At 46.6% G+C, this 576,716-nt stretch overlaps 2 protein-coding genes across 2 annotated transcripts in view; both read left to right on the top strand.

The window, feature by feature from the left end:
* Positions 1-205,210, top strand: part of LOC138521860 (complement C2-like) — a 261,013-nt gene extending 55,803 nt beyond the window's left edge. The window contains exons 3-18 of the mRNA XM_069635006.1: positions 3,872-4,057; positions 14,669-14,842; positions 32,769-32,867; positions 35,507-35,640; positions 37,182-37,323; positions 54,509-54,652; positions 63,784-63,873; positions 78,700-78,840; positions 78,953-79,053; positions 81,214-81,316; positions 95,262-95,409; positions 102,156-102,235; positions 117,644-117,735; positions 174,219-174,339; positions 187,383-187,432; positions 204,357-205,210. Coding sequence (XP_069491107.1) covers positions 3,872-4,057; positions 14,669-14,842; positions 32,769-32,867; positions 35,507-35,640; positions 37,182-37,323; positions 54,509-54,652; positions 63,784-63,873; positions 78,700-78,840; positions 78,953-79,053; positions 81,214-81,316; positions 95,262-95,409; positions 102,156-102,235; positions 117,644-117,735; positions 174,219-174,339; positions 187,383-187,432; positions 204,357-204,557 — 2,006 coding nt within the window. The 3' untranslated portion in view covers positions 204,558-205,210. The remainder of the gene's footprint in view (positions 1-3,871; positions 4,058-14,668; positions 14,843-32,768; positions 32,868-35,506; positions 35,641-37,181; positions 37,324-54,508; positions 54,653-63,783; positions 63,874-78,699; positions 78,841-78,952; positions 79,054-81,213; positions 81,317-95,261; positions 95,410-102,155; positions 102,236-117,643; positions 117,736-174,218; positions 174,340-187,382; positions 187,433-204,356) is intronic.
* A 114,289-nt stretch (positions 205,211-319,499) lies between these two features.
* On the top strand, positions 319,500-574,129 carry CFB (complement factor B). The gene is made up of 18 exons (XM_069635005.1): positions 319,500-319,807; positions 331,346-331,573; positions 347,406-347,591; positions 351,950-352,123; positions 365,617-365,715; positions 366,144-366,277; positions 408,057-408,195; positions 410,935-411,066; positions 411,343-411,432; positions 430,578-430,715; positions 451,579-451,682; positions 452,262-452,382; positions 466,626-466,773; positions 472,416-472,495; positions 480,736-480,839; positions 539,859-539,991; positions 560,354-560,403; positions 573,089-574,129. The coding sequence occupies exons 1-18, from the start codon at positions 319,756-319,758 to the stop codon at positions 573,251-573,253; spliced, it is 2,277 nt and encodes a 758-aa protein (XP_069491106.1). The 5' UTR covers positions 319,500-319,755; the 3' UTR covers positions 573,254-574,129.
* Positions 574,130-576,716: the final 2,587 nt, after the last annotated feature.

Here is a 576,716-nt window from a genome sequence, read left to right as displayed (position 1 = left end):
ATGGAGGCATGCGGATCGCTGGGCTGACGGTGAGGCCATGGAGGCATGCAGATTGCTGGGCTGACGATGAGTCCATGGGGCATGCGGATCGCTGGGCTGACGGTGAGGCCATGGAGGCATGCAGATTGATGGGCTGACAGTGAGTCCATGGAGGCATGCGGATTGCTGGGCTGACGGTGAGTCCATGGTTGCATCCGGATTGCTGGGCTGACGATGAGGCCATGGAGGTGTGTGGATTGCTGGGCTGACAGTGAGTCCATGTAGGCATGCAGATTGCTGGGCTGACAGTGAGTCCATGGAGGCATGCAGATTGCTGGGCTGACGGTGAGGCCATGGAGGCATGCGGATTGCTGGGCTGACAGTGAGTCCATGGGGGCATGCGGATTGCTGGGCTGACGGTGAGGCCATGGAGGCATGCGGATTGCTGGGCTGACAGTGAGTCCATGGGGGCATGCGGATTGCTGGGTTGATGGTGAGGCCATGGAGGCATGCAGATTGCTGGGCTGACGGTGAAGCCATGGAGGCATGCGGATTGCTGGGCTGACGGTGAGGCCATGGAGGCATGCAGATTGCTGGGCTGACGGTGAGGCCATGGAGGCATGCGGATTGCTGGGCTGACAGTGAGTCCATGGGGGCATGCGGATTGCTGGGTTGATGGTGAGGCCATGGAGGCATGTGGATTGCTGGGCTGACCTGTAACTCTTAACCATAGAGTTGCATAAATGGGCCTATGAGTGAATGCAAATGGAGAATGAACTCCTATTATTCTCAGAAATCAGAGGGCTTCAATAAGGGAAAGGCAAGACTTGAAGGAACATAAAGAATAGTCTAGCTTCCTTCTTAATCCATGCGAACGTTAAAAATAATTTTATTAATTTTCAGTGATGAATAAGCAAATGATTTATTATGTTTGCTTGCAAGACACACGGGAGCACCCTAGCATTTTTTTTGGGCATTATTTATTATTATTATTTTTCTTTTTAAAACGCTCACACAGCTCGCGGGCATCGAGGCGCTGTTACAGGAATTGTTTGTTTTTTAGTTGAGTAACTGTTTTTTGTCTTAGTTGCGTATCTATAACGCGCTTAAATACCCAGAAGTTTCTAAGCACGGACCCAGGGATCGAACCTGTGCTGCTTCGTCTTGCTTCCAAGGCGAGCATGTTGCCGCTGAGCTATCCTCCCGGGCTAGCCTCAACCCATTCCAACCAATGAACCCACTTTGCACTCCAGACCTGTTCTTCTTATGCATTGTCACTCAATGCCGAAACTTCGAGAGAGATATTAAGTGGGATTTCCGGCATGTTATTCCCGCCCCCTGCTTGAACAAAGATTATCGTTGTCCCAAGGGATTAGTCTGTCCTCATTGTGTATGTTCATAAAACATCATGTGATGGTGTATGTCCGGGTAAAGGTGGCAGCTGACTTGTATTTCTGGTCACATCCATCTCAGGCAAGGGGCGTTGGGCCTCCACCCCATGACTCTATGAAGTATAATATATGTAGGTTATTTATAACACGCTTAATACCCAGAGGTTTCCAAGCGCGGACCCGGGGATCGAACATGCGTTGCTCCGTGCCATCTTGCTTCCAAGGCGAGCACATTGCCCCTGAGCTATCCTCCCGAGAGTGTCCATGTAAAATTCCGTTGTCAGGGCTCGTTCAGATGAGCGTGAGCCACTTGCTCAAGTTCAGCGACCAGACCCCAGTAGCCTGGGGCAGGCCGATGTCCATGCTTAGCAATTTAGGCACACATGCATAGTCCAAATTATATTGTACAGCAGTACCTGGAGCCAACAGAGGCAGCGGGATAGCCCAATCACAGTTGCTGAGATTTAAAAGAAAAATAATAAATACTGGGGTCAAGGGTACGGCATGACATCATGATGGGGCAGAAAATGTTTTTCTTATACTCTAAAAAGGAGAAAACTCAGCGATCCGGGCCCCCGTCATTTTATTGTTTTCCCTGTTCCCAATAATGTGTACATTATTTGTTTATTTTATTTTTCATTAATTGGGGACTGGGTTCGTTTATACCCTCAGGATAGTTGCCAGTGGAAGTGAGAACCAATCACCAATTACAAATCAAATAGGGGATTTTGGGTGAGGAAAGAGTAAAGATTCAATCAATGGGCATGCCAGCTAAACTCTCCTTCCACGCCCTAGAAGGAATATCAGGGGAGCGAGGCTACGCTGCCCGTCTTCAGCTATTGATCATCCTTTGATGTGAGGGAAGCGTGAGAGATAGAGCAAGAGAGAGATGAAGAGAGAGGGAGAGAGATGAAGGGGTAGAGATGAAGAGGGAGAAACAGTCTGAGAAAGAGAGAGAGAGAGAGAGAGAGAGAGAGAGAGAGAGAGAGAGAGAAAGAGACAGAGAGAGAATGATAGCTATGAAGAGAGAGGCAGAGAGGATAGAGAGAGATTAAGAGAGAGTGAGGGAGAGATGGGATGAGAGATACAGTACCATTGTTACAGGACCGCCAACCTTGTAATGAGGCCCAGTGTGTATTAACTCGATTGGTTAAATATTTCTCTTTATTCAAAATAAAATATCTTTTCATCTATCAGATCTGGGTGATTTTCAGAGCAGGTCGGCTTTTGCACCACCCAGAATTTCTACCCAAGTCGTCCCGTACTTGTCGTACGCGGACAATGTTCTGTTACTTGATAGAACCCAGGTTGGTCTCCAACAGAAACTAGATGCCATATCGGAATATTCTTTGCTTAATGAACTTTGCATGAATGAGAATAAGACAGCCTTTGATAACTTTCTATAATAAGAGAGTTATTGCTAAATTGCTGGATGGAGCGGAGATTGCAGTGAATCTGGGGGCTTTAGCCTTATGAAAAGATCAATCCTGCATCTGGAAACGTGCCTGGTGCCTCCCTAATTGTGTCCCAATGCAGCATTAAGATTGGAGTTGGGATTAGCATCATTAGGATGCAAATTCGAGTGGAGGATCTTGGGCTTGTATCGAAGAATGTTGATCTCACTGGTGGGCACACCGTATGAACATCTAGCTCCCATTATGAGGTCTGCTACCATAGAGTCGGTGGCCAAGTATAAAACAAGTGTTGACCTGGTCTTAAGCAGAATTGAGATGACCATAGAAGACCTGGTTGACCATCCACATGTGATAAAAAAGAATTGGATGAAAACCATCTCCAGAATGAGGGACTAAAGGTTATATAAGAGCTTGTCGCCTTTGGACAAACCTATATTTAAAAGAAATTCCCAAATTCCCAAATGGTTATTGGTCATCCCAAATTCTGCGCTATAAATTGAATCTGTTGCACACAGGTGAGATTCGTCAGACTCCGATCAAAAGAGGTTGGTGGGACGATGGATTGTGATTTGTGCCAGGATTCAAATACAATGCAAACCAGCCAACACATTCTTATGTTGGGTTTCAAAAGAACAGCGGTCACTCTTGCTGGGCAAATTCATATATAATTTGACTGTTTTGGATGCTTAGAGCTTTTTCATTCAAATATCAAGTGGGGCAGCAACAGTGGTCACTATAGCAGTAATTCAAATGCTGCCTAAGGCGGGCATAGTAAAACTAATGTGGTAATTTGAAGTGCTCTATGATGTTCCTAAGTTATAGCCGGGAAGATTCTCACCTTTCTCTCGGGTCTGAGAAATGGAAATATTTCCTCTTTTAGTACATGCATTTGATTGAAGTATTTTTTGTATCTTCTTTTTGTTACTTGGATATGTTATTTTTTAATAAGGAATGAAATTGACTGATTGTTTATGTGAAATTGATATGATGATTTTTAGGAATACTTATGTAATTTGCTTTCTTCATTTTATTGTGTAAGGTCGGGTAAGAACCGATAACACAAATAGACTTCTCTTTTGCTTTCAGAGATGTTGTGCCCGAAACCGTTAGAATTTGAATTTGGAGAGCAAGTCTCCAGCACACAAGTCTACACCATTAAGAGCACCGTGCAGTTTACCTGCTACGATGGGTATAGTCTGCGAGGCTCAGCTGAGAGGACCTGCATGCCCAACGGCAAGTGGAGCGGGACCACTGCCATCTGCGATAATAAGGGTAAGTGAAACACAGGTCTACAAGCGATAGCAGGCTGAGCCCGCAAAGCACTGGCTGACATACATGGATAAAGAGGGCCCAGACATACATGTGCACAAACCTAGGCACACAGGGCCTGTCAAGGAGTCAGACCCACATGCACAAATAGGGCTGGCAGAATCCACCAAATGCCGCTAAATGTATATATAAAGATGGCGCTGTGGCATGGGTCAATTGGCTCAAATGGCTTTTTCATCATGTACACATACATATGCTATGACGAGAAAGGCATTTGAGCCAAGTCACACGTGCCACAGCGCCACCTAGCAACCATCGCTTGAAGTTCACCGCCAGTGCAGAGCCACATCAGCAAGGCATTGTGGGTATGCTGATTAGCCTTATGTTCCAGGGTAGCGCTACTTTATACATAGCTTTATCAAACCAAGACAGACATTTCTCATGGCTGACAGACAACCGCGTGCATGTTTTACCCTTATTAGGGATCACCAGTGCAGTACAGTCTTGGCAGCCTTGCGGTTGGAGCATCGGGCATGGGTAGCAAACTCCAACAAAGTATGGTGGGTTTAAAAAGGCTTGAAAAAAGCAACCAAGGCGTTAGCTATTTACACCTTACTCTTACACTCCCAGACATTTCTGTGCCCCTCCAAGCCATCGGAGGGGCGCAGAGAGGAGTTGGCATCTTCACTTTCGTCCTCCGTCTTGGAAGAGCACCACGTTAAAAACTAAGGATTTTCTCTGCATGCAGAGCGTACTTTGCAGGCAGCATTTATCTTTTAACAAAATTGAGCATAACAGCTGCCCGAGTAATCAGACTCGCATTCTCAATTTTGATGACGGTAAACACGAAAGGCGATTTATTAGTTTGCTTGCAAGACAGACAGCAACCTATACCTATCGGTTGACCCATTCCCTCCTAACTCACCTGACCCGTTCTCTTGTGTAGAGCACTGACCGCATAACTATTGAGAAGGTCTATGCTAATCAGAGGCTGTAGTCATGGAAACGTTAGTCCGTCTTCTCTATCGATGTCAGAGGATTCAGTGTGACAATAGCACTTCCGGTTCATAGTGGCTGTCTAGATATACTTCCAGTCCCATGATGGCATCCTGTGACTACGAGAAGTTGATTGTTTAAAGCAGCCTGTGTCCTTCTGATCCACTGGCTGTAGTCCGACGGCCTCTTCCCAGTCACCTCGGAAGGTGAAAGGCACGTAGTCATCAGTTTTAGGGCAAATTCACACGGCAGCCCATATCGGACAATGATTGTCTGCAGCCAACAGGAAAACAGGTTTAACCTACTAGTCTTCTAAAAGAAAAGGTCAAAAATAAAAAAAATACTAGCATTAGTATAACTAATATCATAGGGGAAAGAAGGCAGATCAGTGTCTTGGTAGGATAGTCTTGAAAAGGAAAACCCCCAACCCCTTCTCCAGTTGTCCCATTTGTTTTATATATTTATTTAATTAGTCTGAGGACTGCACGCTAGCACACGGTGAAGAGTAAAGGTGATTTCCACCTTGTGCCACACTATAGTACACTGTGCTTTGTAAATGTTCACAATCGGATGCAGGGGGGGGGCAATAGCACGCAAGTGCTAACATTGGCGGCCCCCTGCTTGCAATTTGCATCTCTTTTTTAAATGAGCACCATGATGTCTATGGATCTGTAGACTGGGGGTGACACAATTACAGGCCGAGTCCCTGTCCGTCCTGCTTGGCTTAGTCTCCCCCTACAGCGTCAATCCCCTGTCTGAGAGGGCCACATTTGTTTTCAACTGCTATTATTAAAATTAAATAAAAGTAACCCACCTAAAATCTCCTAGAATTACCTCCTCCACCTCCCCTGCCTCTCCTTCTCAGCATACGTTGGTAATAGCAAAGACAGACCTATCATTTCAGAGTTGAGCATCTGACATCAGGCGTCGACATCGAACAAGTGCAGAGCTCGCAATCTTTGTAGAAAGTTAAAATTCAAGTCATCTTTGATAGCCAATTGCAGAAAGGGAGAACAAACTGTGTGAACGTTTCCAAGGGAGCTATGCGGCACCTGAGCCAATCTTTCCATTGTTAAAATTGACCACCATCTGGTTAACTACATCACCTTTGAAGGTGCATCCCTTTTCCCCCCACAACAAAACTATGCACTATTTAGCTGTCAATATTAAATTTCCAATAAGGGTTTTGTCGCCCTTGTGAACATTCTCATCCAACTTTAAAAGTACGAATCCAGGGACCTGGAATACATAGTAACCCAGCATTGTTCTAGTGCTTGACCGGCCCTGACCTCCAGCTAGAAATCAGCAAAGTGTGGGCATTGGCACCACATGCGTGCATACTTTCCATTGCTTCCACAACCAATCCAGCATAGATTTGCGGAACTCGGATGCGGAACTTGGATCCAACGTATACTTCTTATGAAGAGTGGACTGCCATCAATAGATCTCTTTGATTGCAACTCTTACATTTGTTCACTCTTGGAAATTCTATCCATGGTCCCCTACATTTTCTCACAATAGCTATCATGAAAGGTCCTCCCTAGTTCTTCTTAACATCCTTTTTTGTCATGGTTAGAAGCATGTCTTCATATTCGATATAACTTTAAAGAGGGCTCAGATCTACCCTTTGGTTGATTTTGCCTATTGAAGGGTCTTCTCAAGCTCTGTCAGGGGTCTGCTCCTACCCTATCCTGATGGAAGGTTGGAGGCCCCTGTGTCTCAGCTGCAAGTATTGAGATCTGACATTCTGTCTCAGGCCTCGGTACTGTTACCTTGATTCTTGGGTTTTCCCTCAGTACTCTTCCTTTAATTCTTGGTTTCTTTCCTTGATACTGTTCCCTTGATTCTTGGTTGTCCCCTCAGTACTGTTTCCCTGATTCTTGTTTTTCTCCTCAGTACTGTTCCCTTCATTATTGATTTTCCCCACAGTATTATTCCCATGATTCTTGTTTTCCCCACAGTACTGTTGCCATGATTCTAGGTTACTTCCTTCTGTATGGTTCCCTTTATTCTTGGTTACTTGTCTCAGTACTGTTCCCTTGATTCTTCTGTTTCCCCAGTACTGTTCTCTTGATTCTTGGTTACTTCCCTCAGTACTGTTCAATTGATTCTTGTTTACTTCCTTCAGTATTGTTCCCTTTATTCTTGATTTGCCCCTCACAACGGTTCCCATGATTCTTGGTTACTTCCCTCGGTATTGTTCCCATGATTCTTGGTTACTTCCTTAAGGACTGTTCTCTTGAATCTGGGTTACTTCCCTCAGTACTGTTTTCTTGATTTTTGGTTATATCCCTTATTACTATTCCCTTGACTCATTGTTAATTAGTTGAGTACTGTTCCCTTGATTCTTAGTTACTTCCATCAGTACTGTTTGCATGTTTCTCAGTAACTTCCCTCAGTAATGTTTGCTTGATTCTTGGTTACTTCCCTCAGTGCTGTTGCCTTGGATCATGGTTACTTTAATCAGCAATGTTCCCTTGATTCTTTTGTTTTTTTCCTCAGTACTGTTCCCAAGATTCTTGTGTTTCCCCTCAGTACTGTTCACTTTGTTATTGTTTTCCCCTCAGTACTGTTCCCTTGATTCTCGGTTGTCCTCTCAGTATTGTCCCCTTGATTGTTAATTTTTCCCTGAGGAATGTTCCCATGATTCTTGGTTACTTCCTTCAGTACTGTTCTCTTGTGTCTTGGTCTCTCCCTCAGTACTGTTCCCATGATTCTTGGTTGCTTCCTTGAGGACTGTTCTCTTGAATCTGGGCTACTTCCCTCAGTACTGTTCCCTTGATTCTTGATTTCTCCCTCAGTACTATTCCCTTGATTCTTGGTTACCCACTTGAGTACTGTTCCCTCGATTCTTGGTTACTTCACTCAGTACTGTTTGCATGTTTCTTGGTTAATTCCCTCAGTACTATTTGCTTGATTATTGGTTACTTCCCTCAGTACTGTTGCCCTGATTCATGGTTACTTCCCTCAGTACTGTTCCCTTGATTCTTGTTTTTTTCCTCATTTCTGTTCCCTTGATTCATAGTTGTCCCCTCAGTACTGGTCACGTGATTCTTGTTTTTCCCCTCAGTACCGTTCCCTTGATTATTGATTTTCCCCTCAGTACTATTCCCATGATTCGTGGTTACTTCCCTCAGTACGGTTTGCATGTTTCTTGATTACTTCACTCAGTACTTTTCCCTTGATTCTTGGTTACTTCCCTCAGTACTGTTTGCATGTTTCCTGGTTACTTCCATCAGTACTGTTTGCTTGATTCTTCGTTACTTCCCTCAGTACTGTTCCCTTGATTCATGGTTACTTCCCTCAGTACTGTTCCCCTGATTCTTGTTTTTTTCCTCGGTACTGTTCCCTTTATTATTGATGTTTACCTAAGTACTATTCCCATGATTCCTGCTTACTTGCCTGTTCACTTGATTCTTGTTTTTCTTTCAGTACTGTTCCCTTGATTCTTGGTTGTCCCCTCAGTACTGTTCCCTTGATTTGTGGTTGCCCCCTCAGCACAGGTCCCTTTGGTTCTTGGTTACTTCCCTCATTACATTCCCCTTGTTTATTGATTTTTTCATGAGGACTCTTCCCATGATTCTTGGTTACTTCCTTCAGTACACTCCCCTTGATTCTTGGATACTTCTCTCAGTACTGTTAACTTGATTCTTGTTTTCTTCCTTCTGTACTGTTACCTTGATTCTTGATTTCTCACTCAGTATGCTTACCATGATTCTTGGTTACTTCCCTCAGTACTGTTCTCTTGCTTCTTTGTTTCTCCCTCAGTACTATTCCCATGATTCCTAGTTACTTCCTTAACGATTGTTCTCTTGAATCTGGGTTACTTCCCTCAGTACTGTTCCCTTGATGCTTGGTTATTTCCCTCAGTACTGTTCCCTTGATTGTTGATTTTTCCCTGAGGAACGTACCCATGGTTCTTGGTTACTTCCTTCAGTATTGTTCCCTTGCTTCTTGGTTACCTCCCTCAGTACTGTTCACTTGATTCTTGTTTACTTCCTTCGGTACTGTTCCCTTGATTCTTGATTTGTCCCTCAGTACTCTTCCCATGATTCTTGGTTACTTCCCTCAGTACTATTCCCTTGTGTCTTGGTTTCTCCCTCAGTACTGTTCCCATGATTCTTGGTTGCTTCCTTAAGGACTGTTCTCTTCGATCTGGGCTACTTCCTTCAGTACTGTTCCCTTGGTTCTTTGTTATTTCCCTCAGTACTATTCCCTTGATTTTTGGTTACCCACTTGAGTACTGTTCCCTCGATTATTGATTTTCCCCTCAGTACTATTCCCATGATTCTTGGTTACTTCCCTCAGTACTATTCCCTTGTGTCTTGGTTTCTCCCTCAGTACTGTTCCCATGATTCTTGGTTGCTTCCTTAAGGACTGTTCTCTTCGATCTGGGCTACTTCCTTCAGTACTGTTCCCTTGGTTCTTTGTTATTTCACTAAGTACTATTCCCTTGATTCTTGGTTACCCACTTGAATACTGTTCCCTCGATTATTGATTTTCCCCTCAGTATAATTCCCATGATTCATGGTTACTTCCCTCAGTACTGTTCCGTTGATTCTTGGTTACTTCCCTCAGTACTGTTTGCATGTTTCTTGGTTACTTCCCTCAGTACTGTTGCCTTGATTCATGGTTACTCCCCTCAGTACTGTTCCCCTGATTCTTGTTTTTTTGCTCAGTACTGTTCCCTTTATTATTGATGTTTACCTCAGTACTATTCCCATGATTCCTGGTTACTTGCCTCAGTACTGTTCACTTGATTCTTGTTTTTCCTCCAGTACTGTTCCCTTGATTCCTGGTTGTCCCCTCAGTACTGTTCCCTTGATTTGTGGTTGCCCCCTCAGCACAGTTCCCTTGGTTCTTGGTTACTTCCCTCATTACAGTCCCCTTCTTTATTGATTTTTCCATGAGGACTCTTCCCATGATTCTTGGTTACCTCCTTCAGTACTGTTCCCTTGATTCTTGGTTACTTCTCTCAGTACTGTTAACTTGATTCTTGTTTTCTTCCTTCCGTACTGTTACCTTGATTCTTGATTTCTCCCTCAGTACTCTTACCATGATTCTTGGTTACTTCCCTCAGTACCGTTCCCTTGCTTCTGTGTTTCTCCCTCAGCACTGTTCCCATGATTCCTAGTTACTTCCCTCAGTACTGTTCCCTTGATTCTTGGTTATTTCCCTCAGTACTGTTCCCTTGATTGTTGATTTTTCCCTGAGGAACGTTCCGATGATTCTTGGTTACTTCCTTCAGTATTGTTCCCTTGATTCTTGGTTACTTCCCTCAGTACTGTTCACTTGATTCTTGTTTACTTCCTTCGGTACTGTTCCCTTGATTCTTGATTTGTCCCTCAGTACTCTTCCCATGATTTTTGGTTACTTCCCTCAGTACTATTCCCTTGTGTCTTGGTTTCTCCCTCAGTACTGTTCCCATGATTCTTGGTTGCTTCCTTAAGGACTGTTCTCTTGAATCTGGGCTATTTCCCTCAGTACTGTTCCATTGCTTCTTTGTTATTTCCCTCAGTACTGTTCCCTTGATTCTTGGTTACCCACTTGAGTACTGTTCTCTCGATTCTTGGTTACTTCACTTAGTACTGTTCCCCTGATTTTCCCCATCAGCACTGGGCCCATGATTCTTGGTTACTCCCTCAGTACTGTTCCCTTGATTCTTGGTTACTTCCCTCAGTACTGTCCCCTTTAGTCTTGGTTACTTCCCTCAGTTCTGTTCCTTTGATTCTTGGTTACTTCCCTCTGAATATTAAGCTCATGAGTAGACCTGGAATACGCTTTAGATCCGGCATGGAATTATATTCATTTGAACTTTAGCAATTCTTCCCATCGAGGGCACCACCGAGCTTTTCCAGCTAGTTACTATTTGCTGTCACTTTTCAATGAGCCTCTGTTAGTTAGTGTCATGATTTTCCTGTGAGGTATACACCCACATATCTGAGGGAATGCTGAGCCCACGTGAATGGGGATAACCACTTCAACACCCCACCACACATTTGGGAAACTAAATATTTAGAAATTCAGATGGATTTCTGCTGACTTTTAAACCTGAGACCTCTGGCAATCTAGAGATTTCAGAACTTACTTCTGGAATAGATGTATCAGGGTCTGTGACCATCGGCAACAAGAACATTGCTTGCAAAAAGATTGAATTTGTGTTCCTCTTTATCCCCGAGGACTCCCCTGATGGCATTGCTTCCTCTAATAAATGTTACAAATCTTTCCATTATTAATGCAAACAGAGACAGCCTTGCTTTGCCAACCCCCCACCCCCGGCAAGGATTACTGAGAGACCCCTTGACTTATTCTAAACCACAGATTCTGATCATTGGCTATTATCACTGGGCAGATTCTAGGCCCATACCCAAACTTTCAAAGCGCTCCTATCATATAGTCCCAATCAACTGGGTTGACCATCTTCTCAGCGTCTAGCGCCAAGAGGACTGCTTTGACCCTAGATCTATGCGTTTTGTCAACTATTGCGAGGAACTTTACGAATATGATCAAATGCGCTGCTTGGATGAGCGAATCCTGATTCATCAGGATCTATGAAAAAGGGCGGAATTGGAAAAGTCTGCCTCGCAGCGCTATAGTGGACAGGTGTGCGTGATGACTCCTCAGAGCTCTGGCCTCAGTTGTGACCTACTGTCACGTATTTATAATCAAAGCCCTATGAGTTCTGGAAAATAAACCCTAGTCCAAAAAGCACTGGAAATATTTTGGGAAAATAGCCAATAGCAAAATTGAAACCACCCCTTCGAGGAAGTGGAAACAGCAAAAAACATGGGCACTGCCCAAAAAAAGGTGGCAATGCTAGGATAAAACTTCCCTTCATCCTATGAATAGGCAGGAAAACTAGAACACGGTGGAAGATGGTGTTGCACAGAAGGGGTGGGGGGCACAGCACTGGCGACGGGCACCACACATTTTAAAAGAACCACATCTTTTGCTAAACTAAAATCCGGTCTTGCCTGCGATGCAAGCTTCTGCAGCTAGTTGGGAAGGCATGACAGCAGGACAGGAAAGGGATGTAGTGCCCGGTGCACAGTGCACACTCACACACCGAGACAAACACACACATGCAGACACAGATGCAGCGAGGCCACCGGAAGTGGCAGACAGGCGCTATACAAGACCACTTGCACTACATGAAACAGCCACACCCTGCAACACAATAGACCCAGAGCGACTCTCTTACACACATGCGTGCAACCACCTGCTGTGACTCGCACACAAATATAATCACTCCCCGTAACCAAATCGACACAATTTCTGGGAGTGGGGTACGTGTGAAAGTAGGCATTTGTTCCCAATTCAATGTCAAATAGAAACAATTTATTTCAGAGAATTAGTTCTGAGCCCCATTGATGTAAGGCCACGCTCTGAAGCTCCCAAAGACCGCCAGAGGTGCAGCGTTTATCAGCAAGATACATTGAACAGCCTTAAAGGAAAGGCGTGCTACCTTAAAACTGGTCCTAGCACCCAGCAGGGGTTATAGCCATTGTCTTTTCATTGGCTAGGGCGTTCAGCCATCAGTTGGTTGATCGTTTTCAAACAAGCTTCTTCCTGAGGGTCTCGCCCAGAGCAGTCTACGCTGTCATAGACCCTCGTAGGTGGTTGTCCTGCACTGCTCTTCCACTAGGGATATTTCCAGCATTCCTCTTACATTTCTCTGCATTCTTAGACCTCCTCGGGTTGGTTCCCATGCGCTAGGGTGAGACCCTCAAGCCTTACATCTGGTTTTCCCTTAGCATAATCATGCATTTCAGCGAGAGATAACACCTGATCTTCATTCCAGACATGAGCAAGGCAATATTAATCATTCTGCCAACCTGACAGTGGGCCTTGCCATTGCAGACTTATCTTCTGACACCGAACAGAGGCGTTGCTAGGGGGGGGGGGGCGAGGGGGCTATAGCACCAGGTCTTTTGGTTGTAGCCCCGGATAGAAGCTCATGGATCAACCAGCTATAGCTAGCCCCGAGTCCCGCCAGTCCCGACATTAGCTTAACCCCAGATCTTTTCCAGACCTAGCAACACCCCTGCACACCAAACAGACAGCTGTCCATTCTCAAACACAACATAAGTCCACTAGCCCCAGATGGTCTTCCTGAACCAAACAAAGTGTTATACACATCCAACTCAAACACGGTGTCCACAAACAAACTGTTATACAGACTGAACCTCAACATAAGACACTATCGCACAAGTGTTCGCTGAGACCGAACACAACACAAGTCCCTATAGCTGCCAAATACCTGTGATGTGAGGCCAGGTTTCATAACAAAGACTGCCCAGCAGGAGAAACCAGCCCCCCACCACCCTAAGGATTTGGTACTCAGGAATGACTGCACACCAGCTCCCCACACCACGGGCTCGCCTTCTGGTATTTCTGTGGTGCGAAGATAGTGCGGATGATGAACCAGAAGGTGTGGAGAACTCTGGCAGCGTATCCAGTGGAGCCAATAAAGGATACACTAAAAGGCAGAGACAAGGCCATAGAAAAGGAGAAGGAGAAGGAACAGGGAAGAAGGCAAGGGACCAGAGCAGACAAGGCAGACAAGGTCAGGCAGATCGAGGACAGGAAGGCAAGAACAGGATCAAGGAAGGAGCAGAGCGGGCAACCAGGAGGCCTGCCAGCAAAAAGGCAAAAGCAACACGGCCAGGAGGCAACAAAGCAGCAGCCTGGACGGGGCGTTAAGTCATCCTTTTATGGAGTCCCGCAGCATTGCTTTTGGTTGCCATGGCAACATCACAGGAGCATTGTAGGCGTACCCGGAGCTCAGGATGCGGTATGCGACATGCCGTGTCTGACCGTTACTGCGATCGGCCCACTGCCACACCGTACCGGAAGACCGTAGAACGGCTGTGAATCGGAAACGAAGAGAGGAACGCCAGCGAGGATACAGGCACCAATCCCTGAACGGTAATCTACCGTGGCAGGTGGCAGGGATTACAATAGCACATATAGTCCCCCTGAAGAAAATAAAAACTTATGTAGTACGGAACACTACAAACGTCCTTACGGCACAAGCGTCTTCTCTGCTCTGGTAAAAGATTTCTTACAGGACCGACCAATTCCCCTGGGCACAGGTGTTGTTCTCTCTGAACTGAGAAAAACGTATGCAGGAGAGTACACAACATAAGTCCCTATGGCAGTTATTATGCCTGAAGTGATCCAAGAGAATAAAACAGAGCAGAACAGCTTGGCTCAACCCCAGACAGGGTGCAACAGTCTTCTGAGTAGGTCATCATATGGTTTAAACCCTGTTTTTATATTTGCACTTGTATGTATTTCAATATACATAATATGACAACATGTATACACCATGATACTCACCTTGAGAACAAAATGCATAATAAGGCTCACTCATGCCCACCCCACAAATGGGGATTAGTGCCGCCACAGAATCCAATAGGGCTCATTGGACATCAGGATAGAAATCCACAAGAACACACCCAGAGACTCACAAACTAAAACACTGAGACATTCCGCCAATTAAGTTAACACACTTTAGGAATGTGGGAAAGGCCCCCACTCTGCATGCTGTCGAACCCACGCCTGTAACTCTGTCACCCTCATTCGCTAACCGCTGTCTTTCTATTTTCAATTCAGCCAGCCACTGCCCCAATCCTGGGGTTCCTATCGGCGCCAGAAAGACGGGGACCCGCTACCAGATTGATGACAAAGTCATGTACAAGTGCGACAGGGAACTGGACCTGGTGGGCTCCCAAGAGCGGGTGTGTCAAGAATCGGGCGAGTGGAGCGGCATAGAGCCAAGCTGCCAGTGTAAGTCCACCCTCCTTTACCTCACCCACTCTATCCACCCACCAAAGAATGCCACCATTGCACCCAGTTCACCAGTCCCGGACATCCCAGATGCACTATCGGCCAAGTGTCCACTGATCACCTCTGTGCCACAATGCTTTTTTCTTAAAAACAGGACAACCACAACCTCTGGAATATTTATGTGCTTTCAATATAGTACACCTCACCTGAGGGTTCTGTAAGCGGTTCTATGTCATTTCATCAAAGAGATTTCTTTTACAACGTTTTTTTACGAATACTTTTCAACGAAAAAACTCGAAATAGTTTTTTTTTTTTTTTTTGGGTGGCCCTCCTCAGAGTGCCATCCCCTCTTATTTTTTTCTATATTCCCGACCACCCACCCCTCTTTTGTACTTTCCCCACCGTCCTCCCTTATTTTTCGATGAGTTTTTTTGTTGAAAGGTTTTCGTAAAAAAAACAGAAATAAAGACTGTCGATGAAAGGACGTTGTACCCTGTAAGCACACGCGTAGTCAGTGCTCCCGATAAGATTTTGAGGTGGGAGTATTTTACTCTCTATTTTTAAACTTTGACAGTAAATGTTATTTTAAGAGAGTAAAAATGACTTTTCTCCTTTACAAAAGAGCAAAATGTATGCGACATCCAGCCGACGTGTGCATAAACTGTATGGAAATCATGTGGCAGCTTTCTGCATTGTGACAGAATAGACCTTTCGTTATTTCTGGCTATTTGATCTCTCCTGTATATATTTAAATGTTGAAATCACAAAAACCTAGCCAATTACATAGTAAAGAATACATGAATTTGTATTGTGTGTTTTGAGATTCGATATCAGAATTGTCTTTTGATGTTTAATGAAAGTCCTAATTTCTTGGAGCTATTACTACCTAATGGTATGCCAGTGTTATGATATAACAGTGCAGAGAGGCAAGGACTCAATGCTAAATTCTATATCTAATCTAGTGGTCAAATGGTTATTTATATAGCTCTTTTGGCAAAGCGCTGTGCATAGAACCTATTTATCACAATTACCACCAAACCAAAGTCGGTACTCCTTTATCGACCTCGAAAGGATGAAAGGCTGAGTTGGACTTGTCAGGATTTGAACCTGCAACCCACAGATCACGCAGAGATTGCAGCAACGAGTGCTCAACCGGTTGAGCTATCTTATTGGCTAACCTCCTTCAGAGGTTGGTTAACTGAATATCGACTGAGGTACAATAATCACAGTACTTAGATGTATGACGAGCCATTCATGAAGCGCTACATAAAGTTAAATACCTATCTGGATTATCACAGGGACAGGTTTTGCTGAGTTTCTATTTCAATTACCAATGTAACTTTCATTTGTTTGTTTTTGAACAACTCTTGCACTTCCTTGAGAGTCAGGTTTTGGATGTTTTAATTTTAGTCCTGAAGATTTGAGGGGCTAGAACACCTGTGATCAGTGTAATGACAATTACTCACCCTTGAGCAAAGACTCTGCTGCCACTGACCATTAAAGTAATGTATCCCATTGACTGCAAGGTTGAATGGATGTAAAGTAGACTGTGCATAGTCATCATTTTACACACTGTTTTTATAATTGGAGTGTAAATTAATTTAAAAGTGTAAAAATCATCTGCCTCTGCATGATTATGCGCACAGCACAGGTACGCTGAAAAATACATTTGTATAATACTGGTTTGATTTCACTGGAAAAAAACAGCATAACTTGTTAAAAGAAAATCTCAATGGCAACTTAGTTTTCCATTTTATTAATTATACAATCCTAAAATTCTAGGAAAACATGCACAGTGCTTCTGAAGCTGAATGGAAAGCAACCATTCCTTTTATCGGTGTGCAGTTTATTTTTTTGAAAGGCTTCAGAGAAATACATTCTGTTTCAGAGGTGGCTTGCAATTACATCCATGTAGATAACAATCACAAGACGCCTTCTGGTTTCTGTCAAGTAACCTGACCTTTGCACTGCCCTCTGCTCTAAACCTGTGTGTAAATGTACCCAGGAAAATAATAAAGCTGGCGTATTTACAAGATTTTCATGCATAAAAAGGCCTGTTACTCGCCTTATCTGGAGCCCTGCGTGTAGTCGATAATCAAACATGTAGGCAATAGATCATGAAGGACATGTCTACGAGCTTTGATCATCACTGGCTTTGGGCAACGCCCCTCCCTCAGTACCCTCTGGAGGACGTAGACTGTCAATGGTAGCACCGTTCCCTCAGATTCTAAACCTCTAAAGAAGAGTATTAAGTTACACCGCTAAGTCAACCTCTAAGGAGAGGGTTGGAATTCTTCCATTTATGACTAGATGCAAATCTCCTGAACTGGAGACTGGAGTAACAAGGTGTGAGACACCTGCCTCTAATCCTCAAGACCTCTGCAACACTTCAGTTTATTCAGAGGGAGACGTGTTGCTCAAATTGGAAATTAATGCAGTCGCTACTATTGGCTCAGCAAAGTTTGTGGCTGAGTAAAAGCCCTAGGATCAAGTGATATTGGCTGAGCAGTCACACATGTGCATGGACACAATTAGGGCAACCACACCTTGAGATGAAGAAGAACTGTTGTAACAACTGAAAACCCTAATTCATCTACGATGGACCAATGTCTGTGGCTTTAATTCATCTCGAATGAAGGGGCCTCAATTGTATTAAATAGTTCCATTTTGTTGTCGCTTTTGTATGACATTCCAAGTTTGAAAACTATTAACACTCGAGATGCTGACTTGATTAAATTTGAGGATGAATTTAGAACTGATGTTTTTTTAATTACACGCGCCATCAAAAATAGTGCATGACATGTTAGTAGCAGAATCCAAAACTTGTGGCTCTTTGGGTTATGACGTATTTCCCATTTCAGAAGACCGGCTATCATTCCCTCAGTCCGGTATCCAATCTATGGATGTCGGTATTCAGGTCAAGAAACGGAACCAGCTAGTAGGGGATTGAAAGTTTGGCATCACCCTATTATAACACAAAAACATTATGCGTGATCGAAAACCTTGCATGGAAAACAACTATTAAAAATGGAAAAATAGATGGGGGTATATATTAAAATGGGGGAATGTGGAGGGGACACTGGGGATCTCCTCCCTGCATTTGAAATAGAAAACACTTTTCCATTCAAGGTTTTCTACCTCGCAGTAATAAATGTGTTGTTTTAACGTAGATCCTAAAGTTTGTTGTCAAGGAAGGGGTCTTGATAAAAGTTGAAGGGCAGTACATTCTGATGAAAATAGACCAAACAATAGCTAAAAACTCTCTGATTGAGCATGGTTGCCCTCTGGTTTACGACATGTAATCTAAGAAGAAATTCCTCTTTGCAACGTCTTTAAAGATTAAGCGATTAACGTTCTGTTGTGGAATTCACATGCCCATCACAGTTTGCTTAATCACTTGTCCTCTCATCCAGGTTTTGTGGATTTTAATACTTTTTTCTTACAAGACGTCCGGCTTCTTGAATCGCTGTTGTTAGACGTTTCACTGTTTTTCCATATAGCAATCAAAAGTTATTTGGGGGCCTGTGTTGTGCGATGGCATGACACTTGTCCTGGATCGTTGGCAGATAAATTAATTTTGAATAATTCCTGATTTATAAAGATGTGTTACTCATTAATATGTATTGGAATCTGGCTATTAATGAATCAGTCCTTCACCTGCAAGCCTTAGCAGGGGTTTTATCTACCTGTTATGTTGAAACAGATACAGACTAAATACTAAAATCTGGGGATTTAAATAGTTATTGTATGGATGTAGATCATAGGATTTGCCTCAATAGTCCATCTACTATGCGTGCACCTAAATTGCATAAGGAACAGAGTCAAAAATAGGTAGAATCAATAGCATCTTGGGGTTTACAAAAACTGAATGCAATATGAACAGGATATTCCCAGTAGTCTTACTTGCAGTGGAGGTTTTAGCAGTGGTCGAAGTGCACAAAAAGAAGTAGTGGAACTATGTTCCCTCCTGGCCTGCACTGCTCCCCACAAACCCCAACGCCACGCACCTTCCCACGCACAATACAAACCCCAAAAAACATTCTGCTGCTGTTTAGGGGAACGCTCAGTGCATTGAACTGAAAGTGAAAGTTTTAACTTCTTCTTACACTTTTGTTTTGAAACTAAACTGTTCCGGAACTGTTTCTTTTTAAAATAAAAGTATAGGAACAGTAAAACTTAAATAAATGAAGTAGAGGAGTACCGCTCCCGACCGCTCACGCCCACTTCGACCACTGGGTCTTAGCTCTTCCACCATTGACTATATCTTTGCCACGTCTGCCCTGTTTAAGTCCTGTATATTCTTCAGGGTGATAGTGATGAACCTTAGTGATCATGCCGTGATGCGGTTGACTTTTGAGCTTGGTGCCCTTTCAGTCCCACAGTCTTTGGTGGTGATCAATGCCACGGCTGATCAAACCTTTTTGTCTCCAGGAACATAGATAAATTTAATAACAAGATCACCATTTTCTACGATTCGATTTCTCCTGGACAAAGACATGAGTTGTTCTCGCCCTTGTCCTTCTCTAACTCCTTTCTGGAGAAAATGGTGCCACCGACTTGCTGAATATTCAAGGAAAAGAGGTCTACATTTTTACACCATAAGCATGTTTCTGATGCTCAAGCACAAGTATAAAAACATGAATGCGTGTGAAATCTCAGGCAGAGAACACTGTCGAGTTTAGATTGATCTAAAATTATTTTCCAGAAGAAGGTGCTCAGGCGGGGTTATAAAAACAGACTAATAAGTTACCAATCGTCTTGGGCAAAGAGACAGTCAACTCATGTTAGCAATCATTGCACATTAACAGGCTGATCATTTTTGGTCCTTAATGAATAAGGACATAGCAAGTCAGTCACATCTTCAATTGAACCCTATCCCCAAAACAAGATGGCTGCAATACTATGCTGGATCATATGCACCTCCTGGAAGTGCTAATTCCACTAACAAAATCGAAAGCTGGACTTTGGTTCTATTGATGATGAAAAGTTAATGATTAAGTCCACATTTTCGAGAGCTGCCGGCGCTGATGGTGTAGCCAATAACACATTGAAAGTATCCCCGGAAGTCGGGCAGCCATCTTAGCCGTCTCATGCAAAACAATACTTGCAGCACGTTCTATGCCCGCTTCTTAGCATACACCCTTTACTGTTCCCATTTGTCAAATCAGTGCCACTATCATCCCATTGCTCTGCAAGATGCAGGTAGCAAGCGTTTTGCATCACTTGTTTTGGAGGATCTGGAGGCATGTGCTCTTAAGAAGGGAAGGTTGCAGAGGTGTTTCATAGACTTCATTGAATTATTTAATGTTGTCTTTTCTATATAGACAGACCTGGCATTAGGAGGCTTTATCCGTTTCAGCTGTACGCATCAATATATCAGCTGCTTTTGATTGTGCGGATCAATCGCGGGCTATGGAAAAAGTTGGCCTATTGGGGGTCACCGGCTGGTACTAATGTCTTCCAGGATTGAGTCACATTGTGGCTTGAGACAGGGTTGTGCATTGGCCCCTGCCTGTTCAACCTTTCTCTCAGACCTGCTCGAGGAGTTGGAGGAAGTGCAAACCTTTCCTCCGAGTTTGGGCCATTTCAGATTAAAGTGACTCGCATGTGCGGACAATGTTGTGCTTTTTGCCATCACTCAAGTTGGTCTGCAACGCACTACCAGGAAATACCAGTCAAGAGATAATGATGTGGTTATGAATATCGCTAAATTTAAAATAATCTGCTTTTCTACCTCTAAAGAAAAAAAGAGTGATATTCATGGAAACTTAACAGTGACAAGCTTTCTCTTCTTTTTTAAATAATTTTTATTCTCATACAAGAACAAGCAACAGGTATCCATGTTCTATACATAACATCCTTTATTTGCAGTGACCAATTCTGAATACAAATATTCTACATGCACCACAAACTTAAACACAACCAAAGAAGGTCTGTGATGTACTTGCTTGTATGGCTCCAATACAACATAGTCTGTAAGCCCTTAGCTGCGGCTCTATTAGTTCATAGTAGTGCCCCTCCTTTCTATAGTATACGTCGCACCTCGGCAGAAATGGCGCTTCCGCGGTGGGCATATTCACCGGGGCTCTGTGTCAGAGGGGGAAAACATTACTGGTGTCAGTGCATCCCAAGTGGTCGCGTCTGTGCTCACTTCTCTCATCGCGCTATATACTGCTCTGTACCATGCTGCGGTCTCAGCCATCGCTCTAGGCCTACCCACCAAGCTCCGATTCTGGGTCCCTCTGCCGACTTCCAGGCCATTGCTATTCTGCGTTTGGCTAGCATGCAGATTGGGTCCTTTATCCTGGTGAGGTGTGCCATGTGTTTTCCCCCCTCGGGAACGACCCCAGCAAGCAGGCGTCTGGGGGTCATTCGTTCATCTGTATCCCTCCCCTGATGACTTTGTCTGCGATCGACAGCCAGAATTTTCTGATCACCGGGCAGGTCCAAAACATGTGTATAATGTCAGCCACGTCATGGGAGCATCTAGGACAGTTCAGTTTCAACTCCTCTAAACCCGTGAAATCCTGTGGGGGGTCATGTATGCTCTGTGTGTGATATACAGTAGTATGAGTTTAGATCTGGAATTCCTGGAGAACTTTTTATTGTACAGCAGAACCCTCATCCATTCACCTTAAGTGTACAGCTAGGTCTAGCTCACTAAGCAGGAGCAGCTTGTATAACCTAGAGACCACATGATCCCCCCTCTGCTAAATCATACATGGCCTCATACATGGGTCACTCCAATGCCGTCACGAAAGTCTGGCCATCTGTCTTCTGTTTCTCTAAATGAGCCCAAATACAGCAAGAATTGTCAACTATGTATACAAAAGCCCGGTGTCAGCGATGTAAAGTCCACTACACTTCCTGCAGCAAAACCCCAAGTGTAACTATCCTGTTCTCCCAGTAGCACCTGATCTTCTTAATGGAGTCTGGCCTGTTCCCCGCCAACCCTACCAATGGGACATTTGGGAGTAGGGGGGGGTCCGAGGTTGCCATGAGATAGTGCCACTATTTTCAAAAGGGCACCCCTGGTCACCATTGACAGGGGCAGCCTCTTCAAAAATGCCATGGTTTTTATAATATTGTCTAGGGCCCGCTGTGTGTCGTGTTCATGCGAGGATGTGAACTCATGCAGTATGTTGACTTCAAGTATCGGAAAGTGTCTGTTTCCCATTTCAGTCCCAGGCAGGCCTGCAGGAACAACCAGGACTTCTCTCAGCTAATGTGAATGCCTGGGAACTTCACAAAGTGGTCTCTGATATCTAAAATATATGGTAAATTGTCTGCAGGGTGGGTGACATAAAGCAACATATCATTCGCATACAGCAAAACCAGATGCCTGACTCTGTCAATCGAGATACCAACTTCAGCTTATCCCGATCTTAGCAACAGAGCTAGCAGTTCGAGGGCAAGAATAAACAGCATCAGGGACAGCAGACAGCCCCGCGTAGTGCCTTTATGCAATTCTCATGCTTCAGAAATCTGTTTCCTTTTCCTCACCCTGGGCGAGGGTTTAGTGTACACCAACCTGACCCACCTCAAGAATCCTGCCCTATACCAAAATGTCTCAGGGTCTGATGCAGCCAGTCCCACCTGACAGAGTCAAATGCTTTGACCGCATGTAGGGAAGCAACTGCGCAATCCACCTTTAGGTGTTTGGTGCTAGCTATCACGTGGTGAAGTCTCCGCAAGTTCCATGAAATGCTCCTACCCTGAACATACCCAGTTTGGTCAGCGTGTACTAGGGCCCCAACCATCCTCTTTAGTCTGTTTGCCAATAAAGCCGTGAGGATCTTGCAATCCTGGTTAACCAAAGAGAGTGGCCTGCAGGAACCGCAATCCAATAGGGACTTGCCAGGTTTAAGGATAGCCACTATTATGGACTCTCTTAAGCTGTGGGGCAACACTCCCTCCTCATACGCCTCTTCTAGCATCTCCATGAGTTTGGGCGCTAGCGTCTCTGTTTGTTTTGTAAAATTCCTCTGGAAATCCATCCGGTCCGGGGGTCTTACCACACGATAAGGTTATTATAACAGGTCTGATTTCGGCAACGGAGAGCGGGGCCTCCAGCATATCTGCTAGCTCTCTGTCAAGCCTGGGCAGTCTAATCTTTCCAGGACCTTGTTGATGTCTGCCTCGCATCCTTCCAACTACACCAAGTACAAGGATCTATAATATCTGGAGAAAACCTCATTTATCTCCCCTTGAGTTTTCACTGTAACACCTTTTTTGTTCTTAATTGTGCTAATCATCTCCTGCGGCTCTTCTCTGTGGCATAGCCACGCCAGCAGTCTACCTGGGTTGTTCCCCTCTGTGTGTATTTGGCAAAGTCAAATTTGCCCAACTGTTCCCATTCAGTGATTTATTTTCGACGCAGAACTGTTATGTCTGCCGCCCCGTCCCCTGCTCCCTCTCCTCCGTGTTCCACTTCCACTTCCTCAATTGTCGCTTGTGTATTTGTGAGGGTCTCTAGTATGTCCCTCCTGAGTCCTCCAATCTTCCTTATGGCTTCCCCTCGCAGTACTACCTTAATGGCATCCCATAGAGAACTTGTTCTCTCAACACTACACGTATTAGTCTCAAAGTACTCCCCTATCCTTTCCTTAAGGTATTTCCCTGCCCTTAGTCGCCAGGTAGGGATCAATGGTATAGGCGTTGTGCTCTTCCATGTAGCTATCAATGGTGCATGGTCAGAAAGGACCCTGACTTGAAGTCTATGGCAATAAACGTACCCAATGTCCATCACCAAGTAAAGATGTAATCAATGCGAGTGTGCACCTTATGTGGGGCCTTGCGCCTTGCTGTGTGTCATACTCCACAGATCTAAGAGTACAGTTGAAGTGTCCTCCCCAAATCCACATAACATGCTTGTAAGTAGTCATTCCTGTGTAGAGGGAGTTAAAAAAAGGCTGTAGCATCATGATTGGGTGCATAGGTGTTAATAATGCACTCCTCCTTGTTTACGATACACCCATGTATCAGTACCATTCTGCCCTCATCATCATGTTTGGTCTACATCACTTGAAAGGGGACAGAAGGTGTGACTCATGTGAGGACACCACTAGCGAAAGTCGAGAATGGGGAGCCATGCAGTTTCCCTTCCCACTTCCTAGCTGTAAAGTTTTGTCTGTCTGCCGTGAGGTGCGTTTCCTGGAGTAGAGCAATCTGAACCCCCATCCTTCTTAAATAAGCGTGCAACCGGAGTCTCTTAAAGTAGGTATTAAGGCCCCAGACATTCCAGGTTATAACCTTCAAATTGCTAGCCATCAGCCTTATCTCCCCCTGTTCTTCTACTCCCCATCGACCCGCCCTCGTACCCATTAACTGTTTCCTTAACATCCTCCCAGCCTGTATAATCCCCAAGGCCAATGTACTTGGCCTTTGTATCTGGTGAGCATGCCCAACTATGTAAGAGGGGACGCTATCTGCGAGGATAATATCCATACATGTGCTTTGTCTGTCAGTGAAACACAGATCACATTCAAACCCCCCCCCCAAAAAACAAGGCAAACATACCAAACGGGAGGGGTTGGGAAAAGGGAAAAGAGGGAAAAAAGTTGGAGAAAACAAAAACTGTCTCCCAAACCACGTAACAATGGCCAAGTAGCATCTTTCGTACTCAGACCCAACTCCCTCTCCTTCCCCTCAGGTAGCATACAGCACCGTGAAACCTTAAAACTGGCATCTTAAAGTACAGTGTCAACTGGGGTGTCACAGCCGCTGGTGCAGACAGCTGTCAGGGCTCCTGCCCTGTGTTCTGGTGTCTCAATGTTTCTTTTTCCTGCAGTCTACCGCTCGTCCATTGCCAGCTACTGCTTAGGTAAGAAAAAGTGTTTACCGTATCATGTTGTCAGAATGCTACGGAGCATTATTCCTCCTCTCCGGAAGCTGTGCTCTTTCTAGCATATCCATCCAAGCGTGCGCCTCTGCTGCGTCATCAAAAATGTGCGTCCTGCTGCTGTGGATCAATTTAAGCCTAGCAGGATAAATTAGCATGTATCTGATATTTGCTCGGTGTAGCCGTTCCTTAGGTTGTATACGAATTGTTCGAGTTACAATTGCTTGAATTACCTTTTCACAATTGACCGAATTGTGAAGGTCAATTGTAACATATATGCGGGGGGAACCCCCCCGCAACCCTCCACCCAACGCACAACCCCCCCAAAACCCCATATATAATTGTGAAAAGGTCAGTTGTGACCCTTTAAAATCGGTCAATTGTTCTTTTGAACAATTGTAAACGAACAATTCAGGTAATACCGTTCCTTAGTGGGGCCAAACATTGCTCTGCTCCATTGCACTAATACCGTGCAGTCCTGGTATATTTGCAGCTTTGCTGACGCTCGCACAATGCTCCCTCCTTCTCTGGAAAAGGTCAGGATACTCTGCCTGTCTTTGTAGTTCATAATCCTTGCATTCAGTGGCCTTGGGGAAGTACTGGACGGAGGCCTCCTTACGAAGTATCTATGCGCACGCTCAAATGTGAAGACTTGCGTTAGTGTTCCGGGGCCTACCTCTTCCAGTAGTAGATTTTCAACATATGAAAATGGGTTGTTTCCCTCTTCTTCTTCAGGCAAACTAAGGATCCTAATGTTATTCCATCTGGCCCTTCCTTCAGAGTCTTTGACTCAATGTTCCAAGACCCACACTTTGTCGATCAATTCTGTTACCAGAGTTTGAGTGCATGCACATCCTGTCATAGTAGGCTGACATCCACAATAACTGCATCCATTTTCTGTTCCAGGGACATCTTCAGTGCCGGGATCGCTGCAAGAATGTGGCACTCTTCCTGCTGGCTTAATGATGGCAAGGGGGTTCCCACAGCAGCAGTTTTGGGCAACTGCATAGTGCTTACGCCGTCCTTTCGCGTGAAGGCCTCCATGACTGTCTGTTTGGCCCTTCCCTTGTGGTGCCTCTCAGACATTTGCAGCCAAGATAAGGGTGGTTGCTGTAGGCAAGTAAATTCAGGTTGTGCAGTTTGAGCTGTGTACGTGCTCAATGTATCATAGGGAAGGCGTATCAGCCCTGCCCTGGAAGCCTCTGGTGAGTCTTGCTCCAGGCCGGCCAGTACCAAAGACTCTTTCTTCCAGCATTGTCTGCGTCAGGACCAAATTCCGTAGTGTGTGATTCGGAGGTCCCACAGACGTGTGCTGCACTCATTCCTCAGGGGTACGTGCATCTCCAATACTGTCCTGTAGGATGTTCTCTACTGCGGACACAGCTTTGTCCAGAGCCTCCGGTACTAGGCTCATTGAGCATCTTCCTTCCCCCAAACCACTGCTATCTATGATACCAGGAGAGCAGGCCAGGAGCATTCAGGGGTGCTCAGTGGTTCAACCACCAATGGTGTGCCTCACCGTGTATCTGGCAGACTCAGCTCAGGAAGCTGCAGGTGACAACAGCAAGGGCGCAGGCCCGCTCCTCAAGCCTGCGTTCCATATGCCGTGAAGCAAGCATTTAATGGAGGCACTCTGAGATGTCCAAAGTGCACCAATACACTCTGTGGCCTCAAGAGTCTTACACCCTGAATGTACCAGATCCTGCTCAGTGGTTTCTGGGACAACACAGACAAGGGTTCTGCGTGGTCTGTAGGGACAGTCCACCCCGCATGGTCCACTGTCCTGGGCACTCACCTGCGTATTAGTGGTGCGGCACAGACTCACCACAGAATATCCCAACCTCTGTCTGCCCGCTGGGTTCTCGTCCTCTCAGAGAAGTCTCCCCGAGCTACTCTGCCAGTTAGCAGATCTATTCCGCAGCACGTGGCATCCTCAAGCCCTTCCCCGACAAGGGTTCCTGTGCAGGCCTCTGGCCCACGCCCCCATTCAACAGCTCCTCTGTGCACCTCTCTGTGGCAATCCCGTTGTTTCACAGCCTCATCGGGAACCGCACAGCAGGGGCTCTCTGGCTCGTTCCTGATCAGTGCAGCGCCGCTCCTACAGCTGCCCTTAAGGATTTCAGTCGGCGCTTGGAGAGATCGTGGTTGCAATCTTGGGTTTTCCGGTCTCTGCTTTTCGGCTCTCCGCACTACGCAGCCTGGTAAGGATTAGTGTCTGCTCCTCAGCAGACAGGATCTGTGCTGATTCTGGTACATTTTCCTTCAGCTTAGGGCAATATTGGGGCAATTTAAATCTTATCTGTTGAAGGATCATGCAGGAGCACAAAGACTCCTCGCCACGCCCCCAATAGTGACAAGCTTGTGGTGGTTTAACAGACCTAATTGGGTTCCTGGTTTTAAAAGAATCAAATATTGAAGCGGTCTTTCTAAAACAGTTAAAAAATGCTTCTTTTTTCTGCCCAAATGAAAGAAAGAAATTCTATGTTTGGTGGTCTCTCGCTTATACCTGTGTCATGAACTATTATATAGTGAAAGAAGTACCCAGCATAGTGAATGGGATGGAAATCCTGCAGCTGGAGAAATGGGAGCTATTAACTAGACTTGAAGGTTTACTATGGAGAGGAGTCTAATCCCTGCCTAGCTGTCTTACAGCAGTATTCATTTGATATGAATCCGGCTGTTATCTTTGCAAGCTTTGTTCAAATGGAAATTATGTGTTAAAAGCTTCTTGACCCACCTAGTAAATTATTTTTATAAGATCTCCAATGTCTACCTAATAAGAAATCAACAAACAACAGCGATTAAGGGTTTCAGATCCAGTTGTGATATCTTGCTGGACAGTTGCCGGTAACATCTGCTTTTTGCGATGAACTCATTGCGGGTTAAAGAAACAGCTCAAGAGCCATGATCGGTGTCTTACTAGAGAATCTCCTCCAAGGTGTACACACAGGGAGAGAAACAACTTGGTGTGGTCCTCAATTACCTTTGTAAACTACCCAACACAAAATGGTGGACTTCATTTATGAGATGGCGTCTAAATGTATTGCCCACCATCTAGGACAAGAAGTAAGAATGCTCATTCGGAATGATTATGCAGGTGTTGTAATGTTCAAGGTCAACGTGAGACTCTGAGGCACCTATTTTATGTTAGTTTACAAGATTTGAGATTATTTTATTTTGGTAGATTCGTATATAATCAGGCGGTTCGGTCATCCATCGATTTTTGGAACGCTTGTTATCGAGGTAGCAGGTCTCCCTTACATACATTGACTGCTACAAGATATATTTAGCAGGGGGCAAACATTCAAGTTGCAAGCTACTAGCCAGATAAAAAAGTGGTATTAGGTCAAATTACCTTTTCCTTTTCTTCCGAAAGGAAAAAAGACTGATTTAGAAAGACCGCCCGGTGACCGCATTGAGGGGTCTTTCTTAATCGAACTGTCAGCCCCTGCGCTGCACAAAAAAATATATAACAGTGATGTCCTTTTCCTGTTTACTGTGGTCGCACAAAATCGACTGAAAAGAATCGTTCTTTTAAATATGCAACCTCCAGAAAACGGGAAAATGACATAGAACCAAAAAAGTCACTCCCCACCTCCATTATATACATACACACAACACACCTTTTCTTACTCACCAAGAGTCAAATGGCTAGTGGCACGTGAACATTTTGCACCATGTTTATAGTATATTTCTGATAGAAATTAGGTTTTTTAGATAAATAACCACACCATCCGGAGTTGTGAGATATCACTTTATTTTTTCTATTTGAAGATGCTCCAGGTAAAAGTATAATATGATTGTTTTAACCATGTGTTTTGATCTTGTATATTGTTTTGTAAATGTGGAAGGTTTATTTTAAGGTAGCGCACAATTAAATAAAGAGATAAATAAATAAAACGAAATTAAAAAGTATTACCTCTGTCACACATGGTCATTTAGTGAAAACTACTCAAGTAGTGGTAAGTAACAGGTGGCATTACAGGGATCACTATTTTAAAACAGTTACATTCTGCATAAGAACAGTAATCCCAAAGGGGCCCAATGTGGAGGTTAGATATTGCATAGACTTCTACCAAAAAGCTGAAACCATGAACCTTCTCACAAGCAGGAGCCATTCATGTCTGGTGACTGCTGCAGGGAATTTAGTAATAACCTGAAGGGAGGTGGCGGGTAGAGAATGTGGCCAGGCCTGATTACCGGCAGCGCCAGCACTCATGCTTCTCCGCCTAGATTTCCAATTTGTTTTGCAATGTGTGAAAAACCTGAAGGTGTCTCACTTAACAGTCCCCGGGGATCTGTCATTCAGGTGACGGCCATCGATATTGGATCCAGTTTCTGGGGGTGGACCAGTGCGGGAGGATTACCTGGGTGAGCGGTCTTCGGGGAGTGGAAGTGGGACGCCGAAGGTTGAGACATGGTACCCCCTTCCTTATGACACCTTTTCCCTATCCTACCCCATAGGATAGCTAGAAAATCAACTCCCCCCTTTCTTGACACAACACTTTCTCACAGACTGATTACCATGAAAGACGACGGACTAACATCAGAGCCATATACCTGACATGTCCCAACACAAGGGTCAGGCAGAATCAGGCAACTGTTGAGAATTACACACACCTGACTTCCCTTCCCTTTGCCCATATGGATAAAAGACAGAGCACGAAGGAACACTCTGAGCAAGGCCAAACGCATGAGGAAGCAGCTATTCCAGGGAGGCAGTTCGAATGGAGGAGAAAGGCTGGGAGACCTGAAAGGACGAGGAGGAGGGGATTGCCCTTGCCGTTTTCAAGCCAGACCCGTAGAGCCTCCGAGAAGGGAAACATAAAACCGGGAATTGCAGCTGGCGAATGGTGCAAGTGATGTCAGCGGTACATGGAACCCTCCCGCACTGATAGCCAGGGCGGGGAGAAGCGTTTTCCATTGTGGTACCGTCCTTGACTCCAGACGCAGGAGACGCCAACAGAGTTCGGCACAGCCGGTGAGTCGGGAGGAGCTGATAATAGATTGGACTGTGTTGGGCCCAAGGTTGTGAAGAGCAACATTGTATGAAGAAATAAGATTAACCAACAAAGGTCTTTCATAAGCAGAATGGGTATCAGTTAGAGTGGTCCGGCGTCACATGGGCGTCCAATCGAAGGACTCTTGAACAAGGAGAATGTGTTGAACTGATTGTTGAAACTACAAGTATCAAGAGGCCCTAGGGGAGGCCGTCGGGGTGGTCATACAAGGGTCAAGCTCAAACCCTTGTACAATCGAAAGTCCTTGACACGTTGCAGTACTCGTTGAGAAATATGAAAGTGTGAACCCGACTAAGGGAAGTTGTGAAACTGGCGTTTGAGCCCGGCTGATGGGAACGCCATGTGAACTGTGATATTGTGAAGTACTCACTTGCCAGAGAAGAAAAGAGTGACCCAGCGAGACGTGATTGTCCTTTGGAAGTCTTTGTTTGAACTAGCAATTGTTTTAGGAAGCCGGTGAAGGAAGGTCTGAGCCAAGACCTAACCAAACTAGATGGTTGTTTAAAAAGACATTGAGACTTTTGAATATTACTAATGAAGAGAGTGTGATTGAAAGTCAGTAGTAAACCCGACTGAGGGTCGTTAAGCGAAAAGCTAAGGGAAGTGAATCCTGTATTGTGAGAAATCTAAGTGGACACAGAATCTTGGCAAATGTGAACCCGGCTGAGGGATGCTTGCGAATTAGGGTAAAGAGTAGTACACCCATGAACATTGCGACGATAAACATGTACTCGACTGAGGGATGTCCACAGTGAGTTGTTGGTTTGAGCCCGACTGAGGGAAGAGTAATCGCCTGATGTGAAGATTATTAGAAGGAACTTTTGTTTTGTTGTTTATGCCATATCAGGCCCTCTAAAGCAAGAGACTTTGCATGAAACAGACTTGGACACAGAAGGTCCTAATATTGAGAAAAGGAACTGTAACCTTGTGCTGGAGAAGCCCAGGATTGTGCTGTGCTCAAAGGTTCCGCCTTGTCCTGTGCTAAAAACGTGGGTAAGGGAGACCCCGGCCATAACATCCTGATTTATCATTTTGTGAACACTTCTTTCTTTCCTTGTGAACATTATCCCCTACTATTTTGTAGCATAGCGGCTAGGATTGGCAATAGGTTTTCTTGGTATCCACCCTTTTTATTTTACTAGACTCCACTTGGACGGTATTCCTATTATTTGATGGTCGTAGCTTGCTCCCATCTTAGATTTAGGTTTAGATTAGGAGTTTATCTCACCCATTTTTACAATTTAATAAATACCCTTGAACTGTGATCACTTGTGTCTGTCTTATTTTGATACCATGCCTTCCTTACAAATAGTACTGCATGTAGAGCTCCACAATCATCAACAACGTTCCCATTGTAGTACTGAAGGGGTGAATGGTACTCATAGCAATCCTTTCCTGCTGTTGGTGCCCCCCTCGTCTGAACAATATAAGTCCACTGAACAAAAAGACTTTCAAGACCTTCCTCCACCCCACACCTCGACTATGTCTTCCTTTGCCCCTCTTTCCATTTTCCTTTCACTCCTGTATTTGTTATTTGTCCTCCCTCTCATCCTTCAACAAATGCAAACTGCCTTCTTTTCTTCTTGCCACCGACTCTCCCCCATTCCTTTCCTAAAAGCTGAAGACAAGGGCCCATCACCCTCTCTGGTGGCACCTAGGGATCAGGCATGCAGAGACTGGAGACAGGAGGCAAAGAGGAAGCCAGGAACCTGGACTGATTTTCAAGACATCCGCTTTATTCAGGCATCAAAAAATAACAGCACTGGGCTCTTAACATCAGCCTCTTTTATACATTTTGCAGTTGGAACAGTTTTTTTATTTCATGATGCAGTTCATTCTCATTGGGTTAGACAATCAAAGACAAGCCCTTTCCCCTTCCAGGGTTGTTTGACTGAACTGCCACTCACCAGGTCCATATGTCATAACTCTGCATGCAAGCTAATTAAATTTGTGTGAGATGCTCTTGACCTTTATTATACATCCTTTAATGCCTTGAAATCTAAATATGGGCATCAGCTTTCGTGGGCTGCCCTTGAGCACCACACAATTGTTGCTTATTTGAACAGCTGTTTGTTCTAATTGCAACTTCCCTTGAACACTACCTGGCTGCCCCCTGGCTCATCAATGACAAAACTGCTGCCAAGACGTCTCAACCAAATGTTTCAAACATGTCCTTCTTCAATGAACCTTTAATGACCTGCTATGAGAGAATTATTTAATTATAGCAGCATGACTTTGTGAACTTCAACCATTTTGTATTCCGGCAACCATTTTAGGATCTGCCTGACCTTGTCTCAACCAAAATGGCTGACCAATCTGTTTATATTCAGAACTTATTTCCTGTTTAGTTTTCAGCCTACATTTTTCGTATCCATAATGTATGTGTACCACTTCAGAGACCCTCTGCTGCGTAAGGCATTCTGACTCTAAAAATGTATGTCACCCTACAATGTGCTTTTTTGACCCGAAAAGCACTATGATTCAGATGTTTGCAATACTGGAACTATTGCTCAGCCTGACAAGTTATCTGCATTCAGTTTGAGGGGGGAGTGGGGTTTAGGAAATCTAGCCCCCCCTCTATAAAGCCTTGTTTTATACCATCTCCCTTTCTTCCCTCTTTCTTCCTTCCTATACCCCTTACTTCCTCCAAGCCTTCTTGCCTTCATCCTGCTTTCCTTCTCTCCTGTCCTGCCTACCATGCTACCTTACTTCACAACACTTTCCCTATTCTCTTGGTTTCATTGCTCACTCCTTTTCCCCTCACATTTCACATAATTCCTCTGTTCCTGCCTCCCCTTTTCCCTCCTCTTTTCTCACCTCCCCTTTCTTCGTGCCATCCACCCCTTATGTCTTCGCTCTTTTGTTTAAGTCTCCATCTTCATTCTTTTTCTTAGCCCTTACCTCCCTTTTTACCTTCTTCCATTCCACCCACATATCCTTCCGGCTATCCTTCCTCCTTCCCCTTTTCATTCCCCCTTCTTGCTTTCAGCCCTCAAATCAGGATCTGTCTGGACTTCATCCTAGATTATAAAGCTCACTCTCTTAATGTGACCCTTGTTTGCAGCTAAATATTCCTACGACCTTCCAGAAGATGTCAGAGTGCAATTTGACACCTCAGTGTCCAACATCTTGGAGGTGATGAATCCATTCAAGAGCAAAGAAGGTAAACGCTCAGAGGTGTAAAAGAACCATGGGGTAGGGATCAAGTTAAAGTATAACAAACATGAGCATTATTTTGTTTTGTTCTTTATAAAAGCCATATTCAAGGCTACCCTGAGTGAAACACGGTTTGGGTCTATTTGACCTAATCACATTTGACCTAATCACATTTGATCAAATTTATTTGACCTTTTTTTTGGTCTGAAATGCGGGGGGAAACCACTCGCAACCGCCCCCCACTTGCCCTCAACCTAATCTATACCCTTACCCACCCCTATATATATATATATATATATATATATATATATATATATATATATATACATTTGACCGAAAAAAGGTAAAAAAATGTGATCAAATGTTTTAGGTTAAATGTACAGCCTAAGCCCTTACAAGTCCAATACTCATTTACACCAAGTTGGGTTCTCCAAGTACTTTCATGAGTCCCAGGTTTACTGACACTGAGATGAGTTCCATCAGTACCACACTCCCATGGGACATGTAGTCAAGGACACCTAGATGAATATCCAGTAGTACTGCCTCATCTACTCTACAGTCATGGACACCAAGCTGTGCTATGAAGTACTATAGCTTGGTGAGCCACACTCACTTCACACAGATCTCTGCAAACTGCTGCAGTCCCGGGGGACTTACTGGTACCAAGCAGAGGTCCCCAGTGCCGCAGCTTCCTGCACTGCACAGTCAATGGCGCCAAGATGAGCTTTACCCCTCAGTACAGCTTTATGGATCCATACCCAACAACACCAAGCTGACGGTGCATAGTGCTACGGCCTCAAGAGCTCCACACTCACTAAACCAGACAGAGCCAGTATTACTGCCTCGTGTGCCCCACTGTCAGTGACACCAAGCCACAACTCCCCCAGTATTACCAAGGCATGGCCCCACTCTCACTGACATGACGTTGGGCTCACCCCGCTACTGCAACCTCATGGGTTCCACAGCCAGTGACACTAAGCTGAACACTCTCAGTAATGCACTCTCATTGACCTCACATTCACAGACACCATGGTGACCTCTGTCAGTACTTCAGCCTTGTGGACCCCACATTCAAGGACCCCAAGCCAAACCTAGTAAGACTAAGCTGAACACTCTCAGTACTGCACCCTCATGGGCCCCACACCCATGGACACCACGGTGACCTCTGCCAGTACTACAGCCTCTTGGGCCCCCACATTCACTGACACCACGCCGACCTGGCATTGTGCCACAGCCTCCTTATGAACACACACACTGACACCAAACTGATATTCCAGTGTTATTACCGCATGCACCCCACACTCATTGATACCAAGCTGAGCGCTCTACAGCATCTTGGACCCCTTGTTTCGCAAATATCAAGCAACACTACACCATTACTACAGCTGTATGACCCCACTCTCACTTGCACCAAGCCGTGCTCCCCCTAGAATTCCCACCTCATGGGGCCCACACTCATTTAAACCAAGCAGCCCTTTCTCCAGCATTAAAGCACAACAATGGCCACTCACCAACACCAACTTGAGTTTCCAGCATTAGACAGCACACCCAATGACATCAAGCTGGGCTCTCCAAAGTTCTAGGGCCTCTTGGGCCTCTTGTTTCACTCAATCCAAGCTCCCTCTGTACTATAGCCTCATGGCCTCACTATGACTGACACCATGCCAGGCTCTCCTCTTTACGGCAGCCTTATGGGTTTCAAAACTCACTAACACCAAACTGAGATTCAAGTACTGTTTATTGCCTTAAGTGGTCTTCACTAACTCACGTCAAGCTGAGCTCTCCGACCACTCTACAGGATCTTGTGCCTTACTCTTAGTGAAGCCAAGCTAGGCTTCTTTCTGCAGTGTGGCCTCATGGGTTCCACATTCCCTGACATCACTCTGAGTTCCCCAAAGTACCACAACCTCATGAGCTCAGTGACATCAAGCTTGACTCTACCCAGTACCACAGACTCAAAAGCCTCCTCTCACTGACACCAAGCTGAACCCCCCTGCAACGTGGCCTAAGAAGCTATACACTCACTGGCACCAACCTGAGCTCCTTACAGTACTAAAGCGTCATGATCTCACTCTCACTGACATCAAGCCAATGCTACTCGGTACTGTGGCCTTATGAGCTCCACACTCCCTGACATCACCCTGAGCTCCCCAAAGTACCACAGCCTCATGACCTTACAGTACTAAAGCTTCATGATCTCACTCTCACCGACACCAAGCTGGACTCTTCCAGTATTACAGCATCATGATCTCACTCTCACCGACGCCAAGCTGGACTTGTCCAGTATTACAGCATCATGATCTCACTCTCACCGACACCAAGCTGGACTCGTCCAGTATTACAGCGTCATGACCTTTACACTCAAAGTAAACTAAGCTTCCATTATTATAACTCTGTGCATCCCACAGTAAATGACTCCATGCTGAGCTCGCCATCATTTTCCAGTCTCTTGGGCCCCGCTACCACTGACACCAAACTGGGTTCTACACAGTACTACAGCCTTGTGATCTCCACATTTACACTAACTTCCAGCCAATAGTAGAAGAACAAGTTATCTTGTGACTAAACGTGTCTCTAATCATAAAAAGTAGGGACAATTATTTAGAAATACACATTAACTATAGACTGACTCTCTCTTCCCTGCAGAAAGTCTTGGGCGAAAAGTCACCATCGCTAAGAATGGCACCTTGAATATCTACATCCTTGTGGATGCCTCTAAGAGTGTGGAGGAAAAGAATTTTGAAGAATTTAAGAAGGCCGTCAATTTTTTTATTTTAGCAGTAAGTTCTAGGACAACAAGAGCTTGGTACAATCATCATTTAAACGCCCCAGAGTTCACAGTTGATGTTATTGGTAATTGTGGCAAGGGTGGGTTTCTCTAGAGGCGACCTCCACCCAGCCGTTCATGTGTACCACATATGCGGACCACCCAGCATTCTGTTGCACTACACAAGACAGTTTCAAGTACAGGTAGGAGCACACTCCACCGACAACCTGCTGTTTTTTCTGTCCACTCTCCACTCTCCCTCACTGCACGCCTTCCACTAGTTCTTCCAGCCTCTCTCATTTTACCATGAATCCTCCTACCTCATCTCCCATCTCTCCATTTGCTACTTCAGACTCTCCCTCTTACCATCACAACTCCTCCTTCCATCCTGCTTTATGCAGTCACCCTTTTTCCAACCTATTATCCATTCTCACGCGCATCGAATACATCCCTCTCGCCCATTCCTTCTAACTCTCATATCATCACCCTTTCTCTTGATCAGTCACTTTATCATTCATTTACTCTGTCCATCATCAACATGTATACATGTCAGTGTTGCCTCTCATTTATAGTTTCATCCATCCCATTATCCCTCTGGATGGGAAAGCAGACCTCAGACACCAAAAACACATCAGGGCAGTCTTGAGGTTGCCATATCAAATGACCTTGGCGATGGGAAAAAGTGTTACTGGTAGAGGAGTAATGATGCTCTGGCACTTATGGAGAAGTATAAACAGCAGGAAAGGAGCACTTATGAATCTCACTGCATGAATCCCTGCCAAGGACTTCTTGGGAGCATTTTATCAGCATCTTAAGTACTTTGCCTAGACCTGGAGGCCACATCTGGAGATTGTGTTGAGCCTTAGATGTTGTCACGTATGGAGTATTTGTTCAACTCAGTTCTGGAGGCAACAGCTGGAGTGTGGTGTCTAACATTGGAGGGTCTACGAGTGTGTTGTGACCAGTTCTAGAGCCGACATATGGATATATTGTGGATAGTTATGCGCAGTTCTGGATGCCACAACTGCAGTGTGGTGTCCAGGTCTACAGGACGCAGGCAACCAATCAAAAACATGAATCATCCGACACACTCGTTTCACGAGGTAAGGTTCTGGAATCTGACTGGAGGAAGCATTGACCTTATAGAGAAATGTGCATTTTAAGAGAATGGGACACAGCACAAGAAGCTGCATCTGAAACTGAAGTGTGCTGCACAGGCCGAAATATGGTACTGAAAGTTGGGGGAGTGGGGGGGTGGTCTTGCTGGGTCAAGGAAAGGCTTCACAACAATTGAATAGAGACAGACAGACCTATGTCTGTTTCTCAAGGTTGGGCAGGACAAGGTGCAGACCGAATGGACGTGGTGACCCCTGTTTACTGACTCATTTTACGTTTCACTGTATCATTCACTGTAAACAGTTCTCTTTGGAAATGTCCAGACCTGGCCTTTTCTTTTATGTTTGTGTGCAAATGCACAAGGGTTTGATTTGTTTATTGTTCTCCCCTCCACCCTCTATATGATTATATTTCTGTTTGACTGTCTCGCACTCCCAGTTCAGCAACTTTGATGTATTTGCCCATTTTGGGATCCTGTCCTATGCCACTGAGGCCAAGGTTCTGATATCGGTGTACGATGACGACTCGGCCAACACTCCAGAACTCATGCATCTTGTGAATACCAAAATGAAGTATGAGGGTAAGAAATCTCTCCTTCTGGTTCAGGGGCCTTTCTCGTTCATAGGGGAGGGAATGTCAAGGATATGGCAGGGGGTAAATGAGCAGCAGGAGGGTATTAATGTTTGGATGGTATAGGAAGATTTATCTTCCTGGTGATCTCACTTCTCTTAGTCTTTACTCTGCCTCTTTCAAAGTCTGGTTGTGACTTGCCTGCCCAGACATTGCTGTTTCTTTAAATCTTTTAGAATGAAGCTCTGTGTACCGTGCCCCTCTAAGTCCGGCCCGGCTCTTTTAAATATACTGTAACCTACCACCATAACCTGTTCCTTAGGTATTTTCCCTATACAATAAAGGTTGGATCATATGTGTGTGGGATTGTGGGTATTTTGATGGGCGGTCAGCAAGGGAGGTGAGAATCTGAAGAAGCAGATCACACAGATGAACACCCTGGCAGCGGTCGAAAGTAGATGCTGCCAGGTTCAAGCGAATAGGTTGTGTTAAATGTTTTAACCAACATATGCCTAGATTCTAGAGGACACACACATTTGTGTTTTCAAAAGGCATGTGTGGTGAGCCATGTGACTACTCTACAAAGGTCTGAGACAGGGACGTGCCTCTAAAATGCAAATGGAAGATTTGTGCGTTGGGGACGCTCGCGCCGAAGATACATAGCTATGTGATCAGCTTTGCAATGTGGCCCAACATGAGATATAGGTCATTATCATCTGGGTCCCCTAACATACTGGAGTCTGCAGAATGCCGGATGCATGTATCTCCTTTATTTCATCTAAAATCCCTTTCCAGTGCAATTCTGTGGGCCCCCTTCGCCACAATTTCCCCAGCAAAGCATCGGAAACCTCAAAATAGATGTTGCCTGGAGTTTGGGGCATCAGTACCAGAAGAAGCATGCTTTACAGGGAGATTCCCTCACCACCGTACAGATTGATGAGGAATGTTCCATTCTCCAAATGCACCAAGAGGATTCCTTCAAGATCATGTATCCCAACTCTTCATCTAGGCGTGACATAGAGTGCAGCATAGTAACAGAACTGGCTTAATGATATTTTCACAAGGTTCCTGTCTCTGTAACTTAATTGGTCAAAATCCAGTGTTTGAGATGAGAATAACAGAAACTTGGAGATTCAGAGAGATTGGATTTTTCTCTACACCGGACACATGTCGGAGAGGGTCCTCCTTCGTTGAACTAATTCAGCCATGTACCTGTGGACCATTTGGTAAATTCTTCCAGACGTTTCCCAGGCATGAACTGCTACTAACCTTAAGGCACCTTCTCAAAGTAACACAGTAATTAAGGGTAGACCAGGGAATGTTTAAAGCCATCACTCAGTTTAGATGGTATTACCCAAATTGATTGTTTACAAACAAACGTATTGGCAAATCTGTCCGAATTTGGCCAGTACCATTTGATCGTTTGTAAACGATCAATTTGGGTAATCACTACCAAACATGGGGTGGGGTGTCCCCAACTCCCCATGTTTGGTAGTGATGGCTTTTGGGCATAGCAAGCGTGTCCCCCACTTCTGGAGGTTTGAAGGCGGGGGACGACAAAAGGAAATATATAAAAGCGGACCCTGCGGCGTCGGATCCTTCGACCTGCGTACGAGGGACGAATCCAATGCTGTAGGGTTACAAGATGAGCGGACGGCTAAAAGGTAAGTAGGGGGTCGGTGGGGGAATGGAGGCAGGTTTTAATTTGGGCAGATTTGGCTGCGGCAAAATTGGCTTTGCGGCCGAATTGACCACAGTCAATTCAGCCATGAACAATTGTGCCACGTCCAAACCGTATACATCTCTTTATATCCCATTACCCTGGGAGATATTTTAGCTTCTGTAAGGACAGTGCAGCCTGGAGGCTTTAGAGTTCCAACCATCTTTTCTACGAGCTGACCGACATCTAGCTGCAAACCGGTGATGGCTGTCCAGCAAGCAGGTGACCTGCACTTTTAGAGATGCCTAAGCACCTCTTATAAGTGACCCTCATTAAAAACCTTTCCTGGGATTCTTAAAAGCGTGCCCCCCCAATCCCAGAGAAGGTTCTTCTGTAGCCATTTTATATGACAGTGGGGAATGATATCAGGTTGGGACTGCTGGGCCCTGGAATGAAAATGGAAACCCTCCTCCCAGACGCCGAGCCCCATGCACATTGATAGGACCTATCTGGCGTGATTTACATGCCCATAAACGAGAACCCCATAGCGAGACGCATACCCAGCGTTTGCTTTGCAGTCATGTTCCTCGTGCCCATTTGATATTCTTAAGTGAAATTGGAAGCTGGGAAGGATGTTTATTGATATCCTCTGCTGTGCTGTTCATCCCTAAAACAGAAAGCATTTCAAATATCTTGATTTACTTGGGTCAGACAGGACCCTTTATACTTTTCCTCAGATTCACTCTGATTCTGAGAACTGATTCTGAGAACTCTTCTTAAGTTCAGGTCAGCAGCCAATTTCTTCTTGATCGTGTGACCTAAATCTGCCCTTGCCAGATTTGCCTTTGCCAGACTTGACTGTGCCAGACTTGACTTTGCCAGACTTGACTTTGCCAAACTTGACTTTGCCAGACTCGACTGTGCCAGACGGTTCCATGTCTTAAAATCTCAGCAAAAAAGGCTGTGAATACAAAATATCGCTACAAAAATGCTGTGGTTTTTTGCGCCACAATCATGTAAAGGAAGCGGGGGACACCTCTGCAACCCCCAGACCCATTATACAATTTAAGGGGAGCGGAGGACACCCCCGCAACCCCCGTTCTCCTTTAATGGTATAATGGGGTACACCTTTACCGAGCCAAACCACGCATTTTTGCCGCAATTGTTTTTTGTCGGCGACATTTTTGCCGCGATTTTATTACCGGATACCTGCCAGACTTGACTTTGCCAGATTTGGTAATCAAATCTCCTCTAGCTCTCAGAAGGTCACTCATAATACGACCTTTCCTCTGCACCCGATAGAATGGATGCTCTCTCCACCCCTTCCTACCACTGCTGAATTTGCGAGTGTCGAACCTGAAGAAATAGAATTTCCCCACCTTAGAATCTCAGAGGGGAATCTGGCCTCTATGGGTGCAGCAAAGAAAGAGCCTTCACTGACTAAATACAAAAACAAAAGGCTTTCCTTTTGTTACTGGGTTTGCGGCAAAAAAAGAATACTGCCCTTTTGGCATGTTGGCCAATGCTCTGTCTTTCAACCCTCAGGGGGCTGATAAAGGGTTCCTCATTGGCTCCTGTGAACCCCAGCGTTCAGCTTTGGCAGGCCTCGGTTCTCCAAAGGGCATTTTGTTCTTTAAAAAAATGAAATAATGAACCGCCACGTTGATGGGGCTCTTTTATCTGTAATCGCAGCTAGATTGACTCTAGCCCAGGACTGGGAAGTGACTGAAGGACCAACAATAGTGAAATGCTGCCTGAGTATGGAACGCTATAGTAATGGACACGACTGATGGCACACTCAAGCACCAATGTGCTAGGGACCTGAAAAAAGGGGTAACATGTCTCCTTGCCTTGGTTTGATGTCATGAACAAATAATGAATTATATTTGCAAAATGTAGGGGGCAGTGGTGAGATGGTTTGGTGGAATGGGGCTGCTTAATTAACTCATGGGGGCTGCTTTTGTTGCATTGGTGGGATTTGATGGGAACATTGTTTTGTTTTATTGATGATTGATCCACTATTTAGCAATGAATTTAAAAATCAAATTGAAAACCAGACTCTTTTTTAAGCAATATTTGCCCTTTCCCTCAGCTGTACCATCTGGTAATGGCCCGGGGGCTGAGTTTACCTGGGTCCCTGGGCTGTTACCACCCTGGTGATCGCTGCTGTTACCACATGGGTGACTGCTGCTATTGGCACCCAGGTGATTGCTGCTGTTACCAACTAGGTGATTGCTGCTATTAGCACCCGGGTGATTGCTGCTGTTACCACCCGGGTGATTGCTGCTATTAACACCCGGATGAATGCTGCTATTAGCACCCGGGTGATCGCTGCTGTTACCACCTGGGTGACTGCTGCTATTGGCACCCAGGTGATTGCTGCTGTTAACACCCGGATGAATGCTGCTATTAGCACCCGGGTGATTGCTGCTGTTACCAACTAGGTGATTGCTGCTATTAGCACCCGGGTGATTGCTGCTGTTACCACCCGGGTGATTGCTGCTATTAACACCCGGATGAATGCTGCTATTAGCACCTGGGTGATTGCTGCTCTTACCACCCAAGTGATTGCGGCTGTTACCACCCGGGTGATTGTTGCTGTTACCACCTGGGTGATTGCTGCTATTAGCACCCGACTGATTGCCGCTATTACCACCCGGGTGATTGCTGCTATTACCACTTGGTTGATTGCTACTATTAGCACCCAGTATCTGCTGAGAACTACCATTGTATCTGAAACAATGGGCATCGCTGAGCTCACGGCCCATGGTTTCAAATGAAGAACCTCAAGGTGGCGAGTCAGTTACCGGGGTCAGGGAGATTGTCGGGTAGGGGTGGGGCAGCAGTGGGGCCAACGGGAGAGCAGAGGGCATTGGGGGTAGGCAGAGTGGCGGGTGCGCACCGCTCACAGCTTTCTCCGAACCCGGGCTTGGATCATTTAATTTGGCATGGCTTGGAGCACAGGGGTTGCCACACAAGCCGTGGGCGCTAATATCTGGTAAAGCATATATACATCAAACATGTGATGTAGCAGAGCAAACTCTCAAAGTAGAAGCATTGACATCAGCCATAATGAATAACATGTGGGATGAACTGAAAGCAGCTATCAAGCGTCACACACCATATGTTGCTACCTCAAACTTTAGAAAGTTTACCTAAAAGTCTACCTCAAAATTAGAAAGTTACAAGTAGCTCAAGCAGTAACTTGTATCTGTAACACTGATATCCGTCGAAACATACTGTTAACCCAAGGCAAAAGCAGGATATTATGATATTATCCAAGTGCAGCTAGATTGCATAGCTATCAAATTAAAAAAAATACAATGGACGAGATGGGAGAAAAACAGGACAAATGTACACACTTCAAACTAAGGAAAATAAGCACAAGCTAAAGTAGAAATGATAGAAAAAAACAGGGCAAGACATAAACCACACAGAAGGAAATCCTTACAAGTATTTAGGGATAAGTATAAAGATTCATGCTCCAAAAAAGAGGTCCATGATGCGCATATCCATGACTTCATGAGCACCATGGTGCTGCCAACACTCCCCAAAACCTCTATTTTGTTAGAGGTTCATTTCAACAAAGGTTTGGACCATCATCCAAAATCAGTCTGATAACAAAAGCTGGTCCCCCGAATGATATGCTGGTCAGATTTTATCAAGTAATATTGTCTCAAAGAGGACCACATTTGATTGGACCACTCAAAGAAATTTAATAGAACGCAACTCTCCCTGAATTAGGGAAAGAAGTGATAGTCTCTAATTATTTAAAGAAATATACAATCAAAATGGACCCTGCATAATACAGAGCCATCTCAGTACTTAACAACAGTAAATATATACTATTATATCAGGGGGCAGAAATTGAAGTTACAAGCTATTAGCCACCCATAAAAGAGTCACTCCCCACCTCTTGGTTATAAATACACAGAGCGCACCATTTCATACTCACCAAGAGTCAAATATCACTAGCCAATGGCTAGCGGCGAGTGCCCATTTTGCACCCTGATTGCATTTTACAATCGCCTTCAAGCAGCGATTCTTAATTTAGTAAACTCAGTACAGCTGGATGTGGCACAACACAACATACGAACAGCTTGGTGGCCCTTATAAGTGGTATTCAAACTGAAAAGAGAGATATGGGGATCGTATGTCGTCTATATGCCAAATAACTATAGTCGTTGTAAACAAAATATGGTCTGTCTTCACAACACAGATCTGCTGACAGGCCAAAGTGTGGTGTGTATAAAGCAATTATCTGTGTGAACTGGTCTCTTTCATGAGTGCCCACCTCGCACCACTGGAGTTTTCCCTTTAACCATGTATTCATCAAACCAGCTATTTCCCCGGTGACAGTCAATAACTGCTCTATGAAAGCTGTACAAGTTGCAACATAATGCTGTCTGTACCATGGAACCCCAGGGAGCAATTAAAGAGATTGAGCGTCAGGCAGCTGCAAATGGGGCTTTCCCCCAGGATAATTATAGACATCTTAACCTCAGCACTACTAACCTTTTACTCACAGTGTGAAAGTACTGTTAGCTAGGTATCATTTTAGCCAATTTTATAGAATCTAAATTGAAATGCAAATACACAAAACTACTTGATAAAAGTACAAATACACTTGGACGAGTGTACTTATACCGCTGGAAAGCTTGGACTTCAGATTCATAGCCAACACTCCCCCATCATATTGGAGGATGCTCCTTGGACTCAATGATTTCCTCGAACATAATGCCTAGCTAGCATGTCTCTGACCTCCCCCTTAAACTTGGACACGAGAGGCCATGCTTTTCCTCCCCTTTCTATTGCTGCAGGATGTAAAATAGATAAAGTAAAGACCAGATTTCGAGATGAGACTCTCTTATCCCCTGCACGTCTGAACCCACTTTTGGTCATTTCTGGATGCAGCTTTATTACAGGAAGCCTCACCGACAATAACACAATAATTTGCAATTCTCCCATCTCTACACTAATTGAATGAATTGTCCCATTTATAACTAAATTCATCAAACCTAATACCTTAGAACATCAGTGGTATACAAATAAGTGGTATTTATTAAAAATATCTCGTAGGCAAACGAAAGAAAATGGAGGAAGAATCCCTGTCCTCTTAATCACTTACAATAGAATCAGATGCAGAAGACATATAGGATGGCCATTCTGGATGCCAAGAAACAATACTGGGCATAGAGATTGGCAATGCAGCTATCTCTGCTAAGAGGTTATCTGATCCGTTGAAACTTTTCTAAAACATCACATGTGCCTGTTTCCCCATTTTAAGATTCTACTGATCGATGCAACAAATACAGTCACAATGTCGCAACACGATTAAGCATATCAGGCCCAAAATCAACCTCTCAAATAAAGAAGGCACATCATCCCAGGGTGGGAAAACGCTCCCTAAAATGGATCCTCGCTGTCGGCTTTTTGAATATCTGTCGAACATGCCTTTTGGTTTTGAGACAATGCTGTGGCCTAGGTTGAGTTCAGCATAGTTAGTCTTAATCCTACCCCTTGCCCGCATGATTCATGTCCCTCAAGAGTGGCTCTGGCTCCATAATCATGCCCTTCAAAAAGGCGTCTTTTAGAGAATCACATCTTCCAGACAACCTGCAACAAGCCTTGGTCACTCACCTTATAAAAAAGGCTTCTTTGGATCCCTCTGACTGCACCAAATATTGGCCTTTCACCCTTGATAAAACAGCGACCATACAGCTTCAAACATTTATTGAAGAGAATCAGTTATTGGGGGATTATCAATCTGGTTTCTGCTGAAACAGAATTAACAAGCTTGCCCTACTTGATATCAGAGAAAACTGTCATCCGCCGCCGCGATTGGCGGATTCTTCCGCGTTATAGGTGGCGGCACAGGGGCAGTGTGTTTTAGTCCTCTTTTTATGGCCAAGATGCGCGGCTCAGTCTTCCTGGGCGGAACCTGCCAGGAGCTTAAAGTCCTCCTTTTCCCCGGCAGACTTCGCATTGCAACCCCTGTCGGATGTTACTCTTCCGGGTTAATTCGCTCCTGAGGCTTGGCTCTCCGTTATTGTTGCTGCCCAACCTAGCTTTCTCTGTGCTAGCTTAGTTGCTCTTGCAAATTCTTTTTCCTTGACTTTGCTTTTCTTCCCCCGCCTTCTGGCTGTCTCCTGGGTTTCTCAGGTCCGGCTCTCTCTCTCCCCGGACCTGCCTCACCTCTCCTTACCTTTCCTGGCCTTCTCTGACTCCCGCCTTTCCTGCTGGTTTCCCCGGTCCTCGAGTTCTGACTTCCCTTTTCTTTTTTCTGTCCGGTTCCGGGTTTCTCCCGGAGCCACGGCTCGGCCACACCCTCACCGGCAGTCCTTTCGGACATCTCTGCAGCCAGTGTTGCTCCTTCGCTTCGCTTCCCTCCAAGATTCTTCTTGAGCACAACGCCAGTCTGCACCATCGCCTTTCTGCTCAGCTATCATCCCCTACCTACGGAAAGAGAAGAGGAGATTCCACGTGTTACGAAAGGTTTTTTCTTCCCAATTGGGTTTTTCCCTTCCTCCGGCTTGATTCCGGAAAAGGGAGCCATGGAAATGCTGTTCCCTAGCGGTAACTGTGACTTCCTTCCGTGACAAGCACATCCACCCAAGAAGGGACAAGGACTACTTAGCCAGGTGGAACTTACAGTCTACGGACAACGATTCCAGCAGCTCAGGTGAGGAGAGTGCAAAATGAGGGGGAGAGGAGGGAACTAAGGGACCTGAACAGCCACAAAAACCTTTTGCACATTTTAGATCAGTGTAGCAATGGACTCCTCATGCTACTGGACTTATCGTCTGCTTTCGAAACCCTTGACCACTCAATTCTGACCCAACAGCATATTGATGTGGTGAGGTTGCCACCAAAGCTGCTAGTTGGATAACCTCCTTTTTGCCGATTAGGATGTCTAGTGTGAGGCTGTCCACCATAGAAGAGGAAGCTGAACTAGTGGACTGTGGGGTCCCTCAGGAGTCACACCCTCCCCCTTTCTCTTGAATATTTACCTCAAAGCCTTACATGATCTCCTTATGGACCTAGTAGATGCATTCCAAAGTTATGCTGGTCATTTATGACCATGTTGAAGGATGAATGAGGTTACCTTTACATAAGGGAAACCCCTTTTGTTGGGTATAATGGGTTAGGACTAATATTATTTACAGTAGTATGCCCAACCGTTAATTTATTGCATTGCTTTGAATTTCTCTTTAGGTTTGCTAAAATACATGAAGAATAGTTTGTGGAACTCAATATGAACAACCAATTGTACTATTTATTGGCATGTCTTTTACCTTTCCAATTTAATGTTCCCTTTCTCTTCCTTTTCAGTCTTTCTTTGCCTTATATATACATCATTTCCGGCTGTTTCAATCTTTCAAGCACACATTTATACAAAATCTAGTTTTTCAAAAAGACAGAAAAAAAGGTCAATCTAAGATATCATAAAAACATTACTATGAATGAAAACAAGGATTGAACTGCTGTTAGCACCTTGTGTTGTGATTCAGCTAAACACCCAAGGGCCAACCTACACATTTCTGTACACAACAGGGTCTACATCGTAGAGAATTTATTTATGAAATGTATCCTTTGATGAAAAAAGCTAGCAGGGGTTTCTTAACAACCACAACTGCTAGCCTGACGTTTCGGCGCAATAACAGTTCGGCTGCCTTCTTCAGGACCTCATCTTTTACTTAACCCTTGCATCCCGCTTGGCATCTCATTTCTCCTCTTTCCTTGATTAGTGTTATGTGTTCCCATTTTGGTCTGGTTCCTGTGCCACTGTGAAGCACCAATATCTCGGTATGTTCTGCAGCTACAGCACCCTTCTCAATGCAAGGCTGCGTATCTCCCCATGCTTCTTTGTCAATGCCTTCTGTGATAGGGGCCACCCAGCTCTGCTCTGTTTCATGCAGGCCTGCCCAGTTTCTGTGGCTTTTTCTCTGTTGATTTCAGTAGTATCAGTCCAATCCATGTTACTCCCCCACCTGCGTGTGGTTCGGGGTATGCTACTGTTGTGTTGCCATGCCTCACGTTCCTGCTGGATGGATGAGGTTACTCTTGTCAGTCCTATATCAATGTAAGGGCAAACTCCTCATAATTGCCTCTCCTTTCGCCCTCCTGAAGACCAATGTGGTCTATCCCTACATTTCCATCTCAGGACCTGGCATTCCAATCCAATACACAGCAGGATCCTTGGGCACGGTTCTTGACTCTAATCTCTCCATGAGCTTGCAAATATCCAGTCTTAACAGCTCTGCTAGTTATTACTTCATGCTGTTCAAATAACTCAGATCTCCAGTTGTGCTAAACAGGGTTTTCCCCTGTCCCCACTGTTATTCACTATGGCGATGGAGCCTCTTGCTATAAAAATGAGGCAACATTTTTCGTTGACTGATGGCACTTCTAAACCGGGCAACTTGGGGGATTATAAATAGGAACCACAGAAGGTGAAGTAGTTTGGCATAACCATCAGTAGAGCCTGTGCATCCTTGCTCCTCTATAACCACATTCCCTTGCTAGAACTAGTGAAGCATAAACTCGCTAGGTGGTGTACTCTCCCACTGTCTACTTTGGGGACGATCTCCTTGGCCAATTTATTGACACTCCCTACATTTCTCTACTACTTTCTGAACATTCCTGTTTACCCAGGCAAGGCCTTTTTTATTCGGCTTGGGTCTCTTTTGATACAAATAGCATGGAGCCACGGCAGCGCGCAGGTGAAGTGGGGAGTCATAACCTGACCCTTTGAGCACGGGGAATTATGGCCCCAGATATAGAACTGTGTTACTTGGTGGCCCAGGCTCACTTCGCGACATACTTGATGTCGGGCTCCCTGCACTACCCACATGTTAGGATCGAGCTCAGAGCCGCATATCCACATCTTCTACAGTCTCTCTTGCTATCCCAGGGAGACACAGATCCCTGTGAGTTCACCACAGTGCGATGCACAGTGGATGGTTGGCTACACATTGGCCTACGATATGTTCCTGAGATGATCCAATGAAGTATTGGGAATATCAAGCCGACGTGCGATGGTTAGATTAAGGAAACCAGGGATAAAATAGGTATCAAAAAGCTTAGGTATATGTACCCCTCGGGTTCATTTGTCTAAAGGAAGTTCTTTATGGACAAGCTGGTGAGGGATTTCCACTTGTTGTTCCAGTGCTTTTGAAAGAGAGAGGCATTTTGTAAGTGGCCCGTACATTCATGGTGCAACCGAATCCTTCTCCTTTACTAAAATACATCAGTGCCTTGGTACGATATGCAAAGGTGGTTTCCGCATTGTATAGAATGATCCAGCCTTGTCCCCCCTGCTATCAGCACCTGCCAGAGTCAGTTGGGAGAGGGCGAACGGGAATATAATTGCGGACAAGAACTGGAGGAGCATGTGTAGCTGCTACACTCGTAGGGTCTCGGTGAAAGCAAAGCACGAGCTTATCCAATTTAAAATACATCAGGCTTATGTGTCCCCAGCCTGACAGCTTAAATCTGACTCCTCGATGGAAGGGAACTGCCCCAGATACCAAGTGGATAATGCCAACATCTTGTACCTACTGTGGTCCTGTCTCGTGGTTCAGCATTTGTGGTCACAGGTACTCTCATGTGATTCGAACATTTTAGGCACTGAGATTCCTCGAAACCCTTTGGTTTGCCTTCTGGGTAAATGGTTTGATGGAAAAAGCTGGGAGATTCACCGCAGAGAAAACACGGTGAACAAACTGGGGCACAGCAATGCGCAAATAAATTGCAATCTTTCTTTGGAGCCAAATAGGCAAGTTAAATAATTCAACCACTCGTGGATTAAAGCTTTAAATTAAAGTGTGGTTATTTTTCAAACTTTTCTTTTGAACTTACAGGTGTATTTTTACATCGTCATACACATGTCATTAAACAGAAAACTATTCTTGCTTCTTTGCAAATCATAGCATTACAATTTATCACAAAGGTTTGCTTTGGGAAAATCACTCTTCTTGTGAACATGTTTTGTTACATAAATGCATAACTTCACATTTCCATTTTTACACAATCCCAATGATTTGATAGGAGTAAGCCACTTGGTGTCTGTGACTACTGCTGTCTCTTATGTCCTATCTCTAACTACGCGTTTCGGGCGCTTCCCGCCCTTCTTCAGGTTTAAATATTGGGTATTTTCCTTTTCCAATTTCCTGTAGAAAAATATAATAAATAAACTAAGTAAGGACTCTACCTTGTTAAAACACTAGATAGTGTACTGAATTGTAAAAGGTACATTCACACACTAACCTTGAAATAAGTCTTGGAGCCTGGACTAGATGCCTCTATTCTTGAGGCTCGTGATGGTTACTGAAAAATATGTATACAGATTGCTTAGGTGTGATCTCAGATGTCATGTACGAGTGCAGAGGGATCTCGCGCTCAAATTATCAACCAACAAGGATCCCAGACAAGCTGCCACATTGCAGAGGCGGCGTTACTGGGCCTTCATGAGGGACCATCTGCTACCCTTTTTGACCGAAACAGCCACACAATATCAAATGGAGGGCATTCTAATGAAGACACATGAGAAATACACTATCCTATCAGGATCTATTGATACTTCACTAACCATATGGCCTGAGATGCGAAGCAAAGTTATAATCCCAGATCTCGACGTACATTCCACTGTAACTGTGTGATAAATGGTCCCTAATCTCCCCTGGCCCTCTAGGAGAAACATGGCGATAGGCAGCCATTATGGGTCTGGGGGGTTGAGAATGAAACCGGCCTAACAACCGTAACACAAATTCAACCCAAATGCAATTTTCAATGGAATTTCTTCTTTAAAATTGGACACTAAATCCCTGCTGCTCGCTCAGGTAATATGAGAAGCAACTGATTAATACAGTTACAGATGATGCTTTTGTCTCCCTCCCGAGGACTTAGAAGAAAGAGCTAAGATACGGCCAGACATGGCAGACGCTCCTTTCAATAAATAAATCCTAACACAACTCACCCCCAGGCAATCATGTATTTTATTTATTTATTCGCATTGGTTAAGCGCACAGCAGCCCGGAGGCATCATGGCCACGCAGAGGTTCCAAATCTCTAAAGTGTGGTCAGGGAAGGGCAGATGCTACGCAGGTTGATTAAAACGCAGGCTTATGGAAAAACAAACTGTTTATTGTGCCAATGAAATTCATATACATATGTGTACATCAGGCCTTACGCAGCAATGGGAAGGGATTCACCAGGTAGAGGGGCCTGATTTAGTTAAAGAATTTATCAGAGTTATTCACAATGGCTCAGCTAATTGTCACAAGGACATGGGATTATACAGCACTCACCCACTGTTAATGCTTGGTTAACAGAACCCAGGAAGGTCATCCAGAAAAATAGGTGTACAGGTCGTAATACTGGAGTCATCAATTTATTACGCGGTGGAATATTTGGGTAAGGCCTGGACATTGGGTGGCAAAGTTTAGAGGGTCTCAAAGGTGAACATTGCCATTTTCAGATCAACTCTAGTAAGTTAAAATGCTATTACTATTGTGCTTTAAATTGCCATCAATGCTTATCACGTGCAGCACTTTACTTTACCCCTAATCTATTGTTGATTACTTTCAGTAATTCTTATGTATTGTTAAGCTGTACATATAATGAATTGCTTCTCCGCATATCATTTAAATAATAAAAAAATAAAAGGTAATTTATAATGTATAATTTGTCTGAGTGATGTTTGTATGTAGGGAAGTGGTTGGTGTCTCGCAAAATCACACTAATGCAGTGCTATTGATTTTGTAATGGCACAATTTAAGTACTACCTTCTTTAAAGGGAATGTTTTGCATCTTTTCGTTTAACGCTCTTAATACCCAGAAGTTTCTAATCGCGGACCCGGGGATCTAACCTGTGGTGCTCCATGTCGTCTTGCTTCCAAGGTGAGCACGTTGCCCCTAAGCTATCTTCCCGAGATAAAAAACGAGAATTCAGTGTGACACTCCCGTGAGTTAGAGGTCCACAAATCATGCCCTGAAAGGCTGCCTCAGACTCCTGGGCATATGCTGTGTACCAGTGAATTCATGTAGGATGCCTGGCTGCCAGACAATGAAGATTGGCTCTAGAGTTCTCTCCGGGACAATTCTCCATCTGCCTTTTCTTGACCAAACCTCACTTCTGGGAGAACAAATATGCAACCCTAGCATGAGATATTAGATCGGAGCCCATCTGTTAGCACATTATGGGGTTCATAGTGGAATACAAATTTGGAATGAACCCGGCTCATGGAGACCGACAACTGCCCAACATGGCTAATGCATGGACCTATGCGGTGTGCCGCGACATCTACAACTAGGGTTTGTGATTTGCAACATATAAATCGTTAAAAATAATATACCTGGGAGCTGTGTAATGCTTTACAACCCATTGGAACTGGAGCAAAGATCTATAAGAAGGGGGAAAGTCAACCCCGCCGAACTGAGGGACTGCATGTGTCCTCAAACATAACCATGGAGAGAGACCTCCGCGCGTTGGAAGGAAGAAAGAAGTATGGGTGCCGCGACTGCAAAAGCAACGGGAGCCCCGGGAATGAAAAAGATCAGCAAATGTATGTATTCCCCGGTGGAGGCCTCGACTCAGGTTTGGATACGGGCAACCAAACATTTAGAAAGCACAGCATATCAGAAACGGCCAACAATGGCAACCATGTTGGTACCAGATGAATTATGATCGCTACATGTAGAGAACCACTTCAGAATATCCATGCCCGCCCGCGTGGGGGATCTCTTACTGAACATGCATGGAGTGCAGATACACATTACATTTTCCTGTGATGAACAAGAGATGGGGAAACATGTTGTCTACCATCGTTGTTAATTGTCTAAGACATATTTGAAATATCGCTTCACTGTCTGACGCTATTAAAGACACAACAACCCAGAACCACTGTGTTTCATGATAGCGGAGTTGTACGCCATATGTTCTAGCTCTGTTGAACACGTATTGGGATCATATATGTGAGTGACAACACTCAGAGTAACCAAATGTCAGCCTCGGAACAGTCTGCGATGGAGGCCCTCAACCAGCAGATAGCTTCTATGAATGCCACAGTCAGTAGTGTAGATGCATGGACAAAATAGAACTACACAGACATTGTTGACTTAAAGACGGAAATGTGCAAATTCACTGATCGCCTAGCTGGAGTAGAAGAGATAGTCGGACCGGTAGAAGAAACTCCAGGCAGTGTAGCTTCTGTTCTATGTGAAAATGTCCCCAGAAAAATGGAGTCCTGTGAAAATGTAGCCACCAAAAAGTCGTTTTAAAAATTTAATCCTTCAACACAATCAATGCAAAGTGTGAAAATGTTACCAGTAATAAGGTAGCCTAAAAATATACAAAGGCACAGAGCTGCAACTGTAGCAATGAGCCCAGCCTTTAATAAAACCTCTACAATCACCCTAACTCTGTTTCTAAACCTTCCCCTAACACTAACTACTACCCTGAACTCTTACAGAATACTAACACGTCAGTGCCCTAAAGCATTTTATTTGCATGTTACTCAATACAAAATCTTTGGAAAATGAACAGTGAACCTAACTCCAACCCCATCACCAGCTGCCCACAAATGTCATAACCCTTACCCTAACCCAAACCCTTGCTGTAATCCTAGCCTTAGCCATACCCTAACTGCAACGCTAGCACCTTAACCATATGCTTACTTTGCTCTAACTACTGGGTACATCCCAACCCCTATCGTACCCCAACATCACCAGCCCTGCCAGACGTCCCTACCCATTTCTTTAACACTTACGCAAACCATTACTCTATTAGCCGTAGCTTCATAGCCTCATAACTCCTACCCTAACACTTAATTTACTCTAACGACTAAGCAATCCCCAGCATCACCAGTCCTGCAGCAACCACCCTGACCATAACTCTTACCCCAATCCTAACCAAAATCTTTACTCTAACCGTAACCCCTATCCTAACCCTAAACCAGGAAATCAGAAACCCACAAAACACTCTTTAACCCTACTGATTACCCTAGCAGCTTTTGGCTACTTTTGAGCTGCATTTGTTGACAACATTTTGTCTGGCAACATTTTCACTGGATACTGTGTATTTTTTGCATGCACAGGCTAAAGAACTGAAACCGCCTTGAATGCGGTTGGATGACCGGAGCAGGCGGGGTAACATTCGTCCCTTTGGCTTTGCAGAAAAGGCAGTGGGAGACGTCTTTATATCCTTTCTTAAGGAGTGGTCACCTGAAGTGTTCCAATTGTTGTTTGAAGAACCTTTGGCGATTCAAAGAGACCACTGAGCAGCGGTTTTGCTAGGTCTGGAAAAGATCCAGGGCTACGCTAATTTTGGGACTGGTGGGACTCGGGGCTAGCTAGCATTTTTGGTTGTAACCCCTGAGCTTCTATCCGGGGCTACAACCAAAAGACCCGGGGCTATAGCCCCCTAAGCCCCCTACCACACCCCAGCAATGCCTCAGTCACTGAGTGAGGATGAGAGTTGAGAACAATGCAAAACCTCCAGGGCCTATCACTGTATGCATGTTATGGCTAAGAAAGAAAATCGGATTATTTAGAAAATATATATATAGCACCAGATTGTTCCAGAGAAACAATGGATATTATAAAAAGATTTCTAGCATCAAGCCCAGACCTTTGGAAATGGGACATGAAATATACAAAGCAAGAGAAGGCATGGACCCCGGCAGAGCTGTGGGAAGGGGAAGAAGCGGCATTGGATAGCTCAGGACAACCATCTAGAATACATCAAAAACAAAGCAGCGGCTCTAACACGTGCATGCAAAGAAATAGGGCTACAGGTGTATTTGCAAAGGTAAGCATTGCTGTTTTTTAAAGTTCTGAAGATGAATAAAGATTGTATGGATGTCACATGTACAAAGTTACAATGCTCACAGCATGATTTAGCCACACTAATCTACCATTACATGCTGCAAATGAATGTTTGCACACGCAAAGCAAACACACACTACAGTAAAACATCACAGAGCTGAGAAACACACAAGTAACAATAACATTGTCAGGTTTGTCCTAACACTTCAAGATGGCGCCTGTGAAAACACTGTTTTTGTTAAATCGCAAAGGCTCAGTAAATGGCACTCTCTGCATCACAGAGCAGATGATTGGTATGGATTGGGAGCCTTCTTATTATATTCAATGACTGGTCGAGCAGGTGCATCCATTGCCAGAAGGTAAAGTGTAACAAAAGAAATCACAAAGTAGCATAAATGACAACCATAACATTAAAGAAATGCAATGCAGCACAAATATGAAAAAACAACAATGTGTCAACATACTCTCCCCAGAACTGAAATCGTTCCACAGAACAGAAGACTGGCAGCCTTGCCCCACTAACATGAAGCTTCAGAAGCTCTGGAAAAGAGCCAATGCTCTCGCTAATCAGCCTAAATTGCTACAGCATGCTAGAAATCATAAATACATTCTTGCGGCCATTCGCTGTTAATATGTTTGGTGCCTTTCCATGTAACTTGGTAGAGCTGGTCGGAAATATCACGTGTGTGTTTGTTTTGATACTTTCCAGATCACCAAGACAAGTCAGGGACCAACATCCAAGGAGCCCTGGACCAAGTTTATAAAATGATGAGTCTGCAGAAGGAGCGGATACATGAGAGACAGAAAGAGGACTGGCACGCAATCCGACATGCCATTCTGCTTCTGACCGATGGTAAGGAGGGCACTGGCTCTAGAGGGGTGGGTAAACAGTTCTGCAAGGGCCGGGAGGGCACACAGTTCTGCAAGGGCCGGGAGAATAACTCAGGGGCAACACGCTTGTCTGGGAAACAAGACGTCACAGAACACCACAGGTTCGAGCCCCGGGTCCGGCTTAGAAATCTTTGGGTGTTAAACGCGTTATAAATAACCAATTACAATAGCAGGTATGTAAGCCCTTTAGAAAGCCAAACCACCCATTCTGCTCTTCAGGCAGGGTGAGAGGCAAGAGGGAGTTGTGAGTCTGCAAGTGGTGACCCAGAGGTTTTTCCAGCTCACCTAAGCACTGACCACTCCTAAAGGGTTGATGTAGGCGGGGGAGGCGCTGGATTGTAATTTACCGGCAGATACAAACTCTGCACCAGTTCAGTGCTGGGGTACCAAGCAGAGAGTCAACTTCTTCCACCTTAAGCAGCTCTGCACTGTGAGTCCGTCTGCATCTCTGCCCAGAGGCATAGACAGGGTCGGGCCTGAGCCTGTAAGGCTCACTCCAAATCTGGAAATGCCTGCTCAGCAGCGCTATGTGGGCATTAACAGATGTTAATGTCACTGCGGTGGGCCAACTACATCAGCTTCAGGCCCCACTTGTTAGGTAATCCCGGCTACGCCTCTGTCTCTGCCCACATAGAACTTTCATATGATGGAGATCCTGGCATCGCTTTGGATGCCGCCATTTTTTAAACCTATTATGTTAGTAGAATTTATACCGGGCGGGTTCACCCAAGGGCATTTTGGCGCGAAGACTCGCGCAGCTAACATAGGCAAGCTACAACCTAAAATAGCAACGATTTTAGGGCACGTCGGAATTGTAGATTGTACCGAATGCACCTGCAGAGTTCAAAATGTACGGCCTCCTACCCTAGATAGGCAGAATTTAGGGATGGCAACTAGACAAGCATTACCGGATCGGAGAGTCCGCCCAGGAATATACGGCAGAATTATTTGTCTTGGAGATAGTCAGCCCCCTGGCGATAGTACGCCCGGTGGACCAAACACAAGGATTTGCGTGAGCAGCACAGTGGGCAGCAATAATGATACTTTCAGGGTATGGGTGTTGAAACGCTTGTAAACCATGCAAGGCCATTATTTCCATGCCTTAATTACACCCATTAGCTTAAACTATCAGATTTGCATGAGGAGGGCCGTGGGCACCACAGTGTTAGTGGCCGTGGTAATCTCTGGGCAATTCGACCCATTATGTTGGTGCTGTGTTATCCTGGGCTAGAGTTGTGGCCCCCCTCTCCTCTACAAGCAGTAAAAGCTGTGCTATCTTCTCAACAGTTCTCAGCTCTCTCTGTCTCTCTCTCTTTCTCTGTTGCTCTGTCCATCTCTTGCTCTCTCTCTTTCTCTGTCCAGATTGCCACTCTCTCTCGCCCCTCTCTCTCGCCCACTCTCTCTCTCTCTCTCTCTCTCTCTCTCTCTCTCTCTCTCTCACACACACACTTTCTATAAGCAGAAGGAGATCTGTTTCTACGAGCTGTAGTTCTGTCCTCTCTCTCTTTCTATAAGCAGTCTGAGCACTGATACCATGCTGTGTAATTCTGGCTTCTCTAGAAGCATCATGATTTCTGTTCGAGCTGCAGTTCTGATCTCTTCACTTTGAGTAGTAGGAGCCAGAGGTGTGGACAGGTTAGGGCCTGAGCAGGCAATGCCCACCCAGAATATGTTACAGCCCACTAGGCAGCGCAGTGTCAGCATTTACAGATGTTAATGTCACTGTGGTGGGCCCAACTCCATTAGCTTCAGGCCCCACTTGTTAGACAATCTTGGGCTACGCCTCTGGTAGGAGGTCTATTTCCTTGAGCAGAAGTTCTGATGTTCTAACTATAAGAAGTAGCTGCTCTCCATAACCAGCACCAGGTCTAATCTCTTGTTAGTATCAGGCAGCCCTCTCTCACTGTGTGCTGAAGCCTTAAACTCTCTCTCTCTTTCTCTCTATAAGCAGTGGGAGCTAATTTTCCATGACCAGAAGTCCTTGTCTCGCTAATCAGTAGGAGCTCTATTACCATGAGCTGGAGGACTCATCCCTCTCTCTCGCTTTATAAGCAGTAGGAGCTCTGCTACCATGAGCTGGAGGACTCATCCCTCGCTCTCGCCTCATAAGCAGTAGGAGCTGTGCTACCATGGGCCGTCGCTCCCATCTCCGTACTATAAGCAGCAGGTGCGCTGTTACCATGAGTTGCAAATGTGACCTTTCTATTAGCAGTAAGAGCCCTTTTGCCACAACCAGCGGTTCTGATCTCTTTGCTCTGAGAAGTAAGAAACCTGTAACTTGATCTGCAGTTTCCCTCTATATCATAAGTAGAAGGGCGCTCTGTTACTCTGGGTTGCAGTTTTCATCTCCTTCCCATGCGCAGTAGGCGCGCTATTACCTTGAGGTGCAGTCCTGACTCTTCGCCACAAGCAGTCAGAGCTAGGTACTTTGTGCATCCGTTCTGATCCGTCTACATATAAACAAGAGGTACATAGACAATGGAAACAACAGTGACTCAGGCCTTCCTCCTTAACGTTATGTTATGTTATTGTGCATTTGTATAGCGCCTTATATAACATTAGTACCCGGCGTGGGTGTGTCCATGGGGTACATGTAACGTAATTGGCTCGTTTCCGAGCCATACCACGGTGTAATCCCGTGGACGCACCTATGTGCCTGCGTTTGTTCCAGGCGGGGGGTGTGGCAGCCTTAGCCAATGAAGAGGCTCGAAACGGGGTAATCCCCGCTGCGAGCCTCCTCAAGGCTGGAGGCTGCCTTCGTCCCCCACCGGGGACTCAGGTACGTTTATTTTTTTCCTCCACCCCCATCCCCTCCAAACTATCCCCTCCCCACCCTCCCAACCCCACTTACCTTCTTTTTCCTTCTTTTCTCAGGAGCGAACGCGCTGGGAACACTTCTGTATAATACTAATGCTATTAGTACCCCGGTCTAACTGGCCGGGGTACTAATGGCTATAAGCCCCTCACCGGCGGGCCAATACCGCCCACGGTAATGCCCCCAGGGCTTTGTTGTAACTACGGCCCCGGGGGCATTACCTGGGGCGGTATTGGCCCGCCGTCTCGTGGCTTATTGCCACATTGGTATAATATCAAAGTGTTGTGGGTTGAACGCCCTTGGGGACCGTAGTCCAGGTCAGTGGAGAGAGTAGGGTAGTAAATAGTCTTTGTGTGCGCTCAGTATGTGTGCAGTCAGTGCGGTTTATGTGGGGTGTAGCTGCATTCTAATGCTAGGCGTAGTGTGGTGGTTGTGTGAGGTCAGTAGAATGTGTGCAGCAAGGCCGTTGACCTCTGAGTTTGCATTCTGGCGGTGGTGGAGCTTGTGTATGAGATTATGTGTGCTGCTAGGCTGATTTATTTTGTGGGGTATAGCTGCGTTCTAAAGACTGTTGAGGTGTTCTTGGATGTGTAGGTATGTGTGCAGCTTGGCTGTAATTGATCGATGGGTATAGCTGCATTCTATTGTTTGTTGGTGTAGAGGAGAGAGTGAGCATATCGGTATATGTGAGTGTCTGTGCAGATTGGTGTGAGACCCCTATTTCAGATTACCTTCCAATGCCCGTTGAGCTGACCGTATCTATTCTAGAGGTTTGGCGCATTGAATCTTCAAGAGAGATTCTCAGTCTAGCGCAGAGTTTGTTCTGATAAATGTGCTTGAGTTTGTCTTTTTCTGCTTGGCAGTGTCATCGGTGTTGAGTTGTCCTGTTCCTAATCTTTATTGAGTTAAGCGAATTGCAGGTTTATGGTCATCCCTGTGCCTCGGTGAGTCTGCCATTGTTTATTGGCAGATACCTTCTTGTTGTCACTTCTGTTCTATTGGACTTATGAGTCCTAGCTAGATTCGATGATTGGTGTTCAGTGGACCCAGGGACCAGCAACAGCCACTATGGTCATCCCCGTGTCTTTCTGGGTCTGCAGATTGCTTATAGGATGACACCTTCTCAGTGGGCATTTACTTCCATTCTATCTATCGGACATAGAAGTACATCCTAGGTATGAAGACCGGTACTCGCTGAGCCCGAAGGTCAAGCAACAGATCAGGCTGTGATGTAAGTGGTGTGTCTGAACTGGCAGTGTTCTATGCAGTGAGAGTTAGAGTGTTCCTGATCTGGTGTGCATTTATGATCTGGTGTGCGTTTAGAGTATTGATGACAGCTTGCAGGTGCTTGCCTTGTCAGATTCCTCACCTGATTCAGAGTGTATTCCCTTGAGGTGGAACAGAGTCAGTCCATTGCTGAACCTCGATTATAAGTGCTAGTGGGTCAATTTTCCGGGTCCCGGGTAATTGTTTATAGCTGAATTATATCATATTATTGTCCCTTCCGAGAGCTAACAGTGCGAGGGAGCTCATCTGATTGGAGAGCGTAGTGCATATCTGCAAGAGAAAAAAGACAAGTCCCACCCAATCATAGTTGATACTGTGCCCCGGGTGAAGGAGTTCATGGCATCAGTTCCCAGGCAGATCAGGGTTGCATGCCTTGATCAGAGACCACCTTGGCTAATCTTCACAATTCTATCTAGATGTGATGCATGGCTAATCGTCACAATTCTATCTAGATGTGATGCATGGCTAATCATCACAATTCTATGTAAATGTGATGCATGGCTAATCTTCACAATTCTACCTAAGTGTGACGCATGGCTAATCTTCACAGTTCTGCTAGATCTGAGGCATGGTTAATCTTCACAATTCTACCCAAATGTGACACATGGCTAATCTTCACAAATCTATCGAAATGTGATGCGTGGCTAATCTTCACAATTCTATGTAAATGTGACGCATGGCTAATCTTCACAATTTTACTTAAATGTGACGCATGGCTAATCTTCACAATTCTATATAGATCTGATGCATGGTTAATCTTCACAATTCTACCCAAATGTGACACATGGCTAATCTTCACAAATCTATCAAAATGTGATGCATGGTTAATCTTCACAGTATGTAAATTTAATGCATGGCTTAATTCTATTGGGATGTTAATGTTAATGTTAAAGGATATTTGTACCGCGTAATATCACCACAGAGTGGTCCCCTGGCGCTCTGGGGAATCTGAAAGAAAAAGGGAGGCAGGTTAGGGCATGTTAGTAGGGCAAAGTTTGGAGAGGAGTAAGGGAGCTGTGATGTACTGTTGGCAGCTTCAGTTCGGTTAACACAGTTCACTGAGCTTTTTGGTGTGGTATATGGTCCGAGTCCGTCGTGTGAGGCTCTGTGTGGTGTGTTTGTTGTTGCGATGTGGTGAAGAGTGTGCGGGTTGCTGCGGTTTAAGAGGTGTGGTTGTGTTTAGTTAGGGTGTGAGAGGTGTGCGAAGAGGGGTGAGGTTTTTTAGAAGTTTTTGTAGGGTTGGTTAGTAGCATTGTTGTTCAGAGAAATGCACACTCCTGATGTGTGTCTTTCGGGATTTAGACAAGGTTGTCTTCCTTTCAGTGGTCTATTTCCGCATGGTAAGGCTGCCTCGCATCTCTCTGTCATTATGTTAAGTTAGCTAGTCTTTGCATTTCTATCTTTGTTTTGGTCGGCCCCTACATCCCAAGTTTTGGTTGGTGCTAACTAGTCCTTTCGGATCAATCTACTTGCAAGGTAGGCCCGTTCCCAATGCCCTGTCTGAGTGGGTTATGTTGGTTGTTGTGCACTTTGTGTTAGGCTTGTTTGCTATTTTTCTGTCCTGATAGGGTTGTCGTTCGTAGTCGGTTCCACCTACTATTGTCTCTCTTGTTTTTGTCTGAGTTTCCCTTACTCGATTCCAGGGGTTGTCTGTGTGACGCATGGCTATTCTTCACAGATCTATCCAAATGAAACACATTGCTAATCTTCCTAATATGTCTGTTGTAACACATTTCCTGCCCCCAAAATACATTTGGGCACAACACATTTAATTTCCTGCAAAATACATCTAAATACTGCATAACGTCTGCCCCCCTGTATACATGTAGGTGCAACACATTTCCTTCCACAATTCAGTACGATGGCCAACTATGAGGTGTACCACAATAGCTGACTATGGAGGGCAGCACAATTCAGCTCAGAGGCCAACTATGTCAGCACCGTTTACAGAGTAGCAATAGTGTAAGAGTGGCTGGGTTTCGGGAGCACATTAATGGTTGTGCTTCCCACCCGTATCGCCTTATGATGGCCAGTTACAGAGCGTGGCAACATTCAACACAAATTAGCTATGGTGCAGAACATAATGACTAACTATGGGGCGTAGCGCAGTTATATATCAGAGCACAGCAGGGGCATATAACAAAGCTATACCAACAGTTTGGGCGTGAAGTATGGCTACCATATGTACTTTAGGCTCCATCTAGAGTATAGCTACTTTACACACTAAGGGCCCAATTCATGGAATATTTCCCCAGTTCAAAGTAAATTTGCACTGCTGAAAAGTGACTTTGCGCTGCCAACACAAACCCTGATTCATGGAACTGTGCAAAGTGTATTTCTGCCGTGCAAAGTCCGGGCAAAGTTATGTTGAACTGCAGAAATGACTATGCGCTGAATTTTCCTGGATTTAGCACTGCAAAAATACACTTTGCACGGCTCCATGAATTAGGGTTTGTGTCGGCAGTGCAAAGTCACTTTTCAGCAGTGCAAATTCACTTTGAACAGGGCAAATATTCCATGAATCGGACCCTTAGACTGAGTGCCAAGATGGCTACCTTACAGGTTAGGCTTGATAACAGGTAATAAGAGTATTGGGGGTTTTCTGGAGTAGATTAATGGCTGTACTCCTCACCCACACCACACTTACCTTAACCGTCACTCTGGGTTTTCTGCATCAGGCGACATGGGAAAACACAGAGAGGAGCTGCTTCTTCGGGAGATGCCCTTTGCTTCTGGCCTTAGACGAGGGTTGTCCGGGCAAGGCTGCCCTGAGATGGCTGATGGTGAATGGTGTTTCCTGGTCATGTGACCAAGGACACATTTCAATCGGATTGAGTGAAAGTAGGCTGTGGCCTATGGATTACTAACTGCAAGCCAGGGAAAACTACAGACAATGGACAGGCACCCCGATTCCCTCAGCCAATTGCTATCAACACGGGAGGAAAGAGGAAAAGGGAACAAAAACAAACAAAGGACTACACCCCCAAGGCAGTCCTCTCTAGAAGTTTGAACCAGCAGAAAAAAAACGATTTGTAAAATCCACTTAAAACAAAGATAAAGCCCTCCATAAAGAACCCAAACAGGCTGGAAACTGATTATTGGGTGCTTGCTGTGCAGGATGCCTGTGGATTACTAACTGCAAGCCATGGAAACTAATGACAATAGATAGACACAGCGAAGAAAAAATAATTTGTAATTTCCACTTAAAACACAGATAAAACCTCCCGAAAAGACCCCAAACAGACTGGAAACATCTTACCAGGTGCTTGCTGTATATTATGCCGGTGGATTACTAACTGCAAGCCAGGGAAAACTACAGACAATGGACAGGCACACCAGCAGGAAAAACGATTTGTAATTTCCATTTAAAACACAGATGAAACCTCCCAAAAAGACCCCAAACCGGCTGGAACCATCTTAAGAGATGCTTGCTGTACAGGATGCTCATGGATTACTAACTGCAAGCCAGGGAACACTACAAACACATTGCACAGTAACATTGGCCTGCGCCACAAAGCTACACAAATCAACAATGAGCTGGAAGAATAGAATGAAGGGATTAAGGTCAGAGAAAGCACAGGGTCATGTGACTGATGACTGGTTTCATTATATGAAAACATTTATTTTTGAGTCAACAACAGTTTGTTGTCAGAAAGTTCCTTTTTAATACAGGATATATACAAATTGTGCAATGTCACAAAAGGATTTCAAAATTAGAATTCAGTTTTATAATATAGTATATCATTTTTGACATATACAATATTGTTTTCAGTAGTGAACATACATATCTCAGAATGTAATGTTCTCACTTACTTGTATAATGTTTTTCATCGTATAACATAAGAATTTTTGGTATATGTTCACAATTTCCTCCTACAATAGCATTGCTTTATTATGACATACGCATACATGCAATTTACTATGTGATATCTGCTTTAGTGTATACTTACAATATAATATATTGTTTTTGTAATCAGAAATAGGTTTGAAATATTGAATTATGTCTGCAACCTCCCTCATAGCCCCTTATGTTGATAACTGTGCCTTTATTTCAGACCAAATGCTATTAAAAATGAAGTACCATACACAGGTGTTTTGTTTAACATTTCATGCCATAACACACATGCCTCCACAAGCATGCAAACTTGATCATTCCAAAATCTTTTCAGTTACATGTGATTGTTTTAATGGCAATTAGGATGTACAGAAGGATTTTGGTTTCCTTCCTCTTGTTACTTCCAAAAGGAAGAGTCAACGCCCAACCGATTCATGAAACATCCAGCTTGGACACTACACTTCTCATTCAGATCTAATTGAATTAGTTTTACTGACATTGTATTTCATGTTTGGATACTATGTTTTCCCCTTTTTATTTCTGTTTAGGTTTCTGTAACATTTGGTTCTGTATGTTTGCCTTTAATCATTACCCTTTTGTCTGTTCCGTTTCCCTTATTATGCTTACCATTTTTATTAGTGCATATTTTCTTTTTATTAGACAATAAAGTGCAGAATCAAGTATTAGCACCCTGAATGGAACATTGGGATCCTGAGAGCCAATCAGAATCCACAGCTCCTGGGCACCAACCAGGATCCAGAGCTCCTGAGCAATAATCACTACTGAATACATGGATTTGGATGTCTCTCAGGATTCCATATGCTAGGCCGTATGCTGTGCCATAGAAGCCCTAGAGGAAGCTTCTATGTGTACCAGGTGACCTTTTAGTTTTAGATGCCCTGGGCCGTGCCTCAGGACCACTGACGTGGGTGGTAGCTACCTATCACACATGAGAGCCCCGTGGCAAGGTCTCTAATGCTTCATTAACCCTATAATCTTTAATGGATGTTCATGTTATCCCATCCCTGGTTGTTGTTTATTATATATACATTCATCTATCTGAAGTAAAAGAAAATGCAAGAGCATTTTCTAGATATTGAAACCATGAGACAGGATGTATTTATCTAATAATGTTATTATTGCCTTTCTGTAACAGGAAAGTCAAATGTGGGTGGGCGTCCCAAAGAGGTAATCGACAGAATAACTCGTTTTCTGGAAATTGAGCCCAACAGAAGGGATTACTTGGGTAAGTTTTATTTTTTAAGTTTCTTTTTTCATTTACATCTATCTGTAGTTTTAAAAGCAGAAACACATTGAAGTATAAAGGTGCATAAAAGATTTTATGTAAAACACCAGCAACATCTATACTCACAAATAGCCTTTTTCTGCTTTAGTTCAGTGTTTTAATTTGTTAGTCTTACACTTATTATGTGTGGGTTTTAGACATGTATGATAGCACTTGCTGTATTACCATCAAGGACATATGACCTCAATCCTGTGATGTTGTAAGGGTCAAAAGGCATATGATAGTACTCCTTGTGATGTCATCAGGTACATGATGTCACTTCTCATACCCTGTCCAGTAGATTAGATTGGTAAACAACCAAATGTCTTATTTTGCTTTTATTGATGTGCAAGATCAATTATTAAGATTTCATGTGGGCGATGTTGAACATAATTTAGAACCTCTGAAAAAAGTTTTTATCAGATTGTCATTATAGCTTCTCATTCACAAAGATTTGAGTTGCAACATTGTTTCTCCATTATGATACGTTTCCTACATTTTCTTGGATGTACCATAATGGTGTAAAGTGTGGCATTAGCTTCCATGGAGTTTGATACGATCTAGTGCATAGTTTGCCTTCTTATGTATAACTGAGCAAATTCAGAAAAGAATATTCCTATGCTGTGTGAAAAATACTCATAGTGCTGCATATATAGTGCTGCATAAAATACTCACAGTGCTTCGTGTAATGGTGAATTTATTTTTAACAGATTGTCATTGATCAAAGTTATGTAATCTAATATTGTTTGAAAGCAGTTATGCCATATCAATAGGGCAATTTCAATGTAACCCCTCCTCTCCCCAATACAGGACAATTAAAAAGTGTGAATTTCTGGTTTCTCCTTAGTTCCAAATATCGCATGAAGCAGTCAGCATACACTGGGGCATTCTCGGCACCCATGGCTGTCCCAATTATCTGTTCATACAGTTGGTTTTTAAATGTAAATTGGTTAATTCAGGAAAACAGTAGCATTTTGAGTGACATCAAATTGTACGATTGAAATATGGCTGAAATATGTCGTAGAAAAAAGCAATGACATTAACACTTAGGTGTTTATGCTGCTGTAGAATGTGCTTACTTCTAATTTAACAGTAATATAGCCAGTCTGCCAATTAATAAATGTTACCTTGTGCGTGGCGTATTTTGCATTTTGTGTTGAGGAGAGAAGTTGCAGGACCAATAGAATCAGTTGCCATTCAACTAATTTTGAGTGGGAGGTGTTCATAAGTGAACCAATGCCACTAATGACTGAGCAGCATGGAGTAAATGTTTGACCTTGTTTGTGGATGATCTTCAGAAGGAGATATAATGTGGCTATTGTAGGGTAAGGATTCAATAGGTACAGTTTTTTTTTATCATCGGTCAACAACCCACCTTGGTCCCATGTATCTAATTTGGTTTTGAATTCAGTGTAGGGCATATTCCTTGAGAATCACATAGCAGGTTCTATTGTCCAGTTCTGTGAGTTCCTAAAGTAATATGAGCTTCCATGATAATAATGTGGCCCTTATTGCCCACGCCTTTGACTATGATGACCTCAGTATGTATTTCATTTCTTTAGTTCTCTTCTTTGGATGAATGTCAGATTGTCTCATAGCCACTTTAGCTAATATTTGTACTGGTGATGATTTTCTTACAATCTTTCCAGAATTTCTGTGACTGCCATGATAAACATGTCAATTTTGTTCTTTAAAAGAGTGGTAGAGAATTTTTAGTTTTTTTTAAGTTAATGTATTTATTATGGTATGTGTCGATATAAAGAGATTAAAAGATATCTTGTGTACTATCCTCATTGCTTTCATCCAGTGAGAAAACACAATTTGGTTGTCAACATCCTCATGCAATATCTGAAAACTGTTTCTTCTACTAAAATGTGTTTCATTTTTAGTGGAATTTGAAGAAAACATGTTTTCAATTTCTGTTTGTGTGTAAATTTAAATAGGTCAATGTGAATATTTGGAAAATATGCATGTAATAAGGGGAAGAACAAAAGTTCTTTTTCAAGTACATTCAACTTTCTTGGAAAGATGTCATGAACATTTTGTATATAATTATGTGCATCTCAAGTTCATTTTTATTTTCTTTATTTGAGTTCTTCTTGGAAGTTTTCAAGGATACTGTTGAAGAGCTGGCTATGTTTAAATTGTACTTTAGCATGTTTACCCAATAAGAATGCCACATAAGAGTCTTATAATTAGCTTATAAGAGCTTGTGAGAAACTAGTGGGAATTTATTTTTAACAATAATAAAACCTTTATAAGAAAGTATATGAAAACGTAATGCTTGCTGAATTCTTATAAAACCCTACGCATTTGAAGTAGGATTAATATAAGATCTTACGTTATTCTGATAAGATAAATCCTTATGATAAAGTCAAAAATAAATTGTAGCATGGGTTATTGCTGCTATTATTTGTCTGGATCAATTCGGGTGGTACATTCAGGATGGATGATTTTGTTTGTGTCTTGGTCAGTTAACAACTTCATACTACTGTTCGAGGTTGTGGTTAGAGTGCATTCCCAATTGTCTTCAAACAAGAGAAATGTACAGATCCTTAGAACTATGGGAATCCTATCAGGGATCCTACCAGCCATCAGATGTTTGTTTATCATGCCATATACCACCATATAGGAAAGGTGGTCGAGCTTGTTATACTTGCAGCTCATTTAGAATTTCCTGATGGGGCAGCTTGGAGATGTGTCCCCAGAAATATATGCTCCTTGATGTATAATATATAATTTCCAAGTCATGCATCACATTACCCTAGTCATAGTGGGTAACAATGATGGCTGCTATTCAAGGCTGACTTTGCGTTAATATGCTGTGTGTTGCCAGCTGCCCGCAATGGGGTGTTGGAGCATCTTGTGTTCTGTTGCCTCCTCCTCTGCGGGTGGGCCATCAACGGCAACTCCCTCGAAACCTCCCTTCATGGCCATGTTTGGTAACGACCCGCCTGCATAAATGTGCTGCGTGTACGCGCACAGGACACTACTGCCTGGCCCAGCAGGCCGACATGTATTTTCTAGGTTTGCCCATATTAGCCAAGCATCTGAGCCACAAACAGAGCTTTCATGTTTGCTGAATACACAGTGCAATGAAAACATTTTCAAATGCAGGCCGCAAGAGTTGCTTTTTCAAGTTGCAATGAAAACACATTGGCCCTCATTACGAGACCAGCGGAAACAGTGCTGGAAAAAACGTCAGGTAGCCGTCGGACCCGTAATGAATTACCAGTGCCTGACTTGCCAGAATAACCGGGGTATTACCGCCCCGGCAGTCCGCTAAATCAGGTGCTGGTAAAATGTTGATCCCCATTCCCAAATGGGGATCACGGAAGCACCAGCACCATTAATAACGGTGCCGGTGCTTTCGTGAAAGTCTGCTGGCGAGTGCCGTTCTGCCTGCCAGGGTCAGACCTGCCGGGCAGAACGGCACCCGCCAGCAGACTCGTAGTTTGCCGGTCTGGAAACAACGTTTCTGGACCGGCAAACTTGTAATGAGGGCCATTCATATTTGGTTCAGCATGCCTTATTGCAAAAATGCTTTTCGAGTGGATTGTGTCCTCCAACGTATTCCTCACCTTAGATGCATTCCATCCAGCTTTGCTGTTCTTTGGAAATTTTTTCGGCAGATGGCGCCGTGCATCGATGTTGTCGAGTCAATGGTCCCTCGAAGGCCTCCGTCGAGGGTGACATCATCGGGTTTATAAGTAGCACGCGCGGCGCCCGTTGGCCTCCGTTCCGTTTTTCCGCAGTTACGTTGCTTCTGACATTCGGCGCGCCTCGAGTTCTGTGAAGAATATATGTATAAACAAGAAGAAATATGTCCTGGTCATCGACTCCGACCACGACCCCGAGATCGGGTTTCAAGAAATGCAAGTCGTGCGGCTCAAAAATGTCGATCACGGACCCGCACCGCGAGTGTTTGTGGTGCCTCGGAGAAGGCCACGACATGGAGGCCTGTTCGAAGTGTCAGGCGATGACGGGAAGGTCTTGCGAGAAAGGAGCTGAAAGCTACAGGTAGGTCGGAAGGATTGAAAAGCCTCTAGCGTCGAGTCGAGACCCCATGAGGAGAAATCTCCTCGACGCGAAAGGCATCGATCTAGATCCCAAAGCGATTCTCATCGCTCGTCGTCATCGTCAAAAAATTTGAAGAAACGATGCCACAGGTCTCCCTCCACCTCGTCGTCAGACGAGTCTCCGAAAAAAATGAAATGCCCCACGAAACATTCGTCTTCCGAAGAGTGGGAAGCATTCAGGGTCAAAATGATGGAGGTGTTTGAGAAGGCGAAGCCTCGGTCCGCGCCTTCTTCGGAAGCCGGCCGGGAGCGTCATCGCTCCGACACTCGCGCGTCCTCGAGCCCGGGTGATCGTAAAAGGAGACATGTCATACCTCAAAGGGAAAATCGTCGAAGACTGCCTCGACGCCCTCGAAGCAGACCCTGTCCACAACCACTATGTCGTCGACGCCTTTATCGACATCGACACCCAAACCTTCAGCGCCAAAGGCTCCAACCAAGCCAGGGCAGCTAGAAAAAGAGAAGGAGAAAGTTACAAAACATGTAATTTCTTCAGAGTCTGGTACTACACCTCTTCCTCCTCCTCCTCTCCCAGAGAAGGTTTTCAAGCCTCTCCCTATGAAGGAGTTTTTCAAATCCTTGACCTCAATTTTTGAGGAACAGGAGAGATCCGAGAAGGAAAATGTACCTTTTGGATTGGAATATGGCACCCCAAATGACCCAGAATGCTTGATCTCAGAGGAAAGCAGAATGAGGGATTTGGTGGAGTCTTTACATAATGCAAGTGGCATTGACACTTCTCCTGAGAATGACTTTGGTGGACCAGATGCAGGAGAGCATGCCAGTCCATCTTACCGTCAGTTAATGACCAAGGTGGTAGATTACTTGGGATGGGCTAGACCACCAGCCCAATTCATCCAAGACGATTTAACAGACATATTGGGCCATGGTCCCACTGAAGACCCAGTACTACCTTTTCATGTAGCCTTACAAAACAGGGTGGCCAAGAATTGGGAAACTCCAGATTCTATTCCTCCGGTAAATAAGTCCCTCACATCAAAATACCACCCAGCCAGTAGCGACCCCGGCTATCTGTCAAAACATCCAACTCCTGAGAGTCTGGTCATACAGCCAACAAACTTGCGTACCCGTCTATCCCTCCAGACAGGGATGATAAGCGTGTGGATGGTTGGGCACGGAAGGTATTTTCAGCAGGGAGCATGGCATTAAAATCTGCCAACTCTACATGTGCCTTGGCAACATTTTCGTACACTCTGTGGGAGTGCATCGCAATGGCGGCGGAGCACATACCAGAAGGGGAAGAAAGGGAAGGTTTCCTAGCCATCGTTAGAGATGGAAAGGAGGCCATGCAGGAATCCCTTCAATCTGGATTGGACACTGCGGATAGTGTAAGCAGGTCCATGGGCACTAGCAAAGTAATGCACAGGTTGGCGTGGTTACGGAAGTCGGGTTTTGCACCGGACGTACAGTCTGCCTTCTGAACATGCCTTTTGACGGGTCTCACCTTTTTGGCAACAAGGCTGACGAGAGCCTTGAGAGGTTGTAGACCTCAAAAGCAGCGGCCAAATCTTTAGGAGCTGCTATTAGGCAACCTCAGCCTTTTCGTGCGCAAGGGCAATCATAGAGGGGACGATCCTATTGTTATTACACCTCATATGGAAAGACGAGAGGAATGGCCAATCAAAGGGGCCAAAGAAAGGCCACTCTTGGTGGACGAGGAAAACGTGCTAAGCCAGCTCCAGCTGCAGCCTCGTTGCCATCAGCGGCTGCAACGTCCGCCACAAAACCACTTTGAGGACTTCAACCACAAAACACCTGTAGGAGGCAGGCTGTCGCAGCATCTGCAAGAATGGCGAGCCATTACTTCAGATGTTTGGGCTCTAGAAATAATAGCCCCAGGCTACTGCCTTCCTTTTCTAAAGCAACCTCAAAGCAATCCACCAAGGAGACACACGTTGAAGTTTTCAAACCCGCTCCTACAACAGGAAGTTCTAACCCTGCTGGAGAAAGGTGCTATAGAACCAGTACCTGCAGCGGAGAGTAACAAGGGATGGTACTCCCTGTATTTTTTGATCCCCAAAAAGGACGGAGGACTGAGACCCATCTTGGACTTAAGAAACTTGAACAAGTTCCTCAGGAAAGACAAATTCAGGATGGTTACCCTTTCTCAGATCCTTCAGGCCCTTCAACTCCAGGACTGGTTGGTGTCATTGGACCTCCAGGATGCTTATTTTCATGTGCCGATTCATCTCAAACACAGAAAATACCTGAGGTTCGTAGTTGGCGACTCACACTATCAGTTTCGAGTCCTGCCATTCGGGTTGACCTCCGCCCCGAGGGTCTTCACCAAGTTAATGGTAGTGGTGGCAGCGCACCTCAGGAGAGGGGGGATTCATGTCTACCCCTACCTGGACGATTGGTTGATCAGAGCGCGCTCTGCCGAGCAAGCACTGGATCATCTGAAAGTCACCTGCCACTTCCTCCACAAACTGGGCTTCTCCCTCAATTTCAAGAAGTCTCAAATGACACCTTCCCAACAGCTTCAGTACATAGAAGCTGTACTAGACACATCCTTGGGAAAGAGCTCGCCTCCCAAGACGAGGGCTCAAGACATTCTTCAGATGGTTTCCAAATTCCAAAATTCCCAAAATCTCCAGGCTTACAATTTTTTAAGGTTGCTCGGCCTCATGGCATCCTGCATCTTTCTGGTGCCAGAGGCATGCTTGAGGATGAGATCCTTTCAATGGGCCCTAAAGACTCAGTGGTCCCAGTTCTCGGGTCAAATGACGGATCTTCTTCAGATTCTGAACAAGGTCAGACAAGACCTTCTATGGTGGATCTGTACAGAGAACATCCTAAAAGGAGAACCTTTTTGGCAACCATGGCCGGAGATCACAGTAGTGACGGATGCCTCACTCCTGGGGTGGGGAGCTCATGCCAACGATTTGACAATCAACGGTCGTTGGTCTCCATCGGAGTCCAAACTACATATTAACCTTTTAGAGCTGAGGGCAATCAGACTAGCGCTGAAGGCCTTCCTGCCATCTGTCAGGGGAAAGAATGTCCTGATAATGACGGACAACACAGTGGCCATGCACTACCTAAACAAAAGAGGAGGTGTGGGGTCACTACCCCGGTGCATAGAGGCAATGCAGCTCTGGTATTGGGCAATTCAGGAGAGAATCTCTTTAACGGCAATTCATCTAGCCGGGGAAGAGAATATGACGGCAGATGCTCTGAGCAGGCAGAGCACGGTGTCCCACAAATGGGAACTGGCTCAGGAAGTCATTCAAGAGATCTTCGCCCTTTGGGGAACCCCTCAGGTAGACCTATTCGCAACCAGTACCAACCGAAAATGCGAAAGGTATTGCTCAAGGGAATTTCCCCCGAGAGGAGCCCTGGGGGACGCGTTTGTGGTGGATTGGAATTTCCCACTATTGTACGCGTTCCCTCCGATTCCCGTCATTCCTCAGGTCATCAGGAGGCTGAGACGCTTCGGGAACCGCATGATCCTAATTGCCCCGGATTGGGCCAGTAGAACGTGGTATCCAGACCTTCTAGATATGTCCATCTGTCCTCCAGTATGTCTTCCTCAGAGAGAGAACCTTCTCCCTCAAATGGAAGGTCAGGTTCTCCACCCAGGGGTCAGAACACTCAAACTTCATGCTTGGTATCTGAAAGGCTGAGATACAGGGATTGGAACCTTCCAGATGATGTTATGGAGGTGTTGCTTTCGGCAAGAAGGCCAGCAACAAAATCTCTATACCGTTGCCGTTGGAAAAAGTTTTGCAACTGGTGCAGGGAAAAGAATGTCGATCCTTTTCTATGTTCTATTCCGGAAGTACTATCTTTCCTTCTGACCCCAGCACATAGAGGTATGAATATCGGAACAATAAAAGGTTACCTTGCAGCGCTTTCCATTTTCAAGCGCTCATCGGAAGAATGCTCCTACTTCAAAATTCCTTTGATAACACAATTCTTAAAAGGTCTCACTAATGTGTTTCCTCCTCACCCATTTCAAGCACCGATTTGGGATCTAAATTTAGTCCTAAAATTCTTAATGTGTGCCCCTTTTGAGCCTATGCACACGTGTCCATTAAGATTGCTAACATGGAAAACAGCCTTTTTAGTTGCTCTAACATCGGCAAGAAGAGTGAGCGAATTGCAGGCACTGTCTTCTGGGCCACCCTATACTGTGTTCCATAAGGACAGGGTTGCATTGAGGGTTAAACCATCATTTTTACCAAAAGTAATATCTGATGTTCATTTAAGTCAGAAAATTGTTTTACCCTCATTCTATCCTCCACCTCATCCTTCTAAGGAGGAAGAAAGATTACGCAGACTGGATCCAAAAAGAGCTTTAAGCTTTTACATCTCTAGACTTTCTAGGCTTAGAGTGGACAACCAGTTGTTTATAGGCTACACAGGAAGGAAACTGGGTTAATCGGTAACAAAACAGACAATTTCACGCTGGATCGTACTTTGCATTTCAGAATGCTACAGACTAGCACAAAAAGACCCACCAGAAGGGTTGAGGGTTCATTCCACCAGAGGCATTGCCTCTTCCACGGCCCTTCAAAGAGGTGTCTCAATAAGGTCCATTTGCGAAGCAGCAACTTGGTCTTCACTTCACACCTTCTCAAAATTCTATAGCCTGGATGCTTCCCAGTCTAGGGAGCTGACTTTTGGAAAAGCAGTGCTTTATTCGGCCATCTAAAGGCATTGATGGGGGAAAGAATCTGACCCCTCCTCCAGAGAAAGTAACAAAATACTGCTTTGGGAGTCTATCTAAGATGAGGAATACGTTGGAGGACACAATCCACTCGAAGAACAAGTTACTTACCAACTGGTAATGTTCTTTCTATTGTATGTTCCTCCAACGTATTCCTCATCGCCCTCCCAACCTACCCCTCTGTAGATTTTTCCGGGTTATTGCCATCTCAAATCTCGCAAGGCGGATACCTGTCTGCCGGCACAATCTACATAGTACAAGATCACAGGCAAAAAAGGGGGAAAAACAGAACTGAGGCCAACGGGCGCCGCACGTGCTACTTATACACCCGATGACGTCACCCTCGACGGAGGCCTTCGAGGGACCATCGACTCGACGACATTGACGCATGGCGCCCTCTGCCGAAAAAATTTCCGAAGAGCAGCAAAACTGGATGGAATACATCTAAGATGCGGAATACGTTGGAGGAACATCCAATCGAAAGAACGTTACCAGTTGGTAAGTAACTTGTTCAGTACGATAGAATCACATTTAAATGCAGTCCGACAGATTTGCTTTTCCATGCAAAACACGCGTGCGATGCAGTATGTTAGAATTTTATCATCCAAACAGTGCGCCAGCGACCTTGATCTGGGTACAGTGTATTCTGCATTGACCATTCCAGGATGGAAGCCAATTTACTTGCAAGTTACAAAATATAGATTAAGCAAACACTGAACTACGGATTCCAGTACTTCTGTAGTTCTACAATGTAGTATTAAATAGGAAACTTTTCACTGGCAAGTTCCTGAACATTTCCTAAAGTGCCATTGAAGGGCATAGAATTATCCTTGGCTTGTCAAGTGCACTGGTATAGAGAGACAGCTCAAAATACATTTTGGGGCAAAATCCCTAAATGCAATTGAAGGGCAGAGAATTATCCTTGGCTGCTCAAGTGAACTGGTATAGATAGGCAGCTAAAAACACAATCTTTGGCAAAATTCCTAAATGCCATTGAAGGACAGACTGAGCCCAAATACAGTAATGTTAGCTAGAAATATATTATTGGCAACATTCCTAGTTGCCACTGAAGGACAAAAGCCATGGGCCTCATTACGAGTATGGCGGTAAGTTACAGACAATTTTACCACTACACCAAATGATAAGGTAGGGCCTGGAGGGGAAAAATCTGGAGGTAAATTCTACCACTCACGGCTGAAAAATCGGCAGAATCAGCAGAATTCCACCTAAAAAGCCCCATTGAGTCCAATGGACTAAAAGCTAATGGGGAATTACACAGCCACCATCACTTGTAATCCGGCGGTAATTCTGTCAGACCAAGGGGTGGTAACGGTAATTCAGTTTGGTGCTATTCCAGTGGATTTACTGCTGGGATACCACCCAACTTGTAATTGCAGCCCCATGTCTTTTGCCAAGTTGCACACATGCACAATGCAATCAGCTAAGGATCCATTGTAGGCGAAATTCCTAATTGCCACTGAAGGGTAGGGAGCGTAGGGGTGGAAAGGCTTGAAAATAGGGAGTCCAGGGGGTATATAACAGGGTGAGTTCAACCCCTGAGGACTGCTGTTTTGGGTGACAGAGCTGGCAGAAGACAGGGCAGACGCAGATTTAAAGCCACCAGGATTCACAGATGGAAGGGGGGCTGAAACTATTTTTTGATTTTTTGAAGCCCATTACTGGGTTGTGGCTATTTTGATTTATTTTAAGAAGAACTCACATTTCCTTTAAGCTGCTTGTGGAAAGAATGGTACTTTTTCCCAAGACCCCTTATCCAGCTCATAGCCGAAGAAAAGACACCTAATTCTGGATTGGTTATGTGCTAAGCACCGTTGAGTCCAATGGACATTTCGTTCTTTTTGAAGCATTCTATCCTCATTTAATGTATTTTTGATGAAAAGCACATGGTGCATTAATACGTTTATTTTTGGATTTGTTCCAATTTCTCCTTTTTCCATTTTTTATTTTTTATTTTGAATTGTGGATTTTTTCCAGGCATCCAGTTTTTTCCAGTCCTCTTCCACTCCCTACCTTCTACATTAGTGAGTATAAGCGGACTCTTTTACCTGGCATTTGATTTCACATTGAGAAAGGTATCGAGGTATTGATTATTGATCGAGGCAGCCTGTCATGATTTGGTGAGGCAGGTGCTAGATTGCCTAGCATATTCTGTGAGGTTGCTTATCATGACCTGGTAAGGCAGTTAGTTGGTTTCTTAGGAGACTGATTTCTTAGAGAAGGTGGATCAGTCTTAGAGACTGATTCATGAAGCGTTTTCTAATGGGATTGCGCCATTCTAAAACGCTTTGTGAATCAGGCTCTTATTCTTGATTTGAAGTAGAGGCAAATGACAATGATTCAACTTTTCCATTGATGGTTTATTGCATTTAAAGTGTGTTGTGTATAGTGATGATAATAATGACGATGTTTCTTTATTACCCATTTCTCAGAATTAAAAAGATGTATTGTTTATATAACCCTCAATAACCCCCCAAATTAAGAAGAATAACTAAAATCAAAGAAATAACATAAATAAGGTCACATGAGTACACCCTTATCTTCTGGGTTCTCAAAACATTGGCACATCTTGGCATTATTGTACACCTTCGCCAATCCCTCTCCAGATATCTTACGCTCGCCATCAATCCCCCAGGCAGTTTCTTGTAACAACATTAATTTTGAAACAGGTGTTTCAAGACCTGTGGCCTGAAAAATATATGTTCCTTCCCTTGAACAAAATCCAAAATAGCCCATGTACGGGAGAATCTTGACATTCAGTCTGAGATGTAGCCACCAGCATGACAAACGAGAGCCTTCCGGAGTCTTCTAGAAGCGTGCACAATTTATCCGTGTAGCAATTAATTAATGCAATACCAACTCCGCTCTGGCCCCAGTTAGCAGAAAGGAACCATCCTCGAGGACATCCCCCAAAACCAGGGTCAGCGGGCACATAGGAAGCAAGCTACCTGTAATGTCCTTTATTCTTGAGCAAATCTCCTGCCAATACGTTTGCATGATTGCACAGTGCCACCACATGTGTGCCAGATCACCCAAATGCCCACACTCGTGCCAACAGCAATCCAAGCAGGACAAATCGCATGCAATCTTTGAGGAGTCATGTACCACGGAAGCATAATTTAATAGCACCCTCTTTAATTGCTGTGCAGCGGGAACTCCTATGAGTTCCAGACCCGATCTTCCTCCAAGATTTCTCTGAAATACCAATCCCCAATTCCCTTTCCCAGAGTACCATACATGGTAATTTATCTACACTGGAGGCCATTTCTTGGAAATGGTAACATGGAAATCTTGCGTGTCTCTTGGCCCTCTAGAACCTTAAGCTCTTTTCCCATAGGTAGTCTACTACCTGCCTGTTTAACCTGAGTTGACAGTACCTAAAACACTCTGCTTCCAATAAGTTAAACGTCTCCTTACATTCCGTAAATGTAAGAGGTGTTCCCTCCTTATATAGGTCTCTCTGCCGTAAGCCCCCGAGTGACTCTCATTGTGCAAATGTCCTCCCTTCTAAGCCCAGAGTGAACTCTGGATTATATAGTACCAGGGATAAAGGACCCAGACCAGGTTTTAATCCCAGTTGCGAGCAAGCTTTGTCCCAATGGCCCAAGGTAGCGCTGGTGGAGTAAAATAGGCTCTGCTGGACTCTCTGTGCTGATTTCGGGAGAAAGGGGAGGTGAGCCAGAGGGTGAACTAGCCAACCTGTTCAAGCGTCTTCCATTCCGGACACCTCTCCTCTAATGCCCAGTCTAGCATCAGCGCAATCTGTGCCACCGAAAATAACGTTGAATAGATGGAAACCCCACTCCCCAGCCCACAAGATCTAAGGAGCACTTTCTGGGAATTTCGAGAATGGTTTCCTTGCCAGATAAATTGACCTACCACCTTCTGTAATTCTATCAAATCTCGCTCTGGGATCATGAGTGGCAGGGCCTGGAAGATGTATAGGAGTCTCTGAACTATCGACATCTTTACTGCACTGATTCGCCCCATCCACGAGATCTCCTGCGTTTCACAACATTGAAGCATCTCTTTGGTCTCTTTAAATAATGCGGGAGTGTTGGCCCCTAAGAGTGAACCATAGGTACTAGAGATGCAGACCCCCAAATATGTGATTTCCCGATCCGCCGACTTGAAAGGAAAAGAGGTTTGCAAAGCTTGACAGACTTCAGGAGGCTCCTGAATCACCAGCCCCACCGATTTCCGATGATTAATACGGAAGCCTGATATCAGGGCAAATTCCTCCAGCTGCTCAAGGAGTACTGGGAGTGAAGACAGGGGATTTTGAGGAAAGCAAATAATATCATCGGCGTATAGTGCCACCTTATGTGTATTCCCCCCATAAGTTGGACCCAGAATGCAGGGATTGCCACGTATCATTTGTGCTAGATGTTCCATCGCTAATGTAAAAACCAATGGGCATAAAGGGCAGCCTTATCTCATACCCCTATCCAGGAGAAGGGGTGAAGACCTAAGAGTGTTGACTTTAATACTGGCAGATTGAATTTGAAAATTTGCCAAAATCAGCTGAGCGAAGGATGGGCGAAATCCAAATTCAGGTAAGAGAGCCTTTAGAAAGTCCAATGCCATACTGTCGAAAGCCTGATGGGTGTCCAGAGAGAGAAGGCACAGTCCCCCCGGGATTCATAGGGCCAGGGCTATTAGGTCGACCACACGCCGAATATTGTCATGAGCACCCCTGTGTCTGATGAAACCTATCTGATCACTATTTATTATCTGCCGGAGGACCTCTCCTAATCTGGTACATGCCTTTTTAATGCACACCAAAGGTTAATAGATGTGTGAGCAATGGACTATCTATATAGATGTATGTGACACTGGTAAACCTTTCCTGTGTTGGCAATTGTGAGCAGCCACCTACTGCAGGGGTTGTTGCCTGCTCTCATCTCTGCTGCACAGTGACAGGCACATTGTTTTCCCTACCCCTACACTTACCACAGCCCCCGTTGGGGTGTGTAATGGACTCTACCCTGGAGGTGGAGGCAAGGCTCTGGAGGTAGGGGTGATACAATCACATCAGTGGTTAGAGTTACAGGGAGCCGGCAGGGATTTGACGCACACTGCGGGAGCTGGTTGAACACCTGAAGAACGTGGGGAGCCCTTGGGTGATGGCCCTGGCTGAATGGGCGAGTAGATTGAGAAGCCCTTCTGTCCAGGCATGAGATGGGCCCTGTCGATATGGAAGAACTGTGGAATGAAGTGAATTCATTCCTGGGTATTTCAGACTTACAAATTGTGAGGACTGCTGCAGCTCTTTAGTGTGGTAACGTTATAAAGGGGACCATGACTCCGTATTTTTTTGCCTTTACCTCCCACTCTTGCTATTTTTGATGCTTGAGGTGTTTGGTTGGATTTTTGTCTTGCAATAGTTGCATTGTTGCTGGACTTCATATATTCTGTTATCTGTTTTATCATTGCATTTCTTTCTTTTTGGTCTCTCTTGTTTCCTTTTTTTCTATTTTCTTTCTTTTCTGTTAAATTGTGTCATCATATCTATAAATTGTGCAATCTCATTAATTTATTGTAAGCCACTTTGGTGTGGATCACTAAAGGAGCTAGAGAAACCAAAACAAATGAAGCTTCCCTTAAGGCATGTTATCTAATGTATAAGGATGATGTATGATGTACTCCATATATATTGCTTGATTGATTAGGGTGAGCTAAAAATGGAGCTAGAGGGAAGAATGGAAGAAGATGGGCACAGTTTAATAGTAAAAGTGACAGCACTAGAGAGAGGATTCTAGAAGAAATGATGCGAGTGGGCTACAACGGGCGGAATACAGGGAAAAACAGGGCAAAGCAGGAAGAGAGATTGTGCTAGAGAAAGATGGCATCAAGGGAGAACGGTAATACATGAGGGCAAGAAAGAAAGTGGACAAAGAAGCACATGACAGGGAGGGACCCCTCAAAGGAAGAACGGGAGCAGTAAGCCCACACGGCTCATTCACTGATAGACGCGCTTCCTCTCTCTTTCCCTAGATGTATACGCCTTCGGCATCGGGGCCCTTGAAGTGGACAAAGCGGAGCTAAGTGAGATTGCCTCCAAGAAGAAAGACGAGCAGCATGTCTTTGTGATGAAGTCAGCGGAAGACCTGAAGGACGCCTTTGACAGCATGCTAGGTAGGGTGATAAGGGGTCACAGGAAAGCATGCCCCATGTACCATCCCCAGACCCCCTCTGCTATACCCATCAATTGACTTGCTTGCTTCCCCCCCCCCTCATTTTTGGTTAGACTTGAACAACACCGGGGACATGTGCGGCCTGAGCAGCACCAGTGAGAATACAGACCCCGAGTCTTTGCAGCAGAGAGTCCCCTGGCACGCTCTCATCCAGGTACATATCTCTCATCAAGTTTAATTCATCTTTAGTATACAGATGAAGTGCCAAATTTGGTAACCATGCATATGATAGCAAACTCATTATTGCCTTAAAGTAAAATGTATGAGAATAGGATTCTTTTCTTGTGTTAATATGTTTTTTTGCTGCACCACTAAGGCTTGTAATACATTTAATGAACCCTCCTCAAAAAAGGGTTTCAGCCACACACATGAACAAAATCTATGCTCTAAGAGAGTGAAGCACTGGGAGGGGAGTAATTGCGGATTCCGAGATGTACCGTAGGTTGGGGTGAAAATAGAACATGGGTATCCACCAGCACTAGATAAGGCCGATCCCCTTCCAGTCTCCAACTACTCGAAAAATACAGAAGAACCCAACGTCTTCTGATGCTGCCCTATTCCCAACCTAGTGTTAAGAGGTATAGTGGAACCCAAGGCAGAGCCTTTTATAGAGCCTGTTGTAATACTGATTGTAGAATTGATTGTAATGCCACCTGTTGGACCTTTTTTAGTACCTATTGTAGATCCTTCTGCATTGAACTATTTGAAGGCCTTTTTGTAAGACCTATCATAGCAAACCTTCTGCATCCAACTGTGGATCCTGTTGCTGGACGTATTGTAGTACCTTTTATACCATGTACTGATGCATGTATTGTGGTGCCTAATGTATTGTCTCTTGAAGAGCTTGTTGCAGTACATAGTATAACATTTTTTTTATCTACTATTGCAGAGCTTGTTGTTAAATCTTCAGCGTAGGGCCCATTACAGGACCTTTTACAGCAGCTGTTTAGCTATTATGACATGACCTGTTGTGGGAATAATGTCTGTAGGATCTGTTCTAAGGCCTGGTGTAGGGCCTGTTGGAGGTTCTTGTTGTAGGACCTATCATAAGACGTGTTGTAGGACCTCTCATAGCATCTATTGCAGCACCTCTTCTGACTCCAGTTAATTGTACCTTTCGTAGGGCCCTTCATAATACATATTGTAGCATTTATAGTAGCATGTTTTGTAGGCCCTAATGTATGACTTGTTATATGACCTCTTATAGTACATTTTCTTTGTCCTGTTGTAGGTCCCTTTGCTGGACCTGTTGTAGAACTTACTGTAGAACGTGTTGTAGAGCCTATTGTGGCACCTTTTGCAGTGCAGATCAACCGTTGTAGGACCTATAGTAGCATCTGGTGAAAGACCTGATGTAGTGCACATTGTGGTGCCTAGTTTACCATTTGATATAACAGTTGTTGTAGGACCTAATGTGTCATGTTTTGTAATGCCGTTGTAGCACCAATTGTAGGATCTATTGTAGGGCATTGTGCAGGAACCATTGTAGCTCCGGTTGTAGCTCCTAGTGTAGGGCCAGTTGAATGGCATGCTGTAGGATTTTAGGAACATTTGGGAATCTGGTATCAGATCTTTTGTAGCACTGATTATAGGGTTTAGTGTAGTGTCTATTGCAGCTCCAGTTGCTGGACCCTTTGTGAAACCTTTTATGGAACCTATTTCAGTACCTCTCCTAAGGAGTCCTGTGGACTTACTGTAGCTACTGCTGTAAGACCTACAGAGAATCAAAATTAGTGGCCGCTACGTCTTCTCCAAGACAACAAACAAATGTTACACTGCACCTGTGTTGGTCACTTTTCAGATGTCTAAACATATGAGTCTTAATCACACTTCTGATTATGTGGTCATAATTCTGCACTGTGATTAATAAGTGACCTTGTTTACTTTTTGGAATGTACAACACTTCAGGTGCTGATCATTGGCATACTTCTGAGGTGGGCGCCCATTCATCCACTTTGAAAAGTGGATGAGAAAGCTGTCTCTTTATTTTTAAAGAACTACATTTGTAATCCTCTGGAACATCCTCAAACACACCATGTGTCAGGGGCTTTGTTATACTTGATAGAAAAGGTTACATGGCTTGAGTGTCATGTTGAAGTTAGATTTGCTGCGCACTGTGTGTACGACCGTAGCTCCTTCATCTCCCGGAGTTTCTTCGTCTCACTGGGGAATGCTGTCCTACACTCAGGAGCAGCACAATAACTCTAGTCTTCTGATCCTTGATTTAATGTAGGAAATGAGAGAATATTCACAGACAAAAGTACAATACTGATAAAGCGAGTACTAATATGTCTGTCTTACTTTGTTGTTGCAGTTGAAGGATCCGATCTGCCGTGGATCATTGGTGGCAAAAAACTGGGTGTTGACGGCTGCTCACTGCTTCCATGGTGGCGCAGACCAGGCCAAAGCTGTAATAGGTATAAGCCAGTAACTCTGGGAATAGTGCATAATCTCTCTAATGCAGTCTTTTTTCCATGCTGTCTTTGTTTCACACATGCCAGCCCCTTAAACCAGATGACTGGGGCATCATTAATTGGGCATTACCCGAGCAATTGCCCTAGTGGAAGCCCCTGCCTTTATAAGCCCCAACATCATCCATTCCATCCTTTGTCATCTACTTTTCGATGTATGTCTAATGCTCATTGTTTTGGTCGAATTGATTTAGGTCAAATTTTTTGGGTAGAATTTCGTTCAGATATCAAGTGGGGAAAGACCCCCAGCAGTCCGAACAACACTCCTACCCACTACCATTGTTACCAAACCTACACCCACCATCTGTTTTTTGGGGTGAAATTGGAACAAAAATAAAAAATCAAACAAAATGCATTCGACCAGTTTTTGGTTGAGAAGCAGACCTACTTCCCTACAGAACACCTTTTTTTGTAAAGCTAGCCTTTAGTTTTAAAAATGTATGAAAAGATCCCACCAGGGATCAGGGAGGGGGGAAGCCAAAGCCGAAGTGCCCATAATCCCTTGTACCGCTGCTGGTAAGGTGGAAGGGAAGTGTCTGCCGTGCACTCATGGAAAGTCTGTGCATGCTCCTAAAACTGTCAGGAGCATAGCACAGCACCTTTTGTGGTGAGAAGGAAAACAAAGCTAGGAGTCCTTCAGCCGGAGTGTAGTGTTCTCTGCTCTCGTGATGGGAAACCTTCAATGGCCTCTTCTTGTATTTCTTCTTCTCTACCTCCCATTGCCCTCTGATCTTATTCGGCAGCTGTGGTTTCATCCTGTACTGGACTCCTGTCGAGCTGTGGTGATGTGTCTGCTAACATCTGCTTTGTATATAGACAACCATAAGGTGCATAGGAAGACCTAGGGTGCGTCTGACTTTGGATGTTAGCAACTCCCTTTCATCTGAGGATTTTATGGCAAAACGGAAGGGACAGTTTGTTCAGGCAATCGTTTTTCATCTTAAATCTTAATTTAATCTAGTGAATAAAGGTTTATTAATCCATATGTAGGCTCTGCAAAAACCACAAAAATGCTTAAGAGTAGCCAATATTTTAAACCTAGTAGTAGAAAAGTGGGTCTCTTATGCTCCTGATTCATTCACTTTTTGTGTGGGTGATTATTAATGGCAGATTCCCAGAGAAATGCACCACTAATGACTTTAAAGAGCCCTTTTTAAATTAAATTCCTGATGATAAATTGTTGCAGAAAAAATGTAATCGACAAGGGAGCATCTGTGCTGATCCGTTTAGCGACTGGGGGATGATTATGCTTAACGGAAGTGTAAGGAATTATATTCCGGATAATTACTCGAGATTTGGTGTAAAGCGCTTTATAAATCAATAAATACAAATACAAATATGATCAGTTATCTAAGCCCAACACTGATTATTTTGTTAGGACGGCCAGGGATTTTGAGCGCTTTCAATCTTTACATCTGGTTAGAAATGATTCTAGTGACTGTGCATTTTTATTATTGAAAATGGAACTCCTAATGTCTCGAAACACAATTTAATCTCAGCGTGTCATTCTAAACCTCAACCCACAGCCGCATAGAGTGACTTGGTCCGACAAGAATCGCAAAGCCTTCTGAAATGATATAGAGAAAATCTCTGATTATGCCCATAATTTAGGTTGGGCTAAGATCGGAGGGAGAGGTATTCAGAAATATGCATACTCTTTAAAAACCTGAATGACTGCATTTAGCTTTAAAAGCTCAAAAAAGGAAACAGTTATACAGAAGCAACCAAACTATTGGTAGGACAAAAGCAATAAATAAATGCAATTCGATTGGAATTTCCAGCATCACAAAACCATGAGGGTACAAAAAAAACTGGGAACGCATATTGACCTTAGTTGCAAGTAAGTACAGCCAGGGAGTCTGTTTTCTAATAAAGAGCAGCAATGTTTATTTTGGTACTTGGCAACTCATCCCAACAAATGAGGATAAGTGGTAATCTCATATTCTGAACTCTTTCCAGGTAGCGTGCTGCAAAAGAGTAGAGCTGGAGGCGTATCATAGCGGCATGAGCTGGCTCGATACTCTTTTTAAGAAAGAAGAGGTAATGGAAGCAACATTGAAAGTGAATAGATAGCTCTCAGGCACCAGGAATGGATGGGTTGGCCAACATAGCAATTAAAGATCAACCAGATTTTTGGGCTATGCTTTGTGTCCACTTTTTTTATGTTATTATAAGATCTAGTGAAATAGCGGGCTAGTGGCAAGTACATTAATAATTCCGATATATATATAAAAAAGGCAACTCCCTGATCCCCACTCATGTCGATTAATAGCGCTTTTAGAAGCTGTTAGAAATCTTTTTGCTGTTTTAATTTTGAAAAGTTAAAAAACATGGGCATATGGAAAAATTCTATGTAAAGAACAAGTAGGCTTCAGGGCAAACTGTTCAACCCTTCATAATCTTCTGTTGCTCAACAAATTGATTAAATCTGCTTGTTCAAAAATTCATCCACCCATTTTTGCTGCCTTTATTGATTTTTCATCAGCATTAAACACTGTCTGCCATGAATGTGTACGGCAAAAGCTCCAGAAGGGCCTTTTGAATCATCTTTGGGTCAAATATTTCATGAGGCTGCATGAAACGATATCTGTTAAAATTCCCTTGAATTAATTCAATTGCTCTAACGATTCAATTATAACAAGTCGAGGTCTTAAACAAAGTTGTATTGTGGCCCCGCTTTTTTATTTAACGTCTGCATAGCTGACCTTAAGCAGTATTTAAATAATGCTAAGCTATTTTCACCTAAACTTGTTAAAGTTCATATTGCCTGGACAGTGTATGCCGACAAACTCATCCCTTTTGGTCTTACGGCTTCCACACTGCACTCAATGCTGTCTCTGATTTCACAGGGGATTAATCATCTGAAGATGAATCCATCAGCAATTGAAATCATGGAGGTGCGCGCCTAGAGACCTAAACGCCATTATAAATGGATGCTGGAAAATTTCCCATTGGCAGGCATTATTAGATTTAAATATTTAGCGTTAGACTTGAACGATAGAGCCTTGATAGATTGATTACGCAACAGATAGTGAAGCACGCAGTGGCACTTGCAGATGTTTTTATGGGTTCAGGCAGGAAATATGGTGGCTTCTCTTTAGAGATAATTTTGTCACTCTATGAATTAAAGTTTGTATCAACAATCCTATATTGATTTTGTCTCAGTTATGAACCTTTTGGAAGGAAATGTTTTGAGGCTGAGCCTCTGGGACATGGGTGGTATCCTGATGGCTCTTGTAAGGTGTAAACTGGGCTTGACATCCTTGATCACAGATGCAAATATAAGGAGAGGCGTCTTCTATTTAAAAGTATGTGTTTAGAGGAAGCTGCTATCGTTGACATGTTTAAAGAAGCTTTATTCTCCGGTGGTAATCCTGAACTAAGGCGTTTTCAAAATGTTAATAAATGTTTGTTAAAGAAAAACATATCAAATGTAATGACACAGATCCGATTCACGTACAGATAAAGGAACTGACACATAAAGCAAAACTATTGGATTGATATTCAAATATAAAAACATCTGGAGGCCCTCCAACTTTCAAAACAATTTTGTAGATTACTGCCAAAATATAGGTTAATTCAACCGTACATTAGAGATTTCCTTGACAGAGTCGGTTTATCTTTTAATCAAGTTCAGACTGAACCTCCTGGAAATGTTTTAAGTCATAGGCGCAAGATTCTAAATGCCAACGCTTATGACATTTATGCAGAAAAGATCAGGTATTCGAAAAATTCAAAAAATAATAGAGTGTAGGGATATTTGGTACATTTGCCTTTAATTTTGAGTCCCTCCGGTATAAAAAATTCTCAGCTCGCTGCATGAACGGCTTCCAATTTACATTGAATATCGCAGCAATTCTGATGTCCATCAGTGGGACACCAAATACACAGGCTTATTATTGAAGGGCTAAATAATATATGTAGGGGACGAGGCATTTAACAATGGATAGCTTTCTTTTTCGCTGTTATTTTATTTCATTCAGGGAATTGAAATTCTGTTTAGTTGTTTATTGTAACATCTTAATGTCCATATGTATAGACATATTTTATCAGTGTATAAGGGTTTATGCAAACCATGTTTGCACTTTGAATTTTTAACAAGGTTATTCGCTCTTCACTAGAGAGTTGGAGTACTGCCATCACAGGACCATTTTTGCATGGGTTTAGATTTATGATAAGGGAATCTTGATCTTGCTAGCCTAAAATAGACAGTAGGAATAACAACTGATGTCTTCTTAGAAGCAATAACAGAAATAATAGTATCCAGGTTGGAAGACAACCCGCAAACCAGGATACTTATATGTGGGGATCTTAACATAAGATGCTTGAACTCAAATGGCACGATATGCCTGGAGCAACTAAGTATGGGAACATCAAATGCAGCAAGATGGGTGCAAATGGCAAATGTACATAACCTACACATGCTAAACAGCCAAACGATGGGTGATATACCCAGAGCAAACACGTGGTCAAACGGTCAAGTGAAATCGACAATAGACTATATCTGGGTATCCTCGGCAGTATAACGTGAAACAAAAAGCTTTAAAGTTTTGGAACAGGACGACAGTGACCATAATCTATTAAAAATGACATTGTGGAGAGAGGAAAAAAACTGTAACACAAGGGAAAGGTAATACAAATAAATTGGAATTGAATCCGACCACCAACCGGATACGGCTGACAAAGAAGGACATATTGACATTAAAAGGTCAACTCAACGAGAAGGGTAATAAATTAATGAGCAACTAAACTATGAAACATTGCTGGAGATGTATGTGGTAAAGAAGACTGGTTTAAAACAGGATGCCATAATTCCCATTCATACTTACAGCAGTCAACTGGTGAAAAGAAGAAAACAACTAAGAAAGGAAAGAAGAGAAATCAAGAAAAATAAAAAGGTCACAAATGAAGAAAAACAAAGGGAAATAAATAAAAGTCAAAGACAGTATAAAAACTGGCTAGTCGAATTCAGACATAGAAGAGTACAAGAACAAGGGGAGGCAATGTTAAAGACATTGTGGAATACAAACACAAGAGAAACTTGGGACCTAATTAATAACTGCACATTAAACCAGCAAAAGAGGTTAATCGGTGGTGTCTCTGAACAAGAGTGGATAAAGCACTACACCCAAGTATTTACAGCGCATAACGAGGATTTATAAGTAACAGAAGCGGTCACCCAGCACGCATGGAAGGTAATGATGGATGAAGAGGAAATAGAAAGTGCAATCAGGAAACTGAAAGATTCATCCGCAGCAGGGCCAGATGGCCTATCGAACATCCACTTCAAAAAGGGCCCAAGATCATGGGCGATAATAATAAACAAACTGTTCAAAATTATCGAAATACAAAGGAAAATTCCTGAAATCTGAAATAAGAGCATAATGGTACCGATCTATATTAAAGGACAACGAGACAAGCCCAATCATTATCGGCCAATATCTCTATTAGCAACAACCGGAAAGTTATTTACGGCAGACCTTCAGAAGAACCTAACAAGATGGGCAGGAAAGAACAGCATCATAGACCCCCGACAATCGGGGTTCACGAAGAGAACCAGCACGGACCTAAACCTTTTTATTTTGACACTGCTAAAAACAAATGGTTGGAGTTTAAAAGGGAACTGCACCTTGCATTTATTGATTTAAGTCAAGCGTTTGACACTGTAAACAGGAGGAAGCTGTGGGAAAAACTAAAAAAGTGGAAATGTCCAGAAGATCTATTGAACCCAATAAGGGCATTACATCAAAACACGTCAACACAAATTTGTTTAGGCGAAGAAGGTGAATTGACAGCTAAAGTTGAAATCAAAAAGGGCATAAAACAAGGCTGTCCTCTCGCAGCTACCCTATTTAAATTGTATATTGCGGACTTACCAGATATAACAACAAACATAAGGCACTTCGCACCAAAATTAAACGATCAGGAAGTTGCACTCATTTGTTACGCAGTCGACATAGTGCTAATGGACGAACAAGAATTGGTCTACAGCGGCTTCTAACAAACCTGCAGAAATACATGAAAACAAATGACTTGGTGATAAACGTGGAAAAATCAAAGATCCTGACAGTGGCTGGAAGTAATAAATTATCAACGAAAAAATTCAAATGGGAAATCGGAGGAGAATACCTGAAATCAGTGTCAGAGATCAGATACTTAGGAGTGGGATTTAACATCTCAAGAATGAAAAAAAACTGGGAAGACATATTTTTCGCAAAAGTTAAGAACTTAAGTTCGCAAGGAAGAGTAATAAGTGGAAGATTTGGAAAATTCTCCCTGATTCCAGTACGAATGTTTTACGTACAGAAAGTGATCCCCTCACTAACATGCAGGAGTGAACTTATCTCATACAATCCGGCCCAAGTTGGAAAGTGGTTTCTGGAAACCTATACTAAAACTACCAAGAAACACACCAATAGTAGCAATTAGATCAGAGCTCGGACTAGAGTCCCTAGAAGCAACAATGAAATGGAAACCGTTGGGACTAATGAGCAAATTCAGTGAAGAAAACCCGGCAGAGGGATATAAAATACTGGCAAAGAAAGCCCAGGCTAAAAGTTCCACCTACCTAAACCATTGGAAAAGCAAATGGTGTCGGATACTTAGAGAATTGGAATCCTCAGAGGACGAGTTGGTAACAAACCCCAATGGTGTAAAGGAACAACTTTTAAGAAAAGACTGGATTTTAACAAGAGAACTTAAACTGAAACTGGAAAACATAGGAAATATGGCAAATGAACATTGGAAAAGAAATGTATTACCTGAATACCTGCAAAAATTCCCCTCGAGTACCCATAGAGGCAAACTTATGAAAATTTGTTTAGGAGTTTGTCCGACTAACGAATACAAAAATAGAACAGGAAGAAGAGGGATCAACAAAGGAATTTGCAGATTCTGCTTAGAAAAAAAACAGCAGGAAACACCATTTCATCTCCTAGTGAATTGCATAGCAATAACAAAAGAGAGAAATCAAATGTTGAGAGGCCGTATGACATCACTGGTACATCGAAGTGATGAAGAACGATGGGATTATTTTATCCAAGGAAACAACCATAGATTTACCTGTGCGGGAATAAACTTTTTAGAGAAAATATTGAAAGAAAAAGATCTAGAACCAGAAATTGATAACAAGTAAATCTGTTAGAAGAAGGAGGAAGATGGAGACAATGGAAAACGTTAGTTTTAAGAAAAGACAAAGACAAGAAAAGGAAAAGAAAGTGTGATAAAAGCTTGCTATTGTAAACGAAATTGTGCACTATAAAAATAAACATAATAAAGAAAATAGACAGACCAATCTTTGCCACATATTGTTTTTCTACTGCATACCTTCTTTGGACTGAAATACACAAGGACGGTGTATTTCCTATCCTTAAGAGTGTGATAGCCTCCAAAGGTTTCTTGTAAACTGCTGCAATATGACTGTGTAGCCTGAGTCTGAATCCCTAATGAGGGCTGCATTCATGCCATCCAGTTGCATAACACTAAATGGTTTCTTCCTCTTCATTTTGTCAGACGTGCTAGACATTTGAATAAACAAATGGTTTGTTGCTTCCACAAGGTCGTCTGTGTCGGTAATGCTGTCTGCTATCACCATATGTCTTGTGGCCTTATAGCTGCAAAGTGGCCTCTTTTCTTGCATACAACACAGTGGACCTTTCCTCTGGCAGGATGGTCATGGCTGTCCATCCATTGGCATTCCCCATCACATGTGAAACAAATAACAAATTCTGCAGCCATCTCTCCTTTGCTAGGCCCATCTGTTCTGGGCTCTTCAGGTGATCACACTTTGTCTGTGGCTGTGTAGTGCATTTTGTGGTTGCAGGCTACAGCATGTGTATGTTCTTTGTAATCTAGACCTTTCAACATTTGTTGCAAGGACTGTTCAATGCTCTTAGCTATGTTGATTGCTTCTTTCAGCGTCAGATCGCTGCAAAGCCTAAGTCGTTCTTGTTCTTTTTGCATCTCTGCAGTGAACAATTAACTGGACATGGATGGGTTGGTTGAACATGGGACCAAAACAACAATTACCGCCCAAGTAATGCAAGGATTAGAGCCTGGTGAAGAAGTTACTGCTGTGTTTATGTTTATATCAATCTTTCCTCCAACCGTGGTGTGAGATCTTATGTACGCACCCCTTGTTTCAGAGACATCTAGTAAGAATAGTCTCAGTCGCTCTGTGCCAAGACCATTGTAAAACAAGATTTTCTTCCTTTGCAATGAAAATTCCCCTCCATCTAAAGCCTCAATTTAGTTCTCCAATGTTATTAGCCATTGTGACCGGGGAACAGGTGCGGTACCTGGAGACTTGAGAAAGAATGGAGGAGGTGCATGCAATACATGGTCTTATGTCTTCCTTTATGTACTTATTGGACAATTTCCTCTTTGTATGCCTTAAAGTGCCATGGTGAAGTCGTCGTCATTCCTTGATTCCATGGTTGAGGATGTCGGGCGGGAAAGTCCACGTCGCCTCCTCACTGTGGTATTCTACCCACGGGAGATTTGCAGCAATGAGTCCCCCAGGATATTTTCATATGATCAAGAAGTTGGAACTCCAAATCAGCAAGAGTATCAGTGCTTTATTAAGAATAAGAATATATCTTCATGCGACAGTCAGGCCAGGTGGGGGCAGGGAGGTAGGGACAAGGAGTGGGAAAGCTTGCTGCTTCTTCTGTCCACAGTGCACTCACTCTGTCTTGCACCAAATCACGCAACAAAATCAGCAATTGGTACCAATGTGCCGGGAGAAAAAGAGGCCATCAATGGGTAAACTTACATCAACCTCTTCAAAAAGAAGAAAAAGAAAAGTGATTGGTTTCCAAGGAATTCTAGATGTGTATCATCAGCTAAATTCAACTCTTGCTGCCTCACACGTGGATACGAGCTCTGTGGTCACTGCCATTCCAATGAGAGCCATGACATCTTTCCTGGCCCTCTCTGCCTTGAGTGGTTGAAGTGGCCCTAGTTAAGGCACCTGCTTCTTATGCTACGATTCCCACCTTTTTGACAAGGAAGGTGAATTTGTTTCTGCAGAGAAATATGATGACCTTAACATCTAGCACTCATGCAAGCCTCATTTCCTGAAGGAAGCAACGCAAAGATATAAGGTCCAGTTTATATCAATGGACTTTGGATAAAACATGAACGCAGTTACACATTTGGTAGATGCCGTTTCATCATTTGTTTCCTCTCTTGTCAAGGTAGGGCTTTTAACTCACTCTGGTCAAATCTCTATCATGGGCATCAGTGCCTGGAGAAATACTGACAGTGAAATGTGTACGCATCAAAATAAAGTGGTGAAAAGACACTTTCATTGGTGTCTCCACCTTTGCCTGAGCATCTACCTGGAAAATAAGTGCATGTGGTACGCAACGGCTTGGCTTACGATTTGTTTGTAACTATCTCTTCTGAACATTCTGCTCTTGCTAATGTTGGGGTAGTTTCTCCCAGGTATACCAGAGGTCGTATGGGGGTCTGCCTGACTCTCAAGGCCCAACTCTCTTCCCCAGAATAACAGAGGTCTCAGTCAACAGCAAGTCAACGGCAAGTTAGAACTGCTGTTTATTGCAAAAACCAACAGGAATCATACAATTCAATCAGGAATCTCCAGTACTTCTCAGCTCTTCATGGTTTGCGGTACAGTTTTGTACAAGTATGGCATCATCACCTGGGCCCTTCCCCAAAAACCTATCATCACAGAGGATTGGATATCAAGAGAAATAACACCTATGTCTGTCCCCTATAGAGGTTATTCTACTGGTCCTTGCATGTCAGGTGGCTGGCCTGTCCCCAAGAAACTATCTATTACATTTTTGCAGAGTAATGAATTTACCATTGCTTCTTGCCCCTTGGCATCCACCCCTGAATTTCTAAGCTGTGATTGGTTAGGGCTGATCTCCCCGGGCTGGGACTCGATTCGGTTCTCAGCCTTCTGTGCACCACTTCAAGGTGATGTGAACGATTAGGTGTCTACATTGTAACATGTGTGTACCACCTTTGCCTATGAGAATGCGCTTGGACGTTGTAACACTTGTTGCTGTCTTCGTCTGGCTTGCTGCGATCGGCTCGACTTTCGCACCACGGGTGAATGTCCATTGTCTAGCTCGGCTGCATCACGTGTTTAGAGACCACAAAATAGAGCTCTTGAGCATGCATTTATGAGGATTTATTCCCTTTCTCTGCAGCTGGTCCCCTTGTAGTCTGACGATTGGAATGTGTCCGTGTATCTCTGACATTGGCTGTGAGCCTGCTTTGCGCTCTGTGCAGCCTGAATCAGCTCTTCTCATCTCATGCTCTGTGGCTTGAGGCCTCCTGTAATTTTCCTTAGACTTCCTATACGTTAGCCGCGCATGGTCCTACCAGGTTCCATATATATCCCTGGAGTTCCATAGGCTTATTAGCTTTAAGCATCAGCAAGCTTGCTCAGGATCTCTTGTGTTTTGCCGTTCAGTGTTACTGCATTTGGCTAATGAGAAAAATAATAAAGCTTTGATAGTATGTATATGTATCTGTCCTCTAGCTATAGAACTGAATAAGCATGTTCTTCGTGTATGCAAATGTGTATTCGTGTAGAACGGTGCAGGACAGCGAATGTACTTCATGTCTAATGCACCTAAATCGTGGTGTCACTAATGACGACAGCATAGTGGCTTCTTGGTGCTTAGTCGAGACTGTCCATATAGGTATTTCCGTCCACGATCTCTGTTTCTTCTCCTATACCTGTGAAGATGTGTATTGGATTAGGTCTGCATGGCTGGATGTGCGGATTCCTTTCTGTGTACTTGTCAATCTGCACTAGGGATTCGTCCGAAATAAGATGAGTGGCTGCAAGCGTTTCTGGCCCTTCTTCTTGTCATGAATATGGGGGTGAGGAGGGGCCTTCTTGGGGTCCCTCTCTTCACTAAAATTGCAGTGTTTTGTTTAGTTGCAAAAACTGCAGCAAGAACAACAAGCCAGGCACCAGTCTTCCTTGGAAGTGAAGACTTAGACAGTATTTAGGAGTAAAATGGTGGTTACGCAGACTCTTCCTTCTATTCCTCTGAACGTTGTTTTGCATTTTAACTTAAATTAGGAGACCTGTTTGTCTGCATTTAATGCCAATCCTGCCAGTGAGGCAGAAAGGTGTTGCATGGGTTACATGCCAGAAGCGCATGTCATTTTCACTTAGACATGACAATGGATCTGGCACAACTCATGGGGGGTCAGCTCTTCGCAGCCCTTTTCCTGCATCTCTCTCTTTGCTTGCCGATCTCCAGCCCTCTAGGGTCGGATCCATGCCGGGTTTACAGGCTACCCCTCATTAATAATAATGAGATACATTTGCGTACCATTATTCTTAAAGGTATGAACATTTTTCCTCATGAATATTATTGAGGGATATCCTGAAAACCCATCAGGATTCTGGCCCTCGAGGCCCGGAGTTAGACAACCCTAAAAATGAACTTCCAGAAAGATGTTCTAAAGACTATGTGGTGCGTTAGCATTCAAATTATATTTAGGAAAGTTACACCATTCAGAATCTCCCTAACCCCAACGGGAATAATCCTCACCCGTTTACAGAAACAACAGCATCTGCGGCTATTAAGCCATGCTAGGACCATGGCAGAGGTTCCATTTGGTCAGTCTGTGTTAAGCATTCGTTTTTGCTCATGGCTTGGATTCTAGACATTTTTCTGCCCTCTCCTACCCAAGAACTCTTAATTCAGAATTGTCTCAATCTTTGGAATGAAAGGGTGGTGACGTAAGGAAAAGTAACTCTCACAACTTCAGCTTCTTAGTTAGAGGATCCAACCCCTCGATTCAGCCTTCTCTCTGAAATAACTTCCACTCATGGACAGTAAAATGGGATTAACCTCACAGGTGTTAGAAAGGAGAGTAAAGGAAGGTGCCTCAGGAGAGGTGGGACCTCTATACTCAGGATTTTGCGCTAAAGGCACTAAACTCAATATTGCAGTAGTGCCAACGCACCTGCGCGTTCATGCCGTTATGCTTTGTTTAACATTCGTCATGCTTGTGCTTATATTTCCTTTCATGCTGCTAAACTTCTTCTCTTTTCTCTTGTTTTTCCCACATCAACTACTGTTCATCTTTATTGCTTGGTCTCCCTGTCTGTCATCTCTTCCCTCTTTGTTCTATTTAGAACCCTTCTGTTCGCCTTCTTTTTTCTTTACTCCCTCAGGCCTCAATCATATCTTCCCTACTTTCAATTTCTTTACTTCCTTTTGAAACTCGTCTTTTGTATCACTTTCTTTCAATTGTTTTCAAATGCACTCATGGTTTGACCCCTCTTTACCCTTCCTCTTTACTGTCGTTCTATGTCCCATCACGCTCTTTGCAATCTCAGAATATATTTCTCCTAACTGTTCCTAAGACCCCTTGTGCCTTGTCTCGTTTCCGTTCCTTTTCTCTTTTAGCCCCAAAACACTGTCACGCTTTTCCTCTTTCATTTTGCTCCTCCTCCTCTCTTTTTATTTTCAGGACTAATCTTAAACTCTATCTCCTTTCTTCGTTACCTTCTTAACATTCTCGTTTTTTCCTCTGCTGATGTAATTTTTCTCATTTGTACCCACATGATTGTACTGATTATTTTTTGATTATTTTATTGTTCTGCGCCTTTGGTGAAAGGTGCTCTATAAATTTAATAAAATACAAATACAAATGCTCTGTTGCTGTCCAATCAGAATTACCCAAAGTTAGGATTAAAGGGGTCAAACAACTAAGAATACCATACTTACTCCAATAACATATAATATTTTGTAAACACATTCTTATTGACCTGTGCCGTCTTTCCTACAGTTGAACACTGTTTTGCCTCCCGTGGTTTATCTTTTTATAGATGTGTGGTGTATTTTCTGAACCTCTTACATGGCTTTCCTTCTCACATCTGTGTTGTTTTCCCTCAATCCCTACAACTGTTTCTCCCTTCAGTGATTTGCATTGTAAGCCTGAATAGCTCCCATTATTTCTCTTTACAGACCTGTGATGTCTTTGCTGGATCTCTTCCACTGCTTGTCTTTCCATAGAACTGTTGTGTCTTTCTTTTTTCATTGATCACTGGTATCTTCCCTGGATCTCTTCCATTGTTTTTCTTTCCATAGTCAGATCTGTGGTATCTTTCTTTTTTCATAGATCAGTGGTTTCTCCCTTGGATCTCTTCCACTGTTTTTCTTTCAATGGATTAATAGATCTGTTATGTATTTCTTTTTTCATAGATCAGTTATGTCTTATCTGGATCTCTTACACTGTTTCTCTTTGCATAGATCTGTGGTATCTTTCTTTTTTCATAGATAAATCGTGTCTTTCCTGAATCACTTCCACTGTTTTTCTTTCCATAGATCTGTGGTGTTTTTCTTTTTTCATGGATCAGTTGTGTCTTTCCTGGATCTCTTCCACTGTTTTTCTTCCCTAAGGTCTGTGGTGTCTTTCTTTTTTCATAGATAAGTCATGTCTTTCTTGAATCACTTATACTGTTTTTCTTTCCATAGATCTGTGGTGTTTTTCTTTTTTCATGGATCAGTTGTGTCTTTCCTAGATCTCTTCCACGGTTTTTCTTTCCATAGATCAGTGGTGTCTTACCTGGATCTCTTTCACTGCTTTTTATTCCACAGATTTGTGCGGTGTCTTTCCTGAATCTATTTCACTGTTTCACTTTTCATTAGAACAATTAGGTCCTCACTGAATCTCATTCACTGTTTCTCTTTTCCCACCTCTTCAGTATCTTTCGGAATGTCTTCCGCTGTTTCTCTGTTCGTAGAACTGTGGTGTTTTTCCTGAATCGTTTCCACGTTTTGTCTTTTAATAACTCTATGGTATCCCACAGATTTCCCAAAACTCTTGCACTCTATCTTATTTCATGTAGCGTTTTGTCTCAGATTTTGTGTTTTCTTCCTTGCAGGAGGCACGAGCTACAAAATCGCCCAGATTTTTCAACACCCATGCTATGATGTAAGCAAGCTGAAAGATGAAGGCATCAAAGAGTTTTATGACTACGATATCGCGCTATTGAAGCTGGAAAAGCCTGTCCGCTTCTCAGAGATTGCCAGGTCAGTGATTGTTTTACTAACCCTTCCCTTAAATAAAAGATTACAAACAATACAAAAAGGCAAAAAAACTACTTCGCAGCGAAAGGTAGTACGAGGGGCCCATTGATGAAGCAAGTTAAACAGGGAACAGGCCGCTGGTGAATATGCTGAACATATTGCTCACATTTGTACAATGGACTCTACCCCTGTGGACATTGCGGAGCAAGAAGGCCAGGACGAGCTTATAAAGTCTCACCCATCTGTGATAGTTTTGTGCAGCGACATGAGAAATTGCATGTTTTTTTTATTCATGATCGGTTCGCGCAGCGACACGAGAACCCTCGTACAAGTCTTTTATCGATACATGCTAGGTTCGCGACAAGAGAAACTTTGGGCAGGTCTTTTTTCGATCCATGCTAGTTTCATGCAGCGGCATGAGAAACTTCGGGCGGGTCTTTTTCAATCCATGGTAATTTTGTGCAGTGGTGGCAAAACCATCGAAATCTTTTAGATTTTGCTTCCACGGGTGGCAGAACGGAATTTGATAATTTCGCCCAGCCCTAGTTACTACAATTCTATCACAGCTGAATTCTGAGTGAGGCGGGCAAAGCAAAAATGCCTGGAAAAGGGCATTCAGTACCTGTCTGCCCCATTCCCTACCTGCATGAACCCTGCCAGGAAAAGCAAAACGATATTGGGAACTGCACCTATGAGCTGGGCACTTGTGATCAATAAACGTTTTTTTAAAAGCTGGGAAAAGTAGGCCAAACCGATTCTGAGCTCTAGAGAAATGTAGCGTGGAAAGGAAAGCCGGCATGCTGCACTCCAGTTTCCAGCACATCAATTCAGAGGTGGGTGGAAGGATTGGAGGGGAGCTGTCATGCAAAAGCTGATGAATTCTTTTGTTGTGGGGGCAGCCTGTACACCAGTATTATCGCACGCATTATAAAAAATTCGGCCTGTTTTCTGATTTACAAATGTGTCATTAGGCCTCATTACGAGTATGGCGGTAAGGCAACAATGCTGCCGGTATCGCTACCGGCACCGTTGTTATCATACCACCGTACTACGAGTTCTGCTCGAGGGTACTGGCATCCGCGAGCAGAACTTGATGGTAATACCGGTACCGTTATTAACGGTACCGGTGCTACCACCCTCCCCATTTCCATTGAGCCCTATGGGGCCGAATGGGGATGGGGAGTCCCTTATTACCGGCAACCGCGAATGGGCAATTGCCGGGTCCGCTAAACTCGACATGACCCGGTAATTGCCCATTCGCAGGTGCCAGAAAAAATTGGATACCGGCGGCAGCCATGCCTGTACTACAGGCACAGCTACCGCCAGCCTCGTAATGAGGCCCATTGAGTCTTCATTAAATCGGAAAACAGGTGCTGCCATCTTGGATGCCTAGCTTATACAGGAAAGACTTGTGCAGTGGATGTTAACAACGCCTCACAGGTGCTGTGTTTTTATCCCTTTTTAGTTTAGGCCATTAGGTGTCGCTTGCACCACCTAAAACCCAAAACTATTGCATTAGAGTACAGATAGGTTTCAATGGCATATGAGGAGGGACACACAACTTGTAGGTGTTGATTGGTTATTAGCTCACCCATGGACTGCCCATGGCCATGCCAATCCCTATGGCTGTTCCCACCCAATTCCTGCCCTTCCCCACCCAAAACACTTCCTCTTTGAGATTTCTTTAATAAAGCCTTACCATCAAGATTTTTGCTCGAAGTGCCTGCCAGTGTTTTTTTAAAGCATTCTTCTAAGAGTTAGTGACTTAATTAGAGCTGTAGATCCTCGCCTGATGTAATTAAAATGTCTTAACCAGGTCTACCTTCAGCCACTCGATTTATAAGCACTATGCGTGTCCTTCACTGAAGTCCTGTTAATAAAGTACATTGGCAAAGCCAGCAGTTTTGGCTTGTGTTTAAGTATTAGTCATTTGCCAGGCACTGCTATTAGATGCCCAGGTACTCGCATCATTTTCACCTGCTACCATCAATGGCCAGTTAATACCACTATGGCAGTGCCTGGCAAGTTCATTTCCAACACCTATAGAAACTCCCAAATTGTTGCTATTGCCAATGCTTTTTTAAATGCAAAAGTAGGGCTAAGCAAGGAGAATGCCATGACAGTGTTTGCCCTGCATTGCTGATGGCCACTAGGACCATTGTCAGGCCATCATTGAGGGTCCATCGTCAGGGCTTTGATATCAATACACTGCAGTCTTTCTTTCACGGAACATGGTGTTTTTTAGGAAAAGTGTTGTTCCTCCATGCAACAACACTTTTCTAATTTTACACAGACCTCTGAATTGGGACGTCAGTCCACAGGGATCCGCTGGCAATGACGACAGCCATTGTTGACACCACAGATATCAAAGTGGAATCACTACATGAAGCAGAGATAGCAGGCATGCCAACCCTGGCACCACCTTGTCACTGCTGCATGCAGTGAATTATTAGGATGCGGGGAGAGCAGCGGTGGACTGGGAACCAAAAGATGCACTGGAAATAATTTTCAAAGTGGCCCCATACTACACATTTTGAGCAGGCCCAACCCTTTTCCTTGAAGAACATTTGGAAAATACCTACACAAAAGAGGCCCAGAGTGCAGTGGCCTACCGGGAAATATGACAGAAGGACCTTACATACTTGACGGAGGTCGAAGTGGGAGGTGTGAGAAACCTGAGGGTGTCCTCACATCGACCTCCCCGGCATCCTCTGTTCAGGTGTCCAGGGAAGGGCCATCGCTTTTGGATCTTAACCCTGTGGGCGGAGAAGCAAGGTAGGAACACCTGAGTGGAGGGTCCCTCGGAAGTAGAGAGAGGATACCTGATGGTGAGACATGGTATCCCCCTTTCCCTGACAGTGACTCACCCTCTCCTCCCTTGGCCTTTATGGGCTTTTGTCAGTCTTATCCCCTTGATTCCCATAAAGCCCATTTTGAACCTGGGAAGAAGAAGAGGCAACTTGGAGTAATGCAGATTACCCACTGCAAAACTCACTTTGGTACTGGGACGAGGAAGAGACGATTAGCGGCTTCTAGCTATCTGGGTCAGATAGGTCCCTTTAATAGGGACAGACAAGGTCAGGCAATTGAGGGTGATTTGAATCACCTTTAGACCCTTAATAATCAGAGAGTGTATAAAAGGTGTGAGCAGGAGAGAAAGCAGCGTTGTGAGCAGCAGGAGAATCGCAGGAAGAGTCAGCTGTGGTGATCTAGGAGGGGCCAAGACGCTTGCAAGATACCGGAGGACTCGCAGAATCCAGAGAAGCTGGGAGTTGTAGATTCCCGAGCCCGGGAGCCTCGCAGGTGTGAAGTGCTGGAAGCAAGAACCAGCACGAACGAGAGAGGGCGAGCAAGTGAGGCACACCGCCGTGAACATCCCGCTTCCTGGGAGAGAGAAGGAAGCTGCGGGAGTCACGAAAGCCTGAGAGAGAGGGAGCGAACCAGTAAGGCTCACCTCCGTGAACATCCCGTTTCCTGAGAGAGAGAGGAGGAAGCTGAGGGAGCCACAGGAGCCCGCTGAAAGGCAACGGGAGTGGCAGAGCAATGCTCCGAGCGAATGAACTGTAATGGAATACTGGGAAATGTATAATTTGAATGTCGAAGTGAAGGAAATCAATGTATTGAATGGAATACCAGCAACTGAATATTTATTGATTCCCGACCTAAGTAGAAGCAGTACATTTAACACGTTACAGCAATTTTGCGTGAAGGTTTGACTTAAAGTGTGAATGTGGCGACAGGGCTAGTGAGCCCACCCAGTGAATTTTTACTAAACTTTGGCAAGAACGGCTGATGTAGCCCACTCGACTAAAACTGCATCCTGCTACTATCTTGCCAAAGGAACACCTCAAGAAACCGTTCAACTTGTAAGCCATTGAACAACAGCTGGGGGAAACCTGTGGTTGTGCGACCTGTGTTGGGTGGACCGTGTAGTCCAACAACTGCACCTAGACCAGAAGCCACAAAAGGGTTGACAAGTCACAAAATGTGTGATCCTAACCAAAGGAGGGGTGACGTAGACCCTATGTTATCTGAGAACTGGCGAAGCAACTATTGTGAGAGTAACTCTTGGGGAATGGAACCCTAAGAGGTAAACCTTGGAGTCTTTCTGTCTTGGGGAAGGGAGTCCTGAGACCACAGTGTTGTGTGAACCTTTGTATTGCATTAACATTTGGGGTAGGGAGACCCCAAAAGTTTTGTTTTGATGTGAACTGTGACATTTGCGAGTCTATGAAAGGGTAGCTTCAGAGTTGGAGCAGTCTGTGCTGGGAAGAAGCTGTATTGGAACTGTGTTGTGCTCCAATTGGAGAACTTTTACTTCATGGAGATTTGAATTGACATTATTTGAAAATGTTTGCTTTGGAACACTGATTTTGGTTGAGAGCATTCCCCCACTAGTTTGTTGTAGTTGTGAGGACAGCATAGGGTTTATGACACAGGCAGAGGTTTTGCTTTTAGACTTCTTGACACAGACTTTCCTTAGTTTAACTTAGGCAGGGAAACCCCCGCCATGGCATAGGGTTATTAAAGGCGTTACACCATCCTGAATATAAATAAAGTTGTTGAACTACAGTTTTGTTGTCTGTATCATCTCTCTTGGTACCATGTCTGTCTCACACAGGGAAGAAAAGTTCCTGTAGTCTATCGGAAAATGTATCATCCTTCCCGTACTTTTTCTCACACGGAGCACAGTTAATGGACAGCAAGCGACGGGCACGTTTGTGTTTTGCTTCCCGCCTACTGGGGATTCGAACCCGAGCTCTGCTGGGCACGCTCTCGGGCCACACCCTACAGGGTTATCTCACAGGCCCTGGTTTGCTTTCCTGGGCCACACATAGCTCTCAAGTGATCAGCTTTTGTCTTCTGGATTGAATCACAATTAACATGACATTGCTGCAGTCAAAGCTGTGTGTGCAGGATATGGGTGGGGTGGCTATAGTCATTGGCGTGTCCTTTTAGTGGTGCAAATGGGTGATTAGAAAGAGGAGGATGCATAATGCTGCATGCTGTATGGCCCAATGACTGAAAGTAATGGGGGTCGTTTAGAATGGATTGTGTTTTGTGCAGTCTTGATGGTGCAGTTGGAAAGCACTGTGTTGAGGTGGAGTGGAAGAAGGCAGGGGAGTGAGAGTGGGTATGGTCTTGGTGCAGAGCATGAGTGGGTGAAGGGGAAGGTGTGGTGGCAGAGGGAGACATAGATCCCCTACTTTTGCCTGCACACCTTGACCCCCAGCTGCACCACAATGGCTCCTGCATCTCACTTCATTACAGAGCCAGAGATCCTGCCGAATCAGGACCCGCTTACTCACTGCTAGGACTGGGTTCAATAAACATGTTTCTGTGCCCTCATGGCAGCCCTGGGGATCCAGTGTACAGCACAGCCTCCAGTGCCCTGAACAGTATGCCTGCCATACCTGCCTTCACCCAACCCTGTGCACACCACAGTGACCCTACCAGCTGCTGCCTGCCTTTCCGCCCTTGACTCTTGCTGTATTCTTTCCAGAAACCGCGTCGGTGGTAGCTACACAGACGCTAGCCGTGTATTTCTTAACTCTCCCTCACCCTAACAACCACTACTTATCACTTTACACCAACCCAGCATTCTTGTACGGTCCTTTTACCCCTGGTTTTAAGGTATTCACCCGCCTGCTTGCCTCTATGTAACCAGCGCCCAGATGCACTCGGGTTCGGAGCGCTCTAAATATCAAATAAATAAATAAAAGAGAGAACCGGAAGGAGCGCAATGCCAGCCTTTAATATTTCAGTATCACACAGAAACACGTATCCCTGTTACATAAGGCTTCACGTTGCCAATTGGAGGAACACAATTCTGGTTGTCTGACAAATTTGAAACCTAGGTGTTTGGGAATGTGTGGCTAGCATAAATAGTGCTATGGAAGACCTGATACAGAACCCGCATAGAGTTAGGAGGTTGCTGTATGAATATGAGTGGATAAACACCTGTGGCCAAAGGGGAGGATTTAAAATGTTAAGGATTGGGCTATAAAGAACAAATGAGATGGGTCTACTCTGCCATATAGTCAAAGATGCCCAGATGGGCGATATCATTTAATATATATACACAGGAAAATCTGTTTATAAGGAAACACACTGATATCTGCAGATGTTGCAACAATGGAATTGAAACACTGAGGCATATTTTTTATAAATTGTCAGGATCCACAGTCTATGTGGCAACACATGTTTGTGAGATTTCTTCATGAATAGATAGGGTAAACCATGATGAATTTTGGCAGACAATGTTTAGTGACTGTTATACAGCATTATTAAAAGCCTCCGTTACATGTTTTACAAGCTCTGAAAATGACTGAGAATTTTTAGTGACATATGAATATTGGACATCTTTATTTTTGAAACTTTAGCTTTTCCCTTGTGATATTTTTTATTCAACTACTAGATGTAAATATTAGATGTATTGCACTGTTTATTGTGGTATGTGGAGATCTTGTATGTTTTGTATAAGGTTTTGTGCAAACCAATACGATAATAAAAAAAATACATCTGATATAAGAATATTAAAAATCAGCTCTGAGTTCTGTGGCTGCATCTGTCATTAAACTGCACCTCACACTGCCGGGTCTGCAGCCTCGTGTTGCATGGCACAGAACTCTAAGGTGGGCTTTAGTGCCCTCATAATGTGCATTTGGCTGCCTTATCCTGTATATTATTTGTATGCATACTGTGGGGTTCAGAGATTGAAGCTAATCCTGGCATCTGTTTCACTGCAGGCCCATTTGCATCCCATGCACAGAATCTACCCACAGGGCCTTGAAGTTACCCCCGGGGAAGAAAACCTGCAAAGACCACAGTGAGTTCCAGTCACTCTATGGTTATGGGGTAATGGCTGTCGCAGTGGCGCGGGGGTGCTATAACAGCCTCATGATGGAGTGAATGTTCTTAATCATTTACGTCAATGCTGGACAGCCCACGCTGTCCTTCCTTTAGCACTAGAATCAAATTCATAACACCTGCTATACCTGTTAAGCAAATAGGGCAGTCAGTCGCAACTCATCTCAAAACACAGCCCTGGGTCCAGCAGGCTAAGTAGTCATTCCAGTTTGGGATAGAAGCCCACTAAATCTTGAATGTAAGGAGACTCAAGGGGGCCTCTGGAAGAGGTTCAAAAGGGGCACCCCTTAATGCCATCAAAACAGTGTTAAGATCCCAGAGCATCAAAAAAAGACAACAAAGGGAAGTGGCTACTCAAACAATTGTTAAGGAAGTGGGAGCCCTCCCCTGGGCAATACCCCCTGTGTTTCTTGAAAGCTCTTACTGCTTCCAGCTGTGCTCTAAAAGAGGAGGCCACAAGACCCAGCTTAAACCCATCCTGCAGAAAGTCTAGGATCTTGACAAGATCATATATAAGCGGGAGCAGATCAGATTTCAAATACCAGTAAGAAAAAGGTGCCCAGTGTCTGTTGTAACCTTTACATCTGCAGGTTTTCTGAATTGTAGAATCGCCAGGGCTAATCCCAGAAACATGCCTTTTACTACCAATCAAGATGAGAGTTTAGAGGATTGGATTGTTGATCCCGAAAGGGTCAGTCATCTCAGAGTAGATGGAACAATCGGCAGAAATCTGGTATCTCGGCTCACCTATTTCAACAGGAGGTTAAAGTAAGGGATCTTCTTCCACAATGGGACAACAAGGATTAATTGAACCCCTTCCCTTTGAACCTTGGCTATTATCTGAGGAATATGAGTGATCAGAGGCAAGATAAACAGAAGTGCTTTCATCCCAGATAGAGAGCATCCACATGCCTGGGAATACCTGTGGCTGGAGCAAAATATATGAAGTCCTGCATTGAAAGCTGAAGGCATTATATCCATCCATGGAAACCCCATCCCTGCTCATATCAGGGAGAACAGGGATGGAGGCAGAATTCCTAAGATGCAGAGAATTCTCTGCTCAAAGGATCTGCCTGGAGGTTCCCCTTCCCCGGGATGTGTGGAGACATCAGTTAGTGAAGGTGACGTTCTGCCCAAAGATGGATCTCCAGCACTAGGTTAGCTAGATGCTTGCACAGCGTCCCCCATGGCCGTTTATGTCACATTTCGAGACCATGTTGTCTGTGCTCAATTGAATAAGACTCTTCTTCAGGAGTTGTGCAATCCACATAGACCTTTAAGATTGCCTCCAGTTCCCTCCCATTCACTGATTGTCTGGATTTCCCTAGAGACTAGCAACCTCAATTTCTTTTTGATTCCACTGTTGCACCCCAACTCTTCATGCTGGCCTACATAGATACAATCTGTGGAGCCTGTGGTTGAATATTTATACCCTGAATGTATTCTCATCCTGCAAACACCAAAGTAACACTGTGGAGACCACTGGAGAATATTGACTGTGGATTACAGGACAAGAGGTGATGTACCTGGAGCTTTAGGTGTAGGCATGCCCAAGGAACGGTTGACACACAAACCACCCTCTCTCTGTGTACTAGAACCAATTGACGCGCTGGAGGGTTTTGAGTTTCAGAAGGGCCCTCAAACAGGACTGCATCTTCCCTGCTTGATGAAGAGAGAGGTTGACTCTTTTGTGGTCAGTATTAAACAGGCCTCTAAAAGTTCCAGAGCTTAATTTGGCATGGGCTATGATGTTTTGTAGTTCACCAACCACCCTTGAGCATTGAGGAGCTTGCAGAGCACTGCAGAATCACACTTTGTCTGGTTGTCTAACAGCATGTGTATCATCCGATCATTATGGGGTGTACCATAATAACTTGTAACTTAGTAAACATAGGAAACATTTGCAGAGCAGTCTAATAGCCAAAATGGAGAACCCACACTTGGTAGTGTAAGTCTCCGGTCATTGACCCCAGGTCTCTGCTGTGTTCTTCCAGGATCAGGATGTAGAGGTAGGTGTCTTATAAGTCAGTGCACTCCGTAGACTCCCTTGTTTTGAGGAAGGCAGATATCGACTGTAGCACCTCCATTCTGAATGAGATGCTCACAGATGACTTGTTGAGGTCTTCACTGCTCGACCACCGCCGGGACTCATATGCTAGAAATATGCCATGAGCTCAGTCATCGCTTAACATGAAACCTATTTAGCCTCCTATTCCAAACCCTTATGCTTGTTCCTCTGTGCTGGACTCCATAGCCCTGGTGGCTCCTGAGGTGTAGGGTTATGCGCATGAGCTGACCAATATGCTTCTTTCCTACTGAGAAAAGTCACCTCAATTTGAGGCTGAGCCTGGTAGCAGCAGACAAGCGGGGAGGTGAGTGGAGTAGCAGCGGCTGCAGCAGCTGCAGGAGGCTCTGTGTACCTTGTTTTGTGTTGTGTGTTTGTGCTTGAAATAACAGTCTCTAGGAAGGGAAGCCTCTAGATTTGGCGCGTGGAGGGGAGAAGTGCTCCTCACTGCATACATATTTATTTGTATTTATTTATTTTGCCATTTGTATAGTGCACCTAACCCGGAGGCATCTAGGCGCTTTTACTTAAGGAGGAAGGTTACATTGGTAGCTTGCATAAGTATCCAGTTACCGAGGTTTCTTGCATAGGTTACAGCCATTGGTTACATTCAGTTTCAAACACACATTAGACCATGTCATATTGGTTTGGGTGTGCACTGTGGAAAGCCACACCTCATGTTATGGGGTGCTACATCAAATATGCAGTTCCAAGTGGGTAAAAGAGTGACACATTTTGGGAGCATAATTTGGAAAGCCTCGCATCATGGTATGGGTGCTACATCAACCATGCACTGACAGGTAGGCAAGGTGCGACATAAGTTCTGAGAGCACAATTTGGAAAGCCTCCCCGAATGTTATGGCGTGCTACATCAAACATGCAGTTGCAAGTGGAAAGGAAACAATATAATGCAAAGAGCAAACTAATAATGGGGAATTTGGCATTAAATCGATCAGCATAAACAGGCAATAAAGGTGGTTACATTTTCTCTAAGTACAAACTTTCCAAGCGGCAGGCAGGCCAGAAAGCGATTTTCAGGAGGCACCAGACTTAGAGAAGCCATAGGGGTTGCAGAACGGCAGTCCAGTGGATGGTGACGTGTCGTAATATTTTTCTAAGTCACAGTGGGTGAAGGCAGAGTCACCGTAAAGCGTAGGGCCATACCAAGGTTGTCAATTTAGTAGGCCGTGAGGAAAGGAATTCACAAAGGGCTGGGGAGGACATTAGTCTCTCCTGATAGTACGGGTCATGAAGAGACAATCTGGAATATAGACATGCTGAAAATAATGACTGCATGGCCCTGTTAATGCCTCGCTTTTGCCTACTATGAAGCTCTCCTGAAAGTGATTCCTATAGTGAGCTCCATGTAGAAATTATAGGATACACATCTCCTGCTCCAACCAAAAGTTCAAGTGCCAGCCTGCCCACTCTCTTCTGTGCTATGACTCTTCCCTCTCCCCACCAACCCTCTTGCAACCATTCCTATCTAGTAATGCTGATAGAAATAGGACATGACCTTTCCCCCATACTTAAAGGACAACAAACTATTCTATTCCATTTCTTCAGTCTATCTTTTGGGTTCCTCGCCACTCGTTTTGACCGACCTCTTGGTGTGTAAGAGTTGGTGACATCAAAACCCTCACGATCTGCAGAGGCACAGTCGCTTTCAGAACTGCCACCATAATCAGAGCTGGTCAATTCAGCAGGCAGATCAACCGATGAGATGTCAACAACCGATGAGATGTCAACAGGAGTGTTGGCTTTCCTGAAGAATTAGATTCCCCATGATGTGTTCTGCGGACCTGTTGGCTTGGGACCAGTCGGGAGTTTTACTGTCTTCACCACAGAATCGCGAGCCATTACCAGTTTTCATCCTGAAAAGGCAAAGTATAGATTCAAGCCCCACTGAGCTATGGACGCATGAGATGCAAGTGTGGGGCAAGGTTTGAACGAAAATTACTGCAGACAGATATACCAAGCCAAGAACGGTATATGCAGTTTTGGTGATACAGAGTAACTGTGAAACACATAAGAAGTCCTGGCAAGGGAAGGATACCAGGCAAATGAAACACTGAAGTCCTGGCAGGGGAGTACAACAGGCAGTGAAATCACAAGAGGAGTCCTGGCAGGGGAGTACCCCGGGGAGTGAAATCACAAGAGAACTCCTGGCAGGGGAGTACACCTGCCGTGAAATCACAAGAAAAGTCCTGGCAGGGGAGTACTCCGGGCAGTGAAATCACAAGAGAAGTCCTTGCAGGGGAGTACTCCGGGCAGTGAAATCACAAGAGAAGTCCTGGCAGGGGATACACCAGCCAATGAAATCGTAGGAGAAGTCCTGGCAGGGGAGTACAACAGGCAGTGAAATCACAAGAGAAGTCCTGGCAGGGGAGTACACCAGGCAATGAAATCGTAGGAGAAGTCCTGGCAGGGGAGTACAACAGGCAGTGAAATCACAAGAGAAGTCCTGGCAGGGGATACACCAGGCAATGAAATCGTAGGAGAAGTCCTGGCAGGGGAGTACACCAGGCAGTGAAATCACAAGAGAAGTCCTGGCAGGGGAGTACCGGGAGTACCCTGGCAGTGAAATCACAAGAGAAGCCCTGGCAGGGGAGTACAACAGGCAGTGAAATCACAAGAGGAGACCTGGCAGGGGAGTACCCCGGGCAGTGAAATCACAAGAGAACTCCTGGCAGGGGAGTACTCCGGGCAGTGAAATCACAAGAGAAGTCCTGGCATGGGGAGTACTCCGGGCAGTGAAATCACAAGAGAAGTCCTGGCAGGGGAGTACTCCGGGCAGTGAAATCACAAGAGAAGTCCTGGCAGGGGATACACCAGGCAATGAAATCACAAGAGAAGTCCTGGCAGGGGAGTACCCCGGGCAGTGAAATCACAAGAGAAGTCCTGGCAGGGGATACACCAGGCAATGAAATCGTAGGAGAAGTCCTGGCAGGGGAGTACACCAGGCAGTAAAATCACAAGAGAAGTCCTGACAAGGGAGTAACCCGGGCAGTTGGAATTGCATAAAGAGTCCTGGCATGGGAGGATACCAGGCTATTTGAAAAACTGCAAGAAATACTAAAGAAGGGCAGTGCTTTCTAGACAAAGGAGAGCTTTGTGTTGAAGAAAGACTGTTACAGAACTTGTTGCCCAACAGGAACATTCACAATCAAGGAGAGACACAAAGGAACTGTTAGTAAAAGAGACAGTGCCATCTCATGTAAGAATCCAGGTGAAGGCAACCCCACTCTGGATCCAAGGTCTTTAACCTTGGAGAACATTTTTGTTGGAGCTTTTTTTATACTGCTGTCCTGGCAGGCATTTTAACAGCTGGGTTGTTTGAAGTCTTTGTGTGAGCCTCATGAACAGTAATTATAGTGAAAGCCTTCTCTTATTTCAAAATAGATAGTAGTTTTCACAGGCCCACACCACAGCCAAACTCTCCTTCTCCACTTGAGTGTAGGCCTCCTCAGTGTCAATCTGGCTCCTGTTGGCATACAACATTATACTGCGGGTGATGTCAACCCAGGCTTGTATTTCACAAGAATAGCACACAGACCCACAACTTGAGCATGCACACTACGTTCAGTGAAAAGGTCTGGATCAGTGAAAGAGGCTTAATCCAAAGCGCTGCACATAGCAACATAGCAACAATATAAAAAACGATACAATACTATACAATGAAAAAATGGCATGTGAAGCCTGGGATTAACCCTGCTGTATCAGATGAGATTTCAACAATTTACGAAACAAGGAGTAAACAGTGATAGAGCATTCCAGTGCATAGGAGCAAGGTGAGCGAAGGTGCGAAAGCGTGACTGGGCACAGGGTGGGCTGGTACTACAAGACGAAACTGAGAACTAGAGCGAAGAGAACAGGAGTGAGTATTGAATCAGACAAGCGAGGAGAGGTAATCCGGGGTAAAACCATAGAGAGATTTAAGGATAGGAAGTGGCATTTGAATTGTGCATGGAAGGGGAGCCAACCAAGAGTGAGAGGAGCAGAGGAAATAGAGTCACGTGAAGTCAAACAGAAAAGTACACAAATAGAGGCATTGAAAACAGATTTTAAGGGAGCAAGTCGAGAGGTTGGGAGTCCGAAAAGCGTGGTGGAACCGTAGAAGAGACGTGAGAAAATTAATGAAGATATCAGTAGCTTAGTTGCATCAAAAGTCAAGAAAGAGCGCACTTTGCAAATATTGACGAGAGGAGATTGAAATGTGATGTTTAAATGACAGAGCAGAGTCAAAGTAGAGTCCTAGATTACAGGCAGTAGATACAATATGGAGTTGAGAAGGGAGAAATGATATAAATGAGGGAGGGATATGGGAGGGGATACTAGTAGAAGGGAAAAAGAGTACTTCAGTTTTTTTAGTGTTAAGTGTGAAATAGTGGGATGACATCCAGGATTTGATGGGCAATAAATGTGAGGACAGCTGAGTATGTATGTCAGTTGAGAAAGAAAGGAAACCTTGGGTGTCGTCAGCATAGAAGTGATGGGATAGGCCATAAGAAGAAATCACTTTGGCTAAAGGAGAGGTACAGAGAGAAAAGAGGAAAGGTCCCTGAACCGATCCTTGTGGGACACCATGAGCAAGAGGATGGGGGTCCGAAGTTGTCCCACTCCATGAGACAGAGAATGTGTGTTGGGACAAATAGGATTTGAACCAGGAAAGTACAGAGCCAGAAAGACCAAAGGATGAAAGAGAAGCTCGTAAAAGTGAGTGATCAACAGTGTCAAAGGCAGCAGAAAGGTCTAGGAGGATAAGGATGGAAGACTGCTTACAGAAATAGGCCATAAAGACTGCTTAGGCAATGTGCTGTTTGATTTGCTGAAAAGCAAGCTGACACTTCTTTCATCCACAGAAATTCCTTATCCTTCTTTGTGAGACATTGGGCCTCATTATGAGTTTGGAGGTAAGTAACTGCCCTTACCGGCATGGAGCAAATACTGTGTCCGTGTTGCTCCAAGGCCGCTATTAGAGGGCGATTACGAGTACACGGGCACGAGCTTTGCACCATGCCGGTAACAACCTTACCGCCCTGCCGTTAAAGGGCGAAAAATCGCAGAAAGCTCCACCGGCATTTGCGGTGACCGCTAATACCGGTCACTGCTAATAAGCGCAACTGGAGGTAGCGTCATCGCACAGGAACGGGAAAGAGCACGGCAGCCATCTTTAAAAACACAATCCATTGCCATCCTCTGTAACCAGGACCCATATCACCACCACACCTGTTCCAACATATACTTGCAGCATATTACAATGCCCAAGGCACTAAAAAAAATGCTGAATGCTTGTGCAAGGAGCCCTTCTCAGAAGAGGAGCTCAACATGCTGGCAGATACGCTGGCAGAAAATGGGGATGTTTTCTTCTCAAATAACATGCGGCGACCTGCAGTGCAGCGGAAAAAAGAGATATGGGCGGAGGTTGGCACCACCCCGCGCACAGTGAAAGATGTCCGGAAGCGCTGGGACAACCTGCGCTTACGCGTTTGCAACATCATCTCTGCTAACCGTAACCAGGGGATGGCAACAGGTGGTGGTGCGGCCTCCCCCATAAAGATGCATCGCTGGGAGGAGATCTGTGCGAGCACCATCAGGATGGAGGCAATCGATGGAGTGGAGGATATGGAGTGTGGAGCCCCGTCTTCGGCTGATGCAGGTAGGTGTCCCAAATGAAGCACTGTAAAGAACAACACGATGATGTCCCCCTGAACTGACAGTGCATTGATGGGAAGCAGGGTCCACCAGACACATTTTTGCAAGACTCCCTACAGGCAGTGCACAGCACCATCTTGTCCACATGCATTATTCACCCCATATATGTTTCATCCCAGACGCTTCCCTGCATAACCCACCCAAAAGGCAAGCAACCCGTATGTCACTACCCCAATGCCAATCACAAGCCATTCCATAGAAATGCAGCTACCCCAATGCATGCCTGATGCATGTAGACCAATCACTAATGGACTCCCTCTCTTGGTCCCCCGCAGGCACACAATCTGAGAGTGAAGATCAGGACCCCAGGAAGGATGCTGCGACACCAGCCAAGAGGTCCAGGGGCATGCAGCCAGCAAACCGTCCCTCAACATCCAGGGGAAGAGGGCAACCTGGACTACTGCGCAAGCCCAACACAACGCAGGAACCGACAGCAAAAATTTGCATTACAGACACCACCACAGCAGCCCCACCAGCCACATCCACACAGGAGCCAGTGGCTGAAGGCACGGTATCCACTGCAAGCAGTACCATCGGGGAGACAGCTGCCACGGCAGCTGTGTCCGATGATGAACAACACACTCCGACACCCGGAACACCTACTGCTACAGGCCCCCAGCAGTCACCCCAACACTCCCCACCCAGCAATCAGTATGCCAGCAGCCATGAGCTGTCCGCGGTGGAGTCCTGGCCAGGGAGCTTCAGCCCCACAGGGAGCATGCATGAGGCCCCAACCATTCCGCAATGCACCAACAACATCCGCCAGTGTCCGGGACAGGCAGGAGGGCATCAGGGCAATACAACAGCGCCAGGAGGAGCTGACAGGGCTGCTGACCCAGCACATAACCGAATGTGGCCAGGCAAGGGAGGAAATCAGGGAATGCACAGCATCCCTCAAATCTGCCATTGACTCCACTGGCAAAGACATATGTAGTGAAATGGCGGCTGTGAGGCAGGTCCTCACCCAAGTGGTGTCAGCATTGGAGGCCCTGCGTCCCACACAGGTAGTTGAACAACCAGAGACCTCCTCAAATGCCAGCTCCAGACAGACCAGCCCCCTGCGTAGGTCTGGCCGGAATGTGCGCAGGTCAGACAGGGGTCCACCGGATGCTGCCAGTGGAAAAGGGGTGTTGGGGCAGCCTGCCATTCCGAACTCCTGAAGACTAAAGGTGCATGCAAGTGCACACCATGTGTGGGGAAGTTGAGGGGGGGAGGGGGAGGGAGAGAGGGTGTGTGGGGAAGTTGAGGGGTTAGGGGGAGAGGGTGTGTGGGAAGTTGGGGAGGGAGAGGGTGTGTGGGGAAGTTGAGGGCGGAGGGGGAGGGGGAAGCAGGTGTGTGGAGTGGAGGGCTTGTGCACTTAATATGTTACATTTCTTCAATACACCTGTTGTGAAATCAGAATTCACATGAGCGGACATTGCTTATTGTGTACGTGTGCTTTATTGGTGAACAGTCTACAGTGTCCATGTCCCTGACACACCCAGTGCCCTGAGTCCCACCTCCATGTCACACTCCCCATCCACGTGTGCTAGAAACATTGGTTTATCAAAGTCTGACGCATGGCACGTCCCTCCTGTGCATCGCTGCCTCCCTGAAGTGCAGCCCCGTCTCCACCCTCCTCATCCTCATTGTCAGGTGGTTGCAGTTCAGCGTCAGAGGGAAGAGGCACATTCCGTCTGATGCACATATTGTGTAGCATGACACATGCCATGACGATCTTGCCCACCTTCTCATGCCCGTACAAGAGTGCCCCACCAGACCTGCTGAGGCAGCGAAATCGTGCCTTCAAAAGGCCAAATGTCTGCTCAATCGCCACACGGGTACGTGTATGCGCACGATTGTAGTCCTCTTCGTGCCTGTTCTGTGGGTTCCGGACTGGGGTAAGGAGCCACCTCTTCAAGGGATAGCCTGCATCACCTGCATGTGTGCAACAATGGTTATGTGTAAGTGATCACATCATATGGGACCTGTATCAATGACACCATAGCATGCATTTATTTACTGTTTGCACCCGCATATCCATGCATGAATGGAGCCTCATGATGTAACTGCAATGTGTGTATTCATCTGATCGACAGGTGTGCATGGCATCGTCTAGTGGGCGCAGGGGTGTCCTATTCCTTGTGAGTGCCCATGCACTGTGGTAGTCCACACCGGTTGTTCCCATGATCTGGGTGCTGTGTAGTCAATTGTATGCTTTCATCCTGTCACCTTTGATGGCAGACTCATGATGATCTCACTCTGCACAACAGATGTTGACATGCTGTTTTCGTGTGCCTCTGTGTTGGTGTAGGGGTGTGTTCATGTATTTTGCCCTCATGTGACTCCTTTGTACGCAGTAATGGAGAAATGTCCTTTTTGATGATGGTATTTGGTGCTGTGCATTGGCCATACTAATTGCTTGTCGCTGCATTGTGTGGCGGGGCTACGGTCTGATTATGTGCAGTGTACATGTTGATGGCTATGGAATGGTTGTAGCACTGCATCATTTTTATGATAGGGCAGCTTACATCTTGCATTTTGGGATCAGGTGTCAGGTCAAGTCTGGCCTGCTTTGGCGTATGAGCATGGTCCATCCTCTCGTGTACTCTCAGCCAGGTGAAGTATGCATCTCTCCTCCCCCATCTCAGCCAGGTGAAGTATGCATCTCTCCTCCCCCATCTCAGCCAGGTGAAGTATGCATCTCTCCTCCCCCATCTCAGCCAGGTGAAGTATGCTTCTCCCCCCCCCCATCTCAGCCAGGTGAAGTATGCATCTCTCCCCCCCATCTCAGCCAGGTGAAGTATGCTTCTCTCCCCCCCCCCCATCTCAGCCAGGTGAAGTATGCTTCTCTCCCCCCCCCATCTCAGCCAGGTGAAGTATGCTTCTCTCCCCCCCCATCTCAGCCAGGTGAAGTATGCTTCACTCACCCCCCCATCTCAGCCAGGTGAAGTATGCATCTCACCCCCCAATCACCTACCCACATCGCGATGCCATGAGCCTGACATGCAACTCATGAGAAGCCAGGATCTGTGCCCTGCGTGTCGCTCCATGTAGCGTGGTATCGTGGAGTTCCTCATGACCATTGAATCATGGGTTGATCCGGGAAATCGGGCACAACAATATGTGATGATCTTGTTTGAGTCACATACCATTTGCACATTGATGGAGTGGTATAACTTACGGTTGCGGTACACTACCTCCATGGCATGTGGGACCACCAATTCAACATGGGTGCAGTCGATGGTGCCAATGCAACCAGGGATGCCGGCCAGTGAATGGAAACCAACTTTAGTGTTGGAGATCTCCTGGGCTGTCAGTGGTAGGAAAATGTGGTCGCCTGTGTGCTTCAGGAGGGCATCGAGCACTTGGTTCAGCGTACGTGAGAATAATGGTTGTGATATGCCATGCATGTGCCCCACTGTGTGCTGGTAGGTGCCTGTGGCCAGGAAGTGGAGCACAGACACCACCTTCAGTAGAGGTGGGATGGCGGTGCGTATTTCAATCAGGCTGACAATGTCGTCATGTATCATGTCCACAATGGTGGTGATGGTGTCCCGGTCCAGGCGGTACAAGGTGTGGATCTGCTCTGGGGTTAGGTTGAATGGACTGGCTCTGATGTGAGGGATTGGGGGCTGCCTGCGTGGTACCACTGGCTGCACTGGTGCAACATGCTGGGCCTGCCTCACCCTCCTCCTCCTCCTGCGTCTCCTCTGTGGTGCCCGTTGTTGTTGTTGTTGTTGCTGGAGTTCCACTGTAATCATGTCCTCCAGCCCCAGCATTGCTAGTAGTATTGGAATCATTTTTGTGTGTGACTGGGTGTGGAAAGGGGTGGGGTGTGCTCCTTTTGTGCTGGCCCAGTCTATATTGCCTCCACCTGTGCTGATTGTGTGCACCTGTGGCAGTTGGGAACACTGCACATGGCCGTTTACGGGTGGTCTGCGATGCCGGTATTTGCTCCATGCCGGTAAGGTACTTTTCTGTCTTCTGTAGGCCGTTATTAGCATTTCCTCATTACTTGTGTTCAGCTCCTGTTTACGCCATGCCGCTATTGCCGGTATGATGGGCCGCGTGCCCGCGCCCATGGCGCTATTAGAGGCACCGTTATTTACGGTGCCGCTAATAGCGGGTTGGTGGGTCGTAATGGACCGTAGCGGTAAACGATGCCGGTAATCCTTTACCGGCATTGTTTTTCCCTTACCTCCATACTCGTAATGAGGCCCATTGTATCTAAGTTCTCTAATCCCAACTCCTCCCCTTTTGGGCTGGGTCATCCGCAGACAGTCTTCATAAGGACCCATAGCCTCACCCCTTTTCAGTCTCCACTTTCTTCTATAGTCTCCTGCATTGTTTACACCTTTTATTCTCTACTGTATCTCGTAAGTTAATATTCACAAATGCCTTGGGGATCATTCCCTGGTCTCCCCTAGGGTTGTGCTGCGCACCGCTGGGTCCAGCTCTGCCGCTGCTGCTTACCCTGTAGCGTGCCTGCACAGTGTGTAGTAGGTGTCTGCTTTCCCCTCTGGCTCATGAATGGTGAAGCTTAGTCCATTTTCTTTTGTGGAACCAGTCCATTCCTCTTGTTCTAGGCTAGGGTTGTCCTTGGGGCTCAGGTGCCTTGTGGGACTTGTAGGTTTTTGGATGGCACTTCCTCCTGGGAAGCACATGAAAGAGCAGAGAAAGAGGACTGGCCAGGGCAGAGGCTGATAGGATTTGGGCTTGTTGAAGACTCGGCTCACAGCTGGAAAGTGATTTACTAGCCTGCAGATGCTGCAAGAGTCTCCCATTGGCAATCAGGTGGCTTCAGGCGGGGAATCATATACTCACCCGAAGAGGAATCCCCCTTTTGCTTTTTGGAGTTTTGGCAGGTCACTCATTTGGCGATGGGTGACCTGTGGCACAGGCTGGGTGACTATCAGTCTCACCTTGGCTTCCTCTTGTAAGTAAATCATGATAGCAGTACTGGCCATGATCAAGATTTCAGCCAATCAGTGCTGTTTCTGTTTTCTATAGCATGCATAGTATTAACAGCCTTCAATGATCTGAAAATTAATTCAAGTGAATACTGAAATCACAATGTTTGTCCTAAGGCATATGACAACATTGTCCATCATGAGACGTGGTGTGAAAAATGTGGCACTCATAGTCGAGATTTTTGTGGTAGGCAACATAGTTATTAAGACTCATCTTTAGACCTTCAAATGTGTCTGTGGCTTCTTCTCGGGATTCATACATGATGTCACAGATCGCATGGCCCGCCGAAAGCATGAGTATATCCCTCATGCGTTTGTCCACGAAGGCCTAAATTGCTGGAGTCAGAAACGTCAAAATGCAGAGGCGATTGTAGTTGCTGGATGTCCATGGAGGAACTACTGGGGTGGGAAACTAGTGATCGAGCCAAAGTGGCGGATAAGCCTTCTTCAGTCGACATTATTAAAAGCAGCTGTGTGTGTAGGAATGCCACAGCAGGTACAGAAATGACACAAACATATGTTGATACTTGGGGGCGAGGTGCTGTTCTCTACATTTGTTTACTAGCAGCTTGCCTGGCAGGGGACAGTGCCTTGCCTTTTCAGCCTTAAGGATGGTGCTGACCCTCGCCAGGCATCATGCCTGGGTTGGGACAGCAGCACCATTAAGTCTGAAAAGGTAGGGCCGCTGGAAGCAGAGGCCTTTTTTCTTAAAGCCTGAAGGTCCCGCAAATGAGCGTGAGCTTCAGGCTTTAGAAAGAAAGGGCTTGGCTTTCTACTGCCACAACTTTCATCAATAATGGTGGTGCCAGCCCATGATTGAAATGAGGCCTTCCAGGTGCTGGCACCACCATTAAAAAGTAAAGGCATTTGTTTCTGAAGCCTGAAGCTCTCGCACATGAGCGAGATCTTCAGGCTTTAGAAAAAAAGCCTTGTCCTCTAGTAACCGGGGCTGCCAGGGGACATTAGTGAGGCCCGGCAAGGCCCCTCCTCCGAATGATATTTCTGAGCTGGCCGGGGCTCAGTCTGGCTAGCCCCAGCCCACTTAAAGCCTTGGTGGGTGCTCTACAATCTAAAACAAATTACAGTTCTTTCAAGAATTTCTTGATAGAAGAAGTCTGTCTTTGGTCTGGCACCCCTCACTTGTCTAGGGCTGGGCTTAGTAAGATTGGATGAGGAGCTAATTGAAAGGCAGTAAACCGAAACGGTCCTAAGGATGAGACATAATGACCTGAGCGATGAAATAGGGCAATGAATGGCAGTGTATAAACTTTCATTTGAGGCATTAAATGGGGAGAATTTATTGGCTAGTGTGATGGGTACTGAAGATCAGAAGCTACTCAGAACATTAGCCGCTTTCGGGAAATGTGGCATGCATGCTGATTTTCTGAGGGACATCTTTGGAAGTTAATCTGAAGTGGGTCTATATGATATGATATGACCGTTTATTTATATAGCGCCTATACACAATGTGTTTCAAAGCTCTTGAAGGCAAGGGAGGGAACAGGGGAAAATACAATCATTCTTACAGGCCATGAACAGTAAGGATGTGAAATTAACTATCGTACTCGGCCTGAGGACATTTCAGATAGTGCAAGAGCAAAGACATAGATAAGGAAGGGAGAGTGGGAAGGAAATGGAAACAGACAGGAGACTACCAAACTAGGCCTGACGACATTTCTGGTAGAGCCGGAGAAAAACAAAAGGTGAGGGAGAGGAGTGCAGAAAGGGAGGGGAGGAACAAAACAAGCGACTATCATACTAGGCCTGACCAAATTTCAGATAGTGCTGGAGGGGAGGGGGAGGAAGAAAACAAGTAAGGGGTGGGGGGAGGAGACAGACGAGGTTGCTATCATACTAGGTCCAGGGACAATTCTGAAAGAGTCAGTGCATAGAAGAAGGTAAGGGGAGGAGGGGGGGAGATATGAAAAGGGAGAAAGGGAGGGGAGGAGAGAACAGAAGGTAAGCAGTCAAAAAGAGTGGAAAAGCAAGAGGGGAGAGCGAATACAATTTCAGAAGTCAGTAGTAACATGCCAGGATACAAGATGAAGATGGAAACAGCATGATTCAGGACCACCATGAGTACAAGATGCAAAGGAAGTCCAGCATGAGAGTTGAGAAAGGGTGATGCACCGTGAATCAATGAAGGACATAAAAGTCAAATCCAGCATTGGCCACAAGACGGTGATGGTGAAACCAGAATGTATTAGGACAGACTCCTGCAGAAGTAGGCTGGAGAGGGTGAGGGGGAGCACTGTGCAGGGTAAATGGCCCTCATTTAACTTGTACTTTTATTTGCCTGCAAAGCCACACGCCCCCCATGATCGAGTGCCTTGCTACTCTGATCTGCATCATGGGACAGGCCTGTGTGTCACCACCAAACAGCCACCCTGGGAGGATCTCAATGCAGATTGACATGTGAACACCTCTGTTTTTCCGTGATGTGTGTTAATAAACTCTTTTAGTTATTCTCACCAGCGCTCTGTTTCCTGTCGATATTCTGATCCCTCTAGGGTCTGTTTACGTGGATCTTGCTAGTGGAAGCAGAAGATTGGGGAGCTTTCACTTCATTTGTATTTCTCTTGACTTGAAGCCTACTAACCACCAGTCTTTCTCTTTTGCTTGCTACTTTCTGCAGAGGACACACTTATGCCGCTCAATGAGATGACAGCTAAATTAGTCACCATTCATGATACAATACTGGACATGCCGCTTATGCTGGATAATAAGGTGAGTGCAGCTATGCCACACAGTGTGACTCAGAATCCCTGTACCTGGAAGTTCAGTGTGAACAACTCTGTGTCTGGTAAACGGTACTCAGAGTGTGGGCCCAGTAAGACCCAGAACATGTGGACCACGAGGTCCTATGCGGACGGTTGTGTGCTTTAAGAATGATACCCTGTGTGTGGATGAGGCGCTGATGCTGAGGACATTGAGTTTTAACATGAAAAGGAGTGTGCCTGAAGAATGATACTCTGTACGGGGATGCAGCGCCAATCCGGTGGGCATTGAAATGTAAAATAAAGAGGAGTGTATCTGAAGAATGATACTCTGAGTGTGGATGAAGCACTGATCCTGAGCGCATTGAGCTGTAACATGAAGAGGAGTGTGTCTGAAGAATGGTACTCTCTGTGTCGATGCAGCACTGATCCTGAGCGCATTGAGCTGTAACATGAAAAGGAGTGTGCCTGAAGAATGATACTCTGCGTGTGGATGAAGCACTGATCCTGAGCGCATTTTGTAATTTGTAATGTAATGGGTTATTTATAATGCGCTTAATAGGCAGAGGTTTCCAAGCGCGGACCCGGGGATCAAACCTGTGTTGCTCTGCATTGTCTTTAAGATGACTGTTGCCCCTGAGCTATCCTCCCGAGACAAACATTGAGTTGCAACATAAAAAGTAGTGTGTCTGAAGAATGCTACTCTGTGTGTGGATGAGGCGCTGATCCTGAGGGCATTGAGTTGTAACATGAAGAGGAGTGTGTCTGAAGAAAGATACTCTCTGTGTGGATGAGGTGCTGATTCTGAGGGCACTGAGTTGTAACATGAAGAGGAGTGTCTCTGAAGAATGATACTCGTGTGTGGATGAGATGAGGCGCTAATCCTGAGGACATTGAGTTTTAACATGTCAGCGCTCTGATGCCTGCGGGCGAGTTGGCACTTTAGAAAATTCTATAGAATAGAATGAAGAGGAGTGTCTCTGAAGAATGATACTCTGTCTGTGGATGCAGTGCTGATCCTGAGGGCATTGAGTTGTAAAATTAAGAGGAGTGTATTTGAAGAATGATACTCTGTGTGTGGGTGAGGCAGTGATCCTGAGGGCATTGAGTTGTAAGATGACGAGGAGAGTGTCTGAAAAATGATACTATATGTGTGGGTGAGGCAGTGATCCTGAGCGCATTGAGCTGTAACATGAAGAGGAGTGTGTCTGAAGAATGATACTCTGTGTGTGGATGAGGTGGTGATCCGGAGGGCATTGAGTTGTAACATGAAGAGGAGTGTGTCTGAAGAATGATACTCTGTGTGTGGATGAGGCACTGATCCTGAAGACATTGGCCCTCATTACGAGTTTGGCGGTAACCATACCGCTATTGGCGGCATGTCTGCTGCCGAAATCGCGTCGGGGTCCCGGTCCTCGGAATGAGGACTTACCGGGCCATTCCGCATTCGGAAGGCCTGGTAATTCCTCCCTCCAAGGACCCGGACATGGTCCTTCCCCATTCCCATTTCAGCCCCCATAGGGCTGAATGGGAATGGGAGAGGGAGCAAACAACGGGCCATTACGAGATGGCCCGTTGTTTGCTCTCTCTTCCCCTCGCGGGACCCGGTAAGCACACCTGGTTTTCCCAGGCATGCTTACCGTGTCCCGCAAGGGGAACTTGTAATGCAGCGGTACGGGGGGAACGGCGCCGGCACCTTTTACGGCGCCGTTCACTCCGTACCGCCAGGGTCATAATGAGGCCCATTGAGTTTTAACATGAAAAGGAGTGTCTCTGAAGAATGATATTCTGTGTGTAGATGCAGCACTGATCCTGAGCGCATTGAGTTGTAAAATGAAGAGGAGTGTGTCTCAAGAATGATACTCTGTTTTTGTATGAGGCACTGATCCTGAGGGCAATGAGTTGTAACATGAAAAGGAGTGTGTCTCAAGAATGATACTCTGTTTTTGTATGAGGCACTGATCCTGAGGGCAATGAGTTGTAACATGAAAAGGAGTGTGTCTCAAGAATGATACTCTGTTTTTGTATGAGGCACTGATCCTGAGGGCAATGAGTTGTAACATGAAAAGGAGTGTGTCTGAAGAATGATACTCTGTTTGTGAATGAGGCACTGATCCTGAGCACCCTGAGTTGTAACATGAAGAGGAATGTGTTTGAAGAATGATAGTTTGTTTGTGAATGAGGCACTGATCCTGAGCACCCTGAGTTGTAACATGAAAAGGAGTGTGTCTGAAGAATGATACTCTGTTTGTGAATGAGGCACTTATCCTGAGCACCTTGAGTTGTAACATGAAGAGGAGTGTGTCTGAAGAATGATACTCTGTGTGTGGATGAGGCAGTGATCCTGAGGGCATTGAGCTGTACCATGAAGAGGAGTGTGTCTCAAGAATGATACTCTGTTTTTGTATGAGGCACTGATCCTGAGGGCAATGAGTTGTAACATGAAAAGGAGTGTGCCTCAAGAATGATACTCTGTTTTTGTATGAGGCACTGATCCTGAGGGCAATGAGTTGTAACATGAAAAGGAGTGTGTCTCAAGAATGATACTCTGTTTTTGTATGAGGCACTGATCCTGAGGGCAATGAGTTGTAACATGAAAAGGAGTGTGTCTGAAGAATGATACTCTGTTTGTGAATGAGGCACTGATCCTGAGCACCCTGAGTTGTAACATGAAGAGGAATGTGTTTGAAGAATGATAGTTTGTTTGTGAATGAGGCACTGATCCTGAGCACCCTGAGTTGTAACATGAAAAGGAGTGTGTCTGAAGAATGATACTCTGTTTGTGAATGAGGCACTTATCCTGAGCACCTTGAGTTGTAACATGAAGAGGAGTGTGTCTGAAGAATGATACTCTGTGTGTGGATGAGGCAGTGATCCTGAGGGCATTGAGCTGTACCATGAAGAGGAGTGTGTCTGAAGAACGATACTCTGTGTGTGGATGAGGCGCTGATCCTGACGGTATTGGTTGTAACATGTAGAGGAGAGTGTCTGAAGAATGATACTCTGTGTGGGGATGAGGCACTGATCCTGAGGGCATTGGGTTGTAGCATGAAGAGGGGTGTTTCTGAAGAATGATTCTCTGTGTGTGGATGCAGTATTGATCCTGAGGGCATTGAGATGTATCATGAAGAGGAGTGGGTCTGAAGAAGGATTCTCTGTTTGTGGATGAGGTGCTGATCCTGAGGGAATTGAGTTGTAATATGTAGAGGAGAGTGTCTGAAGGATGATACTCTGTTTGCAGATGCAGCACTGATCCTGAGGGCATTGAGATGTAACATGAAAAGGAGTGTGTCTCAAGAATGATACTCTGTTTTTGTATGAGGCACTGATCCTGAGGGCAATGAGTTGTAACATGAAAAGGAGTGTGTCTGAAGAATGATACTCTGTTTGTGAATGAGGCACTGATCCTGAGCACCCTGAGTTGTAACATGAAAAGGAGTATGTCTGAAGAATGATACTCTGTTTGTGAATGATGCACTGATCCTGAGCACCCTGAGTTGTAACATGAAGAGGAGTGTGTCTGAAGAATGATACTTTGTGGAAAAGGAGCCGCTGCAGATCTAGTGGCCATTGAGTTGTATCATGATGGGTATCCGTCCGCAGAATCATAATATATTTGTGAAAAAGGATCAAACCCTTATTCTTAAGGCATAGTAGCATAGAATAACGCACTATATGGCCTCATTACAAGTTTGGCGGTGTGGGAAAAAGTGGTGGTAATTCTGTTACCTCCACTTTTCCTGCACTGCCAAATTATATTTTTTGCCAGATATACCACCACCAGAATCACCATGCAGTAAATACACTGATTTTCGGCAGAAAAGTGACAGATACACCGCCAGCTTGTAGATCCTCCACTTCACCTCCAAGAATCTGATGATTTGCCATGCAGTAATTCCTCTGGCGGTAAATCTACCAAAAGTCCTCATGGAGTCCTATGGACTTCATAACTGGGGAATTATCACCACTTGTAATCTCATGATAACTCCACAGGACCAAGTGGCAGTAACAGTGATTGAGTTTGGCGGTATTTCGTCAGATTTACTGCTGGAATACCACTAAACTCGAATGAGGCCCTATGTGTTCTAAAAATTATGGCACTCATGTATGGCTAAGGCGCTGACCGGGACCCGGAAGTAATTAAATTGGAACATGAGGGGCTTTTTGTCGGAAGAATCATACACTACGGAGCTCATTCTGAGCCCCGCATAATGGGAATCACTTGCGTAGAGGCCTTGCATAAGGCTTTTATGCAGTAGATTCCTGTCACAGCCCATTTTCATGGATTTGTATGGCAGAGTGGAGTGGTAGAACGTAACTTATGTTTCTGCCAATCCCTTCCTCTCAGCCATGCAAAGTGTCCAGCATCTGCACCGGCATGGATTTTCACGCCAGTGCAAATGCTGGGGATTGCTATGGAATACACTGGCTTTTTGCACCAGCAAAACGCAGGTAGACCCCATAGGAATCGATTGTAAACGCAGCCTGCCATGTGTGACGCAGTGCAAAAGGGTGGCGCACAAATGTGTACAGTCTTTTTACAATCCTCTTTTGCATTCTGCCATGCAAATGAGGGATATTTGTCTATGCTGAAGTATAAACGTTATAGGACCCCGCCGTCAAATTATAGAGACTTGCAAAATGAGCCCCAATAGGTATATAAGGAGCCAATCCTGATGATTAGGGTGCGTGGTTGTAAAATGAAGGGTTGTGCGTTTGAAGAATAGTACTCTTAGGGGCTCATTTTTGACTTCCCATATTTCGGTTGCAGAGACCTATGTGATGATTCCAATGGAGTCATCACTGATCTCCCATGTGGCCAGGGGACAGCAGCCGCTACCTGATCCTGACCTTGGGGGTGGCTATATGAGGAAGGATCACATGGAAGGAGACAGCCTCCGGGGAGATGTCATGGCTTCATTGGATGAGACATGGTATCCCCAATTTGCCCCCGAAGATGACCCCTTTACACCCAATAGCCTCATGGCCTATTGCCATACGTCTACACCTCCTTCTAAAGAAAACAGAGAGGAAGATAACAACAACAATCGTAACATGGCTACCAAAGAAAACTCAGTTGACCGCCCACCAAATACAAGATGAAGAGCAGTTTCAAACTGGGCTGGATAGAATGTTTGTCTCTCAAAAGATGCCTGTATTACCACATGGAAGATTGCAACCTTAAAAGATATGATATAATTGGTTATTTATAACGCGCTTAATACCCAGAGGTTTCTTAGGAATCAAATCTGTGTTGCTCCATGTCGTCTTTCTTCCAAGGTGAGCACGTTGCCCCTGAGCTATCCTCCCGAGACAAGGAAGAGGAAGATCAGGGAAATCTTTTCCTCAACCTTGAAAGTTTTGCACAGCTACTTCTGATGAAATAAAACAAGGATTGTTAAAAAGAGTGGGCCAGGCAGATCCTTTCCATAAACAGAAATTAAGGAACATCAAGCCCGGAAGAAACACCTGCAGAATTAGGGGCCGAGTACAAAATATATTTACCCTATGGCTCAGAAAAAAATCATTACCCGAGGTAATGGAAGCACTTAACATCGAACAGTTTGTAAAGTCATTGCCCGCCTATCTACAAAGAGCGGTCCTTCAGTTAAACAAACCTAGTATAATAATGCCCATAGAAACAGCACAGAGCCATGCTGATGCCAACAGACATTTGAAAAACCTTCATCGAGGTGAAGAACCCAGAAAAGAACAGAAGGGGTTTTCCTGTCCCCAGTTCCCTACAAAGATAGGATCCAAGACAGTTCCCATAAACCATTGTTGAAAGACCTAGTGAGGGGAGAAACAAAACCTATGACAAGTAAAGAAAGAGCAGAGGTAAAACCAGAAGAGGGACGAACTCCTAGGCCCATCTCCCAAATATGTTTTTCTTGCGGGCACTCGGGACATTTGGCCAGAGAATGCCCTTCTAAAAAAAGAAGAACCCATGGAGATCGGTTACACGATGGGAAAAGTGTGGGAGGAAAGTAGCTTTCCAGAAGAAGATGTTGAAACTGCTAGTAATTTCTTTTGTGAGATTACACCACCATTAAAGATTCATGACTCCGCTACAGTAAACGGGGTACCGGTTAAAGCCCTAATTGACCCAGGTAGCAAGCACACAGCAGTAAGATCAGATATCGACCAGAGACCTTAGAAGGGGAACCCCAATAAAAATTACCTGTCTCCATGGAGATGAGGAGGTATACCATAAAACCCCAGTTACCATGCAAGTTCAATGGGAGTCTACAGAAATAGATGCGGCTGTTATCCCTAGGGTTACCGGAGGAAACAATAATTGAATTGGCACAGACTTCCACAGTTTTGAAAGCCTACAGAGAAATGCCAACAAAACACCCCTTCACTACTCCCCTTTCGATTCCTGGAAAGATGATATTTCTAATGCAGAAGGTCCTATTTGGAGGTGGAAAACCAAGACTAGAGAAAACATTCCTCTGGTAGGGGGGGGACTACCGAACAATATCAAGACAATAACCCTTATGCGGGAAGCCCAGTCTTTAGGGGAAGGGTATGTGATGAATCTAAAAGAGTCATCACTGATCTCCCGGCGGTATCCTCCTCTCATGTGGCCAGGTGACGGCAGCCATTAACTGATCCTGACCCTGGGGGCGGCTAAATGAAGGAGGATCATATGGGAGGAGACAGACTAAGGGAATATGTCATGGCTTCATTGGATGTGAGATTATATCCCCCATTTGCCTTTGAAGATGATCCCTTTATACCCAATACCCTCATGACCTATTGCCATACGTCTACACCCCTTCTAAAGGAAAACCTTTCCCAAAACCCTATAGACCAAACTTCCTTCCTTGGTTCAAAATAGGGAAGCTCCAAGACCACCTTTTCCTACATCAACGGACATAAATTGACTCCTTTTCTCACAATCACCTGAATACTAGGAAGAGGACAAGAACAATGCAGAGCTGAAGGAGCCACAAGCTCAAAGAGCGCTCTAGTTGTTTTCGGAAAACATATCTGCCCAGGAGATTTAAAGACTGAAGGCAAAGTCTTAGAGGCTGCTGCTGATGAGACGATACACCTCCCCTCTCTGTGAGGATCGAGAAGCTTGGAAGCGTGAAACAGTGTGGCGGAGCTGAGTGGCTCACCAGCAAGGGAGAAGAGAAACACTGCGAAGACTAGACATGCCGCAGACATTGCAGGAGCCAGTGGAAGACTCTTGGGCATTCTTTGAATGTAGAAAGCAGCATTTTACCTATCAGAACCTGAACTGAGGCAGGCGTGCTGAGGCTTAGCCGCGGGAGACACAGGAGCGAGCAGAGAGCAGTCCAGAGAGGAAAGCAGGCGGTACGCCTTTGCCGCTTGAGCGCAAATGGGACTGAGAATGCCAACAAGCACTGGTGAGTCAACCCAAGCACAGTGGGCTCCCCGCAGTGTTTCGACGACCCTGCCAAATACGAACAATCATAATTAAAGCCGCAGAGGAAGAGAAAGCAAAGAGACTGAATGAGAGACAAGAAGGTGTATTGCAAATAAGACCCCTATCAGCACGTGAATGCATGGAATGCAAATACATTGGGAACCCAAATCAAATGATGAATCAAGAAGATATACTATACCGAAAAGGGTATGCACAACCGTGGAAGTAAAGCGAAACAATGTTTGTGAATACAGGAAGCCCTGGTAGGAGCAGGCAATCACAAGTACATAAGAAGTCCTGGCAGGGGGGTATACAAGCAGTTGCAAGTCTAGTCATAAAGAGGAAGTATAGAATCGGGCTTAGCAGACAAGAAGGAACTTTTAAAAGAAGTGGAAATACAAGGCTAAACATCTTTTTAATTAACTGTACTGTTGTGGCCCAGAAAAGACACAAAGAACTATTAGACAAAAGAATCATTTGTGTACCAGAGCATTTCAAGTATGTAATTGCACAAAAAACCTTGGCAGGAGAGTACACCAGGTAATCTCAAATGTATGATTATAAAAGCCCTGATAGAAAAGCATACCATGCAATTGCAAACGTGTGGGTATTAGAAGTCCTGAGAAGGAAAATCAGGACTCTGTTGATTAAACAAACAAGGAGTGATTTCCTGGAAGGAAGAGATAGCAGGATCCGTGAAAGACAGGTGTAATTAGAAAAACAATCTGCTTTGTATGTGACAGTGTCTGTGTGGTCCAGGAAATACACAAGGAACTGTTTGATAAAGAATCATCTGTGTTTAAGAGGACAGCCAGGTAAAGGGAGCCCCCCTCTGGAACCAAGACTCTGGGCCTCATTATGACTCTGCCGGTCCGGTAAGAAAGATGGTGGTATGACCCTGCCCGTCCGGAAAGAAAGGTGGTGGTAAAACCACCGCCACCGTTCCTTCCGGACCGGCTGACCTGGCGGGTTTAACACCACCCGCCTGCAGGCAGACATGGAAACACCGGCTCTGTCATAGACGGAACCAGTGTTTCCAGTGTCCCCATCCCCATGGAGTCCTATGGGCAGGATCAGAGAGACATTTTCCCAACCCTTTTATTTTCAATAAAAGTCCTTAACCAAAAACATGGCTAATTTGTGTCCGAGTTCCATTCCTGACTCCACACACCCGTTATGTTAACACTTTGGCGTAGACAGGTCCTCGCCACAGAATTTTCCTCATTTGCGCAGAGGAATACAAAACGGGCAGTGAAGCAAGGCGGTTTACACGCTTGTATGCCACCCCGCTGTGCAAATTGAGTAAATGCTGCCTGCAATGTACACATGACAGGCAGCATTTACAATGAAGTCCTACGGAGCCTGCAGGCAGACTCCATAGGAATCCCCAACTTTTGCACCAGCATGAAAATCCATATCGGCACAAATGCTGAAGTATTTCTATGGCAGAGAGGAAGAGAGCAGCGGAAACATAAGTTATGTTCCGTCTCTCCTCTCTGCCATACGAATCCATGAAAATGAGGCATGGTGTGAATGGAAGGCAAACAAGCTTTACGCAAGGCTTTTACATCTTCCACTAGGTTACACCCCACAGAAGCGTGCAGTTACGTTATGTCCCCATTTAAAATGACCTCCTGATTGTATTCCCCTTATTTTAGGTTTGATGGTATTGGTAAAAACAGGCAATATTTGCCAATGCTACCTGGTTTTAAAGCCCACCACATGTCAAGGCTGATAATGATGTTTAACACCTCATATTTGTTGCTCAAATGTTTACCTCCATCATGGACATTTTAGAAAAAATGCCTCAAGTGTTGGGGAGGGAAGTACACGCACTTCCTTTCAGTCCAGGAGAAAACATTACAAATTGGGACACCCAAGGGGGGTGGAGGGGAGGGGAGTATCTCACTCAGTTTCCAATGGAGTATGAAAAGGTTAAACAGTTACACCTTTGGGGCATTTCAAAATAAACACGGGCAAAGCCAATACATCTGGCCTCGCAAAGATTGAGGGCAAGATAGTTTAGCAAAACCTATGGCCGCAGAACAGACTTGCCCTCTACATTTGCAAAGTCACACCAGACTTGTTAATAATACGTTTTAGGTTAGTGTCGGCATCTATTATGCCATGCTTTGTTTGTGCCCCCACTATGGTCTGGGAAAGCATTTGGGGGAAAGTGTTGGGGCGAGTGCCACGAGTTGGATTTCCCCATTGTTTTTGATTTTGACACAGACACAGTTACTCCAGAGTAACCAAGTGTAGGAGGCAGGGTGGGGTGTGCTCCCTAAGGGCGCTGTGGACACTATAAACCTATGAGGCAAATCACGAGATACACATTATGTTTGTTTGTTTATTTTATTTAGTATAGCGCTCCAGACCCAGGGTTAAATGGGCGCTTAAGGACAGGTTACATGGTTACAGTATTACAGTATATATAGAAAATGATTGCAATTATACAATTGTGGCAGTAATATGCCATATGCAGTTTGTACAAGCAGGTAGTTAGATTTCACGGTTAAATATTTCAGGGTATGTACAATGTATACAGTTAGTAATAGGCTTAGTCTATCTGAGGGTTGCCTTCTCCAGAAGCCAACTAATGACTAATTTTCTGAACAATTGGAAGGTTTTGGCCAATTTAATATTCAGCGGCAAGGTGTTCCAAAGTTGAGGGGCAAGGACAGTGAAACTCGAGCCCCCAGCTCTTTTGGTGGTGAATCTGGGCACGGTGAGGCAGAGAGTATTAGAGGATCTAGTGATTCTTGTGTTTGGTTTTAAGGTGAGTTTGTTGGTGAGGTACGGGGGGGCTAGGTGGTTTAGGGCTTTATAGGTAAGGCAGAGGGTTTTTAAGTCGATTTTTTGTTGAATGGATAGCCATTTGCAGGATATTCTTATGTGGGAGATGTGCTCTCTCCTGGGAATATTTAATGCTGCTCTCAGCGCATTATTTTGGAGGATCTGAAGTTTCTTGATTATAGCTTGGCTGGCACCAAGGTAGAGGCTATTGCAATAGTCAAGCTTCAATTGTATGAGGGCCCTAGCCAGAATGAGGCAGCTGTTCATGGATAGAAAAGGTCCGCAGGCCCTAATTAGTTTTCCAGTGTAGGCAGTGGCTGATGCAGTCATATTAACTTGTTTGGAGAGGTTGGCATTGGCGTCGAGGTAGAAGCCGAGAGTTTTCACATTTTTCACAACTGGGATGATGTTGCCATCTATGATAAAGTTGGAGTAATCGGGACTAACTTTCTGTAAGTTACTAGGGGATCCGACTAGGAGGAGCTCGGTCTTCTGATCATTCAGGTGGAGGCCGTGTGTGGCCATCCATGCCTGAATGATGGCGAAGATTTTGTTATTCCTGGTAGCGTCTGTATTGTAGTTGCCAGTGATGGTGAGGAGTATCTGGGTGTCATCTGCGTAGTTGGTGTAGGTGATACCCAGATGGTCCAGCTTATCAAAGAGAGGTTTTGTAAAGATGTTATAGAGGGTGGGGGAGACACAGGACCCTTGTAGGACACCGCAGGTGATGGGGATGGGGGTCTGCTGCAGCCACCGATGAGAAGACTCTCATGGTTCTGTTGACTAGGAAGGATTGTATCCACATGACAGCAGAGGGGGAGAAGTGGGCAGCAGATGAGAGGTGGTTGCAGAGTATTTTGTGGTCAACCAAGTCAAAGGCTGCTGAGAGGTCTAGGAGGAGTAGGATAGCTGCTTTGTTTTTGTCCTTGATGTCATCAATCTGACTTTTGAGGTCAACAAGGGCTTTTTCTGTTCTGAGTTGAGGACGAAAGCCAGATTGACTCAGGCCTAGCAGTTGATTGGACTCTAAATAATCTTGAATTTACAGGTAGGCGACTCTGTCGAGGATTTTTAGCAGGAAGGGGACCGTGGTGATGGGCCTGTAGTTGGTGGGAATGGCAGGGTCGGGAGATTGTTTTTTTAGAAGGGAGTGAACCCATGATTGTTTCAAGTTGTTAGGTACAGAGTTGGTCGAGAAGGATAGGTTTACTAGTTTGGAGATGAAGGGGGCTAGGTCTCGCGCAGCATCTTTGATGATCTAGGCGGGGAAACTGTCCCCTTTGCAATTAGATGGTTTGAGGGATGCTATGATTTTTTGGATTTCGGGTATAGTGACCATTTTGAAAGTGAAGCCAGAAGTGTTGCTGGTCGAGGTGAGTGTGCTAGGTATGAAGGCGTTACTGTTTGAGAGTTGTAGTCTTTTGGACTCAATTTTGTTTTGAAGACCAGTGATTTTGTTAGCCAGGGCATTTTGGATGCTGGTGCACCATGGCTTGTCCTTCACACAAGTATCGGTCGGAGGGTTGGGATTTTCTAATTCCTTCAGGATGGTGAATAGCTCTTTAGCAGAGGATTGGGCATTATTTATTCTAACATTGTAAGCTTCCTTTTTGGTGCGGATTATCTCTTTCTTGTAGTGGGAGGAAATGGTCATGAGGTTGGATTTGTTTTCTGCTGAGGGGTTAGTTTCCATCTTGGCTTTCTTTTTTCTAAGAGTTTTGAGTTCCGGTGTGTACCAAGGGTTCAAATGGGCTCTAGGTTTACCTTTGCGTAGCTTTAGTGGGGCAAAGGCATCAATGGCGCTAGTTAGGACATCATTGTAAGTGTTGACTAGAAGGTTACGGTCAGCTGTGGCTGGGAGTGTGTTGAGGAGGGGGAGGATCAGAGGAGTGAGGGTCTCTGCAGTGATGTTGCATTTGTTTCTAGTCAGGTAGGCGGGTGCGAGGGGGCGCTGCTTGGGGTTAGGATTGTTTAGGTTGATGTTGAATATTATGAGGGAGTGGTCAGTCCATACAAGAGGTTATGGGGCTTTGCAGGTGATATTGCAGTTATGGGCTGCGACCCAGTCAATGGTTCTACCTTTCTGGTGGGTAGGTAGTGTAATGATTTGAGTGAAGTTGTGCTCGGACAGGGCATTAGCCAAAGAGTCGTTAGGGTCATTATACCCTAGATTAAAGTCTCCTAGAATAATATTTTGGGAGTGGGGCTTGGAATTCTCTGCTATGAGAGTGGTAATGTCTTCTTCGAAGGAGCCTATTGGGCCTGTATATTAGTTGCAGAGTAATTGTACTCTTAGGAGTAGTTTGTACTTTGATGGTGAGGTGCTCACAAGAATTTAGCGATGGGGAAGTAATCGGTCTGAGGTCGAGAGAGGATTTGAATATAATTGCTACACCTCCTCTGGGGGCATTAGGTCTGTCCGCTCTGAGAATGGAATAGTTGTCGGGAATAGCAAGAGTGAGGTAAGGTCCTGCTGCTTCATGTAACCATGTTTCTGTAGTAGCAAGGAAGTCGAGGTCTTCTGATAGGATAATGTCGGCAATTTCGGTGGGGTGGGCTACTAGGGATCTAACATTGAGTAGTGCACCTTTTAGAGGTTTCGTGTTAGTGGCATTAGCGCTGTCCTTAGTTGTAGTCTTGGTCATAGGTGTGGCAGGCAGCTTGCTGGAAGTGGTGGGGAGTCTAGCGCCGAGTCTGTTATTGCGGTCATGGAGGGTAGGGTTGGTTGTGGGGCGGTCACCTAACGATTGGGAGGGTAGGGGTTGGTGGCCGTGTAGTCAGCTTTGGTAAGGTTGGTGGTATTGGGTAGGGTATTAACTGGTGTGGTATTAACTTTAGCAGTGATGTGTTGGTGAGCAATGTGTGGGAATGGTGGGAGGGAGGGGAGGAAGGGTGTGGGACAGGGGATAGGATGGTGTCTAGGGCAGCCGAGTTTAGCTGGTCCATTGTTGAATGGTATGTAGCTGTTGCTGCTACATGGGGTGCTGTTGTTCATAATGCAAAATGGGAACATGGTGAGATTGAGCCTAGGGAGCATAGTTAATATTATGCAGAGAGTGGGCAATTCAGTTGTTGGTACATCAAGGTGGGCAAGTACTTGGTTTGAGATTGCTAATATGGTGCAGAGGAAGGGCAACTTCAATTAGATTACAGCTGCAATTTCAGTTATACAACATCAGAGCAGGCCTAGGCTAAAGTTGAAATTACTGACAAGTTGCAAAAAAGGCAGTTTCAGTTATGCAATACTAGGCAGGCATAGGCTAAAATCGAAATTGCTGATATAGTGCAAGAAGGGCAGTTTCAGTTGTGCAATATCAGGCAGGCATAGGCTAAAATCGAAATTGCTAATATAGTGCAAGAAGGGCAGTTTCAGTTGTGCATATCAGGCAGGCATAGACTAAAATAGAAATTGCTGATATAGTGCAAGAAGGGCAGTTTCAGTTGTGCAATATCACGCAGGCATAGGCTAAAATCGAAATTACTGGCAAGGTGCAAAAAGGCAGTTTCAGTTGTGCAATATCAGGCAAGCATAGGCTAAAATCGAATTTTCTGATATAGTGTAAGAAGGGCAGTTTCAGTTATAACGGCAGCTAGAGTCGGGTGGGCACAGGAGGCCGAGAAGTACTACGGGTCACAGATGATGTGCGTAATAGCACGAGCGATTAATAATGCGAACTGTTAAGGAATGTGGAGCAGCTCATACAGGCACTGAACGGACACAGGCAATGCTGGGAGAGAGGCAGCCTTGGATCAATAGGAGAGGAACTGGTGAGGCATACAGTAGTGGCAGACAGTATGGAAGGTAAACAAGTGATAGCATGCATTTGCAGTTATACGTCTCTTTATGATCATTACCATGATAGGTGAGGTTGATATTGGAGGCTTTGAGCAGAGAAGGCATGCATGTGGAAGAGCGCAGAGTACATTAGTTGGCTGCAAGTGTTAGTATAGTTCAGGTGCCGTGGGCGCACTGTAGTAGGCAAGGATAGCAAATCGGTGACAGGGTGGTGGGGAGGCCGTGTCTGAATTATCTGAAGGCCCCATGCTTACATCTTCTGTACTTGATCTGTGGGCCAAGCAATGTTGACGGATGCATCATTGCCAGCAGTGCTTTGCTATCGTGCCCTCCCTCTAGTAGGGCCTGTGTTTGAGTCAATCCCCAAGCCCGAGAGATAGGATGCAGTTGCGCTCGAGCCCATGTGGCGGATGGAGACAGTAGCAGGGATTCTCGACTACTCGGCTGATCCTCAGAGCACCTTTCGGGTGGTCTCTGCACCAAGAGGTGCAGGCGAATGCGGTGTAAGGTGTCAAAGTATTCTCAGGAAATCACACCCAGAGCTATCACTGCCATCCAAGGCTACAGTGAGCAAAGTGTGGGGTAGCCTGAAGTCTTAAGCGCTGCGTAACCAATAGCTGCTCTGAGCACTTGTCGCAAGGCCTGCCAAAGGAGAGGATGCTTATCTGTTCCTCCCTGCAGACACCTTCAACATCACCAGCCAAAGCCAAAATGTAAGCGCTATCCATCCCCTTATACCACCAACACACGTGGCCAGAGATTGGCTAATTGGCAACCTACAGGAGCATCACATGGGACAAGCGGGGAAGAAGACTGTCTCTTCAACTGATAGCCAGCAGAATCAGGCATGGATGGGGGGCAACCGACCCCCCACGCAGCAATTCCCATCCCATCCCATGCCAGCTATTGTGTTTGCCAGCCTATAAAAGGGGTCTGCAACCTTCGGCTCTTCAGATGTTTTGGACTACAACTCCTATCAGCCCTTGACAGCAGATTCAATAGTGAGGGATCATTTGGGTCATAACTCACAACATCTGGACGTTGCAGACCAATTTCTTATAATAAGTTCAACAAGAGTGTGGGAGCTCCTCTAGTGAAGACGAACATGGGTTAAATACCCTGTTCTATAGAATTTCATTGACCCATGTTTGTTCCCGGTAGAGAGGCTCCCACATTTGAATTTCTTATAATAATAAGGACTGGCACTTCTATACACGATCCAATCAATCTCCATACAACACGACGGCCATGAACTTGGGTGGGCTATGGCACAAGTTCAGGGGAGGTTGTACAAGTCATGTGTGCATTCATTACAGACCGGAGAGTAGGCGAAACCTGCTTGGCATATGGTGTGAAGATCCAGGTGTTTGCTGGCAATATCTTGCAAATGGTGTTAGTACATGGACACATGAAACCAGTACCTTGCAAATGGTGTGAGTACCTGGACACATGAAACTAGTACCTTGCAAATGGTGTGAGTACCTGGACAAACCACGGAATGCATTTTGGCCAATAATAAGAACATCTCACTAGGTCCAGTGTACCTCTTTGCCCTCTATGTCAAGCTGTTTGGTTGTTGTGACACCAATCGAGGATCTTACGTCATAATGGTTCGGTTGGTATATAAAGACTGTCTTCTTTGAACCTGAAGCCGGCTTCCTTTTTTTATACCCTGTGGAATGGCTGTGCCTGAATGCTGTTCAGTTACTATGGCTTAAGCCGGTCAAGTGGCACAGCGAGTAGAGCGCCCGCTTTGACACCCGTGCAGAGCCTGTTAACGCAGGTTCGAATCCCGGCGGGGCCAAACTCAGCCTTTCATCCTTCCGAGGTCGATAAATGAGCACCACACACCGTGGGTAATAATAAGCAGCGCTCAGATACCTGAGGGTTTGTAGCGCTATATAAAAGCCTAATTATTATTATTATTATTATTATTATTATTTGACTTGTTGTAGGAAAGAATTAACAAGAGCTACAAAACGATTCCTAGGGAACATTCTTTCGGGTTTATAGCCGATTGGAGTTCTGACTGTCCCTTTCTGGAAAGAGCGCCCGCTAAGGTGTTGAGAGAGCCAGGTAAGTATGTTATACAAAAGTCATATTGGGCAAAATAATGAGCCCACCTCGCTTGCCGTGAGTTGATGCATTCCATGGTTTCTAGTACCTTTAGGTTGCGGTGATCCGTGCGGATGGTGAAAGGTTGAGCACTACCCTGTAGTAAATGCCTCCATTCCTCGCAGGCCTGTTTCATTGCAAGCAACTCCTTTTGTAGGACAGAATAGTTGCGCTGACTGGGACTTGAGGGCTCGTGATAGGTACGCGATGGGATGTTCGACGCCTTCCTCTTCCTATAATAGCACTGCCCATATGGCTGCTGCTGAGGCGTCCGTTTCCACAATGAACGGTTTATTCTGATCTGGTTGTCTAAGGATGGGAGCCGAGCAAAACAATTCTTTGAGATGTTGGAAACTCCTCTCTGCCGCCTCATTCCATTCGAATGGTTTTGAATTTTTTTTAGCATCATGGTGATAGCCAAAACTACCTCTGAAAAAATGGGTATGAACCTGCGATAAAAGTTCTCCGAGCCTAAAAACCTTTGTATTTCTTTGATTCAGGTAGTGCTTTGCCAATCCAGAATAGCGGAGACCTTTCCTTGGTCCATGGCTACTCCTCTTTCCGAAAGGATATACCCCAGATATGGGATTGAAATAACTCCTAAAACACACTTTTCAAGCTTTGCCAGGAGATTGTTTTCATAAAGGCGTTTGAGGACTTCCAAAACATGTAGTTGGTTTTGTGTAGGATCAGATGAAAAAATCAAGATAAGTAGATGATAACAGAGAGAAACATGAGATCTGAAAATAATCTGTCCATAAAGCGTTGGAAGATAGCTGGGGCATTTACAAGACCAAATGGCATGACCTTGTATTCATACAAGCCAAAAGGTGTTCGAAAAGCCGTCTTCCATTCATCTCCATCGCGAATCCTTAGCAGATGGTAGGCACTGCGGAGATCAAGTTTAGTGAAGATTTTTGCGACTTGAACTGCCTCCAAGATGTCTGAGATAAGGGGCATAGGGTACCTGTCTCTTATAGTGACCTTATTGAGTCCTCTGAAGCCTATGCAGGACCGTAATTCGGAAGAGTTCTGTTTTGGGATAAAGAACAAGGGTGCACCGGCTGGTGATCTTGAGGGTTGGATGAGACCGTTTTGTACGTTCTTGTCCATATATTCCTTGAGTGCTTTTTTTCCGGTAAGAGACAGCCAAAACATGCGACCAAATGGCACCAATGCATTGGGGTATAAGTCGATCGCACAATCCTCTGGTCTATGTGGGGGAAGTTCCATGCATGTTTGTTTGGTGAATACCTTCTGGTACGTAGCGTACTCAGGAGGTAAGGTGTGTACCCCGAGGACCTTTTCTTGTTCTGGGGCGAGCACCTGTACCTGACTGAATGTAGGCAGGCAGGATTGTTTGCAATATTCTGAAGTGAAGCTCAATTGGTTCTTTGTCCAGTTGATTTCTGGATTGTGTCTCCTGAGCCAGGTGATACCCAGAATGATGGGGAAATGGGCAGCATGGATTATGTCGAATTGGATAGATTCAGTGTGTTGAAAGAGCTGAACCACTAATTCTTCTGTAGTATGCGTTATGGGACCAGACGACAAAGGGGTACCATCGACCCCTTCCACCTTCTGATCCTCCTTTCTTTCGAGTCTGTTGATTCCTGTTCTTTCTGCCCATAGTGTAGCTGCAAAATTTCCAGCTGCTCCGCAGTCTATAAGTGCCAAAGCTTTTATCCATCTGACACCGGATTTGACCTTAACAGTAAGCACCATTAGCCTTGAGTCTTTACTCTGAGTAGTAGGGGATACTGAGAGAGAAACATAGGGACTATAACCAGAACAAAACCCTCGAACACTCGTCCCTGCTATGTTCGAGGGCATTCGTTTCCTGGTTTTCTGGAGGGTATTTTGGTGCACTCCCGTATAGAGTGCTTTCCTGATCCACAATAGGCACACAGCCCATTCTCTCGTCGACGCCTTCGTTCCTCAGCAGTAAGGGGGCCATGAGCCGAAACTATTGGCATGGGTTTTTCGCGAGGGATGGGTAGTGGAGGTGTGGTAGCGAATGATGATGTTCCTCCTGATGAGAACTGACCACGATGTTTCCTTTGTTCATTTTTCCTTTCTTGAATCCGGTGCTCAATCTGAAGAACAGAAGAGAGCAAATCAGGAAACGTAGAAGGTCTGGTGGTCCAGGCTAACTCATCGTTTATCTTCTCTTTTAGTCCGCGTTGGAAGATGGCATATTGAGCCTGCTCCGGCAAACCTGCCTGTGCGGCTACATTTTTGAAAACCGAGATGTAAGAAAGAACATCCATAGTACCTTGATGGGCGTCAAGTAGTGCCTCACATGCAGTGTACGTTATTTCTGGCCGTTCGAATGTTTGCTTTAAGAGGGTTTTGAACCCCTAATAATCTTGTAATATTGGATTATTACCAGTAACCAAAGGAGTGGCCCAAGCCAGGGCATTGCCAGTCATATTGGAGATGAGTTACCCCGTTTTAGCCTGATGGTTGGTCTGAAGGTGAAATGGACTATGCAGGCATCCAGGAATTCCTTGACCTTTTTTGAGGACCTATCAAACTTGTCCGAAGAAAGAGGCATTGCGGGCAATTCAGGAGTGGGGAGAGGTTCCAGTGTAGTCACCATCTGTTTAAGAATTTGGTTCTCATTCTTTAAGGTTTGTACCTCTTGGGTAAGACTGTGGACTGCCCCCAACAATTCCTGTGCTTGTTCAGGCGTAGCCATTATGTCTAGGCGTTGCAATCTGTAACGTACACCTTCAGTACTGTCACACACAGGAGTCTAGCCATCACACACCGGTTCAATTTCCTCTGTTCCACTACCCTCCTCCGACTCCTCACCTGTACTGCTGGAGTCTGATCAATAGATGTCTTGTCTGGTTCTGTACCCGTACCTTTCTCCGTCCTTCAGTTGAAGTGGTCTACCCCGATGGGAAGCCACAGTGGCCACTGGAAGACAGTGGCCCCTGCGGCCCCGTCACTGAGACTGACCGCAATGGGGAAAAAGCCAAAAGCAGAAAAAACCCCACAGAGAGTAGTTGTTGCAGTTGGGGCCAGCTGGGCCAGAAGAGGCTGGATTAGAAGACCAATGATGGAGATGGTTCTGATGGATGCTGGAAGTTGAAGTTTCCGAGCAGTCTTGTAGCTGTAATTTCGAGGAAGCCAGGTAAGGGTGGATACAACAGACTCCGATTGGCAGGAAGGGCGGAAAGAAGCAGGATGGGTTCCACAAAGGGAAGCAAGCCGCAGAATAAGAACAAGAAGAAAATGATAGGAGCGCGAAATCCGTTCGGCGGAACGGAACAGGGAGGTGGAGCAGAGGCAGAGGGGCAGAAACGGGGGAAAGCAAGAAAAGGAAAGTAAGAAGAAACACAATGAGCGTTAGCGAACCGAAAGCAACAGAGCGAAAGCCGTGAAGTTGGTTGCAACGCAAGGAATGCTGGGAGGAAGCAGAATAAGAACCTCCCAGCCACCACAGTGCAGAAAGAAAAGACTAGACCGTTACCAGCACGTTAAGAGAAACGTGATGGAACCATTAATAGCGGCCCCATCGAAACCTATTCCAGAGCCTCCAAGGAACCGGACGCATGACACCAGTGCCTTGCAAATGGTGTGAGTACCTGGACACATGAAACTAGTGCCTTGCAAATGGTGTCAGTACTTAGACACATGACACCAGTACCTTGCAAAAGGTGGGAGTACCTGGACAAATGAAACCAGTGCCTTGCAAATGGTCTGAGTACCTGGACATGTGAAACCAGTACCTTGCAAATGGTGTGAGTACCTGGACACATGAAACCAGTGCCTGCAAATGGTCTGAGTACCTAGGTAATTTCCCAGAAACACCTGGTATATGGTCTGAGTAACTGGTTTCTGTACACGCCACTAACTCCTTCGAGTATTAAACCTCTGGTTGTGTGCAGGATTTTTCTTAAAAGGTTTCTGTCCTGCTGCTTTGACGACAACGCGTGTCTCCTCACTTTCTATAGTGTGAGGCAGCACTCAGCTGTTGGGTAAGCCAATAAAATGAAACAAATTAGAGGGTAAACAAAAAAGAAAAACAGCCTAAAACTAAAAAAGAAAGATTCTGATTCTGTACATTTAAGATTCATCACCGGAGGTTGAGGAAGAGGAGTGGGTTCTGGGGAAGGAAATATAGTAATATGGTCATAATAACAATATTTTGCACTTATATAGCGCTGCAAACCCTCAGGCATATGAGCGCTGGTTATTACCCACGGTGTGTGGTGCTCATTTATCGACCTCGGAAGGATGAAAGGCTAAGTTTGGCCATACCAGGATTCGAACCTGCGTTGGATGTCAAAGCGCGCTCTCTACTCGATTTGCTATCTGACTTGTCTCTCATACATAAAGGAGATCATGGTTTTGGATTACTCCTTTAACAGTTCCTCATCTCTGGGCCATTACGTAAGGATGGAGTCAGACATTTTCATCACCTGCGCCCTCATCTTTATTTCTGCCCAGAGGCTTTGCTACAGAGTCCTTGAGGGGCTATAGTCCTGGGTCTTTTGGTTGTAGCCCCAGATAGAAGCTCAGGGGCTACAACCAAAAAGGTTAGCCAGCCCCGAGTCCCAGCAGTCCCAAACTTAGCATAGCCCCAGATATTTTCCAGACCTAGCAACACACCTGATTCTGCCCATTTTGTTCCTTTTCCCAACCAGTCTCGGAAAGGAGAGCTCCGGGGCAACGCGCTCGCCTTAGAAACCAGACGACGCCTAGCAACATGGGTTTGATCCATGGGTGAGCGCTTAAAAACCTCTGGGTATTAAGTGCGTTATAAATAACCAATTATCATTTTAATAACCAGATGGCTTTTGGTAACATGTTTCTTATGAAATAAAACCTGAGATGGAAGGGTCACTTATAAGATAAAGAGCTGCGGTTTTGTTGGCTGGAAAGGCCATTTGTTACACCAGGCAGCTCAAGTCACAGAAGTGGCCGATTGCTGTTGCCTTGCCCTGGAAGCGCATATCTATTCTTATAGGTTTGTGCTGGGAGGGTAGCTCGGTGACAACGTTCTCTTCTTGGAAACCAGACAGCGCCAAATCAGCATGGGTTCGATACCCAATCCATGAAGCATGTTATAAAAAACAATGTAATTTAAAAACAAAAAAGTAAGATGTATATTGCCTTCCTTGTAAGTGTCAGGACCCAACTGGGTGAGAGAGACCTCCACACAGATCTTAACCAGAGGAACTCTGGAGGAATGGTAATTTAGCATGTTGCAGACTAAGCTCAATACTGGCAGAGCGATAGGGCAGTGAGTGGGGAGAATGGTGGAACCAGCCTGGACAATACCAGGGTACTGGGCTGAGATATGAACCGGACTGGAGCATGTGACTGGAGCCAGCTGGGGCACCCAATGTGGAGAGCGCTGAAGGAGGAAACAGACCTACAGTTCTTACGCCTCAGCAGCAGCGGGAGCTTAACATATTGGCTTAAAGGCTGAGCAGGAGCCAAGATACACAGAAGGAGATCAGAGCTGGGTAAAAGACAGTGGAACTGCTGAAAGATGGAATTATGAAGAGCACGGAAACCACAGTGGAAGGAACAATGGTTTGTTGGCTGCAGGAATGGAACCAAACCTTGAGCTTGCAGAGATATGATATGATATGATATTTTATTTATATCGCGCCCATACACAAGTGTTTCCGAGCGCGACGAGGCAAGGGAGGGGGAACAAGGGAGGACAAAACAGCGATCTAACTAGGCCAGTGACATTGAGATTGCGCAAGTGCAGGGGAGAGGGAAGGGGGGAAAGTGCAAGGGGTGGGAGAGGAATGGAAAGTGCTAAACGCAAGATCAAAACAACAACAGGTAGTGCGGCCACAGGTGGTAAGTGCAAGAATAAGGTGGCGACAATGGGTGTCTAATAATTGCAGGAAGGGGACTGTAGGGTTGCAGATACAGACCCAGGTTGCCAGGAGGCAGTGTGGGAATGCAGCTGGGTGGGCAGGGATCTGGCCCCGAAATCAGAGAGTAGCGAGGTGCCGATGCTGAAGCAGATAGAGATCAGCAGGGAAGAGAAAGAGCGAAGGCAGAAGTAGAGAGGAAGTTCTTGAGGTGCTTCCGTAACCAAAGATGGTTCTCCTCAGGTTTCAGAGAGGCATGGAGGCTGTTCCAGAGGGATGCCCCAGCCGAAGAAAGAGATCTACCCTCAACTCGTTGCTTGGAGAAACAACTCACTCTGAGCGAGTTGGTGATGGAGGAGCGAAGAGCTCGAGTAGGATGGTTTTCCGAAGGGGGAGTTGAAGGAATAGCAGACCCAGGCCCAAGAAGGCCTTGTGGCCAATACAAGGGCCTTGAACTTAATCCTAGCAGCCACTGGGAGCCAATGAAGAGATTTCAGGGCTGGAGAGATACGATCCCTGGGCTTGAGGCCAAGGACAAGTCTTGCAGTCCTGTTCTGGATGAGCTTCAGAGGATGGAGAGTAGTTGCAAGCAGATTTAGAAAGAGGCTTTTGCAATAGTCCAGCCTGGAGAGAACCAGAGCTCTGGAGACAGTGAGCTTATGGGGGAAGGAAACGAAAGAAAGAATACCTCTGAGCAGGTGCAGTTGGTAGTTTGACTTCTTAGAGACGTCAGAGATGTGTGGAGAAAAGGAAAGCGTGGAGTCAAAGATGACCCTACGGTTCTTAGCCTCACAGGTGGGAGCACGGAGAGGGCCAAGGGAGGCCGGCTAGAGAGTGACAGCAAAGGAAGGTGCAGATGTGCTGAAGAGGAGGATCGCTCAATCATACTGCAGCCGATGTCCGTACACAGTGACCCAGCATCTCTGTGGGGAAAGCGAGCTAAGGCTGCTTCTCTGTGCTCAAAGCACACTGAAGATCCTACCCATGGGCACCCTCGCTAAAAGATAAATAGGTCACCAAAACAGGTACAAATCTCAAGAGAACATGGGATGAAAACGTCTCATGAAGCAGGCGATGGTCAAAGAGAATCTACAACCGACTTCCAAGGAAAGGCAGGGGTGGGTCTTGCAGGATGTGACTGTGGCCTTCGAACTTCAGTCGGAAACTGGAAATACATAGCAAAGTGATGCAAATGTCTGAAAAGGAAAGAACAAAAGAAGCAGAAAACAAGTTTGGACGGCAGTGCTATCCCTCACTATGGTACTAACACTTGTGAAAGTGGGGAGCCTTACACAAGACTTTGGCACTAAGACAGACACATGGAATAACACAGGAAATGGGCAGCAATCAGTCGGGTAGGGAGGGCATTCATAAAAGTTAATGGAAAACAGAATGCTATCAAAAAATATGCGGACACTGGAGCTAAGAGGTTCCGTATAGCAACAGGGAACCAAATTCTACTACAATACCTACAAAACTGAAACATAAATAAATGGGGTTCCGGGAGACTGGAAAGCACAGGGGAATCAACATGTCAAAAGAAATCTGCAAAGGCTTCAAGCTAGGAACAGGCATCTTGTAAGCCAGGCTTCAGACTGAACCTCAGGGAGTTTGAAAGCCAGGCTTCAGACTGAACATCATGGAGCTAGCAAGCCAGGTTTCAGACTGAACATCAGGGCACTTGCAAACTCGTCTTCAGACTGGAGATCAGGGAGCTTGCAAGCCAGACTTCAGACTGGAAATCGGGGAGCTTGCAAGCCAGGCTTCAGACTGGAACTCAGTGAGCTCACAAGTTAGGCTTCAGACTGATAAGTGAGCTTGCAAGCCAGGCTTCAGATTGAACATCAGGCAGCTTTCAAGCTAGGCTTCCAACTGAACATCAGCAAGCTTGCAAGCCAGGCTTCAGACTGAACACCGGAGAGCGTGCAAGCCAGGCTTCAGACTGAAAATCAGGGAGCTTGCAAGCCAGCCTTCAGACTGATCAGTGAGCTTGCAAGCCAGGCTTCAGACTAAACATCAGGGAGCTTGAAAGCCAGGCTTCAGACTGGAAATCAGGGAGCTTGCAAGCCAGACTTCAGACTGGAAATCAGTGAGCTTGCAAACCAGGCTTACGACTGATCAGTGAGATTGGAAGCCAGGCTTCAGGCTGGAAATCAAGGAGCTTACAAGCCAGGCTTCAGACTGGAAATCAGTGAGCTTGCAAGCCAGGCTTCAGGCTGATCAGTGAGCTTGCAAGCCAAGCTTCCGACTGAACATCAGGGAGCTTGCAAGCCAGGCTTCAGATTGAACATCAGGGAGCTTGCAAGCCAGGCTTCAGACTGGAAATCAGTGAGCTCGCAAGCCAGGCTTCAGGCTGATTAGTGAGCTTGCAAGCCAGGCTTCAGACTGAACATCAGGGAGCTTGCAAGCCAGGCTTCAGATTGAACATCAGGGAGCTTGCAAGCCAGGCTTCAGACTGGAAATCAATCAGTTTGCAAGCCATGCTTCAGACTGAACATCAGGGAGCTTGCAGGTCAGGCTTCAGACTGATCAGTGAGCTTGCAAGCCAGGCTTAAGACTGGAAATCAGTGAGCTCGCAAGGCAGGCTTCAGACTGGAAATCAGTGAACTCGCAAGCCAGGCTTCAGACTGGAAATCAATGAGCTCGCAAGCCAGGCTTCAGACTGAACATCAGGGAGCTTGCAAGCCAGGCTTCAGGCTGAAAACCATGGAGCTTGCAAGCCATGCTTCACACTGAACATTGGGGAGCTATGCAGGTCAGGCTTCAGACTGATCAGTGAGCTTGCAAGCTAGGCTTAAGACTGGAAATCAGTGAGCTCGCAAGCCAGGCTTCAGACTGGAAATCTGTGAACTTGCAAGCCAGGCTTCAGACTGGAAATCAATGAGCTTGCAAGCCAGGCTTCAGACTGGAAATCCGTGAGCTCGCAAGCCAGGCTTGATATGATATGATAGTTTATTTATATAGGGCCTATACACAATGTGTTTCAAAGCGTTTCAAGGCAAGGGAGGGAACAAGGGAAAATACCATGAAATTCTTACAGGCCATGAACAGTAAGGATGTGTAATTAACTATCGTACTCGGCCTAACAACATTTCAGATAGTGCAAGAGCTAAGACATAGATAAAGAAGGGAGGGGGAGACTGGGAAGGAAATGGAAACAGACAAGCGACTACCGTACTAGACCTGACGACATTTCTGGTAGAGCCGGGGAAAAATAAGAGGTGAGGGAGAGGGGTGCAGAAAGGGAGGGGAGGAACAAAACAAGCAACTATCATAGTAGACTTGATGACATTTCAGATAGTGCTGGAGGGGGGGTGGGGAGGAAAAAACCAGTAAGGGGAGAGGGTTGGGGGAGGAGACAGACGAGGTTGCTATCATACTAGGTCCAGGGACAATTCTGATAGAGTAAGTACATAGAAGAAAGTAAGGGGAGGAGATAGGAAAAGGGAGAAGGGAAAGGAGGAGAGAACAGAGAGTTGGCAGTCAAAAGAGTGGAGAAGTAAGAGGGGAGAGTGAATACAATTGCAGAAGTCAGTAGTAACAGATGATGTTGCAAGCCAGGATACAAGATAAAGATGGGAACAGCATGATTCAGAGCCACCATGAGTACAAGATGCAAAGAAGTGCAGCATGAGAGTTGAGAAAGGGTGACACACTGTGAATGAATGAAGTCCATAAAAGTCAAATCCAGCATTGGCCACAAGACGGTGATGGTGAAACCAGAATTTATCAGGATAGACTCATGCAGAAGTAGGCTTGAGGGGGGTGGAGGGGAGCAGGGTAGAAGAATCAAGCAAAACAGGCAACACCTGTGTTCAAGAATGGTGGGGGCACAAGGGAACATCACGGGGGGGACCGGAGGGGGTGGGGATGGCCTGTGGGGACAGAGGGAGTAACACATGGTGCATGCTTACCTGCTGTCTGAGCAGGGGGTCGGGCCCTGGCTCCTCCTGGTCCGAACAGGTCCAACCAGGAATTGCCCTTTTCTTCGTCTGCCCTTCGCTTAGGACGCCCGGGCGAGAGACACCCTTGATCTAATAGTTAAGAGCAGGAAAAGAGGCTGGAGGGCTCCTTAATCAGGAAAAAGAGCAGTAAGCAGGAAGGCACCAGGTGGGCGGGGGTTGCTAAGTGGTGAAAAAGAGCGGCAGACAGGAAGGCACCATGTGGGCGGGGCTTAGGCCAGGTGACCTAGATCCACTTGCACCTGCTCCCCATCTGCAAAGGAAAAGAGGCTGGAGGGCTCCTTAAGTAGGGAAAAAGAGCGGCAAGCAGGAAGGCACCAGGTGGGCGGGGCTTGCTAAGTGGTGAAAAAGAGCAGCAGGGAGGAAGGCACCAGGTGGGCGGGGCTTAGGCCAGATGACATAGATCCACTTGCACCTGCTCCCCATCTGCAAAGGAAAAGAGGCTGAAGGGCACCTTAAGTAGGGATAAATAGTGGCAAGCAGGAAGGCACCAGATGGGCGGGGCTTGTTAAGTGGTGAAAAAGAGCGGCAAGCAGGAAGGCACCAGGTGGGCGGGGCTTGCTAAGTGGTGAAAAAGAGCGGCAGGCAAGAAGGCACCAGGTGGCCAGGGCTTAGGCCAGATGACCTAGATCCACTTGCACCTGCTCCCCATCTGCAAAGGAGAAGCGGCTGGAGGGCTCCTTAAGTAGGGGAAAAAGCAGCAAGTAGGAAGGCACCAGGTGGGCGGGGCTTGCTAAGTGGTGAAAAAGAGCGGCAGGCAGGAAGGCACCAGGTGGGCGGGGCTTAGGCCAGGTGACCTAGATCCACTTGCACCTGCTTCCCATCTGCAAAGGAAAAGAGGCTGGAAGGCTCCTTAAGTAGGGAAAAAGAGCAGCAAGCAGGAAGGCATCAGGTGGGCGGCGCATCAGACTGGAAATCAATGAGCTTGCAAGCGAGGCTTCAGACTGAACATCAGGGAGCTTGCAAGCCAGGCTTCAGACTGGAAATCAGTGAGCTCACAAGCCAGGCTTCAGACTGAACATCAGGGAGATTGCAAGCCAGGCTTCAGACTGAACATCGGGGAGCTTGCAGGCCAGGCTTCAGACTGATCAGGGAGCTTGCAAGCCAGGCTTTAGACTGGAAATCAGTGACCTTGCAAGCCAGGCTTCAGACTGGAAATCAGGGAGCTTGCAAGCCAGGCTTCAGGCTGAACATCATGGAGCTTCCAAGGCAGGATTCACACTGAACATCGAGGAGCTATGCAGGTCAGGCTTCAGACTGATCAGTGAGCTTGCAAGCCAGGCTTAGGACTGGAAATCAGTGAGCTCGCAAGCCAGACTTCAGACTGGAAATGCGTGAGCTCACAAGCCAGGCTTCAGGCTGAACATCAGGGAGCTCACGAGCCAGGCTTTAGGCTAAATATCTGGGAGCTTGCAAGCCAGGCTTCAGACTGTACATCAGGACGCTTGCAGCCCAGGCTTCATACTGATACGTGAACTTGCAAGCCAGGCTTCAAACTGGTAATCAGTGAGCTTGCAAGCCAGGCTTCAGACTGAACAGCAGGGAGCTTGCAAGCCAGGCTCGAGACTGAACACCGGGGAGCTTGCAAGCCAGGCTTCAGACTGATCAGTGGGCTTGCAAGCCATACTTCAGACAGATCAGGGAGCTTGCAAGCCACGATTTAGACTGGAAATCAGGGAGTTTGCAAAACGGGCTTTAAACTGGAAGGGAGGGCAGCTGGCTGTCTTACTTGGGAACTAAGTGGAAGCAGCAAGCTAAAGTGTCTGGATCTGGTTCAGGGTGACAACAGTCTAGGTAAAACAGAAGTGGTTGGAACACCGAGCTGAATTATCAGAGAGTTTATAACATCATGCTTACAGGTGAAAGCAAGTAGCAAGTACCCAAGTTGAAGCAATTAAAACTCCAGCTCCTGACATGGTCTTTACATGGTTTGGAAGAATGGCAAACCTCCAAAGACAATACCAGATTAAGGACTGGAATTTGAATCTGTAATTTATCAGGGAGGCTTGCTGCGAAGTATCAGGAGCTCTGCACAGTGCAGGAGCATCACAAGCTAAAGCCTAAACTAAGCACAGCCCTTGCACATGCAACCATTCCAAGATTTCACATTTCACAAAGGCAAGGAACAGAAGGCCCCCTCTGGCTTTGCGTGATCTGGTACTGGATATCAGAATGGAGTTGATCAGACAAATTCATGCTAGGCTTTTTGTGGATTAGTACCAGGGCATGTGAACAGTTCAGGTGCATAACTAGCTGATGACTGGCGCTCTTTGCTTTGGGAGCCTCCCCTGTGCAAGGTGTTAGTATTGTGACTGTATGGCCGCATGTATCTCTTATCCTTGGTTGAGCTGGGATTCTGCCCATGGTTGCAGTACTCAAGGCCCAGTCAGGGGTCCCCGATGGCCAACAGGACTGCTTGGACAGCTGTCCTTGTGAGGACACCCAAACGGGACAATGGTTGCTTGCAGTAGCTTATCCAGAGCCAAGCTTTCCTTTTCAGCTTATCTGCTGCCGGAGATAATGAAAGATAGAAATAAACTGAAGATGAAATGGAAGTTACTTCTGATCCTAGTTCTCTGTCATGGCTGTCTTCACTATAATCAATAGTAATAATAATAATCTTTATTGTGATTAGTTCATTTAAGAACTTTATACAAACATACAATTATCAATCAACAATTCATTCATCGTGTACATCATATAGAGACAGCAGACGTACGTAATAATAATAACAACTTATAACCATGGTCAAACTAAACTCTGGAAAAATAACCAGCCATTAAATGAAAGAAAGAAAAGAAAAATATTAAATTATAAAACAGCAGATAATGCTCCTAGAACCAGTGTTAATAATAATCTAAATACATAATAACAACCTCACTTAATTAATTAAAACTTCATACACATCATTCATTCAATACAGTCACTTGTTTATCCTAAATCATTATGTATAACATAAGGTGTGTAAAACTTGGGCCTTCTACGGCCCGACTACTTTTAGACAACCTTATTGGACAGCCCCATTTATCTTTGGTGCTAAGTCTTTCCGTCCCATTGGTGCTCTCGGGTCCCGTCACCTGTAATCAACACGGTCTTCAGGTGTAGCAAATTGAACAATAGCCAATAATTTCCCAACTTTTTTCTACTTTTCTTTTTTAAATAACTTGAGAAAACAAACAAAATAGAACAGGTCATCATTTATGACTCTTCTTTAGCACTGAAGTGAAGAAAAGAAAAGGCATGATTTAATAATGCTGTAAACACAGTGCAGAGCACTGCACCTTTCAGAAAAGCAATACTGTCAGATTTCCTTCCCAATACAGTGCAGTGCAGGGTCAGCCCTCAGTTCAGGTCTACAGTGCCATGGAGAAGGACACATTAATGAATCATTCAATCTGTCAATTTGCCATTACTGGCAGGTGGAAGGCTGATTAGTGAGTACAGTGAAGACACCTGTGATGGAGCTTAGGAGTGCAAGTAAGCAAGCACTTTTCTTCTCTGTTATGAGATCTTCGTTATCAATATTAGAGACTAGAATTCAATAGCAAGCTGAAGATTCAATAGACGTTTCAGGCATGGCGTATCCCCGATGCAAATCACATCCACGCCACGGCAGATCCAAAACACGCAACCGTTCGGGTCAATACTCTGAAAGAAGTTCCAGAAATTAACTAAATTGGAAATGGAGGAGTCCTGCTCTATCCAATGGTCCCTCACAAAGAAATCTTTTTGACAGTAATGTCTACTTTGGGGACATTCCTTAAAAGAGTGTTAGGGGTGAGCCTCCCTCTCGTGCAATGTGTTGTGAGTCTACTTACAGGGTTGTCTAACTCCAAGCCTCGAGGGCCGGATCCGTGTTGGGTTTTCAGGATACCCCTCATTAATATTCATGAGGTGCGTTTGCATACAATGATTCTAAATGCATGCACATTTCTCATCATGAATATTAATGAGGGATGTCCTGAAAACCCTTCTGGATCCCGGCCATCGAGGCCTGGAGTTGGTAAAGCGCTCTCTCTGATACCTGATAACCAGTTCTACAGGGAGCAACCCGGCCTGCAATAGATCATTTTGTGATAGAGAGATGCTTATCGATGGGCTCATAATTTACACATCACTGCTTAGTTTTTCTTACTTCAGTAGTTAGGTCTAAATCTAATTTGAGGGCTCTTTATATGTGTGAAGTGTGCAACGCTTCCCCAACTGGAGATATAGGATTTTGCGGATAAGCGGCCGGATTGGCATGGGAATCTGAGGCCTACAATGGTAGGAAATAAAGCTGCCTCCTAAGGGCTTCCCTGTGATTGGGGAATACTAAATATGTCTCCACAGAGCACAATGCCTGCATTACACTCACACATCCAGCCAAAGTAGTGGCCAATAGAAAGGCTCCTTTCCACAATAGAGATTTGTATTGTCCTTCATCTATATAGAATGGAAAATATAGAAAAGATAGAATGGGTAGAGGTAGCCAGGAGTCCAATAACACAAGCTAGCTCTACGAGTGAACAGTGACCCTTCACCAGAAGCACCCAAATTCTGCTTTTTATGTTGCACACCTGGTCTTGTGGCAGCTTGTGGGATGCCTTTCCTGTATCCACTGTGAACCCCAAGAGCTTCAGGGACAGAGAGGGTGTCCCTACTGACCAAGAAACCCAGATCCTGCTGTGAGAGGGATACTGCCACCTGTAGTTGCCCACCCAGCAACTATGACCTGTGGCTTGATGAGCATGTCACCCAGCTATGCGATCATTCTCTGCTGCGCTCCTGAACGCTTGCGACCGCCGGTTTTATGAGCCTTGAAAAGCACCAAAGTGCTGAAGAGAGCCCCAGTGTCAGGCTTGTGAACTCGCAGTATCGCCCTGGCCATTACAACTGGAGGAAGCAACAGTGGGGTCCCTAGCACAACCACAATCCGCCCCAACATCACACGACACACACCCCAACACAAACACTGGCACACATACAAGTCACTGAGCCTTACCCATATGGTTACAAACACGGGGCCTCCCGAACCAACTCCAACATGCAAAACAATGCTTACAGACGCCAGTGCCTCCTGGTTCCGAACCTATCCTTTCAACCTTATCCTCATTCACACCCTCAGGCCCCCCTCTCTTGCAGAGCCACGTGAGGACCTGGAGACTGCCCGTGGGTGGTAGCGGTGCATGGTATAAATCAATATAACATAACATGGCGGCATAGGTGACCTGCAGGTCTAGGTCACCACCAAATCTTCCAAAATCAGAATGTCCCTGAGCAAGTTCACACCTTCCATTTTCAAGTGTGGATAAACAGCACATTTGTTCAACCTCCGGTGGTTAATGGCAGGCTTGATGCTCTGTTTCCTGCGGACTAAGAAGAGGTTCATGACAAAACCTCTGGGATGCTCGGTTGTCGAAAGATGCCCCTTTTTGTGCCATAAACTGTACTTCTGCTGATGTGAGCTCTTGGTCAGAGGACAGATAAAGAAGGAAAGGAATCTATTACTGCCTGGGGGAGGGGGGGATAAATACATTTTTGTGAAACCCACGGATAGTTTGCAGAACCCAGCCATCCTTGGACAACTTGCCTCAATGGTGTGCAAACAGTGGTGTGTTTTTTTCTTATTTTTGGGCTGGTTGTGCCGGTGACTTGCGCTACACCCTAATAGTTAAGTAGCGTATTTATCAGTCATTCAAAGACCCACACTATCCAAAACATTAATGCTATTTATTGTTGTACTCAAAAACAGCCGACACGTGTTTCGACACTAGGTCGTCCTCAAGGCAATTGTTGAAATTCAAAAGTTGTCCCCTTAAGTGGTGCTCCTGTATTCTGCGTCCATAGTCCTTGCCAGTATCCATCTGGAAAATTCCATGCCTCGCATACGTGTTCCGCAACACGTACACGTGGCGTGGAATTTTCCCAATGGATACTGGAATTTTCCCAATGGATTTAGACGCCTAACAAGGTACGTGATCAGGCAATGAAGAAAACTTTCTCTGAAGGAATACCGCAGATATAATATTCACGTTGCAAGACCCATATAGTGTACCACATTGGTCAAACAAAAAAGGAAGGATATTGTTTTTGAGTACAACAATAAATAGCATTAATGTTTTTGATCTTGTGGATCGTTGAATGACTGATAAATACACTACTTAACTATTAGGGTGTAGCGCAAGTCACGGGCATACCCAGCCCAAACATATTCTTTGTGATTAGAGGTTTAGGGGAATAGCTCTAAGTGTTGATACTGCTGCTGACCTCTCACTATTGACTAGCGGCCTTAGCGCACTGATCTACGGTTTAAAGTCCTCTACACACTACACATGTGCCTTCTTATTGCCATGAAAAGTAAGAACAAAGGATCCCTGGTGGGTGAAGCTGTGCGGGGATCCTTTCAGTCAAAAAGAAACAATATTGGAGTAAAGGACCCCCACGTGTGGCAATCTTTGCTCTAGTAGAGAAATAACATGGTGTACCTCAGCAGGAGCGGAGCGCTGTGAATAACGGTTTTTAACCGTCACAGAGGAGAGTTAAATGGCACTGCGCTCTGCAACCCGTTCACCACCGCTGCCCGGGCCTTGATGTTGGCGCTCCCCTGACAGGAAGTGGAGTGCCTGGTATCGCCACTTCCTCCCAGGTGGCAGCTGTCACTGAGGCCCCAGACTACATAACTGCTGGTGCTCCCCAGTGGGGAGCACCCAATGTCCCCACTGCCTCCCGGCCCGTGTATTGAATACTGAATGGCTGCTTCCTGCCAGGCCCACACAAACTCCCCTGACCGCTTTTGGCAGATGCAGCTCAGGTTGAGTGGACATTTGGGGCCCCCATTGTAGCAATCAATGCCGGGCTGCACCAGGCATACACAGCCCAACCAGAATAATTGAAGGGACGCCCCCAGGCTCCAGGTGATTGATGGGCTGCACCTGGTATAAGCGACCCAGCCAAAAAGGATTTTGAGGAACACACACACACACACACACACCCGCCCCCCCTGAGACCACCACACCCCGCTGTCGTCTGCCTCTGAAGACATCAGAGAGGAGAAGAAAAAACTTCAAAAGCTACAGCAGCAAGGACCTTCAGACAGCCCCGGCCAGGCTGTCTCCCAAGTAAAGCATTTTTTATAAGTAGTTACAGTGCACTGTATTTAGACTTTTTTGTATATATTTTTAAAGACTGCATTTTATTTTTAAAGAACTTTTTGATATTTTTAACAGTATTTTGGATCTTTCATTTTTCTTAGTTGCACAGCTGCCTATTGTATTGTATTGTTTATTTATATAGCGCCTGTACACATAAAGTGAGGGTGGGAACATAGGGAAAAAACAACAGTCGCTCAGAGCCCTTGAAACTCTGAGATGATAATAGTCTGCACAGGCACAGTAAGTGCATAAAACACATTTAACAGCATGGCATATGGCAAATAGGCCTGACTGCGATTCTGAAATTTTAACAGTACAATTGGGGGTGAAGACGGGGTAGAAACAGACAATCTCCAGGCGTGGTGCATACAGATCGAGAAGTGCACAGAGGGTTAAGGGAGGGGAGGGTCAAGTGCACCCGGTCGGTTGAGACTGGGATAAGTGCAGAGAGAGCCACTCTCGAGTTAATTTCTCAATGTGTTTAGTGAGGGTAGGGTGTAGGGCCCTGAGGCAAGTGCGAAAGGACTGGTGGAGGTGCAGGGGACCCGTAAGATTCTGAGGTACGCCAGGCAGCCAGTCAGCATGCTGTAAGGAACAGGGGTAGATAGCTCTATAGTATAAATAGTGTTTTGGGGTACCCCTTTTAATAAAATACATTCTTAAAAGCCTGCTGGTATACTGGAAAAAGATGAATGAAGCTAACAAACTTAAATAACTAAAGTTTAGTTTAGTTTAGTTTAAAGACGCCGTACACCAGCCTTTTGTTGTCCACCTTTCCATTTGTGTCTGGCAATAGTTATTAGAACCCAGTGTTTTCTTCCTTCGTGGGTTTGGGGAATTACTTCCTAACCTTTGCTTAGGTGGGAGATGTTGAGTTCAAATGACGCAGTACAGTAAGTTCCTGTGTTTTTTTCTCTTGTAAATACTTTTTTGTGTGCAAATCTGTGGCCAGGGATTTGCATATACCGCCATAATCATTGCTTTGATTTTACCGATGTGCCACCCCACTTGAGAGACAGGCACCATCCTCATGGCTTGGCTTCAGGTAGCCAGCTGGAGTGAGAGGATTACGGCCGACCATTCCTTTATCATAGGTGACGTCCCTTGGAGCACACCTCTACACCAAGTGCTCAGGTTGAGGGAGTCCCTAGAGTTCCCCACCGGCTCCGTTAAGCACCCGGCTAAAGCCCCAAACCTAGCCAAGGCCAGTATCCTAGTCTTCTACGGCCCTCGGGCATTTGGCTCCCAGCCTGCATCTCACTTACCCCCTTCTGGGGAGGTTTACATGTGTGGAACATCATATAATTGGTCACCGTGGAAGAGGGAGGGATGAATGAGAACTTCAGGGGTCTAAATGATCACCTTCGATGTGAAGAGGTGCATCTCATCTTCAGGTCCTTCTTAAGAGTCACTGACCTGTGAGTCAAACTGTTTAGCTATACACATGTATAATATGCCTTAGGCCCAAGGGCAAACGGGCACAGCAACACACAAAACATAGACACAGTTGACAATAAAAACCCAATTTATATAATCATAAAAACAGCTAAAACAAGAGAACAAGATAAAAGAAAGAAGAACAAGATATGCAATACTCATAAATATCAAAAGCCAGGTCTAAAACCATTAAAAAAAAGAGGCAGGGAAACAACAATAACAGCCATTCAAGTAAAATAGAAAGTCTTGAGTGATTTCTTAAAGGATACAAGTGAAGACTTCAATCTTAAGTGAGGAGGTAGCTCATTTCACAAGTATGGGGCGATAAAATTAAAAGAGTGCTTACCAGCCCTCTCCAATATTATACAAGGCATGAACAGCAAGTTACCATGGTTAGATCTCAACCGCTGAGTGCTTTGTTTTGCATGCAGCCTCGTTTTGAGATATTTAGGGTTTTTACTATAAAGGCATTTATGGGTGATGGTAAGGACACTGAAATATAGGCGTTCTTTGACCAATAACCAGTGCAAAACTTGCAGCGCAAAGGTGACATGTGCTCTTCAACCAAGTCGTGCCACAATCCTCACAGCACTGTTTTGCGCAACTTGATGTTTTGACATATTGCTCTGTGATTTACCAACCAATCAACTATCACAATAGTCTATTTTAGCACCAATTATTGTACGGGCAAGCATGGCGCAGTTTTCATCCGAAATGAATGGCAGAATATGAAAGAACAGCTTTAGATAATATGGGGATGACGAAATACTGCATTGACCTGATCCTTCATTGACAGAGTAGAGTCAAAGTATACACCCAAAGTTTTAACCTTGAAGAGGACAGTTATAGGACACCCAGCAATAGTAACATTCTTGCACTGAGGTGACAATTTAGAGAGCTTTTTTTGCGTACCAACAAATATAAGTTCTGTCTTAGCATCGTTAAGAGCAAGTCCATTGTGCGCCATCCAACTTTGAATTAAATCAAAGAAGATATTTGTTCTAGCCAGATCAGAATCAGAATCACCTGTGAGGTGAAGCAAGACTTGTGTATCATCTGCATAATTAGTGTACAGAATGTCCTTATCATCCAATAAGACGAATAGGGGTTTTGTAAAAATATGATAAAGAGTGGGTGACAGGCAGGAGCCTTGTGGAACCCCACACAAAGGCTCTGTAGGAAACAAAATAGCTGACTTACTGAAGACTCTATCTGCTCTGCCGGATAGAAAAGATAGAATCCAGTCAGCTGCCTTCTTTGAGAATAAGGCAGTGACCGTGACTCGGAAAGCATGTCAAAATCTGCAAGATCGAAGGCAGCTGACAAGTCCAAATAAACAAGCAACGATACATGAGCACCATCCATGATTTCTGACATACTCGACTTGAGATCCAGAAGAGCAGATTCAGTGCCATGATATGCTCTAAAACCAGATTGTCTGGAACCCAAAAGGTTATGTTCATCAAGATGAGCTTGTACCTGTAGATAAGCCAAATGATGTTGCATCTTCAGAAGAAAAGGTACACACACTTATAATGGGGCAATACTTTGTGGGAAAACTAGGATTGAGTGATGTTTCTTTAGCAATGCAGTGATCCAAGCCTGCTCGATACTTGCTGGGACAGAAGCAGACGTAAAGGACGCATTAACAAACTTGATGATCACAGCGACTAAAATGGATGCACACCACTTAACAACCTGCGATGGACATGGTCTCCTGGACAGTTAGTGGGCTTCAGTGTTTGTATCACCATCAACACTTTGGATTCAGAGACCTCAGTAAGTGAGAAAATCAGTATTGTGGGGGAAGAAGAAACCATATGATCAGACACCTAAGCCTGTTTACGTGAGATAGCAGTTTTAAGGGAAGACATCTTCCCTAAAAGAGCCTGCTGTATATTATCACACCACGCTTGGTTTCTATCAGTAGAGTCCTGAGGTTTAATATCAGGCTTCTCAAGCTCTCTAAGTACTTTAAAATGTTCTTTGGAATTAGATCCGGCAGAGCTAATAGGCAAATCAAAATGTTCCGTCTTCGATTGCATAATGGCTGTCTTGTACTGACAAACTGCTCTGCGATCTTTATCCACTGTAAGAGAAGACTTTTGCCAGAGTCTGTGCGTTTTATTTTTACAGGCACGCAAATCTTGTAAATTCTGATTAAACCAAGACTGTGAATTAATTTGTGATGTTGTGGATTTACACACTCTCAAAGGCGCAATATTGTCAAGGGGCGTGGGTAACTTCTGGTGGTAATAATCTGCAAGAACATCTGTGGAAGATCAAGAAGACAACACACAGACAGGGAAATCCATGAAAGGATCAAGAGAGAGTGGAGTGACCTTGTGAAGACTGCGTTTCTCAACCAAGACCTTTTGTGGATAGACTTGCTGTTGTACCTGAGGAACAGGAAGGGTAAAAATAATAAGGAAATTATTAGACCATGGACACAAAGGAATTGCCGGGTGATCCACATGGATACCCAGGGTACACAACCACTCCAAGATGTGGCCATCCTTATGTGTTCGAACAGAAATAATCTGGTCAAATCCCAGATCTCCAAGAGCACTACTAACAGAGGTAGTTGTACGATCATGAATGTTGTTAAACCATAAATTAAAATCACCTGTGATAATAATGTTGGAGGTTGGTTTCACAAATGAATGATGCATCTTAAGAAATTGTTCTTCAAAGGAGGGTATTGTGTGTGGTGGTCTATAAAGTATGAAGAAACTATAAGAGGTACAGAGATTAACAACGGTTGACAAGTAGTAGTTCCACCCGTTCTGGGGCTTCAATGCTAACTTGGTGAATATGTAGGGACTTTTGAAAAATAATAGTGACACCCCCCAACACCAAGAGTTCCATTGATATTTATAAAATGATAATCAACAGGCATGGCAATAGACAAGCCTGGGCCAGAGATATCTGATAGCTAGGTCTCGGTTAGGATGGTAATGTCAATATTATCATCCTGAATATAGTCTGCAACCTCTATGGCATGTTTAACCAACAATCGCTTGTTGAGGAAAACACAAGAAAGTGTCTGAATGTTGCCCCGTTGCTCTCTGTGGTATAGATGGAAGCGCCGGACGGCCATTCCATCATTGCATCATTGCATCCACGGCGGTTTATTTCGGCCCATACTAACATGGCCACCGCTACGCTCGTTTCGTGAGGGGAGGACACCGGCACTCAGATGTTCCGTCTGCTTGGATTACCATTTACATGGAAGTCTCCCGGTAAGCCAACGCGTCGCAACTGCTAATTCCCGTTGCCTTGACGCTTGCTGTTTCCTTCCATTTAATTCTCTCTCATTTCTCTTGCCCTGCCCTCTGCTGTGCTCCTTGCTTCCTCCCATTATTTTCTCCGCTGGGTTCCGGCTTCAGCATTCCTCGCATCAGTTTTCAGCCACATTACTCCGAGATTCCTGCCTCTTCGAGAGTACATGCCTCACTTCTTCTGTGCTCCCACTACACTGAATTACTAAGCTTCGCTCTGCCTAGTAGCTCTTTGCCTTCTCCTGTAGTCCCGTTATGCTGCAAATCCAGGTTCTTACTACTAGTATCATCCCTTGGAGCCCTTGCCTTGATTCTGTGCTCCCTCTTCTCTGCATCTACCAGCTGTTTTTCTCTTTTACCTCACCTTGGATATCCTTCATTCTGAGCCCTCATTCTCTATAACGTCTGTTCAGAAAATCCATTCTTTGATTGCCTGCCACTTTGTATTGCTGCTATCATCTTACCAAGGATTGAACATACCTCATTGTATCCACAAATCTTCATCCTCATCAACAGGTTTTTTTTCCCTAATGTGTTTTCCCTGAATTTGCACTTTTTTCTAGGACCAGCCCCTCCCTCCCCCTGTACAATTAGGGGTCGAGGTGGCTGCCCAAAGAGACAGGCCTTATCTCTTCCCTGAAAAGCTATAGTCAAGTTTACAGATAAGGCGCACAACTGACAGAAAGTTGTTGGGTGGACAACTGAGGGGGCGAAGTGCCCAAGGAATTCCTATTGAGACATCTGTTGCTAATATTGTCAATCGACAAGTATTTGGCCTCTTGATTAGGAACCAACTCAGGTGAGTTTTAAGCAGAATCACTTGGCAAGTTGCCAATATTCATGTGCAATGAATCAGGAGAACACAGTGTATTTACATAAAACAAACTTTAAGTCGCAGATTAGTCAACACTAAGTGTGATAGGGATACAAGTTCTCAAGATTGAGTTAGCATCCGCAACTGTACACATGAAGTCATTAGACATGCATGTTAAAACGTTCTGTTCAGTGTTAATAGTAGGGACACAAGGCAAAGAGGACATATCCATACCTCATTAGGCTGGTGATGCCATTCAACATTAGATACAACAGCTTTAGCAAGATTTGAGTCAGGCAAATAAATAATAGGTGTAACAGAGGCAATTGGGCAAAGTGCCAAATTCAAATATTTTTCGAATAAGGCCTAACCACGCACACTGCAAATGCCTAGCGAACTACAAGAATAGTCCATGATAGATTTGGAAGCATGAAATAAGTACGAACAACAGTACTATGAACCAACAAAACAGCGTACCTACTGCGTTCAATACAAGCAATCACCATGCACAAACCAGCACAAACTGGCCTTACTGACGCGCCTGATGGGCAAATATGAATACTTCCTGACCGCTAGGGGTCACGGGAACTGTAGTTCCTCAAATTATTTAAAAAAAGACTAGCCGAAGTAGTTTCCTAGCACTACCGTTAAAACAAATCAAAATGAATCTTAAAGAAAAGAAACTTCCTAACAGATATCTACAACGGTTTTCTAAAAGCACTCCGAACACAGAGCGGCGTGCTCATGGAAAACACAGGCACAATTCAAATGTACCCCCTGATCCCATGAGTCCTCGAAGTTTTCAGCAACATCCTCCTCTGGGCCTAAGGGTCTGGAGGCAGACACCTGTTCTTTCTCTTTTAGAAATGTCTTGTTTATCTTCAGGAAGGTGTTTGGCACCCCTGAGCTTAGCGGGGCTTCTTTCCATGAAAGCCCCAGGGTGCTCAATACAAGATAACTAGTGAAACATGCTGTTGACGTGGCGACCCATTTAGAAGAAAATAGCATTGATGTCTGTGCCATTACAGAAACCTTGGGCCATAGTGCTGCAGCCCGCACACTGAATCTCGCAATCCCCCATGGCTATGGGATGATAAGACATGATAGGAAGGAGGGAATGGGAAGTGGGATTGCGCTCATTTTCTGTCTATCACTCACTGTTTGGGAAACTAATGGTCACATTGCGGATGGGAATGAATCTCTATGTGTTAAAATAGGACTTAATGCAGAAGCAATGATTAACGTCCTTTTGATTTATAGACCTCCTTCCATGTCGGAGGACTTTATATCTGGGCTTTCCAGTTTTCTTCTTCCCTTTAGAGAAATCTTAGGAATATATATTGGTATAAAGGATAGAACCACTCTTAACCCCTCTGGCTAACCTGTCGAGCCTTGCCGCCCCTGAGGAATTGTCAAGGACTATCCTATCTAATCTTGACACTGTTGCTAATACTTTAGCACCACAAAAGAGGAGAATGCTTAAGGAAGGGAAAAAACAACCTATGGTGCTCCCTCGGATCTGAAAAAACTCAAAACATGAACTCTCAAACTCTTTTATGAATGGAAATTAAACTCCACCCAGTCAGCCTTGGTAGCTTATAAAGTTGCTGCTAAAGAGTACAGACTAGCGATAATTGAGGCCAAAAGAAACGTCTTTGACACCAGGACACCAGGATTCAGAACGCCCACTCGGATACCAGGGAACATTTTAAGATTCTCAAAGAACAAGAATCCAAGAATCTCACTGACTCAGGACTGATGGTAAAGGATGCTGCCTGGTGTGAAGAGATTCAGAATACTATGCAGGGCAAGCTAAATAACATTAGGGTTGATATTGCCTTAAAGAAAGACAGCCTACTTGGAGCAGAAGGGGGAAACTCTATACCATACGGAGAACTACTTAGGATCAAACGAAACTGCACAAAAACTCAAGACTTCGAATACCACGCAAAGGAAAGAATTAGAAAATTCCTCAATAGAGGTTACAATCATAACCTTCTAATAAAAAGCTATCTTAAAACAAATCAAAGAACAAGAAATTACCTTCTAATGAACAAACCCAAGGGATCTTCGATAAATGAAAAAATAAGATTTATTACAACATACAACAGCAACAACAAAATACTTACTAACATTCTCAGAAAGAATTCCTTAATAGATTCACAACCAAGTATAACCTTTCGAAGAGCTAAAAAACTTAAAAACATAATGAGCCCATCTCATTTCATCAACAATAATTACAACAAACACTATACCAGAATCTATGTGGCTAACACCACCATTAGAAAGGAATTACAAATGTGGTTCCTGCAACCAATGTACATTTTCGTACAATGCAAGAACTGCAATCAAACTGCCCAATGGACAAACTAAGAAAATTCAACAGTTTATAAATTGCAATAGCAAATATGTAATGTATGCAATCCAACGCATCTGTACAAAATTATACATTGGGAGCACGATACGCACTTTGAAAACTAGAATTGGAGAACACATAAGATCCATTTCAAACCAAGTACCACAAACACCTTTGGCCCATCATTACCAAATTAATCACCCACAAAATGACATCGGAAAACTAAGATTTTTTGTAATTGAGAAAATAATACCTCCACCAAGAGGAGGCAATTTAGAATAATTCTGAGAAAAAGAGAAGCTTTTTGGATTTGCTATTTGGACACTTGCCACACCGGACTGAATAAAGATCAGGAGATGTACCATTTCCTATAAAAAAGAAACTCCCGGAATATTATCATTGGGCATAATTAACAAAATCACGGAATACCAAAAAACACAATGGTCTGGAAATAGAAAGGAGTAGAAACAAGAAAGTAACCTTAGTTACAAAAAAGGAAAAGAAAACCACAGTACAGATTTAACAACTAATCGAAACACAATTGAGAAACTTTTTTTAAAAAAAACAAAGATCCAGAAACATACGCCAAAAATGTACACCAATGCAATTGTTTGAAAAATAGAAGATCTTTAAAAAATGTTTTTTTTCAACACAAAGTAGAAAGTGAAAACATAAAATGCACGAAACTACGGCAGATATATAAATAAATCCGTTGCCAAACCAAAATGGCGGATAGTATTCGTACGCAGCGTGAAAGAACGCCATCGGACACAGAGACACATAATCACGTGATCAGAGCTCTGAACCACAACGAGGAACATCTATACAGATCGGCGAACAGCGGAGGCAACAGCGAACTCAGAAAAGGAATGCAAAAGGTAAAAACAATGTTCGTTTTCCAGCACCAACGTTTTTTAACCAATTCATACGAGTTAACTCAGAATTTATGCTTAAAAAGAATCGGTCTCAATACACTGCGCTCTCTGTATCTAGGCAACTGAGACAAGATTCGGGCTTTGACCAAGGCTGCTTCGAATGAACTGAGCAAACATTTCCTGTTGCGAATACAAAGAGATACAAGGTACCTTTTAACTTTAACAAAATTGAAAAATTGTTGCTAACAACAACGCTCTAAAATTAAACAGCAGTTGTGTTGTACTATCACGCTATTGTGCAAAACAGTATACAGAGTTTTCTCCCGCCCTTCGCTTGTAAAAAGAAATGCTCAGTCAGTTATAAAATTAACATGCTACCAGTTAGAAATGCGTGAGCAATTTCATGAATAACAACTGCTAAAAACCTCAATGTGGGTTTCTTTTCCAGAAGCAACTTACCCATACAAACAATTCTGTGACTATCAACAGAATAGAACGGAAACAAGACATTTCGTGACTTCTAAATTAAATTAAATAAGAAATACAAATTCTCAAAGTGGAACTGTGACCATTAACAGAATCCAGGAAGAACAACAGAACTCTTAAAGTGGAACTGTGATTAATAACAGAACCTAACTAAGGAAATTTTACACATCAATTCAAATCAGATTTCTGTGACTATTAACAGAATCCAAGGCAAAAAAGGAACCTCCTGAAGAACCGTCAGATACACAGACGGGGAAACACGTGTTGAGGAACTAAACTAAGAAGAACGTGGAATTAGATACCATCGGACAAAAATATTGCAAGACAAACATTGCAACAAATAGATAACGTAAATGCTAAATAAAGGCGCCATTTCAAAAATACAGAATTTGTTTTTTGTTTTCATTGGAAACTCTGGAAGGGCATTCAGTAGGTGCCCGTCCATTCCACAATTTAGCTTCACTGTTACTTCCACAGCAGAACTGGCTACTATTATTGAACAATCGAAGGCTACTAAATGCAAAGATGACCCTTGTGTGGCCATTATTATAAAAACCTTCCCACCCACATTGATTGAAGCTATCTGCAAGTTTGTTAACCTTTCTTTTGTTGAGCGTGTTGTTCCCCAGGACCTGAAAAGTACATGGGTTACGCCTATCCTCAAAAAGCCAGGACTACCAGTTGATATTCTGAATAATTACAGGCCAATCTCAAATAACCCATTCCTTTTAATATTTTTGGATTGGTGGTATATATGCAAATCGCCAAGTTTATGAACAAATTCCCTATTTTGAACTGCCACCAATCGGGTTTCAGGACAGGGTTTGGAACAGAGACGGCTCTTCTTGAATTAAAATCGAGGCTTCTGGATCGCATGGATAAGAATAAAGCCTCCATGCCGATGTTGTTGGATTTGTCGGCAGCCTTCGACCTGGTGGATCATTCCCTGAAGTCACCAGGTTGCGGGAGGTCACAAATTTCTCACCGATAGCAGCCCAATGGATTTCCTCCTTTCTCTGCAATCGAGAAAGCAGAGTATTCTTTAAGAAAGCAGAAGCTATGACCATCGATTTAAGATTTGAGGTACCGCTCGTGTATCTCACCTTGTTTATATAATATCTTCACAGCTCCTTTCTTTGCCCTGCTACCACAGGAGCGGGTGATATTTACAAACTATGCCGATTATACGCAGTGTGTCATCCCCGTCTCCGGAAATTATGACATAGATGAGGCACAGCTTAACAAAATGTACGTCTTGATCGAGAACTGGATGGTCCACAATAGACTTGTGTTGAACAAGGGAAAACTGAGTTTATGATTGTAAGCTCGCCCTATTTAATACAGAAACTGGGACCAGCATATGAGTGTTTTCATACAGGAGCCTCTAAAATAATCCCACTTAGGAAAGCCAAGACGCTGGGGGTCATCTCTTATCAGCACCTCAGCATGAAGACTCATGTTGGGAGTTTGGTATAGGCCTGTGCGTACTAGATCAAATTGCTGGCCCACCTTAGACCCCTTATTTCCCGGGCGAACGCAGAGACAATTGCCAGAGCGATTGTGAGAGCAAAAATTGACTACTGCTCCAGCCTGCTCGTGGGTATTAATACACCTGTTCGCAATAGGCCGCACGTTACCCAGAATGGAGCAGTACGGGTGGTTTTGGGTCTCGCCCGGAGAGACCATGTATCAGTGACAAGATGAGCATTACATTGGCTCTCGGTTTAGTCAAGTATCCGGTTTCGCCTACTTGTAATAATTCAGAAATGTAGGCAGGGAAAAATGCCTGCGTACCTTCAGGATCTTTTAGTTAACAAAACCCATGGAAGATCGCTTAGATCCAGCAATCAGGATCCTCTGATGATCCCTAGGTGTAGGACCGCGAAGATTTCAAAGGGAGCCTTTTACGTTGCTGCTCATAGGGCTTGGGATGACCTGCCCCTGGAATTAAGGGGCATTGATTCAACTGATGTTTTCAAAAGAAAATTGAAGACATTGTTGCTTGCCTAAGGTGATCTGGGTGTGCAGTCAAAAAAGTCGAAAAAATAAAGTCGAAAGACAAAAATGTCGAAAACAAAATGTCGAAAAAAAAAGTCGAATGTTTTATTTTGTTATTTATATGTATTTTTTGGGTTTAGTAAGTAAAAAAAGGGGTAAAATAAAAAAAAATAGAAAAAAGGGGGCTTGGGGGGAACCCCCCATTTCGAATAAAAAACGTAATGAAAAAGAAATGCGACTTTTTTTTTCAAATTTTTTTTTTCTACTTTTTGACTTTCGACATTATTGTTTTCGATGTAATGACTATAAACCGGTGATCTGATACTGTAATACTACTCCTTTCTGATCTGCCATGTTTGTGTAGCTTTTTGTGTTATGTTGTGCCCTTAAGCCTGCAGGTCCATGGCCTGCGCAATATAAATTCATTAAAAGTAAAGTAAAGTAAAGGGTAGGGTGACCAGATAAAAAAAAAGGGGCACGCCATAGACATAGAAGTAGGACTAAAGTAAATACAAATAAAACTGTAGAAATAAAACTGTAGTCCTACATCTATGTCGCTGGCCTGTTACGGGGCGGGGAGGGGGTGTGCTCACAGGCACACTCCTCATTGGAGGAGAGTGGCCGGGGCGGTGAAGGGGGAGGAAATGGGAGCGTGAAAACCATTTCACGTCCCCATTCGCGCAGGGACCTGATTTCGGGATTACGAAATCAGGTCCCAGCAAAAACAGGGAGCGTAGGCACTCACCATTGCAAACCTGGGACGGGGTTTTTAAAATTAAAAACTCCCAGGACAGAGGGTGATTTCCCGGGACTGTCCTGGGAAAATTGGGACGTGTGGCCCCCCTACCAAGGGGGCTGCACGGTTTTCACGTGCTTATGGGATTCAACTTTGACCACCGTTAGATAAGTGACTGCTGATTTGGGTGGTCTTCTTTTTCCTAATCCTGAAGTTGGGCCTTGACATTATCCAACCTGCGTTGTAGGGTTGCAAGGCCTCCAGATATTGATTCGTGCACTGCCGAGTCTACTGAAAAGCCCAGCACAGTCATCATCGAGCTCTTCTGCCCAGTCCAGGCCCTGGTCGATGACATCCTTTTTATTTCTATTTATCTTTCTTTTTTTATTATATAGATTTTTGTTATACCAGTCTTAGGGAAAATGTGGCTGAAAAACGTCTGGCAGGCACTCAGAGACGGAAAAAAGTTTCTCTTGTGTGGTGATTTGCAGAGGCCAGGCAGGACCCACTCTAAGACGGTGCTCGGAGCATTTGAGTAGAGGTTTGAGAGACGGAAGTGGGAGCACTGCAAAAGCACCCCGGGCTAAGTGCGTGAGTGCTCTGGATCCACCGCTGCCCGCTGAATGAAGTGCCCCGCCTACGCTGGAGGAATATCCCCCTATGCTGGTACGGTTCTCTGACCATCTGGCCCCGGCTCTTTTCGCAAAGGGGGTGGAGCGCCCCCTCGACTGAGGGGATCCTCCCTAGGCACCGACTGCACTTGCCGGTGATCGGCTTCATAACTGGCACACCGGCTGCGTGCGTCGATTAGAAACAAGCACTGTTCTGTGGAAAAAAAAAAACAGTCTGCAAAAGAAAGTTCCCAACGGTCGGTTGTGACTCTGAAATTGTAACGATCAGCGAGGTAATTACCTGTGCCCCGGCGTAGTGCGCAACTAAATATGCAAGTAAATACCTATCTAAGAAAAGTGAGAAAAATGAGACTATGTATCCGCTGCTTGAGCAGCAAGAAAGAGGAAGAGGGTGACCCATAACATCATAGTAGCAACATGGATCTTCTTGACTGTTAGATCATATGGTCTGATTATGGTTTGTTCTTTCATTTTCCCTGGTCATATTGGGAAATGTAGTTTGCATCTAAATTGATGCTTGGAAAACATTGCTGCTTAAGAAAAAAGAAAGAAAGAGGAAACATAATACTCGCGTCCGGTCTTCGCATAAATAGATGTGTTGTTAGTCTATTCTGCAGGAAGCGCGGAAATATGAACCTGTAGGGTAAGACCCAAAAATCAATACAAACGTTGTCCAATGAGTCAATAAGGTGCTTGGGAGCAAGAAATAAAAAATGTGTATTACATCCAACCGCGGTTGGGAACAACCAAAAACCATTCAACGAGCAATACGAAATGATGGTGTTTGTGTTTTATAGTAGAAAGTGGAGTGACATCAGAGAACATGGTTTCAGAGTACTTTGAAAGTACTGTTCGCTGATTGGTCAGCCAAGAGGGCTCTATAGGGGAATCTATACAATGCCTACCCCAATTGACATATCCTAACCTTTGTGGGCATTATATTAGCTACCTTTTAGTAATGACTTAATGATTGTACATGTTTGATATGTTTCTTGGCGCTTGATTGGTGGAGCTCCTTTGGCCTTCCTGGGCCAGGCCGCTTTGGAGACTGTTGACCAATGAAATTGTGAGGTGTGAACAGTGTGGCAACAATTGTATTGTGCGCATCCTGTTCTCATGAGCACTAAACGTTGGCACCATCTTACCGTTCTCACCTTTCGAGCTGTGTCAAAAGGCAGCATAATATTGCGCCTTCTAATTGGAAACATGTAACTCCTCTTCTTACTTTCTCATGGTTTGTGTGTATGACCTCATGAGATGTGCTCCTTGGCCCCTTGCTCTGGGACCATGCACCTGTCTGGATTTTGTGTTTTCTAACTGTGTATGGACGTATGATCTTGTTGCTAAAACCAGTTCTATAATTCACTGGTGTGCACTAATTCATGTACAACCTTCATTGCATCTTTGGTGTGGAGCTGATGTCTTTGGACTTTCCTTAATCCTGCATACTGAGCTCTCTTGGGGCTCCAGTGTATTTGTTTCCACTCCTGGGTGGATGTTTTCCCGTAGGGGGCAATGTGCCTCTTCTGTTTGAATGACTTTATCCTGTGCATATCTCTGCATCTGGCCTTGTTCCCACCAAAGCTGTAACTTTGTGTTTGGTAGTTCATAGGACACATATTAGTTATATGTTTCACTTGCCAAATGTGTGGAACTAGGTTGAAGCATTCTTATTCGCAGCCAATCCCTGCGCGGTATTCTCACCCTTACGCTCACGGAATCCGTTTCTGATAGCAATATCTAATTAAGTTATGTTCCCTTGACTTGTGCCCAGTGCTCCAGATAAGATTTTGAGGTGGGAGTATTTTACTCCCTATCTTTAAACGTTGAGAGTAAATGCAATTTCAAAGGAGTACGAACAGGATTTTGTCCTCCACAAAAGAGTAAAAAAGTAAGTGAAAATCCAGCCGACGCATCCGAAAAGTTAAAACTGTATGGAAATCATTATGCAGCAGCGCTCCACATCATCACAGAATAGCAGGTTTCTCTCGAATTAACAGATAAATCACAGCGTGCAGTAGAACAAACACCCTCTCACGAATGGAGCAGATGAGCACTAACACCACAAGCTTCCCTGCATGCAAAAAATAGGTACAACAGCAGCATAAAGATTTTAACGTTTCGCTCACACAGAACGGGTCATCTTGAGTAGGCGCTGATCGCAATTCACTCAAACAAACAGAACATTTGAATCAGGGCAACAGCAGTGCAAGCTGTCAACATGTAGAACAGGGGGATGGATCAGTGTAAGTTAAGCACTGGTAGGAGATACCCACACAGGTAAGGAATGGGTCTACAGAACAGGTGCAACATAGGCTTCAAAAGTAAATACTCCCCTCCTAATATAGAAAAGCCAGGCCATGGACCTTGGTCGATTATCCTGTCTTAAAAGTACAAGATTACCACAGTGAAGTTGGTCATAGCTGTACAGGTTCCCCTCACATAGAGTAGAAACTGAGTGGGATGGAACAGAGCAAGTACTCCCACACTGAACAAGTAAATGAAGGTCATCAAAAATGCAAGATATATTCACATTGAATGGGAACAGCATATGCTTTGCTGCAGAAAATCCACTCACAAAGTACTTGCCCAGCACAGGATAAAGTGATCGAAGCTCTCCCCACATAGACTAGGAATAGCATAACAGCACTGGGAGCACCACGCACATAGAACAGGAACAGTTAATTACCACTGCAGTGCAAACTCTTTGTAGATAGAACTAATATTTAATTGATGGCGATATAGGCAAACTCAGCTTCCGGTATTAGAAAAACTCCACATAGTAGGAATTTAGCAAACGTAAATACAACGAATTCAACCTTAGAACAACACATGGTTTGTGTACCATAAACCCTCTACAAAGGCCTGCAAATTTGATCACTTCTGTATATATTTTAATATTTAAGACACAAGCAGACCTGGCCACTTACACAGTAAAGCAAACATGACTTGTATTATGTGTTTTGAGGTTTGATAGCAGAATTGTCTATTGATGATTAATGAAAGCCCTCATTTACTGGAACTAGTAGCTCTTAATGGTTTGCCAGTTTTGTGCCAGTTTTGTGATACGATAGCGTAGAGAGGCAAGTGCTCAATGCTTAAATCGACATCTAATTCTCATTGTCAAATGTTGGCTGTCCCGAGTTAGCCATACACTCTACAGAAGTCAGCAAACTGACTATCAACTGAGCTAATAGTAATCAGAGTGCTTAGAAGTTGGAGGAATCCTGCATGAAGCACTACATACAAAATTAAATGCCTATCTGGATTACCACTACAGGTGCAAGTTTTGCCAAGTTTCTATTTCATTTGCAAATGCAACCATTTCATTGTTGTTTTGCAACAGCGCTTACACTGGCTGGAGAGCCTGATTTTGAATGTTTTAAGTGTAGTCTTAAAGATTTGAAAGAGGCTGTAATCCCTGTTATTGGTGCAATGACAATCACTCACCCTAGAGCAGGGGCCCTGCTGCCACTGACAACGTATAGTTCCATTTACCACGTTCACTCTAAGTTAAGGTTTAATGGACCCTTAAACTAGACATTGAATACTAATCTGTGCCCCAGATAAGGTGTTATGGTAAATGTATTTTATACACTGTTTCAACAAAATTAAATTGTAAGAGTAAAAATAATTTGCCTCAGCAAGAGTGTAAATACTATGCGACAAGCAAACAGAACATTGCAATGCATAACCAAAACAGGTGTGTAGCAAAGATGTCTGGTTTCAAACTAATTATTACATTTGTGGAAAATCTTCTCCTACACATTCATGTTTTGTACACACCACATAGATGCAACTTTATGAGGAAATGCACACAACCCAGGAACTGTGAAAAATACATTTGCAAGCATTCACTAAAAAGGCAACATGTGTTTGTTTAAAGCATGCTTCCCAATAGTAACTACGTTGTCCATCTCATTACTTCAACAATCCTAAAATGCTAGGAAAATAAATATGCATGCAAAATGCCACTCTCCTCCAGACACAAAACACAGCAGCAGCTGAAGAGAAAGAAACCCTTTTCATCTCTGTGTGCGGACAAGCTCAGAGCACAGGGCTTGGAGAAAAATGACTGAACTGCTCCATCATGGCCTGCAGTTTTATCCATGCAGATAAGAATCAAAGCATGTGTTCTGGCTTCTGGCAAGTCACCTGCCCTTTCCAGTGACCTCTGCTCTCAATTGGTGCGAAAAAAGTTATGCATAGAAAGATAAAATGTGTCATATTTGGAAGATGGTAATGCATAAAAAGGCCTGGTATGACATTTATCTGGAGGCTTGTGTATTTATGATAAAATGTATATATTTCGAATTACCAATTTATTTATGTTATCTTGGAATCACATCAATTTGAATATATTTGAATGTGATGAAACATGTCTTTGAAACTTGGACTTGACTGATTTGTGGAATATGCTTGGAATTGGACTGTTGGAATACTCAATTGGGAGATTCTTTATAATGCATAGAGGTTGTTGGCAGAGTGTAGCCATGTTCCAGGTAGCGTCATATCAGACATTTCTTACTCATTGGTGAGATCCATGCGGGGGGATTGCATACAGTTTGCACCGAAAATGTGTTTAAATTACAGAAGGTTAGTTAAATATCGTTGATAACTAATTTATTGTACATACCCACTTTATTCCAACACTGGCGCCAAGCCCTTTCCAGTTTTCATGGGGTTGGCAGCACAACCTTTTTCTTTGTAAATTGTATACTTGAAATTTCGACAGGCTTTGCACTGGATATGATTGCATTCCCAAGCTAGGCAATGACGGCAGATCTGTCGCTCGTCTAACCAGGAGAACCAGTCTTGTCCATGAGCGGAACTATTGAGTTGGCAAAAAAGGTTTGCTGTATTTTTCAGAAAACATGGCTGATGTCATTACCTAAAATAACAGAACTGTGCATTCATTTCGGATTTCAATTTGAGTGGAGACTGCCGCTTCTTTGCTCTTTTGTGAAGTCCTCTTGAAAGATTTCTTTCTGCATCTTCCTTCTGTGAATCAAACATTGGCAGGAATACAATAAGAAAGTCCACGAGGGGGAACGCTGTATCAATCACAGAAGGTATCGCAAGGGTGGAAAGTTCAAGGGTTAAGCAGTGGCATTCAACACGGGTCAGGTGTGCACTTTGGATGTTTGAATCCCAGCTGCATAGACTAAACCATTTTGAAGTAAATAATATAACATTCATTGTCAGTGCTCCAGATAAGATTTTGAAGTCAGAGTATTTTACTCCCTATTTTTTAAAGATGGGAGAAAAATGTTTTTTTAGGGAGTAAAAATGTAATTCCAATTACCAATGGGAGTATTTTATAAGCAGGTAAAAAATGTTTCACTGGAAAACGGAAATGTTTTGTAATAATTATTCCTTTGCACCTAGTTATTCATACACATTAAAAGAGTCATGTTTACCTCTTCCTATCAGGCAGTAATAATAGTAGTTTCTTCCTGTGGTACCATGTGCACTACTGCTCCAAACATATCCGTGGAGCTTTGTGGGTGAAAACAGGAGCACAAGGTTCTACGTGTCTGTTTCCTATTTTCTGTTGGGAGTATTTTTACTCCCTATTTTTATTTTTTGGGAGTATTTATCTATTTTTAGGGAGTACAAGTTGACGATGCGCCCTAATCTGTAGTGCTGCTTGTGCCTGGGAAACAGTTTCACCTCCTACTCTTAACCAATCGCTGGCCGACTTTTCATAGTGTTCAAGGCTGCTGGCCTTGCCAACACGTTCCTCATGTGGGGACTGGAACTGGATGCCTTTTGCTGTTTAAAAGCTAGCCATGATGTTTTGAGGTCTACCATAGTCTAAATGGCCTATGTGTTACCTTTAATTTTGAGGCCTACACTATGTTTTATGTACTTATAAAGTGTTAATATGTACATATATATATCGTGTATCACCTCTGCACTCTTCGTGTTTTCTAATGCACACTCATATAACTGCTTGAAGTTTTTCTTATTCCTTTTGGTATTTGCTGACGCGTGGTGTTTGTGCATGCATGGTTTGGGCTAACCTCTGCCTCTATGTTACTCTGTCGTTTCTATGCTTTGCATGGCTTAAGGCTTACCTATAAATGCACCTATTTGTGTGTGTGTTTCGCTGGCTACTATCGCTTCTATTTCTAAGGGAGCTAGCAGAAAGGCTAGTGCATTGTGCATGTCGTCTGGATCTGTTACTTCCTGCTCTCTCTAAGAAATGCTCACTCTTCTGGCTAAAGTGCTCTCTGCCTCTTGGGGCCTACTCACTTGGACCTATATTTGCTTGTGCTAAACTGGCTCTCAACGTGTGACTACCGGCTACTTGTTTCTTACCCCCAAACTATATATGTGTGCCTTGCTATTCCTTATTTATCTCTCAGTGAAGGGATATGGTGGAAATGACAGTGTGATCTGCTTGCGCTCTAGACCTTTGACCTTTGGTTTAGGCTAAGATTTTATGTTTTTTTAAAAAACTTATGTCTCCTCTCAAGTGTGGGATGTATGACGTTCAGCCCAACAAACCCATCACCCAGATAGTACAATGTTCAGTTTCCAGGATTTGTATGGCTGCCTAACTGGGCGTGGAGCTATTTGTAAAACCCTTTAAGACATTTTATAATAAAATAGAACACGTGTGAAGAAATTTTCTTGTAAGCCGTTATGGTAGCCAAATTAGCTCCCATGCAAGAGTACTACCATAACTTTGTGTCAGGTATATTGATCCATCCCCCTGTCTGCCATCATATGCAGAATGTATTCCATTTAAAGGCATACCATGTTCTTGTGGATGAACACTGCACCACTGTCATAATGTAAATACACATCTGAGGTACATTTAGCTTTCCATATTATAAGTGGGCAGGAGCCAAGCTGTGAGGCCAGTAATGGAGCGTTTGGTTAGCACTGACTACCTCCTGTCTTCATTAGGAGGTCCTGTCTTCATGTCAGCCTTATGTGTAGTGATATTGCCAAGTGCAACATATTGTGCACCTCCAATGTATTGTTAATGCTGGACATATGCACAGTGTTGCAGCTTCTGCTTCTCTTTATTTTGTGATTGTCTGAAGTATTCGAGGCATGCTTTGTAAATTCTTAAAAATCCAACTAGAACTACATGGCAAGTTCCTTAGTTTACATACTCGACCTAAAAGAAATGTACTCGCCCCATGGTGATGGGTGACAAAACCTTTACATGTGTTCGCTATAAAATGGTGCATGTCACCAAACGCACACTTCATATTTGGTGCAATGCTGCCAGCCAAAGGCCAGCCATGCACAGTGAAACTTATATTTGTCATTTGCTGCAAAGTTTCTATGTAGTACATGTCAAATAAAGGTTTGCAACATCCTCGTAGTCGCCAGGAAGGCCGAGTACCATGCAACTTATACTCAACCCTTCATAAAATCTCCTCACCAATGCAAGTGTGTGAGTAGATTTTGCAAGCCCTGAGAGGAATCACAGGAAAGGCATACGGTAACCCTTCTGACTACAGTTTAAAGAGCATTGTCCAGCGAGTTGGGTTCAGATCATCTGGATGCCAAGGCATTTTGCTTTGATGTAGACGTCTACACTTGGTGGCCCCGATTTTGTGAAAATATACAGCAAAACTTTACTGTTGAGCACCAACTGATGCTCTTCCATTTAAAGTGATGGCTCTTGCATATTTTGCTCATGGGAGATCTACTGCTCAGGGCTTCCTGCTTCTCACTGTTGAGGGGGTCGATGGTGTCAAGCTTCTTCCTTGTGGGTCACTACCTGCCATACAAGCATGGTAAGCAGCATGTACAATTACAATTAGCAAGCAGCATGCTAATGGATCCCTATGGTGTCTGCCTGCTTTATGCTGGGGCATAATGCCGGCAGACCCCAAAAGGATCCCCAGCATTTGCACTGACATGATATGATATGATATGGCATTTATAACACGCCTATACACAAGTGTTTCAAGGTGCGACGAGGCAAGGGAGGGGGAACAGGGGAAGACAGACAAAGATCTTACTAGGCCCAGTGTAATTCAGATCGCGCAAGTGCATGGGAAGGGAGAAAGGGAAAATTGCAAGGGGGAAGGGAGGGGGGAAAGTGCAGTACATGGGATAGTAGAATAAATAAGATAGTAAACGGCCAGAGGTGGCAAGTGCAAGGTAAGTGCATACGTAAGTGCTGGTAGGGGGACTGTAGGGATACAGAAAACAGTCCCCAGGTGCAAGGGTTGCTGGGGAGGCAGTGCAGGTGTGCAACTGGTGGGGCCTGGTCCCGGGATCAGAAGGGTGGCCAGGTAACCAGTTCAGTATCAGCCAGGAATTCAGCAGGGGAGAGGGTGAGAGAAAGCAGAAGCAAAGAGGAAGGTTTTGAGGTGCTTCCGGAACCGGAGATGGTTCTCCTCAAGTTTAAGGGAGGTAGGAAGGCTATTCCAGAAGAAGGCCCCTGCCGAAGAGAGAGATCTACCACCAACTCATTGCTTGGAGAAGCGACTGACCCTGAGGGAGTTGGAGGCGGATGAGCGAAGAGCTCGAGAAGGAAGATGTTTAGGAAGAGAGAGTTGAAGGTATTGCGGCCCCATGCCCCAGAAGGCCTTGTGGACAATGCAGAGGGTTTTGAACTTAATCCTCGCAGCCACTGGGAGTCACTGCAGAGATTTCAGTCCTGGAGAGATTCGATCCCGGGGCTTGAGGCCAAGGACAAGTCTCGCAGTCCTGTTCTGGATAAGTTGCAGCGGCCAGAGAGTAGAGGCAGGCAGTTTTAGGTAGAGGCTGTTACAGTAGTCCAGCCTGGAGAGAACCAGGGCTCTGGAGACAGTGAGCTTCTGGGGGAAGGAGAGGAAAGGAAGAATACCTCTGAGGAGGTGCAGCTGGTAGTGTGACTTCTTAGAGACGTCAGAGATGTGAGTAGAGAAGGAGAGTGTGGAGTCGAAGATGACCCTGAGGTTTTTAGCCTTGCAGGTGGGGGCAGGAAGAGGGCCAAGAGAGGCCGGCCAGAGAGCTGCAGGGAAGGAGAGAGTGGGTGTGCCGATGAGAAGAATCTCAGTCTTACTGGCATTAAGGCAGAAGGCTTAAATGCTGGAGTATTTGTATGGTGGAGACGAAGTGACCGGCGGAAATGCAAGTTGCGTTCTGCCCCGCCTCTCTGCCATACAAGTGATTGAAAATGTGGCGAGGCATGAATGGAAGGCATTAAAGCCTTGCTCAAGGCTTTTTTACGGCTTTCATTCATGTTACGCCACAGTGGAAAATTAGCTCCATTGTGTTTCAGCTGCACGGAAGTATAACTTTGCCCTTCAATGGTTTACAAAATCCTTCATCAGGACAGACATAATTACAGAAATCTCAAAAACGTTGTAATCCCACTTGGCATAATGCCAAATGTAACGTACATGGACTCAAAACTACACATCGGGACCATGCAATCATCTACATGCATTCTTTATTTTCGGGCAGTCTTTTCCAGGCTTCAGCTTGTAAATGCTTAATTCCTGCAAAGTCAGGGTGTAGTTGCCCGCTTACTCTTCCTTGTAATAGCTATGTATCCTGAAGATGCTCCACCTACTCATGTGCAGAAAGCGCGGGGCACTGCATGCTCCCGTGCCGCTGCTCCATTTCCCAGATTCACAGGTTATTGTGAGGCTGACATTACCCACTGCTGATCATGATCTCCTGCCATGGTGAACCCTGCAAAAAGCCCACAACATTCCTGGTGTTTTTTAATTCTTTGCAATCCCTGGGGCCAAGAAGTACTCGCGGAAGCTTTGTTTGTTTGTTTATTTGATATGGCGCAGCCGAGACCGGGAGGTATTGGGCGCAAGCATTACAAGGACACTTATCAGCTTAGTTACACATTGTTATAAATATACAAGATTTACATGCACAGTATTTATATACAAACCAGGCTTATATACAGGTTATAGTACAGACATAGACATCAGTTCAATTGACTGTAGTAGGTGATCAGGTTACTGAGAGAAGAAGTTAGAGTATCTGCTGGTGGTGGGATGGCATATATGCGGATGGCGGGAGGTATGGTGCGCTGTCTGGGTAAGGGAGGTACCTCTGGCGCTGGGTTTAGGCATGATTGGACCATAGCCATGCTAGGAGTTTTCGCCTGAATGCGGGGTAGGGTTGGTCGGTTCTAAGCTCAAGTGGGAGTTCGGTTTCATAAAGGGAGACCGACCTCTCCTCACTTGGTTTGTGTGGTTCTCTTCCTGTTCAAAGTAGATTGTCAGTATCCCAAGCGTGTGCATTTAGAATGTGTGTCTGTACAGCGAGAGAAGTGAGAGAGAGGGGAAATGAGAGAGAGAGAGAGAGAGAGAGAGAGAGAGAGAGAGAGAGAGAGAGAGAGTGTGTGTGTGTGTGCATGTGTTGTCTGTAAGTAAAATGTCATTTTCCCTCCAGTATCTGTTCCCTTCTACTGTTTCCTACCTCTCCCTTCCTTTATTGCTCATTCACTCCTTTTCCAGCCTCTTTTGCAAATATCCATTTATAAATATAGATCGACCATTGTCTCTGTTGCTTTGTCATGCTTTGTCCCTCCTGCTCTGCTGCGGCATCTTACAATTGCTTCATCGTTCCTTCTCTATCTTTGCTTTCATGTTTGTCTATTTTCCTCGCCTCGCCTTCTCTTCTTCTTCCTTTCATCACTCTTTCTCATCATGATAATGTCCTCCTGCACCTGCCCTGGTCATCCCTTCAACGCTTATCCTTCTCGAGTTTCCAAACCCTCATTTCAATGTCACCTCCCTCTTGTTGTGTCACTGCCTCATCTCTCCATCCACCCTGCCAGTCCTGTTCCCTCTTTCTGGCCCAGATTAATCATTTCCCCCTTTATCTCTCTCATCTGTAACAGAGGGATGCCTGCACTAATGGCATCAAGGCCTGGCCCGGTTTTGAAAACATAGACATCTCCAAAATGATGCGGCCGAGGTACCTGTGCTCACAAAGCATCAAAGGATCAGCCACTTGCAAAGGTACGTGACTGTCTCTAGGGCCAGAGAACAACAACCAGCAGCTGGATGAGACTGAAGGCCTCATCACCAGAAACGGAATGACTGCCACTTTTACTGCACCACCAAATTCCCACGTTATCACCTGCAGCATATCCTCCAAAACCCCCAGGGAGTCTTATGGGAGCCTATGAATGGGGCTAACACTACAGTACTACCACTCCTAATCTGATGGATTCACCGCCCAAACCAGTGGTGTTCATGGTAAATGAGCATGGCGGTGGAAGTGTTGGGTTTATTTGACCTAAAACATTTGAGCTAATCACCTTTGATCAAATTTATTTTACCTTTTTTTCGGTCTACAACACGGGGTGTCCCTCTGCAACCTCCCTCCCCACTACCCCTCAACGTAATCTGTACCCTTACCCACCCCCATATATACATTCAATTAAGTTTGACTGAGAAAAAGGTCAAATGTTTCTAGGTCAAGTATGCTAATACCCGATGGAAACAGGTTAGGTCGAAATTACCTAAGTAGAAAAGTCCTACTACCAAAAGTCCGACCCCCATTTATTCGCATATGTATATGTGGGGGTGGTGGTGTAGAGTTAATAAAAATGTATAGGTGTAAGGTGGGGGGTTGTGAGGGGTCTCCCCCCACATATATATATAAGCGAAAAAATGAAGAAAAAAAAACAAACAAAAATACAAACTTTTGGTGGTCGGACTTTTCAACTCGGTTATTTCACGCAGATCCATGGAAACACATCCATACATGTAATGATGCCCTGTGTCTTTCCCAAGCATCAACTCCAGTATCACTTTCCTCTCCAAGAATCCCCCAACAGCCGCTGTATGATCTGCACATGGTTCCCCTAACTCATAGCCTCCTAGTCACAGAATGAGAAAGTAGCTAGCAGCTGTGTGTTCTGAGAAGAGGTTTAGCATCCTGTGAGTCCCCAGGTGCCTTTGCGACTTCTAAGCCCTTACCTTACGCCAGATAGCCACAATCTTTCGAGGCTGACAGCCACGCCTCTGGTAAAGAGACGCCCCTCATCCAGACTGCACCCCAGGGAAAGTCTGCCCAGTAACCTCATTTCCTCTTTCCACGCGCTCTTTGGGTGGCTGCAGAAACTCCCTCCTGCAAACATACATATGTAGAAACAAAAAGCCAAAAACTAACCATCATTATGAGTAAGGCAGTGCGGGAATAAACAGCTGTAACGTGGTGGGAATTCCATTACGATCGCATTTCGGCTGCATTACCACACCGCTGTGCTATGAGTTTCAAGGTAAAGTGAAGGATAGACCTCCAGCAAAATCCTGGAGGTAAATCTTCAATTTTACCATCAAAATTCGTTGGTGACCCTGCAGAAATCCCTATGGAGTCCTATGGACTCCAAAAATGAGAATTTATGTTATGTTATGTTATTTGGCATTTATATAGCGCTCTATATAGCATTGGTATGATCTCAAAGCGATTGTGGGTTGAACGCCGTTGGGGACCGTAGTCCAGGTCAGTCGAGAGAGTAGGGTAGTATAAGGTGTTTGGGTGCACTCAATATGTGTGCAGCCAGTGTGATTTGCCTGATGGTAGCTGCATCCCAACACTAGCTGCAGTGGTAGTGAGAGATCAGTTGAATGTGTGCAGTCTGGTGGTTGGTCTCAGAGACTGCACTCTGCCAGCATTAGGCCTGTGTAGGACATTTATGTGTGCAGCTAGGCCAATTTTTTCGTGGGGTTCCAGCAAGATGTTGAGGTGTTCATGGAGTATTGTTTGTATGTGTACAGCTAAGCGGAAATTGATCGAGGGGTATAGCTGCGCTCTATTGTGTGTTGGTGTGAAGTAGAGAGTGGGCATAGCAGTAGGAAAGGTGAGTGTCTGGAGTCGATGATTTACTCTTAGGAGCCCACTGTTCCAGGATTACATTCTGGATGAGCTGGTAGTGGTCGTCCTCATGTTTCACGGAAGCGGGACTCTAAGGTAGATTCATAGGTAGGACCGGAGTAAGTTATGGTTTGCTTGGTCAGTGGGTCATTATTGTTAGGCTCAGCACTATGCGTCTCAGGAGCCCATTTTCCGGGTATCTGGTTGTGGTTTATAGTGGGTTGCAGGGTAGGTCTAAGCAGGATACTTTGTTATAGGACAGGAGATATCTCGTGCCAGCGTAGTCACACTGAGGCAATGGTGCTAAAGGACAGGCTGGACATTTGTCAGCCGGCTGTAACATTTGTCAGCCGGCTATCATTACTCTTCAATGTAATGCCGTCAAAGTCGTGATTCTAGATGTTGGTGGGTTACTAATCATGGTTTACGGAAAGAGGCATGTTTTTAGAGCTTTGCGGAAGGCCATGTAGTCTTGGGTGTGTCAAATGTGCAGAGTGAGTGAGTTCCACAGAGTTGGAGCCAAGGTTGAGAAGGCAGACCCTCCAATCCTTGGTGAATTGGAGGCTGGAATCACTAGTAAGAGGGCAGTGCTTGGCCTTGGGGTGCGTGATGGGTGGTAGGGTGTAATCTCCTTTTGTAGGTATGCTGGGCTTGTCATGTGCACTGCTCGGTGGGTAATGCATAGGATTTTGAAAGTTGCCCTTCGTCCAACAGGGAGCCAGTCAAGGGTGCGGAGAGCGGGGAGATGTGATCCTTGTGTCCCAGAGCAAGAAGGAGTCTGCCAGCAGCGTTTGGGCTCTTTGGAGTTTGTTAAGTTGGTATGCCAATGTGCCAAGGTATAAGGAATTGGTATAGTCCAGTCTCGACATATCAATGGACATAATAGCTGCAATTCTGTTGGGGTAGGTGAGGTAAGGGAAAAAGTGTCTTATGAGTTTGGGATGGTAGTGACAGGATTTTTTATACATTATGGATCTGATGGGAGAAGGTTTAGCCCGAGTCCATAGTGCAGCCAAGGATTACACTGTACTACCATCACATTAATCCTGCGATAAATCCGCTGTGCCAAGTGGTGGTAACGGTAATCGAGTTTGGTGGTATTTTGGCAGATTTTCCACCAAATACTGCCAAAGTTGTAATGAAGCCCCAAGTTCATCTGGACCCGACACTTTCCAACCTTCTGTCACACATAGAAACTCTACTTTATCCCCTGTTTTAAGCAGCATACACAGATCATTGAGCTCAATAATCAGCAAAAAGAGGCATTCACGTCCGGCTGCCAAATAAATCAGCCACACTCCCCTGCCCATTCCAGCAGTGCTCGGGTGGGCCGTGATGTTCATGTGGCCCATGACGGAGACTTCAAAAGGGGTGTCTTCTTTATGAAGCTGCATACTGAAGACCAGCGGAAATTCTCCCTGAATACTGAGGGGGAGGTTTGTCATCTTGGAAGCAAAGCTGAAAATGATTAAGCCAAGGATTGCATACAATGAGATGGATCTTGCAGGATTAAAAAAAAGGCTGTTGGAAAGCCTTAAGAGTCTGCAAAATACCAAAGGGGCAATCTGGAGGGTGCAAAAGAATTCCAGAACTAAGCCTAGAATGCTATCAAGGAACTAGAATTGGGTTCGAACATTTGGAGAACCGATAAAGTTGAGGGTTTTGGGTTTCTCCTGCTAGAACATGCTGAGGCCCTATGAGATATACTCAGTCCATCCTGGTAATGACAGTGTTGATGGATCATGACCAAGAAGCAGTGGAAGTCCTGAATGCGGAGCGTCTCTCTACCAGAGGCGCGCACAGGGTGTGGTGCTGACAGTCTACAGACATTCCAAAGAGAGGGAGATGGCCCTCCAGGAAGTGGCAAAGCAGAAGGAAGTGACATGTAAAGGTCCTAAGGTACTGCTGTTTCCCGATCACTCTACAGAGATCTAACTGAGGCGTGAAAGGGTGCTCGGGTTAAGGAAAGAGTCCAACATGTTGGGGTGGAAGGAAACATTGTGGTAACCAGCAAAATTGAGAGTGATGTATGTGGGGACAGGCAAAGGCAGTTGAAGCTTTGTATGGGGGCAGAGATGTCACAATTTGCTGGAAGGGTGGGTTGAAACAGCTATGCTTCTGGTGGGTGAACCAAGTACTCAAAGATATCTGGTTCAGTTGGGATGGCGGGGATGGGGGGCAGTCAGTGTTGAATAGAGGACTTTTATTACCGCTTAACATACATTATGGGGTGGCACTTACTAGTCATTTTTACCTTACCGCACCCCCCCTCCTCTTTCATCGTTCCACTATCACCCCCTAGTTCTATACACATGTCAATCAGCGCAAATCCTTTTTCACACTGAGGAGTTCTTGTTAGGGGAAACAAGTTGGTGGTTTTATTGCAGTGTTGTACTGTCGTGAGGTTTTTGCACTGTTCTGTGCCTTTTTGTTCAACAGAATTGTGGAAGCTGGAGATGACACTTATATTGTCACTAAATCTTTTTCTCTAACTGGCCACATAATCAGTCTGAGCTTCCTTCACAGCCCCAAATGCATTGTTACTCCTTTGCAGGTGATCTCACACTCGATTCCGATTCCTTTTCCCATCAAGAAGTCAAACAGGCCTCTTATCCCTACCCATCTACATCTCATGGTTTGATATCATACCCAGAATTCCAAGGGAAAAACAGGGCCGGCTGAAATTAGGAGATCTAATTCTGGAGGAAAGAAACCAGGATGAACTCTGAGACCCAGTGAGAAACACAGAAGACAGGAAGTCGATGTTTGGGAGCAGAACAGAAAGGATGTTGATGCTGCCTGCAATCCTGACCCTGATACAGGCAGTAGGAAGCCTTGGGAGTGCAGAGTCTAACCACTGCTTCAGAGCCTAAAAAGAGGCTGATGAGAGTTGCACCCCTACCCTGAATCAGTGACAAGTCGTATGGAAGCCTGGAGACTGCAGAGTTCCACACCTCCCCTAATGTTGTGAAGAGGCGGATGGAAGCCTGGAGACTGCAGAGTTCCACACCTCCCCGAATGTTGTGAAGAGGCAGATGGAAGCCTGGAGACTGCAGAGTTCCACACCTCCCCTAATGTTGTGAAGAGGCGGATGGGAGCCTGGAGACTGCAGAGTTCCACACCTCCCCTAATGTTGTGAAGAGGCGGATGGGAGCCTGGAGACTGCAGAGTTCCACACCTCTCCTAATGTTGTGAAGAGGCGGGTGGAAGCCTGGAGACTGCAGAGTTCCACTCCTCCACTAATGTTGTGAAGAGGCGGATGGAAGCCTGGAGACTGCAGAGTTCCACACCTCCCCTAATGTTGTGAAGAGGCGGATGGAAGCCTGGAGACTGCAGAGTTCCACACCTCCCCTAATGTTGTGAAGAGGCAGATGGAAGCCTGGAGACTGCAGAGTTCCACACCTTCCCTAATGTTGTGAAGAGGCGGATGGAAGCCTGGAGACTGCAGAGTTCCACTCCTCCACTAATGTTGTGAAGAGGCAGATGGAAGCCTGGAGATTGCAGAGTTCCACACCTCCCCTAATGCTCTGAAGAGGCTGATGGAAGCCTGGAGAAGGCAGAGCCTGACGCTTACTTGGACACTGTGAAGATGCAGATGAGGGTCATGAGTCTCGCTATGAATCCTGCATGTGTATGTAGACTAGAGAACCTTGAGGCTGTTTGGACTCACTAAGGAGAATTAAAACTGTTCACACCTTTCCAATTAAAAGTTGCTCATGCATTATTTGACTTATCCTATACTCTGAGATTTGTCACAATCGACAACAAACTAGCGCTTATTCATTACATTCTGATCCTAGTTCTATAAAGGAGCAATCCTCTCAAGGAAGGTGGAGCTGTGGAACATAGGAATACTAGTCAAAATAGAAATTATTATTCCAGATGGTATAATCACGTTGTCACTGTTTTGAGACCATGAATTGGCCAATAAGCCTGAGGGTCACCTGGGGAGGACTAATGGTGGTCTTACTTAGGATGCCTGAGAATTTGAAACCCAGAATGTATAGACAAGCAAGGGTTTCTCAAGACACCTGGTTCACCTTTGGATAGGGAAGCTGAACGCTCAGATTGTACCCTGTACAATGAGGATGGGCAGATTCAGAATACGGGATAGCACAAAAAAGCAATATTAAAAAATAAATAAGGTCTTACCAGGTCCTCATAAAATAATCCCACACAGGGAAAGATCATAAAATGGTACTTTAGCAAAGCTATGGGTAATAAAAGATATCCGAGTACAAAGCGATCACTCTTCTTAGAACAATACCAAAAATAGGACTTACATTTAAAATATATTCCACTATTGAATGCAGTTTAAAAAAAAGCAGTTCAGCACGTGTTCCACTGAACACTACAGGTAAGCGTAAGCTACACAATACTCTTTAGCTATCTAAAACGGTATAATAGGTTATTTATAACGCGCTTAATACCCAGATGTTGTTAAGCGCGGACCCGGTGATCGAACTCCTGGTGCGCCGTGTCATCTTGCTTCCAAGGCGAGCACGTTGCCGCTGAGCTACCCTCCCGAGATCTGCAGACTAGTAGTCTCTTACAAATGATATCTAGTTTGGAACAGTTCAGATCTCAGATGACTGGCAATGTATTTGCTCAATAGGATTTACAGGAAATTACAATTTGCTACAAATGGTGAGCCTATGTAGTGATAGCTCACCAGATGCGCGATGGCAAGCAGATTTTTTGGGTATCACCTTGATAATAACTTATGCTCCCCAGAGAATATTAAAGACACTGCAAAGCACATTATAATCATTCATGTTACTTATCAGCTATGCGTTCTTTGGCACAATGCATGGGTGTACCATTAACCAAACGGTCCAACCACTATTTGGTCAACCAATATGCAGGGATCTTGGGTGCTTCACCTAATCCATATCAGAACTAACATTTAATTGCTAATTGCCACCTTTGGTACTCAGCAAGGTGTCATAAGGAATAACCTCTGTCAAGTATGACAATTAGCTCATTCTTGCTGAATTTCAGTTTTTAATTTTCTTTTTTCTTTTGATTTTGTTTGCTCTCTTACCTGTCCCCAACCATGACCCTGGTATGTATGTGTAATTCTCATGTATACAAATTATATTGTCAACACACACTGGTATAATTGATATTATATTAACAATGCTCAATTATCAGCCTTGAAAAAGACCCTGTGTTGAAACACGTGTCAGCTGTGATCGGAAGAAAGCAAATTATAATAAATGTTATTCATGACTATGTACTAAGTGTACAGACCTATCTGTTGATCATACTTGAATGTGATGGAAATGCAACTGGCAAGCGCAATTTACAGTCACTAGTAGTCTCTTAGATATGGGACTTGGACAGTGAGCTGAGTTGCTATAATTCCACGTCGGGGTAAGCTCACCGTCCCCATTCAATTGTCCATGAAGCAAGGCAGTCGATGGAAAAACAGACGAGTCAAAGATGTACTCCTGGGGCAAAGATGTAGTCTCGCACAAAGAGGTACTCTCGGGGCAAAGATTTGCTCTTGGGACCTTCCTAGGACTTTGCAGCAATGTCGCACCACCCAAATCAATGGTATAAAACAGTGTACATGAAAACCAGGACAGCGCTTGCGCTGACCACAAGGCTGAAGGTGTTCTTGACAGGATACAACCAGTTCTCAAATATGTAGAATATTAGAGTGCGCGTCAAATGCTATGTGTTGCAATTCCTCAACTATCACCAGACGAGAAGCTCTGCAAGGTCTGCTAGGACAGTACTAGTTGCTATGCAGCAGCAAATCTCCACCTGCTGGGAACCTTATAGACAACAAGGCTTGTGCCCCAAAAAGGCAGTATCCAATGTTGCTGGCTCGCGGAAGATTGAACTTATGAGAGGCTCTTCCCTAAAGCTATCGGAAAGACAACTGGTTCCAAACAATGCCAACGATGGGCGCTCCACAGAGTAGGCCTTTGCACACGGGCGGGAGGCTCACAGCACACCGGTCTTGCAAGGACTCCCCAGGATAGCACTTCAAGGTGTTTATGAGATAAGGCGTGATTTCCAAAGAGGGTACACCTACACCTAAGGGTCTCGAAGGCTTCTTGGCGGAGGGTAACATGGGCTGATAAGAGAGTCTGATGATCTGGACGCTAGCTAGTGCAGGAGGCCACGAGTAGTCAAGGAGCATGACCATGAATACAGGACTATTCCTAGCCCTGATATAGGCGCTGGGCAGACCAATGCTGGATGCACTTGTCTCCACTTCAAGCAACGCCTAGGGGAGCGGGGCGAGCTATTCCAGTGGTAGACCATTTCCAGTCTAGAGTGGGATCCATGCGTATTGCAAACAGGGAACATCATACACTTAGATCATCAGCAAGCTTGCAGCTAAGCTGAGAGTAAACATTGCTTTCATGTGGGGGATACCCTACAGGGTGGGATACCCAAGCTGTCATTCCAGTTCCCACTGGATGATGCAAGATCGCCCCAACAAAGTGTCATTCAGCCCCTGGACACATTGTAAAGACAGATCCTACACACAAAGTCAAGGCATTTCGACAATTTTAACAAACGTTTTATCTAAATTGTAGGAAAGATGGTATCCAATTCAAACAGGCATTGTACACAAAGTACATCTAACAATTTAAAAAGCAGAAATACTGTTTTTCGCTGCTTGTACTTCTGTGTCTATGTATCTTTCTCCACTTGGCCTCTCTCTTTGGGATCAAGAACAAAGCATTGGATTTATTTTTGACAGCAAGCTTTCTTAACAGGAGCACATTTGCTCAGTTGTTCGTATCTGTCAGTTTCAGCTTTTTAACATTCAGAAAACGTGTCATTTATTGACTTTATCTTCTACACTTCTTCAAACACGTATTTATTCAATTTCAGAATTTTATCAAAACACTTCCTAGAAGGCTGTGCCCAAACTGATTCAACAATGCAGTGGCCCTACTTGAAATGGACAGAATGATCCAGTACAGACAAGTCATAAACAAAGCTGGAACAAAGCGATCGATAAAGGACACATCCAATGTGTCTGATCAAGTATACAAAACACACAACACAAATATGTCTAGTTATTATACAAGATACGTTTTGAACTGGGGCATCTGGTGCTTGTCTGTGGTAGGACTGTCTGTCCTGCATGTGGTGGGCTCCCTGAGGAGTGGCGACTGGTTGAGGTAGGGCAGGATCTGCCATGGCTCGCTGCTCTGCACTGCATCTTCTCAAAGCCGAAGATAAACACTCAAAATGGATGGGCATACAATGCTCTCACAACAACCCCGAGACGAATGTTCCCTTTTTTGTGTTTCATTAAAGGATCCTTGCATTCATGGCCATAGTGGTCTCTCATCATGAATCTGCCAGTGTGCACATGTGCATACATGGCCATGCTGGCTTGCTGTCTGCATCCAGTTTATGGAGTCAGAACAAAGCAGCCGGACTAGTACTTTGGCTAGGCACACAAGACCATCACTCTCCTGCATTCCATGCCCTCCTCTCGCTCCCTATCACACACCGAATCAGATTCCGGGCTTTTGGCATGGCTTACTGGGCTATTCACAGTATTAGACCAGAATTCCCACAATCCATACAGGTCAGATAGCAAACCAAGCATCATCCATGCTCAGTCCAATGTGTCTTCAGTAGGATTCACCTCCCCCTGAGTGCTACTTTCTTCTCTGAACTAGCCTCTAAACAGACCTGTCTAATCCAATTCATAGTCTATAAGAACATCTTGCTTTCTAAATATACTTAAAAACCTGGCACTTCTAACCATACTTTACCCTTAACAACGATTCAGGAAGACATAAAATTAAGCCTCGGGAAGACATAAGATTAAGCCCTGGGAAGAGATACGATTAAGCTTAGGGTAGACATAAAATTAAGCCTTGGGGAGACATAAAATCAAGCCCAGAAGACATAAGATTAAGCCTCAGGAAGACATAAGAATAAGCCTCAGGGTGACATAAAATGAAGCATGGAAAGACATAAGAGTAAGCCTCTGGAAGTTATACGATTAAGCCTCTGGGAGACACAAGACTAAGGGCCTCATTACACGGTAGGCGGTAAGGGTTTACCGGTACCAGTATTTTACCGGTACCGGTAAACCCTTACCGCCCTACTAAGAGGTCCCTTTTGCTTTTTGCAGGCGTTAAAAACCAACCCGCAAAGGGACCAGGGAGCTAATTACGGTACCGCAATTTGCGGTGCCGTAATTAACGCCTTCCCCATTCCCATAGAGCCCTATGGGGCAATAATGGGAATGGGGAAGGGCAATGGGGGAAGGGGGAATTACCGCCCCACCAACCTTGGAATAGGGCGGTAATTCCCCTTTCCACCAAGGCGGTGCCGGTATTTTACCGGCATGGACCAAGGTGCTAATAGCACCTTGGTCCACCGCCATCTGTGTAATGAGGCCCTAAGCCTCTGGAAGATTTAAGAATAAGCCTCAGGAAGACATATAATCAAGCCTTGGAAGACATATGATTAAGCCTCAAGAAGACATAAAATTAAACATCAGGAAGACACAAGACTAAGGGCCTCATTACACGGATGGCGGAGAACCATGGCGCTATTAGCGCCATGGTTCATGCCGGTAAAATACCGGCACCGCCTTGGTGGAAAGGGGAATTACCGCCCTATTCCAAGGTTGGTGGGGTGGTAATTCCCCCTTCCCCCATTGCCCTTCCCCATTCCCATTTTTGCCCCATAGGGCATAATGGGAATGGGGAAGGCGCTAATTACGGTACCGCAAATTGCGGTACCATAATTAGCTCCCTGGGTCCCTTTGCGGGTTGTTTTTTAACGCCTGCAAAAAGCAGGCGTTAAATCCCCCAACCCGCAAAGGGACCTCGTAGTAAGGTGGTAAGGATTTACCGGTACCGGTAACATACCAGTACCGGTAAACCCTTACCGCCATCCGTGTAATGAGGCCCTAAGCCTTGGAAGATTTAAGATTAAGACTTGGGAAGACATATCAAACCTCGGAAGACATAATATTAAGCCTCAGGAAAACATAACATTAAGCCTTGGGAAGACATAAAATTAAGCCTGGGAAGACATAAGATGCAACCCTGTTAAGACATACAATTATGTCAATAACCATTTCTCTGGATCATCACTTTCATATAAGACATCTCACAGTGGATAATCGGACTAAGGAGGAACTTCAAGATTAGCGTTATGCCTTTCATAATCCTACTACACAACCGTATGAATGCCCAAACAAAGCACTAATAAAATAGCAACAGTAGAAGAACAAGCTTTTTTTAAATACTTTTTTTTCCCATAGCTAAAGATCAACACTGTGGTCCAAAGAAGAGAGGATTCCAACACCTAATGGCTACTCCAGAAAAGGTTCTCTTGAGTGTAGTGGAGCATTGAAACTTAAGGAACTCCAGATGAAAAATATCTCGGCTTTGGAGGGATCGAATACCTCCAGAAATGACCAGTTTCTTGCCAAAGAGCCTGGAGATTGAGATTGTATCATATGTCTGTCTGTTGATCGTGCATTTTATAGCAACAGTGTTCCCCCGGCCCACACACGGAGCCCTGCACTTGCATTGATGGCTGCTACTGCGCTGCCACAGAAGCGGTAGTCAGGTCTTCGAGCAGGGATTGACTCGAGGCATGCTGTGTGATCAGTGTTGGATAGATATTCCATCTGATTTAAATTGGAGACCCTAGAACCTGGAGAGTGAGTGAACATCCCCTGCATGCGTCCCACCGCCCTCCAGGCTGCATCTTGTGCAGGCTGTAGTGTGAAACGTGACACCCTCTCCTCCTCCACATCAATAAATGTTACAGGGCTGAGTCACTTCTCTGTGTGCGAGTACCGCTGTGTCATACATGTGGCATTCGCAGACAAACTTGCTGGGACTACTACTGCACATTAGCACACTCCATGTCCAATGTAGTCCTTATATATTGCGCCCTCCTGATACTAGATGGATTTGGTTGCAAGAAGGTACCAGGTGGGAGTGGAGTGGACTATGGATTGAAGAGTAAGCTTTTCAGCAGTCATTATGTATTTTGGGAGTATTCTTTTTGCTACAGAAAGCATTTTGATGGTGAATATGTTACATTGAAAAACATACGCCACACAAGGGGATGAAATAAGAGGAGTAGTTTAGGATCCAACAGGGTAGGCAGGAATTAGGGTCATGTTTAAACTAGAAACCAGATTCTGCTATGATGAAAATGTGGACAGTTTGGACAGGAATAGCAAGCCAAAGGGACCACTCTGCATGCCCCCCGTCTAAGAAGAACAAAGTACATATGTATATGCCAATCAGGGTTCTACATTGAAAACACTGCGCAGTGGGTATATGAATAGTCCACTCCTTAAATCATAAATACAATTTCCAGGCCCAAATGTCACCATTGACCAACATGTTTCGACGACATATGCCTAAACTCTGTACACAGCAATGTCTTCTTCAGGGTCTTTATAATTTTATCATTTCACATTGATGTTTGATATGCCCTAGATTGAGTCAAGGACGGGAGTATTGAAATACCCACTGTAAAAATTGATTTGATTTCTTGTGTTTTTCAATTATTTCATTATGTTATTGAATATCTTGTAGGAAACTGCTATATGATAAATGTACACCTGTGATATGAATGAGTTGTCTTTTTTATTGTTTATAAGAGTTTCTGATCTGAAATCTGATGATATATCCGCACTTTTTTCAATGCCCGAATTACCTGTATGACTTTAATTAAAAACCATTTGCATTTTCTCACTTCTTTCACACAAAGTGTTTTTGTTGTGGTATGTACGTTTTCCTCAAAACAAATAGTTAGTAACAACATTTGTTCTCGCTGTTTACAGTATTATAGGACCCCCAGTACCTAGAGTTCTGGGTCAAACCTTTTACAGTGGTTTAAAAACACCTGCAGTAAAATGAGCAATGCTGTCAAGTGATGGCAGTCCTCAGCCCAGAGATGTCTCCTTTGACTCAGATTAAGTGACAAGGTTGATGGGTTCACTGGATCTTGCTGTTGCGCTGCTACTGTCAGTGGTACACTCGGTTGGCTGTAGTCTGTTTGCGTCAGAGTTTGGTGCAGCCCAATTCCCGCATTCAAATCTTCAGGAGGAAAGCTCCTGGAGAGGAACAGCTTTCCTACTTTTTAAGTGTTTAACGTTCAGCCTGAATTAGAAATCAGATGTTTACATTTTGTTTTTTCATTCACAATCTAGGTGAATCCGGAGGAGCCCTTTTCGTCACATCAAATCGTCGGCATTATGAGGTTTGTATGGCTCTGTGTTCCATTTGGAAAATGATAGATAGAATGGTTGTCTTGTATAGACTGTCCACCTGTTCAAGTGGGAAGGGTGATCCATGTCTATTTTGATCCAAAGGAAATGCCAGCTTTTGTCAGATCTCAGAAAATAGTAATAACACTCCTTATTATTGTCATCCTTTTTAATGAATTTCCTTGGAGAATAGACAGGGAACTGCTCCTACATTCCCATGACATCCTCAGTCTCTGCACCAGGAATAACCCTAAGAAAAGATAAGAGTCCCCATTCCCATCCTCCCCGCTGTGGCTTCCTTAGAAAAACAAAGTGTCCAATCCACAGCCTCTGCTTTGAGGAGAATTATAAAACATTGTATCCAATCCCCAGCCTCTACTCTGGGGACTTCCTCAAAGACTGGGTCCAATCATCAGCCTCTGCTTTGAGGAGCATTATCAAAGATTGTATCCAATCCCCAGCCTCTACTCCGGGGACCTCCTCAAAGACTGGGTCCAATCATCAGCTTCTGCTTTGTGGAGCGTTATCAAAGATTGTATCCAATCCTTAGCCTCTACTCTAGGGCACCTCCTCAAAGACTGGGTCCAATCATCAGCTTCTGCTTTGTGGAGCGTTATCAAAGATTGTATCCAATCCTCAGCCTCTACTCTAGGGCACCTCCTCAAAGACTGGGTCCAATCATCAGCTTCTGCTTTGTGGAGCGTTATCAAAGATTGTATCCAATCCTCAGCCTATACTCTGGGGACCTCCTCAAAGACTGGGTCCAATCCTCAGCCTCTGTGTTGGAGGGCTGCTCAAAGACTGGGAGAATACTCAGTCCCCCTTCCTTTGGGGAGGTCCTTGGTACAACAGATTCAACATCCAATCCTTAGCTTCTGCTTTGGGCAGCCGTCATTTAATAATATTGCATGGCCAGTCTGTTCATCAAGGTCAGTGAAGCACGCTGCCATATTCTATGTTGTCAGATCAGCATGAATACAGTATTAGATTGTTCCTGCATTTCCACTGCATGACCAGAACTTCCAATCAGCAGAGACTTCTGATTTGCCTTTAGAGGGTCTGGGAGAGGATGGGCACCAGATATGAGGTACCTTGAAGCCAGACTGGTAATATCCAAGGGTTCTATTTAAGGCCGTGTGCATTTGCATAAAACATTCTTTTAGTGTTATATATACAGCATATCACATTTGCAATATAATTAGGACAGATCCCAGCAGCAGTATTAATTGCCTATATTGTCAGTTGACCAGCATTTATGGATCACTTTTATAAGACATCGGCTCTCATTAAAGTGAGCCGATCAGGAAATAAAGGTCCCCGTAACAGCATTACCGGCACCTTTTCCGGTCCAGCTCACTTCAAGTCTGCCGATAGGAGCTGTGAAATACCGGCACCTACAGGCAGACCTTTCACTAAAGCACCAGCACCGTTACTAACGGTACCGGTGCTTCAGGGTTCCCATTCCCATGGAGTCCTATGGGACTGAACAGGAATGGGAACCTACTGTTCCTCCACTGCCTGTAATAGCCCGGTAGCACCGGGATATCAGGCAGCAGATATGGTAAGGCAAGTCTGCCGGTTACCCGGGGGTGGCACCGGCAGGTTACCGGCAGGCTCGTAACGAGGGCCATAGTGGTTGAATCAGGTTTAGAGTCATTTGGCAGCAGACTGACAGAATTTTGGGACAAGAGTTAAAACATTGATAAGCATTACAGCTTTGGCCGCTATAAGGTATAAGCCCTACAGGTGTGCTTTAATTCTCCCATTTGTTCTTGCCATAAGCTAATTAGTTATTCGAACGACCATCCATTTTGCACTGAGTTTGCGATCGAAACAAAACCTGCACAATTTGCTATTTACAAATGTTCAAATTCTGGGATATCACAAAAAATGTTGCCAACGCTCATATTTTACCTATCTGCCACTCATTTCAATTAGTCTGAAAGACAAATCGTATTGGTTTCTGATATCGATGCCCACATCCCCAGTGTTCCATAACCCTGCATTACAGATACATTAAGGGACTACCTCGGTAGAGCACGGTCTCCACCGGGAGGCAGAATGAGCACAATTAACAAAGAGATCCAGTACATTTAGTTGTTTTAATTCAGAATAAATGCCACAGAATGTAATTATTTGTGCTGCGTAATTATATTTTGCATTTTTTTAAAGCACTCACACAGCCCACGGGCATCGAGGCACTGTTACAGGAATTGTTTGTATTTTTTTTGTTGCGTAATTGTTTTTTCTCTTAGTTGCGTATTTATAACACACTTAAATACCCAGAGGTTTCTAAGTGCGGACCCGGGGATTGAACCTGTGTTGCTTCGTGTCGTCTTGCTTCCAAGGCGAGCACTTTGCTGCTGAGCTATCCTCCCGGGACTTTCTCGCCTCAAAATGTTGAACTTAATGCCACAGCATTCATGGGGGCTCACTATATAACATCTCCGGCTAACCACATGTCCACTTGGCCACTACATCAAATCTCATCTTAGAAACTAGGCCACATCCAAACTTTACTACTCAAGTACAGCTCAAAGTAACAACTAAACCAACTTTCACCTTAGCAACTAATCACATCCAAAGTTGAGCACTAGCTCCAATGGAGCATAGCATACGACTGAGATGTTAGCTGATGTAAGCTCTCTTGATAAATAAATGTATGGTGGTATGTGGCTGTATGCAACTCACACGCGTCTGCATCGCACTTCCTCATCAAAGTCCATCAAACATGTGACCTGTTTCTGTAGGATGGCCTCTAACAGCGAGGGAGGGGCTTACTCTTCAAGCCCAGTGGTTGCTCGACGTCTCTCTTATAGCATAACTTCTATCTAACAATGGAATGTATATCAGTTGAATCTGTAGCATTGCTCTTTGGAGGGGTCACCTCTATTGTATAGAGGTCATGTCTATACTCAACAATCCCTAGAGGAATCACTGCTAGTGTATGGAGGTCACTCTCTATGCTCACCAATCCTTGTCCCCCCTGGAGGAATCACTGCTACTGTATGGAGGTCACTCCCTATGCTCACCAATCTTTGTCCTCCCTGGAGGAAATCACTGCTAGTGTATGGAGGTCACTCCCCATGCTCACCAATCCTTGTCCTCCCTGGAGGAATCACTGCTAGTGAATGGAGGTCACTCCCTATGCTCACCAATCCATGTCCTCCCTGGAGGAATCACTGCCAGAGTATGGAGGTCACTCCCTATGCTCAGCAATCCTTGCCCTTCCTGGAGTACACACTTCTAGTTTATAGCGTATGGAGGTCACTCTCTATATTTACCAATCACTGCTAATGTAAGTAGGTCACTCTCTCTACTCACCAATCACTGCTAGTGTATGGAGGTCACTCTCTATGCTCACCAATCCTTGTGCTCCCTGGAGGAATCACTGCTAGTGTATGGAGGTCACTCTCTATGCTCACCAATCCTTGTCCTCCCTGGAGGAATCACTGCTAGTGTATGGAGGTCACTCCCTATGCTCACCAATCCTTGTCTTCCCTGGAGGAATCACTGCTAGTGTATGGAGGTCACTCTATATGCTCACCAATCCTTGTCCTCCCTGGAGGAATCACTGCTAGTGTATGGAGGTCTCTCCCTATGCTCACCAATCCTTGTCCTACCTGGAGGAATCACTGCTAGTGTATAGCGTATGGAGATCACTCTCTATTCTCACCAATCACTGCTACTGTATGGAGGTCATTCTCTATGCTCACTAATCCTTGTTCTCCCTGGAGGAATCACTGCTAGTGTATGGAGGTCACTCTCTATGCTCACCAATCCTTGTACTCCCTCGAGGAATCACTGCTAGTTTATGGAGGTCACTCCCTGTGCTCACCAATTCTTGTCCTCCATGAAGGAATCACTGCTAGTGTATGGAGATCCTTGTACTCACTGGAGGAATCATTGCTAGTGTATGGAGCTCACTCCCTATGCTCACCAATCCTTGTCCTCCCTGGAGGAATCACTGTTAGTGTATGGGGGTCACTCCCTATACTCAACAATCCTTGTCCTCCCTGGAGGAATCACTGCTAGTGTATGGAGGTCACTCCCTATACTCAACAATCCTTGTCCTCCCTGGAGGAATCACTGCTAGTGTATGGAGATCCTTGTCCTCACTGGAGGAATTACTGCTAGTGTATGGAGGTCACTCTTTATACTCACAAATCCTTGTCCTCCCTGGAGGAATCACTGCTAGTGTATGGAGATCCTTGTCCTCACTGGAGGAATCACTGCTAGTGTATGGATGTCACTCCCTATGCTCACCAATCCTTGTCCTCCTTGGAGGAATCACTGCTAGTGTACGGAGGTCACTCCCTATGCTCACCAATCCATGTCCTCCCTGGAGGAATCACTGCTAGTGTATGGAGGTCACTCCCTATGCTCACCAATCCTTGTCTTCCCTGGAGTACTCACTGCTAGTGTATAGCATATGGAGGTCACTCTCTCTACTCACCAATCACTGCTAGTGTATGGAGGTCACTCTCTATGCTTACCAATCCTTGTCCTCCCTGTAGGAATCACCGCTAGTGTATGGAGGTCACTCCCTATCCTCATCAATCCTTGTCCTCCCTGGAGGAATCACTGCAAGTGTATGGAGGTCACTCCCTATGCTCACCAATCCTTGTCCTCCCTGTAGGAATCACCGCTAGTGTATGGAGGTCACTCCCTATCCTCATCAATCCTTGTCCTCCCTGGAGGAATCCCTGCTAGTGTATGGAGGTCACTCCCTATGCTCACCAATCCTTGTCCTCCCTGGAGGAAGCACTGCTAGTGTATGGAGGTCACTCTCTATACTCACAAATCCTTGTCCTATTTAAGGGGTAGGAGATCACCTCTAGTGCACAGAGGCCACTCTATATGCTCATTTATTCTTCTCCTCTCTTAGGGGCGGGTTTCCCCTAGTGTGCAGAGGTCATTCTTTATGCTCACCAATCCTTGTCCTCCCTGGAGGAATCACTGCTAGCGTATGGAGGTCACTCCCCGTGCTCACCAATCCTTGTCCTCCCTGGAGGAATCACTGCTAGCGTATGGAGGTCACTCCCCATGCTCACCAATCCTTGTCCTCCCTTGAGAAATCACTGCTAGTGTATGGAGGTCACTCTCTATACTCACCTTCCCTTGTTCTCCCTGGAGGAATCGCTGCTAGTGTATGGAGGTCACTCTCTATACTCACCAATCCGTGTCCTGCCTGGAGGATACACTGCTAGTGTATGGAGGTCACTCCCTATGCTCACCAATCCTTGTCCTTCCTGGAGGAATCACTGCTAGTGTATGGAGGTCACTCCCCATGCTCACCAATCCATGTCCTCCCTGGAGGAATCACTGCTAGTGTATGGAGGTCACTCCCCATGCTCACCAATCCATGTCCTCCCTGGAGGAATCACTGCTAGTGTATGGAGGTCACTCCCCATGCTCACCAATCCTTGTTCTACCTGGAGGAATCACTGCTAGTGTATGGAGGTCACTCCCCATGCTCACCAATCCTTGTCCTTCCTGGAGGAATCACTGCTAGTGTATGGAGATCACTCCCCATGCTCACCAATCCTTGTTCTCCCTGGAGGAATCACTGCTAGTGTATGGAGGTCACTCTCTATGCTCACCAATCCTTGTCCTCCTTGGAGGAATCACTGCTAGTGTATGGAGGTCACTCCCTATGCTCACCAATCCTTGTACTCCCTGGAGGAATCACTGCTAGTGTATGGAGGTCACTCTCTATGCTCACCAATCCTTGTACTCCCTGGAGGAATCACTGCTAGTGTATGGAGGTCACTTTTTATGCTCACCAATCCTTGTTCTCCCTGGAGGAATCACTGCTAGTGTATGGAGGTTAGGGATGTAACGGTATTACGGTATACCGTTAAAGATACCGTGAACCACTTAATTGAACAATAATAACCGTCACATTGTTTATACCGGTATACCGTTCATACCGTTAAGTGTGCTTTTCAATCTGATTTGGAAAGGCTGCAGTAAGCGCCGTCTGCCAAGTAGTTTCAGTTGGAGTAATTTTTAAATGCCATTCCATAAACCACACGTGCCTGACACAAAATCAATAGGTTAGCAATAGGAAGAATAAATACAGTGCCAAGAAGGAAAAGGGTTTATTTTTGGTTGGCGGCTTTGAGGTTTATATATTTATAATGGATAAAGTTTTCTCAACATATGACAATGGGGGATTTCCCTGGTTCCATCATTGAATTTACATATAATAAGTCACACTGCAAAATTTACTCATCTCTGTGGGTATTCCCTGCTGCCATACCAAGGTGTAACATGTCCATGATTACTGAACACCAATTGGCCAGCAAGTAAACTAAAGGCTGTAACGTAAAGAGAGAGTGCGTGTTTGTGTGTATGCGCACAAGCGTGTACTACCATCAGGCTCCATTGATCTGTGGCATGCAGGTTATCAAAATGGCAACATGTTCATCTTCACCAGTAGCCAGTGGGGGGGCTAAAAGCCTAAATGACCACTTAAGAAAAGCTATTCAGTTTGCTTTGCCAGTCGCAGCAGGGCTCCCCCCGCCCCTCCTCCTCTCCACACGTGTGTTTGGGTTTGGTGGAAGCAAGGGGTGGCATTTCAGTGGAAAGTATATTGAAAAGCCCAATTCTGGCCCTGGGTGCCTGGTTTTGTTTGTGATGATAAATCTGACAATTTATGACCTTTTAGAAAATATTTGTTAAGATTAGTTAGCTCCACCTGCTATACCGCGATAACCATGATATACCGTCATTTGGCAAGTAGTTTATTGTACCGTCATAAAACTAATACCGTGACACCCCTAATGGAGGTCACTCCCTATGTTCACCAATCCTTGTCCTCCCCGGAGGAAGCACTGCTAGTGTATGGAGGTCACTCCCTATGCTTGTCCTCCCTGGAGGAAGCACTGCTAGTGTATGGAGGTCACTCTTTATACTCAACAAACCTTGTCCTATTTTAGGGGTAGGAGATCACCTCTAGTGCACGGAGACCACTCTATATGCTCACTTATGCTTCTCCTCTCTTGGGGGAGGGTTCCCCCTAGTGCATAGAGGTCGTCACTCCCTGTGCTCATCAATCCTTGTCTTCTCTGGGGAGATCATCTCAAATGAAAGAAGTTAGTGCAAGCTCTTAGTTTAGTTTATTTTGTGTTTCTTTGCTGAATTTACACAGCACTTTCTCCAAAGCGCTGTCAATATTAAAAATGGTGCGAATCATCACATATCTGTTACAATAAGAATAGATCACAATTATGTGTAAGTTTACGAAGAGGAATAAGAAGAGAGAATAAGGTGATCTTTGGGTAAGGCGCGAAAGATGGCCAGAGATGCGGCAGTGCAGACACTGAGAAGCAGGGAATTCTAAAGTCCAGGTGCAAGCAAAGAGACGGGATGGAAGCGGGGCGGTGCACGGGGTGCTGAGGAACAGACAAGAGAAAGTGAGGCACAGAGCGAGGCGGAAATGATATGGTGGTCAAAGAAGAAAGATAAAAACAGATGGCGATGAAACGGGAGCCAAGGAACTGAGGCACGTGAAGAAGAAATAGCGGAGTGTAGTGATGGATTAAAAAGTAGATGAATAGACAAGTTAAACATAGATTGGGGCAAGGGCGTATTTATATTTAATTGTTTTTTTTATAAAGCACCTAACACCTTCCTGAGTGGATCCGGAATTCGAATCTCTGTTGCTCTGTGTGGTCTTGCTCCCAAGACCAGCACGTTGCCCCTGTGCTATCCTGCGCGTAGGATGGAAGACCAACAAGAGCGGGCGATCCATAGTCAAGTCATGAAAAGATGAGTGCCAATGAGCTCTTTAGTGCTCTGGAAAGAAAGTATCAAGCATGAGCCGCAACAGTGATATCAAGGGAAAAGAAGAGTTTATGAGCGTACATAGGAAAAGGAAGATGGAAAGGAGGAAAGAAAACACCAGAAAGACAAGAAGAAAGGGTGGAATACGAAGATTCCGAAAAAGATGAAACAGAGAAAATGATCTGCAAATCGCCACCATAGAAATAGCAGAAATATGTAAAAGAAGAAATACTATCAGAGAGCTGTATATTGTAAAGAGTGAAAAGTAAAGGACCAAGGTCAGAGCCTTGAGGAACCGATACTGGAGAGGGAGAGAAGAGGAGCGTTGGCCATACCATGAAACCGAGTATGCCCGATCACAAAGATAGGACGGAAACCAGTGAAGTAAAGCACAGACATCCCTTTAGAAGAAAAAGAAGACAGAGGAGAGACACTGTGTCACAAGCAGCTGCAAGGTCCGAAGCAAGTAATGAGGAGGAAACGAGAGTCGAGATACAAAGGGGAGTTTTGAATACATTCTACACATTCAAGAATTGTAGAGAGAAAAGGTGAAAGTACATTAAACCATGTGAGCAAAGTCACCCACCACAGAGTGGCACCCAGCAGCCATCACTAGAAGTTCACCTCCTTTAAAAAAGGTTTTATTGTGATTTAGTTTAATACAATAAAACCTTTTACACATTTCCCTTTATCAACTCTCATCTTTCTACTTATCACTGTCCAGTTTTCTCATTCGCTCTCTATACCAAGTGCAGCTACTGTTCTTTTCTCTGCACGTGCATTATTTTTTCTAGCAGATTTATTCCTGCACAAGTTAATCTTGTGTTTTTCCCATGCAGAAATTCACCCCACCAATCTTCCTTTGATCTTGTCATATACTGTCTTAGGTACCTGCTCAGAACCTCATCTCGGTCCTTGCTTATTGCCTTACATTCCAACAGTATATGTTTCACTGTTTCTAATGTGTCTTTGATGTTACAAATTCTACATTGCATGTCATTGGCTCTACGACGTCCTCTGGTGTGTAAGAAGCCATTTGTCAGATGCACGTCCATCCTTATTTGTAGGAGCTTCTCTCGGTGGAACTTGCTAGGAAATCGCATCAGATAATCAGGCATTGTGTCTCTTTTTCTGTGGGTGTTTTTGACATTCGCTAATGATTGGTATGATAGTTTGGTTTCTCTAGTCTTTATCCAATCAAGACTTTTTAATTTGCCTTTTACTTTCTCAGGATGGGCAGTTAGCTCTGCTAGTTTCGAGTCGATCTGTACAAGGTAGTTACACCAATTATCTTTCCACTGATTTAGTATGTTAGCACTTTTTCCTTTCCCAATAGCTGCAAGAATTTTGTAGCCTATTACTGGGTCATCTTGTATTATTTTTCATTGCAGAGCGACTGATTTCCAACATATTACTGAGTATAGGGATTGCAAGCCTAAATCAGCTCTTATGGCAGATACTGGAAGGCATTTTGGCACCTTTAGGGCAGGTTTCCTGTACCTGCTTTCTAATTTGTCCCACATCCTCCATGATAACGGTCAACCATGCCATCCTGCTCAGCCGTCTCCGTGATAACCTGTGGATCACCGGTCAGGCCCTGGCGTGGCGGACTTCGTTCCTCTCTGATCGACCCTCTCAGGTTCAACTTGTGTCTTCCTCTCCTCTATCTCTAGCTTTACCTGTGATGTTCCCCAGGGGTCTAACCTCTCTCCCTGGCTGTTCAACCAATACCTGGCACTTCTTGCCCACCGCATTGCCATGCTCTGCCCCAACTTCCAGTGCTATGCGGATGACACTCTGCTCATTTTCAAGCTACCCTCAGCCACCTCTTCTCCCTCTCTCATCTCTGACTGTCTGTCCACCATCCAGGAGTGGTGTGCCGCCAATGATCTCTGCCTTAATGTCAGCAAGACTGAGATTCTCCTCATCAGCACACCCGCTCCCTCCTTTCCTGTCACTCTTTGGCCGGCCTTTCTTGGCCGTCCTCCTGCTCCCACCTGTGAGGCCAAAAACCTTGGGGTCATCTTTGACTCCACACTCTCCTTCTCTCCTCACATCTCTGACTTCTCTAAGAAGTCACACAACCATCTGCACCTCCGCAAAGGTATTCTTCCTTTCCTCTCTTTCCCCCAGAAGCTCACTGTCTCCAGAGCTCTGGTTCTCTCTAGGCTGTACTATTGCAACAGCCTCTTTCTAAATCTGTCTGTTTCTACTCATCTCCCTCTGCAACTCATCCAGAACAGGACTGCAAGACTTGTCCTTGGCCTCAAGCCCAGGGATCGTATCTCTCCAGGACTGAAATCTCTGCATTGGCTCCCAGTGTCTGCGAGGATTAAGTTGAAAACCCTCTGCATTGTCCATAAGGCCTTCTGGGGCCTGGTGCCTCAATACCTTCAACTTTCTCTTCCTAAATATCTTCCTTCTTGAGCTCTTCGCTCATCCGCCTCCAACTCCCTACAGGTCAGACGCTTCTCCAAGCAACGAGTTGATGGTAGATTTCTCTCATCGGCAGGGTCCCACCTCTGGAACAGCCTCCCTGCCTCCCTGAAACTTGAGAAGAATCATCTCCGGTTCCGGAAGCACCTCAAAACCTTTCTCTTTGCTTCTGCTTTTTCTCCTCCTCTCCCCTGCTGACTTCCTGGCTGATACTGAAACTGCACTGGTTACCTGGCCACCCTCTGATCTCGGGCCCAGGCCCCTCCCCCGCCAGTCGCACTCCTGCACTGCCTTCCTGGCAACCCCTGCACTTGGGGACTGTTGTCTGTATCACTACAGTCCCACTACCAGCACTTGACACCTGTTGTCTGCACTTACCCTTGCACTTGCCACCTGCTGGCCGTACTTTTACTTTGTTATCTATTTTATTATCCCATGCACTGCACTGTCCCCTCCTTCCTCCCCCTCTGCACTTTCCTCCTTCCCCTTCCCATGCACTTGCGCAATCTGAATGACACCTGGCCTAGTAGGATCGTTGTCTGTCTTCCCACTGTTTTCCCTCCCTTGCCTCGTCGTACCTTGAAACACTTGTGTATAGGCACGTTATAAATGCCATATCATATCATATCATATCATAATTTGAAATCCGCTTCTCCCCCATATGTTAATGTAGGGAGGACTTTCTGTACATAGAACGCTCTCTGCGGCATCAATGAGAATTTACCATATTGTCTGTTCATAATTATTCCTTGTGAACATAACATCTTTACATTTGTCATAAGATCATTTTCCCAGTTGTCTTCTGCAATGGACTTGTTGAATAGTATGCCCAGGTATCGAATTTCCTTCACCAATTCAAATTTCTCAATCCCGATCTTCCATTTAAATTTTTTCGCACTTGATCCTCTGTTTCCACCGATCGTGAGGATCTTTGACTTTTTGGTGTTAATTACAAGGGCGTTCTTCATATATACTAGGAGTTTGTCCAGTAGGTGCTGTAAATCTATTTCTGTTTGGTTTACCAATACTAAGTCATCTGCATAGCATATCATTGCTATCTCTTTGTTGTTTATTTTTGGTGGATGATGGTTTGTGTCTTTCAGTGCGTCTGGAAGGTCAGCTATGTACAGCCTAAAAAGGGTTGCGGCCAAGGGACAACCCTGCTTGACACCTTTTTGTTTTTATTGCAGCCGACAGTGCACCTTTGTTATTTATTCGTACTCTTGTTGATGTGTTACTGTGTAAAGCTTTGATCGGTTGTAGGATCGCTTCAGGACAGTTCCATTTTTTTAGTTTTTGCCAATGCTTTTGACGATTGACTCCATCAGTAGCTTGCCTTAAATCTATGAAGGCTTGATGTCTTCTCTCTTTTGCTTTCATTGCATTTAGCTTCAGTATGGCTAGTATGAATAAATTAAGCCTCGTGCCTGTCCCTTTCATAAAGCTTGTTTGTCTTGGATCCATAATTCTTGTTGTTTTCCATGACGCGTATAATTTTCCAATCACGTCAAGTAGCGCTATTGGCCGATAATTTGATGGGTCTTCTCGTTGGCCTTTTTTGAAGATTGGGACTATGATGCTTGTTGTCCACGACGTTGGAATTGTCTTACAGTCTTCTGTCTGTTTGAAGATTGTTAGAATAACCTTTGCCCAGCCTTTGTGATCTTTTTCTAACTCCAGGTTAGTTAGCCCATCTGGCCCGGCTGCAGATGAGTTTTTAAGCACTTTTATTGCCTTTTCTACCTTGTTGTGGTCTGTTTCCAATGACCATCGCTGGCTGCTTGTATTTTCTGTTTCACTTGAATCTGCATCTTTACTGCCAAACAATTTGGAGTAGTGAATTATCCAGTTAGCTTCTGTAACTGCGTTATTTAGTCTGCTCTGCTGGTTTAGGTTCTGGTTGTTCAGTAGGGTCCACATGTCTCGTGTTGATTGCTGCCCTATGGCTTTTAACATTAGCTCCCCTTGTTCTTGTGCTTGCTGTTTTCTTAATCCCGACGCCCAATTTTTATACTGCTGTCTTTTGGTTTTAATTTGAGTTAGCTTCACTGTTGGAATATCAGAATTTTTCTTTATTTCTGCTATTTCCTGTTTCAGTTTCTTCCTTCTCGCCACAACCAGTTCACTATATTGGTGTTTCGGTTCTATTAAAGGTAGCTTCATGCCTGTTTTCCTTGTTTTATAGGCTGTTTACAGCCATTCATATGATGTGTCATCCCCCTCTGATCTTGTTTGATCGTTGTATTTATTTGTCATTGCTTCGATGGCTGTTTTGTTCAATCTAACTCGATTACCTCTGTGGCTTATTTTAAGATTGTCGTTTTTCCTGTTTTCCATCCGTTCTTTCTTGCAATACCATGTTAGTCTTATGATATTGTGGTCCCTTTCTTGTTGAGGTGAGATGTCGAGGCGTTTAACTTGGTCTAGGTGGTTTCTCGTTATCCAGATATAATCTGTTATGGATTTTTGGTTTCCGTTTTGCCAGGTTTCTTTTCCGGGAATATCTCCCGTTGTCTGGCCGTTTAGCATGAATAGATTGTGGGCATCAGCCATCTGCACCCACCTTGAGTTGTTTTTTTCACCATTCCATAATTGTTCAAGGCACGGCTTGGTTGTTAAGACGTTTAATGTTCAAGTCTCTGCAAATCACAATTGTTGGTCTTTTCTCTTGTAGTTGCGCATCTCTTATTAACTCCATTGTTGTGTTTATCAACATTTTTGTGCTTATTTTGGCCGGGTTGCAGTAGATGTTTATTACCATTAGGAGTTTGTCGGTTAGTTGTATTAAAGCCCATTGTACAAATGGGTTTGAGTTCCCATTTTCAATTACTTTCACATTTCTTGCATACCTTATCAGTATCATCTGTCCTGAATAGGGTCTTCCTTGAGCCCCTTTTATTGCTGGATTTGTTAGGACTTCATGGCTCTCACAAGTCAGAGTTTCTTGTAGTCATGTTTCCTGTAGGCAAATTATTGTTGCTTTCTTTATTTGTCGTTCTGGCATTTTTAGTAGATGACTGTAGCCTCTGGTGTTCCAGGATATCAATAGGCCCCCTCCTTCGTCCTCTTCTGTTGTTTGTTATTCCTTATCTGGTTTTGCTAGAACTTGTGCTAGCCATTGCCATTCGTTCACTTTAGTTAATCTTTTCCTTTCCTTTCCCCTCAGTTAACCATAGCCTATTTCTCCCTTTGTTCTGTTCTCAAATGTCACTTTTATTGGATTTCTTCTCATTTGTTCCTCAGTAAATGTTGTTTTTCCTGTTCTTATCTTCTTCAAGTCGACATTCCTTTTTTCTTCTGTGTGGCTACCTTCACTAACTATCTCCCCTTTCCGTGATCCTTGCTCACTCACCCTGTACCCAGCCCTTTCCAGGTCTGAGTTTTTCCTCAGTAATTGTGCTTTCACTTTCTGTGAGTTGAGGTATAATATCTCATGATCCACTCGTTTTTCGACGATGTATTCGACGATTGCTATGTCGTTGAACGGGATGTTCTTCAGCGTCGGTATTCTCTTTAGGAGGGGTACAACGTTGTTCTGGTTTAAGTTGGTAACTCTCTTTTCTTTGAGTATGCTTTCAATTCTCACTTTTATGTTTCTCTCTTTGTTTGCCTTCTTTCCTGTCTCGTTTTTGTTTTCGAAACATCTATCTTTTGGTCTACTTGCTGGGCCTCTTGGATTCCAGTTTGAGTGTGTCTCACGATGTGATGTCGACCCGCTTATTTGTGGCTCTGATCCTTTCTGATTCCTTATTTTCTGTTTTTGCGCTAATGTACCAAAATGAACTTCCTCAAATCAAGTATCAAGTTCTTGATTGTCATTTTCAGTCTCGTCCTTTGGAAAGGAGTCAGGTTGACTTTCCTCCATCCTCTGTTCCTCTTGTCTCGTCACATTCGTCTTCTAAGTCTTCCTTTTCTGACAACAATTCATTTATTTCTATATAAAACGATGCGTCATCAATTTAGTCATGTGTCTCGTCTTGTTCACCTTCTACTTGTTCTGTCTCGCTCTCTTCTTCTGCTGAGTTTGTTATTGTTATTTCCTTCTTCTGGTCACTTGTTTTGTCCTGTTGTTTGATCCTTTCTGTGTGTTGGATTATTTCGACCACTCTTTGTCTATTTAGCGTTTGAATATTTTGCAAAAATGCTTGTGACCCATTTTCTTTTCTCTTGGGTAAATTCCTTATATTTTTTGTCTTTTATTCTTTTATTTTGTCATCTTTAGTTCCTTTGTTTCTTAGTTGTTGACAAGTTCTTTTTTCTGTTTCTTTAGGTCTTTTTAACAGCTCTCTGTTTGCGTGGAACATTGAGTATAAGTCGCTTAAGTTCTTTTCTGCTTCATCGTCATCATTTTTATTCACACTTTTGCCATTTTCCTGTCCATTGTCTATGTTGCCTTTTTTTGTTTTGTTTTTGTTGTTATGACACTCCTTCTGATGTTGTTTTCCTTTTTTGGGGTTCCTCCCTTTTCTGAGAAATTTTGACTTCTTATTTGGTTTGAATTCTGTCTTTGTTTGTTTATTGCAGTTGTCTTGGATAACTTTCCAGTCTCATCTAGTTGTTCACTCTTCTGTTTGTCACTCGCTCTATGTCCAGCTGTTTGTACTTTGGCTTGGCAACCGTTCAATTCGACATTCTCATTTTGCTGCTTTCTTTCGCCTACCTGTAATGTTTTATTACTTACAATTCCCATTTGATGTTTACATCTTGTGAGTGTTTGAGACAAACCAGCCTCTCTCTCCTTTTGGTCAGCAGATTTTCTCATCCATTTTATTGTGTCCATCATGTCTCCTATTATTTGGTTTCTTTCCCCTTGCTCGTTGATTGCCAGATCCCATAGTCTCCGTTGCCAAGATGCTGAGACTTCTGCCTCTTGATTCAATCTCTCATCCATTTTTTACGTATATGTCTCCATTTGCGTCAATTTGTTGTGTATTTTGCCTAACATATTTGTGTTGTCATTTTCGTTGATAGCTTCGTATAGTTTTGTCTAAGGTGCCAATGAGATGGACATCACCCGCATCACGTTATTGTGGATCTGTAACCTTGCTGCTGTTGATAATTGCGATTTTTCCATAGGTACTGTTTTTGCCTCCTTTGTTGGTAGGAACTCACTTGGTTTTATGGGCCCAGCCCGTGACTCTGAGTCCTCTGTTTGGTCGTCACCTTCCTCTGTTCACCTCCAGTTCAGAGCCAGATGGGCAATGCATTGTGGGTATGCAGATTAGCTCAAATGCCAAGCCCAATGGAACAGGACATAAATTAGAGAGAGTTGAAGGGTCAAGAGGGTTTTTTGAAGAATGGGAATGAAAGTGTGCTCATATGCAGAAGGGCAGGTTACAGATAACAGACGGAACTAGGAGGGGATAAATACTAGGGATAAGAGTCGAAGGTGCAGCAATACCCTGTGCAGCAATAGGGTGGCCATGCTTCAGCAACCGTGTCAGAGAGTGGAGAGACGGAGGAGACAGAGAACATACACGTTTAAGCTATGACCTTCCTGCAGTGCAACCACACTTGGTATGTCAAACCCTGTGCATCTTCTTTTGGATTGGTTCCCATATCATAGTGAAAGGCCAATTAATGTTCCTTGGTGTTCTCTCAACCAATAACGACGTAAGTGGCACGATGTTATTTTCTTGAGAATTTGGTAGACGGACATGTCTTTGGTTGCAGGTGACTGAAGGTAGAATCACATATGTAAACAAGCAGGATTACCCTGTGTTACCCTGCACAGATCTCCCTTACTGATGGGGAGGATTGGCGCTTTGAAGATATTTGATCTAGTAACTACACTGAGATGCTGCCTAGTGCATAGATTGAAGAGTATTTGTGTTGAAGGAGATTCAATGTAATACCAATGTTCCCCATATACCTAACTGTGTTTTCTTGGGCGCACCACTTGCTCTCTAACTGCTTTAGTCCACTTATTTGCCAGCACTGGACACAGCTAGGAACTGGTTCCTCAAGTCTACTTCTAGTGAGACCACAGCACACAGGAACTCAGGATGAACATGGGGTTTCACTATAACGCCCACTGGGACTGGTGGGTACCAAGAAGGGTAAGCACCCACCTCTGACATGGACAGGCGTGCACTTCACAAGTTCTAATCTCTGCCAGGGCTGACTCAGCCTTTTATCATTCTGAGACCGATACATTGAGTACCATTAAAAATAGCAGCTAGCGTTTAGATATAGGAGGAAGCTTTAGGAAGCGCTATATGGAAACCTGTGGTTACTCTTTTTATGCAATAACTCGTATTTAGAGTCACTGTACTGAAATGTATTTTCGTGGATTGCCTGAAAAGATGAACTAGATGTCTCTACTAAGGACTGGAATTGAAGTTGCCTTGTTTTAATACTGAGGCAAAGCTAGTATAGAGCGCTATTAAACACAAAACAGCCTGTCTAGCCTTACGCTGTATGAAAAAGGAATCGCAGTTTACTTCCAAAGTGTTCTGAGCGACAGATGAAGCAAGTAAGCACATTTCTGTGACGTACTTGATTAACTATGGCCGCTCGCTGAGGGGTGGTGGAGGTTACAGGAGGCGGCCATTTTGAGTGGCGTTGTTTCAGAAAGCTAATGTGTGGAACTGTGTGGAAGCTTTCAGATGAAGGGAGATGTGGGTATACGTCAATATGCCAAATGCTCTCTTGACCAGTAAACAGCTCCTCCTTTCTATTTCTTTCCAGATGGGCGTGGTCAGCTGGGGGGTATTTGATGCCTGCCGTGATGCCCCCAAAGGACAAAGAAAGCCCCCTCCCAACAGGCGCATCCCACGGGATTTCTACATAAGTCTGTTTGAGGTGCAACCATGGCTGAAGTACCATCTTGGCAAAGACCTGCCTTTTCTTAATGATATAAAAGCGAGCTCGGCGTGCCCCGACTTATGAGGCATCCTGGCCTGAGACTGGAAGAACCCATCAGCACGTGCCCAGGGGGGAGTTCTCCTCCTTCCCTTCTGGCATACCACAGCGTGATGCAGGAGACCCACCCCCGTTATTACTTTATTGTATTCAATCACTCTATCAAATATACTGCGTAGATATTGATCCATAACTGGAGAAGTGTTATGTTTTTTTAATGGTATTTGCCAGGTTACCAAAATTAAGTTAAGTTATGATAGTTAACATGGTGCAAGGTCTGCCCACTGGCTCCCCGTCAAAGATGGAATCAATTTCAAGATCCATTCACCTCGCCCACCGCTGCATGTCGAACCTTGCACAAAAACCTAAGAGACACTCCGCGGAGAGAGCCCTGTGTACAGGCACCGCCTCATCACGCCCTGATTCAACCGCCAAGGAGCCGGTGGATCCAGCTTCCCAATCCGCGGTGCCCACCTCTGGAACCTCCCTCCCACCTGCGGAATGAACCGTCCTACACCTTGTTCAGGAAGAAACTCAAAACCCATCTCTTCAAGTAACTTCTCCATGCCTCTTCAGCTTTTACCTACGCTGCAACTATATCTGTAACACTGTAACCAGTGCCTAGCTGCCCATGGGCTAGGCGCGCCTCTATAAATGTAAAATAAATTTAAAAATAAGTATGCCGGCAAGTTTGCTTGGAGCTGGCTTGTGCCCGTCTGTTGCTCTCAGGGGTGGACTGGGAACTAAAAGAGGCCCTGGAAATAATTACTGAGGACCAAAAGAGGCCCTGGAAATAATGTTCAAAGTGGCCCCCTATGACACATTTTTTAGCAAGCCCAATGCTTTTCCTATGAGAACATTTGGAAATGCCACACAAAAGAGGCCCAGGGGGCAGAGGCCCACCGGGAAATCTCCAGAGTTCCCTATAGGCCAGTCCACCCCTGGTTGCTCTGCAGCTACTGTAGCCCCTCTACTTGATCTTGCACGGTAGCTGGTATACCCACTAAGCACTCATAGTTACTTTGTTTATCATTCTGTGCCCCCATCCATTCAGCCCATGGAAAGGTAGTGATAAAACAGCAACAAACATGGCCGCCGGAATTCCGAATGTCCACTCTTCGCAGTGAGCAGGATCCAGATGCCTAGTATTGTAGAGGTGAGCTCTACGCCTGCGCGCCAGGACCTTGTGCCTAGTAGTGTAGTGGTGAGCTCTACACCTGCATGTCAGGACCTTGTGTCTAATAGTGTAGAGGTGAACTCTACACCTGCGCGCTAGGACCCTGTGCCTAGTAGTGTAGTGGTGAGCTCTACGCCTGCACGCCAGGACCTTGTGTCTAGTAGTGTAGAGGTGAGCTCTACACCTGCGCGCTAGGACCCTGTGCCTAGTAGTGTAGTGGTGAGCTCTACACCTGCACGCCAGGACCTTGTGCCTAGTAGTCTAGAGGTGAGCTCTACACCGGCGCACCAGGACCTTGTCATCTCCAGTCAGGACCGAAGAAATCGTCTACTTTGTGGTGTTGGAGCTGGGACAGTATGTGGCCAGAGGAGGGTTGAAACATATTGCAGAAAGAATGCAATTGTCTTGCCCAATTTATTTTGTCATTTTGTATCCTTAAAATACCCTCTAGGGAATATTGATTATTGTTTTAAAAAATCTGACGCCTTATTTGATTTTATGTTATGTTTATGTTTATTAGGTTTATATAGTGCTGTAATCCAAAGCGCTTTACAGTATAACAACAAGGTACAATAATGAGAGAAGCATATTTACAATCATGAAACAAACCAGTGAGACAATGTGCCTCATTACACGGTAGGTGGTAAGGGTTTACTGGTACCGGTAAGGGCACCGATACCGGTAAACCCTTACCGCCTTACTACGAGGTCCCTTTGCAGGACCCGACCTTAACGGCTCGTGTAGACCATTAGTCAAAGTTGGGACCCGCAAAGGGACCTTGGTGCTAATTACGGTACCGCAATTTGCGGTACCGTAATTAGCTCCTTCCCCATTCCCATTGAGCCCTATGGGGCAAAAATGGGAATGGGGAAGGATCATGGAGAAAGGGGGAATTACCGCCCCGCCAACCTTGGAATGGGGTGGTAATTCCCCTTTTCTCCATGGTGGTACCGGTATGGTACCGGCGGCAACCTTGGTGCTAATAGCACCATGGTTTACCGCCTACCGTGTAATGAGGCCCAATATGTAGAACAATTTACTTAGATGGAGGGGGAGAGGGAAGGGTGAAGGGAAAGGGAGAGGAGGTAGGGAAGGAAGGATTATACAACTGATTTTAGAGCAAGGGGTGTGAGAAGAAGGTGAAGGGAGGGTAGTAGGGAATAAGAAGGGGACAGGGGAGCTGGGGAGGAGGAGAGATGGCAGGGAAGGAAAGTCGGGGGAGTGGAGAAGAAGGGCTTTCAAGGGGGTGCGGAAGGAGGAGTAGGTGGGGATGGAGCGGCTAGAGAGAGGTAAGGAGTTCCAATGTAGGGGGGCCAAGAGCTGAAAGGAACGGAAGCGTGAGGAGGGACATGGGGCCAGGGGTACAGTGAGTAAGAAGAGGTCAGCCAAGCAGAGCGAACGGGAGGGAGTGTAAAATGAGAGGAGAGAAGAGAGATAGGGGGGAGCGAGGTCATGGAGAGATTTGCAAACCAGACAGAGGAATTGAAATTTACGTTGGGAGAGAAAGGGAAGCCAGCCAAGGGGAGAGAGTGAGGAGGAAATAGAGTCTCGAGGACCGAGGAGACAGAGAGTACGGATAGAGGAGTGGTAGATGGATTTTAGGGGGGCCAGATGTGTTTCTTAGGATAAGTGTAATGGTTACAATAAGAAAGTCTGTACATAAGTACAATGTGCTGACAGAGCAGTCCCAAGATGTGGTGCATTATGACTCAGATGTCAATGCGATGCAGGGTCCGATATATATTAATCTGTTGCAGTAGGGAGGCAAAGGGTCACCCAGAGGGAGCAGCAGTGGCAGTTAATGATACGCGACAAACATGCTACACAATAAAATAACATATGCTACAAAATGTCCAATGTGCAGTATTTACAACCGTGTTCCCTTGGTGGAGCATGAGAGAAGATTATGGGGATGGGGTGCACATCCAGAAGACAGTTCTGGTGCTCCTTCATGTGAAAGCAATTGCTCCCAAGAGCACTCATGGAAGCCTGTCATAGTGTGGATGGTGAGAGGGTAGAGAGGTACAGTGGTGGGAAGCAAGTAAGGTGAAGGAACGCAAGCATGGGGAAGCATGCAAAGGGAGGTGAGTAGTGAGAGATGGCGTGGGAGCTAGCCCACACATGGATATCTACACGAAGAGAAGGAATTTCAGCCACCCCGCATAGTTGTAGTGATATGCACAGGAGGGTGAAAATCGAGGGAGGTAAATGAGGGTGCGGGCAGCTAACTTGAGGAAGTTGTGATATGTCGTTAAAGAGTAGACAGGGAGTTCCATGAGAAAGAGAGTTTTTGCGGAGTGAAAGCAGATATTTGGGAGGTTAGGTTGAATCTGGCTGCTGTAGCGATGGAGGCGATTAACTGTTGTAGTTTCGTATTCCAATCAGAGAACCACCGGTTCGGAGCGATAGGGCCTGGGATAGGGATCAGAGGAGGAGAGGATGGAGAGAAGAGGGGCGTTAGAAGCCACGAGCTGTCCAGGTCTCAAAAAATCGTAAACACCTTGCTAGTCCTACGAGTCACGTAACTTAGTTAATTTACTCGACCGAAGAGAAATGCACTCGACCTATGAACTGAATGGCATCATCTTTACAGGTGATGGCCAATTAGAATAACCATTGGGCCTCATTACGACCCTGGCGGTAGAGTGATAACGGTGCCGGTAGTGCTGTCGGCACTGTTATCACTCTACCGCCACATTACAAGTTCTTCTCGCGTGGCCGCACTGTACGCCTGGTCAGACCAGACGTGCAGAGCGGCACCTGCTAGCAGAACAGGATGCTAACAGTGGTCCCATCATTAACAGGACCTTTGTTCGCATCCTCCCCATTCCCATTGAGCCCTATAGGGGCTCAATGGGAATGGGGACGTATCAGGTCCAGGTCCCGCGAATGGGAATTACCGGGCACGCAAAGGTCAGAATGGCCCTGTAATTCCCATTTTTCGGGACCCGGACCCGAGTTTGGGGGTAGCCATGTCGCTAAAAACGGCATGGCTACCTCCAAACTCGTAATGAGGCCCATTGTTTCTGATAAGACTCTAATAATAGTTAATGGGCCTCATTATAACTTTGCCGGTCCGGTAACAAACAGTGCCGGTAAGCCTACTGGCACTGTTGTAACCGGACCGGCACAGTACAACTCTGCAGGCGGGTGCCATCCCGCCCACCAGGGTCAGACCTGGCGGGCGGAGCGGCACCCGCCCACAAAGTTTCACGGAAGCACCGGCACTGTTATGAACATCCTAGGGACTCAAATGGGAATGGGGATTTACACTTTACCAGTACCTGACTTCCCAGAACGCTGGCCGTCGGCAGGGTTACCGCCGGACTAGTAATGAGGCCCAATGTTTTGGTGACAAGAACTGTTATGGGTGAATGTTTCTTACAAAAGACCTCACAAGGCTTCAGCCAGATGCATGCCTTATTTCAAGGCAATCAACATGTGTCACAAAAACAAAATCCTTTTAAAACTTTCTCCCTTAATTTCACTATTTGGTATACTCAGTTTTCATCACATTTTCTCACACATAAAAAACAGGCAACACACTTGTGTCATGTAAGGTAGCCTGCTTTTCGTTATTACCAAACAGCATTTTTCGTTATATGTGTAAAGTATATTTCTAGGCATTTTTGTAGTATCACATTGCTTCGCACTTGTGTCCTTCCATTCAACCTGCTGAAAATCAAGACACACTCATCTGTTGCATGTTTCGATAATTATTTATACATTCGTCAGGTTGGGTTACTTTGAAGTGCACTTTCCAAGTTACCTCTATAAAACAGCCCACACATTTCTTTCAACTAGAGCCGGGAACATATGCGGTCAAGTGCCAAAGTTGCAGAATGTTCTAAAATCCCACTCCTCTACTTAACCCGATGTGTCCAGGATCACACTAGTTATCTCATAGTGACTTACCTGTCCAAATTAGAAGTCCCTATTAATATTAATATTTTATTTCTTATATAGCGCTGCACACCCATAGGTCTCAGAGCACACATATAACAGAAGACATTATTATCTCACAGAGTGGTACTCATTTTATCGACCTCGGAAGGATAAAAGGCTGAGTTGAGCCTGCCGGGATTCGAACCTGCCACAGCAGGCTGCGCACAGACATCAAGGGCGAGAGCTAGGCTTGCTGTGTTATCTGACCAGCTATAGTAATCAATTTCACACTGTATGTAGGCCATTGTGTGAGTATCAACGGTTCATGTAATTTCTTTGATAACAAATATGGAGCACTTCATATCTTTTGTGGCGCGTGGCAAAACCATAGAACCTTCCTAAAGGAACATGTTTTTTATTGCTTACGTTCTGTAAGGCCTTAGGGACACTACACTGTTGAACAGCTCTACACATGAAAAAGGTTTCAAATCTTCTATCAGTCATTTGCCTCGTCCTGTTTGAATAAATGATGAGCGATGAATGCCAAGCCTGGGGAGTGCGGGAGCTATCATGCAATGTTGAACCACCCATTCTGTGAGCCCCAGAAAAGACTAATATTGGAATGCCTTCATTGGTGCCTGTGCCTTTTGCAAAAGGAGCCTCTACGAGGCAATTGTGAAATGCAACATGACTTCAACAGCCAGAAGCTCCAAGGCTTTAATTTAATTCTGTACAGAGAAGTCTCAGTTGTATGCCATAGCAGCACTGTTCTAAGGTATAGCAGACCATGGCCTAATCCTGGCTCAGTTACATGGACCTGGCCTAATCCTGGCTCAGTTACATGGACATGGCCTAATCCTGGGCCTAATCCTGGCTCCGTTACATGGACCTGGCCTAATCCTGGCTCAGTTACATGGACCTGGCCTAATCCTGGCTCAGTTACATGGACCTGGCCTAATCCTGGCTCACTTACATGGACCATGGCCTAATCCTGGCTCAGTTACATGGACCAGGCCTAATCCTGGCTCAATTACATGGACCTGGCCTAATCCTGGCTCAGTTGCATGGACCTGGCCTAATCCTGGCTCAGTTGCATGGACCATGGGCTAATCCTGGCTCAGTTGCATGGACCTGGCCTAATCCTGGCTCAGTTACATGGACCTGGCCTAATCCTGGCTCAGTTACCTGAACCTGGCCTAATCCTGGCTCAGTTGCATGGACCTGGCCTAATCCTGGCTCAGTTGCATGGACCTGGCCTAATCCTGGCTCAATTGCATGGACCTGGCCTAATCCTGGCTCAGTCACATGGACCATGGCCTAATCCTGGCTCAGTTGCATGGTCCTGGCCTAATCCTGGCTCAGTTACATGGACCATGGCCTAATCCTGGCTCAGTTGCATGGACCTGGCCTAATCCTGGCTCAGTTGCATGGACCTGGCCTAATCCTGGCTCAGTTACATGGACCATGGCCTAATCCTGGCTCGGTTACATGGACCTGGCCTAATCCTGGCTCAGTTGCATGGACCTGGCTTAATCCTGGCTCGGTTACATGGACCATGGCCTAATCCTGGCTCAGTTGCATGGACCTGGCCTAATCCTGGCTCGGTTACATGGACCTGGCCTAATCCTGGCTCGGTTACATGGACCATGGCCTAATCCTGGCTCAGTTACATGGACCTGGCCTAATCCTGGCTCGGTTACATGGACCTGGCCTAATCCTGGCTCAGTTACATGGACCATCAACATCATTAAATGGTTTTGTGGATGAGTATAAAGGAGCCTGGAGTCTGCTGACTCCACAAGGCTGCAATAAAAAAACGACTCTGAGTTTTGTAGAGAAGCCCCTCTACAAACCAAGCTCAAACCAGAAAAAATGCAACCCAATAGCGAAAAAGGCCCAGCACACCTCTTGCAAGGAGAGCCAGGTTTATTTCTACAAACAATAAAGGTGCGCCAGCAACGAGCTCTGCTGCCACAGAACGTTCTGGCAAAATCAGCACAAACAACACATTAAAAAGGCACACGGCGTCATCAGTGATGTAAGTTACATATGTTACAAATCCGAATGGCTTGTTGCCGCATCTCTATATGTAGGCCACCTGCTCCATAGGGGATGCCAGGCCATTGGTCCCAGCCCCTTCTGTCCATCTTCTTACACGTGGGCTCCTCCTTGCGCATCATCAGGCACAAAGCTACAATTAATTGCTCATTATAAAAAGAAAAACAATACATTCTTTATCTCAAACCTAATGTGCACCTGGTACTGCAGGCAAGGCCTTCAAGGTCGTTGTAACTGACCAAGCCCCAACTCGTTTCCAGACACATCGGCGCCCTTCCACAGCTCTCCCCCGCGTTTTAGGTTTGTTGTTTTGCCACTCCCGGCACCTTGCAGCACAAATCTTGTGACCTTTGGTGAAGGCAGCCTGTGCTTGCGTTCTGATCTTTTCTGATCGATTGGGGGGGGTCTAACAGCGTTATGGTTGGTAGCCTGGGACTGACCTGTGCCTTGGAATGCTGGGGTCTTGAGGTTGGGGGTATTTGGGCGTTACAAAGAGCTGGGATGGGGGAAGGCCGGAAACTCGTCCCCTCCTTCTTGTGTGATCGCTTTTTGCAGGGAGCTTTCAAAAACCCTTGTGGCCTTGCAGCGCCCATTCCTACTGGGATACAAAATGCTGGCAACATGAGACAATGAAAGGTCTATGAATCTCTACAGCTCTGGCCTTTCTCACTAGCGCCCATGATACAACTTATTTCCATGTCTACGCCTGCAGTCCTAGCTGCAGTGATGAGTAAGGCCTCGATTTTAAATAGCTGCTATTATCTAAGATGGTGTTTGATTCTCAATGTACTGTAAAGCCAAAGCATGCACTACCCTCCCCGCACTAAAGCCCCTATCAACACTCCCCTCCTCCATGTACCTTACCCTAGCCCCTACCATACACTCCCAGGCACCTGCCTCATCCAAAAGTGCTTGAGTTTCTTGGACAATCGTCTTTCCTTCCCAACAGTTTTCTGAAAGAAAGGGACTCCAAGCAGGCAGTTGACTCTCAGGCAGTCAGACTTCTCAGAGCGCATCGAATGCCAGCTGCTCCCGAGGCCAGCTCCTCCCCCTCCAGCACCCTTCCCTACAACACCCAGTAAACAATAGAGCCGTCAGGTCTCCATTACGCCATGACATGATCCTGATATACAAAGTACTGTGCACACTGCTTCCACCTACTGGGCAGAGAGGAAGGTGCAACAAATCAGTTGATAATTACAGCCAAGAATCCCAGAATGGTACTGTCCAGCACGGTCCATTAAAATTGATGTTCGTTCCACATAAAAAGCCCTTGCAAATGCAAGCTTTAAATGGTAACTAGAGCTGGATCCGGTCTGTATTTTTTGAAGCTCAGTTCCAGATGCCTGTATTTATTCAGATCTCTGCTAGAACAGAAGACACATCAGCAATCAGTAACTAAGCCATGGAACTGAGCTGGACACACATTTGGAGGATTAAGAGAAAATATGGTACATTTACAACAAAATACATCCTTTGTGCATTGCGCCATCTTTACTTTTGTGGTGTCTCCTAGGTTTATGGAAGTGCTGGATCATAAGGTCAGGATCTGTTAAACATTGCCTCAAAAGACTAGTTTCCAGCAGACCTCAACCTTTTTGACCTGTGGCAAAGTCATATATGACCATATGTATGGGTCTATTTCATGGCTTGGAGTCTAGGCCAGCCTTTTAAGTTAATAATTTACTTGGAAGGAGACGTGCAATGCACAGAAATGGAAAAACGGACTGCAATATGTTGATTTAACATGACACTGAAATGAATTCACCTTATCAGTCATACATTTAAAACAATTTGATTGTATTAAAATCTGCAAAAATATTTGAATTCAACAAAGCATTCCGCATAAAGCTTTTTTCCAGAGGGAGTTTGGTGCATAAACCTTGCCCGAGACAACAGAACCAGATTGCCTGAGAGGGATTCTGAAAGCAGGGGACAGACTGGGAGCAGTGTTCAAATGGCTGAGCTGCCCAGAGCAAACCAAAAGTGAATATAACAATCCCTGAGCATTTAGATAAATGTCCCAGGGATCAGATAAATACTCTGATAGCAATGGAAAGTCTTTTAGGGGAATCCTTTACTAGACAATCCACTGAATAGGCACTGGGCTGTAAGGGAAGGTTGGTGGAAGTGTGTTTAAAATAGTGCACATCAGAATCTATGATTGCACAGGGAACTTCATATTCTGTAGCAAAATATATTCATTCCTCAGTTTTCACAGGGACAATTTATGACCAGATTTGTGAGATGATGTACAACAGTTCACAGGTTTGAAGTAGTTGGACACCACAGTTTACATACAAAATAGAAATCCTGAGTAAAGATATATTCTTAAAGTGAAGTAGGAAGGGGGTTAGTTTGCCCATGTTTTTCCCCAGATAATAATGTCAATTTAAATACCCAGTGTCGTCGTTCCAAATAACATTGTGCAGAAAGGAAACGACTCTGAATTAAGCAGACTTCTAGTGCCAATCAGAAATGAAGTGCTGATTCCTATTCTATCACTAAGTAACACTTTCACGCATGCATGACACTTTAAGTGAACCTAGATTTTGTGTTCTATAAAAATAAAAGCTTCTATTCTAAACCCACGCTTGGAGACAAAGTAGTCAAACATTACACCCTTTATTTTACATTATTTATCTTATTTGATTGGGCATTTAAGGCACTTATACAGCAAGACCGTTTTTCAAAGTGCCACAAGGCAAAGGGAAGAGAGCAAGGGAACACATTAACAACCAAAATGACAGTAAATAAATCATAAAAACAATAGCGGTCCTACGGTCCTACTAGGCCTTGTGACATTCAGAACATGCAAGTGCAGAGCAAGAGAAAGGGATGGGGGCAAAGGGTAAAGTGCTGGAGGGTCATCCATCCAGGGGGAAGTGCCAAAGGTGCCTTTTGCGGAGGCAACAGCTAAGTGCAAGGGTAGAGACATCCCAAGTGAAGAGGGGGGTCTAACACCCAACAGGTAAGTTTAGGTCTCTGACAAACACCCAACTGGCATTTGTGGGCCCTAGGCCAGTGCAGAGGGGGCGGATGCTGGTGGTGATTGGGAAGATGGCCAGGACCCTGTTGGACTCTTGAGGGGCCAGGATGCCAATCTCAGCAACTGTGGGGATGGTTAGCATGGGAGGCAGAGAGGGAAGGAGAAGGAGGAGAGGAAAGTCTTGAATTGTTTGCAGAACCTGAGGAGATCCGGTTCAAGGTGGAGAGAGAGAGGGAGACTGCTCCTGAGGAGGGAGCCAGCCGAGGAGAGAGATCTGCCCCATGCTCTCTGCTTGTAGAAGAGTTTGACTCGCAGAGAGTTGGAGCAAGAGGATGGAAGGGATCTTGAAGGAGAGTATTTAGTAAGAGAGAGCTGCGGGTAGTGTGGTCCCAGGCCCCAGACAGCCCTATGGATGATGCAGAGGGTCTTGAATTTGATCCTTGCACCAACCGGGAGCTAGTGGAGAGATTTTAGAGCTGCAGAGATATGATTCTTGGGCTTGAAGCCAAGGATAAGTCTTGTAGCCCTATTCTGTATTAGATGAAGAGGGGGGAGGGAACAAAGAGGCAGGGTATCCTGGAGCCGCTTTAGGAGGATGTAGTGATTAACCGGGGCAAAGGCGGAGGAGAGGTCAAGGAGGATGAGAACAGCAGGAGAGTTAGAGTCAAGGTTTGAAAGCAATTCTTCACAGGTATTCAGATGAGCAGTTTCTGTGCCTCTGGATGCTCAGAATCCAGATTCACAGATATTTAAACAACCAATGAGTTAAGTATTTTGGGTCAGCTGGGGGGAAGACCAACTTCTCCAAGAGTTTCCCAAGGAATGGTGTTGAAACCAGAAACCAACTCTACCCCACATCTGGAGTAGAATCACCTGTAGAATAAGAGGTTTTAAGCAAATGCAATGTATTTTTTTCTCTGAAGCCAACACTTGTCAATGGTGTTAGAGAAAATTCAGTGACATGTATACTGTAAACTTGTTCTCTGATGCCGACACTTTGTTGCTGGTGTTAGAGAAAGTCAAGTGAAATATATATTGTGAATGTCTGCATTGAAATGTTTTATATGCAAATGTAATGCCAACAGGCAGTAATAATTCAATGTTTCTCCTGAAGAAAAATATATGTTTTGTCTGAAGTAGTTATTTAAATATGTACATTATACAAATGGATGATTGTGTGTATTGTGATTCCAATTAGAGAGATAAAAGCGGGCAGGTTGTGTTTTCTTTTCTGCCGGCAAGTTGACTGTGTTAGTAAAGAATGTTGTTTGTGATTTCCCCAAAAACACATGTCTGAGGGCAACCCACAAAATGAATATATCGAAAAAAAAAGGATCAATGGGCATCCAACCACACACACACACACACACACAAGAGAAAGGGATCCTAAATACGGTTCAACATATTTTTGAAAACACCGTTTGAAATAAAAAAAAACACAAAAAGGCAAGAAATAAATTCAAAATGTATCAAATTCATTTAAATTAGCATTGTAAAATATGTATTCTTAAATAGAAATTGCCAACGTATGAAAATGCAAAATTATTTTTAAAAAGCCTATACACAAAATCTACATCCTAGCTATAAAAATATTTTATACTGTCATTGTGACATACCAACAAAAGACATGATTGAAGACTAACATCACAACAAACAGAACATACAATGTGCATATAGCACTGTAAACAGATCTACACATCTAGTTGCTTTTCATGCATGAATTCATTATACATGTGCTCCCACCCAGCAGATCATAAAAGGAAAACTCAGCCACTAGGGCAACATAAGCTATTTGCACAAGAAAATAAACATTTACCGAAGCCAATTCAGCATCTGCCAACTCTAGTTTCGGCTGTAGGGGTTTCATGATTTCTCTACCCAGTCTTCCTCAGGGCAAATTCCTTTCTGTCACAAGGGGGATAAGGAGGCACATTTACAAGATTTAATCAGACAGATACTTTTTAAAAATGATAATATTTCAATCCGTGTGTTAAAAAGCCATACAGGCCTTATGCACACATACAAATGTTGACAATACAAAACATGCACCTGTTTATCAGTAATAATATTCTTGTCTGGCGAAGAAGCCATTATGAAGATACATTGCAGTCCCTGTAGTGCCACCTTCTGGAGCGCACCAACTACCAGAAGCAAAAACAGGGGTATACTAAGAAACATAAGATCAGAAGACCACAAATGTCCAGTAGTAAAAGTACCAGCCCTATCATAGATTTAAGGAGGGTCATCAAACAATTCCAGACATAGCTTCTTGCAGGCATCAAACGGTAATAATTGTTCGTAGATTGCCTGAAAGATACAATATCGGCATTCAGGTCAATTCCATTAACCACTGGCAACGGAGCAGGCTGTCAAAATGGGACTAAAATGCAATATCTGCATGTCTATTAGGCACACAGCATGCATAATGGTAAGCCCACCTCTGTGTCTAATTAGAGGACCAAAAGGCATCCCCGGGCCATGTACGCCCTGGCCGGAACCAATACGTTACAAGCACAAAGTCCAACGTGTCACCCCAATAACATAAATGTGAAACTGTATTTCTGCTGGATTTCATATGTTAGCGTATGACTTAATCACGCAACTAGATTGTTGATCTATACGTAGCAAAAAACTGTTGGCCATGTTGGGTCTCCACAAACTATATTATAACGCCATGCTGGAGCATTGTTCCCTACAATGGGGCCAAGCACTGTCGGCCATATTGAATGTACACAGAGTACATTGAAAGCAAAAAACACATGAACCTTATTACAGACGAGTAAGTTGCTCGTGAAATAACAGGCAAGAAAGAGAGCATCTAAACAAAACCAAACTGGGCATATACTTAAGTCAACTAGTCCTTCTAAAGGGTTAAAGTGCAAAAATCCCCTAATTGATGCCCAATCCCTACCAAGCAGCACAAGATGGAAGATGACTGTAGATCAGCATTTAGGCCTGTTTCATTGGTTCTCAACTGGATTATCCATGTTAGTTCCAACCTGAATAGCCTATTGTGGTCACAGGGGTTTCAAGTTATCTATGATTATCCATCTGAGGTCACAGACATTATGACTGTTGTCTAAGAAATGTTGAACAAGCAGTGCTGCTAATGTTCTATTGCACATTCTGCAGCAATATTCGTTGATCCTGATAGCAATCTTTCGATGTGTCATAATAAAATAAACTAATGAGCAAGGGCACCAAATCATATAAATGACATTTGAAGAGTTACAGTTTGTGAAGTTCCTTAAAGTCCACTGGAAGTCCCCATGGAGGAACCCTGTATGTGTTTATAGTGTATTCACATGCGCTACAGTGGCCAGATGGATAATGTCCTACTACAGGGACCCTTTGCGAGCTCCAAGCAGCTTCTAAAGTGTGTTGGACCAGACTCAGACACTCCCTTCGAACTCAGGAATGTGCGATATTTCCCCATCTTAAAGTTAGGGTACCTTCCTTTATGTTAAATTTAGTATTTTAAAATAAATCAGAATATTCAGATCAAAAACACCCTGTTACTTGCCTCAGAATTTTGGGTTGGGATTGTCACAGCAGGGAGTGTTAGATCAGGAGACACCTCACTGAATATTGAGTATGCAAAATAGATAAAATCACTTATACTAGATAGCTGGGCCTATGAAGCCCAAGCACATGTTTAAGGATTTCAGATGTAGTCGGACAGACAGGAACTCTTTTTTTCATTCTAACAGATTATTAGGGGGGAATTCCTGTGTGACTGAAATGCTGTGTCTCCCCCAAATAAACAAAGTAGACTTTTTAGCAGCCTGCAAGATCGCCTGGCTATGTTGCAAACAGAGAGATCTCAAAATAATGGACATTTGGCATTATGTGGTATAATTGAAGGAACCATGTGGGCTCTCTCAATTTCCAGGTTCCTTTTGAGTATTAGAGTTTAGGTCTTCGGTAGCCAATCCTGCAAGAATTCCTTGCCACTTTTTGCATTATCTTTTCATTTTTCTGGGAGTCCAAAAATGTGAAGATTACCTCTGCAATTTCTGTTTTCCAGTACAATTAATTTATTTAAAATCCTTAAATTGGATCTCTCTCTCTGAAGTGTCGCAGGAGGCTGCAAGCTTCTTTGTTGACTCCTCCACATTACTGATCATTACTTGCTTTTCTGCTCTTCTTAAGCTTGAAGCTCATGTCTAATTCCTGCTATTTCAAAGTAAATAAGATTGGTGTGGATCTAGGTAGTTTGGGTTGGTTCTCGCATTGAGTGAATTCCTTAGATCACATATTCAAGGCTTAGCGATGCCTCAGGGACATTTCTTTCCTTAATAGGTGATTCAGAATGTCTCTGAATATTTTTTTAAATATACTGGGCCTCATCAGGAGTATGGAGGTAGCAAGGCCTCCTTTAGCGGTATGGCTATCACCATACCGGGTACCGGGTCCGGGTTCCTGGAATGGGGAATACCGGGCCATTCCGACCTTGGAGGGCCCAGTAAATCCCTTTCCCGGGACCCGGACCCGGTACATCCCCATTCCCATTTGAGCCCCCATACGGCTCAATGGAAATGGCGAGGATGCTAACAAGGGGCCCGTTGAAGACGGGCCCGTTGTTAGCATCCTGGTCTGCTAGGGGGTCCCGCCAAGGACGCCTGGTTTTACCAGACATCCTTAGCGGGACCCGCGAGCAGACCTCGTAATGAGGCGGTAGAGGGTTACCGGCACCGGCAGATCTACCGACGCCGTGAACCCTCTACCGCCTTCCTCATAATGAGGCCCACTGTGGAATATGAATAAAGTATGTTTTTACATTGAGCTTAGCAGATGAAGATCCTTCGTAGCAATTAAGTTGAGCTGCATTTTTTCCTCAGGTTGCGAAATAATTGAATAAAAGGGAGGTGCAGCCTGTGCTCCGTTTATGCTGTATGCAAGTGCTCTACGGCTGCAGGGGTATGCGGGTCACCTGAGTGCAATCAATGGCAACACAAACACACAGTACACAGCTAGGTCATAAAATGGCCTTCGAAATCCTGCCCTGGTACATATGTAATGAGGCGGGCCCACCCGGGAAGATGTAAGGATCATGGTGAAGACCTAGCATAGGGCCTGTGACTGTAAGGATTATGATCTCACCACCATGACGCCACTGGTGCTCTGGAAGAAGCCTATTGAAAAGAAATCCAGGGCTGACAGTACATCGACTAGTGGTGGTACGGCATGGGCTGCCATGGGTGTATAAGGGCTCCCTCTCACTGACTCAGCAACTCCAGTATGATATAGGGTGGGAAGTGGGACCCCTCAGTGACGTCTTCATCAGCCATTTGAAATACAGTGACCCTCCCATACATCATTTCCCTCCCCATCAGTCGGTGCAGTGGCATGATGCCTTCTGTATTAGCTAGTATGGGAATGTTTACCTGTCTCTCTGTGCCTTGTGATTGGGGCACACCGTGTGCTTCTTTGGTTAGATAAGTCACTTGCACAACTTTCTGGGCCACTTGCTCCACTTTTAAATGGAGCAAATGTTGAAAATAATTTTTGGGAGGAAATTCTGTGGTCTGGAGAAGGAGAAGAGGAAAGTCTTGAATTGTTTGCGGAACCTGAGGAGATCCGGTTCAAGGTGGAGAGAGAGAGAGGGAGACTGTTCCTGAGGAGGGAGCCAGCCAAGGAGAGAGATCTCTCTCCCGGATTTGCGAATCCGCATTCCTCCCACTGTGTGCATTTTCTGCTGACATTTTTCACTCCTTTTCAAAAGTGGTGCCTCTCTGAGTTGCCCACTTCTGTGAATGTGGCACATCTATGTGTGGCCCATGCGTGGTGCATCTCCGATTTGCCTTTTTTTTTATTTTTGGGAATCTGGCCCTAAGTGTCAGGTTATGCCCCAGTGTGTCGACGTCATTAAAGGACAGACTGGAATGTTGATATTCATTACTTTTGTAGGATATGACGTAGCTCATTGTTCTTACTTAGACCTTTACTGTTGTAATGATTTCTTTGCTATTGTGATACATTTTGAGACAGATTTGGGAATAGTGGTCGATTACATTTTTCATCAAGGTCTTCTGCGGCAGATACAATGCATGTACTTCAAGCGTTTGCAGTTGTCGCAATGCTTTTTTTTTTCTTCGTTTATTGTATTTACCAAAAACTGTTTGGTTGGTTTTAACAACGCTGGAAAGTCATTTGTGCTTATAGGCATCAACCCTTTGTTTGCTTGCGTTGCCCTTTTCGACGCATGTCGTTTGCTTAGCCTTTTTCTTCCCCTTGCGCTATCAGCATGAAGGCGTGTTGCAGAATTTTTACCGTGGCGATTGCCCACGATATTTTATGCCCGCTTATTAGCCGTGGCCACCATGTCTCCTCCTCGCGTAGAGATGAAGCTTCCAAAACAGTTGACAGGTATGCTTTTCTCAGTGTTTCCCGTGCTGGACATGATGTAAGTAAGTGTCGAACTGATTCCACGGCCTCCTCATCTTTGCATAGCCTGCATGAGTTTGATGAACTAAGGCCTCTGATATGTAAAATTTCGTTTGTTTGCAACATATTTAATCTTGCTTTAATAAAGAGCTGTCTCAGAGGACTGCTGGGAAATGTTTTGTAAATTACCCCAGAATCGTTGTATTTTCTTTGTAGAGGAGGTAGGGTGCTCAGGAGTTTGTTCTTTTCTGTCATCTCTAAGGTGGTGATCCAATCCAATTCCTCCAATTTCTTCTTTATTTTGAGTGGGTTTGCAAGCAGATCTTCCTGTGAGCAGGCAATTGATTTTAGTTGTTTCTTTTTCTTTATCGCCCATGATGTTAACATTTTTGAGCCCCCTGTTTTGATTTCAATCGCCATCAAGTTGTACAGAGTGGGAGACTCTTGTAGGAGGATTTTTCTCTATAGGGACATGCTGTTGTTTGCCACTACGGCTTTTAATGAAATCAGCCCCAGTTCTTTTCTAATTGCCGGTAGTGAAGTTGATTTAGGGACCGAAAGCAATGACCTCCAAAAGAAAGATTCAATCTTTGGCCAAATTTTGTCTGGGGGCATAGGCATAGCCTCCACACCGTACGTCAGGCATGGGATGATCTTTGATTTGTAGTATTTTTATACCAGCAACAGCGAGAAGCGCCCAAACTTGCTGGCCTACATTCTTGCTTGTGTGGTCATGGTGTAAGCCTTAGACCAGATGGAAATTTGCATGCTGGCGTCCTGTTTGGTGTTGTCCAACATGACCCCCAAGTATTTGAACTTTGGGACTATTTCTATCAGCATGTTCTCCAGATGCCATGAAGCTCCCGTGGAGCACTTGTTCTTTTTGCCCATTATCATTATCTTTGTTTTTTCTGTGTTGATTTGGAGCTTGTTTTTGTTGATGTACTCCACCAAGTTTGCTAGTTGGCATTTAAGGCCTATCGGAGTCTGGTCTATCACAGTGATGTCGTCAGTGTAGAGGATTCTAGGGACTTGCGTTCCCCCGACCTTTGGTGGAAAAGCCCTGACCACTTCCGTAGACTCCTTATAATCTCCGATGAAGGCCGTGAACAATGCCGGTTCTAAGGGACATCCCTGTTTTACTCCCCTTGTGATTGGGATGCTTTCCGAGGGGGAGCCCTTTCCATTTAACTTTACCCGCATCAATGTTTTTGAGTATAGTGCTTTTATTGGGTCCATGATGTTCGTAGGGCAATTTGTTGCAGAAAGTTTATCCCAAAGCAAATGTCTTTCCACCTTGTCAAAAGCCTGGGTAAGGTCTATAAAGGCTAGGTAAGTGTTTGGAGACCCTTCTGATGAGTTACTTTTCAGGAGGCTAAGGATCGTGAGGTTGATTGAGGCCCCTGAGATCTTCTGAAAGCCAACTTGAAAAGGGTTGTGTAGTGAAGCAGACTTTGCCCATGCTTGAAGTTTCTTAAGTAATAGCATGCCGAAGACTTTCCCTATGCAATCTAGAAGCGCTATCGGTCTGTAGTTAGATGGATCAGCTATGTTTCCCTTTTTAAAGATTGGTACCACCATGGATGAAGTCCATGAACTCGGCACTGATTTAGCTTCGGCACAGTTTTCAAAGACTTTGCTGATGAAGGGCACCCACTCATCTGGGAAGGATTTAAGGTCCATGTTTGTCACGCCATCGGGCCCTGGTGCACGTGAGGCTTTTAGTTTCTGTATGATTAATTTAATGTCCTCTTCGTCAGAAAGGTTATGCCATTCGATGTTACTTACTTGAACTACTGTTTCCATCCTCACATCTGGATCTTGGAAGAGGGCTGAAAAGTGCACTATCCATGCTTCTTCGTTCACACAATTCGCTTGCGACGGAGTTGGATGCGCCCCTGATGTTTTGATGAGCGACCAGAATTCTCCGGTGTTTTTGCTTCCTAGTTTGTTTAGCATCTCCTCCGCGTCTTTTTGATACATGGAAATCCGATGGTTTCTCAGCCACGCCCTGTATTCTTTTCTTGCCTGGCTTGCTTCTTTGAAAGCTATCGTGGTATTTGTTTTTTGCCGTTCTTTTCAGCCTTCTTACCAGAGCTCTTTTTGCGACTAGGGTCTTGTCGTACTGATGGATTTTGGGATCCGTCCCAGCTGCCTTTTTTCTTGTCGCCTGTATTTTGTATGGACTCAACAGTGGCTGGTAATCTGGGGTTACTGCTGTCATTGCACCGTTGCTCTGCCCTTTTTTTTGATAGTTGAAATTTAAAGTTTTTATTCTTTCTGCTGTCAATTTAAGTCGGTTTCCTTGACTGCTGGGCTCAATTTGAGATTCGCAGTAATATTGCTCACGGTTGGATAGTTCTCAGGTGGCTTTGAGAAGAGTATGATTGCTTGCTGCTGTGTTGATGATTTCAAAGGATGTAGCAAGACTGAGAAGATTGTCTGAAGCGAAGATGTAGCCAATGGTGGCACTGAAAGTGTCTCTTTTCCAAGTCGGTCGTCGGTTGGGATTAGGGAAGGCCTTGTCAAAGTTGTAACAGCCACGTGATTACATTAACTCTAGCCATCTCGCACCTCTTTTTTCGGCTGGAGTGTTAAGTTGTTGTTGAGTAACGGCACTGGGGGAGCATCTGGCATTTAAATCTCCGCACATTATAATATGTCCCACTTTTAATTCAATTAGTAGATGGTCCAGTATTTTTCTATGTTATTTAGAAAATCATCATCTGAGATGTTTTTGGGGTTCCAGTAAACAGAGATTATTGCAACTGATACATCTATTGTTGCCTTGGTGTTCCGCTTAAGCATAGTCCATTTGGTCAGCACTGCCAGATGGTTTAACGATGACGACAGCATTATTTTAATACTGACTCCGATTCCTGATCGAACTGCCAGAAGAATCCCAGCTGATGGACGGCCCAGTGCACTTTTTTTTGCAGGCGAAAATTCAATGGAGAAACCGTCAAGGTGTGGTTTTTCCTTCAACCACGTTTCCTGTAAAGCTAGTATATCAAAATAGCCCAAGTTTACATCACCCTTTTTCAGTAAATGGTGGTAGCCCTGCGTGTTCCATGAGCCCATGTGCAAGGTGGTTGATGACTGCGAATGCTCCTTTTTCCTCCCCTTCGCTCGCACTTCCTTCACATGGGGTGCGGGCTGCTATTTCTTGGCGTATGCTGAGAAGGTTTTTGGCAGCCATGCCCATAGTTGCTTCATCAGAGAGAGGGTTGATTCTGGTTTGGACGACTGTTGTTTCTTTATGGCTGGTGTTGGTGGATTGACTCGTGATTTGGGGATTGTTGGCATCGAGGAAACTCTTTCTTCCCTGTTTTTGGGACTCTTGCCTGTTTTTGTGGAGATGGTTGTAGACCCCTTTAATGAGTCGTATCTGTTTCTCATCTCTTTGTTTCTTTGAAGGCTTGGCTCTAGAGGATTTCTCATTTCTTTAGAACTGATGTCTTGGGGCTTTACCTTGTGCCGTGATAATCTTTGAGAGCTGTATAAATCCTCAGTTTTCGACCTATGGCGTGTTGGTTTGATGCCTGGTATGTTCCTCGGCTCGTCATCCCTTTTATCTGCCTTCGAGCCGATATCAGCTATTATGGACAGAAGGAAACCGCCTTGTGAGAGTTCTTCTAGAGCCTTACTCATCGAGTAAGGCATGGCTGCTAACTTCATATGGATATATGCCTTTGCAGTCGACCCTCTGTGGTACGGTCCCACCCTCACATAGTCTCCTGCTCTCAAGCTTTTCAATGTAGATATGTTGCTGAAAATATTTCTTACTGTCCTTCTGTTGAGCACCATCCTTTCCCGGTTATTGTACGATTGTTCTAATTTCAGAATTAAAGTTTCCCCAGTTTGCTCTTTCGTACTTTGTTAGAACAGGCTTGCTTGCTCCTTTGATGCGTGTCTCCTCCGATTCTGTTTCCTCTCACTCGCCTCTGCATCTTGTCGCTGGTAGGTTTGCGCTACGTCGCGATTTGACGAATCTATTGATTTGTCTTTTCTCTTAGGGGGTTCTTTGTTTCGGTTCTGTATTCCTCTGCTCCTCGCAATTGTCAGAGAATGTGGCTGATGTTGCTGTTTTTCCCTTGCATGCTCTGCACTGATGCTCTACTGCTTTTTTGCTTTTTATAACTTTTTCGCTTTGAGCATCGTTGGGTTCTTCTTCTAAATCGCTGTGAGAATACTGCGAAAAGTTAATGGCGGATTGGTCTGCTAGAAATTCGTTAATTGTTCTGGGGGAGTTTATGATACAATTTCTATGTTCTTTCTCCTGAGTAGCCACATTGTTATCGTTACTAGTTTCGGACCTCTCTTTCTTTCTTTCCCTTTCTTTTTCTGCTGCTGGAGTCGATTTACTATTGTTTTCTGTTGCCGGGCACAAGCTATTCTCTGTTTTTTTAGATAGTTTCAGCAGAACTTCTTTGTGAGTCATGTCCGATTGGCTTTTTTCTCCTTTTCCCTTTGCCACTGTTCTTTCGGGATCTTTAGCTGTATCAGCCTTGTGACAAGTACCAATTTCCTTCTGCCTCTTTGTCGATGTTACACATTTCTTAGGAGAGCTTGCTTTAAAAAAGAAGACCTCGGGTAGGTTAGGCTTGCCTCCGTCGTTGTTTTTGTGGGCGTTGAATATGCTAAAATTGCTTCCCTTCTGGTCCTCCCTCGGAGCGACCTTAGGGTGAATTTGCTCCGTTTGTGTTGATTGCGCAATCTGCCACCCTTTTTGCGATTCTTTCGTTGTACTGATTTTGATAATTTTTATAGGACTATTCAGTTCGCCGCTCACAGGTTTAGCAGGAGTTTTCTCTCTGATGTCACTCAGTTTGTTCTGTTCTGCAGCTCCTATATACCCTTCTAGGTATATAAGTTTAGTATGCATCATGGCTACCATTGTCGCCTGATCCTTTAAGCTTTCATTGATCGCCTCATAGAGTTTGCAGAAAGGGTTCAGTGCTATGGTTATCGGGACATTATCGTAGTCATATCAGGTTTTTTTGTTGGGGTATCCTTTGGCATCAACGGCCATTGATCTCCATAACTCTGACGCCTATGTGATGAAATCAAGGAGGCGTCCTGCACAGTCGCCCTCATAGGTGAGTAGTGTTTTGGTATAGTTGTAGTGCTCTTGCGTGGTTTCAATATGATTTAATCTACAGATTTTTCCTTACTATGTCGCTGTGGCATTGCGGTTTCTATCCGCTTATGTGGATCTGGCATTAGTTGTTGGTATTCATTGGTACTCAGGTCTTCGCCTGTTAACCCGGTCTTTGGTGCCGAGGTATCATTACTTGTGTTACAAGAAGGCTGAAGGTCGCGGTCCGGTGATTTATGCAAACCTGGCCCCTCTTTTAATTCAGATGGCGCAATTTTTTCCAGTGGCAGATCTTTGGGCCTCGTGTTTTTGCTATTTAATATCTCTACTGGACTCTCATGAGGGGAAATTGGAGTCCCCATTGAGTTAATGTTTTTGTTTTCGTTGTTTGGGGAGGCAGAATTTACTGTATTCGTCAAAGCAGTGGTTTCAAGCTTTTCAGATGAAGGTTGTTTTGCAATAAGGGGGACCCCTGTTTTTCTCATTTTTGGTGCTGATGAAGGTTCCATTATGGCTTCTAGGATCTCAGCGTCTGAGAGCTCATCAAGATGACCGTGGTTTCTCTTTCCCAGATTTCTTGGCACATTGTTCACTGGGATACGTTGTGCCGTTTTTTTGATTTTGTTTTTTTTTTGAGGACATTTGTAGTTTTTTGTGCTTGGTCAGTCGCCTATGTGCTGAGTTTATTCTCCCTGACATCCGGGCGCTGGAAGGTGGTTTTACAGCCTCTGGGGTATCTCTGTGAGTTACAATTGGTAAGTAGTCGCTATCCGTAGCTGGATTGTTTATCTTTTGTGGCTGTTTTGGATTTGAATTGGCCGCCTTCGGCGTCGTGCCCTGAGGTAAGTTCTTGGTGCTCTGGGCTTCTTTGTTGCCGTCTCCAGACTCGTGCTTGTATATTGTTTCCAAGTCTGGAACGGCAACACACCCATTTCTCAGTGCTCTCAGGCCCGCTCGGCCCTTCCTGGCTCCTCCCTGCAGACCTGAGACACCGGAGCCGTGCCCATCGATCAACCCCGCGGCTTGCGAAACCGCCACAAGGGGCTGCAGAGCGGGGACCCCCGCTGCGATGAACAGGACCTTCGGGCTGGTAAATGGAGCATCAGCATCCTCTTGATTGTTGCGGCTTGCGATTTGCTGGCCTTCCACAATCGCCGAGATCGTGGGTGGCTTTGCTCGACCCATTGAGAGGGCGATGGTTTCTCGCGGTGTTGAGTCCTCAGGAGTCACAAGTGCTTCTGCTGGCCCGGCCGCGGGGTCTCTCCCCGCCGTCGCCCATCCGGCTGCCGACAGGGAGGATCTACCCGCCACCCGATCCAGCTGGCACTCGGAGTTTGGCTCCTCTTCTCCCGCTTGTTGCAGAGATTGCAACTGGGTTGCACCTCTGCCGTTTGTAGCTTCCAGACTGTAATTGATCTGTGCCATGATTAATGATTTTGTTTTCGGCTGTGGTGGAAACAGCGCTTCGCCGTTTTGTGAATTACTTTTTACACATTGGGCCTCATTACGAGTATGCCGGTAAAACCGTGTTCATTACCGGCATGGCGGAATGAGCGGGTCCGTGCACGTATGAACCCGCTAATAGCGGGTCATTACGAGTGCGCGAGCACGCGCGTTCCCCCATGCCGGTAGTGGCAACACCGCCATGCCGGTAAAGGGTCTCCAAGCCCCCTATACCGGCATCGCGGGGCCCGCCCATTGCGCTACCGCCTCACACTAACCCGTAAATACCGGCACGGTAATACCACCATGGTATTACTGTGTTCGCAAAAAACAGACCCGGAAATTACGTCATCGCGCAGGAACGGGAAATGGGCCGGCGGCCATCTTTAAAAACACAATCCATTGCCATCCTCCATTACTACCACTACACCCGTGTTGTTGAGTGCCAAAACAGAACCAGGATGTCAAAGGCCACCGGAAAAAGCAAAGAAAGCAAACGCAGAGGGTAACAGCAGTGGGGGTTACCCCAAGGAGTGTCCGGGATTGCAGAAAGCGCTGGGACGACCTTCGCCTCCGTGTGCGGAAGATCCTTGCGGAGAACCGGAGGGCCGCAATGGAGACAGGCGGTGGCACACACTCCCCTGTTAAGCTCACCACATGGGAGGAGATTGCAAGTGGATTCATCGATCCAGAATCCATCGAGGGGATTGGAGAGCAGGAGTACGGGGCAGCTACTACAACAGAGGAAGGTGAGTGAACCATCACATCCACCTATAACAAAACATGATGTGACACAAGTGAGGTGGGAGTCAGAATAGGCAAGGCAATTCCCATACCGAAGGCAACATCAACTCACCAACAGAATATTGATTGCCACCCCCTGCACCACACAGATGTTGCGTGAAATCTGTAAACCCATCCATGCCCATGTCCCCCCCACACCTAGACAATCCATTGCCACCAGCCATACAATCATTGCCAACATGTCCCCTCAGTACACCAAATGCCACACAACAGAAATGAAATCATGCCTGAATGTATCAAGATATAACACTGCCACAAATCACAGCTGCCATTTGGCAATCTCACTGATGACCTGCATCTCTTCTATCCCCCAGGCACTGATGAGGAAGGTGGAACCCAGGACAGGGGGCCAGGCACATCCAGTGCAAGCAAGGGGACCAGGGACACCGCAACCCCCTCCTCTAAAAAATGTCCTCTGACCACTCCCAGTGTGCCACGCAAGGCATCATCTCTGCAGGGGCACCTGCTGCGACAGTGCCAGCTGTACCGCCGGCCACCACGGACGTCCTGTCCACAGAGGTGGTTGAAGAGGCCGAAGAATTTTCGGGATCGCCCAGCCCAACACCCATTGCCCCCCCCTCACTCCCTGCGGAGACAGAGAGCCTGGATGACCCATGTCTCCATGACTCCGACCTAGGGGACTCGGACATCGGCATATTTGAGGACGACAGTGCCCAGGATGAGGGCCCCACGCAGGTGCCTGCCACCACCCAGCCCTCTACCACCCAGCCCTCCACCACCCAGCCCTCCGCCACCCAGCCCTCCACCACCCAGCCCTCCGCCACCCAGCCCTCCACCACCCAGCCCTCCACCGGTACACCTGCGACAGAAACCCCCTTTGAGGTCCGTCTGGCAAGGGTGGATGCCCGTCAAGACGAGATGCTGCAGATAATGCGGCAACAGGTCCTTGCCTGTAATGAGGCAATGAAGGCCATAGCCACGGCCATTGCCGCAAATACAGCAGCCGTGGAGGCGTCCACGTCTGCATTCAGGCAGTGCATGGGGTCACTGACCGAGGCCCTACTAGCCAACATCAGGCAAGTGCAGCAGCCACACCATGGGTCTGACAGAGGATTGACAATTGACACCTCGACCACGTCAACACCTTCCACCTCTGTCCAATCAAGCCCCGTGCGCATAACGCGCAGGAGTGCACGGTGCATGGCCATGGCACCCCCAGACCCGAAAGTCGCCAAAAAGTGACTTTTTGAAAAATGGAAGAAATGTGAGGAGTAGGATTGTTGAAGGCAACACTGTTTGTTGCACACATGGGGACATCTGGGATCTGTGGGGTGGGTGAGGGAGTTTGTTGGGCTGTTCACTGGGGTCTGTGGGGTGGGTGAGGGAGTTTGTTGGGCTGTTCACTGGGGTCTGTGGGGTGGGTGAGGGAGTTTGTTGGGGGATCGTGGGAGGGGGGAGTGGGCACAGTTTTGCACTTTCATTTAATACACAAGTTTTCTGGAGAACAATCCATGGCTGGACATTGTCATTTTTGGTGTTCATCCATTTAATGTGTTACGGTGTTCAGTCTCAAAATTACAACATTCCCTTTGTGCATTTTCACATTGGCCCAGTGTCTGACTGACAAAAGTCATTCATGGTCCCTGTGTCTTAAAAGTATTCGTCAATTAGTGCTTGGCGTACAGCATGGCCGTCCCGTGCATCACGTACCGGCAGGGGGGCTCCTTCGCCTCCGTCTCCATCCCCTTCATCCTCACCCGGGCCATGCATGTCAATGTCAGGTGGCAGTGGTACATTCCTTCGGACACACATGTTGTGCAGCATGACACAGGCCATGGTGATCTTTGCCACCTTCTCAGGCCTATATAGGAGTGCCCCACCAGACCTGCTTAGGCAGCGGAACCGCGTCTTCAACAGGCCAAAGGTCTGCTCAATCACGACACGGGTACGAGTGTGCACACGATTGTACTCCTCTTCATGGCTGTTCTCCGGGTTCCGCACAGGGTTAAGTAGCCACGGCCTCAAGGGATATCCTCCATCACCTGCAAGCAGATACAAATAGGTGTGTGTCACTCTGAACTGACACCTTCAGGGAGCACGGTCATGGCAGCAGCTATTAGGTGTGAGCATGCACATGTCCCTGTATGTGTACCAAATAGTCACCTATATGGGATGTATACTGTAAAGAGGTGTGGAACACTGGATGGGGTTGGATAGATGATGCAGGGTGTAATCATGCATGCTGAGGCAGATGTGCTGTGGCAGTGCAACAATGTTTAGCCTCCAATTCATGCTGTGTACTCTTTACTTTGCATGGTCACACTGGCCGCATTGTCACAGTTGCCATCCTATTCAGTCATGCATTGCTTGCCATCACCATGGTGCCCCGGTTGTGCCTCTTACTTGTTATCATCCATTTGCATTATTTGTGATATGTGGCCCATTGATGTGTCATTTTCTGTTTGGCTGTGTCAGGTGAGGAGTGTTTAGCTCTGCATTCATTCTCCACTCACTGGCTATTGCCACCCAGGTGTACTTTTAACCCCCCCTTTCCCACCCTGGTGAACTATCCCCCCTTCTGCATCTGCACACATGAGTACCCCACAGCATGGCCATGGGCCTGTTGTGCAACTCACCGAGCAGCCAGGCACGTGGTCCAGCATGTCGCTCCATGTGACGGGGTAGCGTGGAGTTGCGCAGTACCATGGCATCATGTGTGGATCCAGGAAATCTGGCGCAGCAATGGGTGATGATTTTGCTGGAGTCACATATCATTTGCACATTGATGGAGTGGTATTGCTTGCGATTGTGGTACACCGCCTCTATGGCATGGGGGACTACCAATTCCACATGGGTGCAGTCGATGGCACCAACACAATTGGGCATGCCGGCCAGTGCATGGAAGCCTACTTTGGTTTCTGCTATCTCCTGGCCAGTCCATGGTAGGGATATGTGGGTGCTTGCGTGCTTCAGGAGGGCATCGAGCACTTGGTTCAGCATGCGTGAGAATAGTGGTTGTGAAATGCCATGCAGCTGGCCCACTGTGTGTTGGTAGGTGTCTGTGGCCAGGAAGTGTAGCACAGACACCACCTTCAGTAGTGGGGGGATGGCAGTGCGTATTTGTATGTGGCTGGCAATGTCGTTGTGTATCATGTCCACTATGGTGGTGATGGTGTCACGGTCCAACCGGTACAGGGTGTGGATCTGCTCAGGGGTTAGGTTGAATGGGCTGGGTCTGGTGCGAGGGATTGGTGGCTGCCTACGAGGCGCTGGTGGCTGCGCTGGTGGTAATTGCTGGGCCTGTCTCACCCTCCTTCTCCTCCTGCGTCTCCTCTGTGCTGCCTGTTCTTGCTGCTGTAGTTGTTGCTGTTGCTGTTGTTGCTGTAGTTGTAGCAGTATAGGCATGTCCTCCTGCGCCATGATTGCAAATGCTAGTGGTAGCATTTTGGTGTAGGAAGGGGTGTGGTGTGTAGGTGTGCTCCTTTTGTACTGGGCCACTCTGCATTGCCTACACCTGTGGGGGGGGGGGTTGTGGTGTGTGGGTGTGCTCAGTTCATACTGGCACAGCCTCCTTTGACTCCACCTGTGGGGATTGTGTGCACCTGTGGCAGCTGCCTTGTATCTTGGTTGCTGTTTGCGGGTGGTCCGCGATGCCTGTTTTTCCAGCATCATGCAGCCCGTTATTACCGTATTCGCGATGCCGGTATTTGCATGTTTGCGTGGGTTGTGATTGCCCCCTATTACCGGCATGCCGGTTTTTACTACCTGAGGAGGCGCGTGTACGCGCCTATGCCGCTATTAGCGGCAGCGTAAATAACGGTGCCGTTAATACCGGGTTTGTGGATCAGAATGCTACGGAACGTTAAATGATGCCGGTATTTACATACCGGCATCATTTTTCCCTTACCGGCATAACTCGTAATGAGGCCCATAGTCTTGGTTGTGCCGATTGAAGTCTGGTCGCTTGCTGACCTCTGTGAATTTGTTTGTTTCCAGGGGTAACGGGGTAACTTGGAGCTTCTAAGGTGGCGTTTGTCACTCTCCCCTTCAATTTGTAGATGTTCCAGGTTTGCGAGGGGGTTGTTTACAGTCGCGGTTGGAGACATGTCAAGCAGTCCTGCCGGCATGACAAGAACTGCAAAGACTGTTCCAACCTCAGTGACAAGCTCCGTGCCGCTCTGCGGTTCCCAGCAGTATTTGTAGATCCTTCCACAAATTTTTAACGCAGTAGAAAGCAGACTGGAGTGGAGCTGGGAAACCCTGGGTTGAGAGTTTACTGCAAAGACTGCTCCAACCTCAGAGGCAAGCTTTTTACTCTGTAGTATTTTTTTAATTGTATAAAACAGCTCTGTCATTTGGTACAGGAATGAGATTGATAAGTATCAATCTTAACAGGCTTAACAAGGACAGATACAATGGTGTAAGACTGGGAGTGCACTTGACAGAATAGGCAACTGATGGTTTTGGGTCTACGATATATGTTCTTTTAGTGTGTTTTGCCCCACTACTTCATCATTAACTCCGCTGCCTATTACACAGTTAGGGATTATGCATAGGCTGTGTTGCGAACACAGTGGAGTAGGACAATAGAAGATGCGTGGGAAATCACCCCTTTTCACACTTCAAGTTTGGCCCTTAATTTTACTTAGACCCTTGTTGCCTAGTGTTTCACTCTCTTCACCCACCGCTTACCACCGGTTCAACGTCCTTTCATCGCCTGCATGTTCATCCCCAGGCACTTTAACGTGCACATTCCATCGAATGTGCTCATCGAATTTTTTTGGGGGGGTGGGAAAGGGCAGATAAGGGTTTGGGCGGGTAGGCATTCATTGCTCCATGCCAGGCACATCTGACACCAACAGCAACACACCTCGGAAAGGGAGGATGCCTCTGTGGCAACGCTCAGGTCGTCGAAGCTAGACCACGCTGAGCAACACATGTTTGAATCCCAGATTCATGTTTGAAACCAGGCACATTATAAATAACCTGCACTTGAGTGATCCGAATGTACAAGGCCTAGTAGGATCGTTCTACCCTCACCCCACCTTGCCTTGTTGCATCTTGAGACACACACGTGTATGGGCGCATAATAAATGACCAATAAAAAGAAATTAAAAAAACGAACACACTCATTTGCAACACAGGAGAATTCCTCCAGAAACTTAGCTCTGCTGTAGTTGATGTTGTAGCGGAGGTCCCAAATAAAGCCTGCACTCCAGCGGCCCATTTCGAAGTACCAGGAACATTCACATCAATATATGTGACGTATGATGAGCAAATAAACCAGCAGAGAGCCGCATTAGGGCTCTGCCCTGTGCCTATCAGAAGAACAATACCAGTTGAAGTACCAATAACCAGACAACCATGGACAGTAAGGTACCCATTGAGAAAACCCCACCAGCAAATGAAACGAAATGAAGGATGCTTAAACACTGTCCCAGAAGAAACTCAAAAGGCCTTAATTGAAGCCGAATAGTGACGTCACGAAGACCCGGACAGACTTGCAGATAAAAGATAAGACGACCCAGAGATGACACACAGAGATGAAATGCCATTAATTAAGGATTTTGTGAACCTAGAAGGAGAGACGATGTTGAAATATAAAGAAACATAAGCTGTAACGCAGGATGAAGTCATTCAAACCAGCTAAACATCTGTACATATGCTTGAAACCACAAGAAAGCTAAGAAAACAGTGCGGCTTGTTATGCTTAGGAGACGATAGACCGCAGCAAGCGCCTCCTATACATATCTACCTCAACGAAGTACACTATACAAGTGCAAGTCCACTTGTACGGGAGGGTGGAGTGACCTCTGACGGGCCCATAGGATCAGAGCTCACCCTCGAGTACTTTAAGACGAGGTAGCTGCACCTTGAGGTGGATGGGGTGCGGGATTCACTTACTCCAACACCAATCAATAAGGACAACTCAATGGTTTGGCAAATGGAAGTCCGTTTAATGACAAGTACAAAAAACGGGGAAACAATAGGAAATCATCAGTGATGCGATCGCCTGTCACGCTCCAACTTCCAACTTCTTCAATCAGACAGCAATAGTTCTAGCACTTTCTTGTCATGATTGACGTGTAAAACTCAAAAGTTTGCCATGCAATTCTATTGGTTAAAAAAGATAAATTAAGTATAGGTACTATATCTGTATATGGCAACGGAGTGTGAGGATTGGATACCTCTTATCGGTTGGGCATCTAAGCCCATCCCTCTACATCACTCGTGTTAGACATCACTAACAGTACGACGTCTCATTGGTTCTACTAGCTATAGGACCCTTGATTATTTGGTCTATTGTGATTGGGTCTGTTACACCCCTAGGCATAAATCTCCACTTTAATTAGCAGCATGCAGAACGATCACCCAGATGCGGTATGCCCCAAGATTCACCCTACCTCCCTTCCATCAATCAGTACTTTTAGGACTATGTGTCAATTAGTTGGCAGAGGATGGCCTCGAAACTGTAGCTTCTTATTAGAAGTTATGGCATCCTCTGGTTTTGGATGACATCAGACGTTGGTACCTCTACGCGCTTGGCTGGTCACGTGTCAGTACAGTGTGAATCTGCTTCATTCTCCCTCTATTTGCGTATTTGAATCTTCCTTTAGCCTTGCCACCTGCCTGGGCTTCCTTATCTCAACCTTCAGTGGCAGGCTGCTATGCTCTTAAGTTTCGATTCTTCGAAGTTGCTGCTCTCCTCCCTTCCGTGTGTGACCTCGAATTCCCAGGCATGAGCTGCTTCTTGCTAAGTTTCGATTCCGCTCTTTCGTTTGGCTTTGTGCTGGTATTTGAATCCTGGCTTGTTTGACCCCTGCCGTTCTGAGCTTATTTCTGCCTTTGTAAAATGGAGTTGCACTTGTATAATGTGCTTCTTTGAGGTAGATATATCGTTGGCGCTTGCCGCTCTATTCTTCTACTAAGCATAGCAAGCAGTACCGTTTCCGTAGCTTCTTGCGTTCCAAGCCTATTTACAGACGTTTAGCCAGTTGCATATTTCCATCCTGCTTTATGGTTACGTTTCTTTATATTTCACCATCGTCTCTTCTTTTAAGTCCTTTACCTCTTTATTCATATCATTTCATCTTTGCTTGTCATCCTTTAGTTGTTATTTCGTTCATCTGTAAATCTGTCCGGGCCCTTGTGTTGTCATCATTCGCCTTCGATTAAGGCCCTTTGGGTCTCTTCTGGGACAGTATGTAAGTAGTCTTCATTTCGTGTCAGCTGCTGGTACGGTTGTCTCAATGGGTACCGTGCAGCCCATGGTTGTCTGGTTATTGGCACTTCAACAGGTATTACTCTTCTGATGGGCACTGGGCAGAGCCCCAATGTGGCTCTCTGTTGGTTTATTTGCTCCTCATACGTCACATATCTCGGCAAGTATGTTCCTGGTATTTCTAAATGGGTGGCAGGAGTGCAGGTCATATCTGGGACCTCCTCTACACACTTTACACAAAAGCAGAGTTAACTTAGGTTACTAGAGATCAAACAGGACAGGATTCGTATTCCAGCTAAAACGAGAAGAGATGACTGAATCGAAACTCAGCCAAGACAACGTGCACCAGGAAGAGCCAATTTAAGAACAGAACAGCCTATCTCAGGAAGGCCGAGAAAAGGAGGCTCAGGCAGGTGGCAAGCCGAACAAGAATTAAATGCACAAATTGAAGGAAACTGGGCAGATTCACAGTGTGAGAAGCACGTGACCATCCGAGCAAGAAGAGGCACGGGTTCACACCTACGCCTGGCTGTTGCCCAGACAGAGATATCATAACATTTTCTGACAAGAAGATACAGCTTCGAGGCCAACCACAGTCAACTAATTGACACATAGCCACTAGAGTAATGATTGATTGAAGGGAGGCCGGGTGAATCTTGGGGCATCCTGCACCTGGCTGACCATTCTGTGTGCTGCTAAGTAAAGTGGAAATATATGCATGGGGTTGAAGCCAACCCAATCACAATGGACCAAATAATCTAGGGTCCTATAGATAGTAGAACCAATGGGACGTCGTACTCTTAGTGACGTCTACAAGAGTAATGTTAGAAGGAAGGGCTTAGACGACCACCTGATAGTGTTTATTCACTCCGTTACCATATACAGATATAGTACCTATAGTAAAGTTACCTTTTCCTAAACCAATAGAATTGCATGTTAACTTTTTGTAGTGTTACACGTCAATGATGATGAGTTTTGAGTATAAATGTTACTGTTTGTATGAAGTTCTTGGGAGTTGAAGCGAGACGGACTATCGCATCACTGTTGATTTCCATGTTTCCCCGTTTTTTGTACTTGTCATTAAACAGACTCCCCTTTGCCAAACCATTGGGTTGTCCTTATTGATTGGTGTTGGAGTAATATACCTGCACCCCATCCATCTCAAAGGTGCAGCTATCTCATTTTAAAGTACTGCGGAGCAAACCCCGACTCTACGGGCCGGCCGGGGGTCTCCCCAGTACAATGTGACTGGGCAGTCAACTGCACTCCATCAAATGTCAGAGAGGATGTGAAGTGGTGTGCTTCCTCCCACAAGTCCACTGCCGATTCCTAATCTGCATCGGGGAGCAGCAATGAGGAGTGCCAGTACTCTAGACCTGCAAGAGGGTGCCTGCTCTGAAGATTGCATTTTCCCTGTGACCGGCGACCAGTATGTACATTTACTAGGCTAACACACTCAGAGAGTGCTGAAAAGTGAGCCCAGGTGCAAAGGAGCATCAAACACGTTCTCACTATTTCTGTGTCTGTTTCACCACATTGCAGCAGGACAGATCTGGAAGAAGATGGCCAACTTGTTCTCTGGTAGGTCATGCCCCTCTACCCCCACACACTCACACATTCTTTACAGCATATTGCAGAAGACGTTCCAGTTACTAAGAACTTCGTTTCTTGTTATTTTTTTAAGCACCAAACTAAGTTGGCTTCTGTAGGCACATGTCACACCCATCACCAAAACAAACACCATTCTCTCTGAGTATACCCAACTGGTAGTTCCAGACTTTCCAGCTACAATAAACCTGTAAAGATATTTGCATCTCAGCCATACATCACCATTTTACTACACATTTTATCGCTCAAACCACAAATGTCAAGCTGCACACATCCATACCTAAACAAACACATCCCACCCCACATCACTGCCTTTCTCTACCTCCTGTGTTTTGCTCCTCCTCTCTTCAACTCCCTCTATACACAGCCATCCACTTCTTTGTAAAATCAGGAGTGGGGTCGGACAAGCCTCTGTGGTGCGAGACCACTGCAGTGGCAATGGGGGCAGTATACGTGCCTTTTACGTTACATTACATATTGGGATTAGGATCTGCAGGCCCGATAAATATGACAAGGTGAGGAAATAGCATGGTGGGCATTTTATTCACAAGCAATCCCTTCCAAACACTCCAAACTCTACTTAAAGTGTCAGATTACTGCTGAAGGGTTTCTGCACCCTGTTTCTTCCTTCATGTCTTCCAGTACCTGACCTTTATCCTCCTTCACTTTCTCTGCGATCTGTGCCTGTCTCTCCTCAATGCACTGAACTGTGCTTCTTTCTCCTACCATTGGTAAAACCACTTCAGATCGTGGTTTTCCCCTCTGCCCTGACTTTGGCCCAGTTGTCCTGCCCATGCCTTCCTATGCTGTCTATCAGTCTGCTTCTACTGTTCTCCAACCCCCTCTTTACTATACACTTCCTCCTCTATTATCACTTTTACATTTCCCTTACTGACCTCCTCCTGCTCCCCAACCTGCACCCTCGTCCTCATCATCTTCTGCCAACTGCCCCAGCTGGTCTTACACCTCCTTCAAATGTTCTCCGACATCCTCCTTACCTTCTCCTTCCACCCCCTTCTGTTATTCACCTTCCTCCTCCTGATGTTTTCCCAGACCCCTCCTTATCCTCTCGAGGCCACCTTCTTCTCCCCATGTCTTCTCCAACCTCCTCTCCACATTCCGGACACCAAATTCTTTCATGTTGACGATTCACTCCAGCACCCTGATACAATGGTCCCCAAACTCCCCCACTACCTTAGAGAATGTGTACAGCTCTCCCCGGGCCACACGCCCTTTGAGGTCATGCAGTTGGGATCGCATGTGCTAATATCACATATAATTAGATAGCATTATAAAAAAGAGAGTTTTTTTATTCAACAATTAATGCTGCTAAATTTTACATGGTGCTCCTAAAGAAAGCACAATTCAAACACATAGATTTGCCACTGCTCCCACACAGGTACACTTTTTCTGAAATTATGAAAAAATGTTAATGTTCCATGAACATCATTTTAATTCCTTGCCATTCAGATTGAAACAGAAGCACAGATCACTGCACATGTATGTTTCTACTTAGCTTTTTCCCAAACCTCCACTTTGTCCATCAAGCGCCCTACCTGAAACCACTGTGATCGCAAATCTGCATGCCTCCATAAAGGACTACCACTGTTTGTTGACTTTATTATTTATTTATTGTTATTTATGTTTCTCCTCTGCTTCACACTTTCCACTTCTCCCCGCTTCCATGCACTTTTCCCCTCCCCCTCTGCCATGCACTTGCGCGTTCTCAATGTCACTGGGCCAAGTAAGATTGCTGTTTTGTTCTCCCCTGTTCCCCTCCCTTGCCTTGTCGCGATCCGAAACACTTGTGTATGAGCGCAATAGAAATAAAATATCAATATCAATATTAATAAAGAGATATACTGAACCAACTGCAAGTTGGGCTCTCCCGGCCCAGTCCTTTGTCAGATGGATGCATCTTTCTCCTTCTCGCCTCCAGATGTGAGGATTTCATGAGGCCTTAATTCAGCATTGGAAACTCCAACATAGGGGCATCTGTTTGGAGGACATGACCTGGAGACACAGGTTCCTGGCTGGCGTGGTGATACAGAGATCAGTGGAGATGTTCTTGGTGATTCAACCTAAGATAGTGACCTCAACTTCTAAAAGGATACGTAACGTCTTGATGGTGAATGCTTCCTGTGTAAATGTTTTGATGTCCAGTGTCTTGACACTGAATCTTTATTGAAATCTCACCGTCACAACTGACATCACTACCGAAAGCCTGGACGCAGAGATCACATCTCAGTCAGAGAGTGTGAATAATCATGGAGGATATCACACCTGAGGAAAAACCCAGGTCTTCAGCAGGGCCTCAGCCTCATCAGCCAAAGGGTTCTCCTCACCCCTTGTCCTCAGTGCAGGAGAGGGATGACTGTGATCTAGGAAGACCCAACAGGTGCATCCTCGCCTGCAACTTCTATACTTACCTTTCCCTCAGTCAACCTCTATACTTACCTTTCCCTCAGTCAACTCCAGGGAGACTTGGCATTCCTCAATGTATCAACGTAGTCATTCTCTGACAAAGAGTGTACGCATGTGTGTGCTCATCCTGTTTTGCCATTTTACAAATGCCAACTGTTAAACAGGCCAAGCATATTTAAGCATGAGGGGAAGAAAAAGGTCTAAACCAGTCAATAAACTGGTGGCGAAAAGTCGCAGTTCTGTCAGTAAATAGTGAAAAACTGCTGAAGATGCCCCATGCAGATGAAACTCGTTGAAAATGATTCTGTAATGAGTGTCACGGGGTCAAGGAGGCCAGAGGACCTCTCTGAAACTAGGGTAGGCAGCATATCTCCTAGGTCCACACACCCTGAACTACCCACCCTACTTGAGACTCGGGGATCTGCTCCCCTCTGTCTTCCCCCCTTGCTGCCGATTGCCTCACCCTCCCTGTTAGCTCCCCTCTCGATTTCTCACTGCTTCCCTCACTGTGTTCTTCCCCCTATGATTGTAAAGCGATCCCTTGCTTCCCGAAGCTAGGTAGGTGCCCAATTAATACCCTAATAATCATAATAATGGCAATGACAGACCTCCTCCAGAGGTGCTACGAGGGAGCTGAGAGTGTCCCCCCTCTCCTTGGTAGGCCTGGAGTCACATGTGTCCCTTTGTACCTCTTTTCCCTGTCCCGATGCCTATCAGCCTCTGTACTGGCCAAGTCTCTTTCTCTTCTATTTCATTTAGTTCTCAATGGCTACAGCTACCAGAATGCACCAAACATGTCACAGATGACCTCAATAATCAACAGACAAAGGGAGTAGATTTACAGTGCTGTATTAACATTCTAGACAAAAGGTGTTGGAAGACTGGGATGCTTCAAACAAAGGCTCGACCGCCATGTGGGCTAATCTCCACCCTCGCCCAGGCACCCTTAACCACCAGGATGTCCCCAATCTATTCTAAAGCATGTTAACCCCTACTGTCTAGGTCTTTTTAATCTTGGCCGGGCATCCTAAAAGGCTTTTTCTATCTCTCTCTCTCTCTGGAATTTCTAAGGGTTCTTACAGGTCTGATTGTCTGCCAGATGCCACCAGGATTTTTGTTTCATACTCCCCCCATCCCACTCTCTCAGTTCCTATCAATCCATATATCTCCACTCTCCTATCTCCATGATCTTGCTTGTCGCCCTCTCTCTCTATCTCTGCCCCTTTCCTTCTCTCACTTCTCTCCCTCCTCTATCTCCTTATCTACTCTCCTCTCCTTCTCTTCTCCCACTCTTCCACCACCCTTGCACTACCTACACCTCTCCTTGCCGCTCTCCTCTCTCTACCTACACCCCTCCCCTCTCTCCCTCAATAACCCCTGTCTACTCCTTTGTCTCATGATCTTACACATTCTTTCCTCCCGTCTCTACCCACCACCTTCCTCTTTCTTATCTCCATCCTCTGCACTAATACACCTACTACCACCTACGGCTGTCTCTCCCCCACTCTCCGTTCACACCCTCTCTGTCCCTTACTCTCACTCTCTCACTCCCTCTCTAAATCCCAATACACTTCTCCCGCTCTCTCTCACTAACCATTTGCATCCCCATCAGCACAGTACATACAACTGGTACCACTCCCTCTCACACACAATACCCTACCTGCACTCTCATAAAACACTGCTCCAGTCCCCCCAGCACTCCGCTCCACGGTCTGCCCTCTTCCTGGCCTCTTGGTCCACCAACACTCCACCTGACTTCACCCGAACACCTTTCAATCTCCTCTGTGCTGGCTGTGCTTTTATATCCTAGCCTAACCATTTCCAACACTCCTACCAGCTCCCATTGGTCTCCCTGGTCACATGGTCCCGTTGGGCCAATCTTTGACTAGTCCATCCCTCTGGGGTGTGAGACTTTATTTGTATTATTTTATTTTACTGTTTAAAGTGCCTACCTAGCTCGAGAGCAGCAGAGCTCTTTACAGGGCATCGGGAAACCAACATTTGGGCATGCATCTTTTAATAGTAGTGCAGTACTGTGAGATGCGGGCTGTGTGTCAGTCTGCGTGTCCATTGGGAACAGTCCTTGGTCAAGTGTTGTTGAAAAAGCCATGTTGTAAGAGATTTGTGAAATTGGCCGAATTGTGGGGGCACTCCGAGCCAACACCGGCAACGAGTTCCAGAGGATGGGGGCCTGACAAAAGAAGGATTGTTTGCGGGTCCACTCTCTTTGTGCATGAGTTGTGACTCGAGCCGATTGGCCGATTTGCTGTGTGAGGAGTGTGTGCCACCAGATATGTGAAGATTAGACGCCAGGTACGCTGGTGTGCGACTCGTGACTGCTTTTTAGATAATACATGCAGTCTTGAACAGTATCCTTGCCCAGAGAGGAAGATAATGTGCTTCGCGCATAGGACCTGAGTAATTCGGTCAAATGCTTGCGTACCCACGATAAGACATGCTGCGGTGTAGTGGACTGCTTTCAGGGGTGCCTAGTAAGTGGCTGTAAAGCTCAAGAATGTTTCAGCCCTACCTCTTTTCAATCTCCATTTGCAGGGTGGCGGCCATGCGCTGAGGCTGCTTGTTTTCTTTGTGGCATGGGCTGTTGAGTTTCATTTCTAATTTTGTTTGGGAAGGATTTCTGTATCTCCCTTTTAGTCCCTTCTTACTATCAGTTCTCCCACAGTTCCCCTGGGGTGTGTCTGGAGTTGGAGTCTCCCATCTGTGAATGGCAGAAAAAATTGCAGCCCTTTCCATTTTTTCTTGATTCCATTCCTCTGTCTCCAAGCCAGGTTTTCTTGGTTGCACCCACATGCTTTCTAGAAGATGCGGTAGTTAGGCCACCTAAGAAGTCCCCGAGAGAGGTACCTACGTAAAGTTACAGGCTTTAGGCCTCCCCATAGTAGGGCTAGCCCTGACGGTAGGGGCCACTTACCTATACAGACTCTGCACTGTCACCCAAACTGTTTGAGTAGGGAGCCTAGGCTAGGGAGATCAGAGCCCCGCTTCGGAGACAAGGGAAAGGATATAAGAACCACCCCTAGTCTTGGAGCCCCAATCGGCCTCTTTTTGTATATATTTTCGTAATAATGGGCGTGTCTTGTGACTCATTGAAAACCTTGTCACGTGAGCAGAAAACAGGATAGAAATCCCAGTGGGGTTATCTCACGGTAAGCATAACACATTGATCAGGGGGATATTGTTGTATTTTTTCTAATTTCTAAGGAAGACAACCAATGTTAAAGGAGAGTTCCGGGACTTTTTTTTTATTGTCCCTACGGTTCGGCCATGTGTTTTTAAACATAACTCGGTAGATCGTATAAAACTTTCCTATGGACCTTACCCGACTTTTCGTCCATTAACGCACTCGAAATCAGCCGCCATTTTCTGATAATCCTATCACTTGCCGCATCGCCCTGGCTCACCTGCTTTTGCGGCACTAAATCAAATCCCCCGCCCCTGAAACAGACTTTATCAAAACATTCATATTCCCCGCCTCTATCCGTGACGTGACTGTGGCCCAGGCGTCTTCTACGCGACTCCACACAGAACCCGGAAATCAACACAGATCAGCTCACACAACACAGCGCGCCACAATTCGCAATATGAAACTGTACTTTTAAATCAAACCGCAAGATTGTAAATTTGGTAAAGTACATTTATTTGACATCAAATGTTTAGAGAATATTCAGCGATTTTCTTTTTTATTTGCTCACGTTCCAAAAAGTTCGTTTTGAGGCACGCGATGTTCCTTTGCTGTACACAGGGTCTTAGATCATCTCACAATACAGCGCCACAATTCGGAATATGAAACTGTGGTTTAAAAGCAAACTGCAAGATTGTACATTTGGCAAAGTACATTTATTGGACATCAAATGTTTAGAGAATATTCAGCGATTTTCATTTTTATTTGCTCTCGATCCAAAATAGTTTGTCTTGAGGCAAGCGATGTTCGTGTGCAGTAAACAGGGTGTTGGTTTACGATAAAATAAGCTCTTCGGTCGCACTGATAATCGCATGGCTGTTCCAACAACGAGGCACTAGGCCACCACAACGGTCTGTATGTTGCATCTAGCCGTTAGTACCGCGTAAGGGCATACTTGTACTTGGCGATCGTCCCATAAAATGGTCAGGGTGGTAACGTTGTTCACGCGGAGAAGCAACTGGCGATTAAAAAAGCCGTCCGCCGGTGTCTGGTACTCGTGACACATGCAGTAATGCATGATGTACCTGTTTGAAAAACATAAACAATGAAATTAGTCTCACCATCAGATCTTTATTAAAATTATTCATTTTATATATTCGGTCGGGAAATTATTTCATAGCTAGGACAGTGCAACTGGGTTTTAAACGTCAAGGGGGGGCTGTAGGATACTGAGACAGTCCCTCAGTGCAGGGGTTGACAGGGAGTGCAGGTGGAGAGTGGAAGGGCCCAGGACCGAGATCGCAGACAGTGGACCAGTTGTAGCAGGGGAGAGGGAGAGAGAAAGCAGAAGCAAAGGTTTTGAGGTGCTTCCGTAAAAGTAGACGGTTCTCCCCAAGATAGTGCGCGGTACAAAACAATATGCCACATAGAACGAACAAGTACAACTTAACCCGTCTTTAAAGCTACTGTATAGTAATTAAATTGCGGTATAAACTCATCTAAAGAGTTACTTACATTATATTTGCATTTTCCATTGTGTCTGTGCGTAGGGCAGCCCCGAAATACCACTCCTTCTATGCCGACGTTATTTCTTCTAATGAACGAACATGAAATGGCTTTCGTTTCTGAAATTATATTCATTATCGTTTCTTACGTGGTCCCGGCCTGTCAAGGTCAAAATACAATAGAACCTTATACTGAGTCGTGGGCCATTCTGGCACCCGAGAAAAAATCAAAGCAGCTGACCTTCACTTTGAACGAGCACACATTCCTAGTTAGCTACATTCAGTGTAAGGCATTCTCACAGGACTTGAAATTTACACTCCATCTTTGCATTTTGTCTGCGTGCTTTGCAGCCCCACAGAACCATAAATACGGAGACATTCTATATTTTTTGAAAAATGATTTATATTACTGTTTGGTTTAATTTAATGCGCAAATGAACAAGGTTGGATAGATACACATATTCAATGGGCCTGCGACATGAGGAGACTCGAGAGAACAGACAATCAAATTACAATCATTTAAACCGTGATGTGTATTTCTCAATGAGCTCTGCTTTAGGTGGACATGGAACAGAGGCAATGTTGGGTGGCAATGCAGTTGTCCCCTGCACAGGTTCGTTCACAACTCCATTTATGTGCCTATCTAGGACGTCAACAATAAGTTTCTCAATAAACTCATATTGCATATCCTCAAACACTGGTTTGATCACCCATTGTTTACTTCTTTTAGTGAAGGCCTTATTGTAGCGAAGCGTCCCTAAAGTTCCGGTCGTCCTACTTTGTTGACGGCCAACATTATGGTTATGTGCCAAGACCGCTAAAAGAGTCCGATTTATCATGCCCTCCATGCCAAAATGCAATCGTTTTGGCCTGTACTTGAGGCACATATTGTGGAACACCTCCAAATCTCCTGTGTGGCAGAATTCCGTGAGTCCCCTCAAAGCTTTTGTTATAGTTTTATCAAATACAATCTTTTCAATGGCTTTGTGAGTGGGTGATGAAGGAATCAACCACTTCTTCTTCCGTGCCTCCTCTGTGGACAAATGGCCATGTTCACAATTGTGGAAATGTTGGTTCGTGTTCCATCGGTGAACGTTTGTACAGTGTGGCATTACTGACCGCCATTTTTCCAGTAGAATTTCCAACGACCCTCCACATGTTTTTGAGCTCCACCAAAGATGGTTGCTGATTGACTTGGACCACTGTGAAATACCTTGCAATTCTTTTTTTTTACCTGCAGCCGACAATTTTTTATTGATTGATTTTGCAAGATGCCAAACGTCAAATTGGTGATTTATATTTTTGTACTGTTCTCTCATTGTCTTGGCAATTGAAACGTGTCTGTCCGTGGCTATCAGGTCGATCACCATTCCCCGCGATTGTAGTTCTTGCAATGATGCTACAAAGCCAACTTTCTCCATGGCCACTGAGGATGTACTTTGTGACACCTGCACGACCACCGAACTCACAATTTTCTTACTTTCCATGTCCTGAAAGTGGTAGGTGCAGTACTTGGCTGAAAATCCTGGGCTGTCGCACTGTCCATCACCGGCTAGCCTGAACCGTTTGCCCGCGAATGTACTATCAATAGACATTTTTTCCATTCTCCAAGCTTCGCTAATGGCTGGAAATAGATAATCGGTTTGGTATTTGTAGAACTGAGTTTTCGCAATGAAATGGATTCCCACAAACTGAAAGAAAGACTCTAATTTTTTAAAACTTGAACCACTAAAAAGTGCAGCCGCTGCACAAAGTAGATTGCCTGCTGGCAGTTGTCCCAGCATAGGTTGTGCAGACCATGAGAAAGGATGATATTTTGTACAGGTGGCATGTATTTTAAGGTTAGTGCCTCGAATTGCACGAGTCACATTAATGAATGGCTCCCCACATACTTCCCCACCTACCAAATGGCCACATTTAATCCGAATAATAATATCAATCAAACAACTATCGAATACAATGAATTTGGCCTCTTTCCTTATACTGTCACTCTGCATCCCAGCTGGTTCGGCCTGTAACGTTGAGGACATGTCACTCACATGAAAGGTAGAATCTCTGATATCGTCTTCCGCTATGTTCAGTGATATTGATGGTGTTTCATTGTCGTCTACTTCATTCTCTTCCATTGCAACATCTGTTCCTTCTCCGGCGATGGGTGAATAAAACAATTTCTTCAACTTTCTCGCGGTCTTAGTTTTTGCGGGTGTGGATTCTGTGAATTGATCTCCGACTGCATCCGAACTACCAGGAGGACATTCACTATCAATGGCTGGTGGTGGTATAGCTCCGTTGTCAATCACTTCATATTCTTCCCATTGGCACGATGCTTCTCCAGTCTCAAGTCCCTGCCAAAAGGTTTGACAAGCAACATCTCTCGTTCGCTTCACTGTCTGTGTAGATCTAGTTCGTACACCCACTCGCAACTAGAGGACAGATTGGAAAAGGGGTGTTCAGTTTAAACACAACTTACAGTATTGAACTATTAACAGTGAAAAACAACATAATATAGTGACCAGGACACTAACCTTCTTTTGCTTTCTTTTCTTTGAAACTTTCTTGCCTCGAACTTCAACATCAGGACGCTGTTGCTCCGACTCGTGTGTGCATGTCTCCACTTCCTCTTGCGCTGCAACGACTATGTTTTCCTGATAAGCACATCCATCACGCACTGACGCTCCATCGACTCCCTGAAACATAGAACTTTCATTAGTATGTATAATAATATCGAAAACACAAAATGTACTTGGGGACCAATACCCACGTACATCTCAATAGCAAAACACGAATGAACGCTTTGTGTATAACATTCAAACGACAATTATTCACGCATTGTTGATCTAGTTAGATGGAACTGTCAAGATCCATACCTCGGGCTCCTCATAGACTTCCATTGATGATATTATTGAAGATGATGCTTCAGTGACTCCCTGAAACACAGTAATTGCATTAGTATGGTTTTCTATTTTGATAAAAAGAACAGAAAGTTTGTGCAGGCGTGAACGGCTCATCTAAATAGACCTGCACAAATGATCAGTTGTCTAAAATAAATAATGGATATCTAAATATGATTCGATTTGCTCGATCGTTGGAAGTGTCACCACCCAGAAATCTGCATCAACTACTAGGGGTGATGTTCTTGTAGAAGAAGCTCCGTCATCTCCCTGAAACATAGTACTTGCGTTAATAAAGAAGGAAGTATAGCGGATGTAATCACGTCATATGATTTCGCTTCATCGAACTGTCAGTATCCATACCTCGAAATGCATAAGAACATCAAGGGACGATGTAACTGCGGTGCACACTTCTGCAAGCTGTTGCGCCGACCCGTAACTGCACGCTCCCCCTTCTTCTTGGACTAATGCTCCATCGACTCCCTGAAACATAGGACTTTCATTAGTAATGAACACAATATTGAAAAAAGAAGACACATAGGAGGGCGACGACAGAAGGACATATCAATGGCTAAAAACGAAAGAAACATTGTTTGTAACAATCACGCTACAAGAATGCAAGATCTGATGATCTCCATCGATGGAACTGTCCTGAAACGTACCTCGAGCATCTGAGTGACATCAACGGTAGTCGTCAATACGTTGGACTCCTCAGCATCTCCCTGAAAGACAGTACTTGAATTATTTTGGATAACAAAAATTATAACTGAAAACAAAGACTAGAGGACGAGTACAAGGGTGTACCATTAGGTAAAATAATTACACGATAAATTAAAACTATTGATTTACATGCCTAAAACAAGTCAGTGGCAGAATAGCCAAGTAAGATTACCCGATAGGCGCTTGAAGTGGCTGATGACTGCAATAACGACACGGATGGAGAATCTTCCGCCTTCATATTGAGTGGATACATAAATGGGGAAATTATTGTTAGCTAATGCTACACACTACCGCAAGGCCGAGAGATAAATACGTAAACTTGACTCACCAGTGGAGGGATGTGGACGAATAGAGTGGGAATAGCGTTTGAGAGCAATTTTCGCCTCGCTCGCGGTGTGTTCTTCTTTATTAGCAATGATGTGGAGTACATGTCTGAGCTAAAGTGCCTGCTGCAGATGCGGTATCGATCACCCCTCTTGTCCGCAAAGACTTCTAGGACTCTACTTTCAAGCTCAGAGGGTGGATATCCGCAATATCGGACCCATTCTCTTATCTGATCTATTGTCTTAGGGAAAACATGCATTATAGTACCTTCAGATTTATTATGGGTCTTCGAAGGGCAACCGCCAATGGAACAGGCAGGCATTGTGGAAAGTTCTGAAAAGTAAAGATCAACAATTCTCTATGAATACCAATGTGTTAAAAAATTAAATGACACATAAAAGGTTCAATGCAAGGTTCGTTTTGGTTCTTGGAACTATACACGTTATTCACATGCGGATAAGTATTTGAATACCTTTAAAAAAATAGAAAAATAATTTGACTAAACTCAGAACATGTGACTAGTTCCTTGCATGTACTGTCTTGAAAGAAAAGAAATTGGACGCAAAATGATTATGGTACATGGCCTTACCTTGACGAACAAACAGTTAGATGCAGGGATCAGAGTAGTTTCTTGTCGTAGAACAGGGAGCAGTTCACAGGTTGCAAACTGACGAGTTTCCTCGAAGTGGTCACGGAAGTTCACCGAGACGAAGAGCAGATAACCAGCACCTTCACGGGTTGACTAGCAAAGTGCAAAGAAGTTCTCATTAGAAATATGAAGTGGGTTATAAAGAATTCGAAACAGGGGTGTGTTTGTGAATGAATGACGTGTATATGTCGTGGCATTATGTGGATTGCAGGGGGCCGTCCAGCGTGAGGGGGGATGCTTGGCAGGAGACACGGGGTCTGGCGGTAGACATGGGAACAACAACCCATGCTCTATAGACCACTTTGAAGTGTACATGGTCTTTGGCACCTCTTGGCCTTTATCGCTCCCTGACAGCTCCACTTGCCAGCACAAGTACCCCGGTGCGAACTGCCTTTGATAGGGCGGGGGGTGGATTGGGGCGGTGGTCCTGCAGACAAGACACAGGAAGACTCGTGAATGGAGACACACTTATGTGGATTGCAGGGGGCCGTCCAGCGTGAGGGGGGATGCTTGGCAGGAGACACGGGGTCTGGCGGTAGACATGGGAACAACAACCCATGCTCTATAGACCACTTTGAAGTGTACATGGTCTTTGGCACCTATTGGCCTTTATCGCTCCCTGACAGCTCCACTTGCCAGCACAAGTACCCCGGTGCGAACTGCCTTTGATAGGGCGGGGGGTGGATTGGGGCGGTGGTCCTGCAGACAAGACACAGGAAGACTCGTGAATGGAGACACACTTATGTGGATTGCAGGGGGCCGTCCAGCGTGAGGGGGGATGCTTGGCAGGAGACATGTGGTGTGACAAGACAAGGCACAGGAAGACTATTCAATGGAGACACACTAGATTCATTTAAAAAATCAAAACAACCATTGTTAAAATATATGTTGGGTTTTATTTTAGATCTTAATTTCAATTGAACATAAATAATAAACATTACACATTGTAAAGTTGCGGTTGCAGCACATCCAGGGAAAATCCGCGGTATTGTCCACTGTCGCTGGGGAAATGTTGTCTAATGGCAAGTACCGCACAGGCAGGTATTACTCTCCGAACGCGGTGTCCGAGCCTCCCGTGAAGCCACCAAGTGAAGCAACGATAGGCCACCAGCCTGTACCACCTGTGAAAATGAAAGATGCAAACTGTATTAAAATGACAACTTTCTTATCACTATCGATTCAGGTAAAAAATGTCATTCTGCTTTGAAAAAAATTCTATCTAGAAAATGCACAACATGGAACCAATTTACATGCATTCGAATGATGAGACGACCATGAAATAGTAGTGGCATCACTGACATCACAACCAGAGTATACTTACTCGTTACTCGGATTACGCGGACGAACAGTGCCGCAAAGTTCGTGCATAAGCACCATCATCATCCTCAACACTGTCCGTGAGAGGCAGGCTTCCCTGAACTCTGGCAGCTCGGTGATGCATTGCGGACTCTTGTTCAGAGGAGAATTGCCTAGCATTTCGGCGCTGGACTGCCCTTGGGCAGGACAAAGGCTGATATGCAGGGAAATTTCTTCTCTGTGAAAAGGACAGTGAGCTAAAGACTTGGTAGAGTCTCTCCCAGGGGTTATTCACCCAAGAACAGGTCATTTGGCTGTGTTTGTGCTGTTAGAGATATTCCCAGACCCCCCTTTGTTTGCATACATTAACTTTGGGTTTCACCCTAAGTTAACAGGGCAATCCAGACGTGGACCCCTTGCTCACTGTTCTTAGAGAGGCAACAGTTTCACCTCACTGATGATGCCCAACAAGGCTGAAACACGTGTATGGAGTTACTGATGGTACTCTTGTTCAGAGGAGAATTGCCTAGCATTTCGGCGCTGGACTGCCCCTGGGCAGGACAAAGGCTGATATGCAGGGAAATTTCTTCTCTGTGAAAAGGACAGTGAGCTAAAGACTTGGTAGAGTCTCTCCCAGGGGTTATTCACCCAAGAACAGGTCATTGGGCTGTGTTCGTGCTGGTAGAGAGATTCCCAGACCCCCCTTTGTTTGCATACATTAACTTTGGGTTTCACCCTAAGTTAACAGGGCAATCCAGATGTGGACCCCTTGCTCACTGTTCTTAGAGAGGCAACAGTTTCACCTCACTGATGATGCCCAACAAGGCTGAAACACGTGTATGGGGTTACTGATGGTACTCTTGTTCAGAGGAGAATTGCCTAGCATTTCGGCGCTGGACTGCCCCTGGGCAGGACAAAGGCTGATATGCAGGGACATTTCTTCTCTGTGAAAAGGACAGTGAGCTAAAGACTTGGTAGAGTCTCTCCCAGGGGTTATTCACCCAAGAACAGGTCATTGGGCTGTGTTCGTGCTGGTAGAGAGATTCCTAGACCCCCCTTTGTTTGCATACATTAACTTTGGGTTTCACCCTAAGTTAACAGGGCAATCCAGACGTGGACCCCTTGCTCACTGTTCTTAGAGAGGCAACAGTTTCACCTCACTGATGATGCCCAACAAGGCTGAAACACGTGTATGGGGTTACTGATGGTACTCTTGTTCAGAGGAGAATTGCCTAGCATTTCGGGGCTGGACTGCCCCTGGGCAGGACAAAGGCTGATATGCAGGGAAATTTCTTCTCTGTGAAAAGGACAGTGAGCTAAAGACTTGGTAGAGTCTCTCCCAGGGGTTATTCACCCAAGAACAGGACATTGGGCTGTGTTCGTGCTGGTAGAGAGATTCCCAGACCCCCCTTTGTTTGCATCCTTATAACACAGTGTGGGACGTGACGGCAGTTCTCCGGCTATTGGAGAGCTGGCCTTCAGACATGTATCTATCCCTGAAGCAGCTATCAGGTAAACTAGCCATGCTGTTATGTCTCGTATCTTGTAAGCGCATATCAGACGTTAAAGCACTAGAGACTACCAGGAGATCCTTTGGTCCACAAAGAGTTACATTTGCTATAGTCAAAAGGACTAAGACAGGGACCGCATCGGTCCACTACCCATACTTCCCGAATAGAAAGGAATGGTACATAGCAAGTTGTATCAAAGAATATGAGAGTAGGACAGGGGAATATAGAGCAGCTGGTACCACGCAATTGCTTATAGCTCGCAGAAAGCCGTATCACGCTGTGTCCACTGCCACGATTGCTAGGTGGGTTAAGGAGATAATGCAAGCAGCAGGTATAGATCTGGGGAGATACGGAGCACATACAGTACTGGGAGCAATGGCCTCTAAAGCATTTACGACAGGAGTGTCATTGAGAGAAATAATGCTAGCAGCAGATTGGGCGAGTGATCGCACATTTAAAGAATTTTATTTTAAGCCAACCGAGAGTTTAGCAATAACTGTATTGGGGAAGCTTTGAACAAGCATAATGCTCGTCTCTAGTCTTGTCATAGAATAAAGATTACCCCTGCTAACTGCGGAGGGAGTATTCATTCTATTAAAGACTATGAGGCGAGCATTCATTTCCCACCCATATATATGTATTATAATTGATAATGTTGTATGATGATAGCAATACATGACACCACCCTGATACAGCTGTTTGATATTTCCTTAGGGGAAGATCAGAAGAATAATTGAAGAGAAGAACAGTTGTCGGAGTTGGACGAGTCGCCGAGAGCGGATCGGGGTGTCAGTTTGCAGTGATTAAAGTCTTCGCTCTGCTGGCAGGACGTAGTTAGGGGTGTTCGAATGACAGAGCAGAGCACGTAAAAGAGGGAGGAGCTCAGGGACAGGATGTGGTCATATCTGAGCAGAGGAGGTTATTGACTACAGAGACCATAGAGTTTGTATCTCATAAAGAAGAAAAAAGCCACTGTGGGCATTTTGTCTGTTTTGGTGTTAGTTTGTTGAAACTGCTGAAGAGTAGTGAATAAAGAAGTTGAAGCATAATGCTCGCCTCCTAGTCTTTAATAGAATTAATACTCCCTGTGCAGTTAGCAGGGGTAATCTTTATTGTGTCAGAATCGGGCTTGGCTTTTTATACAGCAGCACAGTACAGCTGATGGGGAAAGAGAGGTATTTTCATTTTTCCAGCTGGCATGGTTGAAAGAGCCAGGTTTTTAATGTTTTGCAGAACTGGAGGGTGGTAGGGGCATTTTGCGCTACCTCGTGGTTGAGGATCAGCAACAAATACAGGAACTGAAGGTGGTAACATTCCGATATTGACAGGGGACAGACACAACAAGGAAGACATTTCCTGGAAACAAGTGTTAAAAAGACTGAGTGTTGGGTATTTGGACCAAAATCCTGGAAAACTTGGGAAGACTTTTTTCCTTTGGATTCCTACATCGGGAAGGGAAAGACTTTGACGAGATTCAATCTACATAAGCTTCTAAGGAGACCTTTATTCCATTGTGTTAGAAATAAAAAACATAGATACATTGTATATTTAGATATATGTATACATTGCATGTACAGATATATGGGCCGCATTACGAGTCAGTCGGTCCGGAAATAACGGTAGCGGTAAACCTGCCGCCACCGTTGTTTCTGGACCAACTGATCTCGAGTCCTGCAGGCGGGAGGTGTCATTCCCGCAAGGTCTGATCTGGCGGGTTTAACACCTCCCGCCTGCAGGCGGACGTGGAAACACCGGCACCATTACAGCATGGTCCCGGTGTTTCCACTTCCCCATGGAGTCCTATGGGACTCAATGGAAATGGGAACTTACCGAATTCTGCCTCCAGAATTCCTGGGTCACCGGGGTCGTAATGCTCCAGTAATTCCCGGAATCACAGAGGTGGAAAGGTAATACGAGTCCGGCGGTAACCTGCCAGAATTTCAGGCACGGTTACCGCCGGACTCGTAATGAGGCCCATTGTGTGTATATACAGGCACACACACACACCCTCCCCAACACACACAACACTGGTATCAGCTTTGCTGACCCGACCCGGCCATATGACAATATATACACATATTAGTGAGCTGTCGATAGATACTCTTGCTATAGTGAAGTTGGAGTCCCATATAGAGAACACTTTTTCAAATGTATATAACTTGTCTTTGGCGCTGTCCAATGAATGTACTTGAAACTTTACAAGAAAAATATACATCCAACTCTGAATAAATGTTTGCAAAGTGTGTTCAGTCCTGCCCATGTGGGACATGGTTAGAGGTAGGGTGCCAAAACGTGTGTTTTCAATTCATATTCGTAGATGCCAATATTTGCTCTCACCTATAGCAACATCACTGGACAGAGGTGTGCCAAATCTAAGGGAGGTGCTTGCGTTTCGTCTGATTGGCTATTATCCTTTGCTGATCTGGTGAAAACCCCTACAGTGTGTTTTTGTAAATTCACCCAAAATGAGGCAAAATCCTGTAAGAGATAACTTGGCTCCTAGACCCTAGTCACAGACAGAGCAGTTTTTGGGACCTCGATTGGCCCTTATTCACAATGTTTAGTAAGGGGTAGCCAGATTGGCTAGTCAAAAGACAACCATTCTGATTGGTTTGAGGCCCAGAAACCTACCTGGCCCATGGATTGCTGTGCAGCATACATTTAAAAAAAAGGCGAATGTTGCTGCCCACTCGGACTTCTCCTAGGGTGACCAGATACAGAAAAATAACGGACAGGCCATAGACATAGAAGTGGATCTACAGTAAACACAAACAGGACTCCAATAAAAATGGTAGTCCTACTTATATGTCACTGGCCTGTTGGGTGGGGGAGGAGGGGTAGGGTCCACAGGCACACTCCTCTCATTGGAAGAGAGCAGCCAGGGAGGTGAAGGGGGAAGAAATGGGGGGCGTGAGAAAAGCATTCACGTGCAGGAAGAGTCGCGCCAGGCCCGATTTCGGGATTTAGGAATCGGTTCCCAACAAAAACTGGGACCGTAGCCACCCAACCATCCAATCCCGGGACAGGGTTTATTAAATTTAAAAACTCTCGGGACCCTGGGACAGAGGGCAATTTCCTAGGACTGTCTCGGGAAAACTTGGACGTCTGGTCACCCTACGTCTTCTAGACCCAAGGCAAGGCCAGAGGGTACACAGAGGGATGGAATTGCAGGTTGAGTCCTTGAGCACTAACAAAAAAAGCCTTTTTAATTTTTTTTGGGCCATTGTAACATTCTGTGACTGCCCCTCCTCCACGAACCATTCCTGAAGTTGTGGTGGCTCAAGGCGGCTGCAATGTGCCCCATCCCAAAATGTTTGCAGCTCGAGGTCCGGCCATGCCCAGTATCCACAGCAGGTGGCTAATCGGTTCCTGGATGTCACTGAATACCATGCCCCAGGCAAAGTGGCCGTGGGGAAAGGCTGGGCATGCCCAGTGGGTACAACAGGTGTACAGGAGGGGCCAGGCTATGGTGTCTGTCATGCACTAGGCCACCGGCGTGCAAGGCTCATGACGCCGCATGTGACATCAAAAGTGATATGGACATGCCCATAGTTCTTATAAGCCATAAGGAACAAAAGAGTTAAGGAAAAAAAGCAATATTCCCCAGACTGGCTACAATGGCTTTCATTTTAATTTGAGCTCCAAATAAACAACAATGGCAATAAAAATAATGTGAGATGCCATGAGCAGTGCATGTCGATAGGTCCGTTATGGTTGCTTTATTAACCATAACCGGGCAATTTGGGCTTTTTGGTTGTTTGGTGCTCCATTGATAATGCTTCTTCAGTGTGTTTATGTACATATATATATCTATTCTATATCACACGGCCTGCGGTAGCGGCTGTGTAGTTATGGTTAAGTTGCTAAACCCATAGGAAGACCACTTTTTCGGCGGCTTATAACTTCGCTCCCCCTGGAGGAATCCTCACCAAACTTTGCAAAAAAAGTATATGGCCGACTCTGGTTTCGTGCGGGGTCAAAGTTATAGGGGGGGCCCAACTTTTCTTTTACAATAGACTGAATGGGGAAAAACTTTGCACACGGCTACAGCCCGAACTCTGGGTGGATCTGCACCAAATTTGCGGCAGGAGCGGGGGCTTGGTTCAGAAAGCGTGCTTTTGTGCATTTGGTGGGAATCTGATCAGTACTTTTGTTGCAAACAACTAAAATGTACGTCTCTAAAAATTAGTGATATCTGGGTCTGCTCCGAAGACCCATTTCACTGTTCGCTTCACAGACAGAAGTGACATTGGCTTGCGGGACGGCGTGCTGTCGGAGAACTTTGGATGCGGCCGGTGGTTGGCTGGAGGGAAGCGTGCTCTGCGTCAACATTTTTTGGCAAACGCTCCCATGGTGTATTGGAGGACAGTGCGCCGGCGGAAGGGTCTGGAAAATATACTGTACGCAATGTGTTGGCGGCAAGAAGGGAGGGAAAGGGTGCGGGAGTGAGAAGTGGTTCATGTGACATATGTAAATAGGTGGAAGAAGACAGAGGAGTGCCTGCAGTATTTGTGCGTATTGCGCCAATTCGCGGGTACCTAGACAGGCGACTACTTTGTGTGATGATTGGAGGGAGCTGTCATAACGGCCCGATAGCTTGTGCCGCGACCTGTTTGCCACAATCTCTTTCTGTGGTGAATGGGGGCAGGTGAATTTCAGAAGGGGAGTGAATTGCACATGACATAGGTTGGGTGAGAGCGCGGGTGGGTGTGCAGTGGATGGATTGCGGTAGTTGGCCACACGGTCGCATGCATTGGTGCATGAAGTTGCGGTGGGTCTTTTGAAGGATTATTCAATTGGGCGCATGGCCGAAGGCCGTAGGCCATAGGGCATGCACTCAAGAGCCTAAGGCTTCAGCCCACCCACCGCAGCAATGCATGTCTGACTCTGCATCCAGTAGAGGGTGGTGCTTGCATAGTGTGGTGTGTGCAGATTGGTTGGAGTAGGGCCAATGTTGCGAACAGTATGTGGGTAGGTTGGCAGTGACACAATACTTTGTGAATTGAAGTGTGTACGCCCATAGTATGTGAATGAAAGTGCACAGGGGTGCAGTAGACAGTGTTCTTTCTACATGATGGTAACTGTTGCAATTTTTTGCTGCATAGCTCCATGGCGGTGCGCAGGTTGGGTAGGAGTGCTGGGGGCAGTGGTGTGTATATGGATTGTCGTAGTTGGTGACATGGTCACATGCATGGCAGCATTACGTTGCGGTGGGTGTGTTGAAGGCCTAGACTATTCGGTGCATGGCCGAAGGCATGTGTTTGAAAATTTGACAGCGCCCAATGAGGGAGTGCTGCATAAATGCCAGTGCAAAGGGAAGAAGTATTGTGCCTGCTATACTGGGCCGTGGCCCTAACTGTAGATGGGAAAGCGCATGGGCCACATCCTGCCATTATGAGTATGGTGGCCATGGAAATGGAATTGTGGGAAATAGGCAATTAGGTGTTTAGGGTGTGGTTGACAGGAAGGGGCGGTACCATTTCTTTCCAATACTGTCGTGAGTTTGGTCGAGATGGAGAGACGCACAGTGCTTATTGTCGGTGATACCTTTGTGCGCCATCTGCACAGGTGTTGTGTGCAAAGAGGCGTTGCTGGTAATTTCGGGTTGGAAGGAGTGGCCTCTTTCTGGGGCTGTCAGGGTGACTGCATTTTCGGCGGGATGGTTCGCCTTTGCAGATATGTGGCCTCTGTCACGAACGTTGACTTTGTCGTAGTGCATTATGGAAGTCTACATTTGGGTTACATGTTGTGTGGACGTTTAATCCATCACTTGAAGAGGTTGCTGAACGCAGTGATGCAGATTTTTCCTACTGCCAACATCGTTTTCTCATGCATAACACCAAGAGGAGTATGGGCCCATGCCGGTGTAATTTGTCCGCAGCCAGAGGTCGGAGTTTGTGTTATAAACAGAAGCATCTGTGAATTTATGCAGACTGCTGGCATGTTCTCCACCCACTATGAGATCATGACGTGGCAAAATATGCTGTGGTTCCATAGAAATGGCATTTATTTGAGTGCCATTGGCAATGCCGTTTTCTTTTACACTGTGCAAGAGGCATTGACCAGAATGTGGTAAAAATGTGAGGAGAGGCAAACAGAAACCCATATCAATAGAAAAAACAAAAAAAGTTGTTTGCAAGCACGTACAAAAATAAATTTTAAAAAAATGTATACATCTACAATGGAAGACCCAATCCCCTGCCCAGCTTGATATTGCTTCCCCCGCCACCCCACGTCACTATCGCAAAAAGGAAGCGGATTCCGCTGTACTTTCCGGATTACACATGCCACATCCTGCGTGGCCATGTGGATGTATGTGGATGGAGAAATCATGCATACTTCACTGAACTTTGTAGTGGAAGTGCTTTGGAATGGCACGACATTTGTACTGTAAATGTGTAACGGTACATTTGAAGTGTTGTACAGGAGTGACAGTGTTGGATGATCGCGGCTTCGATGCGATTGGTGGATGCGTGTGTGCCTATTTATGCATAACCCAATGAGCTAGTGCTGGAGAGAAGATAGTGCAAAGGGAAGAAGGACTGCTCCAGCTTTACAGTGGTGCAGCCCTCACGGTACTTTGGGAAGCGCACGTGCCACAATCTGCCCTTCGCACCATGTTGCCCAATTGACATGGCACTGTGGGTATTATACAATCAGGTACTGTGGGTGTGGTTCACAGGAAGGGGTAGTCAAACTGTTGTACATTATACTCTGCGTACTGAGGGTGACTGACATGGCAAAACGCATTGTGTTGACTGTAGGTGGTCCCTTTGTCATAGATCTGCACAACTATGCCCTGGAAAGACACTTTGACAGAAATGTTGGTTTGGAAGGAGTGGACGCATTGTGGAACGCTGTGTATGAGTGCAATTTCGCCGATATGCATGCACTTTGCGAAGACCTGGCCACTTTTGCTACTGTCGATGTTATCGTCATCCACTACGGCGGCATGCATATGGGTTAGGTGGCTTACTTAGATTTGTTCCGTCGACTGAGGAGGTTGCTGGATGTCGTGAAGATGCTTTTTCCCACTGCCAAGGTGCTTTTCTCATCCATAAAACCACGAAGAGTATGGGCCACTGCTCATGGATGTTGTTCCGAGCCGGACGCAGGAAGGTGTCTCATCAACAGAAGTATGTAAACTTTTTTGTCGGCTTGTGGAATGTTCTTCTGCAACAATGACCTCATTAGTTGTGGAAAAGCAGAGTTTTTCCAAGAAAATAGCATTTTGTTGTCACCCATTTGCAATGCAGTTTTGTTTGCCCGTCTACAGGATGTGGTGAAGAGTTTACTGTAATAATGTGAGCATAAGAAAACACAAAAGCAAATAAAAACCGAAAAAAGGTGTTTCTTTAGAAGCATCTAAAAAACAACAAAAAGCTCTTTTAAGAGCCGACCCTACCACAAACTCCCCTTACCCTGATTGCAAGTTCTACCCCCACACCCGCACGCAGCATGAAAGCCACATCTGGGGATGTTGAGGATGGCGTCCATGGAAATGGGACTATGGGGATGTCCAATCTGGTGATTAGGGTGTGCGGCAATAGGAAGAATGACTCCTACTTCACTCTGGCCCGGCCCTCACGGTACTTGGGGAAGCACGTGTGCCACATTCTGCGCTTCTCACCATGCTGGCCTATGGAAATCGGACTGTAGGGATTGCCCTATGGGGTGCGCACGGTGTGCGTCACATGAAAGCGCGGCAATAGGAAGAAGGACTCCTCCTGCTTTACTGGGGAGCGGCCGTCACGGACCTTGGGAAAGCGCACGTGCCATAATCTGCGCTTCTCACCATGCCGGCCAATGGAAATGGGACGTCGGGATTGTCCAATCAGGTGCTCAGGGTGTGCGTCACAGGAAAGGGTGGCAATATATTTTCCCATTACTCTGTGTACTGCCGGTAGCAGGCAGAGATGGAGAGTCGCACTGTCTTGATAGTCGGTGATGCCTTTGTGGAAAATCTGTTCCAGTATGCCGCTGAAAAAGGCGTTCATGGCAATTTCGATTTGGAGGGAGTGGAGGCTTTGTGGTGCTGTGGCGATGTGTGCAGCTTCGGCGCTGTGCTTGCAGTATGTCGACGAGTGGCCACTTTAGCTACTGTACATACTGTGGTTGTGCACTATGGAGAGTTGCATTTAGGTTCCATGCCTTGTTCCCCTCTGTACTGTCAACTGAAGAAGGTGATGAAAGTAGTGCAGTGTATTTTTCCTACTGCCAAGGTGCTTTTCTCATGTATACCACCAAGATTACCATGCACCTATTCCAATGATTGCTGTCGGCAGCTAGAGGTCGGAAGGGGTCTCATCAACAGAAGCATGTATGCTTTTTTGTCCGTTCGTGGGATGTTCTTCTGCAACAATGACCCCATCAGTTGTGGAAATGTGGAGTTGTTCCAAGCAAATGGCATTTTGGTGTCGTTCATTGGTAATGCAGTTTTCTTTGCTCGTCTACAGAATGCGCTGAAGAGTTTACTGTAATAATGTGAGTACAAAAAAACACAAAATCAAATAAAAACCAAAAAAAGGTATTTCTCTAGAAGCATCTACAAAAAAAGCTCTTTTCAGAGCTGTCTCTTACAACAAACTCCCCCTACCCTGCAATTCATTCCACCACGCCCGCACGCAGTACGAAAGCCACATCCGGGGATTTTCAGGATGGCGGTAATGGAAATGGGACTGTGGAGGCAGAGGGATTGCGCAATAACCTATCTGGGCGTGGTGTATACGCAGAGGACTGTTGTACAGAACTGATACTGTTACATGGGGAGCTCTTCAATGTTATTGGTGGATGCGCGTGGAACTTTTTAACAATACGCAATGACAGCGTGCTGGAAAGAAGACAGTAGAAAGGGAAGGAGAAACATTTCTGCTTTATTGCATGGTACGGATAGCTCCATTGTCATTGTGGATAGGCCGGGCAACTGCGGTGTCCGTAGGACACCAACCTTTTCCTTAATTGTGTCATTCCAACGAGGACTGTGTGCCGCTGAGTGTGAATGGCATTTCAACAAAAAAAATATATCACATATACACTCAACAACCTTTCACTTACTAACGTTTACTTGTACACATTCATACACACCATTAGGAAAGGGAAGGGGTAGCATAAGTGGATACTTATTGTGGGGAATTGGGGATTTCCTCAAGTTGGTTGTGAGTGGAGGAAGACATTGAGGTATCACCTTAACGTCTCCCATCACACTTATTTTGAGGGATGGCGCCCTTTGACATGGGGAAGGGGTACACGTGCAAGTCTGCTAGAGCTGTTTCATTTTGTCAATAGTACACCCTTGTATGCAACCTTTCAGCCGGCACAATTGTTCACCAATTTTCCACTTTGGCTTCCAGCCTGTCCTTTTTGCTATGCACATAGTTTCTTTGCTTTGCTATGGCCGTATGTTGTTGGTGAAGGGGTGCCGCTTGTGCTGCCTTGCTTTCCTTTCCAATATGTTCTCTCACAGAAAGGAAAATGTGTTTAGTGTACATATAGCAATATATATTACATAATGTACGCTTCACAGTACTGTGCGTACCAATGGGGTTAGTAGTGTTAGTCATTGCATCATGAGGGGAATTTTCTTCCAGCCACTCTAAGGTGCTTGCCATTGCTCTGTAATAAATTAGACATTATGCTTCTCTACTATTGTTTACTGCAGCACCTATGCAGTTAGTAGACAAACTTCAGTGTGCTTACTACATTGTAGTGACGCTCTGGTCTTGGTACTTTCCAGTCCGTACTCTCTGAAAATACGTTGTTAAAGGGACGTTATGGTTATGTTACGCTACTAAAAAACTATTGTCTTTACTGAAAACACTATGCTAAAGCAACGTTCTGGTTACAGTGTTGTACTAAAAACCTATGAAATTCACTAACAAAAAACGTTGTTAAAGGGACGTTATGGTTAAGTTGCACTAGCAAAAACCTATCAAATTCAATGGAAAAACATTGTTACAGGGACGTTATAGTTACAGGTAAAACCGAAAACCTGCCGAAATTTGCCAGTTATGGCAAGCTAGGCAACCATAACTCGCGCCACCAGTGTGCATTGCAAGGACTAACCTCCATGACATCAAAGATGCCATCACAAATCTCATTGATGACATCACTGATGACATCACATGTGCATTTAGTTTTCATGGAAAGCCTCCACAAGGGATTGTTATTGTAATGGTGGCAGAAAACTATCATAGTTCATTGCGCAATGCATTGCTATACACACCATTGTATTACAGACTTCTTTGCAGTACATGAACCAACTCATGTGGAAACGTAGCCACTGTCTGCACCATGCCCCATAGAATTGTAATCTTCAAAATCTTCCCATGTTACATAGTGAAATCATGAATGCTTTCATTTTAGAATTTCTGGTACTGTGAAACATGTAAGAAGTAGCTATCATTGCCTCAATAACTACATAATTACACTACTGCACAGAAAACATAAATACACCGCAATGCATACAAACATGAGCATATACAGGGAAATTACAGTAAGCAAAAAAGGAGCAGTATTACCAGAACCTGTTCATAACATAACTGATTATCTTCATGCACAGACATGATTGCTGTGTTTTACGCGTTCTTCTTCCCCTATATGTATATGTATCATATGATGTGAGTGAGCCCTAAGAACATATGAGAAGGGTGCCGTACACAAAGATAGAACCTTTTGAATTGTTAGTTCCTGACTGTTAATGAAGAAAAGCACCTGGCCTACTTACGTCAGTGAACAAAAAAGAGGCAGCCACACATGTGATGTCATCAATGAAATTTGTGATGGCATCTTTGATGTCATGGGTGTTAGTACTTGAGGTGCACACTGGTGGCGCGAGTTATGGTTGCTTAGCTTACCATAACTTGCGAATTTTGTTTTTTTTAGGTTTTACCTGTAACCATAACGTCCCTGCAACAACGTTTTTCCATTGAATTTCATAGGTTTTTGCTAGTGCAACTTAACCATAATGTCCCTTTAACAACGTTTTTTGTTAGTGAACATGTTTGGGGTTGTCTCCAGCCCCATAACAGTTGGCGGGCTGAAAGTTTGGGCCCGAGGTCGACATACCAGTTTGGGGTGTACTGGCGATGGTGAAATCTGACTAACCCCACCCATTCACCCTGCACAGGCTGCCCTGTGCTATCAGTGTAGGCAATTTCGGCAGATTGTCAATTGTGTGACTTTTTGGAAGTTAGGTCACAAGGTCGACATACCAGTCTTGGGTGTACTGGCGATTGTGAAATATGACCAATCCCACCCATTCTCTCTGCACAGGGGTGGAGCGGGGTCCGGCTCTGTGCTAATAGTATAGGCGATTTCGGGAGATTGCTAATTTTGCGATTTTTCAAAAATAGAAAGTTATGACACAATAAAACATACACAATGGTATAGCAGACCGGGGACAACTTAACTAAAGTTTAACTAACGTTTTTTCAGCTAATTTCAAGGGTTTTGTTATACCATCATTTTTTCCGCACCACTGGCCGCAGCCAGTGGCCACTGCCTTCGGCTGCATCCACTGTATATTTTACAACATTACCAGGCCACTAGCCATGGCCATGCCCACTGTATATTTTACAACACTAACAAGCCACTTGCCATGGCTTGGGTCATGGTCAACATTACCAGGCACCTAGCCATGTCCTTCGGCCATGCTCACTGTATATTTTACAACATAACTTTTTAATTTCTGAAAAGCCTCTATCCTCATAGGAGATATCTCTTTTTTTGGAGGGAAGACGGCACCCCCTTCTCCATCAAATATTTAAAAAATACTGGACGCCATTACCCTGGCCCCAAAAGGAACGCGCGTCAATGCTTTGTTCCCAAGTTGGTTCAGACCTGGTCCAATTCTGTGCAGCAGTATTCACTGTGCCGTCCGGCCGAAGGCCATGGCCAGTGGGCTGAAAGAGTTTTAAAGTATGCAGTGTGCAAAGCCAAAGCTGTGCCCACTGGCATTGCCAGTGGGCTGAATACAGTGGCATGGCTGAAGGCTGTGGCCATGGTCGAATGGCCAGTGGGTTACAAGTGTTTTTAAAATAAACAGTAGGCACGGCCGAATGCCTATTAGTGTTTTAAAAAAATACAAAGGCCATGGCTAGTGGTCTTCTAGTGTTCTGAATGTATAGTGGGCACAGCCGAAGGCCGTGGCCACTGGCCATGGATGAAGACACAGCTAGTGGTCTCTTAGTCTTTAAAAAAATACAGTGGGCACGGCCGAAGGCGTGGCCACTGGCAATGGGCGAAGTCCATGGCTAGTGGTTTCTTAGTGTTTTAAAAAAATACAGTGGGCACAGCCGAAGGTGTGGTCACTGGCAATGGCCGAAGTCCATGGCTAGTGGTTTCTTAGTGTTTTAAAAAAATACAGTGGGCACAGCCGAAGGCCACAGCTAGTAACCTATTAATGTTTTTAAAAATACAGTGCGCAAAGGCCATGGCTAGTGGTGTGGTAGTGTTCTAAAGTATACAGTGGGCATGACCGAAGACCGTGGCCACTGGCCATGGCCAAAAGCCATGGCCAGTGGTGTGAAAAAAAACGATGGTGTAACAAAATGTCTGGCAGTGTTGTAAAATATACAGTGGCCACGGACAAAAGCCGTGCCCACTGCCCATGGCCAAACGCCATGGCTAGTGTTCTGGTAGTGTTGTAAAATATACAGTGGTCATGGACAAAGGCCGTGCCCACTGACCAATGCCAAAGGTCATGGCTAGTGGTCTGGTAGTGTTGTTAAATATAGACTGGCCATGGCCGAAGTAAAAAATCCATAGTATAATAAAATCTTTGAAATTCAGGGGAGAAATGTAGTTGCAGGGACGTTAACTTTAGTTAAGCCACATTTACTTTACGCCCCCTATTGCACGGGCTATGACCATAATGATAACATCACTGATGACATCACTAATGACATCATCTATGACAAATACAAAAGTCAATGTATTAAAAAATGTGATAATATTTAAAGAGTACTTTTAATTTATACAGTATGTGTTTTATTTCAATTTTAACATGTTAATCACTTACAGAAGACACACAAAAATAAATATACATCTACATACAAGTTTTCAAGCAAATGTTGAATTTTAAAACTTCATTTCTTTTCGATACATATATCAATTTAGAGTAATAATCGCCTTTTTATCAAATCCCATGTATGGAAATCTTACAATATATCCTAATGCATGTTTTCAAGCACTTCTCATCTCATTTAGAAAATGATACTTGGACATATTTTTGTTAGAATAAAACAATTGAGTATTTACATGTTGATTTAAAAATGTAGTAAATAATTAGGGTTCAACATGTGTATCTTTCTATTTATTTCTACTAAAAAATGGTCTACCTGTATATACAAATTATATATTATGGTGAACATGTCTTACAAATATTTGGCACAAACAGGAACATTCTGATCAGTGTACATGTGTTACTTTATTGCTATTAAAAGAATGTAAACATATTTGTTAAATATTACGGGGCTGATTCATGGAATTTGTGCCCTGAAAAACGAGGATTTGTGCGCCATTTTGCCCGCAAATCCCTGTTAAACAAATGGGGATTTACGGGCAGAATAGCACACAAATCCCCGTTTTTCGGCGCACAAATTCCATGAATCAGCCTCAACATGTTTTAATGTACTCATTGTTAGGACCTATTCGAAAATGCTAATATCACATATGTAGAAACGTACGGGTGGTCTAAATAGGTGCAAAAACGTACACTGATTTTATGTCTGTTGCCATTAGTTAAATAATCATTGAGGTCATATATGATGTTATTAGTGATGTCACCAGTGATGCCATCAGTGATGCCATAGATGATGTCATTTGTGATGTCATCATTATGGTCATAGGCTGCGCAACAGGGGGCATGAAGTTAAGGTGGCTTTAGCTGAATTTCAGGGGCTTTATTGCGTTAAGTTCTCACCTTAATGTCCCTGCAACTAAAAAGGTTTCTGAACTGGTGAGCATGGTTCTTCATTTAGATTTGACTCGGAGGCGGCCTCAATCGTTCACGTTTTTGACGTTCACGATTCTACGAGGTGCGGCTTGAGTCGGTGTGAGTTGGACGTTCTTTCGAGGTCCTTTCCTCGGGTGTGAGTGGCCCGAGGCTGAGCCCGCTTCCGCTTGTCAGCGTGTGTAGGCGACTGTGCTCGAGTCTGCTTGCGGTGCCTGCCTGCTGTGTGCGTTCAGCCGCGGCAGTGTACCTTCACCCGCGGGGCGCCTGCTGGAGCACACGGGTGCCGACGGAGTGTCAGCGTGTGTTGGCCTCTGTGCTCGAGTCGGCTTGCAGTGCCTGCCTGCTGTGTGCTCTCAGCCGCGGCGGTACATCTTCGCCCGCGGGACGCCCGCTGGAGCGTTCGGGTGCCGACGGAGGGCGGAGAGCGACTTCTGTCGGTGGTGGAACTCTGGGAGCTGTTGGAGGACCAGCACAATCATTGCTGGTATTTTGCGGTGGGTAATCAGCATATGGGGAAAAAAGTTGAGCAGCGCAGGGGGGAGCCATATTGACTTGCAGTGATTACACTGCCTAGCAAGCAGCGCTGCTCTCCTAAACTGAGCCCCCACCCTCCTTCCCCTTGCTACCAGCCCCCCCCACCTTTCTACCCAGCCACCCTCCCATGGTCCGATATAATTGTATAGCCACCTTATGGAGAGGAGTCCATTTGGGTGTGTGTGCTGAACCTGCATAGTGTCTGCCTGGGGGGCGCTGGAATTTGGCGACAGCTGGCTTTGCGCCTTTTCTGTTTAGTAAGGGCAGTGTTGGTTACGTGTTGAAATCTGGCTCAGATTTGGGCTTAGCAGAATCTGGAAACCGGCTAGAGAGAAGGTACCTAGATCTCTGCAATAAACACTGCTTTATGATAAAATGGCGCCAGGGAAGAAAATGACACAAAACAAGTACAATCTGCGCAAGACAAAGAAACAATTGGAAGTGGAAACCCCGACGAATGAGGAGATGAGAAAACCCAAAGCAAATAACAAGAAAAAATCCAGCATATCCATTCCTTTGGGACAGGGGGCCATAACTGGTTTCTTTGCCCCCCTTCCCATAACGGAAACTAATTCAACGATCATTGAGGACCCCGGCTTATCGGGTGATGGGGGTGGTGATCCAATGAGCTCCACTAACTTTGACGACATAGATAACAATTCGCTGTTAGACCTGTGTTTGAGCATTCAGCGGGGGATGACTCCCCAGATCTTCAGGCCGCCGGAAGACAAATGTCTGCCACAGGATAATAATTCTATGTCATCTCCAGCCAACATCATGGGACACGAGATACCTTTGGGCCGACTGTCAGCCTCCCCTAATTTGGTAATGGTGTCAATGGAGGATGGGCCGGATTCAGAGGAAGGAAATCTCTCCACCCTGTTCCCTGGGGCAAAGGAATTGGCAGAGATCCAATCCTCAGTGGCCTCCCTTCAATTTGCACTTAAAATTCTGCTCCAAATGACGGGGCGGATTCTTACGAATACTAACCCATTGCCTAATATACAAATAGAAGAAAAGAATAAGGAGGTAAAGGCGGAAATTAATCTATCGGAGGCCATAGGTCTGCCTGAGGAGATAAATAAGACCGCTGATAAAGATTCTTCGGTAAATGAAGATCCGAGTGAGACAGTTTTCTATTCCCGTAAACAACGCAAACTGGCTAAGAAAGCGCTAAAGAGCAAGGAAAATATGATGCAAGGTACTAAAGAAGATAAGACGGCGTACATTGGTGGGCGCTCAAAAAAAGCAAAAAAAAGGGCAGCCAGAGCTAAGAAAAAGATTGGCTCTGGAGAAGGCAGCCTCTCCAGTTGGCTCATCACTGATCAAGATACGAACCTAGACTCGCTGCCCAAACATGAACAACCAGTGATGGTGGGTCTGAGTGCTGATGAGGGAAGAATGCCGACCGTGGATGAAATAGAGGACCAGGCAGACGAATGGGAACGATTTGAGTCCGACCTGCAAGAGGTGGAGGAAACACGGATTAGGGGTCCTGACTTAGTATTTCAACCGGAACCAACTCCGGCTAGTACCACCATTTCTCCCCTCAGACCAGTTAAGGATGGAGCCGATCTTTTAGGGAATAGAATCTGCTTGATTAAAAACCTGTATAAAACCAGCGAACGCAGATGGTTGCCTCGATCGGAGTTCCTAATACGTCTGCATTCGGTCCCTGAACTACGTGTCCTAAAATCAGATGACTTCCAGTTTGTGGAACCATTAAAAGGCCTCAATCCTTGTGTGTCTGCATTACATTGTAAATTTCTATCCACCGCACAGATGCTTAGGAAATACCGTGAAGAGCTGAGGGCTGTGGATGTTGAGGTTGATGCAGACTTGGATGAAGTCGACATCAGTGCTGAACTTGTGGAAATAAGTGGGCCGGTCATACCAGTGGAGTGCCCCTTGATTCCTAAAGGAAAGAAAGCTGAAATTGCTGATGTTCAGTTGGTCCTAAAATGGCTTGCGGAATCTCTTCCAGAGGTATTGCCTAAACATTGAAATTTGACATTGTTATCGTGGAATACAAGAGGATTTGCTCATCTGTTGGCGCCGGAGGGTTCGGTTAATTTTATTGTGAAACATAGCCTGATATGCCTACAGGAGACATGGGCAATGGACATTATATTACTTGATGGATACATGAATTATCAATCCTTTGCTAAGAAGGGCAATAAAGGGAGACCATTTGGAGGGCTTTTGATAGGTGTGATTAGCTCTCTGCCCTCGAGACAGATACCATGTAATGTTTGTGATAATATGCTGGCAGTAGAGGTTGAATATGGAACAAAGGGTGATAAGGGGAAGTTTCTTTTGATAAATATATATAATCCCCCGCATGCCGGGATTAGTGAACTTATTCAAGAAGCCCTTCATGAATTACTGGCCTCTTGGTCGGTTCTACCTGGTAATCGAGCAGCTATTGTTGTGGGCGATTTTAATTGTCGTATTCCTGCTGAGACAGGGAAATATCCTAAAAACCCCAAGTTAAGAGAGAAACATCTCCTAACTCATACTAAAACTGACATCGAGGGGCCACGTTGGCGTCGGCTGCTTGACGAATGGGATCTGGAAATGCTGAACGGCTATACGAATAGTGACTACCCGGGGAAACATACTTGGTCCAATGGGCTTTATAGTAGTACTCTTGATTACATCTTCATGTGCCCTAAAATGCTCCTCTTAGTGGAAGATATGTCTGTATCATTAAATAAATGGAGCGATCATTCAGCTCTCCGTTGTATACTAAACATCCAACAGAGAGCTTTCGACAAGTGCAATATGGGCACAGTCTACGCGAATAAATCAGGCTCCAACATTAGGTGGTCGGCTAAGAACATTAATCAGGCAGCACTGGCACTCGAGATGGATAAATGGCCTAACTTACCCGATTTCCATTCCATGTCTATTGAATTAATAGAAAATTGGATAAAAGCCTTTTCTCATACACATGCTTCGGTTCCGACCACTAGCATGTTTAGACCGGAGAGTGGGCCTCACTCTTATAATAATAAGATTAGAGATGCCAAGAGGGACTTGAGACGGGAACTGCGTATGAGTAAGAAAAAGTTAGGACCATCTGAAGTATTACGAGTGGCTGCGAGGAAAATTAAAAATAAATATAGATCTATTATTAAAAATATAAAATCTGCCGTAAATACCTGGGCTCACCAGAAATTAGTGCAGACGATTTGTTCTAAAAACACTCGTAGTATTTGGTCACTCCTGGGGGAAGCTAGGGAGTCATCGAAGGGCCAAATGGTTAATCCAATTAAAGCTGAGGAATGGGTTAAGTTTCTACTAGCCCGTAATACAATACTACAGAGAGACGAATTGTGCCCTCAGATAACCTTGGCTCCCTATCTGGCCTTTGATATCTCATACGCGGCCATAATTACCAAGATAAAGACTCTTAAACCGTCTAGAGCTCCAGGACCTAACGGTCTAGCCAATATAGTTATGAGAAAGCAGCCCGAGTTTTGGGCGAGCGTATTGGCAATACTGTTTAAGAAGATAATGATTCAGGGGCTAATACCGAGCTCATGGCAAACATCAGTATTGATACCTGTTTTTAAAAAGGGTAATCGCCTAGATCCCACTAATTATCGGCTCCTCTCCATGTTGGACACAACGGGTAAATTGTTTGCTTCATTACTGCTTGAGGAATTACAATCATGGGTAGAAAGGGCCAATATTCTGTCCATCTTCCAGTGTGGATTTAGGAAGGGTTATTCAACGAGTCACAATTTAATGGTCATGAACCTGTTGAGAACTAAGGCACGCAATAAAGGTGCACCATCTTTATACGCATTATATATTGATTTTAAAGCAGCTTTCGATACCATCCCTAGAGAACGTTTGTGGTCTAAACTTAACGGTCTTGGTTGTCCAGCAGGCATCCTGTATTACCTTAGATTGCTGCACTATAATACGTCAGTTAGACTGAAATTAGATCAAGAGGGACACCTGACTGATAAAGTGCAGCAGAACAGGGGGGTGAAACAGGGCTGTGTGACGGCCCCTTTGGTATATAATCTGTATGTCCATGACATACCATTGGCCATAACGGCCGTCTCAAATTGCCCACCTAAGATTGGGGAGTTGGTATGCACTGTCCTGGCTTACGCAGACGACTTGGTCATTTTTGATCACACAATCAGTGGCCTGCGTAGATCGGCCACAGCTTTGTGGGATTATGCGAATCATAATGGCCTTACTATCAATCTTGATAAGACTAAGGTATTGCGATTTACCAATAAAAGAGTGTCACGCGTAAATCTTATGGTGGGTAAGAACATAATCCCTTACGCCCCACAATATCGGTATATGGGTATTGATTTTGAGCCTAGCGGCGACTATAGTATATGCAAACATTCTCGGAAGATGCGAGCAGCGCAGGTCACATCGCTGGTTGCGAACTTCACTAATAAGCAAGGAGGTTTTACGCTATGGGGCACTCGCCAACTCTATGTGCAGGTTTTTACACCCATGGTGACCTACGGATTAGAGGCCCTGTTCGATCTAGATCTTAGCTGGCTACAAGTAATAGAAGGGAAATTCTGGCGGCGGGTCTTGGGCCTAGCCCCAGGAATTCCAATGGCCATTATACGCCTAGAGCTGGGAATACCTTCATTGAAAGCTATAGTGATGAAAAAGAGATTGGGGCTTTTCATTAAAATGCGCAGTGGTACAACAAATCCAGTATTGATTGCTGTGGATAAGGAAATATGTAAAAAACAAAATTCCCTCTCACCCGCTGCTATAATGTTAAGATATCTTGCTGATATAGGATGGATGTATCGCGAAGGGGACTATACCAGGCAAGTTCAGAGAGCCCTTGACAAGCGAATAGATATGTGGGACTGGCTGGAGAATTTTGCCCACCTCAGTGCATTGAAAAGTTATGAATTTGTGAAATTCAGGTTGTACACATATATGAGACCGCAAGACTACCTTAACTTATGCCCTTGCAAAAGACTGCGACGCTTTGTACTCCTATTAAGACTGGATCAACTCCCGACTCTATGGGTCACGGGCCGGAGAGATCAAATGCTGTCGGCACTAAGGATTTGCAGATTATGTAAAATCAATAATGTTTTGGAGACAGCACAACATGTTCTGACACAATGTAGTAGTATGACAGACATAATACATCAACATATGGGAAAGTATACTCATGATTCTGCAGCAACCTCTAAGGCATTATTTTGGCATCACTGCCTAAATTCCGAAAATATCCATATTCTAACTGCTTTATATAACATCTGGTTGGTCATAGAGGGAAAACTGGGCATTAAGATTTGAATAGGTGGCCTTATCTACACTTAGGAGTAGTGATGGGATACACCTATACGAGAACCCTTTTTGGGCTATGCGTTACTCTGTAATTGTGAACTGTAATTCCTAATTGTTTCTTCCTAATATTGTCAGTATTTCGTATCCTGGTGAGTTTCGATGTGATATACACAGGGCTTGATTTAGGTTGTTTTAGGTCTTAGCATGTATGATTGTGTCTAGGCTAGATTTATTATTGTTATTAGTATTGTCATTGTATTTATTGTGTAATCTTAATTTCAAAGTGGAGATTAACTGTCATGAATGGTAATGTAATGATATAATAGTTTGATGTTGGAAATTAACTAATTTGATTATTGTATTCTTGTTGCCATGTATGTGTAAAGTTTATTAACTAAACTGTAACACATTAAATAAATAAATAAAAAGGTTTCTCCTGAATTTCAAAGGTTTTGTTACAATGTATTGCTCACCTTAACATTCCTGCAACTAAAGTTTTTCCCCATATATATATATATATATATATATATATATATATATATATATATATAGTAGGAAAATCCATGTGAGCCAGGTCACACACCCACCATAACATTCTTGGTGTTTTATATATATATATATAGTGGCCCAGATGTGTGTGTATTTTTTTCTATGCATATATTCATGCATGTAATGTATAAATATACAGTTACAAGCTTCAAGTTTCATGCTATTAATGAATACATTTGTAGTTCCCATATTTGTGTTAATACATTTTCTAGTTGAAAGATATAGTAGCAAGTATTTGTATTTTTGTTTATTTGTAAAGCGCAGCCAGGCCCGGGGGCATCCGGGCGCATTTTCTATAGGTTACAGGACGTTAGCAGTTACATACAGTAAATAAGTAAGATACATAGAGGTTACAGCATGTTACAGTTGCATACGGTGAGAAAGGCAGACAACGAAAAATAGTACAATACAATATTTACAACACTCTAGTGGGGCAATCGACAGATCAAAATCAGGGAGGTTAAGCTGTCGTAGTGTCCAGGTTCTGAAGCCAACTCTTAGTGTTACGCTTGAATACGTGGAAGGATGGTTCAGATCTGAGGGAGGCAGGTAGTGTTTTTGTTTAATAAGGCATGCTGTTAAAACTCTACCAGGTGCAGAAATTAGTTGGCAAAGGATCCGGTGCCTTCGTGCACTTGCTGGCGGAATGTCAGTAAATCAAAACCTCTTGCCTGTGGGATTTCCCAAACGCCTTGTAAATCCCCGGCCCAGCCCCAGAGGGGCTGCGTCCTCCTTCAGGAATTTTCCCCGTACTTTGCCAGCCTCCTCTGGGTGCCAGGCGGGTGTGAGAGGAGTAGTACCAGGCACCGTGCTGCTGCCTCGGCCCACCCTCGAGTGAGCGCAGGATGGGGAGAGGGCATCAAACAGGGGGCGGGGTGTGGAGGAGAAATGAAGGCTAAAGGCAGAGAAGCCATAACAGACTGAAATCTAACTACGGCGGGCGACAGGGGACATGACAAGAGCCGAGATAGAGAAGTGAGGAAGCTGGCGAGAGAAGACGAGGGTCGCCATTGCAATGTGGGTCCAGAGGTTTTGTTACAAGATGGCAAAGAAATGGGGCAGGGATGTGGTGCACGGTTATTTAAACTAGGCGCTTGTTAGTTACATTGAAAATAATACTTAACATTTCCTAATGTTGTTATTTGCTCATAGTGAGAAGAATCTTTATTTCGAAGCAGAGTTACTTCATAAAGGATAACACATATGGGCCTGATTCGCAGAGCGTTTTCCAATGGGAGTGCGCCATTATAAAACGCTTCTGGGAATCAGGCCCATAGTATATTAAACAACCTACTAAAATGAGGCTAAAACTCGCAAAGCTAATAAAACATTGGCAAACAAGCGTATTAAACCATTACAATTAAGAAGAGGCCACTTTAAGAGTCCAAAATAAATATAACCATGCCTGCCTGATAAAAAACGTTAGTTCCGAAAAACGGCATAAAGACTGTGCATTGTAGGTATTAGGTGGTATTGTCTCGGGAGGATAGCTCAGGGGCAAAGTGCTTTTCTTGGAACAAGACGACACAGAGCAACACAGCTTCAATCCCCAGGATCGCGCTTAGAAACCTCTTGGTATTAAGCTCGTTATAAATAACCTATCATTTCATTTTTTGATAATGATGTGCTATTTGTATAGCGCCTTAATCCAAAGCGCTTTACAGAGCACATATTTACATACAATATCACCCAACCAAAACTGGTATTCATTTATCAACCATGGAAGGATGAAAGGCTGAGTTGGCCTTACCGGGATTCAAACCTGCGACCTGGAGATCACGCTCAGATCGCAGCAGCGAACGCTCAACCCGCTGAGCTATTTTACTGGTTGCTGTCTTTGCCTGCTTAGTTCGATTAGGCCTCTACGGGCACCAGCTGACTGCTCTCTACGTAACTCTATGTGCACGAGCTGACTGACTGTCGCATCTTTGAAGCATTGTCTTGCGCACGTGCGGCTCCACAGGACTTGCGTGGCTTCAGGATTTTCATGGCAGCTGATGCCAAGCTTAGCCGAGATGGAGTCCAAATCTCTCATCCGGTTTTTGATTGAGTCTAGGGGTGTTGTTGTTGGAAGGCAACGCTCTGGATGCTAGATCTAAAATGGCGGGACCTTCTATCAGACAACACATCTCAAACTCTAACTAAACACAACCATACCTCTAATGCACAACAAACCGCACACACGTCACCACACTTCAACGACAAAATATACCACACATAGCCTCACGCAACGGCTCCCAACCGAAACGCACAGCTAAGCTCAGCGAACGGTGCAAACCGAACTGAGGCTCCCACAGCATATCACCGCTCTCTTGCCTTTCTCTCGCTCAATCCTACTAACCTTCCAACCCTCCTCCCTTTTCAGATCCGCCCGAGCGCCTGGGGAGGACTCCGGTGGTGACGGGGCGAGGTACAAATACCTCTAACATTATAATTAGCTTATCTTCTAGTTGGGGTGAGTGGGACAGAGCGAGTCTGCTAAGCCCAACAAGCTCATTGGTCTCTGGCTGGGACTGGACAGAGCATTTACTGATTTTAGAAAACGATTCTCACCTCCCCACCTACTAAGCCCTCCTGCCTCCGGTGTGCAACCTAATTGTTCACAGGTGTCTTGAGTATCTTTTCACGCTCTGAAACACTTGTGTACAAGCGCATTACAAATAAAACATCATATCATAAGTTATTAGTTAAGGGCACAGAGGCAACGGGAGGTCTCCCATACGGTCACACAATGGACCCAAGTGGAAACAATGTGATTATAACAAAAGCCTTCTTCTTCCATAGTGAACATGGCACAGTGCCAAAGTGCAGTGCAAAAAGGCGTTATCCACGGTGGTACCCCACCGTTTTGCAAAATGAGTGAATGCCCCTGCCATGTATGCATGGCTGTTGGCATTCGCTATGGATTCCAATGCGATCCTCGGGGGCTCATTTTCATTGAGTCGCAACGTAAATAAAATGCACACAAGCCCTGCATAAGGCTTTCACGTATTTAATTTACATTACAGCTCATTTTCAACAATTTGCATGGCAGAGATGCAGGGCGGCTCGTAAGTTGCGGTCTCGCCGCGCCCTTCCTCTCCCCCGTGCAAATACCCCAGCATGCATTTGCATCATGTGCAAATGAGGTGGATTCCTATTGAGTCCGCCTGCTTTTTACACCAGCAAACAGTAGGCAAATTCCATAGAAATCCATTGTAAACGCTGCCGGACATGAATACTACACCTTTTTGCACTTTGCATGCAAATGTTCAAAATGATGCGAAGGGTACCTGTGCACATCAATGTGGAAACATAGGGAAAAACCCAAGTTGACCAGAAAAATGTGTCTGTCTGGCCAATTTGGCTGTTTTCGGCCACTACAAAAAAATCTATACCCGTTATACCAAAAATGAGGAGCGAGGTTTGCGGGGGTGTCCCCTGCTCCCTATGTTCGGTATTATGGGCTTCAAGGGTTGTGGGGATGTACCCCGCTACCAGGACATTGGAAGCGGGGGACTCAAAAAAGAAAAAGGAAAAAAAAGAAAAAGGGACCCTGCACCATCAGCTCCGACCCGCGTTAGAGGGACGGAACTGCGCTGCAGAGGTATAGCAGAAGCGGCGGCGGCCGACAGCTGGCAAAAAGGTAATTAGGGCAGGGGGGACTGGTTTAAGGTTGCTGGCGGGACAGGGATTTGTGAAGTATGACTGAAGAGCAATTCCGGCGCAAATCAATTGACTTCAGTCAAACAACCCATATCCGAAATATAGGGACTTATATGAGCCCCGGTGTCAGACCGGCACCCATTCCTATTTTTCACAGGACGCAGCCTGACAATTCTGTGATTGCATGTGCCTTTCGGTAGAAATACCAAAATATGTAAGGTGTGTGGGAGTGGTCAACAAGAGTGAAGCAGAAGAATTCAGCGCTGGGTTGTACGTTTAAACAAAGAATGCATTGAAAGTGGTAAATTGCCGCTGATCACAGAGGGAGTTTAAGCAGCGGGATCAGGTAGGCACAGAGAGCCCGAAGCCGGTGCAGCCCTCAGACATCCCAGATGTTACTCCCGTCCCACAATGCCCCCCTACTGTTTATGACAGGGCCCCAAGATGACACTTGGTCCTGTTGTTAATATATGATGCCCCCCACAGCTCGCCCATCGCCATAGGACAGTGCCACCCATGAACAGAGGCGTGTCTAACAAGTGGGGCATGAAGCTAATGTAGTTGGGCCCATCACAGTGACATTAACATCTGTAAATACCCACACAGCGCTGCAGAGCAGGCATTGACAGATTTTGGATGGGCCTTGCCCGCTCAGGCCTTTTCCCTTTCTATGCATCTGCCCATGAAGAGGTGTGCGTGCCACCAGCCCTCCTTTAGGTCAGGGACCGTGACATTTCCTGCGTTTGATTCGTGCAGCTACCACGGTGAACAATCTCGGAGCAGCTTCTGATGGGACTAAGGGTCTTTTGTGTGTACTAGGAGACAACTCTACCACTAAGGGGATACAATGCCCAATCAATCCAAGGAAAGAAAAGGGGGAAATGAAGCTTGGAGGTGCTCAAGCAAAGACAAATCACCTTTTGAACAGATGCCAAAACGTATTCTGGAACTATCACACTGCCCTGGCCCTAGACCAGATCTTTCTTAGGGCAGTATTCCAATAATGTTCTACTGCACTGGATTGTAATGTGCCGGCACTTACTGTATGTATGTAACTACTAAGTTTCTCAAGCGCCCCGCTACCACAGGGTTTGGCGCGCGATACAAATATTAAACAATTACAAAGTGAATGCCCAGCAACTGGATGCCCCCTGGCACTGCAGTGCAAAGACATCAGTTTCTTCATAAATAATCTTAGGTCGGAACAGTTAGTGTCCAAAAGTAGCGACTTTTGGAGCATTGAGCAGCATGTGAGCTCAGAATGGGAATCTCAGGGCACTTGCCGGTGTCCACCGACCCTCACAAAATACACCATAACAATTTGGCACTGATTGGTGGACCTTTGTTGCAAAACGTAGGGGAATACAGGGTAGCCAGATGAAAACTGCAGCTTGTTTTTAATTAAGCATGAAAAATGACACACAAGATCTTGCATAGCATGTTATGCAGGGCTTTAAGTGGGCCAGGGCTAACCGCAGCAGAGCCCCAGCTGACTCACAAAGTCCCCTAGCAGCCTTGGCTTGTACCGCCACTCCTGTGGCATGGACCCCTGCCAGGCACCTCTTTATCTAAAGGGATGCAGCAATCTTCACCCTCGCACCCTGGGTGAGAGGGTGATGCTAGCTGCAAAGGGATGCCTGGCAGGGGTCAGCGCTGCAATTAAGGAAGGAAAGAAGAGTAGAAGGTGGCCCTTTAGTAAGCCCAAGGCTGTGCCCCCTTGACAGCCTCTGTTGGATTCTGCATCCTACTTAAAGCACTACTAATGGTATTATTACTAGGTTACACATAGTAGGGTGACCAGGCATCCTGGTTTTGCCGGGACTGTCCCGGAAATTGGAGGTCTGTCCCCCTTTGTCAAGATTATGATTCCATTGGAAACTACAGTGGTCCCGGTTTTTTTATAGTAGGTCTGCATAGCTGGCAGGTCTTCTATAATTGTTGAATCTTCTCAGCGATAATACTATGCTTTTGTTGATGCAATGCTAGTTCATCTTAGTGGGGATGCTAGTTCATCTTAGTGGGGCTGCTATACTTTTGATGGGACAACATCAGCACCTCTCAGTTGAGCTGCTACACTCTTATTGACAAGGCCCCAGCACTTCTCAACAGATGTATTTCTTTTTATTTTAATTGGTTATTTATAATGCATGTACTACCCAGAGGTTTCTAAGCGCGGACTGAGGGAGCAAACCTGTGTTGCGTGGAATGAGGGAGCGAACCTGTGTTGCTCTGTGTCATCTTGCTTCCAAGGCGAGCACGTTGCCCCTGAGTTATCCTTCCGATACTCTAAAGATCTGAAGTACATTTAATGATACAGAACCAGAACTATTGTGCAAGTCTGTCATCATCAGACTAACTCAACACTGTCGTGGTTATACAAGAGCTCATATATTTAAAGGGAGGGAATTACTCAGAATGTAGCAGCACTATTCAATAACCCAAAGTTCTTAAGCATAGTTCATGTGAAAATACTACACTTCTCACCGTTGGGACAGTACTGCCACTTCTCACAGAGGCTTCTACACCTTTTATGGGGGCACCACTGATCCAGCCTACTGGACAGCTTCACTTTTAATGGCACTTCTCAATAGGACTGCTATACTTCAATAGGAAATGACCAACACTACCCCGCAGGGAAGGGCATACTCTTGATGCCACCGAAGCAGCACTTCCACCCACCACCGCTGCTTTATTTTTAACGGCACAGTGCGTATACTTCTCAGCCACTCTGCTTTACATTTAAACAGACCGAATTGTCATTTCTCAGCAGGACTGCAACACTATACCATTGTGTTCTGTATGTTGAGTGCTTCTTCACCACCAATGTGGATTCATGGCTCTCTCCCAGTGTCTAAATAGTAGATCTGTCTACATTTAATTGGCAACAGGCATGACCGAAGCTGCCTGCTGTCCATAAGCTGCCGCTCAGGATGTTGGGAGCCGTGATGTGGCAAGGTATAGAAGGCTCAAGCCTGTCGGATAGCAAAATCAGCAGGGTCTTAAAACCTGCTCACTCCTTCTCGAGGGGACATGGGGCAAAATGAGCCTGATCCCACATACAGGGGGTTGTTACTCCTTTTGTCTCTCCTGAATGAAAGAATGAGCTCTCTCAGACACAAGTTATCACCCCTGCACACACATTGAATGAATATGGTATGGATCGAGAAAACTGGAGTGACAATTCAGAGTGTTTTAACACAAATATAATTGTCTTCCCGGATGGGAGATGTCATAATCTGTGTTGGGCTGGATTATGGCTATGTGTGTGTTTTTTAGTTTGGTGCTTTAAATGAAGATTTGGCTACATTTGGGAAGCAGCATATGGGCTCAGTTGGGAGTTGTTTCTGAGCTGGCATTAGCTATTTAGTTCTGCGTGATATTGAGGTGTTCATCCATTTTGTGGTTGTGGGTGTTATGGGTGTTGTGGTGTGTTAGTGTAAGGGAAGGAGATATGTCATAATCTGTGTTGGGCTGGATTATGGCTATGTGTGTGTTATGAGGGGTGATGATGTCAATGACATTCCATGTGGAGTGTTGGTGTAGTGATGTCATTGACATCCTTGTGGAGTGCTGGGTTCCACTGGTGTCAGTTGGACTTAATATGCTGAGCTGGATGGATGTCCCAGTGCTTTCTCTACTTAAGAACTAAGAGAATAAACTTACATGTAAACTATTTACCTTCTGGTGTTCCATGATTGAGAAGGAGTCCTAGTTTATATCAGGAGACTGACTCCATTAATATATATGGGGTCACTGAGAGGACCAAGATTGAAACTGTTTGTTTAGTTGTGAGATTACCAGCAACGGGTATACTATGCTCCAAGGAGTGAGGTGCCCACTCAATATATCACACTGTTTATAGGTTTGAGACCCATCCTGAATGATTGCCCAAAGAGCCTTGGCCAGAGTTTCACACAAAGAAGTGAGCATGTGATCCGGGGTCTGTAGCCCACACACATGCAGGGGATTCCCATGCTCCCACTTGCGAGATTTGCACCAAATTAGTGAGATTGTGCTCCAAGGTAAGAGGCACACGCATAGTCTTTGCTCTGACATTTGACACACTCACAGGATGGGACAGCATTTCGTTCTCCCATCCTAGTTGTGTTGCTCTGCCTTTTGAGGGCTACTACCTGGATAATTATAGAGGGGTGGAGTAGGGGCAGTGATGGCCTACTGGAATGCAACTCAAAGGCTTAAATCTCCTTCTTACTTGACTTTAGTATATGCAGTACATGCTAACCAATGATTCCACTGTTCTGCGCTGCGCGCGCCGCCACATCCCCCCCCCGCGCGCCGTTGCACCAAGTTGGTGACTACATGCAAATTTGCGGTCTTATAACTGCCAGTGATGTCACTTCCTGTATTTGCCCCCCCCCCCCCAGAAATTCATAAGTCGGTTCCCCTGCAGCTTGTACAGAAGAAATGCCACATTTTACAATTTAAGATAGTCTTAGTTTCTGATAAATTAGTGATACCACATTGTGGCCTAACAAACGACAGGATGCTGTACTTGGGTTCTAAATGTCTTTATTGTAAGACAAACGTGGAAACCTAGGTTACCTTAACTGAGGGCAGACATTTACTCACAGTTCAGTTTAGTTCACTCTCAGTGCTTCCCAGCTAACTCACTGTGGGAAGGGTGTGCACAACGACGGCACGCTGAGAGCTTCTAGGGCCCCCATGTAGCTTCCTGTGGCTGTGGACTTACGCCCTAGAAGCTGTGGTCCCAAGCTCTGCAGGGCCTGAGCTCGTTGGCTCCTCATCAGGAGCAGCGCCGTTCTCCGACCAGCTCTGCTGCCGGTGCGCCAACCTTGGCGGGAGCGTTGTCCCATGGAGTGTGGGCTCGCGAGATCCCGTTCTCTTGAGATCTCGCGAGAACACGCTCCTGCACGTCACATGATGTCCCCACACACCTCCTTTGCTGGGAAAAGGATGGAAAGTCATTCCATGACAAAGTCTGCAAACTTGCTGGGTTTTCTTCTCTCTCTCTGGGGTCTGCTTAGGTCTGGACATGGGGCAGGACTGCTGTAATACTCTTGGGGGGTTGCGGGTGATTCGGGTTCTCCTTGTCTTGCTCTTCGCTGTGACTCCCTGGGTGGATTAGGAGAGTTGGGGCTTGATGACTCGTTGCCGTAGTGTGACTCGGAGGCATCACTTTCTGAGAGGCGAGGGTTGTCGGATGTCTCCTGGCGGTCTTGATTTTCTCCTGCTTCCCAGTGTGGCTGTCCGAAGGATCCTTTCCTGCGGTACATGGCCATCCTTTCTAAATTCCATTTCCTTCCGTCACTGGTGCAAATGCGGTTTGACCCTTTCTCCAGGACTTCTATGGGGCTGCTGTACCTGGAGCCAGTCACAGTGTCTTTGTGGGGAAGGCGTATCTTTACCAGGTCGCCTTTACTAACTGCTGTGTGGTGGGCGGCTCGACGCAAGTCCCCTTGAGCCTTCATGGCTTCTTTGTTGCGCTGCATGCGAAAGACCACGTCATCCATGTCCACGTCTTCGTCAGCCCTCACTTGATGGAGCCAAGGTGGTACCAGTGTGGATGCTGCCCTTCTCCCCCTCAGCAGATGGAATGGTGAAACACCGGTGACGGCGTTGGGGGTGATGCAGTGGGCTGCTACGGCTTCCTTGACTGTCTTGTACGGGTCTAGGCCCGAGGCATGCACCAGTTGTAGCGCCCCTTTGATGAAACGGTTTGCCCGCTCAACCAGGCCATTGGCTTGTGGGTGGTAGAGACTTGCTCTCCGCTTTTGAATGTTGTGGAGTTTGAGAAATTTCTCAATTTCCCGAGAGACCAGCTGGACTCCGTTGTCCGTGACAATTTCTTCTGGGAGGCCTTCCCGCTGGAATATGGCAGTGAGAGCTTCGATGACTGTGCTTGTGGTGATGTCTGAAGTGAAATCGACTTCAACCCATTTGGAGAAATAGTCGACCGTGACTATCCCGTATTTGTGTTCCAGGGGCATGCTGTCTAGGGGCCCAATGAAGTCCAACCCTTGCTTGCGCCACACTCCTTTGGGGACTTCGGTGGGCAGCATGGGGGCTTGCCTCACTGTTAGGCGCTTGTCACTGTTTGTGCATTCATGGCACCTTTCGACCATTTGTCGTATGTCCTGGTCCATGCCTGGCCACCAGTAGGCGTCGCGTATCCTCCGTCTGGTCATGTTGCATCCCAGATGGCCCGAGTGTGCTCTGCACAGTATCACTTTGCGAATTCCGCTGGGCGGAATGACTTGGTCGCCTCTGAGAATTAGGCCGTTCATGGTCGTTATTTCCTCGTTCACCTTCCAGTAGGGGCGAAGGCCTTCAGGGATCACTCTTTCGTCAGGTCACGCGTCGGGGACCCAAGCTGCTACGCGCCGTAGGGTCTCGTCCTGCTCGAACTCCTCCTGCCAGTGGCGCTCACTCAGGTCCATGTACTCGTCGTTCCTCAAGTCGCTGATGGAGGCAACGACACATTCATCTTCCAAGAATGTGGTACCAGGGGCGCTCTGGTTCAGGAGCCTGGACATGCAGTCTGCTTGTGCGTTCCTCCAACCCGCAACGTGGGCTATCTCATATGTATATTCCTGAAGCTTGGCGGCGATCCTGGCCAGCCTCGGGGTGGCAGTCCTAGTGCCGCCCGGGCTCAACATGTGGATGAGGGGTTTATGGTCAGTGACCAGCCTGAATTTCGTGCCCCAAACATAAGATCTGAAGTAGTCGACAGCCCAGGCACATGCCAACATTTCTTTTTCAACGGTGGAGTAATTTTTCTCCGACGATGATAGGGCTTTCGATGCAAGCGCCAAGATATTTTCAGTGTCACCCTTTTTCTGGGTCAAGGTGGCCCCTAGCCCGTATGCGCTGGCGTCCGTAGTAATGCAGTTGTCCCATTCAGGGTTGAACGGTTTGAGGCATGGTGCGTGTAGAATTCTCCTTTTGATTTCCTCGAAAGCTTCATGTTGCTCTGCGCCCCAGGAGTAGGCTGCCCCTTTCTTCAGGAGCTCCCTCATGGGGGACGTGGTTTCGGAGAATCTCGGGACGAATTTAGCATAGTATTCGGCTAGGCCCAGGAACAAGCGTAGTTCCTCCCTGGACATCGGGGCTGGGGCATCTGTTATGGCCTCCATGAGGTTCTTCTTGGGGCTGACCCCTTCACTTGAGATGCAGTACCCAAGGTATTCTACCTTGCTCACTCCAAAAACGCATTTTTCGTGGCGTAGATGAATGCCCTCCTCTTGAAGCTTGCTCAGGACTGCCCTGAGTGCTTTGTCATGGGTCTCGTTGTCCTTGGCATACACAAGGATGTCATCCTGGAAAAATGAGACATTTGCGAGTCCTTTGAGTAGCGAGTTCATCATCCTCTGGAATGCGGACGCTGCCGACGACAACCCAAAAGGCATGCGGGTATATTGAAAGGTGCCGAAAGGAGTGATGAACGCTGTCAGGGGGCGTAAAGATTTATGTAGGGGAATCTGGTGATAGGCGTTATGCATGTCCAGCTTCGAGAAGATTGCCGCCTCTTTCATCATGAGGACAATTTCGTTAATGCTGGGGAGCGGGAAGCTATCCGTGAATACCTCTAGATTCAGGCTCCTCAGGTCGATGCATATCCTGAGGTCATTGCTGGATTTCTTTTTGACCAACATCACTGGACTCAGCCACTCTGAGGATTCCACAGTCCCGATGGTTCCCTCTTCGACCATCTTCCGAAGGTGGGCATCTAGCACGGGTCTCGCCGTGGCAGGCACCGCCCTGACTTTGTGTTTCACAGGTTGGGTTTCAGGCGAATCTTGTGGACAAAGTTTTTCACTTTCCCAGGTTTCTCGGAAAACAGGCTTGGGAAATTCTCCTTGAAATTTTACGCTGCTCCTGAGGAGACCATGAGTACCTGTTCCGGAGTGCTGGAATCTAGTTTTATGCTGAGTTTGTGTTGATCGTCCCATCCCACCACAACTGGGCCTTCGCATGAGAAGTACACTTTGGTGGTGGTAGACCTTCCTTGGAAGTCGATCCGGGCTCTGATGTAGCCTAGGAGGGTGACAGTTCCACCTCCAAACACCGTCGGTTATTGCTTGGTCGACCTGATTTCTACTTGTGCTTGTCCCATCATCTCCTTGTACGTGTCGATGGGAAGGATAGTGAGGTCAGATCCCGAATCTGCCATGACACGTGTTTCCATCCCGTCCACCTTAATGGTGCAGTGGGGCTTTTCCCTCCTGGCATGGGAGGCATTGACCATGATGACCATGGGTCTGTCCCGTAGTTCGTCATCATCGCTTGAAGCACAGTCGCCCTCGACGCGGGAAATGGTTTTCTCCCGCCACGTACATGCCGGGGCCACGTGACCAATGCGTCCGCACTTGGAGCACTCCTTATTCCTGGCGGGGCAGTCGCGATCATTCGCCATGTGCTTGGTGCTGGTGCATCTATAGCATTTCGCCACTTCCTTCTGCCTGGGGCCTTTGTCTCTGGGGCTCTCGCGGGGATGCTTGTCTCTGCGCCCTCTCCATTGTAACGCTGCAAGTTCCGGCACAGGCAGGTGACATCCCTCCTCTTTGCGTCTGCTGGAGGTTTCTTCTTCCGCCCTGGCAATTTGGATGGCCTTGTCAAGGGTGACCTCCTTCTCTTGGATGAACTTGTCCTGGACTTTTCTAGAGTTGGTGTGAACGACGAGCATGTCGCAGATAAGTTGTTCTGCATTTTTTCGCCAAAAGCGCAAAAAGCAGCCAGCTCCCTCATCCTGGTGATGTAGTCGTCCACGGGTTCGTTCCCTTCCTGTTTGCGGGTGTAGAACCTTAACCTGTGCAGTACCACGTTCTCCTTATTCGTGAACCTCTTCTCAATGCGACGAGTCGCTTCCTTGTAGACGTCGTCGTCGTCGGCGGCCACAGGTATTGCTTTCAAGCCCGCAAAAATGCGCTGACCTTCAACGCCCAATGCATTTAACAGCATCTCTCTCTTCCTGACGGGGGGCGTATCGCGCGCCGCCCACCGCCTCCAGATAGGTGGAGAAGAGGGGCTCCCACTGCGTCCATGGAATTGCTGGGGTCCCTGGCGAAGGTAGAAACGCAGGGGGCGGTGTGGCGCCTTGCATGGTGGGCCGTGGGTCTTTAGATATCCTTGTCGCCAATTATGTTGTGGCCTTACAAACGACAGGATGCTGTACTTGGGTTCTAAATGTCTTTATTGTAAGACAAACGTGGAAACCTAGGTTGCCTTAACTGAGGGCAGGCATTTACTCACAGTTCAGTTTAGTTCACTCTCAGTGCTTCCCAGTTAACTCACTGTGGGAAGGGTGTGCACAACGACGGCACGCTGAGAGCTTCTAGGCCCCCCATGTAGCCTCCTGTGGCTGTGGACTTACGCCCTAGAAGCTGTGGTCCCAAGCTCTGCAGGGCCTGAGCTTGTTGGCTCCTCATCAGGAGCAGCGCCGTTCTCCGACCAGCTCTGCTGCCGGTGCGCCAACCTTGGCGGGAGCGTTGTCCCGTGGAGCGTGAGCTCGCGAGATCCCGTTCTCTCGAGATCTCGCGAGAACACGCTCCTGCACGTCACGTGATGTCCCCACATACCATTAATTATAATATGTGTTCATTTGTACAGTAACACTTAAACCCCCTTCTCCTCCAGCCGCTACCGAAGTGTATTGACAGCCACTTTCAAGGGTTAGTCCTACTTTTATGTTAGTGGCCCTGTCCCAGTTTTTTACTTTTTAAATCTGATCACCCACCAGTCTTGGCTACGAACTATCAAGACCACATAGGCCTCTTCCCACTGGTGGTTTTCGCCAAAGCCATGGCAGCTCAATAAAGGCATCATCTCTGCATGTTGTTTTGTTAAGTTGTTCGCCTTTGTTTTGTTTGCTGGAAGTCAGGCCTGCTCTGCATGGAATGGCGCCTGATTCCCGCGCGCAGATCATGGCTTCCTGCACGCGGCTGGGGGCAGTAGAGGGGAGCCAGGCCCGCCCAGGCCAGCGCTGTCCCTGACCTCGGGGACTGTGTGCACACACTTGCCTTGTGTTGGTAAACAGTGGTAAAGATTTGAGAGGGGATTTCATACTTCCAGTAAACCCCAGGAGCACTAATATTGACTCTGGGATCACAGGCCGGGCGCCATCCTGTGTGATTAGAGACAGGCATGCAGCTCTAATGGAGGGGGGACTGCAGGAATCGTCGTGCGAGTTCATTTAACCTGACAATTAAGGGGTTACTGGGCGAGAAGAGGCGGTGAGGCCCAGCACCAGATGCAGAGACTGCCCTGGGCAGCTCAGCAGCCAGGGTGGTTTGGGTTTATCTTGGGTTATCCTGGTACACTCAAGCAGTTAGGGGGAGAGAACAATGCAAAGGTCGAGGGCGGAGACATAGTGCCTCCTGGGCCACTTCTAAGCACTTGCTTGGGTGTTTTTTTGAGTGATTGTGGGCACGAGAGCATGTCGTTGTCCACAGTGGTTCAGTCTACCTCAGACCACCTGTCTGCATGCCTCAAGCGTGTTCACGTGGTGGTGTGGGGGCAGTCTTCTGGCAATGAGGTGGGCAGCGTTGTCGCAGTCGCTGCCTACCCACCCTCCAGAAATGGACAATGCTTTTTTGTGGACACTTGGGGACGACCAAAGGTACCCTCATATTAGGGCGGTCTAGAACGACAATAAATTACACAATCAAACAGAATTTTGCCTAATTGGGCAATTTATTTATTTTATTTATTGATTGCATTAAAATTGAGCAACAATTTTTTAGCAAAAGCAAAAGAAAAATAGCAAAAATCAATAAAAAGGAAAAGAGTTATCCTAAAAGCAATCCGGCAATTAGGAAGTCAGATTCCTGAGACAGGCCCTGTCTCCACTCCAACATCTTCAAGAAATCGGGCAAGTGCAATGATATTTTTATGCGATAGCCCTGCATTAACAAGTTCCACCAAACTGAAGAATCCAGAGTGGCAACGTCTGAAAAGAGTGCTCTAGGATGTTTTGTATGAAGATCTTTCAATTGGGCAATTCGAATGGAAGAGGTGACTGTACACATTGTTCTTGCATTCAAAAGTGTTACTGTGAAAGGTCAACAATCACATATTGATATTGATATTTTATTTCTATCGCGCTCGTACACAAGTGTTTCAGAGCGCGACAAGGCAAGGGAGGGGAACAGGGGAGAACAAAACAGCGATCTTACTAGGCCCAGTGACATTGAGAACGCACAAGTGCATGGGACAGGGGGGAGGGGAAAAGTGCATGGAAGGGGGAGAAGTGGAAAGTGCGAAGCAGAGGAGAAACGGATAAATAACAATAAATAAATAATAAAGGCAACAAACAGTGGTAGTGCAGCCAGCAATTTGCAAGTGCTAGGTTTAAGGCAGCAGACAGGGTAGGTCTGATAAGTGCAGGAAGAAAAAGGGGGGGCTGTATGGGTACAGATACAGACCCCAAAGCAGAGGAGAAACAGATAAATAAAGGAAACAGTTAAAAAAAATAAGTAATCAATAAGCATATTCTGAAATACACCAATGAATATTCATAAGCAAGAATGGTATAATCAGAACGTAGTCACTCGAAAAGACACAGTCCTCCCCCTGCACCCCGTCCCGATAAGGGGGCGGGTCAAACTGATACAACCTCCCAGAGATCACAGAGAACCAGTAAGTGTACAACCTGATTAGACTGTACTCAGTGAGGGAAGAAGCTCCAGGGGAGGGCCGTGGTGTGTGGATAACAAGGGCATGGTGGAACTTGATGTCCCAAGGAGGTCCCTTACATCTCCAAAGGTGGGTGGGGGGGAGTCAATTCCTACGTGTCTTGGGAGGGGTCCCAGATATCTCTAAACCTATCAGAGTCCCCCAGAATTGTAGGTCGCCTGATGTAGTGTTGAAAGAGCCAGTAGCTCGTTGACCCCGGCATCCGCTTTCAGACTTCTAGGGGTCTCCCAGTTCCACAGGTTGCGAGCAGAAGTTATTATGGCTCCAGGCACGAGGTCTCTGAGGATTCAACTGACAACCACTGCCCCGCAGCACCCCTCCTGAGCAAGCCTATATGTCGTGAGGTGGAGGCCACCTGATAGTTCTTTTTGTTTGGCACATGCATTCCACACAGTGTTGAGGGCAGCTGCAGTTTCCACAGTGGAATTGTGGAAGCACAGTTAACTTCTCATTAAAGGGAAACTACTGCACCAGCCGGTCCAGGTCTTTGAACAGCACTATCTGAAATGTCATCAGGCCTTGTACGGTAGTCGCCTGTCTGTTTCCATTTCCTTCCCACTCTCCCCCCCTTCCTTATCTATGTCTTACCTCTTGCACTATTTGAAATGTCCTCAGGCCGAGTATGATAGTTAATTTCACATCCTTACTGTTCATGGCCTGTAAGAATGATTGTATTTTCCCCTGTTCCCTCCCTTGTCGAGGGAAAACAGGCACGGCTGCCGCCGCAGTTGCATTATTTCCAGCCGCTGGCAATGGGAACGTACAGCCCCATAGGGCTCAATGGGAATGGGGAGGTCGGACGCACCGGAACCGTTCATAACGTTTCCGGTGCATCCGACATGCTGTGCTCGCCGCAAGCGCAACTTATAGTTTGCCGGTCCGGGAACTACGGTACCGGCATGCTTATCGGTACCGTCGTTCCCGGACCGGCAAACTTATAATGAGGCCCACTGTGTATAGGCGCTATATAAATAAACTATCATGTCATATCATAGCAGGTGTTGCAGGACCTGAAGTGGAGGCCTCGACCAGATGTGAAAGCTTCAGAAGCGGCCACCTCTCCAGGTCCAACTGGATTCTAGGTATCAATGATCAGAAGATGCGTCACATCATTTCGACGGCTTCTGGTACAATCCACATGCCTGGGCATTTCCTTTGAGTAGGGCACCATGTGAAGGCCCAAGCACCAAATAGGCGTCTATAGAAAGACACTGGCACGGGCATGGTTTGGGATTTACTCAAGTTCACCTTGTAGGAGATCCGAAAAAACTTTCTGCCTTCTTCATGATCTCACAAACACTTGTTGGGGCATCCGCCATCACCACTGGAAGGTCCTCCACGCAGAAGCGTCACTAGGGCGGGGGCTGAGGGGGCTATAGCCCTGGATCTTTTCAATGGAGATCATTTTTTTTATTATATCTGTGATCGATGGTACAATGGAATAATAACTTGGAAGAATGACCCATAAAAGTGTCAAAGTGTGGTTTGCCCAGAGTCCCACACAGCACTGAAGGCTGGCTCAGCCTTGCTGACACCTGGACCGCTGACCTGCTGGTTGTTTACTCGGCCCAGAGAGAAGCACAAACTTTCACCAGCAAATTGAACAAGATTTGCACACACCTACCTCAGTAGCTCTTTGGCGCGGTGTTCAAACTCCTTTCAGTGGGTTGCAGAGACTCCCATCAGGAAGATGCATGAGCTCCTTTCAGTGGCATGCACAGACTCCCCTCAGTGAGAAGCATGAGCTCCTTTCAGTGGCATGCACAGACTCCCCTCAGTGAGAAGCATGAGCTCCTTTCAGTGGCATGCACAGACTCCCCTCAGTGAGAAGCATGAGCTCCTTTCAGTGGCATGCACAGACTCCCCTCAGTGAGAAGCTTGAGCTCCTTTCAGTGGCATGCACAGACTCCCCTCAGTGAGAAGCATGAGCTCCTTTCAGTGGCATGCACAGACTCCCCTCAGTGAGAAGCATGAGCCCCTTTCATTGGCATGCACAGACTCCCCTCAGTGAGAAGCATGAGCTCCTTTCAGTGGCATGCACAGACTCCCCTCAGTGAGAAGCATGAGCTCCTTTCAGTGGCATGCACAGACTCCCCTCAGTGAGAAGCATGAGCTCCTTTCAGTGGCATGCACAGACTCCCCTCAGTGAGAAGCATGAGCCCCTTTCATTGGCATGCACAGACTCCCCTCAGTGAGAAGCATGAGCTCCTTTCAGTGGCATGCACAGACTCCCCTCAGTGAGAAGCATGAGCCCCTTTCATTGGCATGCACAGACTCCCCTCAGTGAGAAGCATGAGCCCCTTTCATTGGCATGCACAGACTCCCCTCAGTGAGAAGCATGAGCTCATTTCAGTGGCATGCACAGACTCCCCTCAGTGAGAAGCATGAGCCCCTTTCATTGGCATGCACAGACTCCACTTGGGAAGATGCATGAGCTCCGTTCAGTGGAATGCACAGACTCCACTTGGGAAGATGCACGAACTCCTTTCAGTGGGATGGTCAGACTCCCCTCAGGAAGATGCTTGAGCTTCTTTCCAGTCGTACATGTGTGGTATGTACAGACTCCCCCCAGGAAGATGCACACGCTCCTTTCAATGGGATGCAATTTCCCCTTGGGAAGATGCTTGAGGTTATTTTCAGTGGAATGCACTGACTATCCTAAGGAAGATACTTGAGGTTTTTTCAGTGAATTGTCCAGACACCCCCACCCCCATCCGTCTCAGGAAGATGCATGCTCTCCTTTAAGTGGGATGCACAGCCCCGTCAGGAATATACAGAAGCTCCTTTCAATGGGATGCACAGACTCCCCTCAGGAACATGCTTGTGTTTATTTCTGTGGGATGCACAGACTCCCCCCCAGGAAGATGCACAAGCTCCTTTCAATGGGATGCATACACTACCCTCAGGAAGATGCTCAGAAGGATGCATGAGCTTCTTTCAGTGGGATGCAATTTCCTCTTGGGAAGATGCTTGAGGTTCTTTTCAGTGGAATGTACTGACTCTCCTCAGGAAGATACTTGAGGTTTTTTCAGTGAATTGTCCAGAACCCCCCCCCCCATTACCCCCGTCAGGAAGATGCATGCTCTCCTTTCAGTGGGATGCACACGCCCCCCTCAGGAAGATACAGATGCTCCTTTCAATAGGATGCACAGACTCCCCTAAAAAAAATGCACAAGCTCCTTTCAGTGGGATGCATAGATTCCCCTCAGGAAGATGCACGAACTCCTTTCAGTGGGATGGTCAGACTCCCCTCAGGAAGATGCTTGAGCTTCTTTCCAGTCGTACATGTGTGGTATGTACAGACTCCCCTCATGAAGATGCATCAGCTCCTTTCAGTGGGATGCCCAGACTCCCCCTCAGGAAGATGCACACGCTCCTTTCAATGGGATGCAATTTCCCCTTGGGAAGATGCTTGAGGTTATTTTCAGTGGAATGCACTGACTATCCTAAGGAAGATACTTGAGTTTTTTCAGTGAATTGTCCAGACACCCCCACCCCCATCCGTCTCAGGAAGATGCATGCTCTCCTTTCAGTGGGATGGTCAGACTCCCCTCAGGAAGATGCGTGAGCTTCTTTCCAGTCGTACATGTGTGGTATGTACAGACTCCCCTCAGGAAGATGCATCAGCTCCTTTCAGTGGGATGCCCAGACTCCCCCTCAGGAAGATGCACACGCTCCTTTCAATGGGATGCAATTTCCCCTTGGGAAGATGCTTGAGGTTATTTTCAGTGGAATGCACTGACTATCCTAAGGAAGATACTTGAGGTTTTTTCAGTGAATTGTCCAGACACCCCCACCCCCACCCCCACCCGTCTCAGGAAGATGCATGCTCTCCTTTCAGTGGGATGGTCAGACTCCCCTCAGGAAGATGCTTGAGCTTCTTTCCAGTCGTACATGTGTGGTATGTACAGACTCCCCTCAGGAAGATGCATCAGCTCCTTTCAGTGGGATGCCCAGACTCCCCCTCAGGAAGATGCACACGCTCCTTTCAATGGGATGCAATTTCCCCTTGGGAAGATGCTTGAGGTTATTTTCAGTGGAATGCACTGACTCTCCTCAGGAAGATACTTGAGGTTTTTTCAGTGAATTGTCCAGACACCCCCACCCCCACCCGTCTCAGGAAGATGCATGCTCTCCTTTCAGTGGGATGCACACACCCCCTCAGGAAGATACACAAGCTCCTTTCAATGGGTTGCATAGACTCCCCTCAGGAAGATGCATGACCTCCTTTCAGTGGGATGCATAGACTTCCCTGAGGAAGATGCTCAGGAAGCTGCACTAGTTCTTTTCGGTGGAAGGCACAGACTCCCTTCAGGAAGATGCCTGGGCTTTTATTTTTCAAGTGGGATGCCCAGACTCCCCTCTGGAAGATGCTCAGAAGGATGCATGAGCTCCTTTCAGTGGAACGCTCAGATACCCCCTCAGGAAGATGCACGAGCTGCTTTCAGTGGGATTCATACACTCCCCCCAGGAAGATGCTCAGAAGGATGCATGAGCTCCTTTCAGTGGAACGCTCAGATACCCCCTCAGGAAGATGCACGAGCTGCTTTCAGTGGGATTCATACACTCCCCCCAGGAAGATGCTCAGAAGGATGCATGAGCTCCTTTCAGTGGAACGCTCAGATACCCCCTCAGGAAGATGCACGGGCTGCTTTCAGTGGGATGCCCAGACTCCCTTCTTCAGGAAGATGCACAAGCTCTTTTCAATGGAATGCAGACTCCCCTCGGGATGATGCTTAGGGTTCTTTTCAGTGAGATGCCCAGACTCCCTTCAGGAAGATGCACACGAAGATGCATGAGCTTCTTACAGTGGGATTCACAGACTCCCCCTCAGAAGGATGATGCTCGAGGTTCTTTTTAGTGGGATGCACAGGCTCCCCTCAGGAAGATGCTTGAGTTCCTTTGAGTGGATCACACAGACTCTCACCAGGAAGATGCATGCGCACCTTTCAGTGGGATGCGCAGACCCGCTCTGGAAGATGCTCAGGAAGATGCTGAGGTTTTTTCAGTAGGATGCACAGACTCCCCTCAGTAAGATGCACAAGCTCCTTTCAATGGGATGCAGATTCCCTTCGGGAAGATGCTTGAGGTTCGTTTCAGTGGGATGCACAGACTCCCCACGGGAATATGCTTGAGTTCCTTTCAGCGATAAGCACAGGCTCCCCTCAGGAAGTTGCACAAGCCCCTTTCAATTGGATGTAGACTCTCCTCGCGAAGATGCTTGTTTTTTTTCAGTGGGATGCACAGACTCTCCTCAGGAAGATACTTGAGTTTTTTTAGTGAATTGTCCAGACCCCCCTCAGGAAGATGCATGCTCTCCTTTCAGTGGGATGCACAGCCCCCTCAGGAATATACAGAAGCTCCTTTCAATGGGATGCACAGACTCCCCTCAGGAACATGCTTGTGTTTATTTCTGTGGGATGCACAGACTCCCCCCAGGAAGATGCACAAGCTCCTTTCAGTGGGATGCAGACTCCCCTCGGGAAGATGCTTGAGGTTTTTTTCAGTGAATTGTTCAGACTCCCCTCAGGAAGCTGCTTGAGGTTTTTCAGTGGATTGTGCAGACTCAGATCAGGAAGATGCTTGAGTTCCTTTCAGTGGGATGCACAGGCTCTGCTCAGGATCAGGAAGATGCTTGAGGATTTTTAAGTAGGATGCACAGACTCCCCTCAGGAAGATGCTTGAGTTCCTTTGAGCGGGACGCACAGACTCCCCTCAGGAAGATGCTTGAGTTCCTTTGAGTGGGACGCACAGGCTCCACTCAGGAAGATGCACAAGCTCTTTTCAATGGAATCCACAGACTCCCCTCAGGAAGATGTTTGAGGTTTTTTCAGGGGGCTGCTCAGACTCCCCTCAGCAAGATTCACAAAGAACCTGGATGAGATCCATGCCCTGCAGTCAATGAGGTGAATGAGCCTCCCTCGACGCGATCACAAGATCCCCTTGGTGAAATATTCAAGTCCCATCAGGGATCGACCCATTGCCTCACCATTCTAAAAAAAAACACCATGTTATGATGTGAAGCATGTCTACGTAGTAGCGGTGGTGAATTGGGGGCCCTGCCCGACTGACTGACTGATTTATCAGGCGAGAAAGGGGAAGGCGAGGGACATTTCCATGAATTGTAGCTGTACCCAATCCAGCCTTCATATGCCATTGGTTTCACCCAGAATACAGCAGTGCTGTCTGGCATGAGCCCCAAAGGCCCATCTGCTGGCATCAGCCGTGCCACTGCCTCTGCTGATCTCTGCCACAGACACAGTGCAATGAAGCATTAATGTAGGGTTCCTGGAAAGGGCCGATTCTGTGTCCCCCATATGATTCAATCATTTGCAGTTTTATATTTATACACTGAACCAGAAAATTGCTTTGTCTGGAAGTCCCTGTAAAAGGGCACATTGATGGATGGAGCAGTCCCATTGCTGGGTGCTTTACAAAGGGATGATATAGTCATTAATAAACTAAAAGGGATGGTGGCTGCAAAGGAGCTAGAAATAGTACATGTGGACAGCAACAGACATTAGCAACACAAACGAGCTGATGACTGGAAGGTTTAGAATTAATCATGACCACTGGTATTGCGCTGGGCAGTCCTCCAGAACATGGTTCTTCAGCCTGCCAAACCATTCCAGGAAAGGGAGAAACCGTACGCAAATCAGGCCTGGTCCTGCACCAAAAGGGGGCAGTGTAGCCTGAACGGCTGGATCACACCCCTTCTGCCTGAGACCACAAGCACCCCTAGAGATGTTTCAGCCTCATTGGGCATCATCCTTGAGGTGTAGCTTGGGACACTAGGCCCAGTCAGCCTGGGATCCGCGTCTAGGCATACCTGTCCCACTCGGGGTGACTAAATGGGGAAAGCACAAGGCAGGCACCAAAAACCTCTTTTGTGTTTGCTTTATGCTCAGCTATACAGAGTTTGTAATCCAGTGAGGGCGGAGGTTGGGGATCTTTGAAAGGGTACGCTGTTGTTACATCGACAGTTCATTTTTCGATGAGTTTTTTTGCCAACATTGGAGAATATGGGGACTTAAGGGGATACAAGAGTGATAGAAGAGGTAGGACGGGTGGGGAATATGAAGTATATACGGAGTATATAATAGCGGAGATGGGCTTGAGGTGGGAACCCCCCAGAAATTATACGATATATGATATATTTTATCTATATCGCGCTCGTACACAAGTTTTTCAAAGCGCAACCAGACAAAGGGAGGGGAACAGGGGAGAACAAAACAACGATCTTACTAGACCCAGTGACAGTAAGAACGTGCAAGGGCAAAAACCTCAACAAAAAACTGGGGGGCGAGCGCATTATAGAACTCTGGGGCCCCCTCCACAAAGAGAGAACGGGTGCTAAAGGTAATATTGAAGCCAGTCACTGTTGGAAAGTCCTTAATTAATAGTTTTAGGAAGTACCAGTGACGGGGAACCAGGAAGTCAAAGCAGTGAAAGGCGACAGCACAGGGTGTATGTCAAGGTACTTGAAACATATTTGACACGAGAGGGATTTTGCTTGGATAAATACACCGCTCTGTGATGGCCAAGGATTGTGGGAGGGTGCGGTCAGAAAAGTGAATTGCCTTGTTGAAGGGATTAAAGATGAAAAGGGAGTGTTTCATGAGGAGGGGGAGAGTTCATCCAGCCTGCTGAGGACCAGGGTGGTATTGATCCTTCCCTACAATGAAAGATGAGACGGGGACAGATTGTAGGGCTCTTCAGGGGGTTAAGCCTGTGGAGGTGACGAAGTGCAAAATGATCAGGTCACTGTCAAAGAGAACCCCCAGATTGTGAGTCTTGTGGGGTGGGAGTGGGAGGTCAGGGAGAAAGATAAAGAAGACAGGTAAGGGGTGTGGGAGGAACCTCAGGCAGAGCAGCACCAGCCAATCCTGGAGCCAGCAATGCAAGAACACAGCTCGGAGACGGAGACCTGATGAATCGGCCAATAGCTGTGAGAACTCAAATAAGGAGCAGAGTGTTTTGCTAGAGGAGGTTTAGAGTCTGGAGAGGAGGGGAGTAAGGACAGACCCTTTCGGGATCCAGACTGGGAACAGGATGGTGAAGAAGGTACCATTGTTCACAAAGATGGAGGCAGAGCAATCAGGCGGCTAGCAGGACACCCAAGCAAAGGCAGTGCCTTAAACACCAAGAAGTGAGAGAGTCTGAAGCAGGGAGGGAGGATCGTCTGTGCAAAGGTGGCAGAGAAAGCAAGGAGAATGAGGGTAGGTGAGAGGTAGCAATCGTGAACTGTAGTGAGGGAGTTAGAGATGTAGGTAGGTGCTGTCTCCATGGAGTTTCTGGTGCTATAAACCATATTGGAGAGGGTCACTGAGTCCAAGGGCCTCCAGGTAATATCCCTCAGTCCTGGGCCTCTACGTAGGGTCACAGAGTCTATGGGCCTCCAGGTATGGTCACTGAGTTCAGGGCCTCCAGGTAGGGTCTGCAGTCCTCGGCCCCCAGGTAGGGTGACTGAGTCCTGGGCCTCCAGGTAGGTCCCTCAGTCCTGAGTCCCCAGGTAGGGTCACTGAGTCCTGGGTCTCTAGGTAGGTCCCTCAGTCCTGGGCCTCCAGGTAGGGTTACTGAGTCCATGGGCCTACAGGTAGGATCCCTCAGACTTGGGCCTCCAGGTAGGGTCCCTCAGTCCTGTGCCCCCTGGTATGATACCTCAGTCCTGGGCCTCCAGGTAGGGTCACTGAGGCCTGGGCCTCCAGGTAGGTCCCTCAGTCCTGTGCCTCCAGGTACGATCCCACAGTCCTGGACCTGCAGGTAGGGTCACTGAGGCCTGGGTCTCCAGGTAGGGTCCCTCAGTCCTGGGCCTCCAGGTAGTGTCAGTGATTCCAGGGCCTCCAGGTACGGTCCTCAATCCTGGGGCTCCAGGTAGGTCCCTCAGTCCTGGGCCTCCAGGTAGGGTCACTGAGTCCTGGGCCTCCAAGTAGGGTCAGTGATTCCAGGGCCTCCAGGTACGGTCCTCAATCCTGGGGCTCCAGGTAGGTCCCTCAGTCCTGGGCCTCCAGGTAGGGTCACTGAGTCCTGGGCCTCCATGTAGGGTCCCTCAGTCCTGGGCCTGCAGGTAGGGTTACTGAGTCATGGGCCCCCTGGTAGGGTTACTGAATCCAATGGCCTTCAAGTAGGGTCCCTCAGTCCTGGACCTCCCAGTATGGTTACTGAGTCCTGGGCCTTACTTAGTCCTGGGCCTCCAGGTAGGGTTGCTGAGTCCATGGGCGTCCAGGTAAGGTCCCATCAGTCCGGGGCCTCCAGGTAGGTTCCCTCAGTCTTGGGCATCCAGGTAGGGCCACTGAGTCTTGGGCCTCCAGGGAGGGCCACTGAGTCCTGGGCCTTCAGGTAGGGTTACTGAGTCAATGGGCCTCCAGGTAGGGTTACTGAGTCAATGGGCCTCCAGGTAGGGTCCCTGAGTCCTGGGCCTCCATGTAGGGTCATCGAGTCTGTGGCCCTCCAGGTAGGGTCACTGAATCCAGGGACTCCAGGTAGAGTCTCGCAGTCCTGGGCCTCCAGGTAGGGTCCCTCAGTCCTGGGCCTCCAGGTAGGGTCGCTGAGTCCTGGGCCTTCAGGTAGGGTCATCGAGTCTGTGGCCCTTCAGGTAGGGTCACTGAGTCCCAGAACTTCAGGTAGGGTCTCTCAGTCCTGGGCCTCCATGTACGGTCATCGAGTATGTGACCCTTCAGGTAGGGTCAGAGTCCAGGAACTCTAGGTAGGGTCTCTCAGTCCTGGGCCTCCAGGTAGGGTCCCTCAGTCCTGGGCCTTCAGGTAGGGTCACTGAGTACTGGCCTCCAGGTAGGGTCACTGAGCCATGGGCCGCCAGGTGGGGTTACTGAGTCTTGGGCCTCCAGGTGGGATCACTGGGTCCGTGGGCCTCCTGGTCGGGTCTCTGAGTCCTGGGCCTCCAGGTAGGGTCACTGAGTGCTGGGCCTCAAGGTAGGGTCCCTCAGTCCTGGGCCTCAAGGTAGGGTCCCTCAGTCCTGGGCCTCAAGGTAGTGTCCCTAAGTCCTGGGCCTCCAGGTAGGGTCACTGGGTCCGTGGGCCTCCTGGTCGGGTCTCTGAGTCCTGGGCCTCCAGGTAGGGTCCCTCAGTCCTGGGCCTCCAGGTAGGGTCACTGTGTCCTGGGCCTCCAGGTAGGGTCACTGTGTCCTGGGCCTCCAGGTAAGGTTACTGAGTCCATGGGCCTACAGGTAGGGTCCCTCAGTCCTGGGCCTCCAGGTAGGGTCTCTGAGTCCTGGGCCGCCAGGTGGGGTCCCTCAGTCCTGGGCCTCCAGGTAGGTGGTCCCTTTCTTCTTGGCCGACTGGTAGGGTCCTTCAGTCCTGTCCCCCAGGAAGGGTCACTGAGTCCTGGGCCTCCAGGTAGGGTTACTGAATCAATGGGCCTAAAGGTAGGGTCCCTCAGTCCTGAGCCTCCAGGTAGGGTCACTGAGTCTTGGGCCTCCAGGTAGGGTCATTTTGTCCGTGGGCCTCCTGGTCGGGTCTCTGAGTCCTTGGCCTCCAGGTAGGGTCACTGAGTGCTGGGCCTCAAGGTAGGGTCCCTCAATCCTGGGCCTCAAGGTAGTATCCCTCAGTCCTGGGCCTCCTGGTAGGGATACTGAGTCCATGGGCCTCCATATATGGTCCCTCAGTCCTGGGCCTCCAGATCAGGTCCCTCAGTCCCGGGCCGCTAGGTAGGATCCCTGAGTCCTGGGCCTCTAGGTAGGGTCCCTGAGGGTGTGGGCCTCTAGGTAGGGTCCCTCAGTCCCGGGCCTCCAGGTAGGGTTACTGAGTCCTGGACCTCCAGGTAAGGTTACTGAGTCCATGGGCCTACAGGTAGGGTCCCTCAGTCCTGGGCCTCCAGGTAGGGTCTCTGAGTCCTGGGTCGCCAGGTGGGGTCCCTCAGTCCTGGGCCTCCAGGTAGGTCCCTTACTTCTGGGCTGACTGGTAGGGTCCTTCAGTCCTGTCCCCCAGGAAGGGTCACTGAGTACTGGCCCTCCAGGTAGGGTCACTGAGTCCTGGGCCTCCTGTAGGGATACTGAATCCATGGGCCTACAGTTAGGGTCCCTCAGTCCTGAGCCTCTAGGTAGGATCACTGAGTCTTGGGCCTCCAGGTAGGGTCACTGGGTCCGTGGGCCCCCTGGTCGGGTCTCTGAGTCCTGGGCATCCAGGTAGGGTGCTGGGCCTCAAGGTAGGATACCTCAGTCCTGGGCCTCAAGGTAGTATCCCTCAGTCTTAGGCCTCCTGGTAGGGATACTGAGTCAATGGGCCTCCATGTATGGTCCCTGAGTCCTTGGCCTCCAGATCAGGCCCCTCAGTCCTGGGCCGCCAGGTAGGATCCCTGAGTCCTGGACCTCTAGGTAGGGTCCCTGAGGCTGTGGGCCTCTAAGTAGGGTCCTCCAGTCTCGTGCCTCCAGGTAGGGTTACTGAGTCCTGGGCCTCCAGGTAGGGTTACTGAATTTATGGGCCTCCAGGTAGGGTCCGTCAGTCCTGGGCCTCCAAGTAGGGTCCCTCAGTCCTGGGCCTCCCAGTAGGGTTACTGAGCCCTGGACCTCCATGTGGGGTTACTAAGTCCTGGGCCTCCAGGTAGGGTCCCTCAATCCTGGGCCTCCCAGTAGGGTTACTGAGTCCTGTGCCTCCAGGTAGGGTTACTGAGTCCTGGGCCTCCAGGAAGGATGCGTCAGGTCTGCATCTTGACTGGCGCAGAGGCAGTACGAACACCTACCTCCCTGTTGGGTCTTGGCACCTGGGATCTGAGTATACCACAGGCTTCCGCAACCCGCTGGGGAAAGGGGGTTAGGGTCTGTCGATTGGATAGGTTGGGGGTTCAAGGATCGCTGGAAAGAGGGTTAGGTCGTGGTTGTGTATAGGAAAGGGGGTTTTAGGGTTACATGCCCCTCGGCTCCTGCCGCTGCTGTGATGTGGTACTCCACCCTTACATACACTACATGCACACACACACACACACACACTTGTTTTGCCCGGATTCACGAGCTTTTACCTGGAGCTCCAAACCAGATGCTCGGCTAGGTGGACACACTCAGGGGTGCATCGGAGTGGCAGAAGCCTTTGCCTGGGGCTTGTGAACAGAAGACAAACAGCCTACTGTTGCAGGCACCGATGTATGCCAGAGATCAGCCTACACACTGCATAGGACATGTAATGCCTGCCTCACTGAGAACGCAGTGCTTTACGTTAACATAACACAAGGTATTGCATTGCCTTTTCACTATCTGTGCCTAAGTCAACATACACAAGGAATAGTTTGTACAGAATACATAGAACTGCTACTGCAGATGTCTTGTCCATGCCTGGCCGGGGGAGAGCTTGTGCAGATCTGAGAGTGTTCAAGGTACTCCGCTGGAATATACCAAAGGAAATTGTTAATATGAACAGCGTATCCTTCACTGCAACACAAGAGCGTTTCGCTATGCCTAGCGACCACTGTCTCCGTGCCCACGTTGTTCATGGTTGCTTCACCATGAACGTAATGGCCTCATACATCCTTGCGCTATGCTTCCGAAGCTGCCAGCACGACTGCCTTTGTGAGTTTCATGCACATCAGTCTATGCATTTACAGCCTACACACTCTGGTTAGTCTTTCCCTCTAATCTGCATGCTCTGTTAATTGCCTTTCCCCAATGTGGAATGCTCCACTAAGCATTACGATTTCCACCGTGTGTCACATGCACACGTAGAGTTAGTTTTCGTGAGTCGGAGCTAATGCGCTTCACTTATCTGTATTGGTGTGCACAGGGCCTGTGTTTGTTCAGGCACGTCTTCTCTGTCTGAGCTCCAGTATTGCGAGCAATGCCCCTCGGATGCGGCTCGCGCATGCGTGTTCAGCTGGGTGTGGCGCTTCTCCAGCCAGCAGGTTCATGAGCACACAGGCCTGCTGGGAATTGGAGTCTCTTGGTCTTCCTTGGCCCCTGAATGTTCCTCCTGTGGAAAGGATGACAAATCCTTTTGGAGAACTGCATTGTAGTCTTGCGCCTCTGCAACCTGGCATCATATGCATGGCATTTAATTATAAAGGGAGGGAACCCGGTATATCACTGACTTGTCCAAGTTAACAGTGTATATACTCTGTCTATATCCGGGAGGATAGTAGTCATTATATATTAGGAGACAAAGCTAGTATGCAGATGCTAGAGTTTTAAAAAACTATAACGCAGATAAAGGGGGACCAGTAACGGTTAAAAGATCAGTATCAATTTTAATAGTTAGTCTTAAAAGTTAAAGCATATAATTAAATGAGATGGTCCACATACAATACATAACATCCAATATAAAACAAGGGATAACGTAACAGGCTTAGGTAGCGAGTTAAAACAAATTCACAGAAGATACATACACAATTGGTACTTGTAAAACAGATATTGAAGTACCAGATTCTACTGGAATTAATGTGTCCTAGATTTATGTCTCTGTTTTTAGTCCAGAGAGTTGTCTCGGCATGTTTCTGTTCTTTTTAACATTAGTATAGAACATTCATCAGGAGAAGATGGTTTTTACGACATAGCCTGATTAATATTGGATTGTAAATATAGTCAATGTCTGTCTCATAGCATCTGTAGGGTTAAATCACATAAAACAAAGAGTCAGCTTGTGGGTAGCTAGGTACTTTGAAGAGTTCAAATGAAAGAACTAAGGCACCATCGAATAAGGGGTAATTACCTTGAGTGGTGCTGGTGGGGGCTCTCTACTTCTGGCAGTCAGTAGGTGTAGGGGAATTAATCAATCCTACAAAGTATATAATTAACACATTAAGCACATAGAGTTGCTTAAAGCTAGAAGCCTTATTTGTGCTCACAACACAATAACAAAATCATAGAATCTGCTGTGAATAGCTGAGTTTTGCCGCGAGGCGGGGTGGAATATGCATAAGCTTGAAGAGAAGTAGATACCCAGTGTGGGGAGGTCGAAAAAGTACGGTCATTTGTCGTGCTAGTGCTCGAATGGATAATAGTAAATGTTGTGTATGCTATAGACCTTGTGATTAAAAGTCTAATTCTATCACAATCGAGCTGTTAAGTGAACAAAGGGTGAAAGGTGAGGTTGTCGTTCGGGTGATAGAATAAGGAAATCAGGAGTGGGAGACGCATGCAGTGTTTCTGTCAAAAGCTATCCGGGAAATGCATATCTGATCGTGGCACCGTGAGTGTGAACGTCATATGCATGGACAAAGACTTAGAGGGGGCAGGTAGCTCATATGTCATACCTGCAGACTGGGGCATGAATAGTCTGGTTGAAGAGGTAACCATGAAGGTATGGCTGGCGGATGGGAAGGATCCCTTTCTTGACGCTGAAATAGAGCGGGAGATGACGCGTTAGGTGAAAGTGAAAACTGAAAGTACAGGACGTGTGCCCGTATCGATCATCAGAGGGGCTTACCTGTTGTCGAGTGACCGTGGCGTGTGGTGCCGGGTGTTAGTCAAGGAGGCTCTGTTGAGACGACTGTTAGCGCCGGGAAGCCAATGCTTCAGGGTAGTCATGGAGATGTGGGTGGTCCTTCCTCAGTGTTAGTCATGCGAGGAAACGCTGAAAGTGTGGCGTAGACATGGTGGCCTTCTTTGACTGGGGTGTCAATATGTACAGGTCGGTGTCTCCATAGGCGAAAAGTGTGTAGTCTACAGGGTAGATAGGCTAGTCGTAAGGAGGACAGGTGAGAACAATTAAGTTAGAGCAAGCATCTGTCTCTAGAGTGTAGATAAGAAAAGAAGGGGGTCCTCATATTGAGCTAGTGGGATTGCTCAGGATGTTAACTGGCAGTTACCAGTGGTACCATGGGAAGATGGAACTAGATATTGTGCCATTCAATGGATTCATTAAGACCTCTGACATCACTGTGCAAAGTGTAAATGAGTTTTTGTTCCATTCTCAAAAGTTTCTTTTCGCGTGTTTCACGATTAGTCCCTTTCAGGGATAACAGTACTGGCCATGTGAAATCTTCATGATTATGCTTCTGGTGGATGAAGTGTTTGACCATGGGAGCATTCTCAGTTTTATTTCTTAGGCAGCTTCGGTGCTCCATGATACGGGTTTTCACTTTGCGAATGGTTTTTCCCACGTAGTGCACTCCACATTTGCATGTAATCAAGTAAACCACAAACTCAGTATTACAATTGGTGAGGTTCTTTAGGGTCCAGAGCTTTGAAAGGCCAATATCAACTTCTTTGCTTTTAGTGGTAAGTTTGCATACCCCGCAGCAGCCACATGGGAAATGTCCGGTGGCGTCTGGAAGGCCCCATAGAGTGGTCAATTTAGGGTTGGTTGGAATAAGGCATTTTAATTTGCTGTTACTAACTCTATTGCCTATAGTGGTGCTTCGTTTATAGGCAAATATTGGCACTGGCATAGATTAAGTAGCAGTGTTAAAAATGTTCCAATGTTTTTTGATGATATTGGTGATTTTAAAACTCTGGTCCGTAAAAGTGTTAACACAAACAATACGGTCATCCTTAGGTTTAATAGGGTTAGGTTCTAGCTTCTCGGTTATTGTTAAATGCCCTTTTAGCTGATTTTTTCACTACTTTTTTGGGGTAGCCTCTTTGTCTACGTTTTTTACTCAGAGTGGCGGCTTCTACTTCGTATGTATCTTTGTCTGAGCTGTTTCTTTTGAGGCGTAGAAATTGGCCAAAAGGGAGATTGTCCCGCAGATGTGTAATATGGTGACTAGAATAATCTAGTAAGGTTTTCTTGTCTGTAGGTTTGTGGTATGGTTTGATTTTAAGAACACCATTTTGATGGAAGATAGTTAGGTCTAGAAGGTTAGTGAATTCATTACTAGCCGTCATGGTGAATTGTAAATGAGGGTTAAGAGAGTTCAGCCATGTGAAGAAGTTATTTGCCTCGGCATGGGTACCTTTCCATAATACCAGAATGTCATCAATATATCGGCTCCATCTGGTGATGTTATTAATGAATGGGTTATTGTTGTTGTAGATGTGGGACTTTTCAAATGTCTCGACATAGAGGTTTGCTATACTAGGAGCCATAGTGGCACACAGTCCCTACAGCATGTCTAGCCCTGACAAGATGCCTCAGTCCTGTGCCTGCCGGAGGGTTACTGAGTTCATGGGCCTTCAGGTAGGGTCCCTTAGTCCTGGGCCTCTATGTAGGGTCTTTAAGTTCCATGGGCTTCCATGTAGGGTCCCTCAGTCTTGGGCCTCCAGGTAGTTCCCTCAGTCCTGGGCCTCCAGGTAGGAACACTGAGTCTGTGGGCCTCCTGGTTGGGTCTCTGAGTTCTGGGCCTCCAGCTAGGGTCACTGAGTCCTGGGCCTCAAGCTAGGGTCCCTCAGTCCTGGGCTTCAAGGTAATATCCCCCAGCTGTGGGCCTCCCGGTAGGGTTACTGAGTCCATGGGCCTGCAGGTAGGATCCCTCAGACTTGGGCCTCCAAGTAGGGTCCTTTAGACCTGTGCCTCCAGGCACGATCCCTCAGTCCTGGGTCTCTAGGTAGGGTCCCTCAGTCCATGGGCCTTCAGGTAGGCTCCCTGGGCCTCTAGGTAGTCCCCTCAGTCCTGGGCCCCCAGGTAGGGTCACTGAGTCTGTGGGACTCCTGGTTGGGTCACTGAGTCCTGGGCCTCCAGGTAGGGCTGCTGAGTCCTGGGCCTCAAGGTAGGATCCCTCAGTCCTGGGTCTCAAGGTCGGGCCACTGAGTCCTGGGCTGCCAGGTAGGGTCACTGAGTCCTGGGCTGCCAGGTAGTCAGTGATGTACTTTAAGACTACACATCTGAGAACTATGGAATAGTGCGGAAGCTGAGAGGCAGCTCAATAGTTCTTTGTGTTCCTTTTGTCAGCGGTGGGGGGCTTCAAAATGGGTGGCATGGTGGCCACCTTGAAACATCCAGGCGAGATAGCAGAGGAAATGTTGAAGAAAGAATTGAAGTGGGAGCAGATCAGGGATTTCATCAACATGACATGTGAGAGATATTGCTGTCTGAAGCAGAGTCCTTTACAAAGTACAGGATTGAAAGGGTCAGAGGTGCAGGACACTATGCATCTATGTCATTGCTGTTGTGCCATTTCCCAGGACTATATGGCATTTCCGCTGTGTTTTATGAGCTGATATTTGCCTTTATCATCCTGCCTTCTTCTTGGCAAAAACAATAAGGTGGGTTTCATCTGCCCACAGTTATGAGCATCTCTAGAGATGCACCCCTGAAAAGCTTGGTCACTGATCCCTGAACCTCCCCCCAGTTCTCTGAGGCATCACTGTACAACCACCGCTGCATTCCTCCACCTGGACAGGAAGCCCAAGTCAAGGTAGAACATTGGCCATCCGAAACCCGGCTTTTCAAGCCCTTGTCCAGACTCAGGCAAGGCCGCAGAAGATGCTGGCCCATCAGCAGACCAATGCAGAATATTAACCGGCCTACTCCAAGACTTTAGAGTCCTTAAATCAAAACAAAGGCAAAAGTTTTAAATTTGCCACCATATCGGCTAATGTAGCAGTTCAGTAATTATGTGCAGCGCTTAGGCGTAAGTACTTTAAAAGCATAATAAAATACAAAGCTATGGCATATGCACCACCCTAGCTGAGGTTTGTATGCCTGGGCATGGTTATCTTTGCCTTTGTAATCATCCCTGGGGACTGGGAGCACCTTGTTAGTATTGTCTTTGCGATGCGTCTCAAACCTTCTGCTAGGGGGCGCTATGGCCGCCTTGCAGAACTTTCCGCTAACTTACCATCATCACCAGGAGTGAGGCAAGGGTGTGTGCTGGCACCCCTTCCCTACCCTGCCTGGAGTGAAACAAAGTTAGGCTGTACACACCCAAGCTAGGGGGGGGTGCAACGTCTGTGCGGTGGCCTGTGCTGATGCTGTGCTTTTGTCGTCATGGGGTGTCCCTTCAGTCGCTTGTAAAAGCCTCTGTGAACTTGATACCTGCCCGGAACTTGAACTTGAATGTCAACAAAGCGCAAGGCGTGAGTGCTGGAAACTCTGGCGGTCGATTTCCGGCAGCAATTGTGGCTGCAGGGAAACTGAAGTGATTGTAATAGTTGTCCTATTTCGCGGCAACGTTCTGTGGAAACCGGAACCGGGCTGCACCTTGAAATGGCAGAAGGGGTCGGAGCACTGCTTAGATTCTGGAGAAATGTGTTAGGGCTCTTTTTCGAACCCTCCCTTTGCATTTATTGCGCAAATGCAATGTCAGTTGCTACCTATGGTGTAGAAGACTGCGGGCGTGCACCCGTTAAAATCATTCAGGTCAGGGAAAAGCAATTTTTTGCAAGCACCTCTTGGCCTGTCTCACGTCGCCCCATGATATGATGAATCTAGAAGCTGCCCTGGGTTTTGTCTGGGATCAAAATAATGTAAGTTCATTCACTTTTTTGGATACATTCACAGCAAAACAGTAACCGTTTTACATGCAATATCATCCCCGACCTAATGAATATGGAGGTTGGTCTGCGCAGTCAGATCCCATTCCATGACCTACTGTAATTAGACAGGGTCAGGCATCCTTTCTCTACCTGTTATCCCTCTGCAATGGCGACATCGAACCTGCTGGATTTCGATTTACCAAATGCCCGCTGTCTCCCATGGAAAATAGTATGTGGTCTAATGCAGCACACTTATTTCTTTATTACAATTCTGGCTTGGTTATGTTTTTGACAGAAGATATGTTACTATAAGCAGTAGAAACACTTGTATATAGGCGCGCTATAACTAAAATATCATGACAGACTATTGAGAAGCTTTCTTTTAAGACTTGATTATTTATTTTTTATGATGTTGTATTGATATTCTAAGTGTTTTGTCTTCTATTATCAAGACATGTTATTCTTCGAAATACAGATAATTTGACTTGGGCATGGCAGCAAATGGGCTGGGGTATATATACAGAACTTAAACGGATGTGGCAGTAAGTGGTCTCAGTGCTATGTTATCGTCATGGGCTTATATACTGTGCACAGTCACCCCCATAGTGGTTTCATATCACCAAGACTCAACTTATTCTGCACCCACCAGGGGTATCCAGACTATAGGTCAGAGCAGGAAACTGGAAATGAGGTTGAGGGAGGCATAAAGTTGGTACAGAGTTAGATGAAGAAAGAGTTTTGGAGCTTATATGGGAAACAGCGTATAAGGTGCCAGCTTCTGGGCAGCCCTAAGACCACTAACAGCAAAGGGAGGAAAGCACAGATGGGTCCTCCCAGGGGAGAGGCCTGATTGCCACACAAGAACATTGGAGGGCCTGACACCTCACGGCTCACACTGATCTCCAATACGCCCACACCTGCAAGAATAGTGTGAACCTGATTGTCACACGAAGCCTCACGCTTCACAAAGTGGCACCGAAAGTATTTCACTGTGATTGCACAGAGCTACAGGCAAACTCTCCTTGTGTTTGTACCCGCCATAGCAGCTACAGACTAACGGCTTCCAGAATTATATAGTACGTGGCGTTGGGTCGCCTGCCCCCGATCCACAGGGGTGGCGTGACAGACCGGTGTCGGCCCCTGGTGGTGTGGTCCCACTGGTGACACCTGCGCACTTAAACTCCTCGGTGCATTGCGGCGCAGACCACCTTTATGGAAAGGAACTACTACTATCCACTTGCAGTAAGGAACGGAGAGAATTTAGTGCAGAATAGAACCACAGCTGGACAAATTAGGTGGCGGAGTGGGACAACCCTGGATCCCTTGACGCCGCTACAAACACTAGTGGGCAGGTGTACGCTCCCGGCCTAGACCCTTGGGGTGAGGAGGCGAGAGGCCCCGGATCGCTGGGTCCGCCCGACCGCTGAGCGACACCAGCCCTGCTGCCATAGGACACCAAGAAGCACGCGCTGAGGGAATCATTGGAGCAGCTGTAAACGCAACCCTCATGCCGTCCTGGTAGCCAACCATCATCGCATAGCGATCCTGGCAGGCCACTTTGACTCCTAGAGGGGAAGGTGTGCGAGGGGTCCGTCACAGCGCACCTGTGAGCTGCGCTCACCCTTCCTCCCCACACCCGCTAATATCACAAGCTTGTCTATTCCGGTGTTCTGACACTCCCTTACCACCACTGGCATCGACAACTAGCGCTTTGAATAGAATTAACAACCCTTGGGCCCGTGCACCCACTACCCGAGGAACATGGGGAAAGACAAAGTCAAGAAGGTGTCTACACAAAGCACCATGGATCAATACACAACCGGTGCCTCCACCACGGCGATGGACTCGAGCCCCTCAACAGTCCCCGCAGTTGAACCTTTAACCCTGAAAGCTGTGATGACCGCCATTGCTAACTCTCACTCCTCTATGCAGATAAAGATGGACGGCATCTTGGCAGAGGTCTCTTTTCTCCGTCATGACCTGCAAAAATTATCCACATGTACCGTAGCAGTGGAACAACGGGTCTCGGAGGTGGAGGATAACCTCAACAGGATGCAACAGAAACTATCGCAGACAATGGCATGCCTAAAGACCCTTGAAGCACGAGTGGAGGAGGGCGAAGGTAGATCATGCCGCAATAACATTCATATGCTGGGCCTCCCCGAGAACGCAGAGGGCACTTCATGGATCCTCGTGATGCCTGGACATGGGCGGAGACCCACATCGCCGGCAACTGGAACACGGAGGGCCCGGACCCACGGGGCAGGTCCTGATGAGACTGGGAATGCCCGGTGCAACAGCCCCCGCCTCTGGGGCAAGATGACCCAGGCAGGGCCGACGCCCCTTGAGATCGACAACTTGGTAAGCCTGAATGTGTAACAGAAATTGCACGATAGTGGATGGGGAAGCCGCATTTGTTTCGTGTATGATCGCTCACCCGCATCTCCTTCTCGCTGAAGAACTTTGGTACGACGGCGGTTGCCTAGATCACCACCCAGGAACTTGTACCATCAACAAGTACTGTAAGTTTGCAGTAGAGCTGGGGTTGGGTTAGTTTTGGTTCTCAAGTTACGCTGACGCTGTAGTTTCAGATGTCAGCAATATTCGGGCGACAGATACTTCAAGTTGGGGTGGAGTATAGGGAGTGGGAGGGGGAAGTTGGGGAATGTTTAGCGTTGTTTATGTACCAGCACAAGTTTAAAGTTCCACAAGACGTCGTCAGTAGAGTCATCTACCACACACCGCCCTACATCAACATGAATCCACACCTAATGCCCGACCCGCTTACACATCTGGCACGAATCATGCACACTTCTCAGAGACAGTCCAGAACCGCAATATTACATAATAAACATGGCACCAGTAGTAACTCGACCAATACCTACATATCACCCTAGATCCCTCAGGTTGATCACCTGGAATGTGAATGGAATGGGCTCTGGAATTAAGCAACGCCTTATCACTCAATTCTTGAACAGACACTCCCCAGATGTAGCACTTATCACCGAAACAGACCTAGCGGAACCGACCTGTACCCTGTTTCGTAGAACAAACTACTGCTCTGCATTCCATGCAGGATACACAATGGGATCCCAAGGCACAATGATCTTGTTTCACAAACGCATCCCATTCACCGCGCTGGTCGTGAAACAGGACCCTAGGGGCTGCTAAACGATGGCCCTCGGCACACTCTGGGGGGAGACCGTCACATGGGTCGCCAATATTCCCCACCGGTACTCGGAATGAACTCCTAGACGATATCACCGCCCTTATAGCGAAACATCAACCTGACATTTGGGTCCTCGGGGGGGGGGGGGGATTTTAATGATGTAATGTGTAATACTCTAGATCGCACTCACATTAGAAGCCAAAATCCAAACACCCCCACCAGATTGGCCACGTTTACCTCTGCATTAGGCCTTTGGGATGTCTGGAGAGAGCTCCACCCCCAAACCAAGGGTTACTCCTTCCACTCAGGGGCAGATGGCTCCCTTTCCAGACTGGATCATTGTTTTCTCCCTGCCACAGATATTCATAGAGCACTCGCCACAACAATGCTTCCTTGGGGAATTTCGGATCACTCGCCTGTAATGATTGAGATACGAATGAATTGGCTAATTCCCCTCCGTCATGGAGGCTAAATAACTATTATTTGGGCTTCCCGGATTTCATTGACCACCTCACCGAAAGATCTAATGAATATTTTGAAACTAACGTGAACACAGTCGACAGTCCCGTCGTAATGTGGGAGGCTTATAAAGTGGTCCTTAGGGTGGTGGTGATCTCCTGGACCTCCAATAAAAGGAAAGAACACTTGAGCAAACTGACGGAGGCTGAGAAATAAGTGGAGAAATGGGAGGCTAAATACATCCAGGACACAACCCCTGAGATCCACCGCTCCCTGGTTAAAGCCAAGGACTACCTTCGCAATGTTACGTTAGATAATTCCAAACATGCACAGAGAGAATCCCGATCCAGGATCTATGAATATGGGGATAAAGCTGGCAAGATGCTCGCCTGGCTGGAAAGGAGGGATGAATCTCAGAGACATGTTAGGGGGATCATAGATGAACATGGAGAACACACCCAATCAGACCCGGAAATAGCAGAGGCCTTTGGTCGCTTCTACGCCACCCTTTACTGTGACCCGGTCGCCCTACCGGACCTCTGGTTCCTAGATGGCGTTATTTTACCAAGCCTTGCAGAGCAGCAGAGGGTGGACTTAGAGGCCAATATCACTGAGGCCGAAATTGCTGAGGCCCTTGCACAACTGCAAACGCCTGGTACTAACGGATTTCCAATTGAAACCTGGAAGAAACTGGGTGGCGAGAGAATTGCGACTCCCCTTCAGAAGATGTTCCTCCGGGCTAGGTAGGAAGGCACCCTCATACAGGCCCATATCCTTGACTAACGGGGAGGCGAAGATTTTCACAAAACGTCTTGCCAATAGACTGCAACGGGTCATCTCCACACTGGTCCATCCTGACCAATGTGGCTTTATGCCGCACAAATCGAAGCGCATGAATATTCGGCGGCTTCACCTATTGTTGGAGTGTGCCCCCATCATAGATATGGCACTTGCGTTGCTAGCAATTGACTTTGAGAAGGCATTTGATTCGGTATTATGGGATAGCCTGTGGGAGACTATGAGACATATAGGATTCAGCGAGAGCTTCCTGGGGTGGGTACAGCTGCTATATAAGGATCCATGTGCAGAAGTTAGAGTGAATGGTTGGCACTCTGGCTCTTTCTCGCTTGGGAGGGGCATTAGGCAGGGATCCCTCTATCCCCCCTCCTATTTGCATTGGCAATTGAGTCCCTTGCCCTATGGCTCCTCCAAATTAACGACTGGTCGGGATTTAAATGGCTGGATGGCACTGATGACAAAGTATCCCTATACGCTGATGATTTCCTGATATACTTGAGTTACCCGATGGAACTTGCCCAATAGTCACACGAATGCGGCACGCTTCACTGATTTCAGTGGACTGAATGTCAATTGGGGGAAGTCAGTCCTTTTTCCAGTAAACGGAGGGACGCAAGCCATCCGCCGAAAGTGTCCATACAAAATAGAGAAAGAGGGCTTCTGCTTATTGGGGATCTGGATCTCTCGGGACCTCTCAAAATATCTAACCCATAACTTCCACCTGATCACAGGCCGTTTTGCTGCTGATGTCTGACACTGGAAGCTCCTCCCCCTGACACTAATGGGAAGGGCCGCACTCTTCAAAATGATTACCCTGCCGCGATATCTGTACATATTGCAGAACGCCCCGCTTAGTATCCTCGACTGGGAATTCAACCGAATTGAATGTCTCCTTAGAGAGCTGATATGGGGGAGGACAATCCCGAATTGCACTTAGTACACTGCAGAGAACGGTCTGTGAGCGGGGCATCAGGGTGCCACATATCCAAACTTACTACTGGGCTGGACAGCTAGCAGTGGCTGATGACCTGCTTCATGAGAATCGAGAGTTACCACATATCAGAGCCGAATTGGCCAACCTTCACGACACCCAGCCAATCCACCTGCTCTACCAACCCCTTACCAGGTCACCGCCACACACGATAAGTGCACATGTCACCATAGTTGGGAGACGTGTAAACACTTTCAATGGATGGGGACACAGGATCACCACAGCACAACCCTTATGTCGAACAGTAACCTTACCGAGTTGGGCAAACTTAGAGCGTGGCACAAATGAACCGATGCGGGGATCACTGAAGTAGCTGACATTCTTGTTTTCTTTTTATAACATATTTTATTGGTTTTTACAACACAAAACCACTGGTCCGAAGCGGGCCAGAACATAACATTACAACAAAATTAACGTTTGATGGTAAACATGCTCACAAAGATTGCATACATTGCATAACATTTCACATGGTGAGAGCTCCGCTATATTGTCCGTATCTCGTATCTCCTGGTAGCTAGGCTGCATGGTTCGAGGGTTCATACACTGTCTTCCCAGTGTTGCCAAATCTTGTCTGCTTTTTAAGGACATCCCCTGGCTCTATAGACTCTTCTTTCAATGGCTATGCAAATTTGTACGTCTGTGATCCACTGGTTTACCTGTGGCGGTTGTGCTGCACCCCAGAGCTGGGCTATATTTCTTTTGATTATCGCAGTCGTGGTAATAAAGCATAGTTTTTCATACCTGGGCAGGTCTATTTCACTGTCCGCTCCTAACAGCATCGGTTTTGGGTCTCTGGGGATTGTTTGTCGCAGGACCTTCGTAAGGATATTGCAGCACTGTTTCCAGTAGTGACTGATGTGTGGGCATTCCCACAGTATGTGAAAGAAAGATCCTTCTTCTTCATGGCAGCGTAAACAGTTAGGCTCCATTATTGTACCCCAGCTGTACAGAGCTATTCTCGGGTAATAGATCCTGTGGAGTATTTTAAGCTGTACTCGTCTTAGCCTAGACGAGATGGCAGTTTCACGGGGGTACATGAGGATTTGGACCCAGTCTTCTGGCATAATTTCCTCCACGTCATCTTCCCGCTTTGTTTTCAGCCGTGTTAATTCTGGTGTGGCAAATGAGGTTATGACGTTGTACATCACTGTGGTGACCTTTGCCTGGATGTGATCCTCAATTATGTTCCGTTCCAGTGAGGTACTGTCCGGCATGTTGGAGAGGGCAGGAAGGTGTTGTTGTAGAGCGTGTCATAGCTGCGTGTAGTGGTAACATTCTGACTCTGGGAGGTTAAAGGACAAAGCCAGATACTCATAGGGTTTAATGTTGTCGTCCGCTACGATGTCTCCCACTTTTCCTATATCACACCTCGCCCATATGGGCCATTCTGGCAGTTTGGATATCTTGGGGAGGTTCCTGTTGTTCCAGAGAGGTTGTAGTGGTGTAATCTTGTCGTCCCACCCCATAAAAGCATGTGCTTCCTTTCAGATGTGAGGTGTTTGTGTAGCCATGTCGTCGGGGCCTCTTCTAGGTATCGCAGCATATAAGCTCAGCGGGGTGATGCTCTTACGTGTGGCAGCGTGGGTTCTGCGTGTAGTGCGTCGTTTATCACTGACATTTGGCCAGCCCAGTAGTAGGATTGGAGCCTTGGTAGGCCAATGCCTCCTTCCCAAATCGATCTCTGCAGTGTCCGGAGGGCTATCCTCGGTCGTCCTCCTCCCCATAGGAGTGTTCTGAGTATACCATCTATTTTCTGGAACAATTTCCCCGATATGTGGAGTGGGATGTTTTGGAGTATGTATAGGTATCGGGGGACTGTTAGCATTTTGAACAATGCTGTGCAACCTAACAGGGTCAGTGGTAGAGCTTTCCAATGTTGCACATCTCCCCCAAATCAGTCTGTAATGGGTTGTAAGTTATTGGACATGTAGTCCTTAAGGTTTCTTGTGATCTTGATGCCCAGGTACTGAAAGTGGTCAGGGGGCATTTTGTATGGGCAGAGCTCTGGGGGCTCCATGCCTAGTTGGCTTAATGTGAATATCGTAGATTTGGACCAGTTCACTCTCAGGCCACTGAAGGCCCCATATTTCCGGAGTAGTTGCGTCGCTACCGCACATGCTGACCTGGGGTCGCTCATATATATCAACAGGTTGTCCGCATATAGTGACACCCTATCCTCCCAGTCTAGTCCGACCGGGATCCCTCTCCATGTGGGTGCGTCTCTCAGGAGCTGGGCAAGTGGTTCCATCGCTAATGCAAAAAGGAGGGCCGACAGGGGACAGCCTTGTCGCGTCCCTTTCCCCAAGGGGAAGGTTCGAGATGTCCAACCGTTCACTCTGACCTCGGCCATCGGTGCGTTGTATAGTAGCTGGACCCAGGATAAGAACTGCACCTGGACCCCCATCTTGCGCATGATCTCCCAGAGTGCCTCCCAGCAGATAGAGTCGAATGCTTTTTCAAAGTCAATTGCAAGAACTCCTAGGGGAATGTTCAGGGTCTGGGCACGTTCGATGGCTAAATGTATTCTTCGTATATTCATTCTCGTAGACCTGCCGGGCATAAAGCCGCACTGGTCTGGGTGAATCAGAGATGTTATGTCCCGTTGCAGGCGTGTGGCTAGCAGTTTGGCCAATATCTTCGCCTCTGTGTTAATAAGGGAGATTGATCTATATGAGCTGCACTCATCTGGGGGCTTATTTGCTTTGGGTATTACAATTATTGTGGCCCTTCTGAGGTCCGCCGACAGGCTGCCTGTGGTTCGGGCTTGCTGGTACATTTTGAGTAAATGGGGCGCCAGTTCGTTACACTGACATTCTTGTTGAGGGTAGCATTTTCCTGTTTGAAACCCTGCAACAGAAATTCCTACTCCCTACTACCGAGAACTACCACTACACACAACTCACTCACGCACTGAGGAAACATATTCCAACAAGTGGTACTGTGCCAGAGTGTACTCCTCCAGAGCGCAATATGCTAGCGGCTTCCATCCCCACTAAGCTCATCTCTATTCTGTACAATGCTATGTCAGCTTGTGTCACTCCGGAGCTAACTAATCTCAAAAAGAAATGGTGGACCGATGTGGGAACCCTAGAACCAGAAGACTAGTAACAAATACTAATGCATCCGCACGAAATAGCAATCTCCTCCAGGCTTCGGCTGATTCAACTTAAAATACTATATCGTGTCTACTATCCCAGGACATCGCTATACGGCTGGTGGCACGCCACAAACCCCAACTGTTTGAGGTGACGGGAGGGGGAGGGCTCCTTTATGCATATACTGTGGCGATGTCCCCGAATTAAGATCTTTTGGTGCAAATGTTGCAATAAGCTATCTGACGTCCTTACCTGCATCGTAGCAATGGACCCCAAAACACTCCTACTGGGCATGCCTGATGAAAACACTGCTAAAAGGTGGGAGGGATTAATTCTGTTCACGGCTGCCGGCCTGATAAAGCGCAATATCGCCCAAAAATGGGGTGTCTCTGAATGCCCGACCTTGGACCAATGGACTGCCGATATGGACATGTGTGCCGCTATGGAACATAGAGTATATGCGGCAAGACAAGAATCTGCCTCTAGCTGAACACTGGCAATGCTTCCATCAGATGGATAACAAACAATACATCAAATTCATAGGTCTAAAAAAGAGTTGCCCTGGGGCGCAGAGGAGGAAATCAGGAACTGTTCTTACGCCAGGAGGAGGCCAAACTCATCAATTTTTTCCGAAGTATAGAACTCGGCTTAAACACAGACAATGAAATGTCATATTTTCTATGATTTTCTTTTTCTAGTCGTATGTACTATTGCATGGAGCTATATTGAATTCAAGCAATACAACCGAAACTCATGAATTCGAGGTGACACACATACCAAGACCAAGAAATCTGACACAGAAACCAACCTATTAGGTTTTATTTATCAACCTATCACATTTGACTATGCTAACTCTACTTATACTTCTCTCCATATAAATTGGGAAGGATCTGGTTATGCACAACATCCCATTGTCGCTCCACACTCCCTCATCATAGACCATGCGACACACCATTTGAACTCAGACGTTTTCATCAGTGATCTAAAGTAGCTTAATAGTATGCATGTACCACAACATGTTAATAGCAACTAGACTCCCACTCAGATCAGATCTGTCACGATATACTGATAATCGTGTAATACGAAGTTTTGACAATAAAGTTTAGGTCCCTCCTCAAGGACTAACAACACTTCCACTATTGTACGTGGAACATCAGATCTAGTGCTATTGAAGGTATAAACATGACATCTTATTGCTAACCCTGGCGCACGAACGCCACTCCGACTACATTGACAACAATGCACTTGGAGGATTAAACACTCCTCTGGCAGCCTATCCACTCAACCGTCACATGGATTGATGGCATTTTGCCTAAACATGTGGAGCACTGGACTAAGGCTTTTTTAATCATGTGAACTTATCTTTTGAATGATCAGATTGCCGTGCGAATACTAGGATGTACTCGGCAATGGTATATATACATATTCACCACATGTAAAAAGGATTCTATCCCTAAATATGGCTGACAGGTTTTTGGACTACGGAGAGAGAAGTAGGGCTTATCCGTAACCACGGCAACGACCCATATACAATTGGAAATCGAGCGACGACTTCCATTTTGTCTGACGCGTGATGCACGAATCCTGATATTTGAAGGTAAGCCCTAGGGGGCTGCCAAGCCCATCGACTAGCCTGCACCAATTAACAATGGGTCCGTGCTACAGGCGGTACCCTGTTTAGATTATTACACGTGGCAAGAACGTGATAGTTATTGGGAAGACGTACATCTTTCCCTTCTCTGCTCATGGCTTAATACGAATATTACTCTCAGCTCAAAACACACTGCTTATTAGGGATTTAGAGCCACAATTTAATTAAGCTACGCTGCACATATTGAGGCTTGGACCTCTAGGATATACGCTGGAAAAAGAAAATGATCATGCGCACCGATATAACATCATGTATGGAGTCATTCAAACCTCACTGTTAGTAAACGAATTATGCGCCCTATAACATATAGGTCTTATTTAGGAGACCTTCTCCATTTCATAAAACTGATGTCCTACATTGACCAAGATATATGGCAAAAGGAGGGTGCAAACAGACGCCCCAACCGCATTAGTGACGTTTTATCTCGTACCTCCATTTTCAGAAGCTTGTGTTGATTTATAAGAGTCTGATGGGACTCACCCTACCACCACGTTATTGAGCAGCGGAGAAGTCAGCCGATGGGTAAGCCCCTTCTGCCCATAAGGAATGACCAATGATACAAATCATGCACCCTTGAGTTTTACTAAAGTCTTTTCATTCTTGTTTTGTCTCTCCAAACTCCCTCTAATTTCCCTACCCCCTTCTTCTCTATCCTTGTCCACATTTATTATATGACCAATACAACATGACGTCCGGATGGTATGTTTAAAATTCTTAAAATACACAGGGCCTCATTACACATTAGGCGGTAAGGGTTTACCGGTACCGGTAAGGGCACCAGTACCGGTAAACCCTTACCACCTTACTACGAGTTCCGTTTGCGGGACCCAACCTTAATGGCTGGTTTTACCAGATGTTAAAGTAGGGTGCCGCAAACGGACCTCGAAGCTAATTACAGTACCGCAATTTGCGGTACCGTCATTAGCTCCTTCCCCATTCCCATTATACCCTATTGGGGCAAAAATGGGAATGGGGAAGTGCCTTGGTTAATGGGGAATTACCACCCCCGCTCACCTTGGAGTAGGGCGGTAATTCTGCCATCCACCAAGGCGGACACGGTAAAATACCGGCGGGCGCAATGGTTACCGCCTACCGTTTAATGAGGCCCACACTTTTTTGCCAAACTACTGTCACACATTTGTATGCAATGTCATGCTACCCAACTGCGTTTACCATTATGTATGCTTTACTTTTACCATGATGTATGCTTTACTTTTATTTGATTTTTTGTACAAACTGATCCCCGGTTTGGGGTTCTTTGGAAAAGAAGAAAATATTCCTTTCAATGTGGTTTTCTGATTTGGGACCTATTACATTTGAATTAACCGACCATCTCACTTCACGTGGAACATATGATGTTAATATGATCTGTTTGGTTGTACATAATCTACCATTTTTTGTTCATTACCCCTTATCCCACACTCTAACATATTTTTGGACCTGACACTACATATTTTTGCCCCAATACCTTTACCTGTAACAACAATGTGAGGAAGGCACATTAAAAGCGCCGAAACACGTGTCATCACAAAGGGCTCTCAATAAATATTGAATATGTCAACAAGATTAACTCATTGGAATCTAATTTCTACTGTGGCACGGTAATTGATGTGTGCAGAATTCCTTTTCTATATGCGGCAAGAGGCTGCCTGACAAAAGCAGAGAAAATGTGGGGAATATGGGAGGGGATGGACGAATAATGTATTCAATGGGGTGCTGATGTGAAATGCCAATGCGATGTGAATACTGTTGATTGAACGCAGGGTGCTATCCTACGAGACCAATATGTGCTGTGTAAGGTTTGTAACCAATTGTATGTTTTGGCTTTGTCCTTTTGTTTTTTCTTATTATTAAAACAATAAAACATTTTATACAAAATAAAATAAAAGGGCCTATACTAAAAAAAAATGTTGCCAATCCTTACCACTAAGTTACAAATAGTGTGGGGAAATGTTCATGAAAAAGAAAGAAGTGTTCACAAAATGAAAAGTCAGGATGTTCAGGCCGTTGGCCTACCTTTGCCACTTTTTCCGCACAGAACAAGGCGGTTCACTCGAGCATAGCACACGCTTGGGCTTCTTTGGTATGGGAACACAGCTCCATTACCAATATCAGGGCCTTCTGGGCCCAAGTATCTTATGCTATCAAAGTCTCTTGAGTCAGAGGGCCTGGTGGACCAAAAACAAATGAAAGGTTCTTTCACAAATACGCAAGTCAAGTGAGTCACTCTTCACCTTAGATCTCCCTCTTCCGGGCTCAGGTCCCCTTTATACAACTTGTCTCCCTCAGCCGGGCTCGGACCAGTCTCAGTAAAATTTGTTGGCATCCCTCAGTCTAGTTCACATCTGTCACAGCAATATCTTTTCGCGGGTGAGTCACGGTTCACCCCGGATCCCTCTCTTCCAGGCTCAGATCCCTTGTCCACAATTACAGTTCGTATTAGATAGCAGAGACTTTCGAATGTGCTCAGGGTTTGGCTTGACCCGTAGCAGGACCACTTTGAATTCCCAGTTCACAATTTTACACTCTCAGTTGGATACCTAACAGAGACCTCCGGCCAGGGGGATTTTCTTCCCAGACACTTTATGTGTCTCCGTTTCTGTCTGGTTGGGGCAGAGGCTGGTTTGGATAGGGTGGTTATAGGGATGTTGGGGGTATGTAGCTGGTGTGATCATGATGAATTGTAGACGGTTGTTACTGGACTCTGTGCCTGGCTGGTGTGGGTTGCCGTCACTAAGTTCACTGCACGTCCCTTGACAGTATTAAGCCATTTTCAACAAAGCTTTGTTTATTCAATTATGTTTTGGTATCCTCCAGTAGGCTGCATTAAGGTAAACCGAAAACAGGGTAGTGTAGAGAAGTGCGCCCACTGTGATTAAATGAAAGAAGTTGTTCATTCGCATTTCCTACGTCATTTGTGTAAGCCGTTCAGGGGGAAATTGTTATCTGTGTCCAAAAAAAGGCGCGCGTGTGAGCGCCTTACAACATGTAGGTTCTATATGCAGTTCTACACAGCATAAATGGTCTGATTTTTGTGTGAGTTCCAAATAGGCTTATTGTGAGCCAGATTTCTTTCTAAGAGTATGATTTTCATAATATGTGTTTCTGTAAAGTGTCGAGGCTGTTTTTACCCTATTTTTGTAAATCTGGTGGGTTATGTTTACATTGTGTATGCATTTTATCGCGATTGTAAGGGGTATAATGCGCAAAATAATAACCCTCTTCTTGACTTGACTAAATTATTGGGGTGGCTTTATCGTTTTCCTTCAGAAAAGGCTGCCTGTAAACTGCATCACTTCGACGCATTATTTAAAAAGGCCAATGTGGCATTTAAAAACACCGCCCCTCCCCCCCAACTTTTGTGGCAAACCATTGTATGCCCATTCATTTGGCACGTGCCCCTTTCCTTTAGATGTCATGTCCCCCTCAACTGTTTCAGCAAAGTTACTCCACTGAAGACCCCCTCCAAACCTCTGGGGAGGTCGCTTGCTCAACGAGCGGGGGAGGCCTTGGGGGGGTTTGTGGGCCCCTTTCTTGAACACCAGACGTTGCCTCTCCTTCCGCATTTTTCAGAATACAGCCCCCTCGCCCCATTCCTCTGCCTCCCTCCCCCCCGAGGCGTCTGCCCCGGGTGCACCGGACGCGTGTTGTGTGTGTTGTGTGTGTGTGTCTTGGAACGAGTCCGAGGAGCGGCGGCGGCCTTCCCGAAACCCGTCCAGGTATCCACCGCGATAAGGAAATGTTTACCTTGCGCCGGACTCCACCAGATTGCGAAATTCCGGGGAAGTAGCGGATTATGCAAATGCCCGCCTCCCTGCCTCCCGCCACAGCCCCTTCCCTGCCCGCGGGGACTTTATTCCCAAGGCCCCAGGCGGCGTGTGCAGGGAGAGGGGCAGAGGATAAAGACGCGGGCCGCGCTGGGAAGGAGGAGGAGCACCGCCGGGCGCAGGGGGAGCGCACACGAGGGGGAGAGTTACTGGGAGGCACCGCGGAAGGAGGACACGGGAAACAGCGCGCTCATGGAGGCCCGTGTGCTGACCGCCCTGGGGCTCTGCCTCTGCATGGCCCAAGGTGAGTAGTTGCCCATTTCTTCCCACCCTTCCCCACCCCTTTGGCTTGCTGGGGACCCTGGACCGGGCCCTGGTCACACACAGGGCCAGAAGAACACGTGGGTCCGATTCTGCCCTGAGCTAATGAATGTATCCTGCCAAGGGCACCTCCTGTCCATTAAAACCACAGTGTCTCGGATGACTTTTGAACATAGCACCTTCTGGTGCCCCTGTTCCAAAGAGTTGCAGGGGATGCTGGCTTTTGCTGGCATTTTAAGCACATATTGTTGGTGAATATAAGATGCACCGCCCCTCTAAAATGTACCCACCTTAAGCTACAGGCACAGGACCTGGGTACTTCCAGTCTGCACCCAAGAACATGACAGGTTTTGCATCTGTCTCTCCCTCTACCCGCCAACAACTCTCCCCACCCCCCACTGCGGTAGAAATCCCAATAACATAACGTAATTACCTGAACTCCACACTCCCTCTAAAGGCTTTGGAAAAGGCAACGATGAGGTCAGCCTATGAAGGAATACCTGTAGGCTGTAATTCCAAAAGAACTCTGATGGGTCGTAATGACCTGTTAGATAACTCAGTTGCTTAAATGCTCTCTTCGATGTTGTATGTGTGACCTGTAGGTGCCATGTTTGAATTTCGCCCAGCTCAGCCTTTCATCCTTCCAAAAGTGATCAACTGTGTACCACTGGCGGCCTGATTCTGAGGTGCATGCAAAATAGGAAAGTGTTCTTCCATGAAGGAAAACTAATTTCCTTAAAAGCACCATATTTTGTTCAAGTGACAATGTGGTGGCCTAGCTTCGAAGCCATGACTTTTGTGTCTTCCTGATTTACTCCTTGACAATAGCCTTAGCAACAGTGAAGACTGCAGGGGAGGCATAGGGGGGGGGCGCCTTTCAAAAGCACTCTTTTAGCACATCAAAAAGATGAGTTAAAAATACGGCAACAGTGAGGTACCAAATAAACTCTACTGCACACGTTTCCCTTTAGAGAAATAGCATTGCATAGACTGCAGCAACACTTTTCTAATTTAATGAAAGCTTAAGAAAACTTTGTGAAATGAGAAAAGTGGCAGTCTTTTAAGAAATGCTCGCAGTGTTCATGTTTTTATGAAAAGGAAAGATGTAAGCAGCTTTTGCTGCAGGAACGCGCTGCATCTCCCCCCCCAATGCTTCCACCCATTTTAGAATAGTGGTGCTGGAAACTGAAAGAGAAAATGTCGGCTTTCCACACTACATTTAGCACGAGCTCAGATTCGGGCCCTGAGTTGAGTAACAGTAACACCTTAGAGGAAGCAGCACATCAGTGTGTGGTATTGTGGCTTTTTACTGCAGCACAGTGGGCATGTTGCCTCCTTTACAGATCTTCATTGGCCAACTGCTGCTTTGCATGGCATGTGCAAAGATTAAGAGGGCTGCCACGGGGCTGCAGATTGGGTTATGCCTTGCTGGTGCCAGAAGCCACAGAATTATGTGGGGGCGGGGGTGATCCTTGACAGATTGCCACTCGAAGCCTTAGGACAGTGGATACAATCTCCCAGTGCTAGCTTGCTATATACATAGGAATTGCCCCACAATGTACAAAGGCTGGGATATCAGAATGGGCCTGGGGTGATGTTTTAAGAAAATGTACAGCTTTTACTATAAAATGCTTAATTCTGGCACCTAGTTTTTTCTACTTGCTCTTCATTTTATCTGCTGAGGAAATAGTGCACAGAAGATAACAGTAATATTCCCAAGATCACATATTGTGGTCAAATTAAGAAAATGCAATTGGAGCTTGAGTCTCTTGGCCCCACATTCCAGCGTGCAGCCAAAAGACCATAGTTCCAGCCAACCACTGCATAACAACATGCGACCTCAGCCGCCGGATCTCAGCTTTGCCGGGAGACCACGTCTTCACTTGGCCACTAACTGCATCTCCATTTAGCCATGAGACAATTTCTCAAAGAACCACCTAGAGCATGTTTCAACTTAACGAAGGAGTAGTACCACTGGAGCCCAGGTCCCTAAGTGAGCCACTAGACCTCCATCTACTGGAGCCCAGATCCCTAAGTGAGCCACTAGACCTCCAGCTACTGGAGCCCAGGTCCCTAAGTGAGCCACTAGACCTCCAGCTACTGGAGCCCAGGTCCCTTTAACCTCTAGGCCACACCCTAAGTGAGCCGCTAGACCTCCATCTACTGGAGCCCAGGTCCCTTTAACCTCTAGGCCACACCCTAAGTGAGCCACTAGACCTCCAACTACCTCGTCCCTTTAACCTCTAGGCCACACCCTAAGTGAGCCACTAGGCCCCCATCTACTGGGGCCCAGGTCCCTTTAACCTCTAGGCCACACCCTAAGTGAGCCACTAGACCTCCATCTACTGGGGCCCAGGTCCCTTTAACGTCTAGGCCACACCCTAAGTGAGCCACTAGACCTCCATCTACTGGAGCCAAGGTCCCTTTAACCTCTAGGCCACACCCTAAGTGAGCCACTAGACCTCCATCTACTGGAGCCCAGGTCCCTTTAACCTCTAAGCCACACCCTAAGTGAGCCACTAGAACTCCATCTACTGGAGCCCAGGCCCCTTTAACCTCTAGGCCACACCCTAAGTGAGCCACTAGAACTCCATCTACTGGAGCCCAGGCCCCTTTAACCTCTAGGCCACACCCTAAGTGAGCCACTAGACCTCCATCTACTGGAGCCCAGGTCCCTTTAACCTCTAGGCCACACCCTAAGTGAGCCACTAGACCTCCATCTACTGGAGCCCAGGTCCCTTTAACCTCTCGGCCACACCCTAAGTGACCCACTAGACCCCCATCTAAAGTTAATCATGGGTCCATATCAAAACCTCCTGTGGCAAGATGTGGTTGTTCCAACGCACGATTAGGGTTCTGGTTTCTTTGTAGCCTTCAAAACCAGATGTACATGATCCCGTGCAAGCCTCACCCCGCCCCTACTTCCCTTCGTTTCGTTGTGAAGGCTCTGCAGCATTCAAATTCTGGAACTCTTCTACAGGAATGCAGGTACCGCCGGGCACCCAAAGGCTATACAATCCTCCTTCACTGCTTCCCCTTCTATCCCTGGAGTCTGTGAATGGTGATGACAAAGTGCCTAACTGGTCCAGTTTTCAGTAATCCACAAATTAGGGCTGCTAGAAAGTGCTGCACGCACTTCTAGAGACGCCCACATGTGTTTGTTACTATTTATGAGTGTTCATCTTTCAGCTAGAAAGGAACCTGTGCAGCCAAAAATGAATATTATTCCCTGATCTCTTCTGTCTTTATCTGGGGTGCTGACCCCTGCAGGCAGCCCTCTCATGAGAGTCAGGTTAAGAAACAAAAGGAGAGGAGGGTGTAGTTAAATGGCTGCAAGCAATGCGCCTGTCTCTCCTTTTGTTCCTTTATCTGCAGCACCGACCCCAGTGATCAGCCCTCTCATGATAGTCAGTTTAAGAAACAAAAGGAGAGGAGAGTGCAGGAAAATGGCTGCTAGCAATGCGGCCGTCTCTCCTTTTGTTTCTTCATCTGCAGCGCAAAACCATGCAGGCATCCCTTTCTTGATAGTCAGTACCTAGGCCCCGCCCTGTGAGCATGCCCTCGATGCCTCATCCTACTTAAAACACTGCTTTCTCATGTGGAGAAGTGATGGCACTGTTCGCATATGAAGCACCTATTTCGTAGATTAAGACTCACCTCACAGAGTTAGGACTTGGAGGAGGAAAACAGGCAAGGAGGTGATTGACGTATTTAACAGAGAACACCAGATACACGCATCACTTGAAAAGTTACTTCTTTTGCCACAGTCTTCATCCCCCATTTCCATCGCTCGCTCTCTCCTGCCTCTCAACATCTTTCAACCCTCATCTGTTTAGCTCTCCCCAATTGACAATTTTGCTCTCCTCTTCTCTTTTTCGTTTTGTCCCTTTCTCTTTTCGCCCCTCCGCCCCCGCGTTTTCAGTTGTTTATGTCTCTCAATTGATCTCCAGACATATCTTTATTTTTCTGTTCAGTGTCGCCTTTTTCTCCCACATTCTCTTTATTTCCCTCTCTCCTCCTCCCTACCCCTCTCTTTCGCTCTCCGCCCACTCTCTGCAGACCTCACATATGCCAGCCTGGGCCTTGCCAGGGCTCTGTTTGTGCAGCGTTGGTCTCCTTTCAGTGCTGCTCCGCCCCATCTTTGCAAATAAATGCGTGCGTCACAGGCCTCTCACTTGAATCGCATCAGACGTCCGAATTCCGTTCCTGTTTTAGGCAAACGTTTTCACTGGAACGTTATCTATCGCTGAACCCTCGTGGCTTCTCCGAGCAAATAATCCAGGACAGGTGTGTGCTAAGGGTTGCGACATGCACTCCCACCAAGTTGCTCAGTGCTGTTTGGCTCTCACCTCCCCTGAAGAAGGCGTACATGTTTGAAGGGCTCCTTTGACACTGGGCTGACTTTGGCATGTTGAACGTGGCTACTGGCTAGCTCTGGTGCACGGGGCCCCTATAATGTACTACACCCCCGCCCCACCCTCTGACTGAGGGGATCCATGGAGGCAACCCCCGCCTCACAGGCATTGCCTATTCAGTCACCTTTCATTCTCTGAGGGGTGAACATTACGTTTTTCCACACTTTACCTCGGCCAACAAGAGAGGAGCTGCTCTTGGGTTAAAAATTTTCTTTCCTACAAGTATAGTAGATTTGTTCAGACGCTTAGTTGCTATTTCACATATAGGAGCAACCTATACAGTGAAGCAGTACAACCCACAAACTATTTACCAGCCCCCTCGTCCTTGATACTCGGGGGAAGCGCCTCTTTTATCTTCACTCTGATGGGATCCGACTTCATAATCTAAAGGGTTTCTTCAATATTTTTGGCAAATAACGTGTTGCCACCTTACGTCTTATCTCAGCGTGTGTTTCATTTCAGGATGTGGTACACCTGAAGCGGGTCGGCCATCTTGTTATTGCTCTGTTTGATAACTGCCAAAACCCGCTGACCCTGATGTTGATGTCTGCCGTTATGGCATGATTTGATGCCAGTTCTACCTCCTTTGAATTGGCCTTAGCTTCGGTCTCCCCGTCGGTGTTCCATCAGCGGGCGCACCCTGTGCTACTTCTGTGCTTCGTAGTTCGCTGCAATAGTATATTAAAAGGCCAGGCACTCAGGGAAGCATAGTGTCGACAGTCCACTAGAAACCCTCACCCGCCTGCCTTCCTTCTCCGTGCCCCTGAACATGGTGTGGCCGACAGCCTTATTGTGCAGCATTATTAACTGAGTCTTGATGTGTCCCCACACTCAAAGGAACTTTACCTTGTGATAATGAAACAAAAAAGACAATTGCTGCTCTGCATTGCCGGAAAACTGTGAAACGAGCACTATAGAACAAGTAAACACTGCAATAGTGTAGAATGCTATGGACACAATTAGAAGGATTGCCTATTCCGCCTACAAATCGACTCCAACAACCTCCTACAGTCCTACCAATCTGGTTTTAGACCCAGGTGCAGCATGAAAAACGGCTACCGTCAAGATAATGGCCAACGCCCTTAACAGCCTTGACAATGGCCATCCTTGCCTTCTGGTTCACCTTGACCTCTCAGCAGCATTCGGCACAGTAGATCACCAGACACTCACTGACAGTCCACATTGCCGCATGCGGAACAGCAAGACTGTCCTCCGGTGTTTCAATCCCTACTTGCTGACCTCCGCCAAAGTGTCCAAAGGGATTCTTCCAGATCGCCAACTCTACCCATCACTGCAAAGTTCCATTTTCTCCCCCTGGATCTTTGATCTGTACATTGAAACACTCTGAACCCTCATGACTCCACATAACATCCACATCCATGACTATGTAGATGATATGCAGCTCCACCTCAAGATATCCTCCATCGAAGACATCCAGAGGCTCAAGGCTTGCCTCACATTGATCCAGTCCTGGATGTCCAGTGCTTACCTGAAGCTCAACCCCTTCAGGACCGAATTCCTATTTCTGATCAACACTAAACACTGACATCCAGACCTGGCTCCCCGCTAAGAACTTCAAAACCTTCACACCCCAGCGGACAGCCTGTGCCAAGACCCTTGGGTTCAACACTGACAGACACCTCTCCTTCAAGGAGCACATAAGTAAGGGGGTCACAAACGGCTTGGTACCAAATTTCCCCCTTAGGCAAATCAAACCCTTCATCCCAGAAAACAACTTCAGATCTGCTGTTCAAGCCTTGGTCTTCTCCCACCTGGATGGTGCCAATGGCCTTCTGGCAACTACCCTGGCACCCCTATGTTGAGTCCTACATGCAGCCTGACTCATCAAAGGAATACCCATATTCGACCACACACCTGACTCTCACCTGTATTGGCTGTTGCTGCAAGCCTGGATGGTCTTAATTTCCTACGGCTTCATCTATACGCCTGTCACCCTAAAGTGCCCAAGCTACCTCACTGAGAAGCTCAGCATCTCCTCGAGGTCTACGATCCACCAGAAGTGAGGACATGTGTAGACTTGATCTCTGCCGGTGTAGGAAGGGAAGAACCAGAAGACAGGCATTCTCTGTCTACTCCCCAGACTCTGCAACCTGGTCCTAGTCAACACCACCTCGCTTCAACAGTGCAGGAAGGAGCTCACGACTCTCCTCTTCAAGAAATAGCTCCTCCCTAACACCCAGGTACACACACCCTCCGCTCTGGACCTAACCTGAAACTGGGCAGTCTGTCCCTCCCCGCTTTTTTCTTCCTTGTTGCTAGTAGACCTCTTGATGCCAAACTGCCTGACCTGCCACTCCCTTGTTGTTAGCTTTCCTCTCTGTTGTATCTATGCTTTCTTTACTGCGCAGTGCTCCCTATGACTTGTAAAGTGTCTGTTGCTTCCCAAGTCTAGGTCCACGCCCATTAAAAGCCCTAATAATTATAATAATTTGTACCCATGAAAGGGCATGGAGCGATAGAGAAGGTTACAGGCAAGGGGCGGGCTCCGGTTAGGCATAGAAAGGTGAGCCAAGCCATGATTCATTTGTTGATGGAGCTGCACCTGTTGAAGATATACTCCTGTGAGCTTCACTCAATCTGATCTTTGTAAATACTCTTTTGCACATTGGCGCTTCCCTCTCTCGCCGCCTTCTGCGATTGTATTGATGATGAATCTGTAGCGATCTAACATTCCAGTCAATGTTCTTCCCGTAGCACGCTATGATCTCTTGTAAGGTAAAGCATGAGGGGAACCCAAAACAGGACAAGAGGTGGTTGTTCCTAAAGTTTTAGGAACTCCCGTCCCCTGCACACTATCTGATATCTGTGGAGCAGACCAATACCATGTGTATTTTAGTATTACAATTTTCATAGCATTTTTTCAATAAGAAAAATAGATAGGTGGAACAGTCAAAGTGAATAAACCGCTCACAAAACTTATATTGACAACACTCATAGTATTTATTATACAGAATTTCTGGGCCCGACGCGTCTCGAGTATAAACTCTTCTTCAGGGGCAAAAACATATTTCACAATCAAATTTTAGAGAAAGATAGAAAAAGGTGTAATTTAGTAACTCTATTACATATAATACAAATTAAATACAGTTTTTTTTTGTATAACAGAACATTCAACACATTACATCATATTAGAAGCTATAGTTAGAATTATTGTCAAAGAAATATCTAGGATACCACCTAACCATTTAGTATGTCCCAAAATGAAATGCTAAACATGAGTCTAGTCCAGGTAGGTAGTCATACGGTAAATAACCAAAGGAAAACGGAAAAACTAACAAGACCTGTTTCAAAAAGGAATTTAAGAAATGTAGGGGACTGTCCAATATAGCATAAGTAACCCAAGAAAAGGAGGTTCGATTTGCCAATATAATTGAAAAAGATGGCGGTTATGTGAAGGGAAACGTGCATGTCCACTCTCGATTAATAGTCCAAGAAATAATCAAGAATAGGAGCTCAATTTAATTTACATAAAATTCAAAACAGCTTCCGACGAGTGGTACAAAGCCTTAATCACAAAATGGTAGCAGTTCGCGTTAGTAAAGATCTCTGCAAGAGGATAAATAGAAAAAAGAGAGGAGTGAGTAGAAGAGGCGGTCCCAGTGACACGAGTGTCGGTGGACCAATAAATCACTTACTGGGTTTAGTGTAAACACTACAGCGAATGGACCGTGGCAGCTATTCGTTCCAACCTAGTTGCCAAGGTTGAGCTTTGTTTCCCCCGCACCTCAAGTTACCCCAAATTTTGTAAAAATTACTCTAACAACTCCCTTATACTCTCCTTTCAATCACAGGTGTTCCCTGTGTTTTTGTCCATTCGGGAACCCAAAACAGCACAGGTCCACAGGTCCACGCTTAGGCTGCTACAAGAGTTCAGTGGGACGGAGCTGCAAAACGAGATCTGTTTGCATGTTGGGTCCAGTTAATCATTTTGCCAATCTGGAAGTTTGAAAAATGAATGTGTCAAAAAAGTGAGACAGGTCAAGCCAAAATCAATTAAATATATATATATATATATATGTGGGTCAAGACCTTTGTACTGCGTTGATACAAAACGCATTGATGCAAGAGATTGGAAGATGGCGGCTCTCAAACCTCATCATAAATAACACTGGTGTTAAATACCACCTCCCTTCCTTATTTTAATGCTGAGTTCCAAATCTCATCCTAAAGAACACTGGTGTTAAATTACAACACCCTTCCTTATTTTAAAGCTGAATGTTAAACCTCATCCTAAATAACACTAGTGTTAAATACCACAACCCTTCCCTATTATAAAGCTGAATTCCAACCCTCATCCTAAATAACACAGGCATTAAATACCACCACCCTTCCATATTGCTAAGCTTAATACACCCATCTCTATTGAAATGCTGAGTTCTGTACCTCATCCCAAATAACACTGGTGTTAAATACCAGCACCCTTCCCGATTGTAATGCTGAGTTTCAATCCTCATCCTAAATAATGCTGGTGTTAAAAACCACCACCGTTCCCTATTGTAAAGCTGAATTCCACACTTCATCCTAAATAACACTGGTGTTAAATACCGCCACTCGTCCCTATTGTAAAGCTCAATTTTAAACCTCGTCCTAAATAACACTGGTGTTAAATACCACCAACCTTCCTTATTGTAATGATGAGTTTCACATCTATTCCTAAATAACACTGTTGTTAAATACCACCATCCTTCCCTATTGTAAAGCTGAGTTCCTAACCTCATCCTAAATAACACTGGTGTTAAATACCATCATCCTTCCCTATTGTAATGCTGGCTGAGTTCCCAACCTCACCCTAAATAACACTGGTGTTAAATACCACCACCCTTCCTTATTGTAATGCTGAGTTCCCAACCTCATAATAAATAACACTGGTGTTAAATACCACCACTCTTCTTTTTGTAAAGCTTAATTCCAAACCTCGTCCTAAATAACACTGGTGTTAAATACCGCCACCCTTCCTAATTGTATCATACTAAATAACACTGGTGTTAAATACCACCTCCCTTCATTATTGTAATGCTGAGTTACAAACCTCATCCTTAACAACCCTGGTGTTAAATACCACAACCCTTCCCTGTTCTAATGCTGAATTCCAAACCTCATCCTAAATAACACTGCTGTTAAATACCACCACCCTTCCCTATTGTAATGCTGAGTTATCCAACCTCATCCTAAATAAGACTGGTGTTAAATACCACCACACTACCCTATTGTAATGCTGAGCTCCAAACCTCATCCCAAATAACACTGGTGTTAATTACCACAACCCTTTCCTATTGTAATGCTGAGTTCCTAACTCCATCCTAAATAACACTGATGTTAATTACCACCACCCTTTCCCATTGTAATGCTGAGTTACCAACCTCATCCTAAATAACACTTGTGTTAATTACCACCACCCATCCCTATTCTAATTCTGAGTTCAATACCTCATCCTAAATAAAATTGTTGTTAAATACCACCACCCTATTGTAATGCTGAGTTCCAAACCTCATCCTAAATAACACTTGTGTTAAATACCACCACTCTTCCCTATTGTAATGCTGAGTTACAAGCCTCATCCTGAATGAAACTGGTGTTAAATACCACACCCTTCTCTACTGTAAAGCTTAATTCAAAACCTCATCCTAAATAAAACTGGTGTTAAATACCACCACCCTTCCCTATTGTAATGCAAAGTTCCCAACCTCATCCTAAATAACACTTGTGTTAATGACCACCACCCATCCCTATTCTAATTCTGAGTTCAATAACTCATCCTAAATAACACTTGTGTTAAATACCACCACCATTCCCTATTGTAATGCTGAGTCACAAACCTCATCTCCTATAACACTGGTGTTGGTAAATACCACTACCCGTCCCTATTGTAGTGCTGAGTTCCAAACCTCATCCTAAATAACATTGGTGTTAAATACCACCACCCTTCCCTGTTGTAATGCTGAGTTCCAAACCTCATCCTAAATAACATTGGTGTGCAATACCACCACCCTTCCTTATTGTAATGCTGAGTTCCAAACCTAATCCTAAATAACACTGGTGTTAAATACCACCCCCTTCCCTGTTGTAAAGCTGAATTCCAAATCTCATCCTAAATAACACTTTTGTTAAATACCACCACTCTTCCTTATTGTAATGCTAAATTCCAAATCTCATCCTAAAGAACACTGGTGTTAAATACCACTGCCCTTCTCTATTGTAAAGCTGAGTCCCAACCCGTATCCTACATAACACTGTCGTTAAATACCACCATCCTACATTATAGTAATTCTGAGTTCCAAACCTCATCCTAAATAACAATGTTGTTAAATACCATCGCCCTTCCTTATTGGAAATCTGACTTTTAAACCTCTTCCTAAATAGCACTAGAGATTAAGACCTCTAGCCTCTCCTTTAATGATGCAGCGCTCCAAACTCCTATATATCAGCAATTGACTTAAATACCCTTCCCCTGTTTTAAAATACAGAGCTCCGAATCTTATCCTGAATATCATTGCAGTTAAATACAACCAGCCTTCCTTATTGTAATGCTGGGATCTAAACCTCATCCTAAATAACACTACCGTTAAATACCCCCACCCTTGCTTAAGATATTGCAGAGTTCTCAACCCCATCATGAATATTCCTAGAGTTAAATAGCACCCCATCCCTTTTACATTAATACCAAGCACTAGATTACATCCTAAACAGCAATGGATATAAATACCACCACCTCTCCCATTATGACAATACTAAGCTCCAAACCTCATCTTAAACCTGGTAGCACTGGTGTTAAATGCCACCACCGTACCCTCATATTATAATACAAAGCTCCAACCTTCATATTATAAAGAAGTATCCATCAGTAGCTTGCTCAGACATCTTTTTGTCTCTTTGCATTCTGGGGCTTGTAGTTCTGCAGCCCCAATGAGGAAAGCAAACATACACACACCAGAATGGAAACAGAAAAGCCAGGACTCGATATTCTATCTGAAATTGGACAACCTTGTGAGATCTTATGACACCCACGAAATGATAGCGTTCAATGACTCTAAATGTTCCACTTTTGCATCTGGCAATCGCACACTGACACATGTTTATTTCCTCAGGGATAGGAGGATACTCACTACCAGCATGCAGCCAGACGGGTATCGATATCAAAGGTGGTAATTATACCGTGTCGGCAAATGACAAAGGGATCCACAAGTTGCTGTACAAATGTCCGGAGGGCATGTACCCCTACCCCGTGCAGAGCAGGATGTGCAGCACGACATCTGGCAAATGGTCAACGATGAAGTCTCCTGATGGGAAGACGGTGGAGAGAGCTCAATGCAAAGGTACAGAACTATCATTTTCTAATTTGTTCCAGGGAAACCAATAAGGGTCTGATGTAGTTCCAGGAACTCTTCTATGGAGGTAAAATTCCAGGCCTGATTACTATTCTACTTGAGTAATCCTCCCTACTCTATGAATTGGTTGATGGCATTTTCACCATTCAAACAGTTACCATCACTTGTGTACAGGCGTGTTATAAATGACATATCATATCAGCTCCCTACAGGTCACCTAGAGGCATTCCCTTTCTCCATGTGCAATGCTCTATCACAGGGGTCTGCAACCTTTGGCGGTCCGGATGTTTTGGGCTACAACTCCCATCGCCCGTAGCCAGCATAATCAAGGAGGAGGGATCATTGGAGTCAAAGTTCGAAACATCTGGCGAACTGCATGCAGGTCGCTGATCCCTGGTCTATTATTGCAGCTCTGGATAGCATTTCACTCATATTCAAGAGGCCTTTTACAGGCATCAGACTCTCCTACACTCACTCACTATCCGCATATCCCTAGAAGGGCTTCTCAACCAACCAGCCAGATCCTTACAAGGACCCCCTTATGCATCAGAATTGATCTATAAATGGATCCTTGAAGGAATCCCATTCTACAAACCCTTACTCTGCTGCTAGGCGACAAGAACCCACTCACACTTCCACATTTGTTTTCTGAAAACGAGACTTCAAGTGCCCAAAAAATCCCTGCAGTTTGAGTTCAGAACTATATGCCAGTGGATGCCCATGGGGAGTCTGCGTCAACACTTCCCTGGTTATAACGGAATGTCTGCAAGGATTTCTTAAGTCACACCCACCTGGTTAAATGGTACCACACTGCTGTGTATGGGACTGGGGTACTTGCAATGCAATAAACTGATCATACGGTCAGTGCATATTCTCAGTCACGCGCACACGCAGCTCCTCCTTCATGCTGCCAGTGCTTTTTCTTTACGGCTAAAAGTGGCCTCACGTAAGGGGTATGTAAGAAGGGTTGTAGGGAAGAAAGGCAACTATGGACTAAGAGTACACAAGCAGTTACAGTGAAAACCTCACCTCACTCCTATGCCCTGTCCCTTTTCCTGCACACTGACAGGAAATTGTAAACACGAAGGGACTATCAGGGAGATTAGCCTAAGACTATATTTCTAGGGCCAGATACATCATTCTTCTTGGTTTAGGGGTGATTTCTTTGAGTGGTAGATTGGCCAGAGCAGTCACGGCCATCCCCAGAGGATGTGAGCTGGTTTAAAGGTAGAGCAACTACTTTTGATAATTACACAATAAGGGAAGGCCCACACAACATATTAGTAAGAATACAGCCTTTATAAAGGTAGAGAATTGCTGCAAAATATATAGGTAAGTACTCTGGCAAAGTCCTCTTTCTATGTGTTGGGGTAGATGGTAGGGTTGGCTCTGTGGGCCAGGTGCCACCACATGCTGCAAGAAGGTGGACCCGGGGATAGGGCTGGACGATATGAGGATAGCTTGTCTTCTTCACACAGACAACCGTATCACACAACGAGATCAAAGATATGCTCCACCTGAGCTTAAGGTATGTATAAACGCATCATTTTTGGTGGACATCTGCCGCAGGCACAGCAATCCATCCACACACTTCAGAATGCAGCTACGACTACGCCAAATTCGGTCTAACTGGACACATAATGGTTTTTGCCCTTACACCAGACCTGCCTCAACACCTCTGCCATTAGAATACGGCGACAACCTATGACAACTTTCAGTCTAGCTGGGCACACATCGATTCTCTTGCACTAGCGCTCTGTCGTGAACTCCCCCAGCACCCGTCCAGATGCCTGACCTCTTGGGTTGCTTACTGGAGCCTAGCCACCCTACCTAATTCCTAGTCTTGGCCTAAAGCACACATACATGTTAAGCCTTTTACTGAGAATGTTCCCATACCTGGACTTCGGTCTCCGAGGGGGTTCCTACCACAAAGCGCATTGAGGCCATACAAATGGAAAAGGGCTCTATATAAATGACAACTGAAATACAATACAATATAGACCAAAAGTCATATGTCAATATTTGGGGGCTGAATGGCGATGTACAATGTATATCTCAATATTGTTTATGTGGGCTAAATGCTCAGTTGTAAGTCACCCACTACATGCGAGATGCCAACATTACTAATACTGAGCAGTAAATGCAAAACACAACTCTAACATTCATTGTCAGTTAACCTCATCCTAAAATTGCAATTGATTCAAAAGGACATAATCTCAACAATAATAGGAATACTGACAGAAAAATGCAAGTAGGATACACATCCCTATATGCATTGAAATAGGCATTAAGTGACATTTTGTCATATTGATCTGTCACCATCTTAATTTAATGGGTGACAGATATATATATATATTTATACATATTCAGTGAAAAAACTTTGGACATCAACCGGGCCCTTAGTGTACGTTCACTTATTCATGCAGTGGTTCATAGGGGTAGCCGTTACGGCTCCTCTCCCCAAAGTGCTGCCGATATATTTAACCCAATTGTGTTCCGAGACACCAGTTATATCACGTGTCAAGTGAGAGTCACCCTCAACGATCTTCCATACAAGAAGTTTTACGTCTATCACGTGTCAAGTGAGAGTCACCCTCAACGATCTTCCATACAAGAAGTTTTACGTCTAGATATATAGCACCTTTTCAACGTTCATATTCTAACTGCCAGTGAACAAAACCACCTGGCCTAGAGATGTCAGTGAACAAAAACAAGTGGCCCAGATAGGTGATGTCATTTTAGGTCTCCCGATCACCCCTAGTATCTTGTTATTAACATTGTAAACACAAAACCTTGTAGGAACTTTTCATCAAAATTAATTTCCTATGGAATGTCATCAGTGATGTCATCAATGACATTTGTGATGTCATCTTTGTTGTCTTAAGTGTTAATCTTAGCAGTGCATGGTGGTGGCGCGAGCTATGGTTGCTGAGCTTACCATAACTGGTGAATTTCTTGTTTTGTTTGGTTTTACCCGTAACCATAACGTCTTTTAATAGCGTTTTTCCACTGAATTTCATAGGTTTTTATTAGTGCACCCGAATGTGCTACAACTTCCTAATATCATACCCATCCCCAATATATCAGCATGTTCTGCCAATCTAGGAAGTTTCAACTGAAGGCTGTCCCATTCCTCATCTCCTAGTAACATTCCTATCAACTTTCTACAACTTTGTACACTATTTTTTCTTTGCCAACGTTCACGAACGTCTGATGTCACCGTAAAAGTGTCACATGGCTGTACTCACACGTGTGGTTTGATGACGTGTCTGCAAACAGGTACGTGCTTCGCAAACTTTTCCTAACTTACTCATTTTCAATTTGCAATCCAGGAGAGAGCACCTGCTTTTTGTTTTTTTATTCTGTATATATGTCAGTGTGTAACCTAAGCCTTAAGTATTCTTGCTTGGTGCGCCCAGTTAACTACGGGTTCGGTGCGCCCTAACAATCAATATACAAACAAACAAATTATTAGCACACCCGCCATTTAACTTCAAAAATGGCATCCACCATGGCCATCCCTCCGCCTGAGGGGCCTCCACCACCAGCTGGACAGCCTGGACAAGGGAAAAGGTGCAATGATGCAGAGGAGGATCAAGAGGGCCAGGAAGATGAGATAGAGGAAGTGCCTACCTCCAGCACCCAGTTAGAGTCATGGGTGTGGCAGTTCTTGAAGACCGTACAAGGTGTACCAAAGGCTCGGACTATCCTCTTTGAATGCATTGAGTGTGGAATCATACTCAGTCACGGACAACATAGGCAGTACTCTTTTGGTATCACCTCCATGTGCCGTCACACCCGTTCACGCCACCCAGGTGCTCTGGAAAGGTTGTTCCTTTCTCAGGAAGTAGTAGGCTGTCTTTCTCTACTTCATCTTCCTCAGTCTACTCCTGTGGGGCAGAAGATCCCACCAGCTACCTTGCAAGCCATAAAAGAGTCTGTTGATCCATATCTTTTTATTATTGCATAGTTCATTACAAACTTTTTACAAAACACAATTATTCCTTTACAGTCACATTTCTCGTCCTCCATCACTCAAGGCCCACAAAAAAACTAAAAACCACAGTTCCTAATTCCAGGGTGGGCAAAACCAGACAAAGATCACATAAAGGAAGCAAATCAATGGGAAGCATGGATACAACAATCAAAAAAAATTATCAAGAAGCTAGATCATCGGGCACAACTACTCTCAATCTCTAATCATGCTTTAGGGCAAGTCTCGCGAAGTAACAAACCGTCAAGATAATTAATAACTGCATATCAACATATGGTTATACCAAGACACTATGTGCAACCACCGGTCGTCCATATTACCGTTCAATGGTGCACATTCCCCCAAAGCCACTGTTTGTTCTGATTTTAGCGCCACACATTCTACAACCAAATGCTTCAAGGATGCTACTTCATTCACGCAAAACCGACAGCAATTATTCACAACACTCTTATCATGTTTTAACAAGAGCATCTCCTTAGTTGGCAATTGATTTAGTCTCAGCTGGAGGAATTCATCCTGACGATATCTTGAAGGGAATTTCTGTAAGCAATTCGACGCATACTTGATACCACGAGATTCAGCTTCGAGGGCAAGACTGGATTTCAACTTCGCTCTACAGTTAATGGTGTTTATCCAATCACTATACATCACTTTGTTCTTTACTGCACAGGGATTTGCCTGTAATAGTTCAAGATTGGCCCCAACGTGCGTCAGCTGAGTTATTAATTTACATGTCCATTCCTTCAACAGCCCATGTTGAGTTTTGTCAGAATTTTCTTTTAAGATGTTATACGAACAAGATGACTCACTACTCGTCATCTTTCTCAGCAGACATAAAGATTTCCACAACACTATTGAGCTAAGGGATTGTAGCCCCGTTATGTACCTGATTGCTGCGAATGACACGTTTTTTGGCAATCTTAGTACTTTCCGACAAAACTGCCCTTCAAGCTGATTCCATAAGGTGTTGTTGATGTTTAATCCTGCTTCACTTCCAAAGGTGATTGCGGCTATCACCTTCTGGCGGTAAGACATAAAATCTGGCGTTAACGTGAATTTTCCAAATTCGTGGTGGAGTTTGGTACCTTGCAGTTTTAAATTAGTCATTTTTCATCTGAGATCTTCAGTCCATTGCCATTCTCGTACTGAGGTATTGAAGATGATCCCAAGATATCTTATCTGTTGAGTACGTTCCAGTTGTTTTCCAGCTGTATACCATTGGCAGTTTCTACCTTTTAACCCTAGCTTTGATCTAAGGACAAGGAACTTTGACTTTCCAACATTGATTTCCATATTGTTTCTAGCTAAGTATGATTCGAGCTTCGATAGTAAGCATTGTAGGCCAATTTGCGTGGTATCTACTAAAACCAGGTCATCCGCATATGTTGCCCAACTGATTTGCTGTCCATTTAGTCATGGAGGGAAAGCATTCACCGAAGACAGGGCCTCAGGCATGCCAGCAATATAGAGTTTAAAGATTAATGCCACCAGGGGGCAACCTTGCTTCACACCTCTTTCTGTTGGAATACTTCCAGTTAGATCTCCCTTGGCATTCAATCTAACTCAATTGGTTGTATTGGAGTGCAGTTGTATGATTGCTTGCAACAGGTCAAGTGGACGATTCCAGTTCTGCAATTTTTGCCACATAATCGACCTATTCACTCTATCAAAAGCTTGCCGCTTGTCAATAAATGCCAGGAAGAGCTTTTTGTTGTTTTCCAAGCTATGCAATTTCACTATATTAAGCAGAAAGAGATTTAACTCTACTCCCATTCCTCTGGTGAAGCCTGTTTGCCTCTCGTTGATGATCTCTTCCTTTGTAGCCCATTTGTCTAGACGTTGTTTCAAAAATGATGCAAAGATTTTCCTAATTACATCGAGTAGGGAAATCGGACGGTAGTTAGATGGATCAGTGCAGTCACCTTTTTTGAAAATTAGCACTACTACCACCGATTGGCAAGAACTGGGGATTCTTTTAGTCGAAGAGAATTTATTGAAAAGCATTTAAATAAAAATAGCCCACTGAACTTTATGTGTCTTCAGTAATAAGTTGGTTAAGCCATTGGGGCCTACTGCGCCAGAATTTCTTAACTTCATGATTGCTTCCTCGATTTCATTCCTATTCCAGGCATGATTCCAGACTACTGTCGTACTTTGGGACTCCGTCTGGGTTGGGCCAGAGGTGGCTTTAAACACTTCAGAGAAGTGTTTGACCGAGGCCGCTCCATTTATGGCAACCATCATATTCGGCATTTTGTGTTAATGAGCCTGCATTTATAATTGCCCAGCTTTCACGGCTCTGCCTTATACATATGAGTCTTAGCATAGTTTCGACTTGTTCTTGTTCGTGTAGGAGTCTAAACAAAATCAACCAGTTTTTATATTTCTGTCGCCGCTTTCGTCTCTTGTCCACGAATGCCTGTCTGGAGAGGTTGCTTTTGAGGTTCTTGAGCTCATCACGCATCTTTTGTTTCTCGGTTGAGATAATCTTGCTCCAAGGATGTTTATGTTTTAGATGATCATTTTTAAAGCCAGTTCTGATCATTTTAAACTGAGCTAATAGTGGCACATAATCAGCTGTGACCTCACTGGTTTCATCAACATTCCTGAGCCTTTCCGTAAGTTCTATGATTTGTTTTGGTCTTACTCTTAATCAATTTAGTCCTTGATTTATTTCCAATGTTCCAGTGTAGTTAGTTATCTGTCTCAGATGATGTGCCTACTTTAGTTAACCAACTCATTGTTACAGCATTGTGATCGCTGTTGGTCATTTTATGGACAGAAAGGTTGATTATTTATTGTGTAAACTCACGTGAAGCCCAGATGTAGTCAAGTGTTTTATGTGAGGTATTTCTGGATCAAGTGGGACGCGCTGGTATGCCACCACTCATTTGACAATTTAGCATTTCACAATTCCTACTTGACAGAGTGTCCATCCAACATTTCCCTTGTGTCGCCAGTGTATCGTGAATTTGCTTTTTGATCTGACTGGCTTCATCAACTCATGAATAATTAAGATCACCACACACAATGACAGAGAAGTTGGCATATTCCAACATGGAGGCATCTATAATCGTTGTTATCGAAGTCAGGAATTTGGTTATCGAGATTTCTGCAGGATTCCAGTATACATTTACCAACAGGAGATGCTCTCTCATCGATTGTGAGTCGAACACACGTTCGATAATTGTGGCTTGCACAAATGCGTTCGGCCGGACAACTTTCAACACACACCATCCTGCTAGGTTTTTTATCAGTGTTAAAAGTCCTGAAAAAGGATGTCCTCTGACGATTTTTAATGCTGGGTTTAACAGAATGGTGTAACCTTCACAAGCCGGGGCAGTTCGCATCCAGGTTTCTTGCAAACAGATGATTGTATAGTTCCCGCTAGCTAGCTCATCTTCTTGTAATAATTGAGGGAACCCACGCGTATTCCAAGTGATTAGAGAGCATTCCTCGATATCTCCGCTTGGATCATGCTATTGTTGTTTCCTCTGGAATCTTGACACCTCGATAGAGCGAGTGGATTTATTGTAGAAGGATTTATCAGATGTTTGTTCGGATCTGACTTTCCCAAAGTGCTCTTGGAGGGATCTCCTTCGGCGTAAAAGTTTTGAAAGCTTGCCACTTTCTGGAGGAGATTTTTCTGTTGAGTTTCCCTTGGGTTTATTTCTGGTAGTATTTTCGTCACCTATTTTGTAGCCAAATGTGAGTAATTCATTTTTGGCCATTCTTAGGGTATTTGCTACCAGGTGAGAGTGCACATGAAGTAAAACCCAATCTGAGCGTCTTTCCGATAGGTATTCTACTAGGTCGATATCCTCTGATAGAAATGTCCTCAGAGATGGCACACCATTTAGAAGTTTCATGATGTTCCTTCTATTCAGATTTACTTAATTCTTGTTGCCTAACACATATTCCAGTGCAACCTTTTTAGTTTGGGCTTGAGAGTTTTGGCGAACTGGTTGCTTTGATTGTTACACCTCTTCTGTTGTTTAACCTAAAATGCAGTAAATTTGGGATTTAAACTCTGGCCCGCATCTTTCAGTTGCCTGGTGGCGAGTGTTTTTCTAGGACTTAGTTGAGAGTTATTTGGGAAGCCGACATCATCCGATTTCCGCTTCGTACATTGTTTTACAGCTTTGAATATCTTCTGTGACAAGAGAGTCACTTGTGGTACCACTACGACTGCCGTTCGGTACTTCATAATGTTTGTTGTCAATTGCGACCTTCAATGAGGCAGCTTCATCAGCGACTTCAAAGTCCTCATCGTCATTTGAGTAAGTTGAGAGAGTGGCAAGATCGTCCGATGTAAAGGAAGATTTCTCACCTACTTCCTCGTCATCCAACCTCTGACGTTTGTTTGGATTACCATTTGTGGTTTGGACTTCAGCCAAGCTTTTGCCATGATTGATTGAGGCTCTATTTTCAGATCTTTGGCTCTTTTGTTTTTGTTGTTCAAATATTGAAATTGGGGGAGGTGATGAAAGGTTCCGTATGAACTTTTTAGAGCCATTGTATTTGCTGTGTTTTCCAGCTCCTCGTTTTGATACTTGACTTATTTCAGAAGGTTATTCTCAATAGTCTCAATTGGCACAGACGTTGATGGAGTTTCACTTGACACAGCTCCTGATTGGTGGCGTCCACTTAGGATGAGAGCCTTCACTGGTTTCAAGTATAGGTCTGCTATGTCTTGTATGAAGTGAGTTGACTCTTCCTCGCAATTCACTGCGTCTTGCAGCCCTCGTTTGCCGAGGGGTGGTAGCCGTTGCCCAGAGGTATACTTATTATTACATAAGCAGTTATGTACATTAGTCGAATCTTTTGGATGATTGTGTCTCAGCCATTTTGTGCAGTCTAGGACGGCCTCCATAAGATCTGATTTTTGGATCGACTCATTTCTTGCTAGATCACTCAGTCTCAATTGCCATTTTGTGGAGTTTTCGGCTTCTAAATAGAGTCTTTTGTGCGTGTGGTCGGCCTTCGCTTCTAAGGCACTGACCTTAGTGTTGATCATAGCTAGTAAAGTGTTTTGATCTTTTATTGCATCAAGTAGAAATTCATAGAGTTTCACAAAAGGAATCATGGAGGACGAAGTCGCAGCCATCAAGTTGTTATAGATCTGAAGGCTTGCTGCTACTGATAGATGCTGTTTATTTAATTGTTCTCTTTCTGCCTCCTGTTGTCTTGAATTATTGGAATTTTGGGTCACCTCTTCAGTGATGAGACAATTATCACTTACTTGGCGGCCAATGTTCTCGGTCACTTTGTTCAGAGTGAAACCCGGATGCGCTTTTTTTGCCGCCTACACAGACCGAGATATGTGACCTAGGATCGGTGTGCTAGTACGGTCATCCTGAAAGCATATCGAATTTGCATTGAAACCTAAATTCACATCAGCAGCATTTAGTTGTTCCGGGATTTGCGTCACTGCGTGTTGGCCGTTACTATCATTGAATTTGTGCTCTAATCGACCAATTGGTCGAACACTCGTGTCTTCAATTTTCTTTCTTATTCTTAGAAAGTCAGCTTTCAGGCATTCTGCCAATCGGGCCTCAAGGGCTGCTGCTGCATACGCTCCGTGAGACATTTCGTCATTGTTTGTTAATCATGTTTCTTTGTCTGAGTGAAATTCAGGGGCCCCTTCATGATTATTCGTCCCTTTGTCTGAACCACACCGTGTGAGGATGCGGCAGTTATACTTCAATGAAGCATCTTTTTGGAGCAATGATTTTTGTTGATGGTTCAAGGACGCCGCTTCAGTTGGTGCAATGTTGTGATTACGCTCGTCATTACTCGTTGTTCTTTTTCTAGGGGATGGCCCTTCTAGTTGTGGGGTGTCAGCAGTCAGAGCATCTCGTGTTGCAATACGTTTAGCCATTAGGTTTCCTGCAGTAGGGAGACAGCACACATTTTCATCGTTCTCCTCACTCTAATATGTGCCTGCGGATTCAGTTCCTGGGCTTCTACTGTCGTGAGGCGCAGTATGTGGAGGTTCAGCCGAGAAACGTCTGCTAGTTTGGATCTCGGCTGAAACATTCCACTCACGAGGAGGCGCCAACATTTCCTCTGTTTGCTGTGTTAATTCTAGCAGTTCAACATCAGTGCTGTTTGTTTTAACGGTGTCTGTGTTAACACCACTTTCGTCTGCATACTGACTTGTTTGGGTCAAATGTGCTGTGGGCGAGCAATTTACTTTTGCAGCCTTGTATGTCAGCACCATATTGACAGTGTTCAATCAGTGTTCGCAACATCCACAATCACAGCAGATTCATTTTCACACTCGTGTTCATTTCCGTGTGCCACTGATAGGCACTGCGTAACTTCGATAGGTTTAACATTGTCCTGGTTACAATGCGGCTCGCAATGTTCTAGAGCACAAGGAAGGGCAGCAAAACACTCACCTTGATTGCACGTCATGTCTGTCTCAGTCTCTTTCTCAGGTTCGAGCCGACATTGTTGCAAAGACTTTTGGCGGGTTAGAGGACCTGCATCTGGTACTCGAAACATTGTGCCGGACTTGGGCAGCTAGTCACTTTCCTTGGACTTGAGAATACAAACAGGAGTGTCACTGGAGACAAGCAAAGGCAAAGCAAGGTGAGGCTGCGAAATTCGAGTTTATGGGCTTTTCGGGCACCCAGCCGCCCCGAAGACCCAAAGACTCAGCGTTGACTCCACGTCCGCTCTGCGGACATTAGGGGTTTTTAAGCAGTTAATAGTAAATAAAGACTGTCTCTCCTCGCAGCACCAGCATTCTGCACTCGACCCAAAGACTCAGCGTTGACTCCGTGTCCCCTCCGCAAATGTTAGGGGTTTTTAAACAGTTGACAGTAAAGAAAAACTGTCTCTCCTCGCAGCACCAGCAATCTGCACTCGACCCAAAGACTCAGCGTTGACGCCGCACTCTGTATATACTGCAACACACCACTCTGCTGGGGGGCGCAGTTTTTAAGTGCTTTTGAGGCTGTAATCAAGGAGCATGAGAAACACTGCCTCATACCTTTGATTTCAGGCACACGCAACATCCTCCCCTGTCCACCTGCCCCTCCTTATCTGTGGTTGGTGCCCCCTTCCCTTATCCCCCCCCACACCTTACTTCCTGGCCTCTCCTGCAAAAAAGGTTCCTTTTGGAGCCACCTTTCACAGTAAAAAAAAAATAGAACTAAAAAAAAAATATTTTATAGATTCCATCTGCTTTACATTTTTTAATAAAGTAAATAGACTCAATAAGATTCTCCAACATTGCCATTAGCATTTTCTGCTATGCTAATGGGAATAATGGACAATTGTATACTAGAGAAAAATAAAAATTGACAGAAAGTACGGGAGGATAGCTTAGGGGCAACGTGCTTGCCTTGGAATCAAGACGACACGGAGCAACACAGGTTTGTTCCCCGGGTCCGCCCTTAGAAACCTCTGGCTATCAAGCAGGTTATAAATAACCTATCATATCAAACAATTCTCTGTCCCAAATACTTTCCTCTAGCATACAATAACGACTGTAATCCTCTAACCTTTTGCATCTTTCTGTGGCCTCCACAGTCCCCTTTCCATTCCAGGCATCCTTAAAAGACTCAGATGTCACGTGGACCCCATCGCACAGGGCACTCCTTCTCCCCTTTTACTTTTATATTTTTAACACTCCCTCATTCACTACTTTGGAACAGTTGACATTCCTCCACCAATCACATACACAAACTCTACATGTAACCCTGTCATCTCAGTTCAACACTTCAGATGTACAGGTTAACTCTCAAACTATATGTCTCCTGTTAGTCACAGCCACCTCCATCAAAAACACCTGTGGAACTCTCCAAGATTTCTATTTGCAGATTCAACAATATCTACATTTAACAAAACATAGTACAAGTATTTATTAGTTTTATTTATTCAGCATTTGTTAGGCACCTACACAACAAGATAGTGTTTCCAGGCACCACAAGGCACAAGTGGGAGGTGGCAAGGGGAGTAAATAACAGTGGCACAAAACAGCAGTTAAACAATTGTGGTCCTACTAGGCCTTGTGGCATTCAGACATGCAAGTGCCGTAAGAGAAGTGCATGAATGGAAGAGGGAGTTGTGATGGGCAAGTGCTGATGGGAACCCAGGAGGGAAGTGCCAAGGGGTGCCAAGGTGGGAGGCCACTGACTAAGTGCTAGGGTGGAGGAGTCCCATGGGTGGGGTGCACAGCCACCAGGCGGTGGGCCCACAGGGGAATTGCTGAAAGGCAGGAAGTACTGGTGTGGACTAGGTGTAAGACTCGGAACCTGTCAGGTTCATGAGTGACCAGGCCGGTAGTTTCAGTGGCAGTGGGTGAGTTAGCAGGGAAGGGACGGAGGGAAAGAGGAAAAGAAAAGCAGAGTTTTGAGAAGTTTCCGGAACTTAAAGAAGTCTGGCTCAAGTCAGAGAGGAGCAGGGAGGCTCTTCCAAAGAGAGGCACCAGCCGAAGAGAGAGACCTGTCTCCCGCTCTCTGTTTGGAGAAGCATTTCACGATCAGACAATTGGAGTTAGAGGAGTGGAGGGCTCTAGCAGGGGAGTATTTAGCAAGAAAGAGTTGGAGATAGAATGGTCCCAGGCCCCAGAAAGCTTTGTAGATGATGCAGAGGGTTTTGAATTTGATCCTTGCAGCCACCCGGAGCCAATTTAGGGCTGGAGAGATACAGTCCATGGGCTTGAGGCCAAGGATAAGTCTTGCAGTCCTGTTCTGCAATAGCTGAAGGGGACATAGGGAACAAAGGGGGAGGTTGAGAAAGAGGGTGGGGACCCCAATTAGTGCATCAGAAAATTGCTCTTTACGAATGTATTCTGGAGAACCCAGTTTCAGACGAAATGTAGAATACATTTTCCACCTCCTGTTCAAAAGTGAACTAGCATCTCTATGTTATGGAGTTCCACACACATTAAAAACAGTCTAAAATGTTCTTTTTATGTAAATATATGTTTATTGTGATCAACAGTAGCAAAAAGAGGCAGAGTACAGTACTTTCATGTGATACTAGCTCTACACGATCAAAAAGCAAAACCTTTTTCACATTTTCTTTTGTTAACAATAAACACCCCCCCACCACCTCCCTTAACCCTCCCATCCCCAGTTCAATCAGTCCGGGTAGCAGGGAGATCCTGCGAGGAGTTGCCGCTCGCTGTCCCATACCTGATGCATTCGAGAAGGAACAAGGCGCCTCAAGGCCGATGCAGTCCCATCCGTTGCCCACTTCACAACCCTACACTGTGATTGGTGCATCGATATGCTGATTGGGGACAGCGGCTTGGGGTTCTTCCTCCCCTCCTGTGTGCTGTTAACTGCTAACTGAGCAGGAGTTCAAGGGGGTGTGTTGAAGGATTCTCTAAAGAATTGTAAGAAAAGAAGCTATTGCGTGTCAATGTGCGTGTGAGATTCCATGAGCATTGCAGTGAGTCCAGGTTTTAGACCTCTGGGTCAGAACGTAGGGAACAGAGAGACACCAAGCACACCATCTTCTCCATCTCCCAGGACCAGCGGAGTCATATGGAGCACTCACCTTCTTAGCATTCTAACTTATCTCCATACAGACCTGCCACACACTCAGTCAGCGCTTGTGCACAGGATACACCCCTCTCCTCCCCACATAGAGACGGACACACAGCATAAAACAGGTACACATGTGAATTCACATTATTAGAAATGTGGCATGCTGCAAAGGAATTGAGTTAGTGTGCGGAGGCGATAAAGGCTGACAGTGTGTTGTGCTGTGTGAATTGCTTTCCATCTATCAGGAAGCATATTAAAATATCTTGAGAGTATTTTGGCTAATGACGGGTTATTTGACCTTCAAGTTGATATCGCTGTCACAGAGGGCCATATTACAACGTTGGCAGATTCACCAGTTACCTCCGGATCCTCCAGATTCTGAGGGGGTTGTATTCCTCCTTATGGGGTTCCATAGGATTCCATCGGGGTCTGGAGGATGTCGAGCCTGGGGCAATTCCACCAGGGATAATTCCTCCATTTGTTGGTTCTAAAGTGGGGGAAAATGATCCAGCCAAGTGCTGGAGTTTTTCCCCTCAGCTTTCCCTCTAGCTCAAAATATAGTGACGCAGTAAAGTTGGCAGTAACTCCACACTGCCACCATTTTACCACACCGGCAAACTTGCAATGGGGCAAAAAATCCTTTACAAAGAGAATTAGAGCTGCTGTAGTTGGCACTGTATAGGTGTGTTGTGCTCCATGTATGCCTCCCCAGCAGGATGTGTTTTCACAAGCCTACTTTCCTCACTATACACGCATACTAAATGCGCAAGACAATAGGTAACAACTCTTGAAGATATGGCAACTGGAGGAACACAAAAGTGCAATATCTAGTACCAGAGCAATATGTGCTGTTCTATAAAAAAACATTGAACTGTTGATATCATCCAGAAAAAGGTAATGAGACCTGTAATTGGTTGAAACATTGGATCTATGTGATCACTGCGCGGCCTGATAGTTCAACGACGAAAATGTTGAATCCGGAAATGGCGCAGCGCAGTTATCACATAGATCCCTTTTTCCTGCATCCCCCTTACCTGCTACCCCTTTATCCCTACTTACCTATCGGCGACACATTTGTTTCCTGTGTCTCGACGGTTGTGTATTACTAATCGACCTTTTCACAATTGACCTCGGGAGAATTGACCTAATTTAGAAGATCAATTAGGACATATATGCGGGGGGAAACCTCCCCGCAGCCCCACACCCAATCCAAAAAGCCCTGCAACCCTCCACCCAATCCCCTTATATTATTTATAATCCAAAACCAACCCAATACATATATAAAATAACTAAAATAATATAAAGGTCAATTGTGCAGAAGGTCAATTAGGACCACTATAATTAGGTCAATTGTGCAAAAGGACAATTTGGGTAATACCGTCTCGACGCACCCCTCCCCCTGCGATGTCAGGTTTCTATTCCCAACGTGGGTCTCAAGTGGCGCCGGAGTCCTTTTTCCCCCTGAAATGCACCCTTGCAACTCCCGAATTCCATTTTATCGAACATGGAGAGCGGGCGACACCCCACATCCCCCGCTACCCTCATTCATTAAAATCGGATTCAGTATTTTTGTAACTGCTGAATGCGCGGTGAACGTCAGCATTTTATTTCTGATATTTTCTCGGAATACCGAAACATTGACAATCTATTCAAATCAATCGCTAACACACACGCAATGTTCACATATCCTGCCCCACTTGGCATAATCCCCAATATGCCATGCTAAATTCTTGTGATTTGTACCATGCACCGCTACTATGTCCTGGGACTCCAGGTGCTCATGTGGATCTGAAAAGGGAAGGGGAGCAGGGTTCTTTGTCGGAGGAGAAGGAAGGCACAAGAGCGCTTTTTCCTCTTCTGCTGGTAGTTTCAGTTCACAAGAATCGGTCACTTGTGTGTGTGGCCAGGCCCAGCTACAGGTGCTAATCACGCAGAGCCCACTAGTTGAGATTGGGAGAAGGTCTGGCATGGTGATGTTTGGCTACGGTCAGTAATACCCCAGATATCTGATTCATCTGTCTGAGTCCTCGGCTTCCGCAGATCATCTCAGTAGTTCTTGTGGATAATACACAGAGCACCAAACCTTTGCCCACCTGTTCTGTCTGACTGTTGATCATTGACTGTTTGCTCTGCCATGTTTCTGTTCACCTCTCTCCCACAACCCCCCTCCTCACCTCCATGCTCTACCACAAAGCCCCCTTGATCCGCTGGCCGATTACACTCAAGTGTCCTATGTCAGTGTGTCAACCCTTTTTACCACAGACCTGCTGTTACTTATTTGCCGTTAACCACTCCGCTTATGTTTTTCTCAATTTAGAGATCCGGTGTCCAGTACCTGTGAATTTCGAACATGGCGACTACTACCCCAGGGAAAATATCTATCGCATTGGAAGTTGGCTTATGTTTGAGTGCTACGAGGGGTACAAGCTCCGCAATGCTGCTAACCGGACTTGCTTGCCGAATGGAAAGTGGTCGGGAGAAACTGCAATCTGCGACGATGGAAGTAAGCATCTTAGATCCTGACATTGGAAGGCTGGCAGACCATTGCAAACAGTGAATCATCAGCAGGGGGGCTTAAACATGGTTAGAAAGCTTGATGTGTCTCCCCCAACATTCCGTCGCAAAGCTCATTGCCGCCCTAACTGACATTCCACCAGGACATTGCTGCCAGCTTCCAACCACCTTCTGCAGCTGATTTGTTTTTAATCTTCTGTGGGTGAGCTGTAACAGGTGTAGTCATCCTTTATACTCATTATTTACCTATTATGTTCCTTCTCCAAGTGTTTTGTTTTTTAATTTTAATTTGACCCTGATTTTGTGATCTATTATCCTTACCCTCGATATGTGCCCTGCGCTTACCCTCAGGCCCATAACTTGGGTATGGGCTAATGACACCTGTTCCACCCCTCCCACAGGGCTGTAATGCTGCATTCCAACTGCAAAGCTAATGGCGTGTTTCACTGTAGTACAGCCACCCCCTCTGAAAATCAATTGCAGGGAAGTACACACATCTAGATGGTGTTATAAGTGGGATATAAAATCGAGCTGGGATTCTAAGAAGTATTTGGAAGAGCCTAGAACCTAAGGACCTTTTAACACATGTGTGGCCTGTGTAACATAAGGAGTAGATTTACAGGTGAAGTCAGGTTTTTGTACCTGGCATCAATGAGAGGAAAATCTGATTAAAAAATCTGTGTTTCATATAGAATAATTAATTAGGAGTAAAAAAAATGAACTAAAATCAAAATATTCAAATATAAAACGAAAGTAAAATCAAAATAGGTCAATGCAGCTTCCAATCCCAAAGTTCTTTGCAAGGAAATGTATGAATTTTATGTATTCATACATGTTATTGAATCATTCATTCTAATGGAGAGACTTAATTGTAGCACTCAAACAATGTAAACAACATAAAGAATACAAAGAAATTGGGTTCTTATATAACATGCTTCATGCCGGATTCCGGCCTCTAAGTCCGGGACCAGGTATCGAACCAGTGCTGGTCGCATCGTTGCATTACCCGTGAGCTATTCTCCCGACCCCCTACATTATGCGTATCAAAAAGTAAACAGTGTAACTCCAAATGGATCACAGGGATGATTTGATGTACTGGCATCTGTTGGGCAAGAGCAGTTTGAATTTTAACAAAGTATTGGAAAAAATTGAAAGAACTAACAGCAACACTTTTTCAGGATTTCTTAATTAGGCAAAGAAAGGTGAGTCGGTATTTAACCAAATTCTGAATTTGGCTAACACATCAGAAAATCATTAACACCAAGAGAATGCCCGCAGAGAAGGCATGCTTGGTGAGGCTGGTCAATGCAGCCTCGTGGAGATTAGCAAACACTAGGAGAGTTTCCATAATTATACAGATAGGCTATGCATACTCTCCTATGTGTATGGACAAGTCTGCAGTCTGAACATTATCTTTGCCCTCCTCTGAGGAATATACAAACACTGTAAGCACTGGTTACCAGGAACAAGTGTTACCAAAGCCAATCATTTTGACATGTGCACTGGTTCATTGCCCTTTACTATTATTGGCATGACTACAGTAAATACCCAGGCTTTGTCTGACTATTAATTACTGTGAAAGTTTCAAGTTACTGTTTGCCAGCACGTACCAGGAGCAATAGCTCAGGTAAAAAGATTACGTTCACTACGGTGTATGGACATCTTTTGTGGACAGCTAATGGACACCTAATGTTATGTATTGGAAATCCCGAGCTCACAGACCTTTTAGATGATCAAATCGCCATCTCGATATACACTGCAGCATAGGCATCATTGCTTACTGCTAAAAGTTCTAAACATGTCTGCAAGTTAACGTTTGCAGTCTATAACATTATTAATCGAACCAACTAGGATATCGCTGCATGGAAATGCAAAGATGCACGCTCCTATGACCGAAAACAGGTGATGGGTCTCGAGCAGACAGGTGATTGGTTGGCCCCACCAGTTAAAGGGAGGAAGGCACCTTCGCAGAGATCATCCCTGTCTGTTAGAAGATCGAGGTTCACGACACAGTGGTATTGGCTGGGCCAATGCTGGTTTCTTCAGCAGTCCTAATGCACTGCTACTAGAGGCCAGGTACTTGCAGCATTTTGCACCTGCCAGTTAATACCACTACGGCTGTGCCTGGCAAGTGCCTGTTTCATGTCTACACAAAATGCCAAACTGTTGGCATTGCCAATGCTTGTTTCATTTGCATTCATTTTTGAGAATCTGGTCCATAATGCCCTACTTACATTGATCCTTATGTCATCTTCCGCTAAGGGCATTCCAATGGTCTGACATTCTGAAGGTTGCAAACAGCCCTTCTGGCTCTCCACCCTCCAGCTGCAGGCCACAGGATGTTGGCAACCTGAAGCAAAGAGAGGGGGCCTTTCAGTGCTAGGGCAATTTAGCTGGGAGCCATTTGCACCTCTGAGTATATTTTGTGGACAAGGCCTGTGATAAGACAGTGTAGTAAGCAATAGCCCTTACACCCATGATCCCTACGCATTTTATGGGATTCGGTTAAAACATGCATTGCATTCCCCAATTCCCCCTTTCAAAACGAAAACATATGGATATTACTGCTCAGTAAAGAAACAACATTCCAGAAAGGGCCAGATCAGAACAGTATTGCGGATATAGAACTCACGCTCATCATACATCTAATGTGCAAAGTTTAGAAAGTTCATTAACTGCATTTGCACTTGGCCAATATGGCTTGCTCACGTGCAATTGTATAATTTACACAATTTCAGGCTGTATCTATATCTATATCTAAGTCGCTGTTAGTCCAGCACGAGACCAAAGAAAGTGCAAGAACACGGCATGCGCCCACCTCTTGCATATTCATAGCACGGTCAGCTTGGCAACCCCTTTGTGAGTGGACAGATCATTTGCCCTAGTGGCCCCAGTTTGCTTTCATGTGGCTTTCTTACTGAACTTGATCCAAAACATGGGTGGAATTGAGCCAGTCCAAGTGTGATGCTGGAAATGCACCCCCCACCCCCATCTTAAGCACTTTTGGGGCCCTGGGCACGAACATCTTTGGGGCCCCCCTCCACCAAACCAAAGGAATTAAGTGATCAAGAATAGTTGCCCAGCTCCCCCACTGCCGCAATCACAACCCATATGTTGATATGCTGCCTCACAGCATTACAAATAAGAATGTTAACTCCTTTTAAGTCCCCTTACCCTCTTCATTCGTGCTCTAACCATACTGATAAACAAGTACCATTTGAAGGCCAACATGATCAGTCTATCACTGTATTGTCTGCTGGCAAAGTCAGGATACAAGCATGAATGCTTTGGTTCCAAATTCTGATACTTATTCACCTCTTGGACTAACAGTTTATGCTCATCGTTGGAGGTGATTGCCTAGTTTTTACAACACCCCATCTGAACAAACCAATTTCTAGAACTTCACCATAAGGATGGCATGTTCATTTTTATAGCAACCCCTATCTGGTGCAGGTACATTGCTGATAATAGCACCTGTTGTGCTGCAAGACATATGCAGGCAGGTTTATAAACTTCAGACATAGGCGAGGCTCAGCCAGCCTTAAAGGAATGTGCTCTTCTAATCTTGAATAGGAACACATATCACTGCACCTAGTGCTTATCACACTGAGCTTACTTCTGAACCATTGTGGCACTTAGTTTACCAGTATGCATTTCAAATATGGCTATTGCACATGATCAACATAATTTGCACAGGAAGGAAAGAATGCTACAGGTGTTGTGCCACAAGGAACACACAAACTATATATATATATATATATACCACAGTGAACACAGAAAGCAATACATGATTAATTGATCGAGGCAGAAAGTACTTGCCAAAACAGACAGGCAATAGGTTTAGAGCCTCAGCACCATGCAATACAATATCCCGGTGTGTTCTATTTAAGTCTGGTGAACAAAGGAATCTTACTTCTTTAGATCAGGCAGCCTTGTGGGGCCCCCTCCAAGTTGGGGGCCCTGGGCAAGTGCCCCTTTTGCCCTCCCATAAAAACGTCTCTGCAACCCACCCCCCTTCAGTATTTACACCAAGTCTTACCAGGATCAGACCCACATTCCAGGCAGCCAGGGCTCCACCTGGGCTTCAGACCTGTCCCTATTCTTCGCCGAGGAACTGTTTCCTGAGGTGCTCCTCTGCTGCATCTTCAGGGGGGGTGGGGGGGATTCAAATGTAAGGGAGGGTTCGTAAGTGGATGATTACCGAAGAGGCTTTATTTAAAGGCGAAAGCTGATGTGAAAACTGTTCTGGGCCCCATATGACGGGTAAAGTAATGGTTGGAGTGATTTGATTAATCCATTCTGAATTTACTCGCACACCTGACATTCTTTTTTGTATTCTCTCCGCAGCTGGTTACTGTCCGAATCCAGGCCAGCCGATTGGGTCGATCAAGTCCGGCAACCACTACAGGATAGAAGACCGCGTGTCATACACATGCCGGAAAGAGTTATCCATGTTTGGCTCCAAAGACCGAGTGTGCTTGGAGAGCAAAGAGTGGAGCGGGACGGAGCCCTCTTGCCGCCGTATGTGCATTGATTATATGTTGTGCCCAGAATTGAAATTTTGAAATATTGCTTTTCCGCACACCGCACCACTCCTGATATACATATCCGCATAACTTTGAAATGAAAGCCACTAGCTTTTGTGGCCGAAATGGGGATATGTTGTTTTATTTTATTAGGTGTCTTTAAAATGGGCCATGGACACACAGCAGGTCCTTATAGAGGGCAAGAATACATTACAGTAACAGTGAAACAGCTGAGATAGGTGGAACTCCTCATGTTCCGGAGATGCCTCAGAACAAATGCACCTTCAGGGAATTTCAGACAGTCTGACTCGAGTCGAAGACGGAGATGCAAAGAGTTCCAATGGGGAGAGCTTTGAATATCCCAGGATCCACCCCCAAAACGTTTGGGTCTGAACTGGGGGGAAACAAGTAGATTTTGGGATGTCAACCTTAGGCATCTGGGCGGCTGGTTGAAGGGTAAGGCTTTGGTGAGTTTGCCAGGCGTGGACCCATGGGATGTTCTGTGGGCCCGGCATTCGCTCTTGAAGTCAAGGTCATGAGTAACCAGAGATTTCAAGGCTTGTCAGAGGTGGTCAGCCCACTTCTAGTCAAATATGTGGGGGAACTAAGAGAACTGAATCCACTGCTATTAAATAAAGGTTTTTGCTGGGAGACCTGCAAAGACTATTTTGCAATAATCCATATGGGATAGGGCAACTACAATGGCAAGATGGACTTGTTGTGCGGTCTGTAGAAGGGGCACAATCCCTCTCAGAAGTTGGAGGTGAAGAACATCTGTCTTGTTCACTGGATTTACTTGTGGGAAGAAAGAGAAGTATGGGTCAAATATCACCTCCAGGTTGCGGGCCTGGGATTTAGGCAGCGGCAGAGGTCTCAGTTTTGGTGGCCATGAGAACGGTAGCGTGTGCAGGGCGTCTCGACCAATGAGCAGAATTGCAGTCTCAGCTGTGTGCAAAAAAGTTCATGAATGTTATTTTTGACTCGCGCCGATGTGACAAGCCAATTTAATATCCCCATTTTTACAATCCTACCCTTCAATGCAGGCAAGGAACAGACAGTGTGGTATTCAAAAATCCAAGTGCATTTGGAAGAATAGTGTAACGTCAATCAAGTTGGTCTCCAACTTCACCATGGAGATCACTAAAATATATGTATTAGAAATCTCATGATCAAAAAAATGAAACCAAATTATCTGCCTATATGAATCTCACTACTATCAGCCCACAAAGGCATTCATTCACTGTTAAGGTAAACAGGCCACGTATAAATATATTGTTTTCTAAAAGATACTAGACATTCTAAACTTTTCTACTCTACATTGGGTCCTCTAGGGCCCATAAACTTAACTCATCACATGTCAAGATGAGCAAATACATTCATTCACTTTTACGAACGATTTCAGACCACTTTTCAGAACACTCGTTTTCTCCAGTATCAAAACAAGAACGGTGCCAGGGGAAAATTCCAGACATTAAAATTCAACATAAATGTCTAATGCAGCAACTCTCCTGTGCAGGTGCAAGATAGTGAATGTATTATCTATGTAGAGGAAGAAGAGGATTTTGGTTTCCTCCAACAAGGCTCAGAGCTCTACATTAAAACAAATGAGGTGATGGCCGGAAGGTTTAGAATTAATCTTAACCTCTGTCATCACTCTGGGCAACCCCCCCAGACCATCGTTCTTCACCTGCCAAGCCATTACAAAAGGGGAAAGCCATATGCAAATTAGGCATGGTCCCACCCCAAAAGGGGCAGTCCAGCCCAAACTGCTAGGTCACATCCCTTCTGCACGAGACCACAAGCATCCCCAGACATGTTTCGGCCTTGTTGGGCCTCATCAGTGAGGAGTAGCTCGGGTCTCTAGGCCCAGCAGGCACAGGACCCACGTCTGGGCATACCTGTCCCACTCGGGGTGACAAAGCAAAAACAAAGAGGTGATGGCTGGAAGGTTTAGAATTAATGTTAACCTCTGGCATCACTCTGGGCAACCCCCCAGAGCCATCTTTGGAAAATGGATGCCCCTCCCATGAAACCTGCTGAGGAAGCAGATGGTACTGGCTACGAGGGAAGGATGGTCACTATTTGGGCTATTTCTTCATTTATCTTGCATTTTCTGTGTCTTTGACCTCTGACCCTGTAATTAGTTCCTGCAACGCCGGATGTGATGCTGTGGCTGGCAATGGTGCACTGGAAGCAGGAGAGACAGATGCTGACCTAATCTACAGGGATGCTGACCGCGGCCTTGGCGTTACTAGAGCCATTGACTTTGAAATATATAATGACAAGGCCACTGGGGGTGAGTCGCTTGACACCAGTCGTACCAACAATACAATTGTAGTGTGTATCCTCCGACACCTTTGTTTGGCCAGAGTTGTTTGAGGGGCCTGAAGAGAGCATTTGCATTCCTATTAATCTCTGCAGTGATTATGTAGGGAAAAAAACAAATGCTGGTTCAGGCTGCAGAAGGAAGATGGTCAGAGAGCCTTTCAGCCAGGCAAGCAAATGCTGGTTCAGGCTGCAGAAGGAAGGTGGTCAGAGAGCCTTGCAGCCAGGCACGCAAATGCTGGTTCAGGCTGCAGAAGGAAGGTGGTCAGAGAGCCTTGCAGCCAGGCAAGCAAATGCTGGTTCAGGCTGCAGAAGGAAGGTGGTCAGAGAGCCTTGCAGCCAGGCAAGCAAATGCTGGTTCAGGCTGCAGAAGGAAGGTGGTCAGAGAGCCTTGCAGCAAGCAATGAACATTTCTGAGAATTTGGGTACATGAAGGAGACTGAAGAAAAAGGCTGATAGTCCGAGAAACCCATCACCAAAATATTCTGTGGATGAACACCAGCTTTGGATAGTCTCCCTTTTCTCCCAGCATGCTTTTTACCAGTTAGGTTTGCAACCCTCTAGTTGCCCCAACCCCACCCCTTTTTACAGGCTCTCTGCTGCTAAGTAGATAACGAATCCTGTAGTTCTACATCTCTGGTTGCCCGTTAGCTGGAGGTTTTATCCAGTTTTTCATGTGTATCAAATAAAACCCATGGGTTGGGGCCCTTTCGTGCACAATCTTGTTCTCCTCCTTTGGTGCCTGTAGGCCAGGGCTGCCTAACTCCAGGCCCGAGGGCCAGAAGCCTGGCAGGTTTTCAGGATATCCCTCATTAATATTCATGAGAAACACATTGAATACATTTAGAATCATTGTATGTAAATTTAGCTCATGAATATTAATGAGGGGTGCCTTGAAATCCGACATGTTTCCCGCCCTCGAGACCTGGATTTGGACAACCCTGCTGCAGGCGGTCATGATGAATTTGTTGTTCTTTAAAGTTGTGAAGCTTGAATTTGTTAGTGCTACCTACTATTGTATTTGATTCATCAGTATGGTAAACCAGTTAGTGGTAGGACTTGGAAGACTGCATATTTTATTCACGTTTCATTATTGAGTTATTTTTATTTAATCAGTTTCCTCACTAGCCCGTGGCGTTTCGGGCAACGGAGCTAGTGGGAAGGGTAGACCACATTGACTACGCACCCGGATTGGCTGGGTCTTCAGAGAGGCCCTGGTAGCTTAGTGTTCAGGAGTGCAGGGAAGGGACCTATTTGCGCATGGTATTTCTTTAGGACTGTAGGATTTACCAGTTTGCTGGGGGGCATAGGCGTTAGGGATAAATACAGATGAAGTTTGAGGGCTCACGCCAGACTAGGGCTTGCTAGGCAGTAGAAAGAAGACATGATTGCTTTATATGTCAAGATGTCAGCAGAATATAGGTCATTCTCGTGCCATGATGTCCGATGCAGTGGATGCTACTGGTGATTCCCTGTTCCATCATGACTGATTAAAGCTTATGCCCTCTTCCAGCCGACTGCTGGTTATTACTACTAAGCGGCCTGGGACGGATAGGCACATCCCAACTAGCCTGCTCCTTCATGTGGTGCCTTCTCCTGGCCAGTGGATTCCTGCTTTTCTCGCCTTCAACTCTTGTCAGAACCATCTTGGCGTTATTTTAGGAGCAGACATTTTTCACCCGTGGGAGGCCATTGTTACCTGGTGCCCTGTCTTTCCGTTTAGGGGAGTGAGAACCAGCAGGGTAGCTTCCAGACAAGACCATCCCTTTCTTCATGCAAAGAGGGAAGGAGTGTAACGTCCAGATCCTGGCACTGCTGCCATGTGTTCATTAGTACTGAATAATGACTTCTGGAAATTGATCAATTCACAAACCTGATTATTCTTCTCTAATTCCTCAAAATGTGTTGTTTCAAATATAAAAGAACGCGACAAACATTAATGTTAAACTAGAAGAAAGAATGCAAAAACATTAAAAAGGTATCTCACAGAATTGTGACCTCACAGTATATTTAACTTTTCTTTGTAACCACGTCTTCCCTCATATTGCATAAATACAAATAAATTGTAGTCATATTGACACCAAGACAAAATGTTTTGGCCTGGAATTTAGGCTTGGTGTTGATATCGCCAAACTCATTTACAGATTATGCATGCAGTAACGGGAAGAGTCTGCATGATTTAGAGTCATGTGAACCCTTATTCCCTATTTAGGATTTTCATTGGAATCCATTGGCAGCATGCAGTATTAACTCATGGCGTATTTGTAATGCTGTATGCTCCGCTTAAAAGCAGCTGCATGCTGTCCATCGAAATTTCAATGAAAAGACAACTTGAAAAAACCCAATAAAAGCAGGTGGAAATTTTTTAAATGAGTTCCTCAACCCGCAGTTGTGTGGACACACAAAAAGACCAAGTGTACGTCGGGCGAGCTGGGGTATCGGAGTGGGAATTGCCACGCAAGTAGCATAGGCCAGATGTTAGGATGATTGAAGACACAAGGACATCAGGTCCCACTGCGTAGGGCACATACATGTGAATCTGTGGGCAGGACCTCATCCATCCCGACACCGCCTATGTTGCATTATAATCTCCCAATAACACTTCCAAGCAGTTTGCTTCATATGAGTCGCTAAATAATTCATCAAATAATCGAAACGGTTATTGTCCTGGACCATTATCTAATCGGCTAATGTTGAATTTGCATTTTTGAATATATCTGACATTACTAAGCTATCAAAGTAAGCGCACTCCATACTACTGTCGTGAATCTGCCTGAAGTGAGGAACGTAAATAGTTCACGACAGCCACAGAACAGTAGACCGATGACAGAAAAACATTCCTCCCAAAAGCGCGGCCTGCTGTGTATAATATACCTGTCAGGCCAGGGGCTTGGGCGAAAAGTCAGGAGCAGCAACAGAGCTAGGAGAAAAAACAATGTCACAATTCAATAACAAGAACTTCAATGGTACAAATCCTGCAGCACCTCCCTTGGTAACCCCACTCTTACCTGCTATGTTAAGTGAGACAGCGGTGAACCTACTTGACAGTGAAGACCACGTTAGAAGAAGGGATGATCAGAGACCAGATTACTTGGCAGTCCCAACAATCTAACCCGAATTGCACGAGGGCGCGTCTAATAATATCCCAATAATCCAAAATGAAAATGATAGAAAACAGCAAAGCGTCCCAGGTAGTTCACCAAGATGTGTGGTACACTAATAGCCAGAGGAGAATCACAGCAGAGCGTCCAAGGTAATCCACCAGTTGCTTTGTCAGTAAGAAAACAGCAGAGCGTCCAAGTAATCCACCAGTTAGTGAAGCGCACCCTTGGCTAATGGAAAAGTGCAGCAAAGCGTCCAAAATCCTCCTTTGGTTAGGTAGTGAAGACGTGAAGGGGAAAAGAGTGATGCAGTGAGAGAAAAAGGAGTAGAATAACAAGGCAATAAATAGCGGGTAATACTGGAGTATTCCGCGGAAAGAAAGCCAGGACCAATTGCCTTCAAAGGTTCCGGGCAGAACAGGACAATGAAACACAACATTTTCAGGTAAGGAGTATTCAAAAGCAACGTGCATAGGAAGTCCGTAGATCAGGGAGCCAGGAAGCAATTGCGGGTAGGGAAAATCGGCGTCACGGAGCAGAACAAGGAAAATACAATAAGCAGTCCGTTTGAACAATCCAAAAGTCTGGGTACCAGGAAAACAGGAGACGTAGGTGCGTCTTAACTTGAATGCAAAAAACCAGTTAAGGAGCACCAGAGAAGCGTCCCAAAGCAGTTCAAATAGCCGCAGTATGGGAAAGACGGGAGGCACGTAACGTGTGGGTCACGTGATCGCTTCCATCCCGGAAATGCAGGGAATTGTAGTTTGCTCCCCCATCTCGTTGTTGTGATAAACGCCACAGCAATTTCCAAGATTGCCTGGACAGGCGTCTGGTTCTCAAAGTAAGAGACCTGGTCATGATAGTACCCCCCCCGCAAAGGAGCCCTTCCCCGTGCACCATGGAAACGTTTCAGACAAAATGACCGCAGCAGACGGGGCGCATGTAAGTTGGAACCGGGTTCCCAGGTCCGCTCCTCTGGGCCGTAACCGTTCCAGTCTCCCAGATAATACCTGACACCATGGCGAAGCCGAGTGTCCAGGATAGAATGCACTTCATACTCCTCTTCTCCCTGGACCATTACTGGAGCCGGGGACCTAGGAAGTCTAGTACCAGGTACACAGGGACAAAGCAGGGACACGTGAAAAACAGGATGTATTCTCCAGGAAGTAGGGATACCCAATCGGACAGCAACAAGATTAAGGCACTTCAGAACTTTGTACAGACCCACATAACGAGGAAGCAGTTTACGCCTACCATAAATAGATAAGTGTTTTGTGTATAACCAGGCTAGATTATCAGAATGGTAAACAGGAGCCGGGGAATGCTTTTTATCCGCCTGAGCCTTGGACCTGATCTGAGCCATTCGTAATTGTTCTGCAACTGCCGTACGGACAGACACTAGAGAATCCCTAATGGTTTTAGATGCTGGGACATGCTCCAAAGATGCTAAAACAAGTGGAAGCATTCTAGGGTTTAACCCATACAAAGCATAGAAAGGGGAGCAACCCACTGATGAATGTCTGGAATTATTATATGCAAACTCAGCGGCTCCCAAAACCGATAATCAGACATAAACACCAGAGATATTGTTCCATGGTGTCAGTTGTACGCTCTGTTTGACCATCAGTCTGAGGGTGGTAAACTGAAGAAAGACCTGCATCAACACCCAAAGAAGCGGTTAGGGCATGCCAAAAACGAGAAGTGAACTGAGGTCCATGATCAGATATCATTACAGAAGGGAGCCCAAAATACTGAACCATCATTACAGAAGGGAGCCCAAAATACCGAACCACGTGATCAAAAAACAAACTCTCAACCTGTGTAGCTGAAGGGATACCCTGACATTGGATAAAGCAAGCCATTTTAGTGAACACATCCACCACAACAAGAATGGTTGACATATTGTTGACCACTGGTAACTCCACCACAAAATCAAGAGTCACTGTATGCCAGGGATGCAGGGGTATTGGCATCTTCATCAACAAGCCCACCGGTTTGCCTGGTTGTCTTTTGCATTGGACACATGTGGCACATCTAGAAACATTCAGGTTGATATCTTCCTTCATTTTTGGCCACCAACACCAGCGATGTAAAAGGTGTCGTAAGTCTCAGCTTGACCTGGGTGTGCGGCAAGTCGTGAATCATGAGACCATTCCAGGGCAAGAGTCCTGGAGTGATTGTCAGGAAGATATAACAACCCCTGAACGTACGGCAGACCTGAATCAATTTTTATGCCTAAAACATCCAGAAGGGTGGAATGATCCCGAACGCATTGTCTGAGATGACCCAAAAGGGAAGGGGAAACAGAGCAAGCACAGATAACTGAGCCAGAGGGCAACAGAGAGGGCCGTGGTTTAGACGTCTCTAGGTCGACGCCGATGCGAGACAGTGCATCAGCTTTACAATGCAACGGACCAGGACGATAAGTGACCGTAAAGTCAAATAATGTAAAGAATAGGTGCCACCGCATTTGACGTGCATTAGTGCACTTTGCATGAGACAATGCTTGAAGATTATGGTGATCGGTGTAAACAACGACCGGATGTTGGACCCCTAAAAGATGATATCTCCATTCTTTAAAGGCTGCTCTGATGGCAAGCAGTTCTCGTTCCATTATTGTGTAGTTGCGTTCTGCTGGGGACAGGGACCTAGAATAATAAGCCCCCGGATGCAGGTGTCTCATGGTGGGACAAACTTGAGACAAAATGGCCCCTACTGCAACAGCTCAGGTGTTAGCTTCCACAATAAAAGGAAGAGAAGGATTAGAATGCTGTAGGACAGGTGCGGAAGTGAAGGCCTCCTTCAATGCCTGAAAGGCTGATTGTGTTTTTTGGTCCCAACAAAACGCAACGGAGGGGCTGGTAAGGCGAGTAAGAGGAGCGGCAATCTGTGAAAAAGAGGCGATGAATCTCCTATAGAGGTTGGAGAAGCCTAGAAATGATTGCAAGGCTTTAACCGTAGTAGGAATAGGCCAATTCAGCACTGCTTTCACTTTGAAGAGCACTTATGTACCCCTTTGGCAGAGATCATAAACCCTAGGAATTCAACCAAGGGGGCATGGAAAACACGTTTTTCCAATTTTGCAAACAAAGAATGTTCCCGAAGGCGTTGTAGGACAGAACCAACATGTCGTACGTGATGCTGTAAAGTATCAGAGAAAATCAAGATGTCATCCAAGTACACCACCATATAACAATCCAACATATCATGAAAGATGTCATTAATGAAGTGTTGAAAGGTGGCTGGGGCGTTGCACAACCCGAAAGGCATGACAGAATATTCGTAAAGACCGAATTTGGTCTTGAATGCGGTCTTCCATTCGTCTCCCCGTCGAACCCTTACAAGATTATACGCCCCCCTCAAATCGAGCTTAGTGAATATCGTGGAGGATGAGACCTTATCCAAAAGCTCCGAAATGAGAGGCAATGGATATTGGTTCTTTATAGTAATCTTTTTAAGAGCTCTGTAGTCCACACAAGGGCGTAGATCTCCCTCCTTTTTGGGAACAAAAAATATCGGGGAATCAGCAGGAGAGCGAGAGTGTCGGATATGACCCAACTGTAAGGCCTTATCTATGTATTCCCGCAAATGCTCCTCCTCTGTTTGTGTAAGAGAGTAAATGCGTCCGTGTGGAACAACAGCCCCAGTGTCATGGGTATCAGGCAGATAGTTGGGGCAAGCTGGATGGAGGCTTGGCAGGCCTGGCATAGGCACACAAAGAACTCATAACAAATCCCTCCTTTCATTCCTTCCTAGTGTGTGTAGTAACTTCCTGGTTACCACTTCCTGTTGCCAAACAGGAAGTGCATGATAACTCATGCGCTCTCTTGTGTTTGGGTGTGGCTGGCTATATAAGCCACATCCAAGATTCTTCCAGTGCTTCGTGTTGCTTACTGTGAGCTGTATCAGCAACACACTTGCCATGCTCTGGATCAGCCAGCATCTGCTTACCTGCTCCAGATCATCCTGTTTCTGCTTACCTGCTCCGGATCATCCTGCTTCTGCTTACCTGCTCCAGATCATCCTGCTTCTGCTTACCTGCTCCGGATCATCCTACTTCTGCTCACCCGCTCTGGATCATTCAGCTTCAGCTTACCTGGTTCTTACTCCACGCTACAGCTATCTCCAGTCAAGAGGGGACTTCTACACCGGCACCTGTAAGAACAAAGAAGAACAGCGTTAACACGCACACATCAGTAATGCTGCGCATACTCACTGAATCTTCCCGCGACGCTGGAATCCAGGTTAGTTGCACGAGCGCACATACCCCTGTAAGAAAGAAGAGACATTATTAATTGCGCTCGCTCCAATAGCGAGGACACTTATTTCACTGTGCTCTCTCTCTCTACGCGGTGTATACTTACCAAAAGCCTCTGTGCAAACTTACCTAACCACCAAGTCTCCAGTAGCGCTGAACCCGGACTTGAGGCGCTAATACCACATAATTTCTCCTGCAAGGGAAAGGGAGAGACATTTCCAGGCGCGCTCGAATTGAAGGCGCTGCACAAACCTACCAGCAGCTAGCTCCTACATGCAGCGCTACTCACCCACAAAAATACCGGCAAACAAAGACAATACAGACAATTTTGGACACTCAGCATTCCCCGCTCAACGTTCACTTTTGAGAAGGACTTTCTAGCCAGTGAAGAAACTGGCACCTTGAACTCTCGGCCTCGCTGTGAAGGCATAAAACAGCGTTTGGCATCTGAACTCAGCCTACAGACATTGGCACCAATCACATGAGTGAATCGCGTCCCTGCAAATGCAGGATGGAGTGCACACCCTACTAAAGATCAAGGTAAGCCCATAGGGGGACATCACAGCACACAGTAAAGAGAAGGGAAGGGCCCAGGGGAATCGGGTGAATTCAGGTCTGAGTGTACACCTTGTATTTGACAGGTATTCCTCCGGGTGAAATGGGGAAGTGATGACTCGGGGTCAAGGGAGGCTCGTCCATCGCTCCTGCAGAGACACAGGAGAGTGTGACACCCAGGCACTAAGTCAATGGGGCAATCATAGCTACGATGTGGCGGGAGTTTTTCAGAAAGACCCTTGTCAAAAACATCTGCATAGCTCAAATATTCCGAGGGTAACTCAGGAGTATGGCTTTGTAACGTGGCTTTTATTGATGTAATATTGGCCACCATAGCCAGACAGGGAGACAACATAGCCGTATCATGATTTCAAAGACATTGTTTGGTACACAATTCAGAAGAGAACCGTACTGTCTGTCGGGTCCAATCGATGGTAGGATTATGGGTTTTCAACCATGATAAGCCAAGTATGACCCCAAACTGGGGAGTCGAAATGAGGTCAAAAGAAACCCATTCAGAGTGTCCCTCTGGAGTGGACATCATTATGGGACCCGTTTTTTCAGTGACACGAACGGACACTAGATGGGAATCATCGATGGCTTGTACCTCTTCTGGGTCTGGCCTTTGGAATTAGAGGCAAACCATGTTGTTTAGCCAATTTAATATCCATATAGTTGCCACTGGCACCAGAATCTATCATCACTGGACAAGAAAAGGATACATTGGCCGGAACATAAGAGAAAGTCATAAACAGGTAAATATGTGAGGACAGAAAAGATCCACCCGAACCGTCCATAGACAGACTCATCCTTCCGGTTCGGCGACTAGCCTTGGCGTTTCCCGCCGTCTTTATTGGGCTTTTTGGACATACACGAATGAAATGACCGGATTGGCCACAATAAAGACACAGATTGTTTGCCATTCGCCTCTCTCTTTCCGCTTTAGTGAGTGGTCCTCTAGTGGCCCCAATTTGCATAGGGGCCACTTGAGAAGAATTTGTAAGGGATAGATCTGATTTATCGGGGCGTAGGTCATGTACTCGACGTTCTCCACGTCGTTGGCGAAGCCGAGCGTCTACCTGCAAGACCAAATCCACCAGCTCAGGAAAAGCGGATGGGAGGGACGGCACAATGTTGATAAAGCATCTTTGAGTTTTTCAGAGAGCCCCTTATAGAACACTGCCGCTTTCTTTTGCTCAGGCCATGTTGTTTCAGCTGCCAACTGGTTGAAGCGGACAAGATATGGCAGAAATTCTTGTTTACCTTGGGTAATTGCGAAGAACTCCTAATCAGATGCCTGGGCTTTGTAACGGGCATCAAAGACGGCATTCATGGCCTGTATCAATACATCAAAATCGTAGAGAGCCGGATCATTAGCTTCTAATAAAGGGTTTGCCCAAGCAGCGGCTGTACCACCCAAATGGAATAATACAAACGCAGCTTTTGTGGTGGCATCTGGAAATGCCAGGGGTCGGCACAGAAAATGAAGCCGACATTGGTTTATAAAAGTCCGGTAGGACTTAGGATCACCCGAGAAGTGCTCCGGAAGGGCTAAGGGAAAAGGCCCAGGGATAACTAACAGTGATGGTGCAGGGGATTGGGGTTGTGCTACCGGGGGAGGAGTTACTGCTGCGGCATCCCCGAATTCCTCATCATGAGGTAAGAGTTGTACAAAGCTCTGTAGGATGTCCATGCCCTGATTCAGCGTAGCATGGGCAGATGCCATATCGGTACGCAGGGTGGCAAAAGCCTGCATGAGCGCAGCCATAGGGTCTGCCCCAGGCTCCATCACGATAGATAAAATAGGCTCCTTAATTCGTCGTGAATCTGCCTGAGGTAAGGAACGTAAATAGTTCAAGACAGCCGCAGAACAGTAGACCGATGACAGAAAAACGTTCCTCCCAAAAGCGCGGCCTGCAGGGTATAATATACCTGTCAGGCCAGGGGCTTGGGGGACAGTCAGGAGCAGCAACAGAGCTAGGAGAAAAACAATGTCACAATTCAATAACAAGAACTTCAATGGTACAAATCCTGCAGCACCTCCCTTGGTACCCCGCTCTTACCTGCTATGTGAAGTGAGACAGCGGTGAACCTACTTGACAGTGAAGACCACGTTAGAAGAAGGGATGATCAGGGTCCAGATTACTTGGCAGTCCCAACAATCTAACCCGAACGGCACGAGGGCGCGTCTAATAATGTCCCAATAATCCAAAATGAAAATGAAAGAAAACAGCAAAGCGTCCCAGGTAGTTCACCAAGATGTGTGGTACACTAATAGCCAGAGGAGAATCACAGCAGAGCGTCCAAGGTAATCCACCAGTTAGTGAAGTGCACCCTTGGCTAATGGAAAAGTGCAGCAAAGCGTCCAAAATCCTCCTTTGGTTAGGTAGTGAAGACATGAAGGGGAAAAGAGTTGATGCAGTGAGAAAAAAAGGAGTAGAATAACAAGGCAATAAATAGTGGCCAATACTCGAGTATTCAGCGGAAAGAAAGCCAGGACCAATTGCCTTCAAAGGTTCCGGGCAGAACAGGACAATGAAACACAACGTTGCCAGGTAAGGAGTATTCAAAAGCAACGTCAATAGGAAGTCCGTAGATCAGGGAGCCAGGAAGCAATTGCGGGTAGGGAAAATCGGCGTCACGGAGCAGAACAAGGAAAATACAATAAGCAGTTAGTTTGAACAATCCAAAAGTCTGGGTACCAGGAAAACAGGAGACGTAGGTGCGTCTTAACTTGCATGCAAAAAGGCAGTTAAGGAGCACCAGAGAAGCATCCCAAAGCAGTTCAAATAGCCGCAGTATGGGAAAGACGGGAGGCACGTAACGTGTGAGTCACGTGATTGCTTCCATCCCGGAAATGCAGGGAATTGTAGTTTCCTCCCCGATCTCGTTGTTGTGATAAACGCCACAGCAGTTTCCAAGATTGCCTGGACAGGCGTCTGGTTCTGAAAGTAAGAGACCGGGTCATGACAACTACAGCTAACTGTCTTTAGTGGAGACCAAATGATATGTTCTTTCCCTCTTGACAGACATGCATGCTTCTGTGCCATTCAAATGAGCTAATGTCTAACATGCTTACAGTATAGATATATGTCTCCTCTCCAATGTGTCGATGCCTGAAACACGCGCACACATTCAATTTAGAGACGTATGTATGCACAACACCTAAGCATGCTCAGCATAGGCAACTATATCCATGCTACACATGTTCTATGTATGTCTAACTGGATGCTGGTCTTTCCTCACCAGAGCCATACACCTTCGACACCGCAGAAGAGGTGGCTTCGTCCTTCATCTCCTCCCTGTCTGCTGCGATAGAGGTCGCTGATCCCAACAAGGTGGCTGAAGGTGTGTTCTTCCCCGAGGCTTTGCTAGAGGGGGTCCTGGGAGTGGGGTGGAGTGGGCTATAGCTCGGGTCTTTTGATCGTAGCCCTGGATAGAAGCTCAGGGGCTACAACGAAAAGGCTATAGCTAGCCCTGAATCCCGACATTAGCGTAGCCCCCGGATCTTTTCCAGACCTAGCAACACCCCTGGATCTCCCCTTTCATTTTCGGGCATTGTTTAAATACTGTCCATTTGTTGGGAAAACGGGGCGGGGGGTCAATGATTTAACAGGGGTTGTGCAAAAAGTTGCAAAGGGGTGGTGATCATAGGAATGTTAATAAACAAGGGGGGATGTATTTTGAATTAGGATCAGGATACATTATTTTTAGGTCGAGACGAGGGAGGTCAAACGGTCAATAACAGATATTTATTTTTATTTAATTGGAAACAGAGACAGGGGTGCGAAAAATTAAAATCCAGCCAGATGGGCACATGAACATCTACTTCATCCTGGATGCTTCGCAAAGCATCGAGAAGGAGGACTTTGAAGCGGCCAAGCAGTGTATCGTTCAACTGATAGAGAAGGTGAGAGAAAGAGAGGCTCAAGTGAAGGGGTGGGGGTCGGGGGTAATCAGGACCATGCAAGCCTCAACACTAATGCAGCTACTTCTGACATGATTGAGTGTGCTGACTGCTGTATAGTTCAATATTGAATGATATCACAAGAAACGCACATCCTGTGGCCAGGGGTCTGGGGGACCGTATTCCTTCAAGGTGGTGCATTAAGTCACATGCTTAGACGAGGTGACGTCTCAGGGCGTGGGAGCACAGAAAGTGACGTTATGGGAAGGAACATCTTTGGAAGTGAAGTGACATCACTGGCACATGCCTACAGCTGATGCACTAGCTCGGTCTCAGGTCAGAAATGACACTTACTTGTAACATGTGTCGAATTGAATGTTTTTCAACTTTCCTGTCTCCGTAAGCAGGTAAACTCACAGGAAGCCCCAGAGATTGTGCTACTCCCTTTCCAGCATAACGTTTTGAAAAGGCTAGAATAACAGTTATAGTTAGTATTTAGAAGAAATGTACCAGAAATGTGACTGCAAATCGCAGGTAAACCCTGTCTTCAACAAAATGCCCAACATGTTCTGATGAACACCCTTTGCACATTGCGGTTTTTTGATAAATTGCCGTAATGCCAATAAATTGATACTGTTAAGGAAAAGTTAGCAAACATGAAGAGAAAATAAGAAAAAGATGATGGACGATGACCGTGGAAATGGAAGAAAGGAGTATGGTGGGGGCGGTGGTGGGGTAAACATAAAGCGATTCATCTTTCGAAAATACAATTTTTGGGAAGTTCGTCAGATTGAGCATGTTGACATTCTGACATATAACTAGTAAACCCACCAATACAATGTCAACTGAATTACTTTATGCCTTGAATACAGTAAGCCGCAAGATGAGTTTGTGGCAATGTAGGAGTCTGGCGTGTGCCTGGCTCTGCCACAGTCATATCATGCTTTTCGAGGCGAGCAGACCCTGCCAGTCTTTCAGAGATGGTTCTGTCTTTGAAATATTAGGCCGAAAGTCCCAGGTGGTACTCAGACAATGGGCCTTTGTGATATTTGCCCTCTTCCCAGATGAACCGTAAGCTGAAGACTCACCCCTGAGGCTGTTGACCTGCCCCTGAGGGACCCTAAATCTCACAGTAAATCAAGTACTCTGTTTCCTTTCTGAGTACTCTCAAATGATTGACTGTGAGTGTCCCAATGGTTGTTGGCAGATTGCCCAGGTGTCGTTGGTTTTGCAGACTGTACTCCCCTGGTGGCCATGGCCAGCCCTGGTTATGTACATGGTTGTGGCACATATAGGCCAGGAAATCAGCCCTTAACGGGCAACATCGATGACGTGATGTAGCTTTGGAAAGATATTTCCTGACTGAGCCCTGTTGCTGGCTCAGTTTTGAATCTGCTTGGTTAAGATTAGTGTAAAAGGATGCATTGGGCTTCAACTGTGAAAACGAACCCAAATGCAAAGCCTGGGAAAAGCCCAATAAATAATGAATGTGGAAGCCCCCAGTGATTGGTTGGCCACAAAACGATTTGAATGGGCATATCCCTATCCACCTGTGCTCCCAACCTTCCATAAAGATGCTCTGCGACATTGCTCTGTTCAATGCACGCACGAGTCCCCGAAACTCAAAGAGGGTGCCTTGAACAAAGAATGGCTGGGCAGAAGCTCAGTAGCCCGTCAAAGACCATTCCTAACAGCAAAGCTATGCCGATGTCTCCCGATATTGATATTGATATTTTATTTCTATCGCGCTCGTACACAAGTGTTTCAGAGCGCGACAAGGCAAGGGAGGGGAACAGGGGAGAAGAAAACAGCGATCTAACTAGGCCCAGTGACATTGAGAACGCGCAAGTGCATGGGAGAGGGGGAGGAGAAAAGTGCATGGAAGGGGGAGAAGTGGAAAGTGCGAAGCAGAGGAGAAACGGATAAATAACAATAAATAAATAATAAAGGCAACAAACAGTGGTAGTGCAGCCAGCAATTTGCAAGTGCTAGGGTTAAGGCAGCAGACAGGGTAGGTCTGATAAGTGCAGGAAGAAAAGGGGGGGGCTGTATGGGTACAGATACAGACCCCAGTGCAAGGGGTGGCCCAGAGGCAGTGCTGGAGGGTGGCAGAGTGAGCAGCTACCTGGGCCCGAAGGACAGAGGGTGGCCAGGTGCATGGTGCCAAGAGAGAACAGATCATCAGGGGAGAGGGGAAGCGAAGGCAGAAGAAAAGAGGAAGTTCTTGAGGTGCTTCCAGAACCGGAGATGGTTCTCCTCAAGTTTTAGAGTGGCAGGGAGGCTGTTCCAGAGGGAGGCCCCAGCCGAAGACAGAGATCTACCCCCAGCTCGTTTCTTTGAAAAACGACTGACCCTGAGGGAGTTGGAAGTAGAGGAGCGAAGAGCTCGAGAGGGGAGGTATTTTCGGAGGGATAGCTGAAGGTATTTTGGACCCAGGCCCCAGAAAGCCTTGTGGACAATGCAGAGGGTTTTGAATTTAATCCTTGCATCCACTGGGAGCCAATGGAGAGATTTCAGACCTGGAGAGATACGATCCCTGGGCATGAGGCCAAGGACAAGTCTCGCAGTCCTGTTCTGGAAGAGTTGCAGAAGGTGGAGAGTAGAGGCAGGTAGATTGAGAAAGAGGCTGTTACAATAGTCCAAGCTAGGATGCTGAAGCTCAGATCTAAACAATGTGCCCTCTGCATTGCCTTGTTCCCTTTACTCAGTGGGGCCAACCAAGTTGCATGCTGTATCAATGCCTTGACCTTCGGGAGCCAGGAGTGTGTAACCTTCACGGAAACTGACACACTGAGGAGAGCACTGAAATAGGAGAGCATCAATACCTGGACAGAACAACAAGTGCATTGCAAGCCTGGTAAAACATGATCTACAAAGAACTTTTGTATCAGAGAAAGGTACACCTTCTTTCCTGCTGCTGTTGCCTGATCAATGTTGTGCCACCGGAACAGTTGTTCCCTCATAGCACACCAGTCCCAGCAGTAGACTCTTCATCACTTCTTCTGACCTTCTTCAGTGGCACCCCAGTTTCCCACAGCATTTGGACACCATCACTGGAGCTGCTGTTGGAATCCTAGGAACCCCAGGCATACGGCAGGTGCCTACTGGAGATCTCTGCAGGGCCATAAAACCGATAAAACATGTCAGAAACTAACAAAGAACATTCTGATCGTCAGCCGCAGGTTGTTTCCCTTATATTACACCACTATGTGGTTGTAGAGCACCAGGAAACAGGATTACTCATTTACTGTTGCTCCTTTTACACAGCGCTTCTGTTTCAACAAGAGGAATGTTTCCTACAAAAAATACATACAACCTAGATATCTGCTGCATTCTTGCTTTCAGGGGGTGCTGAAAGGGAGTTTGTGGGTTCCTCAGCCAGGTAGGTGCCTGTGGGCTAGGCGGATGCCTCTGCCTGGTGGTTCAAGGCCGGTAATGACTGTGGCTGTTTCTGTCGGGTGCTTGGATGTGTCATGGATGCCTGTGTAGGGTTCTTCGGTAGGTGCAGAAGTTGTTTGGAATTTGGTGGGGCACGAGTGCCTGTCTGTATGGCGGGGGGTTCTGTAAGAGTCTCTACCCAATGCTGTGGCGCAGTGAGTGTCTCTACTAGTGCTGTGGGAGAGCTGAAAGGGATTGGGGCACCTGAGCGTAGCGCTTGGGTGGTGCCTCTGCAGGTTGCTTTGAGGGTGGTGGTGGATGGGTGTACAGGTGCCTCAGCCTGGTGCTGGGGGGTTATTAAATGCCTCTGCCGGGATTCATTAGGGGGCGTGGGGGTGGCTTTGCCATGTCACAACGAGGGGCATAAAAGTGTCTCTTATTGCTTCAGGTGGCCTTTGCCAGATCTGCTGTAAGGGAATTCAAGCACATCTCTCCTCTCTGACGACCTCACTTTCCAATCCTGTCCTCTTGCCACACAGTGTTTGCGCTTTCTCTCACCCCGTGTTCTCTTTATCTCCCCTTTCTCCACTAACATGTTGCCCCTCTTCCTCTCCCATCCAACTCTCTCTCTCTCCCCTACTCTCTGGTTCTCCCCTCCTGCCCTCTTTGTTCTCCTCTCCTTTTTCCCATCCATCATCCCATGTTCTCAATCTCTGTCTTCTTCTCTCGCTTTCTCACTCTCCTAAATTTGCCATCCCCACTCTCCAATCCTTCCTCTTGCTCTCTATTCCCTCCCCTTCTTTCCCCAAGCCTGCACCACCTTGTGTTTCTACCATCCCAGGTGATATAGCTCTATGTTTGATTGCCACTGGCAGCTGGATGCTTCAGATGCGACGGTACATACACACAGACACACACACACATACAAACACAAAGACAAGTCAGTACTCAGTCAAACACTTTATTCGGCAGTACCCAATCAAAGTTGAAACCTAAAATCACATACACAGGTTTACAGCAATGACACCTAACAGCATTAAATAAATAATAGTAAAATAAACAATTCCATATCAAAATCACAAAAACAAATCAAACATTGTTTGGATTATGGAGTAAACGTACTCCTCCTCTGCCTAAAAGCTTCACACATTTAGTGAATAGTATTGAAATAAACATTTAACCGAAAAGGCACTAGTTTATAATCAGAGAATAAAATAGATCATTGTATTCCATTTTATTCTCTGTTTTGAAATTCTGTGTCTTATGCACCGATACTATAACTGGATATCGAGAAAGTCTGCAAATGCACACACAGAAATCCAACATCCTCGTGCTCTGATGACTTACATGGCGATCAGGCAGAAGGCAAAACCATCCCACTCTCATTATATGAGCAGGGTATCAAATTGGGATTTTGCAAATTCATTGGATTGGGGCAAAAAAAAGTGAGTTGTATGTGCACCATTGTACATACAACCTACATTAGAAACGCAGTCCCCCTACACCAATTTTCAGCTGCAGATTGCATTTCTGCTGAGGATACAGACTGTCTAGGTATATTTCAAAGCCAAAAGGTTTAGATGTCAGATACTGATCATCGCATGGGCTCCCATACACCTCCTCAAGCATTCTCATTTTATAATGCTCTTTTACCAGGGACATAGAATTTGATGCTACGCCACTGAGTGTGGACCGAAGCATGTGTACAAGGTGTCTTTATACATGCATGCGCCAAGTGTGAGAAACCTGAAGGTGTCTCCCTGGCTAGGCCGTGTGGATCTGTCATCCAGGTGGCCAGGACACAGCCATCACTATTGGATCCAGTTCAAGGGGGGGGAACCAGTGAGGGAGGATCATCTGGATGGGGGGTCCTTGGGGAGTGGGAGCAGGACACCGACGGGTAAGATGCCATATCCCCCTTCCCTTTTCCCCCCCAGGAAAGACAATGGACTAACACCAGGGGTGTTTACCTGATATGTCCCAATACAAGGGTCAGGCAATCGACCAGAATCACACACACCTGATGGCCCTTTCCCTTCCCAACAGGGATAAAAGGGGGTGCACAATAGCACAGGTAGAGCAAGGCAGACCGCATGACGTGAGAGCTAAATCAGCACGGCAGTTCAAGAGGAGGAGAAAGCCGGCGCATACCAAGAGTTGACAAGGAGAGAAGCAACCTTGCCCTTTCCGACCAAGGCCTGTGAAAGCTCCTGTTAGGTAAGATTTGGAGCAGTACCCTCTGGGCGCACTACAACAACCGTAGCCGCCTGGCACTAGGAACCCAACCTATGGTATAAGTCTGTACTACACAGGTTGGTAGTGTGACTGAGCAGCCAGGCTGATCTCAAGAGGGGTCAATATGAGCAGTAGGGTGGATACACAGAGATTCACAGTGACAATTATCCAAATAGACACTCACACTCAAAGTTTCTTGATTAAACAATTATTAATTTATTTAACAGTCAGTTTGAATAAGCCTTCTTCAGAAAGAGCAATGTAATAGTAACACACAAATGCACTTCAAAATACACATTCTTAGTTTCTCTAAATCAGCAAGTACCCATTTGGAATGGCCCACAGACACTTCCTACACCCTCACGTGACTTCAAAAGATAGGACACTGTGGACATTATTATATCACTGGTACGCTTAGAGCATTACTTAGATGAGTGTCAAAGAAAAGAGGTTTCAGAATAAGACAAGAGATCACGCAAATATTCTGAATCAAGTAAGTACTTTTTAAACCCCCCCCCTCCCCAATGCAAAGTCAGGTAACCCTTTCCTGGAAGGAAGGCAAAACACATAAGCAGAGGAGAGAAGAGTCATTCAGGGAGCCAAGACAGCCAATGTTAAGTTTAGCAAAAGTCAAGGTAGACTGAAGCACTTCTTGCAGGTAAGTAAAAGACTTGCACAATGTTTTAGAAATATTTGTAGAAAAGTAGAATCAATGTAGGACCACAAACTGTTAGATGCAAGCAACTCTATCAAAAGCAACCAAGGTAAGTCTCCACTGAGAACACGTAAGACTACACGACAAGAGGTAAATTCTAATACCTTTGATTAGAAGAAAAAGGTGGCAGCTCGGTTCTGTTCCTGTGCAGCTCTGCAGATCTTGTTCCTGGGCCTCAGTCCTGGGGACAAGAGGGAGGATTTCTGGGGACTCCTGCTCTGCAATGGAACAGTCAGCAACAGAAACCGGCAATCTTCAAATCTGTGGCACTTCAATATTTCAGCTTCTCGCGTCTCAAGCAAATAGCACCACTGCGGTTCTCGGATCCACTTCGGACCTTCCTTGCATCTGGGGTCCAGCACTCTGTTGCAGTGGCTGAGGCTCGGTCAGTCCTGCTTCCTGGGAGTCCGGAGGAATTTCCTGGAGCTCGGGTCCGACTTAAAAGCAACACACACAATCTGGTGCTCCTCTCCGTGGCTCTTTTGTTCCAGCAGCAATGGCAGTGGAATCACAACCAGCTTCAAGAGGATGTCCAGATGGGCTTACTTTGGAGTTGATTGGTCCCGCCAACTCAAGGGGAGAAGTCGTCCTTGCAGGGCTTCTCAAGTCGAGGCAAATTCTGAGCTTCAGCACAGCAGCAGGGCTTCATCGGGCAAACCAACGGTCCAGGAATTGCAGCAGGCGTCTCTTCCAAGTTCTTCTTCTGATTCCTTCGTCCAGTGGTCGACTCTGCCTTCCAAGCCAAAAAGCCTCGCCTTTTATGCAGGTTTCTCCCAGTCATTCCAGCCTAGCTGTCAATCACACATCAGGGTGGCTGTCTTTGCTGGACAGCCAGCTGGCCATTCAACTTTGGGTGCATTCCTGTAACCAATGGGATTAAGCACTGGGAGTTTCAGGCACCTCCCTCTCTTTCTGCCCCGCCAGACATACTTGAGCCAGGGGCAGGCTTTATTTGTGAATCCCACCAAAGACAAAGTGAATAAAGGGACCAAACCTGGTTTGGCAGGCAGAGTAAATCTCACGAAGGACTGTTGCAACAAGAAATGGTGAAAATGGAATACTGGGGCCATTTTGACAAAAATGCCACTCATGGGTGCTGTACTGCAGCTGCGAACGCAGCCCGTGGTAAAAACACACAACGGTAGTTAACGGTAGTTAAAAGTAAACCACTGCCACCAGCAATTAATTGTGGAAAGGGTAACATAAAAATGTTACATGAGAAACTAGACAAAGGGGATACTTAGTAACCCCTCCAGCACCCTATGGTAAGATAGTGTGTGCTGGGTCTAGAAAATTACAAACGTGAGTAAAGTCAATTTCACTTCAATGTTCTTGGAAACAGTAGTTATCTAAGAGTAAGGTATTTAAACCTTTGGGAAATCTGAAAGACTTCCTTGTGCCACTGCACTGAAGGTGCTGTGTGACACAATGCAAAAAGATGCCTATGGAGTTTGTCAGACTCCAGAAACCAAAAGAAACACAGGAAACACATAGAATTAAAAGTGCAAAGTCCCGAAGTTCAGCAAAAGAGCTGGGGGGCTCCAAGGTGGGAGGAATTCAGCACCAAACTGAAAATTCTCCCTAACAGCTCCGCAGATGGAATCATAAGGACGTGAACAATAGCCAGCGTGTGTTGCAGCAGATGTCAGCGGTACACAAGACCCTCCTCTACTGATTACTAAACCGGGGTACCAACCTTGACTCCAAATAGAAAGAAAGCCAAGAGGGTTCGTCACAGCCGGTGAGTCGAGGGGAGATTCGATAAGAAAAAATTAACTGTGTTGAACGAAAAGTAGCCAATGGCTAATTTGAAGTTTGAAAGGTTTAAAGAAACTATTGATGGAAAAGGGGGGGAACCAGCAACACAGGAGTCTGGCACCACGTGGCTTATCCGATGGTAGAAACTACCGTAACCAGAAGGCCTTGGGAAGAGGCTAAAAGAGGTCAAAGTGGTCATACAGAAGTCTTGTAAAATCCTCTGTATCTTCGAAAGTCTTTGACTAACAGATGATTGTGAAAGAAAGGGAGATGAATCCCATTTGGTGAAATTAGCGCAGGAACAGTGTGTTGCAAAGGTTGGCAAGAGTGAATCCGGCAGAGGGATGCTAACGAGACGGGACAAAGTCTGAAGTCCCATAGAGTATAATGACAGGAGTGAACCCGATCGAGGGATGTCCATAGTGAACTGTTGGTAAATGCTGTTAAGAGTGAACCCGGCCGAGGAATGCTAACAAAACGGGGCGAGGCATGAAGTCCCTATGAAAAGTGTGTTGACCGGTATGAACCCGACCAAGGGTCCACAGTGAACTGTTTTGTAAACGTTGGCAAGAGTGAACCCGGCAGAGGGAGGCCGACAAATAGGGCAAACCCTGAGGAACTGTTTAAAAAGACATTATGATTTGTGAATGCAAGAAGTATAGTAAAACCAGGGGAAGTGGATTGTGGCCCCCAATGGCATTTTACTTTGACAAGACGCCACAAGGACTGCCTTATTTTTCATTAGATGGTCAAAGCTTGCTGCCATCTTAGATTTAGGTTTAGGTTACGCATTTTCCACCCTGCATTTACAGTTTAATAAACAACCTTGAACTGTGATCACTTGTGTCTGTCTTTACTGTTGCCACCATGAGTTCCTTAGATATGGTGTCAGGAGTTAGATTTGATTCAACTGATATGAATTGAAACCCATGCTAATAATTGTGGTACCACCGGAAGGGGAAAATAAAATAGTTGATCTCCTAGATTCTGACCGTGAATCCACCTTAAAAGAGGTGTTGTCCTCTCAGTTACATATTCCATCTAGTCAACAGGAAATGTTCTTTAAGACTCAAGTCTTACTAGATACCCTCCCGCTCTCTCATTATAACATACAACAGTGGGACCGAATAATTCAAAACGTTTGACTGGTCTTTTCTTTCATCAGACCCAGGGCTCTAAATCCTCCACGTTCCAAGCCTTTATTTTCCATGGCATTCAGTCTCCATCGGTGGCGGACCATCTGGGTTAAAATCTAATCTAGCCCAGTCCACTCCTTCGACAGACGCAGAATCAAAGGACTCCGAAACCTTATCCGGAGGGTTTGAGAGTTGTTTCTTTTCTGATTCAGACACCACAGGGGTATCCCTTAAACCTCCAGAGGAAATGACTGATCTAGCCAATATCATCACCCAATTGACAGCCCATCAGATACAAGCCGAAGAAAGGCTCCAGGAAAATCAAACTAGACTAACTGAATTGCAAGCAAGGCCTTTACTACCACAAGACGTACTTCAACCATATCTGAAGGCAAAGATTTTGGAAATGTTTTCCTAAAATTCGAACGCCTGGCCGAACAACTTGGGTGGGGAGAGAACCTTAAGAAATGCTATTTGGGACCCTTGTTAAAAGGGGAACTCCAAACCTCCTATCAACTACTCAACCTTGCGCAGGGAGCCTCCCTCCTCTCCATCAAGGAAGGCTTGTTGAAAAGAGTAGGGCAAACCTGCAATTTTTATCGACAAAAATTACGAGCCATTAGTTTGAACCCAGGAGATACTCCTTTAGAGATGGGCGAACAGGTGAAAAATATTGTGACCCTATGGACTAATAATAAAACCCTAGAAGAACTGACCAAGATGATTACAATAGAACAATTTACAAATTGCGTACCCCCTTTATTGCAAAAATCCGTCCTTCAATTAAATCGACCTACCCTAGCCACGGCCATTGAGACTGCGCGAAACCACTCGGATGCTGCTAAAGACTTCCAGCCAGCCCATCAATGGGAAGATCGAAGAGATCATAAACCTATCCATCGCCCTAAACCCCAGGGAATATATAAACAAGGGTGGGTCATATAGAGTCAAGGAAGGGTTGCCTCGAGAAAGAGTAGAGATCAAGAAACCTGATCCAAAACCTAAAGATGAAAGCAGAAGGGAGGAAGTAAAAGGAAGCAAACCACCTCGTCTAGTCTGTTTTTCCTGTAGAGGAACCGGAAATCTAGCTAGACAATGTCCAAAGAATATAAAAGACAAACCTATCGAAACAGGCTGATTCAAGGGTGAAGAGTAGGAAGATGCTGAGGAAGAGCTAGAGACCTTTAGAATCTGCTTATGTCAAAACCCTACCGAGTTCACCTATGAAAAGGCTTGGGTGAATGGGAAACAGATAAAGGCCTTAATGAACTCGAGTAGTAAGAAGACTGCTATAGGGGCCAATTTAGTTACACCACAAGACCTAAACCATGCAACCCTAATCTGAGTAACTTGTGTACATGGAGACAATGGGCCTCATTACGGGTCGGGCGGTCCGGAAATAACAGTGGCGGTAAACCCCCCGCCACTGTTAATTCCGGACTGCCCGATCTCGAGTCCTGCAGGCGGGAGGTGGCGTTCCCACCAGGTCTGACCTGGCGGGTTTAACACCGCCCGCCTGCAGGCGGACGTGGAAACACCAGCACCATCACGAGATGGTGCCGGTGTTTCCACTTCCCCATTCCCATTGAGTCCTATGGGACTCAATGGGAATGGGGATTTACCGAATTCCGCCTCCGGAATTCCCGGGACACCAGGGTCGTAATGCCCTGGTAAATCCGGGAGTCACGGAGGTGGAATGGTAATGCGAGTCCGGCGGTAACCGAGCCGGAAAAAACGGCTGGTTGCCGCCGGACTCGTAATGAGGCCCAATGACATCTATCCTAAAATACCAGTACACCTAGAAATCCGGGGCAAGTCCTGTGAAATACCAACAGTTATAATTCCAGTGCTCCCTGAGGAAGTTATTCTGGGGCGAGACTTTCCCATCTTCTCTACTCTCTTACACTAATCTCCACCCCCCCTTCACAGACTTTCAGCCCCAGAGGTCCTGGCAGGAAAGTTACGACTCCCAAAACTCTCCAGTATGGGATTGTGGAAAACTCAGAACCAGTGACACCCAATAAATCTTTTGAAACCCAATTCATAGGTTATTGTAGAGTCAGATAAGATCCCTTCACTTCCACCTATTAAAACTGATCAATGGAATATGCAAGAGTGCCTGGACATCGCTGACCCCTGTTCTTTGGCCAGTCTTAACAACAGGAAATCTAACAAAAAAAACAGGTTTATCCACCTTGCATAAGGGAAGGATATGTGAGAAACCTGAAGGTGTCTCCCTGGCTGTTCCCCAGGGACCTGTCTTCCAAGTGGCCAGGACACGGCCATCACTATTGGATCCAGTTCCTGGTGCTGGACCAGTATGGGAGGATCCCCTTAATGGGGGGTCCTTGGGGAGTGGGACACCGACGGTGAGATGCAGTATCCCCCTTCTTTCAACACCTTTTCCCCATCCCACTACGTAGGATATCTCAAAACACTACCCCCCCTCTTTTCCGACACAAACACTTTCGCATAACACGAAAGACAACAGACTCATACCAGAGCCGTTTACCTGACATGTCCCAATACAAGAACAGACAAAGTTAGGCAATAGACCAGAATCACACACTCCCGACGGCTCTTTCACTTCCCCACAGGGATAAAAGGTAGAGCACAATAGCACAGGTCGAGCAAGGCAGACCGCATGACGTGAGAGCTAACTCAGCACAGCAGTTCAAGAGGAGGAGAAAGACAGCGCATACCGACAGGGTGACATTGAGAGAAGCGACCTTGCCCTTTCCGACTAACGGCCAGTAAAACCTCCGCAAATGGAATCATAAGACCGCAAACAATAGCCAGCGTTTTTTGCAGCAGATGTCAACAGTACACGAGACCTACCTCCTCTGATTACCAAACCGGGCACAGATGCTTTTCACTGTGGTACCAGCCTTGACTCCAAAGAGAAAGAAAGCCAAGAGGTTCATCACAGCCGGTGACTCGAGGGGGGAGTCGATAAGAAAACCAAACTGTGTTGAACGAAAAGTAGCCAATGGCTAATTTGAAGTTTAAAAGGTTTAAAGAAACTATTGATGGAAAAGGGGGAAAACCAGCAACAGAGGAGTCTGGCATCACGTGGGTGGTCACGCAGGAAACTCTGGGCAATTACCCAATGGTAGAAACTACCATAACCATAAGGCCACGGGAAGAGGCAAAAAGGGGTCAAAGTGGTCATACAGGGGTCTTTCTAAAATCCTATCCACCGTCGAAAATCTTTGACCTACAGATGATTGTGAAGTAAAGTGAGATGAATCCCGCTTGGTGAAATTAGCGCATAAACTGTGTTGTAACGTTTCGCAAGAGTGAACCAGACAGAGGGATGCTAATGAGAAGGTGCGAAGTCTAAAGTCCCATAGAGTATTTTGACAGGAGTGAACCCGACCGAGGGGTGTCCACAATGAACTGTTTTGTAAAATGTGGCAATAGTGAAGCCGGCAGAGGGACGCCAACAAAAGGGGCGAACCCCGAGGAACTGTATAAAAAGACATTCATATTTGTGAATGCAAGAAGTATAGTAAGACCAGGGGAAGTGGATTGTCACCCCCTTTGACATTTGGATCCGAGGTCGACCGAGGGAGATCGAAGGGTGAAAAGCCATCCCCCAAAGGCCAATTTGGAAAGGAACTCTTTGTTTGTTTGTTTTGTTTCTGAATACATCAGGCCGTCCAAGGCAAGAGACTTTTGATCGAAAAGGGACAACCATCGAAGACCCTGATAGCTGGTACGGAACTGTCAGCTCGTGCTGAGAAAGCTCGAGTGTGTACTGTGCTCAGGAGACCCACCTTGTCCTGTGCTCAAAACATGGGGAAGGGAGACCCCCAATTTATTATTTGTGAACACATCTTTCTTTATTGAAAACCCTATCTGACACTCTTTCTGTAATTGTAAGGATTTGGCAATAGTTTTTTTAAAAGTATAGGCCTTTTACATTGACAAGTCGAAACTTGCTCCCATCTTAGATTTAGGCTTAGATTAGGCGTTTTTCCATCCTGCATTGACAGTTTAATAAACACCCCTTGAACTGTGATCACTTGTGTCTGTCTTAATGTTACCACCATGAATTCCTTACACAAGGCAACATTCAACTTTAATTCTTCTCTATGATTGACCAGATTAGGTGAAGAACAACCTCTACTCAATGCAAAAGTGGTTGCATATTAATGGTATGTTATATAATGGCCAAACCAACTATTCTCTTCAAAAAGTTGTTCTGTATGCATTCCAAATTGGGGATATTTTAGATGCCCCAGATTTTGGCCCCATAAGGGTCAGCCGAGCGGAATTGTCACAGCGGGTAGTGATCTTTTAACAATAGGGTACATGAACTTGGCCATTGATAGGCAAGAATTGATGTAGTAACCCTGTGGGAGACAACACAACCCTTGTCCCCTTGGTATTAGGTAACCAACCTTTTGGTATAGGCCTGTACTACACACGTTGGTAGCGTGACTGAGCAGCCAGGCTTATCTCAAGAGGGGTAAATGTGAGCTGTAGCAATGGAATTCACAATTACAAGTAACACTTACACTCAAGGTTTTAGTTATAAATAGTTATTTATTTATTTAACATCAGTATTTAAATAAGCGTTCTTTAAAAAGGACAGTCAAACATACTTTAAAATACTTTTCCAGAATCAACACATAGCTAGTAGATACTATTTAGAGATGCTTTTCACACACTTCCTACACCCTGAGGTGACTTCCCTAACAAGTACAGTAATGGCATTTATATATCACTAGTACACTTTGTAGATTCTGAGGTTTGCAGAAAGGAAAGGTTAGAGGAAGGTAAACAGGTACTCGGAGCATATACATGCTTAAATCTTCCAGTGAAGTCTAGACAAAACCCTTTCCCAGCAATAATGGTTAAATACCAAGTCACCTCTGAGGGATAGTAAATATCAAAGTGAAATGTATTAGAAGAGTCTGCAGGGAGCAAGGACAGTCAAAGTTAATTGGAACACCGTCTATGGAGCTGAGACACTTCTTAGATAGCAAAGACGTCTTGCACAAAGTTAGAGAGTTTGTTTGAAGAAAAATCACTGTAGGATCACAAGCTGTTACACTTGTGAAGGGTAGAGCTGATATCAACTCTAGCAAAGTAGCTACTGCAAGTCTCAGCTGAGAAGAGCAAAGCCCCAAGTCAGAACAGTACCTTTGGTTAGAAGAAGAGTGGTCCAGCTGGCTTCTGTCTGGTTGCAACAATGTAGATCCTGGGTTCCTGGGCCTCAGTCGTGGGGCCAAGAGAGAGGACATCTAGAGGACTTCTGTGGCAGCAATTTGGAGGTCGACAGCAGCTACAGGCACTTTTTTCGGTTCAGCAGCACTCCGCTGTTTCAGCGCTTGGTAAACAGCACTGGTTGGGCTTCCTTCACTCCTTGAGTCCTGCACTCTGGTCAGGTGACACGAGCTTGGGTCGTCCTGCTTCTGGAGGGTCTTTAGGAGTCTTGTGGTGCTTCTGGCCAGATCACAGACATTGCACTCGACTATCTCTTGACCCCTGACACTCGGTTCCTGCAGCAGCAAAGAAGTACAGCCAGTCGGGTAAGATGGTCCAGTGGAGTTCGTCTCAGGGTTAGTTGGTACCACTAACCCAAGGGAAGAAGTCGTCCCTTCCAGAGCTTCTCTTGTCGATCAGAAAAAGGAATTTCAGTGCAGCAGCAGGGCTTCACTGGGAAATTCAAAGGTCAAGCTTTGTTCACGGTTTCTTCTTCTGGTTTTTCTTCCCAGTGGTCACTCAAACAGCAGGGTGGCTGTCTGAAAGGACAGCCAGCCAGCCAATCAAGACTGGGTGCATTCAGGCATTCCTAAAGACAAAGGACAGGGGAGTTTCGGGAACCACCCTCCCTTCCTGCCCTTCCAGGCACACTGGAGCCAGAGGCGGGTTTCAGTACGGAAGCCCGCCAAAGGCAAAATGAACAAATGGCTCAAACCTGGCTTGGCGCGCAGAGTAAAACCCAAGAAAGACCCCGCAAACAGAAAACGGTGAAAATAGAATCCCGGGCCATTTTTGACAAAATGGTCACCCATGGGTGCTATACTGCAGCTGAGACTTCAGCCTGCGGTAGAAAAGCACAATTGTAGGAACATTAAACCACTGCCACCAGCCATTTAAAGTAGTGAGGGTAACATAAAAAATGTTACATGAGTAGGTACAATAAGGGGCTGCTAAGTAACCCCCCAGCACTCCACATAAGATGGTGTGTGCTGGACTTAGAAAGAGAAAAGGTAAAGTCAATTACACTTTACTATTCTTGGGAACAGTACTTCACACATGAAAAGGTATTTAAACCTTATGAGAAATCTAAAGGATTTCTATGTGACACTGCACTGAAGGTGCTGTGTGTCACCATAAAAAAAAGTAGAGGCCTCTGACGTTTGTCAGACTCCAAAAACAAAGGAAACACATAATCCAAATCAGGTCAAAACACAGTGAGAAAAAGGGCTCACTCCAGGGTTAAAATTAAAAAGTCCTAAAGTCCAGCAAAAGAGCTGGGGGTCTGTAAGGTTGAAAGCAATTAGCACAGAAATTAGAATTCTCCCTAACAGCCATAGCCGGTTTACAGAAAACATTTGAATCTGACGGGTCCATGTACCACCATCTGAAAAGCGCCACCCAAGCTAGTAAAAAAAAGATGACCTCTTTTTTCTCTATCTTTTTTCTAAAACTACCCATGTTCCTTTTCTATGTACTACAGACCATTGACTTTGTTTCCATAAGGTTTATCTCCATACCGTTGCCAGGACAATTTTCCAGAAGAGATAGATCTACTTCCTCAATCCCAGCGGTCTTCTAGAGATGAGGACAGCATCGTCTGCATCAAGCAAGACTCCAGTCTTACAACAATTTAAATGCGGGGCACCCTGTTCAGCCGGGCTCTTTTATATCAGTACAAAAAATGTAAAGGGGCAAGAAAACACCCTTTCCCAATGTGAAGGAGCCTCTTTTCTCCGACCCCTGAGCCTCAATGGACTAGAGCACTCCTATCAGTCTATAACCCCATTACACCCCTTAACATATTAGGGAGAATTCCATAATATTGTAGGCACTTCCCTAGCTCTGTTTTGGGAACATGGTCAAAAGCCGCTTTCAGGTTTAGAAATAGTAAATACATTTAGGGGCCGATTCATGGAACAAACGTGCGCCGAAAATCCATGCGCAAGCAGGCGCAAGGGAGCGCAAGCGTGAGAAATTCAAGGAAGACACTGCGTGTGTTTCCCGCTGTCCGTGCGCCCAATCCAGCCTTGGCACACGCAGGCATACACGGCGTGCGCTACGCGCACAGCAAAAGCACACATAGCGCAGCGCACACAACCAAAGTGGGCGGAACAGTGGGCGTAACACGCGGAATGGGGAACAACGCGTGAAAAAGAAGGCGTAACTGGGGAAGTACTGCAGGGAACTACACGGAACGCCCACACACACACACGAACAACCCGTATTCATGGATCCGAATACGGGAAACCCGCGCACGGCATAAAAGTGCGCGCAAACAACAAACGCGTATATACAGCTACGATGAATGCCCCATTTGTCGCAGCACTGATCGTGGGACACAGCAGGAGGAGGAGAATAGCCAGGGCACGCATTTTCGCACCACGGACAAGCCTTTTTGGGATGCCTGACGACCAGGTCTATGGCAGGTATAGGTTTCCACCCCACATCATCCTAGACCTGGTCAGGGAGTGGGAAGATGACCTTACATCCCCCACCCTTTGCTCCGAAGCATTGAGCCCCTTGGAGAAGCTGCTCAATGTCCTGCATTTTTTGGCCACCGGGTCATTTCAACGGGCCACTGCCATAGTGGAGGGGGTCTCACAGGCCACGCAGTCACGCTGCCTACACCAGGTACTGGCAATCATGACAGCGCGCCCCTCAGTCCGCAGGCACATATACATGCCCAGAACACCCGCAGAAAGGCAGGCCGTTGTCCTGGATTTTTTCAGGGTGGCACACTTCCCCAAAATGCTCGGTGCCATAGATTGCACCCATGTGGCCCTACGTCCACCTAGGGCCACTGAGCACATCTACCGAAACCGCAAGCACTGGCATTCCATCAATGTACAGGTGGTATGCGATGCAAAGGGAATCATCACCTCTGTCTGTGCAAACTACCCTGGCTCCACCCATGACAGTTTCATATACAGAATGTCCGCCCTGAGCCGGGCCCTGGAAGCTGGGCAGCATGGCGACACACGGCTCCTAGGTCAGTACAAATGCCCTTGCACATGCATGCAAGACACACAGACAAATATCCAAACCCTAATAATCTCAACTATTATCACCTCCCCAGGGGACAGTGCCTACCCTCTGAGCAACCACATGATGACGCCAATCCGGAACCCCACCACACCACCCCAGGTAAGATACAACGCCGCCCATATTGCAACCAGGGCCATAGTGGAGCGCACATTTGGAGTGCTCAAGTCACGTTTCCGCTCCCTTGACCGCTCTGGTGGGCAACTACTCTATGCACCACCAGTAGTGTGCAGGATCATTGTGGCAGCATGTGTCCTGCACAATGTTGCAACACGGCAGGGCGTCCCGATGGACATGGTGGTGCCCCCACATCCCCAACCACAGGCACAGGCGCTGCCCATGGGAGGGGACAGGGCACGTGGCGAGGAAGCCCGGACCCAGCTTGTGGCCACATTTTTCACCTAAACTCCCACCCCTGCGGAGTGCACAGGCCTGGCACATACCAGGTGACAATCGATGATGACAAAGAGACAGTCAACTGTCACAACCCTACCACCCTGAGATAGTTGCCATGGAAGTGCCACATCGTCTGCATCCCTAGCTACCTAAACACAAGCTATCCTGTGTGACCAAAAGGCACACATATGACATATGACATGATATGGCCTATACACAAGTATTTCAAGGTGCGATGAGGCAGGGAGGAGGGAACAAGGGAAGACAGACAACGGTACTACTAGGCCAGGTGTCATTGAGATTGTGCAAGTGCAGGGGTAGGGGGAAGGGAAAAGTGCAAGGGGAAGGGGGGGGAGTGCAGTACAGGGGAAGTAGCCCAAAAAAAATATACATAGGTCGGCTGGTGGCAACTGCAAAGGTAAGTGCAGACAAGTGCTGGGAAGGGTGGGCTGTAGGGATAGAGAGACAGTACCGCAGTGCAGGGGTTGCCAGGGTGGCAGTGCAAGTGGAGAGTGGCTGGGCCAGGGACCGAGGTCGGTGAGAGTGGCCCAGTTGCAGCTCCAGTGCAGTTCCAGTGAAGAATTCTGCAAGGGAGAGGCAGAGAGAAAGCAGAAGCAAAGAGGAAGGTTTTGATGTGCTTCCAGAACTGGAGATGGTTCCCCTCAAGTTCAAGTGAGGCAGGAAGGCTGTTCCAGAGGGAGGGCCCTGCCGCAGAGAGAGATCTACCCCCAGCTAGTTGCTCTGAGAAGCGGATGACCCTGACATGCAAGGTGTGCATCACACACACCTGCAAAACAGGCCATGGCCATCACTGTCATGTCACTCAAACCCTCCCAAACCACAACATGACATGGCAAGCAATACCCATACACCAACACAGTAACGATAAGGTACACATTGCCATGTCCTAAATGTACAGTGGCATCAGACAATGATGCCTGACCCGGAATCAGATGAAATGACTGACCAACGAAATCTCCCACCCAAAATAAGTCATTTCCAAATGCATTACAAGAGTCGTAGACGTAACATAACAATGAATGCCTGTCTACATGCACATTGTGCATTGCAAAATCAACACTGCAGCTCATGTGTGCAGTGTCCTACTCCTGCAACACACTGCTCAGCGCACAGCACAGTGAACAGCCATTGTGTGTGATGCACACCCTGAGCATCACATCTAAGTGACAGACCACATCAAACAGCAAATTAAGCATGTACAGGATCCATAATCGGTCACACAACATGTGCTGCAGGGACACAGTGGGCACCAGAAGGCAAACAGTGTACACGTGGATATGCAAGGGTGGGAGTACATGTAGTGCATCAGAGTGCAAGTGTGTGGTTCTGCAAGGACATGCACTCCACATATGCATGTGCACTCAAGTGACCATTAGTGTTCTCTACACATCACATGTGAACATTCACCATGTGTACACCCCAGCATGTCAAACCACAACTATCCCCTCGCACCTGAAAGGTAAACACAACACATGAACAGGCATTGATCAGCAGAACACAATATGTACATAGGATACCACCATTACAATGTCAGAGTTCCCATCACACTGCAGGGCAAGGCAACTATCAACAACAACCCCCCCCCCCTCCCTCACAAATGACCATGACCCACTGAACAACTGCACCTGGGTCATGGAGCCTTCAAACCTCAATTCCACCTGGCCACAGGATCACCTTTACCCTTCGTCACCATCTCCCACCTTGTGTGTAAAAAGGTGCCTGCACCCTCATAATCAATGTCCAAAATCACAAAATCCAAGCCAGAAAAACGAACCAGAACACCCTCCAGTAGATGACTTGACGTAGCAGTACCTCACAAAGGCCAAGTACTACCACAATGATGCAACAACCAAGGTAGCACAGCAAAACAATGTCACGACAGGATGTGAAACATGTGTGGTACATGACATAGGATGATGCACCATGAACGGATGTGTACTGTCACAGGTCCCCTGTACAGGCGCGGGAGTGTCACGAAACAACCACTCCCACCATGTCCCGGGTGCCTGCAAGGTCAAACTCACACAGGCCCCTGAGACCCTGGTGGGGAAGGAGGTTCAGGGATATGCAGTCGGGACAGGTGTTGACACACTGGATGACTGGAAGGAGAGGGGAGGAGGAATGACACATGAAACTAGGGAATGCACGAAAATATACTACCTGCATGAACACATACACAATCCAAACAAACTTGGACATCATTGTCATGGCCTTCTGTAGTCCAGGCTCAGGAGTGGTACGAACCAACCACCCCCTCTAGAGTTTTGGCGCCTGCAAGTTCGGGGCTTACACAGGCATCCGCAACCCCAGCAGGGAAAGAGGGTCAGGGAACGTTGCTTGGATAGGTACGGGAAGCAGGAACACCGGGTAGAGGGTACAGGGTTCAAAATTGCATAGGATCACGGGCGATTAGGGAGAAAAAACATACCAAATTGAACCACACATACATCCATGCATTAGTACACTCCCCAGCAAGCCTATGCAGAGCAGTTCGAAAGAAAAACAACAATACACTTAGCTCTGGTTTTGAGTGCTGGCCTCCTGCCTGCGCACTCTCAGGTCCGGTTACAGGAGCACTGCAATGCTGCAAAGAGAGCCACAGTCAACAACCTGTACGTGCCAATTACACAAAAACACAACACCAAACATGCCCCATAGCAACAAACTACTCTACAAACAGATAATCTGGTGTAGATGCTTTGTACCCATATATAACATCACCTCTGTGACGGGTCATACACAGTCAATGCAGTAGTCAGCCGCTGGTGGGTGTGTGGCAAATGGAACACCAATGTGTCACAATTCACACAACATGCAATGTTCCCTGGGTAAGCAGACAGACCCATATAGCAAGCCATTACTTCAGAGCAAGTTGCATACCACCATGACCGAAACAAAGTTGGCAGTGCATTTATCATAAAGTACATGGAAAAGACATGCACTGCACCCGAGTATGTCCCTTGCTGTATGTCCCTGTGAGCTGCCCCTTTCCATGTCTCGGAAGGCTACATGGTTGATACAAGTGCCTCAATGGACCTTGGTGTACCGAAGGGTATGTGCCACTGCCCCTGCATGTGTCCCAGACAACCCTACTATCAACAGCCATGAGTCCACCAACACATCTGAGCTGCATTGTGTGCTTCAACACCAATATTCGTCTAAGCTCACCCTCAGTGCTGTGACTAAGCCTGCATGTGCAACTCGCCTGGTGCAAGCTTTGCTGTGTCGTGGCCCCCCTGTGATGCTCACCTTGCCTGGAGTTCCTTGGAACATGTCAGCAGTTCTAGGATGTGGGTCTGCAATCCCTGTGCCTCTGCTTGTGCACACATGTGCATGTGGGCACCAACAAACGGGTCCAGAATTCCGTCGTCCAATGGGCCATGTCTGCTGGCAAAGGTGCTCTGGAGGCTCATCCCCCTGCAGAAAGGGCATGAAACACATGATTAATGCTTCAAAGTCATCTGTGTGTGTCTCATCAGGCATCTCATTACTTGACCATGTCAGAGAGTCACATCACAAATCCCACCATCAGTCCGTCTTTCACATCCAAAGTGTGGAACACTATCTACAGCATGAATTGCAACAAGCACGTGTACAGGAAAGATATGAAACATACTACACAATGCATAGCAATCAATGTACACATTAATCATGACACACCCCATCTAGCAAAAGCTGAACAGTGGACAATAACACCAAAATCATCCCCACTAGGGGTGTCAACACAAGTCACACAGCACCAGACATGCCACAGATATGACAGTCCAAAGCCCTTGTGTAATATTCTGTAACACCGAACCATCCTTGCGAGCCCATGGATAAGGGAGCCAGGAGTGGCATATGTGAGTCAAGGACCCCAAGCAGCAAACACATACACAAGACAAGCCTGAAGGGCCCAGCTGGAACAGACAGTGGATGCCTTCAAAAGCCACAAAGCACCGCACCGTCACATGAAAGCACAATAGACTAGCAATTTTAAACTAAATCAACTATTAACTAATTACACTAACAATGGAAAACCTACATTACCTAATTAAACTAACTATCAAACAGAAACTTAACTAACTAAACTAAAAGAAAAATCAAAAATGGCCACATACGACCCGGGGGGGAGGGGAGGCACCCAGGAGGGGGGAGGTACAGGGTGCTGCTCAACATCCACATGCGATGATGCTGAGCCAAAAAAAAACCTCCATGGGCTCAACGCCTGCACAGCCCGACCTATGTGAGAAATAGATGGTCGTCCGAGTCTGGCTCATCCTGTAAAGGAGGACGTGGCACAGTAGCCTGGCCACGCCTAGCCGCAGCTTGCCCCTCGTCAGCAGCAAGTCTGCCGGACGGGTGAGCCTGGTTCTGTGTGGCGATGTGACATAGGTCTGCATGCAGGACCTCACGTGATACATGTGCTTCCTCTTGCAAGGTAGCACGTGTAACACGCAGTTCCTCCTGAAAGGCCTGGCTGGACAACCGCCGCACCTCCCGTCAGGCCTGTAGCTCAGCCGAGATGGTACGCTCAAGCTGTGCAAACCTCTCCTCTGCCTGCTGCCTCTGGGACATCATAAGGACACCCAGAGTGGATCTGAGGTAAGCATACTCCTCCCTCAGGGCATCGATGTGCGCCTCTGCGTGAGCAGCAATTGCTTGACGCAGAGACGACATTTCAGCCTGGCGTGCCCTGTCTGAGGCCGCCATGCCCAGCCTGAGCGAGCGGGCCGTGGACCGTGCCGCCTGCTGCTGGAGAAGCACCTGCCTAGCAGGGGGGAGCACAGATCGGGCCACACGCTCCATGCTCTCAGTGATGTTCTCCATTGCTGCCCCCTGCCATTTGGAATTGGCAGTCATGTCTTGCTCCCACTCAGTTTACAGCGGTTGTGCGCGGCGACCGCGTTGCCGGGCTTGACCCCTGTGGGACCCAAGGACCGGGGGTCCTCGCTGTGTTGGCACCACCCGCGGCTGCACGACTACATGCCCCCGTCGACGTGATGTCCCAGGCACATCAGTGACTGGTGTGGAGGGTGACCCTGCGTCCCGATCCACCACGGGCGGAGGAACCAAGACTGTCTGATCCCTCAGTGCAGGGGTCGCAGACAGAGGAGTGTCCACATCAGAATCACTCACCCCTGACACATGGACTTGATGCTCATCCAACTCAACATGGACGTCAGAGTCGTCATCAAGGCTGGACTCATAGGCAGCCAGAGACAAGATGGACTGCAGCACTTGGGGGTTTTCGTGGCCTACCACCCCGCGACCCCCACTAGTGCCGGGTTGATGTGGTGTTACCAACCCTGTGTCTGGCATGACAACACCATCCTCTGCCTCCATTGCGTCATCACCTGAAAAATAGAGAGAAAAAAGGTCACTACACATGTCAGAAGCACACGACACACACACACACACACCGAGAGCAAACGCATCCGGCAGACATGTGACACACAACATATAACCTGGCATGCATGCTGGGTCAACTTTGAATAGCTTCTGTGATCAGACCTGTTGAAAGGTGGCAGTTTCCATGGAAGTGGGTCTATGCGTTGCAGAAAATGTGTACGCCACTCACTACCTACATGTACAAGCACTCCATGGTGTGTGCCAGGAAATGTGAAGGCAGTGTAATGTCAAATTCAGACATCACGTGCATTGTGCATTCAATGTGTACCATATCTAGAAGCCAAGCACCCCTCCACCCCAGTACCAAAGCAGGGATGCCTAGCATGGTATCAAAAGGCTGACCATACACCTGTGTATTGACAGGCAGTGTTGACTGGCATCAACAGCTTAATGTGATTCAAATGACAACACTGCAAATGATGCTCGGACAGTAGGCAGGACACATGATGAAAACTCCGGAGGATGCCCACGTGTGAAGAAGACACAACAAGAGTTGGACAGAGTCATTGGCCATTGAACAGGCTGAGGCCTGTGAGCCACACAGATTGTCAGAGCCTAAACATGTGTGCAACGCAGGACTGAGCCACAGTTGACATGGGAAGGCTGATGAGATGGCAGGCAATGTATGTAACCAAGGACTTATATTACAGTGATCAATCAGTCAAGGATACATAGGGGCATGCGTGGAATGCACATGGAGCATGAATGGGCACTCATGTCCCTGCGGGACATCTGACCCATGCACAGTACAAGTGAGATACCCTGCATCGAGTACTAAGGCTGTACCACATGGCATATGTCTGGCAGATTCTACGCTGGAAGTTAGCATCTACACAGGACACATGAACAAGAAACTACACATTGGCAAGATTGAAGCAGACCAGTGCAAAGGTGGAACTGGGGTGCAGAGTGGCGGAGGAGGGGCAAGGGAGCATGCCTACATGGAGTCCCGCATGCAGGCCGAGGAGACATGCATGACGGAAGCATTGCATTACTTACACAACAGAACCATGTACACGTCACATGTAGCAGCAATCATGCACAACACATCCCACAAGTGAAACACACACGTCCCCAACAAACACGCATCAACACTCACTGGACTGTGCATCAAAGTCCAGCATCTCTCCCACTCCTTCGACCAATTCAGGTGGTATGAACTCCGCAACGAGAGACTAATTCGGAGTGAGCTCTTCCTCCTCTGGTGCAGGCCCACCACCAGTCACCAGAGTCAAGTTGTAATTAGAGGCACGCTTAGCCTTAGTGCTGCGCTTGATGTCATTCCAACGCTTTTTGCACTCTTGCGCCGTGCGCACCTCATGGCCGAATGAAATGACATGTTCCGCAACATGCTTCCAGTGGGTGTCACGTTGGGCAGCCGTAATCTGACTATTGGCACCCACTAGCATGTCACGGCTGTGGCCCCGCACGTAGTCCACGAGGAAGTCCAGTTCCTGCTTACAGAAAGGCTTCTTCCTCGACGTGCAGGAGGTTGTGGCTGTGTGTGGGGTCCCAGCCTGTGCTGCAGGTGCAACCTTCCTCCTCTTGGACTGTGGCGCAAACCCTGGATGGCTAATGCCGCCCTGACCAGTATGGCCAGTGGGTTCGGTGGATTGAGCCAAGGGAGTGGCAGGTGGAGGGATGACCAAAGGCCTGACTTGTGTCAGTGGCAGCTGGGTGCCCACTAATGGACCCTGCGCAGCAACATCAGCTGTGGCAGGGTCATTGACCGCAACGGTCCTGGTTGGCAGACTCACAACCGGGGTGCTGTTGGGTGCATCTGCCCCTGCACTTGCCAACACCCGGCTGTTCGGGGCAGCAGATGACATGACTGCCCCAGGGACACGTGTCTTGGTCTGAGCAGCCCGGCCTGCCCCTATGGTTTCCCCCCTGGCCTGTTGGAGATCTACCAAGGGCTCTTCAAGTGCCAACGCAGCCTGCGCTGGCAGACCCTGAGCCTGGGTGGTGGTGTCCACAACTGCACCTGCAGCTACCACTACCCTTGGGCCCGTGGCAGTCGATGGAACGGACTGCCGGGTCGAACGGGTGCCAGTGCCAGATGCAGGAGCTGCATCCCCCGGAACCACAGGGGGTTGTGGCAGGACTGCACCGACACATGGCACAACATTGTGCTCAAGTGGCGCACCCCTGCCTCTTCCCCCTCTGTGGCCGCCCTGGACACCCTCGAGTCCCCCTACTCCCTGGTCACCACGGCCACATCCCCGACCTCGCCCGCCACGAGGAGGACGCCCAGCTGAGGCGCCCCTCACCTTTGGTGGCCTCCCAACCATGGCACTGATGTAGAAGTGCTAGCACAGATGGAGTGGTGCCAATGGGAGGTGTACACCACAATTGACCTGGGCAATTGGGGTGAAGGGGGTGGGAAGCAAGATGTTAACAGCCCCCCTGCACCTGCAAGGCTGTATGTGACCCCGGTGATGTGGTGACGGGTCACGCAACGCTCAGGCACCCCAAAACTGCAGTAAAACCATGCACGCAACCCTGCAGCCTACGTGCGTGGATTCAACCTCCCGCCGTACGCAGTGGCACCCAGTAACACGAATAACGCGTACGCGTGGGACACGCAGGCTACTATGACATCGAAAATGGGTGCGATACACAGGGGCACCCGCAGTGGGAAAAAGAGCGTGTGCGACTCACCGTCTGACTAGCGCGATGCAGAAAAACACGCGTAGCCAATACCCCCGCCAAAAGAAGAGATACGTCCTTGATAGCTGTGAAGTTGTGATGGCGCACGAAACAACAGGAAGCAGCAACACACGTCGGTCTCCACGAAAGGCACGTACAGCGAACTGCTGGGCCCGCTCACCTTTAACCCGTGCTGAGGGAAACGCACGCGCGCGTCACGTCACTTACGCGCATGGGCCCTTTCCTCGTATTACACGCGGACGTGCAGTTTTTCACGCGCGCTTACGCGCATGGGCCCTTTCCTCATATTACACGCGGACGTGCAGTTTTTCACGCGCGCTGAAATGCCCATGCACGCCTGTACGCGTCACGTCACAGGGGAGCTTGCGCTTGAGGGGCCTTCTGTCCAATGAAAATGCGTATGCGTGCAGACGCGCTTACGCGCTAAGGGCCTTTCCTCGAATTACACGCTGACGTGCCGATTTTTCACGTGCCAAATCACTCCGTATCAAGCTGGCCACGCGTAAGCACACGGAAGACCACGCTCCTGCCCAGAAGGCCGAACTACTGCCCCCCAGAGCCCTGAGCACGCTCCCACCTGCCATCTGCTGCTGCCTGACTGCCTGCTGCCCACGTGCCCTGCCATTTGCTGCCTGCACATCAGCCAGGTGTGCTGTTGCTGTGACCACCCCTGCTGGAACCGAAGACTCCCGACTGGGATTCCATCGCTCCACAGCCCAGCCCCAGGACCCAGTTGCCCACCCACTCCTGCCTCTGGGGTTGTCATGTCGGGGCAAACACCATCTGAGACCACTGACAACCCCCGGCCAGAGAGGCAGAGGGGCACCAGCTTCAGTGCCACCAAAGTTGGTGTCCTGGTGGAGCAAGTCCTGGGGCAGTATGATGCCCTCTTCGGAAGTTCCCACGCCGACAAGGAAGGACTGACATAGTGACTGCCATCAACGCGGAGGGGGTGGCAGTCCGCGACTTACAACATGTCAAGAAGCGCTGGGAGGACTTCAGGTCCAGGACCCTGAACAAGGCCCGGCGCCTCTTGAAGGCAGCGGATGCCAAGGGGCGCCGGGGCCACTTGTCGGAAGAACAGATGAGGGTCCTGGAACGCATATCCCCAGCGCTCCACGTCCAGGTCCCGTCTGGAGTCGAGCGGTAAGTGTACATGCACCCTGATTGTGAGATGTGCGTGTGGTGATTTTTCAGTAGTGTGCAGGTTGCACATCTGTTTGTATGGGGTCGAGTATGGGTGGGGGTGTACAGGGCCGTGGGGCTAACACATGCGAGGGCTGTAATGTGTGAGACATGGATGGTACTTGTGTGTGTAGGCTTGCATGCCAAATGCAGTTGTGTGGGCACACATGTTTGGATGAATGTGTATGTAAGTAGACATGTCCATGATGTCACGCATGTATGTTGTTTTCAGCTGCATGTATCAGCACTGTGTACATGTGCATCTGTGTGTATTTGACAAGGGTGCAACAGTGATGCGACATGGATGCATGTGACAGCGGTATGTGGAAGCCTGATCGGCAGATGTGACATGGGGTTTATAGTCAAAATCTCGAAAATTAAAATCTCGAAAAAAAGCACGAATTAAAAATCTCGAAAAAAAAAATATTGAATTTTTTTTTCAATGCGTTTTTTTTTTTAAAATGGGGGGGTTCCCCCCCAACCCCCCTTTTTTCATTTTTTTTTATTTTAACCCTTTTTTTTACTTACCTGACCCCAAAAACACATAAATAAATAAATAAAAAATTAGATATTTTTTTTCGAGATTTTTAATTCGTGCTTTTTGTAATTCAAGATTTTATTTTCGGTATTTTGACGACCACCGTGACATGGATGCCCATCTGAACACTGCGACACTTGGCAGAGGTGTACACATGCATGCAAGTGTGGTGGTGTGTGCACATGTGTGGTGCACTTCCTGTGTTGCATGTGATGTCTGGCTCACCTTTGCCTGCTCATGCTGTTGTATGTGTATGGATGGTGCTGGCAGTTGCGATATGGCTGTGGTATAGCTCATGTGTGCGAGTTGAAATGACATGTGTGTTGGGGATTGTGATGCCATATCTGAGGTTTGCCAATGCCACTCAAGTACAACTGTCATGTGTGTATGTGTCCATTGTACAGTGCCCTGATGCCTGTGTTTTATTTCTCCCTGTCTGCAGCGTCAACTGATGAAGAGGGCGGAGAAGGTGCTGTGGAGCACAGCGGCGGGGATCCCACCGCCAGCCGGAGACGCAAGGCCCGGCTCCCCTCCCATGTTGTCATCTCGTCGGGGAGTGAGGAGTCCGGTGCCGCGTCCCAGGCCGCAGCTACCGGGGGGAGGTCCAAGAGGCGGAGGTTGGAGTTGGACTCCTCGGCAGCAGAAGGGGCAGCTGGGACCCCACAGGGCCCAACAGGGGAAGATGGCACGGAGTCATCCAGATGGCACGGAGTCATCCAGGTTGGTGTGGGGTTTGGTGGAGGAGGAGGCCGTACAAGCACCAGAGACGGGGTCTGGAGGTGGGGATCCCACTGGTGCTAGTGGTGCAGTGCAGTGCAGGACCAGGGACAGGAGGCAGCACAGGCTGCCGCGGAGGTGCCTGTGTGCAATCCTGTCCCTGATCCTGTCCCTGCATCATCTTGCACCAACAGGGATGCCTACGTCCAGACCCGTTTTCAGGTAGGGGATGAGCTCACGACAACTGGCCTTCCTCTGCCTGCGGACGTGGCTATCCGGGTCCGGGTTGAGCCTGTTCTGACTGGTGTGGCGTTGCGTCAACGGGCCATGCGAGGTGACCTGCAGTCTTTTCATGAGGAGACTGCACGTCATCTCGAATGGCTCGTTGACCACGTCAGCCTGCTGGGACAGGTCACCCAGGCCGGATTCCTCCGTATGATGGGGCTTGCTACGACCACCTCCTCAACTGAACCCCCTACGCGCCAGTCGTCCTCCGTGCCATCTTCCCACCCATCAGTCACCTGGGTGCCCTGTGGAGCTGCCTCTGACGGTGCGGCCAGGCTGGTGGAGGAGGCATCCCTGCCACAGTCGGGAGTCGGACGTCCAGCAGGGGTGGCCACATCAACGAATGCACTCCAGCCGGCGGAGGATGTGCAGGCAGCAGGAGGCAGTGCACGGGCAGAGGCACAGCAGCAGCAGCAACGTGGTGGGAGCCATGAAGGCTCGGGGCCTTCAACATCGGAGGGGCAGGCATCGGCCGGAGGGCAGGAGGACCCAGGACAGAGAGTGTCTTCCGTGTGGCAGCGGTTGGGCCAGGCATAGATGCGGAGCGGCAGCGGGCGGAAGAGGCACGGCTCACAATGGTCAGGACGGAGAACTCCATGCGGAGGGCCCTGAGGCGGGCCGAGTGCCTCGAGGCAATCTGCAGGGGTTTGGAGGTGGACACGGCGACAGCCCTGCGGACCCTCGGGGCCATGGAGGAGGACCGCCTCCGGGACATTGAGCAGGAGTTCGATGATGCCCTGGCCCGGGACATCCAAAAGTGAGCCGTCAAACTAGCCCGCTGCCCTTGTACATAGTTATGTAGGTAGTGTTAGGTTTCATTTTTTTTGGATTTATTTTGGACCTTTTGGACATTGGCCACATTTTTGTATATAGTTTATTTTATTAGTTAGTGTAGTTAGATAGGTTTCCTTTCTTTTGTTGGGATAATGGACCCTGGCTTGTTATTATGTACATAGTTCACTGTTGGATTGTATTTTTCTTTCACATTTTAACCATGGAGCAATGGCTTTCTTTTTTATTTCCCATTGGATTTTGTTTTGTGGACAGTGACTTTGGACACCATTACTGTGGATTTTGATTTTTGGTTTTGCTTTTTTTCACGGACATGCTTCTTTTCATACATTCCCATTTATGTTTCTTTATTTTTGATTCTATTTATGTTTCCTTTAATACATATTTTTTTTGGTGAACTTCAATGTGTGGTATCTCATTGGTTTCATGCATTTCATGATATGGGTTTTGAGATTCACTGACACCCATTGGGTGTATGTGAGGGAAATGTGTTTGTTTCGGAACTTGCAATTGGTGTTCTGTCATGTAATTGCCAATTATGAGTGGGTGGATGCAATACTCGGGTGGGTGTTTTGCATTTGGAGGCTGACCATAGGGACCAGGGATCTAGATTGTCATGACATGTTGGCTGGGGAACATGAGTTGGACATGGGTGGGGGCCTGCTGGCAGGTGCCCCACAGTGTTGGGGGGTGGGGGGGTGGGGAACATGAGTTGGACATGGGTGGGGGCCTGCTGGCAGGTGCCCCACAGTGCTGGGGGGTGGTGGGGAACATGGGTTGGACATGGGTGGGGTCCTGCTGGCAGGTGCCCCACAGTGCTGGGGGGTGGAGGGGGTGGGAGACATGGGTGGGGGCCTGGTGGAGGGAGCCCCACAGTGCTGGGGGTGGGGGGGAGACATGGGTGGGGGCCTGCTGGCAGGTGCCCCACAGTGCTGGGGGGTGGGGGGGTAGGAGACATGGGTGGGGGCCTGGTGGAGGGTGCCCCACAGTGCTGGGGGGTGGGGGGTGGGAGACATGGGTGGGGGCCTGCTGGCAGGTGCCCCTGGACTGCTGGGGGGTGGGGGGGGGATGGGAGACATGGGTGGGGGCCTGGTGGAGGGTGCCCCACAGGGGTGGGGGGTGGGAGACATGGGTGGGGGCCTGATGGAGGGTGCCCCACAGTGCTGGGGGGTGGGAGGGGTGGGAGACATGGGTGGGGGCCTGCTGGCAGGTGCCCCTGCACTGCTGGGGGGTGGGGGGGGTGAGGAACATGAGTTGGACATGGGTGGGGGCCTGCTGGCAGGTGCCCCACAGTGCTGGGGGGTGGGCTTGGTGGGGAACATGAGTTGGACATGGGTGGGGGCCTGCTGGCAGGTGCCCCACAGTGCTGGGGGATGGGGGGGTGGGGAACATGAGTTGGACATGGGTGGGGGCCTGCTGGCAGGTGCCCCACAGTGCTGGGGGGTGGGGGGGTGGGAGACATGGGTGGGGGCCTGGTGGAGGGTGCCCCACAGTGCTGGGGGGCATGGGGGTGTGGGAGACATGGGTGGGGGCCTGCTGGCAGGTGCCCCTGCACTGCTCGAGGGGGGTGGGAGACATGGGTGGGGGCCTGCTGGCAGGTGCCCCTGCACTGCTGGGGGGTGGGGGCGGGTGGGGAACATGAGTTGGACATGGGTGGGGGCCTGCTGGCAGGTGCCCCACAGTGCTGGGGGGTGGGGGGGTGGGAGACATGGGTGGGGGCCTGCTGGCAGGTGCCCCTGCACTGCTGGGGGGTGGGGGGGTGGGGAACATGAGTTGGACATGGGTGGGGGCCTGCTGGCAGGTGCCCCACAGTGCTGGGGGGTGGGGGGGTGGGGAACATGAGTTGGACATGGGTGGGGGCCTGCTGGCAGGTGCCCCACAGTGCTGGGGGATGGGGGGGTGGGGAACATGAGTTGGACATGGGTGGGGGCCTGCTGGCAGGTGCCCCACAGTGCTGGGGGGTGGGGGGGTGGGAGACATGGGTGGGGGCCTGGTGGAGGGTGCCCCACAGTGCTGGGGGGCATGGGGGTGTGGGAGACATGGGTGGGGGCCTGCTGGCAGGTGCCCCTGCACTGCTCGAGGGGGGTGGGAGACATGGGTGGGGGCCTGCTGGCAGGTGCCCCTGCACTGCTGGGGGGTGGGGGCGGGTGGGGAACATGAGTTGGACATGGGTGGGGGCCTGCTGGCAGGTGCCCCACAGTGCTGGGGGGTGGGGGGGGTGGGAGACATGGGTGGGGGCCTGCTGGCAGGTGCCCCTGCACTGCTGGGGGGTGGGGGGGGTGGGGAACATGAGTTGGACATGGGTGGGGGCCTGCTGGCAGGTGCCCCACAGTGCTGGGGGGTGGGGGGGTGGGGAACATGAGTTGGACATGGGTGGGGGCCTGGTGGCAGGTGCCCCACAGTGCTGGGGGTGGGGGTGGTGGGGAACATGAGTTGGACATGGGTGGGGGCCTGCTGGCAGGTGCCCCACAGTGCTGGGGGGTGGGGGGGTGGGGAACATGAGTTGGACATGGGTGGGGGCCTGCTGGCAGGTGCCCCACATCGCTGGGGGGTGGGGAACATGAGTTGGACATGGGTGGGGGCCTGCTGGCAGGTGCCCCACAGTGCTGGGGGGTGGGGGGAGTGGGAGACATGGGTTGGGGCCTGCTGGCAGGAGCCCCTATACTGCTGGGGGGTGGGGGGATGGGGAACATGAGTTGGACATGGGTGGGGGCCTGCTGGCAGGTGCCCCACAGTGCTGGGGGGTGGGGGGGGTGGGAGACATGGGTGGGGGCCTGGTGGAGGGTGCCCCACAGTGCTGGGGGGTGGGGGAGGGTGGGAGACATGGGGGGGGCCTGGTGGAGGGTGCCCCACAGTGCTGGGGGGTCGGGGGGGTGGGAGACATGGGTGGGGGCCTGCTGGCAGGTGCCCCTGCACTGCTGAGGGGTGGGGGGGGTGGGAAACATGAGTTGGACATGGGTGGGGGCCTGCTGGCAGGTGCCCCACAGTGCTGGGGGGTGGGGGGTGGGAGACATGGGTGGGGGCCTGGTGGAGGGTGCCCCTGGTGGCTGGGGGTGCAGGGGGACATGCGTTGGTGGGCAGTAGTGCAAGTTGACATGTGGGTTGGCTGGGGGGCATGGCCATGGTGGATGGGGTGCCTGCAGGACATGTGCAGGGTAGGCCCCTGTGGTGGGAGCCACCTGCAGGGGCCGTGGAGGGTGTAGAGGGAACACCTGGGAGGACCCACACGTGCAATTCACGCGTGGTGCTCCCCGCGCACCCCTGTAATACACGTACCCTGATGGAATCGCGTGTGGAACTTCCCGCGCACCCCTGGAATACACGTACCCTGCTGATGTTGCGTGTGATACTTCCCCCGCACCCCGAAGTACACGTACCCTGATGGAATCACGTGTGGAACTTCCCGCGCACCCCTGATATACACGTACCCTGCTGATGTCGCGTGTGAAACTTCCCGCGCACCCCTGAAATACGCGTACCCTGCTGAAATCGCGTGTGGAACTTCCCACGCACCCCTGAAATACGCGTACCCTGCTGGAATCACGTGTGGAACTTCCCGCGCACCCCTGAAATACACGTAACCTGCTGAAATCGCGTGTGGAACTTCCCGCTCACCCCTGAAATACGCGTACCCTGCTGAAATCACGTGTGTAACTTCCCGCGCACCCCTGAAATACACGTACCCTGCTGGAATCGTGTGTGGAACTTCCCGCGCACCCCTGAAATACGCGTACCCTGCTCGCACGGGGCCAATCGCATGTGGAACTTCCCGTGCACCCCTGAAATACACGTACCCTGCTGAAATCGCGTGTGGAACTTCCCGCGCACCCCTGAAATACACGTACCCTGCTGGAATCGCGTGTGGAACTTCCCGCGCACCCCTGAAATACGCGTACCCTGCTGGAATCGCGTGTGGAACTTCCCGCGCACCCCTGAAATACACGTACCCTGCTGAAATCGCGTGTGGAACTTCCAGCGCACCCCTGAAATACGCGTACCCTGCTGAAATCGCGTGTGTAACTTCCCGCGCACCCCTGAAATACACGTACCCTGCTGGAATCGCGTGTGGAACTTCCCGCGCACCCCTGAAATACGCGTACCCTGCTCGCACGGGGCCAATCGCGTGTGGAACTTCCCGCGCACCCCTGAAATACGCGTACCCTGCTGGAATCGCGTGTGGAACTTCCCACGCACCCCTGAAATACACGTACCCTGCTGAAATCGCGTGTGGAACTTCCCGCGCACCCCTGAAATACGCGTACCCTGCTGAAATCGCGTGTGTAACTTCCAGCCACCCCTGAAATACACGTACCCTGCTGGAATCGCGTGTGGAACTTCCTGCGCACCCCTGAAATACGCGTACCCTGCTCGCACAGGGCCAATCGCGTGTGGAACTTCCCGCGCACCCCTGAAATACGCGTACCCTGCTGAAATCGCGTGTGGAACTTCCCGCGCACCCCTGAAATACACGTACCGTGCTGGAATCGCGTGTGGAACTTCCCGCGCACCCCTGAAATATGCGTACCCTGCTCGCACGGGGCCAATCGTGTGAGGTACTTTCCGCGCACCCCAGTGATACACGTAGCCCACTTGCCGTGCTGGTACAGGGTTAGCGCAGCACTTTGCGCTGGATTCGGGATTTTGATGGGGTTTCCCTGCACGAGAGGCGTTCTTGGGGGTGTAACTGGCGCTGCTGCAGGGTCGCTGCGCCACTGTGCGCCACGGCTGGTTTTAGTGGCTGGAATCCATGAATACGCTGTGCGCGGAAATGGATTTTAGCGCACGCGGCTGGCGCAGGGATTCGCACGCGCACACTGTGCGCCAGCCGCGTGCGCCACTTGTGCGCTGCATTCTATGAATTACCCCCTTAATGATTTAAGCCCACAGCGTACTTCGGAATTATTGAAGAAAGTCTGAAGGCTTGGTCAATGGTGCTAACACCTTTTTTAAATCCACCCTGCCATTTACGTAAAATAAGGGTCTCTTCAGTTGCGCCCTCCAGCATGTCTAAAAGCATCTTACCATCTATTTTCCTGCATTATCAATCAAAGCTATTCGACAATAGTTACCTGGGTGCGTTCTCCAACTTCCTTAAATATTGGTACAATCTCAGCACTGCTCCTTGATTCAGGAACCAATTTTACCGGGTCAATCATATTAAATAAAATTGTCAAGTACATTGGCCAGATAAATATGTTCCCCTTAAATTATTAGTCTGGGATATTATCCAGAACGGGGCTTTCCCTGATTCGGAGCATCTATTCCACTGATGACCTCATCCAAGGTACAGTTAATTTGGGGCGTAATAATGGAATCATCTAAATCGCATTCAAGCACTACCCCATACTAATCAACGACAGTCGCTCTTCTCTATTGAGAAAGTCGCTCTTCTCTATTGAGATGACTAAAGTAAATAAACAGTCTTTTTCAGGTCTGCACAACTCTTCGGCTTGGAGGAAGACGATACGAGCTGCCAGAATTACTTAGAATCTTCCTTAGGCACTGCCTCCTTTATTTCATATTGTCTCCATGTTTCCTTTTTTTGAACTCAAGTAATTCTTTATAATTCGGGCAGGCTGTTATAATAAAATGATGTTTTCGGGGGTCTTCACTTTTCAATATAGCCCAACGTTTAGCATTCGGAACCCTACGCTCCTATCAAACCATGTGGAGCAAGTTTTATTTTCCTTTTTTTATCACATGAAATTGTTTGTCATCAGTGGGTGCATCATTAATCATATAATTACAAGGGATCGCTAGTTGCCATACTTGGGGTTGGAGGTATGTTGGGGTTTGATTGATTGTTTATTTGTATAGCGCCTATACACAATGTGTTTCAAAGCGCTTCAAGGAGGGAGGGAACATAAGAAAATACAGTTTCATTCAGTTAAAGTCCTTGAAACAATACAGAATGTAAAGAATAACTATCGTAATAGGCCTGTCGACATTTCAGATAGTGCAAGTGCATAGAACAAGTAAGGCAAGAGGGAAGGGAAAAGAAGGAGAACAAAGCAAGCAGTAACATTACTATGTCTGACGACAATGGATGTTGTGCAGGAGGTAGGGGGGTATATGAGTGGGGAGAAGGAGATGAACAAGGCACGCTACTGAGCAAATTTGTCAGTGACAAATTTGAAAAGCCGGGGTGGGGAGGAGGAGGGAGAAGAACAAGGAGGGAAGGATGGGAGACAGACAAGCTGCTATCAAAAGTCAAGGGAACAGATGATAGGAGTAAGTGCTAGGAAGGGGAAAGCTGAGAGGAGAGAGAAATAAGTAGGAAGGGGAGTAGGAAGAAGTAGAAGAGGAGGGAGTTTTGGAGGGGGAAAAGGGAAGAGGGCAGGTAAGGGGGGCAGGGGAGGCACATAGACACTCACAGGGGCAGGGGGGCACATGGACACTCACGGGGGGTGGGAGGGCACATATACCCTCATGGGGAGCAGGGGGGCACATGGACACTCACGGGGGGCAGGGGGGGCACATGGACACTCACGGGGGGTGAACCGGCGTACCGTGGTGGACAGGGGTAGACAGGGCCTTCGTTGTGGGCCTTAGGTGGTTGGGCCGGCTCCCGCCTCCCGGTTACAGCCATTGGCTTAAGGGGCCAATGGCAACCAATGGGAGAGGGGGTGGGAGCTGGTCCACAAAACAGGAAACATTCCAACAACACTTCGCAAGAAGTACGAACACACGGCCATCTTGGAGGGCCTTAGGCATGGTGGCAATGCGCAGGGCATCAGGTGAAAACAAAAGATCTATGCATCACATTTAGCGCGGGCGCATCATGCTGGAAACACCAGCTAAGTAATAAATTACATATTCAAAAATTGTGCGAATTCCGCCCAAGATGAAAGTCACTCGCATCGTCCAAAAAGTGCATGTAAAGTCTCCCAGTCCTTACCCCCAGCAGGGCGCAATGTTGTTGCAAGTCCAGCGCAGATGATGAGTGCTGGAGGGCAGAGGGAAGGGCTCAAGCTCGAAGTGAAGAGGGGGGAAGAGGGGTTTGAGTGGAGGGATCCCACAGGAGTTTGAGAGAAGGCTTGTATATAAGTATTAGGCATTTGCCAGGTACTCACACCATTTTGCACCTGCTACCATCTATAGCCAGTTAATACCACTACGGCAGGGGAGAGGTCCCAAAGGTGAAACTTGAGGGACATTCTTAATGTAGAGCAACCAGAGAAAAATGCACTCATTGAGAGATATGAACACATGCGGAAGTAGCACAGACCTGTACGCTGATGGGCAGGAAAACCAGCAGAGATCCTTCTCTCCTCACCCTCAAAGTTCTTGATTTTGCCCGCTCACTCGGTCCAAAGATGGGGGTGGGCGGGTCCCAGATTCAACCAATTGAAATATGGTAACCTTTCACAAAGAAAGTTACAAAAACATGATAAAAACTGCAAAGAAGAAATACTTTAGGGACAGAATTGAAAGAAATACAATAGAAAGCCAGGCAACTATTACACTAATGCGCCAGCGATTGTAAGGCCCTTTGAGAACAATAAAGCAAAACATTGCACATATGTATGGAGAAACTGAAGTCAAATCTATAAATTCCAGCACTAGCCCTCGGCCTCCAAACCCCATAGATTGTGATTTCACTTTCAAGCCATCCCGCTGGATGTTTACCATCACTTATTCAAAAGAGCAAATGCTCGGGCTCCCCTTTGCACCCATGTCCAGTAAAGGGCCTTAAGAAAATAGGATCTCTCTCAACAGCCGTCAGAGCGCCGATGGAGGGCATTAACACTGCGCTCTCCGCAGCTATTTTGCCTAAGGCTTTGGGACGGGTAATGGTTACTAGCCCCTTGTTAATGAAGCCACAAGCTAATCCGGATATCCTTTCTAATTTTGCAGCGATCTTTCCCATTCTATATATCTCAAAATTAGTTGAGATAATAATTCTACAGCAATTAAAGCACTACACTCGGAACTACTATATAAGGTAGCCCGCAGCACGTTATGAAATTAACGCTTATCACTCTGCTGGACGATTTGATCATTCTGGTTGGCTTAGTGTATGCGGACGCCATCATCATACTAGACCTGTAGTTGGCACTTAACACCATTTATCACTAAATCCTTTTGGAAAGGCTGATGCAAATCAGAGTTACCAGCCCGACTTCAGACTGGATCTCTGTCTCTTCCTTCTACTGCAGTTCTGAAAGGACAGCATGTGGGGTGCCCCAGGCGTCGACCTTGTCACTGCTATTCTTTAATGTTTACTTCTTGCCCCTGATGAAGTTGCTATAATTCTATTAATGAGATATCTGAACTATGCAGAGTATAGTAAACGTTTACTGAAGATCTCTGCTACTTATTCTGATTCCAGAACTAATTTCACTAATTGTAAGGTTGCAGTAGGTTCCTGGATGGCAGCCAATAAACAAAAACAGAATGCTTCCAAAATGGGGATGATGATAGTAGGGGCCACAGAGCAATACTGGCCTTCTGGTCTGGAATCCGGTCATAATTGTGGCCCAGGTACGGATGAGGGACTTCTTATGAGTGTTAACATTTTAGTTCAAGGATGACATACCCCCAAACACAGGTTTTCACTTACGTATGGTTTTGGCTCTACTGGTCCTGGGGAAGCATAGTTTATGCAAGCAGTATTTAACTGAGTCTTCCCGGATTATCTGAATAAAGCGTCTTCAAAGACCAGAAAATGAAGCAGCATACTAAGTATGCACACAGACTCAGTAACCAAAGGTCCTACTCAGTTACACAGGCAGCTGGTCTGAATAAAAAGTATTTTCAAGGCCTTATAGATCACAATTAACAGAACTGCGCACAGGCAATATCCAAGGTCAGAGCCCCAACGATGACACAAAGTTTTAATCTGATTTTCAGTAACTTTGTACATTATGCACTTGGCAGTGCACATAACCAAACCACCTGTGTAAGTTTGGGTGCAGTTCAAAGCACATTGCTATCAGGGACTATAATTGTGTTGCAGTTATAATTGTTAGTTATCTCAAAAGAAAGAGATGGTAAACCACAACATATTTGATGCATAATGCATATTAGTGCCCAGAGAGGGATATGAGATTGTAACAATCAATCTCATTGGCCCTCACTGAGTCATTAGCTGCCCGACAAAGTCTTCCTTGCAGTCACATTCACTGTTCTAATGGCCACCATGGAACGGGAGAAGGGACGTGTAGTTCCTCCTCCCCATTCCCTGGTTGCCATCTTCTTTGTTTACCTTTTTTTTATCCCTCTTTAATGGCTACCATGGAAAGGGAGACCGGACATGTAGTCCCTTCTCCCTGTTCCATGGTGGCCATCTTCTTTGTTTACCTTTTTCTTTGCTTTTGAATGGCCGCCATGAAACGGGAGAAGGGACTACGTACAGTCCCTTCTCCTCGTTCGTTGGTGGCCTTTTTTGTTTTCTTCTTTTTTTTTCAGTTGCTAAATACCAAAGGCATCTCGCGACTTAAAAAAAGACACTATTAGTACCCCGGTCTTATACAAAAAAAGGTAGCAGGCGCCCCTCTCTCGAAAGAACAAGGCATGATAACCTGTTCAGTGGTTATTAACCACATTGAGAGTTCGCAGCCATTGCTTTTTGCTCACTGTACCTTCACAGATGGGAAATATCCATTTGCATATCAGTCTTTGTCCCGCCCACAAGGGCAGTCCAGCACCGAAATGCTATGGCAATTCCTCTCTGAACAAGAGTACCATCAGCAACCCCATACACGTGTTTCAGCCTTGTTGGGCATCATCAGTGAGGTGAAGCTGAGCCTCTCTAAGCACAGTGAGCAGGGAGTCCACGTCTGGTTGCCCCCAGGTAACCTAGGGTGACCAACCCCAAGTTCCTTTCACAAATACAAAAAAAGGTAGCAGGCGCCCCTCTCTCGAAAGAACAAGGCATGATAACCTGTTCAGTGGTTATTAACCACATTGAGAGTTTGCAGCACACACTTTTTGCTCACTGTACCTTTCACAGATGGGAAATATCCATTTGCATATCAGTTTTTGTCCCACCCACATGGGCAGTCCAGCACCGAAATGCCATGGCAATTCCTCTCTGAACAAGAGTACCAAAAGCAACCCCATACACGTGTTTCAGCCTTGTTGGGCCTCATCAGTGAGGTGAAGCTTTGCCTCTCTGAGCACAGTGAGCAATCAATTAACTAGACAAGTTAACCATATATGATCACTCTTAAATATAAAGTGTCTAATTTTTACAAGAAACAATGTATTTCATGGTCTTTGTTTTGAACCTATTCTGCTATTCTAACGAATGGCATGTTTCTTGCTTCTTGCTGTCTCAAAATGGCTTCCACATCTCCCTGGCATTTATTTATGAAGATTTGTTCCACTCTAGCAAATTTCAGTTGTTTAAATATTTTGGATCTCTTTCTTTTGAGATAACGTTCTGCAGTGCCCTTATAGTCCCTGATATCAATATACCCACTGAACAATACACTATCTATTGCATGCAGAACTTGCAATGACACCATTGTGAAATTAGTCCACAACAAATGAATCCCTAGACGGTGCTTGCACTCAAAATGTGCACACCTTTTACAAACCGTTAAATATAAAAAAAACTAGAAAAGCTGAGAGGGGCTCTGCCGCACAGGCTATGTATCTCTGGAACAATCTTGCTCCTACTCTGAAAACCTTTTCTGACCTTCTTGCCTTTTGATCACTAAAGACATACCAGAAATATCTCTGCCACATAGCCAGATCCAATGGGGAGGAAGGATAGCTCAGCGACAACGTATTTGTCCTGGAAGCAAAACAATGCAGCGCAACACAGGTTTGAATCCCGATCCCGTGCTTAAGATCCACTTGTTGGTATTAAACGCGTTATATAACAACAACTATAATATAATATAACGGTGCATCTACTGCTTCCAGCAATGCCTCTGCCTGGTATTCAAACATGTTGAGATCGGGGAAAAAAGGGAAGAGCTAAGCAGGAGACATGGGGTGGAGACGAGGAGGGAGGCAATTGGAAGAGAAACAGAGGTTGAACCTTTACCAGAGAAGGGGAGCTCGGAGGAGAGAGGGGGGATGTGAGGATGGTAGAAAGAAAGGTGATGGGAGGGAGGAAGAAAAGGGTAGACAGCATGAAGGAGAAAGGTGGGAGGGAAACAGCAATGGTGTGAGAGAAGGGGTGGCGGGCGAGTTCATAGAAGCAAGATGCACAAAACGAGGGCAGGGAGCTGCCTAGGAACAAGAATGCTTGTGAGAAACTGATCCCGGAGGGGAGATGTTGGAGCACCAAGTGCTGCTATCACTTTGCGCTTCTGGGTAAAGGAGTTTGCATGCTAGTTCATGTGTATTGTGAGCGAGAGAACATAGTAACAACACAACACCCATAATACAGCAAATTTGCTTGCAAGTACACAACCATCCGAGTTCCTATCTGACAGAGCATGTCCGCACCCGCCCGCCCCCAATGAAACAGGATCATAGCAAAGAAAACAGGAGTTTGCAAAGAATGTGACAATATCGGCAGCCAAGAGCTTTCAGGAAGTGAAATGCAAGCGCAGATAAGAAATCAAGAGCTCAGGAGTGAAATGCAAGTGCAGATAAGAAATCAAGAGCGCAGGAGTGGAATGCAAGTGCAGATAAGAAATCAAGAGCTCAGGAGTGGAATGCAAGTGCAGATAAGAAATCAAGAGCTCAGGAGTGAAATGCAAGTGCAGATAAGAAATCAAGAGCTCAGGAGTGAAATGCAAGTGCAGATAAGAAATCAAGAGCTCAGGAGTGAAATGCAAGCGCAGATAAGAAATCAAGAGCTCAGGAGTGAAATGCAAGTGAAGATAAGAAATCAGGAGTGAAATGCAACTGCAGATAAGAAATCAAGAGCTCGGGAGTGAAATGCAAGTGCAGATAAGAAATCAAGAGCTCGGGAGTGAAATGCAAGTGCAGATAAGAAATCAAGAGCGCAGGAGTGGAATGCAGCTGCAGATAAGAAATCAAGAGCTCAGGAGTGAAATGCAAGTGCAGATAAGAAAGCAAAAGCTTGGGAGTGAAATGCAATCACAGATAAGAAATCAGGAGTGAAATGCAAGTGCAGATAAGAAATCAAGAGCTCAGGAGGAGTGTGGGCTAGTAGACCAGATCACCAAAGTGCTGCATTCATCTGCCAGTTGTATCTTCTACACTCCACACTACATACGATTCATTCTGGCTCGGCCAGCTGGCACTACAGCACAACATCTGAGCTGAAACCTAAATGATATATTATATAGTCTTAATAATGCACTTGTACTGTCCAAGAGTTGTTTTTCGATGGATGGATGGGATTGCAGACTGATTCATGATGCTGTCTTCCTTCAACAGATCGCAAGTTATGATATCACACCTCGGTACTCCATTGTAACATTTGCCACAGAAACAAACGTACTGGTGGCTCTGGAAGATGAAGACGCCACTTCCGCGGACAAGGTCATTGATAAGCTGCGAGAATTTGATTACAGTGGTACGTTTGCTGGCAGAAACATTGTGTGATACAGTTTAAAAGCCTCATTGTTGGTGCCACAGGGTATGTCGAACATTGGAAGCTCGACATTCCACATTACATCAACATGGGAAACATTGGCATCCCACATTTCATCAACATGGGAAGCATCGGCATCCCACATTATATCAACATGGGAATCATCGGCATCCCACATTATATCAACATGGGAATCATCGGCATCCCACATTTCATCAACATGGGAAGCATCGGCATCCCACATGACATCAACATGGGAAGCATCGGCATCCCACATTACATCAACATGGGAATCATCGGCATCCCACATTTCATCAACATGGGAAGCATCGGCATCTCACATTACATCAACATAGGAACCATCGGCATCCCACATGACATCAACATGGGAAGCATCGGCATCCCACATTACATCAACACGGGAACCATCAGCATCCTACATGACATCAACATGGGAAGCATCGGCATCCCACATTACATCAACATGGGAAGCATCGGCATCCCACATGACATCAATATGTGAAACATGGGACGAGAAGCATGGGGGTGTGAAATTGGTATTCATTGTTTTTGCACTGCATTGTTTATTTTCTTTGCTCAAGGATTTATTCTCAACTGTGATTATTGATCCGATACTGATCAATAGCTGACAACAGTCCTCCCCCAAGAACATTGTGCCTCAATAGTGCTGTAATATGGACTAAGAACACTGAGACAATAATCCCAGCAGTTTTATTCTGAGGTTCAAAAGGAAGGGTAAAAGTGGGTAGCATCACAAAAGCGCATGGTCCTTTCCGCGTGGTAGGTTAGTATTCACATGAAAAGGGATTGTGTACCGAATTCCACTGTCAACAGAAAAGGGGGGTGCCTCTCTGGCAGGAGTTTGCTACCTGCAGCTCTCTCTCGATTCTATGACATCTGTGATATCTAACCTTGGCTACGCTGGTAAGGGATTATGGAAGTTGTCGTCCAAAACATCTAGCGAGCAAAAGGTTGGAGACCCCTGCTGTGCTGTCTCCCTTTTAGCAGTTTGGCGGCTAAAGAAAGGTTTGAACAGTCCAGTAGCTTTGGAGGACCCCTCCTGGCCGGCAGGCTTCCAGCCTCTGGATAGGAATCTCAAGCTTCACAGTACAGTTTGGAGGAACCCCTATTGTGTAGGGAGCGAAGAAAAGGGGGATGAAGGAAACAGTGAGAGGCTAGAGGGATAAATACATTCCAGTGAAGAGCCTCCTACATATGGACCTAATGTCCTGAGTCCAACCCCTATTGGAGGTATGGTTGGTCGGAGTGCCCGTCACACACTCACTCTCACCCACAGGTTGTTTAATGTGCCCACTTCTTAACTGGTTTGAGGTCTTTATAATGCCCATTGGAGGCCTCTCCAAAAAAGACCATATTTATTAGGCCACCTAGGAGAGGCTTCCAAAAGGTGGCATTCTGCAGCCACTGAATTCACTCCGCGAAAACCCCCCGGGAACATGCCTCTGCCTGTGCCATCCCTGCCCTGTCCTTCGTTTCTTGTTTTTTCCTGCTTCATCTGGGGTGTTCGCCCTCTAACCACCCACTACACTGTCTTACCAGACCCTTACCCTGAAACATACATGCCCCTCCCCTCACAACTTCCTCAAGCCGCCGCCCCCATAGGGTATTCGTGTGTAAGCATCTGAAAGCTCTACTCGGGATTGCTTGTCTCTTGCGGTTTCTGCGTTGCTGCATTTATCCAAAGGCAAAAAAAATAAAAGCACTGACAGTATGTATATGTATCTGTCCTCTAACTATAGAACTGTACGCTTGTGTTCTTCATGTATTTGAGTGCGTGTGTGTGGCCCAAAGTTCGGATGGCACGTGTGCTTCATGTCTAACGCTGCTATGTCGTGGTGTCTCTAATGACATCAACAACATGGCTTCTTGGTGTTCGGTCCAAGCTGTCAATACAGGTATCCTTATTCATGACCTGTGGCTCTTCATCCACACATGGATAGGTCTGTATCGCCCTTGATCGGTATGGCTGACTGAGGGGATCCCTCTCGACATATTTATCCATCATGGGTCCATTGGGGATTCGTCTGAAATAGAATGGGTGATTACAGTGTTTTCTGGCCTTTTTCCTTGTCATGAATTTAGTAGGAGGGGCAGGGGTGGCAGGCTGCCCCATCCCTCTTCAGGGATTACCAAACGTTTCTTTAAAAAATTGATTTCCATGATTGACAATTTTGCAACATCAGAATGTTCCCATGTTCCCATTGTAGAGGGTGATTGTTCGTGAGCTCCTAGTGGGAAACTGAAACCCAAAGGGACCCCTTTACGAAAAGCTACTAAGCTTCCCCTGCATACGAGGCAAATAGAACTGGTGTTCTGCTGGATACTGCAAGGCCAGAGTGTGTGGATGGCCTGACGTTGCCAGCAAAGGCAGCCTGTAATGTGTGCACTGCAAAGCGCATATTTTATGTACTGAATCGAGGAAGTCTTCAGGCAAAGACGATGACATACGGGCAACGGCTCTAGGCCCCCTGAGGCTCGGGGCCCATTTAAACTGCAAGGCTTCAAAGGCCCTCATGCCAAGTAAGCCCACAAATCATCTGACTCATTCTGAACAAGTGTTCAATTTTTCAGGGGCATTGTGGGTCAGTATCTGAATACTGGACTGTCATCTTGGAGTGTAGGGCAGTTTGTTTGAGATGGATCATGTCCTTGTCTAAAGACCATATCTGAATTCTGCAGACCACGAAACGAAGCCGGGGACCCAGACGCGTTTGGCCATCGAGAAAGTCCACCACATGATGAGCCTCCACGAACAGCGCAACAGGGAGAAGTTCAAGGACATCCGGCATGTGATTGTGCTTATGACCGACGGTAGGTGCCACTGGCTGTGACCCCCTTCTGCACCACCCATTCTTACCAAGAAAACCTGGGCAGAGCAATCAATAATAAACAGCTTTCCCGAAAGAAAAATGGCGGGACACATTCATCTGCTGGGGATGGGAACTGGGAAGTCTTATTGAGCACTTTTGTAAAGAACCCTTCCACCTGTCTAAGGTTCACCTTTGTATCAGCATTTTACAGGTATTGGCAGAAGAAGAAGAAAACAGAAATGGGTTCTGATATCTCTTCATTCTTTTTTCTTTTCAGGGAAAGCCAACATGGGGGGCGACCCCAGAATTGCCATGATAAAAATCCACAACTTCCTAAATGTTGCAGACTCGAGAGAAGACTACCTGGGTAAGGAAAGACCCCTCCAGATGTTTCCAGTGTCAAATCCCCTCAGCCATACCGGGCATAGTCAGTGGTGGATGATTATCTATTTTTATTTTTATTGTTGTATTATTAGTTTACATAAAACCTTATACAACATATGCCACAAGCGAAAAAATAGGAAAAAGAAAGCACATTGTTACCTTTTATACTACAAATACATAGGCATGTATGAACACACTGACACAAGAAATGGTTATCGTATCATACCAAAGAAGAAACACAACATGAAATTTCATCTAAAACATCAAAGACATCATCATTATACAATTTTCTTTTTAAAAGAAAAAAATTTCATATAAAATTCTTTAAAAAAATGTAATCCCTTCCCAACCCTAAAAACAGATTACATAATAGTAAAACGCTTGTTAATATCCTTACCCGTTAGTATCCTATATTATACCTACACAGACAATTCTCTATTTCTGGCTTCCAATTCCTCCATTATATTTTGGAGCAATGAGTTCAATGCCAGAATCAGAGAAATATTGGCACCCCACATACAGCGACTCCAGAACAAATTTTTCGACATTTCTAAATCCTCATCAAATCTATTGGTGAGAAATAGAGCTCGTTTCGACCCAAAATGGGCACATGTTAAGACGAGGTGCTTGAGAGTTTCTAGCATGTCAGTTTCTCCGCAGAAACGACATGTAAGTAAAGTATAATTGGGCACCTTTTCTTTATGTATACAATAATGAATTCTTTCTAGGGTCGGCATCTGATTGAGTCTGAAACGCATAAATGTGGTTCTCGCCCTGTAGCAGGGGAATCTGAGTAAGTAAATAGGGATACATTCTCTTGCATGTATAAATTTGGCATATTCTTTATAAGTAGCATAAGACTCTATTTTATTGACTGTATCCACCCAATCCGCCTTAAATAACAATTTCTTAACCAGGCCGGGTCGTTGCACCAAATCATCTAAACTAGAGCCCAAAATGGATAGCAGAGAGTTCATTCTATCACTAAATCCCTTAATTGATAGAACTGACCCAGATATAATCACCCTATTCAACAACTCATAAAGGGTGTTCCTAGGAGGATCGTTCATTTTTCTAAAAAAAGAAAGCTGTCTCCACAAATATCTGGCTTTAAGTGAGACCAGACATAATTCGTGCCGGATAATGGCATTCGGGATTGCCAATGAAAGGCCCAATGCTTCCTTCCATAGTTTTCCCTGAACCACATTTAAGTAGGAACTCATATCCTTGGTACAAATATCCAGACCATATAAAAGAACTGGCTCACATTTGGCAAGATAAAAGCGTCTAATGGGTAGGAGAGAAAATTTACATACTCGAACCCTTAAAAATTTCATTTGAGTTTTTAATTTAGATGCTTTTTCTGCGAGACCCAATTTCCACCTCTTTAGACTAGAGTTGTTAGAGAAATTATAGCCCAAATATGTTATAGCCTGCACTTGTTCCACAGGGTTGTCCCCCATCTTCCAAGCATAAGTTTTAACAACTCTCTTTTTAGAGATTACAATTATTCGAGATTTAGATGCATTGGGGGAAAGATTATTCATCATAGCATATTGGTAGAAAATATCCATCCTTCTACGGAGACCCCGTGGGGTCCGATCGAAAAGAATGAAATCATCCGCAAAGGCCATCCACTCAATAACCAAACTTCCCATCCTAACGGGAGCGATGGAAGGACCATGCCACATATCCTCCACATCGCTGACGTACAGGTTGAAGAGCGTGGGTGCAAGTGAACAGCCCTGCTTAACCCCCACCTCCGTCTCAATTGGATCAGAAAGGGAACCTTCATGGGATAAGCGCACCCTGACAGAGGTGTTTCTATGTAATAGAGCCAAGAGTTGGACGGTCTTGCGTGGAAAATTCATTGCTAACATTTTGGACCACAATCTTTCTCTAATGACCCCGTCAAAGGCATTAGAGAGATCCAAGGAAGCCATATAGACTTCACCCATTTTAGTTTGATGGACTGTGTCTCTTAAGTGAGCCAAAATATTTCCATTCAAGTCTGTGCCCAAACCTTCTCTAAAGCCAACCTGAAATTTACTGAAGCAGACATTCCTTCTAACAAATGTATTGATATCCCTTAAAAGAAGAATGCCAAAGACCTTACTAGCTGCATCTAAAAGGGCTATAGGTCTATAATTCCGCGGATTAAGGACGTCCCCTTTTTTAAATATAGGGACAATAATACTCTGGGACCAGGTTCTAGGAATAGTATGGTTTTTGAAAATATCATCAAATATTGGTTTGAGCAAATCAGCCCATATTTCAGGGGATGTCTTAATGACGAACGGTGGTATACCATCCGGGCCCGGTGCTCTAGAAGGTTTAAGTTTGTTAATGGCCCATTTGATGTCCTCTAAATCCCACCCACAGTCTTCCACCACGGGGGGACCTAAATCTAGGTCCTGTACTCTTGTGAGGTCAACAGGTAAAGCAAACTTTTGCTTATAAAAAGCACTCCACACTTCTGCTTGGATCGGGCAATCAAGTTTGTCTTTTGCAGGCAAAAGCATAGAATTAATAGTTGCCCAAAATTTGACATCTCTGCCCTTACAGACATTGTGCATCATCAATTGGTGTTCTTCATGATATTGATCCATTCTTAGTGATTTAATCAGATTCTTATGTTTCAATATAATTTTTTTCTTTTTAAGCTGAAATTCAGGGAAGGGAATGGGCATTTTCTTCAAAGCTTTGATTTCACTGTATTTGTTACGCTTGGAGGTTTGGATTCTGGGGTCACCCACCCTCGTCCTAGGTTTTATGGCCTCCCTATCACTGGTGCTACCAATTTTATAGACACATGACAATATAATATTGTAATAGAATCCTCCCCGATCTAAATCTTCACCACTAGTAATTTGAGGCGACCTTCTGGAAAGGAGATGCCACAACCAGGTTATTAAATTTCATAATCGTTTTCTTATTCCATACAACCCTTCTCCCATTATTTCCAGCCTTTAGACCACATAGCGAGGGATTAATATAATTACCCACATTTGCGATGGAAAGAGAAAAACATAAGGGAATATGATCACCCAATTCCACCTCCATGAGTGTCAACTTTCCACAAGCTTGCTTCCAGCTATTTGAAACATAAAAAAAATCGATTCTAGACTTATTACTTCCTCTTTTCCAGGTGAATTTCGGTAGGTCCCAATCCCAAGCATGATCTAAAAGACCCAGGTCCCAATGATCGAGATAATTATCCCACCGTATGCCTCTTTTAATATGTGGAGGGAACAATCTGGGAATCACCCCTCTTTCATTTAGGGAGGAGCCCTCGGCGCAAGCCGAGTTGAAATCCCCTCCCAAGATAATGCGATTGCCAAACCCTTTCTCGAGCCATCCTCCCAGAATCATATTCAGAGTATCTTCCACTTCATCCATCGCCACTTTTAATGGGTTCCAATACAGATTCAGCAAGAGAATCGGTTCAGCCATATGCACTGAAGTGAGAGTGATGCCCAAAAGCCACTCACTCCTAAAGATCACCTCCCCATACAATCCCAGATTACGATCAATCCCAATGATCAGACCACCACTAGATCTCCCCAAAGGTCCACGCGATGCTAAAGAAGAAAAAGTATAAAAACCTTCTATATGTATATCAGACAACATCATGGTTTCCTGAAAAAAATAGATACGGGGGCGCACATAGTTATCCCTTTTATTCAAAAACATATCAAGGTGAGCTCCCCCGCATGAATTCCAGGAAATCACATCTATATTAGAACTGTTAGGAGCGCTCACTATCTTGTCTAAATGTCTCCAAGGTTTTAAGTGCTGGCTGTAACCATGACCAATCCTGGCCACTGTTTAAAAGGCTGGAAATTAGAGCCAACCCTGGGCCCAAATTTTCTAATTTATTATTACCTGATTGTGAGGTTTGTTGAATTTGGTTCTTATCTGTTTCCTTATATTGAAGAAACGTATCAACCTCTTTGTCATTTGCTAGAGTAGTTAGATCAAAACCCAAAGAGTTGAGATTCTTTTCTTGAGCACGTACCATATCTGCTACCATCGCTGAATGAAAACAACTTACCATACGATGGTTATTATGGTTGGGTAGAGAGATGGAATCTATATCATCAGTTGTTATTGCTCGTAATAAGGGAATCTTTTTAAACAGATTTAAAAGGTAAGTTCTATTTAAGAAAACCTGCGAATCTGTATCATTATTGTTGATCCAACCCAGTATCTTCCCTGTACCGATCTTTATAGGGGGCTCGACCAGACTCGATTGCTTCATTGTATGGTCAATGCTAGTTTTAAACACATCCTTTCCTAGGGATTCTTGGGTTTTGGGTAGGTATGTATCTTGGAGATTATCTCTCGTATTATTACTAGTAAAGTCAGTCCCCTTCTCAACTAACATCATTGATCCTTGTAAGGGGGAGGTATTAGGAGATGCTACAGCTAGAATTTCCTGGGAAGTGGTAGGGTGCCCAATTTGTTGTGTACCTACGGATGTTCTAGCATGTTTGGTACTAATTATTTTACCGAAAGCTGTCATCTTTGTTTGTTTAGTTTGTATGCGTTCTAGACCAACTTTTAGTATATTATTCTCCTCCCTATTTGGGTCAGTATTAATTTCCCCCCTGGACAGGGAGTCTTTAATACTAGGTTCCCCCCAAACCTGCCCATCTTCTTTATTTGATACCTTGTGATTCCCCCTGTCATCAGGCTCTTCCTGAGACAAAATATTTCTAATACCTTTAAGATTCGCATTTCTGCCTTTAATTTTTGTATTAGGCATATTTTTGCTTTTCTTAGGCATCATAGACTGCTTTTTTGTCTTTTTTCGTCTACCGACAGGGGATTGGGGCGTCTCATTTATATCATAGCTAATAACTGGAGCAGGTATGTCATTATTCATGTTAGAACCTATTTCTAATACCTGAACGGCTAATTGTTCCTCTCTGTAATTTGTCTTTTGTTTACGTTTTTGTCCTTTTTTTGAAGAATTATGTTGGGAGATTATTGACCCCTCACTACTAATGTTGAAACATTCCTCCTCTTTTCTCGTTACTCTCACCTGCATCTGAGCGCTGGACTTTTCACTGTCCTGTTCCCGAATGAGCCCTTCTGATGCCATAGTTATGGCGTCCAGAAGGACCGAAGGACTATCTGGACAGCATTGTTCCTTCCCATGGTTTTCGTTATTGATTTTATGATCTCCTAATCCTCGGGAGGCTCGATCCTCTACCACCATATTTGACGTGGTGGGGCGATCTCCTGTCAGCATAACTTCCAACAGAGTAGTAATCTTAGCGTCCATGGTCATTAACCTGGAATCTAATTCCTCTCTGTATTTTTCAGATAGACTCTTTTCTTTAGTAGTCTGTTCGTTAAGGTTCTTAACCTCCACTATACCCTCTAAGAAAGCCAGACGAGTCACCAATTGGTTGAAGGCCGCTTGTTGTCCTACCAATGAGCACCCAATCATCTCTTGGGATTCGCCTAGGGTTTTCAAGGCCAAGTTCAAACTAATGTGAAGATTGGACAAAAGTGGTATCAGATGTTCTCCTTTCTCCTCCCTTCTCAGACCTGGAGACTCCTGTTTATCAACGACTACCCCAAGATTTTCCAATATAGTTTGCTGAAGATCGATAGCTTTATCTACAGTTATGGGCAAGTCATTCCTTTCCATATCTGTTTGGGTATGCCTAGTCATACAGTGTAAGGATGGTATATGTGTCTTCATGATCGGTCTAATAGGGGATAGATATTTACCCTCTTGTTGTTTCCACATTGAAGGCGTGTTTCTATTTAGTGGGAGTGTATCAAGTGTCGCACCCTCTGATAAGCTCCTCAGCCCCTTGTCTTTGGACAAAAATCTACCCACTGGTATCTCTAAATCAACTATTTCTTTCAGCAGATGACCTGTAGCATCTGCCGTAGTAAAAAAAGAATCATCCAAATCACTCTCTCCAATGGGCTGGTTGAGATTATACTTAGAGCAGATGGGGGTCTCTTTAGATTGGTCTCTCCCACCCGCCGGCTTAAAGCTCCCCGACTGAGGAGAATTGAGGTACTTCTGCACCTTATCATTATTATCCTTCCCAAAAATAAATGTTGCCGGCGAAATATGAGTGAATTGCAGAGTTCCACCGGGTTGTTTCCCCTTCCATATCAGAGACTCCAAGCATTGTTTATCTCCTGCCTGTAATTTCCCAGTAATGATCCTCTTCTGAAGAGGGGTGGACGCATGATACCTGACTACCCTTTTAGTATCAATTCGACTTTGTTGAAGACATTCCTCATCTGTGAGTTCCTGTCTAAAGTCTGGTATGTCCCTATTTGCCCCCATATCCTCTATGTCTGGTATGTCCACATTAGCTTCAGTCAACGTTACAACATTCAAAATTGTAGGATCTATGATGGGATGTCCCTTCGGGCTCCCTTCCGCTCTAATATTTGTATTTTCATTGATATTCTCAACCAGTGAAATCGAGGCAGCCATATTTTCAATGTGGTCAATATTATTAAGCGCCTCACGTTGAGTCAGAGAGCCTAATTGGTCTTCTGCTATCTTAATAGCTTGACTCTCAGCAGTTTCAAACCCGCTTCTGAGTGCGGGCATATTATAAAAAAGAAAGGAAACCAGAAAAGGGGAAGTATTAAGAGATATTTAGAGAAGAGAAAATGAACACCATGAGGTAAGAACAGCTCGTTGCCTCTAAAGTGCGAGACAACCAGAGAAATTTTTTTTTTTTTTTTTTTTTTTTTGTGTTATAAAAAAGGTTGGGAGCAGAACTAATATAAAACCAAGACCTTCTATACTGTAGTAGTGCCAAAAGGAATGTATTTACGTTAAAACCGGAGGGAAAAACAGCTCGCAACCTCTGATATAAATCTGTTTACGTCAGCTTAAAAATATCTAATATATCCACAATAGGGAAATGAGTTTGAAATAAACACTCAGTTGCAGGGTTGGGAACGCCCGGCGGCTAATGGAGCTGCCAGAGTCCGACTCTCCACCCCGTTCCCTGGTAGCTTAAGATGGACGTCGACCGCAGTACTCACAGCCGAACAGCCAAACAGCGGCTCCAGCCCTTACTGCCTCCAGGGCTTAACGCCGCAAGGGCGGTGATGCCGGCAATATGAGGAGTGAGGAGATCACGTGATCCGTCACGTGATGATGGTAGGCCCCGCCCCCTCCAAGTGGTGGATGATTATCAAAGAGATGGACCCAGAACATCTAGAGGGCCACAAGTGGGGTCCCCAAGCGAGATCTAAAAGGTGGCATTGAAAGAGATGCCAGCAGGTGCTTCCATTCTGCGACAACACTTGAGGGGAGTAGTCTTGTGAGTGCACCCCGGAATTTTAACAGGGTAGCTCTTACTATGCTAGTTCAGTGTTTTAAACCCATCAATTCTTTGTGATTTGGCTTTATTAAAAAACCTTTCACAAATAAAAGAAAAAAAGGCACTACAGAAATATCCGAAGATGATAATCATAAAAGATAATGTACCTATGGATCATTTCCCGTTCTTAAAATCAAGTATACAAAATCCTTCTACACCCCCAAAGAATAAATACTAATTCATTTAAATTCTAAATTCATGATATCAATTTCTGTGACACTTGAATAAAATACAGATCAAGCACCAGCATCAAACCTAATAATTATGTTCTGGAAGAGTGCTGATGACTTTTGTAGATAAGCATATTTTCCTCTAGTTGTTGTTATATTTTTTAATTAATCTAATAAGAGTCAACATCAAGGAGAGCTGCTCACCACTCAAAAGACAGAGCCAAAAATGTTCCGTTTCCACCAAGGCTACCCTATACATTTTCTACCAATAATCTCTTCTTCCTCTTAACTCCATTGCTCTCAATTAAGTGTTATATGTTTATTTGCCACTAGAGGACTCTCGCTCACACACAGCCGGTATATATATCACCGGAGCACTCTTAGTGGTGGGTATATTCCCTATACTTTGCCTAAAGAAACCCTTCTACAGTCAGTTTGTCAGACATTTATTTCTTCATGCATTTACTTCTACATGCATTGTGTTCTTCATGCATTTACTTCTTCATGTATTTTCTTCTTCATGCATTTACTTATTCATGCATTTACTTATTTATGCATTCACTTCTTCATGCATTTACTTCTTCATGCATTGTCTTCTTCATGTATTGTCTTCTTCATGCATTGAATTCTTCATGCATTGAATTCTTCATGCATTTACTTATTAATGCATTTACTTCTTCATTTAGTTTCTTCTTCATGCATTGACTTCTTCATGTATTGTCATCTTCATGCATTTACTTCTTCATATATTGTATTCTTAATGCATTGTTTCTTCATGCATTGAATTCTTCATGCATTGACCTCTTCATGTATTTTGTTCATGTATTGACATCTTCATGTATTTTCTTCTTCCTGTATTTTCTTCCTCGTGCATTTACCTCTTCATATATTTTCTGCTTCATGTATTGTCTTCATGTATTGACATCTTCATGCATTTACTTATCAATGCATTTACTTCTTCATTTAGTTTCTTCTTCATGCATTGACTTCTTCATGTATTGTCATCTTCCTGCATTTACTTCTTCGTGCATGTACTTCTTCGTGCATTAACTTCTTCATATATTTTCCGCTTTATGCATTGCCTTCATGTATTGACAGCTTCATGCATTTACTTTGTAATGTATTTACTTCTTCATGCATTTACTTCTTCATGCATTTTCCTGTTCATGCATTTACTGCTTCATGCAACTACTTTGTGCATTTACTTCTTCGTGAATTTTCTTCTTCATGGTTTTTCCCTTCTTCATGCATTGAGTTCTTCATGCATTTACTTCTTATCTTTACTTTGTCTGTATCTTCACATTGTCAAGGTGACAATGGATATGGTAAGCTTAGCTATAAGTTTAGGGTTGGGGTGAAGGAGGGCTTAGAGAGAAGAATATGGATTAAAAAATAAGGGGGATACTTGGGGTCTCCCCCTGTAATGATGAAGTGAATGTTAGAAGAAGTGGGACCCTCCATGTTCCAGGAAATACAGTCAGGGGTCGACCACTAGATCCTTCTTACTGTGGCAGTCAGTAGAGTGTGTCCCACTTTGGAGCACTCTTGCACTGATAGGCAATATAGAGAGTCTTCCCATTGTTGCGTTGCATATATAATACAGTAGACCTTTCCATTGAAGTCCTTTCCCAGCCTGCAGCTGGACAGATGCTGCACAGTCATTACATTGAACACTAGAGGTCCCCGCGGTTGCTTGGCACAGTACGCAACATTGGCCTGATCTCACTGTTACACAGCCTGCACTCTAACCCTTCACAGGCAGTGCATTAAACACTACAGCCCTCTCAGTGCCACACAGTCTGTATTCCTAACATGGGAGTGCTCTTAGTATTACACAGTATCAGACTCTGTAGGGCCCTTGTTATTACAGTCAATACAGTCTGTATATCTAACATGGGAGTGCTCTAAGTATTACACAGTATCAGACTCTGTAGGGCCCTTGTTATTACAGTCAATACAGTCTATATCTAACATGGGAGTGATCTTAGTATTACACAGTATATCAGACTCTCTAGGGCTCTTGTTATTACAGTCAATACAGTCTGTATATCTAACATGGGAGTGCTCTTAGTATTACACAGTATATCAGACTCTCTAGGGCTCTTGTTATTACAGTCAATACAGTCTATATCTAACATGGGAGTGATCTTAGTATTACACAGTATATCAGACTCTGTAGGCCCTTGTTATTCCAGTCAATACACCTACCACTGAAGTGTTTGCACTCTTATAGTCTGTGTAGGAAATGGAAAAGCATACTCTGGGAAGTCACCCCGGGGAAGTGGAGGGGAGGGGGCCAGTGACAGCGAGATGAAGGTCCAAAGGGAGCATGCCAAGTACACATAATATTCGCTAAAATAGCACTGTTTTAAATAGATAACTTGCACAAATCACATCATAAACACACCAGACATTAAATACATGTCTACAGTAACACATAGACAAATAAAAGCTTTATGCCCCCCACCCTGACTGAAAGCCTAAAAGTACCAGCATGCAAAATAATGCCAGCCTAAGAAATGTCACCTCTGGGTTTATCAGCTGTACTTTCAAGACTGAAAAGAAACACAATGAACGAAAATACCTGATACGATAACCTGCCTATCATCAGTTTCACGCAGCATGCAGCTGTTTGTGTCCCTCCCATTTCTAAATCACCCGAAATGAGTACCTCAGGGGGGGATATTCTAGACTACATCAACTCCCCTTTACCCACTCGCTGCGCTGTGTCTTTAGCCATCTACGTTCACCACAATTTAATGTGCTTAAATGCAAAACAAAGAAGACGAACACAAGCAGAGCCTTTCTGAGCTCATTAGTTAGCTTAAAACAGGCAAAGCGTCACACATCCTTCTTGAGACCTTCGAACGTAGCAGCTAGAAGCTAACAGCACCATATGCTCCGGGGCACTTGGGACACATCATTTTCCACCCTTCACAAGCAGGCTTTATCAAGAATGTAAACGTGGGAGGCCTACCATCCTGTTAGGGATGGTTTTCTAAAGTCCAACTAAGGGCTTCATAAAACCATATCTGAGGGAGTACAAAACCTCACTCTTAGTATAAAGCTGTACCACCTGGCAATGTGGGTAGCATGGACAGAGCAGCCAGACTTATCTTAAGAGGGAGAGAGGGCTGTAGCTTGGTACAAAGAAATTGTAGCATACATATGGTCCAATTAAACACTATGGGCCTCATTACAACCTTGGTGCTAAGTGCACCAACTTTACCACCATGGTGTAAACTCCGTTTACACCATGGTGGATGGCGGATTTACCGCCCCATTCCAAGGTGAGTGGGGCGGTAAATCCCCATTTCCCATTTTCCCTTCCCCATTCCCATTTTTGCCCCATAGGGCATAATGGGAGTGGGGAAGGCGCTAATTACGCCGCTGTAAATTACGGCAGCGTAATTAGCACCATGGCAGGTTAGCGCCATGGATTTTAACGCCTGCTAAAAGCAGGCGTTAAAATCAGAATCAGGCGTTAAGGGTTAACGGTGGCGTTAACCCTTAACGCCTGAGTTGTAATGAGGCCCAATGTATTGTAAAGATAAAGGGTTTATTTAAATGCAAGTAGGCCAAGATAAATCTTGGGTAAGTAAGCACTATAACATATGATTAAAGACAATTATTAAACCCAACTCAATACCTATGTTATACAAACCAAGGTATAACCTTTTTAGAGGTCCATGCAGCAAGTCAATGTGAGTCAAACCTAATAGTTATACATTCAGGATAGTAATATACTATTCGTGGGAAATAAAACTGGGTTAGATATACTTTTAGAATACCCACAGTAATTGAAGGGTAGTAGACCCTGTCAGTCATGCAGTGGCACTGAGTTACAGAAATCACTTAATAGGCCAACCCTGTTACAAGTGTACATCTTGCAACATTACTTTTTAGAACACAGTTCAGAGCTAGTAAAGCAACTCATCTGCTTTCTGGAGGGGCCTCAAGCTACTCAATCAAAGGTATGAATACTCAATAACTATTTTAGAATGCACTAAGCAATTCAGGGAGCGCATAACCCATTGTTACAAGTTTTAGAAGAGCAGCAGCTATACAAGGTAAGTAAAGACCCATATATTTGTAAGAGGGGTTAAACACAACTCGGAGGCAAGTATTAAATTCAAGACTGTTTTAGAACTGCACTAAGCAGATCAGGGAAATCAAAACCCAGTGGTATACTTTAAGATTGACAATCTGTTATTCCAGGTAGGTAAAACCTATTTGTAAGCTTTTACACTCATTCAGTTAAGAATAATAAAACAGTACCAATACTTATTACTTTTCAAGAGGCTCGCGCCTACAATTGCTAGAGTAAAATGACAGTAATGACAGTTCCACTGCTTAACTAGTAGTGGCTTGCACCGGCACTTGGTACAGTAAAATGACATACTTTGTAAAGGAGCATACAGCTACTTAAAGGTAATTTTAAACACTAAGGGCCGCATTACAAGTTTGGAGGTAGCTACCTCCAAACTCGGGTCCGGGTCCGTGGTCCCTGAATGGGGAAATACTGGGCCATTCCAACTTTGGAGGGCCTGGTATTTCCCCATTCAGGGAACCCGGACCATCCCCATTCCCATTTGAGCCCCCATAGGGCTCAAATGGGAATGGGGAGCATGCTAACAACAGGCCTGTTAATGACGGGCCCGTTGTTAGCATGCTGGTCCCCTCGTGGGAGCCGCAAAGGACGTCTGGTCTGACCAGACATCCAGATCGGGTCCCGAGAGGGGACCTTGTAATGAGGCGGTAAGGGGTTAAAGGCTGCGGCACCTTTACCAGTGCTGTTAACTCCTTACCGCCTCACTTGTAATGGGGCCCTAGGACTGTTATAGATCTGTATAAAACAGATCAGGGAAAGCAAAACCCAATGACACACTTTAAGAAAGACACAATGCATTTCAAGGTAGGTAAACCCTATTGGTACACTATTTTACACTCATTCAGTTCAGAATAATAAAACAGTACCAACACTTTTCAGAAGGGGGGACAACACCATTCAAAGTAACGTATATACTTTATAGAGGGGCAGCATGCAACTCAAAGGTAAGCATAAACTTATGGACACTTTGTAACGTCTTCTTTCACAGAGCTACAGTTACCACACTAACCGCTTTCGGAAGTACTTTTACACTTGTTATACTATCAAGACAGAATCCTTATCTTATAAAGACCTTCCCTAGTCTATAGCATGAGTTTTCTCAGAGACAGAAGAGGGACTCTGGTGGTCTAGAAACCACTTGTAGGCAGGTCAGCATAGGGTTCGGTTGCAGGAAAGTCAGAGTTCCATATGAGATCTACTTAAACAATTAAGTATTCACTTTAGAATTAGTTGAAAGTGTTTAGGGACTTCACAGAAGGCTCCCTCCATGCGTTCCAGCATTAGGCCTGGGCAAGTGGTATGGGCAAACTCCCAACCACACAAATCACCCACTCAGCCTCACAAGATTCACACAAGACTTAAGGTAAGTATTACCCAAGCCAACACAGTACCTTAGGACAAAAGAAGAGCTTCTGAGTGGATGCCTTCAGGATGCAGCAGCGCAGGACCCGATCCCTGGATTCTTAGTCGGGAGACGAAATAACTGGACACTGTATGTGAACTTGTAGCAGCAATTGTCACAGGAGGATTCTATCAAAGGGTTCTTCATGGATTCTCACGGCTCTGTGGATCTGACGCCCTTCTACAGGAGCCAAATGAAGAACGAATATGGCTGTTCGGATTCTCTTGCCTCTCTCCATCCTACACTCTGGTGAGGGGACATCAGGGATTCAGATCGTGTCTCTGGAGGTCCAGCAGGAGTCCACCAAAGTTTGCATTGGATTTGGACTTCGGAAGACCATGCACTGCACTCAGGCTCAAGGTGCCAGGGTATTGGCGATTTGCAGCCCAGCAAGGTCGCAGTATGTCTTGGAATGGCTCGTTGTGGGGGACTTCTTGAGACTAGTGGATCTCACCAGCCTCTGGGTAGGAGGCAGCGCTTTTCTGAACCCCAGGTCACTTGGAAGGAGAGCTTACATCAGGCTCCAGTTACACATCAGGCTCTCCAGTTGCTGGAAATGCTTACAGCCGTCTTATCTTCGTCTTCAGATTCAGCTACAGTGGTCGACTTGTCAGCCGCTTCCAAGTTCAGAGTATTTATCAGGAACTACAGCGCAACTTCTGCAAACTCTCCCTGCAGTTTACAGAAGGGGCGGCTTGGCTGTCCAATCATGACAGCCAGCCCCCAGCAGGAACTGGTTCCTTTCAGGCACGGTGAAAGACTAAGGGCTGCAGAGGTTTGGACTCTTCCCTCGCTTCCTGCCTTCTCTGGCACTCTGGAGCCTAGGCAGGGAATACAAAGGATTTCCGCTGAAGACAACACTGCAACCAAGGTCGTTCCTGCCTAGAATGGCAATAGAAGACCTCATAAACAATAAGCAAACGAGAAATGGCGAAAAAAGAAGGAACCCACAATTCGAGCACAATGGTGGCCCTTCTGTGCATTACCGAGGCTGATTTGACGGCGTGCGAGCAATAATGACTAAAAGTAATAAAAGTAGCTATACTACCACCAGCCATTCAAGTTAACTTGTAGTTGTAACAAAAATGTTACCAGTAAGCAAGGGGATACATTGGGGTCATTACGACCCAGGCGGTAACCATGGCGCTAGTAGCGCCATGGTTGCCGCCGGTATTTTACCAATTCCGCCATGGTGAATGGCAGAATTACAGCCCCGTTCCAAGGTTGGCGGGGCGGTAATTCCCCATTCACCATTGGCCCTTCCCCATTCCCATTTTTGCCCCCATAGGGCTCAATGGAAATGGGGAAGGCGGTAGTTACAGTACCGCAAATTGCAGTACCGTAAATACCTCCAAGGTCCCTTTGCGGGTCCAATCCTTAAGGGACCCGCAAAGGGACCTCGTAATTAGGCGGTAAGGGGTTAACGGCGCCGCCACCTTTTACGGTGCCGTTAACCCCTTACCGCCTGGGTTGTAATGAGGCCCATTGTATCCCCCCCCAGCACTCCACGTAAGGTGGGGTGTGCTGGCTCACTAAAATAAATGTAAAGGGGATGGTAATCCCACTTTCCATTTTAGGAACAGTAGTTCACCCAAGAGGTCATAAGAGAAATTAAAAAGGGAAGCCCAAAGGGACAACCCAGCCTAAACCCAAAACTTATAGGGAACTATGAATCCAATCACACACTATGGAGGGATATAAAAAGGTCACCCATAAAAAGAGTGAAAGACGAGGTGAGAGGGGAAAAAGATTCCCACTCACCTAGGAATAAGAGAAAAATAATTATAAAGTCCAGCAAAAAGCCCTCGGGTTGACACTGGTCAGGAACATTTATCACTGAAATGGAAATCTTACCTAACAAATCCATGTTGAAACAGGAGGCCCTTTGTGACCCCTGCTGACACCAATCAAAACTTTCTAGGTGGATAGTCCCCAAAGCATCGCATGCCTGTAGCACTTTCTCTGCTACTCCCAGTGGCAGTATGACATGACTGCACATGCGCATTACAAATGGTGTGAAGGCAGCGCAAAGGGGACTGCAGAACACAGCAGTGGCGCCAGAGGGCGTTGCACAGCATTAAAGATAAATCAGCGACAAGTTATTTTCAAGACCCCACCTGTCCTGTGTTCCCCCTCACAGCACCAGAAGCACTCTTGTACTTCAATACTGTAGCCTAGTTACCAACATGATGCATTCCAATGTGTAGGTGTTTATGCAGTCCTGGCTTTTTGTTTGCATTCTGGGACTTGTAGTTGGTGTTTTATAATGGGAAAATCACAATTACAAATGCCAGAATTCAAAGGGAAAAAGGGGTTTGGACAAGCACCTACAGATTGGAATAGATAATGTTGACAACTGTTTCCATCGGGGATGGCGTGGGGATGACATACTCAAATCTTCGTACTTACCCTTCCCTCCTCCTGCCCACCCTTGAAATGACCCTCTTACTCAGTGATAGGCCCGCCCATCCAGCCTGGTTAGTGTGCTAGAGCTACCATGTTAGCAAGAAAACTGGAAACCTGCTTGTGCTGTTGACCGGCCCCCCTCCCAAGCTGTTCTCAGGTTAAAAGCTAAGCTGATACAGTGACACAGATTTAGGCCATTTCCACAGGATTGTATTGTAACAGTAGGGGGCTACTTGGGATCTGCCCCTTTGTGCCACTGGACGGGTGTGCATTTATAGTAGGAGTCACAGTGACAACTGTGGCACTCCTGTGGGAGACTACAGGACCATATACTAGTCATCCCTCGGACTCTGTCAGACCAGAGGAGATAAAAGACTTTCAGACTTGGCATCAGGCTTTGTCATATATGGCCAAATGCTATTCATGACAACACGTTGCTCCCTCCCGCCTACCAGTCCCCCATGGGATTCACAGTTCCAACTTCCACTCCTTTTTTTTATGCTACTTATGCTGGGAAGGAGTGTACTATCAGGGTTCCCCGGTCTGCAGGCCTGCGTGCGGTCCTGTGAACGAGGGGATGCTGACGCACCAGAAGTGTCCATTTAGTTTAGAAGCCAAAGGAGTGTGCATGTGCGCCGTGCAACAGGCTCGCTTCCGTCTCCTGCTGCCACCACGCTGCTGAGTGTTTCTGCTTTTCCGTCTTCACCTCATCAGCTGTCCCTGGGTTCTGCAGCTACAAATTCATTCCTTCAGTTACCGCCTTCCGCTTCCTCCTCGGCGTCTGCGCGTCTAGCATACGCTGCTGCCATTTTATCTCCTCTCTCACTGCCCTCGTGTCACTGCTGCTAGCGGCCGCTCCTGGCATGCATCATGGCGGCCATCCTCAGACCCTCTGAGTCCACACCGGCCCATTTCCTGCTGGGAGACCACTCCTAGCAGATGACGCTGCCATCTTTCAGGATGAGTCCACTTCCGTGTGCCATGTTGTGGTGGTGGTGGCTTCTTCTGGCATACACATTTACCTTGCAGCTAGCTCCCTAGTATTCTGCTACCTAGCTCACTGGTGGGCAGATACTCCCGAGTCCCCTGACCAATCATCTCTCAGCACATGCCTGGCCCTGAAGACTCCACAGTGCAGGTATCTCTGTGAATGTCAGTGTGTGCATGCCACAAGCAGGGATGGATACCACCTAGGTCTGCTGCTCTCTCTGTGGGCTTAGTTCTTCTAGTGGTTTCATGGATGATATTTGTCATTTAATGTGTGGCGTCATGAGCATACTTGCCAACCCTACAGATTTAGGCAGTAGGCTACTGCTTTTTAAGCAGCCCTACCGCCTATAGATTTCAGTGACAGATCCTGCTGCTTTTTACAGTGGCAAGTAATTTAGGTGACTCTAAAACAGAGCATGCAACACATTAATTAGTCTGTCTGCACAGTGGGCTGGTAGGTGATTACTTTGATTGGGCTCAGACCAATCCACTGACCTGACAGCTGCGTGACTCTATCCTGCACTCTGGCCGGGACAACCCTTAGGTGAACCACCAGCGAAGGCAAGTGGCAGAGTGTAACACCTTCACATAGCATCTGCTTCTCAGACCAAGGGGGGTATCAGTCTCCAGGTCATTCAATGTTCAACTTGCAATAAATAGTACTGCCTGGAATGCTGCTACAAACGTTGCCTACCAGCTCTGTGCGATTACCTTCTGTGAAGTTAGATCATTGAATTTGGTGTTAAGTTACCATTCAGAATTATACATTTTTAACATTTGAACATCTTTCCATATTGTGCTATTTGGTGGTTTGGGTATTTTAGAATACTTCAATGGTGCCAACAATGTATATTATGTATTTTCCCGTGATGTCATTGTTATGGGAATTATTAATTTTTGAAACTTCAAAAATCCTACATCTTTTTGGTCACAGAATGTTGGCAACTATGCATGAGCAGTGCATGCCAGTGGTCGAGTTATTTTGTGTTGTTTTGCATAAAAACCAAAACATCCCTTAAGTCAAAGTAATTTTCACATCTATACATATATGATATGATATGATATGATATGGCATTTCTAACGCGACTATACACAAGTGTTTCAAGGCGCGACGAGGCAGGGAGGGGGGAACAAGGGGAAGACAGACAACGATCCTACTAGGCCAGGTGTCATTCAGACTGCGCAAGTGCAGGGGTAGGGGGAAGGGAAAAAGTGCAAGGGGAAGGGGGAGCGGGGGGAGTGCAGTACAAATAAGTAGAATAGAAATAAAATAATAAATAAATAGGGCCAGCTGGTGGCAAGTGCAAGGTAAGTGCAGACAAGTGCTGGGGGGGGGCTGTAGGGATACAGAGACAGTCCCGCAGTGCAGGGGTTGCCAAGGAGGCAGTGCAAGTGAAGAGTGACTGGGCCCAGGACCGAGGTCGGTGAGAGTGGCCCAGTTGCAGAATCAGTGCAGTTTAGGTGAAGAATTTAGCAGGGGAGAGGGAGAGAGAAAGCAGAAGTGAAGAGGAAGGTTTTGAGGTGCTTCCGGAACCGGAGATGGTTCTCCTCAAGTTTCAGGGAGGCAGGAAGGCTGTTCCAGAGGGAGGCCCCTGCCGCGGAGAGAGATCTACCCCCAGCTCGTTGCTTCGAGAAGCGGCTGACCCTGAGGGAGTTGGAGACGGATGAGCGTAGGGCTCGGGAAGGAAGATATTTAGGAAGAGAGAGTTGAAGGTATTTAGGCCCCAGGCCCCAGAAGGCCTTGTGGACAATGCAGAGGGTTTTGAACTTAATCCTCGCAGTCACTGGGAGCCAGTGTAGAGATTTCAGTCCTGGAGAGATACGGTCCCTGGGCTTGAGGCCAAGGACAAGTCTCGCAGTTCTGTTCTGGATGAGTTGCAGAGGGCGGAGAGTGGAGGCAGGCAGATTAAGATAGAGGCTGTTACAGTAGTCCAGCTTTGGGAGAACCAGGGCTCGGGAGACAGTGAGCTTCTAGGGGAAGGAGAGGAAGGGAAGAATACCTCTGAGGAGGTGCAGCTGGTAATGTGACTTCTTAGAGACGTCAGATATATGAGGAGAGAAGGAGAGTGTGGAGTCGAAGATGACCCCGAGGTTTTTTGCCTTGCTGGTAGGAGCAGGAAGAGGGCCAAGAGAGGCCGGCCAGAGAGCTGCAGGGAAGAAGGGAGTGGGTGTGCCGATGAGTAGGATCTCAGTCTTACTAGCATTAAGGAAGAGGTCATTGGCAGCACACCATTCCTGGATAGCAGACAGACAGTCAGAGATGAGGGAGGGAGAGGAGGAGGCCGAGGGTAGCCTGAAAATGAGCTGGGTATCGTCCGCATAGCACTGAAAGTTGGGGTAGAGGGCGGCGATGCGGTGGGCAAGGAGTGCCAGATACTGCTTGAACAGCCAGGGAGAGAGATTAGATCCCTGGGGAACGCCACAGGTGGAGAAAAAGATGTCAGAGAGGAAGGACCCAAGTTGGACCTGGGAGGGTCAATTGGAAAGTAAAGAGGTCAGCACAGAGGTATACACACATAGTGCAACATACTCATAACAAATCAATAGATGTGCAATAGTCATACACACACTAACATGCCCAATGTACACAGCATGCAAATGTACACAAACAAAACACATCAAGGATACACAAAAAGCATACAGTGAACCCATGCTCTGTGTCTTCCCCAGATGTCTACGTGTTTGGCATCAGTGAGGACGTGAATGACGAGGAGATCAACGGGCTGGCGTCCAAGAAGCCGGGTGAAAAACACGTGTTTAAAGTGGCAGACATTCGCGAACTGCAGCCTGTCTTTGATGCGATGATCGGTGAGTTTCTTCAAAGTTTGATTCAGAAACACAGACTATCCGCGAAAGATTGGGAGCATGTAACATTTATTTGATTGGACAATAGAAGACATTACAAATAAGCAAAGCAGCACTTGCTGCCCTGTGTCAGACTTTCACTAGAGTACAGGGACAAAAGACCCCTGCCCCAGATGAAGACATTGGACCAAATTCTCTAAACACTTTTTGGCAGAAGTGATAAAATGTGCTAGCGCATAGCATCACTTGTGCCAAAAAAAAGAGCAGCCCAATCCACAAAAGGGGATCTGAATGATGCACCCAATCAGATGCCCTTTTTCACCCTTTGCGCAAATCAGGGGGCATTTCTGCACATTTAGAAGTGCATCCCGAATCACAAATGGGATGGGCTTTAAAATGCAAAGAAAATAAGGCCCCCCGCCTCCACCTGTTTGGAATAGGTCCATGGGGGTGTGCATTGCATAGTAAGGTCTTTCCTGAACCGGTCATGCAATTTTCGTTAAGTGTGGTAGCAGCGGTATGAACCACTGCTGTGCCAATTGCATTTCCACCCCTCAAACAGTGCTATTTTTGGATCACATTTCACAGTGACTGGCACTTTAAGTGGATGCTGGCAGCCTGTACATTAAAGGAGCCAGCGCATCACTTGTGCTACAGCGTAGCCCCCTGGAAATGCGCAGGTCGCCTTTGCGAATAAGGTGACCTATGCATTTCCTAAAAAGGGGCATCTACAAACGGGGCATCTCTGCGCTGTTTTTAGATAATCAAGCAATAGTCATAGGCGCCCCTCTGCGAGAACGAACACAGCAAAATGACCAGTTCTTTGGGAAGGTACCCACTCGAGAGTCTGCAGCCACACTTTAGCTCACTGTACCTTTCACAGAAGGGAAATATCCATTTGCATATCAGTCTTTGTCCCGCCCACATGTGCAGTCCAGGACCGAAATCCTAAGGCAATTCTCTTCTGAACAAGAGTACCAACAGCAACCCCATACACGTGTTTAAACCTTGTTGGGCCTCATCAGTGAGGTGGAGCTGTGCCTTTCTGAGCAAAGTTAGCGAGGGGTCCACGTCTGGATGACCCTAGAAAACTTAGGGTGACTAAACCTAAGTCCTTTAAACAATCAAAAAATAGTCATAGGCACCCCTCTGCAAGAACGAACATGGCCAAATGACCGGTTCTTTGGGAAGGTACCCACTCGAGAGTCCGCAGCCACACTTTAGCTCACTGTATCTTTCACAGAAGGGAAATATCCATTTGCATATCAGTCTTTGTCCCGCCAACATGGGCAGTCCAGCACCAAAATGCTATGGCAATTCTCTTCTGAACAAGAGTACCAACAGCAACCCCATTCACGTGGTTCAGTGCGGGACAGAGACTGATATGCAAATGGATATTTCCCATCTGTGAAAGGTACATTGAGCTAAAGTGTGGCTGCGGACTCTCGAGTGGGTACCTTCCCAAAGAACCAGTCATTTAACCGTGTTCGTTCTCGCAGAGGGGTGCCCATGACCATTTTTTTACTGTTTAAGGCACTTAGGTTTAGTCACCCTAAATTGCTTGGATTGCTCACGCCATGTCAGCAGGGTCAGACCCCTACCCGCTCCCAGAACAACCTAAAGGTCCCAGCGTGCTCCAAAAACAACTGCAGGGCTCCCACACGCACTCCAAAAACAACCCCATGGCTCCCCCACCGGCTCCAAAAGCAACTGAAAGGCCCCCCAACCCGCTCCAAAAATAACCCAGGGCTCCCCCACCCACTCCAAAAACAACCCCAGGGCCCCCTCCTTACCGTGTAGAATCCCGGTCCTGTTTCATGCCAGCAACTGGATTCAAACACCCTGGAAGCACACTCTCTGGAAAGGAACAGAGGGCATGTTTCCAGGGTGTCTCTTTCCTGGGTCAGCCACTCCCTCTAACCCTAAGCCTGGCTCCCTCACACTGAGCATGTGCAGTATGGAGCCATGTTGGAATGGGATATGCACAAATGTGCGTGTCCCATCCCACACCAACTTTTTCTTTCCTCGCAATTTTTTGTGTGTCATGTCAGGCTGGTATCCCATGCCTCTCCGGGCAACAGGCTGCGACCCCTTCCTCCCTCCCCCGCACCCTACAGTTTGTAGACCTCTGGTTTAGACATAGATTGCAGCTGCATCATTGTGGTACAAGCACTGGATTTGCGGGGGGCAGCATGAAATCAGCAAGCACCACACTGAAGTGTGCTTCATAATGCAGTGCATTCACTTAACCCCCCCACAACTTTTGTATTTCCCGGGGGGAGGAGGGAGAGAGGTTGCCAGTGGACAGATTTTAGGGAGGTTCCATTGCAAGCATAGGAACATTTAGAGCAGATTGCTTTTACAGAGGGAATTGAGAATTGAGTGGAGTTTTCTAGACCTGAAGAGGGAAGAGGAGCGGCAGAGCAAAGTGAACCACATGTGTGGTGATGATAAGGGGTAGGGATGCAGTGAGGATGGAGTAATGAAGGGAAGAGGAGGTATGCAGGATCGAAGAGACGCAAGACTGATTGGCGGAGAGGGCATGCAATGAAGGGGTGAAGAATGCTCTGTTACAAGAAAGAAGCAGCAGCCGGCCCTATCACGCTACTGGGTGCCATACGCTGCCAGCTTCTTCGTAGACTGCGAGAAGTATTTCTCTTTTTTGGCAACTTTTTTCGATTCTCTCAAAACCTTTTCTAGTGGGCTTTATGGGCTTTAAGAGTCTGCCTGTTTGCCTAGTCACAGGGACGTCATTTGGTTGTCGCCAGGGGTTGCAGCCACTACCCCTGTGGTCTCCCTTGCTACCCCTGCAGTCTCCCTTGCTACCGTTGTATAAAAAACAAAATGGAAGCTCCTGGGCACTGTAGTAGCGTGGACCTCGCCACACCAGGTCTGAGGGGGCCCCGGCCCTTTCCTCACCCATCAGGATAAAGGCTGGGCCGTGACTTGCAGCGCGAGAAGGAAGCGCTCAGTAGGGTGAGCTGACCATGACATGTGGCACATGTCACATGCCACATTCAGCTCCAACGCCTTCTCCTCTGACTTCCTCGTGGCTCATATATAGGAACCAGAAAGCTTACTGGTTTCTGTTTGTGAGCAGCACGGAGGAGCCGAGGGTGGCCTGGAGTGACGGACCAAAGCTGGAAAAATAGGTAAGAAGGCTTTTTTCCTTTTTAAATGTGATGTGTATTTTGCATGTGTGAAGTGCGTGTCAGATGTATGCATGTGCTATAGGTCAGTGAGTGGTGGGTGAATGAGAAGAAATGTGATCGTGTGTGTGTTTTAATGGTCTGGGTGGGTGTGTGCCTGTGTGGAGAATGCACTGAGAGTGGATGTAAGAGAAGGCGTCTGAGTGAGTGATTGGTGGGTGAATGAGTAGGAATGTGGTAGTGTGTGTGTGATTGTTCTGGGTGGAAACACAGGTGTTAGATGCATCCCATGATGTCAGTTGGGGCGTGGGGTCAAATGACATCACTTCCTGTGATGCCATCAGAGGTCAAGGGACGTGTGATGTCACTTCCACTACCCCTGGCATTTTGGTGAAATGACGCCCCTGCCTAGACATCAATACTTTCTGAATGCCCACTTTACTACAGCAGTGGAGTAGCTCCTACACAGCCAATGGCACATGACGTGCAACTCCCAGTGGCTGGACCCGCCCCTGACGAACCCCCCTGCAGCGTGGATGGTAACACAAGGAGGGATGCTTGATTTCGTAGCCCTCCATATATTATATATGTGGAGTGCTGGATGAGCAGCTTAACTTTATTTCAAAGCACCCCCTAGTTTTGCCAACAGGAGAAATTAGGACCAATGCTAAGACATGATTTGCCAAGCATCACTCGTTGGTGGAGTGGGGAAGCAGGGACTAGAAATCTCAGATCCCACTTCACAGCCAGTGATACTTTTCTTGGTCAGAGGCAGAAACGGGAGCAGTTGAAAGGTCATGTGCTACGATAGATTATGTGCATAACACCATCAATGGCGATAATTGCTTTGAGAGACACCAAAAGATATTTGGTTTTGACTTGCAGTGGCAAGAGTGGAGCTCAGTTGGACCTGTGCTAGATGGCCACTTGGCTGCAAACCTAAATTGGCTTCTTTTTCACCAGCTTAACCATGAGCGCTTGTTTTGTCTGAATGATCACTTGTTTTGTGGCTTGATCTTGTACTCAACAATATGTGTTACTACTTTTTTTTTATTGCACATTTTTTATTTAGTTTATTACAAACTTTAATTTACATCTGATCATTTCCATATCCATATCCATATCCAATACACTCGTCATAGTCAAAACAGAAGTCCATATCATGTGATTACATCATCATTTAGGGCTTAAAGACCAACATTTGAACCTGCACAGCTATTTCATCAATATGTTGTCAAAATAGTCAATTGCTGAGCAGATTAGCTTGAAACCTCTGCCTGATATCGGAGTCTGCCACCAGTCATCCATGTTGCCTTTAATTGGGGCATATTTCCCCAGGAAGTGACTTATTTGGATCACTAGGCATCCACATTCGGTACCCAGGTGTTTAAGCGATTCTACTTACTTTGCGCAGAAATGACATTGGTTATTGTCAACAACAACAGGATGTTCAGTTGCCTTGCTTCACCACCAGGGTTTAAAGTTGCACACATTCACGTCTCTTATTACACGCGCCTATCCAGTCGGCGAATAAACAATTTTTTCTTAGCTGTACATGGATTTGTTAGGAGACATTCTGTACCAATTTTGGCAAAGGCTAGCTGTTCCTGTGTCTTCATGGTCCACTTTTTGAGTAGACCTTCGTAGGGTCATCCCGGTCGGGGTGCTAGAAGCTGATACGGAGCTGCTACTGGACTAATAGCATTTTTCTCAGCATTGTGGCTGAGTTCCAAAGAACCTCGGAATATAAAGAATGTAATACGAGTTCGTATCGGATTGAGGTCGTAGGAACTGCTCCTAGTAGAAGAAGCACGTTACGCCAGAAATGACCTTCCAGCGCCTCCCACATTGCTCTCGTTATATTTAGACCAGCTTCACTTCCAAATGTGATTGTCGCCATCACCTTCTGGCGGTAAAACCTGATGATTGGTTTCACTGTAAATTTCCCATAGGCCGCGTGCAATTTCATTCCTTGTAGCGATAGATTTCTCATCCGGCTTTTTAAATCTTGTGTCCGTTGCCATTCTCGTAAGGATTTATTAAATATGATAGCTAAGTACCGAACTGAGTCCACTTTTTCAAGTTGGAACCCACCACATGCCACTTAAATTGCTTGCCTTTTTTTCCAAGCTTTGTACCAAAAGCCTTGATTTTTGATTTGGTGACATTGATTTGTAAATTGTTACATTGCAGATACACCACCAGGTTGTTTAATAGTCGCTGGAGTCCAATTTGCGTGGTGTCTAACCACCAGATCATCTGCATAAATAGCCCACACAATTTGTTGCTGATTTAATCTTGGTGGGAAGGAGGTCTTGAAGGCCTTTTGCAGATCTGCTATATAGATCACTTTGCTTTGAAACACTGACCGTGTGTTTGTAATCGAGTTCCTCGGTACACACGTGTGAGCGTCATACAGAAACTACATTTCCCAGCAGCATTGTAGTTTCTGTAATCACTTAATCCGTCCCCAGGCGTGAACGCACCGGCGCGAACGGAACAAGCGGGTCTGTGCGGGTCCGTGTGTGCACGTGCTTCCTTCCGCAAAGTTATGCATCACAGCAGTCCCCCCCAAGATCCGGGTAAGGGAAAGAGACATTTGGATATAGTAGAGATAGCTAAACATGGAACAGGCCAACCTCGCAAAGGCCATGTTCCTAAAGAAGTTATCCATATAAACGCTATCCCCCACATAGATGCTGACATGAAGTTAAGTAAAGAGCATCACTGTAGCAGTAGAAGGGAAATCACAGGGGGGGAGGAGATACTACCAACTGATCTCTCATTGGTACTCCTCAATACGCGTTCCTTAGTTAAACACACACTCGACGTCCATGATTTCATCGTGGAACGTAAGATAGATATTATGTGTCTCACTGAGACATGGCTCACGGAAGCCCACGGTCCTACCATTGAGCAAGCAACACCACCAGGCTATGCCTTCTTTGGTAAACACCGTGAGGGGAAAATGGGCGGTGGAGTTGCCATTATATGTAAAAAAGATCTTGGTTTTTATGAAGTCAAAATCGTATGTGCAGGAAGTGATATTTTACATGTCAAACTTATTTCCAACTTTAACTATTCTACTAATTTGGTACTTCTATATCGTCCCCCTGGTGAATCAGATAGCTTTAACGATGAATTATCTAGTATAGTCGCTCCTGTGCTAATAATTAACTCAGCTTTAGTGATTCTGGGAGATTTTAATCTCTGGAAAAATAATAAACTTGATAAAAAAGCTATTGATCTTGAAAAGAAGCTAAAGACACACAATATTATGTTTCACGATACTAAACCTACACATAACAAAGGTCACACTCTCGATTGGCTTGGAAGTAGCAATCTCCCTATCGAGAATGTGTCCACTACTCCTTGTATCTGGTCAGACCACTTGTTTGTTTCTTGTTCACTGAAACTACCAGGTAAAAAGGGAAGGCTACATGAACCTGCGCGCTTAGCCAACACTCGAAACTATAAGGACATAACTGCCCCAGTATTGACTACTCATATAGCGAAATTGATAATGACAACTGAGGATTCTGATGGACCAGAGACTCTTATTAATAGCTATAATAAAGAAATCACTCATATGCTGGATCAGCATGCCCCACTTAAAATGAAATCAGTTAAAGATCTTCTTAACCGACATAAATGGTTTACTCCTGAGTTGGCGGAACTCTGAACTAAGAAAAGGCAAGCGGAAAGAAAGTGGTGTAAAGATAAATCTGATAAGAGCTTACTAGCGTGGAAACTACAAGAGAGGACATACAAAAATGAGATCACCGAAGTAAAAAGAACCTTTTATAATGATCAGATCAGTGCGACCAGACTAAAGAGCTTTTCCGTCTCTTTAGAACATGGGAGAAACCCATCGCAGGTATCCCCTCCATCAAACCAACCCGTGATGACTGCAATAAAGTGCAGAAGGCCTTTTCTGACAAACTGCGGAAAGCACAACATAAAATAACTGAGGAATTATTAACTTCTCCTAAAATGACCACTACTCACAACCAGAGTACTATAAGTGGAGTTGGTACGCACTCTAGTTCGGGTCTGGCTAACTTAACCCTTCAAACCCATCCTCAGCAAGACCAAGGCTTAGGTTTTAAGTTTAAAGATCTGAATTTAGTAGCGATGCAGAACATACTTACAACTATGCACCCTACTAACTGTCCCGGAGAATTACTCCCATCCAAAATCATATTGGAACATAAAACACTATTTGCTCCTTTCCTGTGTAGATATGTAAACTCCTCTTTTAGAGAGGGTGTTATCCCCCAATCTATTAAGAATGTAGCAGTGACACCTCTTCTAAAGAAAGCAGGATTGGATCCTTTAGATGCCTCTAATCTCAGGCCTATTACAAATACCCTGTTTTTTCTTAAGCTCATCGATAAAGTAGCCACGGTGCAGGTTCAAGCCTACGTCTACACCACTGGTATTTTACATGAAAAACAGTCTGGGTTTAGGAGCTTTCATGGTACAGAGAGTGCCCTTCTTGACCTTCAGACGCACATGCTCTCCAAATAGGAGCATAGCAAGTTGGGGCTGCTGATGTTATTAGATCTATCAGCAGCTTTCGACCTGCTAAACCATAAAATCCTGCTGGAGCGTATGGCCACAGTTGGAGGACTCAAGCCAGAGGCAATCATATGGCTCAGATCTTTTTTGGAAGGCCGTCTCTCGCGAGTTTATTGGGGTGACAATGCCTCTGATGTGGAAACCATTACATGTGGGGTGCCTCAGGGGGCTTGTCTTTCCCCTTTGTTATTCAACATTTATATTTTACCATTGTGTAATGAATTGACACTGATAGATGTTTTCTTCTGCAACTATGCAGATGATTTTCAACTGGTCCTAGAAATCTCTGGGGACCACGTGAAGGATCAGTTATTGCTGGATATAATCTATCTGACCATCAAAAGATGGATGTCAACTAATTGGCTGTGCTTGAACGCAGCCAAGACAGAATTTATGGTGTTTGGTCCAAGACTCGCGAGAGCAGGCCTTGGCCAGAAGTATTCCAGCTTTACTGTGGATGGCAGCCAAATAAAGGTTGTGCCTAAAGTCAAGACTCTCGGCACCTACATGGAGGAAAGCTTGGATTGTAATGCCCATGTAGCGGCCATCACAAAAAACACTAATTACCATTTGAAGGTGCTACGTCAAATTGCCCCCTTAATTTCAATAGAAAATAGAACCAAGTTAGTGAGGGCTGTGATCCTCCCTCGAGTTGATTATTGTAATGCCTTATTGGGAGGTGCTACCAGGTCAGACATTCAAGAATTACAAAGAATTCAAAATTCGGCCACACGCATCATCTTTCTGATGAAACGTACGGAACCCACTACTGTAGCACGGAAGAGACTGCATTGGTTACCAGTGGCAGCGCGCATTCAATTTAAACTATTAACAACTTGCCACAAATGCATTTATGGGAATGCTCCTGTGTATTTGAAAGCACATGTAAGCATATATCATCCTCAGAGAAATCTGAGATCTGCTGAGAGCTGCTCCTTGAAACAATTTCCGGTCAAACGTGATAGGGGCCTTGGACGGACTTTCCATGTTCAAGGGGCAATAGCCTGGAATGCACAGCCTTTAACAGTATGCAAAATTGAAAACCATCTTGAATTCAGAAAGCACCTAAAAACTGTACTCTTCAATCAATATGACTGATTATGTAGTTATGTTGTAGCCACCTTAGATCTTCTGCCTCTCTGCGCTTGGATGTCCACGGGCTTTGGCGCATTATAAACAAAATAACATAACATAACATAACAGAGCTTAAACAATAATGCAGCAAGTGGGAAGCCTTGCTTAACCCGTTCTCTGTTCGATGTTATCAGATAAGTCTCCTTCAGCATTTAGTCTTACTTTTATAAAAGTGTTTGTGTGCATGGCTTTAATCACCTGTAGCAGGTCTGGTGGGCACTTCCAATTTTCCAGTTTTTGCTACGTTTGACGTAGTTCAACAAAAGCTAGGAAAATATTTTTCTCACCCTTTATGGTCTCAAGTTTCAACAAGTTCAACAACACAAGGTTCAATTCAACCCCCACTCCTCTAGTGAAGCCTGTCTGCCTGGAATCCAAGATTCCGGCCTCATCTGCCCATCAGGCAAGTCGCTTTTGGAGAAAAGAGGCAAACACTTTGCCTATCACATCTGAAAGGGCAATCGGACGGTAGTTGTTCGGATCACATCGATCTCATATTTTATATATGGGGACAACTATCGCCGATTGCCAAGATGATGGGATTGTAGCAGAGGCCGCAATCTGTTCAAACAAAATTTGAATGAATGGTGCCCATTGTTCTTGGTTCTTTTTCAGCATCATGTTACTCAGCCCATCGGGTCCAGCAGCACCTGAATTTCTCAATTTGCTTATTGCTTCCAAAATGTCTGCCGTCTTGTTTCCACTAACCACGGTACTGTCAATTTGCAGAGGCGTTTCTCATCAGTCTTGGTGGGATTTTTAAAGACAGTTGAATAATGCCTTTCCCATACGTCTGCATTGATGCACATTGTCAAGTGTGCTTGCTGCGATAAAGAGCCTTCATTTAAAATCGTCCAAGTGTCTCTGGTATGTTTTGCGAAGATGAATTTCAACATAATCTCACCTCTCTCCTGATCACGAAGCATTTGAAATGCAATTAACCAATTTCGATATGGTGTCAACGCTTTTTGATAGCTTTCCGTGTGTTTGAGTTTTTATTTGATTTTATTATTTTGTTATTGTTTCTACTTTTTTTATTTGCTGCTATTTTTTAACGAATGGATATTTCGTGGTTTGATGATCTACTCGAAATCCACTTTTCTTTGTTTTGAACTGCAATAATAATGACGCGTAATTTGCTACTCCACCCACTTTGTCATTAAGTGCAGACAGTTGTTTACACAATGCCTCAGTTTCTTTTTGATTAAGCCTCAGGCGATGTAATCCTTGGTTGACGCAGGGGTTACTTGCATGAAGATTGGCGGGTGGGCGATTTTCAGTTATCCAAGTCAATTTTAGGGCATTGTGATCGCTCTTAGACATCCTTATGACTTTTAGTTTTTTTTTTGTCGTAATGAAGTGTTTTGAAGCCCATATATAATCAATAGTTTTATGACTATCATCTCAGTGCCACGTGGGGTGTGCTGGTATGTCACCTGGGATATGGCCGTTTAACATCTCACAATTTCTAGCGGTCAGTTCCTGTACCCAGCATCTTGCTCGTTTGGTCTTTTTACTAAGTGAATTGGACTTTGCTGTGTTTACAACTCCACTATTTTCAAACCAGCAAAAAGTCACCACATTTGATTATTGTTAGGTCTGCATAATTGCGGTTACATTCGTTCATCAACAGCGTTATTGATTAAGCAAACTTTTTTGTTGAGTTCATGGCTGGATTCCAGTACGTGTTCATAATTAATAGATGCCTCAAATTATTGATCTTGGTATGACCCAGTTCAATTACCGTGCATTGGACAAAGAGATTTCAATTTGAGGATTTTACAATTTACCATTCCGCGTTGATTTTAATCGACGTCAAGAGACCAGAGAATGGACGGCCTAACTGATTCTTTCTGGCGGCATTTAGAAGAGTCGTATAGCCATCACATACCTTGCGTAACCAGGTCTCTTGAAGGCATATTATCGAATGACACCTCTTGTCCAATCCTCCTTCGCAAAACAGGTGCCTAAAGCCTTGGGTGTTCCAAGATATTTGCGAACGTTCCTTCAGTGTGGGCTCCCTTGGAAGCTACTGGTGATTCGGCCAGCTTCCTTTTGCGGGCGCTGTTTTGACTTTGTCTGTATTTACCTCCTTCATGTTTCCCTTGCAGGTAGGTCCGTCTTAGCTCTTGGTCAGATGCCCCCTTTCCGCAGGTTACTATTAGTCTGCAATTATGACCTCAAATGAATGGAACACTAAGGGTCTGATTCTTAAAATGGTGTAAATCTTTGGATGAAAAATGGCGACCACCTTCCCCGTACTCTCCCGCCAAATCCTTTCACCTCCATTCTGAGGATGAGGGAGGAATGGCACAGTCTCAAGCTACTCCTAACTGATGACGGCCAATGAGGCCAACACATGTCTCTGGATGCTTGTGGTCTCGTGCAGAAGGGATGTGGCCTAGCAGTTCGGGCTGGACTGCCGCTTTGGGGTGGGACCAAGCCAGATTTGCATATGGTCTTTCCCCTTTTGTAATGGGTCGGCAGGCGAAGAACGATGGTCTGGAGGGTTGCCCAGAGCAATTGCCAGAGGTTTATGATTCATTCTAAACCTTCTAGCCATCACCTCTTTGTTTTTGTTTGGTCACCCCGAGTGGGACAGCTATGCCCTGACGTGGGTCCCGTGCCTGCTGTGCCTAGAGACCCAAGCTACTCCTCACTGATGACACCCAAATGAGGCAGAAACATGTCTGGGGATGCTTGTGGTCTTGTGCAGAAGGGATGTGACCTAGCAGTTCTGGCTGGACTGCCCCTTTGGGGTGGGACCAAGCCTGATTTGCACAGGGTCTTTCCCCTTTCTGCAATGGCTTGGAAGGTGAAGAACGATGGTCTGGAGGGTTGCCCAGAGCAATTGCCAGAGTTCCTAAACCATCCAGCCATCACCTCTAAGTTTTTGCTTTGAGGGCGGAATGGCGCTGATGTGTCAACTCCATTCTGAGGTTGAAGGAAGAATGGTGCAGAGACGTTGCCTCCATTGCGAGGGTGAGGGAGAAATGGTGAGAGATGTCACCGCCATTCCGAGGTTGAAGGAGGAATGGCGCAGAGACGTCACCTCCATTGTGAGGATGAGGGAGGACACCTCCATTCTGAGGGTGAGATAGGAATGGCAGGAGGTGACACCTCCATTCTGAGGGTGAGGAAGGAAAGGCGAGGGGTGTCACCTCCATTCGGATGGTGAGGTAGGGATGGTGAGGTAGGAATGGCGAGAGGTGTGACCTCCATTCTGAGGGTGAGGGAGGAATGGTGAGAGATGGCCCCTCCATTCTGAGCGTGAGGGAGGAATGGCAGGAGGTGTCACCTCGATTCTAAGGGTGAGGAAGGAAAGGCAAGGGGTGTCACCTTCATTCTGAGGGTGCAGAAGGAATGGCGAGAAGTGTCACCTCCATTCTGAGGGTGAGGGAGGAATGGCGAGAGGTATCACCTCCATTCTGAGGGTGAGGGTCGAATGGCAAAAGGTGTCACCTCAATTGTGAGGGTGAGGGAGGAATGGCGAAGGGTGTCACCTCCCTTCTGAGGGTGATGCAGGAATGGTCCAGAGGTTTCACCTCCACTGTGAGGGTGAGGGAGGCATGGCGAGAGGTGTCACCTTCATTCTGATGGTGAGGGAGGAATGGCAAGAGGTGTCGCCTCCATTTTGAGGGTGAGGAAGGAAAGGCGAGGGGTGTCACCTTCATTCTGAGGGTGAGGGAGGAATGGTGAAATGTGTCACCTCCATTCTGAGGCTGAGGGAGGAATGGTGAGGTATCACCTCCATTCTTATGAGGGTGAGGGAGGAATGGCAAGAGTTGTCTTCTCCATTCTAAGGGTGAGGGAGGACTGGTGCAGAGGTGTCACCTCCATTGTGAGGGCGAGGGAGGAATTGCAAGGGGTGTCCCCTCCCTTCTGAGGGTGATGAAAGAATGGTGCAGAGGTTTCACCTCCACTGTGAGGGTGAGTGAGGCATGGCGAGAGGTGTCACCTTCATTCTGACGGTGAGGGAGGAATGGCGAGAGGTTTCACCTCAATTCTGAGGCTGAGGGAAGAACGGTGAGCGGTGTCATCTCCATTCGGAGGGTGAAGAAGGAATGGCAAGAGGTATCACCTCTATTCTAAGGGTGAGGGAGGAATGGCACAGAGGTGTCACCTCCATTCTGAGGTTGAGGGAGGATTGGCGCAGAGATGTCACCTCCATTCTAAGGGTGAGGGAGGAATGCTGAGAGGTGTCACCTCCATTCTGAAGTTGAGGGAGGAATGGCAACATGTATCACCTCCATTCTGAGGTTGAGGGAGGCATAGCGCAGAGGTGTCACCTGCATTCTGAGGACAAGGTGAGGGTTGCAGAAGGAATGGTGAGTGCTGTACCTCCATTTTAAGGGTGTAGAAGAATGGTGAGAGTTGTCACCTCCATTCTGAGGGTGAGGGAGGAATGGTGCAGAGGTGTCACCTCCACTCTGAGGGTGAGGGAGGAATGGTGAGAGCTGTCACATCCATTTTGAGGGTGAGGGAGGAATGGTGCGAGCTGTCACCTCCATTTTGAGGGTGAGGGGGAATGGTGCAGTGGTGTCACCTCTATTCTGAGGGTGAGGGCGCAATGCGAGAGGTGTCATAGCAGCTGCTCAGTAAATTAATGTAAAGTGGCCACAGAAGCAGTGCTGCAGGTTTTCTGTGTGAGGAGCACGCGCAGTGACAAACAGAAACATTCAAAGACCCATTTCTATATTACCTAGTGTTGCTGCGCCTGTAGATCCTCTGTAGCACTTTCTTTACCATAGAAGTGTGATACCCTGCTACAGAAAGCAAGGGTATGCTGTACTTGCAGCAACAATAGCAATGATGTCCATGACACTTTTACACTACAATGCCATCTTGCTGCCTCATATACAGTAGGGAAATGAAGGTTGCTTTATTTCTTCCCCAGCCCGACAGATAAGGGGTGTATCGGCCCTAAAAATAGGCAACTACTTCCAAAAAATTATAATAGGGAGTAAAAATACTCCCCACATAAAATAGGAACCGGACACATGCATTCTTTTCCCCTTGCTTTCACCCCCATAGCTCTATGGACACGTTTTAACCAGTAGTGCACGTGTTACGACTGGAAGAAACTATGACTTCCTGATCAGAAGAAGTAAACATGTATATTTCCATGTACATGAATAACTAGGTGCAAATAAATAATTATGCAAAAACATTTCTGTTTTCCAGTTAAAACCTATTTGTACCCACTTATAAAATGCTGCCATTGGGAATGGGACTTACATTTTCACTCCCGTAAAAATCATTTTACTCCCAACTTTAACAAATAGGGAGTAAAATACTCCATCCTCCAAATCTTACCTGGAGCACTGTTCTTCTCTGAGGACACGGATGCCGTACAGGAGCACTTTTTTTTTTAGGTGTAGATTTGGCGCTAGGCGAGCAGAAAGAGCTTGCATTGGTGACTCAGCAGTTGGTGCAGAAACTAGCACTGTTGCCAAGTCGTAAAGTGAGGCCCTGAACTGGTGAACAAAAGTGCCAGATTGGAGTCCAATCTGGCACTTTTGTTCTCAAGAGAATCTGGTGCAGTGTAGAAAAGTGTCCTTGCTTACTGGAACAGCACTTTTCTATTTTTGCATGCACCTCAAAGTGAAGCCATCAGAGCCCCACTCTGAGCTATGTCAAAACTCGGAATGGAAAGCTGACATTCTCCCCTCTGGTTCCAGCACCAACATTCTGAGGTGGGTAGAAGATTGGAGTGGAGCTGTCATTTTACGGCAGCAAAAACAGACACTATCTTTCTTTGTAGGAGCAACGTGAGCGCCAGTATCACTCCGCGGGTTTCTAAAAAGTATGCCACTTTCTCCTATTTACCAAAGTCTTCTTGAGAATTTCCGTAAATTAGAAAAGTGGTTTTGCCACCCAGGAAAAGCCTAGCTTTTAGAGGAAACACTTGTGTGGAAATGTTAACAATAACTCACAGGTGCTGTATTTTAACTCCTTTTTTAACATGCAAAAGAAGGGCTTTACAAAGGGAATGCTCTCGCAGTGTCTGCCTTGAATTAATTGATGGTCATTAGGGCCGTTGTCAGGCGATTAATCAGGCACATGCAAAAGCTGAGGCTTTTAAGAAAAGTGTTGCTCCTCCATGGAACAAAACTTTTCTATTTCTGCATGCGAATCATTGGGCTCTCAGTCGGTTCAGTGAGGATTCCAAATGGTGACTTTCAGGTTGTAGGGATCACTGCAGCAGGCCTGTCAACCCCCTCATCTATCCCACCCACTTGTATGCTATAAAAGGGGCACTTGTGAGGCAACTTGGCCTCAGTGCACCAGTCATGCGATGCAACTGAAACAGCTACACACTGCTCAAATGAAAGTGATCATGTGTTGTATGCTGGCGCGCAAATGTGCGCGTGCATGGTCACTCAGCTTCTGCTGGACTTTCAAAACCCCTGTTGTAATTGTAAATTGTAATGGGTTATTTATAACGCGCTTAATAACCAGAGCTTTCTAAGCGCTGACCTGGTCAAATCTGAAGTTTTTGTTTGTTTTTGGTGGGTGCAAGCCCACTGAAGTCTATGGGGGGAGGGGGGTCTACAGGGCTTGCCTTGATCATGAACTGGGTCCAAGGTGCAAAGTGAGGTTAAGTGATAGGCCTGCTTTCATGCTTCTGTCTGTTACTCATAGGAGCAGCCTAACACTTCCAGAGTCAGGACCCTGGGCCTCATTACCAGGTCAAATATCATCTTCTGCTCTCCATGTCCTCAGCATAATAGTTTTGGTGTTGAAGCATCCTTGGTGAAGAATCTGTATTGCCGCAATTGTTGAGGCGAGCTTCCACTGACCGCACGCTGGCCGTGCATATGGGGTGCTGCATTGTGTTTGTGAAGTGTGCCCTACCTTAACCAACACAATGTGTGTGCTCTGGGCTGTAAGAGGCCCAGAAAAATGCTCCTGAGACAGCACACTGCCAGAACCCTTTCTGTCCCCCCTCCCCCCCACCCCACTCATAACCACCCAACATGATTCTTTCTGTGCACGCCAGGGGTCTGAAAGCATGCAGGAGACTTAAGCTAGTTGACAATTGCAGGGACGGAGCAATCGATTTAAAAGCTGCGAAAGAAATGCGTATAGGAAAATGGAAAGTCGTTCACTGCTCAAAGACAGCTCAAGCCTCCGACCCAGAAGCTGAGTTAATCAAAATGAGTATCTATGGGTTTTAGTTACGAAAACGGATGCATGCTTCAGTCTCTCTTGCAGACATATTTGACAAATAAAAAAAACGTGGCCATTCTTAGGTTCCCAAAAAGCTTTGTTTAATGAAATGCAGCCAGGAATCTAAATTGATGCTGTTTGTCTCCTTCCCTTTCACAGGAGGGTTATTTATGCTCTAATTGAATTGTTTATATGCTGGGTGGTAGTCTGAATTGTTTACGGACGGCAGTTTATTTACAAACTACCCCAGAGACAGATCTACTTACACTATGCAGACTGGATGCAAACACGACCACCTGAGACCGTGCTGAGAGAACAAAATGCATGCTTGCAGGGTTCCATGGTGAACTGTTGTCAGAGTGTGCCCCCCTACCCCATAGGACATTGCTCAGTACTCAGACCACAACCCTTGTTAGATTACCCCCTCAAATTCTCATCCCACTTAAAACACTGCATGTGCATGTGTGCATGTTCTTCCATTGTTGGTGTGTAAGCATTCATGTGTAGTGGGTGGGGTGCCCGATTTTGTATTCTATTGTACTTCTGTATAGCACCAGTTTTACCATTATTATAGTTTCAATGCGCTGTTAGTGGGAATGCCCTCGGAGGACCAAAGTCCAGAGTGTTGGAGGTCCTGGGGCACGAGTATGATGCGTGTGTGTATTTGGCCAAAAAAGGCTTTGCAGGGCTGGCCAGCCTCCGGTAGAAAAAAAACCCATGTCGTTTCTGATGTGGCGTATATGCAGCGGAAGAGTGTTCCAAAAGGTGGGTGCTAGGATAGAGAAAAGCTGAGCCGCCAACTCTGGTGGACTGGTGCGGTGGAATAGCCAGGAGGACAGCTGAGCCAGAGGTTTAGTGGGGCTGGGGGTGGATGATTTTGTTCTTAAGGAACTCAGGCGCCCGAATGACGGAGTGCTCAGTGTGTGATGCACATGGCTTCGAAGGTTGTTCACTGGGAGCCAGTGCAGAATTCTGAGTGCAGGGGTGATGTGTTCTCTGGGCGAGAGGGCCAGGAGCAGTCTGGCTGCTGTGTTTTGGATACGTTGAAATGTCCACAGCTGGCAGGTTAGGATGCCAAGATAGAGAGAGTTGGCATAGTCCAGGCGAGAGATAATGGCCAGTATTGCAGAAACCCTTTGAGGGTAAGAGAGATAAGGAAAGCTTTGTTTTAGGATGCATGGGTGGAAGGGGCAGGCTCTGGATACAGAGTTGATGTGCTTGGAGAGGGATAGGTCTGTGTCCAAGGTGCATCTAAGATGTTTGACGGTGGTGAAGGGGGCAGGTGGGGCTCGATGTTCAGGACGGTAAAGGTTGTGGGATCAGAGGGATTTTTCTGCATTTTAGGATCTCTGATTTGCCCGGGTTGAGGATTAGGTGGTTGTTAGTCATCCAATCGTCGATCTCTAAGAGACAAGAGGCGTGGTCAGGAAGTGGCTAGGCTTGGATTTAGGGTATTTTAAAAATGATCTGCATATCATCAGCGTAGTTGTAGCAGGTAATGTTGTGTAAGCGGATGGGGGCTGGCGGTGGGCTAAGGTGGAGGTTGAAAAGGATGGTGAAAGGGAGGCTTCTTGCTGCACCCCTTTTGTGACTGGGCGGGGGACGGAGGAAAAAGGGGGAAAAAGAACAATTTGTGGCCGGTTGGAGATGAAAGAGACGATTGAATTAAGGGCGGAGTGTTTGATACCCAGGGGTAGGAGCCTGGTCCTCAGAATTGTGTGGTCGATTCTATCAAAGGCTGTGGAAAGATTCAGGAGGATGAGTGTGGGACACCCTTCTGAGTCAGCAGTTATTTTTAGGTCATCCCAGACAGAGAACAGAGAAGATTCCGTTCCACGGAGGGGTCAGAACCCCCGATTGGGCTGGGTCGAGGAGGATATTGGTTTCTATAAAAGGGCAAAGTTGCTTACATACCGCGCGGTCTATACATTTTACAATGAAGCAGGTATTGGAGATTAGGCAGTAGTTTGATGGAGAAAGGGGATCGGGGCTGGGTCTTTTGAGAGGTGGTCTTACGTGGGAGGTTTTGAAGGCCTCTGGGAAAGTGCCTGAAGCCAGCTAGTTGTTTACAATGGACCGGGCTACGCTGCTAGCACAGATGGAGGAGTGAGGGAGGAATGGCGAAGGGTGTCCCTAAATTCTAGGAGGTGGCTGAAATCGGCCTATGTGGTGGGGGGATGTGGAAAAAGAGAAAGTAGGTTGGTGGGTGGGGAAGGTTTCGAGTTTGTGGGGGGTACAGATGTCAGTGGTGGGATCAGATCTAGTTTTGTGGTTATGATGTGTTATCTTTCAAGCGCAACGTTATGAAAGTGGTTCAAAAACTCATTGCAGTGAGCTTGTGAGTTTGGGGAGGGTGCAGTTAGACAGCAAAGCAAATTTAATTCTAGGATTTTGTGGAGTTCCCTGCATGGGTTTTTCAAGTTGGAGATTCTGTTCCAGTAATGTTTTTATTTTTGCTTTCTTGATTTCGTACAAGTGTGCCCTGTTCAGTTTTGCAAGGGCCGTGGCTTGCTCTAGGCGATGTTTGAGGGTTTTGATCACTTTGAGGGAGAGGGTGTATTACTTTTCGTGTGGGGTGGATGGTCGGGAGTGGCGACGGGATGGTGTGGGGGGGTCATAGCCTTGCAGAGCCAAAGGTAAACGAGATCGATGGAGGGCTGTCCTTCATTTATTTTGATTTATTTACTTATTTTTTACATTTGTATAGCGCACACAAACCCTCAGGCATCAGGGCGCTTGTGGAAACCAGTTACATGTGGCCCGTGGTCAAGGACCATACAGTAGAAATAACTTTGGTCATAGTCATTATAAGCATTTACATAGTTGAGAGCGTTCTGTTGCACACGGGGGCTGCAGAGGGGTTACCTAGTTGCAGCAGAGGTGCAGTAATGAAGGGGTCTTTCGGTATAGTCATTTCAGGCAAACAACTGGGTTTTGAGGGCTCTCCAGAAGGCCCAGTAGGATTCTTTCCGTTCGCAATGCCGGTGGAAGAGAGTTCTATTGTTTGGCTGCATTGCCTGGAAAGCTGGAACCTCCAGCTCTTGCGCGCTTAAATTTAGGTTGCAGCAGTCTGTGACTGTATGGCATTCTTGTTGGCCTATCCGTTTGGTACAGGACAATTTTTGGGACAGATAGGGAGGGCCTGTCTTTGAGATACACCTGTGTGTGATGGCAAGAGTCTTGAAAAGGATTCTTTGACTTATCTGGAGCCAATGTACTGATTTCCGGGCATCGGATATGTGTTCAGACCTCGGTATGTTCAGGGCAGCCTGTAGGCCATTGTTTTGAATGGGGGTATGTTCAGTGCAGCTCGTAGGCCATCGTTTTGAATGGTCTGGAGTTTCTGTATATTGTGTGATGAGGTGCCTGCGAAGAGGGCGTTGCAGTAGTCAAGCCTTGCGCCTACTATGGCATGGGCGATCGTTAGGCAGCTTTCTCTAGAGAGTTATGGTCTAGCCGCGTTGAGGAGTTTGGTGGAGTATGCTGCTGAGAAAGATATGACATCTACTTGACGTGATAGGGAGATGGTAGTGTCTAAGTAAACTCCTAGTCTTTTCACCACTGGTGAGACTGGGATTTTAGAACCATCAATGTTGAAGGTCGTGTAGTCTGGCCCAAGTTTTTTAGTACCAAGTGGGGCCCAGCTATGAGAAGTTCTGTCTTTTCATCATTTAGGCAGAGGCCATTGGTATCCATCCAAGCTTTGATGGTGGCATATTTGGTGTAAAGCAGCGAGGTATTGTTGGCATAGGTGCCGTAAAGGGGAGGAGGATTTGGGTGTCGTCAGCATAATTAGTATATGCGAGAGAGATCTGGAAGAGTGAGAAGAAGGGCATTGGCCATTGGAAGCAGTGGTGGGGTCAGGTAGAGAGGGTTAGGGGTGGGAACTCCCTCTTTAGCAAGAAGTGAAGTTTAGCAGAGCTTTGAAGAGATGCAGTTGGGATGGCTTTGATTGTTATGAGCAGTGGGTTCAAGTGGGGGCAAATGGGGAGAACAAGCCGAAGCAAGAGGAGGCCCAGGAGTGGTATGGGATGGTGAGGTGAAGTGCAGAGAAGGATAGGAAGGAAAGTAAAGGTGGTTAGTAAACTGAAATACAATCAGACCGGTGCTGAGGAGCAAGACCATTGGTAGCTTTGTAGACTAGGAGAAGGAACAAGAAGCGAGTGGCTGTGCATGGAGAGCCAAGCTGCATGTTGTCAGAAGGTCGAAGTGGGGGGCGGATCTAGGTAGGTTGTAGAGTGTGAGTACCAAAGTTTTGAACTTTCGAGATGGTGGGAAGGTCAAGGAGTAGGCTTGAGCAGTAGCCGAGCTTGCTGTGTGGAGATGAGAGTTTTTGTAGAGTGCCTAGTAAGAAAAGGAAGAATTTTCCAAATGTTGAGGGAGGCAATACAAGCAGGAGAGGCAGCATTAGTGAGGAATTGTTGCAAACGTAGGTCGCCATCACAGACCGCCAAGGTCACGAGCCTTGGGTGAGGGGTCAAGGTGGTCAGGCGGCAAGAGGAGAGTAGGGATTGCCCTGGAAGCCGGGAGAAAGAAGGATATCGGTATTATTTGATTAGCCTTCATATTAACTTTGTTTCTAAGCCTGCCCGGGCACTGTTTGTAATCCTACCTAAGTGACATGATTTTCATTTTGCTAAGTTAAAAGAAACTGTTTACAAACAAAAGGCAGTGGTGGTTCTCGTGATGCCTGTATGCCAAGGCCCGCGGCTGGGAACGGGGTGGCAACATTGCCTGTTGCCTGCAGGTATATTTGCCCTTGTGATGCATAAAAAACATGCTCCTGCTGGCTGTGTTGTAATACAGTTTTTCTTTATGCCCCTGTTCAGACGAGGAAGCTGCCATGAACATGTGTGGGATGGCAAAGCAGTACGACAAAAAGGAGGAAAAGAGCAAAGAAAATAACCCCTGGCTGGCCACCGTCTCCGTCCTTGTGAGTCTCCCGCGCCTGTTCTCTGCCAGAGTATAACGTTCAGACACTCTACACGGCATTGATATGAGCTCCACTCCCCCTCCCCACCACACTTGAGTAAAGATATTGTTTCTGGGCCCCCCCAGATTGCACACCTACTTATATTTGTTATTGAAAGCAGTCGCCATACTCCGTTTTGGAAAAGCCCCTCCTCCCACTTCCCCCAGTGCAGTGGCGTGTCCAGGGAGTGGCCTGGGGAGGCACGTGCTACCCCTGGAATCTGATTGGCCACCCCAGGTGCCACCCCATTATCCTAAACTATGATCATTATGTGTGTGCGCGCTCGTACTTCATGCCACCCCCGCATAAGTCAGGGCCCCACTTGGGCCACCCCAGTCAAGAATCTGGACATGCCGCTGCCCCATCCTAGGACATCCTTTGGGGGACGGGGGGGCCCAGGGGAGCCAGCCCCAGTTTGAAGACCACTGCTTTCCAGTTAGGCCGCTCCACTCACAGGTGTCTTCTGAAGCAGTGCTTGCGGTGGGCGATTGATTGGCTGTTGCTGTTTCTGCTACTAACATTATCTCTCCCCCTCATTAGAGGAGCAGTGGCAAGGAGAACTGCAAGGGCTCCATCTTGACTCCGCATTTCATCCTAACGGCTGCCCACTGCTTCAGCGTTGAAGATCAACCTCATAACATCCATGTTTACACAAATGACGGTAAGTCGTGGCTTTGTGTACCTTCTTACCCCCCTTGGGTGCCCTTCTGCCTCGTGTTTTTCCTGGTGTCGTCGCGTGCTTTCTCCTTCTCCTTGTCCCTCGTCTCTGTTTCCTATCCTCTTCTCCTGGTCTCGCCTTCCTCTCTGCCGCCCTCCACCTGCCGTCTGACTTGGGAAGGGTATATTTCTCAGTGTTTATACACCGCAGACCTCAGCTGGAGATACGAAGGGCCAGAAAGAATACAAATAGAGCATTAGAAAAAATCACTAGCAACAAAACACGAGGCCTATAGAAGGTACAGTTGAATACAATGTGCCGAGGTGGACAGGGAACCAAAAGAGGCCCCGGAAATGAGGTTCTGAGTGGCCCCATATTACACATTTTCAGCAAGCCCAGCCCTTTCCCTATGAGAAAATGTGGAAATAAAAAGAGGCCGAGGGTGCAGAGGTCTACCGGGAAATCTCCAGAGTTCCCTATAGACCAGTCCACCCCAGGCAATGGGGCTCACTTTCTGAGACTACGTGGCTTATAGAAGGTACAGTAACATGCAATGGGGCTCACTTTCTGAGACTACGTGGCTTATAGAAGGTACAGTAACATGCAATCGGGCTCACTTTCTGAGACTACGTGGCTTATAGAAGGTACAGTAACATGCAATGGGGCTCACTTTCTGAGACTACGTGGCTTATAGAAGGTACAGTAACATGCAATGGGGCTCACTTTCTGAGACTACGTGGCTTATAGAAGGTACAGTAACATGCAATCGGGCTCACTTTCTGAGACTACGTGGCTTATAGAAGGTACAGTAACATGCAATGGGGCTCACTTTCTGAGACTACGTGGCTTATAGAAGGTACAGTAACATGCAATGGGGCTCACTTTCTGAGACTACGTGGCTTATAGAAGGTACAGTAACATGCAATGGGGCTCGCTTTCTCAGCTTGAGACTATTTCTGGAGTGCCGCCTAGACTGAGAGCCTTAAACAGTGCCAAGAAAGTGGGCTAACTAGTGAAGAGAGATCTCTGGAGTCCTCTTTACCAATGCCTGCAAAATCAAGCACAAGGATTGCAGAATAACCCTGTGTTTGTGGGTGTCTGGGGGGTGTCTTGACATCAGGTAGGCTTTTAAGGACAGTCTCGTCCCTCTGGCCCATGGCATGTCATGTTATGTTAATGCACATTTGTATAGCATCTTTGACCATTGGTATGGTCTCAATGCGCTGTGGGTTGAACACCCTTGGGGACCTTAGTCCAGGTCAGTGCAAACAAAAAACAAAAAAGCTGCTCCTTACAAGAAACACTTGTGTACAGGCGCGTTATAAATGGCTTATCATATCATATCATTATGCAGGTATGATAAACATCTCTGCTATTTTAAAGAAGTTAAAATAAATCACCTTGTGATACGTTGGACAGCCATTGCCCTGCAGGTCATAATTGACAACCTGAAGAGATAATGTAGACACAAGAATTTCCACTTTTTCCGTTTTTTTACAAATAAATACAGAAAGGAAACCGAGTGATTTCCATCTATTCATGCTTAAAACTCAGTGAAAATTGAAAACTGGGAGTCCTGATTATAATCACATTTTGTATGTTATATTTATTTATTTAATTGTTTTTTTATAACGCACCTAATACCATACATGATTTCGGTTTCTAAGCGCAGATCCGAGATTCAAACCTCTGTTGCTCTGCGTGGTCTTGCTTAATGACTTGTAATAATATTACTTTTGTATGTTATATTTGCAGCCAGCTGCACTTGCATTCCAGAATTCATTTAAATAAATAATATCACAAGTCTATGGCCCCCATTCCAGTTTTACAGCTCTTTTTAACGGTTCCAGAATCTATTTGACTGTCCACTTCTATATTTTTACCAGGGGCTTATCGTAATCTGTGTATTGAGAAGCTTAGTTCCTCACAAGTGCTTTTTTATTGAAAGGTTGTTCATTTCTTTGTCCTGTATGCACCTTTAAAAATACCTAAGAGGTATGTTATGATATGATAAGTCATTTATAGCACACTTATGACTCAGAGGTTTCTAAGCGCGGACCCGGGGATCGAACATGTGGTGCTCCGTGACGTCTTGCTTCCAAGGCGAGCATGTTGCCCCTGAGCTATCCTCCCGAGAAGCGGCTTGTGTCTCTGATGCGCCTTCTCTCCCTTGCTCTCCCGAACGCCATTATTTATTTTAACTTTGGGTAGTCTCTCTCATCTCGGAGGAGGTTATCATGCCATGTTCTTTCTGGAGAGGAGCGCCGGCTACCTTTTTTGAAATATTTGCAAGGAACTTGGGGTTGGTCACCCTGAGTTACCTGGGGGCAACCAGACGTGGACTCCCTGCTCACTGTGCTCATAGAGGCACAGCTTCACCTCACTGATGAAGCCCAACAAGGCTGAAACACGTGTATGGGGTTGCTGTTGGTACTCTTGTTCAGAGAGGAATTGCCATAGCATTTCGGTGCTGGACTGCCCATGTGGGCGGGACAAAGACTGATATGCAAATAGATATTTCCCATCTGTGAAAGGTACAGTGAGCAAAAAGCGTGTGCTGCAAACTCTCATCTCAGAGCAGGTTATCATGCCATGTTCTTTCTGGAGAGGAGCGCCTGCTACCTTTTTTGAAATATTTGTAAGGAACTTGGGGTTGGTCACCCTGAGTTACCTGGGGGCAACCAGACGTGGACTCCCTGCTCACTGTGCTCATAGAGGCACAGCTTCACCTCACTGATGAGGCCCAACAAGGCTGAAACACGTGTATGGAGTTGCTGTAGGTACTCTTGTTCAGAAGGGAATTGCCATAGCATTTCGGTGCTGGACTGCCCATGTGGGCGGGACAAAGACTGATATGCAAATGGATATTTTCCATCTGTGAAAGGTACAGTGAGCAAAAAGCGCGTGCTGCAAACTCTCACCTCAGAACAGGTAATCATGCCATGTCCTCTCTGGAGAGGAGCGCCTGCTACCTTTTTTGATAACTTTGGGTACTGCGTGACTTAGGGTTCACTTCAAAATTAATTCAAGGTTTTAGCTCGTCCCATGTCGGGCACCAGGAGCCCATCAAGTCCTTATTTGATTCTTTTCATTTCAGTATGTGTAGTTTAGCTTTTCCATAAAAAATTGGGGACTACAAGTCCAAGACTACAAAGGGTCTCACTATGGGTTTGGTGGCAAATTGGCAGTAAAATGGGCATCAAAATCATTTACAGTTACCGCCAGTGGGCTCCGTGCAATTACAACAGGATTACTAATGGTAATCCCTGTTTTAGGCTTTCATCAGACTCCAAGGGGATTCTCGGCAGATTCACTCGGAGCGGTACCACCGCATGGTAAAGTGGAGGATTACCCTCCAGCATTTTCCTAGCGATTAATCCTCTAAACTCAGAATTCAGCAGTGCCGCAAAAGTGGCAGTAATTGCATTAGAGTGTTGATAAGGGAATTGTTGCCACTTTTTTTCACCACATCAGCTGCAACACTGCAGTGCCGCACTTTACTACCGAAGAGGCAGAGCAAAGGCCAGGCCAAGGGTGGGTCACAGTAAATAGTTGTGGTCTGCTGGCCATCTAATGAGTATCATTGCTTTAGATAAATAATTGCTATGAATTTATTGACTATATAAAAATATATTTCTGATGTTTGTTAATCTGCTTAGAATCACATGCTGTGCATAGGTCCGACATCCAGTGGTCACTGCGGAGTATTGCATTTTGTTTTTCGTAGTCGAAAAGGGGACGTCGACAAGGCGTGTCTGTAACACTATCCCTATAGTGACGTGCGTTGTACCCACAATCCCTCACGCGTCGAGGTCCCTCAGATTGTTTTTTTCCGCCCAGCTTATGGTCGCCTTACGCGGAGCTCCTAGAGAGACATTGCTAAACAATTACTACGGACCTCGGTCCTTAATATATCTTATTGTTAAAGATCCCTCCCCTCGACGTTAGCTGTGAAGCTGTTTCCCCGCCGAGCAAGTTTTCGACGGAGGGGAAGAGACGGAGGAGATCCTTCGGCGCTGCTGAACATGTGGCCAGGCCTCGCCGGCCAACATACAGTAGGGAGAGTGGGGGTTTCGAACTTTTTACCTTCTCGTCGAGAATGTCTTTCTTTCTCCCCTATCTTTCCCTTGGGGTTGTTATCACCAGGTTTTATTGCCTCAGCTATGGAGAGGACACCCTTTAAGTTTTGCCCACGCTGTAGGGGCAAATACACTTGGAAGGACAAGCACAAGCTCTGTAATCGTTGCTTGCCCCTCGATCATAAAGAGGACAGCTGCGCGGCCTGTAAGCTCTTGAAACCAAGAACTCTTAAAGAACGGAAAGTTAAGAGGTGGGCGGACTACGCGATGTCGAAGTCCGTTTCCTCACCCGCTGCCGCTGTTACAGAAAGTGACGAGGAGGGTGATAACTCGACGTCCGTTACGGAAGTCATTAACCCCCAGAAGGAGCGCTCGCGCTCCTCGACGTCCGTCCCCGGCCCCGAAGGGCTCGGCTCATGCCCTGCTTATGGGGATGAACACCCCGGCAACAAGGACGCACACAGACCCCATAGGCCTAAGCACACAACCCACGGCTCTTCTTCGTCCAGGACGAAGGATCCACCAGCGCCGAAGGGGACGCAGGGCACTCCGGCGTCGACCTCAGACCGCAAGGGTCTGAAGCCCCACCCGCAAACGCAGCCGCGACCAGCGATTGGGCTTTTATCTAATACGGGCGCTACCCCAAAAACATCCGACGTAACGCTCCATAGAGCGGCCGTCGAAAAACAACGCGCAACGCAGGCAACGCCGACTCCAGAACCCTCGACTGACGAACTCGTCGTCGAGAGTCTGGCGAGAATTGTTTCCGAGGACAAACGTAAGCGGACGACTAAACAGACGTCGAATACCGCACCCAAGGATATAGAAACGCCGAAAAAGCACAAGAGTAGCCAGGAACTGCCCCATCCATCTAAAGGCACTTCTGAACTACCGGAGGGCTTTTCTGAGGGCGACGGAAACCTTTCGTCGACGTTGTGGGAGCGTTCGAAGCGTTTTGAAACCGAAAACACTGATTTCCCCTCTCTAGACTATTCAGGGGTTCCCCATGAGACCCTGGAAAGACTCCATTCTTGTATGGAAAAGATGGAGAGGTTTTTGGGTAGCCAAGACCCACCCCCACCCAAAAGACCAAGAGAATGGACCCAGGAGGACCCTAGGGTCAAGATTCCTAGGCTGTTTACCCCTTCTTCAGATGCTTATGACCTCACTGAAGAGGAGCAATACCTCCAGGAAGATGAGGAGTGTTTAGGTGGAGAGGAAGAACTTGAGGAGGAGAGGTTTGAGGAAGACCCTTACACTAGCGCAGGGGCTTTGGAAGAAGATACAGCTGCCTCACAGCCCTGGCACTCCCCATCAGTGCAGCCTTGGCAATCCCCATCAGTGCACTCAGACCCTGATGTCTTTCATCCTTCTCCTCCCAAGGACTCACCTATTGGGAACACCTCCCCCATAGATGACCAGCCCTCACTTAATGCACTGTTGCGCAAGGCAGCAGCGCATTTTAAAATAGACACAGGGGAGACCCTTCCGGACATAGACTTTGTAGAAAGGGTTATTAAAGAAAAAGCCCCGGTCAGCCAGTCCATTCCGCTCCTGGCTTCTATAAGGAGAAGAATAACTCCTTCCCTTTCCAATCCGGCCTTAGTCAGAGGGGTCAACCCTCGTATAGAAAAGCTCTTCAGCCCTTCGTCTTCTGACCCTTTGTACATCAGGGGACATTCTATCCCGGATTCTCTTGTAGTGACTAACACAAGAAAACGAGCAGGGGTACCACTATCTACTAGTGAGGCACCACCTGACAAAGAGGGCAAGAAGCTCTATGCACTTGGGAAGAGAATCACGACATCCGCCGCCTTCTCAACCAGGATCGCGAATAACAACTCCCTACTAGCTAGCTACGCAGATGCACAGTGGAGCAAGCTGCGCAGCGAAGCAGAGGACGCACCATAACCCCTGCGTTCACGCCTGTTGGCTACTATATCAGAGGGAACTCTTGTAAACCAGGGCATCGTAAAAAACTCCTTAGATGCCGCAGAGACAGCTGGCCGCTCCCTGGTTCAGGGAATACTTCTCAAACGCCATGTCTGGCTGCGCAATTCGGGATTTAAGCCAGAAATCCAGGCTTCCCTAATAAATAAGCCCATAGAGCAAACACATCTGTTTGGGAAAGCAGTTGATGAGGCCCTAGAACATGCGAAGAAGGAGTTTGATACCATCAAGACTCTTGACCAAATTTCTAGGCCACCTAACAGACGCAGCTATGGCAATAGACGCTCCTTTCGTGGCCAACGCCAACAGCAAAGCCAACAACAATTTTACTCTGCTACCAACTGGCCCTCTAACCAAAGCACCCAGTTCAGTCAAAGAGGCCAACGTCGTGGCAAAGGAAGAGGGCGCGGCTCCAGTCCAAAAGGCCCCACGCCCAATACCAACAAATGACCCAAAGATTCGGGTCCCCTCCCATGCATCACCGGTCGGGGGCCGGCTAACATCGTTCCTTTCAGCATGGGAGGGAATAACGTCAGACCGCTGGGTATTGTCCACCATAGCCCACGGATACTGCATCGAATTCAACGGTTCCCCGAAATACAGACCCCCATGGAACCGACGCATGACACCGGAACACCTCACTATTCTTCTTCAAGAAGTAGAAGAGCTACTGAAAAAAGAAGCGATAGAGGCTGTCCCCCTATCTCAGGTAACAGAAGGTATTTATTCAGTGTACTTCCTTGTACCCAAAAAGGACTTAACCATGCGCCCTGTATTAGATCTGCGCCCAGCGAACAACTTTGTCAAACCCCAAAAGTTTCGTATGGTGACCTTGCAGGAAGTAATCCCACTGTTATCACAGGGGGATTACATGACAACACTAGACATGAAAGATGCATACTTTCATATTTTAATGTTGCCAGCGCACAGAAAATACCTCAGGTTCAAGATAGAGAACAAACACTATCAGTTCAGAGTACTACCCTTCGGGATAGCATCTGCACCAAGGGTATTTACGAAAGTACTGGCAGTGGCAGCGGCCCACCTGCGCAGATTATCCATCCCGGTTTACCCGTACCTCGACGACTGGCTCATAACAGGGGATTCTTACGAAACATGCTTCTCCAATACCCAAAGGACCGTAGACCTTTTGTCCCAACTGGGCTTCTCCATCAACGAAAAGAAGTCCAGCTTAGACCCCAGCCAAATCAAACAATTCCTAGGGGCTCTAATTCGAACAAAGGACGGCCTCGTCTTCCCCTCCAACGAGAGGGTCCAAAACATGCTGTTTCAGATCCCCCAATATGTGGCAGGTCGAGAGGTGACGGTACGCAAAGCAATGCGCTTGCTAGGGATGATGGCGTCATGTATTTATTTGGTACCTCACGCGCGCCTGCGCATGCGCCCAATGCAAGAGTGGCTCTACAGCCAGTGGTGTCAGGCCAGCGGACAATGGGACGATCTGGTGGTAGTCTCGCAGGCCTTGGTTCTCTCGCTACGGTGGTGGACAAAGGAAAACCTGTTATTAGGGAAAACTTTTGCCACACCCGCAGTGGAAGCCACTCTAACCACAGACGCATCCCTTACAGGATGGGGGGCTCACCTATCCCATCAGACTGCTCACGGAGTGTGGACTCTGAGCTTAGCATCCAAGCATATAAACCTGCTGTAACTATTAGCGGTGTTCAAAGCACTGAAAGCCTTTCAGGAACACTTACAAGGAAAGACAGTGATGGTCCTCACAGACAGCACCACAGCCATGCACTATCTCAACAAGCAAGGGGGCACTCACTCTCCAGGACTGTCCAAGCTGTCCCAGAATATATGGAAGTGGGCTCTCAGACACAACATGTTCCTACTATCACAACATGTACCAGGGGAACTCAATCTGCTAGCAGACAAACTCAGCAGAGACTTCCCCCTACCCAAAGAGTACGAATGGCAATTACACGAAAACATCGTCTTAGACGTCTTCACGCAATGGGGTTTCCCGGAAATAGACCTGTTCGCAACCCTGGAGAACTCACAATGCCAAAGTTACGCCTCCAGGTACCCACAAAACCAGTCCAAGGGGAACGGTCTGTTGATTCAATGGTCAGGGAAATTTGTTTACGCCTTTCCCCCGACTCCCCTCCTCAACAAAGTGGTGCACAAGATGCACCAAGAGCAGGTTACCATGATACTAGTAGCCCCAATGTGGGCCCGGCAGCCATGGTTCGCTCACTTGATGGAGATGTCCCTATCTCCCCCAATGAAACTTCCCTGCCCGTACAACATGCTGTCACAAGACAAGGGCAGGACACTGCATCCATGCCCTCAGACCATGAACTTAGCAGCCTGGCTCCTGAGATCATAGAATTTGGACATTTACATCTCCCTCAGAGATGTATGGACATCCTCAGGGAAGCCAGAAAACCTAATACTCGCCACTGCTACTCTAGCAAGTGGAAAAGATTTGTCATCTGGTGTAGAAGTAAGAACATCAACCCGGTTGACTGCTTTGCCACTGACATTATTCTGTACTTGACCCATTTACTGGATTCAGGTCTAGTGTTTAATTCCATTAAAGTCCACCTAGCGGCACTTTCTGCATACACCACTTCCCAACTTAAAGTGTCGTGGTGGAAGATACCAGTTATCAAAGCCTTTATGGAAGGGGTAAAAAGAATACACCCCCCGATAGCTAACCCAGCTCCCGGATGGGACTTAAACGTGGTACTTTCTAGACTCATGGGCACTCCTTTCGAACCCATGCACAAGGCAACTCTTAAATACCTCACTCTTAAGACTGCTTTCCTAATAGCTATCACATCCATTAGGAGAGTAAGTGAACTACAGGCTCTTTCTGTACTAGACCCCTTCGTATCAGTTCACAAAGATAAGGTGGTTCTTCGCACACACCCAGGGTTTGCACCAAAATTCATCTCGAAATTTCATGTAAACCAATCTATAGAACTACCAACGTTCTTTCAAAACCCTTCCAGCTTGGGAGAAAAAAGTCTGCATACACTAGATGTACGCAGAGCTGTCATCTTCTACATGGAAAGAACCAGATCACTGAGAAAGACTAATCAGTTCTTTGTCTCGGTGGCAGCAGGAAGAGAAGGAGATGCAGTCTCTAAGTCCACTATATCTAGATGGATTGTACAATGCATCACTCTCTGTTACACTCTTGCTAATAGAGAACTACCCTTCAAGCCAAGAGCACATTCCACTCGAGGCACGGGGGCTTCCATAGCATTCATTGCAAATGTTCCCCTTGAGTCCATCTGCAAAGCGGCTACCTGGAGTTCTGTGCACACCTTTACAAAACACTACTGTCTAGATGCACACTCTAGATCTGACTCCCAGGTGGGACAGGCAGTATTAAGACATCTTTTCTCTACTGTTCCTTCTCATAACCCACCGCCAACTCTGGGTACTGCTCGCTAGTCTATGCACAGCATGTGATTCTAAGCAGATTAACAAACATCAGAAGACAATGCATTACTTACCGTAAAAGCATTTCTGATGGTTGTATCTGCTTAGATTCACATGCGCCCGCCCTTCCTCCCCGCTCGGATGGAAGGAACATAGACATCCTCTACTATATTTCTCTCTTTTCTGTACTCACTCACGTCTAGAAGGCTCCCTCAGGGCAGAAAAATACAAACAGAGGGACCTCGACGCGTGAGGGATTGTGGGTACAACGCACGTCACTATAGGGATAGTGTTACAGACACGCCTTGTCGACGTCCCCTTTTTGACTACGAAAAACAAAATGCAATACTCCGCAGTGACCACTGGATGTCGGACCTATGCACAGCATGTGAATCTAAGCAGATACAACCATCAGAAATGCTTTTACGGTAAGTAATGCATTGTCATATGTATTTCCCTTTTTCAAATGTGCTCCGGGATTCCACTAATTTGGGCAAAAAAATCTAGTGTTTGATGAATAATGAAGAGTCCAAAATTGAGAAACATGAACGGTGACAGTGGGCGGCCTCATTCTAAGGGTGGCGATCGGGAAATAAGGGTGCCGGCCGCACCGTAACGGCACCCTTTCCGGACCGGCACACTCCAATTATGCCTTCACGGGCCGTTGCGCCACGGCCCCGGCACGTCAGAGTTTTCACAGAAGCACCAGTACTGTTAGCAGTGCCGGTGCTTCCGTGAGCCCATTGGAATGGGGACTTCCCAAAACTACCACCTGATATCCTGGACCGCCGGGACTTGTAAGGTCAATGTGTTGGGCACTCTAAAATCCAGGACCAGTCTTCAACACACTTCACATGTTTAACCAGATGTGGCTGCACGCCCTTTTCTGAACTCAACTCCATGATTCCAAAAGTTATATTCAAATTGCATTTTAGATTTCCTCTGGAAAGTGCAATATGAATTTAGCACATAGACACTACGCATATACGAGCGTTGCAGTTTGTGACTACTGTTCAGGACATTTTCAGTGGACTTGCATAACTGGCACGTGGGTATAGACTGGAAACAAATACTTTCCGAATCATTCTTATGGCTTGAATTGATCAAGATGAAAACAGAGGGCAGGAAAATTAGGTATTGGCCAACAACGCTCCATCCTGTGACCCAGGATGGGTATGCAAGATTATTCGTGGTACGCAGAACTATAAAAAGACAAATGAATCTAAAACACAGCAGGTTGTTCCGAGTTTTAGTTTCAATTCTTGTTTGGATGTCATTAATGGCGATAAAACTGTTATCTGCAGATTGGGTTTAGGCCCGCCCATTTCTAGCCTCCACTTAGCCAGGGTCAGGTGCTGGAGCGGGCCTTTCATGTCTCCACTTAGCCAGGGTCAGGTGCTGGAGCGGGCCTTGCTGTGTCCACTTAGCCAAGGTCAGGTGCTGGAGCGGGTCTTGCTGTGTCCACTTAGCCAGGGTCAGGTGCTGGAGCGGGCCTTGCTGTGTCCACTTAGCCAGGGTCAGGTGCCGGAGCGGGTCTTGCTGTGTCCACGGAGCCAGGCTCAGGTGCTGGAGCGGGCCTTGCTCTGTCCACTTAGCCAGGGTCAGGTGCTGGAGCGGGTCTTGCTGTGTCCACTTAGCCATGGTCAGGTGCTGGAGCGGGCCTTGTTGTGTCCACTTAGCCAGGGTCAGGTGCTGGAGCGGGTCTTGCTGTGTCCACTTAGCCAGGGTCAGGTGCTGGAGCGGGCCTTGTTGTGTCCACTTAGCCAGGGTCAGATGCTGGAGCGGGCCTTGCTGTGTCCACGGAGCCAGGGTCAGGTGCTGGAGCGGGCCTTGCTGTGTCCACTTAGCCAAGGTCAGGTGCTGGAGCGGGTCTTGCTGTGTCCACTTAGCCAGGGTCAGGTGCTGGAGCGGGCCTTGTTGTGTCCACTTAGCCAGGGTCAGATGCTGGAGCGGGCCTTGCTGTGTCCACGGAGCCAGGGTCAGGTGCTGGAGCGGGCCTTGCTGTGTCCACTTAGCCAAGGTCAGGCGCTGGAACGGGCCTTGCTGTGTTCACTTAGCCAGGGTCAGGCGCTGGAGCGGGCCTTACTGTGTCCACTTAGCCAGGGTCAGATGCTGGAGCGGGCATTGCTGTGTCCACTTAGCCAGGGTCAGATGCTGGAGCGGGCCTTGTTGTGTCCACTTAGCCAGAGTCAGATGCTGGAGCGGGCCTTGTGTCCACTTAGCCAGGGTCAGATGCTGGAGCGGGCCTTGTTGTGTCCACTTAGCCAGGGTCAGATGCTGGAGCGGGCCTTGTTGTGTCCACTTAGCCAGGGTCAGATGCTGGAGCGGGCCTTGTTGTGTCCACTTAGCCAGAGTCAGATGCTGGAGCGGGCCTTGTTGTGTCCACTTAGCCAGAGTCAGATGCTGGAGCGGGCCTTGTGTCCACTTAGCCAGGGTCAGATGCTGGAGCGGGCCTTGTTGTGTCCACTTAGCCAGGGTCAGATGCTGGAGCGGGCATTGCTGAGTCCACTGAGCCAGGGTCAGATGCTGGAGCGGGCCTTGTTGTGTCCACTTAGCCAGGGTCAGATGCTGGAGCGGGCATTGCTGAGTCCACTGAGCCAGGGTCAGATGCTGGAGCGGGCCTTGCTGTGTCCACTTAGCCAGGGTCAGATGCTGGAGCGGGCCTTGTTGTGTCCACTTAGCCAGGGTCAGATGCTGGAGCGGGCATTGCTGAGTCCACTGAGCCAGGGTCAGATGCTGGAGCGGGCCTTGTTGTGTCCACTTAGCCAGGGTCAGATGCTGGAGCGGGCATTGCTGAGTCCACTGAGCCAGGGTCAGATGCTGGAGCGGGCCTTGCTGTGTCCACTTAGCCAGGGTCAGATGCTGGAGCGGGCCTTGTTGTGTCCACTTAGCCAGGGTCAGATGCTGGAGCGGGCATTGCTGAGTCCACTGAGCCAGGGTCAGATGCTGGAGTGGGCCTTGCTGTGTCCCCTTAGCCAGGGTCAGATGCTGGAGCGGGCCTTGTTGTGTCCACTTAGCCAGGGTCAGATGCTGGAGCGGGCCTTGTGTCCACTTAGCCAGGGTCAGATGCTGGAGCGGGCCTTGTTGTGTCCACTTAGCCAGAGTCAGATGCTGGAGCGGGCCTCGTTGTGTCCACTTAGCCAGGGTCAGATGCTGGAGCGGGCCTTGTTGTGTCCACTTAGCCAGAGTCAGATGCTGGAGCGGGCCTTGCTGTGTCCACTTAGCCAAGGTCAGGTGCTGGAGCGGGTCTTGCTGTGTCCACGTAGCAATGGTCAGGCGTTGGAACGGGCCTTGCTGTGTTCACTTAGCCAGGGTCAGGCCCTGGAGCGGGCCTTGCTGTGTCCACTTAGCCAGGGTCAGATGCTGGAGTGGGCATTGCTGAGTCCACTGAGCCAGGGTCAGATGCTGGAGCGGGCATTGCTGAGTCCACTTAGCCAGAGTCAGATGCTGGAGCGGGCCTTGTTGTGTCTACTTAGCCAGGGTCAGATGCTGGAACGAGCCTTGTTGTGTCCACTTAGCCAGGGTCAGATGCTGGAGCGGGCATTGCTGAGTCCACTGAGCCAGGGTCAGATGCTGGAGCGGGCATTGCTGAGTCCGCTGAGCCAGGGTCAGATGCTGGAGCGGGCCTTGTTGTGTCCACTTAGCCAGAGTCAGATGCTGGAGCGGGCCTTGTTGTGTCCACTTAGCCAGGGTCAGATGCTGGAGCGGGCATTGCTGAGTCCACTGAGCCAGGGTCAGATGCTGGAGCGGGCCTTGTTGTGTCCACTTAGCCTGGGTCAGATGCTGGAGCGGGCCTTGTTGTGTCCACTTAGCCAGGGTCAGATGCTGGAACGGGCCTTGTTCTGTCCACTTAGCCAGGGTCAGATGCTGGAGCGGGCCTTGTTGTGTCCAATTAGCCAGGGTCAGATGCTGGAGCGGGCATTGCTGAGTCCACTGAGCCAGGGTCAGATGCTGGAGCGGGCATTGCTGAGTCCACTGAGCCAGGGTCAGATGCTGGAGTGGGCATTGCTGAGTCCACTGAGCCAGGGTCAGATGCTGGAGCGGGCATTGCTGAGTCCACTTAGCCAGAGTCAGATGCTGGAGCGGGCCTTGTTGTGTCTACTTAGCCAGGGTCAGATGCTGGAACGGGCCTTGTTCTGTCCACTTAGCCAGGGTCAGATGCTGGAGCGGCCCTTGTTGTGTCCACTTAGCCAGGGTCAGATGCTGGAGCGGGCATTGCTGAGTCCGCTGAGCCAGGGTCAGATGCTGGAGCGGGCCTTGTTGTGTCCACTTAGCCAGGGTCAGATGCTGGAGCGGGCATTGCTGAGTCCGCTGAGCCAGGGTCAGATGCTGGAGCGGGCCTTGTTGTGTCCACTTAGCCAGAGTCAGATGCTGGAGCGGGCCTTGTTGTGTCCACTTAGCCAGGGTCAGATGCTGGAGCGGGCATTGCTGAGTCCACTGAGCCAGAGTCAGATGCTGGAGCGGGCCTTGTTGTGTCCACTTAGCCTGGGTCAGATGCTGGAGCGGGCCTTGTTGTGTCCACTTAGCCTGGGTCAAATGCTGGAGCGGGCCTTGTTGTGTCCACTTAGCCAGAGTCAGATGCTGGAGCGGGCCTTGTTGTGTCCACTTAGCCAGAGTCAGATGCTGGAGCGGGCCTTGTTGTGTCCACTTAGCCTGGGTCAGATGCTGGAACGGGCCTTGTTGTGTCCACTTAGCCAGGGTCAGATGCTGGAGCGGGCCTTGCTGAGTCTCTGGTTCCTCACAGGATGCAGTTCATGCTTACCTGCTTAAAACATCTTCTGGCTTTTGTACTGACAGGAGAAAGGTACATGGTGAAGAAGGTCATCACCCACCCCCTCTACAACATCAACGGCAAGCGGCCGAAAATTGTGGAGTTCTACGACTACGACATTGCGCTGGTGGAAGTGAAGGAGGAGAAGAAGATTCAATTCAGCACAAAAGTCAGGTGAGTGACAGCTCGGAGAGGAATTTAGAAGGGGCGAGGTCAAGAGGAGAGAACACTTTAGATTGGATGAGTGAGGCACTGAACTGGACAAGGAGCTTCATGGTTGCACATATCAGGATAAAGCACTGTTTTCAGTGAATGGGAATTACCAGGGTGAATGGAGTGAGGAGCTAGCTGCAGATACCTTTGAGGAGTCAAGAGATACTTGCTTTAGGGGAGTGAGGAGCTGTGCAGTTAATATTGTATAAGAGCGTGTGCAGAGAGGGGTATGGGGCAAAGGTTTGGGCAAGTGATAAGTTGTCGGATAAATAGCATGTGGATGGTGCTATGTGGACAGAACCTATGCACAATGGTTCATAAGTACTAATATTCACAATGAACGCCTCAGTTCTCCGATTCACTTGCATGTGGTCCCCTCAGTGCTCCAATTCACTTGCATGTGGTCCCCTCAGGGATCCAATTCACTTGCATGCGGTCCCCTCAGTGCTCCGATTCACTTGCATGTGGTCCCCTCAGTGCTCCAATTCACTTGCATTTGGTCCCCTCACTGCTCCAATTCACTTGCGTGTGGTCTCCTCAGTGCTCCGCTTCACTTGCGTGTGGACCCCACAGTGCTCCGCTTCACTTGCATGCAGTCCCCTCAGTGCTCTGATTCACTTGCATGTGATCCGCTCAGTGCTCTGGTTCAATTGCATACGGTCCCCTCAGTTCTCCGATTCACTTGAATGTGGTTGCCTCAGTGCTCCGATTCACTTGCATGTTGTCCTTCAGTGCTACAAATCACTTGCATGCGGTCCCCTCAGTGCTACAAATCACTTGCATGCGGTCCCCTCAGTGCTTCGATTCACTTGCGTGTGGACCCCACAGTGCTCCGCTTCACTTGCATTTGGTCCCCTCACTGCTCCAATTCACTTGCGTGTGGTCTCCTCAGTGCTCCGCTTCACTTGCGTGTGGACCCCACAGTGCTCCGCTTCACTTGCATGCAGTCCCCTCAGTGCTCTGATTCACTTGCATGTGATCCGCTCAGTGCTCTGGTTCAATTGCATACGGTCCCCTCAGTTCTCCGATTCACTTGAATGTGGTTGCCTCAGTGCTCCGATTCACTTGCATGTTGTCCTTCAGTGCTACAAATCACTTGCATGCGGTCCCCTCAGTGCTACAAATCACTTGCATGCGGTCCCCTCAGTGCTCTGATTCACTTGCATGCGGTCCCCTCAGTGCTTCGATTCACTTGCGTGTGGACCCCACAGTGCTCCGCTTCACTTGCATGCGGTCCCCTCAGTGCTCTCATTCACTTGCATGCGGTCCCCTCAGTGCTCTGATTCACTTGCACGCGGTCCCCTCAGTGCTACAAATCACTTGCATGTGGTCCCCTCAGTGTTCCGATTCACTTGCATGTGGTTCCTTGAGAGCTACTATTCACTTGCATGTGGTCCCCATAGTGTTCCGATTCACTTGCATGTGGTCGCCTCAGTGCTCCGATTCACTTGCATGTGGTCCTTCAGTGCTACAAATCACTTGCACATGGTCCCCATAGTGTTCCGATTCACTTGCATGTGGTCGCCTCAGTGCTCCGATTCACTTGCATGCGTTGCCCTCAGTGCCCCAAATCACTTGCACGTGGTCCCCATAGTGTTCCGATTCACTTGCATGCGTTCCCCTCAGTGCCCCAATTCACTTGCATGTGGTCCCCTTAGTGTTCTGATTCACTTGCATGCGGTCCCCTCAGTGCTACAAATCACTTGCATGCGGTCCCCTCAGTGCTCTGATTCACTTGCATGCAGTCCCCTCAGTGCTCTGATTCACTTGCACGCGGTCCCCTCAGTGCTACAAATCACTTGCATGCGGTCCCCTCAGTGCTACAAATCACTTGCATGCGGTCCCCTCAGTGCTCTGATTCACTTGCATGCGGTCCCCTCAGTGCTCTGATTCACTTGCACGCGGTCCCCTCAGTGCTACAAATCACTTGCATGTGGTCCCCTCAGTGTTCCGATTCACTTGCATGTGGTTCCTTGAGGGCTACTATTCACTTGCATGTGGTCCCCATAGTGTTCCGATTCACTTGCATGTGGTCGCCTCAGTGCTCCGATTCACTTGCATGCGTTCCCCTCAGTGCCCCAATTCACTTGCATGCGGTCCCCTCAGTGCTCTGATTCACTTGCATGCGTTCCCCTCAGTGCCCCAATTCACTTGCATGCGGTCCCCTCAGTGCTACAAATCACTTGCATGCGGTCCCCTCAGTGCTCTGATTCACTTGCATGCGGTCCCCTCAGTGCTCTGATTCACTTGCACGCGGTCCCCTCAGTGCTACAAATCACTTGCATGTGGTCCCCTCAGTGTTCCGATTCACTTGCATGTGGTTCCTTGAGGGCTACTATTCACTTGCATGTGGTCCCCATAGTGTTCCGATTCACTTGCATGTGGTCGCCTCAGTGCTCCGATTCACTTGCATGCGTTCCCCTCAGTGCCCCAATTCACTTGCATGCGGTCCCCTCAGTGCTCTGATTCACTTGCATGCGTTCCCCTCAGTGCCCCAATTCACTTGCATGCGGTCCCCTCAGTGCTCTGATTCACTTGCATGCGTTCCCCTCAGTGCCCCAATTCACTTGCATGCGGTCACCTCAGTGCTTCGATTCACTTGCACGCGGTCCCCTCAGTGCTGCGATTCACTTGCATGTGGTCCCCTCAGTGCTTCGATTCACTTGCACGCGGTCCCCTCAGTGCTGCGATTCACTTGCATGCGGTCATCTCAGTGCTTCGATTCACTTGCACGCGGTCCCCTCAGTGCTGCGATTCACTTGCATGCGGTCCCCTCAGTGCTCTGATTCACTTGCATGCGTTCCCCTCAGTGCTCTGATTCACTTGCATGCGGTCCCCTCAGTGCTCTGATTCACTTGCATGCGTTCCCCTCAGTGCTCTGATTCACTTGCATGTGGTCCCCTCAGTGCTTTGATTCACTTGCATGCGGTCCCCTCAGTGCTCTGATTCACTTGCATGCGGTCCCCTCAGTGCTCTGATTCACTTGCATGCGTTCCCCTCAGTGCTCTGATTCACTTGCATGTGGTCCCCTCAGTGCTTTGATTCACTTGCATGCGTTCCCCTCAGTGCCCCAATTCACTTGCATGCGTTCCCCTCAGTGCTACTAGTCACATACACACAGGTTCCCAGTGATTCTATTCACATGCCCATCAGTCCGAGTTTCTACATATATAAAAGGTCAGCTTGGAAACAGGGCGCCTCAATTAATCTGACCTGGACCTATAGCTCAAGAGCATTTCCATTCACCTTGTGCACCTTTCAGGCTTCTGGCGTCATTGATTACTGAATCTGCATTGCTAGGCACCAGAAAAGGAATGCGAGGTTCATCAGGTGTCTTACTCCGATTGATTTAGCAGCAGCTTATTCTAGATTAGGGCATCCGGACGTAATACACAAGAATCACTCAACCCATGTCAAAATTGTCCAATTTACATCAGAGCCTAGATTGTCCCGTGGCACACGCCACAGGGTTCAGCCATACCACTGTGTCCTTTTAACGTCTGTACATGCCATTTTCCGTCCCTAATAGAAACATTCAAGCTCTCTTTCCAATTCTGACGACCCATAAAAACTGAACCATCCATAATAGAATTCAATCTAAGAGGAAAAACAGAATTCAAGGAGGGAGAGTCACCTCTGTTAGAGCGGATACAAAAGGCAGAATTTAATATGTGCCCCTCCACCCCCCAAACTCAATGGGTCAACTATTCACAAGGCCGAATTACTGGGATATCCACCTAATTACTGGGATATCCACCTGTCCCGGGTTGAAAGGATCAATAACATAGGACCACATGCAAATGTTTTGGGAGGATAGCTCAGGGGCCATGCGCTCGCCTTGGAAGCAAAACGACGCAGAGCAACACAGGTTCGATCCACGGGTTCGCGCTTAGAAACCTCCGAGTATTAAGCGCGTTATAAATAACTAATTATAATTATTGTCACAAATATTAGATGTCAAACACTCCTTCATTCTACAAATAAACAGTTGATTCACACCTGCCACCACTGACTAACTTTGCTGAAAAGAGTCCTACCCCTCCCCGACCTCCACTACAAGGTGTCATCATTGGTGCAGTGGTCCTTAGAAACTGGAGGACTAGAACAACCTGCATACAAGCTGAACAATATGAGAAAACTGATTGAGAACAGAGCTGCCGATTGATCTTAAAAAAAAATAACAGAACACATACCTGAATATCTGAAAATAATTTTCTTGTTCGCCATCCAACAATGAGTAGAGTTTAAAGTGCTGGTTACATGGGATTATAACTAATAAAACAAATTAAGAATGCATTTTTAACAAATCCAAAACAATGACAAATTAAAATTCTTTCTTTTTTGGGGGTTCCTTCTCAAACCCCCTGTTTCGCCTTGTTTAAAACCCCCTCCACACCAGATTTAACCCCTTAGATCCCGCCCCCATATATATATATATATATATTTTTTTTTTTTTCATTGTATTTTGACACGTTAAAATGTCATTCTTCGTTTTCAATTTGTTAAAATCACTGCATACCTAAAGTGCTGGGCACCTACCAGAAAACGTTCTAGGGAAAACACCTTTCGGCACGCCTCAACCAATCGTCATCAGCGCCCCTATTAAATGAAGTCACCTACACGCAGCACTGCTATTGAGGGACCTGGTTTCCACTGATCGGCCCCAACTCTGGAACAGGCTAGCTTGAAAGGCGACATCTCACATTCCTGAATGTTCTGAAGATTGACCTCCTCCTGTAAGCCTTCCAGAAATAATGCAGCAGGACTCACAAAGAATTGTTTTCCCATAAGGAGAAGCGAGCAGCAACCTTATTGTAGGGAGTCAACTGGAAGGCCACGTTGCTTGTTGTTAATGTTGTCCTTTCACCCCTTTCCCCAAATCCCATTCACTGGCTGAATAAAACAGTAGAACCGACCCTTAGAATGGGATCTCCTTTTCTATGCCTCCCATTAGAAATATCATGAACGTACCATGTTCCTCCAAGACCAACCATGGAGAAAGTGCAGACCGATCACCAAGGTTTTCTATTGCTCATAAGACAAGGACTAGGCGAAAGTGGGCCCTAGATGCTGAATCAACATGCTCCGCACTGAGCCTTTAGCTACATGGTTTGTTTTAGGTTTTGATATTTGGATTAGCAGCAAGTTCGCGGGAGGGAGAGGTGTTGCCCACACCTCTTGTATTGGCATGAAAGTGTTGGACACCCGTAATTCCTGCACTGTTAACAAGGTAGGCGAAGCCAAGGAACCAGCTCCACTTTGTCAACAGGATTGTCCAACCAGTAAGTCATTCACCCATCAACCATGGGCAGCCAAGAATCAATTTAGCCTTGAGAAAGACCCTCATTGGTGTCGAAACACATGTCGTCTGACCTACTTAAATCACTGGTTAAATCTTGTATATCTAAAACTAGAGAAACGGCATCTACCTTATTATCAGCGCAAGAATTACGGGGTCCAACCCTTTCATAAAAACAAGGGTCTTCCATTCTCCCAGCCTCACCCCTTTGCATAGCTGCCATTTTGGACACATTTTATTGCATGTTGCGCGGTATAAAACTGCTAAATAAGTAAAGAATGACATGTTGGCGTTTATCTTGCAGGCCCATATGCATCCCGTGCACAGAAGGCACCACCCGAGCCTTGCGGAAATCTCATCCACAGGCCACCTGCGCAGAACATGGTAGGTATCTCTCACCAGTACAGATGCCAGGTTCACTGCATTGCTAGGCATTTTGGTTCTAGGAGAAAACACAAGGCACAAAGAATTGGCATAGATGCAAGGTCCTGAATCCGAGCACTTGCTCCACACTCCTGGGATGAAAACATCAGCCCCCACACCCCCCTCTATGGCTTCGTTTTAACAAGAACGAAGCATTGCCGGTGATGCTTTTTGACAGTCAAAAGATTTTGAGTGCCGTGTGCAGTATATAGTTTTGTAATAGTGTATGTTTGTGTGTGTGTGTGTGTGTGTGTGTGTGTGTGTGTGCGAGAGAGGGGGGGTTCATGTGGCAACACAGCTTTGCATCGACAAATATTTGCTGTTGTAAGATATCAAAAGGCTACTACTAGCATAGCAATACACAAGAACGAAGCATTAACAAATCCAAGAGGCTGTGTTTTCTTTTTTTACACAGAAAAGATTTTGCGTGCTATGTGTTAGGTAGGTCGTTTTGTAACATGGTGTGTGTGTCTATGTGTGTAGAGACTATACATGTGAAATCTGAACTTTAACCTGCTTCACAGTTGTAACGTGCAATGCTGTTAAGTGTGCAAAACTACTGGGACTTCCGGGCAGGTCTACCTTATGTAAAGGACATTGGGCCTCATTCTGAGTTTGGCAGCGCGGTTACAAAGTGGTGGTAATTGCGTTATTGCCACTTTTTTGCCGCTACTGCCATGTTTTTTGCTCTGCCATTTCCAGAGTGAGGATTTACCTGGAAGTAAATCCTCCACTTAAGCACCAAAAATTGGTGGAATTACCACAGTGGAATTACTGCTCACTGTAATACTGCCAAAATCACCATGGGGTCCTATGGACTCCAAAGATGGGGACTTACACTGCCTACCACCACTCGTAAACCCGCGCGATAAGCCCACAGGACCAAGTGCTGGAAACCGTAACCATTTTTTGGCAGTAATTCAGCAGAATTGCCACCAAATTACCTGTAAACTCTGAATGAGGCCTCTAGCCTTTATTAAGGACACATCAGTGGAACACCAGACAGTGTCACATTGAATTCCACTGATGCAATCTGCTATGCTTAACTTCCCACACCTTCCCTTGTAAGGCCAGCGTCAACTAGGGCTGCAAATGATGGAACTGAACAAAAATACAAACCCTTACTTGCAGACCCGTTAGATATTCAGGTTCAGCCTACCCCTGGCCTACATCTCATAACAGCAGCAAGAAAGAGGGCTGCTGCAGCACTCTCAGACAAAGGATCTCAGTCTATTCCTGTCCTCAGTCCAAGCAGGTCCTTGGGGCAATTCTGGACACATGAAACGTCATAGCATGCCCTTCACAGGAAGGGAAAGGGTTCAGGCTCTTCTTGTGAAAATCCCTTCTCATCAAGCCAAGCAGTTCACAGCAGTACTGACAGAAATGACATGCATACTCTTCATTCCGTTTGCACGCCTACACATGCGGCCGTTGCGAGAGGGGCTGTCATCCCAATGATCACAAGCGACAGGCGACTGGGACAATCAAGCGGTTGTTTCACAAAAGGTAAAGGAAGAACTAAAGTAGTGGACTCTCACAAACATCTTACAAGGCAAGTCCTTTGCGAATCAGCCGGTGCAAGTGACAATAACAACAGAAGCTTCAAAGGTAGGGTGGGGTGCAGACTGACAGGCACTCACAAGGCAAGCCCTTTGCGAATCAGCCAGCGCAGGTGACAATAACAACAGAAGTTTCAAAGGTAGGGTGGGGTGCAGACTGACAGGCACTCACAAGGCAAGCCCTTTGCCAATCAGCCACCGCAAGTGACAATAACAACAGAAGCTTCAAAGGTAGGGTGGGGTGCAGACTGCCAGGTACTCACAAGGCAAGCCCTTTGCGAATCAGCCAGCGCAGGTGACAATAACAGAAGCTTCAAAGGTAGGGTGGGGTGCAGATTGACAGGCACTCACAGCTCAGAGCAAGTGGAACTCCCAACAGGCATCCATCCATGCATGCAAACGTGTTTGAGCTAGTGGCAATCAAACAGACACTATGCAATTTTCAAACGTTGCTCCGGCAGCAGAGTGTCCTCACAAATATGTGCAACACAACAGCCATGTACTACATCAAGAAACAGGGTGGAACGCACTCACCATTATTCTGTCGCTAATCGTTCAACAGATACGGCGGTGGCGCATACACAAGTGTTCGTTCAAGTGCAGCATGAGCCAGGTGTGTACAGCGGTCTAGCAGACAGCCTAAGCAGGCTTCTGGCTCAAGAGCGTGAGTGGGCCCTCAGCACAAATACAACATCTTCTAAGCTTGGGGTCATCCAGGCACAGACTTATTTGCACCAAATGCCAACTCGAAATGCTCAGTGTTCACGTCCACACAACCGCAACCAGGGTACCTCTTCAACGCACTTAGGATGAATTGGTCACGTATATATTTTCTTATACTCACCCTCAATCAGCTCCCCGTTTTATGTAAAGTAATTCATAAATTACTCCAGGAGGGCTTGGCTGTAATCTTCATTGCTCCAAAATGGATACAGCAACTGCAGGTGTGGTAGCCCCACTTTCAAGGTTTGTCGCTTCAGCAACCAATCAAATTGCATCCAGTACACAACCCATTGACCCAACAAAATCCCCAGATAATGCACCCCAATCCACAAACCATGAACTTGCCAACCAGCCAGCTATTTGTGTCTTTTGCGACACGTAGGGAGGGATGCCCATTGACTAAATGTACCATTGCTAGGTGGAACATAAACTGTATTCAACTCCCTTACACTTAAGCACACAAACCTCTTGCTTTCACTCCTAAAGCACATTCAATGGGAACTCTAGATTACATTGCAAATGTAACATTAGGCACAATTTGCAAAGCAGCTACTTTGAGATCGGTGCACACATTCACACAACACTACTTTGTAGATGCACATGAAATAGCAGACTCACAAGTGGCACAGGCTATGCTTAAACATTTGTTTTCAACTGTTCCTTTAACTCACCAAGGTCCTTCTGGCACTGCTTGCAGTTCTATGCAAGGTCTCGAAGTCTAAACAGATTCACAAGCCTCAGAAGGTGGACATTTCTTACCCAATAACAGTCTCCGGTGGGTTGTATCTATTTAGTTGCATGTGTCACCCACCTCCCACATGAAATATGAGAAACACACACTCGTGCTTCACTCCAAGCATGCTGTTTTCACCATGTCAGAAAATACAATCCGAGTACGTTGACGCATGAAGGATCATAGGGGCCTGTACACATGATATAGGGATAGTGCAATAGAAATGCCTCTGCCAATGCCGTTTTACTTTGCACCCACTACATGCAGCTTGTGACTATAAACAGATACAGGACACAAAAAGACTATTACTGTGTAGGTAATGTCCACCATATATGACAGAATATATAGGAAAGCAATACTATTCTTAAGATGTAATGGCATCCTACATAGGAAAACGATAAATGTTTTCCTCTGTAAAATATAACCTCTTCATGAAAGTGTACCAAATTAGGCAAGAGACGAATCTGGCCACATGCAAACCCTCAGGCCAAATTTGGTGACATTTAATGGATGGTTTAATGTAAAAATATTTTGAAAGATATGTGTCTTTTGCATTTGCTTTTCCATAGAGCCTAAAAAAACTCTCTTTCAGGACACAATATCAAAATTGTCTGTTTCAAGTTTTTGCCACGCACCTAACCTTTACCGATAACTGGTGCATACATTTTAAAATTTTGATCCACCAAACTCAAGATACTAACTTTTAAAATTCCAAACGTGTTTCCAAATATTTGAACCTGCACAGGAAGTCCTGAGTAATATCATTTGTCGTATTTATCACCCCACTGCTACCACATCAAACAGAAGGAGAGAAAACAAAAATGTACCTTTGCAGCTGGAATGACCATTTATCATCCACACACCAACTGTCTCATCCACTGCTAGCACATCAAAGAGGATCATAGCAAACCCAAACTTAGCATTACTTCAGCCATGACAATTCTAGGACATCTGTGAGAGGAGAAATACCTAAATACGTAGATACTGTCGATAGATTGATAGAAAGAATTAGGCATAGACAGGTACAGTCATGCAAGTAGATGCACGCACAGAGACAATATAGGTACAGGAACAGAGATGTGCAAGCACAGAAACCGACATTTGCATGTAAAGACACAGACTGTACAGAGACAGCCAGGTACAGATACAGAGAGAGACAGGTACATAGACAGGTAAGGGGACAGAGACACACAGGTACAAGTAGAGGTAGCCCAGTACAGTGACAGAAAGGCACAGGTACTAAAACATACAGGTACAGAGAAAGAAAGAAGAGTAGAGACCGCCACTTATATGTGTCGGCACATATAGCTGCAGGTACAGATAGCTGCAGGTACAGTGCCAAACAGAAACAGTTCCGGTCCAGAGAGAAAGTGACAAACCAGGACAGAGACAGTAAGGTACAGGTAATGACAGGTACACGTGCATACAGGTACACAGAAAGACAGACCGGTTCAGGGACAGACCTACATGTACAGATACAGAGATGGATAGGTAAAGAGATGTATAGGTGCAGAAAAAGGCAGGTGCAGAAAGACCAGTACAGAAACAAACAGGTACAAGAACAGAGTCAGACATGTGCAGGTAAAGAGCCAGACAGGTGCGAGTACAGGGGCAAACAGATACAGGCACAGAGACAGATGGGTACAGAGACAGACTGGTACCGACAGATAAACAGGTAGGCACAGAGAGCGATGAGTACATACAAAGACGGGTAAATAGATGGATAGTTAGATACAGACCACAGAGTCCAGACCTGAAAGACAAGAGAGCAGACAGAAGAGGCCAGGCCAGACAGCACACCCTGTAGACCAGATTTGTAGAGGCTAGACCCCCAGAGAGCACAGCCAAGGCCCCTAGAGAGACCAACACATACCCGAAGACGAGACTCCAAGGGCACAGACCAGTCCTCCAGAGATCAGATGAGAACCACAGAGACCACACCACATCTTACCACAGAGACCATAAAAGGCCCCAGACACCAGACTGTACCCCAGAGACTTAATCAGGTTCCTTATGCCATCCCCAATGAGGCCCTAACAACAAGACCCCAGTGGTCAGACTAGACCTCTGACTGAACCCCAGAGACCAGAATCCACAGAGACCAGGCAAGACCCCATAGATCAGAACAGACCTCAGAGACAAGAGCCCAGAAATCATACCCGGCCCCAGAGCAGACCTACCCCAAAGACAAGACCAGAACTGAGAGAACAGATCCCAGAGAGAGAGGAAGACCAGCAGACAGACACAAATCATCTAGATCAGCGGCGCACTTGGAATAAATGTATGCACATTTAACATCCTCAGAATATAAGTAGGCGTAATACACACATATATTATGGATGGTATATAAATGTGCACAGAAAATATGCTCAGTATGCATACACAAACCATACACACAAATAATATGCTTGGAATATAGATAAGAACCATACACACATATACTATGCTTGGAATATATGTAAGAACAGACAATGCACTCTGAATATGCATTTGCAACCACCCGGCCTGTAGAAAAAACACGGAAAATACACTATTAAAGTATTAGGACAGACACACAAACATATCAAAATGGAAATCAGAAGGAAAATTATTTTTGAAAGAATTAAGGTTCAAATAATAAACAGATGCAATTTAAAAACTTTGAGAATACCATTGTTATGGTACAAACACTCCATTTAAATGAAGGATATCCTTAGTACAAAGAAGTCCATCACACTACAAATGAAACCTTAATGCAAACTACACCACTGCTTTACAACACCCACTTCACAGTATTGAAACGGCACTACTGTATGTCCCTCCCTGCTCATCACTCTAAATATTAAATACCTGTACTTCTTGACCTTTCTATAGTTTGTGATACTGTTGATCACTCTATCCTCCTTTCCTCTCTTTCATTGCGTGGGCTCCCTGGTTTGGTTCTGCAATGATTTAATTCCTACCTTTCTGCTTTAGCTATTCGGTTGGCTGGACTGGCATGCAATCTTCCCGCATTCCTTTCCGACTTGGAGTCCCTCGAGGATTTCTACTGGGTCCTATCTTGTTCTCTCTTTATACCATTCCTTTGCCTGCAACTATTTCTTCATCAGTCTTTCATCTCATTTCTACACGGATGATGATACCCAAATCTTTGTCTCGTTTTCTTCTTTTTTAGACCCTATCCAATCGTTCTGTTGGCTTTCTTGTCGCCCATTCCATATTGAACTCCCACTCTCTTCATCTTCATTCTTTCAAAATAGAAGTCTTATTCTTTCCTGCTCCTACTATTCCTCCTCCTTTCCCTCTGTCATTTCTTTATTTTCCTCCTTCTCAAATTCCTCTCTGCCTGCATGAAATCTTGGCATGATTGCACTCTTCTTTTTCTCTTCATATTTCAAACACTGCTCACACCTACTACTTTCATCTCTATGGTATATGTAAAGTGTGTCCTTTTTCTCGCATTTCAGCTAAACTGTGTATTTCGTCTTTTGAAATGTTCTCATCTTGACTATTGCTCTGCCCTCTTGACTGCCCTTCCTGTCTACCAACTCGTTCCTCTTCGTTCTATCTATAATTCTTCTATTCATGAACCTTTTCTGTCTTTCGCCATGTGACTCTATAAATATTTCCCTTGCTTCTCTTTCTTGACAACCGTTTGAGTCTCATTTTCTCTTCAACTTCCACCATACAATCTTTAAGTCTATTCAAGGCTTGGCTCCCCCTTATTTCTCCTCACGTGTTCCTCACTATCTTCGATCAGTCCCTAATCCTTATTATGCACAGTTTCAGCTTCATTCTGTTCAGTCCTAGCTCCCAAACCTTTGAACCAGTCACCTCTTTCTCTGATATTTCTTACTCTACTTTTCGTTTGCAGAAACATATATTTTCAATCTCGGCACAAAATTGTTTACTTGACAATGCATACGTTTGTACCACTTTTATCTTGTAGATGGCTTTGACAAAAGCACTATATAAATTCAGTAAATGCAAATATTAGGTAACTCACATCAACACTTAAACTGAGTATTAGGAAGAGACTACCCAAGAGAGTCTCAATCTTCTTACCCACTCATGGAGGAAGCAAAGCTGAAAGACAAGCTGAAGCCATTGAGGCTTTTTTGGAGCTGGCTTGGCTTGCGCCGTCAGAATAACAGAATTTAAGATGGCGTCCTGATGAGAATGACAATATTAATGGTGAATGAACGAGGAATACGTCAGAAATGGTTTTGGGTCAGACATATGGACAGAAAGGAAAATGGGAAGACTGACAAATCGAACAGTCATTCTCTGCTATCAGTTTTCAGCTTTCCATATCTCAGCAAAATAGTCTGTTACCCTGCCGGTGCCAAGAAGGAGAAAGACCTTGTCACGTCTGATTAGTCCCACATTGACCTAGGCATACGAACGTCTTTGAAATGTGTTCTCGTAATCCATATATATAAAACGCTTAGTTATGTTTCCGTAATCAACTGATGCAATTAATCAGTGTTAAGCTGCCCACTGAAGTCCAAATGGCAAAGTGCGCCCACTTCAACAACAGCTATCATTTCATATACAGAATGAGCACGGTTCTACGCAGTCACCTTCACCTTCCACTGTCGCAAACATTTGGAATAATTTCAAGTTACTTCTTTCACCACCACTTATCTTCACACAGGGCACGGCGGTTCCAGTGTCAATGAACAGTTAATTACTGGCTCAACATTTCAGTCTCAAAAGAGCGAAACGCTGTAGGACGAATGCCTCCTCATGAGCTAAAACTGAAAGTAGGTGCTGTAATTATACTACTACACACTCTTATACCATCATGGGGACTCTGCAATGGAACAAGGTTGACAATTACGCATCTACAAAAACACATCATAGAGGCCCGCGTAATCGATCTAACTTAAATACTGTTCTTATACCTCGCATACCTCTCATTCCATCTGATACTTTTAGCTTTTTCAATGATAATGACCATTAATAAGTCACAGGGACCTACGCCCCCTTCCTGGAAGCAATCAGTGGTAATTCTGATATTTAAGTAGGGGGACCGAAGCGACCCTATGAATTACCGACTGATATTGACCTTTAAGTTATGCTAGAATAGCGTATGTTACGCCGGGAACAGCTAGTATCTTTTTATTTTCTTTGGTTTGCAAGAGTGCCGTCCGAAATAGTGATATCAAACCTGGGTTAAACTTTCCTTTGTTTTATCCCTGCAGAAGCAACGCTACTGATGTGGGGAGATGTCGACGCGTTATTCATTTCAGAAGACATTGATAAAGAGATGACCAGAGAAGATGTGAAAATTAAAAATGGTGAAAGGGTATGTAGCTCCAGTGGGCGAGTGGGGCAAAGACATATTGTTAAATGTTTTCCTTTTACTGACTGGTTTTGAAAGCAGACTACCTTATTGTATACACTGTCACTGTCATTTTCCAGTTAGTTTTCAGCCATTTTACTGTAGTGCCATTTCAAGGAAGTAAATCTAGTTAAATATTTTTATCTAAGATGCTTAGTATGAAACCAATTCAACCTGACTTCCTGATTCTCACTCCATATGTTATACACTCCTTTATAGGACAGTATAAGGTCCTATACTGTCCTATAGGTAAGGTGAAACTTATGAGTCATTGGACATGCCAATAATCCATTCATGGGTAATACCTTTTAGCCCCTTGGATGCATCAACAATTTCCTAATACAATTGTCTGCCTCGGTGTCCCAATCACTGGAAAGTTTGGTCCAAATCCGTCCAAAGTTTGAACAGTTCTAAAGCATCAAATAAAGTTCTGTCTTTTACATGTTGCTTTGGTTTTCACATGTGAGTAGGCTTGCCAAACTTGCTCTTATAATACATATGTGCTCATCGGCTTTGCAACGGGAACGCGCCGAGTTAAGGTGGTCATGACTTCCCACATCTGCTGAATTTCAAGGGTTTTGTTGCGTTAAATCTGGACAAATTAACTGCACCTTAACTAATGTTTTGTTCAGTGAATTTCAAGAGTTTGTTTACCTTCAGCCATGTCCACTGTACATGTTCCCCCAATATGTTTCTTTTGGGCCCACTAGGTGGCTGTGGCCACTCTACATGTCTTTACGGCCCACTAGCCAGGGCCTGGCCAGTGACCTCGGCGTTCAGCCATGCCCACTGTATCTTTTAAAACACTAACTTTCACTCCTGCGCACTCACCATGGCCTTCACCCATTACCATTGGCTCCGGCCTTCGGCCGTGGCCTCTTTACATGTTGCTCGAATTGCTTTCTTCCAGTCCCACTAGCCATGGTCTTTGGCCATGGCCACTGTCCATGGCCTTTGACCGTGGCCACTCTACATATTGCTCCAATAGGTTTCCTAAACTGGCCCACTAGCCATTACCTTCAGCCGTGGCCACACCACTAGGTTTCTTTTGGGCACCATAGCCATGGCCTTCGGTCATGACAATTTCAACCCAATTTCACATGGTTTCCACTTTCCCCCTCCCCACCTCTCGCCTGATGCCATTTCATCTTTTCTCCTCCTTCAAATGGCATTTTTTCCACTTTCTGTTTTTGACTAACCCCGGTTATTTCAGAAATAACCATGGTTATCTCTTGCATCAAACAAAACAAAATGGTGCCTTTTTCATTTCTGAAAAAGCCTCTGTGGTGCTTTGTGGGACACATATAAAACTATAATTTTGGGAGAATGATGCACTCCCTCCCAATCAAGTATTCAAACAACTAATGGATGGAATAACCCCAGTCCCCTCCCGGAAATCAAGACAATGTTTTGTGCCCAAGTTGTTTCATACCTGGTCCAATTTGGTCCAGCGTTTTTTGCTGGGCGCTGTGCAGATGTTTGGACATTTTCTCTATGGGGAAATGAATGGGAGTAGGCTGAAAACAGTGTTTTCTTGCTTTCATAATAACTTTTTAATTTCTTACTTTTTGTTTGCGAAATTTCCGTCATGTGAGATTCAAACGTTATTAGCAATTCAATGTTCAGGTTTCTTATGGAACTTGATACTCAACTATAGTGCGGCGTGTATACATATATTAATATATATATATATATATATTTATACCTTCTCCTACCTGTGAGGCTAAGAACCTCAGGGTCATCTTCAACTCTACACTCTCCTTCTCTCCTCACATCTCTGATGGCTCTAAGAAGGCAAACTTCCAGCTGCACCTCCTCAGAGGTATTCTTCCCTTCCTCACTTTCCCCCAGAAGCTCACTGTTTCCAGAGCTCTGGTTCTCTCTAGGCTGGACTACTGCAACAACCTCTTTCTAAATATTCCTGCCTCTACTCTCCATCCTCTACAACTCATTCAGAACAGGACTGCGCAAATTTTCCTTGGCCTCAAGCCCACGGATAGTATCTCTCCAGCTCTGAAATCCCTTCACTTGCTCCCAGTGGCGGCAATGATCAGGTTCAAGAGCCTTTGCATTGTTCACAAGGCTTTCTGGGACCTGGGAACACTCTGCCTCCAACTCTCTATTCCTAAATATTTGCCTTCTCAAGCTCTCCGCTCTTCCACCTCCAACTCTCTGAGGGTCAGTCGCTTTTCCAAGCAAAGAGTTGGGGGCATATCTCTTTGGGGCCTCCCTCTGGAACAGCCTCCCTGCCTCTCTGAAACCTGAGCAGAACCATCTCCGGTTCCAGAAGCAACTCAAGACCTTTCTCTTTGCTTCAGCCTTCTCTCTTCCTCTCCCTTGCTGATCACCTGCCTGTTCCATGCACTGGCCTCCTGGTCACCCTCTGAATTCGGGCCCAGGTGCCTGCCTGTCCAGCTGCAGTGCTGCACTGCCTCTTGTCTCCCCTGCACTTGTGCTCTGTATCTGTAACCCTACAGTCCCTTCTCTTGCACTTATTTGCCACCCGTTGGCTGCACTTATTAGTACCCACACTTGCCACCCGTTGGCTGCACTCTTGTTGTTTCTCCTTGTCCTGCACTTCTCCATCCTCCCCCTACCCTCAGCACTTCTCCCTCCCCACTTCCCTGCTCTTGCGCGATAAGAATGACACAAAGCCTAGTAAGATCAGTGTTCGTTGTTTTGTCCTCCCTTTTGTTTACCCCGCCTTGTATTGTCACACCTAGAAACACTTGGGTACAGGCACGTTCTAAATGCCATATAATATCATTTCTGATGTTTGTTAATCTGCTTAGAATCACATGCTGTGCATAGGTCCGACATCCAGTGGTCACTGCGGAGTATTGCATTTTGTTTTTCGTAGTCGAAAAGGGGACGTCGACAAGGCGTGTCTGTAACACTATCCCTATAGTGACGTGCGTTGTACCCACAATCCCTGACGCGTCGAGGTCCCTCAGATTGTTTTTTTCCGCCCAGCTTATGGTCGCCTTACGCGGAGCTCCTAGAGAGACATTGCAAAACAATTACTACGGACCTCGGTCCTTAATATATACTTATTGTTAAAGATCCCTCCCCTCGACATTAGCTGTGAAGCTGTTTCTCCGCCGAGCAAGTTTTCGACGGAGGGGAAGAGACGGAGGAGATCCTTTGGCGCTGCCGAACACGTGGCCAGACCTCGCCGGCCAACATACAGTAGGGAGAGTGGGGGTTCGACTTTTATCTTCTCGTCGAGAATGTCTTTCTTTCTCCCCTATCTTTCCCTTGGGGTTGTTATCACCAGTTTTTATTGCCTCAGCTATGGAGAGGACACCTTTTAAGTTTTGCCCACGCTGTAGGGGCAAATACACTTGGAAGGACAAACACAAGCTCTGTAATTGTTGCTTGCCACTCGATCATAAAGAGGACAGCTGCGTGGCCTGTAAGCTCTTGAAACCAAGAACTCTTAAAGAACGGAAAGTTAAGAGGTGGGCGGACTACGCTATGTCGAAGTCAGTTTCCTCACCCGCCGCCGCTGTTACAGAAAGTGACGAGGAGGGTGATAACTCGACGTCCGTTACGGAAGTCATTAACCCCCAGAAGGAGCGCTCGCGCTCCTCGACGTCCGTCCCCGGCCCCGACAGGCTCGGCTCACGCCCTGCTTATGGGGATGAACACCCCGGCGACAAGGACGCACACAGACCCCATAGACGTAAGCACACAACCCACGGCTCTTCTTCGTCGAGGACGAAGGATCCACCAGCGCCGAAGGGGACGCAGGGCACTCCGGCGTCGACCTCAGACCGTAAGGGTCTCAAGCCCCACCCGCAAACGCAGCCGGGACCAGCGATACGCCCTGCTTATGGGGATGAACACCCCGGCGACAAGGACGCACACAGACCCCATAGACGTAAGCACACAACCCACGGCTCTTCTTCGTCGAGGACGAAGGATCCACCAGCGCCGAAGGGGACGCAGGGCACTCCGGCGTCGACCTCAGACCGTAAGGGTCTCAAGCCCCACCCGCAAACGCAGCCGGGACCAGCGATTGGGCTTTCATCTAACACGGGCGCTACCTCAAAAACATCCAACGTAACGCTCCATAGAGCGGCCGTCGAGAAACAACGCGTAACGCAGGCAACGCCGACTCCAGAACCCTCTACTGATGAACTCGTCGTCGAGAACCTGGCGAGAATTGTTTCCGAGGACAAACATAAGCGGACGATGAAACAGACGTCGAATACCGCACCCAAGGAAATAGAAACGCCGAAAAAGCACAAGAGTAGCCAGGAACTGCCCCATTCATCTAAAGGCACTTCTGAACTACCGGAGGGCTTTTCTGAGGGCGACGGAAACCTTTTGTCGACGTTGTGGGAGCGTTCTAAGCGTTTTGAAGGTGAAAACACTGATTTCCTATTCAGGGGTCCCCCATGAGACCCTGGAAAGACTCCATTCTTGTATGGAAAAAATGGAAAGGTTTTTGGGTAGCCAAAACCCACGCACACCCAAAAGACCAAGAGAATGGACCCAGGATGACCCTAGGGTCAAGATTCCTAGGCTGTTTCCCCCTTCTACAGACGCGTATGACCTCACTGAAGAGGAGCAATACCTCCAGGAAGATGAGGAGTGTTTGGGTGGAGAGGAAGAACATGAGGAGGAGAGGTTTGAAGAAGATCCTTACACTAGTGCAGGAGCTTTTGAAGAAGATACAGCTACCTCACAGCCCTGGCAGTCCCCATCAGTGCAGCCTTGGCAATCCCCATCAGTGCACTCAGACCCTGATGTCTTTCACCCTTCTCCTCCCAAGGACTCACCTATTGGGAACACCTCCCCCATAGATGACCAACCTTCACTTATTGCACTATTGTGCAAGGCAACAGCGCATTTTGAAATAGACATAGGGGAGACTCTTCCGGACATAGACTTTGTAGAAAAAGTTATTAAAGAAAAAGCCCCGGTCAGTCAGTCTATTCCGCTCCTGGCTTCTATAAGGAGAAGAATAACTCCTTCCCTTTCCAATCCGGCCTTAGTCAGAGGGGTCAACCCTCGGATAGAAAAGCTCTTCAGCCCTTCGTCTTCTGACCCTTTGTACATCAGGGGACATTCTATTCCGGACTCCCTGGTAGTTACTAATACAAGAAAGAGAGCGGGGGTACCACTATCTACTAGTGAGGCACCACCTGACAAAGAGGGCAAGAAGCTCTATGCACTTGGCAAGAGAATCACGACCTCCGCCGCCTTCTCAACTAGGATTGCAAATAACAATTCCCTACTAGCTAGCTACGCAGATGCACAGTGGAGCAAGCTGCGCAGCGAAGCAGAGGACGCACCAGAACCCCTGCGTTCACGCATGTTAGCTGCTATATCAGAGGGAACTCTTGTAAACCAGGGCATCGTAAAGAACTCCTTAGATGCCGCAGAGACAGCTGGCCGTTCCCTGGTTCAGGGAATACTTCTCAAACGCCATGTCTGGCTGCGCAATTCGGGATTTAAGCCGGAAACCCAGGCTTCCCTGATAAATAAGCCCATAGAGCAAACACATCTGTTTGGGAAAGCAGTTGATGAGGCCCTAGAACATGCGAAGAAAGAGTTTGATACCATCAAGACTCTTGACCAAATTTCTAGGCCACCTAACAGACGCAGCTATGGCAATAGACGCTCCTTTCGTGGCCAACGCCAGCAGCAAAGCCAACAGCAATTTTACTCTGCTACCAACTGGCCCTCTAACCAAAGCACCCAGTTCAGTGAAAGAGGCCAACGTTGTGGCAAAGGAAGAGGGCGCGGCTCCAGTCCCAAAGGCCCCACGCCCAATACCAACAAATGACCCGAAGATTCGGGTCCCCTCCCATGCATCACCGGTCGGGGGCCGGCTAACATCGTTCCTTTCAGCATGGGAGGGAATGATGTCAGACCGCTGGGTATTATCCACCATAGCCCACGGATACTGCATCGAATTCAACGGTTCCCCGAAATACAGACCCCCACGGAACCGGCGCATGACACCGGAACACCTCACTATTCTTCTTCAAGAAGTAGAAGAGCTACTGAAAAAAGAAGCTATAGAGGCTGTCCCCCTATCTCAGGTAACAGAAGGTATTTATTCAGTGTACTTCCTTGTACCCAAAAAGGATTTAACCATGCACCCTGTATTAGATCTGCGTCCAGCGAACAAGTTTGTCAAACCCCAAAGGTTTTGAATGGTGACCTTGCAGGAAGTAATCCCACTGTTATCACAGGGGGATTACATGACAACACTAGACATGAAAGATGCATACTTTCATATTTTAATGTTGCCAGCGCACAGAAAATACCTCAGGTTCAAGATAGGGGACAAACACTACCAGTTCAGAGTACTACCCTTCGGGATAGCATCTGCACCAAGGGTATTCACGAAAGTACTGGCAGTGGCAGCGGCCCACCTGCGCAGGTTATCCATCCCGGTATACCCTTACCTCGACGACTGGCTCATAACAGGGGATTCTTACGAAACATGCTTCTCCAATACCCAAAAGACCGTAGACCTTTTGTCCCAACTGGGCTTCTCCATCAACGAAAAGAAGTCCAGCTTAGACCCCAGCCAAATCAAACAATTCCTAGGAGCTCTAATTCGAACAAAGGACGGCCTCGTCTTCCCCTCCAACGAGAGGGTCCAAAACATGCTGTTTCAGATCCCCCATTACGTGGCAGGTCGAGAGGTGACGGTACGCAAAGCAATGCGCTTGCTAGGGATGATGGCGTCATGTATTTATTTGGTACCTCACGCGCGTCTGCGCATGCGCCCAATGCAAGAGTGGCTCTACAGCCAGTGGTGTCAGGCCAGCGGACAATGGGACGATCTAGTGGTGGTCTTGCAGGCCTTGGTTCTCTCGCTACGGTGGTGGACAAAGGAAAACCTGTTATCAGGGAAAACTTTTGCCACACCCGCAGTGGAAGCCACTCTAACCACAGACGCATCCCTTACAGGATGGGGGGCTCACCTATCCCATCAGACTGCTCACGGAGTGTGGACTCTGAGCTTAGCATCCACGCATATAAACCTGCTGGAACTTCTAGCGGTGTTCAAAGCACTGAAAGCTTTTCAGGAACACTTACAAGGAAAGACAGTGATGGTCCTCACAGACAGCACCACAGCCATGTACTATCTCAACAAGCAAGGGGGCACTCACTCTCCAGGACTGTCCAAGCTGTCCCAGAATATATGGAGGTGGGCTCTCAAACACAACATGTTCCTACTATCACAACATGTACCAGGGGAACTCAATCTGCTAGCAGACAAACTCAGCAGAGACTTCCCCCTGCCCAAAGAGTATGAATGGCAATTACACAAAGACATCGTCTTAGACGTCTTCACGCAATGGGGATTCCCGGAAATAGACCTGTTCGCAACCCTGGAGAACTCACAATGCCAAAGTTACGCCTCCAGGTACCCCCAGAACCAGTCCAAGGGGAACGGTCTGTTGATTCAATGGTCAGGGAAATTTGTTTACGCCTTTCCCCCGACTCCCCTCCTCAACAAAGTGGTGCACAAGATGCACCAGGAGCAGGTTACCATGATACTAGTGGCCCCAATGTGGGCCCGGCAGCCATGGTTCGCCCACTTGATGGAGATGTCCCTATCTCCCCCAATGAAACTTCCCTGCCCGTACAACATGCTGTCACAAGACAAGGGCAGGACACTGCATCCATGCCCTCAGACCATGAACTTAGCAGCCTGGCTCCTGAGATCATAGAATTTGGACATTTACATCTCCCTCAGAGATGTATGGACATCCTCAGGGAAGCCAGAAAACCTAATACTCGCCACTGCTATCTAGCAAGTGGAAAAGATTTATCATCTGGTGTAGAAGTAAGAACATCAACCCGGTTGACTGCTCTGCCACTACCATTATTCTGTACTTGACCCATTTACTGGATTCAGGTCTAGTGTTTAATTCCATTAAAGTCCACCTAGCGGCACTTTCTGCATACACCACTTCCCAACTTAAAGTGTTGTGGTGGAAGATACCAGTTATCAAGGCCTTCATGGAGGGGGTAAAGAGAATACACCCCACGATAGCTAACCCAGCTCCCGGATGGGACTTAAACGTGGTACTTTCTAGACTCATGGGCACTCCTTTCGAACCCATGCACAAGGCAACTCTTAAATACCTCACTCTTAAGACTGCTTTCCTAATAGCTATCACCTCCATTAGGAGAGTAAGTGAACTACAGGCTCTTTCTGTACTAGACCCCTTCGTATCAGTTCACAAGGATAAGGTGGTTCTTCGCACACACCCAAGGTTTGCACCAAAATTCATCTCAAAATTTCATGTAAACCAATCTATAGAACTACCAACGTTCTTTCAAAACCCTTCCAGCTTGGGAGAAAAAAGTCTGCATATACTAGATGTACGCAGAGCTGTCATGTTCTACATGGAAAGAACCAGAACACTGAGAAAGACTAATCAGTTCTTTGTCTCGGTGGCAGCAGGAAGAGAAGGAGATGCAGTCTCTAAGTCCACTATATCTAGATGGATTGTACAATGCATCACTCTCTGTTACACTCTTGCTAAGAGAGAACTGCCCTTCAAGCCAAGAGCACATTCCACTCGAGGCACTGGGGCTTCCATAGCATTCATTGCAAATGTTCCCCTTGAGTCCATCTGCAAAGCGGCTACCTGGAGTTCTGTGCACACCTTTACAAAACACTACTGTCTAGATGCACACTCTAGATCTGACTCCCAGGTGGGACAGGCAGTATTAAGACATCTTTTCTCTACTGTTCCTTCTCATAACCCGCCACCAACTCCGGGTACTGCTCGCTAGTCTATGCACAGCATGTGATTCTAAGCAGATTAACAAACATCAGAAGACAATGCATTACTTACCGTAAAAGCATTTCTGATGGTTGTATCTGCTTAGATTCACATGCGCCCGCCCTTCCTCCCCGCTCTGATGGAAGGAACATAGACATCCTCTACTATATTTCTCTCTTTTCTGTACTCACTCACGTCTAGAAGGCTCCCTCAGGGCAGAAAAATACAAACAGAGGGACCTCGACGCGTGAGGGATTGTGGGTACAACGCACGTCACTATAGGGATAGTGTTACAGACACGCCTTGTCGACGTCCCCTTTTCGACTACGAAAAACAAAATGCAATACTCCGCAGTGACCACTGGATGTCGGACCTATGCACAGCATGTGAATCTAAGCAGATACAACCATCAGAAATGCTTTTACGGTAAGTAATGCATTGTCATGTATATATATTCTGATGCTTGTGAAATCTGCTTAGATCACATGCTATGCATAGGCCGACATCTAGTGGAAGCTGCAGTGTATTACAGTTGTTTTTCGAAACTCAAAAATGGACGTCGAAAAGGGGCGTGCCAGTAATACTATCCCTATTGTGACGTCCCCTGTACCCATGATCCCTCACGCGTGTAGGTCCCTCAGATTGTTTTTTTCCACCATCGTCAGCAGTCGCATATTTGCGAAGTGCATTACGGCTTACGGCATTGACCTTTCTAATTAAGTTAGAATCTCTTGCTGTCCTTTACCAACGCTGTGTGTCGACGCGGTAAAGACTCCAGGAAGACTACGAAGCTGTCCGTCGGACGAAGATTTCGAGGGCGCCACCTAGCCTTGGAAGGCCCTTTTGGGCCTCGGGCTTACAGTAGGGAGAGTGGGGGGTGGTCATAAACATGTATATTCCCACCATTTCCCATTGTCACCCAGCTGTCTGCCAACGAAATGGAGCGTACTCCCTTTAAATTCTTCCCATCCTGCAACAAAAAATATACGTCGGTCGACAAATGCATGGTCTGTAACCTTTGTTTGCACAGAGACCATGACAAGGCTCATTGTCGGGTCTGTAAACTGCTCGGACCCAAGACCCTCAAGGACAGGTAGATAAATCTTTGGGCCCATTACGCCATGCAGGCAGAGGCCACCATGTTTGTTGAAAAGGCGTTCAGCGAAGGCGCCGGCGCCGTCCCTTCGGACGGCGAGGGTGACGGGGAACCTGGACGTTCCCCAGTGCCAGCCCCCGACTCTAACAGACAGGCCGGCGGTCCTGTTACGAGGAAGACAACCGGCAGCAAGGCACAACACTCTCCCACACTATGCACATTCCCCACGGCGGTGCAGGCGAAGTCACACGCCGAGAGTCGACGACGAAGGGCAGATCCTCTGATCAGAAGTCCTCTGAGCGCCCCATATGGCCGTCTCATGACAAGCCCGCTAAAACAAAAGACGTCGGACTCAAAACACCCCAGCCCGGCCTTGCAGTGTCGAAAATCGCCACGCAAGCCATCCCTGCAGTCGAGACTCGACCTACACCCGGGGACAAAGCCAGGGAGTCAGGATTGCCCCATTCTGCTGATATACAGACCCCCAAAGGCCCTACCTCGACCCCTATCTCCAAAAAGGTTTCCTTAAAGAGCAGGGATCATAAAGAAAAGCACAAGTCCAGCTTCTCTAAGGATAAGGACTCGGGGAACAGGAGAGACACACCTAAAGAGCAGTCATCCACCCCAGAACCTGTGGTTCTTCCTGCCCAAGACACCTATGAGGAGCCTGATGAAGTAGATCAGCCTGATCCTATCTGTGTAGATGAGGAAGTGCTATTTGAGGAAGAGCTATATCCCACCTCTACCCCTACTTCTATCCACTGTTCTGCCTCATGGTCCACAAAGGATATTGATAGAGTCATGAGACGTATGACTTGTTTGGCTAATTGTTTGATGAACATCCACATGTTCTCACAAATCTTGCTAACACGCATCCCACTACCCAGGCGTCAGGCTCAAACACAAGAGACACACCCTCTCAGTCCCAAATATCGGCACAACCGGCTGAGAAAAGATCTTTTCCCCCAGTGGAAACGACGCCGGGGGGGGAATCGATCAGGATCAAGATGACACTGAGTCGGTAGTTTTTGCAATGGACTCTCTGGTCCCACAAGACCCTCCTTTACCCGACTCCCCTGTGGACAACCAGCCCCTGTTCAATGATATACTCCTAACGGCTGCAGAGCATTTTGGGATCGAAATGCAAGTGATCCAACAGGAAAATGATTTTGCAGAAAATATCTTGGGCGACAAGAAACCTGCAGCCCAATTTATTCCCCTGCTTAAGTCAGTCCAAAGAAGGATTCAGCCTTCCTTAGAAAGGCCTAATGAAACCAGGGCGGTAAACCCCAGAATTGAAAAGCTGTTCCGCCCAGCGTCTTTCGACCCCTGATATATAAGAGTCAACTTCGGCCAGACTCTTTGGTAGTCACCACTACCAGGAAGAGAGCTGGTACCCCCTTGGCTTCCTCTGAAGCTCGTCCAGACAAGGAGAGCAAAAACTGTATGCCATGGGTAGGAAGATAGCATCATCAGCGGCATACTAAGCGCAGATAGCAAATACTTCCACCTTACTATCCAGCTACGACTGCACCAAATGGGATGAGGTCACAGCCCTGGCAGAGTCAGCACCAGAGCCACTTAAATCCAAACTCTCCCTTCTCGCTGCCGAAGGCAGAGCTAAAGCTGGCGTTCATCTCAAATATATCTTTGATGCAGTAGATAACATTGGCTGCGTGGTCACGGAAGCCACAATTTTAAAAAGCCATGCCTGGCTTAGACAGTCAGGGTTTAAATTGGAAACTCAAGCTACCTTACTCAACATGCCTGTTGAGCAGAATGTGTTGTTTGGTAAAGCAGTTGAGGACGCTCTAAAGTCCCCCAAGGAAGAATATGAGACACTAAAAAGCCTTGGCCAACTGACAAACAAACAAGCTGGCCAAAGAGGTGGCAATCATTTTAGTCGCTTTTGGGGTAAAAATACACAAAGAGGCACCAGATATAATCAGAGCCAAGGTTCCTCATGGAACACCAACCAACAGGCTACCCAGGGTTACCCCAGAGGTCAGCGCAGGGCTCGCGGAAGAGGGAGAGGTTCCCCCACCAGAGGTGGAGGGACACCCTCCAAGCAATGACACCCTGCTACAGCTCTCCTCCAATGCCTCCCCAGTCGGGGGACGAATATCTTCTTTCACCCATGCACAGGAGGGTATAACCTCAGACAAGTGGGTGCTGTCAACGGTGACAGGAGGTTACTGTATAGAACTCCAGGAAAGACCATCAAACCTCCCACCGCACCAGAAAAAACCATCACAGGAAGAACAACTCATCCTGCTGGAGGAAGTCAAGGCTCTACTCCTCAAGGACACCATCGAAGTTGTGCCGTACAACGAGGTAAACAAGGGTATTTATTCAACGTACTTCCTTGTTCCAAAGGAAGATCTGACCATGCGCCCGGTACTAGACCTGCGCCCTGCAAACAAGTTTGTGAAGCCACAAAGATTTCGCATGACAGCGCAAAAATAAGTAATCCCTCTGTTAAAACGGGGGGATTACATGGCAACATTGGACATGAAAGATGCTTAATTTCATATTTCAATGTTCCCAGCGCACAGAAAATTTGTGCGGTTGAAATAGCAGACCAACACTACCAGTTCAAGGTGCTGCCCTTTCGGATAGACTCGGCTCCAAGGGTGTTCACCAAGGTACTGTCGTTGGTGGCAGCGCACCTACACAGGGTGTCAATCCCATTGTACCTTTACCTGGACGACTGGCTGATCACGGGAGAAACTTATAATCTTTGCAAGCTAAACATGCAAAGAGTTATAGACTTTCTCTTCCAATTCAGCTTCTCAATAAACAAGAAAAAGTCAAGTCTGGTACCAAACACATCGAAACAGTTCTTAGAAGCTGTATTAGATACAAAAACAGGCGTAGCCTTCCCATCCATGGAAAGAGGTCTCCGGATAAGCGTACGCAAAGCTATTCGTCTGCTAGGTATGATGGCATTGTGCATTTACCTGGTCCCCCACGCGCGCCTGTGCATGCGACCAATGCAGGAGTGGTTGGCCAAGCAATGGTCTCAGGCAAGTGGTCAGTGGGACGATCTAGTGGTTGTTTCACCAACACTGGTTCAAAACTTACACTGGTGGTCAAGGGAGAATCTGCTCAAGGGGAAGCCTTTCCACGAACCGGAAGCACATGTGATCGTCACAACAGACGCGTCACTTTCCAAGTGGTGGGCCCACTACCTTCACCACACAGCACACGGCCTGTGGTCACAAAAGACTGCACAAAGGCATATAAACATACTAGAGTTATTGGCAATCCTCAAGGCACTACAAGCCTTCGAAGACCATCTAACAATAACAAACCGATCGGTACAAGTCCTAACAGACGGCACTACCACTATGTTCTATGTCAACAAACAGGGAGGTACACACTCTCCAAATCTGTCCAAGTTGGCACAAAAAATATGGAAGTGGGCACTCAGACGGGGGATGCCCCTATCCTTCCAACATGTTCCAGGGGTACTCAACACTCTAGCGGACACTCTTAACAGAGATCCTCTGCGAAGAGAGCACGAGTGGCAACTGCACGCAGACGTAGTAGACCACATCGTCTCTCTTTGGGGCTACCCCTCTCTAGACTTGTTCGCTACAAAAGAGAACAAGCAATGCCCAGACTTCGCGTCCGGATTCCCCCTACCAGACACCAAAGGGAATGCCCTATGGATGAACTGGTCAGGGAGATTTGCTTACGCTTTTCCCCCCGACTCCATTAATCAGCAGGGAAGTGAACAAGATACACAGGGAACGGATGACACTCATCCTAGTTGCTCCTATGTGTGCGAGACAACCGTGATATCCACATCTGTGCAAACTAGCGATGTGCGACCTCATCAAACTCCCGTACCATGTCAACCTGTTGACTCAACACGGGGGGTCAACAATACATCCACAACCTCACTCTTTGAACCTGGCAGCATGGCTCCTGAAGTCATAGAGTTCGGACACCTTAATCTTCCACAACGGTCTATGGACATCCTGAAAGAAGCACGGAAGCCAAACACCATACACTGCTATTTCCACAAGTGGAAGAGATTCGTCATTTGGTGTCAATCTAGGCAGATAAACCCCTTAGAGTGTACCCCATCACACATTCTTACTTACATGCTCCACCTGTTGGATTCAGGGTTGGTCTTTAATTCTCTTAAAGCCCACCTAACAGCTTCATCAGCATACACCACCTCTCAAAGTAAGATCTCATGCTGGAAAGTGCCAGTCATTAAGGTATTCATGGAAGGAATAAAGAGACTACACCCTCCGTTCTCTAATCCCCCGCCTGGTTGGTATCTAAATGTAGTACTAGCAAAACTCATGGGACCCCCCCTTCGAGCCTTTGCATCAGGCTACTCTTAGACACATAAGCTATAAAACTGCCTTCTTAGTGGCAATTACCTCTATAAGAAGAGTCAGCAAACTCCAAGCCTTGTCAGTGCAGGACCCTTTCTTTATCATTCATAAAGACAAATTGGTTTTACGGACGCACCTAAATTAATTTCCAAGTTTCACGTAAACCAGTCCATCGAGCTCCCGGCCTTCTTCCAGAAGCCAACAACCTCAGCTGAGGTCAAACTCTATACACTAGATGTGAGGAGGGCGGTTCTCTACTACGTAGATAAGACCAAACCATTGAGGAAGACTGATCAACTGTTTGTCTCCATGGCTACAGGCAGACAGGGAGAACGGGTTTCCAAAAGAGCCATCTCCAAATGGATAGTCAAATGTATACAATTATGCTATTCATTATCAGACAAAACACTGCCTATAACACCAAGAGCCCACTCCACACAAGGTACCGGGGCCATTCTAGCCTTCATGGACAGCATTTTCAAGGCAGCTACATGGAGCTCAGTTCATACCTTCACTCAGCACTACTGCATTGACACCCATTCCAAGACAGATACACAGGTGGAACAAGCGGTTCTAAAACATCTATTTGCCGCTACTCCTTCTCCTGACCCACCACCTTCTCATAACACTGCTCGCTAATCTTTGCATAGCATGTGATCTAAGCAGATTTCACAAGCATCAGAAGGAATACATTAATCACCGTAATCGTATTTCTGGTGCTTGTATCTGCTTAGATTCACATGCGCCCACCTTTCCTCCCCTAAGAGAAGGTGCATAGATGTTACATGAGCTTTTCATATATCTGCTTGGATACTCTGTACTCACGCACTCCTCATGCTACCTCATGTCAGAAAAAATACAAAATGAGGGACCTACACGCGTGAGGGATCATGGGTACAGGGGATGTCACAATAGGGATAGTATTACTGGCACGCCCCTTTTCGACGTCCATTTTCGAGTTTCGAAAAACAACTGTAATACTCTGCAGCTTCCACTAGATGTCAGCCTTTGCATAACATGTGAATCTAAGCAGATACAAGCACCAGAAATACGATTACGATGAGTAATGTATTCCATATGCCCCCCTTGACGGAAAGTCACCAAACCATATCATTTTTTGGCATAGTTTGGCGAGGATTCGTCGAACGGCGCCAAAGTTATAAGCCTCCCAAAAACTGCTCGTCCTATGGGTTGAGAAACTTAACGATAGCTATAGGGTTGCTACCGCAGACCATGTAATATATGTTTATATAGAATAGAATGTTGATCCAGAAAGAAACAAGTTGATACCTTAATTACGCTAACAAAAGCAATTTATTTAGCATATTTGCAAACATTTGTGGAATGTCTCCACTTCTTCAGGCAGGTTTGGAATGAAAGCTTTGAAAAACATCACATCATTACAGCGTGCACATCCCCTCCTGCAGATACCCTTTTATTTGTGCCTGTCTACCTGATTTGTAGTTTTGCTCAGAGAGACATGTATTGGATGTTCATCTCCCCAACACATTACGATCTTCATGGTCTACGTGGTATACTGTGTTAAGTGGGGGAGGGGTCAGTGAAACTGGAGAGCAGGGAATAAAGCAAAAACAGCCCACCCTGTTAGAGGGCTCTCAGAAAGGCAGGATGGGATGGTTAGGTGTCAGTCATTGTATATGCAATCCAGTTGAAGCTCGGTATGTCAGGCCAGTCCCTTTACAAGATCAGTGGTAGCTCAATGGGGAGTTGAACATCCAATACATGTCTCTCTGAGCAAAACTACAAATCAGGTACAGACAGGCACAGATAACGAGATATATGTAGGAGGGGCTGTAACAACTTTTTACACTGTCAGTAAAAAAGCTATTTACAATTAATTCTTCAAGACCAATTTTCACTACCCACATTTCCATTATTCGATGCAAATCAATTGTTAAAAGGATAATACAATAAAAAAATAAAAAGCCCCAAGAGGTAGGTAAACTTCCCCAATTAATATCCTTTTGAGAGGCCTAGATTAGAATCCATAACACACACTGGGCCTCATTACGACCCTGGCGGTAATCGCCCGTCATTACCACCATGGCGTAATGAGCGTTTACGCCGTGGGACGATGGCGTAAAGAGCGCCACATCACGACCCATCGCGCACGAGCATTACGCCATGGCGGTAATGCAAATAACGCCATGGCGGAAAAGGCCCCTACCGGCATCGCTAAGCGAGCAAGGTGCCCTTCCGCCAGCGTAAGTAGCGGCCACCGTAATTAGCGGCGGCCGTAAAAGGCCAAACCGGAAATAGCGTCATCGCGCCGGAACGGGAAGCAGCCCGTCGGCCATCTTTAAAAACACAATCCATCGCCATCCTACCAAACAACACCAGACCCAACCCTGACACCTGTCCCAACAAAACACCCACCCATCCAAGTTCCCGAAAATGCCAAAATGCGTGAAAAAGGCATGTGACCGCCTGCGCCAGGAGCGATTCAGCCGGGAGGAACTCTGCATGCTAGCGGAGACCCTGCAGGACAACGCAGGTGTTGTATTCTCCCCTGAAATGACCAGGACAGCAATCGGGAAGAAGAAGGCCATCTGGGCCCTGGTGGCTGAGCGCGTCAGCGCGGTGGGGACCGTACCCCGCACCCCACAGCAGTGCCGGAAGCGCTGGGATGACCTGCGCATACGGGTCAGAGCCGTCATCTCGGCAAACCGCAACCTTGCCCAGGGAACCGGTGGAGGGTCGGAATCCCCCCTGAAACTCCAACCGTGGGAGGAGATCTGTGCTGCCACCATCGGCATGGAATCCATCGAAGGCGTTGGAGGGATGGAAAGGGGAGCCCCGACATCAGGCGATGAAGGTAGGTGCCTCATACAAGACATGCCATAGTCACAGCAGTCCAATCATGTGTAGCACAAGGATGCCCTAGAGTGTAAATGCAACACAAATCAATACTGCCCATAGCCACATGCGAGCACCACCCTGCATACACTGCTGGCACCCGCATACCTGCATCCACATACCACACCAAAAGGAGACAACCTGCATGGCACTGCCTGAAATCTGCCTCATCCACTGGCCAAAATAATGTCAACCATTGTCATTCAAAAGTCCATATACCCATCAATAACGCCCTCCCACCTTTGCTCCACCACAGGCACAGAATCACACCCAGAGGACCAGGACACCCCTGCGCCGAAGAGGGCGAAGTCCACCAACAACCTCCCTGCACCCTCAACCTCAGCTGCAGTGAGGCAGACCCCACGACAAGCAGGTCCCACTGCAGGCATACCGGAGGTCCCACCGGCAAGCACCCCTGTTGGCAGCAGGCCAGCAGCAGCTGCTCCACCTCCACCGACATTGCCTGCCACAGAAGGCAGGGGGTCAGCGGCCAGCAGCAACATTGGGGAGACAGCTGCAACAGCTGCATGTTCTGACTCGGACATGGAGCAGGAGGTCAGAAGCCCCACTGACCAACTACATTCCCCCTGTTTCTCAGACGCCAGCCCCCATGAGGGCGACACACAGGGGCACACTGAGGCAAAGGAGTGGCCTTCCACCCCACGCCCTGTCCACACTCCACAGGAGGGGACCAGCCCCTCCATCACTCCACCTGCACTGGCCATGGGCCAGCACGGCCAGCCGTCCCTCGAGGACATCACTCAACGGCAGCATCAACTGTCCGCAATGCTGGATGAGCATGCCGCGGAATGTGTGGGGGCTAGGTTTAGCATTGAACAGGCCACGGAGACACTAAGGGCGGAAGTGGCGCAGAGCACTGCCACCCTGAGGGATGCCATGCAGGCCATGTCCAGGGACATCTGTGCAGAACTTGCGGCCTTGCGTCGTGCGGTCACTGGCCTCACCCACACACGACAAGACGTGCATGCACAGGAGCAGCCAGGGACATCCTCCACTGCCAGTTCTGCGCAGAGCAGCCCCGTGCGCCGTTCCGGACGCAACCTGCGCTCCACAGCCAGGGGTGCCCCGGGTGCCGGGAGAGGGGGCTTGTGACGGCCTGTGGACACTGTCACAGGCATCTGTTGACAGCTACATGGGGTGTGTTGGGGTGTGCAGGGGGGAGGTGGGAGGTGGGAGGGGGTGTGTTGGGGTGTGCAGGGGGGAGGTGGGAGGTGGGAGGGGGTGTGTTGGGGTGTGCAGGGGGGAGGTGGGAGGTGGGAGGGGGTGTGTTGGGGTGTGCAGGGGGGAGGTGGGAGGGGGTGTGTTGGGGTGTGCAGGGGGGAGGTGGGAGGGGGTGTGACACGACAGTTCATAGTTCCAATACACTTTTTTCTTTCAAAAAAAGGAAATGTGTGGACATTTTCATTGCGTATGTGTGCTTTATTGGTGTACAGTCCACAGTGTGCATGTCCCAGTGACACACAGTGCCCCAAGTGCAGTCTCCATGCGATGAACACCAGCCGTGTGTGCTAGAAGCAGTGGTTGATGATACTTTGGCGCATGGCACGCCCCTCCTGTGCATCGCCTCCTCCATGTGGTGGCGCCCCATCTGCACCCTCCTCATCCTCATCCTCATCGTCAGGTGGTTGCAGTTCTGCGTCAGGGGGCAGGGGCACATTCCGTCTGACGCACATATTGTGCAGCATGACACATGCCATGACGATCTTTGCCACCTTCTCATGGCCATACAGGAGTGCCCCACCAGACCTGCTGAGGCTTCGGAACCGTGCCTTCAGGAGGCTGAATGTCTGCTCTATGACCACACGAGTACGTGTATGTGCACGGTTGAAGTCCTCCTCGTGCTGGTTCTGCGGGTTCCGGACTGGCGTGAGGAGCCACCTCTTCAGGGGGTAGGCTGCATCACCTGTATGTAGGCGAGAATGTATGTGTCAGTCATGTTGTCTGATCAGGAACATGATGTTCCACCATGGCAGGCATGGAAATGTTACCTTGGCTCACTTCTACATGCACTAATTGATTCACACTATGCAACCAGTATATGCTCATAGCTGCCATGGCCTGTTTTGCATGCCATCACCCTATGTATGCAGAGGGGTTTTGTGCATTGTGAGTGGCCTTCCTCTGTAACCGTTCTCTGTGTTACTCACAGCCAGGTGGAGTATGCATCATCCCCCCCCCCTTTCTGCCAGGTGGAGTATGCATCATCCCCCCCCCTTTCTGCCAGGTGGAGTATGCACTGGTACGTCATTCCCATGCCCACTTCCATGACATAGCACTCACCGAGTAGCCAGGATCTTGGGCCTGCATGTCGCTCCATGTAGCGTGGTATTGTGGAGTTCCTCAGGACCATGGAATCATGGGTTGATCCGGGGAATCGGGCACAACAATGTGTGATGATCTTGTTGGAGTCACAGACCATTTGCACGTTGATAGAGTGGAACTGTTTCCGGTTGCGGTACGGTACCTCCATGGCACGTGGAACCACCAATTCCACATGGGTGCAGTCGATGGCACCAATGCAACCGGGTATGCTGGCTAGTGCATGGAAACCCACTTTGGTGTTTGCAATCTTCTGGCCAGTCCGTGGTAATGAGATGTGGTCGTCTGTGTGCTTGAGGAGGGCATCGAGCACTTGGATGAGTGTTCGTGAGAATAATGGTTGTGAAATGCCATGCAGGTGCCCCACTGTGTGCTGGTAGGTGCCTGTGGCCAGGAAGTGGAGTACAGCCACTACCTTCAGTAGGGGGGGGATGGCGGTTGGACTTTCTATCATGCTGACGATGTCGTCGTGTGTCATGTCTACGATGGCGGTGATGGTGTCCCGGTCCAAACGGTACAGGGTGTGGATCTGCTCAGCAGTGAGGTTGTTTGGATTGGCTCTGATGCGTGGGATTGGGGGCTGCCTGCGTGGTGGCACTGGCTGTGCTGGTGGGGCTTGCTGGGCCTGCCTTGCCCTCCTTTTCCTCCTGCGTCTCCTCTGTGCTGCCTGTTGTTGTTGTTGTTGTTGCTGTTGTAGTAGCACATGCATTGCTATCAGGTCCTCCAGCCCCAACATTGCTAGTCGTATTGGCATCATTGTGGAGTGTGACTGGGTGTGGGTAGGGGTGGGGTGTGCTCTTTTTGTACTCCCCTGAGTCTGTATTGCCTTCACCTGTGCTGTTTCTGTGCACCTGTGGCAGCTGCATTCACTTGAATTGGCCCTTTACGGTTGGTTCGCGATGGCGTTATTTGCACCATGGCGGTAAGGTACTTAGCGGCCTCGGTGATGGCGTTAGGTGCATGTCCGCTTGGGTCGGCATTTGCGTGCCTTTCCGCCATGGCGCTAAGTACGGTGTGGGCGGTCGCGTGCGCGCACCCTTAGCGCAGTTAGCGGCAGCGTTAACTACGATGCCGCTATTGGCATCGTAGTTTACGGTCAGGAGTCATGATCGGACCTGGCGGAAAACGATGGCGGTAAGCATTTACCGCCATCGTTTTTCACTTAGCGCCAGGGTCGTAATGAGGCCCACTCTCTTGTTTCTCCATCTCTGTAGAGACTATTGAGTACACCTTGTATATAACAATGCCCCGATAGAGTCAACCCTATGGTTCCAGCATACTTTGAGCTCTGAGCCAGACATGGTGTGCAGCAGAGATAATCACATATGACTCAGCTGCAAATAGCATACTCCAAAATTGGTCGCACTCACGCGTCCTATACTTGTCATATGCTTTATCATAACTGGCACTCAAATTTGAGCAGACCGTCAGGATGTGTCCTGTAGTTTCTATTTGTTGCCCACAAATCCAACAAAGTCGCTGCTCAAATGGGATGCCCTGCCATGCACCCCTGAGTTATCAGGTCTTTCCATCGAAAAATGTACTATTGAATAAAAATCCAACGAAAATTATCCATTGAAATGCATTTCCATCGAAAAGCATACTCAATTAATACATTTCGATGGCTTTGTAGGGTTAGGGTTAGGGTTAGAGTTAGGGTTAGAGGGGTGCCTTGGGAGTTGGAGGAGGTTGGGGGGATCCCCCCAATAAATAATAAACACGAAAAGGGTTAGGGATGGGTTAGGGTTAGGAGGGGTGCCCTTGGAGGTTAGGGGGGAACCCCCCAATAAATAATAAACACTAAAACGTTACATGGAGCTGGCCAGTGCGGAAATACTTTAAAGATTTCAGCACTGGACAGCTCCATGTAACGTTTTAACATTAGGCATGTTTCATTGAATGAACACGCAAAAAATGTAAAGTGTTTATACAACAAAGACCTTTTCGATGAAAGGGTTTCGATGCATAAACACTTTGCATTGTATGTATGGTAATTCAATGGACAGTTTATCATTGCATAAGTTTCGATGCATTCCATTTTCGATGGAATGCATTTGATGCAAAGACCATAAACCCTCCCCTGACGCCAAAAACTGGGGGAATGTCCAGGCGCAGCTGTAATGCGAAATAGATCAATGCGGGGAAACGCCACTTGACCAAATTCTGCCTTGGGCCCTGAGAAAACCTCCCTTGTTGAGCGTAATGCGCTTTTTTCGGCTTCCCTCTTTTAGCGCAAGAGTTCGGATCCTATCATGGATCCTACTTGCAGCATCAAGCTTACTGAGAAAAAACAGAACCTCCTGCTCAAAGCAGCATGGCAAAGAAAACTCTAAACAATGAGCTTTTGCTTTTAATTTAGTTCTTTTCTAGCATATACTGCGGGTGTGTCATTCTGCATGTGCCACGCTGGAGTGCAGAAAAGAGAGGTACCTGTCGCCACCAAATCTTATGGTGACTTGATAATTTGCAGGCTGCCACCGTCCAGGTGGAGACAATCGACTGCAGATCCAATTCCAGTCTTATCATCTCCCCCGGGACATTAACTGGCAGGCCGCAGGGACCTCAAAATCTTTCCCTCTAGTTTAGAGAGCCAGTTCATTGCTCTCCTTGGAAGTGTCTCCAGGGCATACAGTATCCCAGGCACAAGAGCAGTTTTGTATGCAATTATCCTGGACTCTATTGAGCGTCCCCACCACATATCTATCACCTTCTTGATAGCCAACCACTTGGCCCATACCTCGGGTCTTATGGTGTCATATAAATAAGTGTGGGTCAGGGATGCCCTTGTCTGCAGTCCCAAGTACATGTGGTTATTTGTTCCAGTTTGTTGGGGCCCAAATGCCAGTTAAACTTCATTCTCCCATGTCTTTTTCTGCCAAATACCATTATCTTTGTTTTCGCTAAATGTATCCTAAGGCCATTTTCTTCTGCATAAGCCTGAAGAGCATTCAATGAATGCTGAACGCAAACCCTGTCAACAATGTCATCTACATATGTAAGTATGTTTTCTACATCTTGCCAGTACTGCGGTGGATGGTATTGAGCAGCTTTCATCACATTATCCAGGTCATCCATATAGAGATTGTAAAGTAGTGAGGCCAATACACATCCTTGCTTTAGGCCCACATTTGGTTCGATGGACTGAGATAAAGTGTCATCCTGTGCTAGGCGAACCTTCACCATGGTATTATGGTGAAGTTGTTTGATAAAGTATAGCAAGCAAAGATCTATGCCCAGCATCTCTAACTTCTCCCACAGTTTACTGTCGTTGACTGTGTCGAAAGCTAGCTAAAGTCCACAAAGCAAACATATAATGGTCCGCCAGGATACCTGTAGGCTTCAGAGATGAGATTATTAAGTACCCAGAGGGCATGCTTAGTACCAAATCCCTTTATGAAGCCAAAGTGATGTTTACTCAGAAGATGGTTTTCATCCCACCACCGAACAAGAATGTCAAGTAAAATACCAGAAAAGATTTTCGAGCTGCAATCCAGCATAACAAGGAGTCTATAACAGCCAGGATCGGTACGGAGGCCCTGTTTGTAAACGGGGATTAGTATTGATTCATGGCAAGAATTTGGGAGGACTCCTGTTTTACATATATGGGAGAAGATGTTTTTCAGTAGCTTGGCCCACATGTCAGGGTCCTTTATCAATACTATGTCAGAGATGCCATCTGGTCCCTTTGCCATTGATGGCTTCACCCTCGAATGGATTGTGTCCTCCAACGTATTCCACATCTTTGACATGTAACGTCCACAGCTGTGCTACTTCGGAAAGTTTTCAGCAGAAGGTGTCCTGCGTCGATGGCATCGGGTCGATGTCCCTCGAAGGCCTCCGTCAAGGGCGACATCACTGGATGTTATAAATAAAATGTACGTAGCCTCAGTTCTGTTTTTTCCACAAACGTGTTTGCTTCCAGAACTCGGCGCACATCGTGTATTCCTCATGAATATGTCTTCTTCTTCTACCCCTCCGACTCTGCGGTCTGGCTTTAACACTTGCCAGGACTGTAAGTCTAAGATGTCGATTACAGACCCACACCATATTTGTTTGTGGTGTCTGGGCGAGAGTCATGACACCGACGACTGTTTGAAATGCCAGTCGCTGACTGCTAAGGCCTTGCGGGAGCGTAAGGGGAAGTTACAGGTAGGTTGGGGTTCTAAGCCCAGTAAGTCCCGTAAATCTGCGAAGGGGATGTCCACCGACGATTCGAGGGGTGACTCTACTCGTCGGAAGTATTCCCGGGGATCTCGGTCCCGGAGTGGGTCCCGCCATTCGTCCTCCTCGTCTAGGCATACCCAGAAGTGACATCACTGGCCGCCTTCCCCGTCCTCATTGGAGGATGGCGCTGCGAGGAAAGTGGCTTGTCCCGCTAAGTCCTCGACTCCGGAGGAATGGGCAGCCTTCAGGGAGCAGATGCTGGCGATTTTTCATTCCCAGGGCACAGTTCCGTCCGCACCTTTGGAAGAAGCCGGCAGTGAACGGTCTCCGTCCGATGCTCGCGCGCCTTCGGGTCCGGATCCTTGGTGCAATACTCATCGGGAACCCACAAGGTCCCGTTCGGACAAGGTTCAGCTTGATCGCCAGAGACGTGCTAGATCCAGGTCTCGGTCTCCGTCCCCAGCGAAACCGCAGAATTCTGATAAAGGCTCGAGGTCGGCGTCGGCACGTTGTGCGTCGGATACGGATGTCGAGGCTTGGCCTTCACCCCAGCCCTCAGCGCTGTCACTGCTGTTGTCGACGTTGACGCCAAAGCCGTCGTCGCCCTGAGGCCTTTTTGCCAGAATTTGCCAATGGAGGTCCCTGGTACTGTGGATCCACCAAGGAAGGCTACATCCAAGTCTGTGAGGCCTGTTAAGGACCTACTTCTGTCCCTAGGCAGCAGTTGTTTCTTCCTCTGGATGCTATCTATGAGGATGAGGAGATGTCAGATTTGGAATTTGACCCTGCTGAGCCTGGTGTGGCTCCTGTCTTTTCCAGGGACAGTCAGTTGGAAGAGTTACGTCAATCACTCCATGATGCCAGTGGCTTGGACACATCGCCTGAGGTGGAGTTTGGCACGCCTGAGCCTGGGGCTCATGCTGAGTCTTCTTATAGGAGACTGATGGCTAGGGTTACTGAGTATCTTGGTTGGTCTAGTCCTTCGGAGGCATTTGTTCGGGATGACTTGACTGATATCAAGGTCCGTCCTCTGACCCAGTGTTACCTTTTCATTTGACTTTGCAGAAAATGGTGGCGGCTGCTTGGCAGACCCCGGAATCTCTTCCAGTGGTTAACAAGTCGTTAACTAAAAAATACTGCCCTTCCAGTAGCAACCCCAGCTACCTTTCCTCTCACCCCACTCCTGAGAATTTGGTGGTTCAGGTGGCTACGGCCACCTCGAGGCAGGCGGCGTACCCTACCATCCCACCTGATAGGGACGACAAACGCTTCGATGGTTGGGCACGCAAGGTGTTTTCTGCTGGGAGTATGATGCAGAAGTCAGCCAACTCCACTTGTGCCTTGGCAAGATTTTCACACAGTGTGTGGAATTGTGTTTCTCGAATGAGATGGGTTCCTTGCTCTCGTGCAAGATGGCAAGGATGCCATGTGTGAATCCCTTCAGTCGGGATTGGACACGGTCGACAGTGTTAGCCGGTCCATGGCTGCGAGCACCGTCATACACAGGTTTGCGTGGTTGCGGAAGTCGGGTTTTGCTCCGGATGTACAAGCCCGTCTTCTGAACATGCCCTTGGATGGCTCGCATTTGTTTGGCAGCAAGGCTGACGAGAACCTTGAGACGTTGCAGACCTCAAAAGCTGCTGCTAAAACTTTGAGCGCAGCTGTGCATCCACCTCCGCCTTTTTGTCCTATGGGACAGCAGTGGAGGGGAGGTTCCTTTCGTTACTACTCCTCTTTTAGTAGGACGCGAGCGGCCACCAGTCAAAGGGGGCAATGTAAAAGTACCCGTGGTGGTCGGGGAAATAGAGGTGCCAAAGCCGCTCAGGCAGCTGTCTCTGCCTTCAGGCGCTGCCGCAGCCACTCCAAAACAACTATGACGTCATGTTCCATTGTTCGCCGGTTGGGGGCAGACTGTCTCAGCATCTCGAAGAATGGTGAGCTATTACTTCGGATGCATGGGTTCTCGATACAATAGCCCACGGCTACTGCCTTCCCTTCCTAAAGCGACCTCGCGACAATCCACCGGGGACTGTCTCTTTGAAGCTTCCGGATCCGCTCCTTGTGCAGGAAATCTTGACCCTGCTGGAGAAAGGCGCTATAGAACTGGTGCCTGTAGCGGAGAGGAACACAGGATGGTATTTTTGATTCCAAAGAAAGACGGGGGATTGAGACCCATCATGGACTTGCGTTGGTTGAACAAACTCCTCAGGAAGGACAAGTTCAAGATGGTCACTCTTTCTCAGGTCCTCCAGGCCCTTCGACTTCAGGATTGGTTGGTGTCTCTGGACCTACAGGATGCTTACTTTCATGTGCCGATTCATCCAAAGCACAGAAAGTACCTGAGGTTTGCGGCTGCCAGTTCGCACTTTCAGTTTCGAGTCCTGCCATTCGGATTGACCTCCGCCCGAGGCTCTTCACCAAGCTAATGGTGGTGGTGGCAGCGTATCTCAGGCGAGGGGGAATTCACGTCTACCCCTACCTGGATGACTGGCTGATCTGTGCACGTTCTCCCAAGCAAGCGATGGATCATCTCAGTCTCACCTGCCGCTCCCTCCACAAGCTGGGCTTCTCCCTCAATTTCAAGAAGTCGCATCTGACACCTTCCTAACAGCTCCAGTACATCGGGCTGTGTTGGACGTGTCCTTGGGGAAGCGCTCGTCACCCAAGGTGAGGGCTCATCACATTGTGCAGATGGTGGACACATTTCAACATGCCCAGCGTCTTCCGGCTTTTGAATTCTTAAGATTGCTCGGCCTCATGGCATCCTGCATTTTTCTGGTGCCAGAGGCCAGACTGAGGATGAGATACCTGCAATGGGTCCTCAAGATGCAGTGGTCACAATACTCGGGCAAGATGTTGTATCCTGTTCAGATTCCATTCTCGGTCTCGCAGGATCTTCTCTGGTGGGCCAACAATGGGAATCTGATGAAGGGGGAGCCGTTCTGGCAACCGTGGCCAGAGGTGACAGTAGTGACGGACACTTCCCTTACAGGATGGGCTGCTCATGCCGATGATCTGACCGCCAGCAGTCGTTGGTCTCCGTCGGAGTCCAAACTCCACATCAACCTGTTATAGCTGAGGGCCATCAGACTGGCCCTGAAGGCTTTAATGCTGTCGGTGCGGTGGAAGAGTGTCCTGATCATGACTTACAACACAGTGGCCATGCATTACCTCAACAAAAAAGGGGGTAGGGTCACTCCCATTGTGCAGAGAGGCGATGCGGCTCTGGTTCTGGGCAATCCAGCAAGGAATATCACTCTCGGCAGTACATCTGGCCGGAGAGGAGAATGCGGCGGATGCTCTGAGCAGGCGGAGCACGGTCTCTCACGAGTGAGAGTTTGCTCAGGAAGTCCTTCTGGAGATCTTCATCCTTTGGGGAACCCCACAAGTGGATCTCTTCGCGACCAGTGCAAACCAGAAGTGCAAGAGATTCTGCTCAAGGGAATTTCCTCTGAGAGGAGCCTTTAGGAGACGCATTTGTCGTGGATTGGTCATGCCCACTTCTGTACGCGTTTCCTCCGGTACCCGTCATTCCTGACATGTTAAGGAAGTTGCAGAGGTTCGGATCCCACATGATCCTCATTGTTCTGGATTGGGCCAGGAGAGCGTGGTACCCGGACCTTCTAGAAATGTCCATCTGCCCTCCACGCCGTCCTTCCTAATGAGAGCATTTTGAGTCACGTGAGGGGGGGGCTCGGGTTCTCCATCCAGAGGTCAAGACTCTCAACCTTCATGCTTGGTATCTGAAAGGTTGATATATGAGGATTGGGACCTACCGGATGACGTGATGGAGGTGTTGCTTTCGGCCAGGCGGTACAGGCAACCAAATCCCTGTACCGTTGCCATTGGCGTAAGTTTTGCGACTGGTGCAGAGGACACGATGTAGATCCTTTTCAGTGTTCCATTCCCATGGTTCTGTCTTTCTTGCTTTCTTTGGCCCACAGGGGTCTTCAAGTAGGTACCATTAAAGGTTACCTGGCGGCGCTGTCTAACTTCAAGCGCTCGTCTGAAGAATGTTCTTATTTTAAGAGTCCTTTGATTTCGCAATTTCTAAAAGGATTTACTAATGTGTTCCCGCCGTCACCGTTTCAGGTGCCGGTATGGGATCTGAATTTGGTCTTGAAATTCCTGATGGGTGCTCCATTTGAACCTTTGCACTCTTGTCCTTTAAGACTGTTGTTTTTCAAGATGGTTTTCTTGGTTGCGGTTACATCCGCTCGCAGAGTGAGTGAATTGCAGGCACTTTCATCTAAGCCACCCTTTGCTGTGTTCTACAAGGATAGGGTTGTACTGAGGGTACGTCCTTCCTTTCTACCTAAGTTAGTGTCTGAGTTTCATTTAAGCCAGATAGTAGTACTTCCTGCTTTCTATCCTCCTCCTCATCCTGGTAAGGAAGAGGAGTGGCTCCATAGGTTCGACTCTAGGAGAGCTCTGAGCTTTTATATTTCTAGGATGTCCAGGGTCAGAGTGGACGATCAGCTCTTTGTGGGGTATGCTGGACACCGATTGGGCCAGGCTGTTACCAAATAGACCTTGTCCAGGTGGATTATCCTCACCATTACTAAATGTTACATATTGGCGAGCTCAATCCACTAGAGGCGTGGCCACTTCCACAGACCTGCAGAAGGGAGTTCCTATTTGGAATATTTGTGACACAGCGACATGGGCTTCTATCCACACCTTTGTCAAACATTACTCCCTGGATACGCTCCATGGTCAAGATATGGCCTTTGGTAAAGCGGCTCTGCATTCTGCCATCTGATTGGGTATTCTAAATTCTTCTCCCGCCTCCATTTTCTGGTACTGCTTTGGGAGTCTGTCAAAGATGTGGAATTTGTTGGAGGACACAATCCATTCGAAGAACAAGTTACTTACCAACTGGTAACGTTCTTTCGACTGGATGTTCCTCCAACGTATTCCACATCGCCCTCCCAGCCTACCCCTCTGGAAAATTTCCTATGCTGTTGCAGCTTGTGTTCCCTCCAGGCTATTTGCAGTCAAGCAGGCATTGTGTACGAACATGTCACACGTTATGGAGGAAAAAACATAAACTGATGCTATGGGTGCCGCGCGTCCTATTTATAACATCCAGTGACGTCGCCCTCAACGGAGGCCTTCGAGGGACAGCGACCCGACGCCATCGATGCAGGCCGCCCTTTGCAGAAATATTTCCGAAGTAGCACAGCTGTGGACATTACATGTCAAAGATGTGGAATACGTTGGAGGAACATCCATTCGAAAGAACGTTACCAGTTGGTAATTAACTTGTTCTTCTTAATTATCGCCACTAAATTGGAGGCCTCAGCCTGTGACCAAACACTTGATATTTCCCTCCAACAAAACTTAGAGCTAAGGACACTGACTCCCTGAACCCAAACATATCTATTTATATAGGACGCCTAATCCTCATCAGAAATGGGACTGACCTCTAAGGCCTGTTGACCACCTCTAATGGAGCATATCATGGACCAAAACTTCTTTGAATCATGGGTACGTATAATTCTATTTATACTCTGCCATTTAGCTGTAGTGTCTCTATATCAGTGATTACTAAACCACGGTTGATATGTCTGTCTCAAGGCAGACAGCTTGATCTTCATAGCCATAGTGGTCAGGGTTCGACACCTCTTTACTTTGCGACACACCATATTCATAATATGTTTTTTTTTGTCGCAATGGCAGCAACATATGGTACCCATACCGGTTTGCTTCCCTTTAGATCAATGGGCCATTTCTTTTCATCACAACCCCTTATTGAGGTGACCATAGTTTTTAAGTCCCAAGCGTGCTTCGCCAGACACTTCCCGTCTTGGAGGCCATAGTTTTTGATTTCTGCATTCAAAATATCTGTGTTTCTTGTAGACCAACAAAGGCGGTTTCCTTGCAGGTTAACAGTAGGATTGCACTTCAATTTTTCTTTAGGGCCTGGTTTTGGTATTTTACAGGTCATTCTCAATGTAACATAATCACTCATGGTCACCCCTTTAGACTGCAGTTTGGGCCTTAGAGCGCAGAACACCTGGTTAAAAAAAATAAAGTCAAAAAGCGAGGATGAGGTCCCGTTGGACCAGGTAAAACTTGGCCCTGTCCTATTCATGGGGACTGGTGCAAGATCAAACTCCTCCAGGAGAGCCCTCCAATCTGGGCCAGTCCCTGAGCCAAGGGAACCCTCCTCTCCTTTTCCCCCAGAGGTTGGACTTAACAGACAGTTCCCATTAAAATCACCTGCGATCAAAATAATATTTGTGGCCAGGAGGGTCATATATGCCCAAAACCAGTGTGTCTCCAGGGATGTGTGCAAAACCCCTCAATGTTACTGCCAAAAGATTTAAATCTTCTTTAATACACTTATAATCTCTGGGTAGATACTGAAATTTTGCCCTTATACATAGGCCACCCTTCGGGCAGGCCCTGAGTACAAACGGGGCAAGCTGAAAAATTGTGCTATAACCATCCATATAAAAAGGGGCAGTTAGCCAAGTTTCCTGTAAAATGAAGAGGTTAGACATCCACAATTCCAATCCACCCAACGGGCTAACCAAAAAGGAACGATGACTGCGTGTATTCCAGGATAGGACAGAACAAGGGATTTCCAGACCACCTTGTGGTCAGTTTCCACTGTCCTGAATTTTCACCCAACTACCCTGTATTCTGGGAAGTTAGGCGAAGTCTTCATCCCCATATTTAGCACTCATGGTGTCAGCCCAGTCATAACCTCGCGAAGGGCCTTCATTATATGATCTCTTTGTCCTCTGGTTCATCCCCTCTTCGCTCAAAACATTTCTTGCGACGAACACAGAGACTTCCAGGCCGAGTTCATGGAAGGACCTAGCATGCATGTACACTCTTTCGGTTATCATGGGCGGGATGAAGGTAATCAGTCCCCAGTTGGAGTGACTGTAGAGTTTTGGGAGCTCTACACACTCTATGTCCTTAGTAGAGACTGTTTCTAGATCCGGAATGATGTGGAATAAGTCCAATAGCGGTGATCCATTAAAAAAGGGGCTGCGATCAGTTGGCACAATTTCTACAATTTTTAGATATTTAGAGGGAGGCTCAATGCCGTTCCTTGTGGAATGCCTAGGTGGCCTCGGACTTGCCCATATGTTCCATTGAGTAACTTCAACATTCGCCAACTGAGGCTCCCCTAATTGAGTGGCTCTTTGCTGATGTTGAATGATGCTGATATTTTTGAAGGAGGGTGTTGTACTTTTAGCAGAGGGTCGGACAGTCCCCGTACCAGAGATCTTCTTGACTATCCCTTGTACTGACTATTGAATTGGCCTTGGGGTGGAGGTTATGTGTGACCCATATACCGCAGGAGGAGTCAAAACCACCTTAGTGGGGAGCTGCCACATCCCAATACCCGGCCCTAATTTCTGAGCTTTGGGTCGGGTGGATGTAGGACCCCCAATAATACCTCCCTTACAGTGCCATCGGTTAATGTATTTGTAACTGGGTATCCATCACTTCCCTCAATCCCATGGCCAGCAGCACTCACCTGCCATTTGGCAGTATTCTTAACCCTTGTTTACATTTTTTGGGCGACAGCCCCTCCTGCCTGCTGGGGGTGCTTTATTAAGATGTTCTGGATGTTCTGCTTTGTAGGTGGTTTGCAGATTCCATTTTGGGCATTTAACATGTCCTGCTCTATTGCAATGATTTCAAGAGCTTGTTCCCTGGTGCTGGCCGTCCCTCTGATGGATTAAGTAGCAATTTCTTGAGTTACCAGGTTTACCTTCTCATTAGTTTCTGGGAGCACGATGGGTTGATCCGCCTTTATGCTATCATGGCGTTCGTCTGGCCCTTTAGATTTATGAGCACAGCCCGCCCAATGACAATTGGTGTTTGTGCACTCTCGCTGGTTATTAGAGCTCAAACAGCTCCTATTTGACGACACAGCAATATCAACCACAATGCAAAGCATGCGATTGGTTCACGTTGGGCGTCATCCATTTTTGTGCATAGTAGAAATAGTGAGTCAAGCTTACTTGTTAATAAGTTCCAAGCTGGAGTGTCCGGGTCACTATTTTCTTGGCAAGTTTGCTCAGGTTCATCGTCATACGCGGAAAAATTCAGTTTGCTATCTACCTCTTCAGAGGAACTTTCTGATGTTGTTACCAATTTCTCCAAGTCCGGGCTGGCAGACAAATCATCCTCAGACTAAAGTCTCGTCTTTGCCCCCAGATGGAGTTGAATTTCCTTGAAGGCCCTTGCATAGATTCAGGAGGGAACCATTGTTATCAATGTATTAGGAGCTGTCTGATTCATCTGCCATTGCCGTTGAATTTGAAGTGATGTTTCCATTTTGAGATGGCGAGGGGGGCTGTCCCCCTGTGACTGTACTTTCAGGGCCAAAATTGTTTATGGCCACGTTTGGGGCTGCGGGTTTACCCTCTGTCTCCCCACGAATTGCTGCCTTACTGCCAAAGAAAGCAGAAATGTCACTTTGAGTCACCACTTTGGTATGTTTTGAATCATTTTTCCCCTTCTTAGTGTGCGGGGGCAAGGAGGCGCCTGTTTGATCATTGTTGGGACTATGTCCCGTTTTCCCACAGTTGGTCCAGCACTACGTAGGCCCACGCTGCAGGGTTTATTCCCCTTCCTTTTTACCGGCATGTTTAATGTCTTTATCCTGGGAGAATAGTAGTTATCAGCCAAGGAGACTGTTCGTAACAGGGAAGACCACCCCCCCTCCCAGTCCGATAAATTCAGATGGATTCACTGCGGACCTCAGTTTACGATCCTGTTTTGTTAGCAGGGTACGTCAGAAGAGGGTTGAGCCGATGGGCAGGTTGCAAACAGCTAACAGATGCATTGCGAGTGCCAAATAAATCTCACCTAAACTCAGAGGTTGCTTACTTTTCCACTGTGCACTTTTTTGATGAGCCAGGCGAGAACCAACACGTCGATGTCGTTGTTGCAAACAACTGTCTATGAAGAGACCCCAGGGGGGCTTACTGTAATTTGCCATGCCGACCCACTGCGGACCACGACAGACCACTTCCTCACCACTTTGCGCTCCACGTTCTGTCTTTCTGGGGCCTTTTATGTCCACAGAGCAAAGCACATCAAAGCCACACCTCCAGGAATAGAGGTTGTAGATAGACTGATGGCAGTAAGGCAGACCACTTCCTCACCAATTCGTGTGCCGCGTGTCTGGGGCCTTTTATGTCCGCACAGCAAAGCCACACATCCAGGAATAGAGGTTGTAGATAGACTGATGAATTTTCATATGAATTAGTAAACCAGTCCATGCAATTGTTAAACTGTCAAGGAGCTGACCTTTAAAGTTCTCTAAAGTGCTGTTTGTTCCATATCAGTGTCATGACTGCCCCTCATTGTCCCAGTCCCAGTCCCTAACTGCCCTAACATGTGAAGATATAATTCTGACAACTTTGGTTAATGCCCCAGGAATCTTCCTAAACGCATTGCCCAGAATCTCTGCAGATTTGTAGGCATCTACTGCCCTTACATACAGGGGTAAGTGGTGTTCTCATCCTACGCCCTTTGACTATCAATGCACAAAACTGTAAACCATTCTTCACCTTCCTCACCGAAGCCCGAGAGAACTACCCTGTCTTTTTCTTGTACTCGCTGGCTCTAATATTATAGTAACAATGGTACCTGGTGTTATCTCTTGTGAATTTGCAGGTTGAAACAAAAAGTTCACGTGGTATTCGCCAAGTCTTGTCTTAAATCCCTGGGACCTATCCAAGCACAACCATGACCCCATAAAAGAACAGAGTGTCATGACCCACAGAATGCGCCCCTTTTGGACTTCATGGTCCTTATCACAACGGGGCTTGCACTCCTTGATTCTTCCAACATGGCCGTCTAACGTGGAACGCCTTCCTCTGTCTTTACGTCAGATGTAGCGTATTTTACAAATAGGCCGCGCCCCCGTGGCCGAGCGCGTCTCAATGCTATTGCAAGCAGCGACTAGACGTGTGATCTGTAGTTTGCTACTCTGTTATCCTTGTTTCTGGACCTCCTAATTCCATTCCCATACCCCTCTTCCTTCTTCCTTGTTTCCTGGACTCGTGCGCCGTGTGCGCAAATTCTTTGTTCCTGGATCCCGGAGTATCTGAATCCCGGAACTCTGAAAGCACGCTGGAGTCAGAAGAGGCTCGCGCTGGCTTATACAAGACCAGATCCGTGCGTAAGACGACACCGCCCAAGAAATCCTGCAAGGATCGCTCCCAGGTGAGAAAGGGGGAATTCCGTGACAGTTTGAGACGCCAAACGACCGAACTCGAAGTCGACATGGAAGCGCCTGTTCAGGATCTCATGCGTGGCATGCAAGAACTTACATCCGAGGTACAAAATTTAAAAGCGGAAAACGTCGCTTTCAAACAATTAGTTCTATCCTGTGATTCTGCCACAAAGGAAAGTGTATTGCTGGGCGGCATTGTTGACAAATGCGATGGGTTGGCAAAAACCCTTCGTGGATTCCTTGATTCCTTGATTCTTGTTTGGTTCACTTTACTTTTAAGCCCTACTACTTCTCAACTCCCAGGGCTAAGGTGGGCTTCATAATTTCACACCTTTCCGTAAATGCTCTAACCTGGGCTATGCCCTTAGTCAATTCTGGTGATGCCCTCCTGGATGACTACGACAGTTTCGTACAAGCCCTTAAAACCATATTTGACCGCCCAGAGCAGATCTCTAATGCTCAGGAGCACCTGCTAGACTTTCAACAGGGATCCCAGGATATGCTTACGTATGTAACACGATTCGAGCAATTAGCCAAGGAAGCTGACTGGTCTCCTGCAGCAAGTTTTACTCTGTTCAGAAGGGGACTGAATGAGGAGATCAGAGTGGCTCACCCAAGCTCATTCCAGGCTCTTATGGACCTTGCCATGCAAATAGATTTTCGTATCCAGGAAAGAAAGGCAGAGAAGAAGAAATCCAAAGTAACCCCCCCGAAGGTATCCTTCGAGACTACCTCCAAAAACTGACAATAATCCAGGGTCAGCTACTGAACCAGAACCTATGCAAATAGGAGCTTTCCGTGGACCCATATCCCCGCAAGAGAGGATGAGAAGGATTCATACGGGGTTATGCATGTACTGTGCCTCGGATAAACACCTGGTTAGAGAATGTCCTCTAGCCCCTCCTCGGCATTTGGGAAACGCCAGATCCCGATCCTAGATGGAGCAAGGCTTCGGGAGAGAGATGTTTGCTCCACGTCTATTCCATCCTTGAACTCTCCTGGACAAAACAGCCTAGTGATTTTACAGGCCCTCATATCGCCATCTAAGAATAAGACCTACTCCATTTTGGCCTTGGTTGACTGCGGAGCTATGGGAGTATTCATTGATCAATATTGGGTTTTTAGTCACCACATTCCATACAAGACTCGAAGTACCATGCAACCGGTGGAAGCGATCGATGGAAGACCCCTCACTTGAGGACCCATAAGCATGCAGACTAAAGAGATCCAGCTTTCAATAAACCATCACCTATAGCTGATCAGATTTGACATCATTAAGTCTGCTCATTACCCCATGGACCTGGGTTTGCCCTGGTTACAGAAACATAATCCTTATATCAACTGGGCAGCAGGATCCTTATTTCTCGGATCTGAGTTGTGTATGTCTCACTGTCTATTCCTGGAATCCTCCTTGACACCTTCCAAAGAACCATCAATAGATCAGCAAGTACCACCCATGGTTTCCAATATCGTACAGGTTCCAAAGGCCTATCAGAGTTATGCTGATGTGTTTTCAACTGCCATAGTCCAGGCTCTACCCCCTCACAGACCTGAAGACTACGCCATAGACATAGAACCTTCAGCAGTGATTCCCTTCGGGAGGATGTTCATCCTATCCGAACCTAAAAAAAGAGCCCTACGAGAATACTTGGATACCAACCTTGAAAATGGCACCATAAAACCATCGAAATCCCCAACTGGAGCATCGTTGTTTTTTGTTTCCTGAAAGGACACCATGGAACTTAGACCTTGCCTCGATTATCGTGTATTAAATCAATGCACCCTCAAGGACCACTACCCCTTACCCTTGATCTCGGATATCCTGGAAGCGGTGAGAGGAGCTGCAATCTTCACGAAACTGGATCTCATGGGTGCCTATCATCTGATTCGTATCAGGGAAGAAGACAAATGGAAAACAGCTTTTAGAACACCCTTTGGACACTTTGAATATCTGGTCATGCCCTTTGGACTTGCTAATGCCCCTGCCGTCTTTCAACGTTTCATGGATAGGGTGTTCTCTGATATGCTGTTCCTCTTCGTCATCGTCTACCTGGACGATATCCTGATCTACTCCAAGGACCTTCTAAAGCATGAAGAGCATGTAAAAGCAGTATTACAACGACTACGTGAACATAGACTCCTAGCCAAACCCGAGAAATGCCTGTTTCACGTCACCTCTGTTTATTACCTAGGATTTGTCCTTAGTCCAGAAGGAATTGGTATGGATCATTCGAAGGTAAAAGCCATACTATCTTGGCCGGCTCCCAAATCCGTGAAACAAGTTCAATCCTTCCTGGGGCTTGCCAATTTCTACCGGAAGTTCATACCCACCTTTTCTGAGATTGTTCAGCCGATCATTGCACTCTTGAAGAAAGACACTCCCGTTCTCTGGTCTACACCTCAAGACAAGGCATTCCAACGTTTAAAGACAGAGTTTACTCAAGCCCCCATCCTAGCCCAACCCGACATTAATCGGCCATTCCTAGTGGAGACGGATGCCTCTAACTACGCCATAGGAGCAGTTTTGAAGCAAGAATTCGAGGACAAGATGGAACACCCCATTGCTTACCTTTCACGAACCCTGACTCCCACTGAGACACATTATTCCGTCCTGAAAAAGGAACTGTTAGCCATCTGCCAAGCCTTCGCCGAATGGCGACACCTACTCCTGGGAGCGAGACATCCAGTCCAGGTCCACACGGACCATCGGAATCTTCAAGTTCTACAATCCTTGGAGTGTAGGAACAGTCGTCAGGCCCGTTGGGCCTTCTTTGCCCAGTACCAGTTCCACATCAGTCATGTCCCTGGATCACAAAACATAATTGCTGACGCCTTATCTCGACGTCCTGACTACGAAACTATTGAAGATCGGACCTATCCCAAGATGTTTCCCCATGCGATTTTTGTAGCTCATGCAGTAGGTCTCCTGGAAGAAATTCGGATGCAAACCCAATCCTCTGAGCTCTGGAAGGATATTTCAAGGAAGAATCAATGGAATCTGAGAACCAGGGATGGACATTTGTTCAAGGATAATGCTCTAGTCATCCCCACACAGAAAATACAACAAAGGATAATAAACCTCTGCCATGATACCCTTCACTCCGGACATCGTGGCATCACCAACACCCTCCGTATTATACAAAGACAATTTTGGTGGCCTAGAATGAAGACTGACGTACAACTGTACATCCAAGCCTGTTCTATTTGTAGTCAGAACAAACACGATAACAAGAGACCTGCAGGTCTCCTACTGCAACCTACACTGAAAACAAGACCATGGGAATTCATCGCTACAGACTTCATTGTGGAATTGCCACCTTCCAGCTGATACACCACTATCATGGTTGCCATTGACTTGTTCACTCATATGGCTCATTTTACACCCCTATATAAACTACCATCCTCATCAGATCTTGCTGGAATCTTCCTGGAACACATTTTCCGCCTTCATGGACTCCCTTCCAAAATCATATCAGACTGAGGACCTCAATACGTCTCACAATTCTGGAAACATCTCTGTCGCATTCTAGGAATCCAACGCACTCTCTCATCAGGTTATCATCCAGAAACCAACGGAGCTACGGAACGTGTAAACCAGACCCTGGAACAATACCTTTGTTGTTTCGCCACCAAAGTTCAGGATGACTGGTCGCTCCTAATACCTGTGGCTGAGTTTGCACACAACAATTCCAATCACTCAGCAATTAAGACCAGCCCCTTTTATTGCAGTCAAGCATTCCATCCATCAGTGTTACCCTCTGTTCTTCCACATCCCATACCAGTTCCTACCATCGACTCCTGGATGGAAACGCTCATCAGTGTACACAAAGAGGACAAAGAACACTTAGAGAAGGCCAGAATACATACTAAGCGATATGCAGATTCTAAAAGAAGACCAGGGCCTTCTTATACAGTTGGTGATCAAGTCTGGTTGTCCTTGAAGCTACTACCCCGACATTTACGACCAAACAAATTGGCCCCCCGGTACTATGGTCCATTTTAAATCAAGGAAATCATAAATCCAGTCACATACCGGCTCAAGCTACCCGACTCCTGGAAGAAAATTCACCCAGTTTTTCACACTTCTTTATTAAAACCCTACATCCGATCCTCCCAGAAATCTTGCAGACCCCCTCCTGTGGTGGTGGACACTCAAGTGGAATATGAAGTGTCCCGAATATGCGATTCCAAGTATAAACGGGGTCAGCTTCAATACCTGGTTGAATGGAAAGGATATCCTCCAAGTGAAAGAACCTGGGAACCAAGTTCTAATCTGAACACCCCTCGATTGCTCAGAAGACACCATCTCATACACCCGGGCAAACCCGGTGGAACGGGCCTCCGGAGGAGGCATGCTGTCATAACCCACCGAATGCGCCCTGTTTGGACTTCATGGTCCTTATCACAACAGGGCTTGTACTCCTTGATACTTCCAACATGGCCGTCTAACGTGGAACGCCTTCCTCTGTCTTTACGTCAGACGTAGCGTATTTTACAAATAGGCCGCGCCAGCACGGCCCAGCACGTCTCAATGCTATTGCAAGCAGCGACTAGACGTGTGCTCCGTAGTTCGCTACTCTGTCATCCTTGTTTCTGGACCTCCTAATTCCATTCCCATACCCCTCTTCCTTCTTCCTTGTTTCCTGGACTCGTGCGCCGTATGCGCACCTTCTTCGTTCCTGGATCCCGGAGTATCTGAATCTCGGAACTCTGAACGCACGCTGGAGTCAGAAGAGGCTTGCGCGGGATTATACAAGACCAGGTCCGTGCGTAAGAAGACACCGCCCAACAAATCCTGCAAGGATCGCTCCCAGGTGAGAAAGGGGGAATTCTGTGACACAGAGCCGCATGCATATGCACCACCCCCTTATCACACTATCACTGTCACTATAAATGTATCATGCATGCAGAACCGCTGTTGTTCTTATTGGGTACAATCCTGGAGTTGAGCATAAAATAACTTTTGAATGAATTGTGTCCTCCCACGTATTCCTCATTTTATGATATTCGTATCCTGCCAGCTTCGCTGCTTCATAAAAAAAATTCTCGGCAGAGGGCGCTGTGCACGAGGTTGTGGCATCGATGTCCTTCAACGGGCTCCGTACCGTGTCAACATCACCATCAGTATAAATAGCTTGTGCCGCGTCCGTTAGCTTCAGTTCCGTTTTTCCGATTGCTTCGCTCTCGAGAACGGCGCGCTTCAAAATTTTCTTCTGAAAATGTCGTCTTCTTCTACCCCTTCTACTCCCAAGATGGGGTTCAAAAAATGTATCGACTGCGGATTGAAGATGTCGATTACAGATCCTCAAGTCGTTTGTCTTTGGTGCCTAGGTTCGGACCATCGAACCAGAGACTGTGGCTCCTGTCAGTCGATGACAGAGAAGGCCCTTCGTGAGAGAAAACGTAAACTGGCGGTGGGGCGGGAAGCTTCTAAGGCCTCTTCGAAGGCCTCGACGAAAAGACATAAGAAATCGAGGGGTTCGAAAGAATCGGATCGTCGTAGACTCTCTAAGAGATCTCAATCTCGTAGTAGATCGAGAGGCTCTTCATCTTCCTCTTCAAAAAAAGTCAAAAGGAGACATAGATCTCCCTCTTCATCCTCTGATGCATCTACCGAATCGGTACGATGACCGACTAAGTCGGATTCCCCAAGAAAATTGGAAGATTTTAGAAGGAAGATGATGGAGGTCTTTGAGAATGCGGCCTCGACCCCCTCAAAGAAGCCTCAAAAGAGCCAGACCCCGGTCGCTCTGTCGGATGACACAAGGAAGTCAGGAACTACTGTGGTAAAACCCAGTAGTATGGGTGAAACTTGTAAAATCTGAGTCGATGACAAGTAGTCGAAGATTCCTCGAGAATCAAATGTTTCCCCGACACCGTATAAAAAACAGAAGTCGTTGACGCCATCGGCGTCGACCGCTTCGACATCAAAGCCAAAAGCGTCTTCGACGCCTTTGTCGAAGACATCATCGGTGTCCTCGAAGACTCCTTCGATTCCATCGAAGGTTCCTTCGATTCTTTCGACCAAAACTTATGAACAGGAAAGGAGATTTACTCCTTTACCTAAATCAGACTTCTTTAAGTCTATGTCTTCTATTTTTGAAGAAAGTGGCTCTGAAGAGGAGATTTCTCCTTTTGGTGTACAATATAGTACTAGAGAGGTCCCAGAAGAATTAATCAACCCAGAATCCAAAATGAAAGACCTGTGTGACACCCTTCACTCTGCTAGTGGCAATGATACGTCACCTGAGCTAGAGTTTGCAAAACCTGACACTACAGAACATGCAGATTCAGGGTACAGGAGTCTAATGAATAGGGTGGTGGAATGCGTGGGTTGGGGTAGAGCCTCACCCACTTTTGATCAAGATGATATGACTGACATACTTGATCAGGGCCCCCAGAAGGATCCAGTTCTCCTCTTCCATAGGGCACTTCAGAAAAAAACTGGGAAGTTCCGAATAGTATTGCTGCAGTAAATGGTAATTTTCCTAAGAAGTACAGAACTTCTAGTTTTGATCCTGAGTATGTACACAGGCATCCCACTCCAGAAAGTCTGGTTATTCAAGCTGCAACTTCCTCAAGACAGACTGCATATCCATCTATCCCTCCAGATAGAGAGGATAAGAAGGTGGATGCTTGGGCCCGTAAGGTTTTCACTTTGGGTAGCATGGCTCTTAAGTCAACTAATGTCACCTGGCCAGGTTCACCCATACCCTGTGGGACTGCATTTCGGCAACGGCTGAACATATTCCGGAAGGCGAGGAAAGGGAGGATTTCCTGAATATTGTCAAAGACGAAAGGAGGCAATGGGGGAATGTCTCCAGTCTACACTGGATACCGCTGAGAGTATCAGCAGATCCATGGCTGCAAGCACAGTGCTAATCAGATTTGCATGGTTGAGGAAGTCAGGGTTTGCACCAGATGTGCAGGCCAGACTTCTCAACATCCCTTTTGATGGCTTGAGGCTGTTTGGTAGTAAAGCTGATGAAAGCTTAGAAAAACTACAGACCTCAAAAGCGGCAGCTGAATCTCTTAGCGCCTCCATGCGACAGCCTCAGAAACCTTATTCGGGCTCATCTTCTTGGAGAGGCCGTTCTTTTTGGTACTACTCCTCTTTTGGTAGAGGAAGAGGACAGGCCATTCAAAGAGGCAAGAGAAATGTCGCTCGTGGTGGACGACCAAAAAGTGCAAAACCAGCCTCAGGAATGGCATCTTTGCCCTCAGCCGCTCCTGCAGCCGCCTCCAAATCACTCTGAGGCCTTATCACACAAAAGCACGGTGAGAGGCAGAATCTCTCTGCATCTGAAAGAATGGCAGGGCATTACTTCAGATGCTTGGGCATTGGAAACCATAGCTCCAAATTTCGTATTGACTAGAGAAGCCCGGAAAGGACGACTTCTTTCCTTGGGTTGGTGGGACCAACTGACCCCAAGACGAATTTGACTGGAACCCCTCTCCCTGCTGACTGTACTTCTTTGTTGCAACAAACTAGAATTGGGGACAACAACTAGAATTGAGAATCGTGTATAGTGGGAGAGAGACCTAGGTTTCACAATACAGTATGTTTCACAGTATAATAGGCAGATATGGGGAATACACCTAGAATTGAGAATCATGTATAGTGGGAGAGAGACCTAGCTTTCACAAACAGTTTGGGTACGGGGGACAACACCTAGAATTGAGAATCCTGTATAGTGGGAGAGAGGCCTAAGATTCACAATACAGTAGGTTTCACAGTATAGTTGGCAGATATGGGGAGCCCACCTAGAATTGAGAATCCTGTATAATGGGAGAGAAGCCTAGGTTTCACAATACAGTAGGTTTCACTGTATAACAGGCAGATATGGGGTACACACCTAGAATTGAGAATCCTGTATAGTAGTAGAGAGGCCTAGATTTTATATAGTACTATCTGTGAGATGTTGTTCCTACCTTATCCGTTGATGCTGGTTGACGGCAGTCTGTTCCCCGAATGGCGCTTCTGGTCACTGCAGCCGGCTGCTACTGCTGGATTGCAGGTGGGATTGTGCCTTTGCAGCCACTTAGTTGTTGGCTGTTGTTGTGGGGTGGTCGGGTCTCACACTTTGCCCGGGGATTAAAGGGGGGGTGCTGCTGGTCCTTCTCTAGGGCTCAGTGCAATGAGCAGGCTTAGGTGGACTGGGCCAGGATGCCTGTTCGGTTGTACGAGTCGCTGAGGGAATAGGGGGTGGTTGGTGGTTAGGCTAGGTTTAAGTTGGTGGGTGGCTGCTTCCCCTGCTGACACCTGCAGACACTGTCTGGAGACGCTGCTGTAGGAGCCTCCCTTTGCCTTGGGGCCCTGAGCCTTGGGGCTGCTTCGGGCAGAGGACTGCCCGGGGATGGTGTGTTATAAGCTGCCAATCAACCAATCAGGAGAGAGGGAGGAGGGAGCAGGCCGGGAAGGGGAGGGCCAAGGATATTTCAATGCACACCGAGCGCTGCAGAGTAAAATGACAAAACAAACCAGGCAAAATATTCAAGTGCCTTAGCAGGGACAACCTTACCTTGCCGCCCAGACCATCAGAAATTCCGGATCTGCGGCCTTGCAAGTTTTCATCCAACCAAATTTATTTCATAATAGCTGCTGGGAGAGAGGCTAGACAACTCCTTGGAGATGTAATTAGCCTGAGTTTCCCTGAAACACAGAACAGATACAGGATATATACATTTCCAGAACACTTGACACACTCCCACATTTCCCTCATGGTCTCTTACAAGTCATCACCCAAAAGTACAAATGGATTGGCCCTATACAAGGAAATCTAATCCCCCCAATCTCATTGGCTGCCTTCACTGTGACACCATCCCCTTAGAGATACAATCTTCATGAAATTGCAAATACAAGCCCAACCCTCTTCTTTAGTTTCTTCCTGCAAGACACACAACCCAAACATGGTATACAATACACTTTAAGTACAGCTTCCACTTAGTCACAGACCTGCAATGCTAAATCTGACACGCATGGTTTATGTATGGACACTTTATGAGGCTTCAGAGAGCTAACAAAAGGCTCCTTTGATTAAGCACTAACTTGTTTTTCCAAACACTCTGACACCCTGGATATTAATTCTTGGCATCCACTTGCACCCTTTCATTATGCGACCACCAGTTCAATCCATCTGGCCTCCGTTGTCATTAAATCTTTTCCCTGCTAATCTATTCGGTTTTCCCATAGGCCCACGGTCATCTCCGCTCCCAGTCACCCTTTACAGTTTTAGCCGCTAACCTTAGATTGACAGTGCTAGATGGCAGATGCTTCTTCTGCCACTCGCTTAACAATTTCCAAGCCAAACCCTTGACCCATGCTTCTTCTTGCTATTTCAGATCCAAATAGCCATTCCCATGTGGTTGCAGCTGTCTTTCTGCCAACCGATACTTTCTCCCTCAGCCCTAAATTAACTATTTTATACACATACAAAACTACAACATTGTAAAATATCACATTCATTTCTTAACATTAATATGGGGCGCACAACATTAATTTCTCTTTTCTTTAGAGATAACATCGATCTACCCCAACACCAGTCAACATCACTCTGGAAGTAAATTAGTATTAAGGTGTCAGGGACTACCTATCCCATCCAAAACCAATTCCTATAAACACAGTGCCCCTTTTTGGGCACAGCACCAAGACCGCGAAAAGGTGTGACCACATATGGGCTTTCCTATTACCAAAATCCAGATGTTACATGTAGAGATGGGGCTTAAAGAAACTGAGGTAATCATTTTGGCTGCTGCATAACCCCCCAACCCTATTTGGCAAACTCATGGAAAAAAGTAAAAGTGGCCAATAGTGCACCCAAAAAAATAATTACACTGCCACCAGCCTGTCCTGAACATACTGCCTGGGTGAGGAAACTCACACAGGGAAGAGAAAAGTTGACTGCTAGCCATAGTGGGTATAACACCCATCGAAAAAACAAAAGGGAGCAGAGTCCCTCTGCACTTGCTGCCTTAGGAACTGGCCAGAGTAATCGAAAAGAAATGAGTTCAAGTGGTGAGGATAAACAAGTCCTCGCTTACTAACAAAGATGTTAAGAACACAAAAACAGTCAGAAAATATACTGGGGGGTCTCACAGAATGATGCTGAAAATCAGCAAAAAAGAAAAACATTCCTAACACTTCTGCCACGGACGACTATGTCAATTATTCTGCAAGTAAACTTTATATTTAAAAAATAGGCCAGCACCAGTTTGCCAATATTCTCCAGCTCATCAATCCCTCAATCCTTTTAGTGAGTGGTCTGCGACCTTTGGCTCTCCAGATGATTTGGAATAGAACTTCCATCAGCCCTACTTAGACAGCATAGTCAATGGTGAGCGATCGAGCGAGCTACAGGTGGCAACACCTGCTGAGCTGCCCGTTGCAAGCCCATGCTCTGAGTAGTTTTGGGAATGCATGCCAAATAGATTTAATGTTTGCAGGTGAACTGTGCAGGGGTTTTACCTTTCCTCCACCATGCAAGACAAAAAATGACCACCAGGTTTATAGGAATGCCTTTGACTGGTCATTAATATTTGCCACAGACTCAACGAAGGAGCTGTTTCCTTCCTCAAAAAGCTGTTGATTACCAGCTGAGCTGCTTTCAATGGTGTGGTAATTACCATGCCACTCGAGGAGCACAGACGCTATACCTGCGTGGGTTTTTGGCTTCCCGACCTTTGAAATATATTATGAAATGTCCCACCAGAAGGGTGTATTAGCCAGGGGACCTGCACCAAATTTGAAGCAATAGCCCAGCCGTTCCACATCCCCTCCAACACCCATCCGAGTATTTGGGCAAGGTGGTGTGTAATCCAGTCTAGTTTAAATACTGGTGATATGTTAGCACGCAGACCTGTTCCATAGATTAAACACATACGGAGGGTCCTTTGGTTTCAGCCCCCATGGCCTCTAATCCTCCCCCAAGCACCCCTTCAATTTCTCAAACAACGTCCAGTCTAGCGGTTTCTTGACTGATTGCAATATTCTGCACAGAGATTAAATCGGAACCCACTCAAATTGAATCAGGGGGTCTGGTTGCACCCGCCATCATCGTCGCAGTCAAAACCAAATGTTGCAATGGAAAATGTTTGAGCCTAACTGTCTTGTTTACATTGACATTCCTGCTAGTATCTGATTCTGTTCCCTATGTATTCATCCAATATACATACAGTCATTACTTCTCCGACTTGCAGGGCTGCGGTCGACTCATGGCTGCCATGATTAGGAGCGAGTGGCAATGGCGGGAGTGTTATGGCGTTTTAGGCCTCCGCGCCAATCTCATAATTGGGTTAGTATAGAGCGCCCATACTCTATCTGGTTTCAGATGCCAGAGAAAATGGACATGAAATATCCTAAAACCAGAGGAGGCTGGCAAATCCTTTCATTGGAGACGCTTAAATGGTTGACAGTAATGAGAGCCAACGGCCAAGTGTAGTGAGGGAGCCCCAAATAACTTGGCGGACTCCCCGATGGACCTCCTCCAAGATTTAAAACAAATAATGCGTACATTGGTGCATTTTACAGTATAAAAACTGTGTAAAAAGTCATACAATTTACAATTAGTTCTGTAGGGGAGGGGAACATGAACAATTCTATATATGCCAGGTCACCAATAGTGCACAGGAGCATTTTACAAAGCATTTTCATAATACCTTTGTCCACAATATATGCCAGCATTGCCTTTGTAAAACACACTTCATGATACCTATGCCCTCAATATATGCTGCCATGTAAAATACATTTTGTGATGCCCGTGCGCACATTATTTGCCAGCTCTGCCAATTTAAAAAACATGTTCATGCCCCTTGTCCCCACAATATATGCAACTATGTAATATAAGCTGTACTCCGTCATTCTTTTACATGCACTGCAGGAAGTGTTCTCACATGTGCACACTCCTGCACCTACTGGCGTTCCCAGAACTGAAAGACAAATGGAGAGGCTGCACGTTGACAGGAGGAACACGTGCACCTTTGTGAGGACGCAGCCCTAGATGTCTGCGCTGTGAATCCACTCAGCTAGATTTAGTGCTGGTATGTCACTGCCTGAACAAATTAAGGACCTTTTAGATGTAAAAAGCAGGCGCATAATGGCGTTGGCTACCTCAATATGCAATATGGGTGATGTCATACTACTGTGAAAACCCAGTGACGTGTCTGCTGGTGTTCCTAAGTAACACGTCTCCACAGGCACGCACACCGGCTAAGCACACGTGTTATTGAAATAGGCAGCATAAGACAGAGAAGGGATAGCTTCAGACTCCTGGTGTGCAGTGTCTATGAAAATCAACCACAAATAATGTGATCAGGGGAGTTGCTAGGTCTGGAAAAGACCCGGGGCTAAGCTGATGTCGGAAATGTTGGGACTCGGGGCTAACTAGCCTTTTGGCTGTAGCTCCTGAGATTCTATCCGGGGCTACAACCAAAAGATTAGGGGCTATAGCCCCCATAGCCCCCCCCCCCCTAGCAACGCCTCTGAATGTGATATTGATAATACGATGCGTGCAATGCCTCTGAATGTGATATTGATAATACGATGTGAGCAACGCCTCTGAATGTGATATTGATGATACGATGCGAGCAACGCCTCTGAATGTGATATTGATGATACGATGCGCGCAACGCCTCTGAATGTGATATTGATAATACGATGCGAGCAACGCCTCTGAATGTGATATTGATAATACGATGCGAGCAACCATTGTGAATGTGGTAAATAAGAAGATACGGGGTGAGGGTAAAAATGCACACTGGTCGCAAATGATAAACAATTCTTCGGAAGAATAGTCGATACATTTGTGGCATTGCGATCGGTAACTTTTAACATCCAGCATAAGGTTGCCAGTTAATATTCGGATGTCCACCTGCCTTCTCTTGAAAGGGAACATCTCGGCAAATGTTCTTCCTCTGACCAAGACTGCTGAAGCTAAACATATGGATATCCTACCGAGAATCACTTCTGCGACTCCCTTATCGCTATGGTGAACCCTCTTAAGAACGGTCCAGCTGATTTCATGCTCGGCATGCTCATAAGCTGGTCAATTATTAAGAGGCTTCACGATAAGGGAGTCGCAGAAGTGATTCTTGGTAGGATGAAACAAAGAATGTGGCGTTAACCCCCGTTCCAAGGGCTGGAACAGGGGTAACGGCCTGGCAGTCCAAGTTAACGGCCCAAGCGAAGCGAGGGCGGTTAACGAGGGCACTGGGCCGTTTCCTCCCCTGCTCCAGCCCTTGGAACGGGGGGTTAAGGCCACAAGCACCCCAGGTTACCAAAGTGGTAACCTGGGGTGCTAAAAAAAAGTATTTTATTTAACGCGTGTCCCTTTCAATGAATGAAAATATGAACTAAAATTGCTGCCATGGCTATAAAAGTTGGGGCTCCGAACGGAGCCATTCTTCTATGACCATGGCGGCCAGTAAAGGGAAGCTGCTGCGGCGGCCGATGTCGTGTAAGTGGGGATGGGTTGGGGGGTTTGGGATCTTTAATTTAAAAAAAAAAATACAGAGAGATGGCGGTCTGCGATGGGGGTTGCAGTCTGCTGGTTTCGTGGAACACGGGCTGAGATTATAGGTTTCAGCCTGCGGTCCGCGGAACCTGATTGGCTGCGTCCCCTCGCCCCGGGTACTAATGGTATTTAATAGCAAAAGCCTTGTGAATGTACTCAACAATGGCATAGAGCGGGAACTGTGTAGGTATTCAACAGTATCCCTGGCACAATTCTAGAGTCCCTGTACTCATGTGTATCTATTTGTTTAACATTCTTGGTCTGAGAAAGAACACAATGACATCACCAACGTAACTATACACCTCTGTTTAATATCTAAAAGACCATAGCATGATTCACAGCTGTATGTTTTCAGGTCCAAATGACGATATGAAATAATGATCAGTTGCAAATTTATTCAAGTATTGAAATACATGCACAAGTAGATGAGTGATCCAAATAGATTTGCAAATACTGGAAGGAGTACTTAAGTGGCCAATGCCCACATTGATGAAAGAAGTACAGAGGTATTTGGGATTTGCCAATTTTTCTTGTAATTTATCAGCTAGCGTGGAACACTGCTGACTGACTAAGAAGGCCTCACAGTTTGTGTGGGGACCTGATTAAGGCAGTGCATTCATGTGGTTAAAAAAAAGACCTTCACTTCAGCACCAATCCTTCAGCATCTGCACTTAATCTTGCCACAGCCATTGGTGCCTTGCAAGTGTTCCAATGGAATCCATTAGATTACATTTTGGTCCAGAGCACTTTCCCGTCCAGAGCAGCACCACACTATATATGATCCAGCATTTCTGGCCATAAAAAAGAGGCATTTTTGTCCAATGGCAAGCTATTTGAAAGGATCAATAAGCCCAAAACTGGTCTAGACGGATAACACAAACCTAAGTGTTCTTTAGTACTATGAAATGTATAGGCATAATTGGTGCCTGCTGTTCTAGAAGCATTTCTCTGAGCTGGTTTTAACCATTAGCTAGTCACCCTGGGATCACAAGCACTATCAACTTAATAGTAATCGACTTAATAGTAATTTTGGTCATCCTTGACCAGAAAACAGGTGACTTATTATGTGCAGTCTTGTGTAATATGTACCAAGAATGAGGCATCTCCATAAAAGCCTGTTGGATTGTTATGCCCATTATGTATGGCAAGCAGACCAGAGCAACGCATCTCCTTAGTCTTTGTGGTAGAGCTACCTACACGTTAACTAAACTGGCACACTTTATTGCCTTAGAGACAGCATATCACCTACAACTATGTCCTTGACTAGTATTGTCGTAAAAGCCATCATAAAATGTCATGGGCTACCGGATACTATTATCTTCATGATGGGATCCCAACGTGTACCTAAGCTTGGGATCCTCCATTTAACATATTAAATATCACTTGTAATAAGATATTCAGTTACCACCTGCAATCAGACAGATATACGGAGCAGGTAGATCAGTTCATGGATAAGTTTCTAAGGTGCTTTATGACACAATTTCAGGACGGTTGGGTCTTGTGGTTACCATTAGCAGAGGTTTGATTTAAAAAAAATCTCACACATGCCATCATTATATTGTCATCGTTCTTTGCTATGTCTGGATTCCACCTAGAAAGTTCTCCCCAATAATTCAAACATTGGAATTTCCCCAAGCGCATTTACAAGCACAAATATTAAAAGACTGCAAAAAGTAAATATACAAGACAGAGAAGTTAAACAAACCTACAAGAAGTTTGCATACAGAAAGGCTTAGCAGCATGTTAGAATGAGTTGGGTCAAGAAGGTTTGCTTTTAACTAAATATTTGAAGATCCCAGGATTTTCTCCCAAGTTTTCCCCACGATTCATGGTACCATTTGAAGCGCTACAGATAATCAATACAGTAGCGGTACAGTTAGATCTACAAGTAAGCTGGCATATAGATCCAGAGTCACATGTCTCACTACTGAAATTTGTATAAACACCATTGCAAGCAGAAAGTTATCCGGTACCTGTAAACACTGAACATTCCACAAAATATTAGGTTCAATACGTGCAAGCCTCTCGGATATGTAGAGGTCAGTTACAGTATCTGGTCGAGTGGACGGGATATGGACTTGATAAATGAGTGTGGCATTTATGAGAGCAACAGGTAAAGGGCCCTATTAAATTCTGGGTACAGCATGTTTGTTCATCAGTTACCATTCCAAGATGTCCCCCCCTCTCCCCGGAGTATACTTTTTCATAGAAAAAAGTCAAAAGGGCTAAACTGCTGGGGGATTGGACAGAACTATAGAAAACGGAGACCAAGTGTTAGGAAGTTGCTTGGCAACGTTCTTCTGTGGATCATTCCACAATCCTTTTCCAGCCCCTTCGAGGATTACTTTGTTTGTTTTTTGGATAACCGGTGCCCAGGCCACTCCTCCGTCCCCCTTCTGGGTTGGTGCCTTGATTTGCTTCCTCTCTCTATGTTTCCTGCTTCTTTTTGTTTAGCTACTTCCTACTTTTGCCTGTTTCCACCTTTTCATACTGCTCTGCCCTCTTCCTAGACCAGTGACAGTCTCCATGGAAACCAGATCCGCTGGGTAGGGTGGGGCGCTGCACCTGCCAAATAAAACCACTGTTAAAGGGAGAGGGGCTACATCCTGAGTTCTTATATTACCAAGGGACACAGGCACCAGAGTGAATTTGATTGGGATCCCAACAGAGATCTCTATTTATAAAACACACTTATCCTTGTAGCCCTTTCCCTGTTTTCTATCCTAGGATTCCCCTGGCATGAGTACCAACTAAAGGGGATTTACTATGTCAGCTCACCCTTCATTGGAGGGGTCTAGGGAACCCTTAGGATGAATGTGATGCAGCAGACCCCATACCGAAACTCAGGTACCACCCACATGGAGTGTGAGACCAGGGGATGTCTTCTGTGGGTGGCCCCATCTCCCTAAGTGGGCTCATGCAGGCTGCCACACTATCCCACTACCCCACGCAAGGTTGCCTACCCTCTACCCCCTTTTAGCTACTTAATATTACATTTCTCCAGCATGGGGTCTGGCATGGATTCACATGCTCATTAATTTCCCTCGTCGACAGGCTGGGAATCCTCGGTAAAAGAAAAAACAATGTCAGTTTTGTTTCTGAACTGTCTTTCTCCTATAAACCAATCACTGAGCTCTGAGTCTTACTGCCCCCAGCCAATGACTGCCCTCTACCTAAGCCCCTCCCCTGGCAGCCATCTTCCGATTTTTACCGCACATTCAAGTGTTGAGAGTCCTCGTGCATTGCTCTGCGAGCTTTTCTGCGTTTTTTCGCTTTTTTTGATAGTTAAACTCTATTTTTTGGTCAATCGAGCCTGTGTGCTCCAACGATTATCCTTCCGATTAAATGGGACCCGTTTTTCAGTTTTCGTCGAGTGTTCTTCTTGGAGGCTTGTAGAAGATTTTTCAGGTCTACACCACGTGGATCATGTCGGACGAGAAGAAGGACGGCACTTCCCTCTTCAAGATTTGCTCCAACTGCGATTTGCAGAATGTGTACATGGAGGACAAGCATTCCCAGTGTCTGTGCTGCCTGCACCCGATGCATAAGGAGGAAGATTGTGTGATTTGCGGTGGCTTCACGAAGCGCACAATGAAGGATCTACACCAACGGTTGTAGTCGTGGCTACAGGCCAAGGCCTCTTCCCAGGGTGGGTCCGAGGGTCATGCCTCTCCCGGATCCAGCAAACCTGGGTGGGCTTCTAATTCCTTTGAGGGCGCTCCTCTTGTGTGGGTGCAACACAAGGCAAAGCACCGTGAGTCCACTTCCGTCGGGGTCACCGGTGGTGCAGGTCACTCTAAGGTCAGGGCGCAATCGTCATCCCCATCTGCATCGATCTCCAGTCAACACTCTGGTTCTTCGTCCAAGAGGAAGTCAGCTACCTCAGGGAAGCTGAGAGAGAATCCAGAGAAGGCCAAACAGGAGACGGTCAATCAGAGTACACTGTTGGGCCTACCCTCAACGGAGAAGGCCAAAGTAGACAAGGGGTCCGACATGCACACGAAGGAGAAGGCCAAGCAGGATAAGGCATCCGACCTGCCCACGAAGGAGAAGGCCAAGCAGGATAAGGCGTCCGACCCGGCCATGAAGGAGATGGCCAAACAGGACAATGGATCCAGCCTTTCCGTGAAGGCACAGGTACACCAGGTTAAATTGTCCACGTAGTGATGGTAGTGTCACTCTTGAAAGCCGTAAGGGCGGCCTGGCCCAGGGTACCCCGACAATGGCTAGAGTGTCTCTTCCTCCCAGGAGGGAGGCTTCGAGCAAGCCAGTTGTGAAATCCCAGGGAAAGAGGATGCCGGACCTCAGCCCGAGGCCGACGCCTCTGGACCTGAAGAAGGGGTGGGGTGAAGGCCTCCAAGGAACGGACATTTCATCAGCCGAGGAGGATGAGATCTTTTCCACCCACACCATCCAGGAGGAGGATGACGACGAGGGAAATGTCGAGGAGTCACCACACGAGGGGTTACCGTCTACGGAGACGAGGGAGAAGGTCCCAAACCGATGAAAGCCCTGGGCCCAGCGCTCCTACCCCTTAAGTACAACCGAAAGATCTTTCGCTGGACATCCTTTTGACCCTCCACACGCTTGTATCGGAGATACAGATGAGGATGCCGACTGCCCTTCCACCTGTGGCACTAGTTCCGGCTACCCCGGTGACACCGGGGGAACCGCCGACCAAGATGAGGAGACACCTCACGCCTCCATGCCACCCATCGCCACCCTCTGCCCAAAGGGAGACAGAGTCAGACCCGGCGACAACGGGCATGGATGACGAATTTGGGATGGGGGACTTCCCGTTGCCTCTGCTCAGGGCTTCTCCACCGGACAAAGTAGGATCCTTCCATGCAATTATTGCATGAGCATCTGAGCTTTTCCAGCTCACGCTGGAGGAAAATAAGAAGGGAGGCTTCTTATATCAGCACCGGGAGGCGAAGAGGAAGACCATCCTTTCGGTCCCGCTCTAATGAAGAACCCCTCGACAGCCCCAGCGAAGAGAGACCGTCTAGAGAAAAAGTACAGGGTACCAGACTCTGCACCCAAGTGCTTACGGTCTCAACTGTCGCCAAACTCGGCGGGCTCGGCAGCTGCCAGGAAGAAATCATCGAATTCCGCATCATATTCTTCTTCCACCCCTCCGGAAAACGAGGGGATGAAATTGGATTCTATGGGTAGAAAGGTTATCTACTCAGGATTTGGAGATCCTTCAAGAAGGCGAGGTGGCATCAGACCATGCCATCATGGTGGCCCTGGACATTGCGGACACAGATTTCCGCCAGATGGGAAATGGAGTCTGTCTTCGCCGTTGTGGCTGGCTCAAGGGCACCAACTTTAGACGGGAGGTCCAGAGAAGAGTCTTGGTCATGCCCTTTGACGGGGACAACCTGTTCTGGAAAGCCATGGATGAATCCCTCCAGGCCATCAAGACAGACATGGCGATGACACGTGCCCTTGGCACTCTACAGCAACGACAACCGTCCTTTCGTTCCTCTGGAGGGAAGTCTATCCGGTCTTCGAAGGGTTTTGGCAGGGGCTCATCCTCTTACCGCCAACCCTACCGCTCCTCGATCCAGGAAGCCAACAGGGGTCGCTCCAAGGCCTTCGGGGGAAGACACCATCGTCGTCAGGGATTGCAAGGTCGCCCTTCGACCTCCAAGCAAGAATGAACCGGCCAGGATGTCGGGCCCCCACCCATGCACCCCGGTGGGAGGCCAGCTGGTGAAATTAGTCAGCGTGTGGGAGACCATCTCCACCGACACGCGGGTGCTGGATGTTCTCGCCCACAGACACACTTTAGAATTCCAACTGAAGTGTATGCGAATACCACCGGTGGCCCGGCTGGAACAACATGTCCCTCAGCTGCTGCTAGAGGTCTGGGTCATGTTGAAGAAAGGGGCGATACAGCTGGTCCCATGGTGACTCCGGGGCTCTGGCATTTACTCAAGGTTCTTTCTCCTACGAAAGAAGACTGGGGGCTGGAGGCCCATTCTCGACCTACGACGGCTCACCAAGTACATCAAGTACCAGAAGTTCTAGATGGTCACTCTGCAACACGTGCTCGGGCAGCTGGAGCAAGGGGACTATCTGTCGTCGTTGGATCTAGAGGACGCGTACTTCCACGTCCCCATACAAACAAAACATCTAAGTTCCTGCGCTTCATCGTCCAGGGGCAGCATTACCAATTTAAGGCTCTTCCCTTTGGACTGAAGTCGGCACCCAGAGTCTTCACCAAATGCTTGGCGCCAGTGGCGGCCCATCTGCGACTGCAAGGGATCCACGTGTACCCTTCTCTGGATGATTGGCTGATCCAAGCCAGGTCAACGGACATTGCTGTCGATCACACAGCGCAGACTGTCCAACTGCTGATGAACCTGGGGTTCTCAGTGAATTATGCAAAGTCCTGCTTGACTTCATCGCAGGACGCACTGAACATCACCACGGTTCCCTTGGGAAGGCCTCTTCTTGTACGTGTTCTCTTCGTTGCCGCTGCTACTATGAGTCATCAGTCAATTCAAACGGTACCGGTGCAGATGATCCTCGTCGCGCCAGTGTGGCCGAGGCAGATCTGGTACTCGGACCTTCTCAGCATGTCGACATCTCCACCAGTCAAGCTGCCAGTGGTAGTGGATCTTCTCGCCAGGGAAGGAGGTGCATTTCTACAGCACGATCCGGGATTGTTGAACCTGAAGGCCTGGCTCCTGCAGCATTAGAGTCCGGTGGTTAGGAGCTTCTGGCTGACTGCAGGGAGGTACTCGCCAGGGCGTTGTCGACATTGAAGTGCTATGGACACAAGTGGAAATGCTTTGCGACCTGGTGCCGTTCGCAGAAGATCAACCCTCTGAGGGTCACAGCCCCTCAAGTCTTTCCGTACTTAATGTCATTGGCTAAGTCGGGGTTGGCGCATGCCTCCATCAAGGTACATCTGGCAGCTATCTCCTGCTACACCAGATCCCCAGGATGACCATCCTTGTGGTCGCACCATTTGGTCAAGGAATTCATCAAGGGACTGTTCCGCTCGTTCCCACCAGTGAAGGCTCCGACCCTGGTGTGGGAACATAACATGGTGCTGACTAGGCTCATGGTGACCCATTCGAACCTATGCATACTGCTCTGCTGACGTTTCTGTAGTGGAGGACAGCTTTCCTTGTGGCCATCACCTCTGCAAGGAGAGTAGGTGAGATCCAGGCCCTAGCCTGAAAACCACCTTATTTGACTTTCCACGAGATGAGGGTGGTGCTGCGGACATACCCCTCCTTTATGCCCAAGGTGCCGTCGGAACTTTCATTTCAACGAGTCCTTGGTATTACCTATGTTTTTTCCAACGCCTTTGTCGCCGGCTGAGAGGACTTTGCACTCGCTGGATGTGGCTTGAGCACTGAAGTTTTATGTGGCCCGCACGAAAAGCTTCTGGAAGACTTGTCAGCTTTTTGTGAACTTTGGTCCTGTGAACCATGGAAAGGCACTGTCCAAGGCTTCCTTTTCCAGATGGCTCTCCGGCTGCATCACCCGTTGTCACCGATTGGCAAACCGGCCGTTGCTTGGCCGTCCAAGAGCCCATTCTAACAGAGCGATCGCTGCTACGACGGCGTTCTTGTCTGGTGTGCCTCTGCTCGACATCTGCAGGGCTGCTACGTGGACGTCGATGCACACCTTCACGAGGTTCTATTGCGTCGAAAGGGATTCCAGGGAAGGGTCCAGAGTCGGCAAGCAGTGCTGCGCAACCGGTTCGCTTGAAGGTGAGCCTGGTGAGGAGGTAAGAGATTGCTTCTGTTGAGCCTTGCCACCTCCCGGGGTTGTGCATGTGTGTACTGCTATTTATTCTTTATTCATGAGTATGTGAATCCATGCCAGACCCCATGCTGTAGAAGGAACAAGTTACTTACCTGTAACTGTTGTTCTCCAGCATGGGTCTGGCATGGATTCACATGCGAACCCTCCCTCCTACCCCTCTGCGGCTCTTCTCTTGGTCTTACTGCCACTTTATCTGCTACCAAATCTGAAGATGGCTGCCTGGGGAGGGCAGTCATTGGCTGGGGTCAGTATGCTCCAGAGCCAATGACTGCTCTGAATGATCAGTGATTGCTGTATAGGAGAAAGACAGTTCAGAAACAAAACGGAACCTGTTTTTTCTTTTACCGAGGATTCCCAGCCTGACAACAGGGAATATTTAAGAGCATGCGAATCCATGCCAGACCCATGCTGGAGTACAGTTACAGGTAAGTAACTTGTTCCATACTTAAAAGTCCTACCCCTACTTACCTTTAACCCTACATAACATTCCCCCTAAAACGTTCTCCATTCCTTAATCTTCACTACTTAACAATTAACCTACTTAACCTTTATTACATAAATAGATACATATAACTATACATAAGAGAGGAAAACCTGACTCTTCACCCAAGAACTAGCAAAATAACTTCTACACTCACTCTTAAGTATGCCCAATGCTCCTAGCTCAACTGTATCATTGTATATACTGCATCACTGTCGTGTCATAATATTCTTCCATTGATGTAATTATACTGTAACTGCTACCAGAACATGAATAACTTTGTCTAACTACTTCGTATCGACCTGTACCACCTGCAACTATGTAACCACATTGCAACCTGTGCATTCATGTAACTATGTAACCTATGCAACCTGCCCTGCTTGTTGCTTGTAAAGAAATGTGCCTAGATGCATTTGGGCTTGGAGCGCTATATAAATTACTAAATAAATACATACATACACTGACAAACAACATATATATATATATATATATATATATATATATATATATATATATATATATATATATATATACAACAAATAATACACCCCTTCACAGTACCTTCCAAGGGTCTGTCTCTGGTGGCTCTTGTACGCTGAAGAGTGGCTTAGAAGCTGACTGAAGGAGGCCTGTCCCCTGATGATAGATGCAAGCCTGGCCTATCTTCTTTCATCAGGGTGGCCCCGTCCACCACATGGGGCCATTGCACAGCCTGCTCTTTATAGGTCTTCTGGGTGGCCCCCTGCATGAGTGGGTGTCAACTCACAATCACTGCTACTCCCTGCAGCCTCTTTGCACTCTTCGGGGTGGCCCTGTTAGCATGGAGGCCGCCCCCACGTCACCACAGCATCCACTGTGCCATGAGGACGACACTGCATTCATCATCGCTCCCTGCGCCGTGGTGTGGTGTGATGTGTGGTACTGGCCTTCACCCGGGCTGCTCTGCAAGGCAGCCCTGGGAGACTGCTTGATGCACTGGCTCCCGCAGGAGTTCTTTTCTGTTTCTTTTCCCCTCTTCTTCCTTCTCCGTTTCCCTTCTTCCTTTTCTTAAATGTCACTAAACTGCCTCCTTTTTTCAAAATGCCTTAGTATTCCTTTGGCAAGGGAGTTCTACTCCATTGTTCTTTTTTATTTTTCATTTCTTAACCTTCCACCCAGCCCCATGGTGGGCTGGATGGTTTAATCCACAACAAAAGCAAAGCACGCACATAGAAAGGAAACACACACTAAACATATAATAAAATACTTTTATTACCCTGGTGCCTGGTTCTTTATTCCTAGGACTCCACTTGGGGGACAGGCCTACTAGCCGGGCCCTTGGGGCTAGGGGCTGCATCAGGCTGCACACCTCCCCCGGAGGTGCCATTCCTACACTCAGACATGTCTCCTGGTCCTGCTCCCTGGCACCTCCAGCGCATCTGCTTCCATCACGTGCCCCTCTAGTGGGTCATCGGCATTCTTACGTTCGACTCCTTTCTGGAACTTCTCATTTCCTAAGTCTTCTAAACACCTCCCTTGAACTGAATCCTTTGCTAGTTAATGCTGACAACTAAGTGATCTTTTGCGCTTCACAGGGATCTTGTGAAGAGCATGCCCAGGACGATCCCTTGTTTTGTCGCCCCCTTCCATTTGATGGTGAAGTGCCAGGATGTAGCATTCTTGTGAGAGTTCTAGGGTTCAAATACGAAGGTAGGGTTTGGCTCCAAAGCTTTAGGGACTACCTTCTAGTCTTGACAGGCAGGCTCGTACTGGCTTATAGGGCAATAGAGCAATGCCTGAACCAAAAATGCAAAATGCTAGTGTGGGCCAGGTTTTTGAGTCAAAGTGTGCCACTTTTTTTGGCCTATGAATGCCAGTTTGATAAGTTAAGTTACTTCACCATGCGGCTAGTAGTGTTGGCCAGTGTTAGTGAATGAATATTCTATAAAATGCATAATTTGCATCAGATTTTATCAAAAACCTCCCCCTTGGGTGCTACCCAAACAGTCCGTCACAAAAGGAAGGAATTGCCATTTGCAACTGTGGGACACTTTTTCATTGGTCCTACCCTTTTGACAGGTATGCAAGGGACAGGGCTTTCCACTCCAAATAACAGTCTGGGAGCCAACTGGGACTCCGTCCACTCTCCTTCGGGACGTAAGTCTTTTTTAAAGTTCTGATCCACGTGATTAAAGCACATCAGGGCTCTTTTGCCATGACTTCCAAGATATCCCCCTTGAACCAATTGAAAGAGCCCCTATGTGGTCTCTTTCTCTTCATGCCCTTGGTCTACTTATATGGAGCTGAAGGTTGTTCTTCTATTGATAGTAGCTTTCCTCTTTCCATGCCGCCACGTGCACTATGACGCAGGCACTGTCAAAGGGATGATGAGCAGATGCAGCACAGATCTTATGCCTGGTAACCATGGATGGGGCTGTAGGGTATGGAGACGGCCATCTGTCAACAAAGCTGCCACCAGTGAGGAATGTAGTGCTCTGGCTCTGTGCTGCCATCTATGCCCTGTGATAAGCGGGCAGCCGCAGCAGTGAGCACAGGAGCTGTTCAGTGGCTAGTTGCACGGCACTCGCGGCTGGCCTTTGGGTCCTGCTAATGATACAGCAGTGAGCCCTGGAGTTACTAAGAGCGCCGCTGCAATGGTAAGTCTGAGTGGGAGTGCAACAGCCACAGTGGGGCACGGTTGGCTTCCTGCCAGTTTCCCATATGTAACCTTGTTACTTCCAGGATTTGTACCAGTGCCTACTTACCAGCATAATGACAGAAAGATGAGAGACAGCCTTATCATGCCGAAACTTAATCACAGAAAGAAAGACAACCTTATCTGAATCCTGAAAGACACACAATAAGAGTGTGCATTCCTCCGAACAACAAGACTACTAACAACCCCACAAAAACATCTAAAAACCTCACCCCTCCTCATACACCTCTCACACTGTAACTAAACACAAGCATACCTCTTAAACCGCAGCAACCCGCACGCACTTCACCACACCACAACAACAAACACACCACACAGACACTCACACAACAGCACACGACGGACTCAGACCGGATACCACACCAAAAAGCTCAGTGAACGGTGTTAACCGAACTGGAGCTGCAAACAGTCCATCACAGCTCCCTTGCTCTTCTCCAAACTTTGTCCTACTAACACGCCCTAACCTACCCCCCTTTTCTTTCAGATCCGCCAGAGTGCCAGGGGACCATTCCAGTGGTGATAGTGCGCGGTACAAATATCCTTTAACATTAACATTAACTATACCTGAGCACCAGGAGACCTAGATTTCACTTGGCACCAGTAAAAAGATGTACACCACTGCCTGACTAGTCTCTCTATCTACTTGTCTATTCCTGCTTTTACAATGACTCCCTCTCATGTGTCCTTCCTAGAAAAATACCTGCAATCAAGATGCACTAAAGGCCAGAACCTATGAAAATGTCACAGATATTCAAGAGGTGGTGACAGAACGGTTCTTGTGCACCGGGGGAATAGATCCTACTGTCGACAAGTATACTTGCAAAGGTAGGTTCCCGATTAGTGGGGTTGTAACTCTATCAAAGTCTGAATATCTGCTAAGGCCTAAAAGAAAGTTTGAACACATTTGTCTCTGTATTTTTCTTTGAATGCACTGGAGCTTTGTCCATCAGTAATATGTATTCCTACTTCACCCATTGTTCATTTTGCTGCCTTCCATGTTCACAAGCATGCAGTCATTTGGGCCCAACCCCCAAGGACAATGAATTACTGACCTCAGTTATAGGAAACAGTGCAGCGAGGCCATGTGATCAGCCAAGGGAATGCCGGGGTACATATGGAGACTGATAGCCAGAGGGATAAAGGAAAGTTATTTTGCTAGTAGTGTATACATCATCAATGGGTCATCAGCCACAGCCATGTGCCCAGGTTTGAGGGCTGATTAGAGTTCATCTGCAGAGGAACTAAAGGATATGTGAAGATCTGCAGTGGATATCTTATACATTGAGAAGCAAGCACATAAACCAGTGTACTCAAGAAGAAAGACGTTATAAGAGACACATTGACCACCTTGTCTTAGAGTGTGCTGCACAAAATGCAGAGCGTGGGAGAGAATAGCACTCTGTCTACTTGAGGTGCGTTAATCAGGCAAGCAATTGCAGCAATGTCACTCTAAATTATATTTTTAGATTCATCATGGGCTCGACGTTATAAATATATGAAATTAAGTGACTCTTAATCAGGTCTTTTAATGTATGGTTCGTTCATCCCTTTTTATGTATTTCTTATTGTTTACATTTGTTTTACTATTTATATTTTTGGTGAGTGCTATAGATTTGTATTTTCTGGAAAAATGTCTCGATGACGTTACATTGATTGAATTAAAGGATATGGTCCTCATTACGAGTTTGGTGATAATTTGGCGGTAACTGGTGCTGCAGCTGTCAGGAGACTGGTGCAGCAAGGGCACATGTATGCGCAATGCTTTTGGCATGTAGCTTGTTGAAAGATAGGTCTGATTAGCAGACCGCTCTTTGTGAGACAGAAATACCTGCATCGTTTAACTGTATGATAAAGATCCAAAAAGTCAGGACTTTTCCTCCCTCAGAAGATGACAATCCGTCAAAAGCATGTCACTAACATACAGATCCCCTTGCTCATAGCTGTGGGTCCAGCAGTAAGGTCCTGTGGCAGAGTGGAAGGAGGAGGCTGAACGGGCAGAGGATCAGGTGGCAAAGGGGGCCTTCAGAGGATATGGCGCCGACCCCAGCACTTTCAACCAACATGTCCTTTACACCAGACCTGACGTGGGTGTTGGTGCAGCGGGTGGGTCCTCCTCTTGGATTGGGTCCACAAACTTGGGAAGTCAGTAGTTTTTTAAATTTGGCACAAAATCTGGTCCTCTCCTGATTGAAGAAGGTGCCAGTATGTGCCGTCTGCATTCTCCACTATGAAGATGTAATCTGCATATCTCATACATAAGGTGGACCGTAAAAGTGGTCTTGAATGCTTGAGAGTAGTGGAAGCTGGAGGAATCTGGAGGGGGGATGTTGGAAAAGGGGCAGAAGAAAAACAAACGTTATCGACATCCAGTCAACCCTTTACTTAAACCCTGTTTGAGATCGACTTTCCAAAGATCTGGACAGAAGTCAACAATGAACATGGGAGAGTGATGCTTGCTCTGACCGGATATAACTTTCTACCACTTCAGAGTGTGGGTTCTGAGGACTGTATGTTCTAATAGAGGCTGAAGATGAAGTTAACGACTGACCACATGAGAAGGTGTTCTAAAAATCTCCTCCTAGTTCTTGAGGGGTGAACCGAACACACAAACAGAAAGTGCAAACAAAGTTCCAGGAGAAGTTGCTTTTAAAAACACCTGGCAAATAGCAAGTAAGTTCGACCTCAAAAAGGTGCTTAGGCGTAACCTGCAACATAAGATGAATAGAGGGAGGAAATGGCTGACAAAGATGAGGAGCCATCACCCAGTAAAAACAGAAGGATCTTAGTGCAAACAAGAGGCCTATGAGCGGTGTTACACATACTGTCCCGTCAGACCAAAGACATGCAGGCTGGTGGTTCAAACCAGAGGAGGGAGCAGCACACAGGCAGGCCCTTACTTGCACCCTGGCATCCCCTTTTGAATGCCTGCTCTACTGTGCACACAAATATGGAGGACAGTAGTCATGACATAAAAGAACCGGGAGTAATATTAGCAGATATCATAATTTGTCAAATCCTTTGTGTTAGGCAAGATTTGGAGCAGTACCCTTTGGGTGCACTACAACAACCTTGGCCTCCTGGCAATAGGAACCCAACCTTTGGTGTAGGTCTGTACTACACAGGTTGGTAGCGTGATTGAGCAGCCAGGCTTATCTCAAGAGAGGTCACTGTGAGCAGTAGTGGAGTTACACAGAGATTCACAGTGACAAGTATTCAAATAAACTCTTACACTCAAGGTTTCTTGATTAAACAATGATTAATTTATTTAAAAGTCAGTTTGAGTAAGCCTTCTTCAGAAGGGGCAATATAATAGAAACACACAAATATACTCCAAAAGTCACACTCTTAGTTTCTCTAAATCAGCAAATACCCATTTGGGATGACACACAGACACTACACCCTCAAGTGACTTAAATAACTAGGACACTGTGGACATTAATACATCACAGTTGCATTTAGAGCAATACGTAGAAGCATGTCAAAGGGAAAATGTATTAGAACAAAACAAGATATCTCACAAATAATCTGAAGCAGGTAAGTACTTTTATAAACCCCCAATGCAAAGTAAGTTAAGCCCTTCCTGGAAGGAAGACCAAACACAAAGTCAGAGGGAAGAAGAGTCATTCAGGGAGCCAGGCCAGGCCAAAGTCAATTGGACAAACGTCTTGGTGAACTGAAGCAATTCTTATAGGTAGGAAAAGGTCTTGCACAATGTTTTAGAAGTCTTTGTAGAAAAGAAGAATCAATGTAGGGCCAAAAGCTGATTAGGCTTGTGAGGTAAAGAAGCTGTTAGCAACGTTACAGAAGCAACCACGACAAGACTCAAGGGAGAACAAGTGAGGTTGCACAACAAGAGGTAAGTTCTCTTTGACGGTACAGTACCCTTGGTTAGAAGAAAAACGGTTCCAGCTATCTTCTGTTCCTGTGCAGCTCTGCAAATCCTGTGTTCCTGGGCTTCAGTCGTGGGTACAAGAGGGAGGACGTCTGGAGGATTCCTGCACTGCCCTGGGACGATCAGCGACAGAAAAGGACCAACTTCTATTCAGCTGCACTTCACGGTTTCAGCTCCTCGCGTCTCAGCATATAGCACCACCGCGGTTCTTGACTGTCGAGGTGGGCTTTCCTTGCATCTGGGGTCCAGCACTCTGTTGAGGTGGCTCAGGCTCGGTCAGTCCTGCTTCCTGGGAGTCTTCCTGGAGCTCTTGGCCAACTTAAAAGAAACACACACAATCTGGTGTTCCTCTCCCTGGCACTTCGGTTCCAGCAGCAGCAGTGGAAATGCAACCAGCTTCGAGAGGATGTCCATACAGGCTTACTTTGGAGTTGATTGGTCCCACCAACTCAAGGGGAGAAGTCGTCCTTGCAGGGCTTCTCTAGTTGAGGTGAATTCGGAGTTTCAGCACAGCAGCAGGGCTTCACCAGGCAAACCAATGGTCCAGGAGTTGAAGCAAGCGTCTCTTCCAAGTTCTTCTTCGTATTCCTTCGTCCAGTGGTCGACTCTGCCTTCTATGCAGGTTTCTCCCATTCATTTCAGCCTAGCTGTCAGTCACACAGCAGGGTGGCTGTCCTTGCGGCAGCCAGCCGGCCAATCACCTAAGAGTTAATTCCTGTCTCCTAGGAGACTAAGCACAGGGAGTTTCGGGCACCTCCCTCACTTCCTGCCCCTTCTAGACACCCTAGAGCCAAAACGAACAAAGGCACCAAACCTGGTTTAGCGCGCAGATTAAATCTCAAGAAGGACCTTTCCACAAAGAAATGACGAAAAAAGAAGACCAGGGCCATTTTGACAAAAAATGCCACTCTTGGGTGCTCTACTGCAACTGTGAATGCAGCCTGTGGTAAAAGCACACCACAGTAGTTAAAAGTAAACCACTGCCATCAGCCGTTCATTGAGGAAAGAGTAACATAAAAATATTACATGAGAAACTAGACAAAGGGGATACTAAGTAACCCCACCACCAGCACCCTATTGTAAGATAGTGTGTGCTGGGTCTAGAAAGTTACAAATGTAAGTAAAGTCAATTTCACTTCACTGCTCTTGGAAACAGTAGTTATCCAAGAGAAAGGTATTTAAACCTTTGGGAAATCTAAAAGACTTCCCTGTGTCACTGCACTGAAGGTGCTGTGTTACACAATGTAAAGATGATGCCTATGGAGTTTGTCAGACTCCATACTTAACAAAGAAACACAGAAAACACATAGAATTAAAAGTACAAAGACCAAAAGTTCAGCAAACAAGCTAGGGGTCTCTAAGGTGGGAGGGATTTAGCACTAAACTGACAATTCTCCCTGACACTTTGCAAGTCATTGTAAATAGAATGTAAGGAACTCAAACCTGTTCGAAACTTTGCTAAACGCCTGACAAAGAAAACTGGAGCAATGCCCTTCCTGGTGATTCTGGTTATCTTAGTGCTTGCTCTCCCCCCTTTACAGCCTGCATTGCTAGGCAGGCCCATAAGCATTTCTAAAAAGATGGGATGTCACTTTCAAGCTTTCCGAATGGTCTCTGCACCACATACCCTCATGCCCAGACTCTGCACCCTACACCGATGGCATCCAACCGCCACCCTTCCATCTGTAAGGTCCTTTGCCCTACATCATGCCATGATGAATCATGGTATGTGTGTATGGGTGTGTGGGGGAATGGGCAGATTGGCAGGGTGTTGTGAAGGAGGGAGACCTTTGGTTCATTTCTTGAGTGTACACTTTCCTAACTTTAGACATGATGGCCAGGTTCCCATATATGACTATGAGGGTGGCATAGGTTTACCTCTCAGGTACCAAACTTTTAAAAGAATGTACCTCTTTTGCTGAGTAAGGAGATTTGTCAACCGACTGAGTTCCTGGAACTTTCCCTCTGAGAGATGAATTTTGAATACCCGTCCTCTGAGGCTCGGTTCGGACCACCGGAATCCGAGAGGAGGAGACAGGCGACTAAGATCTGAAGAGTCCTGAGAACCAGGGACGGCAGAGGAAAGTCATGCAGGGCCATGTTCAACCCAGCTAAGTGTAGAGCATCTGCCAGAAAGTTGCGGCCGAGGCCCAGATGGAACGTGACTTGGTAACACTTAAAGTCCTAGTGTAAGTTAAGTCGGTCTATTTGCAGAAGGCCCCAGAGCTGGAAGGTCCTCCGAGACACTAAGGGCTTGAGGGTCCGTCCATGTGGTGCATGATGGAGACCGTGCAGAGCATCTGCTATGACATTCTGTTCCCTCCAAATGTACTGTCATATGTACCAGTTGATTCTGAGGTGCCCAAGATCTCATCTCCATTGCTAGGATGCAAAGTGGAATGCACTGAGTAAACCTCTGCTAGTTCAAGTAGAACATAGCAGTCATGCTCTCTGTAACCACCTGAAGAACCTTGCTTTGGAATTGGCGGAGAAAGGACTTCAGCGACAGAAAGTTGATGGGATTGGGTCTGTTTTAGAGATCGCAGCAGCTGTGTGCCTTCAGATTCAGGCAATGCCACCACAGGATAAATTCCGAAGAATCCATTGTGACTAAGAAGAGGTGGATGGAGAAATACCCCTTTCAGAAAATTGTCTTCTCGAGACCAGCAGTGGAGAGACTGGACCAGCATGGGGGAATCAAGCCGTTCTTTAACTGGAGCTCCAGAGTCTGATCCTAGCTGCTTGTCTGGTGTCACTGCAAAGGTTGTATCTTCATTCTGTCCAGGGAAAGGAAGGGAATACATGAGGTCATGAGGCCTAGAGGTCTCTGGAATCACTGAGCTGGTTTTGGAATGCAGTTTGAAACATGCAGCACAACCTCCTGATTAATACCTTTACTCCACGGGACAGGACAGTATTAAACACAGAATGTGATATGTTGTATGTAATTTATAACGCACCTATACACAGGTGTTTCAAGGCGCAACAACACAAGGTCTTACTAGGCCTTGTGTCATTCAGATCGTGCAAGTGTGACAGCGCAAAGTGCAGGGGGGAAGGGAGAGGGGGAAGTGCCAGGGAGAGGGAGGTGGGAAGTGCAAACAGGGCAGCGGTTGCTCTGAGTTAGTGCAGCCAGGGCATCGTGGCTCAGGAAAAGTGCAAGGAGGCAGGGGACTGTAGAGGTTACAGTTACGGCCCAAGTGCGCAGTAGCCCCAGAGGCAGTGCAGTGGAGATTGATCATGGAGGAGCCTGGTACCCAGTGAGTCTCTGAGGCAACCAGCCGGCGCAACAGACAGAAAGGTCAGCAGGGGAGGGAGAGAGAGAAAGCAGAAGAGAAAAGGAAGGTCTTGAGCTGCTTCCGGAACTTCAGGTGGTCCGGCTCAAGTTTGAGAGGGGCAGGGAAACCATTCCAGAGGGAGGCACCTGCAGAGGAGAGAGATCTACCCCCCACTCTATGCCTGGAGAAGTGTTTAACCCTTAGAAAGTTGGATGCAACTGAGCAAAGTGCTCAGGAAGGAAGGTATTTAGGAAGAAAGAATTGGATATAATGTGGGCCCCGGCACCACAAAGCCTTGAAGATGATGCAGAGGGTCTTGAACTTGATCCTTGAAGCCACCGGAAGCCAGTGTAGGGATTTCAGGGCTGGAGAGATGCAGTCCCTGGGCTTGAGGCCAAGAATAAGTATTGCAGTGCTGTTCTGGATTAGTTAAAGAGGGCAAAGAGTAAAGGAAAGCAGATTGAGAAAGAGGCTGTTGAAGTAGTCCAGCCTACAGAGAACCAGGGCTCTGGAGACATTGAGCTTCTGTGGGAAAGTGAGAAAAGGAAGACTTCCTCTGAGGAGGTGCAGTTGGAAGTGGGCCTTCTTGGCAACTTCCGTGATGTGAGGAGAGAAGGAGAGAGTGGAGTCAAAGATGACACCAAGGTTTTTTGTCTCACAGGAAGGCGAAGGAAGAGGGACCAGGGAGGGCAGCCAGAGTGAGAGAGGGAGAGCAGGAGCAGGGGTTCCAATGAGAAGGATGTATTTATTCATTTTTTTTTGTTTGTTAGGTGCTTATACAGCAAGTAAATAGCATTTCAAAGCGCCCACAGGGCGAGGGGCGAGAACTAAGGAGTGAAATACATTACAATCACAACATTTAATAAGAGTGGAGGAGAAGGAGGAAGGACTAACCTACTATTCCTTGTGAGTATTCAGAACGTGCAAGTGCAGCAAGGAAGAGGGCAGAGGGCATAAGTGCTGAGGAGTCTAGGCTCATGGGTGAGCCACAGATGAAGTGCTTGGGTTGCTGAGTGCTATAGGCCGGGGGCCACGTTAGGAGTAAGTGCGAGCCTCCAGGGTGGAGGGTGTGCCAAGGCAAGTGTTGAGGGTAGACAGGAGCTGGGTCGATTGGCTATGGGAGGTCAAGGGCCCTGAGGATGCATAAGGGCCCGAACACCAATCACAGTAACTGAGGGATTAGCAGAGAAGAGAGGAAGGTCTTGAGGAGTCTCTGAAATTTAAGAAAGTCATGCTCAAGGCGCAGCAGCTGGGGGAGGCTGTTCCATAGGAAGGAGCCAGCCGAGGAAGGCAATCGACCACCTACCCTCTCTTTAGCAACACGTTTTACACACAAAGAGTTGGTGCCAGAGGAACGTAGTGGTCTAGAGGGAGAGTATTTAGTAAGATCCGTCTTACTGGCATTAACGTAAAGATCGTTGGAGACGCACCTATCCTCAATTGTGGATAGACAATCAGGGATGAGCGAGAGAGGAGAGGAAGCTGAGGGGAGCATGAAAGAGAGCTCAGTGTCATCCCCATAACATTAAATGTTAGAGAAGGTAGAGATCAGGTGGGCCAAAGGGGCAGAGTAGACGTTGAAGAGCCAGGGTGAGAGGGTAGAGCCCTGGGGAACACCACATTTGGAGAGAGAGGTTGTGGAGAGAACAGACCCAAATTGGATCTGGGAGGGATGGTCCCAAAGGAAGGAGGTCAACTACTCCAGGGCCTTATCCATGATGCCCAGATTCTCGCGGAGTCGATTGATCAGGATGGCGTGATTGACCGTGTAAAGGCAGCGAAACGGTCAAGGAGGATGAGGACAGAAGGAAGACTAGGGTTAAGATTAGAGAGCAGATCTTCACGGGTGTTCAAGAGAGCAGTTTCCGTGCCTCTGGCTGCTCTGAAGCCAGACTGATGGTTGTGGAAGCAACCAACAGATTTGGTGTGGAGAGTAAGCTGGGAGATGGACAGATTTTCCAGGAATTTGCCCAGGAAAGGAGTGATAGAGATCAGGCTGTAGTTAATCGGGCAGGTAGGATCGGCCAAAGGCTTCTTATGGAGGGGGTGCACAGGGGAGTTATTGAGGAGAGAGGGGAAGATCCATTTGCGAAAGAGTGATTGCATAAATCAGCCAAGGCTGGGGCGAGGGTATCGATGTGATCCTTGATGGTTCTGGAGGAGCAGGGGAGAACCTGTTTTGACGACACTTTCATAGATCTGACTTGTCTAGAAACATCGTCTGGTGTTGTCAGAGAGAAAGAGGAGAAAGGAAGAGTAGAGGGTGAGGAAGCCAAAGGGGTGCCGAGAGAGGGAGAGGAGGAGGAGAGGACAGGATGGCCTGAGCTTTAGTGGTGAAGTGGGAAGCCAGATACGTGCAGAGGGCCTGGGAGGGAAGAGGAGAGGTGGAGACTGCAGACGGATTGGCTAGCTCTTTGCATATTTTAAAGAGTTTGACAGTGTTGTTCAAGGCTGCAGAGATGTGGGCTTGGATGTGGACTCCTTTTGGACAGGGCATAGAGTCTGTATAGCCTTTGGAGCAGGCGGCAGGCCAGTCTGTCAGAGGATGCGGCCAAAGCCCTCCACTTCCTCTCAGCCACCCTGCACTTGCGTTTCAGGGCGGCGAGGTCAGAGTCATACCAAGAGTTGCACTAGGAGATGAGCTTCAGACGGATTCTCATGGCAGGGGCAAGGATTTCCAGAGTGTTGGAGATAGCAAGATGCAGGTTAGAGAGGGCTGTGTCAGAGTGTGAGTCAGCCACAGGTGTAGGAGGAGCAGAGAAAGTAGAGGCAAAGGCATCCACTGACACACGCTTCATAGGCCGAATGACCGAGAAGGTGGGTGGCAGTGCTGGGGTGGGCTTTGCCTGAAGGACAGAGAGTTTCAGATGAGAGGAAAGCAGGAAATGGTCAGTCCAAGAGAGCGGAGTGGTGAGAGGGTTATAGAGTGGGATGTTTGAGGATATGAGAACATTCACGGTGTGTCCCTCAGAGTGTGTTGGACCAGAGGGTAGAATCGAGAGAGAGTGCCACAGAAGTTGCAGAAGAGCCTAGAGGAGGGATTTGGAGCATCCAGGTGGATGTGGAGGTCCCCGCGGAGGAGACATTGAGAGGTAGAGGCAAAGAGAGAAGAGAGGTCAGCCCACTCTGAGAGGAAGAGAGCAACCTGGCCAGGTGGCCTGTAGATGGTGGCCACAGTTAGAGAGAGGCCAGGAGATAGAGAGAGCCTCCAGACCAGGCATTCAAAGGAGGAGTAGGCCTGCATAGGAATGACAGAAGCAGGGACTAATTCCGGACAAATGAGAGCTACTCCACCTCTGGGTCAGTTGAATCTGGGCTCAGAGAGGATCTTGTAGCCCTCGGGGATGAGAGTGTCAAAACTCATGACAGAGCTGGCCGTGAACCATGTCTTGGTGAGAGTGAGGACATCCAGGTCAAGTTCTTCGAGGAGGTGGCAGATGTCAGAGGAGTGTTTGACAGCAGAGTGAGAGTTGAGTGTAGCGATGTGGAGCAGGTTACCACATTTGAAAGACTTCCGGGGTGGAGTACAGGCTTGAGGTACACCCAGCAGCAGTGGTAGAGGGGCCTGAGAGTGGGCAAAGGTGGTAGCAGGAGGTGACATAGTAGCCAGAGAGGTGGTGGCAGAAGAGGGAGGTGGCAGAGGGGCCAGAGAGGTGATAGTAGGAGTAGCGGGAGAAAGAAGGAAGTTGATAAAACGAGGGAGACGCCTATTGAAAAGGAGGAGATTGGGCTGAGGGCCCTGGACCAAGACAGTGCCATTCTGATAGACATTAATGATGGTCTTGGAGGAGTGGAAGGAGGTCAAGAAGACCTCCCACTGGGTGCCACCAATAATGGGAGAGGAAGGGATAGAAGAGAGAGCCAAGGCCATATGAGTGGTCCATAGGTCTTGTTAGGGAACAACAAAGAGGATGTCGGTGAGAGTCTGTCTGGAGGAGGCACTGATGTAGGTATCAGCAATAGGGAGGTCTTGGTTGGAGACCAGGAGATCCCTCTTGAACTTCTGCCTTGCAGAATCATGTGGTTAGTGTAAAGAACTCCAAAGTCCACTTGGCCATTAAACACATTGGAGCTTATATTTGAGTTCTGCGTAATTCGTGGCTGGGGACCTGCTACGTTTGCTTTGCTTTGCTTTGCTGAATTTTCATCATTTGCACGGCAGAATGCAAAAAGGGGAGCGGAAAAACACTGCATACACGCTTCTACTCTGCCCTTTTGCACTCTGATGTGCAGAATGAGTAAACGCCACCTGCCATGTACGCATGTCAGGCAGAGTTTACAATGGATTCCTATGGAGTTCACCTGCATCTTGCTGGTGCAAAAAACGCGGACTCCATGGGAATCCACAGCATTTGCGCCAGCATTAAAATCCATGCTGGCGCAAATGTTGTAATATTTGCTTAGCAGAGAGGAAGGGAGCTACTGTTGATTTTACCGACCACCCAGGGGTTGATCATATACCATTGGTGGTATTCCTTGGGAATACTGGCAGTGGTATTTTAGGCAGACTTCTTGCAGAAAATCCACCTATTTTTACCTCCACCTTCAAGGTTGAGGTAAAAAAAAATCCAAAATGGCCCCAAATGTTTTAAATCTCCTTTTACTGTACAGAACAGAAACATAGATGATTCCCTTCGATGGAGGGAAAACACCTTTTACAATGTTCCATCAAGAGGGGTTAAAAGGTGGGCATCTCGGATTGCCTTCTCTCACCACCTTACCCTTATAATGCATAAAAGAGCCAGAATTTCCCCTTTTCTGTATAAAGAAAATCAACAGTAGTGATATGAGCCAGTACTGTACATGATCCATTTCTCCCTGAGGTATTCCAAAAATACCACCTGCGCTGGTGGTAAACTTTGAGTAGTGCAGATTTTCAGAAATACCACCGGCGTAGCTGGTAACTTTCTTCAGCGGCATTAAAAAATCCACCCAACTCTGAATTACCCTCTTAGTAGTCTTGTAGTAATTAATATGTGAATATCACACCGTTCTATGTGTGTTTTTCAACTGTGTCCAAAAGTAAGTAACACAAGCAGTCCAACAGCCATTACTATAACGACTATATAAGCAACACCCATAGGTGCTACTCAGGGTGCTCTTTTAGTACGAGCACACTGGTGATAAGCAGATTCACGAGAACATAGGGGAAGCATTCGTACAGAATCAAACCGAGGACAAACTCTGATAAGATATGGACCCTTACTTCCTAGGCGTCATGAATAGGCTGCTGCGGATTGTAGCAGACCAATGGTGTGTGGGGAGCAGTGGTGCCAACATTGCATCCTAGACTCTCCTCTCCCTCTCCCTTACTGTGGGGGCCCATGTGTGGGGTCCACTCATGCACATCCACATTATCGCTGAAATCAAGACGAAAGCCTGACTCAATTTACACAGAATCGGAGCAGGCTTTGCAGCGCGCAGTTCTTTGGTGGCAGACTAGATTCTGGGGGATGTTGCCTGTTTCAATTATTTATTTTACATTCTGGGGCTCTGGCCCATTGGGCAACAGCCGAGCCAGTCCAGTTTGAGGGACAATTGCCCCTTTGCCCCCCTTGCCAGTCCGCCTCTGCACCTAAAAGACTTTCTTGACGATGTTCATGGTTACATTCATTTGGAAAGGCATGGCTTTCCTTTAACAGAAAAGCGCAGATATTTTCTGTGTGCCCCCAGGATTGGATTGTGGAAGTATGCATCGAGAGCATGTCGTCCAGCTATACAGCCTCCAGAATGATCTAAGTGTGAGGCACCGTGTGGATGGTTTGCCGTCTCAAGAACCGATCTAGGGCGGCAAAGTCCAAAACGGTCCTGAGACCTTTACTCTTTTTGAGAGCCAGTAAATATCTGGAGTAAAACAGACAATCTTTCTGATGCTCCAGAACCAGCTCCACTGCTTGTAGCTGAAGGTGCCTCAGCAGTTCCTGAAATATTTCTGGAGAAGATTTCTGAATTTGTGGACATGATAAGGGAGTGCGGGGGCTGGTAGCAGAGTCAGGGAATAACCCTCTCTGGTGATGTTTAGAACTCAGGGACCCTGAGTAAGTGTACAGGACAAAACGCTGCCGCTGAGTGCACTGGAATGCTCCTTGATGACAAGAGCAGCAATGTTGAATAGACTTCCTGGACTTGTCTGGAGGAGCCTGGGATGCAGATTTGGTTTTTGGTCCACAGTCTGCTCTCCTTTGAGCTGCTGGTAGATTTGGGTGTTAGTCCTTTCTAGGATTTGGCATTCCTAAAAGCTTGCAAGGACTGGTATGGAGCTGGGGGAATATAAATCATATTGAGATATTTTGCAGCTACTGCACCATGTGTAAGACTTTGGACCTCATTACGAGTTGGGCAGTAGCCCTTAAATGCAGGGGAAACGGTATTACCGCCGCATTTAACGGCTGTCTCTATCACGAGTTTGGCGCCAAATGGGCTGTTTTACCTCAAGCTTTTTTCTGGAGGTGAAAGTTCCATTTAGCACCCTGTATTACCGCCAGCTGTATTGGCGTGCAGCATTAGCGCCAAAAATTCCCCATTGAATGGACCAAGTGGGGAATGGGGATTTACTGTTAACGCCCAACCTGTGATCAGACGGTCATTTCTTCATATCCCGCTGCTGAGTGTCATCACAGGCGGTATCTTCCAATTGTTGTTAAGTGGTAGTTGCTGCAGAGCAGCTTGTTTTCCTTCTTACAGCCAGAGGTCAAACTCCTCCTTTGCCTCAGCGGGGAGAAGCTCAGTGGACTTATCCAAATTGTTCCAATTTTGTAAGTTGTAGCATGAGATGGGAGTGGCACCATTAAGCTGATGAAGGAAAGAGTCACATTTGTATGTCTTCTTGCCTTGAATTTCTCAAGCCTTTGCCTCTTTGGGCAGCCCAGATGATGGCTAAGTAGAAGAACACTTTCCCCTTTACGGGTGTGGAAACTGCAGCAGACTGAGCTGGCAAACGGCCAGTACCACAACATGTTCCTCTTTATAAACACTGTACTTCAGATCTGAGGATTTGGAAATGTATGCTTCTAGTCTGGTATTTGCCGAATAAGCAAACACTGCTTATGAAAGGTAGGCTCTCAAAACAGTCTGCAGATAAGCAGGGGGGGGGGGGTGTACCACTGAAGTAGATACGAAAGGTGCCAAACATAATCTCTTTCCTAACAGTTGTAAAGTTTAGGTTCTGGGAAGGAGAATTTGGATGCGGAGGGGAAGCATCCCCAAGTTTGGAGATAGGTGGTTTGGTGTAGAAAACGGAAACTCTCAACATAGTCCCACGCAGCTGTCCTGATGGAAGGATCCTCAAGGTCTAAAGGAAAAGATAAGAAGCCGCTCAGTACCAAGGATTCATCAACTAGAGAAATGTGCAACCATCTGGATGAGGAGCTGGTCACCGCCGGAAAAGAAAGATTTCCTCGCACTCTCTGTCCTCACTCCATTCTCTCTTGCTAATTTGTTATGCTCAGAAGAGGGAACTGGGCAAAGACGTCTGCTACCTGCACCAGAACTGCGTTTCTGCAAGCCTTTTCAAACCTTCTTTCATGTAGGCTCCGCTAGCTTGGAACAGTCACCATCTGGGGAAGCAATAGGAGCAATGGTACCGTGACTCCAGGAGGTAGACCCGACTCCCGAATATGCAGCATCCACTAGAGTGCAACACACTGTGGCAGTGGGTACGGTACCCAAGGACACCTGATCCATTTGAGGAAGCCCTGTACCTAAATTACTTCTACGGGCTACGCCTGCCTGAAGGTGCACGCATTTCAAAGCCAGGCGGCAAAGGAGGAAGAGCAGGACGACAGAGAAAGAAAGACATGTGTGGCTGTTGCTGAACCTGTCAGTGCTTCCAGAATTGCATCTATCATTTTAAAAGATTAGCAGACATTTTGTAAAATGATATTTACATCCATACAATGTGCCCTAGCACATTCATGTTGGTGTGCAAATCTTTACTCTGTTGGATTTGTTTTTATAAACACTGTTTCGAAGGGATTGTGTCCTCCGACATATTACTTATCTTTGATAATTCGTCTCCACCTTGCTGGCCTCAGAACTTTTTTCTCTGTAGAGGGCACTGCGCGTCGACGTCCGCCGAGTCGATGTCCCTCGACAGCCACCGTATCGGCGCCGACGTCACCATGCCCATAAATAGCCATGCGCGGCGTACGTTGCTCAGTTCCATTTTTCCGCGCTTCGTGGGGCCTCGGAAAATTGTTGCTCAGTTCAGTCGGAATAAAACCTCTTATATTTACTCGAAATACCAACTCGTTCTCGATGGCTTCTTCATCAGAACCGACGACTCCGCGGTCCGGCTTAAAAAAATGACGATACTGCGGAAAGAAAATGTCAGTAACGGATCCACACAGGATCTGCTTGTGGTGCTTGGGAGTCGAGCACCATTGTTCGGAGTGTGAGGACTGCATGTCCATGACGGCGAAAGCCTTGAAGGAGCGCAAGGGGAAGCTCGAGAGAGGTAAGTCAGTCAAAGCCTCCTCGAAAGTTTCTTCGGCTGAGTCGAGGCATTCGTCTCCTCGCCGTCGAAAGCATTCCCATTCCAGGTCTCGAAGTAGCTCCCACCATTCGTCGAGATCTAGACACTCAAAGAAGAGACGTCGAAGATCCCCTTCCTTGTCATCTTCTGTTTCCCCAGAAAGGGTCTCCTGCCCCACAAAACACAGCTCTCAGGCTGAGTGGGAGGAATTCAGGAAGAAAATGCTAAGCGTCTTTGAGAAAGCGGCCTCGACCCCCTCGAAGACAGCTGAGAGTGAAACCCCGGGTGAAAAACCCAAAAAAATCGAAACGCTGTGAGTCGCTGCACCCGGCGAAAGAGTCCACCCGAGAGCGCCACGGGCTATTGGGTAAGAAGGCACCATCTTCGACGCCGTCGTCGAAGATCCCTTGGACGCATGGATCGGCGGCATCAACGCCGTTGTCGAAGGGTTCTTCGACGCATCGGTCGATCGAATCGACGCCATCGCCGACATCGCCGGCGATAAAAGAGAAAACCACGGCTACTTCACAGCTAACAGTTATACCAAGAGCCTCTGGCACGACGCCAAGACCGTCGTCGACATCCTCGAGTAGGATCCCGATCCTCTCGAGTTCTTCGAGGCCTGTTCCAGTTTTCTCGACGCCTTTCTCGGCGCCTTCGAAGCCTGTCACATCTGCGTCGACGACATCAACATTTTCTCACCCAATAATGACGAGTTTGGCTCCTTCTGCCTTAGAAATGGGTTTTACACCATTTCCGAGGTCAGAGTACCCCGGATTATCTTCAATCTATGAAGAAGCAGAGGATTCTGACCAGGAAACCTTCGGGTTGCAGAAGACCACGCTACCTGTTGCAGAGGATTTTACCTATGAGGAAAGAAGGTTGAAAGACCTACAGGAATCATTACATGGGGCAAGTGGGCTGGACACTTCTCCAGAAGTGGAATTTGTAAAACCAGACCCAGGGCAACATGCCGAAACACCCTATAGAACCCTGATGGCAAGGATTATTGAATTTATGGGTTGGTCTGCACCTTCACCTGTTTTTCAACAGGATGACCTGACAGACATACTAGACAAAGGTCCACAGGAGGATCCTGTGGTCCCCTTCCATGCAGCCTTGCAAAGGAAGATTTCATCAAATTGGGAAACTCCTGAGGTTATCCCTGCAGTCAATAAAAGATTGTCAGCCAAGTATAGGGTAGCTGCGGCTGACCCTGAATACTTATCAAAACACCGACTCCAGAGAGCCTGGTGGTTCAAGCGGCAACTTCATCAAGCAGCAGATCCGCTTACCCTACTGTCCCACAGGATAGAGATGACAAAAGGTACGATTCTATGGCAAAAAAAGTATTTTCTGCTTGTAGTATGGCATTGAAGTCCATCAACGCCACCTGTACGCTCGCCAGCTTCAGTCACACACTGTGGGACTGTACTTCATCAGCGGCTGACTGCATGCCGGAAGGAGAGGAAAGGGAAGCCTTCCTTAACATCATTAAAGATGGCAAAGATGCCATGTGCGAATCACTTCAAACTGGCATCGATTCCGCTGACAGTATCAGCAGGGCCATGGCAGCAAGTACGAGAATCCGCTGGCATGCGTGGTTGCGAATGTCTGGCTTTGCTCCAGATGTATAGGCCAGACTTTTGAATATGCCCTTTGACGGCTCTTCTTTATTCAGTAAAAAGGCTGATGACAGTCTGGAAAAGTTGCAAACATCTAAAGCAGCGGCAAAATCTTTAGAAGCTGCAATCCGCCAAACTCCTTTTCGCCCCTCAGGAACCTCTGGGAGAGGAAAGTCCTTTCGCTATTATTCCGCATTCGGGAAAGGCAGAGGACAGCCGGCTCAAAGAGGCCAAAGGAGATCCACCCGAGGTGGACGGGTCAAAAGTACTAAAGCCGCAGCAGCAGCAGGTGCCTCTTTACCCTCGGCGTCTGCATCAGCCGCCCCCAAACCACTCTGAGATCTTTCCACACAAAACACCTGTAGGAGGCGGGTTAACTCACCATCTGACGGAATGGCAGGCTATTACATCAGATGCTTGGGCACTGGAGACAGTTGCCCAGGGTTACTGCCTACCCTTTCTACACATCCCTCAGGGTCATCCACCGGGGCACAGCTCTCTAAAAGTTCCAGATTCCTCTTGCAGGAAATTATAGACCTGCTAGAGAAAGGTGCCATAGAACCGGTACCTGTAGCAGACAGGAACAAGGGCTGGTACTCCCCCTACTTTCTCATACCAAAGAAGGACGGAGGACTGAGACCCATCCTGGACTTATGAGAATTTAACAAGTTCCTCAGGAAGGACAAGTTCAAGATGGGAACTCTCTCTCAGATTATTCAGGCCCTCCAGCTCCAGGACTGGCTGGTATCTCTGGACATTCAGGATGCTTATTTCCATGTGCCAATCCATCTCAAACACAGGAAATACCTGAGGTTCGCAATTGGCGGCTCTCATTATCAATTTCGAGTTCTGCCATTTGGGCTGACCTCCGCCCCGAGGGTCTTCACCAAGCATATGTCGGTAGTGGCTGCGAGTCTAAGGAGGGAAGGGATCCACGTCTACCCCTACCTGGACGATTGGCTGATCAGAGCTGTATCTTCGTAACAAGCTCAGATCCAGCTAGATTATGTCTGCCACTTCCTTCACAAACTGGGCTTCTGCCTCAATTTAAAGAAGTTACAGATGATGCCATCACAGAGACTCCATTTCATTGGAGTGGTCCTAGGCACTTCCCTGGGAAAAGCCTCGCCACCAGAGGTGAGGGCTCAAAATATTCTGCAGATGGTCAACAAGTTTCAAAATGCCCAACGTCTCCCAGCCTTCGACTTTTTTGAGGTTGCTAGGCCTCATGGCATCCTGCATCTTCCTTGTGCCCGAGGCTCGCCTGAGAATCAGATCTCTTCAGTGGGCACTGAGAACTCAGTGGTCGCAATTCTCAGGGAGAATGACAGATCTCCTCCGGATTCCGGACAAGGTAGCCCACAAGGTAGCCCACGACCTTCAATGGTGGGCCTATCCAGAGAACATCTTGAAAGGAGAACTGTTTTGGCAACCATGGCCGGATATAACAGTAGTCACAGACGCTGTGGGGAGCCCATGCCAACAACTTCACCATCAGCGGTCGTTGGTTTCCATCGGAGTCCAGACTACACATCAACCTATTACAGCTGAGAGCGATCAGACTAGCGCTGAAAGCTTTCCTGCCATCAGTACAGGGGAGAAATGTCCTGATAATGACGGACAACACGGTGGCCATGCACTACCTCAACAAAAGAGGAGGCATAGGGTCACTGCCACTGTGCAGAGAGGCAATGCAGCTCTGGTTTTGGGTAATTCAGGAAGGAATCTCTCTATCGGCAGTCCACCTAGCCAGAGAGAAGAACTTGACAGCGGATGCTCTGAGCAGGCAGAGCACAGTCTCCCACGAGTGGGAGCTAGCTCAGGAAGTCCTTCAAGAGATCTTCGCCCTTTGGGGAACCCCTGAGGTGGATCTGTTCGCCACCAGCACCAATAGGAAGTGTGATCTGTTCTGTTCAAGGGAATTTCCCCCGAGAGGAGCTCTAGGGGACGCGTTCGTAGTGGACTGGGAGTTCCCACTCCTTTACGCATTTCCACCAGTCCCCGTTATTCCTCAAATGATTAGGAGGTTGAGAAAATTCCGGAAAACCATGATCCTAATTGCCCCGGACTGGGCCAGGAGAACGTGGTACTCGGACCTTCTAGATATGTCCATCTGTCCTCCAATCTGTCTTCCACTCAAAGAGAATCTTCTCTCACAGAAGGGAGGTCAGGTTCTCCACCCAGACATCAGAACCCTCAACCTTCACGCTTGGCTTCTGAAAGGGTAAGGTACAAGGATTGGGACCTCCCTAATGACGTCATAGAGGTGTTGCTTTCGGCCAGAAGGCCAGCAACAAAGCCTTTATACCGCTGCCGTTGGAACAAATTTTGCAGCTGGTGTAGAGAAGAGAATATCGACCCTTTTTCATGTGGTACACCAACACTGTTATCGTTTCTACTCTACTTGGCAAACTCAGGCCTTCAAGTTGGCACTGTAAAAGGCTATCTCGCAGCGCTTCAAATCTTCAAGCGCACTGCGGAGGAACCATTGTATTTCAAACTACCTCTAGTAATACAATTTCTCAAGGGATTAACTAATGTTTATCCTTCCAAGTTCCCTTATGGGACTTAAATTTAGTCTTAAATTTTCTAATGGGTACTCCATTCGAACCACTCCACTCTTGTTGAGATGTATCACTCTTAAAACGGTCCTATTGGTAGCACTAACATCTGCTAGGAGGGTGAGCGAATTACAAGCTCTTTCTTGTAAATCCCCCCATACAATTTTCCATAAGGACAAAGTTGTCCTACAGGTGAAGCCTAATTTCCTCCCAAAGGTGGTTTCTGAATTGCACATCACTCAGAAAATTACCTTACCTTCGTTCTACCCTCCTCCCCAGAGGAGAGGAAGAAAGGCTACACAGGCTGGACCCAAGGCGAGTTCTGAGCTTTTACATCAGCAGACTGGCTAGGATTAGGCAAGCATTAGGCAAGCAGACCAACTGTTTGTAGGATACTCAGGTCACAAGTTGGGACTACCCATAACAAAACAGACCATTTCCAGGTGGATTATTTTGGCCATTCTGGAATGTTACAAACTGGCAGGGAAAGAGCCACCCCAAAATCTTAGGGCTCATTCAACCAGGGGTATCGCAGCCTCTTCAGCCCTCCAAAGAGGGGTACCGGTCCGAGACATATGTGCGGCTGCCACATGGTCGTCCGCACATACATTCACAAAATTTTATAACCTGGATTACTCCACTAGTCAAGAGACCAGATTTGGCAAAGCTGTATTACATTCGGTTCATTCCTAAAAGGGATACATGACATTATTACTCCCACCTCCTATTACATGCCACTGCTATGGGAGTCTATCAGAGATAAGGAATACGTCGGAGGACACAATCCCTTTGAAGAACAAGTTACTTCTTACCTTGTAACGTTCTTTCGGTGGGATGTTCCTCCGACGTATTCCTTATCGCCCCTCCCATCCATCCCCGCAGTAATACTTCCCTTGTGGTTGCAGCTTACGCTCCTTCAAGGTCAATAACCAATTCAGGCATGACTTATCTTATGCTACAAAACGGAACTGAGCAACGGATGCCACGCGTGGCTATTTATGGGCATGGTGACGTCGGCGCCGATACGGTGGCTGTCGAGGGAAATCGACTCGGCGGACGTCGACGCGCAGCGCCCTCTACAGAGAAAACATTTCCCAGGCCAGCAAGCTGGAGATGAATTATCAAAGATAAGGAATACGTCAGAGGAACATCCCATCGAAAGAACGTTACAAGGTAAGAAGTAACTTGTTCTTTGGCATTAAATTAGAGAGCCACAGTATGTTCCAAAGACAGGAAAGGTCCATTGTCCTTTAAAGTATCACTACTTCAATATTAAAATGTTCAATATCACTAATAAGCAAATAAGTGTGCCGCGTGCTAAGCAAATGTTCTCATTCTTCACTCTCTGTCTCTTGTAGGTGACTCCGGAGGTCCTCTGTTGATAAACCATAGGAACAGATACATACAGGTTTGTACATTGCTATTGCTCAGGGGAGCTTTACATTTGGGGAACACGGAGCCAGTGCATATTGTTCCACAAAATAAGCTTCCACATAAAATGCAAATTCATATTTTGTGTCCATTGCAAATGACCTATTAAACATTAGATGTCTTTTAGGTGTGTCCCAATGCATTCCCAAACACACATGGTTAATGTCACATAAGTATGTTTGTATGGCACCCGTTGTCCGGGGTAGAGTGGGGAGGGGTCAAAAGCAGCTACTGGCATCTGTTGGTGTCCAGCTAACCAGGCCTTTGTAGCAAAATAGTTCCCAAGAATTTCAATGGCTGTGCATCAGTATTGCTCTGATTTTCCTTGCCTATTTGAGTGTACATTTTAAGTGCATTTTATCGATCACAATGGCTCCAGGGATCAACAATCAGACCAAGACAGAATTACCAGATGAACTCAGTTTCTTTATTCTGGGAAGATATATTGTTTGACAAATACGACTAACCTGACACTGAGTTACCCCCGTTACCTTGCTCTCTGCCATATCTACTATCATGCTTATGTACTTCCTCTTTTTTGTTTTTGTTTCCTAAGTTGTATCCGTGCTGTGATACTTATGGGTTTGGGCACTGCAAATAAATAAATAAGTAAATAAATAACATAGGTTGACCAACACACGCAACATAACTCATAATGAAATAAGTCTTCTTGTGACTTAAAAAACACAAATCCGGGCTTGAAGGAGTTCCAGAGCTCTATGTGCCCCTTCCTCTCAGGGGCCCTCCCTGTAACTCAAATGTATAAGGGGCTCCTACACCCTTCTTTGTGGGGTCGCCTCTTGGTCTAGTCTTTGTAGTTCTCAGTCCTAGGTTTAAGGGGTTTCTGCACCTGTATTCTGTGAGTGTCGTTTCCTTGTGTCTCACTCCCCAGCTGTAATGGGTTATTGTTCGCGGCTTCAAGGGGTCTCCTGTGGGTCTTGGCTTGCTGACCCGAGATTTATGAAGTTCCCACACCCTCCTTCTTCTCTCTTCAGCGTTGCTACTGTGGCAATAGAGCTTGCCCCCTTTGGGGCTCCGAAGGGTCTTAAGAAGGTTTCCGCCACTTCCATTACAGTCCTTATTCTTAGCCTTGTTTCTCACCTCTGCACCAGACCTCCTCCCCCTCGTTGCCCAGCTGCGGGTTCATTCCTCCTCCCACACTGGGCTCGACTTTGGACCAGTGTTTCACCACTACCCCCTGCATTGGGCTAAGGGGTCCTGCTCATCCCGCAATGCCTTGCTATCACCTCCTCCTGGCATTCCCCTTCAACCCGAGTGTCCTGAGACCCTCCTTCTTCCTCCTCTCCTTTAGTTCTCTGTCTCCAAACACACAAAATCACTCTAATCCGGTCTCAAAACCAGAAAAGAACATTCTAACTTATCGATTTAGAAAGACATTTCAGGGAACAAATGATGAAAAAAGCTTTAAATTGGCTTCTATAAGCACGTGCGTTCAGGGATTCTTCTCATAGGGCCAGAAAAAATTAGCGACGGGCTGTCAGTGCAGTGCATTGTGGGGCTTTCCCTTAAAGGGGCAGGGATCTGGAGGACCGCTTCTGCGTTAAGCTCTGGCATTTGCTCTCTTTGACTTTTCTTTTTTTCTTTTCCTGGTCTAACATGGCTCTTCGGGTTACACATTAGGCACATGCTGACTTTTTTCTATGGTTAGAAAAAAGATAAGAAAGGGGTTCAACGCCTGTGGCGGTTATGTGTAGCAATTGTTTTTAATTAAGTGTGTTCCAGGATCCCACGAATGCGCGGCCATATTCTATGTTCATGATATTTAAAGAAGAATCCATGATGGAGAACTGGCAACTCAGTGCCCAGAGACTGTTTGATTCCCAATAGAATATTTTACAAAAAAAATGTGGGACTGGTTTCAGGAAGACCACAAGTGTTATGCGTGGCCTGCCATTGACATCCGGCAGGCCCCCATAGTGCTGCAACCATGAGCACACGACAGGCCCAGTGTCTGTGGGGGTTGGGTCCTGTCCCAGACATCTTGCAGGCCCCCTGGTGCTACAGTGCGCCGGCACCATTAGGGGTGGGAGCACAGCCAGCCTTGCCCCTGACCGTGCGGGCCTCTGCCACCGTCCTGGCATGAGGGTCCTACGGCATCAGTGGGCATGCAGGACTGTGCCTCCACGTTTAGGCCTGCGGCCTACATGAAATAAGACAACGACTCAGTTGCTCCTCTTCTGGAGTCTGCAGTTGCTCTGGTGGGTGTGTAACACACAGGGAAGGGATACGTTCACTTAAACGGGCAACACACTTGGGAGGGTCACACACCACACTCCTCCTTTTTCATAACAAAAACATCTTACTAAAACCTGACCAATCCCCTCCCCCTGTTACAGACCAACGTTATTTGTGCTTGCACCAAATCAAAAAATCAACAACAACTAACATATGCCCACGGCTACACACAGGGAGCTCACCTGGTCGTGGACATACTACACAACTCTCGGGTGACCGTCGCGTTTGGCGAACTGCCAGTGACACTTTGGCAGTTCAACCACATATTCCAAAGCCCTTTATTAACCTGGGGTGTGGAAACAACCACCACTGAATGACGCCATTGTTAGCTGCTGGCACCACATCGCCCACTCCCACAAACAGTGGGATCACCACTTCACCTAGAAGTTTTTTAGTCCTCATTAAGCAACTGCTGGAGAAAAGTACACTCTCCACCAGCGTCCGTTCAGGATGGCTACCTCCCCGGGTCCAGTTTAGTTGGTGGTACAGTTCACAAACCGGCAAAGCCTCACCTGGGGATACCAGGGGCCACATCGGCTTAGTCCCATGATGTTATGGCACGCAACGAGGCGCTGATGGCAGGGCATCTGCTCTGTGCCACATGATGTTGACGGGGCAAAGGGTGACAGCATGTTACTCACCCCCCTTTTCCTTGGTCACACTCTCGCAGGCACGAGTGTCACTACTGCAGTGGCACCTTAGGGCGCACAAGCAATCTTGCGGAGCTGCAACTCTCACTTGCCCATTGCATTTCTCCCTGGTGGCGAGTGTCAGGGCTGCATGGTGGTGGTTGGCCAGACACAAGTGACGGGGTGCCTGGACCATTCTTTTTTCTCCCCCCATGCGAGAACCTCTGTAATTGATGGAGCAGCAGTTATGCCCAGTCCTTCTTCCAGGTCAGACAGTTGAGCTGGTGACGTCCCAGCTCGGGCTGGCAGGAATTACACCCAGGGCGAAAATGGCCTGGGCCATCGATGGTGGGACGGGTCAGGCGATACTCATGGCCGGTGTCAGGGCCACGGGCTGTTTCAGTCTCTCCCTCTCTGGGACACCTGCTGTCAGCGCACATGCTCGTGGATGTGGGGTGGCAGGCATCTCTTCCAGTGTATTGTGCACACACACAATGCGAGGACTATACTCAGGAGCTGGTTGAGGCATGGACATGAGATTTCAAACTCCCTGCCTTATTGTTCCCGGAGCTCAGATAACAGGAGCTTCATATTTCACTGCACAGCGCCCAGGATCTTTCTTCCTCCCCAGGCCAGTCTTCGCACCTCACCCTACTCCGAAGTGGCTCACCTCACTTTGCACTGCCCAAACCGCAACACCGCATCCCTTCAGTGCCATTGCCTGGTATGCACACTCTCTCCCGGGGTTGGTTTCCACCTCGCAGTTGCTGCTTGTTTTGCCGGGACTAATTACCATTCACAACTGTATAGACAGGATGGCAAATACAACTTTTGCCGGATTGTTTGCTCACCCGCATGTGGAAAGATGCACAGAATAGGTTAATCGGGCACTAGTCGCTTCCCTTTGTCTGTCCTGCTCTTCCCTCCTTGGCAGTATAGGGTTTATCTTACTGCCTTCCTTGTGTCGGTACACAACCCCTCATGACGAGTCGAAGACAGCAGGCCGTTCTCCTGTGGCCAGGCACAAGCTCCTTCTTGTTGAGGCTCTGGCGCTGCTTGTGCTGCACCTGGAGAGCTTCTAACTCTTGCTCCTGGTCCCTGAGACTCGTCTCCTCCCGTGCCGCTCTCAGAGAGATTGTCTCTTGCTACCTCCAGCATGTCTCCCACTGGTGCAGTGCATAAAGGGCCTGGTGTCCGAACTTCCACCAACAGCCTGCTTCCCTTCCCATAGCCGACACTGCTATCAACTAGAGGCACCATCTCCAACCCTTCCATCCAGGGAGTCATGCACGTGCTTCATGAGGAATGCCATTTGGAAGGACACTGCAATGACACTGCCCACTCTCTGGACTTCACTCCAGTAGGCATCAGTGTAGGGTATCGGGATGCGGTCATACCTCTATGTCTTTCCACATTGCTTTGCTTGCCTGTCTGGATAGCTACTGGTGCTTGCAGTGTGTTGGACGCAGAGCATGTGGGACCATGCAGTAGCTGGTGAAGTTCCTTTGGTTGCCCTGGCAGCACTTCCTGGCATTTTGCAAAGGCCTGTTCCTTAGCCCATTGTGATATGTTCTGGCCTCACAAGCACGGTTACGGAAGAGTGCAGGGAAAAGGTTCCCCTCAGGACATGCCAGATCCTCAATGTGCTGTCCATCGCACTCCTCGCTTGTTGATGAGCAACCAGCGCACACACACCGCCTGCGGCCAGCAGGAACGCTGCAGGAGATCTTGCTGGTGTGGCACTGTGCAGGAATGTGCTGCCCCATGTTGCCACACAGCGAAGGCAGCTGAAGTTTTCTTGCATTTCACCTGCTCCTACACGGAGCACTTCCTTTCTCAACATTCGCTCCAAGGTCAGCAGCATAAACACAGCACCGCCTATCTGCCCAGGATCACGGTCCATGTACAGGAGCACTTCAGTTTGACCGCTGGGTGGCCCAGTTGTCAGTGGGGTTGCCCATCCACATTTGATTGAATTTCTATGGAGCACGTCCTTTCTCTTCATCTCCCATTGAAACTCCCAACACAGAGCATGTTGCCTCACGGCCACAGTGGCCTGGGTCATGGTGCTCAGCAGCTTGAGAGGCCTCTCCTGCCATAGCCCGGCTCGCACAGTTGTCGGCATGGGTGGCCAAGGCTCATCTTGTTTGCAGCGGTGCCCTGTGAGCACCGCCGGGGCTTTGGTGTGGGCTGACCCTGCCCTGGCCGCACGAGCACCCTCTTCACAGAGGGCCAAGGAGGGTCCGCCAGCAAGGTCGTGGTCCCCTCTTTCATTTCTTCAGGCGGGATGTGGTGTCGTTACTCGGGGCTGCCGCCGCCCCATTTATTCTTGCGGCTGCAGCGGCTTTCACTCTCTTCCCGGTGTTGTGGGTGACTGGCGCCCCCGCGCGCTTGGCCGCAAGCCCCGGCCCCAAGAACATGGACCGACACGTCTGCCTTGGTTTGGGCTTCCCGGTCGCTCTGATGCGGCCGGGAAACGCCCCGTTTATTTAAACTGCACGCGACGGCGTGCAACGTCACGCCGCCGCGTGCACGCCCGTCATCGGGCAGCGCCACACTCCTCCTTTTTCGGGGAGAACCAACAATCCTCATTAACTCTTCACTGCACACTGTAAAACATTGCAAACAGAAACAAGTCATGATAATAACGGGACAACACAAACAACTCAAACAAACTCTGTCCCAGGAGCACCCCTTTATTAGCATCCACCCGGGTCCCCTTAACTAGGCTTTCTCACCCCCTGGATCCTCAGCCAATTGTCCCAGCACATAGTCGGTGAGGCGAGCCGGTTTCCCTCGCCCAGCCCTCTGGGGGTACCTCCTGCTCGCCTCCGGCACGGGTGATCGGTCCGCCTGCGGACATTCGCATCGGAGACTCCGGCATGCAGGGTGGATCTCCCTCGGGCTCCCGGGCTCCTTCCAGGTCCGGGTCAGGAGGTGGGTCAGTCCTGGGGTCTCTGATCTTTTTAAAGAAACTCACGTTCCTCGTCACTTCCGATCGTCCATCCGACGCCGTCACCATGGAGCCCCGGACGGCCACGACATCCAGCGGCTCAGGCTCATATGGCAAGGAGAGTTTCCCATGCGGGTGCCGATTGCGAATGAGTACCTCATCGCCCGGCTCCAGCTGTTGGGGGCGAAGCCCCCTCCGCACGTTTTCCTGGTCCGTCCTTGCTTGCCGGTCCATCTCGACCCGTTGATCATCAATGACCGCCGGTTCCCGTTCTCCGACCTCCGGCAATAGCCCTCGCGGGCATCTCCTGAACATTGCTTCTGCCGGGGCCACTCCCGTGGACGCATGTGGCGTGGTGCGGTACACTCTGAAGAACTGGTACAGGGCCCGGTGTAGGGACTGCCCCTGGCCTTGGGCAATTCTAAACGTCTTATTGAGGGTTCTCATCAGGCGTTCTGCCTCCCCATTCGCTCGAGGCCACAGGGGCATGATCTTCCGGTGCACCACCCCGCAGCTCACCATCAGCTCAGCAAATCATTCACCCTGAAAAGGCGCCCCATTGTCCGAACACAGCGTGTGCGGGAATCCGTGAGCTGCAAACACTTTCTCCACCGCCACCACCACATGTTCAAACGCCACGGACTCGACGAACTCCACCTCGGGGTAGCGGGAGTACTCGTCCACCAGGACCAGGAAGTGGGTGCCCATGGTGGTGGACCCAAAATCGGCATGAACCACCTCCCACGGATGGGTCCCTCTCGGCATTGCCTCGATGACCGGTTCCCGCTGTAGGGGCGACGCTGCTTGACACCAGACACAGGCTGCCACAAACTCATCCACCTTGCGTTCCAGCTCGGGGAACCACACCTTCATCCGGAGGCGGGCCTTAGTCTTGGCAGCCCCTTGGTGGCCCCGGTGTGCCAGCGCGATCACCTCACCCACCTTGGATTGGGGAACTACAATCCGGTCGCCCCGAAGCAGCAGGCCCGACGTTGAGAAGGACAGTTCCTCACGCACCTTCCACAGTTGTTCAAGAGCCGACCGGGCCCCCTGAGTGCATCCCGCCAGGGCCTCAAGCGCAGACTTCCAGGAGCCCTGCTGCATTGTCTGCCTCAATATTCTGAAACACTCATCCTGTGCCGCCGCAGCCTCCAGCTCCTGGAGAGGCATGGCATTCGGCGTGGCCGCTTCCACCACGACCTGAACATGCTCCTCCGCTTCCTGCTCACAGACGTCACGGACTCCTTCTCCAGGCGGCCCGGGGTGTCTGGACAGATAGTCAGCCGCGTTGTTTACCCCTGGCCGGTAGACCAGGGTCACCCCATACTCTAGAAGAGCCAGCATCCACCTCTCAATGCGTGCCGGCGGTTTGGATGACGACCCCGCTAGGATCGGCAGCAGCGGCTTGTGGTCGGTGACCACTGTCACCAGGCGTCCAAGTACATAGAGCCGGAAATGGCGGCATCCCCATAGCGCAGCCAGAGCCTCGCGCTCGATCTGCGAGTAGCGTTGTTCGGCGTCTGACAGCGCCTTGCTGGCATATGCTACTGGCCGGACGCCGCCATCACGGTCAATCTGAGTCAGCACTGCACCCAGGCCGAATGGGCTAGCATCGACGATGATTTCCGATGGTAGGGCCGGTTCGAAGAATGACATCGTGTCCTCGGCCGTGAGGGCGCCCTTAATGTCATCGAAGGCCGCCTGTTCCAGCGGACCCCAATTCCAGACAGTGTCCTTCCTTGTCAGGGCTAGGAGGGGCTCAGATCTAGACGCCAGGTTCTTGATGAACCGGCCACAGTAAGTGACCATGCCCAAAAAGCTTCTCACCTCCGACACAGATTCCGGTGGTTGGGCCTTCTGTATGTCCAGTACCTTCCTGGGGTCAGGCGACACCCCCCCTTCCTTGAACACAAACCCGAAGAACTCCAGGGAGGGGCGCAGAAATTCACACTTCTCCTTATGTAGTGTGAGTCCCAGCGACTGCAGCCTCTCGAAGGTTTTCGCCAGACGCCTCAGGTGTGCCACCTCGGTCCTCGCAAAGACCAGAATGTCGTCGCTTATGTTTAGGACGCCCTCCAGGTCGGCCAGGGCACCCCGAATGATATTCTGGAATACTTCCGCGGCCGAGGACACCCCAAAACTCAATCTCTTGTAGCGATACAGTCCCCGGTGCGTGGTGAAGGTGGTAATGTACCTTGAGTCGGGGTGGAGGACAACCTGATGATATCCGGCCCTGAGGTCTAGCTTCGAGAAGAATCTAGCACCCTGCACCTCCGCAATGATGTCATCCAGTGTCGGTGTGAGGTGCCTCTCTCTCCTGATGGCCCTGTTGGGGATTCTCATGTCTACGCAGATTCTGACTGCGCCCGGTTGTTTGAGTTTCCTTGCCACCACTATGGGGGACACCCAGGGAGTCGGTCCCTCCACCTTCTCGATGATATCTAGATCGACGAGGCTGTCCAGTTCTTTATCTACCTGCTCACGGAGGTGGAAAGGTACTCTCCGATGTTTGAGGGCCACCGGCTGTACCGATTCGTCTATGTGCAGCCGTACCGGCTCTCCGACCATCTGTCCAATCCCCTTGAATAGGGCCTGATGCTTCTCGAGCAAGTCATTAATGTCCTCCAGGTAGACGGAGTACGCGAAGCTTACGATGCTGAGAGCCTCCGCTGCTGTTTGTGGGTGACTGGCGCCCCCGCGCGCTTCGCCGCAAGCCCCGGCCCCAAGAACATGGACCGACACGTCTGCCTTGGTTCGGGCTTCCCGGTCGCTCTGATGCGGCCGGGAAACGCCCCGTTTATTTAAACTGCACGCGACGGCATCAGATTTCAGAGGGTCTGCGGGCCGACCCTCCCTTGGCCGCACAAGCACCCTTATCAGAGGGCCGCAGCCAGGGAGGATCCCCCAGCAGGGCTTCGGTCTTTTTCCATCCCTGCAGCATTTCACAGTCCTTCGCTGCAGTAGGGGCAAACAGGCCGTCCCTGGCTCTGTTAACTTGCTGGTGGGTAGGCACTTCCTTCCCCCCATATTTCTTGCGGCGGGTGGCGCACTTTGGGGCGCAGACGGCTGCCCAGGCACTGCTGCCTCAGGTGGGCCCTCCACTTTTCGCTCTGTATCAGAGCGGCTCCTCATCAGAGGGGCTGTGGGCAGAACTCCCACCTCGGCTGCACAAGCACCCTCCTCAGAGGGCCGCGGCCGGGGAGAGCCCCAACAGAGCTCCATCATACTTTCTGTCCACCCCTTATCCTTGTTGGGGCAACACACCCCTCACTCGCCAGGGAGTGTTTTCTTTCCGTAGGCTGCTGGCCATTAGGTTGTTTTCAACGCCTGCAGCCCGGGCTCACACAGGGGCCGCCACTTCAATTGCTCCCGACCTGAGCAGCTCACCATTTCCACCGCCGGGCCTGGGATCTTCTGCGGACAACGGCATGGAAACTAGCATTTTTTTTGTTTTTGTGGCAGCTCTGATCCCGTAACTTCTCTTCTTGGGGCACGCACCATTCCGGGTGGTGCTGCATTCCCTCTTGTGGGGGCAGATGGTCCTCCTCTTGCCACTTCTCCTTCGTCCCTCCTCCTCCTTCGCCTTTTGTGGAAGAACAGAGGAAAAAAACCTTTGAGGGACAGCAGGGAAACGGCCCCTTTCGTGGGTTCACGCCAATATTGTGGGTGGCCTGCCATTTGACATCCGGCAGGCCCCCATAGTGCTGCAACCACAAGCGCACGACAGAATCAGTGCCTGTGGGGGGTTGGAGCCCTCGCCTGGACATCTGGCAGGCTCCTGGTGCTACAGTCCGCCAGCACCATTAGGCGTGGGAGCACAGCCAGCCATGCCCCTGACCGTACAGGCTTTTGCCACTGTCCTGGCACGAGGGTCCCACGGCATCAGGGAATGCGGGCCTGTGTCTCCACGTGTAGGCCTGCGGCCTACATGAAATAAGACTCAGTCGCTCCTCTTCTGGAGTCTGCAGCCGCTCTTGGCCCATAGTCATGGCCCATGTTAAAAGGGCAACACACAGAGAAGGGATACATTCCCTTAGAGGGTCACACACCACGACAAGTAATGCAGAATCATGCACTACCCTGTCAGAAGGTCCCCTTAAATTTGGTGGGGGATGGCTTTTCAGGCTAGTGATTGGTTATGGAGTCTGGGGGATGTTACAGTTAAACCGCACCCCCCTTGAGCCATATATCAGAGCCAGTGATGGCACCTGGCCTGCAGCCCCATTACCCGATTTAAAGCATGGAACTTTTGCCACACTAGCCACAGGCCCCAGTCAGCTGCGTACTCCCCCAGTCCCACCCTCTGAATGCCAGAAATCAACTTCCAGTTCATGTCACCAAGCTGCGCGTCCCAGTCTCCAAGGAAGAGACAACAGAGTGAAGAGTAGGCATGGAAAGTTCAGAGCTGAGGAGCGTGAGAGCGGGAAGGATAGACTGCCCTCTGGCGGCTCCAGGCTGCAAATGGGCAGGTAAGAAGTTGCATGCACAATGAACAGTGCAGCGGAACACGAGCAAGGCACCCATCACAATACCTAAGTGACCCGCTCTAGTTTCAGTAGTCAGCAGATCTGGAGGTGGAGCGGCCGTAGTGGAGGAGTGGGAGCCGGGGGGTTACTACAGCTGAGAACCCGTTCGCCACCAATATGGAGGAAGTGCAGAGGGCACATTGACATCCCACTAAATTCCATTGACTTCCCAATAAATTCCATTATACTCATTTCATATGTCTTCATATAAGTGCATGTATACAGCTTAGGAATTGCAAATCCACTGGTGACCATAAACCAGGAGCATCAAAATAATCCACGTCAGGGAGCTTGACATGTCACAGCACTTTACATGAAATGTGTGTTGGACATGGGGACTGCGTAGACGAGGCCCACTGCATCAGTGATGTTATGCTTCTTGAATCCGGTGCTTGATGACGTCAGGAGAAATGTCGGTTACACCGGCATTCCATTTGTATTTCAAAATACACTTCTATGTCCAGAGCCTGTCTACCGCCACTTGGCCTTCTATGTCCAGAGCCTGTCTACCGCCACTTGGCCATCAACCAAAGACCGTCCTCAAAAACATCATATCAATGCAGCTCATGATGGTGGAGCATCCTTTCATGAACCGCTCCTCCTCCCCTTGTCCTGTTTATTTCCCCCTCTAACCTCCCTCCGCTGCCTTACTTGTGGGTACCACCCCCATGCTCTGTCACATCCTGGCTCGCAGAGTCTCCTCTTGCTAATATCCTGGTGTTTTTCTTGCAAGGCCTTCACCTCCCCCACCTCATAGGACTTTCCTTTTGACATCCACCACACTTTTCTTTGCAGGGGGGGTAACCCCTTGTTTCCTGTCTCCCTCAATTCTACACTGTGACTCGCTGTTTTTGTGCGGGCACATCCCCACGCTACCTTCTCATTCCCTCCCCACATCAGCACCGCCAACACCCGTCTCCTCACCATGCCACTACGCTGCAACCTCTCCCTGTGTTAATCAGCACTACCCCCTATCCGTCTCATCACCTGCTGCCTCCTTCCCTCAGTAACAGCGTTTCTCACGCACTTCCGGTTCCCACGCGGCCTAGCCAGTGTTCATATACTGACAATTTTGTGAAAGGGTGGTACTCTGTGGCCGGTCTTGTGTGTGATCGACCTCTGCCGCAGCTGTCTTAGATCCATATTCCTAAAAATATAGACTATTAAGCCTATTCGAGGTCAGTCAGGCAGTGTATACTAATTGTGTACGGAACGTCTGCTTTGAGTATATAGTGCATATACCCATTCGCCGCCACTGGTTGGATCAACCTGCTACACTGCGTATTGTTAAAATCTTGTACACATGTATGCACAGCTCTGGTACACAGAGTATGCACAGTGTTTAACTCTGATATTCCCTGGAAGTGCTCTTTCTTTTGCTTAGCCTTTTGGGGCAGGGGGATAGTTGTGAGATGGAGTCCACTCCCCTGGTACATACCCTTGACTTGTGTTTTACTCGAGCGGATAGTGGCAATGTATACAATTCCACGTGAGCCACAAAGAAGGTGCGAAACTCACATGCCACATAAGCCTGTAGTAAAAACGCCATGCTGTATGCTGCGCGCCAGCCATAACAAAATTCACCCGCTCCCCTCCACAATTTCTTACTCGCCACGAGTCAATCACAAGCCATTGGCTAGTAGTGATTGTTCATGTTGGGGCGTGACCTAAGCTACATTTCAACTAGCAAGATATTGCAATGCGTGCGATTCACAATGGTAATTACACACTACCATATCCATGTGTTCATTGCCACCTAAGACTTTGTATTTCCAAACCCTGAGACTGGCTTTGCATGTGCAACTTCCTTCTGAACATACTGTCCCTAACCCTCTGTTAATCTGTTCTTTTCTGGCTTTTATGCTTTAAATAAGGATGATGCAATGATTAAAATTAAGAGAAAAATAAGGAAACGTGGTAACATATAAAAAATGGTGGTTTAATAAAAAAAAAAAGTCATTGTGCTTTTGAAAGTTGGAGCATGATTTATGAAACAAAGCACATATCCAGCCTTATATTCGGCCCTGTCCGAATACTTTACAAAGTACCCGGTAGAATGCTATCTATCCTGTTCAGTATACATAATCACGGACTCACGAGCTTTATAAAATTATGTTAGGGTGGAGGTTTTTGTGCACAGTTTTGTTCATCGTCCGCTGCACATGTACCCACAGCTGGTGTTCAGTGGCCTTAGCGCCTGGCTAGCAGTCTGCTACAGTGGTTGCAAGTTTGCAGACTGTGAAGTATGCTTTGCTGAACAGTTGCCTGTGTGACATATGTTTCTATATCTGTTTGCAGGTTGGCGTGATCAGCTGGGGCGTGGTGAACCAATGCGCTGGCGTAAGAAGGACGGGGCCAACCAAGCCACAATCCCGTGATTTCCATACCAACCTATTCAAAGTGCTGCCCTGGCTACAGGACAGGTTAAAGGATGAAGGGCTGCAATTCCTGCCGTTGCCTTAAGCCTTTGACCAACTTCCGGCGAAACAGAGTGGCTGAATTTCGGGACCGGAACCAGGAAGTGAGACAAGTAACAAAGCCAAGATGAAGAGCGAGTTCTTTGAAGTGTACAAGACCTCGTTCTTTGCTCTCGTCTGCTGTGCATCGCTTTCACTAATGCATAGCAACAGTGTAACACTATAGGCTCCCATTATCTTTCCCAAAAACGAACTTCAGGCGTGGTAGGCTGCCAAATCAGAACCAAGGTCTGCTGACTTACAAATGCTTATTCAAGGTGCACTGAAACAGAAATTATCATGTCCGTTCTGGGTACTGGCAGCCATCTTGGACTCCAGAATATCTTCCAACCAACGACCTCAGAAAAAAACACAAGTCCTCACTTCAAGGACAGCTCTCTGTGCATTCAGGTTAATACTCTTTTCCAAGATGGCTGCCACGTGTAGAGGTTGACATAACAGCCGCAATTGTGGTCTGCGGCGCAAAATGACAGTTATCCATGCAAAACGAGAGAAAAGTAAAGGCTGTCGTATTTCCATGAACAGGTTGCCGATTCTTTAGGGCGGTACACTAAGCGGTGTTGCTTAATGAAACTTTTCTTTCTAAATTCCAAGTTATATAGTATGGGCCTTTTGAGAGGGTGACTGTACCTACACATTAAAATTAAGCCGCATTAGCAAGATCAGCACCAAGAGGAGACTAACCTCACAGGGGCATCATACAAATGGCTCAATTTTTGTACCCCTGCTCAGCTATTAAAAAAATGCCCAGACGAAAAAAATTGATGTAATATTCCATGCACCTGGAAGTTTTGATTTTTTGCTCAACCAGGTCTTTGGTGTGACTGGGAATATTTTTTTAAATAAATTAAATACCACCATGTTCACGTGTTTAGTGTTCCATATAATCTTTTCCAAAGCCACTTAATGTCTATAAACACAAGACAAAATGCTGTGGGTCAAAGGTAGTGCATGGGCTGCCACGTCCAATCGCCCGGATCTCCTAAGAGACTGCGCAAGATCGAGAGAACTCAGCATGGCGCAGGAGTAGCAGAGTGTTGGGACAGTCCTTTCTCATTATACAGACGCTGCATCCGCGTCATATAGGGTGGTCTGAAGAGACAACCAATGAAATCACTGTCTCCACAGTCAACTCCCCAAGACGCTGAGGGTTGGGGCAGTGCCGTGGAAAAAACCTGCGGTCAAGCATCTACTAAATTCAAGGCAACTAAAACTCTTGAACGGCAATGTGGGAGGCTCGCAAAAGGAGAATCATATTAATAAACATGTGAACAAAATATGTGCATGTATGTATTTGTTTGGGTCTATGACAAAATAAAATCGCCAAAGATGCGAGTGAAAATGTTACCCCGCTCATGGATGAGTGTGACTGACATTTTTGGAAAGCATATTGTGTTTGCATGGCTTCTCGTTCACCATGGCTTCGGACACGCCTTCATCAATCTTTCACCAACTTTGTAAGCATATTTCCACTCTGTCTTTGAACAAGGGAGACTGCTCATTTGCCATTGTACTGTCCTCTTATCGCTTCTAGTAGTCTATGTGCTACAAAGAGTTATTTCCGTTTCGGTCTAAGAAGAAGTAGCATTGGCTCGTCGCCGGCCCTTGGAGTAGGTAGCGAGACTGGGTAGTAGACATTCGGTTGTCAGGCTTTGGGGCCTTCTTCGACACCCAGATGCCAGTGCTTGTGCACTTTGTTCATTTGTGTGTTACTTGAGAGTGGTGCTCTGGGTGACTAGTCTTGGGGCATTCAGCAACTCCTTGGTGTCAGTTTGATAAAGTGTAGTTGTAACATTTACGACTCTGGATGAGAGTTTGCGTTGCTGCGGGTGTAATGGGTGTGTGTGTGTACTGCGTGGACTTCTGTAGCACTGTGTCATTTGAAGTGTGTGTGTGTGAATGATGCACATTTATGGATCAGGGAGGTTTGTGAACGAGGGCAAGGCATTTATGGAAGGAGGATTTATCATTGGCTTTGGTTGGTTATTTGGTATGGTGTGGAGTGGTGAGGTGTTAATGTGTGCATGTGTCGTGCCTACAAAGTGTCCCAAAACAAATACAAAGTCCAACACATTGGGGCAGAGGAAACTCGCAGCACTTGGGGATGATAATTGAAAGCGGTGAAGCACTGATGTGGTCGAGGAACTCCCTAGGAAGGACCAATCACAACTAGCAAAGCTAGCAGAGAAACAGACCAACCAAGTTGGACCTGTAATATTTATTGCTGCCTGCGAATCAGCCACAGTATAAGGAAAAATACAGACTATTAGTGTTGAAGTTGGATTGGGAGATAGGATGCCGTTCCTGGAGGAGAAGCCAGAGCAGAGAGGCGAGATGCCGAGAGTACTGAGAAAAGAGGTTAAAGGGGAAGTTCGCTCAAAAAATGTATTGTCCCGATCAATCATTCGGGCATGTATTTTTAAGCATACTGTAATCGATCTTAACAATGTTTCCTATGCATCTTACTTAGTTTCCCTCACTTTTCCACACGTGAAAACGACGTCTTGGGCACAGCCATCTTGTGCTAATCTTATCCTTTGATGCATCGCCCTAAGTTCAAATGCCCTCGCGGCAAGAATACAGATCATCTGCCCCTCAGACTGACATCACTAGTCCAAACGATATGCTCCACCTATTTTCATGACGTTCGTGGCCAGCGTAGCCATAAAGTTATCACCCACGCCGTAACGTTACTTAACGCAGAACCAGGAAGATAAACACACACATCCTTTCATAGCACGTAACTTTTCTTTCTTGTCCCAAATAGGAGAGCAAAACATTTATTTTAAGAAAAGATCAATAGTCTGCCATTTAATAAGTGCTTTTATTTTGGAAAGAACACTCACAAGAGAAGATTAAGTCCACAATTTGAACAATGTCTTTTTTCAATACATGTTATAGCTAGCGAACATCACATGCTTCAAATGTTCTGTATTACTTCCTCATGATACGCCGATTGCGATCAGTGATCGATCAATCCCTGTACTCCACTTCTTGTGTGTCCTTATGTTACACCAGCAAAACTTTCTAATGATGCACATGGTGTTCTGTTAGTGAGAAGGTATGGATTCTTTGCTCTTTCAAGCGCAAGGCTTTCGCTTCAGCAGATATTTATATTATGAACACTGACAGGTTGCTCCTTATTGCTGGTACTGCCAAAGGGCAGATTGGTTGGTCCTTGTCGGTCGTCCCACATAACAGTTATACAATAAGCACCATTCATGATTATCCGCCAATGTTGATTGAAGAATCCAGCCAGCGGTAGCTGGAAATTATGGCATGCGCAGAACGGAATATAGCTGTGTAGATAGCAGAATAAAAGAATATATTTTAGTAGCCATTCTGTAATCGAATATAACAAGTTACCATATAATTCAGAACCAGATGAAACCTAATCCTAAACACAAACCACACAAAATGAACACAGGCATGACAACATGGGGGAGTAG

The sequence above is a fragment of the Ambystoma mexicanum genome, chromosome 13, assembly GCF_040938575.1.
Source record: "Ambystoma mexicanum isolate Mex_15411 chromosome 13, UKY_AmexF1_1, whole genome shotgun sequence".
NCBI lineage: Eukaryota > Metazoa > Chordata > Amphibia > Caudata > Ambystomatidae > Ambystoma > Ambystoma mexicanum.
The sequence above is the reverse complement of the archived record's forward strand: the minus strand, read 5'-3'. Positions and strand labels throughout refer to the sequence as shown.

What these genes read in the sequence shown, in the direction of transcription:
- CFB (XM_069635005.1), top strand. Translation starts at nt 319,756, where the DNA reads ATGGAGGCCCGTGTGCTGACCGCCCTGGGGCTCTGCCTCTGCATGGCC. An exon ending in GATTGTGCTTATGACCGACG is followed by an intron (nt 411,067 to 411,342) that starts GTAGGTGCCACT and finishes TTTTCTTTTCAG; the next exon opens with GGAAAGCCAACATGGGGGGC. An exon ending in AAATTAAAAATGGTGAAAGG is followed by an intron (nt 480,840 to 539,858) that starts GTATGTAGCTCC and finishes TGTCCTTCCTAG; the next exon opens with AAAAATACCTGCAATCAAGA.